At 37.2% G+C, this 576716-nt stretch overlaps 32 protein-coding genes and 1 non-coding gene across 66 annotated transcripts; 12 read left to right on the forward strand and 21 right to left on the reverse strand.

The window, feature by feature from the left end:
- The first annotated feature begins 20239 nt into the window (after positions 1-20239).
- thrap3a (thyroid hormone receptor associated protein 3a) lies at positions 20240-38940 on the forward strand. Of its 3 annotated transcripts, none has more exons than XM_039679794.2 (11): positions 20240-20608; positions 26677-26826; positions 30251-31087; positions 32547-33248; positions 33399-33568; positions 34116-34227; positions 34375-34459; positions 35190-35377; positions 36239-36401; positions 36480-36617; positions 37511-38940. In XM_039679794.2, the coding sequence occupies exons 2-11, from the start codon at positions 26705-26707 to the stop codon at positions 37724-37726; spliced, it is 2733 nt and encodes a 910-aa protein (XP_039535728.2). In that variant the 5' UTR covers positions 20240-20608; positions 26677-26704; the 3' UTR covers positions 37727-38940. The 3 variants fall into 3 exon arrangements, with proteins under 3 accessions (XP_039535728.2, XP_039535730.2, XP_039535731.2); XM_039679796.2 differs by having other exon boundaries at positions 36483-36617; XM_039679797.2 differs by lacking the exons at positions 20240-20608; positions 26677-26826 and adding an exon at positions 29031-29185.
- Positions 38941-39566: 626 nt separating this feature from the next.
- On the forward strand, positions 39567-51126 carry mnmip1 (manchette microtubule inner protein 1). Of its 3 annotated transcripts, XM_089117844.1 has the most exons (17): positions 39569-39699; positions 40637-40794; positions 40900-40957; positions 41869-41984; positions 42495-42585; positions 42709-42770; positions 43047-43092; positions 43556-43650; positions 44305-44403; positions 44834-44885; positions 47008-47070; positions 47403-47523; positions 48128-48338; positions 48713-48781; positions 49898-50079; positions 50166-50229; positions 50650-51126. In XM_089117844.1, exons 1-17 carry the CDS (start codon positions 39696-39698, stop codon positions 50677-50679), a joined length of 1521 nt encoding a protein of 506 aa, XP_088973970.1. In that variant the 5' UTR covers positions 39569-39695; the 3' UTR covers positions 50680-51126. The 3 variants fall into 3 exon arrangements, with proteins under 3 accessions (XP_088973971.1, XP_088973970.1, XP_088973972.1); XM_089117845.1 differs by lacking the exon at positions 47008-47070 and having other exon boundaries at positions 39567-39699; XM_089117846.1 differs by lacking the exon at positions 48713-48781 and having other exon boundaries at positions 39575-39699.
- Positions 51127-55052: 3926 nt separating this feature from the next.
- Positions 55053-88494, reverse strand: eva1ba (eva-1 homolog Ba (C. elegans)). Of its 4 annotated transcripts, none has more exons than XM_089117848.1 (5): positions 88421-88494; positions 80617-80663; positions 57823-57926; positions 56109-56204; positions 55053-56011 (listed from the first exon to the last, which is right to left on the reverse strand). In XM_089117848.1, exons 4-5 carry the CDS (start codon positions 56173-56175, stop codon positions 55575-55577), a joined length of 504 nt encoding a protein of 167 aa, XP_088973974.1. In that variant the 5' UTR covers positions 56176-56204; positions 57823-57926; positions 80617-80663; positions 88421-88494; the 3' UTR covers positions 55053-55574. The 4 variants fall into 4 exon arrangements, with proteins under 4 accessions (XP_088973974.1, XP_088973973.1, XP_039536165.1 ...); XM_089117847.1 differs by having other exon boundaries at positions 56109-56201; positions 88421-88488; XM_039680231.2 differs by lacking the exons at positions 80617-80663; positions 88421-88494 and adding an exon at positions 65062-65383.
- On the forward strand, positions 68853-68935 carry LOC148977030 (small nucleolar RNA SNORD36). Its single transcript, XR_016145908.1, has one exon. It is a non-coding gene; the product is annotated as a small nucleolar RNA SNORD36 (small nucleolar RNA).
- A 2324-nt stretch (positions 88495-90818) lies between the features above and the next one.
- Positions 90819-109577, reverse strand: stk40 (serine/threonine kinase 40). 2 transcript variants are annotated; one of them, XM_039679510.2, is made up of 12 exons: positions 109351-109577; positions 108275-108307; positions 106543-106669; positions 106074-106159; positions 105045-105188; positions 103675-103899; positions 103162-103214; positions 99280-99395; positions 96738-96882; positions 95021-95140; positions 94708-94792; positions 90819-94218 (listed from the first exon to the last, which is right to left on the reverse strand). In XM_039679510.2, exons 2-12 carry the CDS (start codon positions 108278-108280, stop codon positions 94000-94002), a joined length of 1326 nt encoding a protein of 441 aa, XP_039535444.1. In that variant the 5' UTR covers positions 108281-108307; positions 109351-109577; the 3' UTR covers positions 90819-93999. The 2 variants fall into 2 exon arrangements, with proteins under 2 accessions (XP_039535444.1, XP_039535445.1); XM_039679511.2 differs by lacking the exon at positions 108275-108307.
- Positions 109578-113390: 3813 nt separating this feature from the next.
- Positions 113391-120437, reverse strand: oscp1b (organic solute carrier partner 1b). Its single transcript, XM_039679593.2, has 10 exons — positions 120161-120437; positions 117659-117813; positions 117179-117346; positions 116856-116936; positions 116587-116690; positions 115737-115865; positions 115434-115503; positions 114263-114402; positions 113874-113937; positions 113391-113648 (listed from the first exon to the last, which is right to left on the reverse strand). The coding sequence occupies exons 1-10, from the start codon at positions 120270-120272 to the stop codon at positions 113529-113531; spliced, it is 1143 nt and encodes a 380-aa protein (XP_039535527.1). The 5' UTR covers positions 120273-120437; the 3' UTR covers positions 113391-113528.
- Positions 120438-120610: 173 nt separating this feature from the next.
- On the reverse strand, positions 120611-122551 carry ponzr11 (plac8 onzin related protein 11). Its single transcript, XM_089117849.1, has 4 exons — positions 122429-122551; positions 121537-121705; positions 121202-121338; positions 120611-121080 (listed from the first exon to the last, which is right to left on the reverse strand). The coding sequence occupies exons 2-4, from the start codon at positions 121643-121645 to the stop codon at positions 120982-120984; spliced, it is 345 nt and encodes a 114-aa protein (XP_088973975.1). The 5' UTR covers positions 121646-121705; positions 122429-122551; the 3' UTR covers positions 120611-120981.
- Positions 122552-122904: 353 nt separating this feature from the next.
- On the reverse strand, positions 122905-133168 carry mrps15 (mitochondrial ribosomal protein S15). The gene is made up of 8 exons (XM_039679595.2): positions 132900-133168; positions 127327-127389; positions 125888-125963; positions 125651-125699; positions 125357-125441; positions 125186-125244; positions 123313-123504; positions 122905-123226 (listed from the first exon to the last, which is right to left on the reverse strand). The coding sequence occupies exons 1-8, from the start codon at positions 133054-133056 to the stop codon at positions 123134-123136; spliced, it is 774 nt and encodes a 257-aa protein (XP_039535529.2). The 5' UTR covers positions 133057-133168; the 3' UTR covers positions 122905-123133.
- A 1869-nt stretch (positions 133169-135037) lies between these two features.
- sh3bp5b (SH3-domain binding protein 5b (BTK-associated)) lies at positions 135038-151216 on the forward strand. Its single transcript, XM_039679557.2, has 9 exons — positions 135038-135456; positions 136206-136268; positions 138841-138969; positions 146482-146646; positions 146724-146854; positions 147314-147356; positions 147997-148216; positions 148454-148759; positions 149676-151216. Exons 1-9 carry the CDS (start codon positions 135376-135378, stop codon positions 149852-149854), a joined length of 1317 nt encoding a protein of 438 aa, XP_039535491.2. The 5' UTR covers positions 135038-135375; the 3' UTR covers positions 149855-151216.
- Positions 151217-152481: 1265 nt separating this feature from the next.
- On the reverse strand, positions 152482-167256 carry capn7 (calpain 7). The gene is made up of 21 exons (XM_039679556.2): positions 166839-167256; positions 166524-166632; positions 165126-165283; positions 163817-163884; positions 163513-163719; positions 162907-162993; positions 161427-161553; positions 160869-160954; positions 160577-160670; positions 160303-160449; positions 159423-159529; positions 158466-158586; positions 158225-158369; positions 157489-157588; positions 156656-156791; positions 156491-156566; positions 156253-156398; positions 156104-156166; positions 155862-155992; positions 154825-154917; positions 152482-153447 (listed from the first exon to the last, which is right to left on the reverse strand). Exons 1-21 carry the CDS (start codon positions 166938-166940, stop codon positions 153303-153305), a joined length of 2448 nt encoding a protein of 815 aa, XP_039535490.2. The 5' UTR covers positions 166941-167256; the 3' UTR covers positions 152482-153302.
- A 16666-nt stretch (positions 167257-183922) lies between these two features.
- Positions 183923-213075, forward strand: col6a4a (collagen, type VI, alpha 4a). The gene is made up of 40 exons (XM_089117852.1): positions 183923-184062; positions 184571-184668; positions 185066-185656; positions 186954-187508; positions 188591-189208; positions 189510-190067; positions 191016-191573; positions 192123-192695; positions 192794-193372; positions 193804-194153; positions 194362-194440; positions 194598-194743; positions 195131-195223; positions 195317-195370; positions 196099-196170; positions 196275-196301; positions 196622-196666; positions 196887-196940; positions 197059-197121; positions 202772-202837; positions 203089-203142; positions 203223-203258; positions 203342-203404; positions 203507-203569; positions 203681-203743; positions 204424-204486; positions 204663-204713; positions 204895-204930; positions 205047-205109; positions 205190-205252; positions 205327-205362; positions 205832-205868; positions 206111-206604; positions 208057-208153; positions 209158-209814; positions 210182-210290; positions 210525-210664; positions 211139-211309; positions 212390-212437; positions 212588-213075. The coding sequence occupies exons 2-40, from the start codon at positions 184593-184595 to the stop codon at positions 212758-212760; spliced, it is 7674 nt and encodes a 2557-aa protein (XP_088973978.1). The 5' UTR covers positions 183923-184062; positions 184571-184592; the 3' UTR covers positions 212761-213075.
- Positions 213076-213285: 210 nt separating this feature from the next.
- Positions 213286-225796, reverse strand: pik3r4 (phosphoinositide-3-kinase, regulatory subunit 4). Of its 2 annotated transcripts, none has more exons than XM_089117851.1 (20): positions 225547-225796; positions 224445-225199; positions 224210-224343; positions 222996-223596; positions 221088-221222; positions 220695-220917; positions 220445-220617; positions 220207-220352; positions 219381-219584; positions 218952-219153; positions 217060-217163; positions 216466-216688; positions 215969-216134; positions 215697-215861; positions 215342-215553; positions 215001-215132; positions 214679-214779; positions 214501-214589; positions 213952-214072; positions 213286-213864 (listed from the first exon to the last, which is right to left on the reverse strand). In XM_089117851.1, exons 2-20 carry the CDS (start codon positions 225160-225162, stop codon positions 213694-213696), a joined length of 4020 nt encoding a protein of 1339 aa, XP_088973977.1. In that variant the 5' UTR covers positions 225163-225199; positions 225547-225796; the 3' UTR covers positions 213286-213693. The 2 variants fall into 2 exon arrangements, with proteins under 2 accessions (XP_088973977.1, XP_088973976.1); XM_089117850.1 differs by having other exon boundaries at positions 216937-217163.
- Positions 225797-225894: 98 nt separating this feature from the next.
- decr1 (2,4-dienoyl-CoA reductase 1) lies at positions 225895-234774 on the forward strand. The gene is made up of 10 exons (XM_039679721.2): positions 225895-226109; positions 229129-229301; positions 229611-229668; positions 229759-229845; positions 229917-230064; positions 231988-232087; positions 233541-233613; positions 233847-233993; positions 234322-234384; positions 234488-234774. Exons 1-10 carry the CDS (start codon positions 226041-226043, stop codon positions 234545-234547), a joined length of 978 nt encoding a protein of 325 aa, XP_039535655.2. The 5' UTR covers positions 225895-226040; the 3' UTR covers positions 234548-234774.
- Positions 234775-237609: 2835 nt separating this feature from the next.
- On the reverse strand, positions 237610-252933 carry calb1 (calbindin 1). Of its 3 annotated transcripts, XM_039680206.2 has the most exons (11): positions 252773-252933; positions 252413-252489; positions 246736-246810; positions 246149-246229; positions 243870-243926; positions 241204-241281; positions 241072-241127; positions 240913-240952; positions 240776-240829; positions 239344-239415; positions 237610-238361 (listed from the first exon to the last, which is right to left on the reverse strand). In XM_039680206.2, the coding sequence occupies exons 1-11, from the start codon at positions 252849-252851 to the stop codon at positions 238248-238250; spliced, it is 783 nt and encodes a 260-aa protein (XP_039536140.2). In that variant the 5' UTR covers positions 252852-252933; the 3' UTR covers positions 237610-238247. The 3 variants fall into 3 exon arrangements, with proteins under 3 accessions (XP_039536140.2, XP_039536141.2, XP_039536142.2); XM_039680207.2 differs by lacking the exons at positions 252413-252489; positions 252773-252933 and adding an exon at positions 246918-247294; XM_039680208.2 differs by lacking the exons at positions 252413-252489; positions 252773-252933 and adding an exon at positions 246993-247293.
- A 4785-nt stretch (positions 252934-257718) lies between these two features.
- pnp4b (purine nucleoside phosphorylase 4b) lies at positions 257719-266888 on the reverse strand. Its single transcript, XM_039680001.2, has 6 exons — positions 266780-266888; positions 265836-266008; positions 263146-263249; positions 259249-259424; positions 258937-259127; positions 257719-258166 (listed from the first exon to the last, which is right to left on the reverse strand). Exons 1-6 carry the CDS (start codon positions 266800-266802, stop codon positions 257922-257924), a joined length of 912 nt encoding a protein of 303 aa, XP_039535935.1. The 5' UTR covers positions 266803-266888; the 3' UTR covers positions 257719-257921.
- A 7409-nt stretch (positions 266889-274297) lies between these two features.
- kiaa0319 (KIAA0319 ortholog) lies at positions 274298-308668 on the forward strand. 9 transcript variants are annotated; one of them, XR_016145765.1, is made up of 25 exons: positions 274298-274416; positions 275617-275792; positions 293349-293430; positions 293763-293867; positions 294239-294948; positions 295598-295745; positions 295864-295962; positions 296038-296135; positions 296216-296303; positions 296410-296505; positions 296596-296728; positions 297026-297254; positions 298459-298582; positions 298671-298800; positions 299407-299555; positions 300339-300490; positions 300591-300729; positions 301908-302067; positions 302187-302323; positions 302425-302547; positions 302963-303053; positions 303542-303639; positions 303790-304013; positions 305740-305904; positions 308519-308668. XR_016145765.1 is itself a non-coding variant. In XM_089117854.1 (23 exons), exons 4-23 carry the CDS (start codon positions 293819-293821, stop codon positions 303960-303962), a joined length of 3126 nt encoding a protein of 1041 aa, XP_088973980.1. In that variant the 5' UTR covers positions 274298-274416; positions 275617-275792; positions 293233-293430; positions 293763-293818; the 3' UTR covers positions 303963-304588. The 9 variants fall into 9 exon arrangements, 7 of the variants coding, with proteins under 7 accessions (XP_088973980.1, XP_088973981.1, XP_088973979.1 ...); XR_016145766.1 differs by lacking the exon at positions 305740-305904; XM_089117854.1 differs by lacking the exons at positions 305740-305904; positions 308519-308668 and having other exon boundaries at positions 293233-293430; positions 303790-304588.
- tdp2a (tyrosyl-DNA phosphodiesterase 2a) lies at positions 287250-292818 on the reverse strand. 2 transcript variants are annotated; one of them, XM_039680002.2, is made up of 7 exons: positions 292440-292818; positions 291886-291961; positions 290969-291622; positions 290058-290149; positions 289862-289980; positions 289540-289713; positions 287250-289451 (listed from the first exon to the last, which is right to left on the reverse strand). In XM_039680002.2, the coding sequence occupies exons 2-7, from the start codon at positions 291909-291911 to the stop codon at positions 289161-289163; spliced, it is 1356 nt and encodes a 451-aa protein (XP_039535936.2). In that variant the 5' UTR covers positions 291912-291961; positions 292440-292818; the 3' UTR covers positions 287250-289160. The 2 variants fall into 2 exon arrangements, with proteins under 2 accessions (XP_039535936.2, XP_039535937.2); XM_039680003.2 differs by having other exon boundaries at positions 289543-289713; positions 292440-292817.
- aldh5a1 (aldehyde dehydrogenase 5 family, member A1 (succinate-semialdehyde dehydrogenase)) lies at positions 304780-311701 on the reverse strand. 4 transcript variants are annotated; one of them, XM_039680007.2, is made up of 11 exons: positions 311553-311701; positions 310936-311187; positions 310214-310297; positions 309955-310125; positions 309740-309856; positions 309122-309265; positions 308885-309028; positions 308547-308705; positions 308281-308444; positions 307573-307631; positions 304780-305909 (listed from the first exon to the last, which is right to left on the reverse strand). In XM_039680007.2, the coding sequence occupies exons 2-11, from the start codon at positions 311155-311157 to the stop codon at positions 305698-305700; spliced, it is 1476 nt and encodes a 491-aa protein (XP_039535941.1). In that variant the 5' UTR covers positions 311158-311187; positions 311553-311701; the 3' UTR covers positions 304780-305697. The 4 variants fall into 4 exon arrangements, with proteins under 4 accessions (XP_039535941.1, XP_039535940.2, XP_039535939.2 ...); XM_039680006.2 differs by having other exon boundaries at positions 310936-311374; positions 311553-311689; XM_039680005.2 differs by having other exon boundaries at positions 310936-311374; positions 311475-311689.
- Positions 311702-314508: 2807 nt separating this feature from the next.
- elp6 (elongator acetyltransferase complex subunit 6) lies at positions 314509-316154 on the reverse strand. Its single transcript, XM_039679998.2, has 7 exons — positions 315847-316154; positions 315678-315756; positions 315533-315603; positions 315335-315459; positions 315023-315227; positions 314788-314937; positions 314509-314698 (listed from the first exon to the last, which is right to left on the reverse strand). The coding sequence occupies exons 1-7, from the start codon at positions 315898-315900 to the stop codon at positions 314576-314578; spliced, it is 807 nt and encodes a 268-aa protein (XP_039535932.2). The 5' UTR covers positions 315901-316154; the 3' UTR covers positions 314509-314575.
- A 135-nt stretch (positions 316155-316289) lies between these two features.
- Positions 316290-322480, reverse strand: gabpb2b (GA binding protein transcription factor subunit beta 2b). The gene is made up of 8 exons (XM_039679547.2): positions 322286-322480; positions 321373-321480; positions 321101-321268; positions 320820-321014; positions 320526-320676; positions 319124-319288; positions 318920-319038; positions 316290-318712 (listed from the first exon to the last, which is right to left on the reverse strand). The coding sequence occupies exons 2-8, from the start codon at positions 321478-321480 to the stop codon at positions 318359-318361; spliced, it is 1260 nt and encodes a 419-aa protein (XP_039535481.2). The 5' UTR covers positions 322286-322480; the 3' UTR covers positions 316290-318358.
- On the forward strand, positions 321784-336202 carry cdc42se1 (CDC42 small effector 1). Of its 2 annotated transcripts, none has more exons than XM_089117861.1 (6): positions 321784-321854; positions 323847-324007; positions 325561-325893; positions 330237-330341; positions 333998-334077; positions 334165-336202. In XM_089117861.1, the coding sequence occupies exons 3-5, from the start codon at positions 325840-325842 to the stop codon at positions 334064-334066; spliced, it is 228 nt and encodes a 75-aa protein (XP_088973987.1). In that variant the 5' UTR covers positions 321784-321854; positions 323847-324007; positions 325561-325839; the 3' UTR covers positions 334067-334077; positions 334165-336202. The 2 variants fall into 2 exon arrangements, with proteins under 2 accessions (XP_088973987.1, XP_039535483.1); XM_039679549.2 differs by having other exon boundaries at positions 323847-324000.
- Positions 336203-337553: 1351 nt separating this feature from the next.
- bnipl (BCL2 interacting protein like) lies at positions 337554-394570 on the reverse strand. Of its 2 annotated transcripts, none has more exons than XM_089117859.1 (10): positions 394335-394570; positions 390818-390898; positions 390666-390736; positions 390231-390479; positions 389911-390102; positions 389741-389843; positions 389511-389642; positions 386698-386784; positions 386466-386564; positions 337554-338498 (listed from the first exon to the last, which is right to left on the reverse strand). In XM_089117859.1, exons 1-10 carry the CDS (start codon positions 394376-394378, stop codon positions 338474-338476), a joined length of 1083 nt encoding a protein of 360 aa, XP_088973985.1. In that variant the 5' UTR covers positions 394379-394570; the 3' UTR covers positions 337554-338473. The 2 variants fall into 2 exon arrangements, with proteins under 2 accessions (XP_088973985.1, XP_088973986.1); XM_089117860.1 differs by lacking the exon at positions 394335-394570 and adding an exon at positions 392098-392302.
- Positions 394571-395173: 603 nt separating this feature from the next.
- Positions 395174-410487, reverse strand: prune1 (prune exopolyphosphatase 1). Its single transcript, XM_039652613.2, has 8 exons — positions 410314-410487; positions 404927-405031; positions 404592-404794; positions 402253-402437; positions 401871-402029; positions 401669-401763; positions 398777-398935; positions 395174-397519 (listed from the first exon to the last, which is right to left on the reverse strand). The coding sequence occupies exons 1-8, from the start codon at positions 410350-410352 to the stop codon at positions 397109-397111; spliced, it is 1356 nt and encodes a 451-aa protein (XP_039508547.2). The 5' UTR covers positions 410353-410487; the 3' UTR covers positions 395174-397108.
- Positions 410488-410975: 488 nt separating this feature from the next.
- Positions 410976-427496, reverse strand: myo1eb (myosin IEb). Its single transcript, XM_039652997.2, has 27 exons — positions 427175-427496; positions 425797-425934; positions 424569-424658; positions 424147-424241; positions 423954-424041; positions 423159-423248; positions 421071-421202; positions 420690-420824; positions 420464-420596; positions 420136-420332; positions 419718-419798; positions 419548-419634; positions 419377-419463; positions 419121-419288; positions 417854-417939; positions 417467-417548; positions 416699-416904; positions 416443-416587; positions 414788-414902; positions 414207-414376; positions 413904-414049; positions 413553-413699; positions 413277-413434; positions 412409-412483; positions 412125-412317; positions 411586-411755; positions 410976-411492 (listed from the first exon to the last, which is right to left on the reverse strand). The coding sequence occupies exons 1-27, from the start codon at positions 427175-427177 to the stop codon at positions 411416-411418; spliced, it is 3294 nt and encodes a 1097-aa protein (XP_039508931.1). The 5' UTR covers positions 427178-427496; the 3' UTR covers positions 410976-411415.
- Positions 427497-427805: 309 nt separating this feature from the next.
- On the reverse strand, positions 427806-444612 carry pi4kb (phosphatidylinositol 4-kinase, catalytic, beta). Of its 3 annotated transcripts, XM_089117865.1 has the most exons (13): positions 444445-444612; positions 441275-442299; positions 435114-435158; positions 433422-433493; positions 433021-433248; positions 432644-432871; positions 432436-432545; positions 432050-432154; positions 431842-431965; positions 430862-431127; positions 430641-430773; positions 429777-429897; positions 427806-429666 (listed from the first exon to the last, which is right to left on the reverse strand). In XM_089117865.1, exons 2-13 carry the CDS (start codon positions 442292-442294, stop codon positions 429485-429487), a joined length of 2634 nt encoding a protein of 877 aa, XP_088973991.1. In that variant the 5' UTR covers positions 442295-442299; positions 444445-444612; the 3' UTR covers positions 427806-429484. The 3 variants fall into 3 exon arrangements, with proteins under 3 accessions (XP_088973991.1, XP_039509097.1, XP_039509099.1); XM_039653163.2 differs by lacking the exon at positions 433422-433493 and having other exon boundaries at positions 444445-444611; XM_039653165.2 differs by lacking the exons at positions 433422-433493; positions 435114-435158 and having other exon boundaries at positions 444445-444611.
- Positions 444613-444832: 220 nt separating this feature from the next.
- On the reverse strand, positions 444833-454535 carry selenbp1 (selenium binding protein 1). 3 transcript variants are annotated; one of them, XM_039653167.2, is made up of 13 exons: positions 454489-454535; positions 454184-454307; positions 452592-452648; positions 451121-451233; positions 450806-450991; positions 449805-449922; positions 449549-449731; positions 449296-449477; positions 449083-449161; positions 447072-447193; positions 446859-446951; positions 446517-446635; positions 444833-445795 (listed from the first exon to the last, which is right to left on the reverse strand). In XM_039653167.2, exons 2-13 carry the CDS (start codon positions 454185-454187, stop codon positions 445633-445635), a joined length of 1419 nt encoding a protein of 472 aa, XP_039509101.2. In that variant the 5' UTR covers positions 454188-454307; positions 454489-454535; the 3' UTR covers positions 444833-445632. The 3 variants fall into 3 exon arrangements, with proteins under 3 accessions (XP_039509101.2, XP_088973992.1, XP_039509100.2); XM_089117866.1 differs by lacking the exon at positions 454489-454535 and having other exon boundaries at positions 454184-454403; XM_039653166.2 differs by lacking the exon at positions 454489-454535 and having other exon boundaries at positions 452592-452687; positions 454184-454385.
- Positions 454536-455891: 1356 nt separating this feature from the next.
- pogzb (pogo transposable element derived with ZNF domain b) lies at positions 455892-468285 on the reverse strand. Of its 4 annotated transcripts, none has more exons than XM_089117862.1 (21): positions 468142-468285; positions 467567-467644; positions 467273-467382; positions 466999-467094; positions 465691-465875; positions 465493-465601; positions 465148-465399; positions 464708-464887; positions 464514-464614; positions 464150-464433; positions 463847-464001; positions 462598-462698; positions 462366-462512; positions 461997-462131; positions 461722-461912; positions 461489-461629; positions 461278-461328; positions 461086-461198; positions 458314-459966; positions 458091-458124; positions 455892-457888 (listed from the first exon to the last, which is right to left on the reverse strand). In XM_089117862.1, exons 3-21 carry the CDS (start codon positions 467376-467378, stop codon positions 456067-456069), a joined length of 5856 nt encoding a protein of 1951 aa, XP_088973988.1. In that variant the 5' UTR covers positions 467379-467382; positions 467567-467644; positions 468142-468285; the 3' UTR covers positions 455892-456066. The 4 variants fall into 4 exon arrangements, with proteins under 4 accessions (XP_088973988.1, XP_039508092.2, XP_088973989.1 ...); XM_039652158.2 differs by having other exon boundaries at positions 466999-467118; XM_089117863.1 differs by lacking the exon at positions 467567-467644 and having other exon boundaries at positions 468142-468261.
- Positions 468286-468931: 646 nt separating this feature from the next.
- crdhl (cone RDH-like) lies at positions 468932-473857 on the forward strand. Its single transcript, XM_039651567.2, has 7 exons — positions 468932-469393; positions 470277-470411; positions 470491-470682; positions 471469-471630; positions 472212-472331; positions 472512-472716; positions 472900-473857. The coding sequence occupies exons 1-6, from the start codon at positions 469327-469329 to the stop codon at positions 472655-472657; spliced, it is 822 nt and encodes a 273-aa protein (XP_039507501.2). The 5' UTR covers positions 468932-469326; the 3' UTR covers positions 472658-472716; positions 472900-473857.
- A 16098-nt stretch (positions 473858-489955) lies between these two features.
- On the forward strand, positions 489956-509739 carry plekho1b (pleckstrin homology domain containing O1b). 2 transcript variants are annotated; one of them, XM_039652156.2, is made up of 7 exons: positions 489956-490406; positions 491545-491691; positions 491844-491948; positions 499911-500051; positions 502731-502835; positions 505774-505875; positions 506282-509739. In XM_039652156.2, exons 1-7 carry the CDS (start codon positions 490380-490382, stop codon positions 506960-506962), a joined length of 1308 nt encoding a protein of 435 aa, XP_039508090.2. In that variant the 5' UTR covers positions 489956-490379; the 3' UTR covers positions 506963-509739. The 2 variants fall into 2 exon arrangements, with proteins under 2 accessions (XP_039508090.2, XP_039508091.2); XM_039652157.2 differs by lacking the exon at positions 491844-491948 and having other exon boundaries at positions 489958-490406.
- Positions 509740-514876: 5137 nt separating this feature from the next.
- LOC148977032 (uncharacterized) lies at positions 514877-521138 on the forward strand. Its single transcript, XM_089117867.1, has 5 exons — positions 514877-515007; positions 519437-519526; positions 520008-520081; positions 520427-520531; positions 520823-521138. The coding sequence occupies exons 1-4, from the start codon at positions 514905-514907 to the stop codon at positions 520499-520501; spliced, it is 342 nt and encodes a 113-aa protein (XP_088973993.1). The 5' UTR covers positions 514877-514904; the 3' UTR covers positions 520502-520531; positions 520823-521138.
- Positions 521139-521881: 743 nt separating this feature from the next.
- Positions 521882-525113, forward strand: mrap2a (melanocortin 2 receptor accessory protein 2a). The gene is made up of 3 exons (XM_039651873.2): positions 521882-522487; positions 522960-523059; positions 524063-525113. The coding sequence occupies exons 1-3, from the start codon at positions 522370-522372 to the stop codon at positions 524481-524483; spliced, it is 639 nt and encodes a 212-aa protein (XP_039507807.2). The 5' UTR covers positions 521882-522369; the 3' UTR covers positions 524484-525113.
- A 957-nt stretch (positions 525114-526070) lies between these two features.
- Positions 526071-547586, reverse strand: cep162 (centrosomal protein 162). Its single transcript, XM_039651872.2, has 26 exons — positions 547451-547586; positions 547110-547183; positions 546757-546907; positions 540907-541059; positions 540626-540776; positions 540453-540508; positions 540283-540353; positions 539756-539786; positions 539551-539676; positions 539296-539457; positions 538185-538266; positions 537863-538103; positions 537403-537622; positions 536744-536859; positions 536495-536665; positions 533914-534051; positions 533311-533423; positions 533092-533197; positions 532861-532987; positions 532505-532773; positions 531173-531421; positions 528930-529576; positions 528226-528367; positions 527934-528032; positions 527711-527845; positions 526071-526457 (listed from the first exon to the last, which is right to left on the reverse strand). Exons 2-26 carry the CDS (start codon positions 547167-547169, stop codon positions 526236-526238), a joined length of 4038 nt encoding a protein of 1345 aa, XP_039507806.2. The 5' UTR covers positions 547170-547183; positions 547451-547586; the 3' UTR covers positions 526071-526235.
- Positions 547587-550160: 2574 nt separating this feature from the next.
- Positions 550161-556422, reverse strand: LOC120462841 (uncharacterized). The gene is made up of 2 exons (XM_039651536.2): positions 555484-556422; positions 550161-555018 (listed from the first exon to the last, which is right to left on the reverse strand). The coding sequence occupies exon 2, from the start codon at positions 555014-555016 to the stop codon at positions 554480-554482; it is 537 nt and encodes a 178-aa protein (XP_039507470.2). The 5' UTR covers positions 555017-555018; positions 555484-556422; the 3' UTR covers positions 550161-554479.
- Positions 556423-576716: the final 20294 nt, after the last annotated feature.

The following is a 576716-nucleotide window of genomic DNA, read 5'->3' on the forward strand; positions in this document are numbered from 1 at the left end:
TATATCAACATCCTCACATGCAATATAGCCTACTAGCCGAGACTCCTTCTTTATGTGTACAGATGTGACATAATGACGCAAAGACAAGCTCGAATCTCCCACGGAAATCCACCGTAATTTAAAAACATTATTTCAAGCTTATCGTTTTGAATCGATCTAAGGCAAGCAGATAGTTTTGAACACTGGCTGGTTGTGTATTTTCTCAAATATGTATTTTGGATCATTGTTAACCCCCATTGTTTTTATGACAGTGAAAGCCATCACCAGTGCAAACACCTCAAAGAAGTTTGCATGACAAAAAGGAACAAAACCATATGTCGAATCAAATGGTTTCCCCCGAGATGTAGGCTACTCATGTAAACACTCCCTTGGTTTCCATTCTGAACTGCTCTCAATTTATGAGTGATAATGGCTACTTAAAAATTAAATGATCCCCTATAGTACAAATGTTGAATAATCTATCACATATACTGTAGGCTAAATCCACTCAGATGTTACACAATAAAAAATGCTGGGTTGTTTTAACCCAATTTTGGGTAAAATATGGACAAACCCAGCCAATTGGGTTAAAAATATAATTTAAAAATGTAACCCAATGGCTGGGTTTGTCCATATTTTACCCAAAATCGGGTTACAACCCAGCATTTTTTAGAGTGGGCTAGTATTTGACAGAAATTGCAGTAAATTACATGCTTGTGTTAGGGAAGCCATACTCTGAAACTTTACCACACAAAACAGCTCACTACACTGAAGCTATTTAAGGAGCAAAGTATTTTTAAATATAAAACTATTTACCAATGATGTATTCATTTAATCAGAGATTTGGTTATAGACTGAATGAGCTCACATGAAGTCTAAAGGTTAGCATGGCAGCATCAAACTTGAAAAGATAAACCTACAATTCATACAACTAGCTAAAAAACTACAATTAGTGCTAATTTAGGCCTATAATAATATATAGCTACATTGAAATATAGTGATGAGGATACATAAATAAAAAGCTCAAAAGAAAAGCTGTCAAAGGAATGAGGCAATAGGTTTGTGACTTGAACCGGTGTTCTGGCGCTGCACAGACACAGCATTTCAAAAGCATAAAGAGCTTTCCATTTGCTCTTGTGGTACTTTGATATCATTCACCGATCGGTCTGTGCAGCGCTGGTTCAAGTCGAACAAGCAGAAGTCAGACTCATTTATACGAATCGGTTCAATCAGAACAACTCGTTTCAATGAACCGGTTCCAATTCTTCAAAACCGATTCAATGACTGTTCAATGAGTCGTTGAATTAGTGAAACGATTTTTATTCACAGGTCAGGTGTCACTCTGCCACGCACATTTTAAGCTTATGTGCCTTTTATGGTTCTTTTTTCTTCTTGTTGTTTTTCTGATGGTTGAATACTCAGGTCCAAAACATTCTGTAATTTGCGGAACAAATGTATAATATAAATGCAACATGTTTCAAAATGATCTTACCAATAATTCAAGGTTTTACAGATTGACGTTTATTGTGGTCAAAGCTGTAGGCATGCTGGATCTGGATCAGCATTCACAGAAAGCTTATTGTAAGCTCTTTTGTCATGGAAATGTTGAGCTGCCAGAAAAGTCTAACTGTATTAAACATTATGAGATGAAAAGGGTGACATTTTATTTACAACAAACAAATAGAAAAAAAAGGAACTTTGCCTGTTTGTCATTATTAGGCGTGCAGAACATCATTATTGTGTGCTTGATATAGACCAGAGAAATAGCAGATGGTTTTGTCTATTTTCTGGATATCATGTCTCTATCATCTCCATAGCCCAGAGCACTTTTCTGTTCTCCTCTTCTCATTGCACTGGCATGCCACATCTTATTAAAATAAACTTGCATCTGGACACCCACCATGGCAACAAGGTCTTTAGGAACGAGTCAGATTTCTGTCAAGGTCTGCCATGATGACCTAACCGCATAGCCTTCAGCACGATGAGAGAAACCTTCGTTTATAAATGAGATGCCAACTATTCCAGATCTACTACTTAACATCCGCTGCGTCCTTGGTTCCCATATCCCTTCCCAACATTGTGTTGCCTGTATTCATGATGGCTTCTTGCCCCTGCCAGGTATTAGAATTATTACAACTTTATTTCAGGCTTCTTCATGAGAAACATATAAATATATAGTAGTGTTCAAATCCTTACAATAACTATGAAATATTTATAATTTTGAATTCAAATTGATAATTTAGGATATATTATCCAAACATATAACCACACAATTTAAAGGGATACTCCACTTTTTTTTTGGAAATAGGCTCATTTTACCTCTCCCCCAGAGTTAAACAGTTGGGTTTTACTGTTTTCAAATCCATTCAGCCGATTTTCTGATATTTAGAAGAATATTCTGGTCTCATTGACTTCCATAGTAGGAAAAAAATATATATACTATGGAAGTCAATGAGACCAGTCTGGTTACTGATATTCTTCTAAAAATCAGAAAATCAGCTGAATACATTCGAAAATGGTAAAACTCAACTGTTTAACTCTGGGGAGTGGTAAAATAAGCCTATTTCCAAAAAACGTGGAGCATCCCTTTAAGACCAGATCCACATCACTGCAATACAAGATTGTGATTCAGACAAATGCATACCAATTTAATGCATCCAGGTAAATATATTTAACACTGTCAAATGAACCTACTCAAGTCCTCAAAAATGCTCTAATGCAGTATATAGCTGGTGCAGAACACAGTGAAAGTAATAGTTGAAGTGTGTATAATGTTGTGCAAACGGGCTTTATTCAATCCAGGAGTGAGCCAGTCACATCCAGAATGATTCTGATATCTCTGAGGAGGTCTGAAACTGGATCAGTCTGTTCAAATGAAGTGATGTAACCATCAATTCTCGACGTCACTGCAGAGGGTCACTGCTGCAAATATTCTCACAATGTTTTGTTAGGACTCTTCATCCACGAACAAAACTAAATTTGCTTACCATACTACACCATCTAACATATAGATCCACCAGATCCACATGAATGCAAGTCAAGATTGTGACTCAGAAGGTTAATACAAACCATTGTATGCATTGTCTGTGCATGATTGATTCGATCAGCTTCAAATATAATTTATGACAGAGTTCAGTTGGGATCTTTCTGCAGCCTATGATATGAATATGGTTTATTGATTCTCATCCAACGTGCCATGTTTCCAAACGGGGATTTTTCTTTGCTTTAAACTTACTTTGTAGGTTCTTTTACAGTTGACGACAACATATTTATAGTTTCGATTGAGAAAATATATGAAAGCTTGTCAAAGGGTAGGATTAAGAAAGGAAAGTGAGAAAATGGGTGTAATCTGTACGCAGTGTGGAACATTACTTTTAACCGAACCCAGTGTCAAACCTTCATACAGGGTTTAACAATGTTTTATGGGAAAGAGCCTTATGATTTCACAATGGTGTCACTTGTCTGCCCAGCTGCTTTGGAAAGCTGGAAGCTTTGCGCTCTGTATTTTTGGGACAGCCACCATCCTCTCTCCGCTTGCCCACTGTAAGCGGGTGCCAAGAGTAAAATGGAAATTAGGTGAATGCATTTGAAATCAGAGCTGGCAAATATGTTGCATGTTTGTGTATGCTGTGTGCATGTGTTTGAAGGGGGTTGTCCAGTGTGAATGGTTGTGATGTGTTAATGGTTGTGATACGTGTGTGTATGTAAGACGAGATGTGCAGGAGAAAGAATGGTACAGTAGCACTCCATTTGTTTAACTCTGGAAGGCAACAAATAGCCAGAAGAGCAAATACGGGTGAACCAGAGACTAACACAGAACAGTGCACCCATTCAAACCAATAATTTGTCTTGGCACCATTTGTAAAGGGTAGAAAATGAGATCATTGAATTTTGGTTCTGGTGAGCAAAGATGAACACAATATTTAAAAAAACAGGAAATATTATAGGTCATTTTTAAAGTGCCCCTATTCTGCTATTTTAAAGTCTCCTAATTTTGTTTTGGAGGTCTCCTACAAAAGGTTTACATGCATCAAAGCTCAAAAAACAGTTTGATTTTCTCATAATATAGATCACCACATATTTCAATGATTCTCAAGCGACTCAATGGATGAATCAGTCTCTCTAAATAAGTTACTCTGCTCTGATTGGCCAGATGGCCCAGACTGTTTCGAAAGCTACATGCCCATAACTGAATATAAGGTCCATCCGGAGGCGTCCTACAGCTCAGCAATTGGCTTTATGCACAGCTGCACTACTTCCTGAACTTCAGGCAGCTCCTTGTTTTCCTGTCTGCCATTATTGGGCAAACATGATTAATTCAAGTGTGTCTGATTATTGTTGCCGTGACTACTGAGGTCAGGCACACCTGAATTAATCAATTAATCAGCAGTACTATTCGAGTGGTTCAGAGTCGATTCTTTATTTTGGGAGACAACAACTTTAAACTATAAATTTATCATGCACTTTCAACTTTGCCGAATATTTGCATTCGTAAACAGATATTTTACACACAGCATGAAAGGGAATATTCTAAAAACCATAGGGGCAGTTTAATTAAATTTTAGCTGAAATGTTTTTACTCATAATAGAGATTTAGCCAATATAATCTTTGGGAAGCCTTTCTGTCTTGCAGTTATTGCTGTACGGAAATTAAAGATCATTGCCATGTTTTTTTTTTTTTAACCCGAGGAATGGAGAATTTGAAGAAACACCTTGTGCTCTGAACCCTGCCTTGTTCCATACACCTTTGGCCTGGTGAAGCCAAAAGCAACAGTGCTGGGTTCTAGCCTTTAAACTGGCTTTTGGTCCAGGATTAATAAAATTACCAGAAAGTACTGCAGTATTAGACATATTGGAGAAAGGTGCCTGTATATTGCCTGACTAGCCTTTGAGCCTCATAGGTAGTTTAGAAGTCATATGATGTCCCTTACAACTAAAGTTTACTTCTTTTAAACTAAAAATAATAACATATACCTTGAGTCTTCTTAGAAATTTACTTAAAATTACACTTCTAAGCCCGAGTCTTATGTATATTTTGCCTATACTGTCAGGGTTGTATCACTTCGGTCTGTTTATTCTTGGTTAGGTGATTCTGACATTTATGCTCTGTGTTTGTGTGAGATACTGAGCGCATGGGATGAGCATTCACTCATTCTCTTTGCGCTGTCTTGTTGTGTAAGCCTGTGGTTTGGAGTTTGCTCGGGCCGCATGCTCTTCTGTCCATGTGGGGTGTTTCTTTGGCCGTATGTTTTAATGTAAGGCTAATGAGTGTTCTAATTAGCTGCGTGTTCATGTCTTATTTCACGAGTTCACACTTACATAAATTAGAGGGGGTAAAGTTGAATGTGTATTTGGCATGCTGTCCGGGGGAGGGCTCCGAGCTCGGAGTTCAGCCCGAACCCAGAGTACTCCCCCACCATGTCAGTAGGACTAGAAGTTTGGAGAAGGGGTGGTGGAGGGTTGCTGTTAAACTGTCAATGGATTGACAGTTTGTCAATGGATGTGTTAATTATCTGAATGTGCTCCTCCCGAACTTTGTAAAAGGGGTTAGTTCACCCAAAATTAAATAAATTATGTCATTAATGACTCACCCTTAGGTCGTACCAAGCCTGTAAGACCTCCGTTCATCTTCGGAACACAGTTTAAGGTATTTTAGATTTAGTCCGAGAGCTTTCTGCCCCTCCTTTGAAAATGTATGTACGGTATAGTGTCCTTGTCCAGAAAGGAAATAGAGACATCATCAAAGTAGTCCATGTGACATCAGTGGGTTAGTTAGAATGTTTTTAAGCATCGGAATTTTTGGTCCAAAAATAACATAAACTACGACTTTTTTCAGCATTGTATTGTCTTCCGGTTCTGTTCAAGCCGCGTTCAGTGACGCTAGTGACGTAAGACGCTGCTGACGTGTAATCCGGTGCATTGTATAAGTAGTGAATTTTAAGTACGTGAATTTTTGTGTCCTCTGGTTGGAATTTACTTCAAATATACTTAAAGTACAGATAAGGTATATGTCAAGTATAACAATTATATAATTATATATGCATAAATTGGAATATTTAAAGTGCAAAGACAATATATAAATATTAAACTAAGTATGAAGTTATGTTCACTTAAAGAAAAGTATAATTGCAATAAAAAAAACTACTAATCTAAGTATACTTGAGTATACTTCAAAGTGTACTTTCATAAAATAAAAATTGTGCTACTTATATTGTGCTTTTTATCTAGTAAACTCAGTATACCCATAAGTTCACTTATAATATGGTTGCGGTACAAATGAAAAATGTAGTTGTAAACTAGGTGTACTTAAACTTTACTAATATTGGACTCAAAGTATACTTAAAAATATACCTTTTTACACCAAAAATTGGGCCAGTGTAGTCCCAAGTAGTATTGAAATAGTACAATGACAAATATAGTACATTGATATTAGTATACTTGCTATACATAAAGTATACATTACTTGAGTTTAAAATTAACTTATTTTTTGTAGGATGTCCCTCTATCAACATTTATATTAATAACAGTCAGATTTTAGCATTAGGTTCATAGGCCTGTGGCTTTAAAAACGTTAATTGTGTTTACAGGTAAAACGATTTTTGACTGGTCAATGAACTTCTTGCAGCAGGTTAAAAATATAAGCCAGTTTCACACTTTTAAGAGCACTTTGTCAGTGGTAAAACATAATGAAGCTACTGTACAGTAGCTTTATGTAAGACTGAATGTAAACCTAATAGCAGAATGGAGTCATAGTCTGAATAACAGCCAAACGATGTGTTAATTACCATAATCTATCTTTTGTCAGACAATAATGGCACATAATCTGATAAATACAGTATGAGGTCTAGTTTTTGCCTGTTCTAGTGAGAGGAAAACCATTATTTTTGGTTAAGTTACCGAATGTGAACAGTAATAAAATCCAGATGTGCTTCTTGGACTTTGTTTCCATAGTTGGGTTTTGGCTATCGGTGACAGCAGAGGGAGTGTGCGAGAAAGGAGAAAATTTGTAGTTTAATCTCTGCTGTTACATAACTGATCTGTCTGAAGATGTGCCCGTGAAAGTTAACCCTAATATAAGTGTGAGCATAGCTTATGAGCATATCATTCTGATTGTTATAAGAGTGATTTACCTCTTCATTCAAGTTACTGCTACCCTTAATATGTGGTTTATTGGCTCATTACTTTTCTTGCATAAAGTCCGCATGCAATACTAGATGGACTCTCCACATAAAACATTAAGTTCTAGAAGCTCTTGTAAAACTGCTTTTGCATTTCATTCTCTTAAAATAAACCCATGGGGTGTTATATTACCCTCAGAGTGATGTACTCTATGATCCAAAAGGATTTTTTTTTTTTTTTTTTTTTTTTTACAATAAGTTTCATTGTCTTTTTATGTTTTCAGTGTGTGGATAGCTGCACTTATAACTGATTACTTGCAGAGCGATTGTTGCAATCTTAGATGATTATCACGCTCTTTTACAATATATGATTCTGATTGGTCAGTTATGACTTTCTGCGGGCATTTGACAAAATATTTTGGAGCTGTGCAATGTGGTGCATTGTGAGACCTGTAGTCTTTCATACAAATGCGCCCCTTGGTTATTTTCGGTCTTTTCTCGGTCAAGAGGGCACAAAATTAAAAAATTCTTTACATTTCGACTACATATATGATCCACTTTCAATAAAGATTAACGTTGCAATGTGTGAAATGCTCCTTTAAGTGAACACCAGTTGAAGGGACAGGTAATATGTTGTATATATAATAATCATAATATATATTGTGCGTCCCTGGATTGAAGTGGTTGGACTTTGTGCTTTTCAGTCGAAGCTTACTTTACCAAATTCTAATTTTATGTCAGCTCAGCTGTAAACCACAATAAACCGAATAATATGTCTGCAGCTTCACAGCATGTGCTCATATATTCCTTAACAATTATTGAGTGTGAATTTTAAAAATATCGCCAAGCAGTCATTCACAAACCCAGTCCATACAGAGCAGCTGCACAACCTCAGAGCAAATATTGTGCACATGTGAAGTCACAGTTGATGAGATTCTGAGAACATGTTTCTCCAGTAGAGACCAAGTATAATTTAAACAGGTATCTATAAATAATCGCCTGTTGACACAAATTGTGCAGCGTAGCGTGCAAGTGAGTAAGATTATTCTAGCGTATGCTGAACAAAACATACTGTACCCACCAATTAATTATTACTACTGACTAGATAATAATACAAACTAATTAATAATCTGCTGTGTGTGTAATCATTTTATGATTAATTATGCTTTATATCATTACTTAAATCCTTAAACTGTCTTTCTTCTAATTGTTTTTTAATGGCTGAGAGTCATTGTGATGAGTTGAGCAGCCACTTGTTATTAATGCTAAGCAACTGGGATTACTTATCCCAATGGTATAGCCTGCCAATTAAAATGTGTTCAAGAAACATCAATATTTGACTGGAAAAGGTGACCCTTTGAATGTTTACATGGACATGGAGAACTTGTCCAGAGTTCAAAACAGTGGTATAACAACTGTCTTTTAGCCAATTCTGAACACTAAATTGTTCCGAATTCTGCAATATTCTGTGTGAAGTGTCTAGCTGAACAAGAGTAGCGCTGTGGTTATTTTCAGTTGTATTTATGTTGGAGAAGTACAGTTGTTTAGCTATATTTGCAAGCGGGCGGTGAAAATGAAAGTTTTGTTTTACATAGCACTACTGCTTGAAGAACATTGAGCGCTCTGGATTTTGTGTGTAATAACTTGATATGTTTTGTACGCATGAAGGCTTGTAGTTTGCGTGTAATGTGAGCATGTTATGATATTCTGGAGTATACAGTAATTATTAACATGATTTATACCATATGGCTGTTAAATGATTGAATCTGATTGGTTGACGGACGTTCTAAGTTGTGTAATTATTTTGAGGGAAATGCACGGCTAAAGTAGTTCCAAGCAGGCACTACAGTTCCATATCACATTACCAAAAGATCATTTCAAGTCATTTCAAAGGTTCTTACAGACTAAAACCACAAAAACAACCAAAATTGCATTTATTCTTACATTCACATTCGCATTACAACCTCAATTAGTCACTTGCAACGTCTCGCATCTGTCACTGCAAATTCAAATTTCGCGCCTTGACTTTTGCTACTCTTTACGCGATATACGAGGTGCAAAACTAACACTTGCAACTTGTAACTCAGTGGCGGCAAAAGCACAAGGGGGGCGGGAGCGGGGGTGTTCAAAGGAGCTGTTTTATTGGTTGGCGCCTATGAAATGGGACTTCTATTGTACGTGAAGATGACACGAAACCCGCCTCCTCGTGGATGTTCTGAAACGCTAACATGGCTTAATGCATTGGATTGATATAAAAGAAATTAATTATATTATCAAACCTAGCGAACACCATACTAATAATGCATACTGCAGAAAAGCAGATGAGCACAGAATATGAACGCAACAGTATGCAAATGTTCACGTACACGCATGAATATTTATTGTACAAGTTCTCAAATTCACATCTACGTGCTCTCGAGTTTTGCTACTAATTTACCTTCATATGAATGCCTATGCCCCTTCCTGGAGCTTTCAGTCTAACCATCTCGGCTTTGCCAAATTTAGTGCTGGTTCAGTGTTTTTTTTTTTAGACTTTTTCTATGGCGGCAGACTCAATGATTCGGTCTCTCTGGCACTAAAAGGCCCATCACAGCAGAGTCTGTCTACACAGGAAGTAAACTGGGCCCAGTTCCTCCCCCGAAACTCCATCCCAACGAACGAGTGTCAAGAACAGCTTGTTCCTTTACCTACACGTGCTACACCACAACTATGTCAGTTGCCTAAAACATCAGCTGAAAGTCAGAGTTGGACATCAGTGTCACAACCCAAAAGTTCTGACAGCCACCAACCACAACCTCATTTCTGCATAGTAATTAAAATGATCGTCTTTCTCTCATCCGGCCTTTTAAAGGCATTATTGTTATGTTACACAACAGAACTGTTGTTTTATTTTCTTGTTGTTCCCACAATTTTCTCCATCTCCCCAGTTCCAGATGTATTTTTGCACCAAAAGCAGGATTTGGGGTTAGAGAACCAATCATGAGTGAGTCATTGTGGTTGGGTTGCAAACTGCATTCCATCCTGCTCCTGAACATAAGCTCTTCAAGATCTCTTAATCATAAAGAAGGAGATAGCGATTCCAAAATACCAATTGATGTCAGGACTTAATTTATCTCCTTTACGGCTCTGTATCTGCCAGCAGTTGTTTGGGGCATCTGCACTCCCTTATTGTTTTTGATGTTGTTGTTTAAATGTTTGAAGCATTAGTTGATTTCATTAATGGTGGGGGACCTGCTGGGAGAGCTTGACATTTGGACATTATCCACTTATTTTCATCTGAATCTTGTTAATGATCACTAAACAAAATATATTTGCTTGATTTCTGAATTTTCTTGAATTTTTTTGATAAAGCTGTGGTTTGTGTTTTGTACAGATTGTTTTTATAATAGACTCTAAGCGTCAGAGTTTATAAGAGTCATGGCTAATCTTTGCAGTGCAGTGTTTGACACCCTCTTTAACACTCTCAGTAACATGAGCTGTAAATGGTCCCTGCAGTGGGACTGAAAGTGGATTTATGAATCCAATGTCTAGAGTTCATGACACATATAAATAGCATTCTTTCATTGCTGATATCAAGTTGTGGGCTAAGGAGATTACCTTTAGAACAGAGGGGTTTTAAAAAATGCAAAAAAATACCAATAACATTTTGATAGTTCGCTATGTGACTTTTGGTCCTCTAGTAGTTAAACAAAAAAACTGCATGCATTTTGCGGGAAGAACATTGTTTTGGTTGTGCTTCAGCCCCGCGTGACTGTGGATAGGACCATTCACAATAAATAATGCTTCACAATGAACTCTGCTAGAGAGAGACACGAGACAAATTATCTGTTTAATAAAATACCTTACAACATTTCAAATCTCGGTTCATGCCATCTCTGAAAAGCCAATGTTGATTCTTGTTTTATTACAAGATCTGTTACATTCTCCTTTTTGATGGCAGAATCTCTTTTGTCTTTAAACAGGTGATTCTTCAGAGGTCAGAGATTTAGTGTGGTCCATGTCAACCTTTCTTGTCCATTGTGACAGCTAACCTATGCCACTCCAACACCATTCTATAATGATTAGGCAGGAATGAAGAGGAGAGAATCCAAATGCAAGTACTAATTTAATATACAAACAGGTAATCCAGGGCAAAACAGAACATGAACTCCGAACAAGAAAACAGCTACAAGCAAACAACGAGCAGCAAACAACAACTAAAGCACAGAGGTTTAAATACACAGGCAAACAAGCTAAACAAGATAACAAGGGGGTGGGGCTAATTTGAAACACCTGGAGAGACTAATAAACAAGAAAAACTACAAAGGACTACAAAACATGGCACAGAACAGGAAATAACAAAAGTCCACACAAGACAGGAATCATGACACAAGCATGGGTCAAAGTACCCAGAGCAACTTTTCCCTATTTACAGATATGAGGAGACATGTACAAGCGAGTGACGTACGGAATGTCCAGTGAAAACTACTTATAGTAGACTTAATACAGTGAATCAAAAGTTTTGAAAGAAGGATTAATGATCTGCTGACTTATTTTAATGAAGTTAATTTTGAACAAATATGTATCTTTAAAGAGTAACTAAACACTAAACCAACTTTTTTTAGTTAATGATCTGTAAGAATGGATCTTTATTAATACCAGTCATTGATTCGAGTAACTTTTTTGACATTTGTTTATAAAGTGTTCTATTTCTACAATATATGGTGTAAAAACGACTTAGTGCTGCCCTCTTCAGGTTGAACGGTGGCTACTGCAGTTGAATTTTCCTATTGGATGTTCCGCACTTCGTGACGTACGCAGGTTTCAGCTCACCACGTGAGCTACGCCTTTGGCAGTATAAAAACCAGCTTGTGCCGTCAAAACCACTGTAGGGAGTCAGGAGTTGGAATTGTGAGTATTGAAAACGACCAGGATAGAGTGTTTTAGCATCTATTTCGTCCCCTCTATCTCCGCTGGGGTCTGCCCACTTTTTCAGCATTTTCAAATATTGCCAGTGGGTGGAGTCAGGCTCTGACCAGGGGTTTAGTTACCCTTTGAAAATTGTAGATTAAAAAGTTATTTTTTATAGCAGAATCATTTAATTGCATCAGTAATGCAAAATTTCTTAAATGTGTTGTCAAAACTAAAACCTTTCTCGGAGTCACCCAATATCACTTTGGAGTCTTATATCACCCTGAACAGGTTTATTTTGGGATTATGACTGTCTAAACACTCTAATTACATGGCTACTCATTAAATAAGGAAATAAATGGCCATTTAATATTGATATTGAATTATTGTATTATATGAGAAACAATATAACTTGCAGGAAACAATAGCACAGGTGTGAAGGAAGTACTTTTATAGGCCATTACACAAAATATTTGACTGCAAGATGCCACGATTGAGTAATCATGAGAACAGAATCAGCACCAATCACCCTCTTGAATCATCACTGCTATGCTGGAAATTTAACCGTGAGCGAGACTGTTAACAAGCTGAAGATATTGACTGACAGTGCTAGGAAAATGACATATGGTAGGGACAGATTAGCACAGGTGCTAAATTTACCCCCTTCGTGTCGAGGGGGTTGGGGTTGAGAAGGACGTTTGTGAAGATCTGAAATTTGCCTGCTTGCTTTCAACGAGTTGATTTGCCTCACTTGTGAAGAGCCCTGTTTACTGCAGTGGCTCGAGAGGTCTTCCTTGTAACTTTCTTTATTGAAATAACAGATCACAAACTCCCAGCGTGCATTATGGCCGTAGGCTACATCGGCAGCCAGGTGGATTAACCTGCGTCTGGGGATTTGGAGGCAGTTTTGTGCCTCAGCTGCCGTCTCCTCTCAAAAGCATTCACCATCTCGCTCTGGGAGTGCTCTTCAGAGAGGGTGGCAGCTGGCTTGGCCATGTTTTTCAACACAGTGTGCCTGTGGGCACACATTTATCAGTCAAACTCTCTACATCAAAAGGAATAACAACAGCATGGTGGAGTCAGTGTGGTGTACAGCTTCACAAACGCAAGATAAATGTGCATTCCTGGTGCTCTTCCCAGATAACGTTGAGGTATTTGCTGTGTCATTTTGTACTGCTCATTGGGGTAAGCGCCAGATCATTAGATTTTAGGGAAAAAAGCACACGTGGAGAATTCTGTCAATTGAAGTCATATGCCACATATTCGATCAATCAGCAGTACCTGATTTTAACCAGGATCAGGATCAGTTTTTATTGGATTATTTGCATAGGATAGTCATAATTTTTGAAAAAAACAAAGAACATCAGTACAAAATATGAGGCATCAGCTGCTGTATTTGCAAAATGCACATGTGTACACCATTATCTAAATGTAGTTTGGCAGTGAACGCTTAAATACTTAAAAAGAATTGACAAATTTCAAGACTGTTCCCAGTTGACTTTTTCCATTTGACTGTTGACTTTTTTTTCTCTGCTTGTCATGCAAATTCACTTCATTTATGCATAGTTTGCCATGCATGATTTGTATTTGTTTTCAGCAATGTCTTCACCACCTGCCTGTTTCAATGAATTACAACTGTAAAGCGTCATAAATTCAATCATGTTACTGAAGGAATTTTATCTGACTGCAGCCGTCCCTCCAAGTCTAAACTGACTCTTAATGACTGTTGGCCAGCGGGGTCAAATATTTAGATCCTGTTTTAGCTCAAGGCTTCCCCTGTAATCCCTTGGATACTGATTCATCAAAAATCCACTTGCAAAGCCCCTCCCCCATATAGTCTATTCTTGAAGCAAATTTTGCTCTTTATCAGTAACTCCAACTGACCCACCTGTTATGCGCGTCTCTGCGAGGGCTCTTCTTTTATGAGTGGACCGCATTGCATTATATTAGGAGTCTATTTAGGTCTGCATGTTTGGCAGGGAGCTGCAACTGGAGGCTTAAGACCCATACAGGGATAGAAGTCTGTCTAGGGAGAGCTCACTCTCTTTCATTCAACTTCGTTTAGGTTGACAAAACAAGGCTGTTTGCCTCGGTGAAAAGGTGCCGGCTGACACAAAGCCATTTTCTTTTCAAATGCTGCTGTCCTGTGCTGTTAATAGAAATCAGTGAAAATTGACTGCTGTAAGATACTTGTCAAATTCTGGCTTTGGTTTTTAGAACATTTACACAGCCGTACTAAAATGATTCATTTGGCTTTTTGATGTCATTGTCTTTGGAAAACTTTTTTAAACAGATGATTTCAATGTTCAAACAGTTGCCTCACTAACAATGTGAATATGTCTTTTAACTTCCTGACAATTTGACCATTTAGTTTCTGGCATCTGAAACAGTTGAATACTCTACTTCGGGCAGATATCCCCTCCCTTCTCACACTGACTACTGACGCGCAATCGTTCCTGTTTGTTTTTGTATTTGCACACAAAGCGCTTTGGAAAGTAAAGCTGACATACACTTAAATGACAGGAAAGAGTGTAAATGGTTGAGGAATGTCAACTATCTAGAGTCATGTATACAATCCAGTTCCCGGACAAGCAGTGTTGAAATACAAGGCCGTTTGGCAGTCAATCTCTCTAATAGAACGAACAGGTGAAGCTTCCAATTAGGTAAGGTAAAGCAAACAGTGGTCCAAATATTTGTTTTGGTTTCTCTCAAGACTCCAATATAAAGATAATGTGGTGCAGTTACAGGTATTATAACAGAGCTGAACAAACAAATAGAGAGATGTACTTCAAATATGAACTACACCCAGAGACATAACCAACAACATTTTAAATATTGCTTTAAGTTTTGAGACAAGTAGATAGAGTTCCAGACTTTCCGCAGAAACAATAAAAACATAGAAAAGTCCTGGATACTGTCGTAGCTTGCCTGTTTTTAAATAGCATTTGAGTTTAAATAATTCCATGTCAGACATGTTTTAAAACCATCCATACTTTGACCAGAACTTTTAAAAATGTAATCTAGTTTTGAAAGCTATGACCGTATTCGAAAAAAAAAAAAAAAATGTTCCCAGCCTCAATACCAAGCATTTATGTGAGGGATGTGTGTTTGCTTATTGGGTTTGAATATCAAATAAAGCAGCACAATACAGTATTTGCAATTATATGCAATGATACAGACCTGTTTGATTAAGGTTTGTTGGTAACAGTGTATTTCCAGGTGAACCAAAATTTGAGTTTTGCTTGTCTTGGCACACTTTGCAGTCTTACACGACATGCCGAATTTCAGCAATGAGCTGTGAACTTTCACAAATCTTGATTTCAAAAACATATGGTGTCTCGCACAGACTGATGAGAAATGTATCCAACACTCAGAATCTAAACTTGCACTCATATTTTCATCCAAAAAAAAAAAAAAAAATGCAGTAACTAATGTGTATTAGTTTGATCTGTCCCGTCATCACTCTAGCCTGATGATTCCAATTAAACAATGATAAAACCTTAAAATTGTGCCACGCTCTCAGATTACTTCCATTAGTGCTGACAAGACCAGTGCGGACTGACACGGTTCGCATCCTGTCGAAGCGACTAGAACGTGGTAATAGATTGAAAATAGCTGTCACCTCCTCTGATGTCAGGTGCAAATGGTTGTTCCACAGTCTTTTATTTTTATTTTTTTGTATCAGAAACAAGAGTACTGAATGAGATTGAGCAATCTTTCAGCTTTAATACTAGCAAAAAGTATTAAACAGTTTACCGGATAAGCTAATGGGTGATTAAGAAATCATATTCAGTTGTTTAATCACTGCTCGTCCTTTTATGATCCCCTTCGACTAATCCATATAGCCTAGTACATTTAAATTTCCAAAGCACACACTTTGAAGTTGACCTCCTCGATCTTGGAGGTGTTGGAAGCTTGCATGCACAGGCCTGTTACTGAGTATCATTTCTTTTGCTAACAGGTGCCACAGAGGGTGAACACAATAGGCAGCATGTTACTGGGCAAGAGAGAACACTTAAAGGGATAGTTCACTTTGAAATTAATTTTTGATATGTTTTAGCTTACCTCAAGAGCATCCAAGATGTAGGTGTCTTTGTTTCCACAGTATTTTCAATTTTGATATTAATATGCTTTGAGTGTTTATTATTATTAGTATTATTATTTTATGGATTCCATATGGTCACCTTCAGCATTAACCATAAACACCTCCATGGGTTCATAGCGCATATCATGCGGACCATTACTTGATACTTTTATGGAGCTTTTGCTTCTTTTTTTAAGCCTTACAGTTTAGTCCCTGCTCATTGTAATTGCATGGAAAACAATATGCAAAATAGTTGGAGGTGGTAATTTAGCTGATCCAAACAGTGAACTGTTCAAAACAGCATTCAATTGATATGATTTTCATTAAGCAAGCCATGAAAGCCCATATTTTCCATGGGTGAAGCAAAATGTGCCTCCAAGAAATCTCTCTTCACAGTTTCATCTGGTTGGACTCAAACCAGAAGAACAGAAGAGGCCTATTATCCGGTTCCAGAACTCCCTGTTGGCATTATATCGATTGCCATAATATTCTGTGTTGCATAACTGCTTGACATCCACCATTTTAATGTGGTAATATTTCTCTCTATACATCTCTATACTGTGCGAAATGCCTTTCACCCCATACGTTAAGCCCAGTTCACTTCTTATGGTGTTGCATAATAGAAGCTGAGATTATGCAATTATGGATTATGCTTTGTGTCCTCTTTCCAAAAAAAAAAAACCCTGACAAAATACACCTCTGAGACAGTGAATAACAGCAAATCTTGTCAGATGCATGAAAACCTGTTCCAGTTTGTCCCTAGCATGCATATTTATTCTGCATTGATAGACTACCACGATTAATAATACTGCTTCTCTCAAGCTAGTTCTCGGATGTAAATTCATGACAAGCGAATATTTAATTATCCATCAAAACCACAAGCCAATCAACAGTTCATGTGCACTGAAACTGATATTTTCACAGACCTTTTGTGCATTTGAGACTAACGACGCATAACAAAAAAAAAAAAACAATGGGACCTAGTGTATTTCTGTGTTGGCTATCACACCAACCTGATGTAACAGTTAACAGATGGTCAGAAATGCTATAAAAGCCACAATCATGAAAACACTGGCAAAAGAAGACTGTAACAAATCAAAATGTGCTGGGAAAACAACACTGGCACAAGCTCTCTTCCTCCCTAAATGCTCTGTCCATTGAGGTATTGTAATATACTGCTGGTCATTGTTAAGGACCGTATTGAAGTACACAAATTTAATAGTTATCATATGTGTCAGACAGCTGAAATACATTCTGAGTTATTAAAAAGAAATGAAATCAATTGGTTTTATCTCTGCTGAGTCACATCAGGCAAACTTATTCAGGTTTTATAATATATACCTTTGTTCCTTTGGCTCTAAGATTCAGTAAATCTGTGAAATCGACAGCTCAAAGTAAGTCTCCATTTGTAAATTTTGTGTGCACCCACCACTAATATTTTTAGCACCAGATCAGACTCAGTGTATTTTTGGGCTGTCACCACAACTGTCAAAACTATATGGACAGCATGAACTTAATGACTACACTGTAAAAAAATATTTTCAAGATTTGTTATCACAACATTTTTTCTTTTGTCAAATCTACTTAATTTATTTAGTTCAGATAACTTATTATTTTGAGTTTCTGATGATTAAATCAATCTCCTTCATTGTATTAACTCACTTTCAGGTTCAATCAACTTAAAATTTTAAGGCAACCAGGTTACTTACTTTTTTAAGTTGAACCAACAATTTTTTTTTTTACAGTGCATCTGTTTGCGTAATAAGAAGCATTGCCTAATGTGATAATGTGTGTGGTCATCTATATATATATATAGTAGGTGTCACTGAGAGAGCATTATCTATCCCATCTTAAATAAGGAGAGCTAATGTGCTTCATATGTGCAGTTCACACCCAGCAGATTCCCCTAAAATGTGGGAGGCTAAAGAGACTGAAAATGAGGAGAAAACTGGCCTAAACTTAATTTAATTTAAGCACAAGTCAAATTAATATTAAGATTTAAAACACATTGTAATATTATTACCAAAACACTCTAATGAGCCAAAACTGGTAAAATCAGGCCATTTAAGGAAATCTTATTTTATTTTATTTTTTACATTTTCAGCATATGTATTCAGAGAATACAGTAGAAACATACTGTTTGAACTTTAGTCTGGCTGTTGATATACGTATGTCAGCTGTGTGGGTTTGGCAGACTTTCCATTTGAAAATAAAGAGAATTTGCAAGAACAAATTTGCTGCTTTTTTTAAGGTTCAGAAGGTCTTGTATCCATTATATTCTTTATGTTCATCCTAATAAAATTCTCATTTCAATAACCATTGAACACATTGTCATAATGCTGCTGTCAACAAATACCTCACAATTTGTGCATCCATATTTGGTTTGAGTAGAGTCAATTCAGTTTAGTCAATAAGTTCATCATTGACTTTTTATCATGAACAAACAAATAAGACTTTTTTTTTTTTTGTAGTTTTCTCTCTTGATTGATTGTGATCATCTGTTGAAACTTAAGGACCACACATCATGGTTTGGATGGATTTACTCCCCCAAACACACATGGCTAAATATTTCCTTTGCAAAAGTAAACGTATAGGAGTAAGAGGGTTTGGCACAACCCTTGGGCTTCACACAATGTTTATTTCCTGAATTTACAGGTCTAGTGTCAAAATGAATGACACAATGAATTCTAATGAGAAGAAAAGTAATGTTATTAATAAGAATAAATAATACACTTCATGGCTGCATACGGTTATTCATTGTTTTTTCAGCTGTTCAGTCATGATCATTTCATCTTGATTTCTCTCATATAGGTGGGAGGGAGTGTATAAACAGTAAATAAATGGATTAATATTATGTTATAATATTAGGTCAAATGTTTAGAAATGGCATGGTCAACAGCAACTGGGCTTGACATGAAGCGAGATTATCTATATTCAAATAATCTCTACACCACTTTCATGAAACAACAAGATTTGCATTTTATCTTGTTGCATATTTTGTTTTTGCATGGCATTTCAATCACCCTAAATGTGTGCAACACTATTTTACTGTAAATTGTATCAATTTACATACAATAATGTATAATTGTTAAACATTCAATTTAGGTCATTCAATTCAATTAAACTGCATTTATGTATTGTCTAACATTTATATATTGTCTAATTTTTTTAATTTCTACAATTTTCTGCAGGGGGGAGCTACACGCAAGGTTACGCAAGGTCTCTCGCTCGCTTACCTCTCTGCCGTGCGCGCGGTTTCGAGCACAATATTCTGTCTTGCATGCACACCCGCACTAGATTACGGGACATTTTAATTTGCCGTATAACTAGTCGACCAGGAGTGGCTCAACAGGTAGATCTATAGATAAACTCATCTTTCAGGCATTTGACCAACCGGATTGACACTTCTTCAGCGTGAGAAATCGGGGGTGTGAAGTGAGAGCGTGAGAACAGGGTCAATTGTATGAATCTCACGGTAAATGCGTGAGAGTTGGCAGCCCTTTAATTTCACCAAGCTGATTGCTCACTAAAAAAAAAAAAAAAAACACATTGGTTTCATGCAATTTAAAGTTTGATTTTTGATGTGACATAAAGCGGTGATAACTAAATTGCTAAAAAGTTTACTTACTCTTAAGCAAGTCGTCCCATTAACGTTATAATTTTGTTCATTGGTCGATTCTGAAACAAGAGGCATGGATTTATTGCACGAAGTAATCAATCACACTGTGAAGAAGCCATTGCTTTCTGGGGCAGGTTAAGACGCACTCTGTAACCACATGCTGTTTGTGCTCTGTGTGTTATATTTTTGTAATATAGATTATTTTCAGGTTAAACTTTTTGAGGAGGCACTGTCTCCCTTGGCTCCTCAGAGATAACTTGAAGAGACTTTTGTTAATATATCCAAAGGGTAATTATGAAAGTGCTGCTGTGTGTGTGTGTGTGTGTGTGTGTGTGTGTGTGTGTGTGTGTGTGTGTGTGTGTGTGTGTGTGTGTGTGTGTGTGTGTGTGTGTGTGTGTGTTAAAATGATGCTAACAATAACAAAAAGATCTTGTGTAGCCTAAATCTGAAAAAGCGCGCCTGTTCCTTTAACTCATCTAGGGGCGTGGCTAGCTGTCAGCCCTAGTTTGATTGACAGTAGAATGCATTTGACTCGCGCCGCCTGTAGTATCCACGCTGCCTCGCACACCCCCCCCCCAGTCTGTGACTGAGGACATAAAGCTGCTTTACATCATTTGACTTGAATAGTTCACCGTATTCACGTGTGGCAAGTTTGGTTACGACTTAAAATGACACGTTTGTCATTTGGAATTAAAATATAGGCTAATCACAACGTTTGTTTGTAACATAGTAACACCGTTTTGAACGCCGATGACGGAACCTGGATATTGCCGTCTTTGATGCGAGGATGATTTCAAATAGTTAGTTAGTTGCGCATAACGATTTTTTTTTCCCCCAAAACGAAAGGAAACCGTTTCACTGACCTGAAACATTTGACATTAGCTGAATCTTCTCATCCTGGACTTAATCGAAGTATAGGTAAGTGTTTTTAAAGAAACTTTAGAATAGAAAAGAAACGTGGGCGACAAAATTGACCCTGCAGCTTCTTCAACATATAACGTTAAGATCTTTCGGGCAGTGTCTGTGGTAACACTACAATAAGGTTCATTAGTTAACTAAATTAGTTAACTAACAGTAAACTGTACGTCTATAGCATTGGTTTATCTTTGTTAATGTTAATTTCAACATTTACTCATATTTATTAATATTTCGTCAACATTAGTTATTGCCCTGTGAACTAACATGAACAAAACTAACGTTTGCCTAACAAAGATAACAAAAACAAATGTATTACTCTTGGTTAGTTCATGTTAGTTAATACATTAACTAATGTTTAATAAATTAACTGTATAGAAAAGTGTTATCATGTTTGTCATATTGTTTAATTCATGTTTGATGACAGTGATGCCAAGTTGCCAGTTTTATTGTTGTGGTAAACGAAAACAGTTTGATAATAGTGTTGCATCACAGTTACATTATTTATTATAAAACCCTATTCAAAGATATGGACTGGCAAATAAATCATGAATGATTAAACAATAGTTCCACAAATTATGTTCTGAATATTTGGAATACAAATTGAAACCTTCAGTTTACAATCAGCTGCAATTTTGTCAGTATTTCATCTCTGGTACCATCGGACCAATGTTTGCTGGGTTGTGATCCATTTGCCTTCTTTTTTCATTGTGCATGGCTTCAATTATTTAACTGTTCCTTTTGTACTGCACAATTATTTTGAGTGTGTTTCATTATAGAAATGCTTAGACAGTTCATGTTTATCATCCTTCATCCTTTATTTGGGAAAGTGTTCAAGGGGAATGGGTTTGTTTTAAATGAATGATGAATGAGTGGTTGATGTGTGAAAGGGTGCGTGATAAATCAGATCATACATTGTAGTGTCATACCACGTGTTGCACATTTTTTTGAGTAGTCTAAAATCTATTTAAGCACAACTTGTGTTTGGATTTTTATATTGTGCAAGTAAGTCAAGACAGTTACATTTTGGCTGCGTGAAGCATGCTCTTGGAACAATAACAGTTCAACATCTTGCCTTTTCAGTAGCTCACTAGTTTCATTTGGAAAACTTTGGTCAGTCATTTAAAAAAAAAAAAATCTGTCAAACATACTACAAACATACTACTGTGTTATCATTAGACCTGGTTCTAGATAAGATATTTTACACAATTCTCATAAGACTAAAATAGAGAAGACTGATGAGTTCCCTTGTGAAATCAACAGATGCAGCGATGACAGTAAGATGAGACACAAGTCATCACAAGATGATGGCCCAGTGTTGGACCCCATGTGTTAAAGGCGCATCATTAATAAAAAAACATCTATCTATCCATCCATCTATCTATCCATCTATACATCACATACACTCATATCTTCTTTGAATGAAATTGTTCAGAATGCCACGCTACTCTTTTCTGTTCAGTGAATAGTGAGATGACTTTTTACAACTAAAGTCATTCCTGACACAAAGCTATATCGTTTTACTTTAGAAAACATAAAAGACAGAGCTGCATTTTGACATTTGGCATTCTGAAGCTTTGTAGCCTCTAGATTTATTTCTTTGTAGGAAAAACAGGAAAAAGGAGAATCATGCTGACATTATGACAGTGAGTAAATAATGACAGGATTTTCATTTTTGGAGCAACTACCCCTTTAAGCTTAGTGAAGCAACTCAAAAAGTATAAAGCTCTAAAGTTCATGTGATATCTCGCAACAGACCCGCATTTCATTTATTAATAGAGCCGCTGAAGAGATTGATTCGAAACTCCACAATCAATCAAATGTTTACCTCAGAAGCTGTAGGCTCCAAAAGTCATGCATCTGTAAACTTCAAAGAGGTTTTCGCACATATGTGTTGTCTCCGGAAGAATGTGGCAGTTGCTGGGGCTGTTGATAAGTGCCTCTTTTGCCTCATTGGCTAATGCAGATAACAAATGGGATTTTGGTGCTGTTGGTGTCGCATCTGTGGTCTCACTGATAAAGCGTCTGATTGAGTGTTGGGAACATATTGCAGTCGTGTTGGGTTGCAACATTGTTTAAATAAACTTTCCCCCCTTAATTGAACAGATGAGGAGGTCCAAATGCAGCTGTCACTGATGTGTGTGCATGTATGTGGTTGTAATGACAGCACAAGGGTATGACCACCAGAGATGTTTGACACAAACATTTTTAGCTATCAAATCCTTTTGATTAGGCTGGAGCACACTCTACTCCCATAGACAATTAGACACGTATTGATCCTCAGGAAAATTGAGGATCAGCTAAAATGAGGATTACAAGACAGCTGCTCTAAGATACTAAATGAATCCCTCAGACTTTCTTAACCTCTGTTAATTTATTATCATAAATGTGCCATGATCTGACTTCTCCACCCTTATGAGTCAACAGACTCATTTGCAGAAGGAAAGCATAATGTTTACAGATTAAAGTGTCAGGTGACATGTTACTTTCTTGTGATCTCTATTTGAAGCCTCTGAAACCAACTTTGCTAATCTATAAAGACAGGTATATTAATCTATAAAGACAATATATTTTAAAATTTGTTTTATTCATGTGATGGCTAAGCTGATTTTTTGGTAGCCATTACTCCAGTTAGAAATAATGTTAATATTATTATTATTTATTTATTTATTTTTGCTGCTTATTTTTTTGTGGAAACCGTGACACATTTTGACCATTCAAAAGTTTTGGAGTAAGCAAGATAAAAAATAAAAAAATAAAAAGTTAAATTTGACAGTAAATGACAGTAAAGACATTATTATAATGTCTTATTATGAAAAATTTGTATTTCAAACAAATGTTGTTCTGTTGAACTTTCTATTCATTAAAGAATCCTGAAAGAACCACAAAAGAACAAAGAGCTATGTTTAAAAGATGTGATCCTAAATTTGAGAGTTGGCTACAAATATTTTCTTGTTCACTCTGGCAAAAATAAGTTTAGAGGCCGTGATTGTACAGTGGATATTACTGTATTTTGGATCAAATAAATACAGCTTTGGTGAGCATAAGATACTTTCAAAAACATTTAAAATTTCTTATTTATTCAAACTTTTGACTGGAATGTAGCTATATAAATGCTTTTGACATTAATTTAATGGTTGAACGTTGGAGTATGTTCCCATAGTTCTTCAATATAGAAGTAAAGTAGTTTAGAAACTTTGCACAGTAAGCCAAATGTCTGGATGTCTAGATGCTGCAGGAAATTATGGACTGCTGGCCAAAACCAACAAGCAGTCGAAAGGAATAAAAAAAGGCTTTACGTTAATTTCGGTCTGTGTTTACTAAAACAGCAGCACAGATTCAGACTAGCATGCTACTGTATGCACAAAGATACCACACTGAATTGTAGCTTAAGCATTCAGTCTGCAATTTCCTGTGTGCAAAGCTACTTCAGATGAGCCACAAAAAGGAAACGCTCACAGATAACTTTTCGGGAGTGCCGGGATGAATTGCACGTCACGTCACACACCAGAAAAATACCAGTTAATCTTGAGGCTTGTTTTTTTGCTAGGATATCATGCAATGCAAAAAGGGCCATTCACACAAAGAATGATAATCATAATAATTACTTCCATAAAGTTTTAAAAATCACTGTAACCCTAAAAAATTGCCACACCAAAACCTTAACAATAACAACACAAAAAAAAAACGATATTGTTGGAATCGCTTTTATAGTGATTTTTTTCCATCACTAAAGTCCAGCCGGGACTTTAAAAGAGCTTAAGCAGGAAACAGAATGTTATATCAGTATTATTAGTTATGGTTCTTGGTGTTAGCTGAACTTTTTTATGCATTGTATGTTTGAAATCCTTACGTCAACAGTCCTTACGTCAATGAATCAGTTAAGTGACCACTATCTGTTTGCAATGCGTCACTTGCCACTTTCTGTGGCACATGACACCGTAAACAAATAGTTAATGGTGTCGTAAAGTTCTAAGTGCAAAGTTGGCAAATGAACTTAGACTGGACTCTGGATTTGAATCTATGTTTAGTAACTTTAATTAATAGTACTAGGTTTTAACATTCATACAGTTCCTACTTTTATTGTTGTTCCAACACAGATCTGGTGGTATGAGCATGTGTGCATCCATGATTAAGGTCATCGTGACAAGTATGATGACAAGCAGTCAAGATCCAGATTATAATATGGATATTTACATCCATCAGTTAACTCAAAAGCTCTCTCTTTATCTCTGGTGCAAGTCTATTTTTAGCCCTAGTGTTGTCTCTCTTTGATCACCAGTGTTCCCTATGGTGAAAATCAAAGTGTGAGTTCAGCTAACCAGTTGAGAGGGTATTTGTGGAGGGTAAACATGATGGACAATGGACAGAATCACCTTTCAACACCTCTTTAAATACATTGGGGATAACTTTAAAGAGCCAGTAAATCACCCTCGCTTTCATGCTAATGTGGTGTCACTTTACAACATCTGTCCTGCCAAACCTGTACTGCTTCCTCCCTTTTTTGATTGATTCACTTCTGTTGCAAAGATCATTAGCTATTCACTTAGGGGCCGCTTACACGACACCGTTCTAACAGAAAGCCCTTATGTGAACCCGTGATTAGGTGGAAATGCAGACGGCGTGCATATGCGTATTACGTGTTTTGTCTATGTGCATTTGAATTATATGCGCGCAGGCATGCCTTTCTTTACAAATTGACCTCAACAAACTATCTGTCCTTAAAAATTCATTATATAGAAAAAGTTGTATCTGTAGAGGTGAAGGGAAGGAAAGGAGGCCCTCTGAGTCTGCATTGAGTCTGATACTTCCTAATCGAGTGCAACAGTGCCTGTCAACTTTTACAGAGGCCTTGGTTACAGAAGTGTTTTTCCTATTCACATTTTTCCATATGGATTGAATTAAAGTATTTGTTTAAGAGTTTTAAGCCATGAATCAAACCAGCCAGCTATGAGGTGAATTACAACATTACAAACATTGATTTGAACCGAAAAATATTTAAAAACCATAAAAGACAAAGGTACACTCAGTATAAAACGGAAGTATTATTATATTGTTGTGTTCATATTATTGCTAAACTGGTTCTTTTGCACGCTGTAATGATTGGGCAGAAATCTTTTTTTTTTCTGGGCAGAAAACATTAAGATAGAAGTTCACCAAAAAAAGAAAATTAGCCCATGATTTACTCACCCTCACCCTTCCAAGCTTTATAATGGGAGTCAATGGGTATATTTTTTTGGAAGTCCATCAAGCACATCCATCCATGATAAAAGTGCTCGAAACTGCTCTGATAGGGTTAATAACGCCTCTTTGACGCCTTTCGCAGTTCAAACAAACAGCGTTGGGGAACCGCGTCAAGTTAAAGGGTTACTCTTGGCATAAGTCGACTTGCGTACAGCCGCCTACCGGAAGCTAGTTATAATTTTAGTGAAAGTGTTCAATATGGATGTTTTTTTTTGTTTTGTTTTTTCACACGAGCGCATCGCTTTACTTCGGAAGACATTTAGGCCCACCAGAGCAGTTTCAAGCACTTTTATTATGGATGGATGCGCTTGATGGACTTCCAAAAATATAACCATTAACCATTATAAAGCTTGGAAGAGCCAGGACAGTTTTTAATATAACTCAGATTGTATTCGTCTGAAAGAAGAATGTCATGTACACCTATGCTTCAGGGTGAGTAAATGATGAGCCAAATTTCATTTTTGCGTGAACTATCCCTTTAAAAACAGGCCTGTAGAATGATGCTTGCTCCTTATTTCTCAATTAATTCCTGCTGTGGCTTTAAATAAACCTTTAGTGTTTTAGCCTGACAAACTGTGATGAGCTATGGAAACTTTAATACTGCCCAGCCAAACCTTCTTAATGTCCTGAAGAGTGGGGATCAACAGAATCTTTTTAAAGTTCAGCCCTTGGAACACTAAATAAACACAATTTTTTCCTAGCTATTTTTCTGAAATAATAATTAAAAAAAAACATAACACCTTTTATATGAATAGTTTTCTTTACTTAATGATTAGTATCTTAATTTTTGTAATTTGCTGGTCTGAATGCTTTTTGTTTTGTTACAGCCACATATGAGAGAGACCACAAACGACAATGTCAAAGACACAAAAATCAGAGTCCAGGTCTCGCTCTCGATCGGCCTCCAGATCAAGATCCCGTTCTTATTCCCGCTCCCGCTCCAGTTCCAGATCTAGATCAAGAAAGCGCAGATATGGGTAAGTGACCATTATGATAATTAAATAGCATCTATTGGCTTTATTCATTAATATGGCATGCAAAAAATACTGTCAATTAAACATGAGACAGTCACACTTTACTGCACAGTACAAAGCTGGTGTGGGATGAAGTGGAGTTGGTTTCGATTTTCGATTTCAGTTTTGAGTCCGATCTTTCAGTTTTTAGTTTCAGTCATCACTTTCAGTGACGTGTTGTGTATTTTAGTACATAAAAGAATGAATAGGAAAGAAGGGAAATTTTGTAATATTTCGTAATAAGAGGAAAAACGAATTATCACTTAAAAACTAATTTCCTGTAATCACTTACATTTTACTGACTATTGAATGATCCATGCGGACTCATGTAGCTTCTTTTTCTGTCCTGCAATCAGGCCCAGATGGAATCAGTACGCGATTCTACTTAAATGAACGTAGAAAACGTGGCTTTAGAATCCATCTGGGTCTGCTTTTAATCTTGTGCTTGATGAACAATGAAGTTTCACTACTCATTCTGACTATACTACAATGCACAAATCTAAATACAAAAAGGCTTACTGTGTCATGACAGATGTGCTTGATTGGACAGAAAGGATTGAGTTTGATTGGAAAACTGTTAACTTCTCACTTTGTACGTAAACACAAAATGGAACTTTATTGTAAACACACACCATGTGACTCATGCTCAGTTTCCCATCCGTGACTCATTTTACATTGAAAAAAAAAACAATATTTCAGTGCCAGTGTCATCCATTTAGCCACAGCTGCCAGGCCAAAGTTATGTAAGGTACACCTCTGTACATAAAAAAAAAGTACCCTGTATTTTATAATGCCTTTACTCTGGCTTCCTCTCTTGTTGAAAAGGGGCTGCACAGTCACTGTGATTTTACTCTCCTTTCTCCATGTATTCATCAGCATTGAGTCAAGTCTGATATTTGGGAAGGGCTGTGGCTTTGGAAAGGCTCACCGCACTTTCTTATTTCTCATGCTAAAATTGTACTTCCCTGCACATTCTGTTAGGACTGCTGGTTTTGTGCTTACAGCACAGTAGAGGCTCTTAGGTAGCCAAATGTAAACTGTTCCTGCCAAAACTGTACTGTTTTAGACACAAATGGATAAATACTTGTGGTACTCAGGTTTTTTGTTTTACATTTATTGTGGATGCATTTTTTTCCCCCCATAAGCATGGATCCTTTTTCCTGTGTGGTTGAAAGCGTACTTTGGGCTGAGTCGGAAACTACATTGTTGGTTTTTCATGCAAATTTGCTAAATCTGATGTCCCTTATTTGCAAGGGAAATATTGCGAGCCTGGGCTCTCATTGCCGACCAGTTTCAAAACAGAGATGCCACAGCTGGAAAAAAACTTGACATGTACGCCATGCAAATTTAAAATTGCTGCATGGTTCTGAATGTAGTCAAACTGTCCCAATAAAATTCATGGGTCATGAGTGTCAGGATGTAAAATTCCATTGATAAATATAAACGTAAAAATATAGAATGCTCACCAATTACTCACCGATTATTATTTTCACAGTGATCTTGCTTATGTATGAATGAACAGCTCGTTTTAAAATCTTCCCGGTCTACTGACATTTGTAAAGACATCTGCTTTAAAACATTACAATCCTCGTGATAGCTTTCGTTAACATTTCATTAAATAAATCCACTTTAAAAGCGAATTACTTCTGGACAGCAGTGCCATAGAGATATACAGAGCGACTGCAAAAACGGAAGACAACATTCTAAAGATGGTGGCGCCCTTGTTTCTCTGGTGCATAAGGTCTATAGGAGATAAGAATGGTTTAGATTTGGTTTGTTTCTCACACAAAGCTATGGTATGACTTAAGAAGTTTTGCAGTTCAGTGCATTCATATGGACAACTTTTATGCTGCATTTGTGCCCTTTTTAAAGATTAAATGCCTGAGACTCCATTCATTGTAATAACAGGGAAAAGTGCAACCAGTTTAACTCAAATGTCTGTTTCTGTGTTTCCCAGAAGAAAGAAAATGATATGGGTTTGAAACAGCATGAGAGTGACTAAATAATAACATCATTTTCATTTTAACTTCAGTTAACGAGTGGATAAATAGCTTTTAAATTGAGGGAGCTGTTGTAATGTTTTCTTCAGTCAGAGAGTCTACCGTCTCTGTGCAAAGCTAATGTGTTGTAACTGGCAGGCTGAGAACCTCCTCTTTGCTCCGTAGAAAGAAAGTAGAAATCTTTCCCATATGACCCATGTGACTGACTCTTTCCATCCGCGCTCACTAGAGGAGATGCAAAGTCCCTCTTGCTCACTGTGAGAGTATCATGTTGCTCTGTGCACTACCTTCTTACTCTGTATTCCAATGAAAAAACGCAAAGGGTGAGTAGAAAACCAGTCAAATCTGATCAGTGTAGGTTAGCGTTACTGTCGTTATGTTTGTTGGATGGTAAATTGGTTGCAGGGTGATATACTTGGATAATCATTTGCGAGGCTTTGTTTCTTCCAAATGATGAAAAAAAAATTCCACTGCATTAGATTGGCATGTCTTAATGCAATTCTAGACATAATTGCATGACTTCTGCGATTTGAAATTCCAATACAGTTGATGTGTGCATAATACTGAAACGTTTCAGTGTCTGTTTCTCCTCAAATGAGATTATATTCAAATTTCTATAGAACAGGGTGCAATGCAGTATGAAGTACTTGGATGTGCAAGTTGTTTAGTTGATTATCAGTGTTGGATATGTTAAGACGTGCTAAAAGTGACTGGCTTACAAAGAGTCCAGAACTACTTAGAGCTGTTCATAAATAGAACAACAGGGCCACCGTATGGCTTCAGTTGACTTTGCACCAAGAGCTTTTGATTTCTTTTGATTTTAATATCAGCAGTGTTTGTTACCTGAAAGAATTCTTTGACATACACAAATTACTGATCTTAAATAGTTGATAGTTTTAATTTCTAAATTCTAAATTAATTGCCACTTTAGCTTAAGCTTTTGTGTGAGGAAGAGACCCTTTAAAGTCATTATTTTGTGTTAATCTGAATTATGAACATTAATAACATCAAACTTTATGCATTCTCAAGTGTCTCATAACCAAATATCTTGACATCATAACCAAATTACATTTGATTAACATTTGATTTAAGATCCACAGAGGAGATTAAGAGTACTAATAATCTTTGGTATGTTGTTCCACACGCAGAGATTTAAAGCTCCAGAAGAAGTAGTCCAGAAGATGGACTACTTTAATGAATTTCTATTTACCTATTTGGAGTTTTAAAGCCCATGATCACTCTCTAGTTGTATGGAAAAAATCTATTTAAAAATGTATTTAAAATTCTTCTTATTTTGTTCCTTGCATGCATGTGTAATGCCTCATTGTGTCATTTTCTCCATCCCAAGTATTTTTGTTGGTTCAATCCTTCCTCTTGTTGTCTTCAAGCTCTAGGTCTCGCTCTCGATCAAGATCGCATTCCCCGCCCCACAACCGTGAACGGAACCAAACACGGGAGTACCAGAACCAACGGGAGTTTCGGGGCAACCACAGAGGCTTCCGGAGGCCGTATTACTTCCGGGGCCGAGGTCAAGGATTTTTCCGTGGCCGTTTTCAGCGTGGAAGGGGTGGATATAACAACTACCATCACAAAAACTGGCAAAACTTCCGGCAGTACCCTCAGCAGCAACAGAAGCAGTACTACCCCAACAGCCCCAAGAGGGGCCGTTCACGCTCTCCCAAGAAGCAGTCCAACAGCCCGCATCCCCGCAGCCATTCCCGCCGCTCTGACAGGTCATCCTCTGGGAGATCGCCCCAGTCGCACCACTCTTCCTCCTCCAACTCTGGGTCTGCCAAAGGCACTTGCAAGGATATAAGAGAGGATTTCTCAGTGCCCGAAGAAACTCAAGGAGGTGGAGATGGGGCTCTGGCAGAGCAGGTGGGAGGCTCTTCTTCGGCCGAAGGGAATGCTGATGGAGACAGGACTTTGGTGAACTCTCAGGTTTTGACGAACCATGACGCTAGTCCTAAAAGGACAAGTCTGCAGGTTTGCTCCTCTGTCACTAATGACAAATCGATTAACTCTGCAACCAACGAGACAAGTCCTACTCATAAGAGTTTAAATGCTACAAATAAAGGTGCCACCACCTGGCAGAAAGTTGCAACTGCACCTTCAAACAGCCCCATAAAGAAAAGCCATAGCCCAGTTTTCAATGGTTTTGGGCTCTTTACAAATATTGACCAACAGACAGATGATAGAATTGCTATCTCCGCTGCATTTTTGAAGTAAGTATGGAAACTTGTAATACATTTTTTTATGTTGTTCATTTATCCATTTTTACACTACCGGTCAAAAGTTTGGAGTAATACATTTTTTATGTTTTTGAAAAGATTCTCTTATGCTCACCAATGCTCTATTTATTTGATCAAAAATACAATAAAAACAGTATATTGTGAAATATTATTACAATATAAAATAAGTTTGTTTTCTATTTGAATATATTTTAAAATGTAATTTATTTATTCTTGTTATAGCAAAGCTGAAGTATTATCATAATGCTGATTTGGTGTTCAAGAAAACATTGTTGCTGCTTAATATTTTTTGTGGAAACCATTATATAATATCATTCAAAAGTTTTGGGTTAGTGAGATTACATTTTTTTATATACTTAAATACTTTTATTAAGCAAGGACACATTAAATTCATCAAAAGTGACGGTAAAGAAATGCATAATGTCTTTTTATGAAAGATTGATATTTTCAAATAAATACTAATCCAAATCCATTGATCTGTTAGTCAAAAAATTCTGAAAAAAAAAATGATCACAGTTTCCACAAAAATATTAAGCAACAACAGCTGTTTTTAACATTGATGATAATAAGAAACATTATTAATAAATGATAAAATTGAGCACCAAATCATCATGATCCATCTGATGGATCATGTAACACTCAAGACTGTAAAATTCATCTTTGCCATCACAGGAATAAATTACATTTAAAATATATAATAAGAAAATAGTTATTTTAATATTTAATATTTTACAATATTACTGTTTTTATTGTATTTTTGATCAAATAAATGCAGCCTTGACTTCTTTCAAAAACATGAATAAATCTTAATCATTTCAAACTTTTAACCAATAATCTATATTATTTAACTTCTTTGTCCCAGGGCTGGGTATTTTTCTCAAGCCTTTTAAGCTATATTGATGACAGATGTGTATATATTTGATTGAATATTGCTTTATTTTCTTTTTCTTTTTTACCTTTATTTTAGTCAGTTATAAGAGTGGAAGTAACACAATAAATCCTGTGTGCGTGCCAGACAAAAAGTAAGATTGCATATATGGTTTGCAATCTGCTCTTCAAATGCATCAAAAAAGCAGTTGGAAGAATGAGCCAAATATGAAGAGCTAGATATGCCTTGTTTACAAATGTCAGCTCACAGTCTGTAATTTAGATGTGCTAAAAAAAGTCTAAAGTGTTTATATTTGCACTTTGCAAATGGAAGAAATGATACATTCCCACTTCCCTGCTGCACACACACTTGTTTACCTGTTTCAGACTGGAAGCCATTCATTTGTGCACGGTAAAATGACCCAAATCCATTACAGTTTATGCATAGTTCTGTCAGTTTGACATGAAGCAGCAATCCTAGGTCACATCAAAATGACAACCGATGCATCTGAGCACATTATTGTAAATAATAAAGAACTGTAAATCTCTTTCTCTCATTTACCAGATTCCTGGAGGAGCAAAATGTTAAAAAACAGGCCTCTGAATGTGAGAACAACACACACAAAGGGAAAAGTAACAGAGAATTAGTATGCGATAAAGAAAATGTAGGAACCTTTGAAAAGGGCATCGAGTTGTCTCGCACTAAAGATCATGACAACGCAGGAGAGAAGGAGAAATGCAAATCTACAAAGAGTGGTGATGGTAAAAAGTTATCCATAAGCACCCCTAAAATGGGTCCACGAAACACCCCATCATTTCTGTGCGAGGATGGTGAGGACGAAGTTGAAGAGGGGGAGATCTCTGATAGAGTGAGGGATATGGAAAACAATTCCTCCAAAAGAAAAGGCAAAGTCACGCTGTCCGCTCGTGAAATGTTCGAGAAGCGAATCAGAAGGATGCAGGACATGCCATGGGACGATGAGCTGGAGGCTCTCCTGCTCTGCCATAAACAGGAAAGAGCAGCGAAAATCCTAGCTGCTCTCTCTAAGAGAGAGCAGCTGAGTGGCATGCTCAAGGATCCATCCCCTGAAAAGCTCTCAAATGTGAAACGAAAAGAGAAACCCACACTGCTGCCCAGGAGGAGTTCTGAGAGCCGCGAGCAAGAGATGTTTGTGGTTATGAACGAGGAATCCCCACCAAGAGCTTCCGTGAAAAGAGGAAGTGAATTCAGTGTAAGGATGGATTCTCTCAGTGATGACCTGGCTAGGTAAATGATTTTCATTTCCCTCCAAGATCTCAGAAATGATCTTTTGCTTTTACTGGCATCTTCACAAAACATTGCATCGTTGTGCATGTGACTGTTTCTGACTATCACATGCTTCATTTTGTCTTCTGTCACCATTGTTCTATTTGACAGAACATCTGTTTTGACCAATGAAAGAAGGCATCTTCTGGATCTTGTGCATCTTGATGAAAAGGATTGGGAGTTTCAAGCTGTCCTTCAGCATCTTCAGGCTCAGCAGTCACCCAGAAGTCCATCTGAGCTGTTTGCCCAACACATAGTTTCAATTGTCCATCACATTAAAGGTGACTCAAACCTCTCTGTCCTGTACGGCTAAGGTTGTGAGAAGGTTGTTATGGCAGTAGTATTTGTATTGATCCATTATCCCTCTGTAAAATTACAAAAATGATACACCCATTATACACTGCAGACACACACACACACACACATATATATATATATATATATATATATATATATGTGTGTGTGTGTGTGTCATTCATAATGGGACAAATATATATATATATATATATATATATATGTGTGTGTGTGTCATTCATAATGAGACAAATATACAGTACATAATCGGGTCGCCATTGTAGTTTTTGTTGAACGCTTTTTAATTGAATGCATAATACGTATGTGCATGATGTTCACAAATTCTTGCAATTTTGTGGTTTACATGGAGATGATCACGGTATAATTTTTCAAATGTTGCGTTTTCAGGCCCCCAAACGCTGTTGTAGTGTAAATGCACGGCCAAAAAGTTTTTAAATGTGTAAACACTCCCCTAAATATTTTGTTGTATTTTTTTTATACTTTATTTATTAAATTAAAAAATTCTACCCACAGCTCAATATTTTCCTTCTTCTGGATTGACCCTAAATGACCGCTTTGCCATGTACCAGAGAAGAGCTGCTGAGAAAGAACTCATTAAGCAGAGAAAGAGTCCAGAGATACACAGGTATAAAAATTTCAAGGACAAATTCCCACACTGATTTCTCATGCACGTATGAGCAATTGATTTGTTTTGACAATTTCTAAGACTATAAGAAAGGAGGATCAACATACATCAAAATATTCCACTCTTCACCTCTTTTTTTTTTCACAGGAGAATTGATGTTTCTCCCAGTGCTTTTAAGAGGCACTCTCTGCTGTTTGATGAGATGAAAAGCACCATGGAAAACAGCTTCAAGGTGACCAAAAATTTTGAAATATGACGTATTTTGGAAAAGAATGCTGTGCGAGTGATGTGGCCAAAGCATTCTTAGGCTTCCTTCTCTCTCTAAAAAATCTTGTTTCTGATGAGAGAGGCATAAAGTCCAGAAAGTGACATGCAAAAAGAGGTGCATTCAGGTTGTTGTGTTGTAAATGCCTTCCCTTTTACAAGCCTTCCTAAGGCAGTTGAGGCAAGAAATCAGAGGTCATAAATGGAAGTGACCAGTTGTTTCCATGTCAAATCCATTCAAAGGACTCTAAACAAAAGTCATAGTAAGTATTCTTCTTCAAAGCCTGCAAAGAACAAGTGAAGTGTTTAGGCAAAGTAAAAACAACATACTTTCATGAGCACCAATGAAAGTACTGTATTTCTGATGTGGTCCTATAATGGTGCCTACTACTATTTTGTTTCGTTTATTTGAATATCTTTCGATTTCGATGAGCAAGTGCGAGGAAATCCGAATGTTATTTTGCGACCTGTTGCCATTTCTGACTAAATAAGCCTGTTGAAAGACTGTAAGAAGCCAAAATGCTTCATAAAATGATATCAGAAAAGGCCTCTTCCTTTCATCCATTTGCATGATTGTTTGAAGTCCGCTTTTGCTGTATTTTTCATTTTGGTCCCACCCCGTACAATGATGCATGAAGCTAATAGGTCACGCGCTAACCCACATCTGGCCACAACATCTCTCTTTCTCCTCACGGCAGGTCGATAGTAAAAAATCAAAAAGTGATTCAATGGACCTTCGGCTGGATATTGAGCGCAGAAAGAAATACTTGAGTGGAGAGAGAGAGCAAAGAGAGGAAGAGTACGAAGAAAGAGTATCGGGGGAATCTCCCGAACCAAGAAAGGAAACATCCACTGAGAAAGCCTCAAAGAACCACAAAAAAACAAAGTAAGCTGCATAAGAAAAGATGCTCCATCCATACACATTACAGAGTGATTGTGAATACAGAGGTTCATTTATAGAAAACAGCTAACAATCATATTTCTGTTTGTGCTTGTTGTAACTCCTCAAGTGAAAAATCATCACGGTGATAATGACTTCTCAAAGTGTAGTTGAAAACTGCAATTTTGATCAACCATTAAATTTGCAACATCAGATAAAATTGTAGTTGCTTCAACATTCAAAGAATCTGGTTGAGCCATGTAAAGATTTAACAAGATGAAACCGTGAAACCTCGCAGGAGGCCTTCAATAAACACTTTCAAAAAGGCCTGAAGATGCGTTCACACTGTCAGCAATCTGCAGAAACAACAAGTCAATCATTTTCAATGAGAGTTGGTGACGTGAGGCGACATGAGTGACAGAAATCATTGGGCGAATGTTGAGCTATTGAACTTGCATATGAGCTGCAATACCATACAGCAACTACCAATGGGAGCAGAGCTCAAATGATTGCCTCCCTGATACAGTTGTGTACTGTATTCACCTACTTGCGCCCAACAGAAAAGCAACTTGGTCACCTTCAGGTATTACATCACTGTCAGTGTGAACGCACCTTCTTGTCTTTCTGGTCAATTGGATATTTTGAATATGTTGAAAATAGGTTGTCAGGTGTTTGAAAGTGTCCTGATTTCCTTCGACTTAACGTAGGCTACAGGTAAAGGTGACTTTTTGGTTAGTGGACATGAAAATGAGCTGATAGTCACGTTGAACATGAACGACTGAAGTTGTTATCGCTGATCCAGTCGATTTGTGAGACCTCCGTACATTGATCAACAATGTCTGAATCCAATGTTATTTAATTCTTAAGGAAAAGCAAAAAGAAACGGGAGCGTTCTCAGTCATCTTCCTCATCATCTTCTGCTTACCATGAAGAAGAGGCTGAGATCAAGCCAGAAAGCTTATCCAGAGTCCAGCAGGGGTTTAGAGAGCATGGAGAGCCTGTGGAGAGAGGAAGATCACGAGGAGGCTTTGTAAGTTGAGTGCTATTGAAGAACTAAGATATTTGTTTATTGCCTTAATAGTTACGCTTTCCATTTGCTGTTTCTTAGCAGCTTAGCATACGTGGTAGAGGTTGGAACCGAGGAAATTTCCATGGAAACAGCAACGGTGATTCACAGATGAACATGTCAGCGAAGAATGAAGACTGGGATCAAGAATACACTAGCAAGAGCAAGAAATATTTCCTAGTATGTTGTGATCGTTGTAAACACCCATTCTGATTCTCTTTTCTAATGCAGTTTCTGAACAACCAACCAACCAACCAAAAAAATAAAAATGCATATCAAGAACAACAAATATACAGTAGGTTATGCTCCATGCAACCTATCAGTTACATTCATGGTCTGTACATGTAATATTATGACAATGTACAATCAAACATAACACAGGTGATTAGGTATGCTTAAACCGAGTAATCTTTCCAAACCATTTATAATCAGTTAGGTGGGATTGATTATACAGTGGGGCCAAAAAGTATTTAGTCAGCCACTGATTGTGCAAGTTCTCGTACTTAGAATGATGAGAGAGGTCTGTCATTTACACCATAGGTACACTTCAACTATGAGAGAAAAAATTACCACAAAAAAACAAAACAAAACAAAAAACAGGAAATCCCATTTTTTTTTTTTCCCTTTTTTTTTTTTTTTTTTTTTAGATAATGGGTTCAAACAGGTGCCATTAATACAGGTAACAAGTGAAGGACAGAACAGCTTCTTAAAAAAGTTACAGGTCTGTGAGAGCCTGAAATCTTGCTGGTTTGTGGGTGACCAAATACTTATTTTCCACCATAATTTACAAATAAATTCTTTAAAAACCCTACAATGTGATTTCCAGGATTTTTTCCTGGATTTTCTCATTTTGTCTCTCATAGTTGAAGTGTACCAATGATGAAAATTACAGACCTCTCTCATTATTCTAAGTAGGAGAACTTGCACAATCAGCGGTTGACTAAATACTTTTTGGCCCCAATGTTTATGTTTTCATTACGCACTAACTCTCCATCAAGGTTTTCAGTCCCACTTACAACTGTTTCATAATTGAAGTCCATATTTTTTGTAAGCCCTTCTTCTGTCTTTTGCAGCACAGTGAACGAGACGGTGAAGGTGAGCGAAAGCTGATGAACACGCGCGGGTCTGGTCGCGGTAACATTGTTCGTGCAAAGGGACGTTTCATCCTCCGGAGGGCCACAAATACCAAAACCACCAATAATATGAGCCCTAAATGGGCCCATGATAAATTCCAGGCCACTGATGATGAGGGCGAACAACAAGGAGATGATGTAGAACAGGACCAGTGAGAATGGAGCAGTAAAGACTTTGAGAACAAGGAGATCCCTCATCATGTCTAGAATGGATATCCTAGAATTATGGATCCAAATCTTTTTGATAGGAAAGAGGCCTTTTTATTGTATTGCTTTTTTATTTCCTATCTAATCATGACAGGCACTGTTAAAAGCAACTGCTCCAACATTTATCATTCTATCCCTACATCTCTGGAAGAATTGGTGCCCAAGTGCCTCCATTACGAATCCTTTTTTGCACAAGACTTTTGAAACATGCGAACGTAAAACACAGTTTGAAGTAGTGATTTGATAGACCGATATAAAGGCTAGGCCAATTGATTGGCCATTTTAAGGCTATTAATATAACCATATGAACTTACAGCTTTGTCTATGGATAGTAAGAAATTTCATTTTTGTGTGTGTGTGTGTGAATAGTTATTAAATGTTACAAATACAGTACAACTCATTATATCGTCTGGTGACCATATATATCGGTCATCGGACACTCTACTTTCTAGATGTTGATATTGGTTTAAAAAAACCTGTTTAGGTCAGCTTCTAGTTCAAATGTTAGGTGCCTAAGATGTGCCTAAAGTGTAGAATGCCAGTATATAGTAACTATACTGTAGCTGGTTATGTTCTATGTTTTTGCCTTAAGAAAGGACATTATTACTGTTAAAAAAAGTTGACATTTGACATATTGACATTTTATGGGCTTAAATGAAACTCTTTGAGACCCTTGTGTGTCTGCTGGTAGAAAAGAAGATCTTGATTTAATGACCCAGTCTCGCTATGGGACCAAACAACATGTAGAAATTCATGTCCCAGTGAGTGACGTGGGGGAAAAAGATTTAGTTGTACATAAAATATTTTGAAGACTGTTAACAAATTTTAGATTTCTCGGGTTGCAGGGTTTTGACAGTATGTGTGTGCATATTTTATTATGGGTTTTCTAATGTATGCCTTTTTTCTATTGGCTAAGTACATTCTTTGGATGAAGTGATCAATTTGGCACTTCGATATTTTAATAAAAAGATTTATGTTTGGGGGAATTTATTTGAAGAGTTAAAATAAAAATAAAACTTATTTGGGGGGACATGAATAATTTACATTCATCGTCAAGAGTGGATTTTAATTGTCTAGGTTCTGATTTGCACTGTGTCTGAAATATACATTTGACTTGCATTTATATACTCACAATCAGAAAGAATAAAAAAGCAACAATTTTCTATCGAGTGGTCTTTTTTTGTGTCAAAAAGAAGAAACTAGCATCAGTGTTGGTTGCAGAAGAGATGAAACAGAATCTGAGAGCAGCAGTCTACATTATATTCAGAAATGAACTCAAATCTAAAGAAAACCAAATCAGGAACAGAACAACAAACATGTAGAATAGAACTGACCACTGAACTATACACTGGGACTAATCAAAGGATAATTTCATAATCCTATTCATCATAGTATAATTCAGTCAAATTATGAACTACACCTATTTGAATAGTCTTTTAAAAATGCTTTATTATTTCTGTGTAAACTGTCCTGACAGGCTCTAAATAAAAGCACTACAGTCACAGTACAATCTGCTATAAAAGTGCAATAAAACAAATTAGACACTTATTACAAAGATTATACTCACGTAATCACAGTTATATTTAAACAGGGTTTTTCCTTGAATTCCTTGTAGGTGAGTACACCTACTGTCAGTAATGTTTGCTGTGACACATGACACCATGGAGGTTCATACCGATACAAACCTGTCTCACCTGTTATCTCTCTCTCTCTCTCTCTCTCATTGTATAACGTGTCTTGACAAGGTGGGAATTTTATTTTCTTCAACAATGCTAATGTTTGACTAGAAAGAAGGAGGTCCTAGAAAGCTTTCGCTGTATTTGGATTGGGTAATTCATAGGGACTCCATGACACTTTGAGACCTGAACAGAATCTACATTGTCTGACTTGGTGCTCTGAGCACTGCTTTAAAGGAGCCATGGGTGAGTTTTTAAGCCTTATTTTAAAATAATTTCTTGTTATGATTTGGCGAGTTGAACTGTTTGTGATATTTGGGTTACGGTAGCCATCATTAATGGGAAATGTAATATAACAAGTGTAATATAATTTTGCAATAAGTTACAAATAAGTGACAAATGTTTTAGAATGAGCTGCTTTTTGTCGTATAAATTTAATATTTTAATATTATTTCAAACATTTGTGGATGGATGGATGGATGTACAAAATTAGTGTAGTTATTCATTCACTAATTTACTCTGCATGTATTTTCATGTTACACTTTATTTTACAATTTACATGGTAAATAAACTTGAGATGGCAGTTTATGTCATTAAATGTGTAGACACTAATCTCAATAAAAGGTTGTTTTTATGACTTTACAAGACCATAAACTGCCTATCATTGAGACTTGAGATTCAGATTGACCAAAGGGTTTCTTCCAGGAAATCAGATGTATACAATGCCATTGTGAATCATGCGCAGGGCTTTTTGTACTGATACACATTCCTTAGTTCAAGTCACTCTGGTTCAACTCGCATACCTGTAGGCCTGTTGAAACGCATTTCTCATAAGTCCAGCTCCACTATTACACTTGAACAGCACATAAATCCTACTACTTCTATCTCTTTGGCACGTTTTTTCATGCCTTCACATAATTAGATGCATTTATCTGTAGGGTAATTCATTAAATTTAAGGCTGGTGATTGACAAAGTGCAATAATCTTATCTATTTGGATTGGGATTGGATTGATTTTAAGGGGAAATGTTTGGAATAGATATAAATATGTGAAAATGTGTTATAGATACTTATAGGTTAGCTGATAACATAATTTACAAGGTAAAATATTGTATAAATCACTCCAATCTATAGATACTATACTAACCCCTAATGATGACTTCACCTTTCTTTGTCCAATCTAGAGGTGCTTGTGCTTCTAGACTTTGAGGCGACGATGCCAGATGAGTTAACGGTGTGTGTAGGGGATGTGGTAAAGAATGTCTCGAAGGCCAAAGAAGAAGGATGGCTGGAGGGAGATCTGAGAGGAAAGAGAGGCATGTTCCCTGGCAACTTCGTCAAGGTCTGGATCTATTAGAACATTGTTTCCATGGTCATGTTTAAGCCTTGCCATGGCTCCCCTCCCCTACTTCCTATACCGATTTTCAAAGCTCTTCTCTATCCACAGGAAGTGCCTGTTTACCTTTTAGGGGACAGCAACAGAGAGCCAAGAAGCATGAGGAAAAGTAAGTTTTGTTAATGAATTCATCTTTTAAGTGAATGAATCAATCATTTGTCTCATTTGAATCTGAATGCTGAAAGGTTCTCGAAGTGATGCTAAACAAGAAGAGGGTAGAAGAATTATGATGCTGATGATGAACATAGGGGTGAATTCAGGTTGGGACACTTTTTGGGACACAAGTCATCTTATGGCAAAAAGTGTCCCAATAACCTTTAATTTACATGTTGTGCAGTTTCTATATTTTGATAAAAGTCATACAAATATTGAGAAGTCAGTAGTATTTTTGAACGAACCGGTTGAGTCGATTGATTCAATCATTAGGTGTGAAGCAGCGCAAAGGATTGGTGTAAACTCTCGCGATAGGCTACTTGATGGAACGTTCAGTCTGCGCAGAGCATCTCCATAATATCAAACACACCTCACCTCACTCACGCACACATACACAATAATACTCACTTTTCCTGACATAAACTGCTGAAGGTGAGCGAATCTTTTTAATTAAAGCTTGGAAAAATCAAAATCCCCGACAAGAATAAAGCCTCGTAAATATCCCGATGTGTGATGTAGATGAGTTTTTCAGTGGCAGATTCAAAAACGTTTCCATTCGAAGGTCCACAAGTGTCTGAAGTTGTTCCAAAGAATCTCAATTTAGCAGACTAAAATAAGTAGTCTAATGAAAGGGTTTGTGCCTCCACATCCGGTCTCAAATTATACTCACCAAAATCCATAGGCTACAGTGCTGCCCTGTATCCGCCATAAAACAGTGCTTGTCATAAAAGTAAAGTAGCTGGGTTACTTGTAAAAGTGGAAGCTAGAAGTGCTTTTTGCAGTCTAACGTTAGTCCAGTTCCGTTTGTTCTCACATCTGAACGTACTGACATGTTCCATATGCTTTCCACTTACTTCAACTCTCCAGCAGCGAAGAAACCAAAGGTACAGACGAGGAAATGCGAGGTGATTTTTCCCTACACTTCCCTGCACGAGGACGAGCTGGAGCTGGTTTTCGGAGAGACCATCGAGATTATCAGAGAGGTAGGATATTAAACCCCATTTCTATAAACGCAATAAATTTACGTGGATGGATTCGTGTAGCGTGTTTTACTATGCTGAAGTAGTCTCGTCATGTTGACTACAACAAAAAAAGTATTTCCGAAATCTATATTATTTTTATTTGGATAGAATGTTCACACTGCTCCTATTCAATTATTATGAATCCTCACTTGATTTGTATGTAAAGACAGTCAGCTGTCACTGCAGCAAAATAATAAACCCAGACAATATGATCAGACATAAAACAATTGTATCATCATGAAGGTGTGCGTGTTTGTGTGTAAGATAATGGCTGTCTGACAGTACATAATTTCAGTTTTCACATGACTGCTTAACAAATAAATAAATGTGTGTGCAATCATTTTTTATGTGTAATTACTTGTATATGAAGGTTGGAAATGTTTTTTTCTTCCAAATCAGATTTTATTGTAACATGTCATGTTTCTTTTTAATAGAAATCAATCTGCATTGTTTTTTTTTTTTCTCTGGTAGATTGAAGATGGATGGTGGATGGGGAAGAAAAATAACCAAATAGGAGCCTTTCCGTCCAATTTTGTGAAGGAAATTTTTGTCCCTTCAAAAGGTGAGCTTGTACACTAAAACTAAAGCTGTAAGGATTTGTATTTCTTTCACATAATGAGCATCACCTTATGCAATTGTTACAGTGCCCTCTGTAATTCTAATGTTTCTCTCTTAATGTTTGCAGATGGGAAGATAACTGAAGCCAAAGCCAGGCCTAAACTCTCTGAAGCCGTCTTCAATAAAGAAGTGAATATTATATTATATTATTAACAGTGCTGTCAAATCGATTAATCACATCTAACACAAGTTTGTGTTTACACACACACACACACACACACACACACACACACATATATATATATATATATATGCATCATATGTCTGTGTGTGTGTTTATCTATATAAACAGTACATATACACCGACATAATATGTTAGGTGTGATTAATCGGTTTGATGGCACTAATTATTAATATAATATTATATTATTATTTATGTATTATGATATTACTTTTTTCTTACAGGGAAAAGGACAACAGAGACCAAGTTTACGGAGGAAAACATCAAGCGGTGAGAAGCCTAAAAACATGCCATAGAATTGATTTTTGTTGAATAATTAAAATGCTGTTTGGCTGGAGCTTGAGGTTGCACTCTTCAACTTGAAGAGAACAGAGGAACACTATTCCTATAATAAACAGTGACAAAGAAAGCACATAATCCTAAGACAATGCTATTCCACTTCTCAGTGAATGAAAAGATCTATTCTTAAAGGACTTCCCTAAGGGTTTCACAGCAGAAGAACGTATGCTTTTTAGATTCACTAATGTTGTAAATTAGCTTTGGCTAAAAACATTGATACATCAGATCACTGTCAAAGTGTATCCATGTCTGTATCTGTCCCTATCTAAATAAACTATAATAATAATAATAATAATTATCACCCACCAAACCTGCCTGACAAAATTTTCTAATAAGTTTAATCACAATGGCAGTAAATTTGTGGTCACTGAAAACATGTTTAATTCCTCCGCAGTAAAAGAATGCTGTCAGGCTATGTTCGACTACACGGCTGTTGCCGAAGACGAGTTGAACCTGAAGAAGGGAGATGTCGTAACCATTATCAGCAAGGTGCGTCATTGGTGACCAACAGACTAATTTCTGTTTATACGGAACACAGTGTATTTTCTAAAGAAAAACAATGCTGCCTCACCTGATTTGTATGTAAAGGATAATGTACAGTCAGTTGATCATTACAATAAAAAAATAAACCCTGACAAGGTGATCAGGATGCCAACACAAAATGCATCATTGTGTGCATCATTCTGAAGGGGTGTATTTTAACCGCATATGACCACATGGCTGTACAATATCTCACTTATTACATGTTATTTATTTATTTTTAATGTTTTTAAGGCTACATTTATTAGATCAAAAACACAATAAAAATAGTAATATTGCGATTTGGATATATTTTAATATATAATTTATTCATGTGATAGCTGAATTTTCATCAGCCATTACTTCAGTCTTCAGTGTCACATGATCCTTCAGAAATCATTCTAATATCCTCAATTTTGATTAATGTAATGCATCCTTGCTGAATGAAAATATTTATTTAAAAACTTTAAGTAGTGTGTATATGAAACAAAAAGCGAATGGAGTGATATCAAATGTGTATTATGACAACTGACAACGTCCTCATTTGTGTGTTTATAGCCCACATACAAGTTAGTATTTTTTCCTGCTCGGTGAGTCAGCTTTGTGTTTTTCTTTTCCCTGAAGGCCACTGAGGACGATGGCTGGTGGGAGGGGGAACTGAACGGATGCAGGGGCTTTTTTCCTGATAACTTCGTCATGGTGATCCCAGGGGATGCTCTTCATGTGAGTGTGGGACAGAGAAATGTTCTCATGATTGGCCCATTTGTGTACTGTTAGAGAATGGGAGTCTCCCTTTTGTCAACACTGCTCTGGGCTTTTACTAATGTGCTGGCTCAGAAAACCGATTTAAGGTCAAGGACATTCATTCGAGTTTACAAATAGTTTGATTTGATTTAACGTGGAACGTACTGCAGGTTATAAATCAGTTTTTTTAATGCCTTGACACACAAGACGGCTAACTGTGGTCTATATGACTGTATTTTCTTCCTGTTACTTTGGGCTTATTAAAAGGGATTGACTCAGAGGTTTCCATTAGAGGAGAGGAACACTAAAAACAGTGACTAGATTCTTCCTACATGAAACGAGTGTGAGCATTAACCTGCTCAAACGGACTAATCCATATTTGGGTGACAATTTCTGGTTTTCTACGCAGACTGGAAATGCAGGCCAGACACCGGTGAGACTTGGCTTTCAGAACAAATCAGGTAAGACATCAGCACCCGTCATTGCGGCAGGGCTGGTTCGACAAGATTCTTCAGATTATATCGAACGTACAGTAGCTGGAAATGGTTGCATTAAGAGATTGTAGGGGTGTGAGTGAGCACGTTTAATTAGATGGAAAACATAGTTGCACATGTCAGGCCGCTTTTTTTTTTTTTTAAGTGTTGAATCGAAAGGTTGTTGGTTTGTATCCTGCATGGGGAGACTTTTTGTAATGAGACTTTGTGTAATCTTATCTTTATTATAGTATCGGTAAATCGAAAGTCCATTCAAAGTTAAATACTATAAAAATAGTATATAGGCCTATGCTAGGCCTAATAAACAAAATTTGAATATATAAAATCAAAATCAAAAATGTTCAAAATCGTCAAATAAGAATATATTTTATCAATGGACAAAAATGCTTGATTGCCAGTAAAGCTGGAATTCATTAGTGGTAAATATACACAATGACTCTTGAGTTGTGGTTTTAATGAAGGATACAGTATGTCATCCTTGTCTAACCCACAGTAGTTACACACTTCCCTTTATTTGAAATGAGACACAATCTTTATTATAGATCACTTAGAATCTTATCTAGTTTTTTTTTACTTGTATTACTAAGGACAAATAAATAGCTACTGTATGTTTTTTTCATCTACAAAATTGTATGACTGTCCTATGAACTTTATTCAGTGCTCGACAGCCCTTATTACGCTGTATGATTTTATTTTTATTCAGCCTGATTTTTCTGAGGACTTTTCTAAGTTAGCTTATGGTTGGTAGCTCACAGAAACTATCTAATGGAAACTCCAAACTTTAAAATTGCAGTTTCTGCACCTGTCATTGACGACAACTTCTTTTTAGGACAGGAAGTAAGCTTTTTGCTCATCTCACTCAAGCGTGAAACTTTCTGACATTTCCCCCCGGATGATCATGTTTTTTTGCTGCGGAATTCTCTCCTTTAAAGTGTTAAAGTGGTGTTAAAAGCCTGGAAATGTAGTGCAAAAATCTGTTCTGTGCTGAATCTGACTTTCTTACACATTTCCACAAACCGCACTAAGCAACACTGATGCAGCTGTATAGGGCTGTGACAGGAAGTTGTTGTAGGCCATGAAGAGACGTCATTTGAGTAGACTCAAGAGGAAGGCAAGGCAGAGTGAAGCACCCCTCTTCTCTCTATAAATACGCCTTCATTTTCATAAGAACAGGGTTGTGATGTTGAAAAACTTTTTGGGTATGTATAGAGTGTATTTATTCTTCTGATTTTTTCTTCTGATCTCGCTTGTCCTTGTTTTACGACTTCATGCAATTACAATTAAGTCATAGAATTGTTTTTTTAAAAGAAGATTTGGTTTAAAAAGAAAAGATCTTGACATAGTGGTCGATGGGATATGATGAGAGGGGTGTTTACTCAAAATAATTACATGTTATATTTATGGCTCTGGCAAGATCAGTGTGCATCCATTTGATCTGGACTTAGATTAGACTTTCATGTCTTTTATTTTGACTGCACAAGACACAGAGATCTGGTCTGTATTATAGGACACGGTTTGATTACTGTTAATGCTTAAACCCATTCGGATTTATTCAGGGAACCCATGAGAGTTTCTTTGTGTAGCCACAGGAAACAAAAGCTCATTTGTCAGGGAAAGTTCTCATGCCACTGAGACCTCCAGCATGTGTCCCGTTTAATTGTGAGAATGCTTCAAAGTGATGTTTATTTTGTGATGTTAATTTTAAAAGCGTGTAAAGGTGATGGTTACAAAAATAGCTTTAAGGGTTCTGGCTGGCCTTCTGGCAGTCCATCTAGCAAACTGGCTTCTCATGTGGGGTGTGTTATTAAAAAGGCTTTATTAAAATTAGGCTTTTATATTAAAATCCACAACCTACACAATGCAACAGAGGGTGACCATTTAATCTAACACCTCCACTATGCCTTTTTAATATTATACCCCACACAAGTGCCCTGGGCTTTTTTTATTTATGGGAGGGAATCCCAACATTCGGCTTCCATTAACTTTGAGAAGAAGAAGCAACAATGACATTTACTTATGTTTGTTGCATTTGTTTGTTGCATTGTTGGAAAAAAAAAACTAATAATGCTTGTATCTTCTTAAATCTCAGGGAATCAGATGCCAGTGATGGACCAGAACAGCTCAGATATGAAACCAAAGACAGAGACTAAAAGTAATAATTCTGAACAAACCTATAAATAACCTTTAAAATTACAACAACGTCTTATTCTGGAGTAAATTTATATCTAAGGGCGTGTTCCCATTTCAGTGTTAAAAATGATAGTGTGAACACTAAGTGAACCAGGACTAAATGTATCGTTTTCACTCTTGGTCTGGACCAAAAGAACCGAGAACCGAACTATAAATGTTACTGTGAACACACCCTAAAACTATTTAATTTTTATGAAATATTTATTTATATTGCATGTATTACTTCACTCAAGCACTGCTGTCTAAGGAAATGTACCCAATATTATGGTATTTATCTCTTGTCTTTGCACACAGGTGAGAAACCAGACACTAAAGACTTTCGAAGTGACCTAGCTGGTAAAATCAAGTTGCCTGGTCTACACAAACCACCTGTTCCACCACCCGCCAAAGAGAAGCCCATAAAACTAGTACCAAAGTAAGTGATGCCAAATCATGTTAGAGCATACAACCTTCTGTGATGATTTTCATGAGACAAGTAACACCAAATGTATAAGAAATCTGTAAAATCCCCTTCCATTGGTCAACGTTATTTTCCTCCGGGACTGAATTTTCCCTCATCAGATAGTCATTTAGCATTATGTGTTATTCTAAAGGGCCTGTGAATGTTCAGTCTTGTAAAGAGCGATGGAAATTAAATGAGTTGCTGAGGGACTAAACAAAGTCAAACTGCCCTTTTCCTGTTTTTCTAAGTGAGCATATAAAAACAGAAACTGCCATGTGCTCAAGGCAGAGCTTACAGAAATAACTGTCATTCCGACAGAATTGCATGCACAAACTAAGATATTACAAGCATTTTATAGTTAATCTTATAATTTTCCAAAAGAAATCAAAGCAATGTGTTGTTTGAAAAAAAGCTCACAAAACTTTAAGACACAAATTTAGAAGCAGCTGGAGACGCACCTCTTCCGCAAACACTTAATGACCTCACTCTCTTTGCACATACACACACGCAAAAAACCTGTATTGAATTTTAATATATTGTATGCGTGTAATACGCATAATGCATTTTTTCCCCTTAGAAATGAAGAGCCACAAGCCGTCTCACCGAAACAACAGCCCCCTGCCTCGCCAGTACAGAAAGAGGTTAAAGACACCAAGGATGTTAAAGAGAAGACACCGGACCAGTTTGACGGTGTAGACGTGTCCTCAGAGAAACTGAGCCATCCCACGGCCAACCGAGCCAAACCTCCACAGAGAAGACCACCAACAGCCCTCAACACTGTAACACAAGTGAGCTTAACACAAAGGCACAGACGTGGCATTCATAAACGCTTCAGGATGATGTTGATTGGCTTTTAGTTTAAAGTCCCCCTGTGCAAGTGGAAAAACTGGTTGAATTGCAACAAAACTAAGAATTCTCAATTTAATGAATCAAGCCTAAAAATGCTTAATTAAACTTGCGGCACTCAAGCCAAAGCATGTCTGTGGATGTGCATGGAGAATGATGATACAAATGAGGAAAATCAAATATTAGGGCTGTCAATCAATTAAAATAATCATGATTATATATATAATAATTACATTAATGTTTTTTAATAATGAGTTAAAATATTCGGTATAAATGTCTTGATAAATAATCCAAATAACATTTGTTTTTCATAAAGGTTCTAGATGAAACTGACCACAGTGAAACGTCAGGAGAGAAAGATGGATTACCACTAAATATTCCAGAGGTTTGGATAACTCTTTACAATAACTTTCATTAAAAATATTATAACATTATATAATGCTTCACAGATCAGATTACCTCATGTACCTTCAAATAAGAAATTGTAATTCATATAGGCCTATAATATCATACATATTCATATTTGATTGTATGAACTATTGATCTGTAAAGCATTATATAATATATATAATATTTGAAGGGGCTATTAATGAATGTTGTTCTAAAGCGTTACCAAAAGTTGGAAAATTTATATTATGTTATGGAATTATTTTTGTCCTTAAACGTCTGATATATATACCACCGTTTAACAGTTTGATGTTGGCAAGAGGTTTTTGAATTAAGTCTCTTATGCTCACCAATAATGCATTTATTTTATCAAACATAATACATTAAAACAGTAATATTGTGAAATATTACAATTTTAAATGAGTTTTCTATTTGAATGTACTTAGAATGTAATTTATTCCTGTGATGCAAAGCTGTATTTTCAGCATCATTACTTAAGTCTTCAGTGTCAGATGATCCTTCAGAAATCATTCTAATGGTGCAAAAGAAACATTTCATATTATTATTAATTTTAAGAACATTTGTGCTGCTTAATAATTTTGTCGAAACTAGAAAATTTGATGTGTGGAAACTGGAAAGTTTAAAAGCACAGGATTTATTTGAAAAATAGTCACTTATGATTCCTCTTTCCTATATTCAAGTATATATTTCTTAAAAAAATAAATAAAATAAAAAGTACTGACCACAAACTTTTTTTAACTGTGATTTACAGCCATTTGTTATCACATTGCAACGCATTCTCATCCTAGGACGTCATATACTGACGCTTTTAACAATGCGTAAACATCCAACGCACATGGAACCCTTTAGTGTCAATATAACACGCTTCGGTTATGGGTAGGTTTAGGTCTGGGGTAGGGTTAGACCACTAGGAGGCGCCTTCTGGCCTATATATATCTGCGTCTCATATTGACGCTAAAGGGTGCCATGTGCATTGGATGTACATATACGCATTGTCAAAAGCGGCAGTTGGGATGAGAACGGGCTACACATTGTCCTAGGACTTCTATCCCCTTCATCCCTCAGTTGGTCAGCTGCTGGTTTTTGTTCACAGGTTACAGAGCCTCAGTCAGCTCCTCCCACGACGACAGACCAGGGAACCAAGAGCGCTTCACCACCCAAGACACACACTGAAAGCAAAGCTGGGGTTCAGGAGGAGACTGCATCACTGGCCTCTGTGCTGATAGAACTCAAAGATCTCCGTATGTCACTGGATCTCCTCAAAGCACAGCACGAGTGAGTATAAACCCGACTACCACCGCTGAATGATCATATCACACATTTATTTTATTGCAATATTCCTCTTTGCTTTTTCTCACCAGGAGAGACATAAAGGACCTTAAAGATGAACTGAAGGACGAGTCCGAAAAACGGATGAGATTACAGGTGAGTGTGGTGAGGTTTGAGTCTATTCTGTGACTGGGTCTCCTATTTTTTCTCTTTTACAAGATATAAGTTGATTTAAAAAAAAGAAAAAAAACTGAAGTCAATCCAGTCAAATAAATACTGTCTTTATCCTCAAGAGAGCAGCAGTGAGTTAAAAATACAACCTCTTCAACATGATATAACTGACAAAACATCTGCATGTATCTGTAGTTATAAGATTCCTATTTTATCCATAAACAACCTTAAAAATAGCCAAATCTGGAGGTAAATAAAAAAGAGAGAGTACTATCTATATCTTCTACCCCAATGCAGATTGTTTACCTGTAGATTTTACACTGTCAGGTTTAAATATACTCTTACCTGAATGCTAGTCTTCCCTTCATGCTAAGAACAACTTAATCAAAATTTGTATATTTATAGGATGAAGTGGAGGCTCTGAGGAAAAAATAGTGGCCATTGACCACCAGGAGTATTTCACAATTCCCAAGTGATCCTTCTTTGGGACATGGAGATAAAGGCTACAGAAAGACAACGATGGAGTTGAGGGAATGTAATAATGTGCAGACAGATATGGAAAACCAGAATTTGCAACTTGTTGAATAATTCCAGTGGACCAGAAGTCTGAGCTTTATTCAGGGAGCAGAACTACAAAAAGACGTTTCAGTTTTCATACTGCTTATCAGCTCATTTGGTTTTGGGAGTGCTCTCCACTTGTTTTTCTAAGACATAGACATATGTAAATGTGTGCATTTTGAAAATGTGTAAATATCAAATATTCAAGATACTCACGGTTAAACTAGGCATATTTTACCGTATTAACACATTTTATTAATAATGTTTCTGTTTTGTGGTATTCTGTAGAAAATAAATCAATAAATAATTCCGCTGATGGTCAAATGTTTTTGACTTTGTCAAACTCAGAAACTTAAATTATAAACATGAGTTGATGTGCTTTTTGAATGCAACTAGTTTTATCTGTGAAACAAGATGGCTTTATTTCAAGGAGTGGAAGATATCAATTACATAGAAATACAGATTTGGTATTTAAATGTAAGCAACCTTAAACATAAAGTAATCAAATATTCCAAGTTAAAAAAAATGTTCCATAACAGGGCCGGACTGGGACCAAAATTCGTCCCTGACATTTGTGGTTTTCACTGGCCCAATTAATTGATGACGTTAAAAAAAAAAAAAAAACGTCCCCAGAATCTTTACATTTTTTCCCACTGAGACACACCATACAAGGCAGCAATGACTTTCACACTGTCTGTAGGCATAAACGACACGTCATGATATAAGCCTGAGGCGACTTTAGTCCATTACGAGCATGGCACAGTGGCCAAAAACGCATGGCACAGCGGCCTAAAACACACGCACACGAGCATGGCACAGCGGCCAAAAACACATGCACACGAGCATGGCACAGGGGCCAAAAACACACGCACACGAGCATGGCACAGCGGCCTAAAACACACGCACACGAGCATGGCACAGCGGCCTAAAACACACGCACACGAGCATGGCACAGCGGCCAAAAACACATGCACACGAGCATGGCACAGGGGCCAAAAACACACGCACACGAGCATGGCACAGCGGCCAAAAACACATGCACACGAGCATGGCACAGGGGCCAAAAACACACGCACACGAGCATGGCACAGCGGCCAAAAACACATGCACACGAGCATGGCACAGCGGCCTAAAACACAAGCACACGAGCATGGCACAGCGGCCAAAACACACGCACACGAGCATGGCACAGCGGCCTAAAACACACGCACACGAGCATGGCACAGCGGCCAAAAACACGCACACGAGCATGGCACAGCGGCCTAAAACACACGCACACGAGCATGGCACAGCATTTTCCGCACTATAAGGCGCTCTTAAAAGCCTTTAATTTTCTCAAAAAACGACAGTGCGCCTTATAAATCCGGAGCACCTTATGGATCAATTACAAATTAGGACTAGCACAGGAATGTAGTATTAACTACACAAAAAGTCCTGTAAAATTAAACGAATAAATGGGCATAATAATATGAATAAAAATTACATAAACAAAAATATACATAAAAGTTTTAAAAGTAAATATAGGCCAGAATTTTGATAACTGAACTTTTGCTCAATGCGCACAATAAAAATTTAAATGGGCTTATAACCTTACACACAAACTGCTGTAAAATTGAGCAAATAAATGGGCCTAATAATAACTACAAATTATATAAACAAAAACCTAAAAATATACATAAATGTTTAAAAGTAGGCTAATTAATTATTAGGCCAGGTTTTGATAAACCTAATATGTGCCTTACAATCCGGTGCGCCCTATATGAAAAATGTTCTAAAATATATAAAAATATAATCCGCACCGGGTTATGGCGCACCATCAACGAATGACCCATTTTAGAACATTTTTTCGCCTTATAGTGCGGAAAATACGGGAAGCATGACCTACCTTATTGCATCAGCGCGCTCTTCTCCGCTACCCTTTCAATGATGCAATCCGTGTCCAAAGAAACCAGTCTCTTTTTCGATTGCCATCAACATAAAGGCTTCAAGATGCTCCTCCGCTGTGCTCCTTAATCGATTCTTGATGAATTTTAACGTGGAAAAGCTTCGCTCACATGCAACTTGTGTCACTGACAGATTAACAGAAACTTATCCAAGTCCGATTAGATGGTAGAAGTCAGTGAGCAGGTTACACACTTGTAGGACATAACAACAGATGGGACATTTTCTGCAAGATTGTCAGGTTTTGTTCACAACGTCCCATTCTTCATCTGGACTCTGCTCATCACCTCCATCCTCAGTACTCATGTTGGTCAGATAGGTTACTCTTCGCGCACAGACACCTTCAGCTTGTCCCAGTGCGTAGCCAAGCTAAGTAGTTCACCCTGTAAGGCCTCAGGAGTTGCTCTGCTATCGTGTCTGATCAGTTTGGCGCTCAGGGCATTGAGTGCGCCTGCAGGTACACCGTTACATTTAGTAATTGAAATTCTGGGGATCAAGTAGGGCGAAATCTGTGTATAGTTCTCTGTTTTTAGCAAAACGTCGGTTTCAGCGATGGTCTCCAGAATGACATTGTGCACTTGATTAATTCAAATTGATTAATTCAGGTGTGTCTGACCTCAGTAGTCATGGCAACTATAATCAGACACAGCTGAATTAGCTAATCAATTTGGCCAAACACATGAAGCTTCGTTTAGCCGTCGTCACGTGACAGGTGTTTTGAATCACGCTTCGGATCAGTGTTTCGAATCATCTGCGCTTCGGGATCTCGCAAAGCTTCGAAACGTCTGTTTCGCATCAGAGATCCCTAAAAATATCCCGTATTTTTACGCTCTGACTGTGTTAACTGACTGAGAACACGCAACTATCTGTGTCTCGACCCAAAACAATAGAAAATCACACCGGCCCAGTAGCATCCGGGCAGTGGTCTGATGGAAAATAAATCTTTTGAAATGACAAGACAATACAATTGGCTCCAGGTCAATTTTGATAACACTGCAAATCCTACTTAAAAGTTGCTTTGTGAATGGCATGAGACTAAGGCTGATTTAGCGTCCCTTCAGACAGAAAATAGCATCTGAAAACCATGTGCAATACATTAGATTTTCATAGTCTGACTAATCATTTTTTAATTACAGATGGACTACATCCAAATAGAAATACAGTATGTTTGAAAGGTTTTGTCCTTAATATTATTTGGGTTCTATACATATTGTGTCATTTTGGCAGTTCACAAGTTTAAATGTATTCATAAAATATTTATATCAGAATGTACTTCATAAATGTAAACAAAAACAGAAAGTGTTTCATTAGAAATATTATAGCATCTGGTTCTTCGTAAGCACTAAGAGTTATTGTTACACTTTGGTTTAATTGTCTGGATTTTGTTTGCAATGCCTGTAAATATCAATATCTAAATCAAAATGAACTGGAACTGGAAATGAAACAATAATACAATAACATCCACTTGGTGAGCAAATATATAACTTGAACGTGAAAAACACGATGTTCATAAAACATTAATTTTAATTTAAAATCTGTATTTCTATTTAATTTATTGTAAAAATACATGAAGATCTGAATAATCAGGTGTGCAATTATGCCATTTGATATATAACCCATATAGGCCTATATGAGTCTTATTGTAAATGATTGGAAAATGAACCCTTGATTGTGTTAAACTGCATCTTCTGATTGCTATAGCCGTTTCTTGAGATCCTGAGAGCATGACCCATGTTGAGCAGGATGGTTGTTTCAGGATGGACCTGTTCAATAAAATAGCTTACCTGTTAAGTAATAAAAACGCCATCATCTGCACATCGCTTTTACATTTCAAATCCCTCAGTTCTCTGAAAAGCCAAGCCGATGTTGATCCTCGTTTTATTACAAGCTCTGTCGCATTCTCTTTTGTCGCGTGTTTTTTAAAGATGTAGTGTGCTCCATGTCAACCTTTCTCGCTCAACCTTTCTGTGACAGCTAACCTATGCCACTCCAACAACTTTTACCTATTCACATTTAGACAACATGTATAGGACATAAAGGGTGTACAGTAATAAATACACAATTTCCTGTGAAAAGCATTCCAACAGGTCTAAAATATGAGCACTTATAAAAGGCTTACCATAAGCCAAAAACACAGTTTGGAGGAAGGATTGATGTAAAATATTGACTCAATTAAATGTAGTTAATTTTGAACAAAAAAGTTAGTGTACCTTTAATGTAATATTTATCAAATATCAAAGTAAATATCCTATTTTCATATTGTACATTATAATGTGATTCCCATTCCAATTATAGCATTTAAAGCAATAGCATATCAAATAATGTTTTATTTTTTCTTTATTTAGACAAAATACTAAATCATGAAAATAATTATCTTGTCGATGTTGAATTTTAATATCTGTGCATTCTTTGGCAATCTTTGAGTTAAGGCTTGATGTGACTTACATGGGGGATCTTTTTAAATGACAAAAAAATCATCAGAAAACAAACAATAAATGGCATAGTGCAAAAGTGCATTTGCTTTCTGTGAGCTTCTAATTATCACCTGCAATTCACAAATATATTTTTTTAAACATCAACCCTCAGACAATAAAGACAATAAAGTCAGAATGACTTTTCAATAAGCACCATGACTTGGGGGTCTGATAGCAACATTCCCAGTCCAAATGTTGCATACAAAACGGCTGTACCCATAGTCTGTAGGATTACAATAACATCAGTCCAACATATAAAAAATATATAATGGAAACACCATCCACTAACAGTCTTTAAAAGTACTGCACTCAAGCAGTGAAATGGCTTGAGTTTATGTCCAGAAGTCTCTGGGACCATTAATAGTAGTGCACTCTTCCAATAGTGCCCGTGCCTGTTCCCAGGATATCCGGCTGCCCATTTCTCCAAATCTCCCTGATGATCCTCTCCCTTTCCTCCAATCGCTGTGCCCGCTCCAGCTCTTCGGCTGAGGTGAACACGTTCCTGCTCAGAGTCCCATCTGGCGTGATGAGGTGGTTGCTCATGGGGATCTCTGTAGTGCTGTGTCGGACCGAAGACTCCAGGCCTCCTGCATCTTCCTCCTCCTCATCATCATCACTCTCCTCGTCTTCTTCTTCCTCCTCACTGTATTCTTTCAGCTGTTTTTTCTCCGGAGTGGAGGGTGCCGTAGTGGCACGAGGCTTGCAGGAAATCCGGATGACCAGGAGGCAGAGAGTGAGCACCAGGCCAAAACAGACGCCGATGACAAAGTAAAGGCCGAAACTCTCTGGATTTGCTGGATGGAGAGGGAAACAAGCCAGGTTTATATCAGTTTGCTGTTCTTTAGACCTGAGTTGCGTGTTAAAAATATTAAAAACGGGGAAAGCACTGACCTTTAATGTGAGCATAAGCAGCAATGGTGTTGCTCAAGAAATCCATCTCCTTCCTTTTCACATTCATCCTGGCTTTGTCCTGTGTTTCCAAACCTACTGGATAAAAAAAGGAAATTAATACATATTAAACATGAGCAGTGCATCTTTTAGCACATGCTGCTAATGTATTCTGGGTGTTTTCTGACAAAAACAACATTTTTGTGGTGTATTTTTACTCAATTTGTAACTCAATTTTGGAACATTTTAATTCTAAATATTAATTATCGAGTTGGTCCAACTTAATTTTGAACAATTTAAATTGTGCTGTGCCAACTCAATTTTTTTAAACATTTTTTATTCTAAATGTTAATTATTGAGTTGGGCCTACTTAATTTTGAACAATTTTAACTGAGTTGAGCCAACTCAACTCAATAAACACCACAAAAACAACATTTTTGTGGTGTTTATTTAGATTTTTTAGAGGTAAAATTAGCTGTAAATATTCATATTATAAAATTGCAGTACTTTTTCAAAAAATTCAGAATACAAAACTCGAAATGAATTTCAGCACAAACAAAAACTAGGCCAAATGTCAAGCTTCTGTGTCCACCAAAAAAGAGGACGGTGTCTGAATAATCATACTGAGCATTAATCACATAATTCTCGGGCACTATGAGACACAGTATATATACACACTAAAAATATACTGAACAAGTCAACAATCAATCCATGTGAGCCCCTTTTGTGAGGTCAAAAGGTTAGAATTGCCAGCAGCAAGTGGGGCCCATTTCCTTCTCCATTAAATGGAGTGTAGCCAGTAGTCAGATTCTTTAGTATCTGAATAAAGTACATGATACAATTCTCCTCCCAAATGACGTGAATCTAGAGCCTTTTCCTTTCCTGTAGTGTGTATCCGTAGTGTATTTCCTCTCTGACTCTTTTCCCTTCTAACTGTGAACTCCTAAGGAAGACTCATTTTCCAGGGGTCAACAAATGCTGCCACACCCTCACATACAGTATGAGGGCAAGAGTTTAAAGAGGTTATATTTACAACCTCAAACAAATATATCCTCCCTATGACAGTTCTGCACCTGGTTCAAAACACCCTGCATAGCAGGCGCCACAGAAAACATGAAGGGCTGGGGTCATGTGCGCCTGCTGGATCTTACCACACTTCCTGTGTCCACCCCCTGCTCTTTTAAAGGAAAAAATCCAATCCACTACATTCATACAGAACTTCCTGCTGACTTTGGCTTTTCTCTTTCACTATTGTTCACATCATTGCTGGATACACTCAGAGATTCAAATGCACTTGTATAAGATATTACCCATTATCTTAACTTTAACAGCTTGGCTTTCAGAAGGTATAACTTTTCAAGCTCAATAAAGTATGCCCTATAGCAGTTTTGGTTGATGACCGAACCAAATTGAAGCTGTTTTTCAATGAAAATGTTGATATCTTAGAAAGGCCTTGTTTTTGTTCCACAAAAGAAAGTCCTATAGGAAATGCCATTACTTAATTTAATCGAGTGAAATTCTTTAGTACATTAGTAATTCTAAAACATTTGTTGCATTTGTATTATTGTGGAATAATAAATAGTTGTTTATATTTTTTAATAAGCATACCTTTTACAGTTGTTAAGAAAAGCAAATTAAAGCACAACAAAGAAAAACAAAAACAGAAAGAAAACATAGATCTATAGCCTACAAAGAAAAGCACTAAGATTTACTATACCATATAAAGCAGTCAGTTCCTCCTCATGGTGCACTGTTGTTTCATATGGATCAAGTTTCTCACTCTGGTTCTGCCCGTGTCCTCTGAATATCTTGGGCCGTCGTCTATACAATGAGAAACACACACACACACACGGATGTCAGACCATATCACATCTAAAATCACTGAGGAATTTGCAGCACAAGCAAATGACAGGCGAAAGATTGCACTGTGCACACAGGAAATCGGCTTGAGATCGAACACCCTAAAACAGATACACGTTTCACCAATGAAAATGCAATAAATCGTGTTTGCGATGGATATTCACATGATGAATGAGTCATTAGTGAATTGAGTTAAAAAAAACAAATCACAGTGTGAACTGCCTGAACAGAAGCATCATGAATAAATATTTTGGCATTAACCTCTGTGCTTATTTTTGAAAACATTCTTCATACACTACAAAAGTACTAGCCTATTTAGTTTGTGCTATAAAGCTATGTTTCTAGACATTTGGCCCAAATGGTATAGGAAGATGGAGTGAAAAATGTGCAAAGCAGGAGGTTTCTTTCAATGGGAAAGTTCGAGTTGGTTTAGTAAAGCCCCTTTGTTTGCAGTGCCGATTTGGATCTTGCTGACTCTTGAAAGCTCATAGATTTAAGGTAAAAAAACTGAAAGTAATACATATCTAGATGGAGTAAGCAGCAGACAAGTGTACAGATGTACACATTAAGGATTGAATATACAACTGTAAAAATAGCTCAACTCAATAATTAATATTTAGAATTACAATTTTCCAAAATTAAGTTGGACCAACTCAATAATTACTATTTAGAATAAAAATATTCAAAAAATTGTGTTGGCACAACACAATTTAAATCGTTCAAAATTAAGTTGGCTCAACTCAATCATTAATATTTAAAATTAAAATTTTCCAAAATTGAGTTGGCCCAACTCAATTATATTCAAATCTGTGAATGTATTGCCAACTTTACTGAACTCCTTTAACTAAGCAACGACCATATTTCTTTAAGTCCAAGTCCAAATAAAACCCTGTGAACAACTCTATTGTTCAAGTATTACATTAAGTTTTTGTCCGAAACCACAACACGTTTTGCAAGAGAACACAAATATGTTTGCAAGAGGCTGAAAAGGTTTGGCGAAAAAACACAAATATCTTTGCAAGAGAACGCAAAAGCTTTGAAAAAAATTTTTTTCTTTTTTTTTTTCTCATATTCCATATTTGTCCCTGTTAGGGGCTTTGTTTACGTGAACCTCAAGGAACATTACAATGGTATATAAAATCTATGTCATGACCCCTTTCTAATTCTAATTCATGTAAAATATGGAGTCTACCCAGTCCATTTCTCAGGCAAAAGTGTTGAAAAGTGTTGTAGAATTCCAGATAAAGCAACCATGCATTAATATGAGAATGTTTTTTAGCACTACACTCAATAGTTGATTTAATAAAGAAAGTGCAAATGAATGCCAATACAAACACAACCAATTACAAATTGGCCAGAAATTCTCATTTTAAACTAGACATTGTTTGTTTAAAGGAATGGGAAAGACGGAGGAAGTCCAGACACTGTCATATCTGGTGATAATTCTTAAGGAAGACCACAATAGCATTTCCTTCCCCTGGATCTGTCTCCATCCGACAGGAAAAATTGTGACCTAGTGCAAATACGTAAACAACAACACCCCCTGATTTGTTCTTCTTTTTTCACATTAAGTTGTCTGTCCAAATAAAGAGTGTTAGTGGATGATTTGTGGGGGACAAAGTGACCTGCGGAGCGATTCTGCCAGTCATTGAACAGAAGCTTCAGTCTTGACCATGAGGGAAACATCAGTCATAAACAACCTGACTGAACAACTCCTTCATTGTAAAGTACGCAAAAATATCATCACAAAGCATGAACAGAATTTACTCCATGATATTAAAGGCTATAACTGAATCCTTCAAAAGAAAAACAGCTCGAGCAGCCAGTGCAGCCTTTTCGTTCATATGACACACCGCCAGCCAAAACAAGCAGATGGATATTTTTGATACTTAGAAATGCTCTTTCAGCCACTGGAATTTCCTGGTATAGTGATTGAACCACTTGTGGTCTTCTTGGCAAAGGGCTTGGTTACTAATAAAGAACTTCAAATCTAAATTGAATTGTATTTCTTTGTCTCGCTGTGGATTGCGTCTCGCCTAGAGGATGCAATCTCAATATACAAAATACTCTTAATGACTATTTTATGCTGTCAGTAAAAAATGACTTTAACTTGACTGGTGTTGCTTCGAGGAGTGCTTTTAAAATGAAAAGTTCCTTACAAAAAGAAGAAGGAAAATGTTTCCTCTTATCCCATAAACGGTTATGTTAGAAAAAGGAATGAGGGGGGTCTAATGTGTCCCTGAAAGTACATTTGAAACTTTGAAACATTGCTTTTATAATTATTTTTGAGTTTGGCAGAACGCTACAACTCCAAATGCCTCATAATCTTGAATTTTTCCATAAACAATCATCCAAAAGCATTGCATAAGTGCAATCTCTTAGTTAGCCAGTAGCCCTTCGGGTCTCGTTTTAAATTCACCTGAACACCAACCATGCCCAGAATTGTCTCAACAAATCAAAGGTAGCAGCTCAATGTAACTTCCAAAACCTCTGAGGTGAGGGTAGCTGTCCAATTCCAACCAGTAAACTTGGACACATTTCTACCGACTGTGTGGCCTGTTAAACTACTCAGGAGGGTGGTATGGTAAAAGCATTCGCTACGTGAAATAGCTCGAGCTCCTTTACAGCCCTGGATCTCACCATCATTTTTCCAAAACAGTGTAGAGTGTCTTTTTTTCGTGTTTCTCTTGACAGAGAATCCAGCAGATTAAACTGTGTTCAAATCATTTGGACTGTGTTTCCTGCCAGTAGCTCTTACTGAGGGGGGGAGTATTTAATTTGGGGCCAAGTCAGACATGTGGTTGCCATCAGATTCTTGACCCCTGCATCAAATATGGAGTTGACCCTAAAGACGCATGCCAGCCGAGAAAGAGGAGACTAAACGAACACCAAACACGCTGATATGTTGAATTTCCCTACATAAATGTGTTAAAAAATATGCACTCCAGTCATATCAATAGCCATATACTGTATAATACATATACAATACTGTTAAAAATGTGGGATCAAAAGATAAAAAAAGAGTATATATTAATAATGCTACAAAAGATCTCTATTTCAAATAAATACTGTTCTTTTGTACTCTATTCATCAAAGAATCCTGAAAATCTTTTTCTAGCATATTTGACAACACTTCTTCTAACCCTAATTGGAGTGTGGAGCTTTTCATTTCTTAAACAACCATGTAAGAAGACACATCACGGCCATATTCCAAACTGAAGAATGGTTGGGAGGGAGCATGAAGAATAATTTTCACACATAAATTGGCACCTGTGACTTAAATTCATTGAAAGTCTTTGGAATGTGCTGGATAAACTTTACAGAGTGCGACTCTTGCATTGTCATGAAATGATCTCAACCAATATTGATGCACCTAAAAGTTGTGATGTTATTTCCATCAAGAGGTGCATCAACTTAGGTCAAGATCTTGTCAGCAGGTACAATTTAGTACTAGAAATAAATTAACAAGTAAATTAAATCTATTATAACATAGAGTGGGCCAGACATGTTCTGAGATGAATTTCAAGGCTAATGAATTTAGCTTAATGCTAATATTTACACAAGACGCAATTTTATGAGATGGCAGTGCCATTACAACACTAACAAACTGTATATATAATACTCCAAAGTACAGCTATTTCTGTATACTGTACTGTACTGTAAACACGGTATATTAATTGGGATGCAGTCCAAAACTTCAATAATGCCACTAAAAGTTAAAAGTCCCTTCGACACATTATTATGTTGGGTGTTTGGTACCATTCAATGTTCTTAATATAACAGAGGGGATATTTGCCAGCCCATGTTGTCAGTGGGGGTTTTGTGGATGAGGGCTGTGCTCTTGGGTGTTAATGTGGACCAGATGTGAGTGTGTGTGTGTGTATGTCAATGGATCCTTAATAGTTTTCCATGCAAATGCGGAGTAGAAAAACACTTTTCACATCCTCTAATCTTTGGCCTCTATCCACCTCAAGGGTCAACAGGGTCAAAACACTCAATATAAGAATGTACTTTGTGAGAACACAACACAATCTCTACCCATTCATTAAACCCTAAAATAAAAGCAATTTAGACTTGTTTTAGATTTAAACCCCCAAGGAGGTCTATTATGAAAATGAGAGCGGGAGTTCTTTAGATTTAATTAATCACGTGCATCTGCAGCCTTGTTTCTGCTTGTTTGGGTTCAGTTTGAAAGCACAGAGAGTCTGTGGGTGATGGGCCGACTAACCCTCAGGTGATCCCAGTTCCAAAGCTCCACAAATAGAGCAATGATCTCATCTGCAGATCGATCTGAGCCCGAAGCCCTTTGCGGATCCCTAGAAACATGCTGGATCCATTACGCAGGCCCTCTGATTACTGTATGGTGCAAAACATGTGGTCTATCTTTCCCATGGGTGGGTGGGCATTGTGAACCCCATTCTGCCCATAGAGTTTTATCAAAGCTTTTAGCACAAGTACTCAGGATAGGATTTATATGTAATAAAAAGCTTTAAGAAAATGCCAAATAGAAGAGCCAGAGAATGAATGATGTTAAACTTTGTACACAGCAATGTTCAGTCTCATTTCAACAGCTTTACTAATTCCCCTTAACTGTATTATTGCTCCATAAAACGAGATTGCCACTCTCAGCGTGTTTGTAAATCAAACCAATGGCATTAACTGAACGAATACATACCACTCAGATGAGATTCTGTGCTATATTATCTGGGGTTTGCTGTATTATTTGGATTCGGGGATTTATTCTCTCAATCAAAATCCACAAGCTCATAAAAACCGAGACGGGGGAGAGAAAGAATGTTTGGGAGGTGTTTAAAAGCACACACTGACATAGTCATTAAACATTTCAAACCCTCAGAGCAAAAGGAGTTTCGCTGTAAATATTCCATTAAATCAATCAAAATCAGATAAGGCATCGCAGAGCCCAACTCCTCCCATATTCTGTCTTTATCAGAACTGACACATTTGAGGGCTAAGTGTGTCGAAGGTTCTTATATATATACTTTATATATACTGTATATATATATATATATATATATATATACTGTATTTGTATGTATTTATGATATTTGTATCCATTTCAGAGCTTCCAAGACCAACTCAGGTAAATGCATGTGGTTGCCATTGACGATTGCCAAATGAAATTGTAATCAAATCACAAAACAATTTCTTAGCGTCATATTTGATTTGGAGGTAAAGATGATCAGTGAATATAAAAATAAATGTTATAGTAATGTGATGTGAAAATACATTTTGGTCTGTTCTTACAAAGCTTGCAAGAGGAAAAATCTTAAGAAGCATTAAGAAGACGTGCAATGCAATACATGCAATGCTATAATATAATATAATATCAAAAGTCATAGGAACCACTTTTATGTAATGTTTATAATGCTTTCTATGATTACTCAGAATTAGCACTATATTTTGTGTATGTGTTAGTCTATCTTTCCACCTCGCAGATGGCACAGCCTAATAGGTCCTTAACTCAAACACTTGCAATCACATACTTCTCTATAGGGGACAGCTGATTGGTTTCTGCTGTATCAGTAACCAATGAGCTTGTGTGCTAAACTTTTAAATACTTGGTTAGCATTTGCCTTGGCAGTTCTGTGCACTTTCAGAAACCCTACACCTTCCCCAGCTCCATCTGTATAGATCTGCTGTGGGTAATTTAAGCATGCTATATTGTACAGCACCATTATGTCTTACATGCTCACAGCAGTGTGTCTTGTATTGGCAGTAGCAAGTCCTGTACTTGCTCAACAGCAGCAGCAGCAGTGTTGCATATCTATTCCGCCAAGACCAAATATATCAACATTGTCATAGCCATTACCATTACAAACATTCAGAGAGTTGTCATGACAGCAATGAAGTTAGATCAGGGATTGACCTCTGGCCTTCCTCCAAATCTCTAGACTCTTAACTCAAGAAGATAAGCTGGCTCACTAAACAGCAGTAGAGAGAGTTTGCAGAGGAGATCAGATGCTCAGAGCAGGGTTGAATGAATTTGAACACAAGTCAGCCATCTCTAAACAAAAAGCAGCTGTGAGTTTTGCACATCTCTCTATTGGGATATAAATCAAACTAACATTGGATGCCAAAACAAACAAAGACTTTAACAATCAGCTGTTCAAAGGTGCGAAATGTTAATGTCAAAGCTATATTTATCAGTAATTTTATAACTAAAAAGGTGTATCATGCAAACACAGGGGCTTTTAACAACTCACTTGGCTCTATACAGGAAACCTCTTTTTGTTTGAAGAAACACGTCGGCCATGCATGAAGCCCTCACCTCAACTGCCTGGTTACGTTACATTATTATTGACCTTCCCGCAGATAAGCACACAATGAGCCTGGGTGTTTATTTTTATATTGATAAAACATTAACCAATTTACAGCTGCAGCTCTAGCCCCGACGTAACTCAATTAAGGATGCTTCTGTCCAGGACTTGAACTCTCCTGCAGGGAAACTCTTAATGAGTGCAAAATGATCTAAAACAACTTCCATCTGCACAGACGACATCTCGGATTGGAGGATTCATAAATCATAACCTTCCAGGACATGATTCATGAGAATATGAGTCAATAAACTCAAACAGATGTGACATGTGCCGGAGTATTTACAACAATCAGCATCACTTTCATAAAATGTTCATGTAAAATAAAGAAAGAAAGAAACACATAAATAATATGCAAATTCAGTTATAAAATAGTTGAAAATATAGTATCTTCATTTTGTTTTTTGGAGAAAAAAAGTCTAAAAATATAAATAAATAAAAAATTCTAATATAATAAATCCTCTAATATAATAGAAAATTATTGATTAATTCATATTTTTTTATTTTAATCTTACAAAGTGAGGTTTATGTTTAAAACAAGAACAACAATGGGAAAATAAACTTAATTTGACTTAAAATAGTCTTAGTCTTCAAGTAAATATATCTTTTAAGGATATTTACATATTTTTGGCTGAAAAACAAGACAAAAATGTTTGGTTTTTTTTCAGAGAACAATTTCTCTACATACAGTGCAACAGGTTTACTAAAGTTGAACCAGCTAATATCACTAAATATGGCATGCTGAAAAGTCAGAAACTCACCACATAAAAGTCTCAAAGTTGTTCTCGTTCAGCATCACACACTGCATCAGACTTCTTGGGAAGTTTAATCCAGAGCTGATGGCATCAATACCTTACACAGGCCAAACTGAGAAGAGTCTTTAAAGCCCCGTCCAATGACCGCTCGGTAGTACGTACGTTTGCCTCTGGTTAGTTCGCATTACAAGCTGCCGTGTGTTCCCTCCCTTTCAGCCGTTCACTACGAGCAGCAGGAAAAGCTGTCACACAGTCCTCACACGCAGAAGAGAGAAAGACATGGAAAGAGAGGGAGAGAGGGAGAGGGAGGAAAAGGGAAAAACGAGGTCCGGCCTTAAATGGGCAGGGTTTGGGGAAGAAGAAAAAGGAGGGAGAAAGGGTCTTTCCCCTGTTGTTAAGGAAACAGCCATGAAAAGCCAACTTTAGACCAATTAACTAAGATTTTCCACACTGAATAAAACATGACAGAACAGAAGAATAAACGAGCCTTTGAGAGGGGAGAGTTTGCTTCAGTGTTGGGGAAGCTACTTTGAAATTGTAGCTCGCCAAGCTGCCAGCTAATCATAATTGAAAGCAGTTCACAGTACAGAACACTTGAATCTACTGTTTTCAAAAAAAAAAAAAAAAAAAAAAATCAGTCTCTTAAAACACACAACACCAAATCTAAGCTGAGTAAATGAGTAAAAGCCTAATATAACATGTTAATAATACATCCACTGCATTTTAAATACATTCAAAAGTCAGTAGAATTGAATGAATCGGAGTTAATCATTTTATCTAGCTAAGATGCATTAAAATGATCAGAAGTGACAGTAAAAAAACATTTATAATGTAATGACCTCTTAGATGTCAAAAGCTCAAGGAAAATTTGATTTCTCAGTTCCTCACCCCTTTAAGGTTAGGTCATGGCAAAAGTTGTGGTACTCGAGTCTGGATAAGACCTGACTTGAACTCAAACCCAAGTCCTAGACAATATTTTTAGGAGTTTTTGGACTCGGCCTGGACTCTTGACTCAAATAAGCTGATCTTGACTATTCACAAAAATATGGTTTTGAATTTGGACTTTAGATGGTCCGAGTCAGGTCTTGTCCGGATTCGATAACTACAACACTTTCTACAAGCACCACACCCATTTTTTCCCCCCAGAAAATCCACTTGTTATTGTTATCCGTCAGGCACACATTTGCATCATGTAATAGAGAACATGAATGATGTTCGTCCAATTCAATTACTTTCGACCTCTCTCTCCACTTTTAGAGAAGATCCAGTGGTTTTTACCAAAGCATTCCATCTCCTATGACATCCCTGCCTGGATCTCCACACAGCTGGCAGATCTCCACCTGTCCCATGGGCTGATTTACACTCCAGTGCAGCGGCTCTTCAAAGCCAGAAGGGAGCATGGGGGAGCAAAACTGGAGACAGACCAGTGGGAGGCCAAGGCTGGTTGGACCTGTCCTACATAAACCCAGTGCTCCCTTTTAACACAGAGGAGTAAATTACTTGGCTTAGCGAACGAGGGGATGAGCACTTATCAATGGCAAATTTGTCAAAAGCAGACCATTAGATCTAAAGATACACAAACGTGTTTGTGAGAAAGTTGTTGTAATGGGTGGTGGAGAGAGGAGGATATTACAGGCAAGATCAAGCTTGTCTGTTGAGACCATAACTGAGGTGAAATGAGGTGATAAAGCTCACCAGGTGTGTTAGCTGATGAATGTGCATGAAAACAAAGTCATGCTTTAGTTAACCCCTCTTGAGATGTGGAGCATAGACCATCCTACCTACCTACCTACCCATCTATCTATCTATCTATCTATCTATCTATCTATCTATCTATCTTTTACGTTTTATATGGATTCTATACAGAGTAAAAAAAGCTTTAACCAATTGAACCAAATATAATTGACTAATGCTGTGAGCTGTAGGGATGTACGCCAATGATGTTTGCCACTGTAGAGTCTCCTTTTACAGTAGGTCTTTAATTGAGACCAATTTTCCTATAGAGAAGTCACTAGTTTTCCAGCCAACAGCTAATCTGATAATTGACTGAGATAATTGCAGCTGCAAAGAATAAGCTATTTCAAATGCTGCAACAGGAGCAAGATAGTGAATTGCCTAATTCTATTGCATAAAAAATACCATGTGCTGAGACGAATGCCAAGTATTCCTGGAGAAGGTTCAATAGGGCTCTGTTGAATCTGCAGACCAGTATAGTCAAGCTGTTTTTTCATCTTACCTATTCATTCGTTAAAAATACAATAATTATATAATTACTTAGAGGAAACTTTTGGATGAGATGTTTGTATGTTTAATTTTCTGTATTAAAATATATAGAACCTTCCAAGTAATGAAAAAAAGTTAAAACAAATATATTTAAACATTTTGTTTTAACTTAAAAAAAAAAACAACAACTACATGAAAGCACCATAAATGCAAAGAATTTTCAATTACTTTCATTTTCAGGCAGCTAAACAAAATTGTGACTGACCAGCCAGTGATCTTCTTTTTTTTTTTGCATTTGGAAAAGAGCAACATGTTGGAATGTCAACATGCCACTTAAGTCTTTGAAAATAAGAATTGGGATAGGAAAGCAATGTTTTGATGCACAAATATGTGCTAGAGAATTCCAGGAACCAAGGACATTTCCCTGCAGGTAAAGCCTCCACTCTCTTATATGACAAACAAATACATACAATTTTTGTGAGAAACTGCCACACCCATATATAGCAGAAGTCATTTCCCTCAACAAATATAAGATGAAAGAGTAGATGGTGATACACTCCACGCAGACATTTTCTGTTTTCTGATGTTTTTGATAACTGCAAAGAGCACGGAGGGTTTTGGCACGCCCGTTGGCTCAGTCCTGTTGGGGAACGCAAGGAGAATGAGGTCTGTTTGGTATTAGATGGGAGGGTTAAGACAGGAAATGGCTCGGGGGAAACTGACGTGGTCCCTCCGTGGTCGGCACCCGTCCCGGAACCCCAAGCCTGGACCAGGACAAGGCCTCAGTGTTCTTCCCCATGCTAAAAGAGGGGGAAGAAGGGTGTACAAGGTTTAAACCAGAGTGAGTGGGACTAAAAGGCTGGGAGGAGTGATGGCTGGGGGGATTACATAAACAGTTCAACACCACAGCAGCCAAGCATCGTTGAGAGATGAAAAATCTTGAGCACTTTCACAACCCTTCTTGAGTTCCTTCCTTTCTGATTGTGGAGATATTATGAAAGTATGAGGGTCTTTAGACTAAATAATGCTCTTACTACTTGATGCTAGAAAACTTGAGTTTAACATAAGGAGTAGTGCATTATGGGAATTATGTTTTAAAAAAGTGCTAGAATTAAGAAATAGATTTTGAATATTGTTTTGAAGAAATGCTGACTTGAAAATTGAAAACCGCCATGAAGCAGGGTGTTGCTAAGCGATGCTGGGATGTTTTAATACATTTTTTGGTTAGATTTCTTTTATTTTAATTAATTATTACAAAATAAACCTCACAAAGTCCTGGTTCACTTTATGTCATTAGCAAAATAAAACAAGCTGAATAGACTAAAAAAATGTATATATATATATATATATATATATATATATTACTGCTTCAGAATTTGTAGATTTAAGATCTAAGTAAGATTTTTATTTAGCAAGGATACATTAAATTAATCAAAAGAAAGGCAAATAAAATCTACTTCAAATAAAATGTTTTTCTTTATATATTTTATCAAACAATCCTAAAATATAAGTAGCACAAGTGTTTTCAATATTAATTATAATAAGAAATGTTTTTTCAGCACCATATCAGCATATTAGAATGATTTCTGAGGGATTATTTGACACTGAAAACTTGAATAATGATGCTGAAAATTCAGCTTTGCATCACTGAAATAAATTCCACTTTGCAATGTATAAAAATAGAAAACTGTTATTTTAAATTTTAATAATATTTCACAATATACACAATAACTGTGGCTGTGGTGAGAGACTTTCAAAAACATTAAATAAAATCTTACCAGCCTCAAAGTATTGAACAAAATGTAAGTCTCACATTTTGATTTTTCATTTCAAGTCCGTAATATGAACAGTGTGGAACAAGTTATACACAAAAATATAATACTTAAATTTAACAGTTTGTTCAAATCCCTAACCATAAGTATGAGCAATATTAGTGATATGAGTTAGAACAATGTTGTGTGTTCAAGCTGTTGGATATTTTCAAATGTTGATTTACAAAGGCAGACACCAACTTACAAACGATTGCCACAAAATTCAAACCACATCATTTGCAATCTAGATAAGGCGAAGTTCCCTTAAGAGCGCTTAAATGCCAACTGCCCCAAGATGTTTTCATAAGGTGATAAAATACATGACCTGACAGATCCATTCCTCAAAACACACAGACATAATAAAAACGCAATGGAAATGGTTGTGCAGGGAGGCTGTGTGTACTTGGCCAGTTCTCCAGTCAGCCTTGAGGCTCCAGCTGTAGCTTATAGCCCCTGTGGAATGCTGAAGCTGCCATTATCAGCACTTATGGGGCGCTGGTGTCACAAACTCACAAGGCTAAACCAGTAATTATGCCAACAGTGAAGGAAAGGGTGTATTGACAGACTGCAGTCTTTAGAAATGAATCATCAAAATCCACAGTTTTACATCTGATGCCTCACACTAAGAGCACATTTACATGACAGCGTTTACTAAAAACAGAAACGTTTTTCCTTAGCGTATTTTGTGTAATAGGCGACAACGTTGTTAAAGCAATCCCCGTTCACGCTGATCCACAAAAACGATTTAAAACGCTGTAAAATGCCTGCCAGACCAGTAGTTGGCGATGTCACTTTGTAAAAAAAAAAAAGTACTATGGACTGAACACGTATAATGCGCGACGTCTCAGTTTTTTTTTTCTTTTTTTTTTACAAATTTGCACAGAGACAATAACTGTATTGTTTTCAAAAACTTGCACTTTTAAAACCCATTTTCAAAACTTTGTGTTTTCAGGCCGCAAAAGCGCTGTTATGTACTGTAAATGAACGACCAAAACATATAAAAAGTTTTCCATTTTTAGTTGAAAACCTAAGCGTCAAATACCGTACTTGTTTTATATGAATTAATTAAAGTTCAATATAAGCCCAAGGGGTAATTTTTGGTTCAGCATAACATTTGTAACCATGTCAACACACAAAACAAAACACAAACAGAAAACAACATTCTGATATCTTAAGTTTGAAAGGCCTACAGCAGTGAGAATGAATGAATGCCTATGCCAATTGCTTTTAAGTCTAGGCATATCACGTAGTATAGTAAAAATAGCTCTAGCTTTCTGTAAGACAAACATTTTAAAAGCTGTTTGATAACCCGGCCTGCTTGATGCCAATATTCTTATTGGTTCGCAATGCCATTCAATGAGTTTCTATGTTTAACATTTACATTACCATACCAACAGCTTATAGAACATGGTCATAGGAGTCCTACTGATATTAAAGGTAGCTTGCAAAAAAGTAGCTTTGCTAACACATTTTTCTCTGTAAAATATAACAGGGGACGTGAAATATTTTAACTGATTCGTTGCTGTGTAACTTCTGTTGGTAATAAATGTTGACAATAGTATTTACTTTGCTTGTCTCAAGAGACAGAGGGCTAATGATTACGTTAGCCTCCGGCAAGCAGCCATGTGACTCCATCCTCATCTAGACCAACATTCTCCTGAGAACATCTTGTGAGAAGCCAGCGGGTATAGTGACATGAGGACTGCTAACAAAGCTGTCTTTCTGTCTAACAACTTCTCGTGATATTTTTGACGCATCCTTGTTTTATTTCCTTTAACCACAGGAGAGTCGCGAATGTGATGGCGTATTGTTGTGTGTTTAATGTAGAAATTTGTTATTCTAAAAATGTCCATACATTTCTTTCATACTTTAGACTATATACAGTGAAATTTATACATTTATAAATACATTTTTAGGATCGAACTATTTACATATCCTATATTGGATATTAACATCCAATAGTGTAAATCATGGCAAAAGCTTCAGGTTGATAGTCCTTGACATTATTTTTACCACCGGAGCCTCACTTTCGATTTCAAAATGGCACCTGCGTGAGATCATCATCAGCGTATAGCCTTTTATATGCCATTGTCACTAGTTTCAGTGCACTAGTTCACAGCTCTTGCAAATTGGCACAATTTTACACTATTGCTTATTTAGCACTATTACCATTTAGCCTGGGTTTTCCCATGCTGCTTTGTCGCAGCGCAATTTTATTCACGCTGCTAGGCAGCCTGGACACCATGAACCAAATTTTCGCCTGAGATAGGGAACCAATTACAGAACGGGGAGGGAGCAGCAAGACGATGACGACGTACATGCGACACACCGAAACAGTTTGTTTATATCTATGGATCCATCTTGGAAGCGGACGCGAAGTAACATTTTGATACAGCCCTTGTGTATACATAAATCTCCTAAATCTCTGACCCATCGTCTTCTTCCTCGTCTAAATTTCCGTTGCTCTACATACGTCAACTGGTATCATTGAACCGATTGGCTATGAGCTACGTATAGGCGCATTTGATAGACATTCGTAGCACCCAATAATACAGCTCTGGGCATTCGTAAACCACGCCTCAAATACGAGAAAATGAACATGTGGTTTCCAGACCACGTCTCATTCTCAATGATACCTGATCTGGCGTTAGCCAGGCTAATAAACATTAGCAGAAAGTAGCCAGATCTAATTTAAAGATCTATTTTTCATCAAATTATGATCAAGCATGTATATACAGATATGGGGTGAGAATAAAATTGTATTAAACAGATATTGTGGCTTTATCTGATTTGCGTGATTCCTCTGGAGATACAGCTCGTGCAAATGAATGGCACTATCAGTGGACTCAATTCAATCCTTAATAAAATCCTTTGGCATGCTCAAGCATATGTTCCTCTTGAAAGTCCCACAGCCTTCGCATTATTACCTTGTTAAACTTTGCATTAAAATGTTATGTCTTAAGGCAAAATGAGTAGTTTCAGCCATGCAAACAACAAAGTGGGTAAAATTCAATAAAGAGACTCAATCTGAAACATGTGGAAAAACTCATCAACATAACCATGCCTATCTTCACCAGAAGGCCATATTTGCATCAAGAAAGATGAAATACCACTGAATACTAAATACTAGCAGGCTTTAGGGCAGATTTCATTGTTGTGAATGTGTAGGACCAGAGACAATGCCTCATTCCCTGAGAGTTGACCTGTCTATGATACTGCGCTATTAGAAAGAGGCATAGGACCCAACATGAACCTTCCCAAAAATGCCACAGCTGGGAGTCACTAAGTCTCTACTCAGAGGGAAACACTGTCTGTGGGTGCCTTGTGGCGTTCTGGGCTGTAATTTGGTTAAAGAGTAAACAAGTTAGTCTGCCAATAAGAAACTAGTGCAAGTCAGTTTGAAATCTCTGGTTATTTATGGTTCATGCAAAGTGAAACCCAAATGCTATCTAAAGGAAGTGTTTTTCAGCTGTGTTAACATAGTCGCCCCACAGGAACAATTCCTGCACCGAGTTTTAGGCTAATGTTCCTGTTTATCAGCTTTTACCTTTACAGGGCAGCCACACTGCAGAAACCCATTACAATTTGTTGTATTGTTCCAGTTTTATAGCAGCTTAATGGTTGCATTATTCTCAGATTAATGGTGTATAAAACAACATGAAGACATAAACGAGACCGAACAAAGAACTGAATAAAATGAAGGCTTAAATACACAGACAGAATAATAAACAGAACAGGTGCGTAAATTAGGAACTATGGAAACTAATAAGCACCGGGAACTCGGGAAAAACCAGAACAGGGAAAACAGAACCAAAACAGACATAGAACTTCACGTGATTATTAGGCTTGTTTTTTAGTTTAGCTGGACAAGGCAGATGTAAGTACTGATATTCAAAGGTACTGATAAAGACTAAGGAAAACTGTCAAAAAGATGTCTGTAATATCAAACTATCATTTTTATGTATATTAAAAATTTCAAAAGGTGAAGATAACGTAACAGGGTTGAACAGAACAAAATAAAATTCAGAATTTTCCACCAAAGCCATAGTGATATTTAAATTTCTGGTCCCTTTTGAACATTCTGTTGACTTAAAGTAACTTTGCAACTATGTGTCAACTTACTCTCATTAGATTATTACTGTCTGTTTAATATCTGCTAACACTTTATTGTGATTCTCCTCCAACAGACATTCTACTGACTATAAGTAACTTTACAACGACATGTCAACTTATATTCTATTATATTCTAAGGTTATTATTCTAACCTTAACCCTACCAGATTACTAATACTATACTAACACTCTAATGAGAGTTAGAAGACATGTAGGTAGGTACAATATTACTTATAGGCAACAGAATGTGTTAAGGGGGCCATCAAAATAAAGTGAAACCTTATTTTCAATAAAAGTACATTTAAAAACATTTTTTATTTGATTTATTGTTAAAATGAGCGATGACTTGAAATAATTGGCTCAAACATTTAAAAATAAATAAACAATTAATGTAAAAGGTATTGCACATTAGAAGGAAAAAGTATAAAAAAAACGTTTTACTTACAACTGTATCATTAGTTATTTATGAGGACACAAAGGTAAACTTTTTAAGATAAATACATAATAAATTGTAATTTTGAGATGAACTATACCTTTAACAGGTGTTCGTTGTGAAAAAAACCAACAAACAAATCTTGACTGTTTATGCCCCCATGGGACCTATGGTTAGATGTCAAATTCTCATCACAAGGTTGCTCCGCTGCTCTGTTGCTTTGCTTCCTGGTTTCCACTCTCCTCCCTAAGGATGCCTGTCCTCACAGACATCCTCACTACAAACACACAATCCTTTCCTTTGTGCTATATGTACAAGGAGGTAGACTTACTGTCTGACTCCTGTCACCCAAAGAGTGTTGTTACAGATGTAGAATGTAATTATACCTGGCAGGTTCTATTCTCTTTTATTAATTCTCATTTCTCATGAAGTGAGAAGACATATTCTTGGAGAACGAAAAGCATGTTGAGTTTCTAAATGAGAGACGTGGATCAAATTACATCAACATCAAACCCACATCAAATTAAAGACTATTCAGTTTGAGTTAAGCTCAACTGACAGCATTTCTATTTCTCCCATAATGTTGATTATACCTCAAAAATAAATAAATAAATAAATATATATATATATATATATATATATATATATATATTGGTTGACACGTTGGTCCACTTTGGAAAACGTGTAGAAAAATGAATGGGAGGACTTTTAATAAAAAATGATAAACCTACAGAAATTTGGCCCCTTTTACTTATTTTAAGTGCCTCACAGTAATCTTCTTTTCTTTTTTCTTTCTTTTTTAAGAAAAGGAGTTGACATTATTTGGTAATCAACATTCTTTTCTAAGAAGCACCGAAAAAAGCCTGTGCATTCAGGAAGTCACTTATTTTGTGGCAAGTGACATATATTCATCGCTCGAATAAGCAAATGCAGGAAATTACAGCTTCAAAAAGAAAGAACAGAAGGTGTTTTTAGCTAAATCCTGTGCATGTGGCATGTTTAGTCTCGAGCAGCACTATAAAAGAGAAGCAGCGCTGCAGATTTATGGGTCATCGAGGGCAGGCAGGGGGCAGTCAACGATGTTCTTTTGGGATATTACAGGGGGCAAGTCGAGAGGAGCCCGGCTGGCAGCTTTACTGCAGGTTGACGAGGTTAGCGTTGCTTGCGCTGCCTGAGGGCCAAACAAGCCCAACCTCAGACATAAAACAGACTGAAGGGATATTCCAAAATCTGCTCAAGTGCATATAGCCAGAACCCAGTCAATATAATTTATGTTGACAATAGGGTCCACAAATCTGAGACCTCAGATTCCAAAAGACTAATTTGAAAATAAGGATTTATATATATAAACAAAGGATATATATATATATATATATATACACTCACCGGCCACTTTATTAGGTACCCCATGCTAGTAACGGGTTGGACCCCCTTTTGCCTTCAGAACTGCCTCAATTCTTCGTGGCATAGATTCAACAAGGTGCTGGAAGCATTCCTCAGGGAGTTTGGTCCATATTGACATGATGGCATCACACAGTTGCAGCAGATTTGTCGGCTGCACATCCATGATGCGAATCTCCCGTTCCACCACATCCCAAAGATGCTCTATTGGATTGAGATCTGGTGACTGTGGAGGCCATTTGAGTACTGCGAACTCATTGTCATGTTCAAGAAACCAGTCTGAGATGATTCCAGCTTTATGACATGGCGCATTATCCTGCTGAAAGTAGCCATCAGAAGTTGGGTACATTGTGGTCATAAAGGGATGGACATGGTCAGCAACAATACTCAGGTAGGCTGTGGCGTTGCAACGATGCTCAATTGGTACCAAGGGGCCCAAAGAGTGCCAAGAAAATATTCCCCACACCATGACACCACCACCACCAGCCTGAACCGTTGATACAAGGCAGGATGGATCCATGCTTTCATGTTGTAGACGCCAAATTCTGACCCTACCATCCGAATGTCGCAGCAGAAATCGAGACTCATCAGACCAGGCAACGTTTTTACAATCTTCTATTGTCCAATTTCGATGAGCTTGTGCAAATTGTAGCCTCAGTTTCCTGTTCTTAGCTGAAAGGAGTGGCACCCGGTGTGGTCTTCTGCTGCTGTAGCCCATCTGCCTCAAAGTTCGACGTACTGTGCGTTCAGAGATGCTCTTCTGCCCACCTTGGTTGTAACGGGTGGTTATTTGAGTCACTGTTGCCCTTCTATCAGCTCGAACCAGTCTGGCCATTCTCCTCTGACCTCTGGCATCAACAAGGCATTTCCGCCCACAGAACTGCCGCTCACTGGATGTTTTTTCTTTTTCGGACCATTCTCTGTAAACCCTAGAGATGGTTGTGCGTGAAAATCCCAGTAGATTAGCAGTTTCTGAAATACTCAGACCAGCCCTTCTGGCACCAACAATCATGCCACGTTCAAAGTCACTCAAATCACCTTTCTTCCCCATACTGATGCTCTGTTTGAACTGCAGGAGATTGTCTTGACCATGTCTACATGCCTAAATGCACTGAGTTGCCGCCATGTGATTGGCTGCTTAGAAATTAAGTGTTAACGAGCAGTTGGACAGGTGTACCTAATAAAGTGGCCGGTGAGTGTATATATATAATCTTATTTTCACTTAAATTAATAGGCTGATAAATTAAATAAACTGCAATGAAAAATGCAGTATTTTATTTTGATCTATCTTGGATCCCACTTTTACATGCACTAAAGCAGAATTATATAGGGTGAAAAATGTATACTCTTTATTTCGAGATGAACTAGAAACTATGGTTCGCACAGAAACATGCACATTTGCAGATGCACATTTGAATAACTCACTGTTATAACAGGAATATGTGTCATGATGTGGTCAGACCCAATGCCATGTCCTCTACTTCCTTTACAACTGACTCAACATTCATTAAAACAAACACTCTGAGCTGGACCACAGCACTCTGGGATTGTTGTAACCACACAGTGAACTTACAGCCATTAGCCTGCAGTTCATTTCTGTATCTTGTGGTTAAGATCTCATGGGACTATCTAATTCAAACAGAAGGGATCTTCTCTCATAAAGGCCTGTTTCATTTTACTTACAAAACCCCCCCTCAAAAAATAAATAAATTGCACAATAAGAGTTGCTTTTTTTCTAGAAGTTTCACAAAATTATCATTACTTTCATCAAAATGTAATAATTGGCTTTACCTCTAAAACAACTTATTTTATCCTTATTTTCATCCCTTCCTCTCAGTGTTCGTTATTTAAAGGTCAATTTTTAAAATCAAGTAATTTCCCGATGGATAAAATCAAATCCCACCCTAGTTTTGTTTCACCCTTTTCACTCTAAAATGTCACTTTATTGAAATAAAGCGGCATCCAAACACTGACAGGCTGCTTTTACAATGATTAACCTTTTTGTGCTTCTACGCTATATTTCTAAATGAGTTTCCTGAGCGATACTATGCAAATCATGGTGGTTAAACGCATATGTAGTCTGTGATTACCTGAACACACCCATACTTTCGTGTTTCTTTTGAAAGGGTGCCATTTACCCGCACATATGTCTATGAAGTAAACATCAGTCAAACACAATATCTCATTTGACACAGCTTTCTCACAGGTGAGGACACCTTAAACATCACTCTATATAAAAAGGCTAATCATTATTCCCCCTCCATCTGAAAAAAAATAACTACTCGGCAAGTCCAAACATGCACAGCTGACTTATCCAGAGCTTCTGTTTTAGACTGAAATGTTCATTATAAACATGTCCCCCTTCAGAAAATAACACATTCGAGGAAAAGAATGTTTTCAAAAACATATTAAATCTTACCGACCCCAAAGTTTTGAACAGTGTGAAATTTCTTAGATTGAAGGGTGCTTTATGCTTATATTCAGCCTAATATTCTTACAAGACATGTTGTACATGGATATAATGGGGCTGTGTATTGTTTCAAGTAAAGAAACACTCTTTGACAGTGGAATGCAGAAATATGGTCAGTGGAATTCTACAGCCGTGTTAACTTATCTTCTTGGCTTGTAATCTGCGTTTACTGTGTCAGGCTGTTTACATTGCTATCTTGCAGGGGGGAAAAAAATACCTTCAACTACCATTTATCAACCATGAGCCCTTCTTAGGATTTTCAGTCACCATATGCTGTTGCTTTCTATGGTCATGAACAAGAGATGCTATAATGGGGCATTTCAAACTGATACTGAAAGAACAGTCACAGATAACCCAATCCTGTCCCTGTACAATCAACAAGGATTTCAGACCTGAAATTCTGTGACAGACATGTCTTCGTTCACAGCTCATTCCAGTCACACAGCTGTGGTTCAGAGGTTAGATGGATCACACAGGTCAGTGATGGATACCAGCAGTCTTTCTCCTAACACACTGTGGATTGAAGCAGATGTTTCAGCTCACATACTGCACACAGCAGCCTCATAATCACCCTGATGATGTTTCCATGAAACTTGCTCTATTACACATTTAAAACCCATCAGAAGGCCCAAATGGAATCTGTGGATTTTTAATCGCATTTTCCGACTGATTTTGTGGACAAAAGCTGTGGAATTCTGCAGAATGGATTTAAAAAGAGTAAACATATCTTGAAAAGAGTACCACAGATTTATCTGGTAGCTGAAAGTGTATTGTTTTAAAGGGATAGTTTACCCAAAAATGAAAATTCTGTCATAAATTTCTCTCCCTCACATCGTTCCAAACCAGAAAGACCTTGGTTCGTCTTCGGAACAAAAATGAAGATATTTTTGATGAAATCCGAGAGCTTTCTGTCCCTCAGTTGACAGCTACGCAACTACCACTTTGACGCTTCACAAAGTTCATTAAATGGTAACTAAACCCCTGGTCAGAGCCTGACTCCACCCACTGGCAATATCTCCAGCAGAGATAGAGGGGACGAAATAGATGCTAAAACACTCTATCCTGATCGTTTTCAATACTCGCGATTCCAACTCCTGACTCCTTAGAGTGGTTTTGATGAAACAAGCTGGTTTTTCTACTGCCAAAGGCATAGCTCGCGTGGTGAGCTGAAACTGCGTACGTCACGAAGTGCGGAACATCCAATAGGAAAAATCAACTGCAGTAGCCACCGTTCAACCTGAAGAGGGCAGCACTAAGACGTTTTTACACCATATATTGTAGAAATAAAACACTTTATACACAAATGTCAAAAAAGTTACTCGAATCAATGACTGGTATTAATAAATATCCATTCTTACAGATCATTAACTAAAAAAAGTTGGTTTAGTTACTCTTTAAGAGATCATAAAGCTAATAGGTTTAGTCCAAATTTTCTGAAGAGACACGATCGCTTTATATGATTAACAGATTCAATTTGGGCTTTTATTTACATTTAAACATTGATCAGCGAACATAAACAGCTGAACCGAACCTGTTTGACGGCCAAGAACAAACCTCATTGGTTCTTGCGGAAGTTCAAACGTAACACACGAGAATGAACCTCAATGGTTCTAGAGGTATTTTTAAAAGGTGGAGATAATGTAACAGGGTTGAACAGAACAAAACAAAATTCTGAATTTTCCACCAAAGCCATGATATCATGGTGTTTAAATTTGATATTTAAATACAAATTTTTATTTATTGTGTATTCAAATGTATGATGGCGGGAAAAAATTGGCACAAGGTCATTAGATAACAGGTTTGCGTTATTTAAAAAGTATATATTAATATAGTAATAGTAATATAAAATGCCATGAAATGCATTTTCAAAGCAATGATACAGGCTTGAGGTTAGTCATACATTTTTTACAAAAAAGAGTTCAGAGACATTTTCGGAACTTCTGATCAATTCAAAACCAATGCTTTTTAAAAGCTAAGTGTGTAGCATCAGTATATTACAGGGTTTATGTTCACCCAGAGCTCAAGATGGCTGTATGTGGCCTATATGAGTTTAAATATAGTTCAAGTGTAAACACAACTGATGCGAAAGAGGAAAAAAAGGACACTTCCTTCCACCTGTCTGGGATTGACTCAGAACCAGCTATAAACAACTACACATGAGAGGAAACCACATGCAGCAGACATCATGGTTCAGATGAAAAAAACAACAACCAAACTTCCACAATCTGCTTCTGATGCATTTGAGACAAATTTATCCATCAAAATTGTTCTATGTCCTAAAATTCATGTTAAAATCAACATAAAAGGGGAAAAAATGCTTACTTTCTTAATGGATGTTTCTAATCTCATAGTGAAGACATGTGAGGCAGTTAAAATATAACAGAAGCACTGTTTTCTTACTTTTTACAGAAAAGCTTTTCAGCACCAAAAGCCCAGGCTGTGCAATACAAGTTCAGGGCCGGCGCCAAGTGACAAAAACATTCCAACAGAGAAGGTAAAATAATTGTGACTCTGGCAAATGCTAAGAATTTGCTGCCTCCCTTTTAGAAAGGTCATGCATTTCCATTCCTTCTCCCAAAAGTCTCATTGGTTCCCTCTTCTTCTATTCGGTCCAGCTTAATATAAATCACATATTCATACTTGTGATAGCTGGACTTTCCACTGTATTGAATTCTCTGGCTTTTTAATCCAAACTAAATATTTAGAAAGTGCTTTGCGGTTCTGCGAAGCTCCAAAAAAATCCACCCTATTTTGGTAGCTGAATTGAATTAACACAGGAAAAGATGCTATCGGGTTAATTTAACGGACTTCTGAAATAGTTCCTCTATCCTTGTTATTTCAGACTTCTTAATCTGAACCATGCAAAGCTTCCATAAAACCCTACAGATATACAGTTGCCATCACATATTTCAAATACATGCAGGAAATGAAGGGGATCTTTTACTAATGAATGCAGCTTCTGGACTTTAAAAAGATGGAAATAAACACAACTCACTGAGGATAAACACAATCACACTTTCATTCAGAACTTCAACAACATAACTCATCAACTGGAATATTATGTTTGCATATGAGAAATATAGCAGACCCTGTGGTCCAACAGAAACATACCTTTTTCTTCAGAGTAGGTATCTTCAAAGTCTGGCACAGTCAGGAATCTGGCAAAATAGAGAGGCTTATTCATTTCCAAAAGAAACTGATGAGTTACATTTCTTTAGCAACAACAATATAAATGCTATATAGGCAATATTTATTGAGAAGAACAAGTTGGCCTTAAATTTAGGGAGACTGGGGTAAGATGTGTCAGTAGGTAGGGTAATCTAGCAAACTGCATATAATTTGTCACATGGTCATCTAGAAAGAGCTCTTGATGGATTGATTCTCACTTTAAAACTTTGTTTTGCATGTCAGAATTTTCAGGTAAAATAAGATTTATTTATCATTTCAGTATAATATCCTTAATATGTATTTGTCCTTTATTCAGAACCACAAATACATACCATACACGTTAGTACGTTACATTACGAATGTATTTTTAAAATTCTAATTATTCGGCTAAAGAATAACCATGAAATAAGAGAACACACATTTTACTTTAATCACTTATTTATCTTTGCCTTGGAGCTTGCCTTACACCGGTTACTTGTTTTTTCCTCCCAACACCAATGTTATTGGGGTCAACTGAAACCTTTAAAAAAAGAAGAAGAAGAAAAAAGGTCCCAGTGTCCAAAACCTCATCACACAGACATGTTCTCAATGAGTCAGAAAGCATGACGATGACCCCAGAGGAAACTTGAATATGACTGCACACTTTGAAGCTTTCTAGGTGCTCAAGGGACACTTGTGAAATCCTATTGTGTTATGGTTACAGCTCTTTCGTCATAGGAACTGGATTTCATTTCTATTGATTTCACAGGATTTCAGAACGATTGCCTAACACCCCAAAGACAGTGCTTTGACTTCACTTTGAGATGGGACAAGGATAAGTTTCATGTAGGAGAGCCTTCAAAAAAAGATTTTGTGAGAAGCGTGAATTAGAGGGCACCACCCGTCAATTCTGTAATGTATTGTTAACTTCTTACAGGAGTTCTTTTTACAGCCCATAATATTACACTGTAAAATCCCATCCAAGTCCTTTCAGCAGATGGTGGTTTATGGTGCTTCATATATCTCACCCAGAAAATACTTCTGGCTTCTCCCACACACTCTCAAATTACACAAATATGCTGCTATTGAGCATATGCAACCTTTGGGGAGAAAAACTTGGACTGAACTCACCAACAGAAGCAGATATGTTCTTTACGTTCACTATTTCAGCTCCCCCATATATACGTTATATATATATTAGGGGTGTAACGATTCACTCGTTTTCTCGATGCATCGATTATAAATCCTGGCGATGCATATGCATCGATCCTGAAACATGTATTTTGAATCGTGAATCGTTTATTTACGTGAATAATCGATTTAAAAGGCTAAGAATCGAATTAATCACGATTTTATAGCGATTCAGTGGTTTAAAATATATAAACACAACCTGTTCCTGGTACAAGCTGCCTCACGCATTGGCCGTCATACGACATCCGCATTTGATTGGTTTCAGGCGCTCACACACCCCTGATTTCTCACGCTGAAGCCCGGTCGGTCAAATGCCTGAAAGATGAGTTTATCTTTCTACCTGTTGAGCTAACGTTACTCATGTCGTGATCAGCTTAATTACCGCAAATTAGTAAAAATCTCCCGGAATCTAGAGCGAGCGTGCATACGAGACAGAGGTTGTGCTCCAAACCGCGTATCGCGCGTTCACACACGGCTGCACGCACTCGGCAGAGAGGGAAAGCGAGCGAGAGACCACATTGCGTGTACGGAGAGTACCCGGAGTTCGGAGTTCACCCAAGACCCATTGGGTGAAGCATTGAAATAATAATGCATATAAAAAATTAAGAATCGAATTAATCGAATCGCATCGAATTTGGATGTGAATCGAATCGAATCGTTCTGAATTTGCACAAATCGTTCATGAATCGAATCGAAAACCTATGAATCGTGAATCGAATCGATTCGCTGTCTACCCAAAGATTCACAGCCCTAATATATATATATATATATATATATATATATATATGTGTGTGTGTGTGTACTAATAGTTGCCACCACATGTCATATGACACCACAAATCTCATTGCTGTTACTTTTTTAATCAATCAAACTTACATTTTTTTCTGATATAGGCAATAAAATTGGCACAAAAAAAAAAACACAACAAAATGCATGTATTTACATCAAAAGAGAATCTAAACCATACTAAGCCAAAATAATCACCACCCAGAACAACCTAGCAAAAACTTAGCAATGCCCTGGAAACCACAGAAAGCCCTAACAATACACTATTCATTCAAAAATACCTTAGCATTCACATTGCAACATCATGGCTACCATCTAAAACACTTACAATAACTTTTTAAACACATTAACAACCACATAGCAACCCCAAGGCAAAACTCCCAGAACACCTTAGCAACAATAGAACTCCTTGGCAACCACTTCAACTTTCAAATCACCTTAGCAACCACTAGAAATACCCTGGCAACCACACAGAAGACTCAAAAAACATACTAAGTGTCATTCAAATCACCTTAGCAGCCACATAGCAACACCCTGGCAACCACAGAACATTGTATTAACCACATAACCTCTTAGCAACCATCCAGAAGACATTTCTACATTTTAAAACACATGAACTAAATAGCAATACCCTGGCAACCACTCATAATCCCTTTTTAACTTTTCGAAGTATTATAGCAACACCCTGGCAACCACCAGAAGACAGTATTTATCGCATAACTCCTTGGGGACCACTCAGAACATCTTTCTAAATTTTAAAACACATTAGTAACACACATAGTAATAACCTGCCAACCACATAAAACTCATTTTTAAATTTCAAAACAACTTAGCAACCACTAGCATACCTTGGCAACCACCCAGTACACCCTAACAACCACATAACTCCTTCATTGGCGACCACCAACATGTAATTTAATATTTTTATTATTATTATTCTGCAGGGATTTTCTACAGGCTCAATAGACATCAGTACTATGTGCCAGACCACCGGAATGGACTCTAAATTTATCTTCCCGTTGGTTGGCAAAAAGCAGGTCACAATGGCATCTCTGGTCATAAACTATGACAAAAGAAGCCATTGGTACTCCACCCTGGTTTCATGGTGGTGAGGCTGGGAGAGGGACAATTGCACCCTGCAAGGCAGTTTGTCACTCTGCGTGGTTTGGCCAAACCCAGACAGCTCCCATCACTATTTAGCGTTTCCCACATAAGCCCATGATGAGCATGTAGCAGTATCTGAGAGGCCGGAGAGGAAAAGCTTAGTAAAAATAGCTGTTTACCACAAAGCTTCATAAGTTGCCATTCTTCTCTAGGCTGGTGTATGTCACCAAGCACTCTCTCTCTATCTCTCTCTTTTTCCCTCCTGTGCAAAAAGGATTCCAGGAAAGTGGGAGTCACTTCATAATACATGACATCAAACATTCAAACAGCAACAACTTAGTTAAAATGAGAGCATTATTCACCACATTGAGATTTAGAAGAGGAAGCTTAACTCATAAAGACTAAGTAAGAGCAGTGCCAATACTGGAAGTGGTAATGAGTAACTCTTTCAGAGGAAACACACACACGGTTTTCTTTGTCAGCGTCTGATACGTCCTATGAAGATGGGCTTTGCTAAAATTATGAGTTTCTCTGAAGTTTAGCTCTCTGATTATAGCATGTCGAGGGAGGTTTCTTCAGCCAAGCCACCCACACCAAAGCTCGCTTTAGATACAGAGGAAATTTAAATAATGACAGCCTCATCTCTTGGGAGAGAATGGGGAGAACAGGAAGCAAGTACGTGGAAAAGCAGAGGACTGGAAATTCTAAAGGCTTAGCAGGACGCTAATGGCCACACAGCAAGACTTGATATCAAAAGCACAGATAGACGTCTGAGCTTGTTCATATTTCAGCAATGCTTTACCATTTTTTCCTGCACATCAGTTTATCCCCCGACCAAAAAGACGTCCTTGGTAACCAATAGAACAGATGAAGGATTAAAAAGAAATACAAATCATCTTTAATTCAACCCAGTTTCCTAAGTGTAATGCTTTTACCAAATGTGCTTTCTCCCTCTAAAGATGACAAGAGTCAGGGCAGAATTCATAAGATGTCTTAGCACAGGAGCCAAAGGGAATGACAACAACAGACTATCAGTTGCCAGGATATGAAATGACACGGCCGGGTGTGGCGGAGCGTTGTTTTCAACACATCTCACGGCTAAAACATTATTGCATACCAACAAATGCCTGCATTTAGTTTGAAAGGAATGTAGATGCTGTGTTTTGCCAAAGTTAGTTTCGACTCCCAGCGGTGAGAGGATTGATCAAACATGGAGCTCTAGATGCCTTTCCTGATGTTTTTTTTTCTTTCTCTCCAGTTCGCATGGAAGCTGAACTTGTGCTTCCTCTGGGTCTCTCTATAGAGACGTGCCTGCATAAGGGAGGACAGCTGTTAGAGTCGTAATCACTCTCTCTAGATACACACACTTTTGGCCACTTTGTAACATCTAGAGGATTTCAATGAGATGTGCAGATAGTGAGAGAGAGTGTTGCTGTTAAATAACCAGGGTAACCATGGAACTGGATTTGGATAAACATCTAACCCTAAACCAAATCCCATACAATTTGTGCTGTGGTGTGGGTGTGAATATCGAAAAAATATGCAGTCTAATATTATATCATATGTTCACTGAAGGAGTGATCCTAGCCTATATGAAGGGACTAGAATATCATGGAGACTTATGATCGATAATAAGGTAATTTATATGAACACAATCATGTTGTACAGTATGCATTAAAAATACTCATAAACCGCATCTTTTGAGCAGATGAGTGTTTCTTACCCAGAACAGGAAGAACATTTTAGAAAATCCCCAGTGGGTCCTTAAAAAAAAAAAGAAAGCTGAGGATACTGAACACTCAGGCCATAAACTCTGACACATATACATATGCAGTCATACAGGGATCCCTGTCCATCTCTCAGCTCTGGTACTAGGGTTGCCGCGGTGAGGAAAATTTCCCACCGGTTAATCGACGTGTGACAACACCGGTAATCCCGGTGTCACCGTGGAGGGCAGGGCGGGGGGGTTAAATAGCTTTTAAATGCGTGCGCGTTATACTTTCACTTTCGAAATAAGCGTCAATTGCTTGAATGGACAAAAAAAAAAAAAAAAAAACTCGCTGATAATAAAACTTTTATTTATAGACTTTTATTAGCATAACGAATAAAAATAACCCCATGCATAGGCTGAAAAAAGTGAAAATCGGCAAAATGTGGGCCCAAACAAATAAGAACCATAAAACGTTTATTAACGAATAAGAAAATAAAATAGGCCTAAATAAATTACACAAAGTTTAAATGAGATAAAACCAATTAAAAAGAGACGAATATAAAATAAAAACTTCAAAACGGACCTTAGCCTATACATAAATGACATACTTTCACTTTCGAAATAAGCGTCAATTGCAATTCAGCGTCAATTGCTGGAATGCACAAAAAAAAAAAAAAAAAAAAAAAACTCCCTGACAATAAACTTTTATTTAGACAGCACTTTTATTAGAATAATAAACGAATAAAATATAGACAGAACTTTTATTAGCATAACGAACGAATAAAAATAACCCCATGCATAGGCTGAAAAAGGTGAAAATCGGCAAACTGTGGGCCCAAAAAAAATAAAACGTTTATTAACGAATAAGAAAACAAAATAGGCCTAAATAAATTAAACAAAGTTTAAATAAGATAAAACCAAATAAAAAGAGACGAATATAAAATAAAAACTTTAAAAAGGACCTTAGCCTACATAAATGACAGCACTCTAAAAAAAAGTAAAACACTATAAATTGGCATTTATTAACATTAATATATATTGGCCAAAATATTGCCAAACAGGCGCTTTTGCATTGCGTTTTGACACCAAATCTTCCGCCATTATCTTGCTTTTCTGTAATTTGACTCGTTCTTGTCTCTACACGTGCTAAATGAAATCCTGATGCTTGCTGATCTGTGACGTGACGGCACGCGTTGCGCAGTTCATTTTTAATTATAATGCTCTCTTCAGAACTAAATAATTGAAAATTATTATTTTTAATTAATTCAAATAAATATTTTAGCAAAAACGAATACTTAAAAAAAAAAAAAAGTCAAGACATCGCGGTGTCACGGTGGGAAAGTGATGTCACCGGTGATGGGGCTTAAAACCGGTAACACCGTCAACACCGTCTATCGCGGCAAGCCTATCTGGTACCCCTCAGTGTTGACAGAGGAGACATGGGTTCCCATTGAAGAGGTCACTCTCACCCCAAAACCAGATGTTCACAGTAAGCAGGCAAGTGTAGAAAGACAGCCTCACTCTAAGCCTGTTTTCAATTTCTCAAATAAACGGAGACACATGTAATAAGCAGACATGGCAAGAAATACCTGGACTGTGATGAGTTAATAAAATAATAGCACTTTACATTAATGGAGTACAAAATAAACCCTCCAGAAATGTTGATTGTCTACACGAGCCTATTTCATGAGGCTTGCAATTTTTGCAAACGTGTTACTATAATTTGTGGCACTAAATACAATGTAGCCTGGACTCATGTGATTTTCTTAACTAAAGAGACATTTTAAAATGTTGTTGTTGTTGATGATGTTCTTGGTAAAGTGTGTAATATTGTACAGTAAGCTATGTTAAAGTTTTAATCTGCTTAAATCTGTTTAATACATAATGAACATCGTGTTTTATCTATATTTTGATTTTAGAGCTAATTAAACACTTTTCACTGTCGACAAAGCACTTGACACTTAAATATTTCATAGATGAGGTTCAAGTTAAGTTTGGATTCCTAATTTTAATACAGGGCCCCACATAATGCATACAGGCTCAGTCCTAACAGGGTGGCAGATAAATCAGTGTCAAAGCTTTTGGGAGAGCAGTGAGAGTGGTCATATCTCATACGCTCAAGGTCAAGGACACAAAAGCCCCGGAGACAGAGACACAGCAGGTTACTCAGCACGTCCTCCACTACAGCAGAGTCTGGATCTCATCCAGCGGATAATGGAATCAATGGGGCTCTCGGGTCGGATGGAGGATACTGCCCCAGAACGGAGGACTGGGAAGAGTCAAGAATGGAATGGACAACAAAGATGATCCTCTCTGGAGGATCACGACAGAGACTTCAATTACTGCTTGGCGACCTTCCTGATTCAACAGAGTAAGAAGACTATTATTTACGGCCAATGTTCTTGCTTACACTTAATAATTGGGGATTAAGGACTGTGAGTGACCACTGAACTTCATCATGTCATCAGATGTGGTTAATTGGTTACAAGAATGGTCTGATAGAAATCTGTAAGACCCGACATTAAACTTTTCTCAAGAGACAATATACTAGATCAGCTGTCACTGAGAAAGACATATATTCAGGGAGTTACACAACATAAAACTTCAGTGCTGCTCAGAGGGGGAAAAAATGTATCCAGTCATGAATCCCCTGCATCCTGTCAAAGCCAAAGCTATGTGTTCAAGAGGAATGAAAGCACATGTGATAGACTAAGAGAGGTCCCCCAAAGGTCTGTTACCATTATTTATTCACCCTCAAGTTGTTCCATACTTGTGCGACAAAATAGCTTTGGTATTTTAAATGACGACTCGTATTACTGCGTCCCCTGCAGATATGGGAATCGGTTGTTGTGAGTGCAATTACTATAAGCAACCTCACACGACGAGTGCTGTTTTCCTGAATACCATCACGATTGAAAAAATGTGACATTAATGTCATACAATAGTTCAATAAACAGTTAAAATGAGGTCACTTACAATTTAGATGTAATATTGACTGTTTTTGTTTCGTTTCAGCAGCGAAAAAATAGTTCCAAACAACCATTGTGGATCTTCTTACAGCGACGCTCAGCCGTGGTTTCATTACGGAATGATTCAGCATTTTGAACGAATCGGTTGAGTCAAAGATTCAATGGCCCACTCATAAACATTTTTGAATTAATTCATTGTTTGAAAGAACAAATGAATTAATGATGGGAGTGTGTTCAGACGGTCGTCTGCCTTGAACAATCTCATTACATTATTTATTGCAATTGTGATTTAATTTGATTAGCCATACTTAGGGTAACAGCCATTATTCTAAATAATTTAATATTTAAATAAATAATTCATGCTTACCTCCAGTCCAGTGTAAATAAAAGTTCTTTTATCATGGATTTAATATAGGCTACGTCCCTTCAATTGGTTAGCAAAACTTGATGTGGCCCTCTAGCTGGTTTGCCCTACTCTGGATTAATCAATTTGACAGCACTAATTTTCTAAAATATTAAATGAAATGTCACAAAATAAATGAAAAAAAAAAACCAAACAATTATATATATATTTATATGCGTGTCTGAAAACGTAGGCCTATCTCTTCCGTGAGCACTTAAACAAAAAAATCTTTAAATCCTCACTTGCCTGGTTTATGCTACTCTGAGTAATGTTCAAACTTTGTCTTTTGAGCACTACCTGTGTTGTTATTGCCTCTTCACGATGACTTTAGTCCTCAGATGTAGGTCGCTTTGGATAAATATCGCTTTGTAAATATAGACCATTTCAATAGATGTAAACAACACTGGTCCAGAAGCACTTCCTGTTTCAGTTTTTTAACACTACATAAAAGCTGGGATAAATTACAACCAACAGAACATTTAAAACTGAATCAAAAAGTTAAACAAACATCTTTAAGATGTTTTCTTTACATGTGAAATAAAGAAAACAGTTACAAACTGAAACAGGAAGTGTATATAAGTGTGTGTGTGTGTGTGTGTGTGTGTGTGTGTGTGTGCGTGTGTGTGTGTGTGTGTGTGTATAATTTTTTTTCAATTACTAGGACATTGAAACATTTAAATGCAATTTTAAAAAAATACATAATTTTTATAACTAAAATCAATTGTTAACCACTGTCAACTGAGCTAGAATGGTTATAAGATAGGAAACTTGTATGTCTGCAGTACACAAGATTTTCACAACCCACATCAAAGCATTCGCTATAAATGTCTCCAATCTAACCCCAGTGTCTTGAGTTAGCCAGAACTGTTCTCTGTCTTTAATGTGGGCAGTGCTGTGAGGCGTAGCGGTTCACACATTGGATAAAGATGATTTTGAGTCGTAAAACTAGTACTGAACTCCAAGGTTGCAGTAACATCATTCATCAAACACTTCCATTTTGCTACATTAACTCCAGGCAGCCTGAGCTGTTACAAGAGCCTTATAAAGAAGCATGTCCAACACATATTGTATTCTGAGCATGGTTTCACAGGAAACCAGATCATCAATAAAGGACTCCCATGTGTTTTGTTTTGAACACACTATAGGGACAGGCACAGAGAAATTACTACAAACAGCTGAAGAATTTGCTTTGCGAGCAGAGTTTTGTTCAACAGCTCATATGGATGCCTTGTGTGCATTGTGAATGTGTCTTGCTGATCAAATTGCTCAACAAAACAGGACACATGCATTGAATGAGGGGAGTGATTGCTATCAAAATATGCTTTCAACAGATAAGTGGCTAGTAAAGTATTAGGCCATAGTTGGTTTTGCAACTCTTCTGGGAGATGTACTTTAATGTGTTGGACTGATATGATTTGCTTTAAAATAGTTCTGTGTCCAGGTCTTTGACTAATAAGGTTTGGTCCACATTGAAGCTTATTCTGGCACATATAATTGGCACATGGAAGAGCAAGTGACCAGAGACCTAAGAGCTCCAACATCAACACGTTCAGATGCTTAACGAATGGACACACACACTGAAAGTCTTCTGTAAAAGAGGAAACAGATACTTGAACAACTGATTAAAAGAAGATTAAAAATTAATAGATCTGTATTTTTAACAAGAATCTGTAATAAGTAATAAAAAATTATATCTTAAGGGTTAGTCAACAAACACTTCTCAATATCACTTCACCCAATCAAATAAATTGAATTCAGAAAAGACAGTCTGAGAAGACAATCGTGGATGTCATTTCATACGTCTACCACAAGAGGACAGAACTGCATCTAAAATGCAAAAAAAAGGTAATAAAATAAAAATGAATAAAAAGTGATTATTTAAAAAAAGTCTAATACTGTTATTACTTTAGAGATTATTTTAAATACAGTTTTTTTATTTTATTTTAAATACTGGTCTAAAATGCACAACTAAAATAACATACACTTCAACTACAGAGAGACAAATATTTTCCATATCAAATTTTATTGCTGACATGCATGTAGAGATTTGATGAAGTACAAAAATATGTCTTTTATACAAATTTGTTTTTCATCTCTGTACAATTACCCAGTTTTTTCTTTTTTCTTTGACACCATTCTAACCAAGCAGCTTACAACATCAAACGGTCAGGCAAGTTTCATCATGTTTTGTTTAACATCAGATTAGATTTTCCAGTTTTAGTAAAAGATGCAAAAAAGTAACCATTCTAAAGAGAAATCTCCCAATTTATGAAACATCTGCACGAAGTGGCCAAAAAACGAAAAGGAATTCAAAGTCAAACTTAATGTTCAGTATCTTCCCTTGCACTGTCTTTGTGTTTGAGTATTCATTTGTAAAACACCCACATTCACTCCAATATCTGCTGCATCTTATGGCACGTCTTGCTAATTAGAATCATGCACTAATTGCTTTTAAACTGTATACAGAGCTCAACAAATTACGCTTCTCATGCTGCAGACAGAATTTGGACATCACAAAACTGTCTATGCAAGGTGGGGGATGTGGGGGGGGGGGCACATTAAACAAAAATGTACTTATTTCTTTCATCTAGGTTTTGAGTACACAACCACATCAACAGCAGTCATATTGCAACCGTACAAATTTGCTATGATATAATGGCTTTTGTGAGAACTCTACGCGGACCTAGTATATAGCCTTGAGGCACTCCTTTTTGTATCGATGGAAAAGACTTTGATTTGGTCACAAATAGCTCCTCTCCATCAAGTCACACATATTATCCACTACAATACTGCTTTATAACCAAATAAATTCACATTGAGCTGGGAAAAACTAATGCTTTCAAAGGTGGCTTGTGTGGTACATTGGTGTGTTTCTTCAAAATAATAATACCCTGTACTGGGTTTTGCACTACTGATGCCCATTCGCCATTACGATGTCTTTCACACTGGCCAGAGTGCGGTATCATCCTTACCTCGCAAGAGAAACCCTACATCGATTCTACATGTCATGCTAATGTGCACATTGACTTAAAATAGAGCTATGCAAAGTCAGTCTCCTAATTAGTGTAGCTTAATATACCGACAGGATTGTTGAAATAATTATTCAAGAATTTTTAAAAAAAGAAGGAAAGAGAGTCAATAAAACAAAACCTTCACTGAAGATAGAAGGGGGGAAAACGTGAGAGATCACAGCAATGCTTTCGTGTGATATATGATCTCTACATTTACTATGGCAGATTAATTAATACAGCAAATAAATTAAAAGGAAAACAGAAAGGTAAGAAAGTACGACCAGGCTTTACGTCTCTGAGAGAGGAAGTCAAAGTGGAGATTAAAAAGGACAAGTCAAGCTGCTAGTCATGAGCTCAGAGACCTACAGTACTGAATGACCTTTTCATCTAATGACATGAGTGGAGCCAGACATAAAGGCATTGCAAACTAAGCCACAGGTCCATGCAAGCCAACCGCCTAGTATACTAAGGTATATTCTAGCATCAAAAGTACATATTCACTGCTCATGGTTGAGAATCTGTTAATCTAAGGCAAGATATCCCACAGTTACTGTATGCTTTATACAAATGGGGTAGCTTAAATGGGATTGGAAAAGTCAAAGGAGATTAAGAATCTGTTTCCTTGCAAAACTCTCACAAAAGAAACAGATTAAGAGGAGTGAGTTTGATGGCATTCCCTTCCTGATGAGCTTGAAATATTGAATAACCATACATGGAAATGAGGGGTAGGTGAGGGAAAAGAAAGTGAAAAGAAACAGTCCCCAATGCAATTGGTTTCTTTGTATCACGGTGGCCAAAAACGTTCCCTAGCGGCCAATCCTCGATCCCTGAGCTGCGGCTGAAGTCTGTGTGGGGAACGAAAGCACCGGAGATAGAGGACATGGCAGAAGATGCACTTTGATGGCTTGGCATGCTATCAGAGGGCGAGTGCTATAGACGAAGGGAAACAAAAGGAAAGGAGGGCTTAAGGGCTGTGCTTACAGGGCTTATCTTGGCTTAGACTTCCGCATGACTGCCGGCTCAGCCGCCCTACTTCCTGACCGTTTCATCTCATCACCAGCTGTCCCATACCTCATCTTTTTCCAAGCACAGCCCCACAAAGAGTCCCCATGTGATATACACACCAATATCCATGGCTGTCCCACCCGGCTCAGCTTTTCGAGAGCCCGTTGTAGTGGCGTAGAACATGTTTAAAATGTTGGAGGAATGCACAGGAAATGGTGGGATTCATGCTGCCTTCTGACGAAAGCAAACGGGGAGAGTAACGTACCAGTAACGCCGGTTTAGATGCCAAGTTAAGCTTTTGGTTGTATGCATCCTGACACAGATGCTAGCTGCCAACAGAAACCCATTCAAATAGAGGAATGAGAAACATGCGCTGCTATGATTTCAGTAATATGAGGTTATTAGCTTTCTAACTTATACTTAACATCTTCAAATGGCAAAAAAAAGAGAATAATCTTACTTAAAATGCTACTGTCATTGTGGGAGAGGAGGGGGGTAAGCTTATTTAGATTGAGGAAAAAACAATCACTGGTTTTGACACAGAATAGTTACACAACCACAATGCTAATGCTCTTGAGCCTGTGCTTGTCTTCCCCTCAACATAAGAAGTCCTGCTTTCATAAGAACGGAGAGCATTGTTAAAAACTGACCAAGAAAGGAGGAAATAGAGAGATAGAAAAAATGGTAAGAGGTAGATTTGCAATCATAGATGCAGATGGGAGCGGAACAGACAAACTGGTTGAGGGGAACAGAACCAAAGGGTTGATCATGTGATCCGAGGCATTTCTGTAGAAAGTGCTGGGGGAGAGGTGGGTGGGGAAGGGTGGTTGTGTGTCATCTGCTACATGATTCTGTTGGGGTATTGCTGAAAGTGTGTGTGTGTGTGTGTGTGTGTGTGTCAGTGTGTGTGTGTCAGATTTGGGCAAGGATTGGCATGGTGGAGTTGGTCAGAGTCTCATTAGACCTTTGTGCCGCCCATAGGCAGAGTCGGTGTCCTGTGTGGATGAATAGAGCAACAGAGCACTGAGCTGTTCCTTGGCCCTTGTTTGTTTGACTCATAATGTGTACTCACAAACATTCTCACACACAACGTACATACAAGTGTGCGCCTAGTTCGGAGACTCAATCCACTCCCGCTGACCACCACCCATGAACAGAAAGGCGGTGCTACTTCCGGAGGAAGCGCTGGGCCAGTATTGCAGCATCCAGAGGACTGATGGGCTGTGCATCATGGCCGAGGCGCCTCACTGGAGGCCCGTTACCGAAATGCCGCTTGCTGAGGAAGTTCTTGGTCTCGTGTATAGTGTTCTTCTCTTCAGCCAACAAGAGCTGTTGCCTCATGTAGTTCTCAAATTCGTACTGAGACGACTCCTCTGTCACTTTCGCCTGAGGATATAATAAAAGACTGTCTCAGAGCCAGTGAGAACCACATCATAGTGATGCTAGTTAAAGAGTAAATTCCCAATATTCTCAATTCCAGCTTAATAAGCTGCTAGTTGGTTGGTTAAAACACTGGCACTTTCAAAACATTGTCAGGTTGGCAGGATTCTCAAGTAAAGCAAACTAACCAATGGTGTGAGTTTAAGATGGGACTATCAGTTAACCCGGTTTGAACATATATTTTTACAATTTCGTTCAGAGCTACGAGAGGCACTACACAATTTTGGCCCTTATTTAAAAGACACAAGTAAAACAAACACGTACAATATTAAAAAAAATCAGTTCATACATAAATTGTCCCATTCATTTAAATGCAACAGGGTTTAAGGAGTGGTTCTATATAATTTAAGTTAACCTGTGCCCCTTGTGTTTCAGAAAAAAGGTCCTTCACCCTTAAACTTTCATATAATTGTAATTCCTACGAGTAGTACTGACCTCCTGAGGATGTTCGGGGTGGTTAAGCTGATCATCTATGTCTGGCACCACTTGAAGAGGGCCACTCAGCGAGGACACCGATTGCCTGTTTAAAAAAAAAAAAATCTTTCAATGACAAATAGGAATTTTTATCTGTATAGCCAAGGGAGCTTTAAATGCATCCTTGAAAACTGCAATGGATTGCAAAATTTGTGGTGAGACAACGTCGCTGACATCACCCTATTACATTAACTCCCAAGTTGTGTAAACTCTGACAAGAACTTTTGGCTAAAAATGGAACTATAAAGCTGATTTAATATCAGATGAGACGCACCAGGATGCGATGATGGCGCTCAGAGACTCAAGCACCTCGGTGGCAGTGAGCCTCTGCTGGGGGTCAAGCACCAGAAGCTTCCGGATCAAACACACCGTACTTTCTGATACCCGCCCATCCCTGCACAAACAAAAGACAAAGACGCATAAGCATTTACATTAACATTTCACAGACTTCATTGAAAGAAATAGCTCACCATAAATAAATAAATAAAAATAAAAGTTCTAAGTTGTGCAATTATTTTCAGGGAAAGGCATGGCAAAAGTAGTTCCAGAAAATTGTTGTCAGTGCCGCTCTGACGATTTTATCAGTACAAATGTTTAGCAACTTAAAAGCTACATGACATTTCTCACTAGCGAGGTAATAATGGCTCAGTTCTTGAAGCAGATACACATACAGTTTCACTATTAGATATGCTGCTGACAGAAGGCTGTTGAGAAACGCACAGACTCAGGTAATTCACACACACTTAATCTCTCTCTTTCTCTCTCTAATATCTGCATTAGTCTGTTATCAATGGCTCAAGCCTCCGTTCTTAGCAGTAAAATTGCATTTTGCAATTAGCAACGGAGGCATGGCAAGTACGGTTGCCACCTTCACCGACTTGCAACAATACATTATTATATTACATTTTTATTTTATTTTTTTTAATTTCTAAATAACTCAATATATGTTTAATATATGTTGGTGAGCCTTAATCAGACATTCTGAACCAGCAATCGTGTTTTTAACAATTCTACCAGGATGGGATGATTTTTTCTATTTAAAATTTACTTAAATTACATAACTAATTAAACTATGAATACATTATTATGTAATTATCGGTCACATTTTTATTTAAATAATTTAGTACTTTTTCAAACTTTTTTTAAATGTCATAAATTGTGTTTGACAGATAGGATCATCAAATATTATGCATATGATTAATATTCAAAATGATAAATTAATTATAATCGATTAATTAATCTGTCTAATAATATCTACAAATATACTAGTCACCTGTCTACCAAACTCTGACAATCTATGGAATATTATATTAAGAGATTCTCCAAATTTAAAAACAAAAAAACCAATAGGCCTATACTTTTAAAAGCACAGATTTGTCGGTCACGGAATCCTTCTCACATGACACCATGTGAGCAAATGAAACAAGTTCGCCTTACGTTCATCATTATTTACTGGACAGACCCATTAATAACTTTTTAGAGGACATGAGCTCGACATGGTTTTAAAAAAGCCATGCATTACGCCCGTTTACGGCACATCACGTTCTCTAGACTCTGTCGCTATGGAAACAAAGACGTTAACATGCAATCACCGGCAAATGAACTTCTCCACCACTTCTTGTGAAATTGATTTCATTATAATTACAAATTGCAAAATCCTTATTTGTTTATTCAACTATGTGTGGGTTCATGTACCACCTCGGGTGTGCATTATTTTCTAAACATTCAACAGCCCATAATCAATTATTCCTTACTACGGGAAATGTCATATGACAATTTGTGTGGAACAGAAGAATATTTTAGTGTCAACTTAACGAAAATCTTGACACACGATGTGAACAAGTGTTTTTTTTTTTTTATTATCGAGTGGACTATCCTTTTAAACAAGGGCCAACACAATAGTTGCTAATTAACATAACATTTGAACACATTTGAACATTTTTAAACTCATTTGATTAAAATCAAAGCACAGCGATAATGGAGAGACTCACTCAGGGATGGAGTACTCTGCTGCTTTGATCTTGCGGAAGAGCTCTTGAGGTATACTGTCATAGAACGGGAACTGGCCGTAGAGCATGGTAAAAAGCACCACTCCGAGTGCCCACATATCGCTGGGTTTACCGCGGTACGGTCGACCTACATGGAAACACAAAGTGCAATTTCAGCAGGCAGCTCTAGTACAGATTGCTTATTCAATCAGACTCGAACTTTCTCTTGGCACAGTACCAACACAAGTACGTACATAAGTACGTTATAAGTTTTTTACTCCAATCTGCAGTTACATGACCCTTCTGAAATCATTCCAATATGCTAATTTGATAATAAATGAAATCTTTTTTAGCACCAATGTTGAAAACAGTTGTTTTCTTTGATGCATTTATTTTAAATAGAAACATTTGTAATCATAACATTGTAAATGTATTTACTGTCACTTTCAATCAATTTAATGCACCCGTGAAAAAAAAAAAAAATCTAATTGACCCCAAACTTATGAATGGTGTGTTTAAAAGATGACACTCTTAGTAGCATATGTTATATAGTCCCCCAAAACCTATTCACACTCACCATACAGGTTTGTTTACCACCATAAATGGGCAACAGAACACAACAGAAGAGTACAAATGAGTCATGGGAGCTTGTTTTAAACAAGGGGTTAATTGGGTAGGTTTCTGTTTGGTAAACAGCATGATTTGCATGGTATGTTTTCTGTAATGTACACATTCTCTCTTTTTCTCTTTACTTTGACCCAACGCATGAGAAAGCGAAAGAGAGGTAGAGGAGAGAGAGTGAGCGATGGAAAACAGTGAGTGGAAGAGAGAGTGAGAGAGATAGGGAGAGAGAGCAGGAAGAGTAGTTCCTCTCTGCATGACTCATTGTGATGACTCACTGAAGCAGCTCTCCCTTTGTTCTGCTGTCATTTTCGGCTGATTTACTCCCGGTTACTTTCTGTCATTTTACTGTGAATGGAGACCACAAAGAGCTTGACTGCACCTCTATTTAACATGCATGCTCGGAATGCACCATCTAACCAGAGCCTACATCCACAGAGGTCTCGGAAAACCCCAGAAAACACATGAAAGTCAGTTTTGGAAAGGTTGTGTTGTCGGATATTTTAGCTAGTGCATCAACTAAATGAAAAAGATTTGAAACTACAGGGTTTAACCATTTCAAACAAATAGCACTCTGCACGCAAAGTTCATGACACATTAAGATACATAGTGCACACACATATTGATTTTGGATAAATGTCAATTTAAAATCATTTTGAATGAATCAGACTTGTAATTATTAATGCCAATACGCTTTATTTCTTCACTAAACTGATGCCGCCTCTGAATTAAGCAAAACAAAAAATGGGTATCTCAGGAGGCAACCTTCCTTTTGGAATAGACTTGTGTCAGACAGAAGCCTGTGATGCCTTAATGCACAGGTTTTTGAAACTATATGAATAGATTTACATGCTTTGTAAATGTGCTTTGCAATGTAAAAAACAAAAACAAGAGTCAAAAAAATCCATTTCATTTTAATAGACCTATGGCTAAACCACACCCCCTCCACTCACTCAGACAAACGGTCAACATTTGGGGACAGGCGCTATGGCAGCTGTCACAGTAGGAGACATTTCACAGGAGGCAATTGGTGATTTTTGGAGACAGAAAGATTATATGTAATCCCGACACCTAAAGGGCCTTAACTATGCATTGGAGGGTTATATTAATAATTTTATTGTTGAGAAGGTCGATGAAAAGCTTCAGCTCCAGGCAAAAATGTACAGGTCACAGTGTAAACGTGATAAACCGCATATCATTGCCATCACCGTTTGGTGCAACAGTTTTTACTCGAATCATTCAACACAACTTTGTTAACATTTGTTATCTCGGTTATTTACAGATACGTTAATGAAGCTAAGTGACATGATGTACAATGCCGATAGCAAACGTTAACATTTTCTAATGTTAGGCTTATGTTACAGATTTTAAAGATAACGTTCTAATACGTTGTTGACTTAACTTAGAACAGATATAGACATCCTTGTTTGATTATTTTTTTTAATATATAAGGTCCAAATATTTATTCTTTTGACTACATAAATATACATATACCTCTTTCGACTACATAAATGTTTGACAAGATTAACAGTGAGTCTCATGTACTGAAACTACATCACTTGTGTGAACTTCAGTGCCACAAAGAAAGAGATTGTTTGGAAAGATAAACCGCGTGATCCAACCGCTGTTAATTTTATCTGTAGCACTGCTGAGATCTGCCCGAGGCCATGACAACAAGCTTAAGGGAAGAGTTTTGGTATCGAGTCGTTGATGAGCTAACAGGTCAATCATGCGGCACACAACACAAATAATGACTTCAATAAAAGTGACTATTGCTCATCCATGCCGACGGTTTGTGACTGCTGTCCTGATTAGGGCCGGGTAGGTGGTTAGGTTTATGAGCTTTGATTACAGTGGTGACATGAAGGGTGAGTCATGTGAGTCACACACATAAACACACACAGAAGACAAGCTGGATTCTCACCACTTAGGACATCTGGGCTGATGTAGGCTGGACTGCCTCGCTGGTCCTTTAACAGATCTTCTTCACTCACCAAATGCTTGCCAAGGCAAAAGTTTGTGATGGTGATCCGATGGGTCCTGGTGTACACAAACACAACATGCCGATGACGTCAAAAAACAACCATGAATTCCCGCATCAAGTTGCACTGTTTATTAAAAAGACACCTTGTGAAATAAAGATCATAATTTACCACTAAAACAATATAAAAAAAAAAAATTATAAATTATATGTTACATAAATAAATCTGAAATGGGACAGTTCACCCAAAATAATTGGGCGTCAATTGGGCCCATCAGTTTTTTGGTTAGTAAATGATGATAATTTAAATTTTTGGGTGAACTATCCCTTCCTTTACAGCGTAACATTATTTTCATTACATGTCAATCTATCTTGTCTAAAGAAAAGGCATAAATTCTCTTTAAATAAAATAAATATAATTCTTGAATTTTGTATTGTAATCCGATTCAGAAACTTTTGTTTTTGTTAGATTCACCCTCAAAGAGGCAGTCTAAAATTCTGTATTCGATTAATTTTTACAGCATAAATGATATATATATATATATATATATATATATATATATATATATATATATACACACATACATGCATATCAAAATGAAACTAACTGTTGTTAGGTGAGTCGTGTTTCTATCTGTGCAAACATGCCTTTGATATTTTTGTCTCTGTCATTAAATCTAATCTATGGCAGACAGCCATTCTGCCTTTCCAGAAAGCAGAACCCAACATGACAGAACACACTGCGACTGCACTTGACAAACAAGTGAGTCACCTGTGGCTTCTCACAAGCTTGGTGATGACTAATCTTTGCACCTCAGAAAGGAAAGAACAGCACTTTTTCAATGACAGGCATGCAATGAAAACAAGCACACCAACACAGAGAACCATGTAAAAAAAATACAATCACATTTACAATGAGGAAAACTAACGCGTCAGCTGACTGAGCTGAACTGGGGGACCTCCAATGTGAGAATTCACACAGTCAAGAGCTGTAATCTCCCTTCAATCAAAAAAAAAAAAAAAAAAAAATACACCACAACAGCTACATCTCTCAGCTACATCCTCTTTCCCATGCTTCCTCAGTTACGCTCTCACTTTCACACCCTGAAAGTGACTGTCACACTTACGCCTAACAGTTACAAACAGGCTCGTTCCAGAAGCTTTGTTTTCCCAGAATCATTTCTTACTGGTTTAAGGCTCATTACCATCTTCATTTAAAAAGGAGGGTCATGATTAAATTAGATTAAGTGAAAACAGAGTTGAGATTAGTCACAATGGACTATGTGAAAAAAACAATATCAGCATCTGTACCAGTTATTCAATTTCAGCTTACTTTTAATGGTACACACTCAGACAATTTGCTTAAGTTTATGCGTCTCAAGGCATTTGAATACATAATTTATTCAAAAGTTTTGTGTTGAATGGAGAGGACCGTGTCATTTTTACACGGCAATTTCACACGGTGGCAATATTTTCAAATGACATGCTCCTAAATGTCACAAACTGGTTGGATGTCTTCCATGACGTTACTTACATGCAGCATATAATGAAAAATCCTAATAGTTTTAATCTTCATAATAGTTTTGCTCTAAATGGAAGCTTTTATCTGACTTCATCATGACTGTTTGAGCTTTGGTTCTCGAACGAAAAAAAAAAAAAGTCAGCAAGTGTTTCTCCTCAGGACATTCTCATTGCTCACTCTCCTCTTCCTGCTCAAGTGAAGAGACCAGAAGCCTCCCAGTCTCAGTGCTGCTAAAATTAGCCCCCGTTGATGGGAAAAGTTAAATGGTTTGAACGCAAGAGGAAGTCTCGATGTTGAAATCCGGTCAGAACTGCCTCTGCAGGGTGAGGTTAATGTGGGATTTTGAAGCAATTGTTTAGTATTGGAGTTCCTTCGCTTGGGCAATCTGTGCTGTACGAGGAACAAAGCTAATAGTGAAAGCAAATGTGCAGATCAGGCAATTTGTTCACTTTTATAGAGCCTTGACGGTGACAGCCATATGGTGCTCCCTGAAGAGCGGAGTGTGTAAGCTGTGAAGGAGGGAAAGGAGGTATGAAATGATGGCACCAATGCTTGTGAAATGTGAGAGAAGCTTCCGCACAACATGGCAGTTATTGACAAAATCACCGGTCGATTCTGCAGCTTGCAGAAAGCTCCATAGATATTACATGTCAGAATCACATTCAGCAGTCATTTTCGAAGGCCCAAGTATCATGTCATGGACCACTTATGACTAATACCAAGCACTTTCCATTCCACCCAAATCCAACAGTCTGCCGGCTGGGCAGGGTCACACAGACAGTCGGATCAGAAGGGTATTTGGAGAGTGAAAAAGCGAGAGGGTGGGGGTCTGCCAGCATTACATGAGTGTGACTCAGCTCTGAGCTATGAATCCTTTGGCAGAGGGCTGTATTATCTCCAGCTGGGACACAGTGTTCTGCTCTCTTGCTGAACTGAAGCAGACAGACCAGACTGCTCGGTTTCATCACCATAGGGTCCAGTGACAAGTGTGCATACGTGTGGATGTTTTCTTTTGTTGTTCATCAATGCAATACCAGTCTTTTTAATTGACTCCCATGGAACCAGTGTGTAAAATGCTTGCCTCAACAATGGCACATGCAAGAAATAAAAAAAAGCGCTACACCAGGCAAAAATAAATGCACTGAAACTCACGTGTTACTCAATGTTACTTGACAAATCTTTTCTGGGAAAATTTAGAATTGAATATGGGTAAGTTTTACCAAGCAATATTAATCTTGGGTTTATTTGTTTTTTAATGTTTATAAAGAAATATATTTTAAGCACACCAAGGCTGCATTTATTTGATTAAAAATACAGTAAAAACAGTAACAATACAATTTAAGCAGCCATTCTTCTGTGTATTTGAAGAAACAGTGATACTATTTTTTTCACAATGTCAAAGTCTTTACTCTCAAGTTTAAACAATTTAATGCATCCTTGCTTATTTCTTTCAACAACAAAAAAAGCTGACCCCAAAATTTTGAAGGGTATATAGTGTAAGTTAGAAGCATTTTTAGATAAAACAATAGGCTTTGTTTTCCTGTGGACTCGAAGGGGTTAACGCAAAAAATGCTGCATAATGCATACCATCTATTCAACCAGCCAAAACGCCAAACTAAACTAGACCCACTCCTCCTCTCTCTACACATGCCACTGAGCTTATACGGTGTGACGGGTTTCGTAATTAGACAAGCTGGGCACTTATGTGACCAAACTACAATATGTGAGAACTCAGTGGCGAGCAACACATGCTGGCAAATGTGACAGGCAGAACTGAGGATTTTCAATTAGTCAGTAACTCTCTCATTCCTCAGGACAGTTGAAAAGGCAGAGAGAAAAAAGCCGTTTTTAGAAGCATTCCCATTCCACACACGGCAGAAACACATGCACACGGCACATATGGTGTTTGGAGAGGGACTTTATGGATGAGGGATTGGGAATTCCACTAGACCTATCTGATTCACAGTGCTAGCCGACATCAGATGCCTTCAAGCTAGCATGTGCGGTTTTACCAGTCCCCCCTCCCGTCCCTCTTCCCTGGCTCTATCGCCCTCTCCTTTTTTCCAAGGAATGAACCAGGGGCACGTTCCACGCCTGTTCGTTTTAACTGGGATAGTTTCCCGCTGCTCCCTCCCCTCCCTCTTCAGCCTGTGGGGATGAATCACACTCACACTAAGAGCTCAAGAGGAGAGGGGTCAATGAGGCCAGACGGTGCTCCATGAAACCTCAACAGAGACCTGAGCGCACAGAAAACTCCACTAGCACAGCGTCAGCAGGTAAAAGGAAGAGGAAAGACGTCTTACCTTTTATTGAGCACCATGTTTCCAAGCTTCAAGTCTCTATGCACGATGTTTTTCTACAATGGTAAGAACAGTGAAGAGTTACAATACACACCCAGCAGGGTCTAAATGCTGCCTGCATATTAGTTTTGGCAGTTTAAAGCAGTGTTGCAAACATTAAAATCAACAAACAAAAAAACATTTTCAATCATTTTACTTCTGCAATATGACAAACTTCGGAAAAAACAAACTAATTCAACAAGAAAAAAAATTGCAGGACGTTTAATCCATCAGTAACCATAGTACAAAACATAAATAGTAGCTAAAAAATAAATAAAAATAAAGCGAATCCAATGTGACTGGCATTGCAATCAAGTTATGAACTAATACTGAAACTAAAATAATTTTTGCTAATCAAAAAGGCTGATATATATATATATATATATATATATAAATAAATATATATATAAAATTAGATAGAAATGTCCGGTTTTGATTTGGTCTTGGCTTTAAAACCAGATCACCATGGCAACCCACCTTATGTAACGCCTCCACCACTCTCACCACATCGTAGAAGATAACGATGGCCTCGCGCTCGCTCAATCGCTTCTCTTTGATGACATAATGCTGCAGGTTGATGAGGTCGGCCGTCTTGTCGCTGAAGTCGTGGGCACAGAGGCAGTCGAGCACCAGACAGATTCGTCTCTTCATCTTCCGCACTTTGTTGGCCTCCATGTCCTCGACAATCTCATAGGATCGGTCCTAAGACAGAAAACAAAGTGAAAGAGATAATGCGTTATAAAAGTTTTTCGCAGACAATAATTGCAGGGACAGCATAAAAGACTTTGCCTCGGCCAACCCAGCAGTGCATTTAACAGTGTCTAACAAAGAAAACGGATAAATAACCGCACCATTAAGCTTTTGAATGGCACGGAAAAGAAAATACTGCGTTTCATGGGCAAGATGACGCTAATGGACTGGTGGTACAAAAAGGAAAGCAGCGATTCTCCTGTATGACTTGCCATGTGCAACAGTTTGAATGATAAAAGCCCTCCTTCGGTCACCTGAGACCGAGGTCAAACGAGGGCCACAAATCGATCGGCAGTGTGGTTTGTGTTAGCAATGACTGCGCCTCCGAACACAAGAGGCGATCCATAATTAACTGGCCCACTCTAGAGACAAGCTATAATAAACCAATCAATACTGCAAGCTTCAATGAATGGCCCTGACAGAACAGAACAGCTTGTTCTGCAGCCGGGGAAGAAAGGAGAGGCCTATGATATAGTTAAAAGCCGACGCAAGAGAGGGAGGAGAAAAAGCATCTCAAAGAGAAAGTAAGTGGTGAGTCACTGCTACCACTGTGATGAAAATGAAAACAACTGAAGGAACAAATTAAGCTGTGAGACTGAGGACGTGCACAAGGGGAGGGACTATCTTTAGGCGTCTCAAATCGATTCAATTTTGATACAAAGAGTCAAGACAGATTTCAAAACAAGTTGGTGCATTTCGAATTTCAAAAGACAAATCTTTAGTGAATCAAAGCAGATTGTGTACTCTCATTCAACAATAGATCAATACATAAATATATAAATAAAATAGAAGAGGTGGTTCAGCTCTGAAAAAAACAGTACATTTTGAGATCAATCAGCATCTCCGAAAAATGGATGATCAATTTTCAATTGTGTCCTGTGTAAATGCATGATACTAAATTCACAATGATTTATAGTTAATAAATACTATTTGTGAGGCTCAAACCAGAACCAAAATCATGACGCAATTAATTACTTTTTCCCACTCCTGATGTACAAGATGCCAAACAATTCCAGCAGCCGCACAAAATAATGCATCTTGACAAGTTATTAAAAAAAATAATAATGACACTTTCTACACAAGCTAATTGGTCTTACCTGGAAGAGGCCGTGATGGTGAACCACTCCTTCTTGGTTGGAGAGCAGTGACAGTAAAGAATATTCTGTATGCAGGAGCATTTTGCCTTGCCTTTCTTCCTGTGTCTCTCCCACCATGTCCCCACGTTCTTCCAGGGTCAGAATCTACAACAAAGGTCAAAGGTAAGAAGACACCACCACACCACTAGATCCTGTTCTAAACCTTCCTGGGGGTCTCTTATCTTCAATGTGATGGAATACTAAGCTATCAACTATCTTGAGGCAATACAGAGGGTCCATTAAAGGCTTTATCTTCAGAGAAGACAAAGATAAGTCCCTCACATGTCCTTCAACAATCTGCACAACGATCTGAAAGACACTAGACTCATGGGCATGGAAGAGTAGGGTCAAAAGGTTACAATCACCTTTCAGTCAAGCCCCTCCAGTAACAGGCTGGTTCATAAACAAAAAGGTTTTAATGGTCATCTATGAACCAGAGTCGGTCATCAATTGGGCAGGATTGTAGAGATTTGTTGAGGCAGGTCAAAGGTTCATGCCAACATTTAGACACACAGGGGCTTTTGTGTTCAGAAGCGGTCTCACTTCCCTGGTCAGGACACGTTTGAATCACGTGGAGGGTTTTTGTGAAGTGATACAGAATGAGAATGTCAAAAAAAAAGCCATTTTTGCTGATCTAATTTCCAATAAAGAAAGTGAACAGGGATCCCCAATAAATCAAGATCTCCACAAAGATGTCTGATTGATCCTCCACTGAATGAACTTAATGAATTACTGAATAAATAATTACATTTCACTTAAACACACACACACACACACTACCATTCAAACGTTTATGGTCAGACAATAGAAAAGGTAAGAAATGTATCAAAAGGGGCAGCAAAAGCTTTAAATAAAATGCAAATAAATGCTGTTAATGTCCAGAAAGGTTTATTTCAACAAAAATATTAAGCAACTGTTCAACATTGACAATAAGAAGAATATTAGAACAATTTCTGAAGGATCACCTGACCACTTAATGTTAATACTCACTTTTAGCTGGTAGAAATCATCCGTCCCATCTTTTCTGGCTAAACACTGCACTATACTCTGCACAGGAGAGTTTCCCAACCGTGGGCCTGTTGAGATGGGGAGGGATAGAGAAAAGGAGTGTGAAAAGATGCAAAAGGTAGTGTCAGTGCAGAGCACAGCAATCCCCCTTGAAGCCAATCATAAACACTCTCATTACAGTGCCCTGCGCTACCACGTCACACTGCTATTTCCAACTGTGACGGGTGCATTTCAAAGGCAAGACTGTAGTGTGATAGCGACATACAGGGAAAGACCTGCGGATTCAGAAGTGAAGCAGTCAATCCAAAACATTCCTGCAATTCTTTTCAAACACAGCCTTTCCGAATGGAGTCATCCCTCCTCCTCCTCCTCCTCTTGCTTGAATAGAAACACAAAAAGATAGGGCTGGGCTAGTGTTGAAGATTCACTTGTATTACCCTAGGTGGCTTACCTAAAACAAAGGGACCGGCTCTCTTAGCATTGTTGCCCGAGATCCCAGGACAAAGGAGCTTGCTAGGTCTGCCGGATGACTCTCCGGCCCCTCGTTCCGAAGCACGGCGTTTGGACATTCTGCAGATCTGAAAGGGCCAAAAACATCGAGTCGGCGTCAATACTCAATAGTTAAAAACAACCTGCCAGCTTCTTGACTAAAAACAAAACTCAAGCGCACCAAAACAATGAAACCCTAGGACACTAATTCAGTGCATTCATGCCTTGAGGGCCAATAGCCAACCCAATGAGGTCTTTCAGTACACTGTCAAAAAAGTGTGAGTTATAAAGAGGGCAAATAACAGGTGGGGGAAGGAAATCTAGCAAAAGCCATGCCCTCCCTGACACCTCAAAACAGCGAGACGCCATTAACAGCTCTGCCCCTATATGAATGACAACCCATCAGAGCCACATACATTTGCATGAGCAGCAGCAGGTGTGAACTGTTTATGTGACTTCCATAATAGACAATAGAAGCCCATTTACAAAGACCACAACCTGCTCAAACGTTGAGCACTGGTGGAGCTCAAATGAACTAAAATAAAGGGGAACTCTGAGATTCATGTTTTCCCCCTTTCACTATTTGTAATCCTTCCGTTCCTTAATCTGCATGGGTTTATCTGCAAATCTCTGTGGCGTAATCTGCATATTACAAGATTTTCATACTGACCGGTCTGTAACAGGGAACATTTCGAAAGCAAAAATGTTCAGAGATCACATGACGAAATGGACAAACATTTATGATAAAGAGTTATTTATTTCAGAGGACGCCTGCTTGTTTTGTTGTATAAAGGGTTCTTGTATATAGTCTGATGACTGTTTCTGTGGTCCTACAGAATGTCAAGTGGTGCTATGGATGGATATAGTGTGATTCACACAAGCCCTGGGGTTTGCACTGGTAGCAATTTGTCAGAAATATGAAATCCTGCTGTTTGACACCAATGGTAGCATGACACACGCAGCCTCCAGACATCATTCACGATGCAAACAGGGGGTGGGGGAGCGCATTTAGCATCACGGGCAGTTCTGCACCCCTTGGGCTCTTCAAAATCAATCTCAACTCTATTTAAATTAAGGGACAATTCAGAGACTGGACTTGAAATCCCAGTGATACAATATTAATCAATGTGTTCTAATAGCGAATCCATGCAAAGCAGAGCTAAAAAGTCAACCACATTTTGAATTTAGAGTTATAACAGACAGTTGTGATTCACATTTACGCTCCAAGCTTGGTTGAATTGTAATTTTGAATGAAAAAGACATTCAAATGTAATTCTGCAAGAGAGCACACAGCTTGTCTCGAGGACGTAGGAGGAGGTACAGTTGGCTGTTATCGCAGATCATTTTACACGCTTACAGCTTTTTGTCTTTCTGGACCCAGACTGTTGACAATGTGACAGACGGGGGTGAGAGACGTGATTGCTTTCTCATCGACTCTTTTGACATGCATTATTGGAGAGCTGACATCTTAAAAAACACCAAGACTGAAAATCTGACCTGCAACCTGAAAGGAAAAGAATTCATCTATGGGTTGGTATTAAACCATCTGTAATAAATTTAGGTCATGCCAAACATGAATGTGATGGAAATTCTCTCACTGACACTAAGATGCACATATGCATTCAAAAGACACAATATTGAATCCATTTCAGAGCTAGTAAATACAATTCTCAGAAAGGATGTCAATTACTCACCCTCATGTTGTTTCAAATCCAGATGACGTTCTTCTGTGGTACAAAAAAAGGAGACACTAGACAATCTCAGTCAACATTCACTTTAATTGAATGAAAAAAAAAAAAAACATAATGAAAATGAATGGTGACCAAGGTTGTCAGTGCCTAATATTCAGCTTAACATCTCCTTTTGTGTTCCACTGAAGAAATAAAAAAAAAAAATCATACATGTTTGAAACAACATGTCAGCACGTAAAAGATGACCGAATCTATTTTTTTTTAGGTGAACTGTCCCTTTAACAACAGCATGCTGATGATGAAACCATGCTATATGAAAGAGATTACTCATACTGCATTACATTCTTCAAAATGAATGGATGGAGTGTCAGTGTGGTCATCTAATGGCATTATGCACACATCACAGTCATTGGAGAGGTGAAATATCATCCCTGCATGATTTAAACGCTCTGATCCACGGTGTAGCAATACATCTTAATATTTTATAAGATCTAAATATACTAGCTGTCACTGCATGCAAACTTTAGAACCTGGCACCGGCTGACAGCTTGATGCAACCCGTATCAGATGCGCATTTAGCACACGTTTTGTTTGATACTTGGAAGTCAGATTTGTGGTGTGTAAAGACTAACTTAATGTGTCCATTTCTAGTTAAACAACAGCAGAGGGAATAGAATAGCAGAATAGCACTGCAGTGTGATCACAACAAAGTACACGGCGTACACTTACGGACGCTGTCAACCAGCTACACGAAAATTGATAACAATAACCACTAACATTAGTATAAATGACTTAGTGAGTGTGTATAAGAAAACAAAAGATCGTGCACTTATTTAAAATAACGAACCTATTTGACTCCCCTTAGCATTTGCGAGCGGAACTTAACATAACGTTAATTATTTGTATTCTTGCTTGTATAGTCAATATCTCAACATATTTGACCGGACGACAATTGAACCGTTGCAAAAGCGTGCATTTCAAGACGAAATTAAAAACCACAAAGCCAGTGAGTTCATCGTGTCCCTTTAACAGACTGTGAAAATCTCCTCAACCGACCGACGGGCCATTTAACAACTTACCAAAACCGCCGAGGGAATCCTCTGTCGTAGACTAATTCTCACTCATTTCTGGCCGACTAAATGTTCAGCAGGGACGCACCGACATTTACACTCCACCACAAAGCGGTTTGTTTCACGAGAACTGGAGAAATTTCACGATTACCGACAGAGGTTTTGAGGGAAAAGCCTTCTTAGGACAACTGATCGCATCTTTCCATAGCAGCACCACCTGACAACGGAAATGACGCACATGCTGTGAATGACGGAGCGGCGCAGCCAATAGAAAATGTTCTTTGGAGTTCACGCCCCCTTACGTGCGTTCTTGAGATTGGCATTCTTCGCTTGGCGTGGAATAAACGTACACTAGCTATGTAAACGAGCAGTAGAGTACTACTGCATAACTCTAATCAAGTTTTGATAAATGTCCAGTTTTTTTTTGTAATAAAATAATAATTTGAACTCACTCAGACACGTATGAAGCAGTATACTAACGTACTAGATCCATTTATTCTTGAGTGGAACAAAGTAAGATACAAAACGGACAGTTTATGTAAGAAATTATTTTAGATATTAACATGCTCAGATCCCTATCATATCTAAATATGCACTGCAGACAGGTGGTTTTAAAGGTTATGAGTCATTAATTCTTTTGCAAAATAAAATAAGAAAATAAATAAATAAAATGTTGCATTTTTGTAAATAACATTCTAGTGACTTTGCTTAATATAAAAGTGGAAATGTTGTCACTTGTTTAGCGTATCTCAGACATCAGAGCCCTAAACATGACACATGAATTTCAGGACTAAAGGTTAAATTAATACATAAATAATACTTTATCACTGTTCACATGAGCACAGCAAACCTCCGGGGGTTTCTTGCATGCACAAGACCCTCGAGATCGTATCCAATTTTAGATCCCCCAAAACGAAACAGCTGCACCCACAACATTAAGTTTCAATTTAGTGGGTTGCTGCAGCGCTGCATGTCAAACAGAGAGTGTTTTTAAAGGGCAGTAACTGATTTAAGGCTGTGCTGTCTTCCTGTCTTGACTCAGCATGGCCTTTGCCTTAAACCACATGAAACACTTTTATAAGCCTGTGGCTAAACATTGGCCAACCCACGGTGTGTGGGGTGGAAACTGTGAATCATACTTTACTAGTGCCCATGCCTGATAAAGAAAAAGTGGTATTGAAAAAGATTGCAAGGACAATTTCACAAGGACATGAACCTAATGTCTGGACTTTGCTTGATTACCTCTACTTCTTTACTTCCCTTCAAATAACCGTAGGCTATCTTGTCATACTGGAATAACAAAACATCTAAAATGTTTAGATTATAGTTATTTGTGCCATTATTAAAATATTACTCTGCAAAATAGCAAATCCTGAAGCAAATTTCAATTGTGCTTTAATATAGCCTACACTCACCTAAAGGATTATTGGGAACACCATACTAATTCTGTGTTTGACCCCCTTTCGCCTTCAGAACTGTCTTAATTCTACGTGGCATTGATTCAACAAGGTGCTGAAAGCATTCTTTAGAAATGTTGGCCCATATTGATAGGATAGCATCTTGCAGTTGATGGAGATTTGTGGGATGCACATCCAGGGCACGAAGCTCCCGTTCCACCACATCCCAAAGATGCTCTATTGGGTTGAGATCTGGTGACTGTGGGGGCCATTTTTGTACAGTGAACTCATAGTGAAATGTTTCGAGCTTTGTGACATGGTGCATTATCCAGCTGGAAGTAGCCATCAGAGGATGGGTACATGGTGGCCATAAAGGGATGAACATGGTCAGAAACAATGCTCAGGTAGGCCATGGCATTTAAACTATGCCCAAATGGCACTAAGGGGCCTAAAGTGTGCCAAGAAAACATCCCCCACACCATTACACCACCACCACCAGCCTGCACAGTGGTAACAAGGCATGATGGATCCATGTTCTCTTTCTGTTTAAAGAACAGAAATTCTGACTCTACCATCTGAATGTCTCAACAGAAATCGAGACTCATCAGACCAGGCAAAATTTTTCCAGTCTTCAACTGTCCAAATTTTGGTGAGCTCTTGCTATTTGTAGCCTCTTTTTTCCTATTTATAGTGGAGATGAGTGGTACCCAGTGGGGTCTTCTGCTGTTGTAGCCCATCCGCCTCAAGGTTGTGTGTGTTGTGGCTTCACAAATGCTTTGCTGCATACCTCTGTTGTAGCGAGTGGTTATTTCAGTCAAAGTTGCTCTTCTATCAGCTTGAATCAGTCGGCCCATTCTTCTCTGACCTCTAGCATCAACAAGGCATTTTCGCCCACAGGACTGCCGCATACTGGATGTTTTTCCCTTTTCACACCATTCTTTGTAAACCCTAGAAATGGTTGTGCGTGGAAATCCCAGTAACTGAGCAGATTGTGAAATACTCAGATTGGCCCGTCTGGCACCAACAACCATGTCATGCTCAAAATTGCATAAATCACCTTTCTTTCCCATTCTGACATTCAGTTTGGAGTTTAGGAGATTGTCTTGACCAGGACCACAAAATTAACATTTTGTCGTCATATAACTCACCACCAATGAGATTCTTTCTTCTGCTGAACACATAAGAAGATGTTTTTTTTTTTCATTCTTTAAAATATCTTCTTTTGTGTTCAGCAGAAGAAAGAAACTCATACAGGTTTGGAATAACTTGAAGATTTTTTCAAAGTTTAAAAAAACACAGGTATTGAAAATCAGAAACGCTTTCCCATGGAGGATCAAGTGTCAGACATTCATTCATAACTGTGTGGGTGAAAGAGACGTCTCCCACGACTATTCAAATGAATGCAGGGGTTTTCAGTATTGCTAGTCTGGAAAAATAGATCAAGTGCTTAAAACAGCATGTGCCAGAGAGACACTTATAGAGTTAAGGGGGAAAATGCAACAACAGAGCTTCTTTTCACATGAAATGACTGTCAGAGTTATTACAAAATGCTGTTCTGGGTGTTCAACATGTTTAAAACTGTTGTGTATTAAACTGCACAAGCTAACAATGAAGTGACAACTCATTTTATTAATTTCTCTAGGTATTCCAAATATATTTGTGATACCTAAAATGATCTTTCTGCTGTTAGGTGTCAACAACAATGCTGAATTATTCTATTGCGCCATCTAGTGTTCACAAAGAAGCCCTAACATACTCGATTTTGTGACTTTATGTTTTAATTCATGACCTATTGATTTTTATTTGACTTTTTGTGTCTCTCCACAAAAAAGTATTTATGCTTTGCTGATAAAAAACAGTCATTATTTGCAAAAAGTTCTACTTTATTTCACATTCAAATCTATTTCAATAAAGTGAAACAGTAAACAGACAAAAATGAACATTCATATACAGTACATTAACTTAAATAAATAAGCTCTATTTTGCTTATGAAAAAATAAACCATTTCATCCACCACACATATTGCATTGCTTTCTTTCCATGGAAGGTGGTTTCACGTATACACATTGTCATGTAACATATAATGCAACAATTGTACACTCTAAGACATTTTATTTGAATTTCTTGAAATACCTGACTTTGTTGCATTCCCTTTGAGTAAAGGCAAAACAAACATACACCAATTGTCCTAGGGCTTCCTGTAAACCAGTTTTAGGATCTGTGCTCAACATTTACCACAAGTGCACTTCGGTTTCCTCCATTACCCTGTCTTAAGCAGCGCATGTTTTGTACATATCCCACACCTTTTGGTTGCACATCAAATGAATTTAAATGAATTCCATGTGTGCATATTGTCCTCTTAGAAAACTAAGATAGTCTAGGAAAGGCGTTTTATTCGGTCCACTGATCTAAATGTCAGTGTCTGCGGCATCAAGCTGAAGTATGTGATGGCATGGAGTGTGCCGCTTCAGTAGGTCCAAACTAACTTCACAGAACGAATATGGAAAAGTAAATATGGTCCCACAGTAAGACACATATCACATTTCTACACCTGCTATTTGCATTTCTCGCATTTAGTGGGTGGCAGGAGACAAAAATTGCACGAAATTCTCAAAGAAAGAATTTCTCGTCGAGCTAAGCTGTTGTTCTGAATATATATATATATATATATATATGGTTGTCACTGTAGCTCCAGACAAAAGGCCTCTTTGCTGAGTAAAACATTGCAGCACTTTATCCTGTTTTACAGCTCAGTCGCTCTCATCAGTCAAAGGGAACACCAAGTTTAAGTCACAGTCCATCCATCATGGCCAGGAGGTCATCACCCTTGCTGCTGGAACTGGGGGAAGGTTCTCCCGTCTCTCCGAACTCTCCCATGATCTTAGCCAGCTCAGCATTGGTCTGTTTGTCCTGAAATGAGCCAGAGGTATATTGTTACTCCCATGGTACACTTTGGCAGTTTAAAGTTAATCTAAGACTCAAAAACCAATTAGACAAGCTGAGAGCTTTGTCTCAGAGTGGGTGGATCACGGATAATCAGGCATTACAATGTTTTCTGAGGCCAAGAGTCCCATGGCACTGTGCTGGAACAACCTAAGTGTATTACTTTACAAGCGTACAAACATTAATCATTACCTTTGTTGCCTGGATATTAATAACTTCATACGAAAGCTCATCCGGTCTTGATATCAAAGCCTCCCTGTGGGGAAAATCTGTATTTCAATTTTTGTATGAAATCTCATCATCCATTTCATTGACATTTCAAGCTGCACTCTCATGTTTGAAACCACATGACAGTGTCACATTTTACCCCACAATAAAGAGTAATGCATCATTTATTTGCTAATTATTTATATACTGTGAATTATTTTTACAATTTTTGAAAAAAAAAAAAAGCAGAATTTTTGTTTTTATTTTGGGGTAAAATACCACCTCCTAGACATGTTTCATTGAGATAATCTTTAAACCTATTTGTGACAGTCTAGTCAAATTCAATTTAGACTATAACTCAAATAAAAACTCACTCTTCCTCCTCGTCAGTGGCGAAGAGGTTAACACGGAAGCCAGAGTCAGTGCCGGCTGGATTCTGCACCTCCAGACCTCCCATCAGTCTAGCAAGCAGGTTCAACTCTTCTTTTGCCAAAGGGTTCGGAGTTGTGTTGACCTTCAGGATTGTGTGAATTCAGTCAAATAATGCATTCTAATCACATTACACATTTTTCTCAAAATTGTTTTAGAAAAGGCAAGTGCTATTATTAATTGGTCAGGTGCTGACGAAAAAGATTTATATATGAAAATGGCTAAAGACTCATCTGCTCGAACGGAGACATATATATATATATATATATATATATATATATATACTTGATGTCGCCGATCATTAGAATGAAAGCATCAAGTGCTGGCATCTTGAAACAGGGGAGCTTTAATGCATCAGTGTCAATGTAGACAAAGGTCTATCGGAAATAAAATCACCATAAATCATCATGAATGCGATTTTCTCGTTTTTTATTTTTATTTTTGGTTCGTTCCAACGGTCAGACATGTATTTAGCATTGATTCCAGAAAAAAAAAATAAAAATTAAACATTCTTCCTAGTTCAGATTTCATTCGTGTGAACATCATACACAGCACGAAAGTCCGCCACCATCAATTAATTCGAAGTAAAGGCAGAGATAGCAGCGTTACCTAGTTACTTCCTATGACAACTCCCCTGTTCCAAGATGGCGACGGTTTTGACGCATGCTTAAAACCCCAAGGTGACGTCTAGTATATATGTCTATGGAACTGAGATAGGCAGGTCATGGTTAATGTTGTAGACATAATGAGAAGACACCGCTTTCTGCTCCGGTAAAACCGACACAATTATCACTGTTTGTATCACTGTGTATTAAGCTAGTATGTATTAAGATATGGTAAGGGTTCATTTCCTTCATGCACTGCAGACTGGGCTACCTGACCAATCAGAGCAGGCTCTCAAAAAAGTTTAGAGGTTTAGAGAGACTGAACTGTTTCTGGCACTGTGAGAAAAAAAAATGTGATGATGCAATTTATATTATGAGAAAAAAAGAGAACGTTTTTTGACCTTGGATCCATGTAAACGTATTGTAGGAGACCTCAAAACCCAAATTAGGAACCTTTAATAGGGGCACTTTAAAAGAGTCCTAAGAAAGTATAATTTATTTATAATCTTACCTTGGTGTGTTGTGAGGAGTTTTTTGAGGTTCCAGACATGTGTGTTTCAACAGGACGGCTCACACTGTACCTGGAAGTAAAAATAGGACAATTGTACAGCTGATGTGCTAGTGAAAGGCTACCTGTCTCAGGTTTACAGCTAAATTATTCACAAATCAATTAGAAATAACGCTTTGCTACAGAATGATAAAACCTAACACTGATGAATTACACCCCTGTATCTGAAGATCCACAGAAGTGTGAGTCATATGATTCCTTTTTGAATATTAGTAGGAGTATTATTAGAAAGTGGTTGATGCTCACATGTTTGTGCCCAGTTTGATGACTCGATCTCCATACATTTCAAAAGATCCCTCACGGAGAGCGGCGTTGTAGTTGCCCCCGTCACGGAACTGCATCCTTCTCACCTCCTCACCACTACAGCTAAACATCCTGGGAATTAAAAATTATTGATAAATAATAAAATAAATCTAAAATAACTTTAAACAGCATTTCTTATTAAAAATGACCTAATTATTTTAGAACATTTTATGACCTTATATTAATTGAAAGACGCGATGCATTATAAATTAGTGATGTCAAATCAATTATTTATGATTAATCACATCTAACATATACTGTAAATATATATATATATATATATATAAATTTAATAGCACTAGTATATGAATATATTAAATATATTAATTTCTCCCATCACAGATGACACAAGTAAAATGGTGCCTAAAAGAAATGATGATCAGTGTCAACAACTGGTCATACTATACATTCATAAAAATGTTAAGCTAAATCTTGATGTTGATAAAAAAGTTCACAGACATGTTATATGTCAGCTACCCCTAAGCGCTATTAGAATAACTGCTTTTAGTCACAGTCTAAACACAGAACCTGCTATCCTTAGAATAGCTCTCTTATATGTCCAAGTCTGTTGTTAATGCAATTAACAATAAACCCTCACCATCAGACTCGGCTCGAAATGACGGAGGTGATTTCAGAGCAAACATATGCACAACTTCAGCTATAAATTTAGAGGCTATTTATTTATAATGTTTAAATCAAATCAAATCATGCTGTTCTCAGCCTTTTAATGCCTTGGTCATGTCAATACTGTTTTTTTTTTTTTTTGCTTTGGATGTTATCCTATGAAGCCAACCTCATGAGTCCTGGGGTGTGCGTCCCATACGGAACAGGGCCTGATGTGGGAAGAACGAATCGTCCATTGGAGTTCTGTACCTTGTCTTTCAGGAAAATTGATACCTAAAAAAACAAGTTCATATATGTTTAAAATATATTTGGACTATTATTAGTTGAATATTATGCACCTTCATAAACATGGACAATATTTTTGGTAAATTCTCAGATTGGGTTTCTCAGAGTATTCTGTATTCATGTACATAAATCAAAATAAAATAAAGGACTTACTCTTATATGCATATCTTGAAAGAAGATGAGGAGCGTTTGTCTAATTAGTTGAAACTCTCCACCAGATAAAGGGGTATATATCTAAAAATTTCAAGCAAGAGAATAAAATATTTCAAAGCAAAAATCAGTGTGTAGTTGACAATGATAGCAAAATAATTGCCCAATAATAATAAGCATAATAATAAGCTTTCATATTAAATAAAAATATGGAAAATGTATAATAATATTAAATTAACAGATATTACAAATGAAAAAAATACTTATTACATTTAATAATTGAAAACAATCTTAAAATGTATAATTCTGAGCAGTAACGCTATTACCTCTACGAGTTGTTTGTTTGTTTCATCCACTTGGCTGAGGATGCTGGGAGTGTCTTTCACAAAGTCCCTGATGGCATCCATATGATTGAAGGACACAAGGAGGATGTCTTTAGGCCGAGGACACAGCAGGACTTGATACTTGAACGCCATGGTCATCAAGTCATAGAGCTGTTCATGGGAAAAGCACAACAAAGGAGCCATTACATATTTCAGCATATTACTCACCAGAGGGAGCCATTTATCACTATTATGCTTAATAAAATGTAATGATATTTATATAAATTAGAAGTATCTGTTCTAACTATCTGAATTTAAAACTGAAAAAAAGGTTCATAAGAGCTGATTTGTTTACTGAGAATACAAAGAGTTTTGTAGAAAGTTCTCACTAGGAAAATATGCAACACCAAATAAAAAATAAAGCAAACAATCTGTTATCAGAATTCAAGAAAATGACAATGTGTCCTTGAGTTTAGTTTTCACCTTGTCCATACTAGCTTGGTTGAGTCTCATGATGGAGGCATGAGCCAGTCGGTCAAACACCGTCCTGAGAGCCTTCTTGGAGTACAGCTCTTGTGGCTTGAACAGCTCTTCCAGGAACTTCTTATTGAACATGGTGGTAATGATATCATTCATAACTACCACAACACAAACACAAAGACAGAGTTGCAGTGAGTCAAAAGCAATTCTGTGCAAACATGAAGCGGACAACAAAGCCAACACAATGCAGTCTGTACTGTAGAAAGCCGTTTTGCCAAGAAAGACAGATAAACAAAAATAATGTAAATTAAAATTGGCAGATGTTTTCACAGAGAAGCGAGCTGGAAACTGTCATCACATGTTGACTGAGGAAAACACCAATGCTAGAAACAGATACTGTCAAATGGAGGATTTCATTTATATCTCAGTACTAAAGATAACTGTATAAGCTTCCTGAATCTTTGGGGTTCATATTCTACAATAGTATATTTCTCACGCGAAAACATTCAAAATATGAAATTACAATTAAAGGGTTAGTTCACTCAAAAATGAAAATGATCCTATAATTTACTCACATTCAAGCCATCCTAGATACATAAGTTTCGCCTTTCAGCCGAACACAATAGGAGTTATATTAAAAACGATACTGGCTATTTGAAGAGCCTTTATATATATATATATATATATATATATATATATATATATATATCCTTATATATAGTATACCCTAGATTTTGAAGCTCCAAAAAAGCGCATCCATCCATCATAAAAATAATCCATACAGCTCCCAGAGGTTGATAAAGGCTTGGTTGAGTCTCATGATGGGTGTGTTAAATGTAAAGGCCTTCTGAAGCGAAGCGATGTGTTTTTGTAAAAAAAATTTTAAAAAATCTCTATCTTTATAGCTTTTGCCAGTACGCGAGTCTAGTTCCAGGTGGAAGAGTGAAAACCCAATGCATGAGGATTAGGGCTGCCCTCAATTAAAGATTTTTCTAGTCAACTATTAGTCGTTCATTTAAGCGAATAGTCGACTAATCACACATGTATATTAATAAGAAAAATCCTAATAATGAGCCTTTAATTGCCTATACATAGCCTAATCAGTGCTCAAGCATGCATAAAGCTTGCCACAGCGCACCGGATTGTGGAATAACCTGCCACTACGTGTCAGAACTGCTTCTACATTAGCTGGATTTTGCTTAAAACTTGTCCTTTTCAATTCTTTGTAATTCTACTGCATTTTTTTTCTTAGAATTAAAATTTTCTGTCCATTTGAGCTTTTTGTGTTTCTTTCATGTGGGCCCTATAGCACTTTTAAATTTGCTTTATAAATAACATTTAATTTGAATCGATTTGATTTGATTATGATGGATGGATGCACTTTTATGGGCTTCAAAATCAAAGGTACCATTCACTCCCATTATAAATCTAGGATGCCTAGAGGGTGAGTTAATTACGGGATAATTTTCATTTTTGGGTGAACTAACCCTTTAAAGTAGTGCAAAACCGCTACACAGCAAGTGCCTATAAGAGCTGGCACTACTTTGCTCTATGGCCAGCAGCAAAGCAAGCAGAATGTTAACAATACCTCTTTTTCTGTCCTCCTCTAGCCAATCTGCTACAGTGGCTACAAAGATTACAAATCAAAAGGACATATTTAAAATGATCCTCCAAGGAGGTTAACTAAATACCAGGTACGGCATCGGCTACATTTGTTGTGTATAGGCCTATCTATTACATATGCAAGCAACAAGCAACTAATTCACACCATTTTGTGACTTCTGTGGCACATTTTGATACCAAAAGGCAATGTCAGCACAACTGCAAATTTCATTATTAATATTTAAGTATGAAAAATGAGATGAAACCCTGAACATATATTAGACAGGAAACCATGATACTGGCATAAACTGTTGTTGAGGAAATGTAATTGCCACAAGCCACAGAGTTGCATGCAACAAAAGTAACGCATTAAAATAAATAAATAAATAAACTTAACATACTACGTCATTACCTCCAACTATCAAAACTTCTGATGGACATTCTTGATTTTTTAGATAATACTATTTAGATGGCCGCAAAAATATGTATATATATAGTTTTTCTATTATTAGTTTAATACACAATATGACTTGTGTAATGTTTTGTCAGAAAAGTGTGACATTTGTGCTGACACTTATTATATTTGTTTTGTAATATAATGTCGATCACATTTTTAGGGGCCACTGCATATTTACAACCTTTTCCATAATTAAATTTGACAAGGGATGCTACCAATGCAAAAACATGTTTCCTGCATGTAAGTTAACAGAAGGGATCTCACTGTAGCCTATTCAAAAACAGGCTAACTGGCTAATTATGTAAAAGCAATAGCAGAAGATCCAACAACTGCATTCCTTTGCAAAGATCACAAACGATGATCATAAATACGACGTTAACATCATAACCCGGGACTCCAGAACAGACTTGCTTTATTAGCTCCCAGGCATATTAGCTGCCATCTACCTTTCTTCGCTTTATCTGCTGGGATATTCTGAGCCCGCAGGCGCTGATCCAGGATGTACAGCATTTCTCCACCCAGATTAATGAAGAGAAGAGGCAACGTTCGCGTCGACATCCCCACTGAAGATGGATAAAGAGCAGCTAGTATCGGTAAGCAGTCACTGGTTGTCAATAAAAAGTCGCGACCTGCGCTCTGCGTGTTTGTAGCTGAAGATCCTGCAGAATAATAAGCGTCTGTAAACCCTCTCTCGGTTGCCAGGTCACCGCCAACAACAGCCAATCAGAGGCGCTCGTACTGCTGTGCGATGATGACGCAATACGTCTCTCCAATTTCGCATTGACGTGAAGTTATATATAATTTGTATGGTCGTTTATAAAGCAAAAAATAAATAAAAAAATATTACAATCAACAGCAAAAGAGTTCAAATTGTAAATAAATTTAAAAATACTGTGTTGATTTAATTTTTTATTGTGTTTGAGGTGAATAGGCCTAGGCCTATTAAATATATGAGACACCTGTAGTAACATTAATGCTGCAGGTTGGTACATTTTAAGCATTATAGCAAATTTGTCAGCTCGTACAATGTAATAATGAACATAATTGCAAGCATTCACACAATATTAAATTCACTCATATTCAAGACTTAACTGCAATAATATATTGTAACACAATTTACTTTGCTTATCAAATAAACAGAATTTGTCACCTTTTTTTATTTAAAATAAAACGTTTTTACAGATTCTATCGTTTTAATTATCCTGCCGCCGCATACTACTCTAATTCAAAGAATTTGAAAACTGAAAAGGTAATGACTAGGTTAGGTTTAAGTCTCTCCATTCCTGATACGAATTTCTCTGGTCATTCTGCATGTTTCAAATACTCCACAGCAACAGGTCATCAAAGCATCATTGCATATTGTGCCCTGCAGGGGGGAAAAAAATAAAGAATGGCACTGAGTAACACATAAGTGGACAGAAATATATCCATGGATAACAGGATATATGGGCTATAATGGGATATCTGATCCTTAATCTTCAGCATACCTGTATTCCATAGGTTAGACGCATGTGTGTCCTCATTGCAGCCATTCCTCCAGGTACACATGAGAGACATACATTCTCACCATACTTGTGTGCTGTGTAACAGCTGAGGGCTATTGGACAGACAAAGCCAAGTCCACCTAGCCAATGAAAATGAAAAAAGCAGACAATTGCTCAAAGATCATGCGCTTTTTGTTAACAATGCGCCACTGATAAAAGCAGTAAAGTGACTAACACAGAGTTCTCATTGGCTAAATATTAAACCACCTAAAATATACCAATAAAATCTTTAGTTTGAATACAATTTGGATGGTTTGCCTGCTGATCTCAACACTTACAGACAAGTAGGTCACTGCAGCAAGAACAAAGACCAGTGCTCCACTCTCCAGTCTGCACATTTGTACCATAAGAGCCAGCACCAGGCTGAGTGATGACTGGGTTTGACATGTCAATCAAAACAAGCAGTCCACCAAGGAAGCCGAGAGAATGGCTCGAGATGTTTTCTTCCTAGGTAATTTGTAAAAAGAGTGACAAATTTATATCCATCAATTCTTAGGGGGAAAAAAAGTACATAATTACAAACTAAACACCATTTTAGAAAGAAAAAATATGGATTTTATAACATATTTTTTTTTATTTTTTGAGCGATTTGTGCTATTAAAAAGATAGTTCACCCCAAAATGAAATACCCGTCATTATTTACGCACCCTCAAGTCATTCCAAATTTGTATGAAGTTATTTCTTTTGTGTAACATGAGAAGATATTTATAAAAATACTTATTTTCTTTCTTTTTAGTCAATACAACGAAATGCTATTTTGGTCCCCATTGACTTTCATTGTATGGTCAAAAACAATTGAAAAGCTTTTTAAAATATGATCTTTTGTGTTGCACTGAAAAGTCATAAAGGATGGTTGAGGGTTAGTAAATGATAAGTCTGATGATATGACACTGTTTTACAGGATCAAACATTTTACATTCAAAAATGTTTAATATGCAAGAAATTACTTTAGAAAACAAATATATCTGGAGCAGCTCTTATTACACTGCTAAATCTTTATATTTCACATCTAAATCCCACCAATATTAAACAAATGAAATGAAATAATTTATCTTAAAAGTTGATACAAGAAACAAATAGCTGTGAGTTTAAGTCTATAAAATGATTTTTATTTTAAATCGATAAAAAAGTTCTATAATATAAAGTAAGTTAAAGACTACAAAAAAGTACCTCGTGTTCTTCTGAGCCTCTTGATCAGCTTGCAGTTGAAAAGGAAGTTGTGACACAAACCAACACACCACGCTTGCTACTCTCGTATGCATCGTTTCCGATTCACGCATATAAGCTTTACACAAGCAGATCACGATCACGGGGGAGGTCTGAGTTGCAATAGGAAATATGACCAACAAGAATTCTTTACAATCAATGGATAATCTCACACGAGTAAAGCATTGATAGTTTGACCTCAGATCATGTACCTGATTGTCATGCATTTCTTGTAAAATTATAGAGTTCAGGGAACTGAGAGAAGCCAAACCATTTGTACTAGCCACACAACCACAATGCATCAGTCTTGCATATGACACAGGTCTTCAATCAGGTGCTGATCCAAAACTCTTGAGTGTGCGAAACTAACATGTCATCAAAGGATTTCTATGAAGTTATTCTGATATAATCATCAGTAGTGAGGAATGATAACAAAACAATACATTTTAAGATCTTTTATTTGGTGCAGCTAGAATACACTTCAGAGAAATTAGTATGTTTTACCATTGACAAATAAATGACAGCACACAGATCTTTTGATGTCAATCATGTTTCGGTTTGGTTTTTCTTTGAACGTCACATGAATCAAAAGAGGACATATCAGATTGTTCTTCTGAACTTGTCAGCACACAGTGACAGTTCATGTCTGAACACTGCAGTTCTTTGTGGTTATTTCGAGGATGTTAGCTCTTTTTCTTTAGCCTCTGTTGCTTTTTGTTTCTCTCTCTGCTCTGCTTTTTGTTTCTGGACCTCTTTAAAGACCTGGGAGGAAGAAAACCACAGGTCAAACACAAAACCTGAACTCCACAAAGAATATAGGGACATTTTAGTAAGAGCTGAGAACTTACCTTATTGCAGAAGGCTTTTTTGGCAAGCCAACGTCGGGTGACCCGCCGATAGTATTCAGGAGGGAATGTGTACGTGATTCCGAGCTCTTGACACACCTTCACAAAGGATTCATAACGGGTCCTTCTCAGAAACTTCAACTTTTTCTTCCTGCTGTCGATGGTCATGAGCATCCATCTTTTGTTGGCTTTGTCCTAATGTCACATGACAAAAGAGGTTTTGATGCTGTTGTGCAATAATTTGACTCATTTGCTGCATGCATCCTAATTCGCCTATTCATAATATGCTTTAAAAGTATGTACTGTTTTTGTAAATGACCACACATATCTTTTCACAATGTTGTTGCAGATGAACTATAATGTGGATAACATTGAATAAATATCTTTTCATTAGGTTAGATACTGATTCTTAACCCCCTTTATCTAAAGCTCTCTACTTAACTTCTCGCATATCCGCCATGTTTGTAGTTAAGCACTTTTTATTTGTGTTTGTAGTTCTAATAGAATTCTTGTCCAATGGGCAATGGGCAATATTAGCCATTCGATCGAGTGTGCAAGGATTAGAAGACTATCCAGATATCTTCTGAATACTCATTTCAACACACTACGATTTGGGACAAACTAATTCTAATTTTGAATATTATTTAGCAGTGGAGACGGGGACATCAATATATAAATATATTTTAAATTTTGATCGAAATTATTGCTAGGGATATATCAGTGTCACTGGATATTGGTAGGGACACGTCCCTAGCTTCCATACTAAATGCTACGTCCCTGCTATTTAGGACGGATAGTATCTGAATTGGGATGCATCAATTGTTTCCACATTTTCTTAAAGGCATAGTTCACCCAAAATGAAAATTCTGTCATTAATTATTACTCACCCTCATGTTGTTAAACCAATAAGACTTTCAATCATTTTTGGAGCTCAAATAAAGTTTTTTTTTTATATATTCTCTTATTGTTTGTCCATCAATTGAAAGTCCATACAACCAAAACTTTTTATGAATCAAAGAGTTTGATGCAAGTCTTCTGAACGCATTAAAATGTATTAAATAAATATATTAAAAATATCTTCATTTGTACTTTGAAGATGAACAAATGTATTACGGTTTTGGAACAACATGAAGGTGAGTAGATTAAGAGAGAACTTTCATTTTTGGGTGTCAGGGACAGAAAACTATGCTTAATGATATAAATGTTTAAAATGATTATAAACTAGCATATAAAATAATTCATACATATCAAATCAAGTGACATCAGCCCGAAATCATGCGAGTTTCTCCCAAAACTAACTTCCTTATTTCAGGCTTTTTTGCAATAACGTTTAACCACCTAGTAAAAAGTTGATTTTTTGCAGAGATGAAGTAATTTCCTCTCAAGTCCACACAGTTAAACCACAGGGGCAGATCATCACTTTAACTAAGAACATTTTCACTAAAAATAGACAATCAGAAAGAGTCATGATTTTATCTTTATTAAGAATATATATTTTTAACTTTTTTTTCAACAAAAAAAGCTGTTGTGCAGCTTAATAATTTTGTGCAAACTGTGAAACCCATTTAAGGATTCTTTATTGAATAAAAGATTCAAAAGATATATTTTTTGGAACAATATGAGTATTTAAAGTAATTTTTGATCAATTTAATGTATCCTTGCTAAATAAATGTATTCATTTCTTCCAAAATAAAATCATACTCATCCCAAACTTTCAAATGGTAGTGTATATACTTTCATTACTACTGAACACATGAGCATATGCACAGGATTTCCTGTTTCTTTGTGAGTGTTAATCAAATGGAGTGGGAACAAATGTTCTCACACCTCTGCTGAAAGCTGAAAAAAAGTCACACTACTGAAGCTTTTTGTTTACCTTGGGGTGTTTGTGCAAGTGCTCCTGGAAGTTGCGAATACGTGCTGTCATAATCGCTACTGTAACGCAAACAAGGACATTTCACATGATTGTGTCATGTTCTGAGATTCCAGCTTGGTTAAAGCAGTGGTTTAGTCAAGTTTTTTAAGAAAGAAAAAAAAGAGAACTTGCCCTTGACTTCTGTTGAGGTGCGATCATTCTCATCCCTCTGAACCTTGGCAATGAGCTGTTCCTCTTTCAAACGCAGTTTTTCACTCTAAAGAAAGACATATATATATATATATATATATATATATATATATATATATATATATATATATTATAGACACACAGTTAAGTTTGAGTTATTGAGTTAAATATTTGAGTTTGAGTTAAAACCCCTTTAGTTTCCTGAAGTCCCACTCCCTAATATTTTGAAATCGGAAAGTATTCAATACTGAACTAAAAGGAAATAAAAACCCGTACATGATTTGCAAACTCCAGCGTAAGCAGTTTCTTCACCACATCGTCAACCCTGCAAAGATATGACATAATAATGCAACCGTTCTGCATTCAAGAACATAAAGGAAGTCTGAAGTAATCATGTACTTTTTATACATGCAATTATACACAATATATAATAAATATACAATCATAGTGTTTATACAATAATGAGCGGATTAATGCAACAATGGAGAATAAAAAAAAAACAAAAAAACATACGATTGTGCAAGTGGGACAGACGCATATTCATGCTTCAGCAAAGATGGATGCAGGTCTTGAAGCTGACTTGGGAATTCTGGAAAGAAAATAAAGCAAAAAGGCAATGACTCAAATCAAAACTGATATCAAACTGAAAGGCTATAAAATTGACTTGCATAATTGAAAGTTTAACGCCCGTCAGTATTAAAGGGCTTGTTCACCCCAAAATGAAAATTCTGTCAGTAATGACTCACCCTGATGTTGTTCCAACCCCGTTAGGCTTTCGTTCATCTTCAGAACACAAATTAAGATATTTTTTGATTAAATCTGAGAGCTCTTTTTGGAGCTGGATCAGTCCTCCATTGGATTCTTAAGGGATCGAAACTTGCCGGCCCAGAAAAGTTGTTAAAGACATCGTAAAAATAGTCCAAGTGACTACAGTGGCTCAATCTTAAGTTTATCAAACGATGGGAAAACTTTTTTGTGCACAAAAAAACAAACAAAAATAACAACTTTATTCAATTAATTTCCTTCTCTGTGGGCCTAATTTGTATTCTGAAGATGAACGAAAGTCTAACGGGGTTGGAACAAGTAATTACTGACAGAATTTTCATTTTGCAGTGAACTAACCCTTTAAGGTCCATTCACAATAAGAACAATAACTTTTAGGGCTGTCAGTTAAAAGCGTTAATGGTTATAATATAATAAAAGTGTCAATGGTAGAGGAAAGTTCTGTGGGTGATCTACTGAGAATGGAAATTCACAGAGTCATGTCAGGTGCAAAATCGGTTTAGACATGCTTTTGAGCATGAAATAATGGCGCAAATACCACTAAATTGACAAAGTAAATATAATCGCATGATTCACTTAAAGCTACACTGTGTAACTCTTTTAGTTTATTCTTAGCTAAAAACACTTAGTTCTTTCAAAAATATATATGCTCATTAATGTATATTTACTTCGTTCAAGTAATAAAGTATTCTTGTGAGTATATAATATGCCATTGAAAATACATACGGGTAAGGGGTTCTAATGTCGGTCGCCATGTTGCCCCTCCATCTTGAATGTACATTAGCCAAAGAGGGACATAACCGTTAATTCAAGCTTCGCCTTTCGCATTTACGTTTGAGTTAACACTCATGGATGAGGTCGAACTGGAAGCCACGTTAATCTTGGACTACATTGGCCACCGTAGGAGTTAAAACGAAATCGGAATTGAGAGGAACAGAAACTTATATTCACTGGATGGTCATATACCTTTTCACCACTAGATGGGGGTAAAAATCACACAATGTAGCTGCAATTGCATTTGAAATAAGGTCAGGCGTAAAAACAACAGTGACCACGCCTTTTCAACAGTCTCACTCAAGGTCTTTAGTACGAGTAAGAGGGTTTGCGCTGGCGCAAGCTGTTAGTAAATCTGGCTTTTACTGTGTAGTGGCACAATTGTTTTCTCTTACCTTGTTTCTTCCTAGAGGGCCGAGCATACTGCCTCACTGGTTGGTTTGGAAGGGTTTCATCACCTGAAACAAACCGTAAAGTCATATATATTGCCTTAGTCACTTTAAAATTGCTTACAAAAAAATGTATAATGCACAATTGCAGAAACTATAGAATTCTTTAAAAAAAACATATGTAGGAGAAGACTTTATTTGGTGTCTGACTGTTGTATCACTTCAAGTCTACTTTAACAATTGTAAGTATTTATGATAAAAACCCCTTTAACTAGGATGGCAGGCATTTAAAAACATTTGTAAGTCAAAGCTTTTTACTCTCCTCTGGAAGTAAAAAGCTGAAGAAAGTCTATTTGAGACACGTCAATGGTGATAAAGTGTCACTAAGGGTGGGGGTGATTTGGTTGGCCACATCCTTCCCGCACACCCACTCAAGGAAAAGACACGTCGGGGAGACTGTCATGAAAAAGCCAGGTAACTTGAGACAAATTTGTGCGAAAAAACAACAACTTGTTTTTACGCCATTTACTTTGAGCTGTTGCATTGACATCTCATTTAACTTTAGAATGTCAAACACTGGATACTAGGGACAAAATTTTACATTTAATTAAGATTTTAAGCAAATAAATTTGAGGTTAAACTAAAAAAAGTTTTACAAATAAAAATTCTGTCATTATTTACTCACCCTTAAGTATTTAAAATCTGGATTACTTTCTTCTATGGAACACAAATGAAGATTTTTGTGGAATCAATGTTGGTAACCAAACTGTTTTGGTTACCATTGAAAAAAGTCAAACAGGTTTGGAACAACAAACCTTGCTTGGTGAGTAAATAACAGAATCTTCATTTTTTTGGGTGACGTACCCCATTATGTACATCGTACTGGTTATCTGAAGGAAATGGGCCAAAGATGGCTAAACCAGTGACCTAGTTATTTTTGATTACTTAGTAAAAGACTTTCAGAAAACTGGTAAGCATTTTGCTGATGCTGATGCTTGATCCTGTTGTATTACTATGCAAATGTGAGCATTTGAGAAAAATCGCATAAGTATGGCAAATAAGCCATACATTCGTTCTTTTTAAATAACCTATACACCCACTCTTTCATAGTTCACAAGCCTTGCGGGAACTAGTAATTCAACACATTTCCCCCACACATTATTTTTTGCCCCAAGAACAAGAACAGAGCTGCAAATAAAAAACTTTATTTTTTATAAAGTTAACGTCTCGTAAAGCTCAGTTCGCTTGCCAGTTTGACAGCAACACAAAATGGGCCACGAACAACTTACCACCACATTCTGAGGGACTGTCCCTCCCTGTACTACAAGCATCTGATTAATAACTTACAACAAACGTTCCAAAGTTTGGGGTCGTTAAGATTTTACTCTGCATCATTACTTCAGTGTCACATGATTCTTCAGAAATCATTCTAAAATCCTGATTTGGTGCTCAAGAAACATTTCGTATTACCAATGGAATAGAAATTTCAAATGATCAGCATTTTTTTTATTGTGTAAAAATATCTATCTCTGTAACATGATGTATGTTTAAATCACAGGAGGAAAATAAATATTGCTTCTTAGTGACTCCCGTTTACTCCAGAGGGACTTTCCCTGTAGTAAGCGTACTGTCAGACACTTTAAATAAGAAAGCATCGGCAAAAGGACAATTAATAGTAACAACCTACAACGGATAGGCCCACATAGATCACAATATAGACCATTTCACAAGATGTAAACAACACTGGTCCAGAAGCACTTCCTGTTTCAGTTTGTAACTGTTTTCTTTATTTCACATGTAAAAAAAACATCTTAAAGATGTTTGTTTAACTTTTTGATTCAGTTTTAAATGTTCTGTTGGTTGTATTTTATCCCAGCTTGTATGTAGTGTTAAAAAACTGAAACAGGAAGTGCTTCTGGACCAGTGTTGTTTACATCTTGTGAAATGGTCTATAGTATGGCTACTTCATAACCTGTCTGGCATCCTACACAATACATGCTGCCTTAAAGGATGTAGAGTAAAGTGTACTGTATGTAACCCAAGTCAGCAAATAAGTAGGCCTACTAGCACTTAACCATGGTTGTAACGGTATGAGGTTTTTAAATTATGATAACCATCTCTAAAAATATTACAGTCTCACAGTATTAAAGCTGCACTACAGGAACACATATGCAACTTCGCCCGTAAAGGTAATGGGCGTGAATTTTCCGGACAACCCACTACACAGTTTAGCCAATCACAACACACCAGCCCAAACTAACCAATCTGAGCCCATTGCCTGTTTCTAAGGGAGTGGTTTCATAGACTCAGGAAGTCAACCGGTCGTTCAAATGACAGAGGAGAAAGCGGCTTACAATAAAGGTGAAATTTATGAAAAATAAGACTTTTAAAAAAAGAAAAACCACGAACACAAGTTATATTGCACCCCATAAACAAAATCATGCAAAGAAAAAAAGCAGTAAACAACCCCTATAATAAGTTTAAATATATCAAGTGCTGTGAGAAAAGGCTATAAATCTCCACCTCCAACATCCTCACGTGCAATATAGCCTACTAGTCAAGACTTCTTTATGTGTACAGATGTGCCGTAATCACGTAAAGACATCATCGAATCTCATGTGGAAATCCACCAGTACCACAGGAGTTATAAATATTATTACAAGCTTACCGTTTTGAATCGAGCTAAGGCAAGCAGATTGAATTTAGAAAAGACAAAAGAGAAACAGATGTTTTAGTAGCAGATTGTGATAATATTTTTTATAACATTAATGTGGGGAAGGATTCAAACCATAACCCCCCCCCCCCAACCCACAACCATTAATTTTCACACATTGCTGGGACATGACAAGTCACACTTAGTCATTTTGGTACTCGCACACATATATGACAACCATCTAGTGCTCTTTTTCTCACCTCACTATCTTTGTCTTAGTCACCATTTTATTGTATTAACCCTCTGGTGGTCTTCAGTCATTTCAGATCAAAAAAAATGTTTAGAAATTTTAAAATGTTTCACTCCATTAAATGTTATGTGGCCTAAGATCCTGCGGCCGGGCACTGCTGCTAGTCCCTCGCTTTAGACTCAAGTGTGTAGAGCCGAGCGTGCATTTGTGGTGGCAGGGCCAAGAGATTAGAACGGCCCCTTATCGGCCCCTTTCAAGTCTCTTTGAACCCTCAATCGGGTCATGGGGTCTATACGACCCCAATTGACTATTACTTAATAAACAAAAAGGTTAACTTCATCTTAGTGGAATAAGATTTTGTGACTTTTCAAACATTATCTATCTATAAACACAAAAAAACTGGGCTTGATTCGGTTGTTCTGAAGGCATGTAAAAAAATAAATGTTTACACTTCTGGTCTTCGGGGTTAATATGACCCCACATTGAAATGAATGGGAAATGTGAAATATATTTTATAATAAATATATTTTATTCATGTGTCAAAAAAAAAAAAAAAAAAAAAAAAAAAAATCCGGCATAAATCTGAAAATGTTTACACAGAAATGAATACCTGGTACTAGAGCATAAATGCAATGTATCATAAAAAACAATATTTCATATGCAAGCTAATTGTGTAGTTTTTTTTTGTGGTATATGGATAGAAAACACAGCATCAATGAATAGATGAAAAGTAAACAAAACAACAAATTATATATTATTTGTATTATTAAAAATGTATATTTTTGTACAATTACTCAAACAATTGTTTGGGTCGTATAGACGCCGAAGCCCAGAAATGTAAACAGGAAACAAAGACCATATGAAGGTTAAGAAACCTACCTGTTTTCTTTAGTATATTGTTTTTTTTTTTTTTTTTTTACAGTTGTTTTTTTTGAGTCTGATACTATTTTGCTACTCCTGTTTTAAGGTTACTCTTTGCTCTTATTTTTTGTTTTGTTTATTGTTATGCATGTTAAATCTTATTTTTAATCTTGTTGTTTTGTAAAGCACTTTGGTCAGCCTAGTGGCTGTTGTAAATGTGCGCTATAAATAAAATTGAACTTATGACACTTGGTGACCTTTGTGACACTTGCTAAGTGAACAGTCAACACAGAGACCAAAAATGGACATGATTTGAAAAGTAAACAAATAGTCACACTTATGTTCTTCACAGTCAAAATTGTTCACCATAAGAAATGAATATGGAATACGAAACTACATAGAACAATTCAAAACAGTCTTTGATAATGTCTTAAAGTCTTAATCCAAATACAACACCTAATAATGGTAGGTAATTTATGTCTAAAAACAGTCAGGAATTAGGAATTCCACAACCCTGAATGAGCCAAAACATGACCAGTCAAAGATAAAGTGAATATCATTGATCGTCTCCTGAGTCCTGACATGGCCACATATTAAGGTCTGGGTAGATCAGATGGCAAACAATCAGTTCTTATATTCAACGTGTTGGATCCCGGAGAAATGGGAAGGAATAAAGTGACTTTGACAAGGGCCAAATTGTAATGGCAAAGCGACTGAGTCAGAGTATCTCTGAAATGGCAAGGCTTGTGGGTTGCTCCTGGTCAGCAGTGATGAGAATTTACCAACAGTGGTCCGAGGAGGGACAAACCGGCGACATGTCTTCCCACGGCTCATTGATGCACAAGGGCAACGAAGGCTATCCCATCTGGTCCGAGCCAACAGAATGTGGCACACAAAATTTTTAATGACTGTTATGGGAGAAATATATTACGACACGCGCTGCGTATGGGGATGAGTAGCCACAGACCAATCAGAGTGCCTATGACCAGTCTTCTGTTGACAGCACCAACAATAGGTAAACGAGTGATGGAACTGGACCAGTGGAAGAAGGTTGCTTGGTCCAATTAGTCCAGTTTTCTTTTACATCACGTGGTAAAATATAAAAGTAAAAAAAAACCCATTGAAATAAAATATAGTATTCATTTGATTAAAACAGAAAAGTAAATGTTACTGTTTTTGATTGCCAATGACCACCAGTGTGACCCTCAAGAGAGGTGGCTTTATTTATTTAATTTTATTTATTCTACAAATAGTGATATATCACTAACCTCACAAATAGTATATAAAAAGTGATTATATTAGTTAGTAAAGTAAAAATAGCCTTTTCCAAATAACAAGGCTTGCTATTTGCAACGATGACGCATGATTAGATAGGTATTATAGGATACAGATCTAGATCATAGTATGTGGACTTGAATAAACATCAATGTCATATGACAAAACGCTGACGATATGATGCCCATTTAATTAGAAAATGCAGTGACTGAGATTTTAGAGCCCCCTAGAGGTTAATACCCTAACTGCATATGCTGCCAATAATACGTTTCTAAACCAAAATATACTAAATTAAACATACACAACGATAGTAACTTACACCCATCCTGGCTAACATAAATAAGACGCCACCTTAAAGTGGCACGAAATGCTTAATAATGTGTAAAAAACTTAAAAAATAAAAAACGGATTTAATTATTGATACCAATCGATATTGTAACAGTCTCTCAAGTGTTTGTGAATGCATATAGGCCAGCATGTTGAAGCCGTCTAAAGTAATTAGTCGTTGACTCGGAGCTTGGATGACAAAAACATACATACCTTTAAAATTACGGGTTAACGTCCAGTACGAAAAAGAGCTGCATGTAGACTGCCTGAGGGCAGCAGAGACGGCAATGCTGGCCTGCCTTACGCCTGAGAATACACTCCATGTCTGTAAACCCAACGCCGTAGTTCGAAAAATATTTTTTAAAACCATTATGATTCCCGTATATAAATAAGTCGACTAAAGTTTGTATATGCTCTTGCAGAACGCATTTGCCCCTTCAGTTCAAGTAAGTCGCCATCTTTAAACAGACATTAGTAATCTACGCCGAAAATGTAATGTAAAGACAAGCAATCGAGCACCGATTGAATCGATGTAGCCTTTGTTTCCTTCCTATTGCATTGTGAACATTAACGTAGATACGTTTTGTTTATGACATAAAAAAGAGAATAAAACAGCGAGTGTACTGTTCTATCATTATCTAATATTATCTGGCCTTCTGTCATTTGAAGGTCAGGACACACTTGTCCTTTCAGAGATCATTCACGGAAGTTAAAATAGCCTAGTGCTAATTTTTCAACCTTAATGTTCTGTTGTAATTTACTTTCTTGCTGTATATTGCCTTTTCAAAATCTGTTTATCTGTTTTTTACTTTGTTCACGTTTCTGAAGATGATCAATAGTAGCTAAATTTGTTTGTAAGGTTTCCGAGGTAGCTAATTTGACCCTATAGCAAAAATACATAGATAGATACGATGGAGGCTTTATCATTACAGTATGATAGCAGATAGCACACGTTCGTCTACAAGATGTCAGTTAAAGATCACTTAATCTAGAAAGCGTTCTGTTTACTAAAATCTGATAGACGTATTAAAGATTTCAGTTTTACATTCTAAATCATAAACACCTAGACAATTCTTAAACATTTGACTCCTGACTGTAAATGTCCTATAGACGTGTTGCAGATGAGCAAACATGGTAAAAAAAATCAGTCTTACAGATGTAAACACGTACATCAAGATGTCTCTGTGATGTACCTGCCTGTGCTATATGTAGGGCCTAATCCAAAATTAATGAAATTATTAAGCACATGTGTCTGTCTCAACAACATAAGTCCATTTTTGAACAACAAATCTGTTTGTTGAAAACAAATTTGTTATTTACTTAGCCAAATAAGCAATCAATAGCCTATGCAATCCATTAATTATTCTAATGATTTTATTATAATATGATATGTCAACACAGATGAAGCCTACGGGATATCATAATTATCTCATCATCAGCCGCCCTCTTGTGGTGTAAAAGTTTCATATCACAAATTCCATGTCACAAAACTAGGCATGAGTGATATCAAATCACATATCAAAACCTGAAGAGTTGTTCTACAAATAAAGTTCAGTTGACCTTTAATCACAAGTCAAACCATCCTTTGACTTGATAGGCCTATGTTTTGATGTCATCAATGTCAGTTTTGGGAAGGTTAACAGATCTGTCTGGCACATGTTATCTCAAATACTGGTAATTTAACCCACAGCCTTGAGAACATTTTGGCATTGGAGATATAATGAATACAATTAAGATAATGATGAATGTTTTTGCCTTAAGGACTTCAAGTACACTTAGCCTAATAAATTGTATGGAGATGCCTTAAACACTATTGACATTTAGCTCTATGCTCAAGGATAGACTAGGCCTACATGTTTACTGTGCACAATCTTGGTGACATTTAAAGATCCCAGACTGACAAACAACACAGAGTGAAAAAATAGGAAATATTTTATACCTGTAAATAAAAAATATATATATCATAATGACATTATCTTATAAGATAATGTCATTACGATACTTTTTTATTGATGGAATTGTTGATCGTTTTAATAACATGGAGTTATGATGATGAACATGGACACATGGGGACGACAATAATTAAAATTAAATTAAATGGAATATGATCAATTGTTTTGTTTAAAACGTGCATCTCCTGGACATCCTCATGAAGAAAGAAAACAAACACAGTAAAGTTGGATTTTTTTGCTTATTTGAGGAAAACTTGCTATATATAGTTTGGTCAGTCGGCCCATTAATTTTTACAGGCCTACCGGTTTTATATTCATGTAGGCTACAGAACAGGCAACATATTTCGTGGAATGACACCTGCACCTACACTTATCTGGTCCAACCTATGGGTCCAACACAGGAAGGTTTTTCTTTAGACAAAGCGTTTTTGTCACTGCAAACAATTTGACACTGATTGCCGATAAGTGTTGAGCTGGAGAGAGAGACAGTCAAGTGTGAAAGCGATGGGGGCGGAGACAGACTTCACCTTGTCTTCACCATAGATTTCACGGCTCCCATTCAGCACTGCTGTGTGTATGGGGATCCAGACACGCGCGTGGATCTCTTTATGAGGAATCCGGACAGTGCGGGGAATGATATCGGCGATTGGTGTGTAATAGTCTCTAACGGGCGCATAATCACCTCACTGGAGGGAATCTCTTTCTTTCTTTGATTTTTTGCAAGATAATAAAATAAGATGGACAGCTCGGACAAGGAGAACAGGTCGGATGAAGAATTTGAATCACCCGAAGAGGAAGAGGTAGACCCAAGAATTCAGGTAGATTGTCGTTTATTTTTGTGATTAAAGGCATGTCAATGTAGCCAAATGAGATGAAAAGAGTGATCGTTTCAAACACACTTACACATTAAGTTAGTCTAATAATTGATTGGTTTCATATCACATTTTGCTTATCAGTGACACTGCATGTTATTGACTTCTTGACACTGAGGGGGAATTATTGATTAATTCGCCGCAACTTGATTTTTATTGTCGGCTCGTCTGCGGTACTGAGTGCACTGGTGCCTCTATTGAATGAGTGTTGCCAGATCCCGCTCAATAAACAAGCCAATCTGATCTGACAAAACACACAAATACGCAAAGAAGCGACGCTAGGGTTTTTTCTATCGCAAAGATAATAGGTATGCAGATCCATTTGATTTGATGTAGGCCTACAGTAGCATAGACCTGACATGCATTTGGAGAATCACCGGGAAAAGTCAAGAAAAGGGGTGGAAACTATAGCGAATTTAAATTGACAACTGTTAGGCTATTCTTGATCATGCTTCATTAGGTATCAAGCACTCGCAGTTATGAAATAACAATTGCAATCCGATACTCTACATAATTTTATCTGCTTTGATTTGTATTGTTTATGATAGCCGGTCTAAATGTGCATATAGCATCAACCAAGTTTTCTTTCACTCCTTTGTTTGCGCTACTGCAATCTATGAGATCCAAATGAAAGTGAATCACTCAATGGGATATCTGTCTATTTTACATTTCTGACTCTTGAGTTTTCTTTACAGGGAGAGCTTGAGAAGCTGAATCAGTCCACAGATGACATCAATAGATGTGAAACTGAGCTTGAGGTATGATTGCAAGATCCAAAAATTGTCAAATAATATTCATAGAATAGATATAATTTTATTTAATTTTTAAATGAAAGCCAAAGCCCATTTGGGCTGCTTATTGGTGGTGGTATTTTTTTTTCTTCATTTGTGTGCATACGAATTTCAATTTTTCTTTTCTAATATGATGCCATATTCTTGCTTCTTAAAATGTATCAGTTGGCAAATTGTTAATAGAAGTCACCTGTTTTAAGTTTGGATTTTGTACCATGGCACACCAAGGAACAGAATGTGTTATGATATGAGGATTTTGCAATAGATGGTGTTCCTGGAGCACCATAAATGACTGGAATCTTGTATCCAGTAATGAATGTGCTTCACTCACTGTAAAAAGTTGATGAAAGATCAAAGCCAAAAAAAAAAAAAAGTCAAGGAATATGATGGGCCTATTTTTGTTGATATTTGGCATTTTAATTCAGACCATTATTTAAGAGTCCAGCACAGATCTCAGTGATGCAGCATGCAGAAAACAAGGACATTTTTAGACAAAAACACACTCAGCTCTTCAGAATCATGTCATGTGGGCACTTTGGTCACACTGAATTGTCCCGATGCCACTGAGTTCATTGTTTAGGCATGTCCTAATTTAATAATTTAATAAAATGACTTAGCTAGTCTGTAGTCTGATTGTGAGTCAAAAAGAGGCCGAAAGAGAAATACTTTCTCAAAATGTCTTAAAATCGCCTGTTTGCCGATTTCTCTGGCAGCCCAGCTCCGGAAGCAAAAACACTCTGAACATAGCATTAGCAAGTTGTTTCCTGCAGATAATGAAGTAGGCTAGGCTAGGGCACATGCTAACTGTATAGTAGTAAGTTGGAAGAGCCGTGAAGATTTATATAGATCTTTATTGATTGGGACATCTCTAAACTTCTTAAAATCCAATGGAAAGCTTCTGGCTTGTTTTGTGTTTTGAAGTCGACTTTTGATGGTCATTAATAAAAACACAAGAGAATGGAATACTTTGCAACATGCCACAATTTGCAATTTATTAGCACAGAATTATACAGATGCTGACAGACAATAGCAACATTGCAATGCGTTTTTGTGTAATAGATTATTGATGCACATGTCGGCATAACATAATTACGCAAGATATAAGCCTACTCACTGTCACAGTTTTTACTTTTCGACCCTGGTTTGCATGTAAGAAGATGAGGGGATTGATGTGGGCTGGATGGAGGCTCGAACAGCCAAGAATCTTTTGCAAAGCTTGGCCAAACGAGGAAAATTGTTGTGCCTTGAGCACCTCCTCTAGTGGTCACACACAACTACATCACATTGCTTAATCACATGATCAGCGCGATTAGTCGACGTCAAGCTTTAAGCGTCATAGCAGAGCATTATTTATAATTGAATTGTCTGTACAACCCCTATTTTATACATACAAAAAATTAAGAAAGTTCAAGTTGTCACTGTTTATGCAGACTTTCATGACACAGTCCAACTCTGTGATTGTTCTGAGAATCCCGTAGCCTAATTGAGCTATTTGTCTGTCAACTAAATTAGTGTTGCTTTTGCGTCACTGGCCATGTTGTACTTCAAAGGGCCTAAAGATTTAACTCTTGGTCTTCTTTTTTTCCTGGAATGCAAGTGCTGCACATAATCAATCTGTGTTGATGGGGGATTTATGGGATTTAACTGAATTGCTTAGGCTTGGGCAATAAATGGAAAATAATGATTTAACTACACGGAAAAAGCTTGTTTACAACTCAGGCGAAAAGCATATTTTTTCCATGTCCTTCAGACATATTCACAAATCTTCTTGAAAATCTGATTACAGATAAACTAATTTTGCTCCCTTTTTATCTATAGTACATTTTGTACATTCTACATGTGCAAAGTAGGCTAGTTGACCATAATGCCATGGCAAGTTGGAATCTTAAAAGTATCCAAATGGTCATGTCATTTCACTGTATAATTTTTGTTTTTTAATATTTATTATATATAATATAATTATACATAGCATTACTTGTGCTTCCAATTATTCAATTGATTTCAGATTTTTTTGTCAGCATAAATCAATGTGGTCATTTCTATAAAGTTTGTTTGTGCCATCTCAACTCTGCATGTTTGTTTTGGTTAGCATGATGTGTTACAATGCATCACCTTTGATCCAGAGCTATGTTCATAAAAGAAATAACTCAAAAACTGCACATAATTATGGTTGGTATCAGTAAGCTAAATTAGCTCATATTTATTTTCATGTAATGGCCATTATTAAATTGATATATTTTGTTTAAATAAATATACAATTAATTAAATAAAATGAAATGCTACAAATTCAAAAATGGAAATTAATTTTGAGATTTGCTGAATTTTATTTAACAAATAAAGTTTTATTGTTTTTTTTAGTGTTGTTTGATGTAAATTTTTTATGCCATTTGATATCATCATTAATAATAAATATATATATTTTTAAGATTAACGTTGAGTTTGCATTTAAATGACAAATAGTCTCTGATTTTTGCTGGTATCGATATATTGTGCATCCCTAAACATCCCATTTGATTGTTCATGTTTGGTTCGTGTCTAGGATGCCAGGCAGAAGTTTCGTTCTGTGCTGGTGGAAGCCACTTTAAAGCTGGACGAGCTGGTGAAGAAGATTGGAAAAGCGGTCGAGGAATCGAAGCCGTACTGGGAGGCCCGGCGGGTGGCACGGCAGGTGAGGCCAAGAAAATCAAAACAAGGACCCAATATTTTCTTCCTAAAGCCAACTTCACCCACACAGCGTCTGTTTTTAGTTGGCACTCCACCATTTTGTCTGCGGTGTGTTTTCTTTTATCCCTCTCTGGAGATTGCTGTGCTATCAGCTTGTTATCTGAGCTGGATGGCACAGTAGCATTAACTCTAGATCTGTCACAGGTGGTTGGCTTCATTCAACAAGGCGACTTTGCAGAGAAAGAGAGAGAATTTTTAAATGCTCAATTCTCATTTCCCCTTTCTCAAAGGCCTGTGCTATTCTAAGAGCAGATTATCAGTTTATTTCAGTTAGTGAATTGCAGCTGGGGTGTTGAAGGGGGGGGAAATGGCTGTAAAATTTCTCAGCTTTGACTTGTAAAAGCAAAGTTCCTCTGATTTTATTGTTTACAACATTTGGTGAACTTTATTTGACTGAATCAGTAACAACAGGAGAGTTGACCTAATCTGAAACTAGGGCAAGATAGTGTTATGCTTTTCACTCCATGAAGGAAGAATTTTTGGTGGCCTATTTAATTTCACTGTTTCCTTGGTGGTGAAGGAGAGCGATGTGCCCTTTAAAGTTATTTTCTTCAGGGACAAACAAAAGTGTTTTTATGGAAACAGTCCTGTTTGGGTTGTCAAGCTCCTTTATAATGAAAAATGTGGAGATGATTAATTTAAACTGGTTTAAATTGTCTTCGCTCTTCTGAAGGATGAGCTTTTATACTGACAGTTTATCCTAATTTGAAACACCGTTGCCTTTTAGCGAGTGTTTTGTCTTGAATAATTCTACATTGTCAATGATAAACTTGGGGGGAAAACCCCTCAAAATTGCACAAACAAAAGGGTGAGAGATGTTGATGGTTTTTACTATTATTAAAGAGTTAGCTCAACCCAAAATGAAAATGATGTCATTCCACACCCGTAAGACTTTCGTTCATCTTCTGAACACAAATCTTTTTGATGAAATCTGAGAGCTTTAAGTACTCTTCATTGACAGCTACGCAACTACCCCTTTGACGCTTCAAAAAGTTCATAAAGAGATCGTAAAACGAATCCATATTAATCGAGGCATTTAGACCAACTTTTCTGATGGGATTTGTTCACTTTATATATGAAGAGGTTTAATTTAGGCTCGAAGATGATTTACAACTTTGGGGTGAACTGACCCTTTTATTTATTTATTTTTTACTACTACTACTAATATAAAAATAATATTAATATTTATAATGAATCTTAGCTTCATTTATTATTAATCTTTGCTTGATACACAAATATGCCATTTATTTATAAAATAATAATATTCATTATCATAATTATCTTAAATTAATATTTGCTTACTGTACAAATTTTTATGCCATTTGATGATGACTATGATCTTTATTAGTAGTATTAATAATACCTCAACTCTTTATAATTGGTCTTTGCTTGATGCACCATTTGTATGTAATATCTGTTTTTTTCTACGTGGACAGGATGACCCAAATTCCCAAACGAGTGAGACCGTGACAATTATGGTTTTCATATGTGTAACAGATATGTCAGGATTTACACTGCATGATCAGTCTCTCTCTCTCTCTCTCCTCTGTGCTATCTCTCTGCAGTGAACACTTGACTGCAGTGAAGCTTTAACTGTTTCATGTCTCTCTACCCCCACCTCCATCTCTGTCTGAACATCTCCCCCTGAATTTCCATCAATATATTTAGAAAAGCATTTCAGACAACCACTTATGACCTCTTCTGCCAGTTTTATTTTTCGCACGCATCAGTGGAAATCCCCCCCTAATTCAATTGTTACCTTATTTAGAGCGAACCCCTCCTCCCCCCTCTGAGCTTTTTCTTGGTTTGAAATCACTTCTGCAACAGACAACATCCTTTTTCTTTATATATGTGTATTTGCTATATTCAGAGAAGCAGCTGGCTGTTCTGGTGCATTCCAATGTCTCTCTAAATAAAAGGCCTTGTCTCGTTTTTAAAAGGGGTCAGTTTGCTGTCCCATGACAGCTTGTTTATCTAGCAGTATATTTTCTCATACAAATGTGATTTCTTATTCGTGTCATATGCATGGCTCACAAGGCTTCAGCAGCAGTTGTCAGAATCTTTTAGCTCTGAACTGAAGGCTGTTGAAGGTTCTTGAGTTTAAATGGAATGCGTGATGAGGTATAATGAATGCAGGAAACTGTATAAGCACCACGTATGACTGGTTTGCTGATTCGTGGATCGAAGTTTTTTTCAGAACCTTTCTCAAATTAATAATTCAGAACACATTTCTCATTAAGAGCTCCTCTGAATAATGCACACACAACATGCTCATTCTCATACATACATTGGTTTTCCGGCTACTGTACTTCCAGTATGCTTGTAAAAAAATGATTTTGCTGGGATGGATTTGTGAAGACTTCAACATCGTCATTCCTTACTAAGAGCCGTGAAATGTATTTTAAAGGCGAATTAAATTAATGAAGTTGCGTATTTTGACGCAATTATTTCGGTAGCATTAGAGGGATAGTTCACACAGAAAAGAACATTTTCATAATTGAGTCACCATCATGTCATTCCAAATCTGTACGGGTCTCTTCTGCAGGATACGAAAGAAGATATTTTGAGAAAGTCAATTTGGTCCAATGTTCTTTTGGCCATTTACACTGCTAGTATTATGTTCTTAAAATTTTTGAAAGGATGCTCTGATGAACAATACAGTAATAAAAACAGTTATGTTGTGAAATATGATTTCAATTTAAAAGAGCTATTTTCTATTTGAATACATTTTAAAATGTAATTTATTCCTGTGGACATTACTTCAGTTTTCAGTCACATGATCCTTCTCAAATCATTGAAAACAGTTGTGCTGACTCATATTTTTATGGACACCAGGATCAGGATTCTTTTATGAATAGAAAGTTTAATAGAACAACATTTTTATTTTGTGACAATAAAAAAAGTTTACAAAATTTACATACTTGCCAAATAAAAGCAAGTCTGTTTATTTCTCTGATCCTAAGAATTAAACAGGCTGTTTTTGCTGTTGTACCTTTGAGACTTCTGAATGTAAATAACTAGCATAATGATTTGCTAGCCATGTGTTTAGCTAATCAGTATATAACCACAATGTAGAGTGTGGAAATGAGTGCCAGTGCTTAAGTGCTGTGAACGTTAGACTCTGTCTAGATACAACACTGAACTGCTCTGTTTTAGAAGAGCAAGGGAAATCATTTTTCCGTGATGTGTCCTCAGATCACACTTGAACTCAGGGAAGGCCCTTTCTGCTGTCCATTTGTCATGTCCAATGATGATTTCAATGGTCTCACTCAGCACTTGGGTTTGAGAAGCGGGTCCCACTCTTGTCAGATGTCCCGCCAGCAGAGCTAAAACACCTGCAGCTATGTGTGGGTGTCATGAAACTCTCTCAGAATGCCACTGCAGTCTTCTCATAAAAATACGAGTAGCTTGCTTGAATATAAATTCTTTCGCTTTATGACTACCTCAGATGTCCTCAATGCGAACTTGTGTTTTCTTAAAGCCTGGATTATCGCAATGTTTTTGCTTTTCCTGGTTGTATGCTGTCATGGGATAATTAAAAATAATGTGGTTTGTTTGTTCAGAAAATGCTCAGTTTACAGCTTTGACATTTAGCCTTAAATATTGTTGACGTTCATAGCAAATTAGCCGTGATTATTACTATGACGCATACATTTGACTATTGAGTTGGATACAATTAGACTAATAGTACACAAAGGCCAATGTTGCTTGGTAAGTCAAAAGCATTATGATAAGATTTTTTCCTCAAACACTATAAGACATAATGTAATATTGTGAAGCATTCCCAGCTCACAAAAATATGTTCTTAAAACAATTTGAAGTGTTATTTATTTTTTAAAAGTTTAAAAAACTTTTTTGGTTATGGAAATATTACATTTTGCAAACATTATGCTGTCTTGGTGGTAAATTGCTATAGATGTTTAATGGTGACTGCATGGCACCAAAGCAAATTTATTGCCATCAGTATATGAGTCATAACCCCTCTGCTGCCTTCCACCTTCAGTCAATAAGCTTTAAAGAATAAGCTGAAGAATTGTATAATGGCTATATTTATCAGAGATACACTTTTTTTTTTTTTTTTTTTTTTGTTGTTTTTCGTAATGAGAATATTTCATTGTGTAGAAACCCATTTTGGCCCCGAATCAGCTCATGGTTTATTTTCTGTCACAGAAAATTTTGATAAGATGAACTCTATATTAGTCTCACGTTTTAGCTTGAAGTCCCAGTAGGCCATGTTCGTTGAAGTAATGAAAGCATTAGTCTTGAGAGGGGTGATCTCCAGGTCAAAAAGAGCCACAAATGATCTTGTTTTTATGCCAGTCAAATGAGATGTACAAAAGCATTGCAAATGACTTGAACAAATTGTCCTGGTTCTGGCATAATGACATCAAAACAGCATGTCAACTGGGTCACCATCGACCCAGAACATCTCATTATGAGGTTGTCGTCTCTGTGTAATTTTTGGGATGAAGGATGAAGCTTTGATGTAATACCCAAAGACTTTTCCATAAACAAAGAAGTACTTTTTCTGTCCATTTAATGGCAGTAAAGTTAATAATCCTCTTCGTCTATCGCTTTTTCCTGGAATGAAATCCAATTCTTTTTGTGCTGCTTGTTAAATATTAAATGTGATTTATTGCAATGCCTCTCTTTGCTGTGAAACTGATTTGAAGCTGTTAGTATTAACACGCTACTCTGGAAATAACTTTAGACCTCAAGAGTACCTCTGAGCGCAATTTGAATGAATATTTTAACAAGTTTTTCACTGCATAAACACGAAAGCTTCTAAAGTTTTGGCATCTGCTGAATTCTTAAGAGTACTGGCCATTTTAAAGACTTAGTAGCTGGATTTGTTGTCTTTTTATGGTTATGTTTACACTAGTGCTGTCAATCAGTTAAAAAAGTTACTAATTAATCGACATTTTTTGTAATTAATCACAATCAGAGGTTTTTAATGTATGTAATCATTTCACATTTCCAAATTAATTTTGAAACAACATAATGATTGTATATTTTTAATATTTGTTAAATGTCTTTTTTTTTTTCGTTTTTCTTTTTTTTACAAATGAAGGCCAGTGTCTCGGATACCATACTGCTAGTCTCAATGAAATTGATTCTTTTTCTCAGTTTTAGCAATTAATTGTAGCCATTCAACATTGCAATTTTGAATTTTAACATTTATTAGGCTTTTTAATAATCACATTATAATGTCACATTTATTTGTGGCTTTAATACATTTTATTTTATTTCATTTCACAACTTTCTACACTTCTTTCTAGCCCTTGATCTTTCTGTGTCCTTTCCTGGGTGAACTGGAGATCTGTGCTGCCATCTGCAGTGGTCGTCTGTTGTCAGCTCTCTGTGGCAATGCGGCAGCATCATGTCAACTGTAAAGCCTGAGCTAAAAATAGCCTGTGTGTGAGTGAAGAAGGGATGGAGGAAAAGGAAAGAAAAAGTAAATGAATTGAGCTGGTTTAAATGAAGAATGAAAGGCTATAATTAGACAGATTGGATGAAAGGTAGAGGATTATCCCTGGGATTATTACGTATCCATTGGACTGCCAGTGTTCGATACAGTGCACATTCAGTTTTGAATCTCATAGCATGTAAGGTCTTATAGTAGATATATGTTTTACTTTCCCTGGGTGACAGACATAACAAGAATGTTGTTTTATTGTGAAGATTCACATTGCTCTTTACCTGTATAACAAATGTAACTGACATTTCAAACATAACCATAATGTCTTACAAGAAGAAGTAGTTTTATTTATATAGCGCCTTTCCAGAAGCTCAAGGTCACTTTACATTGTACATACAAAACATTTAGACACCCACATATACGTTAGTCACATAGGATTATATATATATATACGTATATTCTGTATATATGACATTATTCAAAACGGAGATGAATGAATGTCGTGGACCACCCAAAGAAGGGCAGTTTCAATGCTGTGTGATGGGCGAAATCCAGATTGAAATGGTTCAAAAAGACCATTAGCATCCAAATGTGTTCGTAAATGTGAAGCAACAACCCCTTCAAGGACTTTGCTCAAGAATGTTAAATTGGATATCGGTCTGTAGTTGTCCATATTAAGGTGGTCCAGGCCTGTTTTTTTTTTTTTCGGGGTCACCGCAGCCATTTTTAATTCGGCTGGAACAATGCCAGATGCCAAAATACAGTTTATCATATGTAGGGATGCACGATATATCAGCCAGCATATCGGTATCGGCCGATATATGTTAATTTTTAATGTTATCGTTATCGGCCTGGTAAGAAAATGTGGCCGATATATTCAAGCCGATAAATAATGTATTATTCCCTTCAGCTGAGACGCTTTTTTGAGCACTGTTTGTTTTTGATTTTCTTGAAATATTATTGAAATCTCTTTAAAAAATGAAAATATTGTTCGGTACAACATGTGCAACGCAAATCTGTCATATCGTCTGTACAACACGATAACATCATTATAATCGTGCGCTTGGGACATGGATTTAATTGTGAGACTTTTGTTTTTGTAATCAGGCTCTCAAAAATTAGATAAAAATTTGGATTTAAATTTATCGGCCGCTATATCGGTTATCGGCTTTCAAATATAAAGAATTATCGGTTATCGGTATCGGCCAAAATTTTCATATCGGTGCATCCCTATATGTTTACCCGCTACCTTTTTGATGACATCACGCTCGCTATGACTTGTCAGGAAGCAACGTGTAGTCTGACATGTGTCTTGTCCACGACACGACAAGATTTTAGGAGTCAAAATTGCGTAATCTGACACAGTGACTATCGTAACAGACCAAAAAATTCGTGTAATCTGAACCAGGCATAACATTCTCACACTGGAAGTGAACGAAAGTCACATTGTGAACGCATTACGGTGCCTGCATAACAAATGTAACTGTCATTTCATAAATAACCATATAATGTTTTAAACTTGTTTGTGCTTATGTGTGTAGATAGATATGTAGATTGAGTAATATTGATGCATAATGCAGATCATAAAGTTTGAATGAATTACTGGCATAATTAATTATGATTTTCTTTAAATTTCTGAGCTGGTTTATATGATCTCTCCCTATGCTTTAAATCTCTTCAAAGTAAATGTGAAACTGCCTCATTGCCATTGGTTGGTTTAAAAACCCATCCTGTTTTGTTAGGCTTAGTCGGTAAGAGGTTTCCGCTGAGGTTTTCTGTCAGTGGGAGTTACGTGGAGATTAGAGTTAAAAAGTGATGGAATAGGAAAGGATTACGTTTTGCACGACTTTAGCATGGCTTGCTGTAATTCACCATAAAGGAAGTCCAAGGGTGACTTTTAATATGTCACCATACAGGAAGTTCTGTGCATTTGTATAGTTTCTCCATCTCTTACACTGATTGCGTCATGGATTATCCACATTGTTGTATACTGTGGCATTGCATTGTTTATGTAAATCCCTTCTGCCTGTTTCCTAGACTCAGCTGGAAGCACAGAGATCCACGCAAGACTTCCACAGGGCCACGGAGGTACTGCGGGCGGCCAAAGAGACCATCGCCCTGGCTGAACAGAGGCTGCTGGAGGACGACAAGAAGCAGTTTGACTCAGCCTGGCAGGAGATGCTCAACCACGCAACACAGCGAGTGAGTGATGCAAAGGTGTGGGATGGTAGGATGAGGTAAACCAGGAAGTACTCTAACATCCCTGTTCTGGTTTATAGGTGATGGAGGCAGAGCAGATAAAAACACGCAGTGAGCTTCTGCACAAGGAGACCGCTGCCAAATACACTGCCGCCATGAGCCGAATGAAACAGCTGGAGAAGAAGCTCAAACGCACCATCAACAAGTCTAAGTATGCACCCAATCAAGCATTCAGTCAAACCATTTTGGATATCGACCGATATGAAACACTGAGATCGTGATAAAGTTTTCAGCCATATGTCCCAGCCCTAACTCCAAGGCCCGAAACAATTCCAAGTATGAAAACAAGTCAGTATGAAATATGTTAGGCAATTTGTAATGCACCACCGTACATCGTTTTGCATTGTTATTGTTTCTACGTAGGCAGTTTTTGCTGAGAGTCAGCCATCTGTGTCTATGAGACTAGGCTCATGTTAAACCCTTAACTATCAGTTTAGGGAGGTTTCTCACACATGTTGGTGATTCAGCAGGCTCAACTCTGTCACTGAACTTTATTAATCCTCTCACTCATCATTAGATAGCATGTGAACGGTTGCCATGGTAATATGCACAATTATATTTATAGGCCTTTACAGTAGCTCTAATCACTTTTTCTCACTCTCTTTTTCAGGCCCTACTTTGAAATGAAGGCAAAGTATTACTTGCAACTTGAGGTACTTATAAATGTTTCATGATAAGTGCTACATGATAAATCTTTTTTTAAATGCATAATTAGTCATTTTATTATAATTTCAAAATCTACAAATCTATTAAAGATTTACTTAACATTTAAAAATAACATTTAAAAAATGTAATTTAGAATTTGTTTTGAGAAAAAAAATAAGAACTTTTGATAGGGGTTTGCTTAAAACGAGAAAAAACTATTTACATTTGCTAATTTTACATATTCTCCAAAAACAATCTTCTCAAATATTTAATACAAAAATTATAAATGCATATTAGTATTAATTAGTAATTGTATTATAATTTCAAAATCTACAAATCTATTAAAGATTTACTTAACATTTAAAAATAACATTTAAAAAATGTAATTTAAAATTAGTTTTGAGAAAAAATTAAGAACTTTTGATAGGGGTTTGCTTAAAACGACAAAAAACTATTTACATTTGCTAATTTTACATATTTTCCAAAAACAATCTTCTCAAATATTTAATACAGAAATTATAAATGCATATTTTTAATTATTTAATAATGTTTTTATAATTGAATCTATTTACATGTATGTGTTGGCCCTTACTTCCTTTTTCATATCTTGTTTAATGTCAACTCAGTCATTTGTCCTTCCCTTTTAAGCAACTGAAGAAGAATGTGGATGACCTCCAGGCCAAGCTGACGCAGGCTAAAGGGGAATATAAGTCAGCCCTCAGGAACCTGGAGATGATCTCAGATGAGATCCATGAGCGGAGACGTTCTTCAGCCATAGGCCCGCGGGAGAGAGGTGTGGGTGCAGAGGGCGACGGTGTCATTGGTGAAGACTTGTCTGGCTTTAAGATGGAGTCTGATGGAATATCAAGTGAGTCTCTAGACAGCACTCTAGGCATCATATAATTTCCCACAATGATTTTTAAAAGGCAGCCTACTGAGAGTCTAAGGCCCCGACCTGATTAAGATAATGTGATTTGTTGGTTTTAAAAACCTTTGGATATAAAGGTTTATGTCTACATAAAATGTCTATTTATATAAAAATTCCAAACTATAGCCTGACCATCTACATTTTCCAGAATCTGATTTTTCCTTTGTCTTCCTGCAGTGGCGTCTGGGTCCTTCGAGGATGAAAACTGCAGCACGAGTGCCATGTCAGAGGAGGACTCTGAGACTCAGTCCAACAGTAGCTTCAGTTCTGGGACGAACAGCCCTCTGGACTTGCCTTACCCTTTCTCCTCCTCATCCTCCTTTTCCTCTGCCTCTCCAACCTCCACCTCCCCCTCCTCTCGCCCCTGCAGTCTGGACCTGCCCAGCACCATCTCTCTGTCTGATTTTAACCTGTTGTCCCCCATCCTCGGCCCACGCAGCGAATGCAGTGGCGCATCCTCCCCCGAGTGCGACCTAGAGAGAGGTGAGATATTCTTAGATGCGTTTGCGTTGATGGATGGGACCCAAATAACGCTGCACTAGCACGTGAGGGATTGAATTAAGGCTTGTTCTTGTTTCTCCTGTGAGACGATGCCATTTTTCTTTGTTTCCTGCCTGCTTGCACCTGTGCCCTCTAGGGGGGGTTCATTAATCTTACTGAGCGATAACTGTGTGGCTTTTCAGCGCCTAAATAACTTCAAAACCATATCTGCTAAAATGTGATGTTTTTAAAGCAGGGCTGTACATTTTCACATGAATAGAAATATCTAGAATAATTTTAAAATGATGTATATTTATTTTTTTTCTAAAAATATTTAGTTTTACATTTATATCACAAGTACATTTAGTACAATTATTGTAAAAAATGTATAATATCCTTATTATAATAATTTCTATAATTAACATTTTATTATAATAATAATTTAATACACAGTATAATTAGTTTAATTATTGAAAAATATATAATGTCCTTATCATTATTATATTTTATCATTAACATTTTATTATTTATAACTTATTATAAAGCTTTTAAATAAACAGTACAATTTATATATACACTCACCTAAAGGATTATTAGGAACACCAGGACCACACCCCTAAATGCTTTGAAACAACTGCCATGTGATTGGTTGATTAGATAATTGCATTAATGTGAAATTGAACAGGTGTTCCTAATAATCCTTTAGGCGAGTGTATATGTGTGCATGTGTGTGTGTTTATATATATATATATATATATTTATTCCAGGAAATACATGAACTGAACAAATGTATATTTTGAGTGAAATGTAGGTCGCTTTGTATAAAAGCGTTTGACAAATACATACATGTTAATTATAATTATACTAATATTTTGCTCTTTAATTACTGTAGTTGACTAATCAGCTTCATTGTGTACAGGTGACAGAGCAGAAGGTGCCGAAACCGTACTGGACAACGCTCTCAATAACAATCGTATAAGCAACACTAAAACAACCTTTGGCCTGGATAGCCGTTTCCGACTGCTATCACTAAAACTTAGCCGAAATGAAAGCAGTAAAAATGCTCAGAAATCCACAATCCTGCTTGATGGGATGTGACTGCAGGATTCCCACGGCATTGATGTTTTCATTCACATTCTGTGTGCTATGGAATGGCACTGGCAGCCACTCGTCCTTCACTTCAGTGTCATCCCAGCCCATTCCCGATCCGCCAACTTTCAGACTGAACTTTCACTCGATCTCACATGTGCGAGAAAAGCAACCCATGACACGATGTGCTGACTGCTGAGGAGACAAATATGGAACTGGGTAAAGCTTTGAAAAGACAACAAATCTCCATAAAATACATCAATTGTGAGATCAGCATTCCCACACGTTCCAGTTAAGGTCTAAAGAGTCTGAAGACACTTACTGATGACGTTAGCACTTGTTAAGATGCATAAGAGATTAGTTATGCTGTAGATTTATGCCACTTGTTGTCTTTTTAAAATTTGTGTAACTGTCATGGAAAACATACAGTCAGATTTGTGTGGCAGTATAACGTTACATCTGTGCATGAACAGACTCTCCTGCATGCCCTTCATAAACTCTCTTAAAAAAGGACTCAAAATCATCTGAGGAACCTCTTCGCTGCATCGGTGACTCTCGAGGAAGTGAATCCAAGCGACTGCATCACAGGACACCTTCTCAACGTCATCCGGAGACCTGCAGCAGAACCAGGCTGATCCGTACAGGTCACTTCCACCTTCCTTCACAAGCCAAAAGTGTGAGCTTCCCTACACGGGTGGACAGTGTGCAATGCATGCCGCTCCATTTTTGTCTCTCTACGTAAAGAACAATCTTCATTTTCAATATAATAGAAAAAAAAGCAATAGAAACAATAGTTTTGTGGAAGAATGGTTCAGAAAGTAGCATACTAAGCTGGATCTACTGTACTTGCACTGTTCTGAAGGGGGCAGAGGGCTTATGGGAATCCTTTTGATGGGTCTCGGTGGGGAACGTACATCACTGATTAAGACGACGATTACGGAGCGTTTCATCCAGCTTGTGTGGTGCAGTAGGCACTGATTTCGACACCAATGGCAAAGCTTCAGGTCTAGTCATTAGGCTTTGTGTTTTTGTGTGACCTTGTCTCAGTTTTTTTTTTCTTCTCAAATGTTAGTTCTTTTGATCTGTTGCCGTTTTGAGAAACGATGGTAAGAAAAAAAACCCTGTAACAGTATTTAAGTGATTTATGGCGTCTAGTCTTTCGTTGTTTACAAAGCTTGTGTAATTGTTTTCAGACTGAAATAAAATGATAGCTACAGCACAATTATTAGTCAAGTAAGTCAAATAATCACTGTTAGCTTACTGCCATGTCTGAGTCGATAACCCTGTGTGCTATGCCACTCCGGCCTCAGTTTGAGTACCGGCTTGCAGTCTTTTTGTACTCTCTACTTAATAAAAAAATATTGGGCAGTCTTCAGTGTCATACGATCCTTCAGAAATCATACTCATATGCTGATTTATTGCTCTAGAAACATTACCAATGATGAAAACAGCTGTACTGTTTAATATTTTTGATGACACGGTGCCAAATTTTTCAGTTTTTTGTTTTTTTAGGAATAAAAAAGATAAAAAGAGCAGCATTTTCTTTTTGAATTTGTAATTTTATAAATGTCTTTACTGATTATTTTTGATCCATTTAATGCATACATGCAGAAAAAACATTATTTTCTTTCCAAAAAAATACACTTACTAACCCCAAACTTTTAAATGGTATTGTGTATCTATGAAATATAGGCCTATGGTAGAGAATGGCGCTACCAAGCTCATGGGTTTAATTCCCAGAGATCACACATACAGCCGATATATAAACCTTAAAGAATATAAAACTTTCCCAGTGTCAAATGTGAGTAAAAATAGGCCCTGGCGGGTATATGAAATGGTGTCAATTGCCAGTTGACCGGTATCTTTTTGCAACGTTGTGAGAACAACGTGAACTCCACTCGGGACAGTTGACAGACCAGTGCTTCATCTTCACAAGTGTTTAAGCCTTGGAAATTTAAATATTCAGACACAAGAAGACGTGAAAGGGAACTCAATTTGTTGCACATTGTCTGGAAAGTTTTGTGAATATGCAAATATTGAATTGTGAATTGAGCTCTCTTTTGCGTCTTCTTGCAAATTCACGGACAAATTCACAAAAAAAATCCTAGTAAACACAGTCTGTTATGAAACATCAGTGAACATAAACAAAAGAGAAAGAAGAGTCGGTATCAGTGTATTGGATCAGTGCATTAGATCTTAAAGTGACAGCAGCCTAATAAGAACAAAGAAAACAAATTCACTGCTCTTGACTAAATAACTTTAAAAAGGATTCATCTGTTTAATTTATTATTATTATTTTAATATTCAATTCAATGTCTCTACCTGAAAACTTAAATTACTTGTATTTACTTATTTTAAGTTTATATTCGTTAGGCTAGGACTTTTAGCTGTGGTATTGAAATATGAATAGAGAATTATGAATGTCTAACCAATTGTTTTTGCAAAAGTAGTAGTAATTTTTCAAAAGTCACCCGCCATTGGAAGGCGTGGTAAAAGGTTACGTTTTAGACACAAAATGTAAATATCTAAAAATTAACCATGAAGAATAAAAGCAGTAAAAAGTAGTTGTTATATAATAAATACTTGTTTTTGTAGACTCACCAACGTAATTCTGTTATAAAAAGTGGGATAATGTCTGATGACATGTACACAATTTTAATCTCTGCAAATAAATACATCAAAGCAGATGAACATAAATCAAAAAGCATGTTAGACAGAAGTTCTTTAAGCATTTTTACGCCCAATACGGAACATCATCCTCAATCATGCGTGTCCCTTTATGACGCAAGAACATCCAGGTCATTGTAATAATGTTCTGTAAACATTCAGTACTGTGCAGGTACATAATGTCTAAACTGACAATTGATGCGCATGATGGCCGGTGGGGGAAGCAAAAAAAACAAAAACAAATAATTATGCTTTAATTATATGCTTTTAAGATGCATATCTCACTCTCTTCCTTTTTTTGATAAAAGTGCATTCATTCTCTTCCCACTAAAGAGAGAAGTGACTGTGTTCCCTGCAACAGTCTTTCTACCTTCACATAAGCAAAGACCAGAGGAAGAGCCCTTAGTATGAACACAAAACATATCCCTCTGATCTATCATCAGACATCATTACTATACAGCAAGTCTCCTGAGTTAAAAACAGTCATTTCAGTTCAAGTGTACACATTATTTTTGAATGAAACTTTGGACTGCAGAACTACTGTTAGAGGAGTGTATTTTTGGCTGATTGAACACACTTCCTCTGAGCATGGCACTGTCATGATCAGTCCTACGCTATCAATCACACACTAACATGATGACAAACATGGCACTATGTGAGAGACCGTCTGTGGGTGGGGATTATTTCATTTTGGTAAGCGAGAGTGTTTGTGCCGTCGGGAGCAATGAGCACTGGCTAAAGCACCTTCAGTGTCTGCAGAACAATCCGGCGGGCCGATGATCTCGAGCCATTATTGCAGCTGAGATACGCGCAGTGGAATGACACTGCTGAAGTCCAGGAAGAATGGGCCTTCTTGCTTGGGCAGGAAGGTAGTGGGGATGACATTGTATATCCCAGCAGGGAAGTTCTCAACATCCATATAACAGAAACCGCATCTGAGGATAAAGAGATCAGATTCTGTCATATAAGGAAGGATAATGAACCGTTTTGAATCGATTTTAAAAGCGCCTCAATCTTTGAACTACTTGTGCAGATCATCAACAAAGCTAACAACCATGCTATCTATCAAGATGAGATGGTGGATAAACCATTAAACATTTTCCTCAGTCACAAGACTGTTTTAGAAAATGATCAACTACTGAAAGTCTGACCTAGATTTTCAAGCATTTGCATGCTGATGCTAAAGTGGAACGATCTATGCACGAATGGGGATATAAACAGGCCAGCTGCCTGTTAGTATACTGAAATATATATATATATATATATATATATACCAGCCTGTATTCATAATAGCATGCTATTTCTGCAGTAGCTAATACATACCAAAATATACCAAGGGAGTGCCAACTGGGTCAAGGGTCTTATGAGGGTATGGAAAAATGTCTAAATTACCATTCAAAAGTTTGGGGTCAGTAAGATTTTTTTTATTTATTCAAGATATTAATACTTTTATTCAAGAAGAATACAAGACTTTCACATTGTTACAAAAAGTTATATATTTTAAGAATCCTAAAATCAGCATAACAAAATGATTTCTGAAGGATCATGTGACACTGGAGTAATGGCTACTGAAAATTCAGCTATTGCCATCATAGATATTATATTATATACATGTATTATTATAATAATATTTCCCAATTTCTGTTTCACTGTATTTTTTTTTTTTAAATAAAAACACAGCCTTGGTGAAACTTTCGAAAAATCTTACCAACCTCAAATTTTAAAATGATCAATTTTAAGGGAGGCTCCTCAAAAGGGAATCATCATATTTGAGGGTCTTGGCATCTAAAATCTGTATTACACAATCAAGAACAACTAAGATTCAGTCTAAACCCAGGAAATGAAATGGCTATTGCCACATTCTGAATTTCATCTCCGACAACACAAATCAAACCCTCCCAGGCCTCAGCTGCAGCGTTTGAGGGTCAAAGAAGAAGATGTTCGCGGGTAGCCATTATTCAGGTTTGTTAGACACCTATGTAGGTTCGTGCTAACTGACGACTCGTTTCAGGAATTTCAGAATCGGTTCTTTCTATTGGGAGAACTTGGATCGTTGAAACAGCTATACTTCACACTACATAGAAAAGTATTATCTGAAAAAACATAATCTACTGATTGAGATGTATTGCATATAATGCCCATTGTTTCACACTAATGCAAAACGCAGTACACTAGCACTACATCCCAAACATAGCCCATGTGCCTAAGTTGGGAAAATGGAAATGGACACAGGATTTCAGACAATGTAATTATTTTTAAAGCAATAAAATAGACATCTAGTTTTCTTCATCACAAAGAGAGTATTTCTTTACCGGTAATCTCCACTGCCCCGCTTTTGAGAGCCTGATGATCCAGAATCCGCTGCAGTAGAAACAGTCACCACCTCAAAGCCCACACTGTACTGCCTGCAGTGAGAAAGCCAAACTCGTTTATATTCACAGACATCACGCTACATCATACATCCTCACATCACTGAGAACACACTCAATGACAGAAGGGTTCTGAAAATGCGTAGGTGTTTCTTCCATGAAGGAGTGATTACAGAGGATGGCCCTGTCAATCCTGGTGTCGAGGGAAATCTGACGGCCCTTGAAATCTTACACCCTTCTTATGGCTGAAATAACTTTTTTGGGTCATGTTATAGCAATTTATATTTATTTTCATCTTATTTATCAAAATACAGCAATTAATAACTTTCATTTTATCACATATGACATTAAACACACTATGCATTAAAAAGTTTGGGGTCAGTAAGATTTTGAAAGAAGTCTTTGATGCTCACCAAGGCTGCATTTATGTTATACAGTAAAAAGAGTCATGTGAAATATAATTACAATTTAAATATGTTTGAATATATTTTCAAATGTAATTTATTCGTGTGATGGTAAAGCTGAATTTTCATCAGTCATCCCTCCAGTCTTCCGTGTCACATGACCCTTCAGAAATCATCCTAATATGCTCAAAAACATATTATTTTCAATGCTGAAAACAGTTGAGCTACTTAATATTTTTGTGGATTCTTTGATTAAAAGAATCAGCATTTATTTGAAACATTATACTGTCGCTTTCGATCAATGTAATGCATCACTGCTAAATAAAAGCATTAAACTCTTACTGAACCCAAAATTTTGAATGGTAGCGTACCAAAATGTTTATGGATAATACATCTAATCAAAGCAAACCTTATATTTAAAAATACCAATTTTTCTTAAATGATAAAGGCCTTCAGATCATATTTTGATGTTAGGATGTCAAGGGACATACATATCACGATTATTTTAGGGGTAGCACTGTTACTTTGTTAATTGTGTCCTCTGGTGGTGTGGAATAAAATAACAAGCAGTCTGACCTTGAGCCACGGAGTTCGATGAGCAGAGGGCCTGTTTTCTCCATGTTGAACTGGTATATGGGGTTGTTCTTGAAGCTATCTTTGTAGTTTCCACAACCTCCTGCACTGGCCCCCTTCCACTGCCCATTTATCTATACATAACAGCAAAAAATAGAGAGATATGTTAAAAACAATCTGGAAATAGCTTCCAACCATAACCACCACAAACATTATAAAAAGTGATAGTAGAAGTTTGAACTCACTCTTTTGGTGTGGGTGAAGGGTGTTGGGATTTTGAAGAAATTAAACTTGCATACCGAGTATACCTAAAAAGGGCATATTCATGACAGTATTTAATAATAGGATTCGATTAATATGAAAATAAAAAACATCACACTTGAATGTGTCTTACCCTTAGTGTGTAGTTGATGGTGTTTTGTTTCTCATACTGAGAGACCACCAGTGTAAAGGTGTGAGTTCCAGGACTAGTCAGTTTGATCTTGGTTAAGTAGTGAGGGCTGTTGATCCTGATGCCATCAATGTAGGGAGGAGGTTCAGCTTCGGAAAAACACAAACCAGGGCACACAAAATGTAAGTAATGAACTAAAAATAAATCAGATATACACAATTTCTTCAGTGTCGAATTTTACCTGGATAATAGACTTTCTTTCCATCAGTCTTGTAAACTACTAAAGTAATAAACTCCCGATTTTGAGCGAAGTCATCCTTGAGAGCGAATGAGAAAGTAAGAACATTGTAAGAACTAGTACTCTCAATCTGATTGTAGCGCACTGCACTTTTAACTGTGGTTTTACCTTGTCAGTGATGTGTCTGGTGAGTAGCACCCATACTGCAGCGCCCCCTTGAGGACACTGCACCTCCAGCTTGTACTGAGGGTTATTGGCCAAACTGTAGACGTCCTTCACAGGTCCCTGTTTGCAATCCCAGCTACTGCAATAGCATAATTCACAAATATTCTCAGATCTAATTTTTGTTGTTGTTTGGCTGTTCACATGACCTTGTAAATGTGGTCAATATCAGATTTGTATGTAAGCTTGTTTCTGCCTTTCGATAAATAAAAATAAAGGTAATTGCGACTTATTGTTACAATTGCAAGTTTATATTTTACTATTCTGAGAAAAGAAGTCAGAATTGTTGTATATAAACTTGCACAATCCCAATTCTTCCCCAATTTTTCTCACAATTGTGAGATATAAACTTGTATATTGAGAAATATAAGGTCACAATTCTGAGATTAAAAAAAGAGATTTTTTTTCTTTCTTATTTTTGCATGGTCCTAAACTGACATACACACAAAGAACAATAACAAAATGACACGCTCATATGGAAGGCCACTGAATAGTGTTTATGCCTTAATTTATAAGCTGATGTGCCATGGAAGCCAGCGATTCTTGCACAGGCGATTGAGACGAAGAAAAAGATCATATTTAAATATTTACAATACAATTCCTCAAGATTTGCTTGTATAGAACTGCCGAGATAATACTTAGGACTTCTAAAACTTCACTGAGTCACATTATATGAGCAAACAAATGTGAACCACGGCACTTTTCCCCAGTCTACACATAGCCTTTCACCAAAAACTTTGACAGAATAAATACTATTGATGATGTAATATGAGTCGGACCTTTGTATACATGAGGATTCTTTGAACAGTGCCGGATTCCAGCTCAAGTAGATGACATCGTAATACTGGCACAAGTCTTCCCAGATGATCCAAAACACCCCTTAAAGAAAAACACACAGGTGTTAAGAACTTTTACAACTTTGTCTATGTGTCATTAGCTATGTTTCCATCTACACGTTTTTATCCGAATTAAGTGATATTGAATAAAAAATGCCTTATGGAAACACAAAAATTCGTTTGAATTTCATTTCAACTCAAAAGAAATGCGTTTGGTCTCATCGGATTTTATCTCGATCGATATATGGCTTATGCGATAAACGCTCATGGAAACGTTATTTGCTGAATAAAGAATGAATTGCGATTTAAGTTTTAGATCTTTTTATGGTTGCAACCCACCACAAAACATAGAAGAAGTTTTAGTTAATTTTCACCAAGTATTTCCGCTCTGTTTGCATTGCAATATTGATCATTTGTTGGTAGATGGCGCGATCCATTTTACCTTGCAACAGTCTGCTTGAATTTTGGGAGATTCAGTGCAAAAATTATTGGAAACGCCTTAAAATGTCTCAAATCAATTTGATATAACAATTTGATCGCAAAACAGCATGTGACGTCATTACACAGGTTTTTATTCGCTTTAAAGCTGTTGGATGGAAAGTTATTTTGACCAAACTTTAGATAATTCAATAGACAAGTGGATGGAAACTTGACCATTGTTAGATAAGCACTGGCTTACCATTGTCAAACTTCTGTGCGCTTTTGGGGTCAAAATTTAGGTATTTGAGAAGATCTGGTGTCCAGTTCTTTTCGTCACGTTCGCAATAGCGACCTTTCCACCTGAGATGGCTCCATGGGTTCTTCAGCTGGAGGAAGCGTTTACCCTGTGAGAACAAGGAGGAGATGACAATGTTTTTTGCTGTCATGAAACCTCTCTAAGAAGAATATGTTTAACATTGACCAGGGGTCATGGGTGTCACCTTATATTCCCTGATGTCTAGAACAGCATAAGCATGTGTGGGCACTAAACCCCACTTCTCCCCCTCCTCCTCAGTCATCACCCCTGTCGCTGTGGTGACGAGAACATCTCCTCTGTGAAATCTGCCAGATAGATCAGAATTGTTATTGTTAACAAAAAGAGAAATGTTGCATTGGCAACTAACTCAAATAAAATAAGTAAAATATCTTTAAACTAAAACTAAAATAAAAATAAAGCTAAAGATACAATATGTCATTTTTTAACCGCTAGGGGTCACTAATCTCTTAAAATAATGAAGCCATAGGTTTATGACAGTGATAAGCAGAATGATGGGTCTGCTGTCATGCTGATGGATCTAATAATGTTTATGGATGAGTCTTTTTAGTTCTCATTTTGTCCCAAAGTCTACTTGCCATGATCCATAATGTTTGAACGAAATAACAACAGCGTTAGCCGCTAGACGTTACGGACTATGCCACATTGTCCACCATGGTTACTATGGGAGTATAAGCGGAAACCAGGGGTAACGCGGATATTACGTCATTGACAAGTGAACAGGGACAGGCACTTTTTAAAATTCTGAATTTCTCTGAATTTACAAATTCTTGGAAACATTTAGTATAATGGAAGTACACAATTGAAAGAAATATATACCACTGTGCAAGTGTTTTTTGGATATTTTGATACAAAGTTCTTACATATTGTACCTATAAATAGACATATAAAATAAAATGTAAATTATTAAAAAATCTGAATATATACAATATTAATATATAATTAATATGAAAACAACACTGCAACATACAAACTATTTATGCACAGAATCAAGACAGGCAAGTTGAATAATGCCAGTAAAGTAATGAAGTAGCTACATACTACAGAATCTAAAGGAACATAAGACCTTACAGTGGCTAAAAATCAATCAACACCAGTGTACTGTGAGTGTGTGTGAGCTTACCTCTGGTAAAGCATGCGGAAAGTATCATCTTTGTTAAAGGATTGATTGTCTGAGTGCATAGCAATACGCTCTGGGATCCAGCCAGTGAGAGCGTGCAAATCGATATTCTACAAACAAAAACCATACACAAACAAACAAAAAACACGTGTCACCAAGCAGTATCATTCAGAATAATGCAGAATATAATTTAAAAAAAAATGTTGCGCTGCCTAAATTCACGTGTAGCATGTAAAAGGATTTATTTTAGTGTAAATTAGTGTTGTTAGTGTTTAATTATACAAAACAGTATACACCAACGTTCAAAAGTTCGGGGTCAGTATGATTTGTTTTGACAGAAATAAATACTTTCAATCAGAAAGGGTGCATTAAACATAAAAAATAACAGTAAATACATTTAGAATAACACAAAAGATTTCTATTCCAAATAAATGCTGTTCTTTTTAACCTTTTATTGATCATAGAATCCTAAAAAAAAAAATGCAGCAGGGTTTTCCACAAAAATATTAAGGAGCCCAACTGTTTTCAACATTGAGAATAAGAAATTATTCTTGAGCACAAAATCAGCATATTTGAAATGATTTCTTAAAGATCATGTGACACTGAAGACTAGAGTAAATACTATAATCTATGAAATAAATACAGTATATGAAAATACTAGTACATATTTTAAGTTGTAATACTATTTCAAAATATTAACTGTATTTTTGATCAGATAAAAGCAGCCTTGATGAGTAATAGAGAGAGACTTGGTGTTACGTTCCACGTGTGTGTGCGATGTTTTATTATCCTGTGTACATTGGTGCGTTTGTGTGTTGAACGTAACACTTGGTCAAATAAATGTTTTGCTTAGAGCAGCATCTAAATCTGAAGTGCAACTCACAGAGTTGGAGCCTGGGAAATCATATCCTCCCATGACCTTCATGTAGGCCTTCTCAATGAGTGACACCCAAAGTTCGTTGCGATTACTGGAATAGGAACAAAGCAGCTCGCCGTTGCGGTCCACGGGTAGGAAATCATCAATGATCACCTGACAGAGAAACACACACCCGAACTATTACAATAGTCTCAAGAACTTGTTCATCTTCAAACAACGATGAAGGCAACAGATAAAAGGTAGTTTATTTGAGGAGGCGGGGCTTAGAGAGGTTGAGTACCTTTCTCGGGACACCGTTAATGTGCAGCTTCACCATGTACTTCCCACACGGGTTATACTCTGGCTCTCCTTTCCTGTTCTGTGGGAAGATGATGCTACATACAAACACAAATAGACATTATATACTAATTAAACATTAGAGGTGCTTGTTCAGGACATTTTTTACATTTCAGCCTAAGGACACCAGACATTCTCAAGCCTGATTCAGTCCATGAGCCATCCAAAACACAGCCTGATAATCCAAGGATTACAGTAACACATGAGTCACACTATTAGTGTAAACATTGCTGTACCTTGTGATTAACTTTTTGTTGTAGCGTCTCTCATATGCTGCACTGATGGCCAATGAGGCAACGAAGGAACAGTCTGACACAACTGTCTGCAAGCATGAGCAAACAAAACAACATTACGAAAGTAAAAAGTTACAAAAAACAATTACCGGTTTTGCTTTAAACAATAGGCAAAATCATCACTGTTTAATTTGTTTCCAGTTTAAGGGTTAGTTCACCCAAAAATGAAAATTCTGTCAGTATTTACTCACACTCATGTTGTTCCAAACCTCTATGTGTTTATTTGTTCTGCTGAACACAAAGGAAGATATTTGGAAGAATGTTTTAATCAAACAGATCTCATTCCCCATTGACTACCATAGTATGTATTTTTTCCTACTATGGTAGTCAATGGGGAATGAGATCTGTTTGATTAAAACATTCTTCCAAATATCTTCCTTTGTGTTGAGCAGAACAAATAAACACATAGAGGTTTGGAACAACATGAGGGTGAGTAAATACTGACAGAATTTTCATTTTTGGGTGAACTAGTTTTACTGAGAAGAAAACTTAAAGTGATACCTGCTTGATGCTGAAGCTGGACACAGTGAAGATCATGGTGGGGTTATTGCAGATGTCATCAGGACGAACCCAGCGTGAGAATATGGCTTTTTGCTTCGGCGACAGAGCCAGTTTCCCGCATTTGTCCCTATGTGTAAACACAAGCATGCTACTGAAATCTTTTTTGAAAATCAATTCCACATTTAATGTTGTCGGACTACTGCTCTTAAAAACACTAGCCCTCAAAAGATGGGATCAGTAAGACTTTAAGTATTTTGCTCTCACCAAGGCTGCATTTATTTGATTGAAAATACAGTAAAAATAGTCATTTTGTTAAATATTACTACAATATGTTGTATATTTTAATATATTTTAAAATGTAATTTATTCCTGAATTTTCTGCATCATTACTCCATCAGTGTCACATAATCCTTTGGAAATAATACTAATATGCTATTTTGGTGTTCAATTAAACATTTCTTATTATGTATTATTAATGTTAATAGTTGTGCTGCTTATTATCTTTGTGGAAACTGTGATTAATTTTTATAGCATTCTTTGATGAATTGAATGTTCAAAAGAACAACATTTCTTTGAGATAGAAATCTTCTGTAACATTATGATTTATGAATGTCTTTCCTGACACTTTTGATCAATTTAACCCTCTGATACTGTTAGTGTGTCGGTCAAACATGACAGATTGTTTTTTTGATTAGTTTGATAATGTTTTTGAATTCATTTTTTTTGTATTTTTATGGAATCTTATGGTACTAGTACAGTACAGTAGTTATAATCCATTTATTTGCTTTTTGAGCATGGACCTAAACTGTCATAAATCTTTGAATTCTTTGGAGAATAGACGTAAACTTGGTCTCTTTTTAAAGACGAATGAAAAAAGCTATACATTTTTACATCTAATGTTATGAAAAATGCAAAAAAAATACCATTTAAATTATTATATGTAGTAAAGCATAAAGCTGTGTTCCAAATTTGAGGTTGACATCTCAAAAAATTAGCTTTCAGTAAGATTTTGTTTTGGCGCACTACCAAACTTTTCCAAGGATGAAATTCTCCTATTAATTTCAAATGTAGTAATTTTTGACCACGAACAAGACTATTTTTTTTATGAACCATTTAACCTTTTCGAATCATGTCCATGATTTTTTTGTGTTCACATAGCAAGTGCCAAAACCCTTCCGATGAAGTAAAAACGTCTAAAAAAAAACATGTCCAAACAGCACCAAAAAGGTTAACGTGTCCTTGTCAAATAAAAGTAATTTAAAAAAAAATAAAAATAAATAATCTTACTGACCCCATATTTTTGAGCCATAGTGTAAGTGTTAGTGCCAAGGAAAATACAGCTGTTGCAGGGTGTGTGAGTGAAGCAGCTGCACTTTTTGCACTAATTTTCATCTGTAGTCCCGAGGCAGGAAGACAACAACATATAAAATAATGCAATTTATTTATAAATTACACTGAAAGAATATAAATAAATACTCACGAGAACGGAACAGGAAAAGCAAAACGTTCCCTAAGGTCAACACTCATGAATGGAACATATTCAATTCCATTAATCTTGGAGGTCTTTCTAGAAAAAACACACACAAAAAAAGGAAAATAAAGAACTGATAATAATTTAGCCCACCACACATAAGCTGGTGTGTGGTGGGTGTTCTGGCGCGATATGGCTGCCGTCGCATCATCCAGGTGGATGCTTGGTGGTGGTTGAGGAGATTCCCCCCTTCTGTTTTGAGTGCAGAGAAAAGTGCTAAATGTAATAAATTATTATTATTTTTATTAAATTAAAAAAAGTCAACAAATGTATTTTCATACATTATGTTGAAATCAATTTCTATACTACTTTGTCCAAATAACACTAAAATAAAACATTCTTAATGCCACAAGTGAATTTATCCATCACAACACTATAAATGTACAGTATGAAAAAAACAAACAGATATTCATTTATTCATTTAACAGTGTAATTTCATTTGTAGTGCTTCTGTAAGATTAAATTTAGTGAGTTTTGGTTAGATGCCAGGTAAAGGTGATGGGGAAATGAGCCTCCGCTATTAAACATCTGACATTGTGTTTGCTCTGAGCCTACCTGAGCACCTCGATCTCCTCCGCTGTGTAACGCTGACCCTGAGGCTCGCTGGAGTGCACTGCTCGGACCGGCTGAGTTTTGTCATGGAGGGAGAAGTCAGGGCCTAGCGGGAAGAACTGCCTCACCTGAGCAGGGCCTTTGGATGCAGAGGAGACGGGCTTGTCCTGGTTTGCTGATTTACTAACAGAGTCTTTCAGTCCCTCTGCCCTGGATGAGGAAAAAGAGATAAAAACAAGGATTATAGCGATAGCAAATGTATATCATACTGATTGTACATCATTCTATTTCCAAATGTGTGAAGCACCTGTCCAGAGCCTGGCGAGCAAGCTGCTTCAGTTTTCCCTGTAGTGCCTGATCTGACGTCTCATTGGACTGTGTGGGAGAGAGAAAGAGTTCAAAGATTACAGGGCTGCGGCTCCGTTTCTAATTACCAGAGGAGACCATATAAGCACCAGTCAGAGATATGAAACCAGAACAACCAACTTAACACCACCACCTGTTGCAAAGCCTGACTACGGTTATGTTAGAACTGCTGCTAGTATCTGAGTCAACACTTGTACAATTTTTAAACAACTGTTCAAAAGTTTGGGGTACGATTTCTTTAATGTTTTTAATGTTCACTGTCTCTTATGCTCACCAAGACCAAAAATCAAAAATCAGACCAAATTAGTAATACTATTAATGCTATATTATTACAATTTTAAATAACTCTTTATTTGAATATATTTTAAAATGCAATTTATTCTTGTGATGTCAAAGCTCAGTTTTTAGCATCATTACTTCAGTCTTCAGTGTCACATGACCCTTCAGAAATGATTCTAATATGCTGATATGGTACTCAAGAAACATTTTATCCATGTTAAAAACAGTTGTTTTTCCCCCTAATAATTTTAAATATTTTTGAAGTTTTGATATTTTTTTTCAGGATCCTTAAAGAATGGGAGGACCAAAAGGACATTTATTTGGCGTTTAAAGGATATTTATAAAACATATATATTTTGTTGCATTATAAATGTCTTTTACTGTCATTTTTTAACAAATGAATGTGTCCTTGCTGAATAAAAGTATTAATTTCTTTAACTTCTTTAAAGTCCCCGTGAACCGGAAGTTGCAAACGACTTTTCTCCAGTGTTGTGACGTATTTCTGAGAGAAACGGAATACTAAATGAGGCAAAATAGTGGGCATGGCTTTTTTTTTCAACTAGCACCTGAGTGGATCTAGAAAAATGGGTGTTTCATTCTGAAATGGAGGATGACGCAAGTTTACACACGCTGTCAATCAATGCTCGCTCGCCGCTCACAAACACACAGCAGCTGTCAGTTGGAGGGGCTTGGTTATGGATGTTAAGGAGACACCCAAACCGTAAAGCCTACGTCATCGGGCAAGGCCCTCCAATGCAGAGGGGAGGGGCATTTTCAAAATTTGATTAAAGATTATGAAGCCAAAAATTTTTTTGGTGTGGATTGACTTGCATGTATGAATTGTTCACCACAAAACGATCAATTTAGGCAAACAAAGTAAGTATGGTCAATTTTGATTTCATGGGGACTTTAAATTTTTTTTTACTTTTGAACACTAATTTTAAGTGTTTTCTCCTAATGTGACAACTCACCGCTTGAATGCACAATTCCACAGCTTGAGTGTAGAGTTCAATGGCCTCATCTGCATTTTCCTTCTCATCCTCTTCAAAAGCCTGTGTCACCAGAAAGTACGCCCTCTCCAGATCCAACTGGTGCTTACTCTTCAGAGGGTCATTGCTCTGTGCTTGAACTGATCACAGATTCAGTCAGTTAACAACAGAGATAGGCCTTACACGAATAGTTCATCCAAAAATTAGTGCCTTTATTTACTCAACCTCATGTGTTACAAGCCAATGTGAGTTCCCTTCTCTACAAGAACACTAAAACAAACACTAAAGGAGAAAGAACTGTGCTGGTCATTCTTTTCAAAGCAATTACAATGAATGGAGACTTAAAGGTACAAAATGGAAGAATTTTTTTAATAAAATATCCAAAAATCACTTGCACAGAGTGATACATTTCCTGCAGTTGTGTACTTACAGTATCCCAAAAGTCTCCAAAGATTCTTAATTTCAGAGAAATTAAATTTTAAAAAACAATTTTAAATAAGTGGCCGTCCCGGAAAAAAATGTTGCCTGTCAATGACGCAATATCCGTACTACCCTCGGTTTTCGTTCATACTGCCAAAGCTATGACGTAACCATGGCGACAGACGTGGACAACTGCGTAGTCCGTAACGTTTAGTGGCACGCAGTTCTTGTTTCTTTCAAAAATAGACCATGGCAAGCAGACTTTGGGACAAACAAGGACAACTAAAATGAGGATCAATATCAGTTTGGCGTTTTTGAGATGCCGATCAAATTAAATCCTAAAATTCAAAACATATGGTTTCTGAAGACTTGGAATACAGAGCATATGGTGTTTAGGCCACTTTCACGGCACTTTTATGGTGATTTTGCATTCATTTTGAAGCTTGAAAGCTCCAGTGCCCATTCATCATTCATAAACTGGAAAAGAGCACCAGTACAATTCCTCCTTTTATGTTCCATTGAAGAAAGTCAGGGTTTTGGAACAACCTAAAAAAGTGAGTAATGACAATTACTCACCTTTAGGTTGTAATGAACATTAATGTAGAAAAATATTATGTTGTTCTCAAATCAAATAACACAACAGAACAAGGAAGCGAATTACTTTTAGCTGTGAATTACTCATTCATTTGTGATTCCCAATTGCTGAATTAGTCACGCCACATTCAAATAAGGTATGTACGCTTTTTAAAGGTTGGGCTGTGGAAAATATGAGCATATTTTTTTTCTTTCTGCAATAGGGAGGAGGAGTAGGTTTCACTTTCTTGTTGACCACATAGAACAGCAAACAAAAATCAGCCCTAGAGGATCAACTTATAAAGGTGTAAATCTTGACACTGAGAATTAATAGAGGAAAACAGCCTTTTGATGAGGTCATATTTGTATTAGTTAATGTAAACTGACCGGCACTGAGTAGAGTCTGTACTCTGTCCAGGTACTCGTTCACCTTGTCTTGAATATTCTCTAGTTTGGATCCAGCCATGCCTGCATAGATGAGAGCCTGGGCAGCCTCCTAATCAGAACCCAAAATACAAAATATGATCAATTATAAGTCTTATCCAAAAATGTATATCCAGCTCAAAGTAAAACATGTTTAATGACAGCTTTTATTGTCATAGCGTGGAATGCGTTGACATGTACATTAAAGGTTAAGGTAATTATTATATTAAATCAGCTCGCAATGTAAAAAAAAAAGGAGAGCATGAAGCTTAACGTTACCTTATAGTAGAAGACAGCTTCATTGTATTTCCCCTGCTGATCATTCAGTACAGCTGATTTAGCAAATTTAACAGCATCGAGTTCAAGAGCTGTAGAATCCATGATTGACGTTTAAAGACGTTAAAATGATAACGTTATATGACAAATCATTTTATCTTGTTCTTCATAATAGACTGCTGCTGTTCATCAGAGAATTTGCGCTTCTTTCTTTCTTGAGTTGTTCTCGTTATGTGAACTTCCCAACCTCCAACTCCGAAATAAAATGAGGCAAGACTGAAAAATATTGATTTCAATGAGCTATCAAACTTAGTTAATCTTAATAAGGTGTGAGCACATAACGCTTTAACTTGCTATTATGACAGCAAAACAAATGCTTAAGCCTGCCGTACTTCCGGATGCGATGGGCGTGTCTTGCTGTTGTCACGACACGTCATTCGCTTTCAGCACGGCCGCCGTCCGACTCATTTCCGCGAATCGGTTCCTTAAAATAATTCATTTCAAAGAACAAGTTCGAAAAAGCTATTCTTATTTCATTCTGTCCTTATGGTCCTTAACCCCTGTACTATCTTAATTTTTGTAGACATTAGTTATATTTGGGGTCTGCAGGGAATATAATAACAGTCTCCAGAATCGTTTTTTTTTATTTTTTATTTGTTTTGATTTTTACAGTCGTTTGATTTTGTTGTGTTTTTGGGGGGTTAATAAAAAAAACACACACACACACAAAAAAAAAAAAAAACCCACTGCATTTTATGTCAAATTCACTTTATAAAAGACCCAGATTTCCAACTTTCATTCATGTTGATAACATGGATAACTTTATTTGGTTGAATGTAAGATTTCTTGCCCATTTTTTTTTAAATGCTGTTAAAAAAAGCTATTTGCTATTTGACTAAACGAAGATATATTTTCACAAATTGGATTCAGTAACTCAACTTCAGTTGGATAATCCAAATTGGATTCATACCTAAATATTATAAAATCACAATTATATTAAAAAAAACTTTTTTTCAAATAAATACATTAAAAATTTAAATTGTAATACTGTACTTTAATATGGTAAGAAATTACAGTAAAATGATGTTATTTAATTTTACAGTATGCTTAACAGTACTTTAGTTAGTGTTACAGTAATTCTTCTGTTGAATGAAATACAGCAAGTAGCTACTGGATAATTGTTGCCAGTAAGTTACTGTTAATTTGACAAGAAATTTTTTAAATTTTTAAAAAATTTTCTCTTCCAATTTGAATCGTTCTGTTCGACACCAGTAGGCTAAGATATATATATATATATATATATATATATATATATATATATATATATATATATTTATTTATTTATTTATTTATTTATTATAAAAGGCGATTTTCCCGAGACTGGTACACATGTCCTATTATTTTCAAGTTTACAATATAATATTATAATATAACTCTTCAAATAGGTCTGCAATGATGTGAGATTTGGACCCAGTTTACACCTGGTTTTACTGTGTTCACCTGTGAGCACATACATAACAAACTCATCTGTGTACTTTGAACCTATACGCTTTTGATATGAAGGTGCTGTTGGCAATAAAATGTTGTTTAATAGGAAGTAATGGACTTGTAAACCCTGACCCCATAGTGTTACAAAAATGTTCATTAACTCTGTCTGGACTAAATGCTCCTCCCTCCATGAGGCTTTCATGATTTTATGAGAAAGGAAAACAACAAAAATAAATAAATAAATAAACCCAGAAGGACTGTTTGACTTTGTTACTTATGACAAAACGAAAATGAAACTATTAACATAACCAAAATACTTTTCCAGATAACACTACACATAGGCTAAACATTAATATTTCTAGATTTTTAATATCCTGCTGATTGAAGGCAAGTGTCAGATATTTTTTGTTCCATTTTTTATCTTTTCTTTTGCAAGGCACAGTATGACATCCACTGCAGATGGACTCACTTATCACTTGATGTGACAAAACATTAGTTAACCATTAGAGCTGGACATTAAAGTCTACAGTGCATTAAATGCAGACAGTAAAAACTGTCCGACTGTAAACATGTCACAGAGAAAAATGGTTTGTATATAGTTTTCCTCTGACAGACATAACAATGATTTGACATGTATTAAATGTCAAAACATCCAGACTTTTTGAAGAAAAAAGTTGCCCACTTTATGTAAACATGAAATTAAATCGCTTTTCACAATCCATTGTGCATTTGGTAAAAATAAACTGTTTTGGTCTGTTTATCCTTAAAAATATCCGCAAAACAAAATATATATATATATATTTAACTGTGTGAGAAACATCATTGCCTTAAGTTGTTTGCACCACATAAATTACAGCTTAGGAATGAAAATCACTTTGCAACCCACTGGGTGACTTTCTCAGTAAAAACAGAAAGATAAAAAAAGTGACTGAGACATGGGAGGATTATCTCCAGTCAGTCTCTCTCCTAATCTAGAACAGTTTACAGCACCAGATGGTCATCATCTTGGATCATTTCTGGGTGGCCTTTAAGTATGTTAGAAATACACATCATTCATTTAACAAGAGTGAAAATCAGTTCAAATATAAAAAGTTGACACCTAAGAGGGCCAATGAAAAAAAAGTTAAATGAATTAGATGCATTAAATTGATCAAAAGGGACAGCCATAACATTTACATTGTTTACTATATGCATATTTTATAATAAAAAAAAAAGCTGTTTAAAACTTTCTATTTAACCTATCATCACAAAAAGTATCATGGTTTCCACAAAAATATTAAGCAGCACAACTCATTTCAACATTGATAATTATAAGAAATGCTGATCACCAAATCTGCATTTTCTTGATTTTTTAAGTGACACCATGGAGACATGGCTGCTTAAAATTCGGCTGGAAATCACATGAATAAATTACATTTTAACTTACATTTTTAAATGACAGTTAGTTCAGCGTCCCCGACCTGTGACAAAAACATTTACGTCTTTAGTCTATTTGCTGTAAATAAAGGGGTGTTGCATTCAGTGTTTATCCCATGGGCAGTAAACAAAGGAAACTCATTTCCACATAATTGATGTAATTAAGCAAACTTCTAGAAAGATATTTGTATCCAGGCCCGGATTGGCTAATCGGGAGCACCGGGAGAGTTTCCGGTGGGCCTTTCTGTTTTATTGGCCAGGAGGGCTGGTGTTGTCATGGCACTGATTTGAATACTTTCCCTATAGGCTCCAGTCACAGCACAGCCCCACTATTTTTTACAGTTGTTAGAGATGTGTGAACAAAAAATAAGGTATACGAAACATGGATAATAGTAGTGCCTACAAGTCAGGGCCGTACCCACCATATGGCAGCAATAACCGACCTCATCATCAGCACTCAAAAAACGCTCATTGGCAATGGCAAAAATGTTTGAGAATGACCCATGACCGATCAAAGCAGGATTTATGTTTACAGAAGTGCAAGCCACACGTGAATCCCAAAAATAATAAGATGCAAGTGGCTAAACTAAACAGCTATTTTACTATAGAAGCTTTACACGACCAACATAAATAATCGGTTTGCAAAGACTATCAATCAAAGCTCAGCTTCGGGAAGGGGAGATTAACATAGAGAACTGAGAGAAGAAGAATGAGAGTCAACAATGAACAGAACCATCAGTTTACCTCATTAAATATATACTTGCATTTGCAGGAGACACATTTCTTGAAGATCTTGGAGTTGATGTTTCCTTTGAGTGTCAAAAATTGAAGTTGCAATCATTTTATTCTCATTTGGATGAAGATATGATGAACTTGCATGGTTGATTCTGTTCTGGATGAAGGTTTTCTCTCTCCACGAGCACATGGGTGGTTGTGAGTTAAGGCCTACTGGCCCTGAAACTTTCACAAAAATTTCTTCATGTTCATATATAGATCAGTTTGTCTAGAATCAATGTAGCAAAGTCTGTATTAAAGGCTGTTTCTGTCTTCCCCATTGTCTCTGTCTTGAACATGTGACCACATTTTTGAAAGAGATAAAACCAACTTATCTCATCGTAAGTCCTGGTAACCCAAAGATCCTTCTTGCACTTTTGGGGGATGTTGAGCATTAAAAATTATTTGTTAACCATACAAAAATAATTGTGTCTGATTGGTCTCAGTTGTTACACCACAGTACAGTAAATAACAGCACAATCTAGGCCAAGGAAGTTTGAAGGGAGTGTTATCCTTCAGCTGCCATATACATTTTGGCTGCAGACTCTGAGAGGGGAGAAGGGCTGCACATTCCAGACTTTGGATGATTAACATTCTGATTCCCTTTCGAAGGAACTCGATGGCGGTGACGCTCTCACTTGTCACTCTTCGAGGAGGTTGTTCAAGTGAGCAAATGGATCTCACAGCAGAGTTTGAGACAGGCCCTACCCTTTCTCAGACTTAATCCATGGGATCCAGTGCTCTCTCTCCGGAGTTGGAAGCATCCCGTGGTTCCTTCTTCTCTGGAAGAGGCACAGGGGCTTCAGCTGTCTAGTTCCGAGGAACTGGATATGCTAAGCATCAAAATGGGGGAAGAAGGCCAGCTTCTTCCCCAGAGTGTGAGGAGCTGGTGGAGGTATTACCTCACGCTTTATATAAATTAAATATTGAATGGCCAGCCGAGAAACAAGACTCTGGTCCCAAAAAGTCTGTTATACAAGTGCTTTTTAACACCAAGTACTGTACCTCCACTGAGGGGACTTCCATTTTTCCATGACCTTCACGAAGAGATATCAAGGGCGTGGAATAAACCAAACCTCATTCAGCCAGAGTATTTAGCCCCCAGGTGAAAGTTTATTCTGATATAAGGGGGCTAAAAGAACATGGTAATGGGATGATACTTAAAATTGAACAGCCACTAGCCAGTTATTTATCCCTGACATTGTCATCATCCCTGAAGTCCCCTATGCTGCCCACTAAGCTGTTAAAAACATCATCTATTTTCCATTACTAGTACCAGCTCGACTCGGCTCGCCTCGACTCAGCTCGCTTTCGCTCCGTTTTCCATTGCAGACAGTACCGCCACAAATAGTACCCGGTCGTCATAGCGATGCCTTTCCTTCCTCGTTGCCCCATCAAGCTCTCGCTGGATCCTCTCTTCGCCAACCAAACAAAGGAAATTCTGCACCTCAATGCAGTCAATGTACTAAGACACATTTTTGGCTTTGTCTGCGTTAAGGACTTTGCAATTTGTTTAGGGAGTTCAAGAGTAAATTTCCAGGAATTGCTCAGCAAGAATTGGCAGAGAAAGAAAGCAGACCATTAATAACAATGAACAACAAAACTATAATAGCAGAGAAAATATATATATTACTGTAAAATATTAGTGTAAGATGAATTAGCGTAATATTTTCGTAATATTTCATTATTATGACATATTATAATACTGATTGACAAGTCATACTTATTAATTCTGGCCCTTTACCGCCTTGCAAGGCTTCATGCCAGACAGAGAAAATCTTCTTTGGAGGACACAAGTCATTTAATTTGAGTGATGTGTTTATAGGCTTTATGGCAGGGAGCTGGCGATGCAAGAAATTAAACACACATGTTGAGTAAATAATTTTTTTTAAAGTGAGGTTTACATACTAGGATCGTGTTCCTTCCACCTCTGTGTGAGAGCTACAGTACAATTCCCATTTTATGAAACTAGAGGAAATCCACTGTCAGACATCTGGGTCTATTTTAAAACCGCAACAGCCAAGTAATACATTTCATGACAATGGTTAAGATCGTATTCATTTATTTCCAGTGGACCCGAACATCCTCTTTGTAATGAAATGTGTAGGTGTTACGTGCTAGTGCTGTTGCAAGAAGGATAAGGCTGTGGATCCATGTGCAGCACACGCTTTATTTACAAACTCGACAACATACTGGACTCAGGAGCATGAACAACCAACACCGCCGTTAACAGATCACATAAGACAAGAACTCACAAAGACAGGGTAGAAACACAGGGCTTAAATAATGAGGGACAAACAAGCTAAACCAGATAACGAGGGGGGCGTGAGAAATAATGAACACCTGGGATAATTAATAGACAGGGGACAACTGATAACAAAATAACAAGACACACAACCAACATTATCACAGTAGGGGGGTTGTACAGTGTGTTTTCTTTGAAAATGTGTTCTGATATATATTCTTCACAGAAAATGAGCCAAGGCCAATGAGTCTGAGTTTGAAAAAAAAAATATTAATCAAATAATTTTTCTTTTGATAAAAAAAATTAAAACAGGTCCAACAGACCGCGAACACCATACAAGGATTAAATCCAGTCACACAAGTGTTTGACTCATTACATTACTGCAAGATAACTCCAGGGCTGGGTTTGGGAGTTGATTAAACGCACAGCTTGTGTTGAAGGGCCATGTGTGGCTGTCTGGGATTATTCCAAAGATATATGACTTATGTTGGGAAGTGTGAGAGGCGAGGACTGCATGTCCTCATGTGACTAAAATTCATTATTGTGTCACCAGATATTATATTTATAACTTATACATCTGTGTGATTTATATTGTGGTAGCATGTTTAACACAGTCTCATCCCAAAAAGTCATATGACGTCTTGGGGCGTATTTTGACCATACGTCAATATCCGCCTTTTTAGGGCCCCCTTAAACGTCGGTAGATGGCGATCCCGGGCCGTCATACAACTGACGCTTTACCTTTAACGTCAGTTAGGTGACGGGTTAGGTTTAGGGTTAGGTTTAGGTCTGGGGTAGAGTTAGGATCCCATAACCTCATCTACCGACGTTTAAGGGGGCCCTAAAAAGGCGAATATTGACGTATGGTCAAAAGACGTCCCAAAACGTCAGTTATATAGCAGTCAAGGTCGGTGATGTTTCTTGCTTAATTTAAACTCTCCAGCTGCTGATTGTCCGTAAATAAGATTCATCTTCCACAATATCGTGCTGCTCTTTGCCCATTTGTCGGGGTCGTGGAGCTGTTCGAACGAACTTAATTTGGTCTCGGATTCAGTCTGAACGATTCTGACTTCAAACGCTGGTAATATGAAGGTGTTGCTTTTTTGCATGGTAATCTTCATGCTTGGACTATGGGACACACCAACAAAAACGGAAGAAAAAGCGATGTATTTGTCGCGTCTCATGTTTCTTCCATCCAAATGTACGGACATTATTTTTATATTTCGGGCTCTTATTAATTCCGCTCAAATGGATTCAAGGACAATGAATTTACCCCTCTTTACTTTCATCCCTAAGATCTCTGTATCGGAATCTCGAAACGGGCAATGTACTACTACATCTAGAAATGTAAGGCAGCGATATTTGATAATGATGCTGCTTTTGCTGGCCGGTATAAATCCAAATCCTGGTCCGGCGGGAGTAGTTTCAACTCCTCTAGATTTTTCTAATAGATCAGGCCTTAAAATGGTACATCTAAATGTTCGCAGTCTGCTGCCAAAACTAGATCAATTACATATATGGGCAAAAATGACTAAAGCAGATGTCTTGGTTATCTCTGAGACGTGGCTTAAAAAATCCATCTCAAGCCATGATATTGCACTAGAAGGGTATAATGTGTTTCGAGCTGATCGGAAAAGTAAAGGGGGTGGAGTTGCAATGTACATCAAATCGAACTATCATGTAACTGTTCTTAAATCAGTCTCTTTCCCTAAACAGTTTGAATTACTGGCCATTGATCTGGAATATGGAAAGGACTGTCATCTATGTATAGTAGGTTGTTACAGACCACCAGCAGCCATCAGTGATGCTCTCACCTCACTGTTAGCTGTCTTAAACGACATACTGTCTAAAGATCTTGTATTATTGGGTGACTTGAATTGGAATTGGCTGACCTCAAATTCAGACCAGTTCAAAGCATATTGTGATTCTGTGAACTTCACTCAACTCATTGAGTCACCAACACGGCTGAATCTTAAGAACCCAAGCAAGTCCACTTTAATAGATCTCATACTAACAAATAAACCCCATAAATACACCTATACAGGAGTTTTTCCTGATGATGTCAGTGATCATTGCACTATAGCGGTTATAAGAAATTGTAAAATTCCCAAAGTAAAACCTAGAACTATTACTAAAAGAAATTTTAAATTGTTTGATATTCAGGGGTTTTTACACGAGTTGTTTGCATCTGATTGGGACAGATTGTATTTAATACCAGATGTGTCCATTGCATGGCAGTATTTTCACACTTTGTTCTTGAAGATTGTGAATAGACATGCCCCTGTTAGGACTTTCAGAGTAAAAGGCCGCGATAATCCATGGTTCTCAAATGAACTATCTGAACTCCTCCATGAAAGAAATTTGGCTTGGGCCACTGCGAGGAATTCAGATACAGAAAGAGATTGGGTAGCATTTAGAGTATTGAGAAATAAATGCACAGCTCTTGTACGCAGATCTAAATCTGAATATTATTTAAAAGAAACCTCACAAAATCTGAATAATCCCATAAAATTTTGGAAAACCATCAGATCACTGTGTCCCTCCACATTATCTAATGATTTTCCAGACCAAATTTTAGCAGACGATATGCTCATTAATAATAAAATGGTTATGGTAAATATTTTTAACAAGCATTTTATTTCTTCAAGTTCTATTTTTAAAGAAACTACTGTAAGTGTTATACCAAATCCATCTCCTCGGAGAGCAGATAGTCTGACTTTTAATTTTTCTCCAATTTGTAGAAGTGAGGTCTTAAAAGGTTTAAAAAATCTAGACATCAAGAAGTCTGCAGGGCCTGATGAAATTGAGCCATATTTTTTGAAACTGGCTGCCGAGATCATTGCTGGCCCATTAGCCTATATTTTTAATTTATCGTTAGAACAAAATATTGTTCCTGATATTTGGAAATCTGCTTTGGTTGTACCCCTGCTGAAAGGCGGTGACCCAACCATTCTAAATAATTACAGACCGATTTCGAAGCTATCAGCTGTGGCTAAAATTTTTGAATCTATTGTCACCGAACAGCTAAAGGAATTTTTAAATATAAATAGTATTCTATCTAGGTTTCAGTCCGGTTTTAGAAAAAATCATAGTACAGTAACTGCTACTATGAAAGTCTTAAATGACATTACTTGCGCCCTAGATACTGGAAGATCATGTGCTGCAATGTTTATTGATTTGACAAAAGCTTTCGATGTGGTCAATCATGATATTCTTTTGTTGCGTTTACATTGTATTGGCCTTTCTGGAGCCGCATTGGGTTGGATCGGGAACTATTTGAAGAATAGGAGTCAAAGAGTGCAAATTAAGGGGTCTCTTTCTGACAAGCTGACCATCGAATCTGGTGTGCCACAGGGGTCCATATTGGGTCCCCTGTTGTTTACATTATATATTAACAATCTTGGTGATAATCTATCAGATGCAAGTATCCATTTATATGCCGATGATACCATTATCTACTGCTTTGCATCTTCTATTGAAAATTGCATTTTAAAGCTGCAGGAAGCATTTGAACTAGTTCAGCGTAAACTATTTTCTTTAAAATTAGTCCTAAATGATAAGAAAACAAAATACATGGTCTTTTCTAGGAAACAAAAGACTGATTCTCCTCCACCACCTATTTATACTTTGCAGGGTAACTCTATAGAACTGGTTTCCTCTTATAAATATCTGGGGTTTGTGTTGGAAGAGGACTTATCATTCAAGTTACATGTTAAACAACTGTTAAGGTTACAGCTGGGGTTTTATTTTCGAAATAGTGCATGTTTCTCACAGTCGGCTAAGAAAAAGTTGGTGGAATCTACCTTCTTACCTATCCTAGATTATGGAGATGTTTTTTACAGAAATTCCACTAAAGCTCTCCTAAAATCAGTAGATTCTGTTTATCACTCTGCACTAAGATTTATAACTAACTCAAAATATCACACTCATCATTGTGCGTTGTATGAGATGGTAGGTTGGCCTCCACTTCATATAAGAAGGCACAAACACTGGCTCATACTTGTATATAAGGCATTAGTCGGCCAGCTTCCCCAATATTTGAGTAGTTTACTAACTTTTAATAGTCAAAGGTATAATCTACGTTCAAGTAGATATATTCTTTTAAATGTTCCTTTAATGAAGACAGAATTTGGAAAAACTGCTTTTACTTATAGTGCATCAACTGTTTGGAATGAGATCCAAAGTTCACTGAAACTAGAAGAACTTATTTCGATAAGTGAGTTCAAGCTACACTTAAACAAATCATTCAAATCTGTCTGCACTTGCTCTTAACATTTAATTTTGTATTATTTTTTGTACATGTTCGTGTTGTGTATTATGTTTTATGTATGTATGTATATCGTGTGCTGCTATTTTGGCCAGGGCTCACTTGTAAATGAGATACTTATCTCAATGTGACTATATCCCTGGTTAAATAAAGGTTTAATAAAAAAAAAAAAGGTTTAATAAAAAATATATGACGTCTTGGGATGAGACCGGGTTGGCATGTTACATGATGCAAGACAAGATTTCAAGATGGCACAGGATCATTATACTAACAATGTAAACTATAGTTCCCTTTCAGTCGCTCATGTTTGGCATAGTCGACGTGTCGACTGATTGGGATCACGCTTATAGGGAGCCTGTCATCTTCGAGTATCATCTTCATCTTCGATTTGCCTCTCACACTCCACCCCGCGGGAATAAATGCGGAAGTGGATGCACGAACCAGTTGTCTTTCGCTTCAGAGCCGTTCGGTCTTCATGTTGGTGTCTCTGAAGAGTGTTGTTTATTACAACGAGCAAGTGTGTAGGCGCTTCTTCAGGAAAGTGAAAAAGAAGCGATGATCTTCTTTAACATCATCAAATTTCTGTTTGTGTGTTTGTTTGTCTGATGGCTGGTTGAGGGCAAAGAGAGTGAGTGATTCACTGGTACAGGCTGCACTATCTTCCGAGCCGGTTCCTGTCTTCCACGTCGCTTGTACGTTTGTGGTGCCTCTGGTTCCCCTGGCCCGGTTCGTGGAAGCCTGGAAAGTGCTTCCCAACCAGTCCAGCTGGCTTCTCGGTACCATCAGACTGGGCTAGACCTGGGACCTGCGAATTTTGAATCAGGCCCCTCACAAGCTTCCGTTCAAAATGCTAACGCAGAGACGCATTTTCGAATGCATCCATCTGATTGGTTTGCAGCGATCGACCTGAAGGACGCTGTGGTGAGCAGGACGGCCGAGGGACGTGAGAGAAAGTCGCGAGGCCGGTGGTGCGATTGCTAATGAGCAGCACCTGTGTAGCACACCGGTCTCGCATCTCTCACGAAGGAGCGGAGCCATAAAGGGGGAGCGACGGAGTGGATGATCGAGAGAGGAACAGGCCTAGCCTGGCTGCGCCCTCCTACGCACTTCCGCTCAATTTCATTTTACTTCAGTACTTTCTATGTGGAAATGAAATGAACTAGAGTCTGGTTGAACCAGGCTAGAACAGGCCTGCTTTTATTTGTATTTTATATTTTATTTGGTAAGCCAGCAGTCGTCCGTGAGGGGCTGCTGGCCGGTATTTATGTTTTATTTTGGGTAGCCAGCAGTCGTCCGCGAGGGGCTGCTGGCAGGTAATTTGTTTGTTTATTTTATTTAAATAAAGTTTTATTTTATTATTATTATCCGGTTCCTGCCTCCTTCTTCCCTGAAGTTTGTTACAGACGCGTACTTTCATGTCTCCATCCTGCCGCAACACAGGCCATTCCTGCGATTCACGTTCGAGGGTCTTTATTTGTTTGTTTGTTTGCAAACTTCATTGTCCTTTTACAGGAAATTAGTCTTGGGTTCAAGCTACATTAGCTAATACACCCCATTATACACCCCGTATGGCCCCTGATGGAAACTCCATGTCTGGTCCCTGGGCTGGACGTGGAGGTTTTAGGTGGTCTACTTCAATCTTTTTTCATTTTTCATTGCAAACTTAAATGCAGACGAAGCAATGGGACAGTATAGAATGGTAAAACCTTTCTAATACATGGATTACAAGCTACAAAACTCCAATTCTGATATCATGGGGTCTAAAATGAATGTTGATGGGCTAATTAATCTTACTATATCATTAAATAATGTACCTGATACCACACGTATCATGAGTTTTTTCGTATTTTGAGACGTCTATTTGATGTGTGTGTGTTTACATCCGGAAGACGTATTTGCAACACATCTATAGGACGTTTCCTGTTAGATGTCAAATGCGTTTAGAAGATGTCTTTAAGATGTTATGATTTAGAATGTATGTTAAACTAAACTCTTAAAGATGTCTATCAGATGTTAGTAAACAACAGATGCTTTCCAGATGAAATGATCTTTAACAGACCTCGTGCAGACGTGTGCTATCTGGGTTGTTTACTATAAAGTAGCCTACAATTACAAATGTATTTTAATATTGATGTTCTTTTATTGTTTAGTCAGTTGCATTTTCATAGCTCATAAAATGACATGTGAACATTAATAGGTCATAACTGTTGTAATGTTCGTTCTGAGCCCTAAAAAACGAATAAAAAAAATTGATGCATGGGAGATGGGTTTTTTTTTTTTTTTTTGGGTAGTTTGAAAATATTATTACACATGACATGTTTTAGAACTTCAGCTCAGTGTAGAACTTAACTAATGCATGAAAAAAAAAAAAATGAAGATATGGTGGGGGGAAGGCGTTCACTGAGGAGTGGTCGCACATAATTCAATGCACTGTGTGCTCGTGCAGTGGGATTCGTCTCTTTCTCCGACAGATGCACAGTGAGTACACGCGCTTCATTCTTGTAGGTTGAAGAATTAAGATACATCGCTGTGTTGTTGATTTTTTTTTTTTTTTAAATCACAGTTTTTAATATGAGTTGCTGGGTTGTGTTGTAGGCTATGTGGAAAAGGCTATGACAGTTTAAGGAAACATTTTGGAAACGTTTTAGGTTAGCCTATTATGTTAAATCTCTGTTGGCATTTGTTTTTATTAAAAAAATTATGTTTAAAATGTGTCAATATGTTTATAGTCGTATAATGAAAATTACAATCTTTTCAACAGTAGGCTAAATACTTAGCCTATATGTAAAGGTTATGACACATAACCAGTTTATAACCCTTGTCCGTTTTAAGGGGTCCTAAAATATGATTTATGACGTAAAAGGCAGCAGTCAATTAAAATTATAATCGAAAAATATGGGAAATGATAAAAATATACGATAATGTAATGAAACATTTGCGTTCAATTATACGGGGCAACTGGTTCAAATCAATGTTGTGAATTCGGGAAAATAGGCTACTACTTCTGGAAATTATTAGCTCTGTTGAATTTGGATAAAATTGAAATCACACACACACACACACACACACACACACACACACACACACACACACACACACACACACACACACACACACACACACACACACACACACACACATGTAAGATATTGTAAGCCCTCAATGTCCTCATCTTTTTATCCATTCTTGCATGAATATAATTTGCTTGTTCAGGAATGCTGTATAAGTAAGATAGGCTATTCCATTAGGAATTTGTCTTGAGTCTTGAAAGCTTGAATAGCAGTGACGCCCATCAGATAGGGGCCTGGTCTGATTTGGAAATGAGGGGGGAAATGAAATGTTGTTGCAACAATTCCTGAGGCAAACGACTCAAGCTCCTCGCATATGAAATATATATTTCATTTGTTAGGCTTGTTATTCTGAGTGGTGACTATATCCTAACTAAGGTGTTCAGAGGGGCTTCTAAGTTGTCTGTTAGTTAGTTAATTTGGTTGATGTAGGCCAAAAAAATTGCTCTTGGGTTTAAGGGTTTTAAAACCCAACATAAATTAAATTAAATGTTGCAACAGTTCCTGAGGCAAACAACTCAAGCTCCTCGCATATGAAATATATATTTTTCATTTGTTAGGCTTGTTATTCTGAGTGGTGACTATTTCCTCACTAAGGTGTTCAGAGGGGCTTCTAAGGGGCTTCTCTGTTAGTTAGTTACTTAGTTAATTTGGTTGCTGTAGGCCAAAAAAAAATGCTCTTGGGTTTAAGGATTTTAGAATCCAACATAAATGTACAGAGATGATCATATCCATATGCCATCATCCATCTGTCATCATGCTTGATAAAAAAAAACAAAACACAGCACCATGGATGGTTTATACTGTATGTAACACATGTGGCTATGATTCATGCATATGGGCCATTAGTAATTTGAAGAGAGCATCAAAGCCCATATGTTTACAATATAAGATGTGTTGTGCATTGCCATATGTCTGTCGGTAATTGAACGTTTGCCTTTGGGGAATACAATCATGGTCGATGTCCAGATTGCACAAGGTAACTGGTTGGATCAGAGTCAGATGCATGGAGTGCATGGAGTTGGCAAGTTTGGTTTTGACATACATTTTGCTTGGTATTCACATGTACCTTCATTTATATTGCTTGTATTATACAGCTGTATTGGCACAATATTCCTGTCTCTCCCTTACTTGTGTGCCAATGTTTATTTTTGACGCCTGATCTTGTGGCATCTTCGAAATAAATTTAGGACTTCAAATCAATCAATAGAAATTGCTTAATATATATTATAACATCATGATGGGAGGGACGTTCTCCTTTACAAAAAGAAAGAAGGAAAAAATGCTATAATGGGAGGTTCTACATCCAGTATTTTATCCATTTGATATGTTGTTCTTATAATATTTGTCAAACATCTCATGACTTCTGAGATCATACGGCAGGAAACAAGCTTAAAAATAAATGTGCACTCAAAGACTTGCCTCAGTGAAGTGACCTGCATGGCCTTTAACTTTCTCAATTTGTCAACTCTCCCTTCACAGTTTAATTACTTCCATGTGCACATTATTTGATCCCCCTTTCCTGTTAAACATATGGGCCATAGGTTTTTCACTCAATGTATTTGTTCTTTCTTTAGGGTTTAAAACTCCATAGAAAGTTTGGATAATACTTGTTTTTCTTTCCATATATTTTTATCAAAACTGTTGGCTTGGCATAAAACACCTATAAAATGACATTTTCTTTTGATCACTGTGCCGTATTTCATTCTGGGGTGTGGTTTAGTGTGATTACCACAGTTTGCAGTGAATTCGAGACGAACTCTAAGACAAATTGATAAAAGACGAATTTGGAATCTAAACATGCTTGCTGCAGACCTCATTTTGCAGGTTTTATTACAATAAAAGTAAAATAAGTATGTTTACATCTAAGTTAAGTTACTTTTTTGCTTTGTGATAAAAAAAAAAAGATTTTTTTCGTTCTTTTATCTAAAAAAAACAAAACAAAAAAACAACGAAATCTGTCGAAAGTATTCTTAAATTTCCTCTTCTTTATACTCGGTCCAAGTTTTCCAAGAACAGCAGACCACATAAAAAAGCAACACCATCCCGCTTTACTGCAGCTCATAAATGAATTAAACAGGCAACGGCGTGATGCTAAAAGATTACGAAAGAAGTTGTTTGGCAGGCAAACAAACAACCAAAACTAAATACATATGCTATACCCCCTGTTTTTTTTCTAAGACACATTAATAAAAGCTACTTAAATGTCCTAATTACTGTAAACTAAAGCATAATCCTGGCTTAAACCAGGCCCTTAATACATAAAATAAATCTTTCTTAATCTTAATGCTCCATTTGCCTCGGTTGTCTAGTCCTGGAATCGGAAGTAATAACGTTGGGAAACAAGATATAAAAACTTGTCAAGGGCTGTATTTGGAAATACTGGAGGAAATTCTTAATGAAAGAGTTTTGTTAGAAAGAATTTATAAGCAAGTTGCTCCGTTAGAGTGACTGGAACTGCTATGGGGACCATGTGTCTCTCATGTGTGATTTAAAAAAAATAGAAGACTGTTTTATTTACTATGAGAGAAAAGGAGCAGAAAACAGATCAGACGTTATTTCCTTTGAGTTCCTACTTTGTGACAGCAGGCACATTTGTGGTTTTGTCTGCGTAGGATATATTTTGTACCACTCACAAACATGAAAAGATATGCACATTTGCAGATGTGTCCATTGCCTCACATATGGGAAAGAAAAATGTAACTGATTCTGAAAAAGATACAAATTATTGAGCTCTCTCTCTCTCTCTCTCTCTCTCTCTCTCTCTCTCTCTCTCTCTCTCTCTCTCTCTCTCTCTCTCTCTCTCTCTCTCTCTCTCTCTCTCTCTCTCTCTCTCTCTCTCTCGCTCTCTCTCTTTCTGGTTGGTCTATGGTTTGAGGTTGTGTTCATCATGCCATGAAAAGGTTGGAATTCCTTTCTTCTTCCACATTAAAGAGTGTGGGTCTTGGGCTGTGAGAGCTTAATGGTCTAGACAGGCTTGACCCTAAATTTCACAGTGGGTTTTTGTGTGAAACATCATCATGCTGTTAGTCCAACACAAATATTTCTTAACAGGAAAAAATAAACGCATTTGTTTACCTACATCATTTATATTTTGACGTTATGTTTTCAGTTCATTTGGGTCAAACTGACAGACATTTAATTTCAGCTCAGATGTTATATTTTTCTTGACATTGTTTTCTGAATATCTCCATTTGCGTATATATTTATTTAATCATAAGAATTTGTGAATAATGGATAACATTTTTTGACACTGTTTATTCGTGATCTGGGAACTTATATCACATAGAATTTATTAATTGAATTCTTTAATAATTCCATAAATAAAATGCAATTTTAAAGATATCTATTATTATTAATAATCTATAATTGATTGTGTATTCTTTATTAATACCTAGACCATTTCAAAACATGTAAACAACACTGGTCCAGAAGCACTTCCTGTTTCAGTTTGTAACTGTTTTCTTTATTTCACATGTAAAGAAAACATCTTAAAGATGTTTGTTTAACTTTTTGATTCAGTTTTAAATGTTCTGTTGGTTGTATTTTATCCCAGCTTTTATGTAGTGTTAAAAAACTGAAACAGGAAGTGCTTCTGGACCAGTGTTGTTTACATCTTGTGAAATGGTCTATTACTAATAAGTATGCTGCCCTACAAAGTGTGACAATCTGCAGCTGTAGTGCCCTCGAGAGCCTCTGGAGGGCACTCTCTAGCCATGTTATGTTTCCCCGGACTCCTTATGTTTAATTATGTTCAGCTGTGTTTCATTATTGGTTATTGAGTTCCTGATTTAAATCCGTGTTTCTCCTTTGTCATTTGCGAAGTCTTGTTACACTGTAAGCGTACGTCTCTGAGCAGTTCTCCGTTTGTGTATTCCGTGTTTCCCTGGACGGTTGACCCTTGCCTGCCTTCTGGACTGTTCACGCACCTGTGCTGCTTGCCTCGACCTACGCCTGTTAAGACCACAAGTATTTGGATTGTCCATTTGTTTTACTGTTTGCCTGAGTTTATGTCTGCTTGTAATAAAGTTCTGCGCATGGATCCGACCGTCTCTGTCCGTAACGTTACGTTACACAAAAGGCAGTAACTGCGCAGATTGCAGAACTGATAAAAAATACTTTTACTGTACAAACGACTACCATTTTCTTCAAAAAGACAGACACACATTTGAGATAAAATGATTTGTCAAATAACAAAGGATGCCTTGAATGTTATGAAAATCATCATAATGTTTAACCATAAATGCAGTTACTGCGTTTAGACGTTTTGCTTTGTGGGGCAAGTATTCATTTTAAGGAATAGTTTTATCTTTGTGCTGTATTTCTCTGACTGATTGTGTGGGTTTTCAATTTGATTCACATTTGTAAAATTGTAAAATGACTTCTTCAGGGGTCTTCTTGCACAAGGCAGGGGTCATCATCAGGTACTACTGAATTTACTGGCTTGATCATGCTTATTTTTTTTTTTTCTGTTAAGGTTTTCGGGACGCCCTTAGACAATGGGGAAGACACTGACGTTTCTTTCTGTTTTATTCATTACGTCATGTTTCCTACACAGCACTACACAGCAAACAGGTAAACACTTTCCACAAAAATACATGCTATGATTTACAGAACAATGTGAGGCAAACTATGTTTTTTATATAACAATTAGTCTTGTTTATGGCTATTATTATTATTATTACAAAACAATTTTACAAAATAAGTTATATTTCAAATAAATGCTGTTCTTTTGAGAAAAAAAAATCCTAATAAAATGAATCATGGTTTCCAACAATATTAAGCGGCCCAACCGTTTTCAACATTGAAAGTATAAATATATATAATATTTAAATGGTAATAATATTTCAGAATATTACTGTATTTACTCCATTTTTTGATCAAATAAAAAAAAAAATAATACAATTTTTCTCATTTATGACCATTATACGATATATGTCTAGATTGTCATGTGTTGTACTCTCATTGATAGGATGCCTGGATGAAAACCCGGCGTATGACATTGTCTTTCTCGTGGATAGTTCTAGCAGCATCGGCACTCGAGACTTCCGGGAGCTTAAGACGTTCATGCACACTTTTGTGGATGGTTTGGATATTGACACTAAAAATGTGCAAGTTGGCCTTGCACAATTCAGCACCGATCCCCACAAAGAGTTTCTGCTGGGGGACTATGCAAACAAAGCAGAGCTGATCAAGAAAATAGATGACCTTCCATACCGAACAGGAGGCACGTACATGGGAAAAGCCATGAATTTCCTTAAGGACAGTTATTTCACGAGTGCAGGTGGAAGCCGTATCAATGAAAAAGTGCCTCAGATCGTTGTGGTGATCACAGATGGAGACTCAGCCGATGATATAAAGGGACCTGCTGAAGATCTGCGACAGAAGGGTATTATTATATTTGCTATTGCTGTTGGTCCCACCAATATGACTGAATTGAAGGCAATCGCCAACAGCCCACCTGAGCGTTTTGTCGTTAATATCGACAATTACCAAGCACTGCAAGGACTGACGACCACCGTGAAAGAGACAGTCTGTATCTTGATGAGGGATCAGGGGGAAGGTAAGTTACATTTTAAAGCTCTGTTCATGAAAGTCAACAAGCCTGTACACCTCAGTGTTGTAGTACTCGAGACTCGGACTCGTCTCGGACTCGGTCTCGAGACCATATTTTAATGGTCTTGGTCTTGTCATGGACTCGTGTCCATTTGGACTCGGAATTGACTCGTACTCGAACATTTTTTTTTTAGGACTCGGAATTATTCCCGAGTCCACTCGAGTTCAATTAAAAATATTTTTCATGATTATTAATGTATGTTAATAAAATATTTCTTTAAATTGATTGACACGCCCAGTGATTGGTGATTTTCTAGTGCGCAACTGCGCATGACAAATTGTAATAAAATTACTTTTAACACCACCTACTATGTGGCCTTTTTACCCTAAACTGATCATATTTTTTAAACTCTAAGTAAATTCAGTAAAAAAAAAAAAAAGGATTTCTCTAAGTAAATAAAAGTAAATTAGGTAATCAACCCTCACTGGTCTCGGTCTCGACTCGGACTCGACCGTCTCTGGTCTCGGACTCGACTCTCTATGGACTCGGTCTTGACTCGGACTCGACTCTCTCTGGTCTCGGTGTCGACTCGGACTCGAGTGAGGTGGTCTCGACTACAACACTGGTACACCTGTTATCTAAATCTGTCTCTGGTGATCCAATCACAAGTGGTCATGTGAGAAGATCCTTGTATTAATTAAAGAATATTAAATTATTTATTAATTTTAATTAATTAAATTTTTACCATTATACACGCACATTTATATGCAATCAACATGTAAAAGTGAATTTTGCATCATTTTGCATGGGGTGGTGATGGCGCAGGGGATAAGACACATGGTTTGACCCGGGTTTGAATCCACTGTGAGACACCAATGTGTCCCTGAGCAAGACACTTAACCCATAGTTGCTCTAGAGGCGTGCGACCTCTGCTCTGATATTAATAGCAATTGTAAGTCGCTTACAGATGTAATATAATCGCAAATGTAATGTAAAAAATGCATAATAGGTCCTCTTTAAACTTACTCATTTCAATTAGTTGTCAAGGCATTTTTTTTTCCCAAAGTTTTTCATCTAATGTATATATATATATATATAGTTCTTAAATGTGTCTCATGTTTTTAAAAGCATTCAGTGTGAATGGCCCCTTACTGACTTTTATCTTATCCTTCCTTGAGGAAATGAACATTGTTGATGATGGTTGATTTGTTTTAATTTACTGTGTATTATATTTAACATTCATTTATTTATATGTGCAAATACATGAAATAATCGTCAATTCATCATTGTGTGTCTGTTTCAGCTCTTGCTCCAAAGTTTGCTGATGTATTTGTCCTGGTGGATAGCTCGGCCCAGGCGGAAACACAGCAGATAAGAGAACTTCTCAACCAACTGGCTGTGCAGCTCAATGTGGGCGATGCATCTCATAAGATCGCTCTGGCTCAGTTTGGCGAGACCGTTGTCAAAGAGTTTCTGTTCAAAGACTACCAAACCAGGAAAAAAGCCATAGAGTACATAAATCGGTTCGAGCCCAGGCCCAACGGAGAGCGAAAATTAGGAAAAGCCATAGATTATGTTCGCACTCAATTTTTTAACACGGCGTCCGGCAGCGATATTGCTAAAGTCAACAAGCGGTATCTTCTGGTTCTGAGAACAGGGAACTCAAACGACTCCACTGTGAGGGCTATACAAACAATGAAGAATGAGGATGTGACCGTTATTGATATCAGATTGGAAGCAAATTTACGCTATCTGTCACCTAATATACGTCATTTCCAGATTGACCAGAATATTTTTGATGTTGCTTCAGACATCACAAAAAGGATTCAGGAAAAAGAAACTTTCAATGTTACAGGAGGTCAGTTTGCCTTTGTTTTTAACTATTTAATTATGTATCATAGGTTCAGGTGCATTAAGTCTGGCATAAGAAATAGTGACACTTAAGAATAGTTTTTATTTATTAAAATGTTAAAGGGATAGTTCACCCAAAAATGAAAACTCTATCAATATTTAGTCGCCCTCTTGTTCCAAACCTGTATCAATTTCTTTCTTCTGCTGAACACAAAAGATATTTAGAAAAATGTGGGTAACGAAACAGTTTATGGGCCTCGTTGAAAAAAAAAATAATAATAATATGGAAGTCAGGCTCATCAACCGTTTGGTTACCGACATACTTCAAAATATATTATTTTGTGTTCAGCAGAAGACAGGTTTGATTCGTACAGGTACAGGTTTGGAACAACTTGAGGGTGAGTAAATGAAAACTATCACAATTTTTGGCTGAACTATCCCTTATGTTGCAACTAACTTATATTGCATACCAGTCAATCTGTGGTTACATCTCATAACCATCATGGGTACTCCAGAGCTGATGGGGGCAGCAGGGAGCTGCTGCGTTGGTTGTTATGAAAAAGAGTAGGCTGAGTAGGCTACACATACATCCCTACTCTGTAGTAGGTGAAAAACAGAGACAAGATTATGTCTGAATTCACAGTACTCATAAAAGAGTTGGCAAAAAGTACCTGGATGACTTACTACTTCCAGCGAGATTTTGAAATATACATATGGCACTTTAATATCCCATGAGGCCACGGAAGAGTATTTTTGAATGGCAGTGAATCAATGTAACTGACGCTGGTAGGTCACATGATAATGACAACTTGTTGCATGTAGTACATCCAGATTTTATTTATACTTCACCTAGTCTTGCTATGTAGAACATACTTTTTTAGCGGCCGTGAAGTAATTATTTATTAAAAACAAACACCTACTCAAGAGAGTAGCCATTGAAAAGTAATTGAAATCCATTAGTAGCTCATTTACTTAAAACTAAAAACCTTGTTTACCAAAAACAGTGCAGTGTACACATAATACACAGCATTATTAAGAATACTATGGTATTTCACATTATATTAATGCATTTATTTTGTCTTCAAACAGACTGCAGATCAGCCCAAGTGGCGGATATTGTGTTTATTGTGGATGAATCGGGTAGCATCGACAGAAGCAACTTTGAACTGATGAAACGCTTCCTCCAACGCACAATTAGCGGTCTAGAAGTGAAATCTGACAGTGTGAGGGTGGGATTGATACTTTACAATGACAGACCCAGTGCTGAATTCTACTTGGACACATTTGTAAACAAGGATGATATTCTGAACTACATTAAAATCATACCATACAGAGGTGGAGGAACCGCAACTGGTGCTGCCCTGAAGTTTGCCAAAGACAATCTGTTTACTAAGACCAGGGGCAGCAGGAAAGCTCTTGGTATAAAGCAGATTGCTGTTGTCGTCACTGATGGCGAGTCACAAGATGACGTCAGCGCCACAGCTGCTGAGCTGAGGCGCTCAGGAGTCTCTGTTTATGCCCTTGGGGTGAAGAATGCTAGTAGGGACGAACTCACAAAAATTGCATCCTACCCCGAAAGGCAATTTGTGTTCAATGTGGAAAGTTTCCAGATGCTTAGTTCACTGGAGAAAAGCCTCAGAAAGAGCCTTTGTAAGGATGTGGTCAATCGAGGTTTTGACAAGAACGATAGATTACTCCTAAAACAAGGTAAACGTATATTTTTTTTAAATGTCCCTTGATCTTCCAATGAAGCGCCAGTCTCTGGTGATGGATGACAAACTTGTATTTTATAATCGTTTAATGGAATGATTAGGGGAGACTCTTGAAAAGGATACTGATAACTTTTTTTCATAAATTAGTACTTTTTTGTATAATTTATTATTTTTAATATTACAATACACTTAACTTTACCAAACTTGTGCTGAATGTCAAAAATAAATTTTGTATGTTGCAACAGCTTTTGTTTCCCCCAACTCATAATTCCATGTAATTCAATCCTTACTTTTAGGATGTGTGAACACAGAGGAAGCAGACATTTATTTCTTGTTGGACAACTCTGGCAGCACTCGTGCCGACTTCGAAGATGTGAAGAAATTGATCCTAGGCTCTCTGCAAGTATTCAACATTGGAAGAAATCAAGTTCGCGTGGGAGTTGCTAAAGTCGACCGTGATCCAACTCTACAATTCAGCCTGACGGAGCACAAAAACAGAGCCTCTTTAGAAGCAGCTGTGAAGAACATCATTCGACCCAATGGAGGCACAGAGACAGGCAAAGCACTAACTTTTGTGGCCGATCTCTTTAATCAGGCTAAAGAGTCCCGTAAGGCTATGGTGCAGGAGATTCTCATTGTCATAACTGATAAGAAGTCCCAAGATGACGTGAGTGAACCAGCGGCAGAGCTGAGAGCTCAAGGTGTTTCAGTTTATGCCGTTGGAGTTAAGAATGCCAACCAGGATGAGCTCTTGAAGATGACGGCTGATAAAACTAAGAAGTTCTATGTGACCAACTATGATGCCCTGAATGCTCTCAAGGGCGAAATTGTTACAGATATTTGCTCACAAGAAGGTAAGACTAACCAGTCATAAATTTACAGCAAAAAAAGACATTTTATTATCTATTTTTGACTGGTTTAAAACACGCTACATTTTGAGAAACATATTCAAAGCTTAATTAAAGATACTCTACCTTTCAAAAGTTTGAGGTCTTTTTAAAAATAAATAAATAATTTTATTAAAAGTGGCAGTAAAGATATTTGCAAATGTTACAACTCAACCTGAGCGGCTAAATCTGTAGCAATTTTCAAGAAGCAGCTGAAGACGCATCTTTTTCTGCAACACTTGATCCATTATACTAACAGGGAAGGGGCATCAAACTGGGAATTAAACTGGGATGGGTCATATCACTTACATATTGTTGTCCTATTGTTAGTTTAACTGCTTCTATTGTTCTCCTCCTTTGGATAAAATCGTCTGCTAAATCATTAAATGTAAATGTACAAAATGTACGGTGTCCACTAAAATATTAAGCCGCACAAATGTTCTCAGGATAAATAATAATAATAAATGTTCCTTGATTACCAAATCAGCATATTAGAATGATTTCTGAAGGACCACGTGACAGTGACACTAAATACTAAAATAGAGTAAGGATGCTGAAAATTCAGCTTTTAATTTGCCATCACTGGGATAAATTACATTTTAAAATATATTTTAAAAAATTAGAAGTGGGTTTTAAATTAGAAAATGTATTTTAAATTGCAATTATATTTCAGAATAATACTTTTTTGCAGTATTTTTGATCAAATAAATGCACCCTTGCAAGAGATTCCAATTACTGTAAAAACATTTTAAAATCCTACGGACCCCAATATTTTGAATAGTAGCTTATATTCTTTGACAACCAGTCTTATCTCACACAATTTCTAATTCTGTTATTATGTTATACATATATTTATTAGAAAGCAAGATGAAAAAAACCTGCTGAAGTAAATCTTTTCTTTTCTACTTTCTTTAGCCTGCAAGAACACTGTGGCCGATATCATGTTTTTGATTGATGGCTCATCTAGCATTTACAGCCTAGATTTTATATCAATGAAGACTTTCATTACTAAAGTTATAAATGGTACTGTCATCGGAGAAGATAATGTGCACATTGGTGTGGTCCAGTTTAGCAGCACACCACAGGACCAATTTGCCCTGAATAGGTTCAATAACAAAGATGAAGTAGAGGAAGCGATTAACAGCATTACACAGTTAGGAGGGGACACATACACAGGAGATGCACTATTGTTTATTTCAAAGTATTTTGATGCATCCAACGGTGGTCGGCCAGATGTCCCGCAGTTCCTCATAGTTATCACAGATGGGGACGCTCACGATGCTGTCGCCTTACCTGCCAAGGCCATCAGAGACAAGGGTGTCACCATCTTCTCAATAGGTGTGGGCAACATAAACGCCACACAGTTGTGGGAAATCAGTGGAACTCGAGACAAAGTGTACGTGGAGAGGGATTTCGCTGCACTTCAGTCCATTGAGAAAAACCTCCAATTCAAGCTCTGCAGCACTGACGCAGGTGAATAATCAAATGTTACTGTATGCCACATTTACCGCACATCCCTGTTGAAAAGAGTTTTGTATGCTTTTTATTCAGGGTTTGGTCAAATTTAGAATTGCTCTCTTTCATTACAATGTGCAATGTCCACAGGAAGTTGAATTAGAATTGGATTGTGATAAAGTTGTAAATTGCAGATTTACTGTATAATTCCAAGAAATGAAACAGGTAATATAATTTGGGGAAATTAAGGGTTTTCACATGAAAGTTCATGAAATGTACATGTTTGCATATAAATTAACTTTCAGACAAGACTTGCCAATCCAATATTCAAAGTTTATCTTGATGAACCTGAGTTGGAAATTAGATATTTATTTTAATTATATGAATTGCAGTTCTTCATCGCTTTAGTTACCTGTTTTCACTCAAATTTAACCATGTTGGTTGACTAAAACTTTTTGCTGTTGAATAACAAAGCTATGGCCAGCATCAAGCAAGCATTATAATCAACCAACTTGGACCAGATTACATGATGTTTTTTTTCTTTTTGCCCCCTCATTTTTCCACTAGGTTGTGAGAGCTTACAATTGGCAGATGTGATCTTCTTGGTGCAGTGCACCAGACGGATTCGTTTTCAAGATTTTGAAAACATTAAAAACCTTTTAATTTCTGTGGTGAACAGCACACAGATTGGGGAGAGTCTAGTTCGCATTGGTGTTATTATCTACTCTGACACTCCGAATCAGTTCTCATTAAACCAGCACACAAGTAAACGTCAATTACTGGAGGCTATAACATCCCTTCAGTCCCCACTTGGAAACGGCTACACAGCAAAAGCTCTTGGATACTCTCTCTCTTACTTTAATGAAGCAAATGGTGGGCGCCAAAAACGAGGCGTCCCTCAGATGCTATTCGTGATCACGGACGGTGATGCAAGAGACCGGGAAGACCTACTTGCACGGGCTGATGAGTTTACAGCAAAACATATAAATGTGTTTGGAATTGGAGTGGCCAGAGCTCAAGATAGTGAGCTGGAGATGATTACCAAGAACAAAAACAAAATATTCCATGTTAATAATTACCTGGCCCTTCAAGATCTGCAGACGAACATCTCAGGTGTCATCTGCAATGCAACCAAACCAGGTGAAAGCTTTTTCTTTAGACCTTAAGAACGTGAATGACCTCAGATTTATCAAAATGATCAATATCGGCTCATCTCGTTTGATTGTTCTGTCTTGCAGAATGCCAGAACGTGGTCGCTGACCTGGTGTTTCTGATTGATGGATCTGAAAGCATCAATGAGGAGTCATGGAAAACTATGATTGATTTCTTGCTAAATGTTGTGGACAAGCTCCGTATTTCTTCAGAACTTATCAGAATCGGTATAGCCCAGTTCAGCAACTTATATCGGAAAGAGTTCTACTTGAATGAGTATAAAGATGCAGATGGGGTGAAATCAGCAATTCGAAAAATCAGACAAATTAAAGAAGGGACGTACATTGGAGAAGCTCTGCGTAAAGTTGTGGAATTCTTCGAGGAAAGCAAAGGGAGTCGCAGACAGAACAACGTACCGCAGAATCTCGTGCTCATCACTGATGGTGAATCATCAGACGAAGTGAACGAAGCAGCCGATGATCTCAGACGCCTGCAAATAAATGTTTTTGCGATAGGAATTGGGACTGTCTCAATGCAACAGCTCAGCTATATTGCCGGGTCACCGGATAGGCTATTCAAAGTGCAGAACTTCAACTACCTTAATCTGACAACAGCAACATTTGTTGATACCCTTTGCTTTCCTGGACCTGTATCCCAACAAGCAAGTGAGTAGAGGTGCCAATGTTTCTATGTGTGATATTAAATTGATAATTGATATCAATTTAAGAGGTTAAATTGGTCCACAAAATTGTAGTACATTGAAAATAAATTGGAGTCTATCTTAACGAGAAATACCAAACTAGGAATGCACAGTATGTTTTTCCCATTCTGGTTATTGGCAGGTTATTGGTTATGCAGGTCTGTATCTTTAGTTTTTACATTTACATTACCTTTGATATCTTTGCTATTTACTTGTAGCATATAGAATGACTGATTTAGGTTTTTTAGGTTTGGTTTATGATTTAAGTAGACAAAACAGGATATAACTATTATCAGCCATTTATAAGCCATGACATGAAAGTGATTATTGGTATGAATTTTTGATTAGCATTCAACTTATCCCTATCACACATGAATTCTATTTCTCTTTGTTTAGGTTGTACAGTTGACATTGGCATCGGATTTGATAACTCCCGCACCAGTTCAAGTTCTCGCTCAATCTTTACTGACCAGAAAAAGCTGCAGGCCTACCTGCCTGAGATCATCCGTTACATTTCAGTTGTGCACAACTTGTGCTGTATCACCCAACCAACCCTCAATAACAACGTAGGCTTCCGATTGGTTGATGCTGATGGAAGGAAGCTGGATGATTTATCTTTCGAAGAGTACAGTGAAGGTGTGGTACAAAAAGTGAAGGCACTGCAGACTTCCCAATCTCTCAAATTTAACACCAATCTTCTACGCTCTTTTGAGGAGAAGTTTAGAGCTTCCAATTCTTATGTAAAGGTGAGAACAGCAGTAACCAAACCAACCATATCTAATTGAACAGGCTGTAATCATACAAGGAGAAATCTGGAATTAAAAACGCCGTTGATTGACATTATGATAGATAGAAAGATCACTAAAAACCAGCTTGAACCAACAAGGATATTCATATTCAATTACTTGGTCTTTTCTTCAAGCAAGAAAGATTTTCTTTGATTTCTCTTCTCAGGTGCTGATCATCTTTACAGATGGGTTGGATGAGCCTGTTGAGGATCTTCTGCCTGCCGTCGGGAGCCTCAAGACAAGTGGTACTGTGACTAAACAACCTTTAATTTCTTTAGGAACTCTGTGCTTTGTTCAGTAGCTTTTCAACAAAAACAACTTCATGAACTTTTTCAGAAGAGCCTGGTTCAAATCAAAGACTAATTATTATGTTTGCGAAAATTCCCTTTGTTACATGCACAGGTGTAAAAGCTCTGCTGACTGTGGCCCTGGATGGATTTAAAAGCACTTTTGACCTGCAGAGGCTGGAGTTTGGTCGAGGGATGCATTACAAGCAGCTTCTCTCTATTGGCATGCAGAATGTGGCCAGTGTCATGCAGAAGGAGATTGTAAGTCAATTTAAATGGCATTAAACCAAATCATTGACAAAAGGATGACACTTTCAGTGAATCAAATTACATCAAGTAGATATTATACCATATTTGTACTACTATGAGATATTTTGGGGACTTATTTGTTACATAAAATCTACAGTATCGAAGTACATTAGCTGCCTTATGGTTTGCCTTAGAGATCAAAACATTGTTTTGACTGCTGAGTAAATACATGGCTTCCTGTGGCTGGGAGCGTGAGGCTCTCTAAGAAGAAAGGGAAATAGCAGAAAGGGATACAGCTGTGAGTTTTAAAGAGTGCTGAAGAAAGATGTCAGGATGTCAAGTGCCTTGTTTAACATGTCAACAGTCACAGTTTCTGTCTTACTTTCTTACAATTTGCAGGACACAGTTGTCTCAAGGGAGTGCTGTAACGTGTTATGTAAATGCACTGGTCACGAGGGAGCACGTGGAAATCAGGGTCCTCCAGGGTTGAAGGTGATTAGCTAAAGATCTATTATTGAAGATTTACTAAACAATATTTTAAAATGGAGATAAATGTTTAATTTGTCTTACTGTACTGCTGTTCAGGGCTCACCTGGACAGAAAGGGCTTCCTGGTTACCCTGGAGAAGAAGGAGGGCCTGTAAGTTCTTCAATTTATATTTATCATTTTTTATTGACTTTCATGAGACAAAAAAGGGAATTGGAATACTTTCCAATGCCCTTTGAACTGTTGATGTTTGTGTCCATAAAGTGATTACACATTTTGTTACACAAAATGTATGTTACACTCACTCTGAAAAAAAGTTTTAAATACAATCAGCTTGGATGTTTGTCATTTTAACTTAAATTACAATAAACTGACTTGATAAAAATGAAAAATGAGTTGAATCTTGTATAACTTGGTTAAATTGGTTAACTTATTTTGATGAGTTAAAGCAAAGTAAAATATATGTTGTCATAACATACTGATGTTATATTTTTTTACAGTTTCAAATAAATGCTGTTCTTTTGAACTTTCTATTAATCAAAGAATCACATTTTTTTTAAATTAATTTTTTTTTAAATTAATCAGCGCAACTGTTTGATTGATTATAAGAAATGTTTCTTGAGCACCAATCAGCATATAAATATTTCTGAAGGATCATTTAACACTGAAGACTGGAGTAATGATGCAGAAATTCAGCTGTCACAGAAATAAATTACATTTGAAAATATATTAAAATATAGTGTATTTGTGAGAAGTACTATTAATTTAGTGTAAAACATTTTTTTTAAGAAAAAATAACTATGTAAACCTATTTTAATACCAGAATATATACTGAAAAAAATGATATCCTATGACTTTCATGTCCAATGTATATGTTTCAGGGTGAAAGAGGGATTCGTGGTTTGAATGGAACTCAAGGACACCAGGGATGCATTGGGAAAAGAGGCATGAAGGTAACAATGCAATGAGTTCTCTTATTGAGACATTTTTTGAGTTTTAAATGTGACTTTTTTGCTGAAACAATGCAACATTTATCTTTTGCTGTTCATTTCTTCAGGGTGGCAGAGGCTACAGAGGCGACAATGTGAGTAATTTCATACGGCTATGGACACTGAGGTTTGCATAAACATTTAAGCTTTAAGACAGAGAGCGTGATAACTTGAAGATAGCTATATATGTCTACCTAATTATTACCAGACAGCAGTAATTAGCCATCTGTGTTTGGATTAGTGTCTTTGATTATCATCTGGAAAAGGTTTGTTTAGCCTGTGGGTTTTTTGTTGTTTTTGTTTGTTTTTTTTAGGTTGCAAATAAATTGTGTTCCTGTCTCCTTTCTTATTTGCTTTGTAATGTAACCACTGTTCTCTTATTAATGACTTGAGTTTCTTTAATCTTCTTACTCAGGGAGATGAGGGAGAAGATGGTTTAAATGGTGTAAATGGTGAACAGGTAAGAAAATGATGGTGCACTTCTAACATCCAGTGAGTAATCGAAGGTCAATATATATATATATATATATATATATATATAATGCAAACTAAAATAAAAATAAGTATTGTGGTGGCAAGCACATCTCACATTTTGTTTGGAAAATGTTAATATCTACCTTTGCTTTTATTTTTACAACGTTGAAGTGATGCATTTTTGTGTCATTGTTTGTATATCTCAGGGTGTAACTGGAGCAGCGGGAAGCGCAGGAGGGCGAGGAGATCCAGGAAGCCCAGTAAAATCCATTACACATATTCTTCTCTAAATGTCTCAAACATGATCCAGTTTCTCTTTAGTTCACTAATTTCATTGATTAATTTATATGTATTATCTTCATTGTGACCAAACCACAGGGTCCAAGAGGTATCAGAGGAAGCCCTGGAACCCCAGGACAACGAGGCCTGAGAGGAGATCCGGTTAGTAGGCTTTAGCTGCACATAAACATCTTAATAGATTACTCATTCAGGTGACAAAACACTGTTCATTCTGTCTGCGAAGAATTCATTAAAATGGTGATTTTTCATGTTTATTGATTTCAAATGCAAATCATTCAGTTCAGGTCAGATTGTTCAAATTTGGTATGCAAAGTATGCATAATTCAGAACTGTTGTATTGTATTGATTTTTATTTAAAGGGACCATGTGCAATTAATAACATAAATGTAAACATTTGATGCATTACACCAGAGTTAGCCTTAGGCTAATTTACATCTGCAGCTTGCAGCTAACATTCATTTTTGTTACCAAATTGGACAAAGAATGTCTCTAGTGTCTTAAAGCAAAATAGTGAATCATGAGGCACTGATGGGGAAATAACAGCCAGATGTAAGAGATCAGCCAGTGATTAATTTTACACAGCAGATGTTCCAGTAGAGTTTGGCTGAATTTTGACCCATGGGGCCTGTTTCAGAAAGGAGGTTAAGTGAAAACGAATCGGTTACCTAATGTAACCTCGGTTCTCTCTAGATGAGGGAACGAGTATTGCGTAAGCTAGCTTACGCTACGGGAAAGATTCATCTTTGCTGAGAAGTTGAAGCTAAAAAATTATTCCATAATTTTGTAATCATTGTCAACGCAGTATCTCTGAGGCACACCATGAGCGGGCTAGCTAGCAGCTCATTGGTTCGCTCAGAGAAAATGCACGAACCTATGGGAGAGCGGCGCTGAGCCCGCGCCCAATGAGCGGACGGCGCTCGCTCATTGCGTCAGAGCCCGCCGAAAGGGGCGTGGCTACAGTGTATAAAACTGGCTCTCCCAGGCTCGGTCGTTGATTTGGTGGTGGCGCAAGCACGGCCGGGAACGCAATACTCATTCCCTCATCTAGAGAGAATCGAGGTTACGTTAGGTAACCAATTCGTTCTCTTACGAGAGGTTCTCTCGTATTGCGTAAGCTAGCTTACGCTACGGGAACATCTGGTCAACGCCGTGCGCGCTATGTAACCACTAAGCATCCCAGGGGGGTTATCATCTAATGCAAAACGCCCTTAAGGGGGCCGGCGTAGCGGGCCGTGAACGTATAATGCATAAGCACATAGGGGGAAGCACAAGGGGCGAACCGGTTGTGATAGGACTCCCAATAGTGCAGCTTCTTATAGGAGAGCTGTATAGTACTAGACCGCCAGAATTTTAGCCTGTAGGGCGGGAACTTCCAAGTTATAGAATCTGACAAAAGTGGAGGGGGAGGCTCATCCCGCAGCCACACAAATGTCGTGAATGGAAATTCCGCAGGACCATGCCCACGATGAGGCCATGCCTCTGGTGGAATGAGCCCTGACGCCCAGCGGGCAAGGCAGGTCTTTTGAGGCGTAAGCAGAAGCAATAGCATCCACTATCCACCTAGACAGTGTCTGTTTCGAGGCGGCTAAACCCTTGGTGCGGCCGCCGAACGACACAAACAGCTGCTCCGAGCGTCTGAACGCAGCAGCGCGTGTAGTGTACACTCTGAGAGTAGATTCCGCTCTGGCATGTTTGATCGTGTTCAGAACTCCTTCTGGCAAATCGACGAGTAGTCGTTGGTCACCCATGCATGAAGCGCCCAGCGCTGTGGATGCCAGATCGAGCCGCGAGCTTGAGTGAGGAGATCTGCTCTGATTGGAACGGGCCACGGGGCTGTCCGTGACAGCTGCGTGAGCTCCGGGAACCAAATCTGATTCTCCCAGCGCGGGGCTATGAGGAGCACCGAGTGGCGTGTGTCCCTGATTCTCTGAATGACCTGCGGTAGCAGAGAAATCGGGGGGAAAGCATAGAGCGGGCGGCAGGGCCAATCCTGGGCTAACGCGTCCTCGCTCTTTGAAAAGAATATCGGGCAGTGAGCATTCTCTTCTGACGCGAAAAGATCTATCTCTGCTCTGCCGAATAGGCGCCACAATGTTAGAACTGTTTGAGTGTGCAGGGACCATTCTCCGGGGGAGACAAGGTTCCTGGTGGACAGCATGTCTGGACCGTCGTTCAGATGGCCCGGTACATGCGTCGCTCTGAGCGAGAGCAGGTGACTCTGGGACCACAATAGGATGCGGTGCGTCAGATGAAAGAGATTCTTGGATCTGACCCCGCCCTGACGGTTGATGTAGGACACCACGGGCATATTGTCTGAGCGAATCAGGACGTGGTGACCATGTATGCGCGGGAGGAAAAACAGCAGCGCGTTCTCGACCGCGATCATTTCCAGACAGTTTATGTGTAGACCACCTCCTGGCTCGACCACTGGCCGGCGGCCGGTGAGCCCTCGCAGACCGCACCCCAACCCGTGTTGGATGCGTCTGTCGAGATGACTTTTCGGCGAGAAAAGGTTCCTATGGTAACGCCCCTCTGAAACCAATCGGTTACTGACCATGGTTGCAGTGCAGTGATACATGTCTGTGTAACCTTGATAATCTGGCACGCTGTGTGGATAAGCGAGCCCTCATCGTGATAGAGTTCAAATCTATTCCAAGGAATGAAATAGTTTGACTGGGCTGGAGAGAGCTCTTTGTCCAGTTGACAGAGAGTCCCAGCGCTTTCAGATGGTTGAGGAGAACTGCGCGGTGCGACAGAAGCTCCGTCTGGGATTGTGCTAGAATGAGCCAGTCGTCCAGATAGTTTAAAATGCGCAGTATGCACTTCGTGAACGTACGGGGTGCTAAGGATAGGCCAAACGGGAGAACAGCATATTGGTAAACCTGACCCTCGAAGGCGAAACGTAGGAATGGCCTGTGATGAGGGTTTATCTGGATCTGAAAATAGGCGTGTTTCAGGTCTAGAGAGATGAACCAGTCCCCCTGGTGGACGTGCGCGAGGAGTTTTCTGACTGTGAGCATTTTGAACGGTCTCTTCATGAGCGCTTTGTTCAAAACCCTGAGATCTAAGATCGGCCTGAGGCCGCCGTCTTTCTTGGGAACAAGAAAATAACGGCCGTAAAACCCCGACTCGGTCATAGATGGCGGAACTCTCTCTATTGCGCCCTTCTGCAGCAGCTTCGCTATCTCTGAGCGGAGCGTGTTCATCGCAGCTGGGCTGACAGCGGATTCGAGCCGAACGCGCGAGTGGGGCGGGCGGCGACGAAACTGTAATAGATAGCCCTTCTTTATGATGCTTAAAACCCACGGGGAGATGCCGGGGATGGCTTCCCACGCTTCGCAGCATGCGGCTAGCGGTTGAATGGCGATTTTGCCCTGATTGCTGCACATAGCGGGCTGGACACTGTGTGTGGGCGCGCTTAGAGTGTGTGTGGCAACGGGACTTACACTCAGAGAGGAGTTTATGGGCCGTGAGACAGAGCGAGCAGAGGGGGGACACGCGCATGGTAAATGGTAAAAGGCGTCGGGGACTAACAGAGGACGAAACTTTGACTTGGAGGACTGACATGGAATGCAGCGCTGAAGCGGCCTGTCCGGCGGCGGCATAGGCGTGAGCATGAAAAGTAGAGGTCGCTCTGCACGCTTTCGAAGGAAGCGTAGGGGAAGAACGCCATCTAGCAGAGGGCGGGCAAAGGTGAGCGGCGACCAGGTCCTCGACGGGCGGCATGGCAGTATATCCCCTCTCGGCGGCTCCATCCACTGAGCGCAGCGAGGCGGACACGTCGGAGCGGTTTCGAGCAGAAAGAGGGGCATTCCAGGACTTAGTGAGCTCGTTATGCAGCTCAGGCAGGAATGGTGCAGCCCGGCTGCAGGCGGGGGCCGGGCGCCGGTGCAGGAATTTACCATCCATGCGGTTCGGTGGTTGCTCAGGGGGAGGCGACCACTCGAGTCCTAGTCGGTTGACGGCCTGTGAGAGGAGACGCAACAGTTCCTCTTCAATGCCGGCGCGGGTCCCAGCGGGTCCTCTGACGCAATGAGCGAGCGCCGTCCGCTCATTGGCCGCGGGCTCAGCGCCGCTCTCCCATAGGTTAGTGCATTTTCTCTGAGCGAACCAATGAGCTGCTAGCTAGCCCCGCTCATGGTCTGCCTCAGAGATACTGCGTTGACAATGATTACAAAATTATGGAATAATTTTTTGGCTTCAACTTCTCAGCAAAGATGAATCTTTCCCGTAGCGTAAGCTAGCTCTCGTAAGAGAACTCTGAGTATGTTAACCCTGAAATGAGGGAAACTCTGGGTTTTCCGTTTCAGAAAGGGAGGTAAGTTAAACCTGAGAAAGCAGAGTAAGTCAAGCCCGTTTCTGAAAGAGAGGTAACTTATACTCAGAGTCAGTTACCATGGTAACTTACTCTGTTAACCTAACCTGGTCGGGAGCAGGTTTTCTTCAGTAAACCCAGAGTTTCTTGTGGTCTCCTCCCCCTTTTTAAAGAGGAAGTTCTGTTTAAACACCAACAATAAACATGTATTTACACATTCTTTATATATATATAAGGAATATATATTGTTAGTCCATGGTTTAATTGACTAAATCTGTTTTGCAGCACTTTGCCAAAAAATAAAAGGATTTAAAACGTTTGCTAAACTTTTATTTGATTACCACCGTTTTTGATATTATATTTCTATTAAATCATTACAAAAAATGTGAATAAATGTAATATTTAATAATAATTTAATAAGTTATTAATAATAAAAAAATAAGATGTTAATCTTATTCATAATCAATTATTGAAGTTAGTTGATTAGAGATGTTTTATTGAACAAATGATTAATTTATTTAACTGTCATTTTAACTGATGATAATAATAACCGTAATTTAATAATGCAGTTTATATATTTAATAATTGTTTAATACCATAAACCGTGATTTTTTCTGAGATGGTTATCATACTGTGAAACTCTCATACGTTACAATCCCACATGGGGGAGTCCCCCACCCCCACTGTTAAAACAAGTTACTTAGCAACTTTTACTCATGTTTTAAATTAACTACCTTTTACTTGATTAGATTTTTAGACGGGTATTTTTACTTTTACTTAAGTAAAAATTTATCAAAGTAATAGTAGCCTACTTTAGGTTGAATAACATTCTTCCAGTTTCACCTCTATATTATAACTGTAGGTTACTCTAAAATTGTTATGAATTATTAACTACAAATGACATCTTCAACGGTGTAGTTAGATTAATGTAATAATTAGGCTACTATCTCTAGAAAGTATTGGTCTACATATTACTAATTGCTAAATCCTATATCAACCTCAACCACTTGAACAAAACGAGGAGAAACAAGAAACTGCACTTTTAATTCTTTCAAATTAACAATATACAATTGCTATACTGAATTGGTCTATAGTTTATGCAGTAGCCTATTTAATGTAATTTCATCATATTTTATTTTAAATGACAGAAGAATTAAGAGAAATCCCTTTAATTAAATTACAATATTTAGATTACTTGGTAATTAATTACACCCAACACCTCTTTTTGTCTGGTGCTGTTGCCATGGTAACTCATAATATCTGCGCTCCATTGATAATGGCTTTTTATAGTTGTGGTGCACGCGCTTAACTCAGAGTCAGTCAACTCAGAGTTGATTGAACTAACTAATTTCAGCTGTTCTGTAACCGAAAACTCAGAGTTTTCCATCTCAGGGTAACTCAGAGTTCAAGCTTTAACTCAGAGTTGGTTGAACCTCCTTATTGAAACGGGCCCCTGTTAATCCATTTCATTATCAGGGAAGTTCAGGATTGGACAACAACATCCGGGGTCCTAAAGGTGACGTTGGCGGTCCAGGCATACAGGTATGGGACATTATTTACTTTTAACAGTAAACTGACACTTAACAGTAACATCTTTTAAGTTTACATGTCTATAAGTATTAATAGCTACAACCTGATAAACAGACATCACTGAACAAAGACTTGACTAATTGATAGTGAAGGTGGTACTTGAAGTTGTATTTTTACTGCATCCCTGTTGACTATTTTTGTTATCAATTATATCTATTCCATTGTTCTGGTTATTTTTTTCTTTCTGTGGCCTCTTTTAACAGGGTGAACCAGGTCCAGATGGCCTTCCAGGCCAAATTGGTGATAGTGGAAGACCAGTAAGTTAATATTTTCTTATAGTTCAGAAGGCGTAAGCATGAACTTAAGAATCCTGTTGATATTTTTACCTTATTTTTAGGGTCTTGGTAGCAGAAGAGGCTCAGCGGGTGTACCGGTACAGTATTGTAGAGATAATAATTATTAAACAACTTCAGAAGTTACAGTATACCAATTGACTTGGTTTGTTTGCGCGTTTAGGGTCTCAGAGGGCCTCCAGGAGAACCAGGACAACTAGGACTCCCTGGGGCCTCAGGTCCAATGGTAATGAACAAATTATTCTATTTTTAAATCTATCAATAACTACCATTTATTTCCTCAGCTATCAACTTTTTGAGCTTGTGCCACCTATAATTCTCTGTTCAGGGTGCTCTCGGTCCACCTGGTCCGGTTGGGCAGAAAGGTTTTATTGGTCTACCTGGACCTCAGGTACATGTTGAAATAGAATGAACTGAGCACTTTGTTTGGTTATTATTGGCATTAATATCTAATAAACCACATCTGGCCATCAATGGTATTTTGTTGGTTTCTTTTACACAGGGACCACCTGGCTCTCCAGGAAGGCCAGGAATTAAAGGAAGCATTGGTTCCAGAGGAAATAAGGTGAGTGACTTTTTTTAAAACCTCTTCATTTATAAATCTCTGCTTTTTTAAAAGGGATAATTCAGCCAAAAACGAAAATTCCCTCATTATTTATTCACCCATATGCCATCTTGACTTTCTTCTTCAGATAAACACAAACGAAGATTTTTTGGAAGTTAATCCATCTCTTGAGTCCATATAATGCCATTGAATGCGTTCCGATTGTGACGGTAATCCATACGACCCCAGTGGATGAATCAGTGTCCTCTAAAGCAAAACGATAAGTGTGTGTAATAAAAATACCAAAAATTCACGATCGCTGTTTTTTTCAGGCATCAACCAAGCGGTATCGATTCACTTGAATAATATGGACTCACAGAGATGGATTATTTTCTTTGAAATCTTTGTTTGTGACAATTTAAACAAAGAATGTCATATAAAGGCCAATTCACATTGCACAGACAAACTCCATCAAACAAGTTGGCCGTTGGATGTATAATTTTATGATAAAATAACAGTCATGTTCATACCGCCTCAACAGACACCAACAAACACTGATTGCACATGTTCAGTCGGTTGAAAACAAGGCCCGACCCGGGATCCAACAAAACCCAACTAACATGTTTGTTGCCGTTTGTCTGTGCGGTGTGAATTGGCCTTACTTTAATGCTAAACCTGCGCATCATGCCTTTGCCTCACAGGGCCAGCCAGGTGATCCTGGAGATAAGGGATCTTTCGGACCTCCAGGCCCCAGAGGACAGCTGGTCACTTTTTTTCTTACTTTTTAAAAAAGCTACTAAAATTCTGCAATGTCAGGCCTGATCCATCATCATTCAATAAAGCTATTTTGTTCTTAAATGTAACAATTCAACAGTTTGTCTAATAATCTGTTTATTCAACGTCAGGCACAAATGAACCAACTTTTATTTATTACTAACAGGGAAAAGATGGTGTAGATGGCTATGGATTCCCCGGACTCAAAGGACAGAAGGTTTATATAGAATTATACTGCAATAATTTGCTCTCAAATAGCATAATTGGGCTATGTATACTAAAAAAAAACATATAATCTTTGATTTTTTAGACATAGCTCTTTATTGGGTAAAGTAAGCTGCATAATGTGCATATGTATTTATGTTTGTTTATTTGTTTATTTATTTCTTTTCTTTAAGGGAGATTCTGGTTTCCCAGGTCATCCTGGACTTCAGGTGACTTCACATCCATAACTTGCCAGTGCAGTAACTATAATGGGGTTGGTTCATGAAGTAATCTCTCAATAGTGTAACTATTAATGAGTGAACAATGTTTCTTCTTTGAAAATCAGGGTGAACGGGGCTTGAAAGGAGTAAATGGAGGTGGTGGTCCTAAAGGCAACAGGGGAAGAGGGGTATGTAAAAACATTTTACAAGCTTTATTTTCTTACTCATTCTGTGAACCTTGGATGGATTTCTGGATGTCTGATTACAGGGCAATGCTGGCAGGGCAGGAACAGCTGGAGATCCTGGCAGCGAGGGGGTGACTGGACACAGGGTATGGGAAAATTATTCGCATCATATTGATCATGGGAATTTGAAGAGGTACAGAATGTCTTCTTCTTCACATAGGGCCCAAAAGGACCACGAGGAGCCAGACAGATGTCTGTAAGTTTCTGGTTTTCTTTACTACTACTAGTATTTAACATGAAAAATTATTTATATATACTTGAACCTGGAAAGAAATTGTAGGATTTTGAAAATAACACTCTAGTTCACACAATGTGCAAAAAATCCGAACAGTTAAATGATTATAAATCATACAAAATATAAAATAATATAATTTAAAATATTAATTTAAAGTAACTGTTTTCTATTTTAATAGATGTGATGTCAAAGTTGAATTTTCACTCAAATCATTTTAATATGCTGATTTGACTCATACATAGCATTTAATATTATTATCAGTGTTGAGAAGAGTTGAATTGATGAATAGAATTCTGTTTATTTTGACCAATTTAATTTTTTTTTTATTCTTTCAAAAACTGTAGTATTTTTAAACGGTAGTATTTTTATTTGTTGTCTAAATGCAAAGCATGTGTTTAAATATTTAAAAATAATATATATTCTTTTGTAGGACTGTCAACTGATCTCATATGTTCGAGACAACTGTTGTAAGTAATCTTTATTTTTCGTTTTTATTTTATTTTCTTAAAATAGATAATAATAACATTATGATGATGATAATGACATTTTTATGTATTTTTATTTTTTATTTAACAGTGTGCTGCAGAAGTAAGTAACATTTTATGTAATACAGGACACTGAAATGAGATGTACAAAATGTGAAATATATCTTTTTAATTTATTTTCCATTATTAAAAATTACATTTCTCTCCCATATGTGTCTCTCTAGATAATATAAAATGCCCTGCCTATCCCACTGATCTTGTGATTGGCATGGACATGTCTGAAGATGTGACGCCTCAAGGCTTCGAACGCATGCGTGCTGTAGTCCTGAGACTCTTGGACAATATCAATATTGCAGAGAGCAGCTGCCCGACGGGGGCTCGGGTGGCTGTGGTTTCCTACAGTTCCTACACCAAATACATGATCCGCTTTAACGACTATCACCGCAAGAAGCAGCTTATTGATGCAGTGAATAATATCGCCCTGGAACGCTCTTCAAACCAGCGTAACATAGGCGCTGCCATGGGGTTTGTGGGGAGAAACGTCCTGAAGCGTGTGCGAAAGGGTGTCCTGATGAGGAAAGTTGCAATCTTCCTCTCCGCCGGAGAATCTCAGGATTCAACCTCCCTCACCACGGCCATTCTAGAGTACAAAGCCCTGAACATTAAGCTCGGGGTTATCGGACTGAGGAATGTCCCTAGTATTAGAAAAGCTTTTCAGGTAAAGTTTAGCTCACTTTCATTTTTTTATAATTTAAAGGAATAGTCAGGGTTTCCGCGGGGCATTAAAAAGCATTAAAAGTCATTAAATGGATTTTGCGAAAATTAAGGCCTTAAAAGGCATTAAAAAGCATTAAATTTGATTCTTACAGGCATTAAATTTTTTTATAGTTTTGAAGAGAATTTTATACAAATTTATTTGAATATAGCCTTCATAATTAATAATTTGTATTTTAAGCTTCCGGTTCGGTACGCATACAAACAGAACGATTGCTTGGACCATTTTTCCTGCCAGCAAAATTCGTGCTGACGCGGCCAACACAACGTTGCGCAACATCAAATGGCAAGCGTAATGAAAGCAGAACGAAACTGCGCTACTCGTTATGTGCTTCACGGATCGTTTATCAGTTCGGACCAGCAACATCTATGCAGCGCGAGCCGATCTCGATCAAGCAACACTGTTACTTCACAGCGCTAAGAGATCCGGTAAAGAAAACATTTGAATTCGCCACTGAGGTAATAACATCGCTGCGAGATCTAGTGAGAAGCGTTCACATTTCTCCGTTATTAACCGTAGATCTCTATTAGATCAAACAGCGCTGTCATGGAAACCAGGAGAAACATTGTGCCGTGAATGAACTAGTACTTTACGTCCACAGACCAGCAACATTCACCATGGATTTAATATAGTAACACTAACTGGAACCAGTTTGGCTAGAATGGTGAAATGCTTTCAAGTACTTCACACATCTTTTTCCAGCACTTCAAAATTCAAATATTATATAAATAAATATATATTTAAATGTTATTTTTAACGTGATGACCAAAACATTATTTGTTCATCCTTCAAAGATGACCCCCATTTATAAACCTGAAAGTTTCAAGATCTAGGAAAACTCACACTTATTTAAAAATATTTTTTCTTTAAACAAATAGTAAATTTCTCTGGCATTTCTTTCTTTTTGCTGTATCGAAAATGTACCGAACCGTGACTTTAAAACCGAGGTACGTACCGAACCGTGATTTTTGTGTACCGTTACACCCCTAATATATATATATATATATATATATATCCGTGGTTAGTCATGGGTCGTGTATGGCATTATTTTTTTTTAAATGGCATTAAAAAGGCATTAAAAAGGCATTAAATTTCATTTGAAGATACCTGCAGAAACCCTGAATAGTTAATGCAAAAATAAGCATTCTGTGATCATTCACTGCCTCGTGTCTTTACAAATCTTTTTACCTCCTTTCTTCTGTGGTACAAAATTAAATTTAAATTAGATTTAAGTTGTTCACTTAAATATCAAAACTTTCACTCACTTTCGCTTTAATTATTAACCATCCCTATAATATTTAAATGATTTGTGTGACTAACACACTAAGTTTGAATACAAAAGTTTTTTTTACCATTGTATAGATATTCATTTGTGGGATGTTTTGTTGTATGCAGGCAGATGAAAGCAAGAGTTTTATCTTCACTGTGCTGGGAAGATTGCAAGACCAGAATGAGACTCTGAGTAAGATCCAGAGTTGTGTTATCTGCTTTGGTAAGCACCAGTCATTTCTCTCCCTCCTTCTCACAACCAACATAGTCTAATATGCTAATTTGTATTGCATTGTAATGTTCAAATCTAACCAAATTCAAATCTGTGTGCAGTCTGCATTGTGACTTATTTTTAGTTAAAAAAAGAAAAATAAATATAATTTACATTTTTTTGTCATTGGTAGGTTTAGGGTTAGGGGATAGACAATACAGTTTGTATAGTATTAAAACCATTACGCCTATGGAGAGTCACCACATAAATAGCAAAACAAGTGTGTGTGTGTGTGTGTGTGTGTGTTTTCTACATTGTGGATGTTCTATAGTCTCATGCCTTCATTTGTGTGTGTGAGTGTCTGTGTTCTGGATTGTGATGTATTTATTATTTTTGTTAATAAATAAAAAATAATTTCTCATTTTTTCCCCCTTCCCCATTCATTCATTATGGGGGTCAAATTGACCCGCAAGGGAAATATTTGTTACTATTTTTATTACAACCAGAAAAACAGAACCCAGTCATTTTTGTGCATTCCAATTTCAAGTGTGAAAGTTTTAATCAAGCTCTTAGACCCCTCAGACGAACTCCTGATTTTTACAAATTTTACAGTAAACTCATTTCGGGTCAAAATGACCCGAGGAGAGGAGTTGGGTTAACTTACATACTGTACACCTAAACCTACCCAACTCCGCCCCCTGATCCCTAAACCCACCCCTAATCCCTAACCCCACCCCCAATCCTATCCATCTCCTCCCCTTGTATCTCATGTACTGCATTGAGGTGCTACTGAAGATTTCAACATTTCTCATCAAATGAATGTGTGAGTAAAGTTGTGAGTACTGCACTCCTAAAGGTAGATGAAAGCATTACATGAATCAAAAAATTTTGAATGAATGAAATTTCAAGGAGTGTAGCATGTAGAACTGGGTGTGTTTAAATTCTGCAAAACATTTTTCGGAGGTCTCTGGACGTAGTTTCTTTGTGGTCACATCTACACTCTTTTCTCTTCTAAGATCCCTGCAGACCAGCAAGAGAATGTGAGGGCACCAACCTGGCATCTGCTCCTCAGGATTTGGACTTGGACTTGGCTGTGATTGTGGACGGCTCTCGTAGCATCCTGGCCGACGAATACGAGGGTGTGAAGGAGGTGCTCGGCGGTGTGCTAGATCAGATTGTTGTGAGCAGTCGACCCAATAATGCAAGAGTGGCCGTCTACCAGCAGAGCTCTACGTACAGTGAAGCCCAGTCTGCTGTGAAAGTCATATTTGGCTTCCAACAGTTCCCTGATCGTGATCTAATGAAGAGAAGCATCTACCAAGATCTAAAGCAAACCGGAGGCTCTTCCAGACTCGCCCTTGCGCTCGAATACGCCGTAATGCAGGGCATCCTCACGGTTCCAAGGGGTCGCAAGTACAAGATGGTACTGGTCATCATAGGGGAAGAGATGGCATCTCAGGACAGAGCAAAGCTGGACTTTATCTCCAAGGTGGCGAAGTGTAAGGGTGTTGTTCTCTTCACCCTGATGGTGGGTGACCACATCAGCAGTACTCAGGTGGAAGAGCTTGCCAGCTTTCCTTCAGAACAGCACATCATTCACCTGGGCCACTTGAAACACGGAGAGCAGGAGTACACACAGCGCTTCATGAGGACGTTCTTCCACATTCTGAGCAGTAAGTGTTAGACATCATTCAATAATATAGATTTGAGGGCCTGAGCTTTGCAATAGTTCACCCAATCAAAACTGCTCACCCTCGTGTCGCTCATTGATATTGGTGCACTATATTGCACCTCTTCTGAAGCCGTTCATTAGATTTATGTGAGAAACAAATGATTTGATATACATATAACACTTTTTGTACTTTTTTTGAAGCTTGAAATTCTTTTTGGAGATTTTTGTGTTCCAAAACATTACATCATACATTTTCGAGCAACAGGAGGGAGTACACGATGACACCATTTTTGCTTTTGAGTGAACTGTCCCTTTAAGGATGACTTTGCATGCACTTGTGTGTTAATATAGTTTCTTTGTGAATGCAGAAAATCTGAACTCCTACCCTCCTCCATCACTCGAGAGTCAGTGTAGTAGTGGTCAACAAGGTCCAGGTCAGCGTTTGGACTACGAGGCTGCAGAGAGACCTGTATATAGGTATCAAATGACAAACCCTGCTCTATCATCATCTAATGTGAATTTACATAGAAAGGAGACAGGTGGTTATTTAATAAGATTTTAATAATATATATATATATATATAGTTAATAAAATAACATGATATATACACTATATACTGGAGTTAAACAGATAAAATAAATGTGAAATAAATACATACAGTTTGTGAATATCCATTATGTGCCCAGTGTCAAAACAAAAGCTATTTCCTAGGATTCCTGTGCCACCCGTAAACCCAAATGTGGTGAAAGTGGAGATGGAGGAAGAAGACACTGCACAGGAGGAGACTGAGGACCAGCATACATCAGGCCGTGGAGACTCATTAGTCAAGTCTCCCCTTGACCGCACAGACAGTATGTTCTTACTGTACAAATCTCTGCTCGCATCACAGCGCCTCTAGTGCTTACCCAGACAGCAAACTGACATTGAATCAACGTGGAAACGACGTCTCTCATGACATTGAAACAACGTTGATTTTGCTCATCGAATTAACGTTGAACCAACGTCAGACGCGGCATTCTTCAAAGCTAAATGAAAATCGAAAATTGGTTTGCTTTCATAACGTTGAAACAACGCGTTGATTTCAAGTTGATTTTCCGTTAGTTTTGAAAGAATGACGTGTCTGACGTTGGTTCAACGTTAATTCGATGAGCAAAACTATGTCAGATCAACGTTGTTTCGATGTCATATTTCCACGTTGATTCAATGTCAGTTTGCTATCTGGGTAAACCAACTTTACTGCAAACTTTTCTTTAAAAGTTACTTATTTAAATGGTTTTCCAGCATCATTGTCATGGCTTATCAGTAATAAAGCATTTTGCTTTCAGGTTTCTGTCACCTGAACAGTGACCGTGGAACCGTCTGTGGTGAATATATGCAGCAGTGGTATTATAAAGAAGCAGTTGATGCATGTTTACCCTTCTGGTACGGGGGCTGTGACGGTAACCGTAACCGTTTCAGTTCAGAAAAGGAATGCCTTCAGACCTGCGGCAAACAAAGTAAGTAACTGCATTGACAGTGTTGGGAAAAGCTAATTTTAAAAGTAATGCGTTATAATATACTGTAGAGTTACTTCCTTAAAAAAAAATTAATCTTATTTTGTGTAAATTGTTTCTCACCTGAGCTGGGCTGGCTTTTTTTTCCATAACAAAAAAACAAAAGTTGTATTTTCGGCAAATGTACAGGCCCTTTCACACCAAAAGTGAAATGCTAATTCACGCTGGTACAGTAGAGGGCGAAGCTCAAACAAACCTTTCAGCTGCGATTCTGGATTCCAGAAGACACAGATGAAGACAGTAGAAGTAAAAAAAAAGAAACAGAAATGTGATTTTTGACTAACTATGTGATGTTTTGCTTATTAGATGGTTGAAATGGATCATCAAAGGTCAGCAGCAAAGACATTGGTTAATAAAGTGAGATTAAATACATAATGTATATTTGTATTGTTTAACATATTTAATTATTGCAGGTTTGCATAATATTCAGCGTTTGCATTTCATTGTTCGAGTAAATACCTGCTCACATTTAGTTTAGAACCATAATAACAATCATGTTTACTCTGCGCACATACTGTAACGCCTGCACTTTACTCCTGTTTTCTCTCATAATGGGTCACATGTCGTGTCCATCAACAAATGAGAAAACAAACTGGAAAAAGTTGCTCAGATATTTTGTTGTAAATTTAAAAGAAATGCATTACTTTACTAGTTATTTGAATCTGATTAGATTACTTGCGATCTGTCCTTTAGCTATTATAATCTTGCTTCTCTTTCAGCTTGAATAGCTGAGAAGTTGCCCAAAACATCTCTAAAACTAGCCAACGTACCAGTCTGATGAGTCTGAGAGACCAACTAAGACCAGCAAACCAGCTTAGGGTAGTAGATTTCAGAAGGGTAGTCCAACCCAAACCAAACACCATTAGTTGCTTTTGTATATAAAGCGATGTAAACAGATTACAAATTCCTTTTGTGTCACTTGTGACGCTGAAATTACAAACTAAACATTTCGAAATGAACGATCACACAAGGTTCTTTGTCAATATAAAACAGTTGCTGAAACATTATCTATTCCATCTCCAGATCCTGAGCAAATCCTGCAGGCAAAAAAGGAAACCACATTATTTGATGGTGAGAAATGAGCCACCTCTGTTATTGCTTTGCTGTCTTTTGCTGATTCTTTCAAATTTGGACCAATATTACTATTACTTTATTGGATTTTCTCTGTGAAGCCAATAAAAGGATTATGCATCGACTCTTTCCTGATGTTTCCACTCACAGATGCGTGCCTCATGAAACAGGATGTGGGGCCCTGCACTAACTATGTTTTAAACTGGTACTATGACGTTCAGCAGAATGAATGTATACACTTCTGGTTTGGAGGATGTGGAGGAAACAAAAACAAGTTTGACACACAGGAGGAGTGTGAAGCCCTTTGTCTAAAGAACATTTAACGTGAATGACTTTCTAAATTACACTTGTTACATTTGAACATTATGTTCACCTTGCATTTAGCTATTTTTTTTTTTAAATATACAATTATGTTTTTACAACAACAAAAAAAGAGCTAAAAATTACTCACCGGCATCCAACACAAAAGAAAATTAGCACTTATTTATCATCATATTTTAATAAAGTCATACACCATCAGCTAAGTCACAGTGTATGTTAATGTACATAAAGTTTGTTAGTGAAGAAGTTCTGTGACAGCACCAATAATGTGGAATAACATTTTTTTGATACAAAATAAAACAAAACATTTGAAGTCTGTGCATTTTTTCTTCAAAAATTGTGGAAAAACTGCTTGCAACCTCCTTTACATCTGTCAGTTGTCGTATGTTTAAGTGAAACCAGGTTTTCCAAAAAAAAGTAGAGTTGGACTTTATTGGAATGTATTCAATGGGAATCAATGTGTCAATGTTTGACTTGGCTAAATATGCTGTGCTACAATGTTTTTCAGCAAAATCACCAAGCAAATACACATTTCTCGTCACATTTATTCAGTAATATTACACAGTGATTACAATGGAAGTTTCATTCCATGTCTTGCATTTAGGCCTTGAAAGAAAACTAGGTGTTTACATAGCTGCGCAGAAATAACACTATTAGTGTAACTAATGTGTGAAACGGACTGCAAATACTTTTAAGCTATGTCCTGTTTTCTACAGTGTGGCCATATTGTATGACCTTGATATCAGCATGAAGCAGTTGCACAAAATAACAAAACACAAAGAAAACACACACAAACTGCAGGCTTACACTGTTTTATATAGTTAATATTAAAGTGGATTTGATCCTAAATGACTGAATTATATTAATTGGCATTATATTTAAATTTACATTACACCATTCAAACAATGTCATCCCATCTTGGCACAGTGTGTCTCTCACTTCCAGACTTTGACAATGCCATCTCTAGAGGAGGTGACTATAAAGCCCTGGGTGGTCTGGAACGTTGCAATATCAGTAATGATGTCGTGGTGGCCCACGGGTAGGGATTCTGGTCCACGGCGAGGCGTGTCCTCGGTGGATCCGCTCTTCTGCTTACTGTGGATCTCCTGGTGAGGTTGAAGGGAGCCAAAAGTGAAGATCAGATAAATATAAGCATGCAGAAATCAAAAATCTGATGGAAATGAGCTTCAGACCTGTACTACTTCTGTTCCTTCTATAATCTTGCGATTGTAGAACACAGAAGGGCAGTGAAGAGAGTCATTAGCACCGCCTGCGACGATGTATGACCTCTCAGGGTAGGCCAAATCCCAAAACCTGTAGATGTCATTTAGAACACACTTAAATATATTTTAAATTTGTTGATTTTTTAAATATTTTCATATTTACAAAATTCAATATTTGTACATATGCCATCAGAACCTTGGGATGTCAAAGATTTAACTGTTTCCGAAAGGCAGCTGTTTATGTATGAAGATACCCTCGAAAACAAATTCAACTGAGCTTTGGAAATATTTAATGACTATATGGAGGAAGTAATGTCTGGAGTTGAAATAGATTACTATTATCTATTTTTTCAATCATAGATGGCCAAAAATACATAAAAAACAGCATTTTGCACCATTGAAGGGCACTTCAGGAAGGGGAGGCCATTTGTAGGGGCGTTCCAAAGGAAAGTCTTCTGAAGCCCTTTTTCCAATATCTTTAAACAAATGAACAGTGATTAGCTTACTAATTAGGCACACCTGATTCTCATGTCTGATCCAGCTGTAAGTAGGAGAGGGTTGCCATCAGCAGGGCTGCAGTATATCCCATGTACACTGTGAGGAGAAGGCTGTGGAGGACAAGAATGATGACATCTGGTAAGTTGGATGAATTTACTCATTATTTTTGCTTTGTTATGGAGAGACAGCTTGTAACAACCTGCATCTCTGAAAGCGGAGGTGCAGAGCTGGCCCACAGGGTAAACTTCCTATCTCCAGTCTCCATATCCCACATGGACACCTCATTGTTACCTTGGACAGCTGAAGAGAATTAGGAAAATCTTTATGAACACACTATTTATAATCTATATAGATACAGTACATACTGCATACACACACGATACCATTCAAAGGTTTGGGATCAGATTGGAAAAAGATTTAGTTAGTAGTATTAAATATATATATATATGGTATTTTAAATTGTAATATTTCAGAATATTACTGTTTTTACTATATTTTCAATTATCAAGTAAACTTTTCACCTGCAATGACAGAGGACTGGTAGAGTGGATGCATCAGCAGGCGTCTGATTCGAGCTCGGGCTGGGTGGGAGTGGCTGGATATCGGTAGCTGAAACCGCATATCCCAGCATGCCATTGTGCCATTACTTGTCCCTATGTAAGTAGGACATTAAATAAATCCAAACCTAATTTAATGCTTTCATATTTTTTTTTATGAAAGCTGCCTTTTTTAATTGGGGTTTTGATCAGCACTCATTTCTAATGCACAACGTATAGTATAAAGTGCTACATAAACAAAAGTGACTTGATGTTTTTGTACAAGCACCAATAAACATCAACTACTAGCTATGCAGCTATCTTACCCACACACAGCCAACACTGGTGCATGTCCACAGCAAAGGAAGTGATGAGACCCAGGCGCAGGTCATGGCGCAGAGTCCAAGCGTTGCTGTTGCTGCGGAGGTCCCATCCCACCAAAAAGCCGTTCACAGTGGCATAGGCCAGAACCGTCTGCGCCCCCGAGTTAAAGTGATGTACGTCCACCACACAGCCCTCATCCTTTGGATCCAGAAATCTAAAAAGAGACTCAGCGGCTCACCGATCTGACTACATGAGTGACACTAACCTGAGTGTGATGGTCTTGATTTACTTATATGTGGCAGCGCACAAAATCAGAAAGTGGAATGGGAGTAAATAGAGTGGAGTAAGTGCACACACCTGGTCTGACAGGGCTGGACTTTGGGTGATTTGGGTGGCTTGTTGGCCTCAACTGCAAGAAGCTGGATGGAACCATTATCTGATGCAACAGCAAGGTAATGCGACCCCTGACAAAAGGTCAGTGTTTTTACATGTCCTCCAATCCGTGAATACGTCAGCACAGACCTGAAACGATCACATTATCAATCCTGGTTCAGATAACAGTAAAACAACCATCTTGAAAATGCATAGATTCAAAAGAGTCAAAATGCTGACATTAAGATATTATATACCTTGTGGTGGTCGTCTTGCCCTCCATTTTCTGGCTGTCCCAGATCTTTACAGTTCCATCATTGGAGCATGTAGCAAAGATGGAGTGCTCGTCGGACACTCGGATTCGGTTCACAGCAGATTTGTGCTCGTGAAGATGGGCCACTAGAAGACCTTTTGGATGCCACCCTGCAATGCAACAGTTACCAAAGTGGAAAAACTTCAAGCAACTCATAATTCAAAACGTTCAACTACGGAAAAGCAGTATCTCTTAAAATATCTTTATGATATTGTTCATACTTCAACATAGCCATATTTTACTAGAACTAAATGATTTTGAATGAATGACCTCAATTAGGGAGAAAGCATCAAATACATTACCGTTCAAAAGTATGGGGTTGATAATAAAAAATAAAGTGTTACAAACGGTCGGCTGCAGCTACTGATTTCAGTATGAGATCAGGCAAGCAAAGGCTAGACAGCCATATGATATATTACAGTGGAGACGTGACGGCTGTACCTGGCAGTGGAGGCCTGCTCTCCCACTCTGCGCTCTCCATCATCTGTTTGGCCATGCGCTCTGCGTTGCATTGCTCTCTTTTCTGCTGCACCAGCTGTTGCAGCTCAGCCTTGCACGTAGTGATGCGCCGCTGGTATGTAGACACTCCGGTTACGGACTGTGCCACTTGAATGCTAGGGAGAACTGTAGTTTTCCTGGGCTGCACAGATCCGGCCTCAGGCACCTGTGGTTGAAGGGAACAGGGGAGAGGTTTAAGGAACAACATGCTAGTGTATCCAGGACATTCCTGCATGTTTGAGTAAACATGGTGGAAAATATCAGGAGACGACTGATATGACTGAAAGGAGTTACAACACAGACAAATGCACACAAAGATAGGTGTTGATGAAGAAATGATGATAGAAGAGGCAAAGAGGGCAGAGAAAGAGAAAAGGGGAGGGACGATAGCACACTGTCGGCTCAGCGGTCGACCTGGGCTGAGGATGGAACATGAGGGAGGTTAAGAGTCTGTGAGGAACTCTCAGATCGCAGGCGCTCTCCGGCAAGAGTTCCACTGGGTTCCCCACCACCGCTCGGAACTAGAACATTAGGTACCGTCGAGGGAGTCGTCGTCGTCGTCGAACTGGGAGGGTCCAGAGAACCAAACATGCTCTTCCACTCTTCGTTCAAGTTGGAGTCCTGTTTCGTATGCTTGCGTGCTGTCACAAGAGAAACAAAATGGACCTGTTTTAAATGTGCTTCTGATAAATTATGGATTTCTGGTTTCTAAAACACTCTCTGCTGCTCAGTTACCGTTAACATGCATACTGATACATGAAAAAGAAATCGGGCAATGGATTTAGTCAGCGCAAAGACGCAGTGCTTAAAAAATAAAGTAATTTAATATTAGTTCAAAAAGTGAATATTATCATAGAAGCAAACAATCAAATTTTACTTCCCAAATACACTTGAACTGAAAGGGGCAACACAGTATGTTGAAATCATTAACTCTCAGCAAATAAACTAACCACCTACAACTTCTCTTAAAGATGTTGTGAAAGTTTTACAAGCCCAGCTTCAGTCAATTTTTTTTTTGCACCAAATAAAAAATTGTGTGAGGAATAATAATGCTTGCAATGCAGTAAAATAGTATATAGCTAATATTTACCACTATCTCAATTTATATTGTTTTTTCTGTCATGTTTCTATGTCTCAATGTTTTGTATTGTTTATATGTCATATTGTTATGTGATGCTCACTTGTACTTAACTGTAAAGCGACCTTGAGAACTTTGAAAGGCGCTATATAAAATAAACATATTATTATTTATTATTAATATTTCTCAACTTTCTAAAGACAGCCCTAGTTTTTTTGTATAATTAGGTATTTATCCATAAACTATTTTTATATTATAAGCAGGGGATTCCTCTCAAAGCGATCATCATGTTTAGGGGTCATCGGCATTAAAAAAAAGTTTCTGTAATAATATTCCACAGCTAATAGGGAATCTATGAGAATAAATATTTACACACACTATCATTCAAAAGTTTAGAGTCAGACAGTAAGATTTTGTAAAAATGTTTTTAAAAGTCTCTTAAGCTCACCAAAGCTACATTTGTTCGATCAAAAATACAGTAAAACTGTAATATTGTGAAATATGATCATCATTTAAAATAACTATTTTCTTTTTTTAAATGTAATTTATTCCTTTAATGGGACATCTATAATGATCTTTAATGGGACATGATTTAATGATCAATAGCCATTACTCCAGTCTTCAGTGCCAAATGATCCTTCAGATCATTCTAATATGCTGATTTGGTGCTCCGTAAACATTTTGTATTATTATTTATCAATGTTAAACTATTGTGTTAATTAATATTTTTGTGGAAACCATGAAACCAAGGTCTGATTCCTTGATAAATATAAAGTTCAAAAGAACAGTATTTATGACATTATAAATGTCTTTACGAAATTATAAATGTCTTTACTGTTACTTTTGATTAATTGAATGCATCCTTGCTGAATAAAATAATTTATTACTTTAGAAAAACTTAAAGTTTTAAATGGTAGTGTATACTGGGAAAAATGCAACTTTTTATGATTAAATGAATTCAGTCACCAGCAGCCATACACTTTGACAGTACACTCCCATGGGTTTGTAACAAACTGACTTCAACAAAAAGCATCATTAGCCCAAAATGTGCTAGAGTGCACAAAAAAAGTGTATCTATCCACATCATATCTGCAAGTTATCAAGAATTCTCTGATCTAGCCACACAAAGCCCACTCAAAGTGTTAGTCAAAGTGAGTGATATTAACTTCAAACAGAGATTAGCTGTTTGAGACCTAGACAATATACCAGAGGCAGAAGGGATGAAGTCTGTAAACAAACGAAAAAATATAATGCATTAATTTTAAATGGTGAACTAACGACATGAGAAGCGTATATATCTTCAATTGAAGTAGCAGTAAAAATGACAGAAAGCGGAAAGTGTGTCACCAACCTCTCTTGTCTTCAGATTCTTGCTTTGGCTTGATCAGGTCCACTTGTCGGCCAGTGATGCCCAGTGTACCGAGGTCAATGACTCCACTGAGGGCTCCATCACTCAGGTGGCTCTGGTCTATGATGTTGGCTTTAGCCTTATTGGACTTGAGCATGAAGTCTTTCAGAGCCAAGAGCTTGTCCTCCTCAGCTTCCGTCATTCCCTGAAAGAAATCGCATAATAACTGCTCATTCATACAAGTGTAACATGGGGAAACATGTCTTATTGTTCCTAAAACATCATTACTCAGGGATATGCTTATTTTATAGAAATGTAGTTCTAAAATTATAAAGTAATTATTAATTAAAAAAACAAAATCACAAAGAAATCCTAACTACAGTAGCAACCTTATACATTTATGTAAATAAATAAATAATTTATTTTCCTAACCTGTGAGAGAAGTTTCTTAAGGAGCTGTGCAATTGCAGGATCCTCAGGAGTGGGGCATTCTGGGATGGAGCCATTGCGCTTTTTTTGGCGGAGTAACAGGTGTCTGAAGAGGCTTCCGATGTCTTTGGATCGCAGTGCGTAGTCAAAGATGGAGCGACTTACAGGCTCTTTCAGCACACTGAGCAACACAATCTCCTTATCAATCTGTCCAAAGGCAGAAAAATTATTAAATAAAAAATGAAAATTCTGTCATTTACTCACCCTCATCCAAATCTGCATGCCTTTTCATTTCTTCCGTGAAACAAAAGGTGAATGGTTAAAGAATTTTCAGGCCATAATAACTTACACTTAGGTCTGTTTTTTGGTCAAATTAACTATTTTTATGATAGTCCTGTGATGTCAGTCCTTCCTTGTGTGCATGTGTGTTGCGTCTGTATTGTCTGCAGGTGACTGGCTGATTGCGGCGTGATTGGGAGTGACTGCGGTGCACAGGTTATTCGTTCCCTACAAAAGCTGTCGGTTTCGTGTTTGTGAAGGTGGCTTGTCTTGTTGCTGATAGCTGTTAATGGCCGAACTTCGGCTTAATTCAAAGAATAATGTGTAAAAGTGCAGTTTTCAGCATTGTAAATGTATTTGTTCTCTCCTTATTTGTGGTGATTCTTTGGAACCACAACAGTCCTCAATTAATTTTATCACAGTAATGTATATTAAAAGAATGTTCAGCAGATTCATTTAAAACTCACCTTTTGTGTTCCGCGTAAACAAGAAAATAAAGCACAACTAATATGATACACTAGACCCAGAGTCCACATTAATGTAACCTCACCTGTATAATCGGCTGAGTGATAAAGGGGTTGAGATGGGGCATAAGTTTGCAGTAGACGTCAGCTATGTTTAAGTGCTGAGCGACCACAGTGATGAAACCCACGGCTCCATAGCGGATCCACAGATTGGGATGACACAAGAAAGGTGCTGTTGGATAGTAACATTTTAAATAAGAAATGCTACACAATAATTACGAAGCACATTATACAATGGACTATGAATAAAAGAGTTTTTCTGACCTATATCACTGACAAACTCGTAGATGTGAGGTTTCTGCAGTAGCCCCAGCTGACACATGCAAGTGAGAGCGTTGAGAGCTTTATAAATGACAAACTCCTCAGCGTCACTCAGGCCTTGCTGCAGAAGAGGCTTCAGGATGGAGGAACTCTGCCAGCCCACGTAGGCTGCTACACCTGCAGAGAGGAGATTTGGTTACCATGTTGCGAGAGACTGCCTTCATTCATATGAAGCGACTGTGGTGGCAACTTTCCTACTATGCTGTCAAAGAAAGCTCCACGGAGGTGCCAGTCATTCTTGTCGTTGAGGAAGGTGATCATGTGGGAGAGGAGGACGTCGTTGGCTTTCTGTCTGCCGAAGAACACGCAGAGGCGCGTGATGCCGTTCTCCATCAACGTCTGTTTGACGATGTTCTCAGGGTCGCTCAGTAAAGTCACCACCTTCTGCTGAACCATCTCATGCAAGGCCTGCAGCTCTATGGACAATAGATGGATCATATCCACAGCATTTTAATGATAGCATAAAAACTTTTCATGCAAACTGGTTATTAATTGAGTCCATAAAGTGGGATGTATAGACAATATCAATTAACCTTGTTTCAAAACTACAATAAAAGTGAGCTTTATTTGAAGGACACACATTTACCTGAATCATAGTTTTCATTGGGGTGAAGAGTTTCTTCTGTATCCTCTCCATTGAGGTCTTGTTCAGAGCTCAAATTATTCTCCTGCACCAGCTCCAGAAAACGCAGTGCTGTCTCGGCCAAATGTGCTATGTTCTCTATAAATATAATATAATAATATAACATTCATTACTGTTCAATAGTTTAAAGTCTGTAAGATACAGTATTTGAAATGTTTTTGAAATAAGTCCCTTAAGCTCACCAAGGCTGTATTTATTTGATCAAAAACACATAAAAAACATTAATATTGTGAAATATAAATTAAAATAACAATTTTTCTATTTTAATATATTTTGAAATGTAATTTATTCTTGAGATGGCAAAACTTTTGTTAAATGTAATGCATCCTTGCAGAATAAAAGTTAAAATTTCTATAAAAAAGTAACTCTTACTGACCCCAAACTTTTGAACAATAATATAATGTAGTATAATTTTTAAGTTAATATGAAACCCTTTTCATAATCCATTGTACTTCTGTAATATATATATATATATATATATATATATATATATATATATATACACTCACCGGCCACTTTATTAGGTACCCCATGCTAGTAACGGGTTGGACCCCCTTTTGCCTACAGAACTGCATCAATTCTTCGTGGCATAGATTCAACAAGGTGCTGGAAGCATTCCTCAGGGAGTTTGGTCCATATTGACATGATGGCATCACACAGTTGCCGCAGATTTGTCGGCTGCACATCCATGATGCGAATCTCCCGTTCCACCACATCCCAAAGATGCTCTATTGGATTGAGATCTGGTGACTGTGGAGGCCATTTGAGTACAGCGAACTCATTGTCATGTTCAAGAAACCAGTCTGAGATGATTCCAGCTTTATGACATGGCGCATTATCCTGCTGAAAGTAGCCACCAGAAGTTGGGTACATTGTGGTCATAAAGGGATGGACATGGTCAGCAACAATACTCAGGTAGGCTGTGGCGTTGCAACGATGCTCAATTGGTACCAAGGGGCCCAAAGTATTCCCCAATAAAAAATATTCCCCACACCATGACACCACCACCACCAGCCTGAACCGTTGATACAAGGCAGGATGGATCCATGCTTTCATGTTGTAGACGCCAAATTCTGACCCTACCATCCGAATGTCGCAGCAGAAATCGAGACTCATCAGACCAGGCAACGTTTTTCCAATCTTCTATTGTCCAATTTCGATGAGCTTGTGCAAATTGTAGCCTCAGTTTCCTGTTCTTAGCTGAAAGGAGTGGCACCCGGTGTGGTCTTCTGCTGCTGTAGCCCATCTGCCTCAAAGTTCGACGTACTGTGCGTTCAGAGATGCTCTTCTGCCCACCTTGGTTGTAACGGGTGGTTATTTGAGTCACTGTTGCCCTTCTATCAGCTCGAACCAGTCTGGCCATTCTCCTCTGACCTCTGGCATCAACAAGGCATTTCCGCCCACAGAACTGCCGCTCACTGGATGTTTTTTCTTTTTCGGACCATTCTCTGTAAACCCTAGAGATGGTTGTGCGTGAAAATCCCAGTAGATTAGCAGTTTCTGAAATACTCAGACCAGCCCTTCTGGCACCAACAATCATGCCACGTTCAAAGTCACTCAAATCACCTTTCTTCCCCATACTGATGCTCGGTTTGAACTGCAGGAGATTGTCTTGACCATGTCTACATGCCTAAATGCACTGAGTTGCCGCCATGTGATTGGCTGCTTAGAAATTAAGTGTTAACGAGCAGTTGGACAGGTGTACCTAATAAAGTGGCCGGTGAGTGTATATATTCACTTAAAACCAGAAACTTAATGGATTGAGAAAACACATTTACATACAGTTACACATTTAAAAGGCAGAAAATTTTGACAATTTTCTCCAGAGATTTCTAGCACTGGAAAGAATACCTGCATAAGCGAGTCTGACAATCGTTGCTTCATCTTGGGCCAAGTGGGCAATCCCAGGTAAAATATATTCTGGGTAGATATTAACATCATTGCGAGGAACCTCCTTGACCAACGCCAGCACTTTAGTCAGAGTGCGAACGGCCTCGGCCCTGACACGCGGCATCGAGTCATTGCAGAAATGCAGCAAGTATGGTGTGATCCTGTCCAGCAGAATCTCCACATTTAACCGGCCTGCCAGATGAAGGATCAGTTCCAGAGCTGCCAGTTTGGAGTCGCAAAAGCGCAGCGTCTGCAGACAGGATGTAATCACTGACACCAGCACCACCAGCCCTTGCTCCTTGGATGAACTAAGCTCCTGAGATGCCTTCTCCTGCTTCCCAGTCTGCCCGCCACTGCACAGGTTATTGAGGATGTTCTCCAGGTTCTTGCGTATCACCAACACCCTTTCGTCAGCAGACTGGAAGGTCTCCTTGGCAAACTGGGCCATGTAGGGCTGTAGGAAGGTGTAGAAGATTTCTGGGAAAGCTTTGCCTCGCTGCTGCTTCAGGTATTCTTCAGCCGCCAGACGCTTTTCCGGTTCTCGCTGCACCATTTGTGCCACCTGCATAAAGTGGATGAAATTATTTAGAGTACTACGTAATATCTAATTAAGAGTACTGACTAGTTTCATATTATTTCATAATTATTGTAGAGTCAGAAAGATTTTGTTTGATAGAAATAACACATTCAAAAAACACTGAAAGGATGCATTAAATTGATCAAAAGTTACATTAAAGACTATTTCAAATAAATGCTGTCCTGTTCATCAAAGAATCCATGGAAAAATTATTAATCATGGTTTCCACGAAAATATTCAGCAGCACAACTGCTTTCAGCATTGATAATAATAAGAAATGTTCTTAAGCACCAAATCAGAATATTAGACTGATTTCTGAAGGATCTTGTGACACTGAAGACTGGAGTAATAATGCTGAAAATTCATCTTAATCATCACAGAAATAAATTGCATTTTAGAATATATTAAAATAGAAAACAGTCATTTTAAGTTGAAATAATATTTCACAATATTACTCTTTTACTGTATTTTTGATCAAATAAATGCAGCCTTGGTGAGCATAAACGCCTTACTTAAAAGTGTATAAGTTTGTAGAACCTAAAGTGAAAATGTGAAATAATACAAAACATCTAGAATCTCAAAAGAATAGAAATTCTACCAGGTCTCTAATACTGTGATCCTCAATTTTCATCAGCACTTGTTCAGTCTGGAAATGTCCTTTCCGGTAAGCCAGCAGTTGTGAGAGATCGAAGAGCGGGACACCCTCTGTGAACAATTCTGCAATCACACAACCTAACAAAAGAAAATTAAATAAGAAAGGTCTTTGAATATTTCATAATATTATACTGCACCTGCCTTAAGCAAACAGAAAAAAATATATATATAATGGATACCAGCTGAGAAGATGTCCATGGGTTGCTTGAGTTCTCCCCTGGTCCGTTGGCTATTGCTGGAGAGATCCACAAGCGGTGTTGTCTGGTCACTTTCGGTGGCAAACATACTCCCATCCACGAATCTCTCTGGAGCAATGTAGCACGTTCTCCTCCTGGACGTGTCGAAGAAGTAGTTGAAATCTGCAGGGTTGTCTTCAGGCAAGTATGTGGGTTTAAAACTAGCAAAGTCTGTGAGAAGCACCCAGTTCCAGCTTGTCACCATAACATTCTCTGTTTTAATGTCACCATGACGCACACCAGATTTATGGGCCTGGTCCACGGCATTGAGGATCTGGAAGGCAATCCACTTCTTCTCCACGTTGTTGAGAAACGGCCGTGTGCTGATACGGTCATACAAGTTATCCCGGACATACTGCCGAAATAGTATGGCTGCTTTCTCAGTAAGTGTGGCTTTTTGAAAGGGCAGACAGTTCTGACAGGAGTGCAGTCTGATTTTCAGCTCCTCCAGTTCTTGCTTGTAGCTGGTCAGGGGCAGAGAGGGGTCCTGGATTGCAAAGACCTTAACCACAACCAATCCTTCTCTATGTTTCGCCCGGGCCACTTTGAAAAAACGTGTACTGCCCAGACTTTTGTCATATTCATAATCATGGATGTCAGAGAAATAACTGTCCACTGAAAGTATCTGCGATGGAGCAATTCCAGCCAGCTGGTTCCCCATCTCACTGGATCAGAGATGGTTGGCCCAAAAGACAAATCTATAGATAGATAGTTTATTATAAAAATCTACTTTCTCTTAAAAAATATTACTAATACTTATCAGCAACTAGAGTAAATAAATACACGAAACGTTTTGTCATAAATTCAGTATAATCTTCAAATCCAGTATAGCCTACAGTCTATTCACATGATAGGGTCATGGGATATAAAATGCTGCATCATATCTGTTAGCAATACTAGCTAGAAAAAATAACTCAAATAGTTACATTATTGTCATTTTCCATCCATATAAACTACCAGTTATAACGTAAACGTAATGTGTCAAATACGTGTGCGTATGTAGTGTTTGTTTACTGCACTGATGTAAAAATAAACGGTTGTTTACCTGATTGTTTGAGCCCCGGCGCGCTGTCAACTAACCGACTGGTTAACTACAGTTATTTCCTTCCACCTTACACAAATCGACATTCTACATTTTGCCTAAGTTAAAACGAACAATACTAGAAAAAATGTCAAATAATACAAACGATACTTTATACAGATATTTACAAAAAAAAGACCCGATTCGTTTGTTATGTTTCAGGAGTGAACTAGAGGTGTGCGTCTCCATTGGCTGATCTGAGATCTGATTGTCAGCTCATTAGGGACACGCTATTGGATGAAATGCCTGTCTTGCTGATCTCAGATCAGCCGGAAAACCGGAAACCGGAAGATATCATTCAGGATTTTAGGACTTTAGTTGTAGAGTCATTTCAATGCGTCAGAGGCATTACTGAGTCTGACTATGGTCTGACTTCACTAGTTTATTTGTATGCTTTTGACTTTGTTGCAACACGTATTCTCCCTCTAAATATATATATATATTTTTCTTTTGACGTTATGGCGCTGATCAGAGGACTGGCCTTGTTAAAAAGAGTAACTCCAAACAAGTGTTTCACACCAGCACGAGTAAGAATTTTATTTAGTTATGTATACATTTTGCATTTTGGTAAATTCAAATTTAAATAGCTTGTGCACACTGAATGTAAAAATCATGCCTTTCTTACATAATTAAGGCTACATTCGAGACATGTTGCATTAATTATAATGTATATTTCCTTAAATGCATAGCTTAAAGTCCCCGTGAAATCAAAATTGAACCTATTTACTTTGTTAGCGCATATTACTAGTCTTGTGGTGAACAATTAATCCGTGCAAGTAAAAATATATTTAAAAAATGTTTTACCTTCGTAATCTTTAATCAAAATCTGAAAAGTTACTTCCGGTCTGGAACGGTTTCTTTTTCTGATGACGTAGGTTTCACAACTTGGGTGGGGAAACGCTTAACCACTCCCCTTAAACCGTTAGTTTGCTATGAGCGAGAGATGGAGAGGAGGAGCGCTAGAGTAAAACCCTGCCCTCTGTTCAATATTCCGTTTCACTTGGAAATACGTCACAGCACTGGAGAAAAATCTTTTGCAACTTCCGGTTCACGGGGACTTTAAGCATTGGCTGCGTTCCAAACCGCATACTCAATGAGTAGGTACTTAATTTCAATAAGTACTTACTCTTCGAGCGCTAAAAGAGTAGGTACTTTATAGCCAAATCTCGTTGAGTATGAATGCGAACCGGACATCTGCCATGTTGACGTTATCATGTGACCTTCTACGCGTTATCAGAAGCGCAACACCTTCATGCAATAAAAAAAATATGAACGATACGTTTAATTAATCTACCTATAAATATCTTGATATTGATGAAACTTGCTCATTTTGTTGTGGTATTGTTGAAGAAACAGCTGCCTATTTATTTTGTGAATACATTTAGGGTTGATTTAAGTTGTTATATTTTAAACCCTACTAATGTGAACAACAGTGTTATTCTAACGATATTTTTTTTTATTAAGAAACCCCAAAATCATCATCTCTTGATTATGTTGTTAATTTCTTTATTTTATACCCAAAAAGTTTCTCCTCTTTTTCTTCATGAATTTACCTCGTTTCATCCCTCAGATATAACAACAACTTTTTTTATGTATTATAAAGAACTATAGGCTAATGAAGATATTTAGCCTTTTTTATTGTTCTTATTTCCTGTGTATAAATATAATTTTATGTCATATTATGATGTACACAAACCAATGATCTTTATATTTTCTGTTTTGTCACTATGATTGTTACATAAACTATAGTATCTTTCCATGATCTTGCATATAATAAGTTTAAATTATATGAGCGACAGGTGCTCTAACACTTCATAACATCAGTAACTTCACAGCACAACCTAGAACAGCGTTTGTAATGTGTGCACAAAGGAGACGGGCAGCTGCTTGAAGATCTCTTTTGGAGAAAACTGTTGATTTTATACTCAAAAAATAAGTATCACTGCTTAAAAAATTAATATTACCTCAGAATGAATTTCATTGTTAGCCCACCCCAAAACTTAAACAAAATAATAATATTAAATGCTGACCAATACTTGTATAACTTTTTATATACTAAAAATATAATTTAATAAAACAAGCAAAATGTAATTTGTTTTGTAATATGACAGTAATGCATGAATTCATTTATATTGCTAAATGCAGTGAAACATCTCAATTGTCAGTCAATCGATGAATTAATGCATAAATTAATTACATTTTATATACTGACAACAATAAGAAACATGAATAAATGAGTAAAAGAACAAATAAAAGTAACCATCACAATAAACAAATGCATATACAAGTCAACACATGAAACAGCTTTATTCAAACTACAAGCATGTATTTACAGGCACTGAACCCCAAACCCTACTGCCGACTCAACACAACGGTTCCTATTCTTTGATGACAGCATTCAGCATCATGAGCCTCTCTCCACTGGATAAACACACGCGTGTTCTCCTGTCCCTGTAACATGCAGACAAGATTCACATTACGAGCTCAACACTGCATTTACATGCTGAGGTTGATGTGTTAACTCACTTTTAATCCAACTTAAATGTTCCTCAATATATCAACACCAATAAGGGACAAATTAAATATATATCATGTTTAGTTACTTTATAGATGTTTTTATTGACAGCACATAATTTGTCTAATGTAAGCAGTGTTGACAACAGAATTATCCTACATAATAGCACACACATGTATTTTTCATGTTGGGATGTGCTCACCTGCAATACTTATACAATATTTTCCTTCCTGATCTAAATAGACATTTTAAATAAGCGTATTTAAGATGTATGGTTATGTAAATACACGTTGGAAACGTAACTTTACGGTTACTGGAGCTCCCCTGTTAGCTATACATAATAAAACATGTGTTTACAGCAAAATCACAACTATACTATACTGTCTAACTCCTTTAGACGTTCAACAGTTAAAACTTTTACTCTATAGTAGTTTAACACATACGATTTAAACCGTATTTACTCACATTTGAAAACCCCCGCGTCGCTTATCTCCGCGATGTTGATATTGACGTATCATCTCTTCTTCTTCTTCTTCTTCTTCTGTGATTTTTATTGGCAGTTTGCAAGCTATGTGCATTGACGTATCCTCTCGCGTGGCCTCCTGGGATAGATGAGTATCATGAGTAGCCGTGGAAAAGCACTCAAAAATCTGGGCGGAAGCAGTAAGCCATCCGGGAACTTCTCGCCTACTCTTTTTATGAAAACTGATGTTTGGAACGTACTGCTTCCTTCACGTACTGTTTTCGCCTACTATATAGTAGGAAAGTAGGCATATTGGAACGCACTTAAGTCCGAATCTCGCGACAATTACTACGTCACCCAGGTAATTCTCGCCTACTCTTTTGGATTCATTCATACTTTTTTGCTCGCCTACTCTTTTTCCCATACTAAATAGTAGGGAAGTATGCGGTTTGGAACGCAGCCATTAAGTACTTTATACTTGCATTGTCCTTATGACCTTTCACCCAGTTTTGTTATTTATACTAGCTCATATTCCTGTCTGAATAAATAAAATGACTCTCTTTTACAGTTGTTTGGAAATGGTCCTCAAGCTAGATTCTTCCCACCTTCTGAAGGTGTTATGCTTCTCCCAGGAACTTTCAAAAACAAAGTGGCCTTTATCACTGGAGGAGGAACAGGACTAGGAAAAGCCATGACCACTGCTCTGTCTTCACTGGGAGCAGAGTGCATGATAGCTAGCAGGTTAGTATCCCTCTCATATGATCATCAAAAAAATATTAAACAGCACAACTGATTCCAACATTGATGTTTGACTTGAGTAATGCCTGCAGAACATTCAGCTTTGCCATTACATGAATAAATTACATCTTAAAATTACAACAGAAGCAACAATAATATTAACGATCACTGTTTTTACAGTAATTTTGTCATCTAGTTCCTAAATAATTGTTGGCACACCCTGCAAGCAAATCCAAAAGCTTAAATCGTGTTGAATGTGAATGATTATTCATGTTAAAATAGTCGAGTTAAGTCTCCGATTGTCACTCCCAGAAATCTTGATGTTTTGAAGAAAACAGCAGAGGAAATCTCACAACAGACAAAAAACAAGGTACCTCTCACATCTAATCACATTGCCATGTTTTTGGTGAAGAACTTGTTTTCATCCTCCTAGAGTTTGATAAATGTGTTGATGTTTCAGGTCCATGCCGTCCAGTGTAATGTTAGAGACCCTGCTTCAGTCGAGGCTGCTGTTGACCAGCTTGTGAATGATGTCGGCCTGCCTGATGTAGGTTTAGATCTCCATCTTAACAGCAGTGATAGAATAGATTCCACACAAAACTCCTTCTGTTTTTCCAGGTGGTGATAAACAATGCAGCTGGAAACTTCATCTCTCCTTCAGAGAAGCTTTCTCCCAATGCCTGGAGAACCATCACTGACATAGTGTTGAACGGCACTGCCTATGTCACGCTGGACATCGGGAAACGCCTCATCAAAGCTGAGAAAGGTGATTAGCAAAGTAGTTGTAGGGTAATTCAACTTTTAATCATGATAAAAAGATCTGCTTATATTTAGCACCCTGAGTGTGTCGGAATGGCTGCTGCTTTTGTATAGTTTGTGCTAAATTGGCAGCTCCAGGGGTAACGAAACTAGCATGTTTAAACCTTTATTAAACAATTTATTAAGGAATTTATACCTGTTTATGATACTACTCTGTACACTGGTTTGGACAAATGAATGTATGGATCAGCTGCGGGCGCCGTCTTCTGGTGAAGCGTGGGAATTTATTCTGAATGGACCTCACAGTGCATTATGGGTGTCAGTATTATGTGTTTGAATGAGTGCGCTCGATAATGTCCGCTATGGTTTCAGACACCACTACAAATGGCTGTCCCCTCGGATTTTGGACATAGCCTATGATGACCATGGTTGGAACCACTGTAGTTTGCAATGGTGTTACAAACAGTAGAGTATGGTGCTTGATTCCCAGGGAGTGAGTGAAATGGATAAAAGCTTCTGCCAAATGCATAAATGTATGGTTATTGGTTAGCTGGAGGTTGTTGATTTGGAGTACATAACCACCACTAGAGGGCAGTAAAAGCAAATAAATCCTACAGACTGCTCAAAAAGCATTGATAATCTGTAGCCTACTATTTATTATTATCTGTGATGACTGACAGCATGATGTCACAGATTATGTCAATAAATGGAGAACCCTGAACATTTCTTAATTTTAATAGGTAGTGTAAAATTATTATTATTTTAAGAAATTGATACTTTTATTAAGCAAGGATGCATTTGGGTTATACAAATTGAAAGTAAAGACATTTATAACATTAAAAAATATTCATATTTGAAATAAATGTTGTTCTTTTGAATAACATGACACTTGTGTAATGACTGCTGAAAATTCAGCTTTGCCATCACAGGAATAAATTGCATTTTAAAATAGAATAAAATATAAAACAGTTATTTTTATTTCGTAATAATATTTTACAATTAAACGCTGTACTGTATTTTTTACTGTCATTTTTATTAAAAATGCATCCTTGGTGAGCATAAGACACACAAATTATTAAAAAATCTCTCTGAACACAAACTTTTTATTCTGTAAGTTACATTGTGGCCAATTATGTTATAGTGTGAGGAATTGAAATGTGGAAAACTTTACAGCATCACATCTTGTGACTAAGTTGTCCAGATAATCCACATTTGTCTTCTGCATGAGTTTTCTTTTGAGTTTGCCTGTGGCTTCTTCCAGATCCCATGAACAATGCTTTTTGGAAAGTGGCATAACAAAGTTGTCAAAATGTGGGATTTGTTTTGCTAATCGAGCTTGTTTTTGTAATGGGCTAATTTATGTGCATTCATGCCGCTTTCTGCTCTCTTTGTTTTCCGTGAAGATAACAGCTTCTGGCTGGGACCAGTACACTCCAGCATAATTATTCATGTGTAAATTAAGACATCATTAGTCTTTATAGTACATTTACTATATTTTCCAACGATAAGACCCAAGTGTGTGTATGTGGTTAAAATGACAACTAGCAAGATGAGATCATTCCATTTCATTGCCTCAGTCATATGTGTGTGTTTGTTGTGTGTATTTGTTGAATGAGCTGCTCAGATTCACACATCCAGCCTCTCACCTGATTATTCTGACCTCTTTCTGCTTCCTTGAACATGGTGATTACAGACTGTTCAATTACTCCATTAAGTGCAGAGATAATATTATGTTGCTGATAACAAGTCTGACCTTCAAGACTTTGTGCATTTTCATGCTGATTTAAAACAAAGATTAGATTCTTGATGCACATAGAACTATTATAAACTCTTTTTACTGTTTTGATGTCACAGGTGATCTGCAGCCTATAGATTGATCTCATTTAAAGCACCAGAAACTGATCATTTTGTTGAATTTATTTGTTGAAAGGTGCTGCTTTTCTGGCCATCACCACAATCTACGCTGAGAGTGGCTCAGGATTTGTTGTGCCAAGTGCTGCGGCTAAAGCTGGAGTGGAGAAGCTGTGCACGTATGTACTCCGTTACACTACAGACACGTTTTTAGGTAGTTCACCTCCTGGGAGGTCCTCCTGTCAAATGCCTTTCTAATAATCTTCCTGAAGGGCTGCATATGTTATCATAATGAAGGTGCAGTGGCTATGTTTCATTTACATTTTAATTGTAAGAGGGGGATCTTGATCCTATGTGTAAAATATGCTGGAAATGCAATAGAGAGAGGTGGACAACACAGAGATCAGTAGCTTATTAATAATATCATATCTGCTTAAATGTTTAGTTCAATGACAGGATTTACTTCAAATAAAACTTTTTTTCTTTTTTTTTTTTTTTTTTTTTTTTTACTTTTTTGAAGGCTGGAATGAGGAGCTCAATTAAATCCAAGCATATCTCATTTTAGGATGATACTGCACATAGTGTAAGCACCATGATATTTATTTTATATATCATGCTTTTTAACAGATATAATCTTGATTCCATTAAAAAGTTGTTTGTCTGAATCAGTTGAATACAAATAAATCATTAAAAATGATCAGAACAATGATTTGAGTGGAAAAAAGTTTCTATTAAAAAAAACAAGATTTTTTCTTTGCATTTGGTTTGATTAGTGAGCTCTAAATACTTCAGAATCTTAAATATTTTTTAAATTAATATATTCTTACTTAATATTATTTCTTAAATATTGCATTATTATTGTTATTATTATTTTTTTAAGAATTTCTTAATCTTACAAATATTGAATTTGTAGTGATTTCAGACACTGCATTATTGTATACAGGATTTAGACCCTACAAAAATAATTTTTGCTGATTGCTAACTTACTGATTGTCTGATTTGACAAATTTTGATTGATTTGTGTTATATACCTTCTTTACATGAGATCAACTTAAAATAAAAGCCATTTGATTGCATTTTCCTTTGCTTTACTTTGAGCTGCCATGTTTGCTAGTGCTTACACTAGTGCTGTGTGATAAACCTAATGGAAAAAGGTCTGTCTCAGGGAGATATTTTCACTAGAAGCACTAGTGGCCATGTATGATAGATAGAATGAACAGATGTCCCCAAAAGGTGGGCCGAATTTAAAATAAATCAGATAGGGATGCACAATATATCGGCCACCACTTGTATCAGCCGAAAATGTTCAATAAGAAAATTTGGCCGATATATTAAAGGCAATAAATAATGGATTTCCTTCAGCTGAGACACTTGAGATGCACACTGTTGGCCATGATGGTTTTTAAAATGCTTAAAATATGATTGAAATCACTTCAGAAAAGGAAAATGCATTTGTGTGCTTGAGATGGCTTTTGTTTTTGTAATTAAAAAATTAAACAAGGTTCTCAAAAATGAAATAAAAATGTGTATATAGATGTATTGGCCAACGTTTTGGTTATGACCTTTCAAAAGTAAAGAATTATCGGTCAAAATGTTCATTCCTAAAACAGAGCTGATTGTATCTACCTACAGGTCTCTGACTGCTGAGTGGGGCAGATATGGCATGAGATTTAATGTTATTCAACCAGGCCCAATCAAAACCAAGGTAAAGTGCATGTTTTAAGTTGTTCTTCTCTGAACATGTTGTCCATCCTTTGTTGTGTAGAGTATATTTGTTAATGCTTTCTGGTTGGATCTTTTCAATGAAAACCAGTCTGAAAACCAGACTGATTCAGTTCTCTAGTTCAACTCAATGACTCAATCCAGTTTGGATCATTTTTATCTTTAAAGCTTTAGTTTTCCAAAAATTATAATAACTCTCGCAGTATCTTTCTGAAGGGTGCATTTAGCAGACTGGATCCCACTGGCCTGTTAGAGAAGTCGCTAATAGAAAAGATACCCGTGGGTCGTCTGGGCACTCCTGGAGAGATCGCCAACCTTGCCACTTACCTCTGCAGCGACTACGCCAGCTGGGTATCAGGAGCGGTGAGTTCGATGACCTTGCGTGAAAAGTGCTTCGCCTCTCTGGGCAAGAGCTCACCTAGAGTCTTCCCCACAGGGCCTCTCCATTTACAGCCAAACGGAGACAAGGGCACAAACTACTCTTTACTTTCACTTTGTGATGGATTGCAGAGGACATTTTGTGAAGAATTAGGGGGGGGGGAAGTAGTGCTCCAGAGATCAATATGAAATTATATAGTCCGGCGCATTACAGTAATGGCTCTAGTTATAAAGCTGAGGAGCCCTGACAGGGAAGCTAGTATGTTTTTCACAGTGAAAGACAAATTTCCAGCTTTAACAGCTCTGTCCTTAGATCATTCGAATGGATGGTGGTGAATATGTCTCCAATGCTGGCGAGTTCAATGGTCTGAAGGAGGTGATTTTTTTTTTTTCTCAATCAAACTAAATCAATTGGATATTTACACTGGGGAGTTTTCATTACTTTATTTATTATATGTTTACCTTGTTTTATTTGCCAGGTCACAAAGGAGCAGTGGGCCATGATGGAATCAATGATCAGAAGCACAAAGGGATCGTAAACCTCTAAAACCACAGAAATTCAGCACTAATGACTCTCATTGTGTAACAGAGGATCAATTGAAATATGGTTTGTAGACAGTATAAATTGAGACTTAAGTTGTCTTGGCACGTACAAATATCCATTCTGCGACACATTTATCACCTTGAGGGCTGTAAGGAATTGTTGTTTGGAGTATTATTAGTATGGAGACCCATATTGAATTAAAAATGTGTGGACGTTTTGACATTTATGCCTTAACAATCCATTGTAACAATGGCATTTACATTCTGTTGGCTGTAAACATGTAGGTTACATATTTAGCCTGCATGCTGCCCCAGTGCCCTTGTATAGAGTGCCGAAGTTACGACGTCACTCTGTAGGCCAAAACGCGGAAGCTAGTTAGCATTTTAGCACTACGGTTCTCTCGCTCTAAAGCCTATGGGATTTTTGAATGGGTTTTTGCTAAATCGCCTGAAATAAAGTCTGTGGTGAACAAAACCTCTAAATATTTTCACGTTTTGATCTATGACATAGAACACACAGTTATAACCTGCTTATGGTTTTTTAAACTTTATTGTGTCTGATTGTGTTTTTTAAAATCTTTATTATATAGGCTTCAAAATTTATAAATTTTGGATTAACTTGTAAAGATTATCTTGCTAGACAAAACGTGTAAGGGTCACAACCCTTTGTTAAACACAGATCTTATTTTTTGCGATTTTCCAAAAGTCTATGGGGAAAATGCATTGCTTTTCGACCAAGGGAACCCATGTGCCGCTAGCTTCCGAGTTGTTCTACAAAGTGACGTCATCCCTGCGACTTAAACAGAATATTAGATTCCTACAAATATAATGTTTAAAAGAATGCATAAAGTCAACCTAAACTTGAACAAAAGATATGAAATCTTACAACAACTTTCAACTGCCTTATAATGTAATGACCAAGTACAAATTAAAAGTTTGGTGTACACTAAAATAATTTCAATGCATGAAACAAGGTAGTCAAAAATAGAATAAATTCTGCATTGTTTCTTGCTTTATTCTTGGTTAAATACAAATTAGTGGATAAATAACTGAGGAAATTGCATTTCAGAGCTTTAATTACTTTGTATCTCTAGAGGGTTTTTTTAATCTTTGAAAGTGATTTTTTTTTATTAGGTTTCATTGAAATGCCCACCAAGGAGTCTCCATATAATTTTTTTATTCATTTTAGTAGTTCCATATTATATTATATTACTGCTTGTGGTCTTTTTTGATGGGCTCTTGACAGCATCTGAGAGTGCAGTACACACACACACACAAAACAAAACAGGTGTGGTACCCTTATGGAAACCTGCATCATTTCTTGTTGACCTGCCCTTGTTTATAGTACATTATAATGCTTGTGTAATACAGATAATCATATACGAATCACTGTTCATTGAATGCTATACCTTTATTTTTATAAATATAAACAATCTTTACAAACTAACATTCAAAAGTTTGAGGTCCGCAATCTCATGTTCACCAAGGCAGCATTTATTTATTAATTTTAAGCTTTTCTTTTCAGCATTTTTTTTTAAATCTAATTTATTCCTTTGACAAAGCTGAATTTTGTGTGTGTGTGTGAGTGTCACATGATCCTTCAGAAATCATTCTAATATCCTGATTTGTGCAGAAGAAACATTTCTTCTTATCACAGTTGAAAACAGTTGTGCTGCTTACATTTTTTGTTGAAACTCATACTTTTTGTCAGTAGTTGATGAATAGAAAGTTAAAAAAAAATCATTTATTTAAAATAGAAATATTTTGTAACAATGTAAATGCATTTTCTGTCTCTTTAATGCATCCTTGCTTCCTAAAATGAATAATTTCTTTAAAGAAACTTATTGAACCAAACTTTTGAAAGGTAGTGTAGTTTATTTAATAAATTATATAATATATGTATTTTTAAAATAGTATTATACATTTTAATAAATGTATTTGGATTTAATTGATTTATATTTCAGTTTTAGTCCTCAATGCCCAGGTTTCACAGATTCACAGAAGGATTAAGCCTTAGTTCAATTAGGGTTTAGGGCTTTTATAAACGTGCCTTAGAAAAAAAAAACATTACTGATATGCTTCTCGAGACAAAACAATGGAACTGATATATTTTAAGATGCGTCAATGAAAGTTTCTGTCAGTAAAAAGGCACAAACATGCATTCTTAAATCTTGTCTGTGAAACCGGGGTACATGTCCTCGAAGTCATCAGTGCTGAATATCAGTTAGCCTCAATGTGACACTTTCAGGGCAGCCTAAATCACTAACTGGCAGGGTGATAAAATAGCTCATAAATTGGCATTGGAAATCTGGTATCAAAACAATTTTCCGGCTACAGCGCTGGAGAGAGAAAAGCATTTCTCTCGAATGCAATTCATTCTTGGTGTTCCAGTCCAAAGGTGTTTAATCGAAAATTCCAACCATAAAAACTTGAGATAGATGTGAGAAAATATGTAAATCAAATGTGTTTTCAATATGCGGCTATCCTAGATGATTTAGTTCAGTCAAGCTATAAAAGTTCCAACTAAACAAAGGTTTAGAGTCTGAGTGTTTCTGTTTGGTCACAATGACAGAAGTTGTATGTCTTGCAGTGTCCGCTTTGAGAAGGTCAACTGTTCAATTATAAGATAAGATCATGATCTTTTTAAACTTTAAATGGAGAGGGAAACTTTACTGAGAATTGTTTTGTGCTTTTGCCAGAACTCCCCAACACCAGCTTTATTTTCATGTACTATTTCAAACCAGGCATTCCATTTTATGATTTTATTTAATGAACAAACTAACATTTGCATGTTGAATATGTTGGACCAACCCACACAATGATCCTCGTGAGATCTTACTCATTTTGACCCAAACCTAACTTACTTTCAACTCTGGAATATATATAGAAGAATGTTTTAACTGTTTTTGTCCATAAAATGAAATTGAAATGGGGTCCAAACAACATTGGACCCCATTGACTTTCATTGCATGGGGGAAAACTTTTCCACAGATGAAAGGCTTCAATATTAAGCTGATTTCTAGGGAGTGAGGGATGTATGAGACACAACCGGATACAATTAGTCATTCAATAAGTTTAATATCTTCTTACACAGTGTCTGTGGTGTTCAGCATAGAGGAGCATGTCATTCTTTACAGTGCAAAATCTAACATTAAAGACAGGTCTGGGGCGATGCATTACGTTCGGCATGTGCTTGCAGTCAAAAATACCCCACTAGCAGGGCCTGCCATCAGCTACAATATAAACATGCATCGCAAAAGTATATTTTGTAGCCTTTTTGAGTTTTACATAGATCCCACCAACAGTTTCATCAGCATTCCTTGAGGACGTTATTGCTTTTGCCTATGATAGTGTTAGATAAATCAATACTTATATTTGCAGAATAGGTGTTGGTGAATATTTTGGATTTTAAAATCATTATGGGAATTTGGTAGCTTTCGGGTTTCCTTGTGTTGAGAGAAATGTAGCGTTCATCTATGAAGTGCGGGTTGTATTGTAAGTGTGTCATTGTTAAAAAAATCTGTACATTTAGAAACAGTATAGAAACAACAAGTTGAAAAGTATGTGCCACTGGTTGCTTGTCTACATGAAATCCATGTTCAAAATGAAGGAACGTAAGAAGGTTCTAGCTACATTACGCATCACAGGTGAGCTGAGGACGAGGTTCTGAGATGGTGCGAGGACGGATGGAGGCGTTCACATCTCCTCTGCGCACAACACCAGCGCTAACTCTGTTCTGTAGAGCTTGCCTCCGTCAGACAGAGCCATGATGGCGCTTTTATATGTCGGGATTTTGTTGACTTCTAGAACCTGTCAAGAGATCATTTTATTGTCTGTCAGTGTGGCATTAGACGTTCAGTTTTCATGAGTCTGAGAGGCTTTGTTCAGACATGCAGAAAATACATTTGATCTAATTAAAATGGGTGGGATACATTTGAAAAATATTGTAAATTAATTTACTTAATTAAAAAACAGATATTACAACATTTCTGCGCTGAAGACTGGCGTAATGGCTAATACAATTTTTAAATATATTAAATTTTTTATTTAATCAAATAAATACCAAATATTAAAATTAAAATGTCTTAATGACTCCAGACTATAATCGGCAGCAAATACATTTAAAAATGAGTTCACTACGAAATCTAAGGGGACAAGAAAAAGTAGTAAACTACAAATATGTGTTATTTTTTGTTATTAGCTTAACAATATTCACCTTTAAAATGTAATCTTTCTCTTCCAGGGAAATAGACAAAAAATACTGATGACATCCTACACTACACAGATTTTTATCAAATAAGACGCTCTCTAGAATGGAAAGTCCTTCTCCATGTCCACCAGCAACCAACTACCAAGTCGCTAATCATGGCTCACAGAAGCGTAAATAAAGCCTGTTGGCTATTTATTCAAACTTCCTGTTTTAACAGGAAATACATTGACACGAGAAAGAAAACATTCAAAACTTGCGGAATGCATGGAGTGCATGTGCTATGAAAAGTGGTTTTCTTAGGGCTGAACTTATACTGAACCCAAACTATTCCTTTTTTTTTCAATTGAAAGTTGTGTATCACAGTAGTTTTCTCCCTTACATAGTGTAAAGTTTCTCTGTCCTGCTCTAAAGTGAAGAATTTGTATGCAACCCACGTGTGGCAGCAGAAGATTAGATTTCTGACTAGTATTATCATTTATGAGTCTGCTTGAAGAAATTTGTTTGTGCCCATCATGGGCTTCAACTGAGATCCAGAATACATCAACAGATCTCAGCAGATTAGCCTGGTTTTTAGATGCGTACCTTGCTGTTCTTCTCACAAAGGTCTTTGAGGAGGGCGTCAAGCTCATTTTCGTCCATGTAACCGTTCCTGTCCTGCGAGAGGTAGCAAGCATAGTGAACATTAACAAGCAAAGATGTGTGACAGCCACTGAGGAAACTCAGCGTCATGCCACTTAACCATCATTTCCTGTATTCTCTATTCAGACATTAGGGATGCTTCATGAAACGTTCTCTAGGAAGAGATTGGAAATCGGGGCATTAAGGATCGGTTTTGCACAGAGTCAATGCAATGACATGCTGAGTCTTGGGCTGCACATTTGGTGCTCTGAAAAAATAATATCCAGAGAAAGTGGGCCAGTAACTTCCTTTAGAGGACTTGTAACATTTAAACGTCCTCGTGAAAAAGCTACTATATGTAATGGCTTTCATTTAAAGGAAAGGTTTCAAATAGAAAAGATTGGTCACCCCCAATCTTTTCTATTTACCGTCATGTCTTTCCAAATTCATATATATATATATTTATATATAATCACATGGACTTATGTGATTTCAAAAGATTGGATTATAGTGCACATACTTATAGATTTTCCTTAAAGTTGTGTGTGTGTGTGTACACATACACTTTTAATAATATATTTTAATAATAATAATTGAATTTTATATATAATTTTTTGCCCTCTCAATTCTTTAAAAAAATTCAACTTCTGTGTTGTACTAAAAAACAAAAACAATGTTAATGGTAAGTAAATGACAGAATTTTCCATCTAAAATTAACATCTTTATGACACTATACCATTTTAGGAGGCATCTAAAATTAAATGAAGAATAAGTCAGTGAAATAAGTCCATGTATCTCCATAATTTTCATAATGTGGCCTTTAATAAGCTGATGAAAGAACAAGCTAGTCTGTTGCATTGTCTCAGCGCAAACAGTATGTGGCCAAGTGGCCACATCTCTGCTAAATGCAGACCAGCAGTCGGTTTGTCTGTAATGAAATGCCTCAGAGATTTGAGCATATGCTGCCTCCTCTAATGCCGCATCATTGCACAGTCTTCTAATAGCCCAAAAATGGGTATGTGTGCATTTAAGCCAGTCTCTATGTGAGTTCGCAACCTGAACCTGCCAATCAATAAAGATCAAGGGTGCTGTCATCAGCAGTGAGGTATTTGCCCTATTCAGGGACACAGTAATACATTACAATTGAGCCCGGGCCAAAAGCTTCAATGGTGTTGGAGGTGCTATCCAGAAAGAGCACTGTCTTTGCATACTAATGACTGCTTTCCTCACGCCTCACGTACAATAGAAGACACTCTGGCTGATCTATGCATGCTTGGTAATGCAAAAAATCAACCAGTATTAAGTTTAGGGGTGAGTTATTTTAAGGTGGCCGGGCACAGAGTATTTTGATGATTACATTGTCAAAATGAATGACTGTTCAATACAAGAGACTTACCTGATCATATAACTCAAATATCTTGTTGAACTCTTTTCTGGCCATTTTTACTCCCTGAAGAAAAGATTTGTAGTTTTAGGTTTAAGGTGGGTATGGGTAAAACCAGAGCATTTATGGGTTAACTAATGCAGATTTACCTGAAATTTTAATAGAAAGTTTTCCTGGTCTGGTAACAGCCTGTTTAAAAAAAAAAAATTAAAAAAGAGAGAGGGAGAAAGAGATGCCATATTTCCATTTTTTGTGCAAAGTTAATAGCAAATTATAATTATTTATAAGAAATTTGCAAGTTCACTAACCGTGCCATTTCTGACAGACATAGTTTCCCATCTTTATTTGAATCAAACATTTTCAGCTGTAAAAAAATTAAAATAATTATTCCCTCAAAATACATATGTAGGCCTATTTGATGAGCTCTGTAGTTCACTTACCGTAGTCAGTGTGTACTCCTCTAATTTTTTCTCATCATATGGTTTTTTAGCCCTCTGCAGCAGATCTTTCAAAAAGTTCTGCAAAACATCAGATTGGATTATTTATAAAAGTTTGGCGACAGTAAAGATTTTTTTAATGAAATTTTATTCAGCAAGGAAGCATTAAATTGATAAAAAATTATAGTAAACACATTTATAATATTACAAAATATTTTTGTTTGTTTCAAATTCATGTTCTTTTGAACTAATTTACAATTCATAAGCTTTACTGTCAATTTTGAATTAAACAAATGCAGCCTGCATAAGAGACTGGATTCATACGAAAGTAACAATCCCATTCATTTTTTTTTTTTTTGGGGGGGGGGGGGGGGGGGGGATTGATTTTGTTAATCAAAGGTATATGCTTTTGTTGAAACCATCAGCCAGCAATTTTTCAACTTGTGACACTTCTATATTAGGGCTAAGAAAAATACACTATTTTAGTAATACTTAATTTTACAAATGTGAATAAAACATTGTAAAATAAGTAAAGGTATGATTTAAGTGGTTTCAGGTCCTAGTTGAAGTTCTGTCTTTTGTATGTGGGACTTTTATGTTTGGTGTAGAAATATCCTGTAGTTGGAAAAAGAGACTTTTACTTTGATAGGACGGCACCTTGTAAGAGGAAGGCCTTCTTTGGTGAAAAAATTCATTTATGGGTTAATTACCCATCGATGTTAAAGTGAAGACTTGAGGGTTTTTTGGGGGGGGGGTTTTTTGTATTTTTGCCAGTGCATCACATTTGGAGGATTATTATCGTTTTTCTGGACATTTGTGGTTCATTTCTGGGGCGTAAGGACTAAGGATTCATACATCAGGACAAGACACATGGACTATTTCAACAAGGACTCTGGGATAAGTGTTATTTTTCTTGATTTGACTGCTGTGTTATCAATATACTTTGTTGGGTAATCTGTTTATGCCATTCTTTGTCTGATTTCAAGCATTGATACAGTGTTCCCCTTACTCATTCATGCCTTGTGTGTGTCCTGAACTCTTAAGTGACAACTGGTTTACTTGAGTTGCAAGCCAAGTTTGTTACAAACTTATTTTCAAAATACTCATGTTCAGCAGCAGAACCCCTGTTATAAAAACTACAACACCCATTAAAGTGGTTAAATGCATAATCTTATAGTTGGTTGGTATATTTCATGTGTTAGACCTTATGTAGCATCGCCTCTTTTCAGCGCTGAGTTTGTTGTCTTTTGTCCAGTTTGTATTTCCACAGTGATCTTACGCATTAATGAATGAACTGCCCGTTTTATCTTCCCGATCTACTGAGATACGTTAAGACATTTGCTTTAAACATTAAAATGCCTGTGATAACTTTCGTTAACTCAACAATAAGTAAATCCACTTCACCAGCTTATTACTCTTGGACAGCAGTGCCATAGAGATATTCAGAGCTACAGCTGAAACTAAAGTTCAGAGACAATAGTCTAAAGATGGCTGCGCTCTTGTTTCTTTGGTGCAAAAGGTCTATAACTCTTGAACAGACTTACACATACTAACAATACTTATAGGGAAAAATGAGTGAAAAAAATCTTTGTAACCAAGTCTTCTGAAAAAAGTGCACTGTTGCACTGCTATGGAATATAACCAATTTTGACCAATCAGCATCAAGGGCCAGAACTATCTGTTTTATGTATAGTTGTGCTGTCTCCAAAATGCAACATATTCATATTTCACTAAGCTCTCAGCATTTCCTCTTCCTGTCGGAGGTCCATTAGTAGGTCCAAAAGCGGTCCAGTGTTAACAGATTGCACTCATCAAATCACTGACTGCAAATCTGGCAGATGTTCAAAGAAACCATTCCCCATTTTAATTTTAAATGCCAAAGTCCTCAGTGCTTGCTTTAAACAAGCCCCTTTGAGGGTTGCATATGGTTATTAATGTTGATCTGGAAATGAAATCTTTTGTTCCATTTGTTGTTGTACCCTCCAGTCCACATTCCCCTTAAGGGGTAATCCCACATTGCTAGGATTGACCTCATGAATCTGTCTCTTATACATTTTAAGAATGTACAAGTTGCCTTCTGAGATAATTTGCATCTTAAGGTCAGTTATATGTTGTTAATAGGTTTACACTTTGGTTGTCCTAACTGATAAGAGACAAGATTGTGAAGAGATACTTGGGTGTAATTGTACTTTAAGTATGCTGGTCAGCAAGTTTGTGTGCCAAGTGTCATAACTGTCTGCCAAACCTAAAAGATATTAACCCTCATTTCCATTTTTGAGATCCGAAGGCCAGTTTATTAGCCCAAATAACAAACTTTTAAGCATCTGGTTGATGTGATTTATTACTAAGCATATGAGCAGATTATAATGAATAGCTGCAATTCATTTTTTCTATTGTGACCACAGTACACTCCTGCTTATTTGGATTTTTTTTTTTTTTTTTTGCTCAGACAGAACCAGAAATGTTACCACTGGATAACAGTTACTTATTTGAAAAGTACATGTTTTTGGTCAAAGAGGGTTAAAGCTGTAATGGTGTCCTGGTTAGGTCAGAGCAACATATATTTTAGATGGAAAATAATAGTTTCAAGATTAAACTGAACTTGGTTAAATTCATCAACAGAGATACAGAGCACATATCATTTGAGTGGTTAAAGGTTTGCTTCTCACCTTAAGTTCATCGGATTCTATGTATCCACTGTGATCAGCGTCATAATTTCTCCAGGCCTGTCAGAGAAATGAATAACATCAGCTTCAGTGTTTACATTTAAATTGACACTTTTTAAAAGACATAATATTTACACTACCATTCAAAAGCTTGAGGTCAGTAAGATTTCGTAAAATATTTGAAAGAAGCCTCTTATATGCTAACCAAAGCTTATAATAGTTAAAAAAAAAAGTAATATTGTGAAAATGTCACGCTTGGTTGCAGAGAGTTGCACGAATACAAGAAAAAACAAAAACTTTCTTTTTGCACAAAAATCAGAAACTACAAGAGAACATTGATGATACGGAATAATGAAGCGGATTAACAGAGTGCTTACAGACAAGCAAGGAAACTAATGATTACTATTACTATTAATTTCTGTGATGGTGCTATAGTGCTTAAGAAATATTTCTTATTATTAAAAATATTGACAACAGTTTTTTGTGGAAACTTTAAAGCTATACTGTATGATTTTTACCCCCATCTAGCGGTGAAAAGGTATATGACCATCCAGTGAATTAGGGTTGCCGCGGTGAGGAAAATTTCCAACCGGTTAATCGACGTGTGACAACACCGGTAATCCCGGTGTCACCGTGGAGGGCAGGGCGGGGGGGTTAAATAGCTTTTAAATGCGTGCGCGTTATACTTTCACTTTCGAAATAAGCGTCAATTGCTTGAATGGACAAAAAAAACAACTCGCTGATAATAAAACTTTTATTTATAGACTTTTATTAGCATAACGAACGAATAAAAATAACCCCATGCATAGGCTGAAAAAAAGTGAAAATCGGCAAAATGTGGGCCCAAACAAATAAGAACCATAAAACGTTTATTAACGAATAAGAAAATAAAATAGGCCTAAATAAATTACACAAAGTTTAAATGAGATAAAACCAATTAAAAAGAGACGAATATAAAATAAAAACTTCAAAACGGACCTTAGCCTACATAAATGACATACTTTCACTTTCGAAATAAGCGTCAATTGCAATTCAGCGTCAATTGCTGGAATGGACAAAAAAAAAAAAAAAAAAAAAACAACTCGCTGACAATAAACTTTTATTTAGACAGCACTTTTATTAGAATAATAAACGAATAAAATATAGACAGAACTTTTATTAGCATAACGAACGAATAAAAATAACCCCATGCATAGGCTGAAAAAAGTGAAAATCGGCAAACTGTGGGCCCAAAAAAAATAAAACGTTTATTAACGAATAAGAAAACAAAATAGGCCTAAATAAATTAAACAAAGTTTAAATAAGATAAAACCAAATAAAAAGAGACGAATATAAAATAAAAACTTTAAAAAGGACCTTAGCCTACATAAATGACAGCACTCTAAAAAAAAGTAAAACACTATAAATTGGCATTTATTAACATTAATATATATTGGCCAAAATATTGCCAAACAGGCGCTTTTGCATTGCGTTTTGACACCAAATCTTCCGCCATTATCTTGCTTTTCTGTAATTTGACTCGTTCTCGTCTCCACACGTGCTAAATGGAATCCTGATGCTTGCTGATCTGTGACGTGACGGCACGCGTTGCGCAGTTCATTTTTAATTATAATGCTCTCTTCAGAACTAAATAATTGAAAATTATTATTTTTAATTAATTCAAATAAATATTTTAGCAAAAACGAATACTTTAAAAAAAAGTCAAGACATCGCGGTGTCACGGTGGGAAAGTGATGTCACCGGTGATGGGGCTTAAAACCGGTAACACCGTCAACACCGTCTATCGCGGCAAGCCTACAGTGAATATTAGTTTCTGTTCCTCTCAATTCCGATTTCGTTTTAACTCCTATGGTGGCCAATGTAGTCCAAGATTAACATGGCTTCCAGTTCGACCTCGTCCATGAGTGTTAACTCAAATGTAAATGCGAAAGGCGAAGCTTGAATTAACAAGTATGTCCCTATTTGGCTAATGTACATTCAAGATGGAGAAGCAACATGGCGACCGACGTTAGAAGCCCTTACCCGTATATATTATTCTTATTATATTCTTATTCTTATTCACTATAAACATATTTACTGCCACTTTTGATCAATTGAATGCATCCTTGCTGAATAAAAACATGAATTCCTTTAAAAATGTATCTTTTGAATGGTAGTGTAGTTTACCTAAATATATTCCTCTGTATATTTTTTTTAATTAAGCTCTAATTGTACTTTGTTGTACTTTAAGACATGCAATGGTATTATCTATTCATTCTATTCTATATAGATTTTAGAATCACCTCCATAAATTCTGCACAAGACTTCAGCTGTTGTCTGAAAAATAGCAAGAAGTTTTCCTCTGTGGGAAGAATTTGAACCAGCTGTGAAAGACGTAAAGAAAAAGTTTTTGATTAATGTAATGTGCATAAATTCCTAGCAAAAGACTAGTTGACAGTGTCATCTATGAAGGAAAAGGAATGTCAGTTTATGAAGAGTCAAAGGCTGCAGGATCAGAGATAACCACTGACAGCTGCACTGATTGGTGTAAATCCACATGCTTTCACCGTTTTGAACAGGTTACAGATTTGACAATGTGAACAAACAATTCTGTTTTTACAATTGATGTTTTAATGGTCAAATGTGGCTCACAATAATAAAAACGAACAAACATTTTTGATCTCCGGTAAATCAACACAGAGCAACGTTAAGCTCATACTGCAATGTCAACATGACAGACCTTTCTCATTTTTTTTGGAGCCGAATCATCACAGTCCGTGTCCGTGTCTGACAAACAATATTGCTGGCGTCACATATTTAAACAGTAAGATCTCATTAAATCATTCAAATTAAAAAAAATTAAAATAGCATACGTTTTTAGTTTCCTTACCTCAATGATACCTATTTTCCCATCAGCATTTTGCTCATATTTCTCTATAAAGGCCTTCATTTTGTCTGTTAGTTCCTGCAAAGAAAATGACAACTCAACAAGCAGGCATCCTAAAGAATAATTTCTGTAACTTTCATGCATTCTAACAACAACTACAGTTTGCTGCAAACTTCAGTGGTTACAATCAAGCTTCCGGCTGATACAATCCATTTCTTCTGCCTTCTAAAAGCCATTTATGTGTAAGAACAAATACACACAGACAGATGGGGTGTGCTGCTATCTTCAGCCCTCATTGCACAATGCTGATTGTGTTTTCATACTGATTTTGATACAGATGAGCGGAGTTCTCATTCCTCAAAAATGCCGGCCCAACTTGGCATAGGATGGAGAGTGGTGACTGTGCAAAAATCAGTAAAATAATGTGAAACACTTCAGTTCATTCACATGATGAGGTAATGGTTTTGATAAAAGTTAGGCCCCGCAGACTCGTTTGTTTCATCCTTATGATATGCCAATAAAATGCAAGTTATTTTTTAACTTTTGCCTGTTTACCAGAGTTATGATTTACAATAGATTCAGTGAAAATCAATAGTGCTGAGATAAAAAAAAAAAAAGCATATCCTCAAGCAGGCATTTTTGAAAGGGCATTCCACTGGTGTACTGCAGACTTTTAAATTAAGTGTATATTAAAATAAAATGTTCCTACTGCATTAGATATGCGATGTAGGTCTTTAAAAAAAATAGATGCGTATACTTAAATACATTTGTGTAAACAATAGCGGCCAAAACTGATGTCCAGCCAAAGAAAATTGAAATCTTTAACCTTTATTTAAATATTATTAAAAACGTGTTTGATTTTCTAAGAATACTCTGTAGTTCATTTTATTGTGGTAATTCAATGACGCATGCCAAACTGTGTGATCCTTTAAGACCAGGCGGTCAAAGAAATGAGAGAATCAGTAAAATATTAATAACTGATTATGTTGTAGTAAATGTCAGTTTGTATAGTAAAATGAAACCTGTTGTTGTTAATGATTTTGTCAGATAAATACTTTAATCAAGTTTAGTTTTTTATTCTTCCCTCATAAGTATATATACTACAGATTGTTTTAATTCAAATTGTAAAAATGTATTTTTTGAAGTTTATTTGCTTCTATTATAGTGTGAAATATTTGTCTTGCATTTTTTTATTGTTATTTGTCAGAAAATATGGCGACTTTTTAAAGACATTACACTGGTGACCCATAGTGTTGAATATAAACATTAGAATAACTGTTTGCTCATTTATTGGTTGGTTCATAATACAGTTTGTCACTTCTTACCTATACGAGCATTAATCTTTTTACTTCCAGCAATGCTTTTGTCAGGGCCATTTCTTGCTCTTTACCCATAAGCCTAACATTTCTGAACTGGTGATGGTATCTATAATGGCTAATGATTAATGAAGGTAGACTTGTGAAACTCTCCTCTATATTTAATACACAGAGGATTCCATGTAATTGGCTAAAGGGTCCATTGATTAGTTGCACACCCATCCTGAATTCCTTGTGCTCTTTGGTTTCATTGTGGAGAAGTGATCAACATGTTCATCCAAACATTTCTGCTTCATCTGATATGACAGTGAGGACAGTGAGGGATTGAAGAAAAATTAAAATGAAACAGTTTAGGTCTTGTTGTCCTCTTTCTGATTTGCAATTTTAGTAATGATAGTAATATTCGAGTAAATTTAACATGGGACCTGATATAAACCAGCTGCATCTTTTGTTTGCATTAAACAAGAATGGGGGGAAAAATCATTACATAATCTGTGTAAATTAATATGAGTCTACTAAAAAAAAAAAAAAAAAATCTCCTACATGTAATCCCAACTCGAGTGGTCTGAACAAGCAGTTTCATATTGAGAAATGTTGTTGATTTGTTCAGTGTTTGTCAGCTCCCAGCATGCATTTATGCATAAATAATGCAGTTAGTGATCAAGTATTGTTTTGCTGCTTGCTGTCTTTATGCTGCTGTTGCTAATGTTGTTTTTGTTCATCTATGTTAGTTATTTGTTGGGTGAGGTCATTTTTTACTCATTTGATGTTTGCAATTATTGTTGACTTGAGGCCCATGTCTGGAGTCTATAAATGCATGTTTAATAGGTCTTATTCAAAGAGTTTTAGGTGAGCAGACCTGAAGTAACGTAGGCATATGTGTAAGATTAAATGATACCTGAACACATAAACTGTCTAGAAATCTGAATAAATTAAATTGTTATATGCAGAGGCCCATGAGGGACATTTAGGGAGCACAGAAGCACAGCACAATATCATTAGAGGTGTGAAATGACCCACTGACTGCTTTTCCTCAGTCCTGTCACAGTCCATCACCTCCTCTTTACGCCTAATAGAGCCGTAACTCAACGACATAGGAATCTCAATAAAGCAAAGACACTGGACACCACTTCAGGGACAACATGGAGGACAAGAAAGTCACTGCTTTATATAATGTCAGACCAACTATTTGAATTCTCCAATTACAAAATACAGATGGTGGGATTGCTGAAACTCACTGCTGGTAACCTGAAGTGTAGGTTTGCACAAAGTGTCATACTGTGGTTCATAATGTAACTACATCATCAGGTTCAGCCTTTTTCACCATTCATGGCCATTTAAAATTAGGTTTTCTGTTCTCTAAATCCACAAATCTCCATCAACTGCAAGATGCTATCCTATCAATATGCACCAACATTTCTAAAGAATGCTTTGAGCACATTGTTGAATCAATGCCACGTAGAATTAAGGCAGTTCTGAAGGCGAAAGGGGGTCAAACACAGTATTATATGGTGAGTGTAGTTTAAAATCTGATCCCATAAGAAGCGACCTTTGAAATCAGCACTTAATTTTTATTTTCCATATAGTGAGTCTAGTTTAACTGTTAAATTGCTACATCCTCTGACCTTCATGATGGAAGACCTGGAAACTTCACATTTATTATAATGACATTCAATACAGTCATTTAATAACAGAGTATTCCGTATCTATTAAGTCATTCTTGGCCCTTATGAATGTTGTTTACTTTGCAATTTTAACATGTGCATTTTCCAGACAAGAACAAACCATCATTCATATACCAGTAATGAGTTTCATCCAAGGTCATTCCACTACATCAAGTCTGCACGCAGTTCCCTCCAATGAGGTTCTTTCATCTTTGTTTTCTACACACTGTGGATTGCTGTTCTTTATAGATAAGCATAACCAGCAGACTGCAACTACAGAAGTATTGTACAACAAACGCAAATGAGGATTTATCGTCTATGAAGCAAATGAGGGGAGGAGCCTGCAGCAGATGTGCATGGACACAGATGGGGAGACAGACTTACTCTAACGTGCTGACGGAGACAAACTGGGACAAAGTCTCTGTCCTCTATCAGAGCTTTTAACAGGTCTGTAACAAGCCACTCCATCATATGATACAAAGGAATTCATCATCATTTATTATAAATGCTAGACTGGAGACAATGTGTATGCCAATAAATTTGCAATATCTTCTATAAAATGGTCATAAATGTGACCCTGGATCACAAAACCAGTCACACAGGTCAAATTTTTGAAAATGAGCAGTATGCATCATCTGAAACTTGAATAAATAAGCTTTTCATTGTTATGGTTGGTTAGGACAATATTTGGCCGGGTTACAATATTTGAAAATCTGAGGGTGCAAAAAAATCGAAACATTAAGAAAATTGTCCATATATGTTAGTGATTTTGCTGCATCCACTCTCAAAAAAAAAAAAATATATATATATATATTTTTTTTTAATATGGTAGGAAATTTACAAAATATATTCATGGAACTTGATCTTTACTTAATAATTTTTTTGACCCATACAATGTATTTTTTTTGCTTTTGCCACAAATATACCCGTGAGACATGTGACTGGTTTTGTAATCCAGGGTCACATATTGTTCATTTTGATGATCGAAAATGAGATCCATTTAGATGGATTGTGACCATGACCAGCATCTCACACACCCTCATATAATGAACACCCTCATAGACTAATATAATATCATCTTGCTGGGTTGAAGGTCCCTGAAGTTATTTTTCACTGGTAATAAAGTTACTTAAAATAGAATAAAATTACTTTTATTATCTTGTTATTGTGTTTATTATCTATTATAAATAGATATTCATTATTGTTCAATATTCATTACTTCTTTCATATTTTCCTTTCATTTGTATACTTATGTTAATATGCATTTGTTTTAATGAGCATTTTATTATACTTGCATATTATTCTATTACACATTATTATTTGGACATCAGAGAACCTAAATTACAGAGACTCGAGATGGGCCCCCCAGGTTGGATGGTCCAAAATTTCAACCAATTCACAGGCAAACAGACAATTTTACACAATTAGCATATTTTATGTAATGTTATGTTTTTGCAAATTCTTAAACTTGTGCTCTCCACTATTTTTTTTTTCTGGGAAAAAAAAAGCTTTTTCAAACTTAAAAAGCTTATTACTGTTAGTCTAATTTACATGACATTTTGCTATGTATCATCATATTCTAAAACGTTGTAAAAAGATTATTTTCAAAGCAGTTTAAAGACACAAGCTAGTATATTTGGGTGTAGCCCATATTTACTTCTTAACATATATCTTCTAAATTCTAACATTCATGAAACTGGACTATCCAAAACCAGGATATTGCATGTGATTTTTTTTCTACTTATGGCCATAGGGGGAGATACAATTAAAAATAGATGTCTGCGAAGGTTTGATAGAGGTAAATTAATGACAAATGTCTAGACTCTATGTATAAATGAAACAAAGCCTTTTCAAATTGCACTAATTTGAGAAAAAAGAAAAAAGCGTTGCATTAACAGTGCTTGCATTTGAACACATTGTATTTTCAGGGCTTGCATTTTTGGGGGCTGAAATTCAACATTGTTTTTTAAGCATTGTATAGCAAGTAACTGCAGAAATAGCAGTAGATACCAATGCATCTCCATCTGGTGTTAGTCAGCCATACGCTAACTTTCATGCACTTTAGTCAAGGAAGTTAGCAATCTCTAATCAATCTGGTAGCTGCTTGCACATCAAACAGAATGGCCATCAAGAGCAATCCTATTTAAGCATATTAATGTGTGTGTGTGTGTGTGTGTGTGTGTGTGTGTGTGTGTGTGTGTGTGTGTGTGTGTGTGTGTGTGTGTGTGTGTGTGTGTGAGAGAGTGTTTGTGTGTGGGGGTGGGTGGGTGAGTGGGTGTACACGCAAACACACATATATTATTATAAATGTGAGGACACATTCAATTTCAGAATTTTCCAATGTCAGGGGATGTTATATTTGAAGAAGAAGAAAATAAAGCTATGCAAAATACAATCAAGATTTTATTTTTTATTTTAATACCCTTATTTAAAATTAGTCTATTTTTGTCAATATTTTGTCATTTTCTCCAGAAATTACTTTTTTTGCTTGGACCCCAATAATTGATGCTGGCAGCTAGATGTATTCATAGTTAGAATAATCATAGTCATTCATTCCTACTAAGTGTCATTGTAATTATTACGGTTGTTGTTATTATTATATTGCGTCAATATAATCAACCCTTCTTGGTGTGTCACATAAATCCCTGCCTTCTAAAATCACTATGCAGCAGTAGATTAAAAAAAAACAGTTTGGCTTACCAGTCCTGCTTGTTTTCGTGCTTGTTGAAGTTCTTTAATAAAATTCTGCAACTCCTTCCCCTCGATATATCCATTACCTGAGAGCATTTACACCCCAAATCAATGACACAACACAGTTTCAATTCAGATGAGCTTTCATCAGTCAGTCAGCCAAAAAGTATATTTCAAAACCATCTGAAAAGACTAACGGTATACCACACAGGTTAATGCATGTCAGATAGGTAAGATAATTTAGACAAATAATTACAACCAAACTTTTGGAAACCAGTTGCAAAGCAGGTGGCAAGAATAATCCCATTTTTTTTTCTTCCCCAAAAATGTTTCAGTTCATAAAATCCACAAAATAAGGAAAGAAATTACCATCGTTGTCATAATGATGGAAAATATCCAGGAACTGGGAAGCTGAGATCTCTACTCCTTGCAGGTACGCGTTTGCCATGTTCTCTCCGTGTATCAGGCGCTGATGCTGAGACCGATGCTGTGAGAATGGCTCTCTGATGTCTCCAGTATTTAAGTGAAGTTCATCCCTCCCCTCCCCGCGGATGATGGCAAACCCCCAGCGCACCTCTTTCTCCGCACACCGCAGGTAGCGCGCATATGCTGAGCTACACAGATGTGAGACGCATTTCAATCAGGACTTCATGGCGCGGATGTCACATACTCTAACAGAGCACACTGACACTAATAAAACTCAAAATATGAACTGTGGAGAATCTGGCAACAAAAATAACAATCTGACAATACATTCGCGTAACTTACTCTCAGTCCCATCGACTAGCCTACTTTTGGGAGGGTAAAGGTCTTTTAGGCCTATTTTCTCCAAACATTTTATAACAATGTTTTCTAGCGTAATCAGAGCGCGTACTTTCTTACGTCCAAAACAGATAAAGGCCAACGGCCGGGTAATTAATTCGTTTACCAAAAATGAATACTCACCCATGTCGTTCAAAACCTTTCCTTCATCTTCGCCAGAACACAAATTAAGTGACATGAACTAATAGTGCGTTAAGTAATGTCGAAAAGTTCGTATACGAGTTGATCGCGTATGAACGACACCACAAGTCCTAAATCCGAACGAGAGGGCCAGATCTTGACGAGTTGGGGCGAGGTGTCAGTCAGTGAAAAATGTTGAGGAATTCAATATAATATAGGCTATATAGCAGTGATATTGTCAAGCTTTTTATTTACAACAAAATAAGCTAATTTAATTTCCTGCACATAATAGCATGCATTTAGAAGAATGGAGTTAAAAACCCATTAAAAATGGATTAAAAATTTAACCCATTAAAATTTTTTTAATGGAGTTAAAAACTCAAATTGTTAATGTTAACAACTTCAGCATTGCGTGTGTAATGTCCTTCCGATCCTTGTTTTCGCATGGGTCCGGTTGCAGTCTCTTTTTTTCTGCAGCCACTTCGAAGTCCGAACCAAGGCTTTTGCATTTTACAGAGGGTGAATCTCCAGTTGTCACTGGTTCGTTTTAACCTTTCTGGATCTGCCATCAAATTGATAAGTTTAATTATATCAAGTGCTGGCCGAGACTCCTTCTTTATGTGTACAGATGTGACGTAATGACGCAAAGACATGCTCGAATCTCCCGTGGAAATCCACCAGTACCACTGGAGTTAAAAACATTATTACAAGCTACCGTTTTGAATCGAGCAGATAGTTTTGAACACTGGCAGGTTATGTATTTTCTCCATGCAGCTTTAAAGGGATACCACCCCAAATACAAATTCTGCCAAAAATTTGAATTAACCAAAAATGAAAATTCTGTCATCATTTACTCACCCTCAAGTTGTTGCAAACCTGCATGAGTTTCTTTCTTCTGTTGAACACAAAGGAAGATATTTTGAAGAATGATTGGAACAAAACAGTTGTGGGGCACCATTGACTTCCATAGGCCTTTGACTATGGAAGTCAATGGTGCTCCACAATTGTTTGGTTCCAATCGTTCTTCAAAATATCTTACTTTGTGTTTGGCAGAAGAAAGAAACTCATACAAGTTTGCAACAACTTGTGAGTGAGTAAATGATGACAGAATTTTCATTTTTGGTTAATTCATTAATTAAGAGAAGGTAGCATACACCGCCATCTTGCTTCGACGAAAGAACACATCTGACGTCAAACATGACTTTCCTTCTTGTAAATACGAACTTCCCAGGAGGACCCCACCATAACCAGTTAATAGCCTATAAGTCTACTTACCAGAATACGGCAACTGTGTTTAGTTTATTCACTGATTTAGTTCGGAAGACCTTGGGGGTTTGGTTTAGTGAGCTAGCCCTATGTCTTTTTTGTTTATGTGACAGAACTACATACGTTATTTATAGAGAACATATTTTGTTCAAAGATAAACTTGCAATGTGCTTGCAGTTCAATCACATGGCTTTTACAATTGCTTGGCCTTCACAATTCAGTAGCTTTGTATATGTGCTTTGTGTATAAATTATCAGTGCTGAACTTATGGATTTGATTTTCCTTTTGCCTCTGTGCATTATCTCCTTGTTCGGTTGTCTTGTTGGTTTTCTCATATTTACAGAACATTAATTTGTAAAAATGAGCAATGACCCATGAGATAATTGCTCTCCATATGTTAAGTAATGAAGCTCTGCCCAGACAAATGACGCTTGGGTCTCTGGTCCTCTGTAATGACATCCTGGCTGCCAGGTAGGCAGGCACAGACAGATAGAAAGACAGTTCACCATCGTCACCACACACAGCACTTCCCTGGTGGCAGAGTGAGTAAAATAAGCTTAAATTAGACATGCTAATGATGAATCCATATGTTATCACAAAACTGGTGTTTCCTAGGTCCCTATACTGTAGCTCTCAGAACAGTAGTGGTTTAAAACACAGAACCAATGAGTTAATACAGACTCCTTATCAACCTGTTGTGACTTTTAGGCAATGACTAACACAATGTGTCTGAGAAAGAGAAGCAGGACAGTGTGACATGTGTGTTGTGTTGGTCACTAATTGCTGTATAGACACACAGATGGGTTGGCTGGCAGTTGTAGTGTGAGCCCAGGCCATTATGAAACGCTCCAACTGAGTATTGTTGTGAGGAGCTTACATCACACCTAGCAAACAGTGACAACTGCACATGAAAACAACTCATCCACACCTCAGATGCTGAGATATTCGCCATATGATACCTGCGATAAGGGTTGCAAACTTCTTTTCATGACAGTTTAGCCAAGAAGAAAGATCTGAAAGAGTCTGAAAGTTGCAGTTGGTGTGTAAATGTACGTTTTTAACCGTTTTCCACTTGTTATTTCTAACGAGAAAATATCCATTGCCTGATAGGGTTGGCAACAATTCAGCTGCCTAAAGTTTTCGGAAGCAGCCCTCTTCTCTTCTCTGATGATGTGTTTACTGGCGCGAAGGTGGGACAACCTGTCAATCATAGCAATAGCAAACACTGATACAATGATCCAATCAATTCCCAATGGACAAAATCAAGTCCTGCCTAACATGTTTGCCACTTGACTTGAAAGTGGCATGTGTGTTTATGTAAAAGTCATGATGTCATGTTGGTCTTGATCACTTGATGTAACTATTTTAAAATGCATTCCTTACTTGCAAATTTGACTTAGTTTTTTCAAAATATATCTGTCTATATGTCTTTGTTGAAATCATTGTGATGTGAAAAATGCTTGCGTTACTATTTTTCAATCATTTGTATCTCTCTCTTACAAACTTATTCAGCTTTGCTGCCAAATGAATTGCCAGCTATTTTTAGGAAGTCCAATTACAGACGGTCTTAGCCTGGACGTCTAACATAAATGAAGTACTTTTTGTCCCTCAGATAGCAGCAAATTGCCTATTGCGCTATCAAATCTCTGACAGGTGTATCAGCATCCACACAGACATTTTGTCCTGGGTGTTTTTGGAACACCCTTTAAACATGATGACATTTGGGAAGAAGTAGCAGGTCTGGATTTCTCTGATTATTCCACAATAAGCAGTTTCGTCCTTGCTAATGTGCGAGGCTGTGAGCTTAAATGGTCGAAGTTCAGCCTTATGTTTAGTGAGAGATTTAACAGTCTGAAAAGAGTTTTAGATCCGTCTTTCTTGCAAAACTTTCAAAGACCCAAAGGTTGTTAAGAGAGGACCAATATTTCATGCTGACTCCAAAAAAAAAACGTGTGTGAGTTTGGGCCCAGTGAACTTTTGGTTTCTGCACTTGACATTCAAGGAAAATCAAAGAAGGTTATGCCCGCAACATCAACACAAGTCAAAACTCTTGATTAAGTAAAAATCCATTTTATTGATAAGAATACACATTATAAGATGGGGCTAATTAGAAGAATGACTTTTTGACCCTGAAAGTTGCATCTTAGAAGAGCAACAATGAAAGTAAATTATGAGTTATTCAAACTAGTTTGCCCCAAGCTAGTATTTTTTACCGTAACTGACCTTATCACATAAATACCTGCACATAAACAACTCATCTATACTCCAGATGTTGAGATGCAGTCTATATGATTCAAATTCACCAGTGTTTGTTAACATGGTCATTATGCTCTTAAAAGACTGACCAAGTAGATGATGCACTAATTTTAATCTGCTATTCTGAACATTTTAGTCATTAATATTTAGTTTGATTAATTTTTGATTAACATTAGGAGTCAGCAAAATTGTATGATTTTTTTTTTTAAAGTTTGCTTCATATTGTTTTGAAAACAAATTAATCTTTGTCCATAGGCTCACAATAATAGAAAATTCAGTGATGCAATAAATGGTTATGCGAAAATGCTATATACATAATTAAGTTGTAAACTCTAATGAAAACTTTTAGATGATTTCCTGCTGCAGTCTTTTGTATTCAGTTTAACACTTTCAGTGTTGATCTTAATGCTCGACTGAAATTATGCCACTCTGACAGGAATTCTATTTACCTTCCTTTGAACATTTAGAATTACAAGAAATCCTCAGATCTTATGAATTATCCACAGGATTATGGATTTAAATGTCTGTCAAAGGAGGTAGATGCTTTTTTTTTAACTGCATGTAGTCACTGCATCTACCAGCAGGGGATATTGAGAAAACCATACAAATACAACCAGTGTGTGGTTGGACACTGCGGTAACAATTATTTGAAATATTGGTCCATAATTTTTGCGAAATACTCATTTAATGAACCACTGAAACGATTTTGGAAACATTATTTTAAGGTAAAAAAAAAAATCGTACTTAGTGTTGCTTTAACATGTAGATTAAGAACCATATCTTCTGAAACAGAGTGTTGTTTTTGCCTTATAAACATGGTTTGAAACATGTTCCCATTGAGTTGTCAAACGTTTCATTTCAACTATAAGGAGGTTTATTCACTATTTTTTGTATTTTCATATTGAAAAGTCAACAAGACAACTGGAGATCAAATACATCCTCTCCAAGAGCACAACCAGATAAATAAAGGCTAAACATAACATAGAGCCTTTAGAATGATCTATTTTCTCCAATCACATGACTTCCACACCGCCAATGATTGGTTTGATTGACCCTAGACGGTATTTGAATAGATGCAATTGTTGTTGATGGTCTCCACTTGGTGAGAGCGAGCGATGAAGGTCATGAGCATGTTCTGGAGCATCTCAGCTCTCATCTTGCTGATTTGCAGCACCTCCTCATGATTCACTTTTTCCTCACGACTGTAGTCAAGAGAAACCTTGTTGGTGATGAGCGATAGGCCAAGGACCCGCAGTCCGCAATGCTTGGCTACCGTCACCTCAGGAACTGTGCTCATGCCTTTCAAGAGAAAGAGAGAGAGACTCTTAATTACATTTCTGTTCTGGCACAGTAGGTAGTTCATTAATAAAACAAAACAGGTCTGGGTCTCATGTAACACTTAATGAGGACTATTGGGGTCCTGATATATACACAGGCGGGAGGACGCATACAGGAACCAGTTGTTGACCGGTCTTGCTATAGGAGCCTACTTAGCGCATACCCCACACTGCTGCCGTTCGGTAATCGGAGTCTAATTATCTAAGACTTCATTCAACTCATCAGAGGACCGGGAGAAAGTATAGTTTATGCCAATCATATGGACAAGAGAGTTATTCATATCACTGATTAACATAATCACATTGATTGAAGTGGGCTAGTTTGTCCCTTTGGGTGGGCCTACTTTCCTTCAATTAATATGGCAGGTCTGCTAATATGGCAGGCACATCATTATTAACGAGCTATCATTTTCCTGAAGCACCAATTAAAGCAAAGACACTACACACAAAAGAAAACAGCAAGTTAAACCACTCAAACTCCTCAGAGAGAGGAAACCTGATGCAGTATGGGATGACTTTATTATTTATAAACTATATTATCCTCTTTATATGAAAAACCATACATTAAGAAAGGACTGTAAATTATTTTTAAAATATGACCAATAGATGTTTAGAATTGTCACAGATTATCTGACATGTTTTTGACAACTTGAGTTGCGCATTTTCAGCTCAGAATTTTTTTCATACTCGTTTTTGCCAGTTTTCCCCTTTGTGTATTGTGACTGTCCATACCAACAGAGTCGCTCCCCAGGATGTGCAGCATGCGTGCCTCTGCGATGGTCTCAAAGTTGGGTCCACTAACCATACAGTAGACTCCCTCTCGCACAAAATTAGAGTAGCCCAACTCAGCAGTGATGTCCAAAACTAATTTCCTCAAGTCTTTGCTGTAAGCATCAGACATACAAGGAAACCGGATCCCAAATCTGAGGAAGTCAAGAAAGAACATGCACCATCTTTTTCATAAAATGGAAAACAATTCTGTAAAATAATAACTCTCACTCTTTCACACTTTAATCTGCTTTTTTATCTCCCTTATCTGCGTACCGTTCATCATTGGGTCCACACAGTGGGTGCTGTCCAGCAAACCCCGGCAAGTTAATATGGTCCTTAATGACCATAATGTCTCCCACTTTGAAATCCTGACAAAGACCTCCAGAGGCGTTTGTTACGATAATGGTCTCCACACCCATCAGCTTGAAGATCCGCACGGGGAACGTGACCTGGAAACATTCCCATAAAACACAAGCTGTTATACAGCAGGATCTCTCTGACATATTATCTACACTTTCAATGATACTTATGCCTGGTTTAACAGAGGATTAGCTCTCTTTAATTAGGACAAACAAGTAGCTTTTATAAACGTACCTTAGAAAAAACATTACTGGCATGTTTCTTGAGACAAAACAATGGACTGCATTTTTAAAATATGTCCGTGTGAGTTGTCAGTGCAAGTTGTTTTCAGTTAAAAAACAACTCAAACATGCATTTTTAGTCCAGGGCTAGGATTAAGCCTTGTCTGTGAAACCAGGGGTATATGTTGCCCCTATTGGCCCCTTCAGAGTATTTAATGGAATAAAAAAAATCAAGTGGCAGGTGTGTCTTCTCAAAATTTGGATAAGAAGATAACTGACAGTACAGAAATAAAAAAAAAATAAACAAATAGAATATATTTATTTATATTTTTATACAATTAAGTTTAAATTTATTTGATCAAATTTATGGGCAATTGGACAAAAAAAAAGCCTTCTTTCATTTCAGAAGACCACGTGGGTAACAATATCCACATGCTTAAATGTGCAATGGTACCCCACAGTGCCTTAACCACAGTTTTAGGCAGGTATTAAATAAGCTTTAGTAATTCCAAATGGGATAAATATAGGAGTGTAGAGCAGGGAGCCATTAAGGGACGTGTCAGTGTGAGCAGGAGATGAATAATGTACTTGTGGGCTCACAGTACAGCACAGCTCAAGAGGGATGTCACAGTCTGTCAGCCTGCTCTCCAGCTGACGAACCAGGGTAGACGTGTCGTGTGGGGCTTCCACGAGGAACACGGCCATTACAGACACAGACGGATCGCCGATGTGGACCAGAAAATACGCCTCAGTTTGGTACCCTTTAAATCAAAGATGACTTCTTTGTGGAACGTAAACTCTCAGAGATCAAATCGCTTCATATTTGAGTCTTTAACTCTCCTGAGAGAATTGGTCTAGGTGCTGCATTAGGTTACCCGTCACCCGCAGTTTGATTAATGCGCACTATTACAGAGTAATAATGATAATATGTCTATAAGACAATCTTGTATGTCTCTTGGCACTGTATCATGAATTGGCATTTATTTCAATTTCAGGGAATTCACTGAGAATGGATTGCACTCGCTGATTGCGTCATAAGCTATTTGCGCATGCTGTCTGTGTTTGGATTCACTGAAGTAGTATGCAAATTACATCATTTGAATATTTTAAAAAATGTCTATACGCCTGGTTTCTGTTATGTATGATAAGTCTGCGAGTAAATATTAATACAGAAATCTTCTGAGGTCACTGCCACTAAATCAGTAACTGAGATGCAAGATTTTGTAACAAGAGAGCAAGAGTCTGTGGTGTGAGTGAGAGGCATGAAAATCGCACAGGTTCAGTTTACTGTTGAGTGAACTGACATACAGTAAAGCATAAATATTAGGAAACATCAGATGACTTAAACTGCTCAATGACACATATTATGAGGCCACACAACTCTCTTTTTAACTCTGAACAACAGAACGCAGAAGTGGGTATAGTGGGATGAAAAACCCCCAATAAAGTCTAGAGATGTGTACATTTGAGACAAGCCCTCTAAATGCATCTGAACACTATAAAGCTGCTTTACTTGCTGCAGAGAAACAGAGGTCAGTGAAGGGCTAACTAATCTCGACTGTCCAATTACCATCCAAAGCACAGCTCTCCACAACAGTGAGATCGCTTAAAGAAACCATAATAACTGTTTGTTTTACCAAGGGCAAACATGAAAGCAAGTTTTGCATCATAAACTGTAATGGAAATGAGTTGGGTCCAATTTTAGGATACAGTGAGTTGGCACCGATTTGCACAGTGACTCACGGATATGAGTCAGCTAAAGCAAAATGAACAGTAGGTACAAAACCAGCTGTCACAGTTTGACAAAAGATTTAATAACCAGATTGGTTGAGCTTCTAAATTGGCAAAGAGGACACTGACAACGCAACGACAGAGCAGGTTACTTTTGATATGAAACACAGTCTAGGCTTTCAAATTTTGTCAATTTTATTATAAAATTTAAACAAATGTGGCATATCGCTGTATCTGTGCTCCTAGCACCAAATAAACATGAATGAACATCAGAAGGTATGCTGAAAGAGACAGTACAGCTTGGTAAAATGTATCTCATAGTCATTCAGTGAGTGTTTCAACGGCAGAAAGACGTGAATAAAACTTTTATTGTGAACAATATGTCACGTAAAGCCAATCAATGACCATTTTATGTTACTTAGCTTGAAGAATTAACTCTACAGAGGAGCATTTTGCTAAATATATCCACTATATTATTGAATTAAAATATATATTTAAATTTTCTATCCTTAAAAACTACAGGGCTATAACATTATTATAAAAATTATATTAATTATTCTCACTCCAGACTAAACTGAAAAGTTGGCAGCCTTGCCTTACAATACGTAATTGGATTCCCAATGCCATGGTAGGTTCTTCTGCTCAATCCTTGTCATTTTTTTTAATAGAAACAGTAAATGAAAAAAATACTGTATGTACCCAACGCCTTGCCCAAATGTTAGGATGTTGTGCTGGTAATGTCATGGGTAAAAATGTCATCATAAAATATTATAATAAGGACATTTGCTTCACTGTTTTTAACATCTGCCTGATTTGACCTGACATACCACGAATTGTTTTCCTGCGTCCTATTTAGGACAGATATGCAAATTGGGCTGCAGTGTGTGTTTATGTGCCACAGCCATCAAAATAGTGTTGTAAAAAGCTCGAGTTTGATAATACAGGGGGCTGATGGATTTAATGCCCCAGCCTCATATTAAGAGTAAAAAGCTTTTGGCTGGCTGTAGAGGGCATGGTGGCCATGACAACTGATTGTAATGCATTGTGTCATGCTGTCAGGGCTGCAATTACAGTGACAGTCCCACTCCAGGGCAAGAGGTTGCAGATTCCTTGGTAAATTAGTAAAAAGTGTCTCTCTGGCCCCATGTGCAACAGATAATTTATTCCCCTTCAGACTTTGATGGAGAGAAAGCCAAGAGCTCACACAAATCATGCTGCTTGGTTGAACTCCGGGGTAAATTAACATTTGAAAACTTATAAATTAACAAGGACTTTTAACCGATGTGAAAATGTGTTCATGATTAATGTCATATTTTTCAAAGTCAACATGCTTATGCATTCAGATTCCTGTTCACAAACGACTAGGAGAGGAAGCTGAATATTGTCAATGAACTGCTTTGATACGCGAGTGACAGAGCAGTGAGTAGTTTGTTTCTCCTCCACACCTGCTTTTTCAGCATTCAGCCTCGGTATTCATGCATCTCCTGGTTGGGACAGATAAAGTTAATGACCCATACTGGAGGCAACAGCTCCTCTCTGTTTTAACAAATAGGAGCTGTTTACAATGAGTTTACTCGTCCTTGAGGTGATGCTAAAAGGAACCAAGGCCACTGCTTGAAACGCACGTCAGACGCCACAATACTTTACACGACATCGATGCCACAGAGTCTGTCGGGATCTGTGATACAGCTTTTGCTTCAAGTAAAGAAACCACTGTGCTTGAAGTATTATAAATGGATACAGCTAAGAACCGTATCAAAAGGCAAGATGAAGTTAAATCAGTTAAGGGCAAGATAAACAACAATATGGCTGCAGTAGCACCTGCAATAGAGGCATCAAACTGTTTATTTGAGCTCACCTTGCACAATGAGTAACCCTCGTACAGATGAAACCTTCCTTGCATGAAGACACAGGACTCGCCTTTGATTTGACCAAACACCAGGCACCCTTCATGACCAGGAACTATGCATAAAGAGACAAACATTTAAGTGAAAAACATGCTTACTCTTTTTTTTTGTATAATATAATCTATATATACAGACAGACAGACATATAGATAGATAGAGGGGTCCAAGCACTGAAGGTGCTGGAACCCTGTTATTTGTATTTTTTATTTTTTATTTTTTTTATGTTAATATTTTGTAGTTCAAAACACTGTTTTGCATCATTTAATAAATGTGATCATATCCAAATAAATTTTTGGAGGTAAAAGATCAAGGGTGACACAATGTAATTTCAGCATTTCAAATAACTAAGTTTTGGGTGTTAAATAATGGCTCAAATAGACCGCAAACCTCACATGGCATGATTTATTTAAATACTGTCCTCCCATAAACTTTAAAACTGAAAGCAAAACTCTTAAAAATGCATATGAAATAAGGCCAGATGCAAAAACAACTGTCCACACATTTCCATCTCTAATTTTTCACTGCAGGTCTTTAGTAAATCATGCAAATAGTTTTAGTTTAATGCCACATTTGGCGTAGTAAAATTGGTTTGTAAATATTTCCCTGTGAAAAATAAAAAAATATTACTCTACCACAACCACAGTGTGAAGCATCTTAATGATAAAAATGCGGTGTGTTGGGCTCTAAAGCTGTCTCACCCCATAAAGAACCTCCTGCTGTAAAGAATTTACTCTTTGCTCTCTGCCTAATATACCACATCCTATTCATCTAATGCAAAACCTCTCTGTAATGTGCAAATAAAAGGTCAGATGCTGCCATTGATAACAGATGTCATCTAATCCTTTTCTAGAATATGGCTTTAATTGACTAATGACTGTCCCCAAGTCTAAGAGATCCTGCTGGCTTGGCTGTATTTAGAAGTTTATTGATTTGCATTTGCATGTTCACTTTGCTCATTCAACAATCGTAAAAAAGTTAATACCTCCAGCTTAGGGATGACTGCTGATGTCATCAAGAATGGAAGAAACAGGTGGAGGTGGCAATCAAGAAACAGGTGGGGCAAACAATGTTTTCTAACGTTAACTTGTGAGCCAGTAGGAGGCTGCAGTTTGTTTGTGGCTTCAGGAACTTACTTTGACATGGGAACAGGCCGACTGAGCCAAGTGAATGTAAGCTTATGTAAATATACCCTTGAATTTTGGCCGATGAGATGTATTTGGCCCTAAAACCTGCAGCGTAATGAGGTTCTGCTGGAATAATAGCTCTGTTTTTCCAGGGGCCGATTCCCTCTTTCTTCCACGAGCATTGATGAATGGCTCTGAGAAAAAAACTCATTCAGAGAGGGGGCTTATTACACTCACCGTGAAATGTATTTCCTGCAACATTGTAAAAAAAAATGAATGAGCAAATGAACGTTTCAGTGCATGCCGCCTGAGTTTTTTTTTTAAATCAGATTGTCACAAGTTAGCAAAACAGTGAGTGTAATGAGAACAGTTCTGAGATAAATTTAGTAATGCTTAAAAATGACTAATTATCGAAATTAGTTTTATTTAAAAATTAAGTGACATACATACATATTTTGAAAGTAATAAAAACAATGTTTTTATTTTGTATATTTTTTATTATATTAATATATATATATATATATATATATATATATATATATAGGTTAATATAATAAAAAATATACAAAATAATAATATGCACTTGAATGCAATATGAATGATAATTAATTATAATCATATGAATATTATAATTGTATATAATCACTTCTTAAAATGCATCAAATTACTACTTGTTGCAGTTATGTGTGAATATATTATGTATTTTGTCCATATTTTGTCTGATTTTGACTGATTTGATATTGATTTGACACTTGCTGATTTAAATGAATGATCCAATGGGCATTGTGAAGAATTTATTATTTAAAAAATGAGCACAGAGCATCCATAGTTCATTCTCATTATTCAAACTGTCAGTCATTTTTCTGTTAGTCTAAACCAGCAAATTTAAATTATGAAGTGGATTAGAGAAAGAATGACAACACAAATGGATTCTAAGACCCTTATTATACTTTCCCTTATTTACAAGGGCTCTTATTCTCCAGCCATCAGTCACACACGTACACACACACACACACACACGCTACAGGTAGTGAAAATATCATTTAATGCATCTGAACACTTCCCAAGATTATTCACCTCACCATATTAATATTTAAACCTGTCAAAGATATCATAGTATGAACTCCCTGTGGCAGATATTAGGGGCTATTTTTGCTCCAGTCATAATATTTTATTCATAGGCAGTAGTTATTCATTTTGTAGCTCATATTACCAGGAGCTGGGCATAATTTGTTAACCGTACAATACAATGAGAGACAGAATGAAAACCTCTGTGCTTTCAGATTCCCTCAAACAACTCCTGTATCTGTCCAGTGCTATTGTTTAGACTCAATATCCTGACTGAAATGACCACACTATGTAAATTAACATGAGAATGTCCACGACTTCATCCTTTGATTTACTGAATATGGCAACTAAAATGTATTGTGTAGCATTGCTAGGGGAGAGCAACAAGAAAGAAAGTTGTAAACTGTTCCATTAATTCAGCTCTGATACACTTCCATGAATCCGGTTACCTGTGCTCACTGGGAAATTGGGAATGTCCTCATAGCGGATGATCTGTTTATTTGAGACACTGTCTGCGAGAAGTCCCAGTCCAGAGCCGCACACGATAGCTATCTTTGGCCTGTGTCTCGTCCTGCTCAGCAGCCATTCTGTAGTCAGTTTGCAGTCCTCAAAGGAACAGCAGCTGAGTCGGGAGAAAGAAAGACACACCAGAACAGGTCACATTGATAACTGCTCAAATTGTGTCTGATAAACAATAAACAATCATCTGATTATCAGCCAATGCTTACAATGAGAAACATGATAATCTTTCAGAGATCATAAAGACATTTTTATGCAATCAGCATCATATCATAAACAGATATCAATACACCACATATTAGACATTAAATTCCACCATAATTTAAGAACAATCAAACTTTCACTGAAATCATTTTTCATCATTTTTGATTAAATCCCAAGATTTCCGGAGTCAGTTATGGAAATAAAATGGCATAGCACAGAAATTAACTATGAAACCACAGAGACCATCTTGAGAGTTGAAAATATGCTGGCTGAGAATATAAAGCTGGCATAATGTAGTTAAAGCTGGTAAAAAGCTAAGTAGAAATCACAACAGTGGACACATTTACAGTTTCTAGAAGCAGTTTTGATGAGTCCTAAACAGAAGTTTACAGCATGCAGTTATCAAGGCTCAATCTAATTTGCATCTCATTTGAAGATAATCAGACTCAGTTGCTCAGTTGTGTTTGGCAGGACTGATATTTTATTGGCCTTACTGATTTGATTAAATGCATAAAGGATCTTACTCTAAGATAACAACAGTGAAACCAAATTACATTATCAACTGACTCTTTTAGTAAACAGAAAATGTAAATATGATTTCATCAAATGTGTTCCTTTACTCATTCTCTGGTATGTATAATTATATCAATGACATAAATCTCAAATTTACCATGAGTTTTCCTTGGTGTGCATGATCTCAGTCACAAGTAGTCACAGGCTGACAGCACCTGGAAAAAGTGTGCATTTGTTCTATGAGAAAAGATAAGTAAGAGATAGCCTAGAATAACCCCTCAAATGGTCTCGTCTCATTGGCTGCATTAATGGTGAGAGCAGGAAATAATCCTTTCCAAGAAATTATACGACCCTGTCCCCCAAGATACTTTACTTTCAGACACTAAAATAAATGCAATTTACTCAAAATGCAGACAACCGTGAAGAAAGTGAAGAAAATGTATAGGCTATAATGCGTATTTTGTGTTAGATCTACTGGTAACTAAAACTTGGTTGAGAACTGTCACATAGTTCACCCAAAATGTTTTATCGTGTCATCATTTACTCAACCATCCAATCTTGGCTATGACTTTCTTCTACAAAACACACACAAAAAAGCTATCGATGAAGTATCTCTTCAAGAGGGAATGTTCTGACTTAAGAAAGCTTGAACAAATAGTTCTTCTGTATAAAGCTGCATTTTTACTGTGGCAAGAAAATAATCACTAAACACATAGTCTACCCACATCAGTCTATGCGAGGTAGCGTGACTTAGACTATGGTAAAATAGCAAACACTTTTACGTGTTTGTGCACATTGCTGAGCTGTGTGATTACTGTATAAATTATATATTAAGAGCTTTGAGGCCCTAATACTGTGGCTTGGAGATGGATTGGCAGACTCAGTGTTGGAAATGTGTGACTCTAAATCTAAATACGCTGATGCATTTACACCAGTGTCTGAAGCATAATTTTTATATTTGAGCTGAATCTAAAGATAGAAAACAAACTGTAATACAGAAAATAACCTAATCTGAACATTATATGAGAAACCACAATTAGGCAAAATATGTACTTATTGTTTTTCACTAAATTGCATAAAATTGTGACTTTTATAATTTACGCATTTATAATTTGTTGAATGAAACAATCATATCAGCACTCTTTATTTTGTGCCAGGAGTCCAAGGTAGTTCCTGTCAATGAGTAACATAAGCAGATGTTAAATTATGTAACGGATATAGGCCTAAATGATATCCACGCAAAGCAGACTGACCAACAGCGTCAGAAAAGTGAATGGATTAATCATTCATTCAACTTTTACTGAGTTCAGATGGTTCAAAGATTTGTCAAGTGCATATTTCCAGCTGACAGGGAACATAGGGATGTACACACATAGGCTAACTATTAACCTAGCTCTGTTAGCATAGGTCAACTCACTATTAACAGCTCATGTAAAGACTCTTTATTTTTTTGACATTTTACAAGTTTAAAGGGATAGTTCACCCAAAAATGAAAATGTTGTGATCATTTAATCACCCTCAAGTTGCTGCAAACCAGTATAAGATTCTTTGTTCTGCTGAACACAAAATAAGATATTGTAAAGAATGTTGGTAACCACTAACCAGACAGTTGACAGTGGCCACTGACTTCCATAGAACTTTTTTCCTTTTATGAAAGTCAATGGCTACTTTCAACTGTCTGGTCATAGATGTATACACTAGATGTCAACTTGAGGTTCTAAGCATGCGTCAAAACTGCCGCCATCTTGGAACAGCGGTCTTGTCATAGGAAGTAGCAAGGTAACTCTGCCTTTACTTCGAATTCATTGATGGTGGCGGACTTTTGTGCAGCGTATGATATTCAAGGATGAAATCTGAACTAGAAAGAATGTTTTTTTTAAAAAATTCTGGAATCAATGATAAATACATGTCTGACCGTTGGAACAAAAAAAAAACAAAACAAAAAACGATGATTTATGGTGATTTTATTTCCGTTAGACCTGTGTCTATTGACACAGATGCAATAAAGTGGAGGGGCTCCCCTGTTTCAAGATGACGGCTCTATTGACGCATTTGTTCCAATGAACTGCCGTAGCCAAGGTGACGTCTAGTGTACAGTATATGTCAACGCATTCTCACCCCAAGGCGTCACCTTTGACCATGCTTCAATATTTGACGTTTTAGGCGCCCTTTAGCGTCACTTACATGACGCGATCCTACGGCGTCATCTAACTGACGCTAAAGGAAAGCGTCAGTTAGAGGACGCGGTTAGGTTTAGGTGTGGGGTGGGGGTAGGGTACACGCGATCCTAGGGCGTCATGTAACTGACGCTAAAGGGCGCCTAAAGCGTCAGATATTGAAGCATGTCCAAATGCTTCCCAAGGCGTCAGTTAGGTGACGCCTTGGGAGTGAGAATGGGCTGTATATGTCTATGCTGTCTGGTTACCAACATTCTTCAAAATATCTTCTTTTGTGTTCAACAGAAGACAGAAATTCATACATGATGTTTGGAAGGACAGAGTTTTCGTTTTTGGGGTGAACTATCCAACTAATTATTTAATTTGTAAAAGTTTTCAATTCAGTTAATAAGTTATTGATAAGTTACGTTTTAATCCGTATAATTATGTCAACATTCCCAGACAGCAAACTGACATTGAATCAACGTGGAAACGACATCTCTCATGACATCGAAACAACATTGATCTGGCATTGTTTTGTTCATCGAATTATCGTTGAACCAACGTCAGACGCGGCATTCTTCAAAGCTAAATGAAAATCGACGCAATTGGTTTGCTTTCCTAACGTTGAAACAACCTTGATTTCAAGTAGATTTTCCGTTAGTTTTGAAGAATGACGCGTCTGACGTTGGTTCAACGTTAATTCGATGAACAAAACAATGCCAGATCAATGTTGTTTCGATGTCATGTTTCCACGTTGAGTCAATGTCAGTTTGCTATCTGGGTTACTCGTTGTTTATTAGTATTTAGTTTATAGGTTCTTTCAGAGGTGTAAAGTCCAGGGGTCAGAAAGTAAAAGTCCTGCCATATGTTTATTTCAACAGCTCAATAATTAGTGTCTAATCTCCTGGCTGAAAAACTGTGCTAATTAGCAAATCCAGGTGGTTGGAACAAAATACTGAGGAGGACTTTTACTTTCTGAACCTGGACTTTACACCTCTGGGTCCTTTACATACAATCTACAAGAAATCACATCATCATCGGATGGCATCGGTTGGCCTCTGCTGATCCTGCAGTCAATATGATTGCTTGCTCAAAAAGCAGTCTGGTACATTGTTTGCTGCAGTGCGCAGCAGTCCCGCTGAAATCCTCCACCTCCCCCAGCTCCACCTGCCTACATCTGCTATGGGATTTATCTATCTACTCTATTTACAGCTATCTCATGCCTGTGTATCAGTATTAGCAGTAGCAAGTCCATTCTTGCTCTGCAGCAGCCAGTAGTCAAATCTGCAAATTCTTGTGCATGAAATCAGCATTTTAGTATACCCAAGGATCATGTGACATCCCAGCTAACAAAGTTAGGTTCTGAGAACGTTTTTCTAACGTTCCATTTTGGTTGTGGGAACGTTAATTTAAAATGTTCTAAAAACGTGGAAATGTCCAGTTTGCTTAACGTTGCTGGAACGGTGTCTTAATGTTTGCAGCACGTTGCTGGAACGTTAGCATAATGTTGTTAGAACGTTATCCTAAGGTTAGCATAATGTTGCTGGAACTTTATGAGAACGTTTATCAAACACAAATAACCTGATAAAGACGTTCCGATAACGTTGTTCTAAGAACGTTTTTTATCAACGTAATGAGAACGTTCATCAAATACAAATAACGTGATAAAGACGTTCCAAGAACGTTGTTCTAAGAACGTTTTCTCTCAACGTTACAAGAACGTTAATAATGTTATATGAACGTTCCGAAAACATTATTTTAATAACGTTTTGTCCTAACATTTACACAACTTTTAAAGAACGTTAGTGAATGTTCTGGGAACGTTCCCTGTTAGCTGGGATTGGACTGGAGTGTATGACTAGAGTGATGGCTTCTTTTTTCTTTATGTATCAATTTATAACAAGACTATGTCAGATAACAGACAAATAGATTTGTCAAGTCAATAAAATCCAAATCTGACATAATCTCCATCTGGACTGCTATTGGACTGGTGTTGTGTTTTGATCAGATTTCATTTGACGAGCCCTGCAGGGAGGACGGGTGAGACTGACTGACCGTGACTGTTTGTCCAGACATACAGTCTGCCAGCTGTCTCACCAACATACAGGTGCTGTTGGCAGAGCTGTGGGGTCCCTGCAGTTAGCAAATAATCTTCTATCAGGAGCATGTGGTCAAGGTAAATGAACATTTTAGGAAATGGCAGTGCATGTTCCGTATTGCATGCATGTGTTTAATGGATGACTCGGCATGGATATCAGACATGACATCTGTTCACTCATCACAACATATATGGTTAGTTGATGCTGACCTTGCAGTTCAGATGAAGATGCAACAATATAAAGACACTCAGTCACAACCAAAAAAAATCACACAATTATTTGATAAGATTTCAATAATGATGCATGCTATTTAAAACAGTATATTACATCACACACTCGTCTCCAGTACAATAAAATGACTTTTGAAAATCCCATAATTCTGAAACATATTTGCATTCATGTGAAAAGTCACATGACTACAAATATATAGCTATGAAAAGTCAAGCAACACCAGAAACTAACAAGAAACTTACATTGATCGGGTGATGTAGCATATTTTATACCTTCATCATTCTTGTTCACTAACATCAGCTCAATGGACTTAGATCAACCTATAATTAATCATCTCAACTGACTTTATTGAGGTCAAAGGTTAATGATCCATCAAGTCTATTCGATGGGTGGCCGTGACTGAAATGTCAAGCCTGAAACCTCTAGACTCTCTTTTTTTGCTAACTAAAGATGACTACTAATAATGACATCACTTTACTAAGTGTCAATACCATCTTACTTTTGAATCAATATTATGATCTTTGTGGAATTCTTCCTTCGTCTCTCCTCCGTCAGAAAACATTGCTTATTTAACTGCGGGGGAAAAAATTGACTTGTTTCTCTTGGGGCAATTTAAATCAATAATATTTCTGCTTCTTACTCGCATTGTACATGGATCTTCTGCCGATAAAACACTGAAATCAAGGTCACATTGTGTGAGCATGCAAAACCAGATATTGCATTTTCAGGTGAATATCTCTGAATAAAAAAAAAACATTATAAGTAAAATAGATATTTCCTACAGATTATTCATCATAGTCCCAAGAAGTTTCTGTCCCAACGAACTTGACAAATCAGACTCAATTACATTTCAATGGAACAAACTGCTGATGCAATCAGGGAAGCACACATCCAGATCTATAATTCAGTGCGTCACATCAGCAATTTCTCAGCTGAGAGCTCAGGACTAATCATGTATTAATAATGATCTTACAACACAGTCATTGTGAAACTTTTCATGATTCTGTCATTGTTTACTACTTCCGAACTTCAATTACTTTCTTCTGTGGAATGCAAAATGGATGTTTACTGTATAGCCTATGTAAAAATGTGAATTTGGGCATTTTGTTTTAATCAACACATTAATGCTCGACACCATGTTTTACCTTTACATCGGCCTTATAAATGAGATCGAAAGTAGCATATTTGTAATTTAAGTTCTTAAAACGGTCTTATAATTTATAATTGTTATTATATCATGAATCGTGAAAAGCAAGTAATGCAAGAGAGAGAGAAAGAAAAAACATAGAATAATAGATATAAATCTGTCTCAAATATTGCAATTGCTATTTCTGCATAGGTGTCAATTTTAAAGACAGACTGAAATCTTTGATGCTAAGATGCATAATGAAAATGTATGAGAGAAGGAAGCAGATTGTGAATTTGTCATTTCATATCTGCCTTTCATGGTTATGCACATACAAACACCCACACAAAGAAATGTTTGGGAACAGCAACTACAAACTTCAATCACTGATACAAATTTATACTACTCCAGTGCTAGAAATGTCTTGTGTAATGTCACAGAACGGGTATTACATTATCCCCAAAAATGCTTAATGTTCCTTGAATGGAATTTTCTTCGGGTAAATCAGCTGAGGAAACTGGGAAATTACTTTTTGACAAATCACATGTAACACCACTTTCTATTAATCTTTGAATAAATTCAATCGCAAATGAAGGTAGGCCTATTATAATTCAGATCTCATTCTCCATATGCATACGTTACATTATATAGCCTGCGTGTGTGTGTCCGCATAGATATTAGATAATGTGTTTAGTTCCTCTCTATGTTGCATTAAAGCCAAAGCTACACTGTATGATTTTTACCCCCATCTAGCGGTGAAAAGGTATGTGACCATCCAGTGAATATTAGTTTCTGTTCCTCTCAATGGACTACTTGCACTGAGCTTCGCGACACACTTCCGCTTGGAAACAATACATATCACTTACTTCCAGTTATGTTTACTTTCAATGTACAACGGTCAATCATCAATGAGTTGAACAAAATGAGTGACTGTAATAAAGTTTTATATTTTGGAAAATGTATTGACAGAAGAAGGGATATTCTGATGTTTACTGTGAGTGCAGAATTTTCAAAACTCATCGGAACATGAAGTTTAAATCCAAACCAAGCCAATCCGAGAAAGCTGCGGCAGTAAAAAAAAAACGCCATTAGCTATTTCACCACAGGGTGTCAGCGTTCGTCTACGTTGGTGAGAACAGATGAATAACATCAGTACGAAACACAAACATTTATTTGGATTAAATATTGTAATCATTCAGTGTCATTTTTCAATGTCAATGGTTTTACTATTTACATGTTCATGACCAAAACACTTAATTAATTTTCAGAGAAGTTGACTCATTCTCCTCTATGCTGCGGACGTTCTGATCTATGATCGCACCTCGCGATCATTCATTTATTCATTCATTCAATTATTTTAAAAAGACATAAAGAATAAAGCACCAATGCACACGTTTTATTAGTCAAATTCGTTTAAAAAATGTAAACTCAATAGAATCTAAGTAGGCAAAGACAAAAATATTGTTGTTAATGAGAAGACTGCTGGATATATTGCATTAATAATTGGGAGCATTATGGGTAATTGTTTATTGAGAGTTGATTTATGTGTTATTGCAGTAAGATCTTTAAGTTTTTGTGATAGTAAAGTTATGTGTGTTTATGTTCAAGTTAGTTCAGTTCTTGGTTAATTTACTGCTTAATGTAAAAATGTGTCTCTCACCGTCATGGAGAGTGATGTGTGATGACGTCACTTTGTAGGACAATATTTCCTGTTGTCATATTCAATAAATGCTCCACCTGAAGAAACCCTCTGATTTGCACGGTGTATGAGACATGAGTGTCCTGATGGTCTAGGAACATATAGTAAAATAGGGACATAGGAACATTATAGCAGGTTCAAAAGAATTATTACAGAGGTCATAATGCATTGTTTTCATCTATTGACAGTCATAAAGCGTAGTGATAATCAGCATTCTCATGTGGACGTGCGATGAACACTCTCGAAACTCCTGATATGTAATAAGTAGAACGCGGAAGTAGTTTTGCAAGTAAATCCTACGGTGGCTATTGTAGTCCAAGATTATAACATGGCTTCCAGTTGTTCGACCTCGTCCATGAGTGTTAACTCAAACGTAAACGCGAAAGGCGAAGCTTATAACGGGTATGTCCCTCTTTGGCTAATGTACTTTCAAGATGGAGGAGCAAGATGGCGTCCGACATTAGAAGCCCTTACCTACCCGTATGTATTTTCAATGGCATATTATACACTCAAATACTTTATTACTTGAACGAAGTAAATATACATTAATGAGCACATATATTTTTGAAAGAACCAAGTGTTTTTAGCTAAGAATAAACGAAAAGAGTTAACTTAAGTAACGTAAACGCAGGCACTGGCAGGGTTTTGGGACCCTGTAACGTTATGCGTCTAAACGGTTATCCACATGTTGTATTTGTACGTCGTGCTACTTCATTGTCCAAACTTTCAAAATGTTACTTAAGTCACACTCAACAAATATGAGCTGTTTTCCTGGTTTTCTCGAGAATGAAGTAAACAAGATGGATGGCTACGGGTAGGCTAAGTGTGAAGTTGTTTTTGTTTTTGTTTTTTGAGAAAGAGCGGTCCACTGACAATGATACAGCTATAGAAATTCTTGGGTTTTATTACCAAATGTTTACATTTTATAGAGACTATTTACATTTTCTTAAGTATATTTGACCGGTGAGTTCATTAGTGAAATTGAAGATGACACAATAATTGTATCCATTGCCAAGGTCATTTGAGTGGTTGCCAGTGTGCAAGTGAAACGTTTACAAAATCGCCAGTGAGAGCTTGAATTATCTATAGAGGTTAAATTGACATGAAATAAAAGGTCACCTATTCATCTAGGCCCATTTTCTAATGCATGTTAGCATAGTCTACCACCTTATTGTGAACAGTTCATCTGCGCTTATTTGATTTTGTTTATTTATTTTTTTATGTTCTGAAGTTTAGTTAAATGATCATAAATGAACATGTTGGTGAAAACAACTGTTCTCTGGTGATGTATGCAGGACACTTACATTCATTTGCTGCACTTTTGAGTGCATAACGGTATACCTATATCTCAAAATCCAAATGATTAATAGAACAATCGCCATGCACCCTACATTTTTTTTCTCTCTTTCTACACTCATATAGCCTACATCAAAATATGTAAAATATATCTGCTGCTACTTCTGATTTCTAGATAGGCTATGTAGGCTATAATATCACCCTTCAACTAAGAAAAAATAAAAGGTCAGAATATAATATGAAAGTAGTGTATCCCATACAGAGCTTACTTGATGAAAACAGTAAGGGTTGGCATTTTCCCATATTCATCTTCACAGGAAGGGAAGTAATATAAGAATGTTGTTTTGAACTTCAGTTTGATGATTTCCTCTGGGTTTTCCACAGATGCTGAAAAATAGAGTCATTACTGTCTCTCACAGATATTTTTTAGAGGAGCCGGTGTTGAACATGTGAATGAGATCATCCTTCTCACACAATGACATGGGTACTTCACGTGGCAATCAGGCCTACCGACAAGCCGGTTCATAAGGAGTCCAGTCAGATACCCAACAGAGTATCAGGTTTGTACTTCAGGATGTTAATTATAGCAAAGTAAAGCATGCTTATTCATTATTCATCATGAATAGTCATGGGTGCTTTGCGTGGTGAAAGGTCAAGAAAACAATCTTTCTGTTAGTCCTCTTAACTAGTTGGGAATTGACCATGTTTGAAGGGTAATAGTTTTACATTTGATACAGTACCAGCACTTTTTTGATCCATATTATGTGGCATATCATAATATTGGATGAAAATTTGACTCTTTGAATGAGCTTCTTTACTCTTTGCTTATTATTATATATTATTATTAAAATATGCTAAATGATCTATTCTTCCATAATTTCACAGCTGCTTTTGGTTGTCAATATGGATTATTTACATTTACATTTTTACAATTAGCTGACACTAAATGTTTTATTCAAACCGATTTACAATTGCTATATATGTCAGAGGTCGCACGCCTCTGGAGCAATAGGGGTTAAGTGTCTTGCTCAGGGACACATTGGTGTCTCACGGTGGATTCGAAACCGGGTCTCTCACACCAAAGGCATGTGTCTTATCCACTGCGAGATAGATTGCTTAAAATGACAGATTGTGTTTGAAAATAGAGATTTGAGCTGTATGAGAACATTTGCTTCTATAGGCAGTTATTGAGCTCTGCATGTTTTATCCAATGGATGCATCTCATTCTGACCTCAACTGGAGGTTTAAAATAAAGGTAAAGTGAGTGAATTAATCACAGCTTAAAGCCCAGGTGAGAATGAACTGAGAAATAGATCTCTATGTAATCTATGTAATCAGATCAGAAAATACCCACCAGTTTTAATAGTCTGAATAGATGTTTTCCCATCATTCTATAGTGGCCTCAGGCATGTTTGTGCCACAGTTTAGCATCACTTCTATCTTAAAGGTGAAAGAATGCTCATTGTGGAGATGACAGGGTTTGATTATGAGTGATAACATATCTGAGAATGTCATTGGTGGAATGACAGTTCAGTGATGGGAGAATAGATTTATCAAGCTCTCTCCATCTCGCTCAGCCTGTTATCTGTCGCTGCCATGTCATGAGAACATGTACTTCCATAATCTCTCTTTGGGGATTCCTTACTATAATTTACCTCCTTTTGTCACAGATCTGTGGAGGGACATGAATTTTCTCCCCTCTCAATGGCTCAAATAGCTGTTAACCTAGAAAAAATCCCTGAGGCAACATATCAGCAATGATGTGCTCCTTTTGTGACCATTATGAGATATGGCCAGGAAGATGTCCCAACGCGAATCATATCAGATGGTCAGATGTGTGTGAGAGGTTATAAATGATGAGAAAATGCCTCTTTTTTTCTACACTGGTCTGCTGGTGGAAAATTATATAAATAGATAATAAAGATAATGGCCTTGCAGTGCTATATTTCACAATATGATATCACAAACTGATCGGGGCTGATTGTCGCACAGAATTTTAACTGAAAGTTATTACAGGAAAAGGGTATTTTTCATGAGGTTGGGGAAATTCGTCACATTTTATTGACGCTTTAAATGATTTACATATTAATTACAATAATTGTTGGACAAGATATATTTTTATATTATTAAGTTATTATATTTATATGTTGTTTTTAATAATACTTTAGTTTCAAAATTGTTTTGCTTAAAATTCTTAAAATTTCTTAAATTTTCTTTAAAAAGGCAATTACAAAGAGAACACAAGTGAATCGGAAACCCATTTTTGGAGGATTTAAAAGCAGAAACGTGAGTGATTTGTAAAATGTAAAATGACTTGAATTAATTATTCTGTTAACTTGTTTTATCAAAAATAAACCCACACTGAGAAATATTTACTATAGTAAAAAGTGACATTCGGCTCCCCTATACAGTTTGAGAATTGTATTAAAATATATTTTAATATTTTACTAATACTAAATGGTGATTTAGGAAAATGTCTGATCCTCAGGTGAAAAACAAAAGCAAGTAGTTTTTTATTAAACGTACATTTTTATTAATTCTTGACAGAGCAGTTTCATGTATCAGCAATAATTATCAAATATGTTGCTATTGTACAATCTTGAAAAGAGAAAATAATATAATTCAGTATTACGTTTTGCATTTCTTTGTGGTTTCAGCATCACCATACACACAAAAAAAGAAAATAAATAAATAAATAAAAATCACTTTTGGTGGTAAAGCAGGGACCCATAGTTTTGGCCCTTTTCAAAAGGATGTCCCTGTAGGCAGCATGTTGTCTTTTTGTGCATTTGACCTGAGAGAAAGCGAGAAGCGTCGTCAGTCCTCTCATGCCTGACAAGTGAAGAAAGGTTAATGGTTGTGTATTTCGGGAACGTGATTCATTCTGTTTCACCTTATCTGAATAAGAGCACCACGTGGGTTTGCATATCTTTGAATTCATTAGAGCCCATTAGCGAGAGCTTGTTTCAGTCTGATCCATCGCTACATTCAGGACGCGGGAGCCTTTTGTTTCTCAAATGCCAAACACTTTACAAGTGAGCACCGCAGTCACTCTTCTTCGGGCAAGGGTCAGGTTTCAAGCGAAAATAAAATGAGACAGAGGTCAGACAAGATCAGAAAGTGAAGAGGGCACTTTCAGGTGTCTGAAAGATTTACTAAATGACTCACAGAATATAATTTGGTAAATAGGTGAATTAATTGAACCTCCATCCATACTGCTTGTCATTGCTAGAATATTCCATACTTGTTGTTTTTTTAGATTGTTGGAGGATAATGATTCATGCTAATGAAACAAAACGTTAGCTGCTGAGAAATGGACTCAATGTTTCCATGTTTGAGAAGTTGTCAACTTTGAGTTTTTATGCATTGCCTGTCTTGGCAATCAGAGCTCTGCTACGGTCAGTAGTCTAATTCACTCATGCTGACTAACAACATATGGCGCTACTTCTGTCAAACTCGCATTTTTAGTTTACATTAAATATAAAGAAAAGCCACAGTCAAACTTTTGAATCCCTTCAACTAGTGTGCGATATCGTCTACGATGTGAAATACAACATACTAAATCTGATTTCTTCACCATGGACAATTTAAACAAATTCCAGTTGTTAAAATAATAACTACAGTATAGTGGTATTCCCTGAATACTTAAGTTACAATACAATACAATACTTCCCTGAAGTAAGGTGACGGCGTCCTGTCAATAAGCTACTATTACTACCTCAATCACACTTGAGCTGTTTCTTTTGTTGTCTTTTGAGCATAGAATCTTTAGTACTTCTATTACTACCTCAATCACACATATAGATGTTCTGTTGTTGTCTTTTGAGCGTAGAATCTATTTCTCAGCTGTGCAGCATATACCTGACACGACTCCCAAGTTGCTCTTTGTAGAAATGAAGTTTTATTCACGGCCTGTAAATCACTGGCCATAACAAAGTGAATCTCCTCAATAGAAAGATTCATGTACATTTAAATCATACAGTTGAGCAAGTCTTCTTCACTGTGATTTATTCTGGTGCTTGGTTTGTTAATGATCTATGTAAAATCATAAAAAGCTGTGTGAAAGGTTAAAAATTAAATAATTTTTTTTATTGTTGGATCTATTTGTGCCTTTTTATGATTAGATTATAAATCAGCAGAATTTTTATTTAGTTTTTTTTTTATATTTAATAGTAGGCCATGTTTTTTCCCCATTTTGCTTTAAAGGTAGCAGTACTCATACTTCATATTTTGTGTGAAACCTGATGGTTATCTCCAGAAAAGACTATCTTGTGTTTCAATAAAAGCAAAAACATCTGACTGTCTGTAAAAAAGGAGATCGCCTCCTCTCTCTGGACTCCCCAAACGATAGATTAAGTTTATGAGGCTGTCAAATGTGCCTGTGATGGTGTGCAGTTTCCCCTTAGTTATACAGTGAGTGGTGGTGAGTTGTGCAGTTGGGAGGACATTGTTATTCTCATCTCAGTGGTGTTTACACCCTGGTGTGATAATTTCATGCATGATCACACACACACACACACGCACACACGCACGCTCTGATGCTTGGCCATTCCTTTCCACAAGCAGCTGTGGTGTGTACTGCCACATCTGTTATAAGAACAAATAGATAATTTTTCATATTAATTTTCTTTTTTTTTTCTCTCTGAAATTGGCCCTATATTGCACCCAGCGCAATTGACTTTGTACACCGACGCGTATCGTTCATATTTTGCACCCGTGCAAAGCGGACTTTTCCCTCCACAGATGCATGCCGGCAAATTAGGGAATGAACTTGCGCCACCAGCGCAAAAAAGGAGGCGTGTTCCGGCGCAAAAAAACAATCCCTGGTGCTATTTTGCAGAAACAAATAGTCTAAAGTCAATGGCACGTTGCGCACACATGCAGATGCTATTTTAAGCACGCATGCTTGGCCATAATACAGAGTGTGAACAATGCGCATAGACTGTAGATGATTCTCTCATCAACACAGATCCATTTTACTTTTTGCAAATGATACATTATTATAAGGAAAAATATTAAAACACGAGGGAAATCATTGTTGTGTCCATGCCGATGGGAAAATAGACTTGCACATTAACCTAAATTATTAAATGCATGTTTAACCAAAGCTAATTTGGGTGGGTTTGTCCCATCCCCAATGTCACTTCTCTTTCTTTTATGGCCCTGACGAGATCATCGATCTCCTCGGCTGTGAACTGATTCTGAAGCGCGCCTGGTAAATGCGGCTTTATAATAGTATGGAACAAGCGCACCTCGTTCATCATGCTCTTTAAAGGGAATGTGATATGACGCTCTTATTGGTTTGTTTCCCGTTACGCCCAAACCACACCTATGAGTAATGAAGCTACTTCAGACCAACCCCTTTTAGACTTGCGTGGAACGCAAGAGTCATTTGTCCCTCCGGTGAAATAACATCAGCGCCGAGATCTGCCCACAAAGTTACTTGCGCTTTGCGTTTGACACTTGCTTTTAGATCGCTAAAATAGGGCCCATAATAACAAACGTGTTCGGTAGATCTGTAAATGGAGATCAGCTGGTCATATAAAAACAGTATTGATTCACATGATATTCTTTCACCTTTTGCCCTATTACCTTTAAATCAATGGATTGTTTCATTGCTGATGGAAAATTCACAGATATTAAATTAACCCTTGCTATAAGGCTTAACCCAATGAAAGCAACTAAGGAAAGCACATAAACCTGCCAATATTTGAACTTTATGACTCTTATAAATCTCTTATACATTTTGCCAACTGCCTCCCCAGCCTTGTTTTTCATGAGCTGCTCATTTCAGAGGGGAAATGGCCTGCACAGTGGTATCATCGTGCCCCTTCATGCCAAGTCCTTTTTTTATAGGTCATTGCTTTTGTAATAATATAAATATAGGTTGTAAATCTTGTGAGATTATAACAGTTGTTTATCTGCAGCCATCTCTGAATTTATTACCTGCAGGCCCTGGAGCCAAATGAAAGCTGAAAACACAAAGAGGGAGCCAACGGAGGGTAAAACCCACTCTAATTATCTTCCTTTCAAGGTATCAGTTATGGCAAATAAGCTTTAGCTTTCGCTTGCTCCTCTTTGTCCTTGGTGAATAACAGCAAGACAGTTAGTTAATTATTTCTTAATATAAGAATTTATTAATAGGAGTACAGTAGCAGCTTCTCAGAGACAATAGCTATGTTTCCATCCACACATTTTTATCTGAATTAAGTGAATGAAAAATGCCTTATGGAAACAGTAAAATTCGATTGAATTTCATGAATGTCGACTCAAATAAAATACGCTCAATCTCATTGGATTTTATCTTTGTTTGATATACGGCTTATCCGATAAACGCTGATGGAAACGCTATTTGCCGAATAAATAATGAATTGCGATGAAGTTTTAGGTCATTTTATGTTTGCCACACGCCACAAAATGATGTTTATTTATCAAGGTTTGGGAGGAGCAGGTGAAGATTATTAACTCAGTAAGAACAAGTGGAGATCAATCAGTAAGCAACTCAGGACAAGATAAATAACAGCAGAACCCACCTTTGTTCCTTGACAGTTTATCAGCATCCATCTCCTCACTTTTAGTCCCATCTCTAGTTCCATCTACTCTTACCAACCGGGGGAGTACTCTGGGTTTGGGCAGAAATTTTGAGCTCAGAGCCCTCCACCCTGACTGCACGCCAAGTACACATAACCTTTACCATAATAATTATATGTAGATGTGAACTTGTCAAAGTAGTTTTAGTTCATTTCCGCACAGTATATCCAATCCATTTGCGTACACATGGTGGGTGTCAACAAAGTTGTAAGTAGACAAAGCAAAAAAATGTAAGTGGACAAAGCGACTTGGTTTCGATCTTGGTCTCGACTTGGTCTGTCTTGGTCTTGGTCTCGATACCCTCTGGTCTCGGTAGAGTCTTGGTCTCAGTTTAGGTGGTCTTGACTATAAGTTTAACCATGTCCATCCCTTTATGGCCACCATGTAGGCTACTCATCTCATCCTCTGATGGCTACTTCCAGCAGGATAGTGCACCATGTCACAAAGCTCAAATCATTGATGCTATCATATCCTATCCTATCAATATGGGCCAACTTTTCAAATGAATGCTTTCAGCACCTTGTTGAATCAATGCCATGTAGAATTAAGGCAGTTCTGAAGGCGAAAGGGGGTCAATCACAGTATTAGGATGGTGTTCCTAATGATCCTTTAGGTGAGTGTATACTCTAAAAAATGCTGGGTTGTTTTAACCCAACTTTGGGTCAAATGTGGACTAACCCAGCCGTTGGGTTAAATTTTTACATTACATTTTTAACCCAACATTTTGGGTTTGTCCATATTTGACCCAAAATTGGGTTAAAACAACCCAGCATTTTTTAGAGTGTACATGTGGCCTATATATGTACACACAGAGTATATATATATATATATATATATATATATATATATACGTATATTATAATAATAAATTGTGTAGTTTAGTCCAGTTTCAACCAAATTTGTATGTATAAAATGTATGAATTATGTTAGTTTTGTTTTCCTTTTCCATGTCAGCATGCTTTTTCTACAGATCACCCCTGTAAACAGTGATTTCCAAAGGTCTGATTTGTGATCATGCTTTGTGAATACAAATGTGTGCATTATAATGGTGAGGCCGGCTCTTGGGGGCACTTTGGTCACTCCAAACCTGCCAGTACTTTTGCTTTTCATTTGGTCCCCATTTCATCTGTAGGCCAGAAAGCTTTGTTCCCTAAAGCACAAGTGTCAGCAGACTGAACTTGGAGAAAATCAATTCCATTTCCTTTTAGCCCTGTCTTGACACAGAGCTCTTTATTTAGAAAGTGAATTTCTGTAAAGCACCAGTGTAATAATAGGAATTGGTGTTGACATTAAATGCAGATAACAGAAAGTCACATCTTATGAGAAAAATAGGAACAAGTGGCTCAGACTGATCCTCAGTGTGGACAACCATATATATATTTTATCCACATACTTTTTCACCTATAGAGTCAGTTGTGTGGCAGCTGTGTTGGGAAGTTATAGTGATGTAAATCAATACACAGTCAAACTTAATGACTAGTCTCCTTCATAGTGATGAATAGTGCGTCTACTTGGAAATCGATGTGGACGAACAAGTGCACTCAAGATAAAAGATAAGCACACACACACATGCATGCATGCAGACCCTAACCACCATGGGCTGGTGATAATGATTCATTACACTGGACACTGTTTGTTTGGCTCTGAGCCTTTTTTTGTGTTTCTGACCAATCAACAGCCAATATAAATAGTCATGGGTCATATGTGATGTCCTACATAGCCATAAAACTGACCAGTAGAGTTATGTTTTGGTGATGCTTTAAAGGGGCACTTGGCGACTCAAGTAATTTCTTCTCTGATTTTCACTTTTGTTATCGCATGTTTTCTCATCGAGCTCCCCCTAAAGCTGTGCGGCGTATATTTTCACAACACGGTCATAAAAAAAAAAACTCACTTGCATTACCTACCTCCTGCTTTCTATCGCTGCTTTCTATGAGCAAAAGTACTCATAATATGTGTTTTTCTCTTTCTTTCTGCCATAGAGACATAACTTAGTCTATTTTTCAGGGAGTCATGACAATAGAAAGGCAAATATTCAAATCAGTGTTGTGTTTTCCTGAGGTTCCAATCAGACTCTGAGCGACACTGGGGTGGGGAGGACAGATCCAGATGATGCTGATGATAATAACTGGATGATTTTTGACAAAAGGAAAATGATGGAATAATTTGATTTTCATGCTGCATTTCTGCCTGGTACAAAAAAAGCCCATAGTAAATCCTCCCCTCTGGTGAATTATAATTTGTAAGCAATAATTTTGAGGGTTGTGTCTTTTGGGTAATCAAAATCAAACAGCTACTTGGAATAATAAGTGCAAATCTGAGCTAAAAAAGCAATTTTGTTTGTAACAATCAACTCTATTGTCCTCATGCCCTCAAGTTGACTGAAGGGTGCATTTACTAATTTCCTCTAGAACAACAACAAAGAAAATGGATGCTTGTCTGAAAGAGCATCAGACAATCACGAGCAGCATGGCAAAAGCAGCAGGGGAATGTTTTAAGCGACAACATCTACCAGCTGGAGAATGTGCGTAAGCCATTCGCCAACCTTTTCTCCACAGGTCAGCGCCATGTCAGACACCACCGACATAGTGTTCATGGCAACCGCAGCCTAGAAGAACAATAGGAGTGCCACAGAGCACAGTGGATTGCTTTCCAAAAATAGAAAAAACTGCCATAGCCGATAATTGGGTGTTCAGTGTCATCCATTTCAAACCTTAGATCTCTCATCTTTCAACTAGAGTATAGACACATAGCCAAATATGCCATAAAGACAGAATGAGGGCTGAAGAGCCCTTTGGGTGTCATTACAGAAGATCAAACTGGACGAAGAGACAGGAAAATTAAACGAAGCAGTCCAAACTGATCCATCAGGTTTCAGAAGGTGAAACGTGTTTACTGTGTCCCGCACGTCAAATAATTGAGCTGCCACACTTCATCAAGAGCCTCTTTAATCACTAGCCTCTTATTGGTAGCTACTAATAATACATTGTATTTGTCTCATTCATTGTCTCCTGGTACCAGGGTGGATAAAATTAGGACCGTGAGATTATAATGATGATTGTATTTGAAAATGGCAGTTCATTGGTGCATCAGCCATCAGAATTCGGCTGTTTGTGAGTGAGCGCAGCATGGTTAATTGTTTATGCCATCCCACAGGGAGCATGCCTCAAATTCATTCTTGATTAGGGACAGAGATGAGGGAATAATTGTAATAATAATAATACAATCATGTGTGGAACACAACTCTTAAATCAGTTAAAGTAAAAAGCTATTTAGTTGCGATTATTGTTGTTGTTCTAATTTTCACGGACCTAGGAATCTATGCGAACAGGTAGTCTACTATTTCATTAGGGTGAAGTGTTCACTAGAGCCAGACTGATATTATCGGCCGATATTAGGCATTTTCCAAACTATCGGTATCGGCAGTTATAATGGCTGATAAATGAATATTTCGAAAATTAAATAAAAGAGGAAACACGCTTCAACCATGTCTTGAGTGTTGGAGTTGTATAGTTTGTCCACCAGAGGGCACTCTACACCGTCCCTGTTGGCAACACTCGTTGAGTTGGTCACGAGACATACATTGCTTGAATAACAATAAAAAGAACATCCCCATCAGTTCTCTTAACTCAAATAAGCATGACAAAATATATGACTATCATGTCCAGTTTTGTTGCCGAGATTGAGTGGGAATTAGCTAGTAATAATTATGTTAAGTTGTTACAGTGTAGTTGACTGACTGTCCTTTTAACTTTTGACAATGTGACTGTCTGAAGTATTTCTTTAATAGCGCGTGACCGTTATAGCAATGAGACGGATCTCTCCTTGGCCTGTTATATTGAAAATGTATGTTTTACAATTTGCAGTGACGTTATCCATTGCTAAATTATGGCTCATCATAGACTAGCTAACCACAAAGCTAGCTAATGCCACTTTCACCAGTCTGTTCTGTTGTGACAATAAAAGAAACAAGTTTCTTTTTAAACTGCATTAACTTATTATTTTATTTAAAACTCATAAATAACTTTTCTGGAAAAAAAAATCGGCCGATTTATCGGATTTTAAAACCAACAAATATTTGTATCGGTATCGGCCTTCAAAATCCTTTATTGGTCGGGCTCTAGTTTCCACACACATATTTCAAAACGGGTTCAAGTCATGCAGATTTGCAGCCAAACAATCCAATATATAAAGCTGCCTCAGAACTCTTTTTATTCCAATATGAAAGTCAATACGGCGAATCCGTCGAACACGTTGCAAAATCAGAGAAGGGAAATCTTTCCTTGTGTGAAATTTACAATTGCTTGGATTCCTCCTAAAATAACTGTTTTTTTGCTTGTAAAAATTTGCTGAAAGACGGTCAGTGTTCTTAACACGGTAAAATTTTGTATGCATTAGCAATGCATTATCTAATACAGGGCTTACTGTACAATTTCTATATTAGAATTTCTACCACCAACAGGGTGCCACCCGAATGTCATAACCTGGTGAGCTCTTTTCTCATATGCAAATGAATTTCATATAATAATCGCCATTCATTTACGTAATTACATATAGCCTACATTTGTTGCCACCTGCTCTGGATTAGGCAGTCCACAATAAATCTGCATGAATGGACCGGTGTAGCCTACTCTGTCATATTGAATTAAACTGTAATATGTAATAGGCTAGTAAAGTTTTTTTAAACTGTCACCAAACAGTGAATTTCTGGCAAACACATGTTTCCAGTTTTTATTTAGCAGAATATGTTTTACTGTGTATCTTTTTCTTTCAAATATCAGGGAGAGAAGCAGATTGTAATGAGCCATTATAGTTGAATCTGGAGCATTGATATAACCTTAATTCATCTGTTCTGTTCTAAATAAATACATACAAATATCTCTCCCCCTGGTTTATCTTTTAAATCAGTGATCTGTCTATCTGTAAGCCTGTTCTTAATTTTCTCTGTATTATCTGCCTGCCTTGTGCATATCCTTATTGACAGCTCAGGCTTATCATGTCTAAAATATGTCCAGTGTACAGCCTGTGGAGGAAGCCTTCTAATGTAATTATTTCCTCTGCTAATCTGAGCATGCACAGGTGGGCTTTGGGCTGCCATGGCATTGGTTGATCTCCATGCTGTCAAGTCACTTGAAATGTCACCTGCTTTAATAGGGGGTGTGTGTGTGTATATATATATAGACTGCATAAATATAGACTGACGGTTTTTGAATTGCTGGTAAAAATTGACACACCATGTTCTCTGGTTACACGCTGTGTTTTGCAATAATGACACTTCACAAACTGTGACTTCTCTAAAAGTATTAATATATTCACTGTCTTTGCATGCGTTTTATAATAAATATATGCTGATATGTCCATTGATGTCAAACTCGCTGTTGTTTGCTAAATGGCCCCTGCTGATGTGTCATTGAACTGGGAAAAACTGCTGAAAAGGCCTTTATTTAAATGAACTCTGCACAACATGATGTGACAAAATGGAAAAACTCTATTAAAGAAGCCAAGACGGCTCTGATTCTGGATGCTTTCAAACCTCTAAAAAGTTATTTCCAGAAACCTGATAACTCTGCAATCTATAGGCCACCACATATTTGATCAGGCTAGTAAATCATGACCAAACATGTACAATAAGGTGATATATTTTGTTGTCTATTTTTATTGTTGTCTGTGTACTGGGAGCGTCTTCTGGCTCCAAAACAAATTCCTTAGTGTGTGCAAACATACTTGGGAATACAACTTTTTGTTATGAAACCATATGTTCAAATAATATTTTATGAAAATGCATGATTTTCAAGGCTCCACACAATATTCAGTTAAACTCTTGGTTTGACCCAATTTAATAACAGGATAAAATATTCTAAAGTGATTCGTGTGAATCTATTTTTAGTTAGTTGTATTAAAATGACTAAGGGTTTCCTATAACAGTGGGAGCTAATGATCTTTCACAGCCTTCATCATGGTCTTTATTAAATAATGCCTTCTAGTTAGGCTGATAAAATTTTTCAACATTCAACGTGATTAAATACTTTATGGAAATGATGTGGCAATAAATTATTTTTTTTCTGTGATGTATTATGAAGGAAACAGATTAGACAGAACATTGATCCATTTACTGCGTTATTAATGATATTGTCAATCATTTTAAAGGACTTTTTTTTCTTTTTAGCATAAAATTCAGACAAGTAAGTGTTCAATTATGTGAGAGGTAATGCTGACAGAATCTCTCTCAGACTCTCTAGATAATAACAATGAGTGTTTAAGACAAACACATAATTGTGGCACATTACAGTAAATTCCAAAATAGCTGTCCTCGATGAGGACTGTCCTGGTAAATGGCTCTTTGTTAATCCAATTCCTGACACCATGCCAGTGACAAAAAATAATTCTTGCTGTGCACATTTCAATTCTGTTTAGTCTGAGAGAGAATGTTCTGTAAATCATTTCTCCAAGTGAAAACAAGGCCATGTTTGCCAGTTCCTCACCAAAAGTATATTTTCCTATCAATCCATTTAAATATAATTATTCATGGGCATCCAAAAGATTTACTCCAGACTTTCAGAATATCCGTATTAAATCAAAACGCATACACCGTTTTTTGTACTTCTGAGTGCTTCCTATTCAAATGTGTCAATGATGGTTAATTATAATGAACTAAAAATTAGTTCTGCAATCTTAAATGGAATCTATAAAACATAAACACAAAACCATTAGAAGAATTAATATACATTACTTACTCTGTTCCAAACCCAGAATATAATGAATTAAAATAAATGAACAAAATTAATAAATACTGCTTTTTTGATCTTTGTGTGGTTGATGTTCTCACAATGAAACATACGCTGTCCTTTGAGCTCCCTCTAGTGGAAAAACAAGGGGGGAAACTATGTTTGTAGGACGTCAGGATGAAGTTGCCATGTTTTTTAATGTTTCACAATATAATATTTTACATTTTTATTTAAAATATTTGTTGTCAAACAATTGTTTGATTTTGTTTCATCACTGTTTTGTGGTTTAAAATTTGTTTAAAACCCAATAATAGGCTTCAATGAACTATATTATAGCTATATTTCTTCCTGTGCAATAACTGGAAATTTTTGTGGAGGCTTTTTTTTTTTTTTTTTTTTGTAGCTGAGCATGTGGTTATATACTAACTGAGAAATATTTACTGAATTAAAAAGTGTGAGTAAGTTACTAGCCTTGGTACCCCTTATAGGTATAGTTGGTGTATAAGTTAATCTACCAGAAGTTTATTATTGTCAAGTTTATGACCCATTTAGTTTTGTAATCATGCGCAGGCCTGCCATAAAAAAAAAAAAAGAATATCAGTCAGTAACACCCTACTCTTCTGATGCCTCAAATGTGAAAGTACAAAGAATGCCCCAGTGATCGCTGATGAAATAGTCACACTTCAGCTTCCTCAGACCAATCAGGGTCATGCTTTCTGGCCGTAGCTGGGCACCTTCTGCGGCTGATCTGAGGAAAATTCGATCAAATCGCAAGCGTATAGAATTAGGGATTTCGTTGTTATCATTAATGGATGTGTCCCAGGTGTATCTGCTTTCCTCTGGTTTCCCTAGCATCTCCCAAACATCAGAGATACTGTCCGGCAGCCCATTGAGCTTCGTCACCTGTCATTGAAGAAATTCACTTGTCACATTTTGACAGAGTAAAATGTGGGTTTGTGATTTAGAGCAAACAGATGTTTGTATCACATACAACCTCCCAATCCCTGAGGTTAGTATCTCCTCCAAATATAACTGAATGGTCCCCTGGAGCCTCTTTCATCCATTTCCAGACTCTCCGCAGCTGATTCAGGCGTTCTTGAGAACCTGTCTTGCAGCTCTCCAGATGAGATGTCATAATGCACAGTGGATGGCCTAAAAAGCTCACCTAAACAAACATGCAAACACAAAACGGGACGCTGAATGTTTTGAATGGTCTACATTTACATTATGACTTTTATCATTATTAATATGGTCAATGGCATCAGGCATATCAAAACAATCACTATCCAACGGCTAGCAAAAATTGGACCTACATTTGCAACTAGCAGGTTCCTGCCCATCTCTGTGGTTGGGTACTTCACAATGTTGCTCTGGAGCAATTGTACTCTTTCCTTTCTGAGCAAAATGGCAGTGAAATAGCCCACTTCACTGGCTGAAACATAAAATCATCTAATATTCATACCAGAAATAGTATTTATTTTTTGAGCTTGTATGCAACCATTAACATACCTTGCAGGAACTGATAATCTGTCATAGTGTTCTGTAAAATCTCAAAAGTAGGAGGAATCAGCTCTTGTAACAGTACAACATCTGCACGGTACCTGCATTAAAATCATATCGTGATCAAAGCATTCAAGTCTTTTTGTAAGTGGTTTTGTAATACATTCGAAACTGTTTTAGTTAACTGAGAGTGCTAAATGGTATATGTGATGTGTGCAATGCGATTAATGTTAAAAATGCTTTTTCAGTTTAAAGGGATAGTCAACTTTGAAATTAATTTTTGATATGTTTTAGCTTACCTCAAGGGCATCCAAGATGTTGGTGTCTTTTTTTCCACAGTATTTTCAATTTTGATATTTTTAGGTCAAACCGTTCTTGTCTGTCAGTCATATAATGGAGGTATATGGTCACCACCTCAAAGAGCATGATTTAGTGACTCGTAAATGTAAGTACACATTGATGGCCTAAGACACGAAACGAGCGGTTATCAATGTGTATCAATGCAACGTGTCTCAGTGCAACGAGCTTAGACAGAAGCACCCTCGCCCTCAGGGTACTTGGACGTGACTGTGGTTACAAGAGGTAAAAACGATTTAAATACTGTTCGTTTTCTCACACAAACCGCTTGTTTCGTGTCTTAGGCCATCAATGTGTACATTTACGAGTCATTAAATCATGTTTAATTTGGACTTCTCTGTGCATGCTCTTTGAGGTGGTGACCATATACCTCCATTATATGAATGACAGACAAGAACGGTTTGACCTAAAAATATCAAAATTGAAAATACTGTGGAAACAAAGACACACATCTTGGATGCCCTTGAGGTAAGCTACAACACATCAAAAATTAATTTCAAAGTGAACTATCCCTTTGATACTGAAAATATTTTTTAAAAATTATAATTGTGAGTAACACTTACTTTCCTAAGAGTGACAGCAGACCTTTGAGCCGGTCAAAGACATTATCCAGATCCAGACCGTCTATATTCCAGGATATGACTGTCAGATAGCTGTTTCTGGAGCTGAGTTGGGGTTTCTGCTGATCAGCTGACTGATCTGTGAATGATTTCCCCCAGTATGCCTGTTTTAACGGAAAACTAGACTGTTTTGTCTGGGTGGACTTGGATTCTGTTGACGGTGTGTGTTCACCCTGGGTCGGAGAGGTTTGTGTTGACTGCGTTTGGAGAGATTGGAGTTGGGGTGACTCCGTCTGAGTTGACCGGTCACAGGTAGACAGAGATGATGTTTTCTGTGCACTTTGGGCTTTTTGTCGATGAGAGGAGAGTGCAGGAGAAGTTTCATGTGAAATAGAATGATTTTTAGTTTTGCGAGTATTCTTTTCTTGCTTTGATCCTGCAGACCTTTTTTCGTGGTGCTCAGGCGGGTGTTGTGAGGGTGGCGAAAGCTCTTCAACAGTGACCGGAGTATAACCACCACCTGTTTTCCTTTGGCATGCAGCACTGCGTCTCTTTTTATGCTTTTTATTCTTCCCAGTTTTCCCCTCAACTCTGGTGTCCACAAGACATGGAGCACTTTTATTACAGTCCACACGGGGCTCTCCTGAGCAGGAATCACTATATCAGAATAAAATACAGAATGTCAAAAAGTCAATTGTGTTGCGACTCTTGCGAGCATATTAATTACATATTAATCCATTAAAAATAAAACAGCAGCATATTATCTATCAAGACTAAAGACATTTTGAAATTAGATAATCAAACTAAAAATTAAACAGTCTAACCAAAGAAAACAGTTCTGTATACAGTAGTAGGCTATAACAGGCATTGATTAACTACAGAAAATACAAATGCTTTCAATGGTTCTTGATAATAGTTACCTCGGTGAACAAGGTGGCTCATCCATTTTAACAGGGAGGATAGATGTGTGCTTCTTGGAGCTTTCAGATTCTATTTCTGTTCAGGGTTTGTTTGGTACAGACAGTGATTATGGAGACAAATGAAACCTGACATTAACAGGTTTATTCAGCCTATGCTGAAAAGCATGGTTAGCTTATTAGTCACTACATGCATTGTGTCCAAAATGCCAACAATATGAATATTAGACAACAGGTTAGACCTATAGGTGTAGCTTTACTGCATGTGATTTATTATTTTGTAAGCTATAGCTTAAATCTAAAATTGAACTGCTATGTTGTACGAGCTACTGATTTATATAACCTTAACCTGTATTAGGACACAACCTTAGGCGATAGGCCATACATTATAAATGAACACGGAAGAATAGTCAAACAGTGTCTGATAAATAGTCAGAATTGGGCATTCAACTTCAACAAACTTAAAAAAAAAAAAAAAAAAAAACTTCAACAAACTTTAACAGCTGCGAGATATAAGTCCAAATTACGAGATAGCATAACATATATTTCATTCTTACAGACAACAGTATTGTATCCATCCATATGGCAGCAGCAGTTAGTTTCGATTTCCCACACGTCAGAGGGATCGAGGTCTCTCAGAAGAAGGTTTTTCTGGACGGCAATAGCAACGAATTCTTATCTCAGAAGGTTTTCTCGTACTTTATGGTATTGTTTAAATGCTTACAGTAAGATATGTAGTGCTACAGTGAATTAAAAACGCAGCGTTAAAATGTCGAGAGAGTGTGATATTATTTCAGCCAGCTGCTAAACCCCGCCCCTTTTTAGCTTTCTGTTCCGAGCGGTTCAAGAATGATAAACGTACCTTTATAAAAGTCTTTGTTTGATATAATGTGCAATTGTTGGAGAATTTTTAAGGTGTTTTTCAAAGAAAATTGTGTATAATGGTGATGGTTATTGTTGTTGTCGCTGTTTTCTCTAATCACGTGTGTTGAGTGTAGTCATTGTAATTAATAATGATAAAATAATTACGTATTTTTTTAAATAATACAATAATATAATGTTGTTGTTATTTCTGTGACCACGTCGGCTTAATATTAATAGTAGCCTAATTATTATATTGTCTACTATAGTAAGTAGTTATAATTATTAAAGCTAATACAATAACGTATTTTACACAAAATAATATTTAAATAATATAATAATTTTTAAAAACACAAAAAAAAACCTTTCCCCTTGCATCAAGGGATCTGATGATGTGGTGTGGTGTGTTTCTGCAACATCGCAGAGACGTCACGTGTCTCCCTCCGCCCCGCTTTTCTCTGTCTGCTCTGCCGACACTCCCTCTCGCAGGCATACACAACATCTCTCTGGCAATATCATAATCACACCTTCATCTCAGCATCACTGCCACAATAGCAGATCTTTATCCCAGCATTACATTAAACATTATCCACTATCCAGCGCAGGTTCGCAATGGAGCAGCAGTGCGGAAGCTGATTCTCGATGTCATGGAAACAGATGCTTGGAAAAGAGCGTCACATCCCACGGGTACAGCTACAACTCTCAATAACAGCGCACATTTTTTATGTTGACTTTCTATTTAGTCCCATTGTTTTTAGTGATTTGTTTTATGTAACATATTGTGTTAATTTTGGTAAATAATAAAACATAACATTGCGGATAACATAGGCTAATGTGTTTTAGTGTCACGTGCCATTTCTCCAGCGGTATCAAAGCCCCTAGGGCCGGTTGCTGTGAGGGATAGACGTCAAATAAAAAAGACCATGCAACAAATAACTATTAATTTATTAATGCTGCTGTAATGTCATTTTTGATCTGTCTGTTTGTGATACCCTGTTTTGTCTCCTCTTTATGGAAAGTTTGTTGAGGTTATGACGGTCAAGATCCATTGCTGTGAAAAGGCAGCAGTGTCATCATGAATGTCTCACCAGTTCTCTTACTTGTGCTGCTCTTCTGTACCAGAGGCAAGTATATATTTCTACAAGTTGAAAAGTTTTATCATATTTGATACTTCAGGCAAATAGTATGATATAGTGAGAGCAGGGAGCTCACAGTCAATGAGAATGATTAAAACAAATAATGTATGATTAACCAAGGAAACCTAAGTAGCTTCAGTCCAGGAAATGCAAAATTATTTAGTAAGCTGCCAATTAAACATACTTTGAGGACATGAAAGACACTGAGAGAAAAAACTAGGTGATGAATGCACATAATTTTTTCCATAAATGTATATTGTAGGGGCTTGGTTGTGTAATGTCTTTTTTGGACTACTGTATCAAAAATGACAAACCCTAAATTTATTTCACCAGGCATTTGTTGTTTGTTTTTGATGCAGTATCGGGACAGTGCTGGCAGGCTGCGATCTACACGGAGAGCGTGGTGTCTCCGGATCTGAGGAGCAGCAGTACTTTACGGGTTCCGGATGTATCGTCTATGGCCCAGTGTGCGAGGGCCTGCTGTGGTCTCCTGGGCTGTGACCTGGCCTGGTTTTTTGAGCACCGATGCTATGTGCTCAGTTGTCAGCGAAAAGAAAATTGCCAGCCGAAGCAAAGACCTGGTACTGACTCTCTCCTGGCCTTTTTGCAACGTGGGCCCCCGCAGACACTGGTTCTCCAATCCTTGGTCCGAGGAGAGTCTTTCCCAAACCACTGGCAGCCTCTGCTCAGGCACAAGGGCTCTGAGGATCCAATGAAAGACCTTGCCTTGGTGGAAGGCATTCAAGATTTGGACAACACTGATGCTGAATATGTTGAGAGCTTTCGAAGTTTGGATGAAGAAAAAAGAGCTGAAGACAGCGATGGCACAACTGTAGAACAAGAAGAAAGCCCTGGGCTATATCCTTGGCCGCTTGTTCAACGAAAAGAAGAATTCAACCAATCAGAAACGGAGAGAGTTGGTGAAAGACCGATGACAGTGCAGGGCTCTCTTGAAAGTAGCTCCTTTCCCTCAAATCACTTCCCAGAAATGAGAAATGAAAGCAGATCATCTCTTATTGAAGCAGAATCTGATGTTACGCCCCAAACAACCACTGCACTTAACATAACGGTGAGTGTTGGTTACAGATTAATGCATACTATTTCCAGACACCCTAAAGACATTTAGGGTACTGAGAAAGTGTCTGTTTTTCTCAGACATTTAGGTTCGTGGATGTGCATCCCTGGATGTGCATCCCACAAATCTCCATCAACTGCAAGATGCTATCCTATCAATATGGGCCAACATTTCTAAAGAATGCTTTGAGCACCTTGTTGAATAAGTGCCACGTAGAATCAAGGCAGTTCTGAAGGAGAAAGGGGGTCAATCACAGTATAAGTTAAACAATTGACAAGGCGGTTGGCAGCCATCAAGAATGAAAGGAACTGGCTTTTCTCTTATAGATGTTATTAGCTGCCAATTCATTATCGTGTCTTGAAATGTCATGATTCTATTTTAATATTGTGCCGTCATTGGAAAACATGGTGTCTCAAATGTTCTCTCACTCTGGCCAAGTGCTTAATCAGTCTGTCATGTCTCATCTGCTGTGTCAAATCTTGTGCAATTTGTAAATAACACTTCATCATTATCCTGTTAGAGTCATGTCATTCACATTTTATTGCCTTGTTCTGGTGTCCTGTACTAGTCCACCGACTCTGGTCGACATTGGTGACAACAGTAGAGTTTGAAAAAAAAAACAATGTTTCTTTTATCATCAAAGGTTGAAGAAGACCCACACAACATTTCTTCTGCAACTACTCCACCTAATGTCCTGCAAGACATCAGCACAGAGCCCTCGAGGTTCAGTAGTTTCTTAACTACTTCACTCAGCACTGAAGACACATCACATATGATTACAGAAGAGCCAGGTACTACAGATGTGTTACTGCTTTATTTCGAATTATTAGTGGTGCTTACTCATGCAAGCAGGCATCACTATTATTATTCCTCAGATTAACTATCATTTCACACACTCTCTTTGTTCAGAAAGAGCCCTGTCTGTGTCCATTAAAGGACCTGTGGAAGCAACACTGCCTCAAAATGCAGTTGAACTTATTGCTACTGTTAATCCAGATGACACTTCAGGTACTGAATGGCCTTCTGCATTCCTGAATCGTAATTAAGCATTTAATATTATGATGACAGTGGCTTTTTCCTTAGAAGCTCCTTACACATATGAGTGGACTTTGGTAACTGCTCCTGATGGACACCACGGGGTGATGGAGGGGCACCACAACAAGTCTATTAAAATTTCAGAAGTGAGACTCAACTCCTTAACTCATTTAGAAGATTAGACTATGTTTTTTTTCTAAAAACATCTTTGTTTCCTTTATTCCAGCTTTCCGTTGGTGTCTATGCTGTCCGAGTGAGTGTGAAAGCACAACAAGCGTGTGGAGAAAGTGCTGTGAACTTCACAGTACACCCTGGTATAACTTCACCCTATTAAGATCATAATTTGAAATTAGTGTATTTGCCAAGCATACAGTATGTGCATGTGCTGCTTTATATATGAACAGGCTTTTCATTTTGCAGCATTGGATATAAATAAGCCTCCTAAAGCCGTCACTCTGCCCATAAGCCAAGATGTGCTTCTTCAAGAAGGTTCCATCTTCATTATTAATGGCAGTCGTATGTAGCTTGTTTTGTCCATTTATATCAGTTTTTTTCTTTAGATCATTCTTGAGTTTATAACCAAATGTGCATCCTGATGCTTCCCAGAGAGTGTGGATGATGTTGAAGTTGTCAGTTACCTATGGGAAAAGGTGGACGGCCCTTTTTGGAAACCTGAGGGGCCTGTTGACACACCTGTACTACAGCTACAGAATCTTTCTCCAGGAGAATATACCTTCAAGTAAGTTTAACCTCTCATACTCGACTTGTTACAAATGGGATTCCAGTGTGGGTGTGGGCGCACTAACAAGGACACTAAAGACCACTTTACACACCACAGCTTTACACACACACTGCTTACTGGCCTACGTCTGCACATTACATAAGGACTTACCTAAGTTTGTACTGTAACAATGGGCCTATGTATTATATAATTTTCATGTTGAAATCTTTGGTGGGCAATTCCTCCGGGGCTTTTTTAATTTGGCTTGACCTCATTAACTTGATCCTGACCTGGTTTTTGCTTGTTCTACATTAGGCTGACAGTGTCTGATTCTGATGGACTGACTGACTCCAGCATTGCCACTGTAAGGGTCAGCAGCCCAAAAGATGACCCTCCTCGGGCCAGACCAGGCAGTGACCAGGTCATCACCCTGCCTCTCAACCACCTCACCTTGTCGGGTAACCACAGCACTGATGACCATGCCATTACCAGTTACCTCTGGAGTCTCCATCCCAGAAGCCTGACCCAGAAAGTCACTATGCAGGTAATTAGATCTTTATTTTACTCCGTGGAAAAATGGGTTGCTCTGAAGTGAAGAACACTTACTGGAGTTTGTCAGTAACGCCTCAGGTGTTTATCCTAAAATTCCAAAGAAGAAATAAAAGATAGAAATAAATTTGACAAATTGGAAAACAAGGTAGAACTTTAGGCAACACTTTATTTTACAGTGTCCTTGTTAATTATGGTACATTTCATGTACTTTCCATATAGTAATAACAATAAATTATGCATAATTAAATGCGACTAACCCTCAACTAAATCTTTTTTTTATCATTTATATTTTTTATTGTTATTTTTCCCACAGTATGAATTTTACAGTACAACCGATGTTCAAAGACAGTCATAACTGATTTTCCTTGAAACCCCTTAGTGATAAGACATTTTTTTTAACCATAAACCGAAGAAAAACACAAACAACAAGAAAAAAAAAACTGTCTCAACTAAATCTTAATCCTACCCTAACTCTATAGTAAGAACATGTAGTTGCTTACTCAGTGCTTAAATATATAATTACATTGTAACAATGACACCTTAAAAAAAAGTGTAACCGAACTGTATTTTACAGTCCGGTTCCCCATGTTCATACTATGTACTTACTACAGTAATTACAATAGCCTAACCTCAGTTCAGTATACTGTATGGGCATGTAATGTACAATAAAGTTAAATAGAAAAAAGAAATAAATGAGACAATTAATCTTAATGGCAACTATAATATGTTCAAAATAGATTGTTGTCAAATACTGGATATAAATAATTACATTTTTCATTTTATATGATTCAATGTTTCATTTCAAAATGATAACATGACGCATGCAGTCTCTTCTGAAAATCAAAAAAATCATGAAAATAAAGCTAAAGTCTAAATTTTCTCTCCATTTAATCTCATTGCTACCTTTGAGAAACAATTGATTATTGAACAATTGACATAATTCTAGGTGGCACTGCTCAATCAAAAAACATGCAGTATTAGTGATTTCAAGATGCTAAATTGTGTGTGTGTGTGTGTGTGTGTGTGTGTGTGAGTCCCAAGTCGACCTACCCCAAGACCTGCCCCAATTCATGGACAATATCTTGTGAATGGCAAGAGATGGCCATAGAATCACCAACAGTCAGATATGTCTGAAATGGTAATTGATAGACATAATTATAGAGCAGTTGATGTTTTCATATGCTATGTGTTTTCAGGATGTGAGATCACCTTTCCTGCAGCTCTCTGATCTCCAGGAGGGTCGGTACACGTTTCAACTGACGGTCACTGACTCCATAGGTCAACAGGATTCAGACACCATCTCAGTCACTGTGCTACCTGGTAAAACAAACCCACTACACCAATCAGATTCAGTGTGTATAAAGAAAATCTATACATTCTCCATAATTGAAATTTTGTTGTGTGGTAGCAAACAAAGCACCAGTCGCTATAACAGGGCCAGACAGGCAACTCTTCCTCCCAGTCGACAGCATCACTTTGAATGGCAGCGACAGCACCGATGATCAGGCCATCAGCAGCTACCAATGGGACATGATCAGGTACCAGTATCATTCTTTTAATGTTGTTTCTTTACAATGAACTGGATGAGATGGTTCATGAACCAAATTATTTGTTTGTAAATACATTTAAAGAAACATTGCTCAAGAAACATTTCTTATTAGTAGTAATATTGAAAACAGTATGTTTTTGGGGAAACCATGACGTTTGTTCAAGATTCTTTGATGAATAGAAAGTTCAAAAGAAGAGCATTTATTTGACATTGAAATGTTTTGTAATAATATAAATCATCTTTACTGTCGGTTGAATGCATCATTGCTGAATAAAAGCATTAATTTACTTTTTTTATAATTGTATTGACCACAAACCTTTGAACCGTACGGTACACAGGCATTTTATTAAAATATGTTTAAAAAATACATTTAAAGCACACAATCTCACAGGACATTTGGAAAGCACTGAAATGTTAGAGAACCATTAAATCATATGTTTTAAACCAGTTCATTGAAACTGACTGGACAAATGTGGCATGTTGTCTTTAAGATCTTTAACATCTTTCAATCACCCTTAGTGTTGCATGAATAGGAAAGGATTTTGGTGAAAATTGTATTGATGTGCCATCACCACTCTCCTATGTAATGGTGAAGTGGCCCTCCAGGCTTGAAGATAAAAGATGCCAGTAAAGCAGTTGCCATAGCAACTGGCCTGAGATCTGGGAATTACAAGATCAAACTGACTGTGACAGATCAGCAAGGAGAAACAGACAGCGCAGTCCTGACCATTAGCATTAAAGAAGGTGAGCAGAGTTATGTAAATGTTTATAAATAACACATAATATGCATTTCTATCATTTAAACACTGACATTTAAATGCATGAATGTCATTGCATTACAGAAAATCCAATTGGAATTTACGTATAGGAGCTCTTAGCATGATGGTCAAAAATGAACGATTTATTTATTTATTTTTTTTAATTTCCATAAAATGAATGTACTATATTTTAGTTATGTTTTTTATTTAACATTTTGTATTTTTAAGCAGATTTTATGATGATATTTATGTAATCCATACACTTTTTCAGCATAGTCCTAAAAATTAAATATCCAACTTAAACTGTAATAAATCTTGAATGCTTTGCAGCACATACTTAAGTTTGGTTTAAAGTTACTCTTGACAGATTATTGCTGAAGTGAAAAAAAGTTATAAAATGTTGAAATGAAAAATGCACAATTTTTTTAAATATGAAATATATATTGTCTAAAACATGTTTTACTTTAAAACTGCTAAAAAACTAAATCCATAAATCTAAACAATGTGTGTTAAAAATTTAAGGTTGATATCTCAAAAAATGAGTTTTCAGTAAGATTTTTTTGGACGCACTACCAGATGAAATTCGTTGCCCATTCATTTCCAATCCAGGCATTTTTGACTGCGAAGTGTGACTATTTTGAGACCATTTTTTTCACCTTTCAAGTGAAATATTTCACAAAAAAGAAGGTTGTCTGACTTAAAATGACAATCCAATAGATATTCTGATAAAAAGCATTTCCAACAATTCAGTGTGTTGTTAAATTCACAGTCAAAAGCCTTCCACTAGTCGCCCATGCCAGCGGCAGCCACACGCTCACTCTCCCCAACAACTCTCTGGTGCTCAGAGGCTCGGTGTCCAACAGCGGAACAGCAAACGTGTCCTTTCTTTGGGTCCGGGATGAACAGAGTCCTGCTGCTGGGGTGAGCGAGTTATTTGTACACCATTTGCTGTGGCTCAGTGTTTTACCTGATGATCTCTATTGCTCTCTCTCTCTCTTGTTTTTATATCTTTTGAGAGTAGGATGTTTTATATGGCTCAGATCACGAGGCCTCCCTTTACCTCGCCAATCTGGTAGAAGGAACGTACCTATTCCAACTCCGGGTCACTGATGCCCAGGGCCGCTCGAACATGGCTACGGCCACTGTGGAAGTACGCCCTGGTAAGATATTACTCATTCATTGTAGAAAACAGTTGCTAGATATATAAAATGCATCATTTATTTGGCATGTCTTATAAGGCTAAGAATACACTGCTGTTCAAAAGTTTGGGGTTGGAAAGATTTTTTTTTATTATTTCGCATGTATTTGATTAAAAATACAGTATTCAGTTTTCTTTTCTTTTCTTTTCAAATAAAAATAATTATAATAAGCTGATTTGGTGCTCAAGTAAGACGTCTTATCAATGTTGAAAACAGTTGTGCTGCTTAATATTTTCTCTGGACGTCATGGGGTTGAGCTTGAGCCCTAGTCAGTTTCACCTCTAATGGATGAAGGCCAGTTATGCCAGTTATGGGTAGGATTAGGGTGTGTTTGGAGCTTCTTGCTCAACCCATTACACCCAAATGACATCAAGAAAGGGGGAGCTGGACTTCACACTCCACCTTTGGCTTTGCAGTGAGCAGCCTCTCTTTTTTCACGATTCTTTGATGAATATAAATCTCAAAAGAACAGCATATTTTTCTAATCGTAAATGTCTTTATTGTGACCTTTGCTCAATTTAATGCATTCTTGTAGAATAAAATAATCAATTTCTTTAAAAAAAATTACATTTTACAAATGAACCTACAAACTTTTGAATGGTAGTCAGAAATAACATTAGAATGATGTTATCCTTAAACAAACCTTATCAGAATATGTCTACCTTCATGTAAACATTTAAAGGGATAGTTTACCCAATGAAAACTATAGCCAAACCCGTAAGGCTTTCGTTCATCTTCTGAACACAAATGAAGATCTTTTTGATGAAATCTGTGAGCTTTATGTCCCTCCATTGACATCTACGCAACTACCAATTTGACGCTTCAAAAAGATCATAAAGAGATTGTAGAACTAATCCATGTGAATCGAGCGGTTTAGTCCAAATTTTCCAAATTTTGATGAACAGATTGAATTTAGGTTTTTATTAACATATAAACACTGATCAGCCGACATAAACAGAAGCTCAACCAAACCTGTGAGAAAAAAACAAACGGCTGCTTAACACATGACAATGAACCTCATTGGTTCTCGCACATCAAGCGAACATGCTTCCACTTATCACCACAGATGTGTGAGTTAATGAATGTTAATGTGAATAAAAGCCTAAACTTTTGTGTTAACCATTGATATTTGTGTGCAGATCCACGTGAGCGAGAGGAGGTGGAGCTTGAGCTGCAGGTGTGTGTGGCTCAGGTCAGCCAGCTGCAGAAGGACACTGTAGTGAGACAGCTGGCCGCCTTACTGCACGTTCTGGACTCAGACATTGCACTGAAGGGCCTGCACGGCCAGTCAGACATCAGGTACTACACACATTAATCAAACTAATACAAAGGACAACTCCACTTTGACTTGTGTTGTTCTTAAATTAAGCAACAAACCATAGTTTAGTTAAAGCCTAAACTGGGTTTTTTATGTTTAGCACAGTATTTAGGTTCTCAGTGCAGGGTCCTGATGGTACGATCCCAGGCCCAAAGCTCACTCGTCTGCTGAGAAACCAGCTGATGCGAGAGAAAACCGACTTCCTCCTCTTTAAGGTCTTAAGAGTGGACACAGTCAGTGAGTGACCTGATTTGTTTTCTTTAAAGACATTTTTCAAATTTGGTACAAGCAATTTATATAATAAATGAAAACGTTTAATGCAGACTTGAATATTTCAGTGTGTTTGCTGCTGTGTTCTGGACGTGGTCAGTGTGACCCTGTTACAAAGAGCTGTTCCTGTGACCCTCTTTGGATGGAAAACCCCATTCGCCGTTTCCTTGAAGATGGCGAGAGCAATTGCGGTTAGTGTGACCTCTCTATTCTATCTCCAAAATAAGGCAAGTATGTAAATGAGACATTTTAAATAACATATAAGCAAATTCAGACTTTAGGTGTGGTCATCTGCTGTGTCTGTGTGAAATTTTGTATCTAAAATCAATTTGCGCAAGTGGGAGTTTCCTGATGTAGATTTTGCATTGGGTTCAAATTAGGATTGCAAAGCTGGTTTGGTTGGAAATTGATGTTTTTTTGTGAACTGTGCTTCATTTCAATGGACGTTTTATTCCTACAAAACGTTGCTAACGTGACCACACCATGATTGATGCTTTTTGCTGTGGTAAATTATATAGTGATATTTCTGATGGGCTGTCATGAAAAATCAAGAATGACTGACAGCAGTGGAAGGCTAAGGGCTGATATTTTGTCTCCTCTCTGCAGACTGGAGCGTGTTGTATGTCACAATCTCTTGTTTGGCGACAATCATTTTCCTCTTGTCAATCAGCTGGATTTGCATCTGCTGCTGTAAAAGGTGATATTTACTAAGATTAGCTTAAGATTCTATGATAAAACAAACTCAACAAACGGCCTATTGAAATGTGTGGTCATACATGTGTTGTCATTCTCCTGTACAGTAACAAGGGATAGTTTACTTACCCTCATGTTGTTTCAAACCCATATAACTTCTTTTGAATTATGTATTAATTGCTATTATCCATATATCCATGCAAGAACAGTGAATATACATTTTTTTAAACCTCGGGAACAATAAAAAAGCATCATAAAAGTAGTCCATTTTGCCACTTTTAGACTTTTGTCAAAGCTAAGTTAAGTTGACTTTGAATGTAGAGCACAGGTTGTTCTGTATGGACTGCATTTATATTTTTGGTCCATTTTTAATCATTCACTTTCATTAGTGAGCATTTTTTGTTCCATGAGAAACAATGACATAATGGTGAGTTTGTGTACTTGTGGTAGAGTATGTATAATCTATACTCTACCCTTTGTTTTGTGCTTTAGCTTTAGAGGAAGACGCACTAAAGTGAGAAAGAAAACCAAGTACACAATACTGGACAACATGGATGAACAGGAGAGGATGGAACTTCAGCCAAAGTATAGTAAGTTTCAGCAATATTTTCTGGAGGGAGGAATAAAGACACTCTTGCACTCATTTTTTTCACTTGTTTATTGTTTTTTTTTAGAGGCTGGCCATTAGGTTTGTAATTGTAGTTAATTCTGCATTCTCTTTTCTTTGTTTGTCATTTTAGATATTAAACACAGGAGCACAGAGCACAACTCGAGTCTGATGATGTCAGAATCAGAGCTGGACAGTGAGCAGGAAAACATTTTCAACTATGGGAGAGCCGATAAAGCTCGGAACAGAGCCAATGGAGTGGTCAGAAATGGAGACACTCTCAGCCTTTGTCCTGTGGAGGGTTGAGTCTCACATGGACAAAGACATTTCTTCATGGTGGATATTTAAAACGTGACGGTATTGTTGATTATTCCACAAATATAGATAAAGACTGGCTGAAATGAATGAATGAGCTAATGACTACTAAATGAAGTTGGTCTTACAGTAAATAATCATGGTTTGCTCAAGGATTCAGTACATTTTAGATTTTTAGTTGCCTTATAGTTATACAATCTGAATATAAAAAGACGTGCGTTCAACTCACACAATCACAGTTTTCTTCGGTACTGTATGTGCTCAATAATGCTTGTATGTTCAGTGACACAGTGCAAGCAATTGACTGGTTATTTTGCAATTTATATGATGCTTCAATGATCAATTTTAGGGAGAAGCTGCAAACAACTGATCTATTAGAAAAGCAAAATTAAAAAAGAAAGCAAATCTCAATCTTCTTTATGCAAGAACATTTTAACTGTACTGAACTTTTTGAATGTTAATGTGTGCCTGACTAAAATGCGCTTCATTTTGTTATGATTTTTTGGTATCTCAGTCTCGTCTCTGATACTGTACTGTATCTTTTTAACGTTCTGGTTTTACAAGCTATTAAAATTTCTGCTTCTGCTGGAATTGCAATAAAAGCCATTTGGACCAGGCATATTGTGAAGCCATATTGTTTATGAAAATAAATAAAGACGTGGCCCTTTACAGAGATTAAGACTGTTTTATAACTAAAATAGGAGTTATAGTTATAGTAGCAGTCTCAGAAAAATCATGAAACAGTGTGCATTTTCTTAGTTTAGTTGAGCCATTTCATCACTAATAGTAGAAGTTAAAATTTCCAGAGTTAAAGTTTCAGCTGTAGGCCTATTTATTAGTCTTTACATCTTCATGCACTTATCGCCAAACATTTCAATCCAAAGTACGAAAATTAATATTTCTAAACATACACAGTTTACAATATAATTAGGTATATCAATTAATATTTACAACAATAAAAAAAACACTAAAATTGAGGACAGTTTCATTAAAAAAAATACATTGGCACAACATTTGGCCACAATGACAACTTTGTTAACTTACTAAACAAATCTCTATACTTCAATACCTCAAATCAGAACAGTTTAAGCAGCCAATGTTTCAAGTTAAGCATTCTTACTCTATTTCTAAATTTACAAAAATAGAACACTTAGTAAGTTTAACATTTACACTCTGGAATAGCATTTTTCAGAAAGGTTGTGCTTTTATTTTTCACTGGATCAACCCCCAATCCCTATATTTGTACCTCCTCCGTAATCATAAATTGGGTTTGCTTTTAAGAATCAGCTACAACGCGAAAAGAAAAAAGAAACTGGGTAAAAAATAATTCACAAAAACTTTAGAACTCTCATCTTACATAATTACACAAAAATAGGGTTGTCTTGCTTTTAAGATGTTTAGCTATTTTAACATAAAAATAAAGATTTTATTTTTTGCAGTGTATGTTAAGTCTGTTTTTCAGAGCAACTAGGTTCCTTAAATCAGTTAAGATGGACCGAATATGAAAGAGGGCAATTTGTACCAACCCTTTTTTACAGCAAATATCTACTAGTCATCAAAATGTCTCCACTCTTTCAGAACATTAATTCTTACAGTCAATATTCAGTTACTGACTAAAAGAGAGAATGATTCAGTGTTTTGTAGATTATGTTTTTATGATGGTCTTGCTTAGATAATGCCACACTACAGTTGTATTTTTTGTTTTAACCACTAGTAACCATTGTCTTCAAGGAGAGAGTCCACCCAAACACATGTACTTTACTTCCAGATACTCATCAATGCCATATTTGGATCCTTCTCTGCCCAGTCCAGACTGTTTGATTCCACCAAAAGAGGCTTCTGTGGCAGAGATCAGACCTTCGTTGACCCCGACCATGCCCACCTCCATCTGCTCGGCCACTCGCCAGATCTGACTGATGTCTCTGGAGTAAAAGTAACCTTTTGAAGGAAAAAAAAAAAAAAAAAACAGTTTTGAATCCTATGCCAATGAAAAAGACAAGAGCTAGCTGTTCTTGTTTGCTTTATTTACAGCCCTCTAATGGGGTGCTCTCACTTGACCATAGAGATATATTAGGGTGCAAAGGAAAATGTGATTTTTGTGGTTACATAATATATGATAAAATAATAATAATAATAATAATATATTATTTATATTAATGTTTGCAAATCACTTGCACGCTTCACGATAAATGCGTCAGTTTACGGTCAGGGTACATAAAGGCATGTTTTCTATGTACGACGTTCTCAATATAATTCATAATCCCAAGTTTATAATAAACAATGCGTTATGGTATAATAATGCCTTATGTGTTACAAAGGGTGTACGCACAGAAAAGAGGGGCGGAGTCAGTAGAGCTCATTATCATTTAAAGGCATAGGCTATGCACTGAAACGGTATGCTGAAAAAAGAGCTGTTTTTGACCAGGTAAAATAAGTGTTTACTTACAATACTAATAAGAATTTTTAATTAAAGTATATTACAAACTTTTAATTTAGACCCTAAAGAATCATACTAGCTTGTACAAAAATGGTATTATATGCCCCCTTTAATATTGAGCCCTGAGTTATATTTTATATAGTATCATGTTTATGATAAACCCTGAGTATAGTTTTACACATCAGCCCAGTCTATTCTGTAAAGTTAGTTATACGCTGGGTCAAGGTTTTTTGCACATTATTCTGACAAGAAATGTGTCACACCCAGCATTACTCCAGTCTTCAGTGTCACATGATCCTACAGAAATTATTATAATATGATACTCAAGAAACATTTATGATTATTATCCAAGTTGAAAACAGTTTTTTACATTTTTATTTCAGGATTCTTTGATGAATAAAAAGTTCAAAAGAACAGAATTGATCTGAAATGGAAAGCTTTTGTAACATTAATCACTACCATTCAAAAGTTTGGGGTCAGTAAGAATTTATTTTTTGTTTTTGGAGGAAAGAAATTAGAAAATACTTGTATTCATCAAGGATGAGTTAAATTGATCAAAAGTTACAGTAAAGACATTTATAATGTTAGAAAAGATTATATTTTAAATAAATGCTGTTCTTTTGAACTTTCTATTCATCATAGAATTTTTGGGGAAAAAATGGTACATGACTGTTTTTAACATATGTTTTTTGAGCATAAATCAGCATATTAGAATGATTTCTGAAGGATCATGTGACACTGAAAACTGATGTGTAATCAGCAACAGTAATGATGTTGAAAATTCAGCTTTCAAATTACATTTTAAAATATATTAAAATAGAAAACAGTCATTTTAAATTGTCATAATATTTCACAATATTACTGTTTGTCATTTTATTGTTCATCAAATAAAAGCAGTCTTGGTGAGCAGAAGAGACTTAATTTACAAACATAAAAAATCTTACTGATCTAAAACTTTTGACCGGTAGTGTGTATATATATATATATATATATATTCAAAGTTATCATGTAGTCTATTGTACAATCCTTTCAAACAATAAGAAACACTCGTAATAATGTTTTCAGCCATGTCTGATAATAAATAAACAGGTATGCGAGAAAAAATGGCCAATCTCAAGACTGTCCAAAAAAAATAATTTGACTAATTTGAACAGATGGACAAACCTGCTAAACCAACAGGAGAAGCATTGGCAATAGCAAGTGCCTCCTGTTCTGTGTTGAACCTGAAAAAGAAGAAGAGAAAAAAAAAAGTCAGCAGCTGGTGGAAGACTCAACCAGAAATGTTAATTATTCACACTGAAACATGTCTCACATTACAACCTATTCACAAAACATGTTATGATTTTAATTTGATCAAATCTAAATATTTTCATAAAAATAAATGAAAACTTTTAAATAAAAGTAAAATAAATAAAAATAAAACTTTTCACTCAAATTATGTTGATAATATAATGAAATCTGTAGATATATAAATGTAATGAAAAAGAAAATGAACAACAGAACCGGAGGAGAATACAATGTTTAATAAAGTCGTAGTTTTTGTTATTTTTGGACCAAAATGTATTTTCGATGCTTCAAACATTCTAACTTACCCACTGGTCTCCCATGGACTACTTTGATGATGTCTGTATTTCCTTTCTGGACAAGGACAGTATACCGTACATACATTTTCAATGGAGGGACAGAAAGCTCTCAGACTACATCTAAAATATCTTAAACTGTGTTCCAAAGATGAACTGAGGTCTTATGGGCTTGGAACGACATGAGGATGAGTCATTAATGACATAAATTTCATTTTTGGGTGAACTCTTTAAATGACTACATTTGAGGTTAACAACAAGTTACATAATACAACAACCTGTAAATACTCACTTAACAACAGGAATAAGGGGTCCAAAGGTCTCCTCCCGCATACAGAGCATGTCAGTGGTGACATTGGACAGCAGGGTGGGCTGCATGAAGGAGCCCTCCAGCCTCTTCCCACCTCGAACTATGACTGCTCCCTGTGCCACAGCATCTGCAACCTGACCCTCCACCTGAGAGAAACAACAGCATTAAATCCTTTCATCTCAACCAAATTTCCTTCACATGATCTATATGTGTGTTTCAGTGCTCTGATTGACAGTGACATGAGGCACCTTCTCTGCGGCACGGGTGTTGATGAGCGGCCCCTGTGTGGTGGTGGGCTCTGAGCCGTGGCCAATCTTCAGCTCGCCATCCATAGCCTTCGCCAGCTTTTCCATGAAAGCATCGTGAATCCCACTCTGCACCAAAAAGCGGTTGGAGCACACACAGGTCTACAGCAGAGGTGAGTACAAGATGCGTTACGAGTGAGAACTTATTGTTCAAATACTATACAACTGTATTTATTTAAATTAAAAAGAATTCATTCATGCTAGCAGATTATTTCTGAATTTACAACAAAACTTTATTGTGTACATTATTGCGATTTAAAATGACTTGAAATAACATTCACCTGGCCTGAGTTCCTGAATTTGGAGGCCATCGCTCCAGCAACGGCTTTATCAACATCTGCACTGTCAAATACAATAAAGGGGGCGTGTCCTCCTAACTCCATGGAGACCTTTTTGACCGTTCCTGCAGCATGTCTTAGTAGTATCTGCAAAAGCATTTACATAGGCAATTACTAAATTATGGTGAACATTAAATGTTGACTGCACACATACACAAGATGTCGGGGTGATGGCTCCACCTTGCCAGTGGCCGTGGAGCCGGTAAATGAGATTTTGGCCACTAGAGGGTCCGTGCAGAGCAGCTCTCCCACAGCAGGGGTCTTTTCTCTTGAGCAGGGCACCACATTAAACACCCCTGGAGGGATGCCAGCCTGAACCGACAACTAGATAGGAATACAAAAGATTATAAATTCTATCATGTACATTACCTTTCAAAAAGTTTGGGGTCGATAAGATTTGCATCAGCTCTGCAATTCGGCACTATTCAGTCGAAATGACTACACAAACTTAGTCCCGGTCACGTTGCGCACTATTTTCAGGCGCTGCGTCATATCATTACGCCAGTAAAGTTTCCTGATTATTGCGCAGGAATGAGAGTATAGTTCCTATTTCCTAGTAACTATAGTTATCATTATTAATGTTATCTACAGGCCTACTGTAATTGAGAAATGTATTCAAGACATTTATTACAAACAGAAAGACGAAGAGTTTAATAATACATAGAAATTTCATTCAGAGCAGGATTTGAGCAAACATTGTTCAACTGGTACGCTTACTGACTCCAAACTTTTGAACCGTTACTAGTGTATCTATAATGCAGACTAGTTTAATGTCAGGCTTTATGGAAACCAACAGACCTCAGCAAGGGCCAGAGCAGAGAGAGGTGTGTCCTCAGCCGGCTTCACCACTACAGTACAGCCCACCGCAAGTGCGGCACCCACCTTCCTGGTTATCATGGCACTGGGGAAATTCCACTGTATGGAGAGAAAGTTGAAAATCACAACTGGCAGTTTTAGTTCAGCTCATTGATCCGGATGGTGTTATGTTTTCAGAACGAAGAAGGAAGTCTCACAGGTGTGATGATTGAAGCCACTCCCACCGGTTGCTTGAGTAACAGGATCTTGCGGTCCTTGGCTGAAGGTGCGACAATATCTCCATATACACGTCTGGCCTCTTCAGAGAACCACTCCAGAAAGGAGGCAGAATATGTAATCTCTCCAAGAGACTCCTTCATGGGCTTCCCCTGTACACACGTGTTATATAACAGATGATTGTAAATGAACACATTAAGAAGTTGTACACTGCATGTAATAATAGGTCAGTACACCTACACACTCTGCTGTGATCAACTTGGCAAGATCATCCCTGTGCTGAATGATGAGATCGAACCATTTCCGCAACAAAATGCTTCTTTCCTGTAGAGAGAAATCAATATGAGAAATGATTTTATATCAAATTAAATTGTAACTTTGTTTATTAAAAAAAACTGAAATATTATTACAATTTCTAATTCTAATATGCTGCAATGGCGCTCAAGAAACAGTTCCGCTTAATATTTTTGAAGGAACTGGTAATTTTTTTTAGGATTCTTTGATGAATAGAAAGTTCAAAAGTGCTTTTTTTTATTTAATGCATCCTTGCTGAATAAATAAATGTATTAGTGCAACTGCAACACTATGTAAATAGACTTATATAATATTATGCAACATATAGGTTACATTTTTATTTATTTTCGGGAGAAATATGACCTGTTTTCAAGGGAGGAAAATTGTAAACTAAAATAAACACTTTTCTAAATAATGAGTGGAAAAAGTGGAACTTCAGATACCTTTGAGTAAACTACCATGTAAATAACACGGTGTGTGAAATATCAAAGCGCAATGATATTACCAAAATATTTTTATTACTCGATATTACTCGTTTACTTAAAAAAATTTAGTAAATATGGTTAACGCACCGGTTCGTTCTTGAAAATATTTAAGTCTAATGCAGAAGAGTTTTAATAATAACAACCCTGCAAAATAATAACATTTCCCACACATATTAATTTCACCTTGGCTGTATGACTCTTCCACAGGTGAAACGCCTTGTATGCAGCATTGACAGCGTCTTGAGCTTCCTTAGTACCGCAGTTTGACACCTTCGCGATTTCTTCTCCAGTGGCTGGATCTAACACGGGGAATGTGGATGCAGCGGAGACCCAGCGCCCATCTATGAAGCCTTCAGTCCGCAGGAGCTGCTCTGACACATCGAGGCTGTACGGCCGCTGCAGCATGATGGGTACTGTGGATCGGCCAGAGAACACCTGCCGAAGAATACACCGACCTCTTGAGAGATATAAACTGCCCATGTTAAAACCTGACAAGTCTAATAACACAACACCCCTGTTAGTCTGTCTGCAGCATAGACTGGTCTGCAGGCTGAGAGGCGTGCAAGAAGTCTAATTTCAAGCTCAATCCAGTCTCAAGAGGGCGGTCGCTTTAAACCATAGACTGTAAAAAAAATGACACGTGATTATGCGCTGGTAACAGTTTTTCCTCATTTTGATATAATATGTATAACGTTAGCTGAAAAAAAATATCTTCCGCTTACTCTATAAACGCTAAAGTCGGAGCATGAAACTGAAGTATAATACAATTTGGTCGTTTGGATTGCATGCTTTTCACTCACTACAAAGCAGGAAATTCGATCGGTTTCAAGAGACGGTCACGGTAGTGATGGAAGCATAGACAGTAAAAGAACTGGACATAGCGACCCCGTTGATTTCAACGGAGAGAGTTGGTTCTTGGTTGAAGTTCAACATGGGCACTCACTTCCTGATAGCCAAGCGTTCTGCGCAGGCTCAAACTGAGCTTGACGACGTAGATGTCACGTGAGCAAACTGACTGACACAGTTGTAAATCTTTTAGTAGCTGTGCCAAGACAAATTTTAATCGTACTTCTCTCCGTTTTGGAAATGTTTAGGTTATTGGAATAAGACCCTCGCCCTTTTTTTAATTATTTTTTTTATTTGCTTTTTTTTTCTTCTCTCTCTTCTATGTAATTTTTTTCTTCTCTAAGTGATATATCAGCACAAATGTAACTGTACGATTGTTGATTTATGCCTTAATTGTTTATACTTGAATTCTATATAGCAATAAAAAAAAAGTTTAATCGTTTGAAGGAACAAATTGTACAATTGACGAAAAAGTTTTCAAATTTTTAAATGACACAGAACTGGTAAGAAAGATAATTCATTTATTATATATTTTTTTGTTTGTTTGTTTGTTTGTTTTCCCTCCATCAGTAGTGCTTCATACTCCAATCCAGTAGGTGGCGGACAATGCACCTTGAAGTTGGTTTGCCAACCGCTATTTAAACAACAGAAGAAGAAGAAGAACTTTATCGTCCACAGAGACGGCGAAGCGCGACCTGAAGCAACTTTTGGTAAGTATTTTGATTAATTATTTAGTCATTTTGCTTCTATGTATGCCATGGGCTGACTTTATACAGTAAAAGATTGCCTGCGAGGCAGTGCGAGCTTCTCCTCCTGTCTCCTGACTTCTCTACTGTGCGACGGACAGTCGAGTGATTATGACGCAATTTTTTGCCTATTTTTACAAGAACGGCTTCGACGTGGCCATAACGTAACATACAAAGTAATGGAGCCCTTTTATACATTTTCGTGTTTCTTTAGAAATAAATAATGGATAAATGGAGTCTTTGGACGCCTCAGATGTAAAGTAATTCGCTGTCAAAGTGACGTCAAAATTGAGTCAATAGGGGATTATCACGCTGATACGTAAGACTTCCGGATTCAGTGATCTTTGTGCACTGCCACTTCCGTTGAATCACCGATCTCGCTGGCGAACTGATGAAGGACTACACTAAGTTTATTTATATGGCATCCCTGGTAAATTAGTCTGATTCACTAAAGTGCCGGCAGCAAACAAACGTGCTACCTTGTTTTATTTTAAAGTTTTAATCCAGTTCTTCCTTATACTCAATTCAGTCGGGAATCCATGAAAACTTACGTAGGGTTGGCGTTGTTGGTTAGATTTACAAATTGGAACAGAGCAGTGACATATAGCCTTCGTCGCAGCCATTGTTGAACTGTGTCGGAAGTGGACATGCACAAAGTTGACAAATCCCGCCCATGAAACCCGGAAGCGTGATAATCCCCTATGGAATGCTAAAAGCAGGTGATAGCCCACTACAATGGCGGCCCTGGAGGCAGCTTCAACTTCCAGCTGATGGATTACCCACTGATTACCCCCTTGGTTGGAGGGCGACATTAGCAACGTCAAATTCATGAAAGAGTCGAAACTCTTCAACGAATCAGTAGAATCGGTTACAGTCCATCAGTCCACTGAGTCACACAGAGTCCGTCTATGAAGAGTCTTGTATATCATCTTGGTTGCAGTTCCATTAGAATTCCACTGGAGGTGATCACGGGCGAGTGCAAAATGAAAGGGAGTCTATGGAGCTAGATGGCTAAATGTATATCTCTTTCTCCTGGTTGTCGTTGAATCAACGTAGATTTTAATGTTGATTCTGCAAGGTCAATATAGATTATACACCAAAAGTCGAATGAACAAATACTTATGTCCTTTTGATTTCTTACAGGTTTGGTCGTTGTTGGCCGGAACACGCTAGCATTCTGCTATTATGTGATGTCATCACATTTTTGAATGGATTTATAGAACAGATAAGTGTCCTAAAAAATGCTATTTTCAGCTGAGTGTATTATCTTACCCCCCCCCCCCCCCTTTTGAATGCAACTTTCAAATTACTTGACAAAAAATGGCATACTGAGAAAAGTTCATTCTGCACTTGCCTGCGAGCGCCCCCGCACAGACAGAGACGTGTTACTGCAGCCAGTCCAGAAATTGGAAGCAACCGGACAGTGCCAATTCTCCCCTTATTAGACATTCTCTGGCCACACCAAATAACCTATGCAAACAACTTGTATTAACATGGTATTAACATAGAGGATATTAACGACACAGTAGCCTATAACACGTTAGATTAGCCTTGAACCAAACTGTTCAAAGGAATCGATTCGCGAAAAAATGAATCTGCGTGCCACATAAACAAATCTGGTCTGTTACAAACAACATAATCTCAACAGCGCCTTCAGTGGCAACTTATATAGGAAAATCCCATAACGAAAATTAAAAAATAAATTTATATATAGCATGTCCTAAGTCTTCAAACAAGATAAAACTGCATTTGCTTTCTCCTTTAGTGAGAAATACTGCCCTATATAATCTCTGAGAACCTACGTTAGACCTGTGTTGAAGACCTGCGTTAGGTTAGAGACGAAGTGAACGTCCTTCGTGGCAACTCAACCCAATATTTTTTCTTTGTTATTACCACATTTTTTACACTTTTCAAATATGCTGCGTGAAACCATTCACATGTAGGGAAATCTATTTTCTTTTCATAAAAGGGACCCCAGACAGTAAAATGGGATTTTGTAACGTCATGATTTTTACCGTTGGTGGGAATTACTGGCACATATGGCCCTATATAGAATATTTCTAGATTAAATGTCGATGCTTTTGCTAGCACCCCTTTTTCTGCACAAAATCAACTCGACAAGTAATGAAAACATATGGCAACAACAGCAAATAGTGATGTATTATATATATCTATTTATTTACATGAAACAAACTACATAATGACATTATAAATAACTTTTATTTGAAAACTTAGAGAACAGCACTAGAAGTCCCTCGAGCAAAAAATGACGCTCCTTTATCATGGACTTTAAAATGAAATATTTTTTGTGGGTTGTACATGGTCTCTCCACTCTGTCGCCAATAAACCTGCATCTGGAAAACATAAGCAAACATCAAAATGTCAGCTCAAATCAGGGCCATTTGTTACAGAGTATTAGTGGAGTTTTAACAATAAACCACACCTGTCCATGTATGTCCCTGCAGTAACCCGTGGGTAACCCCTCCACGTGTAATGCCAAGTTACACTGATGAACTAGTCCCCTCTGGAGCAAGTTTGCTCCTTCTTCATCTACATCCTCCTCCTCACATCTCACCAGTATTACCATATTACCCTGGATATCAAGGCACAAAAATAATGAAGCATTGATAAAATAGTCTGGCATTATTTCAGGCACAAACCCCAAAACACTGACTCACCTGTAACTCAGTGCACACAGTGGCTTGGCAGTAGAGAGTAAAGTCTAGTATTGCTCCAACAGTAACACCTAAACTCAGGAGCACACTGAGATCATCTATGAGTAACACTGGAGGACCCCATGATTCACCATCATCACAATCTGCATTCTGACGCACAGAACTTTCCACAAATTTGAACAGACCTTTCAATCCAGCACCTGGGGACCTAGAAAAACAAAATGGAAAGACTAGTCTTATTTTCTTTATATATCTGACTTAAATATATAGGAATAGGGAAACTGAGGGAAATGCATTTAGATTTTCTGAGCATGCCTGAGATAACTCAAATGTTGTGTCCCCTGACTGTTTTCCTCCTGTAATATAACTCCGATAGAGTCCTTTAGTCCTTCGAGAAACACAAGCTGGCCCTTCTCTCTTGCCTGTGCCAGACTCACTCCCTGCACAGAAACATTATGAACAAGTCATATCAATGCAATAATTCAAATGTCAAAATAGAGCAAATAGACTTACCAGCCTCAGACCGACAGCACTGTAGTGACTGAAGGACTGAACAAGACCCAGAAAACACACCTTACAGCCAGCTGGAAATATACAAGTTTATAAATAAACATACATTAACACAAGATTTCCTCACTGCGTACAGTAGGTCACTTACCACGTAAATAAAAAGACAGATAATGATGAATGAGGAATGACGCATCAGCTTGCCTGTCAGACACCAGGACGAAGTCACTCTATAAGTACAGAAAACATCGGTTCGAGTCAATGACATTTTGTGAGTTACATTAAGCGTGAAAAGAGATGTAATTACTATAATCAGTTACCGATTTGAAACTGTCTGGAGTGGAATTGAGAATATTGTTCAATTCTGGAAACATGACTGAAAAATAAACTACACAACAGTTGAGCAGGATATGCTGCTCTTTTTTCTCTACTTTTAATTTTCTTCAGTATCGCGTCGTAAAGGAGAAGAAAACGTCAAATAATAATGTACTTAAAGTGTCTGCAATAACATAATTTGTTTTTACATTACATGTAAATATGAAGAAATATCCTATGGAAATATCTCGTTTGTCTGCTATGCTAGTAACGTGGGTACGGAAGTCGCATTAGGACAATCTTCATTCTGAAATACGCGTTTCGATTGAGTGTTTTGAAATCAGGACTAGCGAAGCGAGGAATTTTACTACGAAGGAACATGTTTGAACATGAATAAACGTTTGTTTTAATAAGTAAAACAATATTTTCTAAAAAACAAAAATAGTAGTAAAGATACCAAACCTCAGAAATATTTATTTTGACCAAAGATGATAAAATGCAGCTGCAGATGCACTAAAGACAGCCCCAATAGTGTTTCATTACAAAAATAATATATATGTAAAAATATACACACAAGAAATCTTCAGGAAAAACTGTTGATCTATGTTATATATCATGTGCTTGTGTCTGCTGTTAAACTCTTTGCATTTGCTTCCATCACACTGAAATACAATGAGTAATTCTGCCCGTGAAACAAATTTTACAATAAAATAAAAGTGTAAACAAGCCTGAAACTAATTTCAACAGAGATTATCTAATGTCGAATTAAGATTGTTATTTTTTTACCTATAAATCACTGCTGAAGACATCACATAGAACTGAATTAATGCATAAAAAGCAAGAAAAATAAAAGGGGAAAACATGGTCTTGTCCAAATGAAATGAATCACCCATTCAATAAATAGTATAATGTCCTTCAAAATCGTAATATTAATGGGTTTAAATGGGAGAAAACAAATATTTTCATATGCACAGAGTAAAAATAAGTTGTGCACCATAACGGTTATGCAAGCCCTTAAAATTCGTGGAATGTTAATCATCAGCTATGTACCTAAAACAAAAGCAGAAAAGAAAATGCAAAACTTTTCTATGAGAAGCAAATCTATAAAGCATTTGAGGTCTAGTTCCATAAAATGTCTTACAGCATTCATTCATATTTTAAAACCTGACATACACAGATTCAGATTGAACACAACTAATGATACAACTTCACTGAAAGACACAGTAAAAGCTGCTAACTGGGGAATTTTACAGGTAAAGACATGGAGCACATCATGGAATGCAAGCATAGACAAGTTGCATACTTTTTAGAGCACAAAACTTTGAAATGCACATCGTGATTTAGTGTCTAACAGAACAAAGGAAATTATGGAAGATAAAAAAGTTAAACCACCATTGCTCATTTTTGTACTCTATCTGAATAGAGCAAGTTATCTTTATAAACAGCTAAAAGTGTAATAAATCATTAAAGAGTCTGCTGAAGTAAATACATCACCTAATGCTGACTGCATCAATACGACATGCTCACATTGCAGGAGCAGGTCAACGTCACATAAAGCCATAACATCATAGAGGTCTTACCTCTCAATAATTTCTATTATTGTTTATAATGATATACTGTAACCTTCACTCTCATCACTATTTCAGGAATGTTCTGTGTTCAAGTTGAGCTATATCGACAGCATTTGCAATGCGACTTTAAATAAACAAAAATCATGGCAATAAACATTCAGCTTTGATATCATGACAACACGCCGATGGTAAACCCAGTCATGACCTAGAAAATCTTCAAAAAGGGTGATTTGGACTAAAATAATAGACTTTGTACATTTTACTGAATGAGTAATGCAAGTGTTTTAACAGCTTTTCTAGTTTATTTTTATTAAAAGCGCATTAATATAACCATGCCTTGTAAACCTAGAAAAGGATTGAATTTAACCCAGAACATTCCTTTAAGTACACTATTGTGCGTACTAATAGTATAGACCATTTTGCAAGATGTAAGCAACACTGGTCCAGAAACACTTCCTGTTTCAGTTTGTAACTGTTTTCTTTATTTCACATGTAAAGAAAACATCTTAAAGATGTTTGTTTAACTTTTTGATTCAGTTTTATATGTTCTGTTGGTTGTATTTTATCCCAGCTTTTATGTAGTGTTAAAAAACTGAAACAGGAAGTGCTTCTGGACCAGTGTTGTTTACATCTTGCAAAATGGTATATAGCATGCACTTGAGTTGCATAATAGGGCTTGATTGAAAAGCATCCTGCGCCACTTTATGTTAAAAGAACATGATCTTCCTATTCTACCAATCTGAGCAGCTCAGCATCATTGTGACCACCTAAATATAATTCACGCTACATCTTTGTAGAGGTCTGTACAGAAACTGAATGCTAAGAGTATAAAAGGGAAAAACAAAAGGTTATGATTTACAATCAATAAATACAACATGTCTCTCCAGGTACACAGACTAGAAGAGTATATGTAATTCCTGAGTGTTTTGAGTCTTTGGGATCACCGCTACGGCGTGCCCTCAGAAGTGGCTGTGATATCTGCCGCCTCTACTAACGTCACTGTTTCTCCTGCTGTTGAATCAAGGGGCTCCTCCTTAATGATGATGGCCCCTTCTGGCAACATGACAACTTCCTCTTCACCAACCACCTCCTCCTCCTCCTCCTCCTGGAGCACCACTTCCTCTTGGGGCTCTATGCTTGAGCCATTGGTCTGGCCATTGGCTATGGCTTCTAGTTTAAGCCTGTACTGCTCAGCTTCCTGTTCCTTTCTTTGTAACTGCTGTCGGTACTCCTGGGCTTTTCTGTTTGCCTCTTTTAGTTGCTGTTCCAGCAGTTCCCTACTGTCCTTCTCGTCAGACTCCTGCAGAACATTAAACAATAAAAAAACAGTCAAAAAAGAAAACACATATGCAACAGTATATTCGATCTGTGCATTCGGTCTTAAAGTGACAGTCCCTAATAAACCTGCTGCAGCCCATCACTCATTACTGTTAACCAATGAACAAAAGAAAACAAAAATCACTCACTAATCTATATTTTATTTATAAATAATCTTTACTGATCACACCTTATGTTTGACATCTGTGTGGTTTACGGTTGATTCGAATTTCCGCTTCCGTGTTGAAACTGGTTTGGTGTCCTCCGTTATGATTTCTTCTGAAATCTGTCCAGCTGGCACTGCAACCACTAATATATACAGGCATGTCAGAATATGAATACTGCCATAAAAGTCCTAAAGAGCTATCAACTAATGCTGCAGAAATCTACTCACTTTGCTGCCCCTGCATTGTGACAAAGAATTTTTGTCCCAAGTTGCCAGACTGCAGGTTTCCCTGTTGGTCGGTTACTATGGTGATGACTCTCTGGCCATCTTCCCCTACAAGATGCTGGATGGCAGAATCCACTGAATCAGCAGCAATCACACTCTCTGAAGCTCCTGTAGAAATATATTGACGCAGTTTGTTTGCAAGGCATACACTATAATTCTCTAGGTGCATACAGTTCAAATATAGGTTCAAACTTTAAAAAGGTTAATTTAATACTGTTCCAAAATGTCAATAAAACAAGCACAAAATGCAAGAAAAATTGGCTTCAGTGAGTAAATAAATGCCAGTTGGCTGGTAATTTTCTTATGAACTGCAACAAATGAACTGACTTATGTTCCCAGACATAGAACCATGCTAAAGAAACTTTAGCGTAGATTTACGTTTTTAATAAAGCTTACATTTATTTTTTGTAATTTGTACAAAACTCACATTTATGAGTTGCATTTATTTGTTCGAAACAACAGTAATATTGTGAACAGTGTAATTTTCCTGTAATTTATTTACTTTGTATTATACAGTATAAAGACCAATTCTATTCTATATTAGTCAATATTGGATTTATCATCTAAATTTAATGTCTAATGTTAAAATGTATGTTTTTAATGTAACCTTCACCCTCTAAATACTTTGGTCAGTTCAATAACAATTTATGCAATTTTATATAATTTTTTTATTTGAAAGAGTTAAAAAGAGCAGTTTCATGTCTATTCTTGTATTGTTCAACTGATCGAGGTTGATATGGGATTTAGAAAGTGATTATTGATAAGTAATGCAATACTTTTTAGACACATTGGTTAGTACAGTAATCTAATTACACGATTAAAGATGTAATTACTAGCTAGTAATTAGTTACTGATTTAAAAGAACACTTGTTGTATCTAATATATTAATTTATTCCTTTGATGAATTCTTCGTTATAATATGCTGATTTGGAAACCTTGATACTTTTATTTAGGTGTCTTAAATGAATGTAAAGTTTAAAAAAAAAAAAGAACAGCATTAATTTGAAATAGAAGTCTTTTTAATTTTAGAATTGTCTTTTATGTCACGTTAGATCAAAGTAATGTGTAATTGCTTAAAAAAGTATTATTGTCTTTAAAATCTTATTGACTTTAAAAACTTTTGAATGGTAGTGCATCTGGAAAAATCCTTAAATTTAAGCCAACAAACTGAATTAACTAGGAAGAAGATTAGTGATTCAAATGATTTTTGACAGGGAAGATAGAAAATATATTGCCATTGTTATAGGCAAAATTATTTAAAAATATTTTTTTTTACATAACATAAAATCTGTAAAACAGTTTAATGCCAGGCAAATTTTCAGTAAAAATTTAATAAAACTCATACCCATGTTAGCCTTAGAATTGGTGAGAACAATATCAGAGAGATTGACCACTCCAGAGGAGGATATGATGAACTGAGGGCTGGCAGTGGCGGGTGATGTGCTGCTTAGGATAGTCCTCTCTGGATTCATGTTCACTTGGTTCTGCATTCCCTCCTAGAATAACAAACAGTAATCAAGTTAAGATACTACAGCTTGATTTCACCCAAGACCATTGTAAAATACACAATGGCTGGTGACTTTTAGATTGTGCATTAATATCTAATAGCACAACACATCATTAAAAAGCAAATTTTCACCTGTAACAAGAGCATCAGCTCAGTGTTTCCTCGGTCCACTGCAATGTTAAAAGGCGTCTTGTCAAACTTGCTGAGGGCGTGAGTATCAGCACTGTATTTGACCAACAGCTCCACGACTCCCCTGTGCCCATGTTCTGTAGCCCAGTGCAAGGCTGTCATTTTCAGCATGTCTTTGGCATTGATGTCTGCTCCACTCTGTCCCAGTTAAGAGCAAAATCAGACATAACAACGCAATAAAAACTCAAATAATCCAATACTATTCTGAGATCATCTGTTTATACCTTGACCAATAATTCAACGATGCTCGAGTGGCCCTCAGCCGCAGCCATGTGGAGGGGGGTCCGATCGACTTTAGTCCGGGCATCTCTACTCACGCCGGCACGGAGAAGCACCTCAGCGGTGGAGTAGTGCCCATATTGTGCTGCTAAATGAAGTGGTGAGGTTCCCAGCTAAAACATAGTATCATTGTCATTACTGTTATAGTGAAATACAGATTATAAATAGGTAATTGGTCTGCATTTGCAGTATTCTTTGAGCAGCAAATATAACTCACCCAGTCTGTAGTAAAAGGAGCTCCATTGGCCATAAGTGACCTCACTTCATCATCCTGTCCTTTCCGCGCTGCCTCCAACAAACGCTTTCCCAAATCCACAAGCGACATCTAATGATGCAAATATTGATACTGAAAAGTTGCTTTATATCTTAACAACTACCTGTTTACAGTCATGGGGTGTTTAACCAGATGTAGTGTTTCAAGAAAATGTCCAAAAGATGTTAATAAAACCGTTTTCCATATATACAAACTGTGTGCTGAATGGCACTGTGTTATATTAATCATAAGACTTTATACCACAGTGCCAGGAAGCGGATGTGTACATTAATATAAGTCATAATTCATCATCAATGACAAGACGGGAAATAGTCATCATTTTATAATAAGGCAAGTTCCGGGGGAAGTTGATTTCATGCAGGACACTTTTGTTTACAATAGACGTGTATGGCTGGGTGGACATTTTCACACACTTAAAAAATCAGGTTAACCGTCAATAATATACTGTTATTATTTACAACAACAAAAAGTATGATTTCTATGAAAAAAAGTCTAACAATAGCTTGTTGCCATGTTGTCTTCAACGTGATAAAATATAGTCTATTTTCCGAGATGTTAAACTAAGAAATTATTTTTAAGGGCATGCTAATAATCTGACAAGTAAAGAACAAAGTATCGATACTATGAAAGTGCACATATATCCTTTTGAACAAGCTGAGTAAGTTAACGTTAAGTTACGCTTAAGTTTTTAAGTTAGAAAATAGCTGTCCGCATTGACAGGATATCGTCTGCAGTAACTTTATGACCAAAACCTTCTAAAATATCTAATTAAAATCTCTTTTAATGACAGTTCATCAAATTCTTGCAGTCAGTTTTAAGTAAACAGAATAATATAAGCAAAACTTCAGCTGCTCACCTCGCCGAAATGTGCCCCGAAGACTTTTACTTTATTATAACACGTTAGACACAGTAAAAAACAGGCGTATGCTTGGGTTATTTAGTACGATTTAGTGTTCTATCATACTTTTCGATACTTTTTGAAAACAAAAATAACATAGATGGACTATATTTATCGTCAAAGATGGCGCACGAACGGTACCGGAAATAGAAATATTTGATTGGTTCTTCTGTGGTAGTGTTTAAAAGTCGAGACGTCTGTAGCGCACCCTACTGCATATCTAGTAGATATTCGTTACACCAGTAGAAAAATGTATATCATCTATTCTCTGTTTTTGGAAGTGAAGAGGTTTATGCAAATTAATTTACTCCAACTTGTTATTTTTCTATTTAAATATCTCTTTAGTATTGGACTGCTGAGATTGCTATGTTTTTTCTATTTAAATATTTAAAAGCACTAATTCAGGGTCATTGCATTGAAATAAATTGTGTATTAATCAAAATACATTGTCAGATTATAAAAATTAATATATATATTTTTTTTACCAATGTAGCGTTGGCAAACAGCTCCTGCTGTTCATATTTCTAATAAATATTTAAAAAATATTTTTCATTAAAAAATACATGTTATGCTATTGTTTTATATCAATAAAACACTAATGCATAATACTTAATATGACACACTGTGTTATGTTTAACACACAATTGAATGTAAAAGTGCACACTGATTTACTGCTTTTAAATAATGAGAATTGGCAAACTGGGGAATCTCAGCCATGTGCTATTTAAACGCAGTAAAGTAACAAGTTGGAGGAAATTAATCTAAATAAACCTCAAATTTCACAAGATAATCGACAAAAATAAATAAATCTATAAATTAAAGAAAGACATGTTTAAGTGTTTCTTAAATATTATGTTTACATACATCAGATATATTGGAATATACAGGAATATACATTTGTCCTCTGTAGGAACCATTATATTTTAATGAATTTCTCTGACAACTTACATATCACTTTTAAGTCTGGATGTCCTGTAAAGAGCATTCAGGGCTTTTCAAAGATAGGCAACCAAATGTTTGGAGTTTTCACCATTATAACAACGTCTTTTGGTCTTTAGACTGACATCAAATTTAGCACTCTTGGAAATATGATAATATTTTGTAATTATCATTTAAATCTGACTTATAATAAATCAACATCTCAGGAAAATGTTATGTGGTTTCTAATCAAAAGATGTCTTTCTGTTACAAAAGGCCATTCATATACATGTCCACTGCAGAGGACACTTGCCAACATTTTGCACAAAGTAAAATGTATATCAATTATATCTTTCATAACATAGTTGACAATCATCTTTATACAAAGTTTGGTTAAAAAAAACCCTAAAACCTAAAAATTGATTGGTGAATGAAAGAACATTCACTTTTAAATATTTTAAACCAGTCTTTACACAGCATAACATATTATATGTTTTATTTTTCTCTTTCATTTGTTTCTTATCCTCTAACAATGTAATGACATAAACAAAAATAAAATAAAACTAAATTTACCAACTTTTGTCTTCTGGCTCTATATCAGTAGCCCATTGGTGGCGCTGATGGTCTCCGTTTTGAAGTATTTCCTCATATTAATGGGGGAAACTTCAACCACACCTCAGTGATCTGGCTGGGAACAGTCATTTCCACCTTCGGCTCTCCACACAAGAGGTGCTTCACTGGGACTCTCGTTACATGTAGGAAGTAAGCATATTCCTTTATATTTTATATCGTATGAGGAAACCTAACTTTTTCCAAGACTCTGTTGAACTTTTTTAATTCATTTGAGCCGCTACCATGGCCCGAAGTCGAGCTGGATTGTTGTGCCAAACTTTCAGTAACAGTTCAGTTTGAATAAGAACAGCGCCTAGTGTGCTCGAGTAATAAAGACGAGAAAAATGGTCAAGTTTACTTTAGTCGGATAACTCTCCGACAATTTAATCACCGAGTTGCTGCGAATTAAAACTAGTCGATAGGGGGGAAAAAAACATTTTAAAACTTTTAAACTCTGCGTTAGTGTTTTTCTTAACTTCCCCGGTCTGTTTGTTTTTCTGCTTGCGGCTGAGTGGTTTCTTAACGTTTGTAAACCGTTGTTCCTCGTTTACTGAACTAATTCTAGGTGTGTTTAGTAGCTGTCAGTTTAACAGGTTTGTTGCTCGTTGTTACACCGATTTTCCGTGTATTTCTCTTAGTTGTAACGGTTTTTCACATTTAAGTGTCAGTGCACAAGAAAGCGGTTGTGTGCCTTTAAAAAAAGTGAACTGCCTTCCTAGACAGCATAAAGGGCCCTATGATTGCTGTCTATCTAGACAGCACAGCTCAACGTTTGAGACCGTTACAAAGTTTGGATTTATACTATTGTTTGTTTATTAACTAATTAATTTCTTTATTATAAACTACTACTTTTGGCACTAACGTTACTACCATGTGATTTTGTTTTTCAACACCCACTGACTATACCATATGCTATTCTTTGAAGTTAATTGGAGTACCATGTTAATACCTAGATGAATATGTTAAATATTCAGTACAATTGTATTAAAGTAGGCCTACCATGTTATTACAAAATGATACGTGTGGAAAAATGTCATGATTTTACTGCATTATGGGTGGTACTGCCATCCTACTGAAATTTATTTTACGCAAATAGTAGGACCATTAAGTTATTTGAGTACTAAGAGTACTATGAGTACTAACACTGCCCAGCCAAAAAAATTGCTTATGAGTCTATGATTTGGTCATTATTGCATTGTGATTAATCAGTGATTAATAATGATTATTATTTTTCTAGCATGTTAAAAATGTTTAGAAACACTTCTTCTAACCCTAATTGATGGAGGGAGTAGCTTTTCATTTCTTAAACAACCATGTAAGAAGACGCATCATGGCCATATTCCAGTCTGACAATGTTCATCAGGCTCAAACTGTGAAACAATGGTTGGGAGGGAGCATGAAGAATAATTTTCACACATGAATTGGCACCTGTGACTCCAGACCTTAAATTCATTGAACATCTTTGAGATATGCTGGAGGAGTAGACTTTACAGAATGCACCTCTTGATGGAAATTACACCACAATATTTTTTCCCATCAGGAGAAATGTGCATATATTTTGGGTCAAGATCTTGTATTTGTTTTGCAGTTTTTGTTTCCATAAGTGTGTTATCTGTCTTTTTTTATGTGATGTATGTGCTTGTGTATGATGGATCATGTCTACCTAATTAAATCATTTATTTGTTCTTTCTTTCATTAAACAGATTTGTTTGCAACATCACTGCCTGGCATAAACATCACAGTCCTACAGAATCAACTGGAAATTAACTGGGCCCAGAATAACTGAGGGAATTAAGGGGTCTTATATATACCAAAAGCACAGACATCAACAAGGATTCTGTCGGTGATCAGGACAGAGGTTTTTGAACGTGCCACAGCTTATATCGCTGAGTGTTGAGGATTAGATTCTCTCTCTATCTCGTCTCTAAACGGCCTGCAGGGTGGCGAGAGAGAGGGGGGAATCCAACCGGTGCTCGCCGGAGATGAGTGCGTTCTGGCACAAGATCGGCTGCTGCGTCGTAGCCAAACCTCCTCCGGTAAGTGCCTCATTTTGAGAGATTTATAGTTTTTTTCTTTCTTTCATCATAAACCATTCTAATACAATAAAACCTAGTTTTTACGAATTTGCGTGAGTCACAGAGGTATTGATACCAGGCTCCTTTTGAGATCAACATCTGGACTAATTTCGCCAATTTGGCCTTCCCCATGGCTCATGCAAGTTTTGTGTTCGCTAATCACGCGAAGAATGACTCACGCTGGTCTGGGACAGAAAAGAAACCTTTCAGCTGATGTGAATGTGACCCAGATAGTCTCAGGAGTTTGTCAGGAGTGCAAATGTGTTTTGGAGAGTGAAGCCAGACCTGAAACCTAGATGGACAAAGAATGCTCTGTCATTGGACGGGTGGATGTGTAGAGGTAGCTCATGTGAAGGAAGTCTGATAAATGTGCCCATACATGCATAATTGATATTTATGACCAAGACTTTGGGGTCAGTGAGATTTGTTTTAAAGAAATACTACTTTTATTTAGCAATTATGTATTAATTTGATCAAAAGTGACTTTAAAGACATTTACAAATGTTACAAATGTTTCTATTTGAAATAAATGCTGTTCTTTTGAACTTTTTGTTCATAAAAAATACATCTATCACAGGTTCCACAAAAATATTAAGCAACACAACTGTTTTTAATGGAGTTTTTTTGAGAAGCAAATCAGCATATTAGAATGATTTCTAGGATCATGTGACACTTAAGGCTTGACTAATGATGCTGAAAATTCAGCTTTGCCAGAACAGAAATTATTTTTTTAAATATATTCAAAAGTACAAACAAGCTGTTTTAAATTGTAGTAATATTTCACAACATTCCTTTTTTAACTCTGTTTGATTAAATAAATGTTGCCATGGTGAGCTTAAAAGACTTCTTTAAAAACCTTACTGACCCCAAAATTTTGAACGGTAGTGTACGATGCATGTGTTTTTTGTTAAATTCATCAAGTTAACCCCAAAATTAAACTTGTTGTCATTCTCTCACCCCAATGTCAGAGTCATTCTAAACCCATATGACTTCCTTCAGTAGAACACAAAAGGAGAAGTTTAACATAATGTTGATGCTGCTATTTTTCATACATAGACCACCATCTGTCAGATTCCAAAATGAACAAAAGCACCATAAAAGTTTTACATGACTCTCATTCTATATTCCAAGTCTTCTAAAGCCATATAGCTTGATCTTTTACTTTTATCTAAAAAAAAATATATATATTTTCCACTTTAGCTCTCAAATCTCATTCGTGCTTTTGCATATTCAAATGTGGTGCCACACAAGATGTGTTGTACCAGGTGTGACCTCAAACATTATTGATCATGACCTTAAACGTTTGTGCTGTTAACAATGACTGAAGTATCAGTCTGTTCGTCACAAAATAATCATATGGCTTTAAAAGACTAAAAATAGAGCATGAGTTCTACAATATTGATCTTTTTTATGGCGGTTTTATGAGCCTCCTGGCACATGACCGTCCCTGGCTGTCTACTTTCATTTCTTTGGAAAAATAGAAAGTTTGGACATTCTGCTAAACTTATTCTTTTGTGTTGCTTGAACAAAACAAAGTAAAGAGTTTGGGAAAAGTGAGTAAATGATGGCAGTAATTATATTTTTGGGTGGACTATCCCTTTAACATTCCGGTAAGTAAAATAATCATGTTTTTATTTGTAGAATAGCTATGGATTTGACAAATTTAGTTCCATTCAATCTTTGTTAGTCAGTTTATTTTATCTGGATTAGGGTTCTGAGCCAATGATGAGTGACCCAGGTTTACTGTAACAATGACAGGGGGTTCTGAAGGGAAGCTTGCTCCTCCGAGCTGGGAGTGCTCATTCTTTTCCTCCCTCCTTCCTCTTTTTATTTTTAGGTACTTGTTTGTTCTATTGTTGGGTGGGTGGGGGGTTAGACATCAGTGGGCATCTGTAATGCAGACCAATGCTTCTTCCCCCAGTGCAAGAGCAATTTTCTTAAACTGATTTGGATAAAATGATTACTTTAAGTGTCTCACTCTACTTACATCAGATAAAGACTAAAGCATGTGCTATGGGCCATTGGCTATATACAGATTATGAAAGTAAACACCTTTGAAGGATGCCTGGAGTTACATAAGAATTTTGCATTTATGGATATGTAACTCTGGTCTTTCTTTCTTTCTTTCTTTCTTTCTTTCTTTCTTTCTTTTCTTTCTCTCTTTCTTTCTAATATTAAATTATTTCCTAATAAATAATAATTAAAAATATGCCTAGTCTACTTAGGACTTTGAGGTACATTTTTGAATAAAAGGTATATATTTTAAAAGTAACAATAATAATGCATTTGTTATTGTTATTTATTCATTTATTATCGTAATTGTTGTACATAAACTAAAAGTATCTATAGCCATGTTTTATTTAAAAGTACCTTCAAGTGCTCGTTGAATTTGTAATATTGACTAATTGTTTTAAAGGGGTCATGGCATGAATTTTTAATTTTTATTTGAATGTTTCTTGAGATTCACCCATTCTGATTCACCATCTGTTTTTAAGGGGTGGCTCCTTTAAGACTTGTCAGTAAACTGCCATGGTTATGATTGGCTAACATTATTACATAGGAAACGATATCAACATCCACTCCATTTGATAATGCGTGTGTCTAGAACATCCATAAAAAAGCCTTATGAAATAATTTACTTATGGATTGTCATGCAGCTGCTGTCAGATCCAATACATTTGGCTTCTACTAGAGTTAATTTTGTCAGCATTTTTTTTTTTTTAAATTGTGTCAAATGTACTTTTTAGTGTTTGTCATCATATTTAGTCCACCTTGTCCTGTTATTGTTTAGTCAAGTTTAAGTCTACTAAATGTCTGGGAATTTTATAGTTTTAGTTAACATTGGCAACGATATTGCATGTTGCTCCTTATTGTTATCTCATTATCGTCTTGTCGTGGGAAAAAATTCATCATCGTGGCATTTCATCATTGTTTTCATTAACAAAATTAAATCTACTTTCAACAAATGTTATACTCTCCTGTTTACAAAACAAAATTATATGAACAAATATATAATTATCTGATGTGATTTGGGACAGCATTAATATAAACCATCCATTACAATATATCCATTGTAGACAGTGTCAGTCATCATTATAATGGGATCTATTTGATTTTGACGTGACGCTCACTTAAAATATAGCCAAATGTCAGCCATTAAGCAACTGAATGCATGGGGCATATGATGCGATTATATATAACTATTCGTCTGGAGGCAGTCAATTGCAAATGTTTTTGCCCTTGTACTGTCACAGATCCTGCAGTATCATTACAAGTTGTTTGTGGAGCTTGATTAAATGAATGCTTTGTTTTTATTGAGGAGGATGTTTTAAGTTATGGTACTTGCAGGATGTTCTAATGTACAAAGATCTCATTATGTCAAAAGATCAAGGGAATTTTTTAGGTCTCATGTCATGACCCTTTTCTTAAATTACTATTTAGAAATAAATATTTATAGCCCTATTTTAGTCTAAATTGTATCTCAAAGTATTTACTACATTTGTCATAGTGATGATTGTTTAATTAGAAAATAAATTACTGTTATTTATAAAGTACTATTTATTTAATGATAAAAATATGTTAATGTTAATGCATTATTATTATTAACATGCATTGCATATTAACAACTTGCACTTCTGTGAGTTAGGATGGTTCATACCAATTGTGATTTGAGTTTACATGAACATGCACAGACCACCTTTTCAAACAGACTCTTGCGGCTTGCTTGTACATTTTTACATCAGTCAAATGAACTGAACTGAACTGAATGAACTGACATCAAATGATCTCTGGTCTGTTTTAAAACTATAGTGTGAGTTTTCAGATGAGTCTAGAAGATATATTTGATGTTTGACAATATAAATCCAGTGCTATGTGTTGGTAAATGCACTTTCTTCACTGTGGGCAGACAAGTAATGGCATGTATGACAACACCCCTACTATGGCACATGATCTCATCAAATAATTATTGCAGTTGTTGATACAAGGTTTTTTTTTAGACTTACTTAATCTCTCTCTAACTTACTTTACCACATAGGCGAGATCTGGGAAAGAAAAGAGAAACCGTTGAGTAAACTGTATGACATTTGGGGATTTTTAGGATCTTCAGGATGTATCCAGGAATAGATTCCATAGGGACAATTTAGTGTAATATCACCCAGGCACTGGTGTGGTCACATGACAGGCTTCATTGAGTTCACTCACTACACTTATATTTTGAACACCTGTGGCAAAAGTTGTCTGCCAGTCATGTGCTTTGTATCTTTATGCTGGACTTTCTTTAATATAAGCCTTTATGTTCACAGAAGAAGAAACGGAGGAGAATTGACCGTAGCATGATCGGAGAGCCCACAAATTTCGTTCATCTGACACACATAGGCTCTGGTGAAATGGCAGATGGCATGCAGCCGGTAAGACATGTTTTATTGTGTTGGTACAGAGGGACTCATTTTAATTTTTATGACATGGCTATAATACATTTACAATGACTGAATGAATACTGTAAATGCTATGTGAGATCTCAATATCTCAGCTCTGGAAGGGTCTAATTCAGCACTCAGGTCTAATTCTCATGGCCTTCTATCAGAGTAGACAGGGTTGCTGGGGAGTTTTGTACAAATACACCCGACGCCCACTGTCAAACCTTTTGAAAATCCCTGTGGTTTTTCTTTTGCCCTCTTTCCCTTTCGTTTTTGCCCTCATACCTGCTGCACCTGCCAGTTGTCTGAGCATGTCATGTTTAACTTCTTGACATGGATGTTGGACATTTCCTAATAAAGTGGTCATCCTGTGCTGCCAAGACTTTCAGTTTTTCTTTAGAATAGTAATAATAATAATAATAAAATGATGCATATTATTATTATTATTATTAGTGATAGTTTTTATTATCATTATTATTACCGTTACTATTATGTAAAGACAAATATTAAGACATCTAAAAAGCATGGGAGCAATAATATTTCCAATTTGTTTTATTTTGTAAAAAACATGACAAAATATTTGTATTATTATAGAAGGACATCATAAATGTTAAGACTTTATAAATGTAATGAGCTTAGAAGCAGTATTCTTTCTGTTACACTTTTACACTTTTATTAGTGTTGTGTAAAGGCATCATAAATTGAATGAGCTAGGGGGTAATATATTTAATTGAAGTGTGTAAATATAAATACAATTATTATTCGGTCGTATAAATCTAATTCACAAAGCATGTGTGGTAGACATGGTGCATGTATAAGAAGATGTGAACCTGAAGTGGGACTCGTGTGAGATCTTAGCCTGTGTTCATTGGGCTGTTGTGTTGTCAAATAAGAAAGGTGAGGAGTTACCTAATCCTGCAGTTCACTGAGGGACTGAATGTGAATACCTGGGCAGAATCAAGCAGACTGCAACTTGCTCAGAGGAATGTTGGCAGGCGGCCCGTCAGAGCCAGAAAAGAGCTCTGGGAGTCATCCCTAAGGATTAATAAAGCTAAGTCTAAGTCTTTAAATGAGGAAATGTTCGTCAAGGTCTTTGCAGTGGTCAGTGATTGATTTTTAAGTGGCGATCTTGAGCTTCATGCGTGATTTGCAAAATGTACAGCTCTTAGTTTAAGAAATGAGCAGTTTATTCAATGGCGGCTTTTAGCCTGGACCTGTTAACAATACTGTGCTGATAGCTGAATCTTCCAGTGATAAGCGGTATTGGTTGATATCAGCCTTTTATAGTCCATGTGATGCGCCGAGTGTTGAACAGATGATTGACCCGGGGTTTTCCCTTGTGTTTTTGTTCTTTTGTGTTGTGCTGGGAACTTGTGTATAGAATGACCCAGTGAAAATGGACTTCCTCTTCGTTCTGCTGGTAGATTCGGTGTTCCTGAGACACGTGATGTAACAATGGGTGTGACACTGTGAAGAGCTCTGTGTGTGAAACAGGCTTGTTGTTGCATGAAGGATGTAGGTTTCTTTTTTTCAGCTCCACCTTTAGAAGTGTGAACTTTTAGTTTATGCAGCATTTATTATGCAACGGTATGCCATATACAAAAGCATAATTTACAAAGACAGCACAGGGTCATTATAATAATAATTATTACTATTATTTTTGTTATTAAATATCCTATTTTCAGGTCTAACCTTTTAATGTAGTGTTTAATGTATCTGTTTGTGAAATGTAAAAGGTCTGCTAAGGTTTAAAGATCAAAGTGCATGACAAATAAAGTTTGAAAGGATCGCTCCTGAACTGCTGAAACAAGTCGTCAACTTTCTTTTACATGCTTGCGTAACAATGTGGTAGATTTGCATCAAACCAGCCGTCTTCAACCAGACTGCTCATCACAAACAACGTCTACTTTTACAGACTTAATCTGTTGTTGTTGCTCAAGCATATAAGAGTTTGTTTTGTGACGGATGAAGACTTGCGCTGGATTTGATACAGAGAAACTGAGCACTGAGGAAGCCTCTGGAGCTGAAATTCAGATATGGGCGCTTGGGCTTTTCGTTTCTGACACGCGCTGTAAGTGGTAGACCACCAGTCACAACTACAATCTATATTAGGGCTGGGTATTGAGACAAATTTCACAATTCGATTCGATTTCGATTCACAAGCTTGCAATTCGATTCGAATTCGATTCGATTCAATATTGATTATTTTGGAGATCAGTTACAATAAATGGCAATATTTCTCAAGGAAATCAAATCTCTTAACTAATGCTGTGAACTATGGGAGTCTAGTTGTAGCCTATAGGTTTCATTAGCCTAATATGAAGGTCATTATGAATTGTTTTGTAGCTATACAAACACTTAAATTACACTTTTATTTATTTTTATAATAAGAAGATTATATGAAATATAAACATTTAAATGGTGGCTGTCATAAAAACTTGCCAGATTTATTCAAATATGCATTAAATATTGAAGAACATTAAGATTATAATGCATATGTATGGTGGTGTATATATTTAGCAAAATGCTCCTCTCTGGAGTTTTTTTTGTCTAGCTGACTAACGAGCTGTTTAACAGACGTCTTTCCACAGTTGAAACGCTGATTGAGCGAATCAATGTGACATGATACGGATTTAGATAAGTTGTACTCTATCTTTTAACACACTTTCAGATGCTCATTCATGTTTATTTCATGCTGTGACTGGTATTATTAAGCCGGAAGTCCGATCAGTGCTGCTGCTTCTCTTGAGAAACGTTATTTATGATTTTGAATTTCTAAAGAAAATGGACGTAATTTGAAAACTGAGACTTTGTTTCATATCAATAGTAACAAAGGACAAAGATTATTGCGATTTTTTTTATTTATTTATTTATTTATTTATTTATTTTTTTTTTTTTGATGCGCGCAGCCGCGATACAATGATCCATTCATTCAAATGAAACAGGATGACTAATCGATTCTTGAGGTTTAAGAATCGATATCGGTTCGTAAAAATGAGAATCAATTAATATCGAGAAATCGATATTTATTACCCAGCCCTAATCTATATTATGAAAAAACTTTCTTTTTTGACATTGAATGCATATTGGGATAATTATTGACCTCCAAAACAAAATTAGGAGCCTTTAAAACGGCATAATATGGCCCTTTCATGTTGGGATCCTTTGAAAGGACTCTTTTATTTTACACAGAAGGTTTTGCATTCTGAAAGTTACTGTATTTTCTTAGTACACCGGACAGTTTTAAAATCTGTTGAACTGTCATTTTTATTATACTCCTAGAAAATATTTTTATGACACGTTTACATGGAATATTTCCGAATGAATCACCACCAGAATGTATTTTAGATTTTCTAACTTATGTCAAGTTGAAATGTTTTAATATTTAAAATTGTATGGATTGTGATATTGACCTTGTTTGCCATGTGTATATAACTTCAATCCTAACATGGCGTTCAAAATTTGATAAACAAAGAAACCTCATGAAGAATCAAATGGTAATTTATAACTTTTTCAATGTTAAAATGACTTAACAAACACAACTATACTTTCAGTAGTATAAAGTGAACTTCTGATTGTGGATTTTACGTTAATAATTATGCATGTTTTCCATGCCGTTAACCTGATTGTGTCACTTCCTCTTGCAGTCTGGGCCGATGCAGCAACAAATGAGATCCAAAGTGCCTCACGCTAATGGACGAAACAGCTTGTTATAGCCTTTTGACCTGTGAGTATGAACACGCACACCTTCCTCATCCTCTCTATACTCTCGCGCTCACTAAATTTGAACCATTTCCCCTCATCTGTTCCCCAGGGGTGTTTTTTTTGTTGTTTTTTTTGAACCCCAAGCTCCTTAAAGTGTCCTCAGCAGAACCTGTCCAGCTAGCAGCACTGAACCAACTATGAGGAGATACAGAGCAGATTTTCATCTCTCCGATTGCTGCAGCTACAAACATGGACTGCAGGTTTTTTATGTTTTGGATTCTCTGGAATGTTTCAGAAGAGACATTTATTATTAAATTTGGACCGGATTGAATGAGAGCGCCTGACAAAGAGTGTGAATGTGTGACGTGTGCATTTGAGACACTGGCTGTGGTTGCAGTGGAAGAGGAAAGGCTCTTATCGCTTTGACACAGGGGACTATTTGACTGCCTTCCCAAAGTTGTAACTGGCATGTTTTTTCATAGTCTGTCATTGATAAGAATGTGCGCAAATGTATGTTTGCTTTTGTTTCGTAATGGGAATACATGTGCATCTATACCTTTACAGTGTCTCCAGCTGCTTGTCATTAACAGTTGCACAAATTGTTGCTGATTAGTGTATGATAAAAAAGCGCTTCTTGTATGTGTGTATAGTAGATGGATATATAACGAAAATATGGATTTTTTTTTTTCCCTGCAAGTCTGGTATTGCAAATTTTACAAAGGCCAAAATGACTAGGTTGTTAGTCTAAATGACCTATATTCCGACTTCTCTGAGGTTATACATTTGCTTTATGAGATGAACGGATCAAATTTATCTCATCATTCGCTAATTATAGTCACCTCAAGTTAGCTGTTAAAGGGATAGTTCACCAAAAAAACTATTTGTCATCATTTACATTCCCTCAAGTTGTACCAAAACTGTTTCAGTTTATTTCTTTTGTTGAATACAAAATATATTTTAAAGAATATTTAACCAAACAGTTGATGTACCCCATTGACTTCCATGTTCCAAGTCAATGGTGCCCATCGACTGTTTGGTAACCTATATCCTTGAAAATATCTACATTTGTAATACAGGTTTGGAGCAACTTAAGGGTGAGGAAATTATAGACTTTTCGTTTTTAGGTAAACTATCCCTTTAACCTGATAATGACTGTTTTCAGGAATATTGAGTAAATAATTCGGGGTCATATGGCTTGGAGTATTACATTGGGTTTGTGCACCATATTTGTTTTGTTTTTGGAGGAAAAAACCATAAATTCTTTCTCATGAAAGAGTTTGGAACGATGGAAGTGCGAGTAAATCTTTTTCTTTTTTTTTTAGGTGAGTTATTCCTGTGATCTCTGTATTAGTAAAAGGCCATTAGCTGATTATCTGAGTTGAGACTTTGAACGGAGGATTCCTGCCTCTGCCCTTTGTCATTTAAACATCACATGTACTCTCACTTTCACACATCAAGCTCCACCTCACACAAGCTTAAACACACCCTCTCTGTTTCCAGTCCTCTCACAGCACCATGAATAAATCACTGATTTACACACACGCTTTGAATACCGCTCAGTGTAGCACAATGTTGGGCTGAAATGTTAAACACGATATTTTTGCTTGTGATTGTGATGTTTTATTTTAAATGCATTGCTTTGCAAGATCCCAGACTGTAATTTACTTTTAGTGTTTGCTGCAATTTGTTTTGAAAATGCTATAGTAAAATCTGTGCGTAGCGAAGGCTTTCAGAATGTGCATGCTGCTTTAGAAATCCAATGTTTTGCTGTATTTTTAGTGTGGAGCTGCCCGGTGGCGCTCTAGAAATGCATTTCATTCTTAGAAAGTGTAGAGGAACATGCAGATTTTTGCATCTCAGCCAAAGACCTCAACTTGTGCATGTTGCTTGCAGACCTTCTTGGTTTTGTTTGTGTCGTGTGACTGTTTGAAAGCCATGATGTTTGTGCAAAGCACTCATTATGCCTTTATTGTCCTTGATACTTTTCCTTTCCTTTTTTATTGTATTTTTTTTTATAAATATCTTTTAGTTTTAGTCCAGCTGATTGATTGTGATCAAATGGCAGCAGCAATAGTGTTCTGTCTGATATGGTGTCAATGCATCCTTTCATTGTGCTTTGATATGTAACAATACAGTTGCACAAAGACCTTGTTGAGTGTTTTTTTTTTTTAAACACGCATAATAGCAATAATAATTCTACCGTTTAAATTTGTTGTATTTTAAAAAATGCTCTGAGCGAGGTGGATTAACATTTAAGGAAGTGATTTTTGTTTTTAACTACTGTAAATAATTGTACCATTTTAATTTGATCTTTGCTTTGTGTCTAGAAAATCCAATTTTACATTTAGCGCCACATTTGTTCATTTGCAACTATACTCTGCTCAGATAATTTATCAGATAAGTTCTGTTCTTTCAATTTAACTGTAAACTTTAAACATGTCCATGGCTGCAAAAAGGCAACCATGATCACTTACAGTTAAAGGCTCAATGGATTGTAAAAGGATTTTCTTAATACTACACAGGGTTGTTCCTTGGTGTGTTCAAACTTAAATTTATGGGTGAAGAAATCAAAGCTGATCCCTAAAGCACGTTTTAACATCTACTATAACTTTCATTAGTAAAGGAGCCTGTGTGAAAGATTGCTCAAAACGCCTACAAAAATCAAACAATGGACCTTTGGCCCGAAGTACAGACCACATTGCATTTTAATTTCCTTTTCTAACAATGGCTTGAAAAACTGTAAAATAGGCTGTCATGGACTGATTGGTGCCAACCTTTTATTGATGAGATATTTCCCTTGGTAAACATGCCTCATTCAGAACATTGTCCCATTTTCACCATTTTATTGAATTTATACAAATTTGAAATAGATACCACAGATTCTTGACATGGGACAAAAAATAAATCCTAAGATGGTCAATTGATACATAAGGTTTCACAGCACTCATTTCAAGTCAAGTCATTTTTTAAAAACTGCTTATTTTAAATCATGATTGCAGTTCTATCACACAGAATGGAAAAAATGTTTGTGATTTTTATATTCATGAATATCTTTTTTTGGCTATAAAAATATAAATGAAAAGAGTTTGAATGTGAGGTATTCATATGACAGATACTTTTTTGTGGCAACACGTCTAAAAACGAGAAGATTTCTTTAGTTCATTCATTGAAGTGAATTATTTGCTTTGAGTAATCCAAAACATGACCTTTCTACTAAACATTATTGACTGGTTAATAACATCTGGCACATAAAGCGTTACAACAGGAATCTTGTTATTTAACCTTCCAGCACTCTCTCTGTTCCTGTTTGTGATTTCAATGCATAAAGAAAAATGTTTCACCTCTCAGCTACCTCACTCCCTCTCACGGCCAGTCCCGGTTTCCTGAAAGGCGCAATAATTTCCATAGCGACTCAAAAAAAATAAAATAAAAGATTTCCAAACCACTATTTCCTTGTTACAATTAATAGTGAATCACAACAGTAAATCACAGCAGGTATTTAATATAACCCTTTATTTCCTTAAATATCATGAAAAGACATGCATGTAGTATATGTGTGCAGTTTGAAAGTTCAGGTTTTTCAAGTGTGGCCTTGTATAAATATTTGCACATAGGAGTCTATTAAATGAAAGCACATTCAATGGGCCACTTTACAGGCAGCAGCAGCAGCTGAATATTAGAGAACCTTATTTCAGAAGAAACCAAGACCGATTATATATATTACACGTGTAAACTGAACAATGTGATTCTTACAGCAATATTATACACTTAGTTTGTATTGTAATAGCTCTTTGATTTTGCATTAAAAGTCTGCTAGATAATATTTTACAGAAAAGACAGAAACCTGGACACTGAGATAAAAACCCACAGTAGTTTGAAGTACATCTACAAATAATGGTTCAAACCGGTTTCAACAAACATACAATGAGATTTTGTAACCATTTAGTGCAAATATTAAAATAGAGCCATTAAACAACCTTATTTAATCTAATATTTACCCTTATTATTCAAAAAAAGGAAATGTTTTTATTACTATATTACAATAAGGTTGTGTATATTTAACTTTTCACACTTAAATAAAGCTTTTATGAAAGTTGTATTGTGTCGTTTTGTATAGTCTGGGAAAACACTGCATGTTTGTTTGTTTTTGTGTAACAGTTTAAATGAGATGACGTAAAGCAGGCTTTCACGTTGTTGGCGGATCTCTCCTGACCCACCTTGTGGCTTGACACAGCTGTGTGCCTCTGAAGGACAACACTGTCTTTGTGTTTCATCAAAGAGCCGTCTGGTAGGAAGCAGTTTTTCTGTCATTAGGGCTTTTGCCCCTAAATCTTGACCTTTAACCTCAGCCAGCTCCGAGTCCCCAGTGTGAAATCTGTACAGTACGTTCACCCCTGCTGTCTTTCCAGACGACATCTTCAACTGTTCCTCTGCTCATCATACCTGCAGAACAAAACAAATCACTCTATTTTTTAATTTAATTAAAACAAAGAATTTATAAAAAGAATTTTAAAAATGGATTTATCTCAATTATGTATAGAGAGAAAAATTCCTGGGGTAGCAGCTCAGGAAAATGTATCTAACTTGTGTATATATATATATATATATATATATATATATATATATATATATATATATATATATATTTTGTATCTAATTAATTTATAAGTATTTGTAACAATACAATAATTAAATTTATTGATAGAATTGATTTATAAAATAAACATTTAATGATAATTTAAATGTAGATTATTTAGAGAAATGACCAGATATGATGGGGAAAGAAAAATTGTTGTTGTTCATTATTTGAAACACTAAATAAGTAAATTAATAATTAAACGTATAAATAAATATTTATTTTATAAATACATTTAAATGTAATAATTACATTTATTCATAAAACAAAAATAAAATCACAAAACTTAATAGATATTTACTTTATCAATACATTTTATGAATACATTTAAATCTAGTCATTTTTATTTATTCATAAAATATATTATTTAAATGTGATAAATAAATATTCATTATGAATGAATGAAACCAGTAAACGTGATGTTTAAGTCTTGTATAATCTGCTGACCCTATTCCCCCATCAGACCTGATTAAAAAGTTTTAAAAAAAGTTTTCACATTTAAAGTATTATAAACTTTTAATTATTTTATTTTTTAATTTAATATATTATTTATTTATTAAATTATTTAATTTAATATATTATAATATTATAGTATTATATATAATAAATATCTGACTGAAGTATAGAATAGAACAGAATAAATATGATGGCAAAAAGGAGGAAGTATTTTGTTCTTTATTTTTATGAGAAAAAAAATCATTTATTGGAAAAAAAATAAATAAATGAAAAAATTCATTTATTGGAAAAATTATTTAAAAATGTAGGTAACGCTTCACAAGAAGGTCGCAATAATTTATGAGCAAAATATTTTTAAAGCATTTACTGATCCTTGTTATTATGCCTTAGTAAAAAAATGTTGATCATTGTTCATGTTAGTTCACAGTGCATTATTAAAATCAAATGCTGTATTTGTTAAGATTAGTTAATGCCATTTTAATAATTTATTATAGTTAATGTTGAAATGAACATTAAGGTTAATAAATACGAATAAATATTGTTTATTGTTAGCCCATGGTAACTAATGCAACATTGTTAACCCCCTCAGACCTGAATTATGTTTCAAGTACATTTTCCCAGCTCATGAGGTTTCTATAAATGAAAACAAATGAAAAAAAAAATTATATGATTGCTTTCGTTGTGATTCTTTTTTTGTCCATTCCAATGGACATCAGGTCAAAACAGGTGTACTTCCTGAAAATGTACCAACATGAAATAAATGAATAAACACAAGATTTGTTGGTCTATACTTTAAGATTTTTCTCAAGGTCAAAAAAATTCCATCAGTATACCATTTCAACTATAATTTTTGTTTTACACATTGCACATTGTTTGTAACAAACTAAATATATTCGAATCAATCAATCTGGTCATATTAGAGTCATTTTCTGTGTGCATCTTTATTTTTTTAGAACAAATACTTGAACATTATAACATTACAACTTTAATCGTAAGGTTTTAACTTTATATTGCACATTTCTTTATTCATAACAAAATAAACCTAGGAATCAATCAATGCATTCATGTTAGAGTCATTTCCTGTGTGCATCCTCTGTTTTCTTGTATTTTTACAGTACTGGTAGGACAGTTGCCAGCAAGTCACTGTATTTCAATTTCCAGTAACTCTAGCTAGTCCAAAAAAGGTCTAAGTCTCATGGTCATCTATCAGAATCCAGAGTTTTGAGAAGATCAGAGAAACAAAAAAACAAACAAAAAAAAGCTCTGGAAGGGTCTAGAGCCTCCATTTTGGCACTCAGGTCTAAGTCTTGTGGCCCTCTATCAGAATCCAGAGTTTCGAGAAGATCAGAAAAACTCAAAATTTCGACCCGAAAAAAAAAAAACGACAGTGGTACCCCTTTCGTTTTTTTTTTCGGGGCGAGAAATTAAGTTTCTCCAATCTTCTCAAAACTCTGGATTCTGATAGAGGGCCATGAGACTTAGACCTGAGTGCAAAAATGGAGGCTCTAGACCCTTCCAGAGCTGAGATATTGAGATATTTCTGAGTGCCAAAATGGAGGCTCTAGACCCTTCCTGAGCTGAGATATTGAGATATTTATGATGGCATCAATGCTACGTGGGATCTCAATATCTCAGCTCTCAGTCTAGAGCCTCCATTTTTGCATTCAGGTCTAAGTCTCATGGCCCTCTATCAGAATCCAGAGTTTTGAGAAGATTGAAGAAACTTGATTTCTCGCCCCGAAAAAAAAAAAAAAAAAACGAAAGGGGTACCACTGTCATTTTTTCAGGTCGAAATTTTTAGTTTCTCTTATCTTCTCAAAACTCTGGATTCTGATAGAGGGCCACAAGACTTAGACCTGAGTGCAAAAATGGAGGCTCTAGTCTAGACCCTTCCAGAGCTGAGATATCCAACACTTTCCCTACAAAAAACGGGGGGGGGGCCAACGTGTTACATAAATCCCCTGAAACTGCCTGAAGATCGGTTATAACGGCACACAACACACATTTAGAGGCTTAAATAACTGGGAATGTTAAAGGATGCATAGGCCAAACCAGGTGTTATCAGAATCCCGATATTGACACGGATCCATCACGACATGTCTTCATATTAGGGACTGAAGTGAGTGTTGGCAGTCAGGTGCTGGAGGAGTGGAGGAACGGATGTGAAGAGGACACAATCAGCGCCAACACGCACTCATCCGCATAAACACTGCTGGGCTTATTACACACAGCACTGATCTGGCACTGCACTACTGTGTACTAGACCAGACAGCAGGTGCACACGCACACACACACACACACACCGCAGTCAGTGTGTGAATCTCGTCAAAACCAGATCCTGGTCACACTTCACCCCAAAATATAAAGCAGAAAATATAAAGACTTTGACCTGAGTGCAAAAATGGAGGCTCTAGACCCTTCCAGAGCTGAGATATTGATATATTTATAATGGCATAAATGCTACGTGGGATCTCAATATCTCAGCTCTGGAAGGGTCTAGAGCCTCCATTTTTGCACTCAGGTCTAAGTCTCATGGCCCTCTATCAGAATCCAGAGTTTTGAGAAGATTGGGGAAACGTAATTTTTCGCCCCCCCAAAAAAAACGTAAGGGGTACCACTGTCGTTTTTTTTTGGGGTCGAAATTTTGAGTTTCGATATCTCAGCTCTGGAAGGGTCTAGAGCCTCCATTTTTGCACTCAGGACTAAGTCTCATTGCCCTCTATCAGAATCCAGAGTTTTGAGAAGATACGGGATACTTAATTTTTCGCCCGAAAAAAAAAAAACGAAAGGGGTAACACTGTCGTTTTTTTTTCGGGTCGAAATTTTGAATTTCGATATCTCAGCTCTGGAAGGGTCTAGAGCCTTTAATTTTTGCACTCAGGTCAAAGTCGCACATCCCTCTATTAAAATCCAGAGTTTTGAGAAGATTGGAGAAACTTAATTTTTTCGCCCGAAAATGAAAAAAAACGAAAGGGGTAACACTGTCGTTTTTTTTTCGGGTCGAAATTTTGTATTTCGATATCTCAGCTCTGGAAGGGTCTAGAGCTTCAATTTTTGCACTCAGGTCAAAGTCTCGCTGCCCTCTATCAGAATCCAGAGTTTTCAGAAGATTGGACAAACTTAATTTTTCGCCCGAAAATGAAAAAAAACGAAAGGGGTAACACTGTCGTTTTTTTTTCGGGTCGAAATTTTGAATTTCGATATCTCAGCTCTGGAAGGGTCTAGAGCCTCAATTTTTGAACTCAGGTCAAAGTCTCACAGCCCTCGATCATAATCCAGAATTTTGAGAAGATTGGAGAAACTTAATTTTTCGCCCGAAAAAAAAAAAACGAAAGGGGTGCCACTGTCGTTTTTTTTTCGGGTCAAAATTTTGAGTTTCTATATCTCAGCTCTGGAAGGGTCTAGAGCCTCCATTTTTGCACTCAGGTCAAAGTCGCACAGCCCTCTATCATAATCCAGAGTTTTGAGAAGATTGGAGAAACTTAATTTTTCGCCCGAAAATGAAAAAAAACGTAAGGGGTACCACTGTCGTTTTTTTTTTCTGGTCTTAATTTTGAGTTTCGATATCTCAGCTCTGGAAGGGTCTAGAGCTTCCATTTTTGCACTCAGGTCTAAGTCTCATTGCTCTCTATCAGAATCCAGAGTTTTGAGAAGATTGGGGATACTTAATTTTTCGCCCGAAAATGAAAAAAAACGAAAGGGGTAACACTGTCGTTTTTTTTTCGGGTCGACATTTTTAATTTCGATATCTCAGCTCTGGAAGGGTCTAGAGCCTCCATTTTTGCACTCAGGTCAAAGTATCGCGGCCCTCTATTAGAATCCAGAATTTTGAGAAGATTGGAGAAACTTAATTTTTCGCCCGAAAATGAAAAAAAAACGAAAGGGGTAACACTGTCGGTTTTTTTTCGGGTCGAAATTTTGAATTTCGATATCTCAGCTCTGGAAGGGTCTAGAGCCTCAATTTTTGCACTCAGGTCAAAGTCGCACAGCCCTCTATTAAAATCCAGAGTTTTGAGAAGATTGGAGAAACTTAATTTTTCGCCCGAAAATGAAAAAAAACGAAAGGGGTAACACTGTCGTTTTTTTTTCGGGTCGAAATTTTGTATTTCGATATCTCAGCTCTGGAAGGGTCTAGAGCCTCAATTTTTGCACTCAGGTCAAAGTCTCGCGGCCCTCTATCAGAATCCAGAGTTTTGAGAAGATTGGAGAAACTTAATTTTTCGCCCGAAAATGAAAAAAAACGAAAGGAGTAACACTGTCGTTTTTTTTTCGGGTCGAAATTTTGAATTTCGATATCTCAGCTCTGGAAGGGTCTAGAGCCTCAATTTTTGCACTCAGGTCAAAGTCTCAAAGCCCTCGATCATAATCCAGAGTTTTTAGAAGATTGAAGAAACTTAATTTTTCGCCCGAAAATGAAAAAAAACGAAAGGGGTAACACTGTCGTTTTTTTTTCGGGTCGAAATTTTTAATTTTGACATCTCAGCTCTGGAAGGGTCTAGAGCCTCCATTTTTGCACTCAGGTCAAAGTCGAACAGCCCTCTATCATAATCCAGGGTTTTGAGAAGATTGGAGAAACTTAATTTTTCGCCCGAAAATGAAAAAAAACGAAAGGGGTAACACTGTCGTTTTTTTTTCGGGTCGAAATTTTGAATTTCGATATCTCAGCTCTGGAAGGGTCTAGAGCCTCCATTTTTGCACTCAGGTCAAAGTCTCACAGCCCTCGATCATAATCCAGAATTTTGAGAAGATTGGAGAAACTTAATTTTTCGCCCAAAAAAAAAAACGAAAGGGGTACCACTGTCGTTTTTTTTTTCGGGTCGAAATTTTGAGTTTCTATATCTCAGCTCTGGAAGGGTCTAGAGCCTCCATTTTTGCACTCAGGTCAAAGTCGCACAGCCCTCTATCATAATCCAGAGTTTTGAGAAGATTGGAGAAACTTAATTTTTCGCCCGAAAATGAAAAAAAACGTAAGGGGTACCACTGTCGTTTTTTTTTCTGGTCTTAATTTTGAGTTTCGATATCTCAGCTCTGGAAGGGTCTAGAGCTTCCATTTTTGCACTCAGGTCTAAGTCTCATTGCTCTCTATCAGAATCCAGTGTTTTGAGAAGATTGGGGATACTTAATTTTTCGCCCCCCCAAAAAAAAACGAAAGGGGTACCACTGTCGTTTTTTTTTCAGGTCAAAATTTTGAGTTTCTATATCTCAGCTCTGGAAGGGTCTAGAGCCTCCATTTTTGCACTCAGGTCAAAGTCTCACAGCCCTCGATCATAATCCAGAATTTTGAGAAGATTGGAGAAACTTAATTTTTCGCCCAAAAAAAAAAAAACGAAAGGGGTACCACTGTCGTTTTTTTTTCGGGTCAAAATTTTGAGTTTCTATATCTCAGCTCTGGAAGGGTCTAGAGCCTCCATTTTTGCACTCAGGTCAAAGTCGCACAGCCCTCTATCATAATCCAGAGTTTTGAGAAGATTGGAGAAACTAAATTTTTCGCCCGAAAATGAAAAAAAACGTAAGGGGTACCACTGTCGTTTTTTTTTCTGGTCTTAATTTTGAGTTTCGATATCTCAGCTCTGGAAGGGTCTAGAGCTTCCATTTTTGCACTCAGGTCTAAGTCTCATTGCTCTCTATCAGAATCCAGTGTTTTGAGAAGATTGGGGATACTTAATTTTTCGCCCCCCCCAAAAAAACGAAAGGGGTACCACTGTCGTTTTTTTTTCAGGTCAAAATTTTGAGTTTCTATATCTCAGCTCTGGAAGGGTCTAGAGCCTCCATTTTTGCACTCAGGTCAAAGTCGCACAGCCCTCTATCATAATCCAGAGTTTTGAGAAGATTGGAGAAACTTAATTTTTCACCCGAAAATGAAAAAAAACGAAAGGGGTAACACTGTCGTTTTTTTTTCGGGTCGAAATTTTGAATTTCGATATCTCAGCTCTGGAAGGGTCTAGCGCCTCCATTTTTGCACTCAGGTCAAAGTCTCAAAGCCCTCGATCATAATCCAGAGTTTTGAGAAGATTGGAGAAACTTAATTTTTCGCCCGAAAACGAAAAAAAACGAAAGGGGTAACACTGTCGTTTTTTTTTCGGGTCGAAATTTTGTATTTCGATATCTCAGCTCTGGAAGGGTCTAGAGCTTCCATTTTTGCACTCAGGTCAAGGTCTCGCGGCCCTCTATCAGAATCCAGAGTTTTGAGAAGATTGGAGAAACTTAATTTTTCGCCCGAAAACGAAAAAAAACGAAAGGGGTAACACTGTCGTTTTTTTTTTCGGGTCGAAATTTTGAATTTCGATATCTCAGCTTTAGAAGGGTCTAGAGCCTCAATTTTTGCACTCAGGTCAAAGTCTCGCAGCCCTCTATCAGAATCCAGAGTTTTGAGAAGATTGGAGAAACTTGATTTTTCGCCCGAAAATGAAAAAAAACGAAAGGGGTAACACTGTCGTTTTTTTTTCGGGTCGAAATTTTAAATTTCGATATCTCAGCTCTGGAAGGGTCTAGAGCCTCCATTTTTGCACTCAGGTCAAAGTCTCACAGCCCTCGATCATAATCCAGAATTTTGAGAAGATTGGAGAAACTTAATTTTTCGCCCGAAAACGAAAAAAAACGTAAGGGGTACCACTGTCGTTTTTTTTTTCTGGTCTTAATTTTGAGTTTCGATATCTCAGCTCTGGAAGGGTCTAGAGCTTCCATTTTTGCACTCAGGTCTAAGTCTCATTGCTCTCTATCAGAATCCAGAGTTTTGAGAAGATTGGGGATACTTAATTTTTCGCCCGAAAATGAAAAAAAACGAAAGGGGTAACACTGTCGTTTTTTTTTCGGGTCGAAATTTTGAATTTCGATATCTCAGCTCTGGAAGGGTCTAGAGCCTCCATTTTTGCACTCAGGTCAAAGTCTCACAGCCCTCGATCATAATCCAGAATTTTGAGAAGATTGGAGAAACTTAATTTTTCGCCCGAAAATGAAAAAAAACGTAAGGGGTACCACTGTCGTTTTTTTTTCGGGTCTTAATTTTGAGTTTCGATATCTCAGCTCTGGAAGGGTCTAGAGCTTCCATTTTTGCACTCAGGTCTAAGTCTCATTGCTCTCTATCAGAATCCAGAGTTTTGAGAAGATTGGGGATACTTAATTTTTCGCCCCAAAAAAAAAAAAACGAAAGGGGTACCACTGTCGTTTTTTTTTCGGGTCAAAATCTTGAGTTTCTATATCTCAGCTCTGGAAGGGTCTAGAGCCTCCATTTTTGCACTCAGGTCAAAGTCGCACAGCCCTCTATCATAATCCAGAGTTTTGAGAAGATTGGAGAAACTTAATTTTTCGCCCGAAAACGAAAAAAAACGAAAGGGGTAACACTGTCGTTTTTTTTTCGGGTCGAAATTTTGAATTTTGATATCTCAGCTCTGGAAGGGTCTAGAGCCTCCATTTTTGCACTCAGGTCAAAGTCTCACAGCCCTCGATCATAATCCAGAATTTTGAGAAGATTGGAGAAACTTAATTTTTCGCCCGAAAACGAAAAAAAACGAAAGGGGTAACACTGTCGTTTTTTTTTCGGGTCAAAATTGTGAGTTTCTATATCTCAGCTCTGGAAGGGTCTAGAGCCTCCATTTTTGCACTCAGGTCAAAGTCTCAAAGCCCTCGATCATAATCCAGAATTTTGAGAAGATTGGAGAAACTTAATTTTTCGCCCAAAAAAAAAAAACGAAAGGGGTACCACTGTCGTTTTTTTTTCGGGTCAAAATTTTGAGTTTCTATATCTCAGCTCTGGAAGGGTCTAGAGCCTCCATTTTTGCACTCAGGTCAAAGTCGCACAGCCCTCTATCATAATCCAGAGTTTTGAGAAGATTGGGGATACTTAATTTTTCGCCCCCCCCAAAAAAACGAAAGGGGTACCACTGTCGTTTTTTTTTCAGGTCAAAATTTTGAGTTTCTATATCTCAGCTCTGGAAGGGTCTAGAGCCTCCATTTTTGCACTCAGGTCAAAGTCGCACAGCCCTCTATCATAATCCAGAGTTTTGAGAAGATTGGAGAAACTTAATTTTTCACCCGAAAATGAAAAAAAACGAAAGGGGTAACACTGTCGTTTTTTTTTCGGGTCGAAATTTTGAATTTCGATATCTCAGCTCTGGAAGGGTCTAGCGCCTCCATTTTTGCACTCAGGTCAAAGTCTCAAAGCCCTCGATCATAATCCAGAGTTTTGAGAAGATTGGAGAAACTTAATTTTTCGCCCGAAAACGAAAAAAAACGAAAGGGGTAACACTGTCGTTTTTTTTTCGGGTCGAAATTTTGTATTTCGATATCTCAGCTCTGGAAGGGTCTAGAGCTTCCATTTTTGCACTCAGGTCAAGGTCTCGCGGCCCTCTATCAGAATCCAGAGTTTTGAGAAGATTGGAGAAACTTAATTTTTCGCCCGAAAACGAAAAAAAACGAAAGGGGTAACACTGTCGTTTTTTTTTTCGGGTCGAAATTTTGAATTTCGATATCTCAGCTTTAGAAGGGTCTAGAGCCTCAATTTTTGCACTCAGGTCAAAGTCTCGCAGCCCTCTATCAGAATCCAGAGTTTTGAGAAGATTGGAGAAACTTGATTTTTCGCCCGAAAATGAAAAAAAACGAAAGGGGTAACACTGTCGTTTTTTTTCGGGTCGAAATTTTAAATTTCGATATCTCAGCTCTGGAAGGGTCTAGAGCCTCCATTTTTGCACTCAGGTCAAAGTCTCACAGCCCTCGATCATAATCCAGAATTTTGAGAAGATTGGAGAAACTTAATTTTTCGCCCGAAAACGAAAAAAAACGTAAGGGGTACCACTGTCGTTTTTTTTTCGGGTCAAAATTTTGAGTTTCTATATCTCAGCTCTGGAAGGGTCTAGAGCCTCCATTTTTGCACTCAGGTCAAAGTCGCACAGCCCTCTATCATAATCCAGAGTTTTGAGAAGATTGGAGAAACTTAATTTTTCGCCTGAAAATGAAAAAAAACGTAAGGGGTACCACTGTCGTTTTTTTTTTCTGGTCTTAATTTTGAGTTTCGATATCTCAGCTCTGGAAGGGTCTAGAGCTTCCATTTTTGCACTCAGGTCTAAGTCTCATTGCTCTCTATCAGAATCCAGAGTTTTGAGAAGATTGGGGATACTTAATTTTTCGCCCGAAAATGAAAAAAAACGAAAGGGGTAACACTGTCGTTTTTTTTTCGGGTCGAAATTTTGAATTTCGATATCTCAGCTCTGGAAGGGTCTAGAGCCTCCATTTTTGCACTCAGGTCAAAGTCTCACAGCCCTCGATCATAATCCAGAATTTTGAGAAGATTGGAGAAACTTAATTTTTCGCCCGAAAATGAAAAAAAACGTAAGGGGTACCACTGTCGTTTTTTTTTCGGGTCTTAATTTTGAGTTTCGATATCTCAGCTCTGGAAGGGTCTAGAGCTTCCATTTTTGCACTCAGGTCTAAGTCTCATTGCTCTCTATCAGAATCCAGAGTTTTGAGAAGATTGGGGATACTTAATTTTTCGCCCCAAAAAAAAAAAAACGAAAGGGGTACCACTGTCGTTTTTTTTTCGGGTCAAAATCTTGAGTTTCTATATCTCAGCTCTGGAAGGGTCTAGAGCCTCCATTTTTGCACTCAGGTCAAAGTCGCACAGCCCTCTATCATAATCCAGAGTTTTGAGAAGATTGGAGAAACTTAATTTTTCGCCCGAAAACGAAAAAAAACGAAAGGGGTAACACTGTCGTTTTTTTTTCGGGTCGAAATTTTGAATTTTGATATCTCAGCTCTGGAAGGGTCTAGAGCCTCCATTTTTGCACTCAGGTCAAAGTCTCACAGCCCTCGATCATAATCCAGAATTTTGAGAAGATTGGAGAAACTTAATTTTTCGCCCGAAAACGAAAAAAAACGAAAGGGGTAACACTGTCGTTTTTTTTTCGGGTCAAAATTGTGAGTTTCTATATCTCAGCTCTGGAAGGGTCTAGAGCCTCCATTTTTGCACTCAGGTCAAAGTCTCAAAGCCCTCGATCATAATCCAGAATTTTGAGAAGATTGGAGAAACTTAATTTTTCGCCCAAAAAAAAAAAAACGAAAGGGGTACCACTGTCGTTTTTTTTTCGGGTCAAAATTTTGAGTTTCTATATCTCAGCTCTGGAAGGGTCTAGAGCCTCCATTTTTGCACTCAGGTCAAAGTCGCACAGCCCTCTATCATAATCCAGAGTTTTGAGAAGATTGGGGATACTTAATTTTTCGCCCCCCCCAAAAAAACGAAAGGGGTACCACTGTCGTTTTTTTTTCAGGTCAAAATTTTGAGTTTCTATATCTCAGCTCTGGAAGGGTCTAGAGCCTCCATTTTTGCACTCAGGTCAAAGTCGCACAGCCCTCTATCATAATCCAGAGTTTTGAGAAGATTGGAGAAACTTAATTTTTCACCCGAAAATGAAAAAAAACGAAAGGGGTAACACTGTCGTTTTTTTTTCGGGTCGAAATTTTGAATTTCGATATCTCAGCTCTGGAAGGGTCTAGCGCCTCCATTTTTGCACTCAGGTCAAAGTCTCAAAGCCCTCGATCATAATCCAGAGTTTTGAGAAGATTGGAGAAACTTAATTTTTCGCCCGAAAACGAAAAAAAACGAAAGGGGTAACACTGTCGTTTTTTTTTCGGGTCGAAATTTTGTATTTCGATATCTCAGCTCTGGAAGGGTCTAGAGCTTCCATTTTTGCACTCAGGTCAAGGTCTCGCGGCCCTCTATCAGAATCCAGAGTTTTGAGAAGATTGGAGAAACTTAATTTTTCGCCCGAAAACGAAAAAAAACGAAAGGGGTAACACTGTCGTTTTTTTTTTCGGGTCGAAATTTTGAATTTCGATATCTCAGCTTTAGAAGGGTCTAGAGCCTCAATTTTTGCACTCAGGTCAAAGTCTCGCAGCCCTCTATCAGAATCCAGAGTTTTGAGAAGATTGGAGAAACTTGATTTTTCGCCCGAAAATGAAAAAAAACGAAAGGGGTAACACTGTCGTTTTTTTTCGGGTCGAAATTTTAAATTTCGATATCTCAGCTCTGGAAGGGTCTAGAGCCTCCATTTTTGCACTCAGGTCAAAGTCTCACAGCCCTCGATCATAATCCAGAATTTTGAGAAGATTGGAGAAACTTAATTTTTCGCCCGAAAACGAAAAAAAACGTAAGGGGTACCACTGTCGTTTTTTTTTCGGGTCAAAATTTTGAGTTTCTATATCTCAGCTCTGGAAGGGTCTAGAGCCTCCATTTTTGCACTCAGGTCAAAGTCGCACAGCCCTCTATCATAATCCAGAGTTTTGAGAAGATTGGAGAAACTTAATTTTTCGCCTGAAAATGAAAAAAAACGTAAGGGGTACCACTGTCGTTTTTTTTTCTGGTCTTAATTTTGAGTTTCGATATCTCAGCTCTGGAAGGGTCTAGAGCTTCCATTTTTGCACTCAGGTCTAAGTCTCATTGCTCTCTATCAGAATCCAGAGTTTTGAGAAGATTGGGGATACTTAATTTTTCGCCCGAAAATGAAAAAAAACGAAAGGGGTAACACTGTCGTTTTTTTTTCGGGTCGAAATTTTGAATTTCGATATCTCAGCTCTGGAAGGGTCTAGAGCCTCCATTTTTGCACTCAGGTCAAAGTCTCACAGCCCTCGATCATAATCCAGAATTTTGAGAAGATTGGAGAAACTTAATTTTTCGCCCGAAAATGAAAAAAAACGTAAGGGGTACCACTGTCGTTTTTTTTTCGGGTCTTAATTTTGAGTTTCGATATCTCAGCTCTGGAAGGGTCTAGAGCTTCCATTTTTGCACTCAGGTCTAAGTCTCATTGCTCTCTATCAGAATCCAGAGTTTTGAGAAGATTGGGGATACTTAATTTTTCGCCCCAAAAAAAAAAAACGAAAGGGGTACCACTGTCGTTTTTTTTTTCGGGTCAAAATCTTGAGTTTCTATATCTCAGCTCTGGAAGGGTCTAGAGCCTCCATTTTTGCACTCAGGTCAAAGTCGCACAGCCCTCTATCATAATCCAGAGTTTTGAGAAGATTGGAGAAACTTAATTTTTCGCCCGAAAACGAAAAAAAACGAAAGGGGTAACACTGTCGTTTTTTTTTCGGGTCGAAATTTTGAATTTTGATATCTCAGCTCTGGAAGGGTCTAGAGCCTCCATTTTTGCACTCAGGTCAAAGTCTCACAGCCCTCGATCATAATCCAGAATTTTGAGAAGATTGGAGAAACTTAATTTTTCGCCCGAAAACGAAAAAAAACGAAAGGGGTAACACTGTCGTTTTTTTTTCGGGTCAAAATTGTGAGTTTCTATATCTCAGCTCTGGAAGGGTCTAGAGCCTCCATTTTTGCACTCAGGTCAAAGTCTCAAAGCCCTCGATCATAATCCAGAATTTTGAGAAGATTGGAGAAACTTAATTTTTCGCCCAAAAAAAAAAAAACGAAAGGGGTACCACTGTCGTTTTTTTTTCGGGTCAAAATTTTGAGTTTCTATATCTCAGCTCTGGAAGGGTCTAGAGCCTCCATTTTTGCACTCAGGTCAAAGTCGCACAGCCCTCGATCATAATCCAGAGTTTTGAGAAGATTGGAGAAACTTAATTTTTCGCCCGAAAATGAAAAAAAACGAAAGGGGTAACACTGTCGTTTTTTTTCGGGTCGAAATTTTGAATTTTGATATCTCAGCTCTGGAAGGGTCTACAGCCTCCATTTTTGCACTCAGGTCAAAGTCTCAAAGCCCTCGATCATAATCCAGAGTTTTGAGAAGATTGGAGAAACTTAATTTTTCGCCCAAAAACGAAAAAAAACGAAAGGGGTAACACTGTCGTTTCTTTTTCGGGTCGAAATTTTGAATTTCGATATCTCAGCTCTGGAAGGGTCTAGCGCCTCCATTTTTGCACTCAGGTCAAAGTCTCAAAGCCCTCGATCATAATCCAGAGTTTTGAGAAGATTGGAGAAACTTAATTTTTCGCCCGAAAACGAAAAAAAACGAAAGGGGTAACACTGTCGTTTTTTTTTCGGGTCGAAATTTTGTATTTCGATATCTCAGCTCTGGAAGGGTCTAGAGCTTCCATTTTTGCACTCAGGTCAAGGTCTCGCGGCCCTCTATCAGAATCCAGAGTTTTGAGAAGATTGGAGAAACTTAATTTTTCGCCCGAAAACGAAAAAAAACGAAAGGGGTAACACTGTCGTTTTTTTTTTCGGGTCGAAATTTTGAATTTCGATATCTCAGCTTTAGAAGGGTCTAGAGCCTCAATTTTTGCACTCAGGTCAAAGTCTCGCAGCCCTCTATCAGAATCCAGAGTTTTGAGAAGATTGGAGAAACTTGATTTTTCGCCCGAAAATGAAAAAAAACGAAAGGGGTAACACTGTCGTTTTTTTTCGGGTCGAAATTTTAAATTTCGATATCTCAGCTCTGGAAGGGTCTAGAGCCTCCATTTTTGCACTCAGGTCAAAGTCTCACAGCCCTCGATCATAATCCAGAATTTTGAGAAGATTGGAGAAACTTAATTTTTCGCCCGAAAACGAAAAAAAACGTAAGGGGTACCACTGTCGTTTTTTTTTCGGGTCAAAATTTTGAGTTTCTATATCTCAGCTCTGGAAGGGTCTAGAGCCTCCATTTTTGCACTCAGGTCAAAGTCGCACAGCCCTCTATCATAATCCAGAGTTTTGAGAAGATTGGAGAAACTTAATTTTTCGCCTGAAAATGAAAAAAAACGTAAGGGGTACCACTGTCGTTTTTTTTTCTGGTCTTAATTTTGAGTTTCGATATCTCAGCTCTGGAAGGGTCTAGAGCTTCCATTTTTGCACTCAGGTCTAAGTCTCATTGCTCTCTATCAGAATCCAGAGTTTTGAGAAGATTGGGGATACTTAATTTTTCGCCCGAAAATGAAAAAAAACGAAAGGGGTAACACTGTCGTTTTTTTTTCGGGTCGAAATTTTGAATTTCGATATCTCAGCTCTGGAAGGGTCTAGAGCCTCCATTTTTGCACTCAGGTCAAAGTCTCACAGCCCTCGATCATAATCCAGAATTTTGAGAAGATTGGAGAAACTTAATTTTTCGCCCGAAAATGAAAAAAAACGTAAGGGGTACCACTGTCGTTTTTTTTTCGGGTCTTAATTTTGAGTTTCGATATCTCAGCTCTGGAAGGGTCTAGAGCTTCCATTTTTGCACTCAGGTCTAAGTCTCATTGCTCTCTATCAGAATCCAGAGTTTTGAGAAGATTGGGGATACTTAATTTTTCGCCCCAAAAAAAAAAAACGAAAGGGGTACCACTGTCGTTTTTTTTTTCGGGTCAAAATTTTGAGTTTCTATATCTCAGCTCTGGAAGGGTCTAGAGCCTCCATTTTTGCACTCAGGTCAAAGTCGCACAGCCCTCTATCATAATCCAGAGTTTTGAGAAGATTGGAGAAACTTAATTTTTCGCCCAAAAACGAAAAAAAACGAAAGGGGTAACACTGTCGTTTTTTTTTCGGGTCGAAATTTTGAATTTTGATATCTCAGCTCTGGAAGGGTCTAGAGCCTCCATTTTTGCACTCAGGTCAAAGTCTCACAGCCCTCGATCATAATCCAGAATTTTGAGAAGATTGGAGAAACTTAATTTTTCGCCCGAAAACGAAAAAAAACGAAAGGGGTAACACTGTCGTTTTTTTTTCGGGTCAAAATTGTGAGTTTCTATATCTCAGCTCTGGAAGGGTCTAGAGCCTCCATTTTTGCACTCAGGTCAAAGTCTCAAAGCCCTCGATCATAATCCAGAATTTTGAGAAGATTGGAGAAACTTAATTTTTCGCCCCAAAAAAAAAAAAAACGAAAGGGGTACCACTGTCGTTTTTTTTTCGGGTCAAAATTTTGAGTTTCTATATCTCAGCTCTGGAAGGGTCTAGAGCCTCCATTTTTGCACTCAGGTCAAAGTCGCACAGCCCTCTATCATAATCCAGAGTTTTGAGAAGATTGGAGAAACTTAATTTTTCGCCCGAAAATGAAAAAAAACGAAAGGGGTAACACTGTCGTTTTTTTTCGGGTCGAAATTTTGAATTTCGATATCTCAGCTCTGGAAGGGTCTACAGCCTCCATTTTTGCACTCAGGTCAAAGTCTCAAAGCCCTCGATCATAATCCAGAGTTTTGAGAAGATTGGAGAAACTTAATTTTTCGCCCAAAAACGAAAAAAAACGAAAGGGGTAACACTGTCGTTTTTTTTTCGGGTCGAAATTTTGAATTTCGATATCTCAGCTCTGGAAGGGTCTAGAGCCTCCATTTTTGCACTCAGGTCAAAGTCTCGCGGCCCTCTATCGGAATCCAGAGTTTTGAGAAGATTGGAGAAACTTAATTTTTCGCCCGAAAATGAAAAAAAAACGAAAAGGGTAACAATGTCGTTTTTTTTTCGAGTCGAATTTTGAATTTCGATATCTCAGCTCTGGAAGGGTCTAGAGCCTCAATTTTTGCACTCAGGTCAAAGTCTCGCGGCCCTCTATCAGAATCCAGAGTTTTGAGAAGATTGGAGAAACTTGATTTTTCGCCCGAAAATGAAAAAAAACGAAAGGGGTAACACTGTCGTTTTTTTTTCAGGTCGAAATTTTGAATTTCGATATCTCAGCTCTGGAAGGGTCTAGAGCCTCCATTTTTGCACTCAGGTCAAAGTCTCACAGCCCTCTATCAGAATCCAGAGTTTTGAGAAGATTGGAGAAACTTAATTTTTCGCCCGAAAATGAAAAAAAACGAAAGGGGTAACACTGTCGTTTTTTTTTCGGGTCGAAATTTTGAATTTCGATATCTCAGCTCTGGAAGGGTCTAGAGCCTCCATTTTTGCACTCAGGTCAAAGTCGCACAGCCCTCTATCATAATCCAGAGTTTTGAGAAGATTGGAGAAACTTAATTTTTCGCCCGAAAATGAAAAAAAAACGTAAGGGGTACCACTGTCGTTTTTTTTTCTGGTCTTAATTTTGAGTTTCGATATCTCAGCTCTGGAAGGGTCTAGAGCTTCCATTTTTGCACTCAGGTCTAAGTCTCATTGCTCTCTATCAGAATCCAGAGTTTTGAGAAGATTGGAGAAACTTAATTTTTCGCCCGAAAATGAAAAAAAACAAAGGGGTAACACTGTCGTTTTTTTTTCGGGTCGAAATTTTGTATTTCGATATCTCAGCTCTGGAAGGGTCTAGAGCTTCAATTTTTGCACTCAGGTCAAAGTCTCGCGGCCCTCTATCAGAATCCAGAGTTTTGAGAAGATTGGAGAAACTTAATTTTTCGCCCGAAAATGAAAAAAAAACGAAAGGGGTAACACTGTCGTTTTTTTTTGGGGTCGAAATTTTGAATTTTGATATCTCAGCTCTGGAAGGGTCTAGAGCCTCCATTTTTGCACTCAGGTCAAAGTCGCACAGCCCTCTATCATAATCCAGAGTTTTGAGAAGATTGGAGAAACTTAATTTTTCGCCCGAAAACGAAAAAAAACGAAAGGGGTAACACTGTCGTTTTTTTTTCGGGTCGAAATTTTGAATTTCGATATCTCAGCTTTAGAAGGGTCTAGAGCCTCAATTTTTGCACTCAGGTCAAAGTATCGCGGCCCTCTATCAGAATCCAGAGTTTTGAGAAGATTGGAGAAACTTAATTTTTCGCCCGAAAATGAAAAAAAACGAAAGGGGTAACACTGTCGTTTTTTTTCGGGTCGAAATTTTGAATTTCGATATCTCAGCTCTGGAAGGGTCTAGAGCCTCAATTTTTGCACTCAGGTCAAAGTCGCACAGCCCTCTATTAAAATCCAGAGTTTTGAGAAGATTGGAGAAACTTAATTTTTCGCCCGAAAACGAAAAAAAACGAAAGGGGTAACACTGTCGTTTTTTTTTCAGGTCGAAATTTTGAATTTCGATATCTCAGCTTTAGAAGGGTCTAGAGCCTCAATTTTTGCACTCAGGTCAAAGTATCGCGGCCCTCTATCAGAATCCAGAGTTTTGAGAAGATTGGAGAAACTTAATTTTTCGCCCGAAAATGAAAAAAAACGAAAGGGGTAACACTGACGTTTTTTTTTCGGGTCAAAATTTTGAATTTTGATATCTCAGCTCTGGAAGGGTCTAGAGCCTCCATTTTTGCACTCAGGTCAAAGTCGAACAGCCCTCTATCATAATCCAGAGTTTTGAGAAGATTGGAGAAACTTAATTTTTCGCCCGAAAATGAAAAAAAACGAAAGGGGTAACATTGTCGGTTTTTTTTCGGGTCGAAATTTTGAATTTCGATATCTCAGCTCTGGAAGGGTCTAGAGCCTCCATTTTTGCACTCAGGTCAAAGTCTCACAGCCCTCGATCATAATCCAGAATTTTGAGAAGATTGGAGAAACTTAATTTTTCGCCCGAAAACGAAAAAAAACGAAAGGGGTAACACTGTCGTTTTTTTTTTCGGGTCGAAATTTTGTATTTCGATATCTCAGCTCTGGAAGGGTCTAGAGCTTCAATTTTTGCACTCAGGTCAAAGTCTCGCGGCCCTCCATCAGAATCCAGAGTTTTGAGAAGATTGGAGAAACTTAATTTTTCGCCCGAAAATGAAAAAAAACGAAAGGGGTAACACTGTCGTTTTTTTTTCGGGTCGAAATTTTGAATTTCGATATCTCAGCTCTGGAAGGGTCTAGAGCCTCAGTTTTTGCACTCAGGTCAAAGTCTCACTGCCCTCGATCATAATCCAGAATTTTGAGAAGATTGGAGAAACTTAATTTTTCGCCCGAAAAAAAAAAAACGAAAGGGGTACCACTGTCGTTTTTTTTTTTCGGGTCAAAATTTTGAGTTTCTATATCTCAGCTCTGGAAGGGTCTAGAGCCTCCATTTTTGCACTCAGGTCAAAGTCGCACAGCCCTCTATCATAATCCAGAGTTTTGAGAAGATTGGAGAAACTTAATTTTTCGCCCGAAAATGAAAAAAAACGTAAGGGGTACCACTGTCGTTTTTTTTTCTGGTCTTAATTTTGAGTTTCGATATCTCAGCTCTGGAAGGGTCTAGAGCTTCCATTTTTGCACTCAGGTCTAAGTCTCATTGCTCTCTATCAGAATCCAGAGTTTTGAGAAGATTGGAGAAACTTAATTTTTCGCCCGAAAATGAAAAAAAACGAAAGGGGTAACACTGTCGTTTTTTTTTCGGGTCGAAATTTTGAATTTCGATATCTCAGCTCTGGAAGGGTCTAGAGCCTCCATTTTTGCACTCAGGTCAAAGTCTCACAGCCCTCGATCATAATCCAGAATTTTGAGAAGATTGGAGAAACTTAATTTTTCGCCCGAAAATGAAAAAAAACGTAAGGGGTACCACTGTCGTTTTTTTTTCTGGTCTTAATTTTGAGTTTCGATATCTCAGCTCTGGAAGGGTCTAGAGCTTCCATTTTTGCACTCAGGTCTAAGTCTCATTGCTCTCTATCAGAATCCAGAGTTTTGAGAAGATTGGGGATACTTAATTTTTCGCCCCCAAAAAAAAAAAACGAAAGGGGTACCACTGTCGTTTTTTTTTCGGGTCAAAATTGTGAGTTTCTATATCTCAGCTCTGGAAGGGTCTAGAGCCTCCATTTTTGCACTCAGGTCAAAGTCGCACAGCCCTCTATCATAATCCAGAGTTTTGAGAAGATTGGAGAAACTTAATTTTTCGCCCGAAAACGAAAAAAAACGAAAGGGGTAACACTGTCGTTTTTTTTTCGGGTCGAAATTTTGAGTTTCTATATCTCAGCTCTGGAAGGGTCTAGAGCCTCCATTTTTGCACTCAGGTCAAAGTCGCACAGCCCTCTATCATAATCCAGAGTTTTGAGAAGATTGGAGAAACTTAATTTTTCGCCCGAAAACGAAAAAAAAACGAAAGGGGTAACACTGTCGTTTTTTTTTTCGGCTCAAAATTGTGAGTTTCTATATCTCAGCTCTGGAAGGGTCTAGAGCCTCCATTTTTGCACTCAGGTCAAAGTCTCAAAGCACTCGATCATAATCCAGAGTTTTGAGAAGATTGGAGAAACTTAATTTTTCGCCCGAAAATGAAAAAAAACGAAAGGGGTAACATTGTCGTTTTTTTTTCGGGTCGAAATTTTGAATTTTGATATCTCAGCTCTGGAAGGGTCTAGAGCCTCCATTTTTGCACTCAGGTCAAAGTCTCACAGCCCTCGATCATAATCCAGAATTTTGAGAAGATTGGAGAAACTTAATTTTTCGCCCGAAAATGAAAAAAAACGAAAGGGATAACACTGTCGTTTTTTTTTCGGGTCGAAATTTTGAATTTCGATATCTCAGCTCTGGAAGGGTCTAGAGCCTCCATTTTTGCACTCAGGTCAAAGTCTCAAAGCCCTCGATCATAATCCAGAATTTTGAGAAGATTGGAGAAACTTAATTTTTCGCCCAAAAAAAAAAAAACGAAAGGGGTACCACTGTCGTTTTTTTTTCGGGTCAAAATTTTGAGTTTCTATATCTCAGCTCTGGAAGGGTCTAGAGCCTCCATTTTTGCACTCAGGTCAAAGTCGCACAGCCCTCTATCATAATCCAGAGTTTTGAGAAGATTGGAGAAACTTAATTTTTCGGCCGAAAATGAAAAAAAACGAAAGGGGTAACACTGTCGTTTTTTTTCGGGTCGAAATTTTGAATTTCGATATCTCAGCTCTGGAAGGGTCTAGAGCCTCCATTTTTGCACTCAGGTCAAAGTCTCAAAGCCCTCGATCATAATCCAGAGTTTTGAGAAGATTGGAGAAACTTAATTTTTCGCCCAAAAACGAAAAAAAACGAAAGGGGTAACACTGTCGTTTTTTTTTCGGGTCGAAATTTTGAATTTCGATAGCTCAGCTCTGGAAGGGTCTAGAGCCTCCATTTTTGCACTCAGGTCAAAGTCTCGCGGCCCTCTATCGGAATCCAGAGTTTTGAGAAGATTGGAGAAACTTAATTTTTCGCCCGAAAATGAAAAAAAACGAAAAGGGTAACAATGTCGTTTTTTTTTCGAGTCGAAATTTTGAATTTCGATATCTCAGCTCTGGAAGGGTCTAGAGCCTCAATTTTTGCACTCAGGTCAAAGTCTCGCGGCCCTCTATCAGAATCCAGAGTTTTGAGAAGATTGGAGAAACTTAATTTTTCGCCCGAAAACGAAAAAAAAAACGAAAGGGGTAACACTGTCGTTTTTTTTTTCGGGTCGAAATTTTGTATTTCGATATCTCAGCTCTGGAAGGGTCTAGAGCCTCCATTTTTGCACTCAGGTCAAAGTCTCGCGGCCCTCTATCAGAATCCAGAGTTTTGAGAAGATTGGAGAAACTTAATTTTTCGCCCGAAAATGAAAAAAAAAACGAAAGGGGTAACACTGTCGTTTTTTTTTCGGGTCGAAATTTTGAATTTCGATATCTCAGCTCTGGAAGGGTCTAGAGCCTCCATTTTTGCACTCAGGTCAAAGTCGCACAGCCCTCTATCATAATCCAGAGTTTTGAGAAGATTGGAGAAACTTAATTTTTCGCCCGAAAATGAAAAAAAAAACGTAAGGGGTACCACTGTCGTTTTTTTTTCTGGTCTTAATTTTGAGTTTCGATATCTCAGCTCTGGAAGGGTCTAGAGCTTCCATTTTTGCACTCAGGTCTAAGTCTCATTGCTCTCTATCAGAATCCAGAGTTTTGAGAAGATTGGAGAAACTTAATTTTTCGCCCGAAAATGAAAAAAAAACGAAAGGGGTAACACTGTCGTTTTTTTTCGGGTCGAAATTTTGTATTTCGATATCTCAGCTCTGGAAGGGTCTAGAGCTTCAATTTTTGCACTCAGGTCAAAGTCTCGCGGCCCTCTATCAGAATCCAGAGTTTTGAGAAGATTGGAGAAACTTAATTTTTCGCCCGAAAATGAAAAAAAACGAAAGGGGTAACACTGTCGTTTTTTTTTCGGGTCGAAATTTTGAATTTCGATATCTCAGCTCTGGAAGGGTCTAGAACCTCAATTTTTGCACTCAGGTCAAAGTCGCACAGCCCTCTATTAAAATCCAGAGTTTTGAGAAGATTGGAGAAACTTAATTTTTCGCCCGAAAATTAAAAAAAACGAAAGGGGTAACACTGTCATTTTTTTTTTTGGGTCGAAATTTTGAATTTCAATATCTCAGCTCTGGAAGGGTCTAGAGCCTCCATTTTTGCACTCAGGTCAAAGTCTCACAGCCCTCGATCCTAATCCAGGGTTTTGAGAAGATTGGAGAAACTTAATTTTTCGCCCGAAAATGAAAAAAAACGAAAGGGGTAACACTGACGGTTTTTTTTCGGGTCAAAATTTTGAATTTTGATATCTCAGCTCTGGAAGGGTCTAGAGCCTCCATTTTTGCACTCAGGTCAAAGTCTCACAGCCCTCGATCATAATCCAGAGTTTTGAGAAGATTGAAGAAACTTAATTTTTCGCCCGAAAATGAAAAAAAACGAAAGGGGTAACACTGTCGTTTTTTTTTTCGGGTCGAAATTTTTAATTTTGACATCTCAGCTCTGGAAGGGTCTAGAGCCTCCATTTTTGCACTCAGGTCAAAGTCGAACAGCCCTCTATCATAATCCAGAGTTTTGAGAAGATTGGAGAAACTTAATTTTTCGCCCGAAAACGAAAAAAAAACGAAAGGGGTAACACTGTCGTTTTTTTTTTTCGGGTCGAAATTTTGTATTTCGATATCTCAGCTCTGGAAGGGTCTAGAGCCTCCATTTTTGCACTCAGGTCAAAGTCTCACAGCCCTCGATCCTAATCCAGGGTTTTGAGAAGATTGGAGAAACTTAATTTTTCGCCCGAAAATGAAAAAAAACGAAAGGGGTAACACTGACGTTTTTTTTTCGGGTCAAAATTTTGAATTTTGATATCTCAGCTCTGGAAGGGTCTAGAGCCTCCATTTTTGCACTCAGGTCAAAGTCTCACAGCCCTCGATCATAATCCAGAGTTTTGAGAAGATTGAAGAAACTTAATTTTTCGCCCGAAAATGAAAAAAAACGAAAGGGGTAACACTGTCGTTTTTTTTTTCGGGTCGAAATTTTTAATTTTGACATCTCAGCTCTGGAAGGGTCTAGAGCCTCCATTTTTGCACTCAGGTCAAAGTCGAACAGCCCTCTATCATAATCCAGAGTTTTGAGAAGATTGGAGAAACTTAATTTTTCGCCCGAAAATGAAAAAAAACGAAAGGGGTAACATTGTCGTTTTTTTTTCGGGTCGAAATTTTGAATTTCGATATCTCAGCTCTGGAAGGGTCTAGAGCCTCCATTTTTGCACTCAGGTCAAAGTCTCACAGCCCTCGATCATAATCCAGAATTTTGAGAAGATTGGAGAAACTTAATTTTTCGCCCGAAAACGAAAAAAAACGAAAGGGGTAACACTGTCGTTTTTTTTTTCGGGTCGAAATTTTGTATTTCGATATCTCAGCTCTGGAAGGGTCTAGAGCTTCAATTTTTGCACTCAGGTCAAAGTCTCACGGCCCTCTATCAGAATCCAGAGTTTTGAGAAGATTGGAGAAACTTAATTTTTCGCCCGAAAATGAAAAAAAAACGAAAGGGGTAACACTGTCGTTTTTTTTTCGGGTCGAAATTTTGAATTTCGATATCTCAGCTCTGGAAGGGTCTAGAGCCTCCGTTTTTGCACTCAGGTCAAAGTCTTACTGCCCTCGATCATAATCCAGAATTTTGAGAAGATTGGAGAAACTTAATTTTTCGCCCGAAAAAAAAAAACGAAAGGGGTACCACTGTCGTTTTTTTTTTTCGGGTCAAAATTTTGAGTTTCTATATCTCAGCTCTGGAAGGGTCTAGAGCCTCCATTTTTGCACTCAGGTCAAAGTCGCACAGCCCTCTATCATAATCCAGAGTTTTGAGAAGATTGGAGAAACTTAATTTTTCGCCCGAAAATGAAAAAAAACGTAAGGGGTACCACTGTCGTTTTTTTTTCTGGTCTTAATTTTGAGTTTCGATATCTCAGCTCTGGAAGGGTCTAGAGCTTCCATTTTTGCACTCAGGTCTAAGTCTCATTGCTCTCTATCAGAATCCAGAGTTTTGAGAAGATTGGAGAAACTTAATTTTTCGCCCGAAAATGAAAAAAAAAACGAAAGGGGTAACACTGTCGTTTTTTTTTCGGGTCGAAATTTTGTATTTCGATATCTCAGCTCTGGAAGGGTCTAGAGCTTCAAATTTTGCACTCAGGTCAAAGTCTCGCGGCCCTCTATCAGAATCCAGAGTTTTGAGAAGATTGGAGAAACTTAATTTTTCGCCCGAAAATGAAAAAAAACGAAAGGGGTAACACTGTCGGTTTTTTTTGGGGTCGAAATTTTGAATTTTGATATCTCAGCTCTGGAAGGGTCTAGAGCCTCCATTTTTGCACTCAGGTCAAAGTCGCACAGCCCTCTATCATAATCCAGAGTTTTGAGAAGATTGGAGAAACTTAATTTTTCGCCCGAAAACGAAAAAAAACGAAAGGGGTAACACTGTCGTTTTTTTTTCGGGTCGAAATTTTGAATTTCGATATCTCAGCTTTAGAAGGGTCTAGAGCCTCAATTTTTGCACTCAGGTCAAAGTATCGCGGCCCTCTATCAGAATCCAGAGTTTTGAGAAGATTGGAGAAACTTAATTTTTCGCCCGAAAATGAAAAAAAAACGAAAGGGGTAACACTGTCGTTTTTTTTTCGGGTCGAAATTTTGAATTTCGATATCTCAGCTCTGGAAGGGTCTAGAGCCTCAATTTTTGCACTCAGGTCAAAGTCGCACAGCCCTCTATTAAAATCCAGAGTTTTGAGAAGATTAGAGAAACTTAATTTTTCGCCCGAAAATGAAAAAAAACGAAAGGGGTAACACTGTCTTTTTTTTTTTCGGGTCGAAATTTTGTATTTCGATATCTCAGCTCTGGAAGGGTCTAGAGCTTCAATTTTTGCACTCAGGTCAAAGTCTCGCGGCCCTCTATCAGAATCCAGAGTTTTGAGAAGATTGGAGAAACTTAATTTTTCGCCCGAAAATGAAAAAAAAACGAAAGGGGTAACACTGTCGGTTTTTTTTTCGGGTCGAAATTTTGAATTTCGATATCTCAGCTCTGGAAGGGTCTAGAGCCTCCATTTTTGCACTCAGGTCAAAGTCTCACAGCCCTCGATCATAATCCAGAGTTTTGAGAAGATTGGAGAAACTTAATTTTTCGCCCGAAAAAAAAAAACGAAAGGGGTACCACTGTCGTTTTTTTTTTCGGGTCAAAATTTTGAGTTTCTATATCTCAGCTCTGGAAGGGTCTAGAGCCTCCATTTTTGCACTCAGGTCAAAGTCGCACAGCCCTCTATCATAATCCAGAGTTTTGAGAAGATTGGAGAAACTTAATTTTTCGCCCGAAAATGAAAAAAAACGTAAGGGGTACCACTGTCGTTTTTTTTTCTGGTCTTAATTTTGAGTTTCGATATCTCAGCTCTGGAAGGGTCTAGAGCTTCCATTTTTGCACTCAGGTCTAAGTCTCATTGCTCTCTATCAGAATCCAGAGTTTTGAGAAGATTGGGGATACTTAATTTTTCGCCCCAAAAAAAAAAAAACGAAAGGGGTACCACTGTCGTTTTTTTTTCGGGTCAAAATTTTGAGTTTCTATATCTCAGCTCTGGAAGGGTCTAGAGCCTCCATTTTTGCACTCAGGTCAAAGTCTCACAGCCCTCGATCATAATCCAGAATTTTGAGAAGATTGGAGAAACTTAATTTTTCGCCCGAAAACGAAAAAAAACGAAAGGGGTAACACTGTCGTTTTTATTTCGGGTCGAAATTTTGTATTTCGATATCTCAGCTCTGGAAGGGTCTAGAGCTTCAATTTTTGCACTCAGGTCAAAGTCTCGCGGCCCTCTATCAGAATCCAGAGTTTTGAGAAGATTGGAGAAACTTAATTTTTCGCCCGAAAATGAAAAAAAAACGAAAGGGGTAACACTGTCGTTTTTTTTTTGGGTCGAAATTTTGAATTTTGATATCTCAGCTCTGGAAGGGTCTAGAGCCTCCATTTTTGCACTCAGGTCAAAGTCGCACAGCCCTCTATCATAATCCAGAGTTTTGAGAAGATTGGAGAAACTTAATTTTTCGCCCGAAAATGAAAAAAAAACGAAAGGGGTAACACTGTCGGTTTTTTTTTCGGGTCGAAATTTTGAATTTCGATATCTCAGCTCTGGAAGGGTCTAGAGCCTCCATTTTTGCACTCAGGTCAAAGTCTCACAGCCCTCGATCATAATCCAGAGTTTTGAGAAGATTGGAGAAACTTAATTTTTCGCCCGAAAAAAAAAAACGAAAGGGGTACCACTGTCGTTTTTTTTTTCGGGTCAAAATTTTGAGTTTCTATATCTCAGCTCTGGAAGGGTCTAGAGCCTCCATTTTTGCACTCAGGTCAAAGTCGCACAGCCCTCTATCATAATCCAGAGTTTTGAGAAGATTGGAGAAACTTAATTTTTCGCCCGAAAATGAAAAAAAACGTAAGGGGTACCACTGTCGTTTTTTTTTCTGGTCTTAATTTTGAGTTTCGATATCTCAGCTCTGGAAGGGTCTAGAGCTTCCATTTTTGCACTCAGGTCTAAGTCTCATTGCTCTCTATCAGAATCCAGAGTTTTGAGAAGATTGGGGATACTTAATTTTTCGCCCCAAAAAAAAAAAAAACGAAAGGGGTACCACTGTCGTTTTTTTTTCGGGTCAAAATTTTGAGTTTCTATATCTCAGCTCTGGAAGGGTCTAGAGCCTCCATTTTTGCACTCAGGTCAAAGTCTCACAGCCCTCGATCATAATCCAGAATTTTGAGAAGATTGGAGAAACTTAATTTTTCGCCCGAAAACGAAAAAAAACGAAAGGGGTAACACTGTCGTTTTTATTTCGGGTCGAAATTTTGTATTTCGATATCTCAGCTCTGGAAGGGTCTAGAGCTTCAATTTTTGCACTCAGGTCAAAGTCTCGCGGCCCTCTATCAGAATCCAGAGTTTTGAGAAGATTGGAGAAACTTAATTTTTCGCCCGAAAATGAAAAAAAACGAAAGGGGTAACACTGTCGTTTTTTTTTTTGGGTCGAAATTTTGAATTTTGATATCTCAGCTCTGGAAGGGTCTAGAGCCTCCATTTTTGCACTCAGGTCAAAGTCGCACAGCCCTCTATCATAATCCAGAGTTTTGAGAAGATTGGAGAAACTTAATTTTTCGCCCGAAAACGGGAAAAAAAACGAAGAGAGGCACAGCCCTCTATCATAATCCAGAGTTTTTTTTTCAGGTCGAAATTTTGAGTTTCGATATCTCAGCTCTGGAAGGGTCTAGAGCTTCCATTTTTGCACTCAGGTCTAAGTCTCATTGCTCTCTATCAGAATCCAGAGTTTTGAGAAGATTGGGGATACTTAATTTTTCGCCCCAAAAAAAAAAAAACGAAAGGGGTACCACTGTCGTTTTTTTTTCGGGTCAAAATTTTGAGTTTCTATATCTCAGCTCTGGAAGGGTCTAGAGCCTCCATTTTTGCACTCAGGTCAAAGTCGCACAGCCCTCTATCATAATCCAGAGTTTTGAGAAGATTGGAGAAACTTAATTTTTCGCCCGAAAACGAAAAAAAACGAAAGGGGTAACACTGTCGTTTTTATTTCGGGTCGAAATTTTGTATTTCGATATCTCAGCTCTGGAAGGGTCTAGAGCTTCAATTTTTGCACTCAGGTCAAAGTCTCGCGGCCCTCTATCAGAATCCAGAGTTTTGAGAAGATTGGAGAAACTTAATTTTTCGCCCGAAAATGAAAAAAAACGAAAGGGGTAACACTGTCGTTTTTTTTTTGGGTCGAAATTTTGAATTTTGATATCTCAGCTCTGGAAGGGTCTAGAGCCTCCATTTTTGCACTCAGGTCAAAGTCGCACAGCCCTCTATCATAATCCAGAGTTTTGAGAAGATTGGAGAAACTTAATTTTTCGCCCGAAAACGGAAAAAAAACGAAAGGGGTAACACTGTCGTTTTTTTTTCGGGTCGAAATTTTGAATTTCGATATCTCAGCTTTAGAAGGGTCTAGAGCCTCAATTTTTGCACTCAGGTAAAAGTATCGCGGCCCTCTATCAGAATCCAGAGTTTTGAGAAGATTGGAGAAACTTAATTTTTCGCCCGAAAATGAAAAAAAACGAAAGGGGTAACACTGTCGTTTTTTTTTCGGGTCGAAATTTTGAATTTCGATATCTCAGCTCTGGAAGGGTCTAGAGCCTCAATTTTTGCACTCAGGTCAAAGTCGCACAGCCCTCTATTAAAATCCAGAGTTTTGAGAAGATTGGAGAAACTTAATTTTTCGCCCGAAAATGAAAAAAAAACGAAAGGGGTAACACTGTCGTTTTTTTTTTCGGGTCTAAATTTTGAATTTCGATATCTCAGCTCTGGAAGGGTCTAGAGCCTCCATTTTTGCACTCAGGTCAAAGTCTCACAGCCCTCGATCATAATCCAGAGTTTTGAGAAGATTGGAGAAACTTAATTTTTCGCCCGAAAACGAAAAAAAACGAAAGGGGTAACACTGTCGTTTTTTTCGGGTCGAAATTTTGAATTTCAATATCTCAGCTCTGGAAGGGTCTAGAACTTCAATTTTTGCACTCAGGTCAAAGTCTCGCGGCCCTCTATCAGAATCCAGAGTTTTGAGAAGATTGGAGAAACTTAATTTTTCGCCCGAAAATGAAAAAAAAAACGAAAGGGGTAACACTGTCGTTTTTTTTTTGGGGTCGAAATTTTGAATTTTGATATCTCAGCTCTGGAAGGGTCTAGAGCCTCCATTTTTGCACTCAGGTCAAAGTCGCACAGCCCTCTATCATAATCCAGAGTTTTGAGAAGATTGGAGAAACTTAATTTTTCGCCCGAAAATGAAAAAAAACTAAAGGGGTAACACTGTCGTTTTTTTTTTCGGGTCGAAATTTTGAATTTTGACATCTCAGCTCTGGAAGGGTCTAGAGCCTCCATTTTTGCACTCAGGTCAAAGTCTCACAGCCCTCGATCATAATCCAGAATTTTGAGAAGATTGGAGAAACGTAATTTTTCGCCCGAAAACGAAAAAAAACGAAAGGGGTAACACTGTCGTTTTTTTTTCGGGTCAAAATTTTGTATTTCGATATCTCAGCTCTGGAAGGGTCTAGAGCTTCAATTTTTGCACTCAGGTAAAAGTCTCGCGGCCCTCTATCAGAATCCAGAGTTTTGAGAAGATTGGAGAAACTTAATTTTTCGCCCGAAAATGAAAAAAAAACGAAAGGGGTAACACTGTCGTTTTTTTTTTGGGTCGAAATTTTGAATTTTGATATCTCAGCTCTGGAAGGGTCTAGAGCCTCCATTTTTGCACTCAGGTCAAAGTCGCACAGCCCTCTATCATAATCCAGAGTTTTGAGAAGATTGGAGAAACTTAATTTTTCGCCCGAAAATGAAAAAAAAACGAAAGGGGTAACACTGTCGTTTTTTTTTTGGGTAGAAATTTAGAATTTCGATATCTCAGCTCTGGAAGGGTCTAGAGCCTCCATTTTTGCACTCAGGTCAAAGTCTCACGGCCCTCGATCATAATCCAGAGTTTTGAGAAGATTGGAGAAACTTAATTTTTCGCCCGAAAATGAAAAAAAACGAAAGGGGTAACACTGTCGGTTTTTTTTGGGGTCGAAATTTTGAATTTTGATATCTCAGCTCTGGAAGGGTCTAGAGCCTCCATTTTTGCACTCAGGTCAAAGTCGCACAGCCCTCTATCATAATCCAGAGTTTTGAGAAGATTGGAGAAACTTAATTTTTCGCCCGAAAACGAAAAAAAACGAAAGGGGTAACACTGTCGTTTTTTTTTCGGGTCGAAATTTTGAATTTCGATATCTCAGCTTTAGAAGGGTCTAGAGCCTCAATTTTTGCACTCAGGTCAAAGTATCGCGGCCCTCTATCAGAATCCAGAGTTTTGAGAAGATTGGAGAAACTTAATTTTTCGCCCGAAAATGAAAAAAAAACGAAAGGGGTAACACTGTCGTTTTTTTTTTCGGGTCGAAATTTTTAATTTTGACATCTCAGCTCTGGAAGGGTCTAGAGCCTCCATTTTTGCACTCAGGTCAAAGTCGAACAGCCCTCTATCATAATCCAGAGTTTTGAGAAGATTGGAGAAACTTAATTTTTCGCCCGAAAATGAAAAAAAACGAAAGGGGTAACATTGTCGTTTTTTTTTCGGGTCGAAATTTTGAATTTCGATATCTCAGCTCTGGAAGGGTCTAGAGCCTCCATTTTTGCACTCAGGTCAAAGTCTCACAGCCCTCGATCATAATCCAGAATTTTGAGAAGATTGGAGAAACTTAATTTTTCGCCCGAAAACGAAAAAAAACGAAAGGGGTAACACTGTCGTTTTTTTTTCGGGTCGAAATTTTGTATTTCGATATCTCAGCTCTGGAAGGGTCTAGAGCTTCAATTTTTGCACTCAGGTCAAAGTCTCACGGCCCTCTATCAGAATCCAGAGTTTTGAGAAGATTGGAGAAACTTAATTTTTCGCCCGAAAATGAAAAAAAAACGAAAGGGGTAACACTGTCGTTTTTTTTTCGGGTCGAAATTTTGAATTTCGATATCTCAGCTCTGGAAGGGTCTAGAGCCTCCGTTTTTGCACTCAGGTCAAAGTCTTACTGCCCTCGATCATAATCCAGAGTTTTGAGAAGATTGGAGAAACTTAATTTTTCGCCCGAAAATGAAAAAAAACTAAAGGGGTAACACTGTCGTTTTTTTTTTCGGGTCGAAATTTTGAATTTTGACATCTCAGCTCTGGAAGGGTCTAGAGCCTCCATTTTTGCACTCAGGTCAAAGTCTCACAGCCCTCGATCATAATCCAGAATTTTGAGAAGATTGGAGAAACGTAATTTTTCGCCCGAAAACGAAAAAAAACGAAAGGGGTAACACTGTCGTTTTTTTTTCGGGTCAAAATTTTGTATTTCGATATCTCAGCTCTGGAAGGGTCTAGAGCTTCAATTTTTGCACTCAGGTAAAAGTCTCGCGGCCCTCTATCAGAATCCAGAGTTTTGAGAAGATTGGAGAAACTTAATTTTTCGCCCGAAAATGAAAAAAAAACGAAAGGGGTAACACTGTCGTTTTTTTTTTGGGTCGAAATTTTGAATTTTGATATCTCAGCTCTGGAAGGGTCTAGAGCCTCCATTTTTGCACTCAGGTCAAAGTCGCACAGCCCTCTATCATAATCCAGAGTTTTGAGAAGATTGGAGAAACTTAATTTTTCGCCCGAAAATGAAAAAAAAACGAAAGGGGTAACACTGTCGTTTTTTTTTTGGGTAGAAATTTAGAATTTCGATATCTCAGCTCTGGAAGGGTCTAGAGCCTCCATTTTTGCACTCAGGTCAAAGTCTCACGGCCCTCGATCATAATCCAGAGTTTTGAGAAGATTGGAGAAACTTAATTTTTCGCCCGAAAATGAAAAAAAACGAAAGGGGTAACACTGTCGGTTTTTTTTGGGGTCGAAATTTTGAATTTTGATATCTCAGCTCTGGAAGGGTCTAGAGCCTCCATTTTTGCACTCAGGTCAAAGTCGCACAGCCCTCTATCATAATCCAGAGTTTTGAGAAGATTGGAGAAACTTAATTTTTCGCCCGAAAACGAAAAAAAACGAAAGGGGTAACACTGTCGTTTTTTTTTCGGGTCGAAATTTTGAATTTCGATATCTCAGCTTTAGAAGGGTCTAGAGCCTCAATTTTTGCACTCAGGTCAAAGTATCGCGGCCCTCTATCAGAATCCAGAGTTTTGAGAAGATTGGAGAAACTTAATTTTTCGCCCGAAAATGAAAAAAAAACGAAAGGGGTAACACTGTCGTTTTTTTTTTCGGGTCGAAATTTTTAATTTTGACATCTCAGCTCTGGAAGGGTCTAGAGCCTCCATTTTTGCACTCAGGTCAAAGTCGAACAGCCCTCTATCATAATCCAGAGTTTTGAGAAGATTGGAGAAACTTAATTTTTCGCCCGAAAATGAAAAAAAACGAAAGGGGTAACATTGTCGTTTTTTTTTCGGGTCGAAATTTTGAATTTCGATATCTCAGCTCTGGAAGGGTCTAGAGCCTCCATTTTTGCACTCAGGTCAAAGTCTCACAGCCCTCGATCATAATCCAGAATTTTGAGAAGATTGGAGAAACTTAATTTTTCGCCCGAAAACGAAAAAAAACGAAAGGGGTAACACTGTCGTTTTTTTTTTCGGGTCGAAATTTTGTATTTCGATATCTCAGCTCTGGAAGGGTCTAGAGCTTCAATTTTTGCACTCAGGTCAAAGTCTCACGGCCCTCTATCAGAATCCAGAGTTTTGAGAAGATTGGAGAAACTTAATTTTTCGCCCGAAAATGAAAAAAAAACGAAAGGGGTAACACTGTCGTTTTTTTTTCGGGTCGAAATTTTGAATTTCGATATCTCAGCTCTGGAAGGGTCTAGAGCCTCCGTTTTTGCACTCAGGTCAAAGTCTTACTGCCCTCGATCATAATCCAGAATTTTGAGAAGATTGGAGAAACTTAATTTTTCGCCCGAAAAAAAAAACGAAAGGGGTACCACTGTCGTTTTTTTTTTTCGGGTCAAAATTTTGAGTTTCTATATCTCAGCTCTGGAAGGGTCTAGAGCCTCCATTTTTGCACTCAGGTCAAAGTCGCACAGCCCTCTATCATAATCCAGAGTTTTGAGAAGATTGGAGAAACTTAATTTTTCGCCCGAAAATGAAAAAAAACGTAAGGGGTACCACTGTCGTTTTTTTTTCTGGTCTTAATTTTGAGTTTCGATATCTCAGCTCTGGAAGGGTCTAGAGCTTCCATTTTTGCACTCAGGTCTAAGTCTCATTGCTCTCTATCAGAATCCAGAGTTTTGAGAAGATTGGAGAAACTTAATTTTTCGCCCGAAAATGAAAAAAAAACGAAAGGGGTAACACTGTCGTTTTTTTTTCGGGTCGAAATTTTGTATTTCGATATCTCAGCTCTGGAAGGGTCTAGAGCTTCAAATTTTGCACTCAGGTCAAAGTCTCGCGGCCCTCTATCAGAATCCAGAGTTTTGAGAAGATTGGAGAAACTTAATTTTTCGCCCGAAAATGAAAAAAAACGAAAGGGGTAACACTGTCGGTTTTTTTTGGGGTCGAAATTTTGAATTTTGATATCTCAGCTCTGGAAGGGTCTAGAGCCTCCATTTTTGCACTCAGGTCAAAGTCGCACAGCCCTCTATCATAATCCAGAGTTTTGAGAAGATTGGAGAAACTTAATTTTTCGCCCGAAAACGAAAAAAAACGAAAGGGGTAACACTGTCGTTTTTTTTTCGGGTCGAAATTTTGAATTTCGATATCTCAGCTTTAGAAGGGTCTAGAGCCTCAATTTTTGCACTCAGGTCAAAGTATCGCGGCCCTCTATCAGAATCCAGAGTTTTGAGAAGATTGGAGAAACTTAATTTTTCGCCCGAAAATGAAAAAAAAACGAAAGGGGTAACACTGTTGTTTTTTTTTCGGGTCGAAATTTTGAATTTCGATATCTCAGCTCTGGAAGGGTCTAGAGCCTCAATTTTTGCACTCAGGTCAAAGTCGCACAGCCCTCTATTAAAATCCAGAGTTTTGAGAAGATTAGAGAAACTTAATTTTTCGCCCGAAAATGAAAAAAAACGAAAGGGGTAACACTGTCTTTTTTTTTTCGGGTCGAAATTTTGTATTTCGATATCTCAGCTCTGGAAGGGTCTAGAGCTTCAATTTTTGCACTCAGGTCAAAGTCTCGCGGCCCTCTATCAGAATCCAGAGTTTTGAGAAGATTGGAGAAACTTAATTTTTCGCCCGAAAATGAAAAAAAAAACGAAAGGGGTAACACTGTCGGTTTTTTTTTCGGGTCGAAATTTTGAATTTCGATATCTCAGCTCTGGAAGGGTCTAGAGCCTCCATTTTTGCACTCAGGTCAAAGTCTCACAGCCCTCGATCATAATCCAGAGTTTTGAGAAGATTGGAGAAACTTAATTTTTCGCCCGAAAAAAAAAAACGAAAGGGGTACCACTGTCGTTTTTTTTTTCGGGTCAAAATTTTGAGTTTCTATATCTCAGCTCTGGAAGGGTCTAGAGCCTCCATTTTTGCACTCAGGTCAAAGTCGCACAGCCCTCTATCATAATCCAGAGTTTTGAGAAGATTGGAGAAACTTAATTTTTCGCCCGAAAATGAAAAAAAACGTAAGGGGTACCACTGTCGTTTTTTTTTCTGGTCTTAATTTTGAGTTTCGATATCTCAGCTCTGGAAGGGTCTAGAGCTTCCATTTTTGCACTCAGGTCTAAGTCTCATTGCTCTCTATCAGAATCCAGAGTTTTGAGAAGATTGGGGATACTTAATTTTTCGCCCCAAAAAAAAAAAAACGAAAGGGGTACCACTGTCGTTTTTTTTTCGGGTCAAAATTTTGAGTTTCTATATCTCAGCTCTGGAAGGGTCTAGAGCCTCCATTTTTGCACTCAGGTCAAAGTCTCACAGCCCTCGATCATAATCCAGAATTTTGAGAAGATTGGAGAAACTTAATTTTTCGCCCGAAAACGAAAAAAAACGAAAGGGGTAACACTGTCGTTTTTATTTCGGGTCGAAATTTTGTATTTCGATATCTCAGCTCTGGAAGGGTCTAGAGCTTCAATTTTTGCACTCAGGTCAAAGTCTCGCGGCCCTCTATCAGAATCCAGAGTTTTGAGAAGATTGGAGAAACTTAATTTTTCGCCCGAAAATGAAAAAAAACGAAAGGGGTAACACTGTCGGTTTTTTTTTGGGTCGAAATTTTGAATTTTGATATCTCAGCTCTGGAAGGGTCTAGAGCCTCCATTTTTGCACTCAGGTCAAAGTCGCACAGCCCTCTATCATAATCCAGAGTTTTGAGAAGATTGGAGAAACTTAATTTTTCGCCCGAAAACGGGAAAAAAAACGAAGAGAGGCACAGCCCTCTATCATAATCCAGAGTTTTTTTTTCAGGTCGAAATTTTGAGTTTCGATATCTCAGCTCTGGAAGGGTCTAGAGCTTCCATTTTTGCACTCAGGTCTAAGTCTCATTGCTCTCTATCAGAATCCAGAGTTTTGAGAAGATTGGGGATACTTAATTTTTCGCCCCAAAAAAAAAAAAACGAAAGGGGTACCACTGTCGTTTTTTTTTCGGGTCAAAATTTTGAGTTTCTATATCTCAGCTCTGGAAGGGTCTAGAGCCTCCATTTTTGCACTCAGGTCAAAGTCGCACAGCCCTCTATCATAATCCAGAGTTTTGAGAAGATTGGAGAAACTTAATTTTTCGCCCGAAAACGAAAAAAAAACGAAAGGGGTAACACTGTCGTTTTTATTTCGGGTCGAAATTTTGTATTTCGATATCTCAGCTCTGGAAGGGTCTAGAGCTTCAATTTTTGCACTCAGGTCAAAGTCTCGCGGCCCTCTATCAGAATCCAGAGTTTTGAGAAGATTGGAGAAACTTAATTTTTCGCCCGAAAATGAAAAAAAACGAAAGGGGTAACACTGTCGTTTTTTTTTTGGGTCGAAATTTTGAATTTTGATATCTCAGCTCTGGAAGGGTCTAGAGCCTCCATTTTTGCACTCAGGTCAAAGTCGCACAGCCCTCTATCATAATCCAGAGTTTTGAGAAGATTGGAGAAACTTAATTTTTCGCCCGAAAACGGAAAAAAAACGAAAGGGGTAACACTGTCGTTTTTTTTTCGGGTCGAAATTTTGAATTTCGATATCTCAGCTTTAGAAGGGTCTAGAGCCTCAATTTTTGCACTCAGGTAAAAGTATCGCGGCCCTCTATCAGAATCCAGAGTTTTGAGAAGATTGGAGAAACTTAATTTTTCGCCCGAAAATGAAAAAAAACGAAAGGGGTAACACTGTCGTTTTTTTTTCGGGTCGAAATTTTGAATTTCGATATCTCAGCTCTGGAAGGGTCTAGAGCCTCAATTTTTGCACTCAGGTCAAAGTCGCACAGCCCTCTATTAAAATCCAGAGTTTTGAGAAGATTGGAGAAACTTAATTTTTCGCCCGAAAATGAAAAAAAAACGAAAGGGGTAACACTGTCGTTTTTTTTTTCGGGTCGAAATTTTGAATTTCGATATCTCAGCTCTGGAAGGGTCTAGAGCCTCCATTTTTGCACTCAGGTCAAAGTCTCACAGCCCTCGATCATAATCCAGAGTTTTGAGAAGATTGGAGAAACTTAATTTTTCGCCCGAAAACGAAAAAAAACGAAAGGGGTAACACTGTCGTTTTTTTCGGGTCGAAATTTTGAATTTCAATATCTCAGCTCTGGAAGGGTCTAGAACTTCAATTTTTGCACTCAGGTCAAAATCTCGCGGCCCTCTATCAGAATCCAGAGTTTTGAGAAGATTGGAGAAACTTAATTTTTCGCCCGAAAATGAAAAAAAAAACGAAAGGGGTAACACTGTCGTTTTTTTTTTGGGGTCGAAATTTTGAATTTTGATATCTCAGCTCTGGAAGGGTCTAGAGCCTCCATTTTTGCACTCAGGTCAAAGTCGCACAGCCCTCTATCATAATCCAGAGTTTTGAGAAGATTGGAGAAACTTAATTTTTCGCCCGAAAATGAAAAAAAACTAAAGGGGTAACACTGTCGTTTTTTTTTTCGGGTCGAAATTTTTAATTTCAATATCTCAGCTTTGGAAAGGTCTAGAGCCTCAATTTTTGCACTCAGGTCAAAGTCTCGCGGCCCTCTATCAGAATCCAGAGTTTTGAGAAGATTGGAGAAACTTAATTTTTCGTCCGAAAATGAAAAAAAACGAAAGGGGTAACACTGTCGTTTTTTTTTCGGGTCGAAATTTTGAATTTTGACATCTCAGCTCTGGAAGGGTCTAGAGCCTCCATTTTTGCACTCAGGTCAAAGTCTCACAGCCCTCGATCATAATCCAGAATTTTGAGAAGATTGGAGAAACGTAATTTTTCGCCCGAAAACGAAAAAAAACGAAAGGGGTAACACTGTCGTTTTTTTTTCGGGTCAAAATTTTGTATTTCGATATCTCAGCTCTGGAAGGGTCTAGAGCTTCAATTTTTGCACTCAGGTAAAAGTCTCGCGGCCCTCTATCAGAATCCAGAGTTTTGAGAAGATTGGAGAAACTTAATTTTTCGCCCGAAAATGAAAAAAAAACGAAAGGGGTAACACTGTCGTTTTTTTTTTGGGTCGAAATTTTGAATTTTGATATCTCAGCTCTGGAAGGGTCTAGAGCCTCCATTTTTGCACTCAGGTCAAAGTCGCACAGCCCTCTATCATAATCCAGAGTTTTGAGAAGATTGGAGAAACTTAATTTTTCGCCCGAAAATGAAAAAAAAACGAAAGGGGTAACACTGTCGTTTTTTTTTTGGGTAGAAATTTAGAATTTCGATATCTCAGCTCTGGAAGGGTCTAGAGCCTCCATTTTTGCACTCAGGTCAAAGTCTCACGGCCCTCGATCATAATCCAGAGTTTTGAGAAGATTGGAGAAACTTAATTTTTCGCCCGAAAATGAAAAAAAACGAAAGGGGTAACACTGTCGGTTTTTTTTGGGGTCGAAATTTTGAATTTTGATATCTCAGCTCTGGAAGGGTCTAGAGCCTCCATTTTTGCACTCAGGTCAAAGTCGCACAGCCCTCTATCATAATCCAGAGTTTTGAGAAGATTGGAGAAACTTAATTTTTCGCCCGAAAACGAAAAAAAACGAAAGGGGTAACACTGTCGTTTTTTTTTCGGGTCGAAATTTTGAATTTCGATATCTCAGCTTTAGAAGGGTCTAGAGCCTCAATTTTTGCACTCAGGTCAAAGTATCGCGGCCCTCTATCAGAATCCAGAGTTTTGAGAAGATTGGAGAAACTTAATTTTTCGCCCGAAAATGAAAAAAAAACGAAAGGGGTAACACTGTCGTTTTTTTTTCGGGTCGAAATTTTGAATTTCGATATCTCAGCTCTGGAAGGGTCTAGAGCCTCAATTTTTGCACTCAGGTCAAAGTCGCACAGCCCTCTATTAAAATCCAGAGTTTTGAGAAGATTAGAGAAACTTAATTTTTCGCCCGAAAATGAAAAAAAACGAAAGGGGTAACACTGTCTTTTTTTTTTTCGGGTCGAAATTTTGTATTTCGATATCTCAGCTCTGGAAGGGTCTAGAGCTTCAATTTTTGCACTCAGGTCAAAGTCTCGCGGCCCTCTATCAGAATCCAGAGTTTTGAGAAGATTGGAGAAACTTAATTTTTCGCCCGAAAATGAAAAAAAACGAAAGGGGTAACACTGTCGGTTTTTTTTTCGGGTCGAAATTTTGAATTTCGATATCTCAGCTCTGGAAGGGTCTAGAGCCTCCATTTTTGCACTCAGGTCAAAGTCTCACAGCCCTCGATCATAATCCAGAGTTTTGAGAAGATTGGAGAAACTTAATTTTTCGCCCGAAAAAAAAAAACGAAAGGGGTACCACTGTCGTTTTTTTTTTCGGGTCAAAATTTTGAGTTTCTATATCTCAGCTCTGGAAGGGTCTAGAGCCTCCATTTTTGCACTCAGGTCAAAGTCGCACAGCCCTCTATCATAATCCAGAGTTTTGAGAAGATTGGAGAAACTTAATTTTTCGCCCGAAAATGAAAAAAAACGTAAGGGGTACCACTGTCGTTTTTTTTTCTGGTCTTAATTTTGAGTTTCGATATCTCAGCTCTGGAAGGGTCTAGAGCTTCCATTTTTGCACTCAGGTCTAAGTCTCATTGCTCTCTATCAGAATCCAGAGTTTTGAGAAGATTGGGGATACTTAATTTTTCGCCCCAAAAAAAAAAAACGAAAGGGGTACCACTGTCGTTTTTTTTTCGGGTCAAAATTTTGAGTTTCTATATCTCAGCTCTGGAAGGGTCTAGAGCCTCCATTTTTGCACTCAGGTCAAAGTCTCACAGCCCTCGATCATAATCCAGAATTTTGAGAAGATTGGAGAAACTTAATTTTTCGCCCGAAAACGAAAAAAAACGAAAGGGGTAACACTGTCGTTTTTATTTCGGGTCGAAATTTTGTATTTCGATATCTCAGCTCTGGAAGGGTCTAGAGCTTCAATTTTTGCACTCAGGTCAAAGTCTCGCGGCCCTCTATCAGAATCCAGAGTTTTGAGAAGATTGGAGAAACTTAATTTTTCGCCCGAAAATGAAAAAAAACGAAAGGGGTAACACTGTCGTTTTTTTTTTGGGTCGAAATTTTGAATTTTGATATCTCAGCTCTGGAAGGGTCTAGAGCCTCCATTTTTGCACTCAGGTCAAAGTCGCACAGCCCTCTATCATAATCCAGAGTTTTGAGAAGATTGGAGAAACTTAATTTTTCGCCCGAAAACGGGAAAAAAAACGAAGAGAGGCACAGCCCTCTATCATAATCCAGAGTTTTTTTTTCAGGTCGAAATTTTGAGTTTCGATATCTCAGCTCTGGAAGGGTCTAGAGCTTCCATTTTTGCACTCAGGTCTAAGTCTCATTGCTCTCTATCAGAATCCAGAGTTTTGAGAAGATTGGGGATACTTAATTTTTCGCCCCAAAAAAAAAAAACGAAAGGGGTACCACTGTCGTTTTTTTTTCGGGTCAAAATTTTGAGTTTCTATATCTCAGCTCTGGAAGGGTCTAGAGCCTCCATTTTTGCACTCAGGTCAAAGTCGCACAGCCCTCTATCATAATCCAGAGTTTTGAGAAGATTGGAGAAACTTAATTTTTCGCCCGAAAACGAAAAAAAACGAAAGGGTTAACACTGTCGTTTTTATTTCGGGTCGAAATTTTGTATTTCGATATCTCAGCTCTGGAAGGGTCTAGAGCTTCAATTTTTGCACTCAGGTCAAAGTCTCGCGGCCCTCTATCAGAATCCAGAGTTTTGAGAAGATTGGAGAAACTTAATTTTTCGCCCGAAAATGAAAAAAAACGAAAGGGGTAACACTGTCGTTTTTTTTTTGGGTCGAAATTTTGAATTTTGATATCTCAGCTCTGGAAGGGTCTAGAGCCTCCATTTTTGCACTCAGGTCAAAGTCGCACAGCCCTCTATCATAATCCAGAGTTTTGAGAAGATTGGAGAAACTTAATTTTTCGCCCGAAAACGGAAAAAAAACGAAAGGGGTAACACTGTCGTTTTTTTTTCGGGTCGAAATTTTGAATTTCGATATCTCAGCTTTAGAAGGGTCTAGAGCCTCAATTTTTGCACTCAGGTAAAAGTATCGCGGCCCTCTATCAGAATCCAGAGTTTTGAGAAGATTGGAGAAACTTAATTTTTCGCCCGAAAATGAAAAAAAACGAAAGGGGTAACACTGTCGTTTTTTTTTCGGGTCGAAATTTTGAATTTCGATATCTCAGCTCTGGAAGGGTCTAGAGCCTCAATTTTTGCACTCAGGTCAAAGTCGCACAGCCCTCTATTAAAATCCAGAGTTTTGAGAAGATTGGAGAAACTTAATTTTTCGCCCGAAAATGAAAAAAAAACGAAAGGGGTAACACTGTCGTTTTTTTTTTCGGGTCGAAATTTTGAATTTCGATATCTCAGCTCTGGAAGGGTCTAGAGCCTCAATTTTTGCACTCAGGTCAAAGTCTCACAGCCCTCGATCATAATCCAGAGTTTTGAGAAGATTGGAGAAACTTAATTTTTCGCCCGAAAACGAAAAAAAACGAAAGGGGTAACACTGTCGTTTTTTTCGGGTCGAAATTTTGAATTTCAATATCTCAGCTCTGGAAGGGTCTAGAACTTCAATTTTTGCACTCAGGTCAAAGTCTCGCGGCCCTCTATCAGAATCCAGAGTTTTGAGAAGATTGGAGAAACTTAATTTTTCGCCCGAAAATGAAAAAAAAAACGAAAGGGGTAACACTGTCGTTTTTTTTTGGGGGTCGAAATTTTGAATTTTGATATCTCAGCTCTGGAAGGGTCTAGAGCCTCCATTTTTGCACTCAGGTCAAAGTCGCACAGCCCTCTATCATAATCCAGAGTTTTGAGAAGATTGGAGAAACTTAATTTTTCGCCCGAAAATGAAAAAAAACTAAAGGGGTAACACTGTCGTTTTTTTTTTCGGGTCGAAATTTTTAATTTCAATATCTCAGCTTTGGAAAGGTCTAGAGCCTCAATTTTTGCACTCAGGTCAAAGTCTCGCGGCCCTCTATCAGAATCCAGAGTTTTGAGAAGATTGGAGAAACTTAATTTTTCGTCCGAAAATGAAAAAAAACGAAAGGGGTAACACTGTCGTTTTTTTTTCGGGTCGAAATTTTGAATTTTGACATCTCAGCTCTGGAAGGGTCTAGAGCCTCCATTTTTGCACTCAGGTCAAAGTCTCACAGCCCTCGATCATAATCCAGAATTTTGAGAAGATTGGAGAAACGTAATTTTTCGCCCGAAAACGAAAAAAAACGAAAGGGGTAACACTGTCGTTTTTTTTTCGGGTCAAAATTTTGTATTTCGATATCTCAGCTCTGGAAGGGTCTAGAGCTTCAATTTTTGCACTCAGGTAAAAGTCTCGCGGCCCTCTATCAGAATCCAGAGTTTTGAGAAGATTGGAGAAACTTAATTTTTCGCCCGAAAATGAAAAAAAAACGAAAGGGGTAACACTGTCGTTTTTTTTTTGGGTCGAAATTTTGAATTTTGATATCTCAGCTCTGGAAGGGTCTAGAGCCTCCATTTTTGCACTCAGGTCAAAGTCGCACAGCCCTCTATCATAATCCAGAGTTTTGAGAAGATTGGAGAAACTTAATTTTTCGCCCGAAAATGAAAAAAAAACGAAAGGGGTAACACTGTCGTTTTTTTTTTGGGTAGAAATTTAGAATTTCGATATCTCAGCTCTGGAAGGGTCTAGAGCCTCCATTTTTGCACTCAGGTCAAAGTCTCACGGCCCTCGATCATAATCCAGAGTTTTGAGAAGATTGGAGAAACTTAATTTTTCGCCCGAAAATGAAAAAAAACGAAAGGGGTAACACTGTCGTTTTTTTTGGGGTCGAAATTTTGAATTTTGATATCTCAGCTCTGGAAGGGTCTAGAGCCTCCATTTTTGCACTCAGGTCAAAGTCGCACAGCCCTCTATCATAATCCAGAGTTTTGAGAAGATTGGAGAAACTTAATTTTTCGCCCGAAAACGAAAAAAAACGAAAGGGGTAACACTGTCGTTTTTTTTTCGGGTCGAAATTTTGAATTTCGATATCTCAGCTCTGGAAGGGTCTAGAGCCTCAATTTTTGCACTCAGGTCAAAGTCTCGCGGCCCTCTATCAGAATCCAGAGTTTTGAGAAGATTGGAGAAACTTAATTTTTCGCCCGAAAATGAAAAAAAAACGAAAGGGGTAACACTGTCGTTTTTTTTTTCGGATCGAAATTTTGAATTTCGATATCTCAGCTCTGGAAGGGTCTAGAGCCTCAATTTTTGCACTCAGGTCAAAGTCGCACAGCCCTCTATTAGAATCCAGAGTTTTGAGAAGATTGGAGAAACTTAATTTTTCGCCCGAAAATGAAAAAAAACGAAAGGGGTAACACTGTCGTTTTTTTTTTCGGGTCGAAATTTTGAATTTCGATATCTCAGCTCTGGAAGGGTCTAGAGCCTCAATTTTTGCACTCCGGTCAAAGTCTCACAGCCCTCAATCATAATCCAGAGTTTTGAGAAGATTGGAGAAACTTAATTTTTCGCCCGAAAACGAAAAAAAAAACGAAAGGGGTAACACTGTCATTTTTTTTTTCGGGTCGAAATTTTGAATTTCGATATCTCAGCTCTGGAAGGGTCTAGAGCTTCAATTTTTGCACTCAGGTCAAAGTCTCGCGGCCCTCTATCAGAATCCAGAGTTTTGAGAAGATTGGAGAAACTTAATTTTTCGCCCGAAAATGAAAAAAAAAACGAAAGGGGTAACACTGTCGTTTTTTTTTTCGGGTAGAAATTTAGAATTTCGATATCTCAGCTCTGGAAGGGTCTAGAGCCTCCATTTTTGCACTCAGGTCAAAGTCTCACAGCCCTCGATCATAATCCAGAGTTTTGAGAAGATTGGAGAAACTTAATTTTTCGCCCGAAAACGAAAAAAAACGAAAGGGGTAACACTGTCGTTTTTTTTTCGGGTCTAAATTTTGAATTTCGATATCTCAGCTCTGGAAGGGTCTAGAGCTTAAATTTTTGCACTCAGGTCAAAGTCTCACGGCCCTCTATCAGAATCCAGAGTTTTGAGAAGATTGGAGAAACTTAATTTTTCGCCCGAAAATGAAAAAAAAAAACGAAAGGGGTAACACTGTCGTTTTTTTTTTTTCGGTCGAAATTTTGAATTTTGATATCTCAGCTCTGGAAGGGTCTAGAGCCTCCATTTTTGCACTCAGGTCAAAGTCGCACAGCCCTCGATCATAATCCAGAGTTTTGAGAAGATTGGAGAAACTTAATTTTTCGCCCGAAAACGAAAAAAAAAACGAAAGGGGTAAACCTGTCGTTTTTTTTTTCGGGTCGAAATTTTTAATTTCGATATCTCAGCTTTGGAAGGGTCTAGAGCCTCAATTTTTGCACTCAGGTCAAAGTCTCGCGGCCCTCTATCAGAATCCAGAGTTTTGAGAAGATTGGAGAAACTTAATTTTTCGCCCGAAAACGAAAAAAAACGAAAGGGGTAACACTGTCGTTTTTTTTTCGGGTCGAAATTTTGAGTTTCGATATCTCAGCTCTGGAAGGGTCTAGAGCCTCCATTTTTGCACTCAGGTCAAAGTCGCACAGCCCTCTATCATAATCCAGAGTTTTGAGAAGATTGGAGAAACTTAATTTTTCGCCCGAAAATGAAAAAAAACGAAAGGGGTAACACTGTCGGTTTTTTTTCGGGTCGAAATTTTTAATTTCGATATCTCAGCTCTGGAAGGGTCTAGAGCCTCCATTTTTGCACTCAGGTCAAAGTCTCACAGCCCTCGATCATAATCCAGAGTTTTGAGAAGATTGGAGAAACTTAATTTTTCGCCCGAAAAGGAAAAAAAACGAAAGGGGTAACACTGTCGTTTTTTTTTCGGGTCGAAATTTTGAGTTTCGATATCTCAGCTCTGGAAGGGTCTAGAGCCTCCATTTTTGCACTCAGGACTAAGTCTCATTGCCCTCTATCAGAATCCAGATTTTTGAGAAGATTGGGGAAACTTAATTTTTCGCCCCCCCCCCCCCCCCCCCAAAAAAAAAAACATAAGTGGTACCACTGTCGTTTTATTTTTCGGGTCGAAATTTTGAGTTTCGATATCTCAGCTCTGGAAGGGTCTAGAGCCTCGCTTTTTGCATTCAGGTCTAAGTCTCATGGCCCTCTATCAGAATCCAGAGTTTTGAGAAGATTGGGGATACTTAATTTTTCGCACGAAAAAAAAAAACGAAAGGGGTACCACTGTCGTTTTTTTTCGGGTCAAAATTTTGAGTTTCGATATCTCAGCTCTGGAAGGGTCTAGAGCCTCCATTTTTGCACTCAGGACTAAGTCTCATTGCCCTCTATCAGAATCCAGAGTTTTGAGAAGATTGGGGAAACTTAATTTTTCGCCCCCCCCAAAAAAAAACGTAAGGGGTACCACTGTCGTTTTTTTTTTCGGGTCTAAATTTTGAGTTTCGATATCTCAGCTCTGGAAGAGTCTAGAGCCTCCATTTTTTCACTCAGGGCTAAGTCTCATGGCCCTCTATCAGAATCCAGAATTTTGAGGAGATTGGGGAAACTTAATTTTTCACCCCCCCCAAAAAAACGTAAGGCGTACCACTGTCATTTTTTTTTTCTGGTCTTAATTTTGAGTTTCGATATCTCAGCTCTGGAAGGGTCTAGAGCCTCGCTTTTTGCACTCAGCTCTAAGTCTCATGGCCCTCTATCAAAATCCAGAGTTTTGAGAAGATTGGGGATACTTAATTTTTCGCCCCAAAAAAAAAAAACGAAAGGGGTACCACTGTCGTTTTTTTTTTCGGGTCGAAATTTTGAGTTTCGATATCTCAGCTCTGGAAGGGTCTAGAGCCTCCATTTTTGCACTCAGGACTAAGTCTCATTGCCCTCTATCAGAATCCAGAGTTTTGAGAAGATTGGGGAAACTTAATTTTTCGCCCCCCCAAAAAAAACGTAAGGGGTACCACTGTCGGTTTTTTTCGGGTCGAAATTTTGAGTTTCGATATCTCAGCACTGGAACGGTCTAGAGCCTCCATTTTTGCACTCAGGACTAAGTCTCATTGCCCTCTATCAGAATCCAGAGTTTTGAGAAGATTGGGGAAACTTAATTTTTCACCCCCCCCAAAAAAACGTAAGGGGTACCACTGTCATTTTTTTTTCGGGTCGAAATTTTGAGTTTCGATATCTCAGCTCTGGAAGGGTCTAGAGCCTCCATTTTTGCACTCAGGACTAAGTCTCATTGCTCTCTATCAGAATCCAGAGTTTTGAGAAGATTTGGGATACTTCATTTTTCGCCCGAAAAAAAAAAAACGTAAGGGGTACCACTGTCATTTTTTTTTCTGGTCTTTATTTTGAGTTTCGATATCTCAGCTCTGGAAGGGTCTAGAGCCTCCATTTTTGCACTCAGGTCTAAGTCTCATTGCCCTCTATCAGAATCCAGAGTTTTGAGAAGATTGGGGATACTTAATTTTTCACATGAAAAAAAAAAACGTAAGGGGTACCACTGTCATTTTTTTTTCTGGTCGAAATTTTGAGTTTCGATATCTCAGCTCTGGAAGGGTCTAGAGCCTCCATTTTTGCACTCAGGACTAAGTCTCATTGCCCTCTATCAGAATCCAGAGTTTTGAGAAGATTTGGGATACTTCATTTTTCGCCCGAAAAAAAAAAACGTAAGGGGTACCACTGTCGTTTTTTTTTTTCTGGTCTTAATTTTGAGTTTCGATATCTCAGCTCTGGAAGGGTCTAGAGCCTCAATTTTTGCACTCAGGACTAAGTCTCATTGCCCTCTATCAGAATCCAGAGTTTTGAGAAGATTGGGGATACTTAATTTTTCGCCCGAAAAAACAAAAACGTAAGGGGTACCACTGTCTTTTTTTTTCTGGTCGAAATTTTGAGTTTCGATATCTCCGCTCTGGAACGGTCTAGAGCCTCCATTTTTGCACTCAGGTCTAAGTCTCGTGCCCTCTATCAGAATCCAGAGTTTTGAGAAGATAAGAGAAACTCAAAATTTCGACCTGAAAAAATGACAGTGGTACCCCTTTCGTTTTTTTTATCGGGGCGAGAAATTAAGTTTCTCCAATCTTCTCAAAACTCTGGATTCTGATAGAGGGCCATGAGACTTAGACCTGAATGCAAAAATGGAGGCTGTAGACCCTTCCAGAGCTGAGATATTGAGATCCCACATAGCATTAATGCCATCATAAATATCTCAATATCTCAGCTCAGGAAGGGTCTAGAGCCTCCGTTTTGGCACTCAGAAATATCTCAATATCTCAGCTCTGGAAGGGTCTAGAGCCTCCATTTTTGCACTCATGTCTAAGTCTCATGGCCCTCTATCAGAACCCAGAGTTTTGAGAAGATTGGAGAAACTTAATTTCTCACCCCGATAAAAAAAACGAAAGGGGTACCACTGTCGTTTTTTTTTTCGGGTCGAAATTTTGAGTTTCTCTGATCTTCTCGAAACTCTGGATTCTGAAAGAGGGCCACAAGACTTAGACCTGAGTGCAAAAATGGAGGCTCTAGACCCTTCCTGAGCTGAGATATTGAGATATTTATAATAGCATTAATGCTACGTGGGATCTCAATATCTCAGTTCTGGGTGGGTCTAGAGCCTTCATTTTGCCACTCAGGTCTAAGTCTCGTGGCCCTCTATCAGAATCCAGAATTTCGAGAAGATCAGAGAAACTCAAAATTTCGACCCGAAAAAAAACGACAGTGGTACCCCTTTCTTTCTTTTTTTCGAGGCGAGAAATAAAGTTTCTCCAATCTTTTCAAAACTCTGGATTCTGATAGAGGGCCACGAGACTTAGACCTGAGTGCAAAATTGGAGGCTCTAGACCCTTCCAGAGCTGAGATATTTCTGAGTGCAAAAATGGAGGCTCTAGACCCTTCCAGAGCTGAGATATTGAGATATTTATAATGGCATTAATGCTACATGGGATCTCAACATCTCAGCTCTGGAAGGGTCTAGAGCCTCCATTTTTTGCACTCAGGTCTAAGTCTCATGGCCCTCTATCAGAATCCAGAGTTTCGAGAAGATCAGAGAAACTTAAAATTTCGACCCAAAAAATACGACAGTGGTACCCCTTTCGTTTTTTTTTTCGGGGCAAGAAATTAAGTTTCTCCAATCTTCTCAAAACTCTGGATTCTGATAGAGGGCCATGAGACTTAGACCTGAGTGCAAAAATGGAGGCTCTAGACCCTTCCAGAGCTGAGATATCCAACACTTTCCCTACAAAAAAACGGGGGGGGGGCCAACGTGTTACATAAATCCCCTGAAACTGCCTGAAGATCAGTTATAACGGCACACAACACACACATTTAGAGGCTTAAATAACTGGGAATGTTAAAGGATGCATAGGCCAAACCAGGTGTTATCAGAATCCCGATATTGACACGGATCCATGACAACATGTCTTCATATTAGGGACTGAAGTGAGTGTTGGCAGTCAGGTGCTGGAGGAGTGGAGGAACGGATGTGAAGAGGACACAATCAGCGCCAACACGCACTCATCCGCATAAACACTGCTGGGCTTATTACACACAGCACTGATCTGGCACTGCACTACTGTGTACTAGACCAGACAGCAGGTGCACACGCACACACACACACTAAAATTTTTTAAAATATTCATATTTAAGTTGCACTTTAGATTTAAGTCAAATCCATATGTTCTTCTGGCCGGAAGTTATTTTACTTTATAAAGTTTTAAATATGGATATTTTTCTTTTTCTCCATCTTCCTCATTACTCCACATAAAGTCAACATCTGAGATATTTTCATCAGCTATATGTTCAAACACTTCAGAACTGTATATTCTGCACATGAAAAAGTGAAAAAAATGTATCGCTACTGTGATATATATATATATATATATATATATATTATAAAAGAAATTTCAATCAGCACCACTGAAAATGTGACTTCAGTAACAGGCTTTCAAACCTACTGTCCATTCTAAGACAGACACATTTAAAAAAAATCCTGATTTAAAACGTGCAATTCTACAGTCGATTTTTAACTTTAATTAATAAGTTCAATCTTTCTATTTTACATACAAACTATGAAATACTGGCAAAAATATATACAAAATGTAAATACACCTTAGAAAATGATGCTTGCTTCTGTGTTTGGAGTGAAGTGCTGCCATGCTTCTCTTCAATGTAGAGGTTTTTTTTATATAATTACTACATGCAGAGCTTTACTGGCATTTGATTGGATGACAAACGTCCAATCTCATGGACTGCAGGCTTTAAACTAGGTGAAATGCTCCAGAAGTTAAAAAAAAGGGGGCTGACATGTGATGCCCATTGTAATGGACACAGGTTCTGAATGAGTTAAGTGACAGCAAAATGTATACATATATGTATATATATATACTGTATATATTTAGTTCAGCTGTCAAATAATGTACGTGCACTAATGTGGTGTGATGTGGACACTCACTCTCTGATGCAGTCTGGGATTTGCAACTGGTCCACAGGAACAAACTCTGCCAGTTCCTGCAAGCTGTGGATGAAGCGCATCTTCCTGCTAAACTTCTCACTGCAAGAGAGAGAGAGAAACGGTTCAGACTGATGGGTTTAGATATTAATACGAAACGTCTAATAATGATCATGACATCTTGTTAGCCGATGATCTTGGCCTGTTAGCCTAACGAGTGATCATCCCCGCTCACCTGATGAATGGTTTGATGACGGTGATTACCGCTCTCACGTACCAGGCCGGGTGAACCACGAAAAGCCCTTTCAAGTCTTTCCTTAACCTGCAGAGGAAAGCAAAGGAAAATACTGTATTACCACATAAAACTATTTTGTTTCCAACATCTGCTTTTGTTCTCCCACTAGAGGAGCTGGTCAAACCCCCAGGATTTATGCAGAACATGAGGACACAAAGGAGGAAAAATGCTGAGCGTCATCAGCATCAGCCGGACCCGTGTGAAACCATGAGAGGCAGGCCACTGAATCATGGGACACAGGCAGAAACTTGGAGATGACAATTTGTTTTTCCACTTGTCTACTAGCCAAAAAAATCACCCACAAATATAACCAGTTCCACTTTTGTTTTGTTCCTTGCATATGTTATTTAAGTGTTAGGACTCTGAATACTACAAAATACATTATTCTACTGCTGTTAAATCGATTAAACGCTTCTAACATAAAAGTCTTTGTTTACATAATGTGCGTATAATATTTGGTTGGTCCCACTTCAAGCCAAAGTGATTTTTGTGCTTCAATGGAAGCAAGAATACCTAACCCTTAATACAAAACAGCTGACATGGTCAATCTTATTGATACATATTTTGTATTCGTATTTATTTGCATTTTAGCTTTAAATGTCAAAATCTGAAACTAGAATCAGACTAGCTGACATTACAGAACTGTATCACAGGGGTTTCCCTTTAGTTTCCGTGGTATTCACATGGACTTCTATCAGTTATTTTTCCTCCTTGATTCTGTGAAATTGTGTGAAACAGTGTTTGTTTGTGTTGTTTTCTGTTGCTGTCTGTACAGCAGCGTATGAGTGATCTCATGCAATGACGCAATGGAGCCAGTAGGAATGACAAATCGAACTTTCAAGAGCATCCCACACTCCTTAGTTTCTCATTTCCCAATGATAAGCCATAACAACCCTGATTTGTTTCCAGAGCATACAATTTCCTCATATTAAACAATTATAAGAATGACCTTCACCTGGGAGAGTGAAATACGGCTTTGAAATGGATATGCCAGAATATAGAGAATTTAAACATGAATTTACAAAGGTATTCCTGGTCAATAACCACAGATCAAACACTTTTAGGATCTTGGCCCGATCCTAATCATCACCCTTGTCAAGTTTATTAAGGGATAACGACCGGCTGACAATACAATATCCCTTACATAACCACACAGTGATTTTTCTAAAATAACTTTTCCACTTGTGTGACGTCCATTGAGAACAGCTACACTTGCCATGGAGAGCCGACACAAGACTTATAAACCTTAAGAAACTAATCCTAAAATGAAGTATGCAATCTAAAAATGTCTAAATATAGCAGCAAAAAAAGCATGACAGCTGAGAACAGGTCAAAGGTTATCTTTGGAATGTCTGGAAGAACCCTGATAACATTGCCCTGTATGTACGAGTCCAGAGCATTCCTATCATATTTCATATGAGGGGCATTAAGAAAAAGAGAGCAGAGGTGGGATCTCACGTTGAACAGGAACTAAACTAAAGGAAGACAACCAGTCAGAGCGAAGACACAGACGCCCTCTTCTGGAACTGATGGACATTTACACTGTAGTTTTAGGAGGAGTTTGGTGGCTTTCAAAAAACACAGGAAAATCCAGGAATATTGTGAAATATTATTACAATTTAAAACAACTGTTTAACCTTCAAATGGTCTTCGTTTCCTGTTTACACTTCTGGGCTTCGGGGTCTATACGACCCCAAAAATGTATTGAGTAATTGTACAAAAAATATAAATCATACAAATAATATATCATTTTTTGTTTACTTCTCATCTATTCATTAATGCTGTATTTTTGGAGATATAAAGTAATTTTGTATCCATATACCACAGAATTCCTCAACTACACAATTAGCTTTAGCATTAGCATATGAAATATTATTTTACATGATACATTGCATTTATGCTCTAGTACTAGGCCTTCATTTCTGTGTAAAAAAATTCAGATTTATGCCGGATTGTTTTGTTTTTTGGACACATGAAGAAAATATGTTTAGTTTTTTTCACATTTCCCATTCATTTTAATGTGGGGTCATATTGACCCCAAAGACCAGAAGCGTAAACATTTTTTTTTTTTAACATACCTTCAGAACAACCGAATCAAGCCCAGTTTTTTTTTGTGTGTGTATAGATAGATAATGTATGAAAAGTCACAAAATGTTATTCCACTGAGATGAAGGGAATTTTTTTTTTTTTGTAAAAGTAAAAGTCGATTGGGATCGTATAGACCCCATGACCCGATTGAGGGCTACAAATGAGTCTTTCTCTCCTGGGAAAAAGAACCAAAAATATTGATTATCATCTCCTGTTCAGGGGAGTCTTAGATCTTTAGAATGAGGATGTCCCTTCCCCTAATACCAACAGCAATTTCAAGATACTTTCTTTTGGTTTTTTTCCAGGCTGTCTCACAAACTAAAATCTACTGACTCTCTGTTCTGCCACAACTTCCTGTTTCAAAAGCAAACATGTTCATTTCTTGATCAGAAAACATTTCTAACATTCATAATCACAAAATGATACTGTAATAACGTTCTTAAACAGCCTTTTTTGTTAGCCACATGAGTGGAGAAAATATCACTAACAGAAATGGAATCCTGACACGTAAAATCAAGTCCCTCCATACTAGGCATTCTGCATTTCTTGGAAATACATTACATTACGGAAATTGCATGTCTTACGATGTCGTTTCCGGTTGTCTTTAAGCATAAATTCGTTTAACTTGATGATAAATCACAGTAACTACACAGTAACTAGCTCACCTTCTGTCAATGGACATGTAACACTGTCGGAGCCACTTCATGCCGGGCATCTTATTGCGAGGGGCCATTCCACACAGACACACCAATATGTAATTCTCAGACACCATCAAGTCCAACGTGCCAATAATGTACCTAAAGCCAAAAAAATCATTAAATGTGCATTTTCACAAGTTAAAAAAAATAACATTGCTTGTAGAGAAAATTCATACCAAATCATCAGCAAGTTTTACCTGAACAGATTGTCCATCACATACTCATAATGTTGTGTTGTATTTTCTGGTAGGTAGCAGGCAGTAAAGATGATGATGGCTGTCGATCCGTCCCCATAATACCCTATAAAACAAGGTCAATTTAGTTTGTAATTGACCATGTTCATCCCAAATTGTCCCACAAAACTCACCTCCATGGGAAAGAACTTGGAGATACGGCTCCAGAACGCTCATGTTGACTTGGTAGTCTTGGCCGCCAATATGGAATCGTCTCCATCGCCTCCCATTGCTGTCCACCTGATCCAAGTCCAAGTGTCCCATCTCTGCGTGCTCTAGTAAACTGGCTTTTCTGATCGCTGCTTTACCCATCCTAGGAAGATCATCTGCAATGACCACAGTACTAATAGTAAACCAGTGCTCTCTGACGATTGGCCAGTCCCATACATCAGCATGTGATCCCAAAGGAAACAATAAACAACACGACCCTAATGAGAGTCAAAATAAAGAATACCTTCCCACTCCAAGTCGTGCATACTGTCTGGGAAGTTGCAAGACTCGCTGTCTGAGGGGGTCTCTAAGGCCTCCAGGTTAATGTCCATCTCGTCATCCTCAGCAGATGGTGAAAGGGCGGAAGCGTCAAACTCATCTGATTTCAAGCTCCGGTCCATAGAGGTTTTGTCCAGTGTTAAACTAAGCGCTGGGGCCACTAGTCGCTTCTTCCTCACAGTATCACCCGTCAGGGCCAGGCTGGTCGGTGGGACTAATGGAAAGAAAGGAAAAGAGAGGTCATCCCTGGCAAATGGCAAATACTACATTACAGTTCAAAAGTTTGGGGTCAGTCAGTAAAACCGTAAACAAGTTTTGAACAGTAGTGTGTTTACATACAAGTCCTGAATCATTTAAGAGACATATTTTGGCCAATAACTAAATGAAAAAATGAAGTTACCAGGCCTGTTTCCCTCCGCTCCAGGGCTTTCCTGTTCATCATCAGGACTCTGTGTGTCCTCAGGAAGGGGCCTACAAAGACCACATTATTTAATCCCATTTGCACTCAAGATGTACATAGAAATGGTGCATGTACCTGTTAGTTCAGATTACCTGGGAAACTCCTCATCCTGCCATTCCTCGTTGAGCTCCATGTCAGGGATTAAGGCCGATGTCTTGACGTTTTCCAAATGTCTGCATGAATAAATTGAAAATGTAAAAGGAAGGCACGGGGGCTTCTTGGTCCATACGTTACAACTTTATTAATAATTAATCATTGAGTTCTAAGCATAACAACATACTCCTCAAATTGTCAAGATAAAATTCCAGGTTTGTTTGTTTTAATTACAGAACAGGTCAGCACAAGATCAATGTATAAAGTATTTAATATACAGCCAAATGTTTGGAATTGAATTCCTGCAGTGAATTACAGAACCCAATCGTTTAATCGTTGATGATATTTAAATTTGTGTAATAATTTTAGCTGCAAAACAAAATATTCGACACCAAATCTGTCTCTCCCAATTCCCTAATCGCTTTATGTTAAAATACAGCATTTAGTTTTTAAACGTTTGGTGAAATAAACCTTTCTAAAGATATAAAAAATAATTATGTTTCTAAAGCTATTTCGTTTAAAGTATGGGTCTTTCAATACCCATTTTTAAATCCCAATAACTAAGATTTCATGGATAAGATGTTACTCAATGAATTGCAAAACCTGCCTTTTAACAGCATATTAAAAATAATAAAGATAAAAACCCTCAGTGTATTCATATCCAAAGTGTAGCTGTTCATAAAGTTTTGAAATCTGGACTCATTTTGTCCTGTCTTTCTATAACACTGACATCTGATTGTTGTCAGTGATCAATTGAAAGTTCACCCAAATTATTTATGTCATTATTTACTCACCCCTTAAAGTTGTTCCAAACCTGAATTTCCTGAACAAATTAATTTCTTTCTTCTGCTGAACACATATTTTGAAGAATATGGGTTATAGCTGATGGGCCCCCTTGACTTACATAGTATTTTATGGAAGTCAATAGGACCCATCAACTGTAACAGACATTCTTCAAAATATTTTCTTTTGTGTTCAGCAGAAGAAATAACACTCACCTTGACTGTGAGAAAATGATGACAGAATTAACATTTTTAGGTGAACTATACCTTTAAGAGCAGAAGTGACGAATTTTTTTAAACAAATTTGGACAGACACACAGATAGACGGATGAACGGGCGGACAGACAGACAGAGATGTAAAACTGTAAGTGAGCATTTATCGTGTTGAATCAAAACAGAACGTAATAACACGGTAGTGTACAATTAAAACCCTGTTAACGCCCATCATCGCTCTTTATGGACATATGTAAATAACAATGTAAACATGCTCAACTCACCCTTTCAACACGTAGGTGCGTATCAAAAACAAATCCCTTCTTCATTTGACAAAAAAACAACTATTGCCTAAAAACATTACAACTGCTATATGTAAGTGATGTATTACAGGATACTGTTGTAAAACTTCGCTATCTACCTTTCCTTTACAACGAGAAGGGCGATACTCTACCCACCTAAAGCAAGCACATTCATGCCAAACTCAGAATCAGCCAATCAGAGCGCGTCACACCTGATGACGCAGCCTCCGCACCTGAGAGAGCGGTTAAACGTCCCTCCCACAAATCTACAGCTGTACACCCACTCAGACATCATATTGTACTACAACAAAGTTCTGTTAATAAATAGGACAAAATATAATAGAATTAAAAGCTTGAAACAAAACTTTGCCCTAGCTGCCCTTATTTTTTATTATTATTTTTATTTTTTTTGTAAAGCAACATTTATAAAATGTGGCAAAATCATCTTTGGCTGCATTTAATACATGCGTGATATTTTTTTTATTTTTTATTTTTATTTTTTGTCAACACTGAAAAATGTGACGCTGATAATGGTTTGAGACCATCATGTAGTATCAAATCTTTATTTACTGCAGAATGCAAGATTTCTCAATATTTAAAATAAATATTTGACATTCATTTTTGTGTCTGACAGTGTTATTTAGAGGTTATCGGACAAAAGATATGGAGCAATTTTGTAAGACAATGGAAGTACTGGAGATGCGCCATATGAATACCTCTAAACTGATGATCAGATTCACCCTAAATATATACCATATCTTCATATTTAAATATTTTATATTCATTTTTTTCTGGTTCTACATATACCATCCAAATATTGGCCTATATATATATTGAAAATAGCAGTAGACTACCATTGTGTAAACCTTGTCAGATTTGAAGTGAAATATAAAACTTGTATATAAATTGTTCCTGTTTTTTTACCTCAAGTATTTCTTTACGTCACACATGTGGTGATTACACGTGGCATTAATGACCAGAAAATCTAGTTTTGTTTTCAGCTGATTCCAGGCAGTCAATGAGCCGGTGTGCTCCTGTTGTCAGCAACATAAGAGCTTCTGCTGTAACTGAACCGGTTTCTGATAGCCACTAACCAGTAACACCAAATTCATTCAGATCTTGATGAAACCTGTAATCTGTACACACACTATTGTCCAGCAAAATTGCTCAGGGATTATACATTATTTCAAACATTACCTGCTCGAACATAATAGGCTCTATGCTTTTAGTTAACAACTGTCTCACTGTGTTATCTCATGTCCAGTGTTGTCCTAACTGAGGCATGATTATATAATACTGTTTCAGCAATTGTTCTTGATGTAACTCTTACAAGATTTAGTAAAGTAATCGCCTGTTGTGACAACCTTTTTGTCTTGGCTTGTAAGATGCTTTAGCAACTCATTCTGGAACTTACTGTATTAAGCATTCAGGCATTATTAGATTTAGTCATATCACAAAAAAAAAAAAAACAAACTGAGGAGGGCTTTTATGACACTAAGTTTCATGGATTCTCGTCTTGTCCGGACATGAACATGGAATCCAATATGGAAATTAACAAGTCAAAAGACCTATTCTGTGAATTACAGAAGCATTATTATTGCATAAAAGCTTTCATCTCCATTTTACACTCTGAAAATGAGAGTTTTTTGAAGTGGTGCCAATGAAAATCAATCATTATAGATTGTAGTAAAAGTATTCTCTGATAAAATATTAAAACCTTACTAAACTACATTTTTTGAAGTTTTTCCATTTATATGTGCATTTTTAACTCCTATAACAGCAACAAAACCCTTGTTATTTTGTCTAGTGTAAATGTGACAGGATATAAGAGGTGATGTCTTTCTGTGTGGTTGTTAGGTCTCAAATATTAGTCAAGACGTTTGGCAAAAGTGCCGGAAATCAGTTCAACAGCAACTTCCTTTTTTTCTAAATAAACAGATACAGAAGTTGTACAAGGATTTCTCTCTTGTCTTACTACTGTCCACTTCACAGCGCAACAGAACGACCAACAACTCGTAAATTCATCTCTGGTTTATCCACTATGTACTTATGACCTCTTCTGATACTTGTTTTGATCTTATAAATGTGTTTGATGACCATGACCATGAAACCTTGAGAGGCCATGTTATCATTATATTGTAAATAATCCATTACTTCATTAATGTTACTTCAGTATTTAGGGACAGATTTGACAACAGGCAATCTAAATTTTGACTTACCCATTTTGCAGGTATCCTTCCTTCTGGTCTGAGTAAGTTCCCATGTCAAAGTTTTTAAAAGAAATTGTCTAGATTAGAAATGCATTCAGTGAACTCAGTTGATGACCATGACATGAGGTGGTTTATGAGCTTCGCCACAATGGCAGCCAGTTTCAGTGACTGTATCTTGTGTCTTGTGTTAGGGAACTCACCCTGACTGTCAGTACAGGTTTTTCAACATTTCTGACTTCTGTTGACTGAATTGTCTGTCTCCCATTGGTTCAGCTGCTTTGAGCACTTCTGCTCCCCCACAGGGAAGGCTGGGAAGGTGGAGGAAGAAGCCACACAAAGGCAAAACTTCATGGTCCTAATACCCTTGAAGTTACAGGCCTCTCCAGAAGGAAAACTGTCTACATATTTTTTGATTATTATATTATTAGGTACATACACTACTTTTCACAAGTTTGGGGTCAGTAAGATCTATGTTTTTGAAAAAGATTAAGACTTTTATTCAGTAAGGGTGGATTAAATCGACCAAAAGTGAAAGTAAAACAATAAATTCTGTTCTTCAGAGCTAATCGTCAAAGAATCCTGAAAAAATGTACATGTTTTCCACAGAAACAACTGTTTTAAACATTGATCATAATAAAAATAAATGCTACTCTGAATGATCATGTGACTGAAGATTGGCATAATAGCAGCTGAAATTTCAGCTTTGACATCACAGGAATAAATTACATTTTAAAATTATATTTTAATCAATATTCTGTTTTTACTCAAATAAATGCAGCCTTGGTGACAATAAAAAAAAAGATTGTAATGCAACTGTACCTTTTTATAGATGAACCTCACAAACCAAATATGGAACAATATGAAAATGTTTTATTGATATTGAGTCCAGGAATACTTGAAATAAAAAAAGGCCATGGCAATAAAATACTTCACATAGAATGCATTCTTGAATATCCCGCTTCACAACCATAGCATATTCATAATTTGACATTGAATCAACATTGAATACATCATTATTATGATATTGGCATTATTCAGTGTGCTTAATTGTCCTGAGGCAGCATGCAGCAATCTTCTGCAGTCACCATGTCAAATCTCACCAAACTAACAGTCAGGGTAAATTCACACGGGATACACGGCACCTCAAAATACTAACAAACCATCTATGTTTCAAGTATTAACTGATTATTTTGTTTAACGGTTAATTTTGTGTGTGTGAAATCATGACTAAACTAGTTTAACTTCTATGAACAAAAAACATTTATATAACTGTCCAATTAAACGTGTCAAGTAAAATTCCTCCAATTAGGCCTTTGAAATACCTTAGATTGAGCTTTTGTATTTACTAACATAATGAATATCATTAAAATGATAGTCCAGTATAAAGCGATCTTTAGATTTTGATAATGAATGTCAGATGGTGAGTGATCTCTAATAACTGTTAATAAGCTGAAGGCCATATAACAAATCAAAAGGACAGTTCATGATAAACCTTTTTTAATCCTACTTTTAAAACCTGAATCATCAAATAAATTACATAATATAGAACAACAGAAATCAAGAAAATACTGAACTTTTACATTTTAAAACTCAAGTGATTTAATGCTAAACATGCCTCGCACACAAATACAGCTGAGGTCTTTGGTAGTTAATGGTAAAATTTAATAAAGAGTAAAATGCAGGTGCCCTGATTCTAACCAGGAGCAGGTCAGTTAACACCTATAACATGCAAAAGGCCACAGAGGGGTTACACTCACTTTCCATTTACCAACAATCACTCTTTTACGATATTAATAATGGGGAATCATGACAAGATGTACTAATCCGATGTACTCTGCGAGTCTGCGTGAGCCGAGTCATCATTTTGACTCATCCTAACAGTAACTGCTTGTTTACACACTGGAAGCCTAGCAGACAGGACTGTGAAAATATTTATTTATAATACATGTATATTGTACATTTTTATGTATGTGTATATGCAACTAACTTTCAAAGCTTAACACAAATTATGGCCACCTAAAAAGTAAACCAGTGTATATCAGTATCAGATTAAAACTTCTCTTGTCTGCTAGGCTAACACTGTACGTGTACTGTAAATGCCTTTTCCACTCACTTTTAAAAAAAAATCAAGGAACAAGTCAAAATAATTTAATGCGGGTATCAATGCCATGCTACAAATGTGGTCATCAGACAAGCTAAAAATAACTTCTTTAATACTACAAAGAATATAAGTGGCACCAAAAGCTATGATAAATACCACCTTATGATTGCTTGTATAATAATGGAAATGAATATGGAATTAGTTAATTCTATCAATTGTCAGTCGCGAGCTTGCACGGGGTGCATATCGTCAATATTAGAACTGATTAAGTTCATGTTTACCTGGATATAGATTGGACCACACACCAAAAAAAGGTGCGGGGAGTCAAAGCCACAAATTACTCAATCAAAGAGTAATTTAGATCAAATATGAATACAACTGAGACCAATAAATAAATGGGCTAAACCTGATATTTTAGTCATTTTTATGACACCCAAACTTTAAACATCTTATATATGATGCACTTATGTAATTCTCCATTTGAATCATCCTGTATCAGTCCTTAGAAAGTCAACAGAATGGTCTCTTCAGACCGTATCGTACCTTTGTGAGTTAACCAGATCAAAAAAGTGCCATTACATTCTCCTGCCCTGATGCACCACCACCGCATCCTATTGAAGACGCAAAGGGAATTCACTTCTCCAGCTCATATCCAAGACTCTTTTGGACATCAGGTCTTTCATCATTGTCCCTCAGGAGACGAGTCCTCCATGCTGGCCATCTTGCTAACTTTCTCCACCAAAACCTCGGGGCTGATTTTTGGTAGGCCATTGTCCAATGGACAACCCTCAACCAGACTGTTCATTGGCGTTGGAGGAAATTGAGCGTCATCCTCAATCCCCGCGTCCTCAGGACATTGCTGTGAGTCACTCTGGTCCTGATAAGAATAATCGTCCAGATCTAGGTCTTCCATGTTCCCACATTGAGCCACTTTCCTTTCCCTCTCCTTCAGGAAGTCTGTGATTATGGGCATTACTTTCTTACGGGACGCCAGTGTGTTACCCTGTATATAGGCCTTCACGTCCGGATATGGACTGCTCATCGGCTTAAGGTCCAGACTGGGGTTTTTGGCTTTTTCTAGTGCTTTATTCATCTATGAAAAACAATAAATAGATATCAATTAGAACAGATTCTCAACTTATATTATACATCACATTTCAAAAGTTTGGGGTCGATAAGATTTTGTAATGTTTTTAAAGGAAGGCTGCAATTTAGAATAACTGTTTTCTATTTTAATTAGGGCTGTCAGTTAAACGTGTTATTAACGGCGTTAACGCAAACCCATTTTAACGGCGCCAATTTTTTTATCGCGCGATTAACAGACTTTTTGGCCTAGCAAACTTTGTACAGTAGTTTTCTTTCACATGTTTTTGCAACAGGACGCGGCATGCGCGCGCTGCACTCTGAAACCCATTCGTTTCAATGGCTTGTGCGCGCGAGGCATTGCTTCGCCGATTAAAGCGCAAGCAGATCTAGCTAGACCGGAAACAAAACAACAGACGCCGCACAAACTCGTTTGGGCTTGCGAGCCGGCCAAATAGTTGGTTAACGTTATGTTTTGTGTGGATGACGAGCGCGAGACGCCAGAATGGATGCCAATAAGATTCTAAATGGAAAGTTTACTTTTAAAAAGTTGACAAATGGTTCCATTGACACGACCAAGGTGATCTGTGTGTTTTGTCGTTGTGAACTGAGCTATACACACACACAGCTAATGCGAATTCTCCGCCCCCTCGTCAATGTCAGGACCTCGTCAGTATTTCTTTCACCCTTTTATTGATGGACAGTTACATTGTGTGAGAGATTATTTGCTCCAAGTGAGAATTTTTTATTGTGAATTTGAACACAGTAATATGCCAATGTTGTTGTCAATAAAAACATTTGCACAAAGCAAGCCGATCCACTTTTCCATGTTGATAAAAACATTAAAATGAGAAAAAAAAATGGGACAAAAAGAAATCTAGAGACATTAGAATGGATAAAAATGTGCGATTAATCGCAAGTTAACTATGACATTAATGCGATTAATCGCGATTAAATATTTGAATCGTTTAAGAGCCCTAATTTTAATACATTTTCAAATGTAATCTATTCCTGTGATGGCAAAGCTTTTCAGCATCATTACTCCAGTCTTCAGTGTCACATGATCCTACAAAAATTATTCTAATATGCTGCTCAAGAAACTTTTCTCCTTATCATCAATGTTGAAGACAGCTGTGCTACTTAATTTTATTTTTTGTGGAAAACATAATTTTCTTCAGGATTCTTTGATAAATAGACAGAGTTTGATGAATTTATTAAAGACATCTGTAGGCTAATTTCCCTAATAAGTGTAAAGTGTACCGAGTACCTCTTCTCTGTAGAAAGTGCTGGAACTGTAGACGGCTAGCTGTCGAAAGGGCTCCTTGTTGTCGTTGAAAGAAATTGTCATTGCGACCAGCAGGTTGTAGCTGTGTTTGTGGCAGAACTCACAGAGGTCCTGCTGTAGGCCATGCCTCTGAAGAAAAGCCTAAAGACAGAACAGCTCTTTTAACACATGAGCATTACATTCACAAACTGGTCTTGAGATGCACGTTTTCCACGCCCAATATACTTCTTCTGCCATTTAGAGTTTTGATTCCTTTGAATTCCAACATACATGTATTTTTTTTCTGCTGTTAGTAAAATGTTATTATGACTGTATGGTATTTTAAAGAACTAATTTATGACTGGAAAATATCATTTTTAAAATATGCATGTCAAACATAATTTCTTCTAACACATTGTCAATCAATTGGACAAATGTTTCTAAATATCATTAATGGCCACTCACATTATTCCTGACAGTTAAAAGAATAACGTAATAAACATTATATTGATGGAATTATTACTTTGAAGTAATAAAGTGAGATTCTGTGGATAATGTTTATTTTACAAGTGTCATAATTTTCATCCTGGGGCAGATTTTGAATCTATAACTTTTTTGTAAGTTTTGATACACATCAGATTCAGCAGCATTCTGTCTTATTATTGTATTTGTACTAACAAGAGGACATGAGAGTCTGTCACGGAGGTTAACGTCTGGTGTAATCAGTGGGTGTGTGCGAGACGGGCCGCCTAGCCCTGCGGTGAGTCTGGGTGTGTCTGAATTGGATTTGGTTGTGCTTCAGTATTAATGAGGAATTCTTGTCATGAGTCATGAGGATGGGCACATGAGCACATCATGTGCCCACAACAAGAGCTTCTTACTTTTCCAAATCCTCTTTGTGGAACCAAGTACTGAGGCTAAATGCATAGCACAAACACAAGATTCACTCCATTCAATTAGAAACATGTAATTTGCATGAGATCTTCTAAATTTAACGTCCTGCCAGAGTGTTTCAGAAATGCTGCAATAATACATTGAGATTCCACACATAACTTAAAGGTTATAGAGATTAGGGAGATGTATCAATACAATCACCAATATTTTAATTATTGATCAAAATATAAGCTATTGCAATTAGCCACAAGCATGAAACAGAAGATCTTTTGTTTTTGGCCATGAATAAAATGTCACTGTTTACTTGCATAATATCAAGATGAAATCCAAAGATATTTTTAAGAACACAAGAATACATCCTGTAGGTGCTGTGAAGTATTTTTTTTTAATCAGAGTTTGACAAGAAAGGAAATTGAAGAACAAAACCCTGAAATGTATTAAACATAACACATACTCAAGACAACCTTATGTCCATAATTTAAAACTAATAAAAACAAAAACAAAAACTTCTTTCTTTTCCACTGAAGAAAAAAAGACATGAACATATTAGATGGCATTAGGGTGAGCAAATTATCAGGAAATTTTAATTTTGAGGTGAACTAATCCTTTAAGAGCACGTCGAATAAAACAAAGTCTTTTTGTTTTACTCCTGGCCACAACAAACTGGATTAAAGTGAAGCGAACGGTGCGAGAGAGACCAAGTGTGTCCGAGCATTATATAGTTTGTTTATAAATAAATTTGAAATTTCAGCATTATAATAATCTCTGTAGCCTATTGGTATCATCTGCAAGGTTTTAATTAATTTACATGGTAATACAAATAAAAAAAATAAAAAAAACCCTGCAGGGAACGTTCTGGGTATTCGGGGTCTGAGAGCACTTCTTGTTAAACTGGTTATCATTTTAACTTTCACTACAAAGAGTGTATGTATATTTTTTTCATTATTATTTATTCATTTTTGGTACATTTAAGAATAATTTATTTTCAGACTTATTTGTTGGCCAGTTGTGGTCTGTGCAATATTAAATATTAAAAGCTCTAAACCTAAAATTATGATAATATTTAAAATAATATATTGGATTTTATAGGTGTCTCTCACATTGTCCCACAGCAACATTACGATAGTGTAGATTACTGTACAATGTTTTATAATAATTTACTCTATAATGTTCATTTCATTAATTTAACATATTTAATATTGGGTGCATCCAAGTTATTTGACATAGGCCTATTTTAACTTTTTTAAATATTTTTTTTTTATAAGTAACGCAATAGTTACTTTCTCTGGTAATTAGTTACTTTTATAATAATTTAATTCAGTTACTAACTCAGCTACTATTTGTGAGAAGTAACTAGTAAATATAACTAATTACTTTTTTAAGTAACATGCCCAACACTGGTGATAGGGGGGAGGGTGGAAGTTGGAACACCTATTATGCGACAGCAACATTTTTGGACCCTCTCTAACTCATCAGAGACCTTTAGGTAGTCCACCCCACACTGGGCTAGCGTATTAGGCCGTATAAATGTCAAATATACTTTCATTAGAACATTACAAGGGAGACCTGCGTTTTTAGCAACATAGAGAGACTGGATTCTAGGATGCACCTCCGAAATCATATCCTTAATGTGGGTGTCCCACAACAAATCAGAAGAAATTTGAACTCCAACTGCAACAATTGTTAAATATTGAATCTCATTTAATAAAGAAATAATAAAATAGACTAAGCTTTCTGTGAGTAATTTGTAATGTTATCATAAATTCTTTGTAGGGGTTTAATTAAATCCTTTAAAACATCATTCAAATACAAAACAGTAATTTGCAGACACAATTTTAAGATATATGCAAAGAAAGTGGCAAAATATCAGAATCTGAATACATCTGAATCTGAATATTTTTATTTTATTGTAAACTGTATCAACCAAAAACGTCCAAATCACCATAGCAAGATTGTAGAAGCTTTCAGAGGTAAGGTGAAAGATGTCATAACAGTACTGACCTCTAGTGTCATGTAAATCACACTGACAGCCAAGTTCAGATCCCCAGCGGTTGCAGCTTTCATGTCTTTCAACAGCATCTGCTCTGTGGAGAGGCCTGAAGTACAGAGCAGTATTGCAACATTTCTTATTTCATATTGCACGTTTTAATGAGTCTACAAGCAGTTTGATTCATTAACCTACACCATAAAAAGATTCTCTCACCTGACACGTCAAACTTGGCATTCTGTAGCGACTGAAACAGAGCGCCCCTCGGAGGCAGCTTTGGAAAACGCTTCTCCAAAAGGATGGCGTACTGGCTGTCCTTAGGGGTGACTTTACCTGCCTCAGGGGCCATGTTAACACAGTCTAGGATAATGCTACCTGTCAACACAAGGCAGAAATACATTCAGCAAGTTAACAAGATTTTATTTTTCTGCTGACACCTCACATCTCTATCATATTACATGTACAAGTCAAATCTATCTGCTCCAGCTAAATGCCACCGAGGAGGACCATGCTGAGCCCATCTGATGTCTAACAGTGTCTAGCAGATTGAACAGCACAGCATTCCTCACTGTGTTTATCATGTCGACATGACACTCACCGTATAAAAGCTGAGCCACTTGTTGGTCGAGTACCTCAGGTGCTTTTTGGGCAATGAGTTCTGTCACCAAGGTGGCACAAGAGCCCACGGTCTCCATTGTGATGGAGCAGGAGGGAGATGAGGGCCTTTGTAGGTGACGATGGTCAATCACTTCTACAACTGCATCCTCCAGCTCACTGTCAGCACTACAGAATAAAACAGATTTACTATAAAAGAACAGACAGGCCTAAATCATTTCAGAACATGGCTGGCATTTGAGGTCAGGCATGTACTGGCCATCGGGACTACCGGGACATTCCCGGTGGGCCGCGGTCTGGTTGGGCCGGCGGCCCGGCGCGTTATGTATTTTGTTTTTAAATCATTATTAATTGTAAATATAGCCTATTCTATCGTAAGTATATTGTTATATTGTCCAATTCCGGGCAGGTGTCTCTCTCATGAAGCCGCATGAAGCTGACGCGAGCTGCGAGACTAACAGGTCTGATGGCCAATCGGAATCAAGTTCAAATCTAGACTTGAAAAGCGGCCGCTTTACAACAACTGCAGTGATGCGATGTGATGATGTGCAACGAAATTCATGTCAAAAGAGTAACATCTCTAAACGTAAAGGGGGACCGAGAAGTCGAGAGAGAAAAAACGACAAGACAACGACAATAACGTGAGGCAGATGCCACCAAATGTGTTAAAATAAATGAATTATTTGCTGGACTTTAGTGAAGATGTCAGCAGGGCGCGCCTGACTGCTGAGGTGAGACATTTAGAATGATAGGCTACACGTAGCCTTCTGCATTGTTTTGTTTAAGCATGTTACGATATTCCAGCTGTAATAGGCCTCCACTCACTGATCGATATAAATGACATTTAAAATTCTCAGCTCTCTGGTTCTGTCCATTTTATTACGAAATTCAGACAATACCGTTTTGCCGCTAGAAAATAACGTGACAGGTCGCTTTAGCGCCTCAGTTCAAGTAAACCGATCATCTGTTACTTTTTATTTAAAGATAAGATACAATAGCCTACAACTTATCAAACGGTATATGCCTCATAAATAATATCAATCAGTGCTTTTCAACAACGGAAAGAGATTAATAAAACAGCAGGAGAACAATTATGTCACAGAACGTTACAGTTACCTCAGGAAAGCCATTTAATGACAATAGCACATAGTTGACTTGAAAAATAGCTATAGAAAGGAGTATTTTGCATACTTGCATACCTTTCAAATAGCTATAGAAAGGAGTATTTTGCATATAAATATGCACATATATATATATTTTTTTCAATTTGTATCCCTGAAAGTGCCTGGCAGAAGCCTTATGTGTCATAGGCTAAATGTGAACAAAAGACAAAGATAAATAACTCACTGCTCTTGACTAATAGCTTTAACAATGATTTATATATATATATATATATATATATATATATATATATATATATATATATACTATATACACTATATAAATGATATAGTATAAATGAAATATAGGTATACTATATAAACTATATTTCATGAGGTGAAACATCACTGCCAGGACCTACAAGGTCCTGGCAGTGATGTTGCACCTCATGAAATATAGTTTATATAGTATATAGCCTAAGAATATTCTATTAGAATAATAAGCGGCACATAAATTAAGACCAGTTATTTACAATAAAGCCTTATAAAATCATTTCCATTTTATTTGTTTATTATTTTAATATTTTTTTCTTGGTTCTGATAGTAAATAAAATCTAATCAGTAATTTTACATGCAGATTAATGCACGTATAGATGTGTGTGTGTTTGTGTGTGTGTGTGTGTGTGTGTGTGTGTGTGTGTGTGTGTGCATAGTGGGCCGGTCTGGATGAAGTATCCAGGGCTGATTTTTTGTCCCAGTCCAGCCCTGTTTGAGGTAGATATAAATAACCATTGTTGTAACAATATTCTGATATTGCCATGTATTTACATTCAATTAGCCATATATTTGTGGTTAATATTATTATTATAGAACATGTATGGATTATATATATATATATATATATATATATATATATATATACACACAATGTTGTCGTATGCTCACCAAGGCTGCATTTGTTGATAATTAATACAGTAAAATAATTATATTGTGAGATATTATAAAAATTTCAAAACTAATTTCAATTGCATTTTTTTATCTTACTGACCACAAACTTTTGAACAGTATTATATATTTAAATGAAAATTCACTATACAATTCAAGTTCATTAATTAGTTAAAATTTGACTCCTTTATCATTCCTTTTTTGTGTGTGATTGTGAAGATGGAAGATTAAACATGGTGCAATACATGTATTGAACTGAACAGAACAGAACACTGACCTGGAAAGAACATTATGGTCAACTAGGGTCAGGGTTAGCTGTTTGTTCTTGTGCAGGCCGTGGAGGTCCACCTCGTCCCTGAAAAGCAGGTAGTCAGGCGACAGACCGGTTTCTCTCAGTAGAAAGACGCTGTCAGAGCGCAAGGGAAACTCAGCCCGAGGGATGTTGAGTACAGGCACCGGTACACTCTTACAATCAAGACTCTACAACAGGTCAACAATAAGGATTAACAAAACAATAATCCTCAACTTCCAGTCACAGCTATTATCTTCACCACAATTTAAAGCTTTACAACAACACAGCAGATATGTTTGGTTTATTAAGACATTGCATACCTTTGAAAGAAAGTAGGCGAAGGTCAGGGCTGATACCATGGAGTCCACATCACAAGCCTCATTTCCCATTACGACATGCAGCCCTGGGCTGTTCTTACTAGAACCCTGAGAATGAAGTAGAATAATGTCAGGCTATCGGACTAATATAGGACAAGAATTCATTACGTATAACTGCAAGCCTAGTTCTTAATAACTAGGCTTTGGTGGCCTCTATTAAACTGCAGGCTGAAATACAAAACTAAAATGTCTGTGTTATTGTGACATTCCCGACTGTCTATGCAGTATGCACACATATTTACAGCAAGTAAACTGCATGACATGCTGAAAATGTATCCAATAGGCCTTCATCTGACAAACAATGTTTAACTTATCACACAGTCACTCTATATCACTGACAGCCAGTGTGAGGAGTGGTGCAATGTGTCAAAGATAAAACACATTCTTAGGCAAACAATAGTCCAGCTGTGTATTCCTTAACAGGTGATAACATGGATGACAACAAAACAGATTTTCTTTTATGTTTAATATTTGTTCTTAATGTTCTTCTTATAGTACATCCAAAAATGACAATTCTATCATAACTCACTCAACTTCTTGTGTTCGAAACATGAACGACTTTATTTTATCCATCGAACATAAAAGGAAATGTTGACTGCTTTTTTACATACAATAAAACCATTTAGTGATGAGAGGTTATCATTGAAGACAAAAAGATGCTCCATATAAGTAGTGCGTACAACCTACATAATATATAGTCAAATGGTATATTTGTGTGAGGAACTAATCTTATTTACACATCTACATTTTTAAACTTGCCATGCCATGTGAAGACATTTTAATGTCAACAAATGTCAAATGGCTTTAAATTTTGCATGTCGTGTAACCGATTACATGGCAAGTATGATTAAAGGCAACGTTCACATGACAATTCAGTTATTTTCAGAAATCACAACCGCATTCTTGGAAAACCTGCAACCGGACTGGACAGCTAGTTGTCTGCCACATCATACAGTGTGAGAAGGTCACTCTGTTGAATTTAAATTTCATTTAAATAAAAGTTGAAATTAAAATAAAACAAAATATAAGCTTAAACTTATTGTATTTCAGCTATTTCCAAAGAGAAAAATGTCTTATTTACATTTAGTTTACCTTTATGTGCTAAAAATAAAAATGAATGAAACTATATACATATTATAAAAATAATAAAAATGTGTTACAAGAACTTTAGCTGAAATGAAAAATATCAAAATAAAAATGAATTTAAAAAAAAAAAAAAATATATATATATATATATATATATATATATATATATATATATATATATACCTCAATGATACTAAAATAACACTGGCCTCAAAAGACGGAAGGAATTTACACTACCGTATAAAAATTTGGGGTCTGTTAGAATTAATGTTTTTGAAAAAATAGTTTCAAGCTCACTAAGGCTATATTTATTTATTTAATATGATACATATGAAAATACAAAAAAAATTGTAAAATATTATTACAATTCAAAATAAGTTTTATATGTTAAAATATACAAAAAAACACCTACTTGACCTATTATTTTGTCTTTTTTCCCCATGCACCTGTGTGATGCTGTTTGCCAATTAATATATTTTAAAATATCATTTATTTCTGTGATGCAAAGCTGAATTTTCAGCATCATTACTCCACTCTTCACTGTCCCATGATCCTTCAAATACCATATGCTGATTTTGTGCACAAGAAAAAAAAATCTTATTATAATCAATGTTGAAAACAGTTGTGCTGCTTAAAGGGACTCTGTGTAGATTTTTAGGTATTTTATTATCTGAAATCAATATTTTTATTCATAAATATGTCCTCAATGGTGTACAAATACCTCTGCAAGTTATCTGACTTATCCTCGTAAATGAAGAATTTATTATCTTTATGTACATGGGACGGGTAGGTTCACGGAGGCTTCCATGTCCGTTCCGCCATCTTGAAAACTATAATAGCAGAGGGTCAAAAAAGTACCACCAGCCAAACGCGTTTCCACAACGCGTTTTCGTTCAGACTCAGAGCCATCGTCACGTCACATTGAGAGGCGCATTCCCTGCAAGTTTAAACGGCTGCATTGCACTCCTATGATTGCTGATTGCTCTTTTGCTCTATTATTTGTTGCGGACCATATGCCGAGTCACAGGAGAATGCATCCTCCTCGCAAAAAAAGGCCAGACTTAAACGAAAAAGGAAACGTGACCGAAGATTGCAAAAAAAACAAGGCCATTAATTTTTCCGTCATAAAATTAATCGGATATGGTTCGATTTTCTGCGTTTTTCGCATCCAGAGCCAGCATTTTGAGAGGTCTTTTGACAATTCAGGGCCGGGGGAGCTCGTCCTCAAATCATTGAACATTATGCGCCGTGCTTTCAGTTTCGGTTTTCAATTCGATCAAGTGTGTCTCTTCTCTATATTGGATTATTAATAAACCTCCCCTTTCAATCAGATTGAAATTTAAGATCGAATAAGGTGTGATTGAGCAGCCTATTCGATAACTAATGTATTATTTGGGCACAATATACACAATACATACACAATAACAGCCTGTTCTGTCTGCCCAGCGCTTCCACAGGGCCGCGCGCGGGTGTGTGTGTGTGTCCATACCTGGTCCATACCAGACACACTAGTCTCCGTTCAGAATCGATTGGTTCACGGAAATTGGTGGTCTTGTTTTTAATATGTGGCTCCAGAATCGCTAGCAAAGCATCAAACTGTCCCGCTGACATTCGAGGTAAATTTTGAATCGCTCAGGACAATTCCTCTCGGCGCAATTTCAGGATTGGATGGAGATTTTCTATTTCTTCTCTTTTCAATATGAGAGAGGGCAAAAATCATCCTCACTGCTTGACGAATCCATTTGGTATTTTTGCGTTTTTCCCCGCAAAGGTTTAATAAATACGCAACGGACTCAGTGTGCAAGGTTTCTATGCGTGACGAATTTTTAGGCTGACGTACAGGAAAATACGCATACGAATATTTCGTGCTCAGTGTGCAATGGCCTTAAATATCGGGATAGCGTTTTCAACCGTGGAAATAGCTAATGCAGCAGAAAGATTTCAGAAGAGACGCTGAAGTTGCCTGCTTTCTCCTCGACAGGTTAGTCAATGTTACAGTCTGACTTAATTTTTTTGTCATTGCTTGGTTGTGTACTTTATTATATAGACAGTAACATTTATAGGAAAAAAAGTTAAACAAGGTCTTTGATGAATAGCAGCTATTGACTACTTTACTCGCAGCTATTGTGAAGGAAGGTGCTAAAAACAAGGTTTGTAAGTTAATTCTTTATAACCTATAAATTCAGTAAGAATATAGAGATAATGATTGTAAGAAAATATTGCTCTCTGTAAGATTTTCTATAGCTTTCTTTTTATATATAAATGATCAATTAGCTAAAATTGTGATTTTGCTATGTGGATAAGATTGTACAGAGAATTAAAATTAATTTATACAGTTAGACACATACATTGTACACATAAGTTAACACATAAGTAAGTTGCTGGGTTTTTTTTAAGTTACAAACCTGTTCACCCGGAGAAAAACTCGATGAAGTGATACTACAAGACATCCTGTCATAGCATTTTTGGTACATAACGGCAACCGTAGATGCAATACGCACTTGAAAATGCGAGGCGCTGGAGAGCAAAATTCGTTTGAATGCAAAATACTATTTAACCACTAGATGGGGGTATTTCCTACACAGAGTCCCTTTAATATTTTTAGGGAAACCAAACTTTGTAATACTTATTTTTCAAGATTTTTTTTTTGAGGAATAGAAAGTAAAAAAAAGCAATTTTTGCATCCTTGCTAAACAAAAGGATTTCTTTCTAAATTAAAAAATACTGACCCCACAATTTTGAACAATAATGTATTTATGGACTAGATTTATGTTACTTAAAATATGCTTTCTTTTTTGGAGCTTGAGAATCCACAACAATTTGCTGGACCACTTGTGAGATAGAAATTTCAGTCAGAACACTTTTAATAGAATAACATTGACTGCATGACCCTGGATTCAACAAAGCCTTTTATATCTCCCCATGATGAATCCTCATCCAGCGTTAATTAGCTTTTGGCCTTCTCCGTTACTCCAGCCGAATACAGAAGGCATCTGTGACGTCAGCATTAACTGATGTACTCTGATATGGGCAACCAGCTGGGGTTTGTTTTAAATACTGAATGATGGACTGTCAACACAGACTGACCGAGCTTACAGCTCGCCCAGACCAAGGGTGAGGCTTGTTTAGGCTGAGCTTTCGGCAAGCTCCCTCTCTTCTCATGTGATAATCATCACCAAAAACATTGATAGATGGGGAAGTGCAGGGAAAAAAAGGCTTATTCATGCCCATGGTGGGACAACACAGGAAGTTAGTCACCGCAATGTGAAATGGACCACGGGATGGTGAGTAAACAGTCCAGAACCTGTGGGTCTTGGATCAGTGTGAAAAGAACTCTCTCTATTTACAACCTCATGCTTCAATGCAGACAAAAAGCACTTTAACCACAAGTGCAACCGTATCATTTTTTTAATCATTGACTAAATTAGTTAAAGAACCCATTTCTGCTTGCTTCCTTGAGCTGAGAGTCTCAAAGTAAACACACAGGACTTCATAATATCTGCCTAGCAGTTGGTGAGCGCAGGTGTCAGGGTGTTTGGGTTTAAAACAACAGTGTTTAGGGTATAGAGATGCACTGCTGTTGGACAATGGACACTCACAGCAGGTGTTATTGTCTCTGGAAATAGGGCCACCTTCAGTCTTGAAACTGAGCACATTAAGCTGTAAAACTAGAAAAGTGGGAATTTTTCTTATTGTCAAAACACAGTATCATAAAATAGTAAACATATTCTAGATTTGCACCAAACAGCTGAACAAACTGACCTTTTTAAAGTGCTAACTAAGCATGGTAAAGATGCGTGTGTACAACGTTACATGTGTCATTGCCTGATTCATGAAATGGTGATAGTTAAACACGACAGTTAAGTATTTTTAATAAAAAGTATAATAATAAACCTTACTAATGTTGTGTAACTAATGTAAACAAACAAACTTGTGTGCTTTCTCTCAATGCATGTGATGTGGTCGTTTCTGTCATTGGCGCATGCGGCCAGGGGTCTGTGCACGCGCCATCATACCATATGACTTATGTCAATATCAAGTGTAAATCAAACAAAGCATGCATTATTTTTCACACTAATCTATCATATACGGCAAACACGCATGTTTATGAGCGTCCCTCAGCATACAGAAAGTGGAAGAACTGGCCACTGGCCATATTTTAAGTGGATAAAATGTTAACGTTAGTACCAAGCCAACATACCACGAGCAACCCTCTCTCTAAGCGTACAGTGCCATAATCTTACCTTAATCACATCACGACAGCTCCGTAAATATGCCTCCATTGTTACACGGAGCCCGAAGGTTTTTATGTAACGAAAAATCTTAAAAGGAGTATAAAATATCCTTCAGTGCCTCTGAAATGTGAAGTGTCTTGGGCGGTTGACTGTGTGCAAGTTGCCACTCGGAATTCAGATGTTTGCGAGAGCAAGGGACGTCAAGTGGTGACTGACGTCACATTCTGTGCTGAAAAATGTAGTTCTGCGGAGTGAGTTTGTAGTTTTTAGTCCATGTGTGTTACCATTACCTTTAACTTAAAGGCTTTAAGACCAACTATACTCTAGTGTACTAATAAAAGTTTCACTTTTGAAAACAAAAATATTTATCATTTAGGATTCATCCTGCACTAAACAGATTTTTGTCCAATCAAATGCTTACTACAATAATAAGTCCCTATCTCCAATTACACTTGCAACTGACTAGAAAGTAGCACATTATGGCAAGGCTGTGATGTAACTAAAAAGCAAAATTTTTTTTTTTTCTTTAAAAAGGCAATGAACTCTTTAATATGTCCCACTCCATCTTTCTGCTTCATTAGCAATTTTGTTTATAAAGGGAAAAAAAATCCATTTGTCAAATACACTAACAGGCTTTTAAAACAATTGTAATGAAGTTTACAAAGGAAAAATTAAACAAAAAAGTGTTCCATTTTATTTTCGTTCAAGAAGTATCTGAAAACAGCTTTTCTGATTTTATACAATTGCACAATATCTGTAAAAAAAGTAGCATTTGGATCTTTAAAAATACAACTTCAGTAAAATACAGTACATTAAAATATTGATTTATCCATTCTATTCTCCAAAGACACATTTAAAAACCAATAGTGAAACAAAGTTATAGTTTTTCTTCAACATTTATGTCTAAAATAACTTTCTATAAAAAATTAATCTTTCTACTTTCTATAAAAAGTTCATCGGGTATAAAGAAGGATCCTATTGAGTGGCACCTTTTGCAGTAAACATCTATCCACTTGACTTGGCACCAAGCTGCTTTGATTTAATGCTGATGCTTTGTTCCTCTTGATCTAATTTCTGTAATGAATCACATTTTGTCCAATAGCATGCGAGTTTAAATCTTCTCAACATAGTTGCCAGGAAACATGCCTTCCTTTCCTCGAATACGACCATTCCACCAACCCGAGGGGTCTGGAAAGACAGCACATCTTGGGTTAGCGCAGAATTCACTTACCCAATATACCCTGTATAACGTTAACTTTTAAATGGTATAAAATAGATTACCTTCACTAAGGAGTTCTATGATTTCATCTGGTTGAAAGCTGAGCTCATCAGTGTCTTGAGCATCATAAGCGTAAAGTGCTCTGCATTGTGGGGTGCGGGGTTTGGGTTTGGGTTTGGGTAGCCCTGACCCTGGAACAGGCTTGTACTCTTTCGATCGTCTGCGTTGCATCCTGAGAGAAAAGAGCGATTACTTTCTTTGAAAAACTGAAATAACCAGAAACACTACTAACTGTATAATAATAGATGTAGATGTATAGATGCACTACTAACTAATAACAGATGTAAAAAAAAAATTAAGTTATCTCTGAAAAAACTAAACTAAAATTGAAAAAAAATATATACATATATAATTAACCTGTGAGAGAATTTATTTCCCCCAAAAATGTTTGAGTTACTATTATTAACTTATTTGTGTCATATACATGATTGCCTGTCATATACTTATCTATGAAAACTAGTTCCAGCTGAAGGCTGGAGTCTAAAATACTAATGATTGCTTTTATTGGAGCTTCCTGCTGTCATATGATCCATCATCTCACCCTGCCACGCCTTGATCAGGAACTTTCATGAAGCCCATATCGCTTTGGATCTGACTCTCGAGCTGACTGCGGCGAGATCCCTGGAGTCGGGGAAGGGTGGGCTGATCCATACTGGACTGCTGACGGAGCAGAGAGTTCCTAATGGCGGGCTGCCCTTGAGTTCCTCTTCCTCGACCAACAGACTTTGGAGCCTCTGAAATTACAAGCATTTTAAAACATTTTAAAACCATTTATAAAATAGTTTAGTAGCAATTTTAGTGAAATATGTAAAACTCTGGTCCTACCACGTGAATACTGGCCTACATTGCGATTCTGGTTCCCCATGTGCCTGCTCTTTCGGTTGTCACGCCGAGTGGGTCCTGTAAATATGTTACAAAAAAAATGTATCAGTTTCCACAAAAAAAATAAAAATAAAATATATATATATATATATATATATATATATATATATACAGTTACTTTAAATTGTAATAATATTTCACACTGATTTACTGTATTTTTGATTTAATAAAAATGTAGCCTTGGTCAGCATAACATACTTATTTCACAAACATTACAAAATCATACAAACCCAAATATATATATATATATATATATATATATATATATATATTATTATTATTATAATTTATATTTACAATCTCTAAATGGTCTGCAAAAAAGTTATCAATGGTGTAAAACCACAGTGATTATATGGCCCATAAAGCTATTTTAAAACATTTTGCAAACATGACTAAATGGACAGCACACAATCTATAAGAGGTTAAAGGGTTAGTCCACACAAAAATGAAAATTCTGTCATCATTTACTCACCCTCGTAATTGTTCCAAACCTGTGTGAGTTTCTTTCTTCCGCTGACCTGACCACAAAAAAAGATATTTGAAGAATATGGGTAACCAAACAGTTTATGGGCTACACTGACTTCCATAGCACAGGAAGAAAAAAAAACAAAAAACAATGAAAGTCAATGGGGCCCATTCAACTGTTTGATTACCGACATTCTTCAAAATATCTTCCTTTGTGTTCAGCAGAAAAAAGAAATCCATTCGAGTTTGGAACAACTTGAGGGTGAGTAAATGATGAATTTTCAGTTTGGTGTGGTACTGTAAGCCACTAAACTAGTTTTACTAAAATACAGAATTTCAGACTCACTTGTGTTTTTAGGCAGACCGGGGCCAATACTGACAGTCAAGGCCTTGCTGCTCGGCTTCAGGACTGCATCGTCCCCCTGACCCAGCTGAAACTGGATCTGTCGAGAGCCAGCAGATGCAAACGGACCCCATCCCCCTTTCTTCACCTTAAATTCAAGTCTGAGTGAGAAATATGCTGAATGTTAGAATTACAAGACCAACATAGGCACATGATACTTTTTCTGAGTATGATGATGTAATACATGGTAAATTTCACAGTGAGGGAAACATTGCTCACAGGTTGTTGAACTTGAGCGGCAACTTTTTCCGCGTTTTTTCCTCATAGCGCTTGTACAGCAGACTGAGGAACTCTGTTTTAAAGACAGACTGCAGCACACTGTCGTATTGATCCTCGTGCAGTATGAAGAGGTCATCCTGTAGTGTGCTGAGGAAAGAGATCCACCCATCATCATCATGCAAGTCCAAACAATGACAAAAAAACCTTGCTTAAATGCTTACTCAAGTGTTTGAAAACATTCAGATTTTTCATTCTGCTGTAGTTGTATGATTTATTAGGCATATTGAAGCTGTAATGTAGGGAGAAGACTCAAGTCCAAAAGGTTATCAAGCATACTGCATGATCAAGTACCTAAGAGAGACAGACTGGATCTTCTCCACCTCGATCTTCCTCTTCAAGACCTCCTGGATCTGGCCTTTCTCAGGACCCTGTTTCACCTTCTCACGTCCAACCAGATAGAGGAACTTAGGGGTGAGAATGAGGTCACGCTTGACAGTCTGTGGGTGTTGACACAGCATGTGAGTATGGGATTGTCCAATGTGCAGAACAAAACATCTGTTGCTGAGCAGCTTCAGTAAACTAGCACAAAATACTTGAGAGTTACAGAGGAAGTGATCCATGAGTTTCAGTGCGTTAAATGACTTTGAGTCATACCTTAAATCTGCGGTCGTATTTGACCACCACGTCAGCAAAGTCGATCCTCTCCCTGCGACCCACGAACTGTCGAATCTCCGGGTGGTTGTCCGTGCCGATGTAGTCTCCCATGAAATTTCGGTTCAGACTGTTCTTTCGTCTCTCCTTCTTGTTCAACAGGAGGTCAGAGGCTGGAATCAGTAAAGAAGCAATGTGATTTTAACATCAATTTCATCTGATTTCTTTCCCAAGGCCTATTGATTGTCACAGAGGAACAATGAGATCAGGGCACAAACTTAGTCGTCTATATGAAGAGTTCAGATGCAAAAGCCTCTAAGTGCCATTTGAAATTTCCTTCTAGAATGGTCATTTTTATCAAGCTTGTATATTTAAGTTCAGTGATTTCACTTAAATTGCAATGATAATTACCTATTAATTGTTATTTAAGTGAAATTACTAAACTTAAATATACAAGTTTGATAAAAATCATCATTAAAGAAGAAAATTTCAAATGGCATTTAGAGGCTTTTGCATCTGAACTCTTCATATATATAAAAAATGTCTAAATGATTATTATACAGGTATTAAAGTGAAACGCTCACCTTCCTCTCGCATGCGAACATACTTGCGCACAGCGATGTGTTTGCGCCAGGCTTGTTGGATTACCCGAGCATATCCGTTGTATTTTCTTTCCCTCATTTCCTCCAGCAGGAACAACTGTAGATCGACATGTCATACTTATTGTTCATTATTATCACTGTGATTTCAGAATATCAACAAAATGCAAAGACAACCATGAAATGACCAAAATAACTGGGATAAGTGTGTGTGTGAACGTACAAAGCCAATTCTATATAAACAATGTTTTGGGGAAATAGCCACACAAGAAGCCATTTGAACAACAGCTGAAGAATATTGTCCTAATATGACTGAATTACAATAAATCTTTTGCACAACGCAAGAGGAATGCATTTAAGGAGCCAAACAGAGAAGTAATTCAATTTGTCCATGACGAAAATAAACAGTAACAATGGCAACACAAGAAGACAACATGACCTCAAATGTTCATTTAATGAATTAGATTATTGAAAACATCACATCAAGTCACAACTGTGAAATTATATGTTCACATTAATACTTTCAAGTTACTAACTAAACGGGTGGTCACACTACACTTTTCGTGCCATTGACTTGCATTCATATACGCATGCAAATGTGGGAGACAGGAAACGCACACTCAAGCGACAAAGTTTTGCATTTGGCTGTGTACCAAATTTCAAGTTTGTTGAACTGGAACCCTGTAAATTTGTATCACGCGAAGACGTGTGATCAATAGCAGATTGATATACAACAGAGTGAGATTTTAGCTGAATTAAAGAGCCCCTATCATGGATTTTTGAAAATGACTGTTCATGTAGTGTGAAATATAGCTCTAAGGGAATGAAAACATCCTGCAAAGATTTATATCTGAAAGTGCACCGTATATAAAGTTATTGTCTTTCAAAAGTGAGAGTCGACTCTGAGTCTATGAAATGAATTGTTTTTGAAACGAGTCATTAGCTGTTACATCGTGACGTAGAAACATATTGGCCGCGCCCAGTTACTGCGCGCGCAGACGGAAGTGTAAACTTGAAGTCTACACATTCAAATACTTCATCATAGCATCATGTCGAGAAGACGCTGTGTTCTACAATGCAAAGATAGTTCAGCGTATGTGTGTGTGTGTAAGTTATGCTCAGCGCAGCTTCTAGGTCTCCAATGTAAATTTTTTTTAAATATGTGAAATGTTTGTCGCTGTTATTGGAGTTGTCATAAAGAATAGAGCGTCTTGTAGTACTGCTTTATCAATATGTTTATGCGTTATGCTAACAAACAATAACTGACTGGGTCTGTCATCTGACCAATCACCACCAATTAGCGTCACACAAAGGAGTGGTTTGGAAAAATGAGTCGTTGTACGAATCATTTGGGAGTCGGTGAGCAAATCAGTTAAAAATAAATGCATATTATAAGACAAATAAAGTGTTTATCCTTGCATGCATGTTAAACTGTTTTTGGAACATTTCAAATGCTATGACAGGGGCTCTTGAATTAAAAGAATGACATTTTTAATTTGCAGTATTGCAGTAAAGTGGAGCTTATTTATAATATATCATTTGTTAAATTTCGACGAGTGTGATGTCATTTTGTAACCATTGCAGTGTCCGTAGAAATTTCGCGTGCTCAAATTCTAGTGTGACCGTGGTATGATACATACAGATTCTGGGGCCTTGATGAAGATTTTTGTCTTGCCCAGCTGGTACTGGTCAGAGTCCATGTTGACAGATTTTAAAAGGTGTAGGACACCCTGTTTCTCATCTCCACGCCACTGGGGCCATGATTCTTTGGTCAAGATTGCATATCTGAGCAAACATAATAGGACAGTTGATTATAATACATTACATTTTATAGTGTGAGTGTGCAACTATACAGCATTTGGCATCTTAACAGGTATTATTAAGTGGTGATTTTACCTATGCAGGAATTTCTTGAAGACACGTCGGAAGGCATAGCCGGCCCTGCGCACGCGGATGTTCTCTCGCAGTCCAAGATATTCCACCTGGTGTTTGACGCGGCTTTCCTCCCAGTCGCGAGCCTTTTTTGTCTCGTTGGGCTTGATGCATCGAATATAGTGAGGGGTGCATTTCATTAACGTCTGGACAAGATTATTTGCTTGTTTCTGTAAGGGGAGAAGAGAAATCAGACAGAAAATAAACAATAGCATTAGGAAAAAGTATTAGTTTTGTGTAAGGGCTGTCAAACGATTAATCGTGATTAATCGCATCCAAAATAAAAGTTTGTATTTACATAATATATGTGGGTGCACTGTGTATAATTATTTGATATACATGTAAATACACACACATGCTTGTATATATTTAAGAAATATTTTCATGTATATACTGTCTATAGATTTATATATAATTTATATTAAATATAAATATTTTATATATAAATAAAAAAGCTTAAATATACATGCATGTGTGTGTATTTATATATATATATATATATATATATATATACACAAAATAATTATACACAGTGCACCCACATATATTACATAAAAACAAACTTTTATTTTGGATGCGATTAATCGTTTGACAGCCCTAGTTTTGTGCTATTATACAAAGTATACATAGGCCGAAAAGCACTTGCATTTTTTTACAGTAAATCAAATGGCAGGAATGTTTCTAGTTCAGTTTAAGCGTGCATTTCTTTATTTCGTAAATCAGTTATTTCACCTTAATCTTTGAACCTGCAGTGGTGGGACGGCCCCTTTTCTCAGCCTCAAGGTTCTCTGGGAACAGATCTTTGATGAAGGCGCTATGGAGATGACCAGAAAAGGGGATTAATCATTTCAAACATCTTTTTTTACCAGCACATGGAAGACATAACCAGAGCTGATTCTACTGAAGTAATACACCACATAATATCTCTTACAAAATGAACTCATCATTCTCTATAGAAATGCGACACCATATGGATTTTATGATTTATTAATGTGACTTCTTATTTCATTAAAAAATTACAGCTGAACTGCAGATATTCTGCATCGGTGCATGAGTGCATTAGGGGCTTTTAAAAAGCTTCAGCTGACATGGGCTAAAAAAAGCCAAATAACCACTTACAACTCACTGCTCTGCATGAGCTCGATGATGTCATTGAACAGCACATCCCTGTTCCTCTCACAGAAGCCGCTCACATCGTAAGACACCTGGAAATAAGGGCTCTGATTACTCTCACCAAGAAGAGAATCAATATCAGTGTGACTCTACTTGCTGAAAGCAATCTAAAACACATCTATATTCAGTTTGTATTTCAATCCATCCATTCTCCAAACTGCTTGTTCTCTGTTACGTGCTGGGCCACAGAATAATTTGATAAATTATTACAGTTTTATGAAAACCATAAAGACAAACAAATTTGAAATAAGAGATTCAATCAGTATGTTTAATAAGTAAAAACTAAAAGCTATGAGATGCACACACTGCATCTATAGGGGGCAGTGTTGTAGCCATCCAAGAGTTCCACATGAGTCCACTTCCCCATCTGAAAAACTAGAGGTCTGTCTGACCCGAGAGTCCCTCGGACACCGGTCTGGTATTAGCAGTCTTGAGTAATTTTAAATCAATTCTTTACCTAATGGACCCGAGCACGCCCAAATTATTTAAAACTATGCATTCTTTCTATGTGCAAATCACTAAACTCTGCATTCGATAGAGTAATTGAGGAGATTTGTTTATTAATATTAACTTTGGTGCAACAAAGTTTGTGCTCATCCAAGTGGAAAAATTATGTAACGTTGGCAGATATTGATTATGGAAAGCCATCTAAATGCAGTTAATGCCACACTAATTAACTAAATCAAACAAACTATAATTGAACCATAACATAATAGTTCCTCAAACTAAAAAAATGTGTGCAAACGAAAACATTCTCCTACATTTTTTGACATACACAAAGAATTGGCTACATTACGAGACAACATGCCTTATCAAGTAAAGTACTGAAGTAAAACACAGGAGAATGAATTTCATCTACAAATAAGGTTGAAAGATGGGCTACATATTACCATCGAGTCTCGACTGATCTCATTTTATTGGGTCTGTCTTGGGTCGGGTTTGTCTTTTTAAAAAATGATTTTTTGCCTGTCTGGTTAGATTAGGTTAAGAAGTGATTGGGGTAAATTCTGGTCAGGTACAGTACATATCTTAGGACCCGAAAAGGCCACTAAACCACACTACTTCCAATCATCAAAAGGATGCATTTTATACAGCCTGATCATGTTTACCATTTATTCCTGAGTTTGAAATTTTATTTCGCTAAAGATGTTTGCTAAATAGACATTTACCAATTTATAGAGCTCTATTTGAACATTTGAAAAGTGTCTCTTACCTTGCCTGCATAGTGGTGCACTATGAAACCTTTGTTCCAGCTGTTAAAATGCTCATGGGTGCCAATTTGTGACTGCAGTTTTTGCAGCAGAGTCTGGTCTGCGCCTTCTCCTTTTGCATGCATGGTGGCACACACGTCATCCAAGATGCTCATGATGCCAATAGGATTCTGGGTTATTGAAGGTGCCCATTAGATGCCATTAGTCGAATGGGTGTTGTTATGCATGATGCAGAAAACCCTAAAAGTGTAAACTCACCACTTTGGACTCAATTAAATCACATACGACTTTGTTGTTAAAGTACTCAATGGGGGTCCATTTGATTCCCTCCTGCACATACTCTTCCTGCAAAAGAAATAGCGGAAAACATCAGCAAGCACTTTTATAGAGGCCTTTTAGTATTGGCTTTTTAAAAATCATTATTCTCACCTGCTCCGCTTTTAGTGTGAGCTCAATAAAAATCTGCTGCAGTTTTTCATTCACAAAGTTAATGCAAAATTGTTCAAATCCATTTTTCTGGAGAGGAAAAGGCATTTTAAATTAATGCGAGTAAAAATAAAAGAAAAAGAGATGCATTTAGAAAATACAACTAAATTCACCTGAAAGATTTCAAAGCCATAGATGTCCAGAACTCCAATGTTTAAATCCTCACGGTCTTTCTGCATTGCCTTGTTTATGACCTGCGAATGAAAGCAGAAACTAATTCAAAATGAATTTTCTTTTGCTTTTTGAGACATATACTCTACCAAAACGTTTGGGGTCAGTATAATATTTTGTTTTTCAAAGAAGTCTTTTACACTTCCCATGGCTGCATTTATTTGAGCAAACACAGTAAAACAGTAATACTGAGAAATATTACAATACAAAAAAAACCTTTCTATTTTAATACATTTTAAAATATAATTAAATTAATTTCTTTGAACAAAAAAAAAATCTTACTAACCCCAAGCTTTTGAACAGTAGTATATACCATGCGTAAAAACAATTTGGTAATTTGAATCTAGCAGATTGACTTACATCAACCAAGTAGTCAAAGAGCCTAGAATACAGTGCTTTAGACAGGGCGTCCCGAGTGAATGAGGCCTGCTCTGTGTTTAAGGTGACCGAAATAGTCTCCGTCTTGCCACCCCACTTGCTGTCCATGATGCGACTGGTCAGTTTGTTCTTTAGACCATCCTGATTGATTCCCAAAAGGTACGACGGGAATGCCAGGACTACAGCAGAGTGAAAGTGAAATAATTAAATTAGGCAAGATATTTATCCATGTACAATTATTTCTTGTTTTGTACTAAATGGAATGATATACACAGACCAGCGAAATGAATAAATGCAAGCATAAACTCACAGTCTTCACTCTCCACCACAGCATAGTTGCCCTCCTCTCTAAAAGTGATGTTTCCAAGATGGAGGATTGCCGCCACAATCTGCAGCACAGTATCCTGTGCATCCAGAGACAGGCCGACCACAGACATGGCAGCCTAAAAATTTAATATTTATCATTTATCATTATGCGATTGTTTATACTGAATGGCAGGAACACAACCAGATGGTTTGTATTAGGATACACCCACCATTGTGTCTCCAAACTCCTTCTTGTCATTGACTTCCTCCACGGTGTAGGTGTTAGACTGGTTTAAGTAGAAGTAGTAATCAGGGGTTGTGACGCCTAAATTCTCTCTCTGCTCCTTGGTGGCTCCTTGCAAAAGCTGACATGGAAACATTGGAAATAAACCAGTCGTGTCAACAACATACAGGACTTTTGTGCAATTTAAAAAATCTCAAATCTTCAATAAGCCCTGATTAAATAGCATAAGCTACTAGTATGACACAATACAATACACAATTGGCCTTGAAATCATACTGTCCTCCTGACTCCTAACATGACACACAACAGTTTGCCAACTTGCATTACACATCAATGACCTTTTCTCGGACGTGTTTTACAGCTTTACCTGGTAGTATATATGGAAATTCCTTTCCCCATGGTTTTGAGACACTACTCTGGATTTTTCCAGGAGGAAGTTGGAGATCTTTCCACCATCAGGTTCTCCTCCTCGGCTGAACTGTATTTCAAAGTATTTTCCCTGAGGTATGAAATAAGCATATCATGCAGTGAACTCAAAGCTTGTGCACTGACATTATTACATATTATGAGTGATGACATACAGTACCACTGCAGAAAATGGAATGAACAGTAAAGCCTACTGAACTATAACTTCTTCACAGTCTACACACACACACAAACTGCACTCAACTGCAAACAAGCTATGACATGTTGAGAACCAGCATGCTCCAAATGACATTCTCAAAACTAGACAGCACACCGATTCAAGAGACTGAACAGCAGAGAGGCTAATATGCTCCTTCTTAAAAGATGTTTATAATACATATTTTTATTAAAATAATCAATACAAGTTTATAATTTGCATAATTATATTCAATATAATTCAAAATAATGATATGCCCTTTTAAAATTAAAGATTAATAATTACTTTTTTAAAATCTACACACACACACACACACTCACGGAAAGGATTATTAGGAACACCATCCTAATACTGTGTTTGACCCCATTTCGCCTTCAGAACTGCCTTAATTCTACATGGCATTGATTCAACAAGATTCTGAAAGCATTCTTTAGAAATGTTGGCCCATATTGATAGGATAGCATCTTGCAGTTGATGGAGAGTTGTGGGATGCACATCCAGGGCACAAAGCTACCGTTCCACATCCCAAAGATCCTCTATTGGGTTGAGTTCTGGTGACTGTGGGGGCCATTTTTGTACAGTGAACTCATACAGTGAAATGATTCGAGCTTTATGACGTGGTGCATTATCCTGCTGGAAGTAGCCATCAGAGGATGGGTACATGGTGGCCATAAAATGATGGACATGGTCAGGAACAATGCTCAGGAAGGCCGTGGCATTTAAACGATGCCCAATTGGCACTAAGAGGCCTAAAGTGTGCCAAGAAAACATCCCCCACACCATTACACCACCACCACCAGCCTGCACAGTGGTAACAAGGCATGATGGATCCATGTTCTCTTTCTGTTTACACCAAATTCTGACTCCACCATCTGAATGTCTCAACAGAAATCGAGACTCATCAGACCAGGCAACATTTTTCCAGTTTCCAACTGTCCAATTTTGGTGAGCTCTTGCAAATTGTAGCCTTTTTTTCCTATTTATAGTGGAGATGAGTGGTATCCGGTGGGGTCTTCTGCTGTTGTAGCCCATCCGCCTCAAGGTTGTGCGTGTTGTGGCTTCAAAAATGCTTTGCTGCATACCTCAGTTGTAACGAGTGGTTATTTCGGTCAAAGTTGCTCTTCTATCAGCTTGAATCAGTCGGCCCATTCTCCTCTGACCTCTAGCATCAACAAGTCACATTTTTCAAGTCACATTTATTTATATAGCGCTTTTCACAATACAGATTGTATCAAAGCAGCTTCACAGTGATAACATGAAAGTAGCACAACACAGATCAACAACATTGCTAAACACTAAATAACCCCAACTGAGCAAGCTCAAAGCAAGCCAAAAGCAAGGCGACAGTGGCAAAACAAGGCATTTTTGCCCACAGGACTGCAACATACTGGATGTTTTTCACTTTTCACAGCATTTTTTCTAATGCCAAGAAATGGTTGTGCGTGAAAATCCCAGGAACTGAGCAGATTGTGAAATACTCAAACCGACCCATCTGGCACCAACAACCACGCCACGCTCAAAATTGCTCAAATCTTTCCCATTCTGACATTCAGTTTGGAGTTCAGGAGATTGTCTTGACCAGGACCACACCCCTAAATGCCTTAATGCAACTGCCATGTGATTGGTTGATTAGATAATTGCATTAATGACAAATTGAACAGGTGTTCCTAATAATCCTTTAGGTGAGTGTGTGTGTGTGTGTATATATATATATATATATATATATATATATAAACACACACTCACATACATACATGCACATGTATGTATATGTATATAGTATATATAGTCTGAGTAGAGAGAGAGAGGGAGACTGATTGCAGCAAGACTTACAAAGCGACTGGAGTTGTTGTTGCGGACGGTTTTGGCATTCCCAAATGCCTCAAGGAGGGGGTTAGACTGGAGAATGATGTCTTTAACATGCTAAAAGAGGAAAGAGGAAACCACATAACGTCACAGACAGTTAAAGTATGCTATGTATGATATGCACTAAACACTGTTCAATTTGGTTTTACTATGAAAAGCAGTTTAAATGATAATTTTATATTTCCTGGTTTGTTCCATATATTAAGTCAGATCTGGTATCGATCTGTTCAATGTCACAGAGGAACAAAGAGATCATCGTTGAGATCACCGTTTCTGATCTCAGATAACAGTCTGGGTGATTTCAAGGGTGCAACATTTCACCTACAATGAGCACAAAATGTGGGCAATATTAACAAAAGAAACAACCACACCCATGAGTTCACATAGATTTGGGGTTGAGTTCAATCTGGCTCTTTTTAAGCAAATGACCATCTAGCCCAGAGATTCACAATCTGTTTTGTCAGCCACACCTGTTTGACATAAAATACTTTCTTGAAGTACCTCCCTGAGGTTTTAAGTACCTCCTCTGATGTCAATAAATGGTGACATGACATGCAAGTCAACAAATAAAACACTTACCGGTAATCGTTTTTTAGTAAGCATTTTATTTATTTATTTTACACTGTTGTCATTTATTTATATTTTATATTTATTATTAATAATTATTATAATTCATATTTAATGAATATTCATTGAATTATCAGCTTTTCATCAAACCCCCTGAGGTTTCTCCCAGTTTGATCTAGCAGATGATAAACTCACCTGAACTTTAGAACCACCTCCTGAGACTTTCGAGATGTAGCTCATAATGTACTTGGCTGCCACTGTCTTTCCTGCTCCACTCTCTCCACTGTATCACAGACACATTTAGATCACATATAATGCAAACCTTTGATGCCACACAAATACTTTAAATGTGCCTCATGGTGAGGGCATCAGATCCTTGATCCCCGACCTGATAATGACACACTGGTTCTCGGAGTCAATCATCATGTTGCGGTACACATTGTCGGCAAGAGCGTAGATGTGGGGGGGATTCTCATACTGTGCCTGGGAATGACAGAATACATGTGCAGTTTAATACATCTGTCTTGGAAAATCAAAAGTCACATTTGCATGAAATAGAGGCAGTGACATTATTCCATAACCAGTAACACATTCTGATTTGCATATGTGCTTTCTATGATTTGGCCATCTAGAGGGAGATGTTAACAAATACAGATCCGTAGGCAGTCTCTGGAAGCACAATGGCAAGACTGGACATGCAATGGCATTGCTCTGCTCCGTCTGGCCATGTTTAAATGCCTTATTCTGCAGGAATGATTATTCAACTTTAATTCCATTTCGTATTCATGTATTTAGGTGTGCTGTACTTACGGCTCCCTGATACAGTTCAATCTCACGGTCTGTGAAATATGGCAGCTGTTTAAAAGGGTTCACTGATATCAGCACAGGACCAATGTATGTCTGAGGAGTTGTGGTTATGGCAAAAACAAAAACTGGTAGGTTGTAAAAAAAAGATGATCACTTGGCGATCACTGATCACAAGAAGCAGTTTTGACATAAGACTAAATTCAAGAACAATAACTAACCAGATATTTACTAGGGCTATTATAGTTAACCAAAGCAAAAACTAAAACCATTAAAAAATATATATTTTTGTTGCTTGAAATACAATATATATGTCAAGTTTGTCAACTAATATAATTTTTTTTATTTTAATTTTTTATTGCTAAGACTGCTTTTTCATTTAGTTTAACTTAATGAACTAAAATAATCTCAACAGAAATAAAAATGTGTAGACATTTACAAAAAAATCTGAAAAAAATGAAAATATGTAAATAAAATATTCAAAATATTAATAAAAATATAATAATAATAATTCAAAATTATTGATAAGAACTATAATAGTTTCGATAATAGTATATATGATACTAAAATAACACTGATATTTCCCAATGCAAAACTCGCCACCACAATGTTAGGGTACTGGTGGGCAGTTGCCAGGGTGTTGCTATGGTGTTCTGCATGGTTGCTAAGAGTTCCCTTTTTGGTGTAAGACAATTTAGCCCACCCCAAATCTCTGTAATATTCAGAAATGATATACCTGACTCCATAAATAAAGTATAATACTAATAAGACTCCATTTATTTGATCAAAAATACAGTTAAATATTGTTAAGTATTATTACAATTTAAAATAACAGTTTTATGTTGTAATATATTTTACATTTAAAATATTCTTTGATTGTAAAACTGAATTTCCAGCAGCCTTTCAGAACTCTAGTCTTCAAAAGTTATTCTAATATGCTGATTTGATATAACATTTTTAATTATTATAAAAGTTGAAAATTTCATATTTTTGTGAAAACAAATTATTTTGATGAATATAAAGTTCAAAATAACAGAATGTATTTATAATAGAAATATTTTGTAACATTTTTATGTCTTTATTGTTACTTTATCAATGTGATGGTGCATCACTGCTAAATAAAAAAATTCTTTTACCCCCCAAAAAAAAAACTAACTGAACTTTAGAAAGGTATGCGAGTATGTCAGAAAAAAAAAAAAATAATAATTCTTGTACATTATAGACATAAGGATACAAAAATGTAGTCATCCATGTATCTTTTCTTGAGGTTATCAGTGATGGCTTCTTCACTGATCTTGGAGAGGAGGACCATGTCGTCCACACCACTGACCTTCACATTCTGGGTCTGCCAGTGATATTTCTCTTTGCTCCCCTGTGTGAGAGAGAAAGAGGACAGGTTATTTATTCAAACATCTCTATGGTCACCTAGGATCAAATGCTGACACACTGTTCGGTAAATAAAGCTTCAAATGCATCTTACAACTTTAAACATTTGCCGGCACTGTGTTAGACAGACTGGTGTTCAGCAGAATTAATAAGTTAACAAGTTAATTAAAGAGTTAATACTTGTAAGAATATACTGATTAACTGAGAGCCAGTGGTAATCATGTGCATAGGAGGAAATAACATTTATAAAATACTTTTCTGTTAGGAGTGCTTTCAAAAGACGTTAAATGTTAAAGCCTCTGACACTTTGACAAGACTTACAATAACAAAACTACTACTGAGCCTTTGAGCTCAGTAGTAGTAGGCTATTATTTATTATTATTATTATGTAGTATTAAGGATTATTATGGGATTGTTCACCCAAAACTTTGTGTACTTTTTTTTATAAAATTGTATGGAAGTCATGGCTACCGTCAACTGTATGCTTACCAACATTATTTAAAATAACTTCTTTTAGGTTCAACAGCACAAAGAAACTCATACAGGTTTGGCTGAGTAAATGATGACAGTTTTCATTTTTGGGTAAACTATAGGAATATGGGGTCCAGTTCTACAACAAAACAAAGAAACGTGACATAAGCCATATTTCTACAAATCCCCAAGCAATAAACTTTAGCCAAAAACTTAGTCAGGTGACAAAGTGTAAGAATTGAAATCTGTAATATATGTATCTACTCAAGTCATAAACAGTAGGCTATATCTGAGTATATTTGAGCTCCCCTCCAAAATCAGAGTAGAAACATCAAATTTCACAAATGTTTTATTTTCAGGCTTGAATTGATTTTGAACTTATTTATAGGATTGTATGTTCTGTTTTTTCGTATTTGGCGAGCAAAACATTGTCCACCTAAATGTTTTTCAAAAGTTTTTCCTGGACCATTTCTTTAGGCCAGGAGTTGGGATTTACTCCGACAGGAAAAAATAATGGCTTAAATGTCTTCAAGCCTAATAAATGTTCATAAATAATAATTATTTTAGTCAACATTTTTCTATGTTGTAGCCTACTAGTTGTAGCCATGCCCATCGAACAATCAACTTTGTAAACAAAATTTAGAGCCAGCGGCATGTTTTTAATTATTACCTCAACATTTAGAGCCAGCTGCAGATTGACTAACTCTACATAACAATTTTAATAAGTTCTTTCAAGTTTTTTCCAAAGCACTTACCATGATGATTTAAAGGTAGCCTACTTCCTGTATCACACCCTTGATAAACTTCCAGTCCTGTGTTGGACTCTTCGAGGAACTCTTGTAAGCTTCAGGTGAAACTCCAGGGTTTAACTAGTCGTCCATTTGATATTCCATTTATAACCTCTGAATCTGATACAATTTCTTAATTATTTCCGAAAGCGTAAACTACTCAGGATATAGTGTTTCATGTATCGGAAACAGTATAAAACGATTAAATACTTGGTTCCACGGGTGTTGTCCATGCAGCGGCAAGTGTAGGCAGGTATCAAGAGTTTTTCCTTCTCTCGGTTGCGGAAGGAATCGCAGATATTTTCACATAACGGCGCCACCCCACGATCCTGAACGGATTTACCTGCGCCACAGGTAATCACAGCACACTACAAGCACAGGAAAATGAGCCTCTGGGCCAGGGATGTAGTTAGTGAGGTGAAACGATTTTGGCTATTGTAGTATTTTACTGTTAATATTTGATCATTTATAAAAAAAAAAAAAAAAAAAGTTTTATAAAGGATCCACCTAGACATACACTACACTAGAATTTAAAATTGTGTCATGCACCAATAAATATCAATCACTGGGTCTCAAAAGACTTTTTGAAAATATACAATTTGTGGAACGGGAACATTTAATTTATTATACAAAGGAACATTCACAAGGAAGGTTATTCACATGATCTTAATAGCTGGTCCGTTTTACAAGTTTCAAAGGAAAGTTTGACGTTGAAACAATAGAAGTATAAAATAGTAAAGAGAAAAGAGAAGCTGTTGAAAACATGTACATCGTCTAAATTGCCCTCGCACGGGCAAACAAATGAAAGGAAACTGTGGCTTCTGCTGAAAGGAATTAAAACTATTAAGAGAAGCACTGATGTCACAGGGAAAGACGACGAGGCTCAACACACGCCCCAAATTCTATGAAATTAAAGAACAATAATAATAAAAATGTTTTAAAAATTTTACACAGGGAATTTTATACCTGTACATGTGTAGGAAATAAAAACAAATAATTAATGTGTTGATTTCTCTCAATATTTTTATAGCCCTTTCCATTTCTCCTGTGCAACAGATCTGAACTTCTCTCCGTAAAAAAAACAAAAAACTCCAGTGGTTTACAGTCACACATTTAAACAAGGCTGCCCGCCTCAGAATGAGGTCAGTGGTAAGAATGGACATTATAAATTCAGGTTAGCTGTACAGAACTAGCTTGCATTGTAACTTGTACCAAAGAAAATGAAATGAAATCCACAGAGAACATGTCGAGAGTGTTATTTCATTCATGTCATGTACATACATGAAATATTTGTAAAAAGGGCAATAAATAGTGTTGTTCATATCTCAGTCCACCATATTTCAGTCTCGACTTTTGGAAACTCAAAATAGTTTCTTTATACGTTTATTTTGACCTAGAAAACCAACTAGGATATTTCAATTAAGTCCTAATTATTTTATATTAGCTTTTGTATCAATCAAAGATTAATACTACTCTCATATGATTTGCAAAGCCACTGGTCTGTGTCTTTGGTGTTTTGATGTTTAACAAATCCATATTGAATTAAAAAGCTTCATCAACCCTATTACGGGCAAAGCACCCTTCAGGATCAAACGAGAGCCCTTTAAGCAAATGTTTCATGGCTTAACGGCTCTTTGTGCGGCGCTGAGCTGAATATCTCTTAAACAGTTCATGTAACACTGACTTCACAAAGCTGAACAACCCAGCAATGTTTACCACCTGATTCCCCCAATTCACAATGCAATTTACAGGCATAGATACAACATTCTCCTGTTTCCCATCCCATTGTATGCGTGTATGTTGAAATTTTGAATGTCATTCATTCAAAGTATACAGCAAAAGTGTTAATACGACAAAAAAACTGATGATGATGATGATATTGGGTTTTGAAGTCAGTCAGTACACAGGTGAAAGTAAAACCAAAGTCACAGCAGCTTAGTGTTTAAATGAGGCACTGGAAAGCTGGATAAAATTCAGCTCTGGGCATCCAGAGTACTGCAAGATGACAGGACAAAATGAAAGGGTTTAAACAAAAGGAAAGGCTGTTGGGAAAAAAAAGATGACAAGGTTACTTCACAGCTCAAGACCTCTTCAGTCAGGATAAAAAAAAAAAAACAACTAACAAAAAAGTCCATCTTTAAAGATAATCAGTCTGAAGGGTGCAGAAACACAGGGGTGGTTACGGGAAGCGGGCATTGGGAGTGGTTTTTAAAGTGGTGCAGCCTTTCTTTTTCTTCCAGTTTTAGCTCTCTAGTCTCTATGCACCCCGCTCGCCGCTCACATGATGCCATTGGTGAGATACTGGAAGCCGTCGTAGAGTTTGGTAGTGATGGAACGCATGGAGGCGTCCACCATCTGCTCCACCAACACCTGCAGCTGCTCCTCCGTCAGGTTCATGTGGAAACGCTCCTTCAGGTTACGGATGGTGCTGGAGCCGTGAAAGCAGGGAAGCTGAGAACCTGCAGAACATACAAACAGTTCTGTAACAAAAGCTGAACGATTACGTGTCCTCGGATGATTAAAGAAAGGAAAAAATGCTCCATTCCCTGAAGCTTCAGATTAATAGTACCTTGCTGCATGATTTCTACAATCTGGATGACCTTCTCCATGTGCTTGCGTGCAGCGATGAGGCCTTGGAGCATAAGCATCTTGTAATAGTTGAACATGTCTCCATCCAGACCTCCCATTACCTAAAACAAGAGATGCACATATATAAAAATGATGATGAATGAGCTATGCTCTTGTTTTACACTTCATGCACGTGTACTGATTGATAAATATAGTGATAACAAGAGTGGAGAATGTTTTTTTCCCCACCAACTGGCTCATTTTTTTACTTAAGACTGTACCATTGTGATTTGCTCTAAACAAGCCTAACAGACAGCGTCTGAGAGAGGGAACAAATGAGTGCGTGTGATTACCATCAATGCCATGAAGCCGGTTTCGGTTTCTACACAGGTAAGTTTAACTTGAACAAACTCTGGTTTTTCGGGCTCAAGAAGGTGTATTGGTTTTTAACGGGTTTCATTGTAATGGTAATTTACGCTACATGGCTGACCTGCTCCGGAGCAGGTTTTATTCTGGGTTAGAGATCACAGACCGAAACAGGACCAATCAGCTGTGAGTAAAGTGACATGTATCTGTTTAGAGCAGTTTTTCGTCCAGTCAGATTCAAGAAGCGTAACTAACTGTTATACAAGCAAGTAAATTATGGTTTAAATTTTAAAATATGGAATGATATTATAGATGCATCTCGAAAACAAGTGAATTGTTACACTTCAAGAAGAAAGCCAACATGGTAGTGATTTGATTTATCATGCAAACTTAGCCATATAGCCATAAAACCTAGAGCACAGTCATCCTCCTCTTCCAAAATTAGGACTAGAGTACTCCACCAATGATAACTATATCCTATATAAACATAGCTACTTACATCGACAAATTCACTGGTTAGTTTGAAGGCAGACGTCTCGAAGCCTAGGTTTCGTGGAGAGCTGGAAAGGATGAAGCCAAAGTCGATGTGAATGATGTGGCCCTCCGAGTCCAGCAGGATATTTCCATTGTGCCTGAAAAACATGAGTGGTTACAACTTGTCTATCATTATTTAGTTTCCAACATGATTCAGCAATGATTTTACCATTCAGTGTCTCTCACCTGTCCTTGACCTGCAGCAGATAGCAGATGAGACAGTAACCAGCGCAGCTCTGAACAAAGTTACGCTGAGCAGTAAGGAATTCCTCTGTAGTGTAGTTGCCGTGCTCTTGCCGGAAGTAGTCGAGCAATAAAAGCTGACTCTGTTTCTTCACCTGGTGAATGGACACAGCGTTGACCACTGGCTCAATCATGCCACTGTCTGAAGAGATGACCAGGATCTTGTATGGCTTAATCCACAAGGGAACCCGTTCTTGCTCCCAGATAATCTGGAAGACCACAAAGATGGTGAGAAGATTCAGTATAGCAACACTGCCTCAGCAAAATTGTGGAAAATTATTTACTCTTTTATTCGGCAAGGAGGCATTAATTGATCTTAAGTGTCAGTAAAGACATTTACAATGTTACAAAAGATTTCTACTCGCAATAAATGCTGTTCTTTTGAACTTTTTTTCTTTAAAAAATCCTTAATTTATGTTAAGCAGCACAACTTTTTCTAAAATTGATAAGAACATGTTTCTTGAGCACAAAATGTGATTTCTGAAGGATCATGTGACATGATGTCTCAATAATGTTTGCTGAAAATTCAGCTTTGCCATCATGAGAATAAATACATTTTATTCTAATTATATATTGAATTAATACATTAATATATTATATATTTATTATTATATATTGAATTAATAAATTAATATAAATAATTAATAATATACAATTATAATATTGCTACTTTTTAAAAAATTATAATTAAAAACACTAAAAACTAAAATAAATCATTTTAAATGCATGAATGTAGGCATCATAACATTAGTGGTAAGTGAATTTAGGCATCATAAAATTCTAATGTAATTAAATCTAAAAATAGGGGAAATGAGCAAGCACAATTACATAATCAATATTGGCCAATAACCAATATGATACAGACATATTGTGCATCCCAAGATCCATCCCCATTTTGAAAGAAAAACTATGATGATAGCAACCTGCAGTTGTTTCAGAACTTGATAGGCGAGAAGCTCTTGTCTCAGGTCATCGCCACATTTCACAATAACAGAAAGTAGACGCCAGTTGGGCAGGTGGCCATAGGGGGAGCCCTCCCTGATCCGTCTATACAACAGCACAGGAAACACAAATTCAGACTCAACAGATGAAGAAAACAATCTACCCTGATGGAGAATGTTGAACACATACCTCACTTTCTCCTCCCACGGTTCCTTTAAGGCTACAGCTGAGGGATCTTCTGGGTCCTTCCTAAATGTGGTGGGGGTGTGGGCAAGTTGCTCAGATAGGCGTCGTCTGAAATAACCAAAACATTTCACTTCAATTTGAATTTGTCTTCCTTAATGCGAATTCACACTGCACCAACCAACGTCAAAAGGCGTTACTTTTCAGACATTCCACTACCCAATAAACACAGATTCAACAAATTCAATAGACAAAAACAAGCTCTGACAGACACCTACAGGGGTAACACAATATTCCACCAAAACCAGACGAAGTGTCTATTGCCGTCTGTTGGAGCAGTGTGAATTGGTCAATACTGTATGCGACCAAACATACACCAGCTCCAAGTTTACCTGATATCTCCAGCAGCAATAAAAATAGGTTCCTTGCTCTCCTGGCTGGTGATGCTATCTACTGAAAACTGGGAGATGTTGTCACAACTGTTGGTGTGGATCTCTGGAAGCTTAAGAAAAAAAAAAAAGAACAGGTCAGCTCTGTGAGGATAAAGACAACCACAAATTTGTTAAAGATGTATTGGAAAAAGTCACACTTTCTGAGTACCTCCACTTGCAACTCTCCAATGTCATCTACAGACCATGCCTCATCATCATTATCGTAATTGGGAACCGTGGAGAAGCTGCTGGCACGCTGGTCGGGTGTGATGCCACAATCCGGAAGATTCTCTACGGATCGCGTGCTGCGGATCCGTGTTTCCGGGATCCTCACGGGCACACTCGATGTCTCAAAGTTCTCACATTCCAGAACTTCTACATAGATTAAGTAAGGTGCCTGAAGAAGCACAAAAAGGCAGTTAGCACTGAAATTAGGAAAGAAAGTGTCTTTCAAAACCCAATAGAACAAAACAAAGAAACTCAATATTTCTTCCATTTAAAAAGTCTGATTTCATATCCCTATTGATTAGACGAGCATAACCTCACCTTATCCTTTGAGTTGAGCACGACGGCTTGCGTGTGGGGCACACGCACCACATGGTGGTCAAAGGCAGCCGTGGGCAACCAGACCCGGGCAGGCAGCTTGTGGTTCAGAAGGGACAGCTCTGAGATGAGCCTCTGGGTCTTCTGTTCTTTAGTGGGCAGAGTGGCCAGTCTCTTCCCGATCCCCATCAGAGACTTAATAAACTCCCTCTGAGGGGTCAGACGCACCGGCTGAGAGCAGAAGAGAAGAAAAGAAAAGATGTGGGGAGAAGAGCGAAACATTACTGAACCACACAAAATCAAATGTATTCAAACATATTTGGGCATTTGCAGACGAATTATTCAACCAAAAAGGAATACACAATACAATACTACAAAAAAAATTTAATGTTTTAAAAACGTACCACTGATTTACAATGGTATGATACCAATTTATCACAATTTTTGTTTATGTACTGATTTCCAGCACAGTTTGTCTATTCAGACAGGAAACAAAAAACAAAGTTAAATGTGATGTGTCCTTTTATCCCATTTCAAAATACTTCTATCCCAGCTGAATGGCATATTATGTAGATATTTCATTTGGTTTTCAATTGCAAATATGTAAATCTATCACAGTCTGATTTAGTATCAATACTTTAGTATAAGAGCTGGTATCGTACCAAAGCCTAAAATTTGGTTTTGAACTGACAGTACGGTACAACCAAATAACTGAATTTCTACAGACGTATGAGTTATTGCATTTTATTATTCAGCATAGGAGTGTGTGGAGCAGTGCTCAAAACTGATAAATATCTGCATGCATGATCGGTACAGCATTCTAAACTCAAAAGTGAAGCATGGGCGTAAACATAAATCAGAAATGACAAGAGAGAGTAGAGTGTTTTAGCAACAGCTGACCACAGGGTAGAGCAAGGGAGTCATGAATGAATAGCATCACCTGAAATGAGGAAAAATTATTAACACAAATAATACATAACATCAAAGGACAGGGAAATGTGGAGAAAGACTCATCAAACTCCTCCACATGTGCAACCTATGGTTTATAGATATCTGTAATCCATGTAGAAGGGGTTACAGAAACAAATGACAAGGTCATAAAATGATTTTTCATACAACTAAGAATACCATTTAATCCTTTGCAAATATGCTAAAGAAAACCCACAACACCCATGGAAAGAATTCAATCCACTAAATTAAAACACTTTACAGAGACTCCTCCTTTGCCAAGGTTTACAAAGTCTCAGTAAGAAACCACAGGTCTTGCAGTTGAGCACAGAACCCAAAACAAAGTGAATTGTCCCATCTTTATTGACTTTATTAGTCAAAATTATACACCTATACATTGATTTAATAAGAGAATGTCACATCCAAATAATTCAATTACAGCTAAAACAGAAAAGAACAACCACACAAAGAACAAGTGTTTGTAAGCATGCCATCAGTTCACAGATGAAGATGTATTGTTCATATTCATTTGCAACATGTAATATGCATTTTCCCCAAATAGGTACAAATTGGTGTCTCATTACTTTTTATTTGAGAAATAAAGGCCCAAATCCCACATCCACTTATGTTACATACAATATCAAACATATCCAAAAGTTACAAAAATCAAGTCATTAGCTTGCCTTTCATTATTAAATTGTAGTGATTACTGCAATCAAAGCAAATAGCTAATCTATCATTTAACAAAATCTTCCCAGATATTGCGATAAAAAAAAGTATTTTGAATTTGATAAATATTAAAATAAAGAAAAATCTGGTTTTAAACTATTCAGACACCAAATGTCCCAAATTTAGGTAATATGATTTAAAAAAAAACCTTGGACTACAATAAAATAAGTTAAATAAAAAGAGTTTTTTTTTTCTTCAGTTTTGTCTCAAGAGGTTTATAAGGTAAATTAAGAGGGAACATCTCCCTATTTTCATGTGAAGTGCCAATATTGTGCCCAGTTTGTGATGTTTGATGGCATGATTGCAAATCTTGAAGGCACACATTTGAAGGAATCTGTGGAGTCAACCCCGCCTGCAAACAGACACAGACATCATCCCACTACGCACAGAGGAGCGTTATTAGGCGGTGAGAGACTTACTGTACCAGCCTCTAGCTCGAGACTGTCGGAGCTGGAGCTCAGATCCTGGGAAAAGGAAGAGGGAGGGAGGGGGGAGTTACAGTGCAAGAGCAGGGGAGGGTGGAGCAGGGTCAGAACAAGACAAAAACACATCTCAAGGTTACACTCATCCCATCTGTTTGAGCAGCAGGGCCTGGCCATGACTCCGCAGGCCAATAAAATGTACTGTGTCATATTTATCACTGGCTGCTGATGTGACTCGAGAGCCGCTCTGATTAAACCCGTGTAAAGCACCACGATTGGTGGTGAGGAGGACAAGCTGAAGGATTAAAGGAGGCACCCACTCACATACACACTCCTCTGACAAGGCCAGGGCTTACAGCTGGATTAGTTTTATCATCTAAATATTAACATAAAACTTGCATGATTTAGAAGACAAACCATAAAGTATTATTATCATGGTGTATTGCCAAGCGAACACTCCCCATGATCTTTGATCATACCGATTACTATTTTCCAAAAAAAGCTGTTGATCACAGCCAATCAGGAGATACGTAATGTTTAATGTACTGTAATGAGAATCAGCAGTTTTTATGGTGGGTGTTTTAAGGCCACAGGAATAACTGTCACTTAGTCATGACTGTTTATGACATGAACATGAAAGAGAGCGTTAAATCACGTTAATTTATCACCACGCCTGGTTAAAATGTAGAGCTAAGCATGAAACCTTTACTAATATACTACGAACATTGAAACTACTATTATTCAAATTAAAACAGTACTACTAGATTATTACTTACTATATGCTGACAAAAAAATGAGTGGTAGACTTGAGTAAGTGGACATGATACACAGATAAACATGTGCTTACGGCACTATTCATTATACAAACTGCATAAATGAATCATGCTTTTACTCACATGACACAGGCTGTGTTCATGCTCACTAACACACAAGAGCGAAGAAGCCCCACACAAAAAATGTATTACTTCCTCCTAGATACTAAAGCAGTAAACCACAAAAGTCTGTGAGTTACAGTGGTTTGGCCAATGTTAAGGTATGTTGACAAGAACAATGTCAAATATGATTCAAATTTTCAATTCATAATTGTATTTATTAATATAATAAAACCTAATATAATATTTTAATATGGTACATTGCCGTTCATGCAGCCTAAAATGCAGTAAAATCAGTGAAACACAATATTACAATTTAAAATAAATGTTCTTTATTTTAAAATATATTTCTGTAATGGCAAAGCTGATTTTTCAGCATCTTTACTCCAGTCTTCGGTGTCACATGATCCTTCAAAAATCATTATAATATGCTCAGTTGGTGCTAAAGAAACACTTTTTTATCATGTTGAAGACAGCTGCTCAACATGTAAATAATTTGTGGAAACTAATTTATTTTTCAGGATTTTCTGAAGAATAGAATGTAAAAAAAAAAAAAAAAAAAAAAAAGCATTTATTTTAAAATATTCGTTTCCTCAAAAAAATCTTCCTGACCTCAACCATTTGAGGCAGATTATTTATAATAATTAAAAAAAAAAAAAAAACGGCACCAGGCCAACAGGAAACACCTTTATTGTTGTTCTGGTCTACGCTGCACTAATAGGATATGTAAATAAACAGATCCACACTACTCAGCTGGGTGCACTAAAAGTGTAAGCACAAAGAGCACTGGAGCCTGACTAGCCCTTAAAGCAGAACATCCTGCAACTGAGGAAAGCATGACTCTCCCCTTCCTCCCTGCCATATGAAAAAAGATACCAGAGCATCTGAGCCAGATCGGCCTGGCTTCTTCCCCCACATCGTATGACCATTGGACACCTGAGCCGCTTGCCGCCCACCTGAAACTCAACGGATCTGCACTCGTAATTACAAACCTGCGTTGGACACCAATAAACATACTTTGCATTCAACTTGCATTGACCGAATTCTATTCTTCAGGGTCGTGTAACAGCTGTCGAACAACTGTCGTGTCTCAGGGAGTGCCAAACAGAGGCCTTGCATCAACTCTCATGGAGTGTCAAGCAGCTGTCATGTTTAGTTGTACCTCATCCAACAAAGTCAATTTACACTCCAGTCTTGTTTACAAGATGTGGTCAAGCATCCTGTGTAGGCAACTCTAGCACAGGCAAGCACCAGACTTGGGTAAAAAAACAAGAATCAAGGGTGTAGTGAAACTTACAATGGAATTAAATGGTGAGATTTTTTGAGGAGTAAAAAGAAATGTGAAGGTCACAACTAATTTTCTATAAAGATAACCCTATAATTTTAGCGCTCGATTTATTGGAATGAAAATGATTTGATCTGTAAAGTTGTTCATGTTATTTTTATGGTCATTTTAATGTTTTAGGCATTACATTGTAAAAATGGAAATAACTTGGCTGTTATAACCCAGGTTTCTGCTCTGTGGACTGGTTGAACTGACATGGTGAAAGAGTTGTCTGGTCAAACAGGGGTCCAAATTCCACATGATGACAAACAGTGGACTTTATCTAATGGAAAACCTCTCTCCTCAAAAGCTTTCAAAAAAAGAGGGAGATAATAAGACTAGTTTTATCTTTCTAGAATAAATCTTCACTGTTTCGAGAAATCCAGCAGACTGAAATATTTACATGATTAGGTTGAAAAACTGCAGCTTAAATGTGCAAATAAATCACAGTGGATCTGATTAACTTATGATTGACTTGAGATTCAAACAGCACACGTTGCTATCTGTGTTTAAACTAAACTCATTTCATCCTTGCCAATTTAAACATTCAAGTCTTGCGCTTGAATGGACAAATTCACACAAAAAATTATGTCAACACGGCCATGATGTAAACTGTACCGAAACCGTGACAAAAACCAAAGCATGAGTAATTTAAACCGCTACACAGCATTTCTGTATTTTTTTATTTACATCATTCAGCTGTTCTTTCTCAAAAAAAACAGGCCATCAAGCCTTTGATCAGCAATATACTAATTAATGTTTATTTGGGCTTAAGGCAATTCACATTAGACACCTACACTTCACTTCACATGGTGGAGAGAGAAGCAAACGGTGGCATTCCTACATTAACACCTTCTGCTCTCAAAAGAAGTTCGCTGAAGTGTGTAAACAGTGTTGAGGAGTTGTGGAGCAACACATTTCATAATCGCTGATCTTTACTCCATTTACCAGCGGAGGGGCTCACGGCCATGTGAATGGCAACATCGCCGTTGCCATGGCAGCAAATGCTGCACCAAGATCACATTCGAGGAAGAAGGAAGGAAAGAAATAATGCTGGAGGAAGATAAAAGAGGAAGGCGAGTGATCATGTGCACATCACTGAACGTCAGAACAGAGGGCGTGCTGTACGACAATGTTGAAATCTGAAGGGAAGTCTAAGGTTACACTTCAGTAGAACTTGAATCCAAGGTAGGTTATTACATAACGTTCTGTCATACAGTTTCACTGACACAATACAATGGTCGGGAAATACAAATGGCAATGGGCACGACTATACTAACAACAAACAGTTGAGTTTCCATCTAGAAGGTGAAAAGCTACTACTTAAGCTTTGACACGTCACATATTGTCCAGACAAACTAAACAGTCATTTTGACATTAATAGGTAATAATTTTATCAAATGGGTTAATATGGTTGGCATGGACAAGCTAAGGGATTTCAGTATACACAGGTGAAAAAAAAAAAAAAAAAAAAAAAAATCACACTGATACACAGCAGAGAACTAGTCTACATGTGAAAATGTCTTTCAAAAACAAACCATAACCACCCTTATCAGAAAATAATTAAAGGGTGTATTATGGTCCATTGCCACATTGTAATTACTTTCCACTCCCTGACCACATCGATTAGCGTACTAATAAGGGGGAAAAGATAAATGCAGAATCTGAAGTTCAAAGTCATCATAAGTCTTCCTGTTTGACAGAGAAAACCTACTTCATATAATACTGCTTTAGGGTAAAAACCATACACTACGAATACTAGCTATCAATAGACTACCATTTGGGGTTACTATGTTAAATGAAAAATGTAAAATGGTTAGTTCCAATACCTGATTCTGATAAACACGGCTATGACCGTTTCACCCAATGGTTCTATTTATCGCTGTGCAACACTGCAGTTCCTGCAGTTGTTTTTATTTGAGCTTTCATGCATATTACACATTGGAACGTTGTTGCTGATCATGGTCAGGGACTATTTTTTTCTAGCGGAAGGAAGGCTTTTAGTGATTTTACTTCATGAAAGTTGCACTAATACATATTTTTTTACTTTAATATTTTTATTGTGTGGTAACCGTTTTATAAAAGCAATAAGGTACTCGAGCGTCTCGAGGCAAGTGCTGTATCGCGAATAAGTAACCGCTTCGAGTCATGCCTAACAACACCCTTTAGCCGTTACTTATTCACGATACAGCACAGCATCTCGTACCTTATTTCTTACATAAAGACTTCTATTTCAAATAAATAGTTTTTTTTTTTAACTTTCTATTTATCAAAGTATCCTGAAAAAAGTCTCAAGGTTACCACAAAATGTTCTATTTGAAAAAAGTTTTCAACATTATTAATAAAAAATGTTTCTTGAGCAGCATATCTGACGGATCATGTGAACATAAAAATATCTATAAAAATAGATATAATTGTAAACTGCAATAATATTTCATAATACTACTGCTTTTATCAAAAAATGCATAAGGTAAGGTAAGCATAGACTTGAGACTTCACTTTGAAAAATTCACTTTGAAAGGTGCATTTTAGTCTATTTGTGCAACAGTACTTGTTACTTGATAGACTTACTTGTCTAGCAGTTCCAAAATCTACACACGCTTTGAGTATATACAGTGTTTTTCAGCAAGTTTTTCAGGTCTCATCTGCTATTATTAAAATTTACTGTCAGCGACCTGGAATCTCCCATGATACAACAATAATCCGATGGATGTGGTATAAACTGATCTGATCTGTCTGCAACACTGACCTCGGATCTAATCCTAGAGCTGTGATTCGCAATGTGGCAATTATTAACAGCGTGAGAAGTGATTTGTTAGTGGCATGACATTTAGCCCTGAGGACTATTATCATGAATGTGCAAATGAACACAAAGAAAGAGGGATGTCTCAACAGAAGAGCAGCAGAGATGTCATTATTCTTCTGGAAATCAGGCACCAGTGGTGGTTAATTATTTTCTGATAGCAAAAACAAAAATCTATTCATCTCCCTATTGGCTTCTGCCTTTACTGGGATTAGCACTGAAAAATTAATATTCGTGGCAGACCAACTCAAGCACAGTAGGACGACACAGCTATCTAGTGAGCTACGTAGAAAAAATTTTTAAGTCTTGAAATGGAAGTAGGGACAGATCTTCTCTTCAATATCGTGAAGTACATCGGAGTAAAAAATATTACTCAAAAAAAAAAAGTAAGGGAGATTTCTTTCAATCCATGGGTTGTTGATTGGACGAAAGCAGCTCACTTGGAATAAAGGGACAGGGATTGAGCAGACTAAATTTGGTCAAAGTCTGTTGTTTCACAAGAAGATCAAGTTATGACATTTTGATAAAAAAAAAAAATGAAACAACAAGATCAATAACGTGCATTTAATAGAGAATTTTAATTTCATGCCAACCTAAAGGCGTCCTCCAAGTCTTTTTTGAAAAGGCTGCCTTCTAAGATAACTTATTTTGACCAAATTTCATGTTAAAAAAAATTGTAATTGGAAAAAAAAATCTGTATAATGCTAATTAGATGTTAACATAAAAGTCTTTGGGAATCAATTGAAAGTTGACTCTCCCATGTTTTTACATAAAGAGTGTTGTTTGTCAAAGTTGTAACCTATGAGGATCGCGCCAAATCAGACATTTTTTAGGTTCAATTTAAGTAAGGATGCTGCCCAGGAAGACAGCTTGCATTGTGTTTAAAATCATAGCTCATCCATCTGCCATTAAAGTAACTAAATGAAATTCTATTTATTTTACAGAGCTTGTCTAAGTGTCAGCTTCACATCGACACGCCTTATCCAGCGTAGACATGGAAACCACACAAATCTGGGCTGTTTGCCTTCCTCGTTTGCATGAAACAGCTGAGAAACGCCATCTGTGGGAGGTGGAAGTGACGGCCAGAGACTGATCAACTAAAATCAGCTTACGTGTAACTAACTAGGCAAGCAAGCATATGACATCACAGGTGTCTCACCTCATCCTGGCTGGTCTCTACTTTGGGGTTGCTGGCGGTTCTCTTCAGGTTGCTGCTGAGGCTGATGCTGACCGTGGCGTCAGATTTGGAGCGTTGGTGGGTGCGTTTGGAGGGCGAGAGGCTGTGTTCGCTCATGCCCTGGCCGTGGTGGAGGGGCGGGGGGCAGGAGAGGGGAGGCTGCGGCACCTCCCTGCGGATGCGCTGGCTGGAGGGCTTGAGCTCGTCTGACAGGATGAGTTTGCGCAGTTTGGTGCCACGGGAGTAGCGCTGCGTGGAGATGTGCATGTCAGAGGAGTAGGCCCCCAGCAGCCAGGCGCACTGCAGGGAGAAATTTATGCTCTGCCGGCAGCGGTGCACCACATAGGGCTTGATGGCATCGCCCACATCCTCGTCCATGTGGATGTACATATTGAGCAACTGGGGCAAGTAGAAGTCGACTTCTTCATTCCGGAAGCTGAAGAGCCGATTGCCGATGTAGGCTTGCACACCGGGCTCCTTGGAATTGTAAAGATAGGAGATGGCCATGGAGATGTCGAACAGCTTGGACTCGAAGAGCCGCAGGAGCCAGGACTGCTTGGAGGAGTTGTTCTTCTGACGACGACGCACGCTCTTCACGGGCTCCGCTTCCTCCGCGGTGATCTTAGGAGGTTTTCCTCCATCGGTGGACTCGGGGTGTGCTGTACCGTTCACCAAAACTGGCTCTGAAGTGGCTGAAGATACTTCTCCGTCAGGCTTCAGGAACTTTACTTTTTGAAGGACCTCCTGGCAGGCTTTTTTGGCCACCTCGGTATCAATGACCAGGCTGAGTTCGCCCACTCCCTCTGATATGACATCTAGAGTGGGGCTAGAGGTGGGAAGGCCTTCGCTGGTGCTCGGACTGGAGCTGGTGAGGGCACGAGGGCCAGAAGAGGGAGACGAGGGCAGGGACAGTGAGGAGGTACTGGAGGTGGAGGAGGTGGATGGGCTCTTCTGTAGTTCCTCAAGCCGGGCGGGAGAGAGCTCCAGCTCTGTGTCACCCATGGCCACTGTAAAACACAGAGAGACACAATCAGCAAGCTTGACAAAGCAGAAAACATAATGACATCCAATGCATTTAAACTGCTTTAATGTGATGTTTACGAGTGGAAAAGAAATTACCTCTTTAATTCAGCAAAGAGCCATTAAATTGATAAGTAAGGGACAGTAAACACATTTGTAGCATGCCATAACAGATTCCTATTTCAAATAAATGCTGTTCTTTTCAACAAAGAATCCCGAAAAAAAAATGTATCACGGACGGTTTCCACAAAAACATGAAGCAACTGTTTCTTGAGCAGCAAATCAGCATATTAGACTGATTTCTGAAGGGTTTCAGCTTTGCCATCACAGGAATGAATTCCATTTTAAAATATATTAAAATAGAAAACTTATTTTTTTATATATTTTATGTTACAATATTTCTGTAGTTTTAATCAAATAAACAAAGTCTTGTTGAGCAAAAGAGGTTTCTTTCAAAACCCCAAACTTTTGGATTGCAGTATACATTTTGACAAAAGTTGACAAATATGCTGACCACAAATCCTGTAAACACTGCCATTCAAATATCAAATCGAACAGGCTTTACTAAACGCCACTTCCTCAGGGTCACAGCGTCCCACTGATCCACAACTACGGAGGACAGCGCCATAATCCGCCTCCAGCAGATTACCTCACCATTACCAGCAGGCCAATATCAGATAAAGTGAAGCATCAGTCTCACATTCCACAAAGCTGCTGCATTATAAAACCCATTCTGAAACCCATTCGTGTCTCCCCTGGTTCCACTTTCATGTTAGTGGTAATGATGGAAAGTCCTAAAGTTAACAATGGAAATTCAGATGAGTTTGATTGATTCATTTAGCTTGATGAAAGAAATCAGCATGAGCAAACGTGGTTGTTCTTAGATCCCTGAAATGTAAGAACAGAAACTATAACAAGAAATGTAAAACTGATTGTGAAAGTGATGAGATTAAAGCACTACTGGTGGAGACATCTTTGACCGAGATGCCAGCTCTCCTCTCACATATCACTTGCTGAATCTAACTCGGATAGTTTACTCTGAACGGATAGTTTGTGTGTTGTTCTAGCTTGCAAGCGCTTTCTCCAAATTAAATTCTGCACAACTGAAAACACGACGAGCATAAAGTGGTAACAGTTGAAACACTGATACAGTCAAACCACAAGCACGGGACTATTTGTATTTCTCGGTATAAAAACGTTTCACTGAACCTCTCAGATTGCAATGGAAAAAGTCAATTCAATCAGCCTTTGCCCTGAAATGTGAGAGCAGGACAGTGTGAAACAGTGATCTACAGGAACACATAACATGTAGATCATGAATGATCAGTCTAAAGAGTCTTCTTCTGTCAACACCCACAACATTGTCCACAATCCAAAGCCATTATCGAACTATTTGATGAAACAATTGAGTAACTAAAGAAGAAGACTGCAATAACATAAATGAACCATGAAATCTAACATTCTTCAGATCAAACACACTGAAACAAAATCAACAAACTTAGCCAATGCAATAGGTAGCTACAATTAGATCTAGATAAACTACATTAAGATCTAGATAAACTACAATGATAATGGTGAACTGGTTAATCAACTTACAATAAAAACCATTATCAATGGCATTTCATAGTTAAGTCTGAAGTCTTGAAGGAGTACAAGCACATCAAGCTAAATATGTTCAGTTCATCATGTGTTCATATGGGAGCCAAACCTCGCAATAACGCCCATATTTACACTGATACGTTTTATAATCATAACCTCTTTTCATACTTCAGACGCTAAAAAGGTAAGCAGTCTATCATTCAGATGCAAAAGTCAAAACTCAAGTTAGCATCTGAGCATGTTTAGTTAGCTGAGACCTTTAAAAGACACGTCAACTACTTTTCTCTCTTTTAGGGCTCAAGCTCATTTTTTAAATGAAAAACAGTACAACAGTAAGTGAGCTGGACTTGAGAATAACTTGACATTTACATTATTACATAGTTCAACAGTTATTAAGGCCTGAATATTAGATCAACCTCATAAAAACACAAACGGATGCTACACTTAGCAAAGCAGCTAACGCAACGTCTCTACTTTATAACGTTCTTCTACTTTTGAATCGACCCAAACGATCATGCTTCTATGTAACTTACCTCAAAATAATCCGGGTGAAGTTATGAATAATCGGTTTATCTGTGTTTTAACTGCCCCATTTGGGAGGTGCGGTTCTCCTGTTGCTGAATAGCCGGTGTTGTTCGCTAAGAAAGTGAGTGGCGAGATGACACACGCAGAGGCTGCCCACATCAACTGCCTGATTCCAGCACGCATACACACTTACATCCTGTGGCTCAAAACACAAGACAGCATTCTCGGCCGTTTATGCAATGTCCACAAATGTTATCAAGGTTGGAAGCTCTTCAGGCTATGAGACACAGGTAAAGAGTGTGTGTGATTTATGCTTGCTCTTTTTATAGGATGTTGATGCATTAAAAACCAATGTTGAAACGATTTGCTCAACAAGAAGAACATAATCAACGATAATACTAATAAGGATAATACATTTATTGAAAAGTAATATATATTTCTATAAACACACACCCATTTATAAAGTAATTATACATTTTTAAAAGCAAGAATTAAACACATTTTCACTTGCACAATCAATACTACTGCAGATTTCATTTGGTTGTGACAGTGGATGACATTTCACTTGATGCTTTTTATATTTATTACAAACCATTTTACCTATTCCTTCTATTTATCGTTGTATTATACTTATTCATGTTACAGTACTTTGTTAAAATGTCTACATGTTTACAAAATAATATTTGTCCTTATCTGCAGACTTGAAGAGATAACTTTCCATCCTTGTAACTTAACTAGCCCAAGTACTAATGGAAATAAGATGAAAAAATATTCACATTTGTTATTACAGTTGTTATATAGAGTTTCTAAACACAGAAAACAAAAATGCAACATAAATGATTGCTTTATGTTAGAACAAATTCGAAACCGGATAGTTATGTTCCCTTAGAAATGGTGAGTGTGTCCTCTGTCTGTGCCCCTGCATCACGTGTTTAAAATCTGCTTTGCAATTCTGATTTGGAAAGCCCTTACAACAACAAATCACAAAACCTTTGAGTTCATTGGGATACATAATGTGTATTTAAAACAATAGCAGAAAGATTACAGAGTACATAATCGACACAATATGATTAAGGATTTGGTCCATACAAAAACTAAACAAACATGATTGTAAAATGATGATATCACTCCATTCAATTGTGAGACTATGGGAATAATAATTCTGCTCCTAGGAACATGATGGCTAGGCTCTAATTTCATAACCAGATATCAGAACTGCAGTCTCCACCAGGATATCTGAGCTCATGAGCAAGGGCCGGACCTTCCGGCTCTGCTCCGAAATCCACAAGGAAATTCTCGTTGAGCTTCAGGCCGCCTTTTTTTGTGTCCACGTCAATCTGCATCATAACTGACCCCTCCCTAAAGTGAAATAAGAGCATAATAAACAAATCAGAGGTTATTCTCAAACTATTTAAACAGCCTTTACAAGTCTATAATGCTTGACCTATACTATGGAAGCTTGTTTTTGCCTTTTTTTCCATCTCAGAACTCTTACTTTATCTCAGAATTGTGACTTTATGTCTAAGAAATGTTAGATAAAACTTGCAATTACTCATTTATTTTTTAATTCCATGGAAAAAAAACAAGCTTTCATACCTATGTTTATATTTTATCTCTCAGAATTGGTAACTTTATTTTAAAAAGTCTTTAAAAAGTCAGAATTGAAAGTTTATATCTCTCAATTAATTCTTTGAAAAAAAAAGAATCAAATCAATCACAGAATCAAAAAATTGAAAAGGTAATCACAATTCACTTTTAATCACAATTCTGAGAAATAAAGTCAGAATTTATACCTCGCAATTCAGATTTTTTCCCCCTCAAAATTGAACTTCAGAATACAGAACTTCAATTGAATTATAAAGTCAGAGATGTAATCTCACAATTGCGAGTTATAAAGTTAGAATTACACGTTTTATATCTCGTAAATATGACATTATTTCTCAGAATTGTGAGATAAAAAGAAACAATTACCTTTTCAATTTTTTATTCCATGGTGAAAACAAGCTTTCATACCTATATTATTATAACTTACACAAAATACTCAAATAACATTTCTAAAAAATATTTTTTTTTGTCTCACTTGACAAGGTCAGGGTAGAACTGCTTGTCCCAGGCACTGTATAAAGAAGTGGTGACATACAGTCGTTGTCCATCCAAGCTCAGCTGAAGCATCTGAGGACCTCCCTGTACTCGCTTTCCCTGATGAGGAAAGGAACATTTTAACCTCCAGCAAATGGTGTGCTCTAATTGCTCTGTTTAGCTCTGTATGACCTAATGATTTGGAGGACATTAAGCTGGGTCATCTGTCAATTAGTTAGTTGCCAACAGCTTTAGGCTGCTTTCCTCTGCATATATATCTAACTCAAATGTTTAACTCCGTACACAGCACTCACATGAATCATACTTGGAAATGAAAAGGTACCTTCACTATCAGTGGGGTTGGCTGGCTGTCCAATTCTTTGTCCTCCAATACTTTCACTGGTCCATCTTTCAAAATACTGCCACCAAGGAAGACCTGAAAAAAGCAATTCATGAATTAAAAATGCACGTTTTGCTGTTTTGACACTTTATTCGTCGTTCACATGATTCTATAAATGAGGACAAATGTTGATCCTGCTGATCGAAGTTGTCTGACCTGACCAACCAAACGTGGATTCCTCCTGTCGGTGACATCATACTGTCGAATGTCTCCATGCAACCAGTTACTGAAGTAGAGGAAGCGATCATCCAATGAAATCAAGATATCAGTAATGAGACCTATAGCAAAACAAAACAAACAACAAAAATACGATACTCAGATTTACTTCCCTCTAAAACATAATGCAAAACATGGTCTACAACCCCTGCTTGCCTGCTTAAGTGAACTTAAACTTTGGCTTTCAAGTAACTTTCTAAACTTAAACGAAAATAAAACAGAAATAATTATCTTCGGCCCCAGGGACAACTGTGCGTATGATGTCGATCGTGGTACTCTCGCAGTATGAAACCGAGAACCGTGCAAGAAATCTGGGCTTTCTGTTTGACCACAACTTAAAATTCGACAAACAGATCAGTGCCGTCGTAAAGTCATGCTTTTTTCACCTCCGCCAAATCTCTAAAGTGAAACCTTTTCTAACTCAGCGTAATCTCCAAACAGTGATTCATGCATTTATAACATCTCGGCTAGACTATTGTAATTCTCTTTATTTTGGTCTATCTCAGTCTTCTCTCTCGCGCTTACAACTAGTGCAAAATGCAGCAGCTAGACTCCTCACTGGGACACGCAAGTATGAATCGATCACCCCTATCTTATTCAAACTCCATTGGCTACCTGTCAAATTTAGAATTGATTTTAAAATTTTACTTTTTGTATATAAAGCTCTTAACAATTTGGCCCCCCAGTACTTGACTGATCTGCTCTGTCCGTACACTCCGACTCGTACCCTGAGATCCAGTGACTACTGCCTTCTAATCGAGCCTAGAAGAACCAGACTCAAAAAACGAGGCGACCGTGCTTTTGCGGCCGCTGGTCCAAAACTCTGGAACAGTCTGCCTGTCTACATCAGACTGGCTCCCTCAGTTTCTCTTTTTAAATCTTTTTTAAAGACTTATTTATTTTCTCTCGCTTTTAATTCTCCCTGATTGTTAATTGATTATTTTTTACTGTTCCGTGCATTATTTTATTTTATTTATTTATTTATTTTCTGCTTTGTACAGCACTTTGCTCAGCCCTGGCTGTTTTTAAATGTGCTCTATAAATAAATGTTGTATTGTATTGTAAAAAACAAAAACAAAAAAAAAAAACATGAGTAACAGTGTCTTATTTTTTTATTTACTTTTTGACATAGCAGGTTGTCAAACTGGGATCCAGGGAAAATCCAAAGGAGGGAAAACATTGAGAGAAAGAAAAAAGTTTTAGTAAATGTAATTTCATATATTTATTACGTAAAATATAAAATAAAATATTTTATATATTTATAAATATTTATAAAATAACAAATATTTATATTTGTTTTAAACATTTAAAAAAAAAGTATTATACATCTTACATTGCACACAAAAAAATATATACACAATCTCCAGACAATATTTGAATATTTTCCCTTTTTGCCATTATAGCAGATTGTAAAAAAATATTAATGTATTAATGTTAGATATCAGGGCTGTTAGATATCAATGTATAGTACAAGATTTTTTAAAGGTTTATTACATTTAATATTGCAGTTTAATTCTTTAAAAAAAAAACAGTTAAAATAAGAAATAACTATAATAATAACTATTTTATTAACAGCCCAAGTTTTAACCGTTAGATATAGTTTGATAAATCTTACATTACATTAAAAATACAAAGAAAAAAAAACACAATATTTTATTACCAGAATATTTTAATATTTTCTTTAGACTTAAATACAATGACAAAATTCAACTATCCAAATTTCATTAAAAAAAAAAGTTTTCAGAGTATAAATGGGTCTATGTACAAAAATATATAGCCACCTGTATTCCTGTTTATTTTTGTGTTTGGTCAAAAATGGTCAAATGGTTTTGTGTTTTGTGTTTTTTTTGTTTTTTTTGGGGGGAAATCACATTGTACATAAGAATTAGTTCCTTCCCCGGGTATTTTCATCAATTGAAAAAAATGATAGTACATTTCCAAAAGCACTTACCTGGCATTTCAGGAAGAGCCCAACCTTCCACTTTTTTACTAGGAACTTTGATGACTTTCTCTGCAGCCCAGTCCCCTTTCTGTAAAACAAAATTTGAAGTTAAAAATATATATTGCCTAAAATCTGAAAAAGGAGCCCTTTAATATTCTTATTTTAGCCTTTATAAAAAGGCTAGATACGATTTTAACTGTGAAAGGTTTTTTCTGTACTTGCCGGAGTCTTGTAGAAGCGGTAGACGGTGCTCTGAAGCGCACAGCCCACGAATCCTTCAGCCGCAGCAGGGTCGTGCAGGAACCGGATCTCTAGAGGAATAGCACCCTCTTCCCCCAGATCCAGAGTCTGAATCCGCTTGTGTGTGGTCCAGTCCCACACATGGAGGCGCTGCCCATAGAGACCTGCAAACAGATCCGATCATCACTCGCAGTCGTCTGCAATGCATCAAACATACTGTTCAATGGACACATACCAGCTTTGACATCTGCAGGGTTGAAGCCATTTCTCAAAGCTTTAGGCGCTCCCCACTCAGTGCTGATCATGACATTGTGGCGAGGCTGGTACCAGAAGTCGTAACCAAACGGTGCTGCTTCACCTGGCTGCTCCCAGTTGCCAATGACGTCAAAAGTTTTGCCATCCAGCAAAACAAAACCACCTTACAATGAACACAAGCAAACAGTAAGACTAGTGTGTATTGTACATACAATGAGACAAACACAGCATCTTACCCTTGCCATTGCCAGAGGGATCACCCATGGTACTGATCATGATTTGGCCACTGCCTAAGCAGTGAGAAGTGTGGGGGTTGGCAAGGCCACAGGCCCACAGATCTGTGGGCTCGACTATCTGGAGAAGGACAGAGATGGAAAGAATTCACGGGTTTGGCAAGGGGCGGTCACTCTTGATGTTAAAGCATTCTGTTAGCATAGATGCTCAAAAAAAATGACTTCGGGCCACAATCAATAAAGGCAACAGGATATGATGTCATGCTTCTGGGCTTCTAAAATAAAATTCAACTGCTAAAATGCACTCGGGTTTGCTGTTGTACTGCAAAAATTTCTTAACTTTACATTGATTAATTGACATCCTATTAGCCTAAATAGACTAAAAGCAAGGAAATGTTGCTCCTATTGAAGTAATGTAAAAGTAGTTGAATGACAGTGGATAATGAACTCGCCAAATTGGAAAAGAAAGCCCAACTGGACGCAGAATCGGTTACTGCTGCTGACCCAATTGGTGCTAGAAAAAAAAAAACACAATAAAAGTGAAATTCGGCACTGGGATATCAAGCTAAACTAAGCGCGAGACATGGGAGAGGATTTGTTCGCAGATCAATGCAGCATTCCCGCTTGTTTCGGACCCCGGACGACTGCGAGAGGCGGTGGTATGCGCTACAATACTTTTTAAATAGGTCTTAGTGAGTTAGGAGTCCTCTCAACTTCTTTTAAGCTGTCTCAGACTTAGGTGCTACTTTTAGTGCTAAAATGCTTCGTGAATTAGTGAAAAAAATTAGGAGTCCTAAAGTTAGGAGTGGCACGCCCATTATTTTTAGGAGTTGCTCCTAAAATCGCCAGTTAGGAGCTACATTTAGCCTTAAAATTCTTTGTTTAGAGGCACAAAAGTACTCTCATGGTTAGCTCCTCCTGAGTTTTTACTACCTCAAATTACTAACCCAGAAGTTACCACCATCCAAATGTGTGTATTTCTATATAAACAGACTCTTGTGAACCTTGTGAAGCTGTGGAGCCCAGGGATCCGTCCCTACATCAACGACATAGATACGGGAGGAGATCAGAGAAGGTAGAATGAGACGATTGCGCCTTCTGGAGGAATCATTATAACAACTGCTGCAGGCGTTCCAACCAGAATGATGTAATTCATCCTTCAGATTGGGCATGGGCAACCTATGAATCACCTAGACCATCAAAAAAATGGAGAATGTTACTATAGTAAAAGTTATGTTGGGAAATAATTTAAGTAAATGTGTTGGTGCCACACACTCAGATCTAAAACAGTTTTAGTTTGGAATCTTATTTGCTTTTACCTTGCAATAATCGGGAGATTTTGGATTGACATCAACAGTTGCAAGATAATCTGGTTTCTGGATGTCTGTGTTGCGATAAATGCATGGCAGGTAGACGATCTCTTCTCGAGGACCTGTTGGAAGAATTTATTTTTGAGTTTAAACATTTATTGATCTTTGTTTCCTATCATTTAATAATTTCCTGGTGTCTAAAATATTTGATTAAATGCACTTAAAGGAGTAATTCACTTAAAAAAAAAATTTTTGCTGACCATGTCATCCAAGATATCCATGTCATAACGAATCTTTTTTTCCCCAAGTCATTTGGTTCAATGAACGAATTGACTCGAAAAAAGATTTGTTCATTTTGATGAACGAGTTCGATCAGCAGTCACAAACGTGCTTCACAAAAGGCAAGGCGAGCATTTGAGCTTATAAAACTTAAACTTTGTTATTTATTTTTTAAATGAGCGATCGTTTCGCTTGATAAGACCCTTATTTATCGTCTGGAAGCATTTAAAACCCTTTGAACAGTTTGCAGTTTGTACTGAATGTGTCTTTTGGACCTTGAACCGTTTGGTTCCCATTAAAGTGCATTATATGGAGAAAAATCCTGGAATGTTTTCACCAAAACCCTTAATTTCTTTTCGACTGAAGAAAGAAAGACATGGACATCTTGGATGACATGGGGGTGAGTAAACTACTCCTTTAACATCTGCTTTTAAGAGTTTTGCAAGCTTAAATGCACAAAAAAAAGTATATATATATATATATATATATACATATAGTTTACTGGTTTTCCCATTCACAATAGATCGATCAAATTTATATATTAAATAAAATAAATTAATTTAATAAATAACATTTTATAATTTAATGATTCTAAGTTCTAATAACCTATGTAAGTAAAAATGCAATTTATCAGCTTAAAAAAATTAAACATCAGACAAAAATACCTTTTTAAATTTTTTTTAATCATATAGTATTACCTTTTTCAAACCCCCACCCATTTTATAGTTTGACTATAAAATGTTTTTATTCAAAGTAACTTTCTTTTGGCAGTGTTCTATACATCATAAACCAAAGTCATTATGTATGGCAAGGGATTTTATTAAATTTGAAGGCAAACGCAAACCCAAAACAAAAACAATTAGGTCAAATACAGAAAATGCGTCATGCAAGTTGACAAGTGGACATTGAACAAGTGCAAACACCACCAGTGGGTATTTTGACAGGGCAAATGGGAGGTAAAACAGAAGGCAAACCAAACACTGCAGAACAATGCCAATCTACAAGTAAGGGGGACCTCTGGTGGTAAGGAGGAGGAGCTGCCGGATCAGATGATGACAGTAAATCTCTAGTAGTGTAAAGGTCACGGTACTTTGTAGTGACTTAGTGACTTGCAACTATGAAGTACTAACTCTGGGTAATATACTCCACTAAACTTATTCATTCACACAATAGTTTGCCTTGTGTTTTTAAAGCAACTCACCTTTCATAGCATCCAGAGGGGTTTTATATCCTGGTCCACATCCTGAACAAGTTGAAGCTATAAGGAGACAACAAACCCAGCCGGCACACGACCGACCTTCAACGTTGATATATGTTCGAAATAATGTCAGTCGTTGTTTCAATGTTGAAACAACGTTGATATAACGTTTAATGCTAAATGGTTGAAAACCAACCAGTACTTGACCAACCTACAACGTTGAAATAATGTCAGTTGTTGTTTCAATGTTGAAACTACGCTGAAATAATGTTTAATATGCTAAATGGTTGAAAAAGGGTAAAAAAAAAAAACACACTTATAAATCAACTTTGATTTTTTCAAGATCTGTTGAATGAATTAATGTATGTACAGAATAAATAATTTCTGCCTTTTAAATTATTACAATCATTATAATTATTATTATCATACTGAATTGAATCCCAACAGTTATGGATCGTATTTAGGAACATAGTTAATTCACTCATTAACTGTCTCTCCGGTTTCATTTTATGAAGTTAAAATTTACCAAAGATTGCTGTAAATATAATCATTATGGGAGCAGTCTATTTCCCTCCTAAATCATTCATTTGTAATGTCAGATATCAAATATCACAATGCGAGTAACACTCAAAATATCAAAAATTAAAGCAGGCCAGACTCAACTCAATGCAATCTGGGATGTATGAGCCCAATGTTGCTTGTTATAGCATTTCATCCATAATGCAATTTTGAGAGACTGAATAAAAGCATGAAGTTTATAACAAAAAAAATAATAATTCAAAGTGGGATTTGTGGTGATCTATTAGCCTGTATTAGTGCACCATCACACTGAGTCCGTTACTGTGTACATTCTTAAAGGTCGTGAATTATGCCTGGCCAAGTGAACTACTGGATTACACTTTACTGTTCTATAGACGTTTAAAAAGAATACACGAACAAATGCAAACAAACTACAACAGATGGGCAATGTCACGATAGGAGGAGACAACGTGTCTTGCCAATAATTGCTCAACATCCTTCCATTGATAGCCAGACAATGGTTAGTAAGGTCAGCCTCCTCACTGAACAACTATCTCCGAAAGAAAAGGCTGGTGAAAATAAAGCAAAATGTTAACCTTTTTAAACGTCTGTCTATGTGAATTCCTTGTGGAGTGTAGGCATCAATAAGAATTATGTTGTAGTATAATTTTTATTTATTTATTAATTATTATTATCATTTATATTAACATAATTCGCACTACTGCACGATATTTACTATTAATTAATAAATTAATAAAGTAAAACTGAGTAAAGAACTGCAATAACAGCTGAAAAACGTTAATGCTCAGCACCACCCGCACTGTTTTAAAACAACAACAACAAGTACGATTTCGATTAAATGGGACCTAATTCTTTAACATGCATCGGTAAAAATGTTCAATATTGCACGAATTCAGCCTTAATGACTGACAGGTAGTCTGGGCCTATAGAAATCTTAAAATCTGACGGAACACTTTCCTCCATTGCCTACTAACGTTAAACATGAGAATGCTTGAAATAAAGTGTAATTAAAAATTCTGCAATGCTCAAACATGCATTAGAAGGGAATAACTTACCCATGCTGCTGCTTGCAAAGGCGGAAATTCACTGACTCGATAAAGCGCGTCGGACGTGCAGCAATAGTTTATAACTGTTGATTAACTCTTTCAGCGATAACGCAACTGGGACTGTGAGATGATCCTGAAAAAACACACCCGGATATTCAATGTCGTTTGCTGTCTCTGAAACTAGCACGCAAACAGGAAACGCAACCCCTTTCTTGGATAGTTGCCCTATTGAATAACTTTCCCAGAATTTAGTACATTGGTAAGAGAAAAGCAACTGCAGCTGCTATATATATTAGCTCCAACTCTGATCATACCTGTGACTTTCTAGTGAGCCTGGAGACCTTGATTAGCTTACTCAGGTGTGTTTGATCGGTGTTGGAGCTAAACTCTGCAGGACAGCCTGCTTTAAAGTTTGTTACAGATGTAGAATGTTTTGTTGCGAATGTTAAATTTACAGCCTCTTACATTCCAAATAGGTTTCAGAAATTGCATTAGGGTAGCAAAGGTTCATACCTGTAATTCAAATGGCAAAACATTTAAACTTACATTTAATTATACTGAATTAACATGTAACTTTAAATTAATGGGCCGTGGTAAATGAACATTACAGACATTTCCCAGAATGGTTAAATTTACCTTAAATGTAGAATTCAATTTATCTGAGCACAATTTGGTAGAACTTTTGTGGTGCTATATATCCCACAAAATGTGAAGAAAAAGGCAAAAAGGGGGAAAAAGGAGTGGGCTTTATGCACAGAATGAGTTCAAAAAGTTTATTCATGAGGAATTGTCAAAGAATGTTAAGTCACACATGTAACACTTTTTTTCTCTTAAATTATCCATTTTGTATAACACCCCCAGACCCAGTTATATAAACTCCCACTTACCTTCGTAATCAGAATAGATGTTTACATGGATTCCCACCATTCAGCACATCACATGTACATTACATACAAAATTGTTGCAGCAAACAGAGATGAAATCAAATAATTTTTACAAACATGAAAGGGCACCAATAAAGTGCTACAGAACATATTTGAATTGAATGCCAATGGATGTCACCTGGAGTGTACTTGTCTTGCACCATCATGTGGGTGCTACGGTAAATTCAGATGCTGAAAGTAATACTGAATACATTCACTGATACTACTCCATTTACTGCTGCTGCAATACCAATGCTAAGACTCTCCAGCATGTATCATGGTTTATGTGGTCTGTAAGTAGATAAATAACTAAAATGGAAGAACTGTTTGTTGCCATGGAAGTCTGTTGCCAACCAAAATAGCAATCTGGACTTGGTAATGTGTTGCATCTCAAACAGACACTGTAAAGCTATGGATTAAAAGTTGTATTGTTCAGAATTGGCCTATTCAAATGCAAGAGCAAAATAATAATAAATTATCACTAAATTAAAGAATATTAATCTGTACTCTTTGAAATAGTATTTGCTTGATTTTACATTTTTAAGTGTTAACATTTTTTTAAATTTGCCTGCCACTGCGGGCCTCAATCTGGCTTGATGAATTGAAATCCTCTCCTTACAGTTTCAAAATTACAAACATTAGCAGATGTAAAAACATTGGTTTTCTTACAGAGGATGTAGAATCTAAACACATAATATCAGTCCATAGACAACCACAGCCTAACACTGTGGAAGATATTAGATTGTTTTTATACAAGTGAATAAACAAAAAGAACCAACAATAGAAAACGTAAGTCAATCATGCAATGTTTAATCTGTAAATCTATACATTAATTAATTAGGGTAACAAAAGAAAAAGATTTTCAAATATTTTTCCATTTTCACTCCATCACACAAGTTGTAAATTAAATAGTCATATTCAGCCCAAAATAAGAATGCCTGACCCAAATGTCTCTTAGTAGATCAAATATCACCTGTTTGCAGAGTCTGTTTGGCAAGCACTGGGATCCAGAGCGGATTCTGATAAATGATTTTGTTCAGAGTTGTGTGAAGGAGTCTCAGATACAGGGGATGAATGTGAAAAATCTGTGGACTCACTTGTAATTTCCAAACATTCATCAGTTTTTTCCTTTTGTTGTTCTGTCTTTTTTATCTCATTTGGTGTTGCGTCTTCATCCTTCATTTGATCGACTTCATTTTCTGTATCGTCTTGGTCCAGAGTCAGATCAATTTTCTCAGTAACCTGGTTCACTTGGTTTACAGTATGTGTGTCCATTGGCTCTTCTTCTGACTCAAGATCTACAACTTCTGACTCCAGATCTACTACTTCAGACTCCAGATCTACTACTTCAGGTTCAAGCATGGCCTCTGACAGCATATTTAACAGCTCCAACGGAGTACCAGGCAAACTTGTATTTGCTTCCTGATCAGGAAGCAGACCGGCCAAGCAGAATGAGTGCTGAATGAATTCAGGCCTACCAGAGAAGCAAGACATGGCCTCTTCCAACCAAGAAACGAGAAGCTGCAAAAGGTCTTCAGACTTGACCCCAGATGCACCATCACTAGGTTGTTGTGCCCAACGAGCAATAAATAACTTTTGCAGCACAGGGCGTATGCACATCTCTAGAGGTTGATGTCGGCCCGTACACCCAGCCGGAATGCTGGCGAATAATGCTTTTGTGCTACTAATTGTGGATATGACATTCTCAGATGTTTGGCTATGATGGCTATCCATAACAAGCAGGGCTTTGTTCTCATTCTGCGAGTCCAGATGATTCTTCCACACTTTGGTGGCCCAAACTTCCAGCTCTTCTGTTGCGCTGAAACCTTCCTCTTTAGCCATTAGTAGGATTGAGTCTGGTGGGCTTCTGCTCAGCGTGCTTGCGGCATGACTTGTGAAGAGAGCTGCAGGTAGCATTGTACCATTTGCAAGCATTGCAATGTAAATCTTTACAAAAGGCTTCCCAGAACCAGTAAAGTGAAAAGCAGTCTCTCTGCTTATTCTGGTATTCTCCTTCAGCATGTTAAAGTCCACAAAAACAGAAAGCTGGTCCATAGCACCAATGACACAATGTGGGACGTTGTTTGTCTTTATTTGACCGTGGACTAACTCTATGAAGCGACGACACTTTTCCTCCATGGAATTAGGGAGTTCCCGATGTACTGTGAAACAGGTATCCAAGCCCAATTTGTGCTGCATCATGAAGCTCACGGCCCACTCGTAAGAAATACGAAAAGAATTGCTCTCATTGGTTTGGCTTTGGAGCTCTGAAGCTTTTTCGAACAGTTTTGCCTCACTGATAGGACGCTGCAGTTCCCGTTGGGTCAGAACCCACTCCACTAGATGATCAACGGCCTCTCCACAGATCCTGCTGCAGCATTCATTTAATTGATTCTCTTTGGCTTGAAGCCAGGTCTTAATGAGCTGAGGTTTTGTGTCCATTTCTTTAGCTGCTTTCTGGATCCCGGAGCACAGAGCAAGGAGCAGTATTCGACGCTGATGAATAGACAGAGTCTCCTCTCTGTTTTTCACAGGTTGTGAAAGCGTATTGGTTACCGTTCCCACTACTTTATGTTCTGTCACTGTTTGACGTGGCATGTCCTCATCGCTTTCAGTCGTCTCAGAGACTGAGTCAGAGTCTTCGTCTTCTAGAGGGGCCATTTCCTGGTCCACGTCTTCATCCAGACTAGCATCGGCAACACATGAAAAAGTTTTGACGTCCACTGAAGCTCTGTGCAGGCGTCTTTCCAACATTTCAGTTCGATATTTAAGTCCAGGCTCCGTGCCTTCCCTGGAAGGGAAATAGTGTGTCACTTTCGAGGGTATGTATAACATGAAAAGTTGTGAAACTTAAAGTTTGCGAATTGAAAATAAAGAAGCTTTTGCACACTAAGTTTAAAATTTCAAGGAATTTATATATTGCAGGTTGCAATTTTGAATCCAAGAATTATATCAGTTTGTCAGAAAACAACTTTGATTTCCAGTATACGTACCTCTTAGAACCAATAAATCCAACTTTAGCGTTACCTGTACAGGAAAAAAATGAACATGAATCAAATAATCTAAGACAATAAATGTAAACAACATGTTCCATGTTAAAAAAAATATGTAACACAATTCATTATCACTTTAATGCATGCCAATTAAAAAGCTGTTTGAAAACTGTATTCATTATTTTGAGCAACATATTTAGTGTCAGAATTTGAGCTTTATAACCTTGGTAATTAGGTGAGAAACCATGGAAGTCCCAGAAGCAGCAAGAACGTTTGCACAGATTCACAAGGCATGCTGTGCAGCCATATACACTCTCATGACGCTCGTTTTTCAGGTTGCAAACTTTACATCTCCTTGTCCTACGAGTAATTTTGGCTAATCGATGTCTGACCCCTTCTTGAGTCTCCAGATTTTCTTTTTTAACAGTCTGTTGTTCAGGCATGTTATCGTGGACTTGGTTCTGGCGAGCATATCTTTCGGCACACTTGGCCAGCTGGTTCCCCAGACGTTTACGGTAGATGGCTTGGGAAAAGTGACCCCCCGGAAACCACCCTGGTGGGTTGTCTTTGCGGGTCTCTCGTAGGATAATGAAAGAGTTGATGATGCTCAAGTTGACAAGAAACCAGAAGAGACGCCGCCAATTGGTGTCAAGAACCAGCCCGCCGAGTTGGTTGCACGTCAGCAGCTGGTTACAGATGTCCACACCACGCATGTTGTCCTGGAGCAACTTGAAGGCCTGGGGTCTTTCAATGGCGCAAAGCTCGCCAATCTTAGTGGGAGATCTCCTCCACACCACGTCTGGGTGGCCTGCATCAGCATTAGTGGAGAGACATACCAGCTGCTTGTTATCTTTCCATCTGGTGGCAAGGAGTGGGGTGAGTTCTTTCTGTTGGAAATCACCTGGATTGTTCAGTGGAGGTTCATCCCAAAACTCCTTGGGCAAAATTGGACTTTGGGGCAGGATGGAGCTAGAGCAGTATATCCCACTGTCATACAGCTCCCGCATGAGTGGCACAGAAACAAGTGAGCTGGACAAGAAAATGTGATGATGTTTACCCTCAAAGCCCTCGATCAGTTGAGGTACAACTAATTTTCCCAAGTCTTTGTTTTTCTCCTGTTGCGTTAAAACCAGCAGTTTATGGCAGTAGCCTGACTTTGAGTCACACAGTAGCCATATCCTCGGCTGTGAATTTCTACTCTTCTCCTGAGCGATTCCTTTGTCATGGCTGGGTAGAAAAGCTTGATCGACTGTCAGACACTTGTTTGGCCTGTAGGCCTCCCGCATGCTTGTCAGCAGGATGCTCAGCATCGGCTGAAAAAAGGACAACTTGTCAGCACTCTGGTTTTCGTTCTCCACAAGCATGCTGCTCATTCGGATGTGAGTTCTGATCTGCTTGAAGCGTTTGACTGACATGGTCCTGTAAAAGAGCTCACATATTCTGGAGCCATGGCGGCCATGGTGATGGTCCCAGGACCAGTACATCTCTGGCTCAACGTGGCCTTGAAGCCCCATGAGAATAGAGAGACCAAAGAAGCCTTTGACTTCCTCAATGGACACAGAGTTCCAGGAAGGATCCCCCTGCCCCAAAGAGCAGCAATAAGTAGCATAAGAATTGGTCTCAAAAACGATCTGCTCAAAAAGGATGTCAGGGAAAAGAAGCTGGAAGTAGTCGAGGACATCGCTATTTCTGGCCATTATATGCTGTGGGCCACAACTGTCCATGAATTCTGGCACAGTTCCTTCCTCTTTGGGCACAATCCACTGCTTCATGGACAACCAGTCAGGCTGTGTCCCAACATCACTAGCTTCATCCCCTTGTGGACCCTCCACCTCCTCCTCAATCTGGCAGAACTCAATATCTGTCTCCAAACACTCTGTAGGGGAGGGGAGGGATTATAGGAACACAGAGTTAGTCTTCTCCTTGGAGTCTCTACTATCACCAATAATCCATTTTATAACACCATGCTCAATGTATATGTGGTTCTGATAGGTCAGTTAGCTTTTGAGAAAAGAAAACAATAAGCAGCTCAGAAGCAGCAGAAAATTTCCAGATGGATAGTCCTTGTCGTTATGTTTTTTAATTAATCCATTTTAGGGTTTTTTTTGTACTCCTCCTGATATTCTCCAGTTCAGGTGGTGTGCAGGTTTTGTGTAAATACTCATTTAATCATCCAGAGTGCTCTTGCAAAGGCTTGCCAGTAAGTCCTGCAAAGTCACACCAAGTACTAAAGGCCCATGTTTGTCCATTTTGACAATGGACAGCTTGAGCTCATACCCCACACGTGTGATTGCTGTGTATCACATACTGCGGGCTATTACTCAAGACTTTGTAAAAGTTTTTAAGCATATCTGTTGTGTTTGAGTGCAGCTTAATATGCATGGAAAAAAACATCCTTCTTTATTGTAGGTGTCTATCGAGTTGATAAATAACATTCAGCCTGTGGAAGTATATACAGTGGTATGCAGGGTGTGTCAATAAAGCTGCAAGTTTAATAGTTTGCAGTCTGAACGAACTGATGTAATTACCACATGCTTTTTAATTAAACCTGTACATATGGATCAACAGACAAAAAGTTGCATGTGTAAATAGCAGATATTGTACATTTACTGAAAAGGCTATTCTAATCGATCCAGGATATATCCCAAAAAAAAAAAAAAAGGTTTACACATGCATTTGCCACTTGACAAGCATTCATTTTGGAACCTGTTGTTTAGTAGATGTAATTTACAGTTATAAGTTGCACTAAAAAGATTCAAGTAGCAATGTATGTCATAATACTATTAATTTAGCTCCAAGGAATTTTTACTTTTGTGTATACACTGTATTAGTACTATAATCATGCAATTAAATGACACCTACAATAAAGTTGGATGCCTTCTAGCTACAGAAGTAAGAAAGCAGAGAAAGAAAAACAAGCATGCAGCAAGACAACATTTTACAAAGACTCAGGAAAAACATGTTTTAATGTTCTATTGAGTTGGAGTACACCCACCTTTATGAGTGAAGATGCAATGGGAGTGATTAGAGAACTTAATGAGATGTTTGGCCATCATATTCCCCAGAGCAGTGGAGTATTCACAACCCGCACAGCTCAGCTTCACGCCACTACAAAAAAGCACCAAATTACCTGTACTGTTTCAGATTTTGTAAAATAGAACTTAAAATCGAAACGTTAATATATTACCTTGGCGGCCCCTTTTTAGAAGCTTTTGGGACTCTTCCAGGAACGTGATTGCTGAAATAAATAAAAAATGAATTGCAATCAGTATGTCATATTGACTGCCTGGCATACCAAACTACTGTATACTTCAAACTCCAATTTCAAGTGGCACAGTTTTTTATTTTATTTACAGAGGTGCAAGAAAATGTAAAGAAAGATATATGACTTGATTTACTTGATCATGTGGTTTGCATAAGCACGAGAACAACAAGTACTGTAGAAGCAGAGTGAGCAGTGAACATAAGTAGGGTAGTGATTCGCAAAGTCTGGAATGTCAAAAGTGCACTCCACACACTTGTGTCTGCCCAGTAGTGCCCTGGAGAGAGGAAGACCAAAAGTGCATAATTCAAATTCTGATGTCCAGTCAAAATGGTTCGATGAATTAGATAAAGTTAAACATAAGCTTACCTCTGCTCTTGGAACTTGGACAAGAAGTCAAATGTCTTGCTGACCTGTTTCTTCACAGGTTGTTGTGTTTGCTGGGCACCACTACAAGTTGATATTTGTGAAGTGCTAACACTGTTCTTCTGAGAGTTAGTGGATGCTTTTGATGCCAGACCTGGTGACTTCTTCATCCCAACATATGCCCTAATGGTCACCTAGAAATAAACAGATGACATATAAAGCAATATATATTTTTGCAATGGTTGAACCTTGCTCTCAAACCAACAAACAAATTTTACTTTTGTCCCAGGCTGGAGTCCTTCCAATTCACTAGGTTTTCGAAAAGTCCTGTGGTGATTGATTTTATGCTCAACTTTGTCTTTTGTAAACAAGAACTGGAGACGGCATTTGTTACAGTGGTAAACTGTTGATTTCTGGAAAGAAAAAAAAAGAGTCACATGATGGTTCAAAATGTCTGTTGAGTCAAGCAATAATGGACATAAGAGCACCTTCAAACAATGCATCGACCCCTTAACTTTTTAATTAACCAGTAAGACTTTGCAAAAGAAGCAAATAGTCTGCAAAGAATAATGTGTTGAAAATATTTATACAAGCAATTATTTTTTCTTTTTATTATATTATAATTTATTCTCATAACTTATGCTCACCTGATGACGAATATAGTGCTGCTGGTAACTGGTGGAATGCTTGAAAACTTTGAGGCAGTACTGACACAGAAGGTGGCGGGTATCCTCATGCCAGGTTCGAAAGTGGTTAAACACATCCGAGTAGAGGGAGGAGCGGTATTCACACACCTGAAAGTGCAAAGGCAACATAGACTCTGAATCTGAGACACTCCTCATATTATAAAGACGGGCAGGTCAATTTTACTTAATTTACCTGACACACATAAGGCATCTCTCCAGGTTTGTGGGTGTTCTTCATGTGCTGCAGGAACACTGGCTCACTCTCAAAGGACCACTCACATATCTTACACTTGGCTGAACAGAAAGCATAAAAATATCAGCTGATAAACTGAACTTACTGCAGTTTACAGTCACCGTAGCAAACCAGCAAAAATAAATAAATCAGGCAAACATGCAACATCTGAATACAATACGTGTTAAAGTTAATATGATAATATATGAGATATGAAATATGAGTTAAATATACGTTAAAAACACATTTGTTGCCCCAGTCACCTCTTCAGTCTTCATGTTTGAATTTAGTCAAATATACTAGTGCACATGTTAAGAGTGTGTCTGTTGATTTTTTTTAATCTGCATAGGCTCTAACCAGCATAACCAGTTTTGCAAGCTTGTTTTTTTTAAGACTGATTCCAACAGGTTGCCAACAAAATATTGAATATTTAATTTTTTTTTTGGGACATATGTGAGATGATGAACAACCTCTAAAAGCTTTATCTGTCTCTGTATGACCTGATTCACTGTAAAGAAAAGCTGCTATTGTTTCTTGTGTGATAGAAGAAAATAACAGTTTAAAAACACACACAACACTGCTTTGCTAAAATAATGGTTGGCAACTAGGTGGTGGTAGAGGGAGACACAAATGCAAAATCCAATTTTGCATGGATCAATCTGGATAAATTTCAAAGATGAAAATACAACATCACAGCCCATCTACATGTTTAACTGGAATAACATACAGGCTGAATATTGTGAACAAAAATAAAGTTGCATCTAAACATCAATGTACACTAATGGGTCAGTGATATTTTTTTTTTAAAGAAAATAATACTTATATTCAGCAAGCATGCTATTATTCAAAAATCCTGAAAATATTCCAAGACAATATAGTGATTGTAATAATAATAATAATAAAGGTTTCTTTCTTGACCATCAAATCAGCATATTAGAATGATTTCAGAAGGATTGTGTGACACTGAAGCCTGGAGTAATGATGCTGAAAATTCAACTTTGCCATCACATAAATAAATTACATTTTGAATGTATATCACAATATGAAAAATATTTTAAATTGTAATAATATTTCAAAATATTACTGTTTTTTAATTGTCTGTTTTGATTGAATAAATGCAGCCTTGTGAGCATAAGTTTCCTTTTCAAAAATATTTAAAAAAAAATCATAATAGAGCCATAACTTTATTAAACTGTAAAAAAATTCTTACTAGATGACTCAATGGAAGTGTGGACGCTCTCCAAGTGGCATTGAAGACGAAATGGTGTGGGGAAGCGGCGGAAACAGTGCTGGCAGGACGTGTGCGTATCCATCTCCCCATTTTGCTGCTCCAACTCAACATGGTACCTCATATGGTTCATAAGCCTACAATGAGAATAAGTACTTACTAAATTCAACATTCTATTATATGAAAGAAAACATCCTCTGTCCAAGTTTAGAAGCAGCACTGGGAAATTTCTTAAAAATGAAAATAGCATCTGCAAACTACACATCAACAAGTCCATCAACATACCTAACATTATTTTTCAGTCTCTTGCTACAGGAAAGGCATTTGAACGATAACGGTTCCTTTGAGTTGTCCATTGGTACATAGACTCGATTCCCCTCGAATGTGCCGTAGTAGAAATCATCCACCAGCATGACAAGTCTGGGCGGAGTATCTCCAGTCTTTGTAGGTGGGCTATCCAGCTTGACACTAGGCACAACAGGGGGGCTCTTAGGTGTAGGGGCTGGTGTGTTCACAGCAGTTGCTGTACTGCTTGTGTCGGGCGTCTGGACAAGAGCTGGGCAGCAGAACTAAAGGGGGAATAATAATTAATTGACCACTTTTTAGGGGACCAGACATAATATAGTATCTTCAAAAAGTGTGTACTTACACACATATGATTCCGTAGAGCCTCGATCATTTTGAACTGAGCTCCACAACGAGGACACAAATGAGAGATCGTTGATGGTGTCGTATGGGTAACAGGGATTGCTACAAAGAAAGGAAAGTGTTTGGAATTTATCAGCGTGGCTTTCGTCTAGTATGGAACTGATGCATTAACCAAGAAGAGAACAGGAAACTTACTTTGAACAACATTTTGTGTCATGACAGGAACAGCAGAGGAAACAATAGAGCCGTTATTGGTTTTTTGATTGCTCATTACAACAAAGGTCTGTGCTTGAGCCCCACCGGGAAGGTTAACAGATTTCACAAGGCTCATTATGTTTTGCATGTCCAAGGGTCCATTTCCTGGCTTTATTGTAACTGTAAATAGGAATAAACCCAATTTTAAAACAGATCATTGCAGTCCTGGATGCTGATTGGTCAATACAGAGTAATAACATGAATATCACCATCTGTAATAAATACTAATTTACATGAATTTATCTTGTAAATTTGGCTGTGATTTTTTTAGTCTTTCCAAATATTTATTCATACCTTCACTGTTTCTTAAAAAAAAGCTTAAATCTTTGTCTAATAAAGATAGGCTATAGTTTAATTATCAACAGGATCCTGCATCTTACCGATTTTAGTTGTGGTTCGTGCTGTGGAGGGCTGAGTAATGGTTGTGGAGGACATGGTGGCCAGAGAATTGACTGCAGGTGGGGCGATCGCTGTTGTGGTCCGGATAGTAAGAGTAGCAGGGATTTGCATTGTGCTAAAAGTGCTAGGCGTTTGGGGCCTGTTTGCGACCGGCGCTGTGGCCCTTATTTGAGCTGGCTGGGTAATTATTTGGGTTCCTCCAACAGCTGGTTTAAATATTTGTGTCCCAGGTGCTGAACAGACATAAAAATGAAACATTGTTAAATCAATGAGCAAATCAAACCCTGTGAAACTAAAACCGAAGTTTAAGGCGCATTTTGACATACCTTGGACTAAAGTAATGGGTCGAACAGTCTGGCCTTGTTGGACATTCAGCACCAAACTCATCGGGCCCTGGCCAGGCTGGCCAGGATGGATATTCTGCACAGGAAGACCCTGTATCATACACAATAGGAAACATTTTGATTAACACATTTTGAGGTAACCAGAAATGAGCTGGGATCTATGAGGTGGGATGGCAGCACCTGAGTGGTAAAGTAAAACGGCTGGCTGTTGGTGGCATTGGCAATAGTAGATGTCACAGGCAGGAGAACCTGCGACAGAGCCACAGTGCCCAGCCTTCCTGCTCCTGATGTTAAAAAGACCTGTTGCCCTTGTATTGCTTTAGGAATGTCCGCCGGCACAGCAGCAGGAACCATGCGTTGAGTCACTGAAAGAATAAATAACTGAGTAAAGAAGTAGTGCAGATAAAATGCTGTTATCAAGATAGTGGCAAAGGCCCTGGTGTACCATTTTTGTAGTTTATACAACTTTTGTGCTTAAAAATCATAGAAACCACTTTTTATAATTTTTCTCAATGGAAAAATAGCAGCCAAGATAGTATTTATAATTAGTTTGTGTTTAAAGGGGTGATGAACTGAGAAATCAAATTTTCACATCTATTTTTTTTTAACCTTTATTTAACCAGGTTTGTCTCATTGAGATATAACATCTCTTTTTCAAGAGAGACCTGGCCAAGATAGCAGAACAAATTTGATTACACAATCACAAAACAAACACAATCGTAAAACAAACACAAAAAAGGCAAAGACAATTCATGTATGTATCAATTTAAAATAAAAGTGTCATTAATTAAAACATTTGCACGTGTGGATGAATTCATGTTCTATAGCTTTAACATAACCTTTAAAATCATTTAAGGGAATAAGACACTGTAGTTTTAGTGTTTTCTGTAGCTCATTCCAAGTAGAAGGAGCAAAACACATGAAAGCCTTTTTGAACAAATCTGTCCTGGCTTGAGGTATATTTAAGAGGTAATCGTATTATAAGAATTACATCTAAGAGGTAATCGTATTATAAGAATATCCTGCAAGTTTCAGAACTGAAAACTGAGTCCGTGTTAGTCCAATAAAAGCTTTTATTGACACCAGCCCTAGCAAACGACTCGTTTTTCAAAGTGGGGAACTATGACGTCAAAGAGGATAAAACACCACCCCCGCAGAAGAAGAAGAAGATCAACGCGGTTGGTTTAGCTCCGCCCACTGATTCGCGCATAGCTAAATAACATAGGCCTTCCTCATGATGACAAAACAGATCGAGCTACCAAGCAATATAGAATATATTGTACAGTCAGTGCCTGGTTGTGGAAGAAGACGGTCGCTGCAAAAACCGAGCAAACGTCATAAGTTGACCCCAGACAACAATATAATAAAATTTAAAAAGCCAGTTCATGACCCCTTTAAAGGACAAAGTCATTCGGATTTGGAGCAACAAGAGGATGAGTAAATAATTAATAGGCAAAATAAACTGATAATACGTAACAGGATACTCACATGTATTTGTGATCAGCGGAACCGCGTTTGCCGTATTTACTACTGGTGGCAGGTTTGGGATCACCACAGTCTTAGGCTCAGCTGGAATATCAACCACTGTCATGGCAGAAGTGGAAGAAACTAAACAACAGTGGGGGACAGGTTTTAGATAGCATAATGATATTAAAATACAAATATTTCTTAATTACACAAAGAATCTCTGGAATATGGGTGATTTAAACATACATTTAACAATAAATATTTCAAAAAAGAATATATTAAATATATTACACACCGGTCGGAGTAGTATCAGCCTTTCCCTCTAATTCATCCATTGAATTTTGCTGTTGCCATGGTTCCAGCTCCTCCTCCTCACACTCCATAAACAAATCCGCGTCCATGTTTCTGAATCATAAAGTATTTATTGAGCTAAACGGTTAACGTGCTTGTACAATCTATATGAAAACACTAAACAGTAATGTAATTGCTGCCCATGGTATTTAACGTATTAATAAATCATAAGTCGTGAAATTTTAGGTTTTCATTTTAGATTTGACAGCTGAATGACGTCTGAAGTGAAGACCCTCACAATTTTCACAGGGCTCTGACAGCATTCAGGTCCGACCAGTTTCAACGTCAAGGGTGGCGTTTACAAAAAACCCTCATCCTGCAAATTACATAAATAAATAAAAGAGTGAGTAAACCACATTTTGTGTTCACATATATTATTTATAAAAAATGTAATAAATGGGTTAGATGTTCAGTGTGCTGCCGTATCACTTCAGGAAAGCCTTCAACAAATTGTCTAAGTACGCGCAATGTGATTTCATCCAACTGAAAGAGGCAAAGAGAAAAGTAGTTCCTGTGTCCTTTCATCCAATGCGTGAGACTACATGTTTTGACAAACCCAAATAGAAGCATGAGCCTTAGATGTGTACAATAACAATAAATGCGGATTAAAATCTAAACTAGGTTGGAACGAGTGACGGCGCGATTTTTATTACAATTAGCAGTACTCGGTCACATATTATGCAGCAACCACCTCGCGCGCTAAGTGCGCATTCCGCATACTGTCCCCTGCGCACATAATGAACGTCGATCATTTAATGTGTAGATTAAAGCGCCAATATAACGAATATTGTCGAATTTATAAATAATACTTACCGGATTATAGTCTATATGGAAATATGTGCAATGTAATATATTGAAAGCACACAAAGCCAGCCGGTACGTCACAGACGAGACGAATAAATGCGCTAAATGGGCAGAGGTTCTGCTCTTTCGGCGACAGCGATTGGTTGATGCGTGCACAACGCCACTTCCTGTTTTGGATTCGGACCTCTGATTGGATGTAATATCTGAAATAAGGAGGAGTGGTTACTGGAGCAAGAAAATGGCTTCCTTCCTTACAACGACAACATTTTACACTATCTAACCAACTGCTGGCTCAATAGTGGCAAACAGATAGTGTTTTTTTTTTATTCAAAATGGTGTTTTGCAGCTAAATTGACAAGACCATCAAAGACTGGTGTTTTCTGTCTGAACTCAATTCTTGATTTTAAATTATTGATAAAACATCTCCCATACAAAAATATTGGCTGTAAATATTAATTTTTACTCAATTGACAAGTAAAGCATTGATAAATATTTTAGGAACCAAAAAGCAAAAAGCAGTACTTTTTAGAACCGGTTCCAACTGGTTTACAGATACACAGGCTACTATGAGATTCGGTTCTCAAACGTGCGTCCTTCCGCTAATATGTATGGAACATGCCATTGCACTGTTAACAACATGTTTACTTAACTACTATTGCAATTCACTGCAAAGTCGTTACTACTAAATAATTCAGCATGAAATGATATTCGATTCAAGAACAAGTGACTCTTAAGAGTCGATTCTTTTTAGTTCATCTAACAGCGTAGTCGGATGAAATGAATCCTCTGAACCGATTCTTTTAAGTGAATCAATATGACTCAGAAGAAGCGGTAATCTGAACCAATAACTTAATTGTTTATGTTGTACTTTATTTTAACATAAATAATAGATTACAAAATATCCTAGGTCTGTATACTTTCAGCGCTGAATATTATTAAAACCACTATCTGACTATTGAGGCTATTAATCATACAAGAAAGTTGAAGAAACTGATGCTGAGATATTAACGTTTCATAACACGATGAAATCTGCTGCTAAATGATGAGACGCGCTTAATCAGCCAGTTGGCGAGACGGACAGCAGGTAGGCTACTAAGCTGTAAGACCTATATATAGCATTCTGCACAGGACACACAATGAATGTAACATCCCAGGGTTATTCTTCATTTTGTACACCTGCTAACTACATGAGATATGGACCGAGTCACATCATCTGATCGAGTGAACTATGGCATCGTCGTCTTCGCGCTGACGTCGATCAGTAAGTTACGTCAGAGAAAGTGGTTACGTGAATTATTTGACCCTTTAAGAATTAAAAGAATCTCTCTCTCTCTCTCTCTCTCTCTCTCTCTCTCTCTCTCTCTCTCTCTCTCTCTCTCTCTCTCTCTCTCAGTCAGTCATCAGAGAGTAATACTTTTATTCAGCACGGGTAAATAAAGTTCAAGATAAAGCCATTTATAATGGCATACAAGATGTTCATTTCAAATAAATTGTGTTATTTTGAAAGAAAGAATCTTTAAAAAATGTATCTCGGTTTGCTCAGAAATGTTAAGCAACACAACGTTTAATTTAATTTTAATAGGGAATATTGGATGCCAAATCAGCATATCTGAACGAAGGATCAGGTGACACAATAAATGATTGGAGTAAGCACAGATTTACATGTTAAAGCAGCAGTCCGCAGTTTTTCCTCTTTGTCGCCATCTCTGTTCGAAATCTGCAATTGCAGTTATTCACGGAATTAACAACTTCACGAAAGTAGTTCGACACCGCAAAGCGCGGATGAACACAATGTTTGAGGAGACTGCGAGGCTGCCAGTCACTGCGCGGTGTAGATACTGGCATTCAATCACAGATTTTTGGAAGTATGACCAACATAATGATTTTCACAGGAAAATGTCATCTGAAGTAGATAACATCCAATTTTGTTTTGGTTATGACATTGCTGTAAATCGCGCTGATTAAACCTAAAATCGCTTATCATCACGCAAAACCGTGCAAATTATAGCCTACTTTGTCCTCAAATTGTTAATGTTAACAATATCAGCATTGCGTGACTACATGTATTGTGCTTCCGATATTATCCTTGTTTTCTCCTTGACTTTTCATTAAACACTGTGTATGTAATACCATCTCCCACACAGGCTTTATGCTGCTGCGAAAATGGATAGCTGGTGGTGTCTGCAAAAGCTTTGCTCGTTTGGATGGAAAGACAGTTGTGATCACTGGTGCCAACACTGGGATTGGCAAGGAAACTGCAAAAGATATGGCTCGTAGAGGTATGACACATTACCTACTATTTCCTCACCTATTATTCTCTTACTTCCAGTGTATAAATGTAAATGTGTGTGCATATAGGGGCTCGGGTAATTATGGCCTGCCGGGACTTGACACGTGCTGAGAAAGCTGCGGAGTATATTCGCCGCTCCACAGGAAATGGCAATGTAGTCATCAGACATTTAAATCTAGCCTCTCTCTATTCTGTCCGAGAGTTTTCCAAAGAGTTCATATCCACAGAAGAACGACTGGATATACTCATCAACAATGCAGGTGAGTAAGATTTCACAAGAATGAAGCAAGCAATACAGAGAGGGGACCTATTATGCCCTTTTTTTTACATGCCCGTTTATCTTAAAATGCAAATGAGCTGCTGTTCCCCACCCAACTTGCCTCATAAGACTCAATCAAAACCAAACAGATGTTTTTGTTTTTGGCAATCATCTCTATTGCGGTTATGCTCACGTGAGATTGCAGTTCTTCATCATCATGAAAGTTTATTATTTGTGTATGTTTTAAAGTCATATCAGTCTAAATTTCTGATATCGTTATCTGGTTTATACAAACCAGAAAGTTGGTGTTCCAATCCCCGGTTCCACCTGACCAAGTGTCGAGGTGTCCATGAGCAGGACACCTAACCCCAGCTGCTCCCGACGAGCTGGATGGCGCCTTGAATGGCTGACACCGCCATGGGTGTATGAATGGGTGAATGTGAGGCAATCTGTAAAGCGCTTTGGTGGCCATTGGGTCTGTGAAAACGTCCAAAGCAGCGTAGTACCTACTGTTATATATGCTGTTGATATGAATCAGACAACAATAGAATAACAGAAAATCACTCACTGCTCTTAATTGAATAACTTTAGTAGCTTTAATAACTTGAATGATAGATGTTCTGAGACACTGCTTATGATTTATAGGGATTAAAAAAAGAGTATGTGGATTTTTACGGTTATTGGGTAGTTGTGTACACTCACTGTTGACACACATTATGTTCAAACACCAAGTAAAAGTGAATTTTGCATAATAGTACCTCTTTAAAGTTTTTTTTATTTCTGACAGGTGTGATGATGTGTCCAAAGTTGATCACAGAGGATGGCTTTGAGACACAGCTGGCTGTCAATCACTTGGGACATTTTCTTCTCACCAATCTACTATTACGAGTGCTAAAGAGATCCTCCCCCAGCCGCGTAGTGAATGTGTCCAGTATTGTACATGTTGGTGGTAATTTTCAAAAGTTCTTTTATGCTCACCAAGGCTGTATTATTTTGATTAAAAATAAGGAAAAAATACAGTAATATTGTGAAATATATTTATATTTTATATTTCTGTTTTCTCATTTAATATATTTACAATTTTTATTTATTCCTGTGACAACACTGTTATGATGTCTTGATTGATACTGTGAAGCAGCTTTGATACAATCTGTATTGTGTAAAGTGCTATATAAATATATTTGACTTGACTTGACATGATGGCAAAGCTGAATTTTTAGCATCATTATTCTAGTCTTCAATGTCACATGATACTTCAGAATCAGAAATCATTCTAATATGCTGATTTCGTGCTCAAGGAACATTTCTTATATTTATCAATGTAAATTTATTTATCAAGTTGTGCAGATTAGTATTTTTATGGAAACCTTTTTTTTAAATCAAGATTCTTTGATTTAACAGAAAGTTCAATTTTTCTTGCTGAAAAAAAGTATTTATTTCTTTACAAAATAAACAGTAGTGTAGATGTTAAAGTAAAATACAACATTTTTAGTCCAATAGATATCCTTATTTGTCACTGTTCTCCTATAGGTAAGATTGACTTTGATGACCTTTTCTTTGACAAAAGGCCTTACAGTCCTCTGGCCAGCTATAAACAGAGTAAGCTGGCCAATGTGCTTTTCTCCAAAGAACTTGCACAAAGACTGAAAGGTAAGATACAACTAAAGTTTTTGGTATAGCAAACAAGTTTGAAACCTAACAAACAAACTAACAAAAAGCAACAAGTATACAATATTCTATGTTTAATTTTTACGTCATTGTTGATTTTGTCACATACTGTTTCAATGGCCGTGCTTGATCAAGTTTGTATATAAATGGATGCTTCCATAGGTACAGGAGTTTCCTCATACTGCCTGCATCCTGGAGTGATTCGAACAGAGCTGAATCGTCATATTCTATTAAGGTACCCAATGCTGAAGACTATACTCTCTCTGCCCAGTATGCTACTGATGAAAACTCCCTGGCAGGGCGCATAGACCTCCATCTACTGCGCTGTCGCTGAAGGCTTAGAGAGGAAGTCTGGCTGCTACTTCAGGTAATCATTTGTCCATTACTAAATCATTGCAAGCAAAAAAGTTTCACTCTGATATACATCACAATAGGGAAGAAAGAAAAGACAACCGAAACTTCCGTTTCATCCTGAGTGCTGACTTCTAAAGAAAGGGCAAGACAATTAGATAAACTCAGACTTGTTTCTGTGCATCTGTGTTTTGTGCAGTGATTGTGCCGAAAAAGACACTGCTCCAGAAGGAAAAGATGATGCAGTGGCAAGAAGGTTGTGGGAGGAAAGTGCTCTACATGGTCGGACTAAACAACCCACACTGACGCTCTTCCTGATTGCAAGTGCTCCCTCTAGTGGTGATACCTGTGACTATAAAATACTAGAGAGGTAGCGGAATCACAGATAGGATGTCATGGCAGAGCTAGGGCCAAGGTAAATTACATGATTTCCATCGAGAGATGCATATTTGCCAGTATTGGTTTTTTTTTTTTTTTTTTTTTTTTGGAACAGGATTTTCAAGAAAAAAAGCACAGTGGCTGTGTTTTCTTTGAAATTGATCACATTCTTATCAATTATGAGTGGACCGCTTTGGAGAAAGAACAAGAAGCAAATGACAACAATGAGTTGTGTGTTTTTTTTTTTTAAATCTTTGTTCTCAGGATTGATGACATGATGGTGCTCAGGACATTATCCGAACAAACTCCCGTAATATTCTTTAAAAAGAAATGTGAGGTACATTGTGTCCAGTATTGTGCATATCTAATTGTGTATAGATTATGTTTATAATATGTAATTATGTTCATTATTATGTAATTATGATACAACAAGCCTGTATCCTTCCACAATGAAATACTGCAGGTCAATTGAAAAATAAAGGAAAATATGGTTTCGACAGATGCAGACCCTGGACCACATGATCACCCTGTGATGTGGTTGTAGGTTACAGTTGCAATTATGTAACAAGGACACTCAAATCAATGTAAAACAGCACTCCTATTTTTTCTCTTTATTGAATTTTACATTCCGATAATCCCCCCCTAATTATTCATATTTAAACAGTGTAAAATTCTAAGATGTCCAAATTGCCTGGCTATGTTGTGGGTGTAAAAAAAAAAAAATTGGTTATTCATTTTTATTCATATTCTCATATTGCTATTTCATTCATTCTCATTTGCTAAAAATCATTATACACTACCGTAATACATATATACATATATATATATATATATATATATATATATATATATATATATATATATAAAATAAAAGTTTGTGTTTACATAATATATGTGGGTGCACTGTGTATAATTATTTTACATATATAAATACACACACATGCTTGTATATATTTAAGAAATATTTTCATGTATATACTGTATATAGATTTATATTATATAAATATGAATATTTTATATATAAATAATATTTTTTCTTAAATATAGATGCATGTGTGTGTATTTATATATATAAAATAATTATACGTAGTGCACCCACATATATTATGTAAACACAATCTTTTATTTTGGATGAGATTAGTCATTTGACAGCCCTAATATATATATATCATGTCATTCCATTGACCTGAAGACTGTAAGAGTGAGTAATGGCTTCTGAAAATTCTAAATTTGAAAACATTAAAATATAAAAACAATAAAATATCCCAATATTATGTTTACAGTATTATGTTTTATTGAATTTTTGATCAAATAAATGATGGCAAACCCAAAACTTTTAAATAACAATGCATGTGTAAAAAAGCTGCTGCATAAAGCTGAACGATGTGGAAATAATTGTCTGATTGAGACTGAAAAGAAAATTGCTGATGAGTTCCCTGCCAGCAAATAACAAATCTTCCTCTTCAATTGAGCCTCTGTCCCTGAGAAAATGCCCTGTGTGAAACCGGCTTCCAAACAGTGGAGTCATTTTCCTGTTTTAAATTGTAGGGTTACTACTGAAAACAAGTGAAAAAAATGACGTGCAGTGGCACAAAACTACTTTTGCACCCCGGGAGGACAAAGATATTTCAAGTAAACATAATTAGTCAAAAAAAAAAAAAAAGAAGATGCATCAAGGCATGACAATGCACGACACACACTGTCATTTCTGAGTGCCCTGCAACAGAGAATACAGATGAAATCCAATTAAAAACCTATTGCTGGGCCAGTCAAACCATCCAACTCCCAGCGCAATTTAGCTTGTAGCATTAGCACATCATTTATGGTCGACACAGAGCATAATTCACTAAACTCATTCCATCATATCCAGCACCATAATGCTTGTCAAGAGCTGAACCCAATCAATGTGCGTTCTGCATGTGTGTTCCCCGCTGGGCAATGTCTGGCGTCTGCTCGTCTCCACTGACTTCATATACAAGAGGAAGAACATTAAACAGAGATGTGCTGATTCTCTTTTACATTATTATTAATTATTTAAGAAAAGAAAAAGCAGCATTGAACTATGTTCATATGAACAAAATAACTCTTCTTCATCAATGTGCCGATATCATCATATGCGGATGTATTATAGCGTGTCATTCCTGCAGGTCACACTGAGTATAATTTACATATAACCAATATGATTTTTTTTTTATTCAAATTTGATGTGGTTTGTCCCTGAGCTTATTTTTAGGGGATTTTATTCAACGGCTCTTGTATAGCCATATTGTATGGAAGCATTTTTTTTTTTTTTACTTTTTTTCCTCACAATTGCGAGTTTATATCTCACAATTTAGACTTTTTTTTTCCAGAATTGCTAGTTCATATATCACAATTCTGAGTTTACATCTTGCAATTCTTTATACCTGCCCTATACACTGTAAAAAAAACCCATATATTTTCATGATTTGTAATCACAACATTTTTTCTTTTGTCAAATCAACTTAAATAATTTATGTAGTTCAGATAACATAATATTTTGTGTTTCAGATGATTAAATTAATCTCCTTCATTGTATTAACTCAATTTGTCCATTTCAATTAACTTAAAATTAAGGCAACCAGGCTTAATTTTTTAAGTTAAACCAACAATATTTTTTTACAGTGTATAGTGGAAAAATAAATATACCAAAATGTATGTGAAATACGTTTATTTTATGCCAACTACTACAAATACATTTAAATATTTATGTACTTAATATGAATACAATAGAGTTGTACTTTTGGTGTAATAAATTCTTAAAGTCTTAAGTTATCCAAAAGTAGTGCTGAGGTGCAACTAAAAATATACTCAAGTACATTCAATTGTGCTAAAGTGGAACTATAGCAAGTATACTATAGGTACACTTTAATTATATTGCATTTAAAGACTGATATTATACAGTGATCATACTATTCTTACTAATAAAGATATTTTACGATAAAGTACTCCAAATAAATTTTAATTATAACAGTTTAACATATGTTCCATGGATTTGTATTGATATAATGAAATACAGTAATTGTGAATGCTGAATTTTGAGGGGAAAAGCATAATTGTGAGAGGCAAACTAAATTCTGAGAAAAAGTATGACGTCAAAATTGTGAAACAGTTCAACAACAATACAGACGTGAGTCTAAGTCATAATGGCTGCTCTTATAAAAGTACATCATCGTGACCATCTCTATTTGTTTTGCCCCAGGGGTTAATGTTGTGCTCAACCCCCTATCCATTGTGCCTTGATGAGGCTTTTGGGAGGATTTGTGGGAAATGGGAGGGCTGTATAAAACCTCATTGGAGACCAGCTGAGCTCTGAAAAGATCATAAAACCTTCATCTTCCTGAGTCACTGTGCATGGCTCCAAGAGTTTAGGGGTCACGGCAACTGCTGACCCGTTCGCTTGACTCGACTGTTAGGGGCCTTGTTAAAGTCAGCACTTCACTAGCTCTGAGGGAATTTGATTCAGACCCAATAATAATGGCACATGAAGAGGTCTTTCATTTGAAAGAATGGACTAGTGTACAGGAATCCATTCCTGGCAAGCCGGTCTGATTTGCAGTCCCTTAGGGGTTATTGTCTCCCAGCACATATACACACACACACACATGCTACCTCTACATCTATTTGAATCATTGGGTGCCAGCACAAAGGGAACTACTAACAAAAATAACCTTAGGGCAAAAGAGGGAGGCATGAACAATATCACTCTTTTACTCACAGATTAACTATTTTTATCTCGAGAGATAATCAGTTCAGCGAGAACTGCCACGCATAACAGTCCTGAGAAACCTGAGAGCTCATCTCCCCGATCTTGGATTTGATCGCAGTAAACATGCTGCAACTGTGAGAGAAGGTGTGTCGGGGGCAGCGGGGCAGTGGGCCAGGGGCGAGAACAGGTGAGGGAGAGTGAAATCCGAGGCCACCAGTGATCATCAACAGCTGATGGGAACACAGTCGTTCCCAGTCTGCTTACTCAGCACAACACCCCCTACAAACATGTCATGGGATTTTAAGTCTTGTGGGGATACTGGGGTGTGTGTGTGTGTGTGCATGTTTGTACTTGTTTTGCTATAGTTGTTAGTCGGGGGCCAAAATCTCTGAAAATGTCCTCACATAAACTAAACATCTTAAAAATGATGAATGTGGCATTTTATAAACTTTCTAAATAAATGCAATGTATGTTGCTTTGATTCAGATGCCAAATACATAAAACAAGGTTTAATAAAATATGTGTAGTGGGAGATTCTCAATATGCAAACAAGCTTGAGTGTGTGTCTGCATAATTATATTGTGTTAGTAAAAAGTCTACGCCCCAGTTAAAACAAGGTTTTTCGTGATGTAAAAAATGAAACAAAGAAGAAAATATCAGTGTTATTCCAATTTTGCATTTTTTTTTTCTTCTCTGAGATATTTCACTTTGGTTTTCAGTAGCATTGGTTGTATTTTTTTTACATTATTTACATTAAACATGCAAATTTAATAATTTGTTTATACGTCAAAACAAACAGCAGTTTCAACCAACTTTTGGTTACACTTTATTCCGAAGGTCCACTTTGGACAACTATAAAACTACATGTCAACTAACTATAATTATAGAGTATTTGTAGACTGTTAGGGTTTGCTTTAGGTTAGTAGATTAAGTTGACATGTTCTTGCAAAGTTAGTTATAGAATGTCTGTTGGAGGACCATCAAATTAAATTGAGAGCAGATATTCTACAAACAGTCTAATAAGAGTTAGTTGATGGAGTTGCAAAATTACTTAGTTAGAAAGAGTGTCTAAAGTGGACCAAACAAAACCAATATGGTCAACTTGAAATCCTACTATATGGTGTTGTGAAATATCCTACTATATGCTATGGTATGGGGTGGTGAGGTAAGACACATGTCTTTGGTGTGAGAGACCCGGGATCGAATCCTCTGTGAGACACCAATATGTCCCTGAGCAAGACACTCAACCTCTAGTTGCTCCAGAGGCGTGTGACCTCTGACATATATAGCAATTGTAAGTCGCTTTGGATAAAAGCGTCAGCTGAATGAATAAATGTAAATGGTATAGCTGATAAAACTGAAAACTTCCAGATGAGAGGTATCTTCCTCAAATGTCCTTCTTTGCAGTTACGCAGAAAAAAGAGTGTTATCATACCAAGCACAGCTTCTCACATGGCCTGAATCTGCAGTGGTCTGATGGGAGTTTAAGCTGGGCTCTTTAGAGGAAGACGACACATCAGGCCTGCTGTGTAATTAATGCTGATCTCTAACGGGAGCTCGCAGCTGCTTGGGTACAGTAATCGCTGCAGACTGCTTTCTATACAGCTCACAAATAGGGTGAGCAATATAGAAACAGCTGGCTGCTTTTAGAAAGGCAGGTCAGTAAGCCTTGACACACTTTAACACAAGGGCTTTGAAACTTTGCTTGATGAAACTAACTGATGTCCCACGACCAGCTGTCTCAGACACATGGCAAGACACTGTACTCAGAAGACACACTATCTGAGTATATATATATATATATATATATATATATAAAGTTTGAGGTGCATGACTTTGAAAAATGCAATCAAATTACAGTAAAAAAAACCCCAGTATGTTAAAATGTTAATATGTATTTATTTTACAATGTAATTTATTCCTGTGACGTCAAAGCTCAATTTTCAGCATCATTTAGTCTTCAGTCACATGATACTTCAGAAGTCATTGTAATATGCTGATTTGCTGCTCAAGAAACATTTCTTATTATTATCAATGTTGAAAACAGTAGTGGAAACAGTTTTTCTATAATAATTTTAATTGCACTGTGACATTTTCCGTTCAAATTCTCAATCTGTAACATAATAAAATATTTGTTTTTAATTAAAAACATCTATGGCTACAGCGAATTATATTATAGTATTATTTTAGAAGATTATACTTAACAAAGGTCCTTTACAATTGCAATAATTTAATATCCTCCCTTTCACATGTAAATTTTTTTGTGAAATTCTCCTTTCAGATTCCTATTTGCTGACTATTGTTGTTTTGGATGAGTGATCTTCATTTATACCAGCCTGGTAACAGTGCTTTCCAGCATTATGATCAATACTGATGCATTTTTAATCCAATCCATTTAGACCTATCAACCCCACATCTTTCAAATGGAACAGGAAGATTGTTAATCTTGTGATAATTAGACCAATCATGACAATAAAATTGTAACCGCTACTACTAGGAACTACCAATTTAACTATTAAAATCAGTGCTGTGGCTTTTGTAAGTAGTGCTGATTGCTCAATTACAGCTGTATTAGAGCTGCACCAGTGTTTAATCATGAGTAGTTTAGACTAGCTCTAATTATGAAACTTAAGCACACGTTTTCCAACTGTTTTAATGAATGATACCTGGCTTAAACAATGCGGATTGTTGAAGGGAGGAGTTCCATTAGCTACTTAAGTTATCAGATTTATATATTTCACCTTGTGGTCATTAAAACAGGTAAAAAATCTTGTAGACTTAGCGAATCTAGCTAGTGACCGACTAGAGCATTAGCAATAGCAACATGCTAACAGACTCCACTCAGATAACATGTTCTTAAAAACATTATTCATAAATAATGTTTTCGGTCTAAAGTTTTATAAATATTATTAAAGATGACCAGATGACTTTGAACAAATGATCTATTAACGTTACTGGAATAAGGTTTGTTCATAATAACTTTGAGAGAACCTTTCCAGAACGTTAGCAAGTTAGCTACCCAGACAGCAAACTGACATTGAATCAACGTGGAAACGACGTCTCTCATGACATTGAAACAACGTTGATTTGCTCATCGAATTAACGTTGAACCAACGTCAGACGCGGCATTCTTCAAAGCTAAATGAAATCGAAAATTGGTTTGCTTTCATAATGTTGATTTCCCGTTAGTTTTGAAAGAATGACGCATCTGACGTTGGTTCAACGTTAATTCGATGAGCAAAACAATGTCAGATCAACGTTGTTTCGATGTCATATTTCCACGTTGATTCAATGTCAGTTTGCTATCTGGCTGACACGGACAAACACATTTAGAATAAAATACTTCCGGTCATCTAAAATGCCATTCAGTTTTCTTCCACCTTTTCATTGAAAAACTGCGGATTCTAATTGACTAATGGTCAATCAACATAGACATTTAAATTACACTTTTCTTTTACATTCCTTTACACACAGGTAACTAAAAACTAGAGACTAAAAATAGTACAAACCGAATAAAAAATAATGCTTTCTCATTCATATTTTTCCAGAATCATAGAAAAAAAATCAATCTGAAATGTTACATTTTATGTTTCATTACAACATCAGATGTTCACTGAAAGTCACTGTGACATTGATGCATGATCACAGGCCTTGTAATGTGTGTGAGAGAAGGCTGTATTGATCTCGAGAGCTTCGATTGCGTTATCTAATGTAGCCGGCAGACATTTTCAAGAGACCACACTGTGCTCTAAATGGAAAAACACAAAACAGTGTCTGTCTGTGATGGAGAAAGATCATATGGCACACAACAGCACTGTGCTGCAGAGCAGGTCAATATCTAAAACCCAGTGACCTGGTTTGAACTGACTGGACACAGCGGTGTCTAATATTATTGCATAACTGGCAGAGTCAAGTTATGTTTTGTGTTGACCATTGAATGTTGAGTAAATGAAAACTACCTTTAGCCAATTGTAAAACAGATGCCTGGGTAAGCGTTCCATGGTGGCACGTGAAGGGATCTGTGAAGATAACCAACACATTCTTACATTTTTATGACATTAAAGGGACGGTTCACCCAAAGATGAAAATTATGGCTTTATTTCCTCGCCCTCAAGTAGTTCCAAACCTGTATGAGTTTATTTTTCTGTTGAACAAAAAAGAAGATATTTTGAAGAATGTTGGTAACCACTAACCAGACAGTTGATGGCCATTGACTTTGTACATTGACATATTTTTTCCTATGTAGGTCAGTGGCTATTATCAACTGTTTGATTACCAACATTTTTCAAAATATCTTAACTGTAAAATATAAAACTGTGAACTTGAAGGTGAGTAAATGATGACAAAATTAAATTTTTTGGGGGTGAACTATCCCTGTATTTGAGCTGTAAATAAATGAATGATCTGAAATTGATCATATAGTGTCTTGCTTTTTGATATTTGACTTGTTCAGAGTCTATGTAGGGTCTATGGATCTGTAAAGGTTGAAACCCTAAATGTTATATTTATTTCTGGTATATGATGGATTGGTCTAATGGCAAGACGGGATCTCTAAAGGATGAGTGAGAGGACACTGCTCCCTTTTTAAAGCTTATAAATAATGTGCAACCCAATAAAAGATGCTTAAATAATGAATGAGGGCACTCAGATCACAAATAAACCTCAGACCAACCTGTAATGCTAAAATACAGTGCTAAAATGACACTCTGTTGCAAAGGATGCCCTGTGGATTTTGATTTTGACTCCACATCCTCATTAAAGCCTGAAGAAAATATAATGGAAAATACAGAGAACCATAAAAATAAATAAATTGGATGCTGATGTCATAAAATGTTACAAAAAATAATGTCGTTATGCAGGACCTTTTACGAGAAACCTTTTACGAGAAACCTTTTACGAGAAAGGAGTCCTTTCTAATTTTGAAATGTGCTTGTAGGAGCGGTGATATTATTTCTAGAATACCACATGATCTGTCAAAGGTTCAATAATTCCTTGATAGTATACGCACATGTTCAGTGATGCAAAGCATGCAGAACTCTGGATGGTTAAGAGAGAGAATCAACACACCTGTGTGCATTTCCGCTATCTCCTGAAACCACAATGAGACTTGGAAAATGAAACTGCAGCTATTCTTCTGTTGTTCTGAATGGCGCAGAAATATTTTAAAGAAAGATAGCAGGCAGGAGAGAGTGTCACTAAAGGTCCCTGACGTTGATGTGCTTTATAATTGATAGGTCTCCAGAGTTGAATTTCACAGCTAGCATTACAAGACCATGCAGGTTGTATCTCCTTCAGCTATTGTCGAGCAGAAGCAATCCATCTTTTGTCCAAAACATTCTCTCTAACAAATTCTAGAAGCTTTTCTTGCACCAAAATGTAAAATCTAAAACATTTATCATTAGAAAATTGAATTAACAATAGATTGGGCTTGTTTTGGAACATTCTGATGTATCTGGACTGTCTGTCGTAATGTGACACTTTATATTGCTGACACTTTGTCCCCAGAAGTGCTTTTTGCAGCTTTTCGTTTTACCTGGAATTAGGTAATACACGTTTCTTTTTCTGAGACTAACAGATTGTGCATAAAGTTTTAGTTACTTAAAAACTAAATAAATAAATAATAGCATTTGTGGTAACACTTTAGAACAGGGATGGACAATGGTCTGAGAGGGCCACTGTCCTGCGTTTAGTTTAGTTCCAAATCTAATTAAACACTCCTGAAATAATGTATTCATACTTTCTATTCAATAAAGACAGGCATCTCAAACTAACTTGGCTCTTCTTTAATGACTTATGAGCCCATCTCAGATGTGGTTAAACCTAGGTGTGTTTCTATTTTCTAAGTCCCCACTACAACAAAATATACAACAATTGTTCCTACTGTCAGTGTCAACAGGAACAAGCTTATTTATATGCTCATGATTACTAGAATGCTACAGACAGGTTCGTTTTTAATCAGTGTTGGAGTTAAACTCTGTAGGACAGTGGCCCTCCACTCTCAGACAAAAAAGGTACAAAAGCTGTCACTGGGGCTGTACCTTTTCAAAAGGCTGCATGCATATTGGTACCTTAGTGGTACATATTAGCACCTAAAATGTACATATTAGCACCTGAAATGTACATATTAGCACCTAAAATGTATATATTAACACCTATATGTTAACACCTAAAATGTACATATTAGCACCTAAAATGTACATATTAACACTTAAAATGTACATATTAGCACCTAAAATGTACATATTAGCATCTAAAATGTACATATTAACACAAAAATGTACTTATTAGCACATAAAATGTACATATTAGCACCTAAAATGGACAAAAGTTTACCTTTTGAAAAGGTACAGCCCCAGTGACAGCTTTTGTACCTTTTTTCTGAGAGTTCCCCATCCTTGCTTTAGAATAATGGTCCGTCATTAATAGGCCTACAAAACTATTTACAGGAAGAGATGAGTATTAACACTTCAACTTACTATTAAATAATATGCAACTAATACAATCCAAATCAGTTTCTGCAGATTGCCTAGTTGATTAGTGATGAATTTTATGGCCAAGTTCATATAAAAAACTACAATTTTGTTTGGGCATGTTGTGATTAATAATTCTTCAATACCTCATCTACTGTGTTAACTAAGCAATCGCACATTAAGGGATTCAATATTTATTGAATGAGATTACCCCTATTAAGAACTATTAGCTATGACAAAATTTAAAGAATTATCAATTAATTAATCACGACATTAATGTTTTTGAGACATAAGCAATTGTCTTGCCACGTTGCAGAAACTACTAATGATCTGGACCATATTAGTTACATATTAGTAATAGTAGTTAAAGTGTTAGAACTACTTATTAGTCATGCATTACTTCCTGCATAGTTACCTATTAATGACAGACAATTATTCTAAAATGTTACCGCATTTGTTATTTTATACAGCTTGCAGGCACAAAAGAAAATCAGTAAAAAATACAGATTACAAATTAAACTAGGTTAATAATTTTTTTAAATTGTTTTAAGTTCTACAATGAACAATAAAATGTACAGTACACATTTCATAAACAAGGTACAAGAGTGTTGGGGGTTATTATTGGGGGTTATTATTGTGTTATTATTATTATTACAAGTAACGCAAGTTATGTAATCAGATTACTTTTTTCAAGTAACTAGTAAAGTAACGCATTCCTTTCAAACTTACAACAACATATCTGAGTTACTTTTTCAATAGTAAACGCAACTTACTGTTTTGCCTTTTATTGACTGACACCTCTCCTGTCCCCATGTTGAGAGAAATCAGGAGTAAGGGCAAAGTGTGTGCGTTGTGTGCACTGGGTAAAACATGAGGGATATTGTAGTTCTAAATGTGAGCAGACAATAGTTACTTTTTTAAGGAGTAACGTATTGAAATGCATTACTTTTAAAAGTAACTTTGCCCAACACTGAAGCCAAATACAGAAAGAATGCTCTAAAGAGAGCATCAGCTTTTATAGCACAGTAGACTGTTATCCCATCCCAAATCCACCTGTTTTCATTTATAATCCCAATCAAGCTGGGACATTTGCTCAAGAGTCCATTCTCCATGAGATTAGCATTGCATGACCCGCTGATGTAATGAATGGAGTGAAACAACATGCTGTTGTGGTACATTCTGGAACTAAGAAGCAGCTGCTCTTTTGTATGCAACATCAGTCATATTGTTCCTTCTCATGTGCAATTTGGAATCAATTCAATCCATCAATTCAAGCGGCTGTCGGAAAAGAGAATATGAAACGGACTTAACCCTTACCCTGGTTATGTTTTCAATAATAAAGTGCTCTTGTGTTTTGCGGAGCATTTTAAAGTGGTGCAATCAGATCCTCTGTGCCTGATATTTCCTGAAAATGTTAGTGGGACAACACGTCTGAAAATGGATACAGTTCCACAACTCACTCTACACTAACATTTTACTACTTGGTCACTCAAAGGTTGACGAGGAGATTCATCAGTGTGAAGGAGATGAGGTTTCACTGAATGTTTTATTGACTAGTGTAAGGTAACAATACAAACGACAGAGAGCCAACAGTAAACTGATGGGTATTTAGCTTTATGTTTGCTATGGTGGCATGACATCTTCTCAAACGAATATGCAAATCAAGGAATATAATTAAAGCAAATGAATAAAAGTCACCTGACTTTGTATTATTTAAAAACAAATTAATGAATCAATGTAGCAACACTTAGTTAGGAATTTGAACAAACTCAAAGTCTAAAAATGTTTAGTGGAGTGGTGTGCTTTTACTTTTCAAAGCAAATAATGCATGTTGCCCTGTCCAGACTGAAACAACAAGATAATTAGGTTGGAACAGCTTTCATTATTGCGGCTACTTTTCTGTCGAATCAGCCCCCTGTGGTATGAGGATGTGGGATGGTTTGTCTTGATTGTCTGATTGTGTCAGCACAGTTGAAATGCCACTTTAAATTTGAAGGCTTTTATTTCACAATCCACATTCACTCTGGGCCGCAATAAGCCCTGTAAACCATCCCAAAAACCATGCCTTCAAACTTAAGTATATGTTTCTGTCCTGTGCAAATGGCCAATGAGACGTGGTTAGAGTTACCAAACATTTAGCTGCATTTGGATGAAGATAACGTATGAGAACTACATACACAGCCCATTGTCTCCTCAGAAGCAACACAACATTGCAATTATAATTCAAGCACCTGTGATTAAAAAAATTAAAGGAACAGTTCACCTAAAAAATTTAAATTCTGTTAGAATTTACTCCTCAAAACCTAAAAAAAAAAAATACTGGGTTAAAAACAACCCAATTTGGGTCATTTTGTCAACCCAGCACTGGTTAAAAAGGGATGTACCCAGTGCTGAGTTGTTTTGTTTTTTATGTTTTAAAATGACAAAAAAAATGAACCCAAAATGAGTTGGAAATAAAAACCAGAAATCTTCAAGTGGCACAGCAACATCTGGTCATTATACGGTTGGTCGCTTAGATCAATTTCTTATCAGCATCTGTCATGTGATTCCACTAAGACATTACACACTCATCCGTTTCTTCTCAAATCTGAAGACAAGTTGGATTCTTCTTCTATTCTCTACAGATTTTTTGTTGTTGTTGCTTTCTACACAAATGAAGACCATACAATTTAAATATTAGCTGTTTAAAAGACACCCCACTACTTATAAATTATGTCTGTATTGTGGCCTATACTTTGGTGGATAAGCCAAGGCCAGCTGTGCCCCCTTAATCTACTGAACTGTACAACAACTGTTCATCTCCACCCAAGATTATCCAGCAGAGCAATAGTGCCCATGTTGACCCACCATGGCCATGACTATCTGATGGTCAATCCACTGCTGTCCTATAAAGATGGATTTATAAAAAACAGCCAATTACACAAACTTAAAGCTGCAGTCTGTGACTTTTTTGGGTTAAAAATGATCCCAAATAATTCTTTGAGCAAGTACATAACCAGCCAGTGTTCAAAACTATCTGCTTTGCTTTTGCTCGATTCAAAACGGTAAGCTTGTAATAATGTTCTTAACTACAGTGGTAGTGGTGGATTTTCAAGTGAGATTCGAGCATGTCTTTTGCGTCAATATGTCACATCTGTATGCATAAAAAAGGAGTCTCGACTAGTAGGCTATATTGTGTGTGAGGATGGGGGAGATTTATAGCCTTTTCTTACAGGACTTGATATAATTAAACATCAATTTGATGGTGGATCCAGAAAGGTTCAAACTATATAACTAAATAACCAGTGACAACAGATTCATCTGCTGTAAAATGCAAAAGACTTCGGAGTGGCTCCAGACCCAGACCTACACTGTCAGAAAAAAAGGTACGAAAGCTGTCACTGGGGTGGTACCTTTTCAAAAAGGTACACTTTTGTACCTAAAGGGTGCATATTGGTACCATAATTGTAGAAATATGTACCATGAAGGTACCAATATGCACCCTTTAGGTACAAAAGTGTACCATGAAGGTACCAATATGCACCCTTTAGGTACAAAAGTGTACCTTTTGAAAAGATACCGCCCAAGTGACAGCTTTCGTACCTTTTTTTCTGAGAGTGTATATGCGAAAACAAGGATAAATATCGGAAGGGCATTAAATGTAGTCACACAATGCTGATGTTGTTGACATTAACAATTTGAGAACAAAGTAAAATTTGCATGGTTTGACGTGATATGATAAGCAACAAAAGTAGATGTTGCTTGTTCAGATGACATTTTCTGGTGAAAATGTCTCATGTAAATGAATTCTCATCCAAAGGCGTCATCTAACTGATCATTTTGACCATACAGTACTTCAATATTCGACACTTTAGGCACCCCGTAGCGTCAGGTACATGGCGCGATCCTAGGGCCTCATCTAACTGTCACTAAAGGTAAAGCGTCAGTTAAATGGCGCGGTTAGGTTTAGGTCTGGGGTAGGGTTAGACGCGTCATCTAACTGACGCTTTACCTTTAGTGTCAGTTACATGACGCCCAAGGATCACGTCATGTAACTGACGCTAAAGGTTGCCTAAAGCGTCAAAAATGCTTCCCATGGCGTCAGTTAGATGACGCCTTGGGATGAGAATGGGCTGCTTATGTCGGTCATACTTCCAAAAAGTAGAATCTGTGACTCTGAATGCCAGTATCCACATCAGCGCGGTGACTGACAGCCGAGGCACAACCCACATAAAATGTATAATTCAGCAAACAACTGCAATTGCAGATTTCGAACAGAGATGGCGACAAAGAGGAAAAACTACGGACTGCAGCTTTAACCTTGAAATCAATACAGCTTTTTTAGCACTCGATGGCTCGAAAAAACCCATACAAACTACAAATGTGTTCAATCACAATATAGAGGGACAAAGTCTGAGTGTGTGTCAGAACAGGGAACACTTGAACTGATCACGATAAAATAAAGTGACATTCATTCAGATGATTAGCAGTACAAAATGTCTAGTTCTTCACATGGACAATTTAGCCTGATGAGAAAAGTGACCTCAAGTCTGGCTGTTTATGTTTCCTCTTATTTTATTTCGGCAGCAGTTGAAAGCCTTAGGAGAGGCAACTGTATAAGCTGATTTCCTCTGCGGTTGTGCAAGAGCTTGGTTTAAACTGGGACAGCGGCGCTGCTTAATTCTACTTCAGAGCTGGATTAGCGTGTGTCATTACAATGATGCCACTGTAAGATTACCTGGGTTTATGAAGACCAGCATTAACTAAAAAATGGGCATTTATACTGTACATGCAAGGATTAGAAAACTACTTCACATGAAATGGCGAAATGCAGACAGATAGTTTATTGTGTTAAAAGCGTTAGGCCTACAGTACATACTCGAAAGAAAGAAATAAAAGAAAGGAAGAAAGATTGCACCATTTTGTTGTTTTCAGCCCATTCCTAGATGGATTTGCTGAAAGCCTCTTGTTTTGGCCAAGCAGAAGGATTGTGTGCTGAATACTGATCTTAAGGAATGAACGCTTACAGCAATGCTCACAAAAAGGACATTGATTTACTAAATGGCAAATGACAGCATTGAGAATTCAGCACATACTAGAGTAAATTATCTTTACTTACAAGTCTCATCAGCCAATAAATAGATGAACATGGCCTGGTTTACAAGCTGCCTCATCTTCCTGTTTTGATACAGCTTTTAAATGCTCACATTTTATTAGGGGACTAACATAATTGTCTCAGGCTTTGTTTAACAGATAGACAGCCATTCGCCCTGTGTCATACACCTGACAAACAGATGCTCTGAATGACCCATTTTGACCACTTAAATGCACTAAACTGCAATCCGTGATATGATCATCTTGCTCTTAGCTTGACTTAAATTTTGGATCATAATAAGGCTGTATAACATGTTTGTGTATGCATTTGCGATTATATATAGAACATTAATCCTGTTTTTACCTTTTCAGGTAACCTAATTATCTCTACTGGCTTAACAACAAAAACACTTAGCAGTGAATTCCTTCCTGTTGAAGTAATGAAGAAAATAATATATAAGGATAGGGGCATTTCAGACCCAAGCTTAAGCAGTATTCATTTCTATTTTTAAACTCTTAAGAAGGACTGTGATGGTTTTAAGATGACAGGTGGACATGTTTATATTGCTGCTGAGTTACATCACTTTATGGAAGTCTTATCCCCAACACCTGGGCGGCTTGCCGTTGGATCTGCAAAATGTTCCTTTTAATCTGTAGGTTAAATAATTAATAATTTACTGTATATTTCATATCAAAGGTGATTAAACAAATTAAATTTATAAATATACATATATAAATCATTACATTTTTTTTTTACATATACATATCAAAATTGAATAACACTATTTTAAAGTTACATACATGTAGGCTACTTACAAAAGTAATAACATAAATAATGCATAATTACAAGCAACTGACCCTAAACCAAACCTTAACCCTCTCTTTAAATACATGTAGTTCATCAATACTCAGTTGAGTAAGTACAATGTAACTAGGCTATGTCACCATAAAATAAAGTGTGTATAAAATTGTAAAAACTGAAATAGCCTCTGAAGGTAACAAGTGCACAATTACAATTTTACCTGACCCTTAAAAATGACTTCAATTGAAATCTAATGCAGTAAAGTTGATTCAGTCATATTAAATAATATTTATGACTTTTAAAAGCTTTAAAAAATAGATTTTTACTACATTCTTAATGTTACCTAACATTGAATCAATGTAATTGTAGATAGATGACTAAATACATTTTGACTCTATACTTAGTAGGTCTAATTATTTCTTAACACGTCATTATTGATATTTTTTATAATAATATATAATATATTTTTATAATAATTTATAATAATATATAACTAAACGGCAACTGACAGCATTGAGAATTCAGCGCACACTACAGTAAATTATCTTTACTTACAAGTCTCATCAGCCAATAAATAGATGAACATGGCCTGGTATACAAGCTTCCTCAGGTACCTTCCTGTTTTGATACAGCTCACATTTTATTAGGGGACTAACACAATTGTCTCAGGCTTTCTCAGGCAAATAATGTGTTACACAAACGTAAAATTATAGCAAAATATTACACATTCCTTCAGTACAGTAAGTCCCCCTCTCTCTTTCCAGTGACATCACTGTGGTGTCCATAGGTGGAGCTGTCGAGGACAAAGAGAGGGACCACACAGCCTCAAATTCTCCAGAGCTCACTCACACAACTCCACGAAAGACACATGACGGCAGGAGATCAACCCATACGAAACGATCATGATGTTGATGCCACCGTCACAGACTTACATGCTGCTCTAGAAAGTACATTTCTCAGATCTGTCTTCGTGGCCACTGAGATAAAGCCATTGGATGATAATCTGCGTGGATCTGGAGGACACTGAATGGGAGTAAATAGAAAAGAGGCGTAAGAAACAAACGGGGGAGCGACTCTTTCAGCAGCGCCCGTGCTTTTCTTTGAGAGTAACGTTAACGTTTCGAGTCCGCACCAGGATTCTGTTTCGTTGGTTGTACATTGAGCACATTGTGCACGGAAGGATCTGGATTTAGCGGTGGGAGAGTCGGGAAGCTCCGTTTTATTGAGCCATGAAGAAGAACAGTTCAACAAAGCGGGTAAGACATCGAGTTCACTCTATTGTCAGTGAGGAGCGCCGTGAGCCTTTGTGCACTAGTGTGAAACACTGCAGCACGAACACTTCAGTTTACTAAAACACAACGTTTAAAACACTTTCCAACATAGCACATATCATTTATTCTGGTTGTTGAGCATTTTAAAGTCGACATGATGTTCTTCTGCACGCCCTTTTTGGAAGTTGTTGACCAGGCTTATTATGATAGTGAAAAGAATACGTGTTTTTATTTTTATTTTTTGGAATATCAATATTATTAACAAATCATCCAATTCTAAAAAAAACCTAAAGAAAATTCCCAAATGCTAATTCTCTTCTGGGTTTTAGATCTACAAACTGAACACTTAACATGCACTATTAATGAATCGATTAAATTACTGTCCAAAATGACCAAAAAGCATAATAAAGGACGCATCCAATATTTCCAGACTAGAATAGGGCATGTTTCATCTGAAGTCGCTGCAATGATCATACTATCCATACTATTAATGGGATTAAAACACATTTTAGGCTTAATATTAAGAAATGTGCAAAAAAAGAAGTACTCAAAATAGAATTTATTTATAATATTAATATCAGTAAGTCTCAAGTGATGCGTCAGTAAATTTATGTTAATGGTTTTGTACTAATTATATGAAATAAATATACATTTTGGGAAATGCTGAAGAGCATTTAAACATACTTTTTCAGAATAAAGGCATAACCAGATTATAGATGTTATGTTTGTTTTTGCACTCTTTGAGTTTAACTCAACAAACAAAAGCTTTTTCTTTCCACTATTTTGCATGCACACAGCCTTTTAATCTCATCATACTCCGTTCAGATGGCAAGATCCCAACTCAGGCAAAATACTGAGGGAACACTGGTGTGTGTATGTGCTTGTGCTGTGTGAGAAAAGTGAGTAAGCGCCAGGAATGTGATATGATCTACATGACAAAGACAATGTCTTTAAGAAAGTCTCCCCCTTTCTAGAGATTATGGCGGTCTCAAAAACGTGCGTACTGCCTTCCTAGACGGCATAATGCGCATCATAGATTTATGAAGGCCCAAAAATGCTTTGAAACACTGACAATTAGACTATAACTCACTGGCTTGCTTCTGTGTTCTCTCTGCAAACGCAGGGCTCTCAGGATGCCAATCAACAGCCCGTGCAGCCTGACAAAACTGGCTGGATTCGCAAGTTCTGTGGCAAAGGAATTTTCAGGGAAATTTGGAAAAACAGATTTGTTTTACTGAAAGGAGACCAACTCTACATTTCTGAAAAAGAGGTAAGTTTTGGACAAAACCTTTTTCCTGTTCATGCTTTTCTCCACATCAGCATCATTTGACTGATGAGATGCTACTTGTGTAACATTTTTACAATGATATTCAGTACTGCTTTCAGTATAGTGTGTGAGAAAGTGTGTAAAATGTGTTCCAGTTGCTTGGAGGCATGGACGAGTTACATGACATGCCCTCATCCTCGAAAACCATGAACAAAACTACACAACGTAAAAGAAAATATGATCCAGACTACAATATAAGGGTATACTTCCAATGCAGAAAAACATGGTTTGTACTGACCACGATATATTAAAATTCAGGAGACAAGAAGAAACCCATCACTCAATGGCTCACCCATGGTACACCATGGCAATAATGCTAATAATAAATGTTATTGATTTCCTATTAATGATGAAAGTAGGCAGATTACATAACTTTGAGTTCATGTATAGCGGGTTTGCGATCATTCATTTTTAAAACTAGAGAGAGTCAGTTTGATCCAAGTCAAACTGCATGAGGTTTATCTACCATCTTTAGCATAACATATGCAGAGGTAAAAAATCATATAATGATGAATGTTCTGGTGATGGTATGTTTTGACATACAGGAAGTTACTAGCTCTTGTAATGAAATCATATGACTTCCTCCTGTTGTTCCTCACATGAAATAAATAGATAGTTCAGCCAAAAAAAAAAAAAAAAGTTCGGTCATCATTTGCTCAAGTCTTTCGAAACCCGTATGGCTTTCTTGCTTCATTGGAAATGAGAAGTTTAGCAAAATGGAAGCATTCGACCCAACAATAGCAGCAGTTTGAAATTTCCACATTATAAAAAAAAAAAAAAAAAAAACTCCACAGAAGGAAAAAGTCATACAGATTTGGAAAGACATGAGGGAGAGTAAATGATAGAATTGTGATTGTTGGGTGAACTATCCTTTAATATCACGCTCTGTTCAGGTCAGCCCACATCCAATTGCAGACATTACTCTGGAATTAGAGCCGGTTATGTCGAAAGCCCAAGCATGACAATATAAACATGGTAACATTCAATTAGCAGACTGTTATTTCCAAATTCCAAGCAACACATACTGTCAGCATGTTAGAGGTTTAACAAGTTCAGTAAGCATGAAGGAACAGGAAAATAAAGGGCCTTTATTCTGGAGCGAGGCTGATTTACTGCAGTGTGGGAGGACGAAGGGAAGGAAAGCAGGATTGAGGTTGAGTCATGGTCACGCAGAAGACTGTTTGCTGTGCTCAGCATCAGATCAAACAATGCCGAGGCAGCATATGGGCTGTGGCTCACAGCTCAGAGGGAGGATTGACCCTTTTAGTGCTTAACAGACTGAGGTTTCATCATGCTGTCGTCTAGATGTTTCTCTCCAGCTGTCTAGACAGACAACAGATTTGAATGATCTGATGCTGTTGTTTTTGGTATCATGTTTGGCATTCAAGATAAATGCCAAAATGATTCCCATATTTATATGGTCATTTGAATATCCCAGCTTGAGGAGATGAATATATTTCTAAAACATATACCATCAGGTATCTGGGCTTATTCTATACAAAATATTATTTTTGACTTTTTTTATACTGTCTCCTAGGTGCTAAACTTGCAGTACAGTTCCCCCAAAATTGAAAATGCTGTCTTCATTATTTACTCACCTCCATTTCATTCCAAATGCATATGACTTTTTCTTCTGCAGAAATTGTAAAGAATAGTTTAGAACAATAGTTCTGTCATGACAACTCTCGGAGTGTGTGGAATGGTAATGGGTATGACATTGCTGATATGTTTGGTCACTGAAAACACTGCTGCTTTTGGTCATTGGTGCTGATGCAGAGCAAGTACAGAACGTAAGACTTAAGTACCATAAAAAGTACCATACAAATATCAGAAAAGGATTGATTGTAAAATTAATTTTCAAAAATCTATCATGGAAACTAGTTTTTGCCAAAATACCACAGTTAGCTACAACAAAGTTGTGGAAACTTAATACTACTTTCCTCAGCAAAAAATAAACTAAACTGACAGAAAGATTCTGAAATTGCCCCTATTACTATAGGGGTAATTACAGTAGTAACAGTAACCATCTTACATTTAGGGTACGTTTACGCGACAACAATATGCTTAAAATGGATACGTTTTTCCTTTGAGTTTTACAGATGAAACCATTGTCAAAACAATCCCTATTATCACGGATCCGCGAAAACGGCTAAAAACGCTGTTTTGTGCTGCCAGGCCATTAGGTGCGATGAAACAATCAAGAAAAATATTAATGACACAGTTATAATGGCCTCATGACAGCCAATGTCAAAACCAACCACTGACAGTTAACTTAATTTAATGTCAAGTTGTCATGACATAAACCAATACATAACCTGTCAGGGTTAATGTCAAGGTGTCATAACAAAAACAATGTCATATTTGCATTCAAAATGTCATTATTGAGCGAATGACACTTAATGACAATTGTCATAAACTTGCATAAACCCTTTCATATTCATGACATATGTCATGTCATGGTTATGAAGGTGTCATGCCAGTCTTATGCACACCCCTTCAATTAAAGTGTTACCGTGTTTTCTATATGAGGGCATTATAGAAGCTCATCTGCTTTGCTTAAGTGCATCACATATAACTTATATGTCTTTTAATGAATTATTTACTGATATAATTTGATTTAGGCAATTTTAAAAACCCTTTTTAAATAGGTAAACTTTACAATTTATAGAAGTGGCTGTTTATAATAAACTTACACAAGTGAGCAGAGAAATCTAGACAAGTATCCTACTCTTACCTGACACTGATTCAACTCACTTAAGTCAATTTAATGTAATTTAAGTTAAAAATACTTAAACATCCATGTTGAATGTACTTAAAACATCTTTAAAAAAAGACAGCAACTTTTTTTTACAGTGTACCAGGTATGAATTTAAGTTAAATTGCTATGAAAAGTATAAGCACACCTCTCCTCAACAAACTGCACAATTTGAGGTTTCCGCAAAGAAATCCCTAAACCTATAGGTATGAGAAATTGTAATAGCAAGCACCACTGGCCATTCATTGTATGGGATTCTGCTTAAATCCAATTGACATATTTCAGTCAGATGATGGTAGACTGAAGGGTGGCATTAAGCTGAGAATGTGTCCTGCAAAACTCTCCCAGAACAGATGTCCATGCGAGTGTTGTTTGGGGTCAGATTTCTTATGCGTCTATGTGGCAGATGTAGGCCGAGTTCACAGATACTAGGAGAGATTTGTCCCACTCACCCTGGACAGCCAATCAACACAAACTCTGATTTTGCAGTTTCAATAAAGCACAATTTCATGTCTCTGTAAAAATGTTTCTTCCAATTACCCTAAATGGCATCAACCAGAGCTTCAGCACAAAAAAAAGAAAAAGATAAGAGCTGCCTGTGTCTTCTGTTTGCCCTCTCAAGCTCAAATAAGGAAGTTATATTGCTCTTCTGCTTTTTGGAGTCATATGTATAGATGATAGACGTGGGTATAGTGGTCACAACCTATTCTGGACTTGACACTTCCTCTTTCACAAAGTTCTTTCCCCTTTTGCTTTCCTTAAAAGACGCCACTGAAACTGCATTGAAATCATAGCCCTTCCATTTAGGTGATTCACATTCAGTATCCACCCTAAACAGATCATGTTATATTACATTTACAGTTTGATTGAATTCGTTCTTGCATCCAATTTATCTTAATTTAGTTTACTTGTCATTTACATATGTATTGCTTTTCCTAATAAATAGATCTGCAGATGGGCTGCATTATTCTAGCGCTATGAATTGATGTAAATAGGAAACGTCATGAAATGATGAGATCATGCCGTGCATTAGTAAAAGTAACATGTCTAATGTCATACGTGTGTAAATACTCAAAGAAAGATGTGTGAAGTTTTCCTTTTACGATTGCGGTCAGTCATCGTTCTCTAAGGTAATGGGGTGCAGTCGTTCAGCTACATTAACACAAGAGGAGTCGCAAATGAAATCGAAGGATGAATCATTTCACACGTCAGGGCCTGGCACGGCTCTGACTCACTTACTGGAAAGTGAGATCGTTGGAGGTTGTCATGCCCTGTATAGTCATCAAAGCATTTCTTCTCTGTCTGTTTTTTTTTTCTAGGTGGTTTCTTTAAGGGATCTTGGTCAGATGATTATCACTGCAATTGCAAGTTGTTTTTCTGTTGCTGTAAAATTCCTGTTTTCTGGCTGGTTTTATCTTGGAACAACAGTGTTGCTAAATAGCATCAGGTGGATGTTCAAAATCAGAAGCTTGTTGGACTGAAATTAAAAACTCTACAACAGTGGTTCTCAACTTATGGGTCATGAGCCCAAAATCTGTTGTGATCAGAATAAAAACTAAATGTTTAGGAAAAAATAAACACCTCATAGCCGACTCGTAGCAGAATGATCCTTTACGTTTCCAGTCTTTGGTGTTTCTAGTCAAATTGCCGTATTTTCCGAGCTGAATGCAACGTTAAACCTATGAAAATGGTTTTTAAAACCACATGGCTCCATAGTGTCATGACTTTACTTTTGAGTTTTGTCAGTGCCTCACCCGTCAAAGTTTAATGACTGTGTAGATTACATGAAGCTGCCAAAGTGAACGGGCGTATCCTACATACAGATCCTGTTCAGGGGGTTTTGTCTTTAAAATGATAAGAGCGCACCTTCCATCCAGGTACTAACCAGGCTCAACCCTGCTTAGCTTTAGTGGGCAACCAGTTAGGGCTAAAGGGTGATATGGCTGCTGGCATATAGGTTTCAAAAGGGGTGTTTTGCATAGAAGTACATTTTTGGTTCCCCAAAGAACCATGTTTTTCTTAGTGTGAAGAACATTTGAATAATCTAAAGAACCCTTTCCCACTACAAAAAACCTTTTGTGCATTGGGAATGTTCCATGGATGTTAAAGGTTCTTCATGAAAGCATCTATGGCAATAAAGAACCTTTATTTTAAAGAGTGTAAACAATTTTGTGATGGGTCGCCACTTGTGAAGCAAAACTAGTTGAAAACTTTGCAAGAAGTCAGAGAAAAAAATCTTCATGCTATATTTAGTTTGCTTAGTTTAGTTAGTTTGCAGTGCTGATGTCAACTTGAAGCTTTTCCTTCTCTCACCTGACTGAGCCAACATGCTGAATTTAACCCTTTGAGATCTTGCCAGCAGTTTTTATATCACATAAAGCAGGATTGGCTGTATCATTCACATAGTTCTACTTAAACACTTTGCAATGAATTTTTCATGCGTGGGCCGTCGGGACATATTGCCAGGGAGTATTCATTTCAAATTCCTCTTCAGGGTATTTGGCTTCTGTTATACACCCTCTCATCTGCAATGTTTTGTGACCCTAATGGACGTTCATGAAAGGTTAGAACGGTTAATGGAGAAAGTAAATGGCTAAATTCAATTCAGACAGTCCTTTGAATGACATGAAATATGAGATGACTGTTTGTCTCTGAATTGTCCACCTGCCCTCAAATCGAAACGAAAGGACACCTGTACAGGAAATGCTCCATTATACAGTTTATTTGTTGAATAACATGACTATGAATACACACTGGAAATGATGCTGGGTAGGGTTGCACCAGCCGTTCGTAAATTCGTTCTTAAATTGAAACTTAACATCTACTCTAGAGGCTTAGTAATTAATAGCTAGTTTGTAACTAACTCTGTACTTTATTCCGTTGCACCATTTGTTCCTAAGGCCACCAAAGCGTTTTTTGCTAGCTGAAAACGCTAGACGCTCTGCTGAAGATGCCGTGCTTTGGGCTCTTGAGAGCGTTTTGGCAGCGCAGCGTTTTTTCCGTTGAGACGTTTCGTTGTTATGATACAGAATATCCGCAGCAGTTTGAATGTTGTGACAGTTGGTCAGTTCGGTTTAGTCCCGCCCCTCCTCCACTGTGATTGGACGGCTGGGTAAAAAGTGACAGTGATGAGCGCTGCGTTTTATCCAAAGTTGAACATTTTTCAACTCCCAGCGACCAGTAAAAAACGCTGGGCGCTCGGCGCTTCAACATGAAAAAAAACGCTCAGCGCCTCGGTACGCTCATGGCGTTCAAAAAACGCGGCACTCCCATTGAAAACGTAGCCAGTAGGTTACAGAAATTGTGTTGAAATGCCGTGAATTTCAGTTTGTCCTTAATCCTAACTTCTTTTGCCTCACGTTTAATGGTAAAAATAGGTTTCCATTAATATGATACTTGATCATGAATAACATTTTTTCTAACTTCTAACTTTAAGTTAAGTTCTAACTTGCTGCCAAAATAATTTTGACTCCCCCATCATTTAAAAAAAAGAATAAGTAAATAAGTCTTTTCTTGATATAATCAATTTTCTTCCTGCATTGTTTTTTTAATAAAATTTCTAGTTTCTCATTGAAACATTTGTATACCTCCCTATCATGCAATATAAACACAAACTAACATTTTGAATGTGTCAAAATGATTTTCTGTGGTATTCAACAGCACGCCACATGCTGTTTGTATACCTTACTTTTTTTTTGTTGAGCCCAGAACATTTCTATAACATCACTCACAACAAAAATTTTGTTTACAGCTCCAGACAGCTTTAGTTACACAACAGCAACTGGATTACGGAGTACATTTCAGACAGCCCGAGCCTGGCAAGACTACTTATTTTTCCCTCCCTCGTTCTCTGTATAGGTCAACGGATTTTCTCTAACTGTCTTTTACTTGTTTAAGATGCAACTTTTTGCCTATTCACACTCTGTGTCTCCTCTGCAATTGGATGCCTCTTTTTAAAAAGCGTAATGCACACAGCATTAAATATAGATGAATTACAAATAAAATGGTCACTGCCATGGTTTCAAATGCCATAAAGTCCAAATAGGCCATAAAGACATGGTGTTAGATTCATATACAATCACTGAATTAGACTCAGGAGAGCTGTGCCTAGAGCAAAACAACCTAAGTACTATTCTAGTTCACATTCATTCAATAAATTTGACCACTGAAGTTTTTTGTTTCAGTAGGATCTCGGATTACAGACTTTTACTGAGCCAGATGTGTTGTCACTTTGTGAAATAAATGTACTTTAACGTGGTATCACACTTTTATTTAAACTACATATTTCCCACTTTTTCCACTCCTTTTAATTCACTATATAGTGCATCAGAAGTCACTACAGCAAACTGCAGAATAATCTCGGATCTAGTTGTATTAAAAAGTTTTCAATGTCCATTATTGAGTGCAAATGTACTGTGCCCCGACTGTCCTCTCCTGGAAAAAAAGGATTGGATCAGATTGCTAGTTAATTGCTGCCTTTGTACCGCTTGAACAGTAGATGTATTATTTGTACAGCCATTCCCTGTCGTGACACCCCATAGTGCACTGGGTGTGATGCCAATACTCTTAAGTACTGCACTGTAGAGCGGCTCTGTAGTACAGCACACTACCAGATGTGGCCTTGCGTGGACAGAGCTTTATTTGTCTTTAGAAGAGCACTAATGGAAATTGATTGTGACTTAATGAGATCGTTTGGCAGGTGATGTCAAATCAGACCATGGTGTTCAGTGTATCTGGGTTAAAAAGTTCTTCCACGCTTAATGATGTTTTCGAGCTACGTTTTGACGTCTGTCCCAGTTAAAAGTCAGATTGGTCATCGAGATGTCCTTAACTTTTGTGGTTGCACCAACACTGAGCTCAATCATTGCATACGTTTAAAATGCTGTGCCATTTTTTAAAGTAACTAGGGATTGACAAAATAATAATCAGTACATTTTCAGTAATGATGCACATGACAATTCTTTTTTGAAACAAGATATCTGGACATCCAGAGCCGAAACCAAAAGTATAAAGGTCATTTTAAAATTGCCTTTGTTAGCAAATTATATTTATATTTTAATTAGTTATTATTTATATTAATATTTATTATATATATATATATATATATATATATATATATATATAATGTATAATTATAACAATGCTATTATTATTATTTTAAAATTTAAAAATATATTATTTTTTAAATAATATAGTATTATTAATTTATTATTACAAATTAAAAACAATATTAATTAATAAAAAGGTTTTTAGTCATTACATGAAACATTAAAACTACTAAAATGACTTTTATAATGATGCTTCTTTTAATTTATTTCAGAACAAATACTTAAATATTGAGATATTATTTGTATCGAATATACATTAAAGCACAATATTGACACCCAATCTGTGATTTATTCCACAGGTCAAAGATGAGAAGAAAATCCAGGAGGTGGTGGATCTCACCGACTACGAGAAGTCTGAGGAACTTCGCAAGGCTAAAAGCAGGAGCAAGAAGAACCACAGCAAGTTCACGCTTCTGCGCTCACGGCAGCCAGGCAACACGGTCAGTCACTACAGGAAGTTGGGTTTGGGAAGAAGGTTGGGTCAGTAGAGGATAATAGCTAATGGGTTTAGCCCAGTCAGGGATGGTTTATTAGTCAGTTTGCAGTCATGAAAAGCAATCACCTGTTGCCCAATTCAGAAACGCGTCTCTGCATTCACACATAAGGAGAATATCAGAGAATAAAATAGGTGCTCTTAACTGCTTTTTCAGCCATACAGACAGTATTCTAATTGCTTCTGTAATTATATGAATAGGACAGTTCAAGAGAAGAGTCACACCTGTTTGTAAATGCGGTTATAAGTACCAAACACTGACTTTTGTTAATGCAGCCATTCAGCCTCAAGTCTATAACATGTTGATGTTAGTCTACGAAAAAAATATTAGACAATAAATCATACTCCAGCATGTTTGTCTCAACCTGCACAAACTTGTACCGACCTCTGTAGTCATCCTATCTGGTGTAATTGGCTTTCAGTAAGAACGGCTCAGCTTATTGCTTTCACTAGCAAACCACAGGCCACCACAAATATCCTTTATCCTGTAGACCAACACGAATAGTACATCTTACCAATTGAGTTAAAGCTCCAGGTTACTTAAAGGTGAAGTGTGTCTATTTATCCATCAATCCATCCATCTTGATTTTAATTTAACCTATTCTAAAAAATACATTTTATCAGTAAAAGGAAGTTTCTTTAAGAAGTCTGCTTTAGTTATTGATTGTTGAATTTGTTTTCTGCCAGTCTAGACTGCAGCACATTTGCAGGATTTCTGACTGCTAGGAGAAACATACTGTAAGGGGTTACGTCTGACCAATCCTTTAAAATCCAGCACAGAGACAAAGGGTTAATCCCTCGGAAAAAAACATGGAGGGTCTTAGGAAAATCCAGCAGCACCCAACCTCCCAAACACACCCCTTCACACACAGAAACACACCACTACATGGTTAAGAAGTCCTTCTGCCCCACATACAACAGCTGTTCCATATGCAGCTCAACAGGGGAGACACCCTACTACATAACCTCGTGAAAATCATCATCTTTCTTTTTTTTGCTTCCACAAGTAAGATTTAGCACCTAATTTTAATTATTACCAAAGAAAGCCTTACAGGAAGATTATTCTTTGTGCACTTATACAGTTAGTATAATGCACATTGTAGCATTATATTATATATAGCTAGTTGTAGTTACAATTATTTAAAATGACTTTTTATGCACCCTCCCTGACATCAAGCTGAATTAACCGAGCTATTTTTGCTGCTGTAAGCATTCACCTAGCAACCATCCAAAACCCCCATGAAACCACTTAGCAACAGACTGCAATATTTTGAACACCTTAACCCTAAAACTGTATTATGGACAAATGTGGGCAAAATAGTTTTGATTTATTTTTTAAAAATACTTCCCTTGATCTGAGCGGTACAAGACTTCCTAAGTTTTCCTCCTGAACACACACAATTCCTTAATTGAACACAAAAAACTCCTTAATTTGGGCCAAAAATGGCATAGAAATGAATGGGAAAAACTGTAATTTAGAGCATTCTAAAATAAGCCAAAAAAAAAAAAAGACACCAGGTGACAGCAAAGTCACTTCATCTTTACGTTTTAGCTCTAAGAACTTATTGGAATGATATTTTAGTGTAGTTAAAAAAATGTAAAAAAATAAAACATAAAAATAAGCATAATTTACATAGAAAATATGGTACTTTTTGAAGTAAATAAATTCAAAAATACCCCCAAAAATAAAAAAAAAACACCATAAATGGATAGTCAAAACTTTATCGAAGACAGTGATATAACATTTATAATAAATAAAAATTAGGATCACACCTGAGTCCTCTGTGCCCACAATTACAGGATTAAGGGCTATAAAGTGAATACGGTTTGAGGGCTACAAACAACATAACAATGCACAATATTTTGAACACCTTCAAAAATTCACAAAACAATGCCTGAGTAACCAACCATCTACATAGTGAAAGCAAGTTTTGCACTGGAAAAGTACCAATGTAAACCAATCTTGTAAACAAAGGATTAATCTGCTCACCTTCACCCAAACAGTCTATTAATGCTGAACTAAAACTCTAAGAAGTAACATTCCACCTACATGTCAACAATCTCTTATTAGAGTCAACAGAATGTCTAAAGGGGATCATCAAAATAAAGTGTAACAGATGTCTCTTAGGCTCACTAAGGCTACACTAGTTCAGCAATCAGCGATATTTTCAATGATATGTCTTTTTAATTGCCAAAGTGTTGTGTCAACAACAGTACACAATATGTAGCATTGGGAGAATAGCAGAGTCTTATCTACACAGCTGCAGCATCAACAGAAGGGCCGCCTGTCTGCCACGGCTCCAGCAGACTGTGTTGGGAAGACTTGCAGTGTTGTTGCCTAATATGGTGGTTTCTGCCTCACACTGTTGCTGCATCAGCTGTCCATAGACAGAGCCATATGGCTGTACCTGCTCATTTATGCTTGGCTCACTATATGTTTGTGTCCACCTAGCACAAGACTGAAGGAATTTTCACAATGTTTGTAGGCGTAAAATGAAAAGCCAGCAGAGTTCAGGGCAACACTGGTCATACATCAAACTGTTACTGCAACTGTATGTTTGTATTTGGATAAATTATCTCCTCAAAAAAGACACGCTTTAAAGTATTTTTCATCCTCTAAATGCAGGTTCCAAATCTGGTGTTTTTGGCTGTCAGTCCAGAAGAGAAGGAGTCATGGATCAATGCTTTAAATGCAGCGATCACCAGGGCCAAGAATCGCATATTGGATGAGGTAAGCAAGACAATCTTATGTTTTTACATATAACAGTGCTGCTTGTTTAAAAAAGCCCGCCTGCATTAAAAAAAAAAAAAAAAAAAGATACACCGCCAGTATTTTTTGATCATTTTCACAAAACTTTCATGGCCCCCACAATATTTTGTTGAATAAATAGCTTAGCATGCATTATAATCAAATACTTTTGTTCTAGATTTATGTATTCTTTATTTATCAACAGTTGAATGTAGGTTTCTTAAAAAAGCTACATTTTTAACAAAAAAGCTGATTTTTTTTTAGCTATAGCAAAGACTACAGCATTCATAAACAATGCTTTTATCATTTGTTTCTGCTTCTTTTTCACATGCGTTTTGATCTGGAGATTCTTTACTCTTGTAGAAGTTGTGTAATAGCGCCATCTACCACAAAGCTAGAAAATTACATTAATTGCAGGAAAAGTTAAGCATTTTCAACTAGAGCGAAAGTTAGTAATGCATTGATGCATAGCTACTTCCATTAATTACGTTTCTTGACATAGGATTAAGGATGTGAACAAGCTCCTAAACAAGCTTTTTTACTTGGGTCAGTGACCATTCACATAGCAACCACCCAAAACACCCTAGCAACAACACAGCAACCCAAATAATGCAAGGCAACCATCCACAACACCCTAGCAGTGATTTATATGGGCAAGCACCACTCTGTAGTTTCTTCAATTTAAAAAACAAAACAAAAACCCGAATCCAGATTGTCATTCACAGATCCTTGGAGAATCCACTTTAATAAAAACTTTTAAATTGCAAAGTTTCCTGCCCTCTCATTCCTTGATCTTTTCACAGTTTGTTTGCGAAAGGGATTTGCTCAATTTAAAAGCAGGTCTATAATCACGCTCGACACACAGAGGGAGAAAATGAATCACTCCACCAAAAATAGACGCCAGTCACGACTTCCAGCGTTAAAGCAGCCAAATCAAAGCCTATCTTCACCTTCAGGTTCCGCCAATGAACGAGATTTAATCTGGCCTAACCATCCAGATCTTCCAGATCAACACTTGACATGTCATGGGGACCAAGTCATTGCTTAGGAGGACCATAAACATACACACAGATAAAGATGCCTTACTCTGTGACACAGTCAATGTTCCAGAGATTCATTTAAATAATTCAGAGAGAGCGTGTGCTTTCCATTTCACAAGAAATTGTGGTGTGATTCATATCCTACATCTAGTTGAGTTAAACAGACAAGGTCTCCTATACCACTCAACAGGAGAGGAACCAGTGAGTCAGCAGCACACGATACCAGCCGGTTATGTTGAGAGTGCTTCTGTTGAACCTTACTCATAACTAGACAGTTCTTACGGACAGAACGGTACCGTATCACATTGTTCTTTTTACAGTTGTCAGTCACAATACCAACATACATCAATTAAAGGGATAGTTTACCCAAAAATGAATATTCTGTCATTAATTACTCGCCCACAAATGAAGATCTAATAGCTTTCTGTCCCTCAGTTGGCAGCTATGCAACTAACCTACCACTTTGACTTTGAAAGTTCATAAAGAGATAGTAAAACTAATCCATATGAATCTAGCGGTTTGTCCAAATTTTCTGAAGAGACTCGTTCACTTTATATTCTGAACAGATTTAATTTAGGATCAGCGAACATAAACAGAAGCTCAAACGAATCTGCTTGACGCACCAGCACAAATTTGGTTTTTGCAGAAGCTCAAACGATTGGACTAAACACTCAATTGATACGGTTTAGCTTTACAAAGCTAAACGAATGAATTTTTTAAAGCATCAAATTGGTAGTTGCATATCTGTCAATGGAGTGTCAGAAAAGTCTCAGATTTCATGAAAAATATCTTTATGTGTTCTGAAGATGAACAAATTCTTAAGGGTTTGGGCAACATGAGGGTGAGTAAAGACAGAATTTTCATTTTTGAGCAAACTATCCCTTTAAAAAAACAGAAGAAAAACAATAAAAAGATTGATTTTTTCCTCAAGGCTGGGTATCTATTCAGTCAATTCGATTCCAATTGACAAGCTTTCGATTCTATTTGATTTTTATGTGTTTTGATAATAATTCATTTGTGATTATTTCACGTATAATGTCAATAGACATACATCGATTATTTGTGGTCGTGGAACTCACAGCTTGATGCATCACTGAGAGTTGTTTTCTCGACATCAGACGTATTCTTTTTCTGATATGGATGGTTTGGTTTTTCTAATTTCAGTATATCAATGCACTGCTTATCCGTTGCCAAGCACTGCTGCAAGTGTGGGAAATGTGTAGGCAGGTTTAGTGCCTACTAGACAATGAGAATATGCTTTCACTAGCCACAAACAACGCCATGCACAAATATATACTAGATTTGATATATTCCTAAGCTTAACTTTGCGAAACTCAACACCACAAGTAGGTTATGGGTTGGGTACATGAAGCAGTCACCATGCTGTTGCTAGATGAAGAAACAAGATGCTAGATGCTAAGAAACAAAGGTAATCTTCTAAACAAATAGTTTGTTTCGTTGTGTACTACCCTTTCATTGTTCCATAAAGCCTGACCAAACACGGTGAGATTAGATATACACTCCATTGGCCAACACACACAAGCTCAGAACACAAAGTCTTGGTTGTTAACATTGTCGTAAATAACAGACTTGTGTTGACACGTTTGATGCATGTTGTTATTTTTCAGTGTAACAAATTCTCAGATTAGTCTCTCTAGCTTGTACAAGCATTTTGCCCAGAACTCAAACATTCATCTACTCTTCCCAATTGGTCATGTGTCATTATTTGTACATCACAAACAAATAATAAACAGACTGACTGAATGTCCGGTCAATATACTGTCCCCCGCCCCCTCCTGCAGGCTGGCGTAAAACATGTAGCTGCTGATAGATTTATTCAGTTGGGCTTTATCGCAGTGGTTTTTGTCTGACCCCTTTAGGTGACGGTGGAAGAGGACAGCTTGTTGGCCCATCCGACGCGTGACAGAGCTAAGATACCTCACACACGCCGTCTGCCCACCCGCGGGCACCTCATGGCTGTGGTAAGAAGTCCATTCGCTTTGAATATCACCTCTTTAAATATGAACAGCCTACTGGGAAAAGGCTATAATGATACATATAATAGTATGTATGTACCTTTTTTTCTTCAGCGATGAAATACTTTTTTCTTTATACCATCAGTTTTAAGACAATTTAGAGGCCAACTGTACAGAATTTTTTTTTTTGATTTCCAGGTCAGGCCAGTGTTTCAGATTTCTACTTGGCCTGCCATCATTTTCACTAGCCCCAATAAGTCTTTATTTTTATTTATTTTTAGAAAATAAGATTTTTTTTACAATATACATTGGATTTTTATTTCAAAATGCTTATATACATTTATTATAATATATATATATATATATATTACAAAATAGATTTCATTTTCTAAAATCTCCCCACCCTTTTCAGGCTTCTACCACAAACTCGGACGGCATGCTGACACTTGACCTCATCCAGGAAGAAGACGTCCTAGCAGAGCAGGGTCAGGACTCTCTTGAGAATACCCTAGATAAAGCCGCTTCTCAGCACACCCTAGATTCCCAGCGCTCCAACCCAGACACCATGAAGCTCTCAACATGTAACGAGACCCCCGGAAAGTCCCAGAGTCTGCCGCGGAAAAGCGAGAGCGCCTTTGACTGGTCGGAAAACCATCGGACGCCGCAACTCCGCAAAAAAACGACTCCGTCCGAGAAGAACCGCTGTGCCTCCATGGACGAGATTCTCACGCACTGCGAGACGCGGGCCCTTCCACACTGCTCGACTTCAGCGCCAGTGCAGCCCATCAGCCAGCTCCAGGACCTCATCACCCAGAAGCTGGAGAGAACTCAAGAACTGCTGACAGAGGTGCGGGCACAGGGCAAGGGAAAGGGATCGCCGGCTGGAAAGAGCTCCAGCCCAGAGGTTCAACGGATAGAGGCGGAGCGGCTTCTGGAGGAAGCAGCGTCCACTTGGGGTCAGGCTCGTGACGTACTGGAAGAAGTGAAAGAACTCCGAGCTTTATACAAGCAGCTTGACTCCGCCCCACTCAGTCCTTCACAGAACGGCAAACTAAACAGCCCTCAAGCAAACCACCGGAAAAGCATGATGTGAGGTTTAATGGCGTCGTTTTTCAATGGACTCTTCCTGTTGACTGCTTTAGTATCGCTGGAATCTAATAACATGAGCTGTACGTCTATGTATGAATTGTTAAAGAGCTTCCACTCCCTAATATCAGCGTCAGAGCAAAAGTACAAGGGACCGACCGGTGGTTTTACCAAACACAAGCTGTTGTGCTATACCCTGCAGTGATGTCAACAGGGATAGTAAAACCACGGAGTCACCAAGCGATCCCAAGACACCAGATGGCGGTGATGTCGTTGTCATCACTAGCCTATCACAATGTGAATGTTACACTGGAGGAGCTTCGTTTCAAAATGCTCACTAACCCCCAGGTCTATTTTACTCCCTGGGTCATTTTTGTATGTAATAATAATAATAATTCCCAGCATACTTGCTCTGCTATTAACACAATCCATGCTCATAATAAGATGCAATCAGGGTGCAGCCAAAGGCGGAAAGCTCACGGATAGTGGAACCTGCGCTGTGTCCGGCGGTGCTCTGTATCCCATCAGATGGGCTCCAATTGTGAACAAAGCCATGAACATGAACACAGATGACGTCTGGTGCCAGAGTTTCTGCGGAAAGTGGAGGAAGAAAAAGCTGCCATTAAAGACGAGACTCCATGCAGTAAAGGAAACGATTAATAATAATGACACATTTGCACTATGGAGAATGCTGTAAAACGAGAGTGACGCTGGCAAGCTATCTTTTCAAACCTAAGAGGCAGAACAGACAATCTACTGTAGGCAGGGAAATATGGGTCGTGCAGAGCCAAGTCTTTACACCTAAGTGGTATTTCCGAAAACGTTGGTATCTTTCAAAATCAAAAGCTGCCTTAGCGTATTTTCATAAGGGCACATGCATTTCAGTGACTCTGAACGCTTATATATTTTAATTTTCGAAAAGTTCGCCAACAAGTTGCCTGCACCTCAAGAGAAGCTTTTAAAGCATGATTTTATTTTGCTTTGCTTTTTGTCTTTGGGGAACTATGCAAGGTTGCATGGGTGAATCTCACGAAACCAGTCAAGAATTTCTCTATTTTTTTCATATACAAAAAAAAATTTTGTTTTACATTTTTTGTTGGAATATGTTCATAATTGGCATGGAGACAAAAAGTATTTAATAAATAATGGTCTTATGCAAATATAATTTCTATTTTGGCTTAAAATGTGACTTGGGCATGTTTCATGAGATTCCCCTACAAATAAGCTTGAAATAATCCACTGGTATCAGGATTCACTGGCAGTGTGCAGTACGGTATTGCGTTAAAAGACCAAAGGGTATGTCTTGCCAGTAGAAAACACCTTGTTTTACAGTTAGTAGCTAAATAAATGTGTTTGCACAATTCTATAGGTACAGGTCAACCTGTTCTGTTACGAAGACTTGATTATAAACAGTGTTATATTTTTTTGTACATTTTATTGTAAAGTGCTTTTTTGTAGGGAAAGACTTTGAGGAGAGTTTTTGCTTTTAAAATGCTTGATTTCAAAAAACAAAAAAACAAAAAAAAAAACCTTCCCTGGAAATAAAACTCAACCGGACATTCCGCGCTTCTGGAATCTTGTCATAAAAAAACAAAAACAACAACAACTGTAAATCTCCATTTCCAAAGGTAATAAAAGCACAAAGCCTACGGCAGTCCTTAGCTTTTTAAAAAAAAAAGTACAGGTGAATGACTCAAAAGTTTTATTCACTACCCATCACATTTTAAGTTCTATTGATCATATTATCGCCACACAGATGCCAAAGGTTTTCTGTACCTCATACACTCGTATCTCGAACAGAGTTATGTGGAGTGATCTTTTCAGGTTTAATCAGATGAACTGGTTTTGTTTGGTCAGCTGGCTGTGTTATGATCTGATTTTTCTGACAGTGCCAGCGGAAGGTGAATCTAATTAACAGAGCATCTGTCAGGTAGCCAGGGCTCATATTAGATTACATCAAAACCAATCCCGACAGCTTTGCTATATCCCATAGATCAGATTGCAAAGGATAACAGAAACCCAGCCAAATTGCTCCTGTACTTTGATAGTCATACATTCAATTTTGCATTTTTGACACGTTTACTTTATGTTGACATCATTAACCATGTGACTGCCTAGAGCTGATGTTTCCTTCATGCTTTTTTGAACTATTTATGTATGCCATAACATTGTTCATCTGTTGTCCCTGTTATTCTGAATTTCTGCAGACCTTTGATAAAATGTGAATGTGAGTGAAGAGGAAAACCTCTCATTTGGTTCTTGACTTTGTTATTGTGGTCAGGCTAGTAATTTTGCATAGGGATGTTGAATTTGTGTAAGCTAGTCTGCGTCAGTGCTAGACTGCCACTGGAAAAAGGACTTATGCAATCAGAGAGGAAAGGACAATCGATTTTACCTACTTCAAATGACAGACTCTGGCTATTTTAAGGTTCGAAATGCACATTTATACAGAAGAACATCTGAATGTTTTTGGAATTTTTTTCAATTCCATCATCCTCACAAACACAATCTCTCAGATGGACAATTCATTACAAGCTGCTGGTAAACAACTCAGATACTCAGTTGTCTTTTCTGCTCTAGTCTAATCACATTTATATGGAAAAGTGTAAATCTCTGTGTACATTATTTCACATTTCTGTAGCTAATTGTAAATGGGGGTCGGGTCGGTTTGCTGTGTGAAGAGAGAGCAGAACCCTGTGGGTGTTTGTAAGCTCAGGACCGGCGAATCTCTGATGTACTTGAGACACAACCACTTGTGCAATTAAAAGTGATCCTCATTTAACATCCCTGAATTCTGAGTGTTCATATCATAACAAAATTGGTCTCAAACCGATAGTTTATCCATGTCGCGTCCATTGCTGGATGTCTGAGAGGTCTGTTAATATTCATTACGAGCGGCCTCTAGAGACGAGATAAAAACCCACTGACGCCTCGTGGAGTTTGTTTTGACACGAGGCTAGTGACATGAGTAAGCAAATTGTATCCTCGCTCGTGAAACATAAAACATACAATATACATATGTGTCTAATTTCAATTCTGTTGCCTTTGTGTAGTTATTTAAAGATGGCCATCTTTAAGCATGACTTTTTGGATTTATATAAAATGGTAACGCTTTAAGAGTCCATTTGTAACATTAACTAGGTTGATAATCGTTTGTTAATTTCAAAATTTACTAATGCATTTTTACATTTTAAATCTGTATTTCTTAACATGAATGAATGCACAATGAACTAACATTAATGATCAAGGTAAAATTAATATATACTTTTTATATTTTAAAAGGACAGTACATTTTCATGGTTCAGTGCTTTTTTTCCCCCCAATTTTTTGTAATAAAGTTCGGCTCTATTTTACATGTTATGTTTGGTTTCATTGAGTATCCATCCAGTTTAAAAACTATTTATTGATTAATCAGTTATCAGACCAACCTTATCGGTAAAATCCATCAGAAATGGGTGAAATATTTCAAAATGGCCAAATATCTACCAATTAATTGGCCTGGCTGTCGCACTATAAGCAATAAATTCACTCCAAATGCATATTTTTAATCCATAAATATATTCTCAATAGACTATTTTTGTATTTAAGCCAAAATAGAAATGATCTAAATATTTCAAATTATATATATATATTAAATTAAACTTTAATTGAATATGAATTTATTTGTGGTTTACACATTTACACTGAAATAAATTAGGGCTGTCAAACGATTAATCGCATCCAAAATAAAAGTTTGTGTTTACATAATATATGTGGGTGCACTGTGAATAATTATTTTGTATATAAATACACACACATGCATTTATATTTAAGAAAAAAAATATTATTTATATATAAAATATTTATATTTATGTATAATATAAATTATATATAAATCTATATATATATATATATAGTATATACATGAAAATATTTCTTAAATAAATACAAGCATGTGTGTGTATTTATATATATATATATAAAATTATACACCGTGCACCCACATATATTATATAAACACAAACTTTTATTTTGGATGTGATTAATCATTTGACAGCCCTAAAATAAATCAATTGGTGAAAATACACTGTACTGAGGGAGCTGTAAGAACACAACAAAACTCAGCAGGTGCTGCGTGTGCCAAACCGCATGTGGCCTGAAACGTAAGCTGTCTGACTGACAGGAGAAGCCACTGATTGGCTATGAGCCAAGTAGGATGTGTTGCCATGGCAGTGTAGAAACGTTTCACCTGGTTAGCACAGTCAAGAGGTGTCAATTCCTCACACCCCGAACAGAAATGAGAAGGTGTTACCGGGATCTTCCTAATCAGCCAGTCTGAAGCTGAAGGATGAGCCCCAGGAGGAACGCTTCATCTCAGACCGGGGATATTAACTAAATCCATACATAATAGATTTTAACTGAAAAAGCTTAGTTAACTGGTTATTTTATTTCAACTATAGTTGTCAAAACAAGATGTTTCTATTCCATTTAGTTTAATTTGATGAATAGCACTAAAAGAACTAAAACTGAAATGAACTTATAGACATTTAAAAACCAATAAAAATGATATAACGACAACATTTCTAAATCTCATTTAAACCTGTAATCTAATATTAAAATAACACTGTCTCAGACAAATCTCTCATGCTGATGCAATTTGATGATTCCAAATAGGTTTGTGAAAGCAGTTAACAGATCTAAAATAAAAAAATTAAAATATGGTAGCTGCTAGTTTCTCCTTAGCTGGTTATGAGTTGCTCCAATAGCTTGTTGACCATCACACATGTTCCAAAAATCAGCTTGGACCTGCTAATGAGCTTCTCAGACCAGCTAGAAAACAGCTAACATGTTCTAAAACACAGCAAGCAATGCAAAAAAGCACTTTGAATCTGGCAAGAAGGGTTTCCATGGCGACTTCCACGGGAAGGGATACATTGGTGGTACCAAGCAATAATTAATCTCAAGGGTCCACTGGGGCTGAACCCCACAGCTGTTGACTCTGAGCTTGTCCATATGTTCCCATACACTACAGGGGGCTTTGGAGGAAAATCAACACAGAAAGAGGAAGATAATGTCAACGTAATTTTTAATGCTTTTTTGTCCACATTAGAGGTCTTTTTATAATTATATAATCTATAATCTAAATTATTTCTGACCCTACCTCTCCCTGCATCCCAATGTGCATAATATTCAAATAGTATGTGAGATTAGAATAACTGTGTCCTATTTTTGGTCAGAGCTACAAACACAAATCAAAAACGTTTAAAAAACTACAAACATGGCGGATGCGCGCAAATGAGGGCTAAGTAGAGACTAGAGAGGTTAGATAATAGGGTTTAGGTATTTACATTTAACCTGATAAAATATTTATTTAATCTTAACCGTGTTAAAATTCATCCTCAACAACGTGAACTTTAATTCAGATCCGTTTGCCCACTAACTTGATGACCTTTTTGAAAAAAACTTTTTCTTCACAAAAAGAGTACATACTTTTATGGCATAGGCTAAGTAGGCTCTGTTACGGTGAGCACCACTTGCACTAATGACCTGATGGTGGTAATGAGCAGTGTTGAGGCTGAGGGTAACGCATATAAGTAACTTAAGTTACATAATCTCATTTTTTGACCTCTACTGTAAAAGCATGAATTTACATTTAGCCTACCTCAGTCTGAGAATTATTTATTACACTTTTGATGTCAAATGACCTTTAGAACTTTTTTTCTTTCTGTTATTAAAAAACAAATAAGCATGCAATTTTTTTTTGTGAGAAAAGGTAACATAGACATTAATTTCCATAAAAAGTCACTAAGTAATACAATTAGATACTTTTTAAGGGAGTAACACATATTGTGACAAATTGCTTTTAAAAGTAACTTTCCCCAACACTGGTGGTGGCACTAGGATATCATATGCTTCATGATTTTCATACTTGTTTACTATTTTAAAACATGTTTATCTTTAATAGTACACCATCAAATGCTTTTGAGAGATGTTATGAATACATTGACTGACATTCCCAACAACAGACATTCCTAAACATCAATTGCCACTTGGACTGTGATGGATGTAAGCTACAGAGAAAAAATATTAGCTAAAGTCAAAAACAAGTAGGCCTATGACAGCTAGCAGAGTTACTGCAACACACGACTTCATAATTGTAAAAAATATGCAATATTAAAAATAACCAGATATAATTTGACCAAATTAGTATTTTAAATATCGCAATAAAATTAAAACCCGGAAAATAAACAACATCACCGATGACTTAGTTACCTCAATAGCACGGCATGCTAGCGTTTACTTTTATCAGTCTCTTCTGGCTGGGAAATGTTTTACCTGTGGTAACTACTGCACGTGCTTGCAGCTGCTGTAGGATATTTTTGGCTAATTTGTCTGAAGTGAACCTGAAATCAGAAATGAATCAGAACGTGAACCAAATTCGTTAAAGCAGTCGACTCGTAAAAATGAATCATTCTAGAATCGATTCAGATCATTTTGTTAAATGATGCAATTGACTCGCAAAAGTGATTCATTCATTCGTTTGATAACGCGAAACGAACGATTCACAATTCAACTGATGCAAACGATTCATTGATATCGACTCGTATTCTGCGACTGAACAGTCTACAAATATATTTGTAGTAGTACCATCCTGCCCAATAATACTGCACCTGGGTTTTGAATATTTAACAACGCATTTCTCAAATATAGCTTGTTTAACACTTTAGTTGTTTTGCCCAAGTTTTATGGACAAAACATTTGGGGGAGCTTGAGGAAACTATAGAGGCTGCCTGTTTCTGCAAGAAATCTTAGTAGGCTATTTAGCGCCATCTTGTGGAAAGATTCTTCCTTGACAAGCCAACACAAACATGTTTTAGACATGGTTTTAGACACTTCAGAATTTTAATTCACCTGATTATTTTTGATTAGTACATTTGAACATAACAGCATAACAGTAACACAGTCCTGTCCTTGGGGTTTAATGAGGCTACTTGGAACAAAGTGGATCATGTTGGCAAAGGGAAAATGGTGACTTCCAGTTAGGCTAATTTACTTGTCAGAACTTATTCCGTAATAATTCCTCAGGTGATGTTGGCTAACAGGTTCACCGTGTAACGCTCACAGCTATGACATGTGAAAAACAAAATAGGCTAGATTGCACCCAGATAAGCCAATTTGACACTGGGCCTACAAACATTTGAACATACAGTTGTGTTTGGGAAAGTGACAAAGATAGGGGTTTTAGGGTGACATTTTAACATTCTGTCAAGGGTCTAAAGATGAAAAATAGCCTTTTAGGCTAATTCTGGCACATTTACAGTTATGTTTATTAATGTGCATTGCCCCTGTAAATAAATAAACTAAAAACGGGAATTAGAAAAAAAATTGTCTTAAATTAGAAATGTAACAAAACCCTTTTAAAAACAGAAATGGCCTTAGTTTTGTGAGATTGTGAAAACAATCCTTACAAAGTAATACATTTGATAAAAAGCCACTGGAGTAACGCATCTTATCTTCCCAGAATCATTTGTTTTCATTCCAATGGGTGAATCTAATGTTTGTGTTAAAACAGTAACATTCAGTCCAAGTGTGATAGCTGATTAAAATCAAGCGAAACATGTCAAGATGAAACTGCAGATAAATGTCTAGAGAGCGTGTCTGGATTTGTCAGTATGTGTATTAGTGGTAGCTAGACAAAGAACATAAAAACTAAAGCAATGGACATTATTTTAAGTTTAACCTTAACTCATCTGTAAAGAATTTTAAAATAGGGCCTATGCTCTTTATACTTGAAGGGAAAATAGCAAAAAGAATAAATTAAATGGCCTTTTGGCCTGAAATGTTATGCAACTGAAAGTGAATGAACCGTGTAGCAATAGCTGTCACTCAGGAGTTTTCCTGTAACTGTTTTAAGCCCTCCCCAATTTTGTCTCCCACTCTTTCACTTTAACACACACTCATATATACAGATGGTAAGAGACAAAGCACTCAGTTCTCCTGTCTCCTCCAGCATGTTCACGCGGCTACTCTTTCTCTGGGTGACTGGGGCTTTGCTGCTCCCCCTGAACTGGGGTAAGTAAACAAACCTGACCCCCCTTTAAACCAGTCACAGACATTCGTGCATATTATGATACATATAAGAGGCCATTGGGTCCATACATTTCTTCTGCACGTACACTCTTTACCTTTATTTGTTTTTATTTGCCTTAAGCCTACTTGGGTTTATTTAGCAGAAAAGTAGAGCACTGACGAAATGTCAGAATGCTTTTATGCTGTTTTACTGTTTGGCAATTTGAGGAACAAACTGTGATGGTGATCTGAAAACATGTGGTTAAGAACACATTATGTCAGTCATGTCTGAGAAATGTCACTAAAATGTATAGCCTATGCTTCGAAAGTTTGATCAAAAGTGACAGTAAAGAATTTTACATTATAAAAAATGTATTATAAATGACGTTGCTATTTAAAGGAATAGTTCACTTCCACATGAAAACTCGGTCATAAGTTACTCACTTTCAAGTTCTTTCAAACCTCTATGAATTTCTTCTTTCTAGGTTTGAAACAACTTGAGGGTAACTTAAGACAGTGTTTTCATTTGAAAGTGAACTAATCCTTTAAGGATCCTAAAAAGTGTCCCATTTCCCACAAAAAAAAAACAATGATACCAAAAAGAAGAAATGTTTCTTGATCACCAAATGATTTCAGAAGGATCATGTGACACTGAAGACTGGTGTAATGAAGCTGAAACTTCATCACAGGAATAATTTACATTTAAAATATATTGAGATAGAAATCAATCTTTTTTTTTTTTTTTTTAAATTTTTACTATATTTTTTTACAGAAGAGACTTATTTTACAAAACTTACAGAAATCTTACTTACCCAAAACCTTTGATCATTGCTGCATAAACAAATTAAATATTTGTATTTATAAGAGTAATTATATGCTACAGTTGCTACTGACGTGATAAAAAATGTACCGTAAATTTAGTTTGCATTGATGCCCATCAGAGGGCATCACAAATGAGCCAGCTTTGGGTCTTATCTGTGGTGGGGGGCATGACTGGCATAGTTTACATAGATGGCATTAGCTGGGAATTTCCACCACAATATTTTGGACATTATCTTCATCCGAAAGAATTAGAGAACGCTTAAACCATGATACACACACACAATATCATTGTTTATCGATAATTCCCAACCTTTATGTCTTTCTGAAATAAGTTGTGTAAATAAAACACAATATTAAATAAAAATTATTTAATAAATGTGAATTTGGAGCAACCAGACAGTTCTTTTAAGTAAATTGCAAGGCCTCTGATTTAACCAAGAAAACATGAAGAAACATATCCACACTGGGTTTATCTTACACTCAACAAACTATAGCCCAAGGTAGTCTGTCTCAATAACAAAAGAAAGCCAGGGGAGGGAGGGAGGAAAGGACAGGATTTTAGAGGGGAAAAAAAATGTTGTTTAATCTTCTTTAAGGTTGGAGCACATCTAAATCGTGTTTCTGCCTGTTGTAAAATGTAGGCAAAAATGAGCCTGCCAAATCAATAGAGTTCACCAAGGCCAGTCTCATTTGCTTTTGACAGATGTTATGAAGAGGTCTATTCCAAGGCCAGTTCCACTAATAAAGCTATAACAAAACCCATTCAAGTTTGGTGGCATTTGTCCTTCCAGGAATAATGCAGTCTTCTGAAAAATGAAATTACATACAGATTGTTCTATAGCAAAAAATGGCTATAGCTTGAAATTAGGGCAGTCGTTTTAATGCATTTATTAGGTATGTAAAAGTAACGTTAAAAAACAAAATTGAATGCACCTGCCCCATTGTTCAGCTTCTGAAAAAAATCATGACCGTTTATGTGTTCTGTACTTTATTTTAAGTGGAATTTCCAAAGCTACTTTTTGTGATGCTTTTCTCATTTAACACAATAATTACTTTAAGGTTTAAATTACTTTTTTAGGTGTTTTTGTTTCCACAGTAGTTTCAATTTTGATATTTTTAGGTCAAACCGTTCTTGTCTGTGTGTGAGAAAATGAACAGTATTTATATAATTTTTACCTCTTGTAACCACAGCCCCGTCAAAGTGATCTGAGGTCGTGGGCGCTTTGTGGCTGTGGTTTCAAGAGGTAAAACGATATAAATACTGTTCGTTTTCTCACACAAACCGCTTGTTTCGTGTCTTAGGCCATCAATGTGTACTTACATTTACGAGTCATTAAATCATGTTTAATTTGGACTTCTCTGCGCATGCTCTTTGAGGTGGTGACCATATACCTCCATTATATGAATGACAGACAAGAACGGTTTGACCTAAAAATATCAAAATTGAAAAATACTGCAGAAACAAAGACACCTACATCTTGGATGTCCTTGAGGTAAGCTAAAACATATCAAAAATTTATTTCAAAGTGAACTATCCCTTTAACATCACTTAATTTTTCAGCCAAATTGGATGTTCGATTAATTCGATTAAAGGGATACTTCACCTCTGGAAAGATGAATGTGTATTTAAAATGGGCAATTCATGTAGAAGAAATGTGAAATTCTTTTTGAATTTGGAGATTTCTAGACTGAGAAAATGTATTTTTGGCTAATGTGGATGACAGACAACAACTCCCAGAATGCACCTGCTTCGCTGCCCTAGGAGGCCACGCCTACCGGTAACAGAGCGCATTAACAAGTCTAGGCTACAAGTGAATCTACGCGACGACGAGTCTGCTCGGGTTTTCGAGATCGCCCAAAATGTCTGGGATTCGGCTTTTGCGTTCTACAATCGCCATTCATTGGGTTTACTGTGGCGAGCAGGACGAATGAGGGCTGCGGGAGAACGGCGCGAGACTGGTGGTGTGATTACCGATGAGAGACACTTGTGAGACGCATCAGTCTCGTATCTCTCACGGAGGAGCAGGGATTTTCTTAGCAATGTTAAAACGCACATCAACCGATCACTTGTTTAGCGTTCATGTTGTAAAGACTACATTCAGATTCACCAATCAGAAGGAATTCAGTTAGATTGAAACAAAAGGTGTGCATGTAAACAATGAATGGCGACTGCAAAAAGAAAAAGCTGAATCCCGGACATCGACGACCGGACTGTGAAAAAGAGGATGGTAACCCCTACTACTACTCAGCTTTCTCCACAGAACAAGAGCCTGCTAGCTTAGCTTTCAAAAAAGATGGCTGACACTTAGTCTATGTGTTCATTCTGTGAGTGAGATCACACCCTCTATGGGTGGGTTGAAAACATGCGGAACAGACCCTACTATACTGACTGTAGTCTTTAGACTCTTGCCAAAAAATCCCTTGATGACACAAAATGACGATTTTACGACAAAAAATACATAAATATCTCTTCTAAGGGGAATATGAGGGTGGAAAGCATGGTTCGAAAATACTACAGGTTTTCTATGCAATGCAAAGCTTCACTAACGTACATATACTAAATCCTGAAGTATCCCTTTAATCAATCAGCACATTTTAAGTCGCTTGACAGTCCTACTTAAAATTCATAAATAAATAAAAATGTTCTTTTTGATTGAATCATTGTGCATTAGAGTGATGGAATCTGACAAAATAGACTTGCAATGGCATGCTTAAGAATAAATAAAATGGAAAATCATCAATAAATGAAAGAAAGAATGTTGAAATTAGAAGTACACAAATGTTCATTAGCATAGAAAGTCTATACAAATAGAAAGGTCCATTTGATCTTCATCTAAGGCCAAAACAGGACTAAAACAGGTTTGGATCTTCTGTCTTCTGGCTGTTTGGTTATCTGACTCTCATTCTCTCAGTGAACATATCATACTTTGGAATGAATAATTGCACTTGCACCACTTGAACACAGGCCCAGACAAATCATACATTTCCAATTCTTGGCTAAAGTTAAAGTTAAAGATGACATCAACAACACAATGAATAATAGTTACTCAACACTCAAATAGTTTTAATTAAGAAACTTAGAATGGCAATAACATCATTCAAATTCAAAGATGCTTTTATTATTTTAATTCCTCAGTTCATTGAATACTTGATTTGGATTTATCAATATTGTCATTTTCCCCTTAAAGCTAGTATAAATATCTCTAAGAATATGTCATTTTAATAATGACTCTAAACTTTATAATTTATCCATTCAGGGTTTTTACAGTCAACTAAAACTAAAACCATAAAACACTTCAAACTGAAATAATATATATATATATATATATATATTGATATACTTAAAACACAAAAACTGAAGAAAAAAACCCACATCAAATTTACTAAAACTTTAATTAAAATGTATGAAAACAAATGCAAACAAAAACAATTCTAAATGTTTTATTAATAAAAAAAAAACTATAATAGTATTTTAATGATACTAAAATAACTGCTCCCATTCAAAGAATCTACTGCGACTACTTATTGTTGTATGATTCATTAAAAAGAATCAAAGCTCTTCTGATAGACATCCCAATGAAAGAGAAATGATTTTGTCCAATCCTCTCAGGTACTGCATTTGGCAGTGAAGAGGATGAAGACATGACACCAACACCAGACTATGACTACAATAACTCAACCTACGACTACTATACGTACAGTAAGTTACCATTACATTCCTGACTCCTGGTCAGTCCATTCAGCCAACAGCAGTCCTGAAGTTTTCTAAAAGTCATTTTCAATACGATCTGAGAGTGAGAGTGGACGGTGATTCGACATACAAAGTATGGGATGAAACACAACGTTGCCATGGAAGCCGGCAAACATTATGATATACTTTAGGCTATCTGACCACTCAATGCCACAATTTTGACCAATCAGAATCCAGCATTCCAGAGGTATGTGTAATAAAAAATGACTAATAATTAGACGCTGTTTTAGCGAACTCAAATTTGGTCTGGCTCGATTCTCGCATTCGTTTTCATGGTCCCGTACAATTCCCAATGGATAACGTTGTTTTTTTACTAGAAAATGTATAATGTTATCAAAGGTTGCAAAAAAAATAAAAAAATGAATCAAAATCACAAAATGTGTGTATTGCCGCAAATGTAACTTGTACATTTTTATGGCTTCCATTTCAGATGACACTGGAAATATTAATGTTAATTATGAATTATATGAAGTTCTACCCGATTCTCGACATCAAGGCAATACGGTAAAGAGGCATACACTCTCTATTACTGTTCTCCAGGCATCACATTTCTAAAAGCCTAGTTAATCACCTTCTTTTTTTTTTGGTACTTGACAATTGAAATGAATAGAACTAATTTGGCTATTACTGTCACTGCATAAAGTGAAGGAATTCATAATTAAACAGACACATAAAAGGAAGGATGACAGGAAAGATGAGGTAGAAACTTTTGAATATCTCTTCAACAAGCAACTGCTTGATGGCTTTGTTTTACCAAGAATGCTGCAGGCCAAATTGGAAAGCAAAGAGCAAACTGTCTTGACTGGGATATTCTTACCGACTTGTTAATGAACTCCTGCTGTTTTTTAGGGTTCAGTGCCAGTGTATAGACGCTATGGAATATTAGGAGGATTGCTGGTGCTGCAAATCTGCCAGCAAACCTGAAAAAGACAGTTGACAACGGACTAAACAACAGTGAGTTGAAAAAGCCAATCACAAGGTCACTGTAAAAGTAATTAATTTCACTGGCTATTATTCATCTCTCCTTTATGGCGTTTTACAGAATATTCAAAGCCTGGAGTAAAAAAAAAAGTATTATTCATGCACAAAGTATTTAGTCAAAGTAAGGATTTAGAAAATCTCTATTGATTGCACCGGTCTTCACTGTTAGTATATCATACTATTCTAGAGAGGCACATCAGTGTGATAATTTATGATCATGCTATATGTCAGTGTCACAATAATGTTTTGTTTTATATTTCAAAGATATTATGTAGCTGATGCCATCTAAGAGGAAGGACCGGAAAATCCTTTCACTGTCTGCACACTGTACATCAATACTGACATTTTCACTTAATTAAAGTCTGGAAATGTGAAAAAAAAGAAAAAAACCAAACAAACAAAAAAACTAAACATATCTATGTGGTTGCAACTTTTATATATCTAACTTCAAATGATCACATTGCATATACTGTTTTGCTTTACCTGATTTATTGGGTCTATTCGTTATCCGAGGAGCTTTTCTAAAAAATGTAACCTTTATTCTTTTGCAAAAATGTTGAAATAAATCATTTGTAATATATGTTGGTCTGATTTACTACATATTTGCAACTTTCAGCTCTAAGTGTGAACTTTATTTATATATTTCACAAATTCTTAATGAGGTACTAAAATAATAATTTAAGAACAAAATAGGCAGGCTAAAATCACTGAGAACTGGATAAGAGACATATGTTGTTATTACATTTAATCATTTAGTTGACGATTTTATTCAAAGCGACTTTCAAATGAGAACAATTAGGTAATCAAACCAACAATAGGGCAACAACAACATTCAAGTGCTGTGACATCCAGCAGGCAGTAAACATCAGAATAAGTATCCCTATCCCTTTTCCTGTCAATAACAATTTCCACATTTTTAAATCTTATTGGGGAAACTCATTAGGTGACGTTTGTTCAACTCATTGACCACAGTAGGCCTAATGAGAGTAAACAACCAGATATAAGTGAGATGTATATTTACAAACGGAAGTGCGTCACAAGGCTCAGTGCATAGTCCATTGAAAGGTGTTTTTAGTGTAGGCTATGAAAAAAAAACTGTTTTAAAATGTTTTGTAATTTTATAGTTTATTAATTAATCCGTAATGCATGTTTTTAAGTTTACGTTAAAACAGATCTTTTGCTTTTTCCTGTTGCATGATTTGTTTAATTTTTCTTAAAAAATTAAAATGTTGACGAAGCACCCAAAATAGCTTGTAATTGTGACAGCTTACCCTTTATGATGTAACACAATGAGGCATATTGTAAAAAAAAAAAAAAAGTAAGAAAAAAAGACCTTATGGTTTGTGCCGATATAAAGAGTTTGTCGTAGAAATAAAATATTAATTGGAGTAGTGTCATAAATCCTAAAATTATATTATAAATGTAACATAAATATATATTGTACAAAATACAGAAAGAAAGAAAGAAAGAAAGAAAGAAGACTTTCTTTCACAACGCGCGCGAGCTCATGGATGAGACATGAGAGAGATACGTGATCTCATTATATATTCTGTACATTCTCTCTCTCGAGACCACATGAGACCTCACGAGTTGCGACGATATTTACAGAACGCCCACCTAACCCCAATTCCGTCTTGGAGCACGCAGACGTGAGATGTTCACTGGATAGTGATGAAATCACCGTCAGCATCGGTGTTAAACAGCTGGTTTTGTTCTCTCGCTCGCGTGAACCGCACACTGACTGCTATGAGAAACTGGGATGCCTCTTTCCCGTAAGAGCTGTTATCATCCGTTTTTATTTGTGATTTAAAATGCCGAGGTTCCAGTTTTTAAACAGCACTACTATGCCAAATCACAATTATGAATGGAGCTACGAATACTACGACGACGAAGAGCCCGTGTCTTTTGAAGGACTCAAAGCACATCGATGTAAGTGTTTCTCTGCAGCATTAAGTCCATTATAGCTTGATGCGTTTGATCCTGTTTTTGTCATCTTTTTGTTAACTATGAAACAAAGATCAAATATATTCTTAGATATGAAAATGGCTTTTTAAATGTGTAATAAATAAAAGAAAAGTTTATCCAGCATGCATTACGACATGAGAATAATGTAAATCGTATAATAATCAACCATTTATTTACCTTTTATATTAAATTATTTATATATAATATATATATAATAAATATAGTAGTATTGTCATCTCTAAGTGCACCAATTTGTATATTTGTTTGTTAAAAATGATGAAAACAGGAATATATCTGTATATATATATATATATATATATATATATATATATATATATATATATAGGGTAATATAATTAGGCTAGATAAATTTGCATGACACATTTTAGCATATCAGTTGCATTTTAACTTCACCCAGCTTTGTTTCTTCCTCCAGATTCCATTGTGATCGGCTTCTGGGTGGGTCTTGCAGTTTTTGTCATTTTTATGTTTTTTGTTCTGACTCTTCTGACCAAAACAGGAGCTCCACACCCAGAGTAAGTATTTTTATACAGTAAATTGTGAAAGACATGCTTTGCGAATCAGCTAGGGCAAAGACAGAACAAAACAAAAGTAAAGGCAGTATAATAATTCCCAGTGGAATCATCTCTCACTTCTGCACCACAAGCACGATGTACTAGTCAGAGTCAGCATTTCAGCACAGTTTTTCTGTTTCCCACCGCCTGCACTCCGGCCATTATCCTTTGCTTCAGAAAGCTCTCTGTGTGTGTGTATGTGTGTGTGTTTGCGGCCTCCTCACTCTCATTAGCTCTCTGCTAGGTCAGTGTCTCCAATGTTGCACTCCTTTAGACCAACAAACAATCTTTTCAGAAAACTTTGATTAAACCAAAAGCGGTCTGCAATCTCAGCCCAATTAGCATCAAGTCTTTATCCGAAACTCAAACATTCATCCATTTTATGTCATGGTGTTTCAATCCAATCCAATCTTTTAGTGGTGCATTCTCATGTTTATTAATGTGAACAAATGCACTCATATTATGCGTGCACATACACAAACAATAATTATCTATGTCAGTGCTCTGGTAGCAATCCAGAATTCATTTAAAAGCAAATTAATGTCCACTAAAGCCCTCTTTTTACACTCAGATATATTGGCCAAATAATTTGAAGGGGCGTTTATTGCATATAATTATACTCGGTTATAATAGTAAAGCACTATTAGTCCTCATCCTCTGGTCTAATGGAGCAGTGAGGAAGCTCAGGGGTCAGGCTGAGAGTCTGTTTAGAGCTTTTTTAATTAAACTGTTCTATAGATGCGAGTCATCCATTAACACAGCCCGGCAGAAACCTCTTACAAGCCAGTGGAAATGTGCTCCCGCACACACACACACACACACACATGGAGGATAGAGAATAAGATGAGGGTAAGATAGAATATAAGATAAGAACACTCTTCAGAAGCACCGGTGCTCATTTCACCTCTAAATTAGAAAAGGGAAATAAAGCTTCGAGTTCAATATTCCTCTCTGAATCCCACAGGGCTGCAGAGCCGTACGAGAAAAGGATGCGTCTCACCAGCTGCGCAGAGGGTCTGGGACGCCATCGTGAGGCGGACACCCGAATGGGTCTCTCCCGCCCGTTGCTGGAAGAGTCCCGGTCTCTGTTTCACTGTTATATTAATGAAGAAGAGCGAGATGGAGGCAGGGCCACGAGCGACGCCGGGCGCACGGGCAGCGGCCACTCCAGAGGGCAGGTGGAAGCGGTCGGTCTTGTTGTCCAAAGCATGGGAATGGAGACCAGGGCGGAACGAGAGGCAGTGCTCCTGGCGCATTTCAACATTCCCAACTTTGTGAACTCAGAACTGAGCTCCGCTCTCGGAGACGAAGATTTACTACTGGGCGATCCACCGATAATAATGGACGAGGCCCGTCCGCGCTGTACCCATCACATAATTGACTAAACCATCGGTTTAAAGACAGTCCGATGCCATTATATTTTCATTATGGCTCCATCTCTCTCCTCAACTCAGTCTATTATCTTTAAAAGTGGAGAGTAAAGTGTTTCGCTTCAAAAGTGGAGCTATTTTCTGACATCTTGGGTCTACAATGAGAAACGACAGCAGCATGAAAGATGAGAAAGATTGGATGGCACGAATGGGATTCTGAGAATATGCTCTTGACAGCATGTTGAAAGAATGTTGGGAAGCCTGTGGTTAGACAGTGATATTTGAAGAAAATACGTATGAAGACAGATTGCAATGCCTTATTGGTTCATGCTCCATTCCTATTATCAGCATTATTAAAAAAAAGTCTCTTGATGTGCTGCAGGAAGATGTTGATGCAGCATTGTACTTGTGTGGTCTAATTGCAGCAATTTGGTATCGCACTGCCTTTTTCTCTGGCCTTGTCGTGTGAGCAAATGCCTGAGTAGAAAATAGTTTTAGCTGAATCAGTGGCTTTCTAGAGAATATCTGCAGTATACTTGCATACTAACTCTATGTAATTGTTTGAGTACAGCTGCCTGAGCAATTCAATGCCTCAGTCTCTTTTGTCTTATTTAACACCTATATGCCAATAAAATTCAGTGCGTAGTTTCCTGTGGTGATATTGGCTGACGCAAACAAATCCCTACAATAATGAAGCCTCAAATCATTCAGCCAAATATAGTGGCCAGAATATCACGCAAACTTTTTTGGCAAGTTGCTACCTAGCAACCACTCGGAAAACCATAGCAACCATACAGCAATGTCCTGGCAACCACCGAGAACACTCAGGTGGAAATACTATTGTAGTTTATAGTGTAAAATTATGGGATAACATACAACGTTTTAACTTTTAAAAATATGATTATTATTATTTCAGTATCTATCATTAGCTAAGATAAAAACGAGCACTTTGCCTGAGGAAAAATTCTAAATGAAATGACTCACAATCTACTGAGCAACATTACACATTAAAAATTGCAGACACATAATTCATAATTTAGACAGGTTACAGGCAAGGGCAGCTTTGAACAGAGATCAAATGTGACACTAGCTGAACCATAGCAGGTTTTCACTATTTATGATGACTCACTCACTAGACTTTGTCATTTTTGCGATAACGCAAATGTCAATTTTGAAAGGCAATGATTTTGTTTTTATCAAGTAAATTTCCCATTCAAATTTCTTAATCCTTCCTGTATTCCACAAATGTATCCTATGAACCCGAATTAATTATATATTATGTTTATAAACAGTTCTGCATGCTGATCAGCTCTTAATAATCATCACACTGCAGCAGATCCATCTCCAGCCACTTCTATGCAATCTATGTTCTTTTAGTAGTTCATTAGCATTCGGACTGTGTCCTTGAAGCCAGCTCTAAGATGAGTAATAAAGCAAGACGTCTACAGAATTGTATATTGTGTAAACATACTTTTAGGTTAAGCTTTTGAGATGAGCCTTTTTTATAACTCTAAAGTGGGTGGTGTATCAACAAACATTTTACTGCTGTTTGTTCAGGGATTTTGGATTCTGTGCAATGTTGTAAAAACAACAGAGCAGAAAAACAGGTCAAATTAAACTTTAATACAAAATAACATTTTTGGTTTGTGCAACAATTACTAACACCACATATCTTATATGCTACATACCCAGCATGTTCCTTGACAATTAAATTAAATAATCTTTACAAAATAAAGGGGAAAATGTTTTAAATGGTGCAAAGGCTGCTCAGGATCGGAGAGGCAGGTATGTGTGTGTAGTTGTGGAGGTGTGTTCGGGGATGGGGATGACTACACCCTGTCTCTGGAGTTCTCTGAGCACATCCAGTATAGAGTCCAGCTCCAGTCTGAAGGCATCCAGCTCTTTAGCCCTGCCGTGAGCGAGTCTCCTCCAGCGCTCCACCTCATCCTGCTGCTCCTGTTCCACCACACGCCGTGTGTCTGCAATCACCTGCAACACACCTAACATCAGTGTCCTCAATCACAATATAGGGGGAAATGGTTGGAGAGTCAGACTGGTGACCCGAAAGTTGCGGGTTCGATCGTTTGAGCAAAGCACCTAACCCCCAATCACTCCCTGGGCGCCACAGCAAAATGGCTGCCTACTGTGTGTGTGTCCATGGTTTGCAATTTGTGTTCACTACTCACTACTCCTAATGTGTGTGCTCTAAATAGGATGACTTGCTCCCAAGCACTTGCTGTGGTATTTCACCATACAATATAGTTATCCATTTTACGCGCTTAGAAAAGCGCAACGTTTTATTTTGTGTCACCGTCCTAGGTCGAGTTACACTACTCGAGTAACAGCATTTAAATAGGGAAAACGTGGAGGTGTTTGGTCGCTTCTCTGCTAATCTATGGGTTGTCATACAATTCTAAAAGTACATTAATCAGAGATTGTGGTTTACTAAAATATCCCACCTGCCATCCCATGACATCATTTAAAAAGACAGTTAATTGTAGATTCATTCATCATCCTTCTAGCTTAATGCGTTTTCCATTTCATTTAAATTCATATTTGTTTAATAAACACTCTAATTGTTTACTTGAAGTGATCTCATCAAGTTTACTAATTGGTTTGGTTGAAGATTAAACTGAATATTTCTATTGCGTTCATTCACACATAAAATACATAGTTAAAGTTGAAAAGAGGAAATTGTGTATGGTGTTAAAGGGTGTTAAGAGAGATCCCTTATAATTAGTCGAGAGACTGCAAAGTTCAAACTCGAGTACCTGCCCTAAGAGCTTAGGTTCGTCATATCTGAGATGGGAAAGAGAGTGCTACAAATGTTTTTGAAAGAAGTCTAACCAAGGCTGCACTTATTTGGTCAAAACTACAGTAAAATCTGTTGTAATATATCTTGTATCTATATTGTAATCAATTTTTTTATACTCATGTGATGCAAAGCTGAATCATTTCAGCATCATTACTCAGTCTTCAGTGTCACATGATCCTTCAGAAATCATTCTAATATGCTGATTTAAATCTGCAAAGTTGTGCTGCTTTTTGTGGAAACCATGTTACATTGTGTTTAGGATTCTTCGATGAATATAAAGTTTAAAATAACAGCATTTATTTGAAACAGAAATCTTTTGTAACATTTAACTCTAACGTCACATTTATTGTGTCATAGGTGAATAGAAGTATTCAATTCCTTTAAGCTTAAAACATTTGAATGGTAGATGATGTAGTGGTTGTGTTACCTGCTGAAGCTGTTTCTCACGCTGATGGTAGCGGAGCTCCATGGACTTAATCTTTTGCTCCAGGCTAGTGAAGTGTCTTAGTTGAGGACTGTGGGCTTCTTTGGCCTGTTTCAGCTCTTCCAGAAGCTTAGACAGCTTTTTACATACACATAACAGGAAATATGGAGAGAAAATTCAAAATCCAGTTAAAAGAATAATGGAAATTAAATTACTGAGTAACTACCTGATTCTGCAGTGTTTCCTCTCTGATTTTAGACACAGCCAGAGCATCTTTGGTTCCATTGAGCTCCTTTACTTGCCCCTGTAAATGCTGCACTATGATCTGAATAGAAAAGTTACATATATTCAGAATTTAAAAAACTTAAAGCTTTTATCCAAAGCAACTTACAATACAGGCAAAGCATTTCATTTTCTTTACCCACGACCTCAGTGTCTCTAGTGCCAAGGAAACATTTAGTGGCAAATACATGCACACAGTCACATAAACAGTCAAACTCATTCATTCTAGAACCAACTTCCTGTGTGTTCACTTGATTGCTGAGTTCAGCCACTTTGGAGGACGAATGATCGAGGGCATGGCACGCTAGAAGTCGTTCAATCTCTCTTTGATGCTCAGCCTTGACCGAGGCGAGCTGCTCAGAATTCTGCTCCTGAATCCTGAAAAAGTGATATTTTAATATTGTTACACACACTCGATAACACTGAATCATCATGTTAACTCTTTCCTACTCATAATAGGGGCGATGCATCGTTTTAATTTAAATAATATGGTGCGACAGTTATTTTATAGAATGTTTTATTATAACCATGTTGGGTGCAGTTGTATGTAAACTAAATTACACTGTTATAGGCTAATGTGTCTGCCTTGTTAATTTAGATTTTATGAAACTTGCTCATTATTTTAAAGTGAAGAAATCAAGATCTTCTCCTGCAGGATATAGGGTAATGTTGTATTGTCTGTGTATTATAGTGAAGAAGACAACTCCGAACACATTTATGTATGCCTGTGAAAGAAGACCAAGCCAATTAGAATAAGTATGGGGCAGAGCGACACATGTACAGTAGGCTGGTCCTTCTACAGTTAAATCCTGTGAAGAGAATTAGGTTTCACTTCACGTAGTATGAGTCATACTCATACTGTATGACTGCTGTTTTTCTTTTTTTGTTCAGAACATTTCAAATCGTTTATGGAAACATGAACCACTCCTAAAGACTTTACCTGAGGAGCTGATTCTGTGCGTGTGTGACTGCAGCCTGCAAAGAAACCTTTTTCTGATCTCTAAGGGTCTCTAGTTGTTCCAATCTCATTTTCAAACTATCATTCTCCAGTTGAACCTCTGAGATGTGTGATCCCGAAAACACTCCGGGATGGTAGTCTTTCTCATCTTGGGTAGGGGGGAAAGTCTCAGCTGCATTTTTTTTGGGCTCCTTGGCTGAAACCAAATGTCGCTTGGGCTCATCGCGATCAAAGCCAGGACCCGTCAGCATGGTTTTCCTCTCCCTCTGCAGACGATCTACAGTGCGACTCAGCTCCTGAATGGTGCGGCTCTTGGAGCTCAACTCTTGGGTTAGTCTCTCGATGCGGGTTGCTTGTGCCGCCTCTGCATTGAGTTGGTGGCGTGAGGGGCTGCGGGCAGGCTTGTCTGTTTGCGTCAAAGCTTGGGCCTGGCGGAGCTGTTCTTGCAGAGAGGCCACCTCTGCCTGGAGGATGCTCTCTTGCTTCTGATGGGCCATCTTCACTTCTTCCAGCTCTGCCTTTAACCTTTGAGTTTGTGATTCAGACCATTCTGATGAGATGGCCTGATTGTTTTGGTTCTTCTCAGCCAAACGCTGCTCCAGATCTGTGATCTGCTGTTCATATTGGAGCTGAAAAATAAGAGTATAAAAGTTACATATTAAAATGTGCAAACATTTTTCAGCTGGCATAAAACACCATTTAAATATATCCGTCCTTAAAGTCTAATTGCATCAGGGCTGGGTTATATCGCTAAAAAAAGTAAATTATATTTAATGAATAAATGACATATATTATCTTTATTTGTTATATTTTATTAATTATATTATAATTATAATAATATATGAGTCTGTCGTGGAAATTTTAGACTGTAGATTAAACCATGTTTCTAACATCTAACCTTTGAACAGAATGTACCGTAAAAACCAATGGAAAACTTGTGACTTGTGCGTGCGTGTGTGTGTATTCATAACATGAACTGGGAAATGAAACTAGACAGTCTAGGTTTGAAAACTTGTGATTATGAAGTAATGAAGAACCAATCAAATTGTAGGGAAATTATTTAATGCATCATGTCATTGTCACCCATTCTCCTTTTCTATAAAAACTGTTGTATTTGTGTTTACTGGTGGGATTCTCAATGGGATTTGTCCGAGATCAAGGAACTGATGCTGTAGTTGACTAAAGACTCGCTGAACTGTGAATTTAGATAACGTCAATATATAGATGCGCTAGAGTATAAGTTATGGTAGTATAGTTATATTTATGGGAAAAATCAATTAACGAAGGTATTTAGTAAAACTTAATGGACTAATAAAAGATTCATTAAAACGATTGCGATTTTCACATTTCACAATATTGGTCATTTTACATTTCTGTTCGAAGGGTCTATTTAAGGGCAATTTTTTTCAAGAAATAATAATTTCATGATTTAATTTTGATATAGTTTATACAGTATATAATCAATTAATATTGATACATTAATTGATATGATATGATTAGTTATGAAAAGTGACAGTAAAGACATTGGTACAAAAGATTTCTATTTCAAATAAAAGTTGTTTTTTTGAACTATATTCATCAAGCAAAGGAAAAAATAGAATCCTGAAAAAATGTATCAGTTTCCAGAAAAAAATATCAAGCAGCACAACAGCACATTAGAATGATTTCTGAAGGATCAGGAGACACTCAAGACTGGAGTACTGTATTTTTGATTAAATAAATGCAGGCCTGGTGAGAATAAGAGGATCCTTTCAATATTTAAAAAAAAAAAATCTTACTGACCCTGAACTTTTCAATGGTTATATATACAAGCAAAAATATAGTGAATTTTCAATACATCTCTAAGCTTTACATTGATTCGGTTTCTATTTCTATTCTAACATTCTAGTCATGAGAACACACAGCAGGGTTTAGAAATGAGAGAAATGCTGCCACTCTGAAAGCATATTAAAGGCCCTGTGCACTGAAGAATTAAAATAGAAACCTAATTGTCTTGGCAAACTTGTTTTTCTGGAAATCGATCAATCCAGCAGTGGGCTATGGTAAATAATAACATGCTTGAGAAAATTGAGTTGCTTGAAAAATGCTAGGAAAGTATTTGAGTTGCTTTATCCCATATTAATGAAGGACACACAGCACTTCAGTCAGTGAGTTCAAGGTCATCTAGTTCCAATAGTTCAAACTCGTTTCGTACATGGTCTCAATTTTAGATCTGATATGAGTACCTTGATTCTGTGAAACTGCTGTTCCATTGCTCTTAGACTGCGTTTGGCTGCTTCATCGCGGCCCTCTAGCTCTGACTCCAGTCGATGTACACGTCTCTCCAAAAGAGCCGCTGTCTGGGAGGACTGAGGGGCAGTTGGGGCATGGACATCAAATCCGCCAACTTCTGCACCGGCAGACGCAGCGGCCAAAATCAGGGCTGGGAGGGAATTTGGATGCCTCTGTTTCAAGAGCTCTTCCATCTGTTTGAGCTGAGAGAGGAAATGGCAACATGAGTGAACGATGGAACAGAATCTAAGAAGTTCTATTACTGATACAGCCATTAGAGGGGTGGTTGAATATGATTTTACTTTTCTAATTTTAGTTGGTGTGTAATATTGCTATTTGGGAATGGGGATAAACAACATCTGCAAAGTTACAACGCTCAAAGCAAAGGGAGATATTTTCTTTTAAGGAAATTACTTTTTAAGGACTACAAAAAACGGCTGCTAAGGACTACACAACATTCCTCCTGGGTAAGTGACATCATGAATCCTAAAATTTACATAAACCCCGGAACACGATTTATAGATTATCAAGACAGAATATGCCAGTCAACGACTAGAAGATAACCACATAAGCAACATAAATTCACCAACAATGTTTTTTACATGTTGTCACTTCGTGAATCTCTCCATCTTTCTGACTTTGGTTTGAACAAAGGCTAAAAGTGTTCAAATTTAAAAAGCTTGTGTTTGTGAGGTAAAATGACACAGGCAGCTCATTTGCATTTAAAGGGACAGACAAAAAACAGTGCGTTTTTGCTCACCCTCAAAAAGTGACAACTTTAACATGCTATATAAAAATATCTGTGGGGTATTAGGTAAAACTTCACATTCACACCCTGAGGAGGTCAATTTACATCTTGTGAAAAGGGCATTATACCACCACTTTAATAAATATTACAAAACACTCAGGAGGCAGAAATCGAAATTCATTAATGACTTTTTTGGCATTATTTTTGTTGCTTTATTTTTAGATGGATACAGAAGCAGCACTTAAACCTACATGAGCAACAAGGCTCAAACTGAACAGAAAAAGTGTGCTAACCACTGAGCCAATTCAGTACAAAGTTGTTAATTTAATTGCAGATGCACATCACTCAAATAAAGGAGTTTAACATAAAGAGAAGGTCTTAAGAAGAAGGTGGTTGGAAAACCGACTAGCCGTATGGACACGGTTGAATAATTCCAGCTTTCAGGAAATAGAGCACAAAGAAGGACGTGTCCTGAATGAGACGTACCTGCAGAACAAGGCAACAAGAATATTTGGAGAGGGAGAAAGCTGTTTCTGACCTGTCGTTCCAGGTCCTGGATTCTCTTAGCTTCACCCGCCCTTTCCTTTGTCTTTCTCTGTTGTTCATTGGCCCTCTTGCTAACCTCGATCTTTAGCTTTTCCACCTGTTCAGCGAGACTTTGAGTCTCAGCGGTGGCGGCTCGGAGTCTGGATGCATCTTTGTCCAGTAGCTCCTGGTTCTCAGCATACCACTGCAGTCTTTTCTTCATCTCTGCGACCTCCTCCCGGTGCTTTTCCTGGAGCATCTTTATCTCAAAACCTTTATCACCTGCCAGAAGCTTATTTCTGTCAATATGACAATTACACTGCCAAAAATAGTCTGCTGCCTTAACACTTCCACATCTGAGGCTCTTACCTGAAGTACAGACAGCCTGAACTCTGGCAAGGTCTCGCTCTTTCCTCATCATCTCCAGGTCTACATGCAGGGATTGTTTCTCCTGTTTTAACCTGTGGATCTCATCTTGCAGTCGTTCCTCCTTTTTCTAAACAGAAAGACTTTTAATCAGAAGCGCACGTAAAATGCAGTCTAGGTAGGCAGCACACTATGTTCTGGAACAGATCAGTACATATTATGTAGTTCTCTTACCCGTGCAGCTTGTACCTGACTTGTCAACTCTGAAATGATGAAGCTTTGGTTAGCAATGCTTCTCCCTCCGACGTTTTTTTGAAAGCTGTTCATGTTCAACCGGTCTCTGGGGAATGAAAATTCTTTGCTTTTATATTACTTGCTGGAAAACAGCATGAATAGTAAAAACCTGCTGTGATATGTATTATAACACGACTAGCGCACTTTTAGAGCACTGACCTGCTAAGGGCAAGCTCAGTGAGAAGTCTCTGGTTTTCCATGAACAAAGCCTCCTCGCTTTGTTTGCTTTGAGCTTGGAGTGCTTTCATTTGCAGATATAGCTTTTCATTCTCCTGTTAAAACCATCGGAAAGAAGTTTCGCATATTCTGAACCTATTTGTAGCATATGAATACTAATGACCAAAATGCTAATATATTCAGAGCATGTATTACATTGAATATAGCTCCAGATAAGAATTAATTGAATTTGGTTTCTGGAAAGGCCACAAGTTCTTCTGTAATTAGAGGAAATGTGAGAAGTAATTACCAACGTTATTCTAAATTCTAGCACTAATAGTGTCATTTTAAATAACTGCGTTTAATTATGCACCCCATTATGCTGAAATGATGTATAATGATCTAAAAAATGAGAGGCTACAGAGTCTTGTATTGTATCATTTATTGACATTTGTAAGATCTCACCATAAAAAGAGATCTAAGGGGTCAAATGATTAAAAAATAAAGCCTGATTATAATAAATGCACATTCATTTAAGTCATGTTTCAGCATGGCTTAGTCTAATATATGCCTGAAAATGAGTTGGAGAGACAGAGAGACACTCACCTGATGGTAACCCTGAATCAGAGTCTCCTGTTCCTTCATCTCTTTCTCTATGAGCTTGAGTTTCTCTTCAGTCACAGGATCTGAAGCTTCACCAAAACTCCACTTTCGTCTGTTACTTGCCTCCTCGGCACGGTGTAGCTATAGAATAATAAATGTCACAGCTTAGAACCTAAGCTTGAGAAATGACAGGGAATTGTTTGCTCAGACTTTAGGCCGAGGCAGTTTATTAAAGTAAAAAAAATAATAATATATATATATATATATATATATATATATATATATATATATATAAAATAGTGTAGCTTTTGCATTTAAAGCTTTTCTTTTTGCGACAGAATGGGCAGAGATGTACTGTCTTCCTCTCAGTCAATCTCAAACAGCTTTTAAGCCCAATTCATTAAGCCTGTTCACATAAATGAACTGGTTACAAAGCAAAACACATTTACTTGAATCATAATGTATTTGTGCAGCAAATAAAATATTTAGTTACATGCTATTATGGCTGTTTATCACAATGATTTCACTTTGGCAGGTAATTGTGATCATTGATTTAATTGTATTTTTTCTTCATGTCAGTTAGAATGCAAGGCTTATTTCACACAATGGAAGAAAGTTGGAAAAGTTGTTTAATGTTCCCCTTATTCCAAATGTGAAAAGCAATTTTAAGTTGGTAACCTGGCAAAAACCTTTTAGTGCTGAACACAGAGCTTGTAGTGCTCTTGGACCGTATTTGAAAAATCCAAGACGGTCAATTATGGGCATTCATAACACACTACTGCACTGGAAAGGGCATTTAACTCAAACAGTAGAGTGATGCATCAGCAAAGCCAGGTTGTGTAAAAATGTATCTGATCATAGGAAATGTATGAACTAAGAAAATGTACATATTGTAAATGTAAGACACTTTCCATAAAAGCATTTGCCAAATACATAAATATAAATGGAAAGCCATACAAATGGTTTATTTTGAATTATGTCACTGGAAATTAAAGTGCATAATAATCAAGCGGCCAGACTAGATCAAATAATTAAGATTAGGTGGTTATTTAACCATTTTTAAAGGTCTAATGGTGTGGTTTAATGGCTCAGGGCACCCTGTAAGGAGTGAGCTGTGAGTCATCTCCATTGCACCATTAACTCCAGGTTGCTCCAGGTCAATTGTCCCTGGAATAAAATTATGGTGCCATTGTGTATAAACCATGAAAACAAATTCAGCCGTGGTCATTTTCTATGGTTCAAATGTAATTAATTCTTCTTCCTGTAATCTGCTGTCAATAATCAAAATGTATACTTCACCAGAAGGGTCAGGGTGGATAAAACACTGCATGTGCCCCCATGTGCCCTGTTTTATGTTTATTTAGTGTTCAACAATGTTAAGTTTTAAAAATGAGTCTCATTATTTGCCAGAACAACACAAAGCACTTCCAAACTGAATCACAGCATGGTGATGCGGGATATATTTTTTTTCCCTATAAATCTTTGTGGGCATTGAAACAAATTACTAGAATAAACCTTACATAAATGTACTTGTGCTAAAAGCACGAATTCGTCATCACTAAGAGATTACTGAACAGCTAACAAGTGAAATCTATGTACATACCGTTGGCAGAGCAGCCACTGAAATATACTGCCATAGATGTTATGATTGCATTACCAAAACATTCAAATGCAAGTACAGACAGACTGTCCTTTTTTACCAAATACACTTATACAGCATGTTACAAAACATGCAATTTAAAGAATATTTTCTTCTTCTATGGCTTCTATGTGCTTTAAGGCTGGTGGCCATGAAAATAGATGAACCCGAGTAAATCTTTAAAGGGATAGTTCATCCAAAAATGAAAATCCTGTCATCACTCTTATGTTGTTCCAAACCCATTAGACTTTCGTTCATCGATATTTTTAGTGAAATCTTAAAGAAAAGTCTATTCACCAAAAGCTCTGACAGGTCAAAGGGTTTTAATGAGTACATTAATAAATCCATCATATAAACATTGATTAGCTTAGCTAACAAACATACAGCAACACTCAAATATTGTGTGGTAAACGCAAGCTCAAACATACTTGCTTAAAACAATGAGCGTTGCTCTTGTGCACAAAGCGAGCATGCTTGAGCTTCTGTTTACCAAATTTGAGTGCTATATGTACATTCGCTTAGCAATGTTTATATGTGAATAAAAACAAATTAAATCTGTTCATCATATAAAGCAATCATATATCTTGGATTAAACAGCTCAATTCATATGGATTTATTTTACGATCTCTTTGTGAACGTTTTGAAGCTTCACAGCCTGTCAATGGAGGGACAGAATTCTCTCAGATTTGAATACAAATATCTTTATTTGTGTTTCGAAGATGAACGAAAGTCTTGTAGGGTTTGGAACACCACAAGGGTTAGTAATTGATCACAGAATTGTCATTTTTGGGTGGACTATCCCTTGAAGTCCTCAGTAGTAGAACAGGCAGAACACACAAAATTGCCCACTGGTAATGTAGAGCCATGGCAAAACTATCCACCAACCAACACAATCTCCTTATATTCTAATCATAATCTAAGCTTTACAAATACACAAGAGCTTACCTTGCTCTGTAAAGTATAGTTCTCCTGTCTGAGTTCTGCCAGCTCTTGTTTGTGCTCCTCTTGTAATTGGGTTTCCCTCAGATGGAGCTCTCTCTCTTTTTGGGCGAGCTGAAGACGGAAACGCTCCAGTGATAAGCGCTCCTGCTGAAAGGGCTCTTGCATCACCTCGCTCTGACAGACACACAGAACTGGTGGTTAATGAGCTGGAGGATTTGATCCAATGCTCTGATTCAGTTCCAGTTAACTCACTTCTGTCACTGCTTCAGGTGTGATCCTGCTGGCTTCAACCTGATGCTGTAGAAATGTAGCAAAGGACTGCACAGATGTGACCAGTTCACTGCTTAGCCTTAAACTTGTGTCTAAACCTGTAAGGGATGCAAAAAATTAAAAAAGACAGATGGCCATTTATTATCAAGCAAGCAAATATGGCTGTAAATTTACAAAGAAAAAAGAAATAAGAAAAGATTTTGCATTTTTTAGGACCACTATAATTACACTTTTTTTTTTTTTTTTTTTGCATTGTGACATTATTTGCATAAGAATTAAGACTTTTTAAGATAATTATGTTCCCCCAAAACTCCAAAAACTCAATAATTATCTTCTTCATTTTGGTAAATATTGATATTTGTGATTAATTGTAATCAAATTGGCTAATATATCTATATTTAATTAAATTAAAATTGCCTACGTCTATATATATTTATTGCATTAATGTAATAATCATGAGTTTTTTGCAGTACAGTAGACTGTATTAAGTCATATCAACTGTCATGAAAATGTTGCCATTTCATGAAAAATAAAGAAAGAAAATGCATCAATAAATCGCTAAAATTTCTTTATGCAAAATATAATTTTGTTTATTTATTTTTTTCCCACAGTTTTGGTGAGGTTAACCCAGGTACAGGTACCTTTGATTGTTTGTGTTTGACTGAGGTTGGGAGGTTTTTTTTGGGTCTGGTTCTGAGCTTTCCTCTGTGTTAGTGGAGACGGAGGTTTAGCAGCTTGTCCGGTTCTGCTGGTTGCAGGTCCTCTGGGTAACAGCCTGCTCTCAGGTTTTTTGGCCCTTGTTGACGGAACAGGAGTTTTTCTAGAAGACGCAGATGCAAATGAATTGGTTCTGGCAGGAACCTGAGAGACACACAGAGAGAGATTTTTAATATTCCATCATTATCTTCATAAATGTGACTATCATCACCATGCGAATGAAGAAGGCACGTAGTTACCCACAAAAATGATTACACCTCATTTACTTTGCAGAGTATGTGCCTCTATCTTTGAATTTTCATTTCTGTAAACCCCTAGAAATAACAGGAACTCATTTACGAAAAAAATTCATGAGGCAAATGACTCATAATAGCAGTCTCTGACCTGCCGTTTCTTGGGTTTAACAGGAGGAGGTTCCACAGAGGAGCTGTCCTGTTCCTGCATCAGCCGTTTGATCTCCTCAGCGATGCTCTTCTTAGTGTACTGATGGGAGGCTGGATGTTCCTCTAATGTAAGACTAGCTTTATTACTCCCCCCACAGCCCTCATTAGTGGAACTGAAAGGGCTGCCATCTGAAGATATCCTTAATGGACTATGATTTTTGCTGCCTCGAGGCACAGCCTCACTGTAAGACAAATATTTATTTTAAAGCTGCTGTACTAAGAATTTATGACTCACGGTGTGTGAAGGCGAATAGTGAACTCACCTTATAGGCTGGAGAGAGAAGCCACGCGTGAAAACAGAGTCTGGTCCAATTGGCTGCATCAGTTCCTCAGCAGTGGGTAAATCTACGGTACATAAATGAGACCCTGGTGACAAATTTCAATAGGGCCGGAGTCACACTAGCCGATTTACAGCCTTAATTTTTTTTTTCAGAATTATAAAGATTTGGTGTGATCAGATACAAACCTCCTCAGCAAATGCAAAGCTAATTATCACACATTTTGATTGTCATCCATGGCAAATTCGAGACCAAGCTTTTGTTTGTGATTCACTTAAACTTAAATAACTAACCAACTGAGCAAGAGTCAATGTAGGAATGAACTGACTCTGTCCCATTATCAGTAATTGGATGATATTATAAACCCATCCTACGGTGTCAAAAAAGGAGATTAAAAACACACTAAAGACTCAAATAAATAGTTTTGTATGCTGAAAAAAAGTGATTATAATGTATAGTATAAAAAACAATTCAATCATATTTAATTCTGTTTAAAAAAAAAAAATTCAATGTTTCTGAAAGAGGTCTTATGCTCAGCAAGGCAATAGTTTATGAAGTAAGTAACATGAATAAAGGTCGTTGTACTTACAGAAAAGGAGCTTATTTAATGCACAGAGCTCTGATATTTGCTTTTAAAGTAAAGAGGGTAGATCTGTCATAATTCATAGCATTATAATAGTCATATAAATCTTAGAATAGAGGGAAACAAGAGTCAACAATTAAATATCTAATATTCAACTGATTTGCCCAAACGAGGCACTGCAATATATGTGACAAGGAATTAGAAAGAGGACACTGTTTAAGTCCATCACCCCTTCCATTCTTATTCAGTCAGGGTGACAGTCCTTTAACAGGAGACTGCAAGATTTCAGGAAAACCAGTTGGTGTGACACCATCATGCAAAATCGAGCTGTTTAGAGTCAGCTAGCAGGACTTCACCTTTGATGACGCAAACAAAGCGGCTGGTAAAAACCTCACGTATTTGGTTTAAAGCATAACTGGAAGCATTTGTGGGGGGAAAGCTGCAAATCAAAAGGTTTAAAGCGCAGGCATGCACACAGTGACTGGCAAAAATGAGTTAGGTGCTGAGTCTGACCTGACTCCACCGTGGAGACAGGTTGGAGTGAAGAGAGAGAGAGGGGAGTCCTGCCGGCCTCGGCTCGTCCGTCCTCACACTCCCCCGCTGAGCTGTTGATCTGCCTGTACGCCTCCTGCAGCGCCTCTATCTCACTCCCTCCACTCTGACCGTATGATTGGACTGTAAAGATATGGAGGAGAGAATGTGTCGCATCACCTGTTGGAAGTTTACTTAAACAATACAAGCTTAAAGAAAATAAACTGGTTCTCAAACCTGCAGGTTCCAGTGCTGTCCTCACTACTTGTTTGGTGTCTGGACATTTTTCTTTTTCAGCTTCCAAACTGGGAACTGCAGGATGCAATGCTCCATCCGTAGAATTTAGAGAGTCATGTAGTGACACTGGGACACAAGAAGAGCATTTTCAACTCCTGATCTAAACATTTAAAACATCTACACAGTAAATTGAGATGCTGTTTACCTTTGGCCAGCATCCCATGTCTTTCAGGTTTCTGAAACAAAGAGGATCAAGTGAATAAACTTAAAGAGATTTTGCCATAAAATCAAAATATATTTATTTGGACACATATTGGGAGACAACATTTAGAGAAATTTTGACTCCAGATACCCAGGGACCTGCGATGCAAATTAGCATGTGCTATAATCTTTTTTTTCAGCCAATAATCCCTCCCTAAACTTGTACATAATAATAATAATATTAATACTTCTACAAATAACAAGTCGTATACCTATCGTAAACCCTATCGTATACACCAAGAACACCTGGAATATACCACCACGAGTCGCAAGGGATCATTTTGTGATACTTTTGCTTATTTTTTTGTTTAAAGCTTGATGCTGGTCACTTTTTACTGCCATTAAATGGACAAGCGCAAACGCAACCTTCATTTGTTTACATGCATCTCTACATAACTCACAACTCAATTCCCCAGTTTATAACAGGGATCATATTATAAGCTTAAAGTGCATTAAAATGTATATATTCACCTTCTCTTGAAGCCCCTCTTCACTTTTCTCACTTGCCTCGTTCTCAAAATCTTCACTATATGCAGGAGATGCTGACAAAGAAGCAATATACACGTGTTTTATTGCTTCAGGAAGTAATAAAAACAAAACACATCCATTTCAAATTCTTATTCTCTCTGCTCTGCTCTTACCAGCAGTGTCTTTATTTTCCCTCTGTTCTTCATTTGCTGAATCCATTTCTTCTCTTCTGAAAGCAATGCAGTGAAATGAAATTTAAAGAAGGACAATAAGCAAATGCTCCTTCACAAACTGCATTTTTGGAATTCATTATGCTCTTGTGTCACATAAAGCTTTTTTCAGACACCTTTGTGGGCTGGTGGGGGTGGATGGCTCCTGTTCTTGATTCAGTCTGGAATAGTCAATGGAGGATGAGGAATCTTTCTTCAGATTGGATAAAAACCTGGCATTGTCATCCTCATCCAACAGGTCAAGCTGAAGAGCACCTGCAGTTGGTACTGTTCCAGAGACCATCACATAATTTGTGAAGAAGCAAAAACAGATGCTGCTGGTCAAACAAACAGAGCAGTGATGGATGTTATGGATTCAGAGGTAGGCTGGATTGAAGGAAAATGGGGTAAGACTGACCTTCAGGTTCAAGACTGTCTCTGCTAAAGATTACTAGGTCTCTATTCCGTTCATCCTCCAAGAACAGATCATTCGACTGCTCTTCATCCACCTCCTTAATGGACGGAGTCTTTCTCATTGACTTCAGGAAGGACTTTCCGGTTGACGACATCCCTATATGCCAAGCAAATATGTTTTAAGTTTTAAACAAGTCATTTTCCTACACCAGACAATAACTTTGAATGTACATGTATATTGTACTTTTTAAAAAAGGTCTGTTTTTTACACTTCAAATAAAGCAAACTATCTAGAACATATTTTTAATTTCACTAGCCAATGGATAGAAGCAATTCAGCAAATATGCATTTCGGAGAACTTCAAAATAGCACATAAAAAATAAACGTCTACAGATAACCAGATTTTTAATAATCATTAAAAAATTCTTTGAGAATTGCGAAGTCGCCACCACAACTATAACGTTAATGACACTGAGGAATTATATCGTTGGAATCACTCTCAAAACTATATTTTCCAGCGAACGGACAATTAAAAACCAGTGACAGCCAATAAAAATCCACCCAACTTCAAAGAGGCTGAGCATTTAATAAGCCAAATGGCTTAACTGCAGTGGGTGCTCGTAGTAAACGAAACGCTATCATCCGTTGGTGTGGACGCTAATATAGTTAGCGTTCTTGGTGTGAAAAGGCCTTAAATCCACTGTTTGATGTATTGGCCCACTGTGTAGCACATTATAATTCTGAGCTGCACATATTCAATTAACTAGACATTAGAGAAATTACTAACTGTGGCACACCACATGTTCTTCAAACATGCACTATTCCAGGAAATTTGTTTACAGCAAAAACTGGTACAAAAAAACACTGCAAATGCAATCACATATAGTGAAAACAACAGTTCTGGTGTGTTGTTTAACTATTGCATATTACGTTAAAATTCTAAAGGAAAAAAGCAAAAAGATTTGTTCCCAACTAAATTCCCACCGAGAGAGTTAATTCTCAAAAACTAGATAGATATAAGGCCAATAATGGGGACTCAATATACACAAAACTTCCTGTTAAAAATCTAAATAAAACAATCTATTAATTCTTCATGTGTTTAAACTTTACCATCTTCTCTCCCGACTGAATCACGAGCATTGCTTTGCAGAGAAAACTCATTAGAATCAGTGTGAATGGGACTGGAGGAGTTATCAGGTGCTGGACTTGGAACACAGCAAGAGTCTTCCTCCGAGACCCTCTGTTCCTCTAAACTATGTTCAGGTGATGGCATCTTTTCTACTGCATCATATTCAGGACTCTTCTGATGGCTTTCGTAGTGGGATGCCTTCTGATTGGACAGCTGGCTCGCCCTATCAAGAGCTATGCTACGAGGTTTAGGGTTGGGCTTAATAGGGACTATGGTGTATAAGGGCAACAGACAAAGAAGAAACACGAAAAAGTTAAACAGGTAGACATACTAAACAGACTAAAAAGTCATAGTGCTCAGCAATTATTGGAAAGATGATCCTTGAAGTTTACACAACTAAACTAGGATTCTTTTTTCAATTAAGAAACAAAAACAAAACAAGATGGATCTAGAAACTAAGTCTAAGGGAACAACCTAAGACTGTGGAATGAAGCGTGTAGTTTTGCAATGTTACAGTACTTTCAGGAAACCTGTTTGACATTTTTTTTGGCAATTCTCTGTTGCAGGAATTACACACGTCATTGAATACTGAGTGAGATGTACCCAGAGGGGGGCGTTCTCTCTGTCTGGATCCCACCTGAAGGTCCACAGCTTGGGACTTTTGAATTTTAGAAAAGCGATGTTTAGTGTTTTTTTCTGCAAAATTGATGGATAAAGAGAAAAGCAGAATAAGAGAGACAGAGAGAGAGAGAGTGTGTACAAACAAGATGATTATGTCAAGTTAAGAAAAACAGAAACACTACAGCTTGATGGATAAAATGTGAAATTGGACAAATGACATAATAAGTGGTGCCTGCGGTGTAGACTTTTTTATCCATTGAAATGCTGAACAGTAATAATAACAGTGAATGACATCTCTGTGAACACACTTCAGATGTTCAAGGAACATCGTACAAAAACACATTCTTCGAATTATTCCTATTTATCATACACAGTACTTATACCCACAATGTTCTGTTATCAGTAGTAAACAACACACGTGTTGAATAGAAAACTAGACATAAAGAATTTATAAGTATAAAATAAAAATCTTCCATTGTTCTCAATATGAAGCTCTTTTTGATTAAAGAAACAAATTCATTATAGATATAAAAACGAATCCAAAAATCCCAACCAAAAAACGTTGCTGTTTGGATTTAAATCAAATCTTAAGAGTAAATGCTTAAAAAAAAAAAGAGTCTACGTAAAAGAGCCTATGATTGGAATAATAATAATAATTGCAGTGATTATGTTTCTAGCACGTTTTATAGCCTATATGTTAGGCAACAGTTCTTCTAACCCTAATTAATGAAGTGCGCAGCTTTTCATTTCTTAAAAAAATTTCCATATTCCAGGATGACAATGTCAAGATTCATCAGGCTCAAGTTGTGAAAGAATAGTTGGGAGGGAACATAGGCTAAAAATCATTTTCACAGAATTGGCACCACAGTCTCCAAACCTTGCAATCGTCGAAAGTCTGCTGTGCTGAAGTAGACTTTACAGAGTGCTTGACTTTTGCGTTGTCAAAATAAGATCTTGACCAAAAATTGATACATCCACAATATGTCCTGAGTAAGTATGGAAAGTAAGGAAATATGAACCTTTAGATATCATCATGAAAATTACTTTGTTTATAACTTACATCAAGATAAACAAAAAAAATATTTTTTTTATTAAGTTTTTTTTTTTTTTTATTGTTTGTTAACATGGGCAAATGGGGCATAATCTAAATATGTAAGTGATAATTTGCATAAATAACATTTAATAATAACATTTAATAATTTTTTTGTGGTGGGGTCAGTGAACATTTTGGTCCCAACCGGGCAAGTAGAAAAAAAATCCTTAGCGTTGAGCCCTGACACTCCATCAATTAAGGTTGCCAAAAATATGACATGCTAGAAATAAATACAGCATCCGAAAATGTAGGCAGCTGACTTGTTGCCTTGCTGCCCTATCAGGCAATGACTTCGCAGGCAGTGTAGGCGTAGGTACCTCACGGAAATGATTTCGGACAGACTTCTTCTGAGGCAGTATAATGGTTTAATGATCTACTGCAAAATAGAACAAGTGAATATTAATGACTAAAATAGTAATTTCTCACAAGAAGTGGAAAATGTTGATCAAAAACGTCCATTTACACACAAAATGACAACCAGCGACAACTTTCAATCGCCATCTTTATTTTTCTCGCTCAACTGTCACAGAATGGAAAGCATAGGAATGGATTGTGGGATATCGGGCAGAGAAGGGATACATCTATGCTTCAAAAATCAATCAGATGAAGATATCTTAGGAGACAGGAAGTGAAGCTAACATTGGATTCAGACGTGCCTTGATGCATCACGACCTTGGAAGGCATCATTTATCAGTTTTAGAATGCAGCCATAAATCACTGCAATGATGATCCAATCTATAGACTCTTAAGCAGTTGCCTATTTAAATCCAAACGGCAACTTTTTTTGGCTGGGCAAAAAGTTCAAAAAGATTAGGGTCAGTAAGATTTTTTAAAATGTTTTTAAGAAACTTTTATTTTTTATTCACCCTAGCAAAATGTAAGGTAAGTACTAAAAAAAGCATCTGCTAAATTACTAAATGCAAAGTCAATTTATGCAAGAGCAAGAGCAAAAAGATACAGTGGGAATCCCAAATAATAAACTAAATAAGTAGACTTTAAGAGCAGAGCATACTGAGAAAATGGCAACTCAACCACAGAAGAGAAAGTAATTAGGTTGTCTAGATAACATCAAGTGAAGACTAAATCAGGTTTAATTATATCAAATCAAACATGCATCAGTTCATATCCAGAATAATGTATTGAAAAAGAAAAACACCAGCTTTGTTTGTCTTATAATGTGCAAGCCAACAATATAAGACAACAACAAGTCTAATCAGATTATCCTATTCAATTTATTCTATTCAGAAAAAGGAAAACAATCTGTTGATCAAATTGTAAAAAACAAAACAAAAAACCCTAAATCACTCAAGTTACAGAAGTGGATAATTCAAGCAATTTAGAAACAACGCAAGTTTAGGGGATTTAGGGGATTCCTGATCTGATATAAATCTTAAACTGACTTTGCATATATTTTTTTTTTGTCTACTGCTTTGTGCTTGCTGCCCTCAAGTGGAAAAACACCTAAACTACAACATAGTTGTTTAAAAAACCCAAAGACAGTTAGACTATGTTCAGACTGCAAGCAAATCCGATTTTTTCTCAAAACAGATCTATTCAGAAAGACTGTCGGCACTAGTAATTTCAAGTGACCAAATGAAATTTGTGTGTCCAGACATAACAAACCTATTTGCATTGGCCGATTTGGTAATGATGTAAGCGTACCGACGCATGTAATGAGGCTTTCAAAGGATGCAGGAAAAATGCAGGTGCATCATCATCTCAATCTTCAAATAACTCGTCTTTATCTCTAGATCATGTTCCAAAATCGTTCAAGCTGACAGTTATTAAGCCTAAAATACCAGAAAAAGTAATGTAAGATGCTAATTATTTTCTACTTGCTTCTCTGTTTTATCTCGGGATGCCCAATCTGAGGTAACTAGAGAGTATGTCAGCTCCAGTTTGGATCCAGGTCATATTGATTAATATATATGTAAAAAAAAAAAAATTAAAAAAATATTTTTCTCCCCATTATAAATAATTTGGATGTTTCAATCTTTGTTATAGAAAGGGTTTGCCTTGCATTTTTGTTTGTGTTGATGCACTTTAATTAAATACAGTAAATGTTTTTTTTTTTAAATAATGGGGGATTTGAATAAATCAAATCGTAAATAGAGTTTATATATATATAAATAAATCACAGTTTTTTTCTGAAAAATAAATAAATCACCCAGCTCTAATCCAGCCTATTATGAAGACTTCAGATGCCCCAACACCTGTGAACAGACGGCACCAACTCCTGCCAGGACTTCAGATGACGCAAACTCTGGATCAACATGCACCATCCGATGCTACAATTTACTATGTCTATTTGTTAACAAACAAGTATTCATTACTTCAATGAGCTCATTGTTTCTGCCTTAAATTATTACATTGTTTAATTTAATACATTTTTAGCAATCTGTGATTTGTCTGTACATTTCTGAAATACAATTACCTCTGATAACAGATCACTCTAAATTGTAATGCGTACTCATACATTTTCCGTAAAGCTGCTAAAGTGATGTGTATTGTAAAAAGCACAATGCAAATAAATGTGAATGGAATGGAATTGAAAATAAGCACCCGGTCTAATAGCAGTGCAGAACTCCTCTGTCATACAGGAAAATGCCAAAATCTGTGGACATACCATTTGAACACCGTATAAATACTTACTGCATTTCAGTCACCAGTTCTGACATTATGGTTATGTCTCGTTAAGAGTGAGGGAAAAGACGGTTCGAAATCCAGTTTGAGCAGCCAGAGCGTTACGACTGAAACGCATCTGATTGGAATCACATTTCAAAGTACCTCCATATGAGGTTTGGATCAGATAAGGGAGCAAAGTATGCAAAAAGAACAGTACGCATCCCTGGAAATCTGGGATAAAGTCTTCCTGTGGATCTCAAAAACTTTCCAGGATGTGAACCATAAAACCTGTGGCATTCAAACCACGAAGATTATGCTAAAGCTTTAGTCCAGGCTGGAGATTTCAGCCAAGCCCTCTTGTTAATTCAGTTAAAACCAGCACTCACCTGTTCCCTCTTCACTGTCATCATCATCCTGCCACCATGGCACAGACACAGAAGCCTTCTTCACTGGCCTGACAGGTGCTTTTCCCAAGCTGTCACGGACACTCGAGTGCTTAGTGCTGGAGCCCAAATCAACAGAATCATCAGAGACAGACTGAAAAAAAGCAGAAGTACACATACACAATAACATAGTTTATGTCCAACACTTGACTGCTACATATTATACAATTATAAAATAATTAGCAGAATAAACATGTTTAAAATAACTTTAGAGGGAGTAACTGTTACAGCATATACAAACGTATTTAAACAAACAATTGTAAGAAATAAACAAAAGACTATCAAAAGTAACTTACCTCTTTCATGAATTGCTCGAACTGTTGATCCAGCTCTTCTTTAGTCAGTCTATGAGCCATAATTCACTGACAAACTGTGGGACAAACATATCAAAATTCACATCAGAATTGGGACTATACGTTTCTTATAAACGTGTTATTATAAGAATAACTCATTTAAAACATACAACGTTAAACAAAGATCAACCTGCTAAACATTAAACACCTAAAGAGAAAGATTCTGGGAGAGAAAGCATATAAACAAACAGCTCGCTCGCTCGCTAGCAGCTCTTTTGGCATGGTAACCGAGAGAAACGGACAACATGTAAAACTGAAGAAAACACAGGACGCAAAAGACTCACCAATACAGAATGAAATGGAATATAAATAAAATTAAGCCTTTAATGTTCACATTGTTTTTGAAATGATACAGCTTATAAAGTTTCCCGCTACAATAGCCGGGGATTACTGACAGTTTATTGGCCACGTGACGTAATTTCTGTCCGGAGATTTGATTGGGCGGTTCAGTTACGTCCATTTTGGGTTGCCATGTTGGAGAAATGCGTACTTTACTGCCTTGCTTTACCTATCGATAGGCCTATACTATTTTCTGTGTGTCATGATACCCAGTCTATGGATGATACATGTATCCCCTGTGATATTTGTTCAAAAAACAACATCAAAAAATTATTCGAGAACTGCACTTGTACTTATTCAAGCCTTCTTCTTACATTGTGTATAGCTCTGACTGTGAGAGGGGCCTCGAGGTTTAGTTGCTCCACACAGATTAGTCACTCTTACCTGTTCGATTTTTGCATAGGCTTCGCATATTCTAGGTTACAAGTAACATTTGCAGATAACAAATTAATAACAGTCTCCCAACACATGTTGCAACCACTGATCCTAATGTCATTCTATAGATCAGTGGTTGCAACTGCTGCTAGTTGCTACCATCTGAATCTGACATGTAACAGAATTAAGCATGTTCACTATGAATATCTGAATCTTAAGTGAGTGAAATCATATATATATATATATATATATATATATTTGGAAGCTCAATCCATTGCACATAATTTGCCTTGTCATTTTAGTTGCATTAGCCCCCTGATGGGTGCCTGAATGGGACAATCAGCAAATCCCTGCCGGGAATACAGAAACAAGAATATCTAAGAGTGTTCACGCTCATCTTTTGTCTCAGATTTCTCTAAATGAATGCTTAATGCATTCTAACCGTGACCCATGTGTCATCAGAGCTCTATCGGACTCTGTCTGAATGAGATAAGTGAATGAGTGATTAGGATGTGAATGCTTCCCTTGTCTCTCGTTTCTCATGTAAATGCGCCCCCATCGTCCACCAAACCCATACCTTAATGAAGGCAGTGTCCTCTCCCGTCGGCTTGACATTGGGATGCTGGTGTACTCACTGATAGGATCAGGACAGGATCACCCTGTCCACCCCACCCTCACTGTAATTCATATTCATGTAAGGCCCTGTTAATATTTTGGTGGGGTGTGCATCTTGAAAGGGAGGGGCTCCATTACAGATAATTGGACTGACCTTCAGTTGTATTTCAGCATTGACCGTCCTTTAGCAAATTTATATATTTAAAAGCCACATGGAATGCATTTCATCAGCCTCAGCTTTTTTTGGAGATTGCAATGGCTCTGAGTTTAATTTGTCAAGCAAATCCAACGGATTGATAACCAGTTTGTCAGATGCTGTAGTGTTGTCCTTCCAAGGTAGATGAACTTTATCATATTGATATATTTATGTTTTTAGGGAGATTATTTCAACCAAAATTTTGTCCAAGTGGATTCAAAGTATAGTCAACCAATAATTTGAATGTAATATATAATTAATTTATATTTTAAATTAATTAAGTTTTTTTGAAAAAAATATAATTCATAATAAATTTCTTATCCACTACTCTCCAGTCTTGAATTTAAAGAAAAGAGGGATCCAAACGTAGATTCCTCTTTAAATGTGGCTCAGATAGATTGAGAAGTGGTGAAGAAAAATGAGCCTGCACATGTGAGAAGAGATGAGGCCCATTAGACACTAAGGCTGGTATCTCTCCAGACATCATCTCCTTCACTCGTGCTCTTCTACTGGCCGATCAATTACTACTGCCTCCTGAAACACTTTGGCGGGGGACACTCAAGCCTGGCAGCCCGCTTCATCATCAGCTTTCTGGGCTCGTTGCCTCAGGCCCATTTCTGCCACGTAGAGGAGGAGACAACGCTGTTTATGATGGTATGAGTTAGGATTTTGGCTATTGAGACGTGTGTGTCTGCTCCTGACATGACACTGAGGCCGCACGCACACACACACACGCACACACACACTGACACCCACCCACCCATTCTTCAATGTAATTCCTTTCTGAACAGACTCATTATCTATAATTGTGATTCATGACCTACGTTTTACTAAGTTTCAGGCCCTTTTGTTCAGTTTTGTTGACCTGTCACAACATCTGCTGATGAAAACCGAGTGTTTTGGTAGATATATCTATACACCTGACCTGTGTATTATAATAAATGGGAGATTATAAGGGCTGGACTAGAACCTTTTAATATCCAGAGATGTCTGAATTCATGTTTAAAAGCACAATTTTAAAATAAAATTTTTGATGTAAAAGCTAAGCATTATTTAATACCAGTCTAATACCATAGTCAAGTGGTCACAATTTAATAGGTAGAAAGGTTTTCAAACTGCATGAGACAGAGAGAATAGTTATGTATTTATATACATACATATATAAAATTAGTAAAACAGTACAGCACTAAAGTAGAAAAACAATATAATAAACACAGTTTTACGGTTATGGTTACAGTTACAGTTACGGTTGCGTACACACTAAAAGTAAACAATTAGCAAAACCTTACACTCAAACACAAGGCTAGATTTGCACAACTGCAAGCACATTGTCAGATTCACACTATTTGCAAAACACTAAACACACTTGTATACATCAGACAGAGAATTATATAATAATGTCACTTCCTTGCAATTCCAAAGCACTGACTGTCAAATTACCAAATCAATGATAGAAATAGAAATGCAGCATTGGTCTTGTGTAGTGTTTGGTGAACTATTGAAAAGTTGCACTCTCTGTGTACTTCAATTACAGTATACTAGTCTAATCACTGAGAATTAGACTCGCTAAACGTGTTTTAGGTTAGCAACAGCAGTGTGTAACTGGTTCAGAAGGATTAAAGTCATATTAAATGTGTGTGTTTCATATAACAAAATATTGTTTTTATGAAGTCGTGTATAATTTTGACAAAAGTGTTACATTTTGCAAATGATCTGAAGTGTTGTGCTGCTTTGGTGTAAAAAGTTGTGGTAATTGTGTCTAGTATTTTGATTTGGTTAAGCAATTAAAAAAAAAAAAACTGTAATATAAACAAAATATTTTCCAAATAGATGTCTGTTCAGTTTTAGGACAATTTTGGGGTTCCTTCGCATGAGGATGATAATAATTGGGGGTTCGTGGAACATAAAAAAATTAAAACCCCTGCTCTAGAAAATGAAAAAAACCACTGCATTAAATGTCGCAATGTTAGTAGTTGTACTTGCTAGGAATCGAACCTATGACCTTGTTGCAAGCGCGATGCTCAGCCAGATCATTCCTCTGTTCAATGAATACAGTGAATTTGGACGTACTGTTTTCGCATTCTGAGAAGTATGCATATCATCCCTACTATATTCTACAGAAGTAACCTGATGCAGGTTTACTGTCTGCCAGTGAGGGGAAATTGCACATCCACCATCTTCCATAAGGGGGCAGGATTGCTCTATGTGTGCGTTATTAGCTTTAACATCCCTGACCACTAGAAACAGTCACACTTGGCTTCTGCTCATCTTCCTGCCCATCTCAATCTGTGGGATTTAGGTGTAATCCCCTGAGCATACAAACCTGCCCTCCAAACTCCTCCTTAACCGACCAAAGCCCATTGATCACCAAGTGCATCTGCCTTAAGACCACTACAAAGGTGTCAAACTATAACCCACTACAAGAAAACAGAACTGTGCTGTTTAATATAGCTCATTATCTTCACAGAATCACTTCATCTCTCAGAGGCCCTTCATCTAAAACCCTGTCTCCAGTGAGCTATCCTGCCCTCGACGATCACGGGCGTTATATTTTCAGATGGCACATTATTGTTTCTCTCAGTTGACTGGCTCATTGCAGCTCACCGTCTCATGATCTCTCGGGTTAAGTGCGAGATGGGCAGCAAGACGCAGAGCTGGAGGGTGGCCCTGACTCTAGGGGACGGGAGGGAGGGACTCTGCAGAGGCACATACTCACTGCTCTTCAGTGGAGAGGAGGAGAGGCACATTAATCATCCCAAGACATCTGTTGTTTCTGCTACTTTAGAATTCTGTCAAAGCGCTCCTGACTTCCCCCCTATTGCCGAACAGAAAAATGGTAAAAAAGAAAAAGAAAAAGAAAGACGAGAACTGGCATAAAAAGCCAAAAAAAATCTCATCTCTTTGTCATGGTCAGCCTGAGTGAAACATTAGATTTAAGTCTGGATCTTCACATCTCATTAAATTCCAATTCATTTTACAAGAGTCTTTGACAGGCGGCTATAGTGAGCATTTAAAGTCGGCATGAAACGCAAGTATATAATCTTTTCTTCCCTATAGAGTGGTGCAGGGATTACTTCAGAACCCAGAAGACTAATTTCGCCTCCGGTATCTTACGAGTAAAATAAAGTCTGTGGGAAACATAACTTGACGAGACTTTAACGTTTTGTTCTGCAATGTAAGTTACACACACCCACACCGAAAAAGCGCATTTTGAAGTAGTTATGTTTATTCTTGGTTACAAATGTTTCTAATAAGTAACATAAGAAAGTTTTGGAGAGTGTGCAGTTTGCGTTGAAAAATGTCAAAATTTCAAGTTATGTTTACCGTAGGCTTCATTTTATTGTGATGCTTATCTTAGTAAAACGCTTTGCAAACAAGAAAAAATGTAAGAGGGAACTTGATTTTGTCCATCAGATCCATGCTGTGATCTCATGTGAGTGACAGGTTGATCCGCCCTCACACCTTGCAGTAAACTCATCATCAGAAAAGATAAGAGATGGTAAAGCAGCAAAACCTTGGCGGTTCTCGTGCACCCAAAATCCTACCGCTTTCACAAGCACGGCTCTTTTGGCTTTTTGATTTGTGAGATTTGTGAGCGACAGTGGCAGCTTTAACCAATCATCGATCTGGGGTGTGTTTCCCGTACAACTATATGTAACTCGCTGCTTCACTACCATAGTACGATGCATCGTTGGAGAAATCAACTAGCTAGTCGCCACTGTGTCCCTAAACCCATTGTCGCAAAGTATCGTTCAACCACGTTTGTTTTGCATGTGGTGGAGTAATAATTAATTTTAATTAAACTGTTTGAGATCAAATTAACACTAGATTTATTAATATAAATTACAGACATGTCATCTGAGGACTATTTCTAATTGTTCTCAGTTATTTTGCTTTATTACCAGACTCAATATTTGGCTCGTTCTTACATAGTAGAGCACGTTCGCACATGCGCACTCTTCAAAATCGGTACTTTAAATCTTGACAAACTAAAAGATGTAAATTACATTTGTATGTATTCTAAATAAAAGGCACCGGTTGTACTGAATGTCAGCTTGCTTATTTTGCTCAAGATAAGGATTTATTACTTCCAAATGTCATGCAATAAAGAAACTATGCCTCTAACTACAGGTCGAGAGCTGTCTTTCAAACCACACAACTTTGCGATGCTGTTTGCAATGGTTTCGGGAAACACCGACTCGTTGAACTATGCTGATGATAACGATGGAACTTGTGACCGGCTAACGATGGTTTCGGGAAACACACTCCTGGTCATTGATATGTCTATTATATTATATTATTTTATATTATATTATATTATATTTCAATTCACATTTAATTCATATTCAATTCACATTCAATTCATATTCAATTCACATTCAATTCACATTCAATTCACATTTCAATTCACATTTCAATTAGCATTTGATTCAATTCAATTCACATTTCAATTATCATTCAATTAACAATCAATTAACATTCAAATTACATTTCAATTCACATTCAGCTGCCACTCGCAAAAAGATAAAATATTTGTATCTTTGGTGGCGCACGCTGCTAAGAGCGCCTCTGCGCCACCAGTGAAACCGCCTGCGTTTTGCTGCTTTCCACACATCTGAAAACGGACATTCGTGACTGCCGTGTTCTTTGTGAAAGGGCCTTAATACGGAAGCATGCAGGCAATTCGAAATTCTGAAATTATGGGGGAAAATACAGTGTTTTCTTCTTGCTGCAGTAAATTGAACATTAATCACGTCAGAATCGCTGAGTGATCAGTTTTAATTATTTTATGGACATTTAATTGACTCTAGTAGTAGCCTAACCAGCACCGTTTAGATGCACATACTGAATACTCTTCTTCAGTTTAAATATATTTATACAAATAACACCATTGATACAGTATTGTCTAATCTTAACACAAAGTAATACTAAGGCAATTATGCGTGTCATTTGTACAGTCTAGTGCCATAAAGAGTTTGTCAAAGAAATGGGCTGTGGTGTGTTTATGACAGCTGTTAATATTAGATCTCTTGACTTATGAAAAAGAAGACTATTATAGGTTTGTTGTCCTATGGCCATGTATTGTAAATTGCAGAAGCACAGACAGTAATGAGATATAATTGACACAATCACATTTCAGAATATAGATTCTGATTTCTATTCAGTAGCTATGTCTATAAACACTCCTGGTTTTTGGTGGCAGCGCTGCTTTGTTCACATTCTTACATCATTAGTTTCATCCTAATATCAAAATCTTTGATTTAACTATTGTAATGTCCACTCTTCTCCTTGATTTTAACTGTCCATTCACATTTTAAAGCTTATCCAGCTATTTAGTGAATGTGTTGCAATTCTTGAATCATGTGAGGTTTAGACAGTTTACATCCATCATTACGTCACAATAAACACGTTTTTTTTTCAAGGGATATTTTCCCTTATAATGATGTTTACATTTTGTAAAAATGCTGCATAACGTTTTATTGTCAGAGGTCTTAATTTTTTATTTTGTATAAGGGAAATTGTGTTGCATTTGCATTAATAAACATAAGGAATACAATTACCCAGGTTCAAAGTCCATGCTCAACTTCATGGAGGAAGTTTCTAAATTGTTTCATGACATGTGATGAAGAGAAGGAAATTGAGAAGTGGTATAATATTGGTATAAAGGAAAAAAAGAAGAAGAAATGAAAGTTGTGTAAATAGATCTCTAGTAAACTGAAAGTGCAAAAGGCATCTGCTGTGGGGAAATAGTGGCAGCTACTATACAGTGATTTTGTAATAGAACATCTCAGCCAAAAATGTTTTGAGAGATTATTGGGAGAACCTTCTGCGTTGAGTTCTGGTGCCATCGTAAGTCATCGATGAGAGAAGTTCCTAAATGAAAAGTTCTAGGAGGATTATAGTGCTCTGATATGTAGATCTCTTCGATTTTGTTCTTGTTCCTGTTGAGTTTCACAATGACCCTGTCCATGTTGCTCACTGGATCATTTGGATCATAGTACTTCCTTACTTCATAGGGAAGATCCTCAGAGTGTGGGGAGTGAAGGTTTCCTATAGTGAAGTAGGAATATGTTCGTTTGTCCTTCAGAGGAGGGAGCAGGAACCCGCTGTTATGAAACACATGAAACCCAAACTCTCCAGCCACAGGATTGCAGAGAGCCACCATGTTATTGTCAATGCAATTTTTCACATACCACTCAATTAGAGCAAGTCCGTGTCGGGGTGGTGGAGTTCCAAACCCAGTCTCCTTCAGCTCTTCTTCAGTGTTTAATGTTTGTATGGCAATGACCAAGATGGCAAACAGAAGGCTGAGATGTTTTACCATTTCTGTATGCAGTTTGCAGGGAAAATGAGATATTAATTTAACATCGAAACAGCTGGAAAATGACTACAAGCCTTAGAGTCAACATGAAATCACAATTCACCTTATTTACTTTCTTAATGCACATTCACAACTATCAGGGAACATTCTCAGAACTTTGGCTAACATTCTGGCAAGGTTCCCTCAAAGTTATTTTCTATATATACCTCTTATAGTAAGAGTAATTTAAACATTTTTCCCCCTTTCTATTCTATCACATATTTTTGTCATGTTGGCAGGAAAAGCAGGTAGAAGACATTCTTTTCCTGTTATACATCTAGACATAAACTTATTCAAATTAACAGGAACTTTCATCTTAAGTGTTTCAGTGTTTCTTGCATCTCATTTACAGTTTTTGGAACCTGTGCAGAGCTTTTTTAAATAAAGAATAACCAAAAATCTTACTCTGTTAAGACAGAATGGTAATTTACCTGAATGATGCAGCAGAACGTTGGTTTGGAATTCCTTGAGGAGGCTGTGGATATTTTGTGAGGCTAACTGCGTTCGTATAAAATCTTTTCAGCGTGTGAGGGCCCTTGGTTTGACAGTTAGGTTTTTCTGGCTTATTTTCTCAATATATCTAAGAGGAAGTGGTTACCTCAAACCAATGTGAAGGCTGCACGACAGGTGTGTTCTGCCCTGTTGCCCGGTCTCAGTTCCGGATTATGAATTATCAAAATGCATTCATCTTAATCCTAACAGCTCTGGTTCAACTCAAAACATGACAGCTGTGAAATTAAAACAGATAATGTGGTGAATGAAAAGAGAAAAACACTATTTCTTCTTCCCGAGAGAAAAGCAAATATGGCGATAACCTACAAGTTATCTTGTGCCTTGAGATTTTTTTTCAAAGAATATCTGCAGGTGGAAAGTCCAGTTTCTATTCACAGATTATGACAAAACTCCCTTTTTCACTCGTGGCTGTTTTGGAAACCCCCTCCCAGGCAGCTACTTTCGTGATAGGCATGTAACTCTTGAAATCTGTTTAAAAGAGTGAGATGTCCATAAATTTGTCAAGGTAACATTTTTCAAATGAAATTGGTATCATACATTATTAGCTCAAAAACAGTTTTTTTCAGGAAGGTCCAGCTAATGTGTTTTTTTTTTTATAATTTAATTCCTCTGGTGTCTTTTATATTGGAGAATGTGATTTTCAACAATATTTTGCCGTATAAATTCCACGTTTATGACATAATAGCATATTATTCCACTCTTTCCCTTCACTTTCACCATATTTTACCAGAAATTAATTGGTTTAGCACATGCCTTGATGTGGGCAGAGAAAGTGTTACTTTCCTGTACACATTTCATATAAAACAGAACAGTGTTCTCTTCACTGTTTGCTCATTCCAACTCACAGCATCATATCAAAGCTTCCAACTTCATTACAAATAGATTATACTTTTAAATGATCCCAGCATGGCAAACAAGCCCAGCTTTTAGAAGAAGGTATGAATAAAACAGAGACCACAAAGAGAGAGCGAGAGAGCAGGCATTAGCATTTAATTTCTACAGATTTAACACCAAAAAATGTTCTATTTTGCAGCATTTATTTATTTGTTTTGCCATCTTCTTGCTTACATTGATGCGCGCATAAAAGCTTGCTGGGCTAATCTCACTGGCAACGTGGCCGTTCTTGCTCTTGGGTAGTTTCTTTAATTCCTCTGGTGTATGTATACACGACTTTAGGGTCACGCCGCATTAGTTCCCCCTGCCTCTGGGTGTTATAAGCCATCCAGAGCTGCACTGAGTATAAAGATCAGTTTCTTCCATTCCATGCCCGGTGTGACCTGAAGTTAACCAGCTAAGCCCTACTGAAATGACTTGCTGGAATATAAACTCTGGGGCGAATTCTCCAAAAAAAAAAAAAAAAAAAAAAAGGTCCCACTAACAGAGATGTTTATTTGTGTGCATTGTTTTAAATTGTTAATGAACTAATTGAAATAAAGTAATGAAAAAAACAAACAAAAAAACATTGCATGCTGTGCTTGTTGTGTATAATGCAGCAGACTACTGTGATCTACATACTTTATTGCTACTGTACAGCATCAGTCCATCACTGCGATCGAGACAAGCTGAATTAGCTCTTCAAAATGCATTTAAAGGTTGTATCAGCGATTGTGGGTGATGTCACTTCTGTTTGTGTTTGAAGCGAGATCCCAAACAAACCAAGTTAGCTCGCCCTCGTCCCTCGCATTTCTTAAAGTGACAAAAACACACTATTTTCAGATTGACGGTCTTACTCAATGATGGCTCGTTCTGTGAGCTGTAAAATGTGAACTTGGCTGCTTTGGATTATCATACAGCTAGTATGCTGGTGCTTCACTGAACCAGAATCGTACCAGAATCAGTCATATCTACAGATCTAACGCTATGGGGAACACGCATGGTAACAACAGCTATCTGGAATAATATCATAACAGCTTATTATTATTATTCGGCTAAAGTTAGTCCTGAACATAGGCTGGTGTTATTGCTAAAAGTACAATGCTATGGCTACATGTCAAAGTTGACACAAATAACAAACGCAACTCACACACTAAATCCCTACGTTAGAGCTATCCAAGTTTAGTCGAGCTTCACTCATATTTTTTAAAAGAATTATATTTTCACACACAGTTCACATACAAAAAAGTCAGCACTAGAGGCTACTCACCTGTCCAGAAGAAACAGTGCAACTTCGGCGTCCAATTTAATAATGTTCAATTCTTTGAGTTCTCTCCACCGTTCAAAAGCCTTACCGATTATTATTCGTTTCTTTGACGAAAAACGACGGTATTCCCTCGCCCTAATCCTCCTTCTCTACTTGGGGATTGCCTCTTCCATGTTAAATGTATCTGGTCCGTTGGTAGCATAGGGTTAAACAGTAGATGCTGGCTTATTCTTCAGCTCCGACTTCGTGTGCAGGCGCCGTGAACGAGCGCAAAAACACAAAACACATGCCCTGTCGGTGATTGGTTAGAAGAATACTGTTTATTTTGATTGGTGGTTGTACACATTTGATTTTGCCCCTGATTTTGCAGATCTCAGAGCCTAGACTGCCTACAGAGACGTGTTTTTTTTGACAGCCTGCTTATGGGGTGGCCAGCTAGCGGATTGTTAGGAAAGATTAGATGAATGTGATAATTTTTGTTTGGGCCTGAAATCGCTGATACAACCTTTAATGAACCTTATTCAGAGCAGAGCCATGGCGAGGCTATGAGGGATAGACTAACAGTGTTTTCGATGGCATCCCCTGTCAAACGCTGTATAAAGCTCTTAGGCCATGTTTACACCTGGTATTAAGATGTGTTTTGGTCAATTGGTAAAAAATGGGGTCTAAAATGCTTTGGACTTACTGCTTTCCAGAAGTAGTTGAAGAAGCATTGCTGAGTTGTTTTTTTATTTTTTTATTCATGTAGTAGAATGCATTCGAACAGCCACAAAAAGCCGCATTCACTCCGCCTATACTGACTTAATGCGTAATTATGGGAAGCGCGCTTGCCATATGGTATCTAAACTTTGTTGGCTGGAGACCCAAGTTCGATTTGAAGACGTACCGAGCACAATAGCCTCCCACCATTCCTGATTTCTCAAAGTGCTTGGCGTGATCTTGCGGCTAATATATGATACTTTTTTCAAAAAAACATTACACTACTTTTATTCATTTTAACCAATTAATCAAGAACTGCACACATTTTACTTTGGGTATGTTATTTTTAACTTAAAAAAGGTGTGGGAGTTAATGCTTCTCTAATTTTGTGAAACAGCTGGTTAAAAGGTATAAAAGTTAGTTTAGATCACCATGGAGTTGAAGAGTTTGATGCAACCCTAATGAAGTGATATTAGGAAGACGTATGTTGTGCACTCAGCCGTCTAATGTATTTCCAACCAGCTACGCCTTCATCTGACGAAACCACTGAAGACTGAGCAGAAGCCACTTCTTGTTGCACTTTTGTGGACGTATATATATTTATATCTCTGATGAATTGACAGCCGAGTCCCACTGAGGCACAATAGGAACACAAGCTGGTGGATCCTTTAGTGTCTGTCTGCATTGACTGCGGGGGCTAGAAAGGCAGTAAAAACTCTCTCATAAGCGTGTTTGACACTTCTATCGCAGTGCTGCCAAGCGCTCCAGGGGCTGCATTATATTTTATCCCCTCACTGCAGTGTCAGCCTGTGCGAGAAGGCACTTTTTAAATTGCTCTGCACACTCGATTTACACTGTGTTTCTACCCAATGAAACAGGTCTCCATCAAACCCACAGTAGAAGCCATGTGTTATCACTCTTACATGTAGTCACATATAAGGAGTCTGGAGTGCATCATCATATTGCATATCTGATATGTGCTTGCTTTTGCAGAGGTGGTTCTGCTTATACGTAAGGTTCAGGTCAAGAAGGTTTAAATTTTGTGAAGATAGAGATGTTAGCAATCTCAAGATAAACCAACCCAATCTCATGCTGAGAAAACAACTATTTCACCATGTGTCGATTTCACAAGAATTTGTACAATGTGATAAGAACGAAAACGTATTTTTAGAAAGAAACAAGTAAACATAAATGTCCACCCCTAAACCAAACTTTGGTGGGAAGTAAGTAGATTATGTGAAAAGTCACCAATTCGCCAAAATGTAAATGAATTGCCATGAGATTGTATTTATTAAACACAAGAAAGTGTCGTGTGTATAACCCCCTAACATCGTAACTAAACAAGCCTTACATGTATGTTCTAATTGACAATATTTTGCTTACAAATTGAAAGTGCATTGTGACTGCCACTAGGGTGCCAATTGAGACAGGAAATATCTTCTCCCGTCAAATTAGGGGCGAGTGGTGTGGCTAATACCTTATATTAGTGTAATCTTAAAGTAACGGTATACACAGCCATACCACACGCATTCCTAACTTTGCATAAAACAATCTATTTATGTGAAGTGTTATCACCTGTGAATATCAAGTGGCTCTTGTACAAACTCTCAAGCAGCAAGACAACAACTTTAGTGAAGTATACTCAATCTGATCTATTTAATTGTCCTTCTATTCTTCTTTTTCACTTTTTTTCTCTACTTGAGCAAAGCCATCAATCAGAAATTAGTCTGTCACTTGCAGATTGGAAAAAAGTGTGTCCTTTTGATGGCTACACACCCAATTGAAACACAAAGACAGAAAATGAACTTCAGCAGCAGGGGGCGGTTTGAATGAAACCAGATGCACTGCCCAAAAACAATCATCTAGAAACTTTTAGAGAATCAAAGAATAATAATCGAAAGCATCTTTGTCACGCGGCAGCGTGTTTAGGGACGAAAAGTATATTTTGCAATCATTTAATTCAAATGAGGGTTCAATCGGCATGTTATTTCTATTCATCAAACCAGGCGACGGTGCCACGGCAAAATAAACCTATCATTTGAAGAACAATGTTGTTGTCTGTGTAATCAAAGGAATGCTATAATCTGTGCCATTCGTTAAATAACAATTAAAGTGAATCAAGCTGGTGAACACGAGTTAGCAAAATGAAGTCGCAGCAAAATAAATAATTAAATAAAGTATATGGAGGACACATGCCAATTACAGTACATTCCTTTATATGGGGGGAGTGTATCTGTCCGTGTTTGTGCGTCCCTGTGCAGCAGACCATTAATTGATAGGCTTTTAGTGCGTGTGTGTTAGTGAGAGAGAGAGAGATGTGACGGAGTGGCAGGTTGCCAAGCATGTCTATGTGGGCAGATAAAAAACAATGGGAGAAAAATAGGGAGCGAGACCTCCCTGAGGCCAAGAGGGAGTAAGCTATAAAGAGATAAATGAATACTAATGGAAAGATGATTGGCACAGAAGATGGGACACAAATGGAAGGGCACGAGGACAGGGCAGGGATGACGAGTGATCCCATAAAAAAATGCTACAGCCCTGCCTTTGTAGAGGTCAGTGTAAAAACACTACACATTTTGACTCTGATTTGGCCGTGGGAGCTTGAATAACAAGGTGTTTTAGGATAAGAATAAGAATCCCTGTGGGACTTGGTTTTTGGCTCACCCGCCTGGAAAGATGCTGAGCCGACCGGAGAACAATGTTGAATCTAGGATGTGTCTCTACAACTTTTTAAAATTACTGTAAATGCTGGGTCAGGGCTTGATATGAAGAATTTGTATTTCTGCGAGTGATAACATCATTGATGATATCAAGAAATAAATAAATATTTTACTAATGGAAATAATTCCTGATAGCAAAAATTCGCTTTATTGTTGATATCAAGAATTCATATCCTGAAAATGATAAAAAGTCAAAACGGCTGCCAAAGATTAGACAGTATTTGAAATTGTTACATAAGATGTCGTATTGCTAAATTTAGAATTTAATGCCAATTACATTCAATCATTTTCCCTCCCATTCCAATTCATTTCCACTCGAAGGGTCATCTAAACCGTGGGGCCATTTTTAATGACTGTTTTAATGCTGGGGCTTTTCTGAGCACTTTGTTATGATGGCTTGAGTACAGCTGCATGGTATTTTAATTTTTCTTAAAGAGGAAATTTATTACAGTGGATAAAGGGGTCAACCATAAGAACTCGGGTGCCTGTTCAAGTGCCATTTTTCCATTCATTTTTTCTCCAATTTTTTTGTGATATTCATGAGCTCTTAAGTATACTTATTATGAATTGACATTAAGACTCAAAATTCATTACGGAACTACCCAGTTGTCGGATGAAAATGAATTCTGCTGCATTAATTAATGCCGTAGTCACCCGTCAACATGAATAAAACTGGTGAGACTTGAGGTCTGTAATAGCAAATGGTTTACAATGGTGCTTTTGCAAACTGGAACTTTAGTGGCTTCAGTGAAATTGTGGCTGGCAAAAATAAGTTTTGGGGATTGGGGATGATTGTTGTTAAACTCAGTCATCAAACATCAAATCATCTAATGTGCCATGATCCTTTACCTCCAGGTCATTCCAAATCTGAGCCATTTTACAACTTGTTTCATTCAATGGCTTAATCAAAGCAAACTGAACAACAAAGATGTGATGCAGTAACTGATTATTTAATTGCAGACTGTTTTTAATGCTTTACCAAATCATTCTAACATTGTTAATGTTAATTACATTCAGTGTTTGTGACAATTATAGTGAATAACACAGGATGGCCTAACTGTTGTAAATCAAACCAATCAAGAGTCAAGAAGTTCTTTTATAAACTGAGACAGATGGTCTGAACTAGGATCAGGACTTGCAGGTGCAGAGAGTTTGTCCTATAAAGCAACATATTTGGTTTGGTATTTATGTTATTTATAATGTTAATTCCTTATTATATAATTAGCAAAAAAAAAAAAAAAAAAAAAAAACATAAAAAAGCGACTTTAAGGGTAAGGTTTTTCCAACACCATGCACCAGTGCAAATCTTCTTTTGGCGATACAAACTACTTTCAGGAAGACACTTAGTGAGAAATTAAAAATAAAAAGGCATTGACACAGTTGTTTTTGTGCCTGACCTTATTGCAAATGAAGTTGTTCACTTTCAGATGTGAAATTGAAGGGAGGAGAGTATTCAAATGAATCATGCCATGCGATTTACTAAAGGCTGGCGTCGATTAAAAGTTTTTTATTTATAATTGTTATTATTAATTTTTTTTTTACGATTTTCAAAATGTTAGAGACCACAAAAACATGAGAAATCATGAGATTGATTGAGAAATGAGTGAACATGAGAAATCCTGCAAAAATCTCTCATGGTCAAACGTAACTTTAGAGTAAACACACGGACAAATGAGAACAAGAGCAAATGGCGATAACAGTGTTTGGACTGCTTTTTACAGAAAATTTGCGTAAAAAAAAAGAAAGAGAAAAGGTTTGAATGAAGTGGTGTTATGCTTCTGGCTTCCATCAGCTCATATTCGGATTGTGTATCATTTCCACTATCTACAGAGTGTGCCCGTGTTTAATCCCGTGGTTCCCCTCACATAACAGGATTTATGATTGTAAATATTCAACATGTTGAATATTTACGATTGGAGATCAGTTCATTCTTAACAAGTCACACCACAGTAAAATCAGTTAAAATAATCTGTAGAACCATCAAGATAATCAGGACTTTACCTCTTGTTGGATTGGGCCCAAAATTTACCCCATTATCTTGTAGTGTGTGGGTGGCTTAATGTAGTCAATTTACTAGTATTTGTGCCATGATTTAATGCCCCCAAAATGTCTAACCTATTATGCGCTTGAAATGGCTGTGATAGTTGCAGTTAGGAGGAGGCATCGCAGAGAATAGAGAGGAAAGAATTTTCTCCACTCTGGTTAATTTACTTGGAATGCCAGAGGAAGACATCATCCAAACATATCGATTACCAAGCCACATTATTTTTTAATTTGCTGCGACCCATACGCTAATTTTCGTTGCTCTTGATAGATTGCCTTGGTCATTATGGAAATGAGCTGGCTGTGTCTGTGTTCTTTAATTTGCACATTGTCAGCAGATCAGCTGCAGAACTTTCCACTCCCATCTGCGCTTTTATGGGATTGCGGTCTCACACTATTTTGCACTGTTTAGTAAATCTGGCCAATTATATAGCATATTGGGTATATTTAGTTAATAAGTTTCAATGTTTGAGTTTAAAGGCCATTTTTGCTTACTTTTGTATGATGTTGGGTCACTTGTTGATGTCCAATGTAAATCTGGGTCCTGAAGCAAAACCAATTGAGAACCACTGCACAAAAATATGAAAAACTCACATTTTTTTTTACACTGCCCCAAGTTTGACTTAAAGGGTTAGCTCACCTAAAAATGATGTCATTAATGACTCACCCTCATGTCGTTAAGCCCGTAAGACCTCCGTTCATCTTCGGATCTTATTTTAGATTCAATCCGAGAGTTAATAATTTAATAAAGTTGAAGTTTTGTTATTTTTGGACCAAAATGTATTTTCAATGCTTCAAATCATTCTAACTAACCCACTGATGTCACATGGACTACTTTGATGATGTCTTTATTTCCTTTCTGGACAAGGACAGTATACCGTACATACCTGTACATTCTCAGTGGAGGGACAGAAAACTCTCAGACTAAATCTAAAATTACTTAGATGAACGGAGGTCGTATGGGCTTGGAATGACATGAGGGTGAGTCATTAATGACATAACTTTTGGGTGAACTAACCCTTGAAATAAAATGGCATTTCTAGAGTTTCCAGCTAAGTTACAAAAGTCTATTTTAGACTCATGTCGGTGGTGAATATCAAAGGCAGTTCAGTCCCTGCTCTCGCCCAATGAAATCTAGCACAGCTTAATGATCTAAGAATCCCATCAAAACTAAACGGCCACATAAATCGCCTGCTCTTTCAACATATTCCACACACTTTTTAACATTAGATTAAGCGATAGCTTTCCGAACAAAGTCTGAATTTACGGTCCAAAATGAGAAACACATTGATTTGTTCCTGTCGCTGAGCCTGGGCTTTGAGATTAATTTATTTTTGGAGAGAAGAAAATAAAAGATGGTGGGGGAAAATATGAAAGTGCATGAACAAGCGACAAGATAATAAATTGTGTCTATCAATGGGGCTGAGACCACAGATGAGGGCTTCTATCTTTTGATTCAAGGTTAAATGAAGATAAGGAAATGTAATGTGTGAATTGTGAGGGGAGGGGGTCTTTTGCCGCTAGGAAAACCTATCTGGAGTATTGAACATTTGAACTTCATCTTTATCTCTTGCTTCTGGACCATCAATTACAGTTTGGTCTCTGACGTCCCCTGACCTCTGGGCACAAGTGACCTTAAGTTTTAAAATGACATTTTCAGAGAGAGCCAAACATGGTTATGATTGGATTAATAAAACAAAAGGAAAGTCCACTGAGGTGAGTTGCAGCTTAACCCAAGCTAAACAAAGCTAAACAAGATACAATATATGTATATATATATATATATATATATATATATATACACACAACACTAGTCCATATATATGACTTAATGACTTAAGATTTAAGACACACCTTAACACAATTAACCAATAAACTAATGGGACTGGACACAAGAGACTGGGGAAGCACATGACCACATGATGGGAAATGAATCACATGATAAAACCTGGAACCTATAGACATTAGGCTTGTTTGACTTCATACGTCGCTGTGCAGACTGATGTTCTACGGGGTGGTTGCCCTGCACAGTTAATAAACGTCTATTGTGATCTCAAAATTCTGGCCGGTTGATAATACCTAGAATATCAAAATCGACTGGAGGCGGTAGATCCTTTTCCTATTTAGCACCTAAACTTAGTTTGGAACAATCGCCCTAACATTGTTTGGGAAGCAGTTCAATACACTCTGTCAGTTCAAATCTAGACTAAAAACACATGTTTTTTACCTGGTATTCACATTGAACATTATACATTTCTATTATTCAAATCAGTTAAATGATTATTAGGCTGCATAGATTAGGTCAGCCGGACCTGGGGACACTTCCCAAAACACCCAATGTACTCGTTACATCTTAAGAAGAATGGCATCTACGCTAATTTCAGTCTTTCCATTTATTCCGAGGTTTACTAAAGTCACGGATTCAGGCCGTATCCAGATCAGATGGTGAACCCGCGCCTGGACACGACCACACCGCATCTCTGAAGTGCCAGCCTCATCAGCCCAGTGAAGGCCTCATGGACACCTCTACAAACTCGTCTCCATACTGTACCTGCGTCATGACTCCGGCCTCCAGAAGGAAGAAAACCTTCTTTTTTTTTCTTTTTTTTTTACAGCTGATGAATGATTAAAACATTGACAGCCAATCAGAATCCTTTTTGCTTTAAAGGCACACCATGTCATGTCACCACTAGAGGTTGTCTATCAAAACAAAGGCAAAGCTTGGTGACACCTTGATTTCGCGGAATCATGAGAGTTGTTGTTTGGATGGCTATTAGACGTTTTTGAAACGCAAAAATGCTTGCGGGGTTCCGACGGCAATTAAATGACCACACAACCTGGTGTTTGTCAAAAAACAGGTGATTTGGTTGGGGAATTGTACGTGGGTGGTGGGAGAAAAACACTGACATTCTGGATTTGGACAGCCATAAAAATCACCTAGCCTCTGTAAATGTTGAAAATACCTTGCGTCCACATGAGAAACATGCAGTTACAGTCCGAATAGGGCTTAAGACTATAATGAAACATTAGCACTGGAGATGAAAAATGGATCAGTTCTAGTTTAAGACCAGTGCTTGACTGCTAACTGCTGTTCTCATCTCCCAGCCATGGCCAGTTTTGGGTCTGAGATCTTTGGGGGGAGATTAACTGAATCCTTATTATCTGCGATTAGATGCCAAAATCAATCTAATACCTGACTTTTAAAAAAAAAACTAAATTCATACATTTATTTACAAACCGAATTCCATAAAAGTTGGGACACTGTACAAATTGTGAATAAAAACAGAATGCAATGATGTGGAAGTTTCAAATTTCAATATTATATTTAGAATACAACATAGATGACATATCAAATGTTTAAACTGAGAAAATGCATAATTTTAAGGGAAACATAAGTTGATTTTAAATTTCATGGCATCAACACATCTCAAAAAAGTTGGGACAAGGCCATTTTACCACTGTGTAGCATCGCCTCTTCTTTTAATAACAGTCTGCAAACGTCTGGGGACTGAGGAGACAGGTTGCTCAAGTTTAGGAATAGGAATGTTGTCCTATTCTTGTCTAATAAAGGCTTCTAGCTGCTCAACTGTCTTAGGTCTTCTTTGTTGCATCTTCCTCTTTATGATGCGCCAAATGTTTTCTATGGGTGAAAGATCTGGACTGCAGGCTGGCCATTTCAGTACCCGGATCCTTCTTCTACGTAGCCATGATGTTGTAATTGATGCAGTAAATTGGTTTGGCATTGTCTTGTTGGAAAATACAAGGTCTTCCCTGAAAGAGACGATGTCTGGATGGGAGCATATGTTGTTCTAGAACTTGGATATACCTTTCAGCATTGATGGTGCCTTTCCAGATGTGTAAGCTGCCCATGCCACACGCACTCATGCAACCCCATACCATCAGAGATGCAGGCTTCTGAACTGAGCGCTGATAACAACTTGGGTTGTCCTTGTCCTCTTTAGTCCGGATGACATGGCGTCCCAGTTTTCCAAAAAGAACTTCAAATTTTGATTCGTCTGACCACAGAACAGTTTTCCACTTTGCTAGAGTCCACTTTAAATGAGCCTTGGCCCAGAGAAAACACCTGCGCTTCTGATTCCCGTTTAGATAGGGCTTCTTTTTTGACCTATAGAGTTTTAGCCGGCAACGGTGTATGGCACGGTGGATTGTGTTCACTGATAATGTTTTCTGGAAGTATTCTTGAGCCCATGTTGTGATTTCCATTACAGTAGCATTCATGTGTGTGATGCAGTGCCGTCTAAGGGCCCGAAGATCACGGGCATTCAGTATGGTTTTCCGGCCTTGACCCTTACGCACACAGAGATTGTTCCAGATTCTCTGAATCTTTGGATGATATTATGCACTGTAGATGATGATAACTTCAAACTCTTTGCAGTTTTTCTCTGAGAAACTCCTTTCTGATATTGCTCCACTATTTTTTGCCTCAGCATTGAGGGAATTGGTGATCCTCTGCCCATCTTGACTTCTGAGAGACACTGCCACTCTGAGAGGCTCTTTTTATACCCAATCATGTTGCCAATTGACCTAATACGTTGCAAATTGGTCCTCCAGCTGTTCCTTATATGTATATTTAACTTTTCTGGCCTCTTATTGCTACCTGTCACAACTTTTTTGGAATTTGTAGCTCTCATGAAATCCAAAAGGAGCCAATATTTGGCATGGCAATTCAAAATGTCTCACTTTCAACATTTGATATGTCATTTATATTCTATTGTGAATAAAATATAAGTTTATGAGATTTCTAAATTATTCCATTCTTTTTTTACTCACAATTTGTACAGTGTCCCAACTTTTTTGGAATCGGGTTTGTAAAATACATAAATGGAGGAACTGTCATTTTCATTATTTTGCATGCAGAATGTGAAATAACTACACTGGGATTTTAAAACTATTACTAACATTATAATAATAAAATTCCAACAGAGCAAAAATAATAAAATACTTCATGAGAACTATAATTGAAGCATCTTATATAATACAGAATAAAACCCTGTTGCTAGACCTCATGCTTCGGTATATAAGGACACTAATGTATTTGTGCTTGAAGAATGAAAAGCAAAAATGAAAATGAAATGCCTGATGAATGAAAAGTGCTTCTCGTCACTCTAAAAGTCTCCAGTGTATTGTAGAAGTTTGCAAAAAATCAATTTGGCCAATGTTCTGAGCTGGTTTTGGGTGAGTAGTAGGAGAGAAGAGTTTGAGCAGTGGGTGATGGAATGACTTGTGTGGGCTAATTTTCAGATCAAGTCTGTTTGTCAGGGCAACATAATGTACCATAAATTCCACTTTCCCTTTCTGGCTCTTGGATAACATTTTATTCAATTTAGTTGTGGTTTTTTCTTTTGATTAAAAGCTACTCAGCACAGTTTGACTTGTGGAGAGCGGCTCTCCTTCTCTTAATGTCTATAAAGTTTGATTTGTCTCACATCCTCCTGTTAGGAGCAATGTACCCCGTGGCTTGCCAAATTGACTGCCTGTAGACTTCATTATGGTTAGTTTAACCTCACATGACAGGATATCTCTCAGAGGTAATATAGTGAAATTAAAATAAAATCTACTTTAGTAGATGTCAACAAACCGTGAATGCAAGCTATCTCCAAGAAAGTACATTTAACAGCACTCTGTGAAGGTGTCTGATAAAATTGAAGAAATATGGTTAAGTGGTGCTATCTCAGATGTTTGATTTCCAGCAAAAGGGCTTCAGATTACAACAAAAACAGTGGATTTTAGGTTTGTGAGACTTACAAAAGTTTTTTTTTGACTCGCTGATTGTTCATATGATATAATTTTAGTTTTATTTTATAAATTAGAGTAGTTCACTTTTAAAAAAAACGTTTGCTGATAATTTACTCACCCCCATGTCATCCAAGATGTCCAAGTCTTTCTTTCTTCAGTCGAAAAGAAATTAATGTTTTTGATGAAAACATTCCAGGATTTTCTCCATATAATAGACTTCAGTGGGAACCAAACGGTTCAAGGTCCAAATAAGAGTTTCAGTGCAGCTTCAAAGGGCTTTAAACGACACCAGACAATGAATAAGGGTCTTATCTAGCAAAACGATCCATCATTTAAAAAAAAAAAAAAAAAGTTTTAGTTTTATAAGCACAAATGCTTTCCTTGCTCTTTTCTCTGATGAGCGTTCGTAACTCTCCTGTTCAAACTCGTTCATCAAAATGAACAAATCTTTTTTCGAGTCATGACTCGAGGAGTAGACAAGACCCTTTTTCATCGTCAGGTGTCATTTGGACCTTGAACCGTTTGGTTCCCAATGAAGTCCTGAAAAATCCTGGAATATTTTCATCAAAAACCTTAATTTCTTTTCGACTGAAGAAAGAAAGAGGTGGACATCTTGGATGACATGGGGGTGAGTAAATTATCAGCAAAAGTTTTTTTTAAAAAGTGAATTACCCCTTTAATAAAGGTATTCTGAAATTTGTTGTTCAGTTAGCTTATGTCACGCTTATGGTTTGAAATAGCCTGAAAAATTGCTCTGATAATACAGATGAATGCTGATTAAACGGATATTTATGTTTGACAATACTGGACTGTTGTGCTGGAAAGAGGAAAAGACGATTTTGAGTGGATTTTGATTCATGCAAAGGCAAATTTCTCATGATAATTTGAAAACTATTTGCATGTTCTGGTCCCTTCTGTGTAAGGGAAGCGAAAGCACACAAAGTCAAAGACATAAAGGAAAGTAGCGATTTTCCTTCCGCAAAGCCGCAGTACAATAATTAGTGGAGCGAATTAACGGGTGCAAGCTATATGAGAAACATTCACATTTATCACGAGGCACACCTGGTAAAACGAAACATGTTATTAAAGCTTCAATGGAATGAATGAGTAGCGGAAAAAAGTGTGCAAGAAGAATAGACTCAATGAAAGGGTGCAGATATAAGAGGCTCTGGATGTATTCCAACTCAAGAACCACAATGATAAATTCAAAGTTGCTCATTTTTAAGAAATTAAATGGGAATGTTCTTTGCTGTGAAGTTAACAAGGACAGGTGTTTGGAGGCTGACTTCAGGGGGCAGAGGAAAAAATAGCATTGGGAAATGCAATGAATGGAGCAGGAGTTTAGTGGGTATTTATGCTTGAACATTTTTAACAATCTGAGGCACCCTCAATCAGAAATGTATCCTCAGCTGATAAAGAGACAGAACTGGCAACGTGTGAGCCTGGCGCAGGTGTGCCTGTCAAACTCTCATGCTAACCTGCCATCATTAGAGAGCACCGGCAGCTTCATCCGAGGGACCCAGCAAACCCACAGAACAGCAGGCAAATAATCGAGGTCCTCTTAAGGGACAGCCAAGATATCACAGAGTCTGTCTGTCAGTTTGTCTGTCTACCTACACACCCACTCCTTTAAAGGGATACTCCACTTTTTTTTGGAAATAGGCTCATTTTACAACTCCCCCAGAGTTAAACAGATGGGTTTTACCGTTTTCGAATCCATTCAGCCGATTTTCTGATATTTAGAAGAATATCAGTAACCAGACAGTTTCTGGTCTCATTGACTTCCATAGTAGGAAAAATAATATACTATGGAAGTCAATGAGACCAGAAACTGTGTGGTTACTGATATTCTTCTAAAAATCATAAAATCTGCTGAATGGATTCGAAAACGGTAAAACTCGACTGTTTAACTCTGAGGGAGTTGTAAAATGGCCTTTAAAGAGGCCTTTAAAGAGGCTTTCTTAGAAATTACATATCATGTGAAATACAGCTTTTTGTGAATATAAAAGGTCTGCAAAAAAAAGTAAAGTGCACAATAAATGGAGTTCAGAACCGATTCCAGTCTCAAGGCCCATTCACACCAAGGACGATAGCTAAAAAAAAAAAAAACTAAAAAATAAATAAATAAATAAATATAAAAGAATGGAACCACACAATTGTCCACACCACATCTATAACGATAACGGCACAGAAAAAAATTATATCATTAGAATCATTATAGAACACTTTTTTTCCAACCGATGAATGATAAAAACATTGAAGTCGGCATGAAATCAAATATATGTATGTACATGATACATGTACTGTATGTATCAGCTGACTTATGGGTCCAATATTGCTCTGTGTTCTTAAAGTAATCTTAAACTGTGCATATTTTATGTTTTTGATGAGCGGTGTCTAAAACCTCTCCCTTAATATACATGTACGAAACTGGAGCCGAGAGCTAGAATAGAATCTCCAAGGATTTATCGATCCATCCATGACAGACAATCATGACAGATATTATTGTTCATGTATTTAGTGATATACCAAAACACCATTAAGCAGTTTCAAGTTGTGATGAGCCAACAGCAACTATCAGCATTAGTTTTTCTGAAATGGCCTTTTCAGACTTATCACTTGATGGAATCGATGAGCTGCATAAGAGGATTAATTGGTTTTTCTATGCACTAAGAGATTTAAGTCACTTCACTTATTCACAGTCATCACAGCAGGGCTGTTGGCAGTGACGGCCGTTATAAATGTGTTTGTGCTGAAAGTGGACCACCGGGAGGCACAACTTATCAGTCACGATTAGGAGAGGATGGAGTTTTTTTGATTCACATTATAAACTTTTGTTCTTAAATTGGTCCATTTATACGTAAACTTAAAAAAAAATATCGATATCCATGAATAAAATAATCATGTCATTTTTACTACCTGCTTTTTTATGTGGTTTTAGACTTTTGGGACCCCACTGTAAGTATACTGTATGGGTGTACAATGTGTTATGAAACTCATTTATAAAGAGCAGCTTCATTCAATTATTTTTCACAAGCTATAAGGTCCACATTTCAACGATGGCAAATTTCTTCTCCTCCGCACTCGGAGAATCATTTGAATAAAACTTCCATCTGAGCTCTCCATGAAGGCCATCATCAGTTTGAATGGAAGCAGGATGCAGTGACGTCTCAGTAATGATAGATTTGCTCTGTTTCTATGGTGCTTTGGAGAGGGAAGGAAGCTGTTTTTGTCACAGGTCTTAGCTGTTTTGTTGGTTTATTACTTGAGGTCATACCAATCTGTTTATTAATAAGAAAAGGAGCGCACTTAACAAGTGCAATCAGTGTGCATGGGCGGATCTGAAGGGTTGCAAGTAGTGGGTCAAGTCTCTTTTAAAGACCTCTGATGCATCTGGTGATTATCTAATCCCCTTCCTCATACATCTGACATCTCAAAACCTCTAAGAAATATGCCCTAAAATTAATCAACCGGCTGGCCACTTAAAAGAGGTCATGTAGGGTCGCAAATATACAGTAATGGGTAAAGAAAAGCTAAATGGCTAGAGTTTCTGTTATTAAAAGGCCCTTTTGATTTTTTTTGTCTCCAAAAACCAACACAGGATGAAACACTGTTTTAAAACTTGAGTTAATTTTTTTTTAGAATTCAAGAAGTCACCATAGTGTCACAGTTTATGATGTTAACATAATAATAAAAAAAACCCATACATCATTATATACATCATACGTCATTATTTTGTCAGGGAAAGAATCTCTTTTTTTATTGTTCTTTGACAGATAGGAGGCACAAATGTTGTGCAAGTCTCTGTTGCTCCAGAGTCCAGACATGCTAACAGGATAAAACTTTTGGATTCTGAATTTTGTCATGTTGACTATCGGGAATTTCAATACTGTGAGCAACTGGAAAGAAAAAGAGGGTCTGTCTGAACAAACCATTTAATAGATTCACAGGAGTAATGGCAAAATGTTTTCTCTCACAGATGCTGTTCTCTGTGGAGATTTATTGTTTATTATTCGTTTGTATGAAGCTTTCGCTTAACCCTCCTGTTAATAATTTTTATTGCCATTTGCCACTTTGTTTCTGTTTTTTTTTTTCCCGATCCACCTGCCACAGTAATGTCATCAGCTTCAGTTTGGTAAGAAGCTTCTGCCAAGAGAATAAATGCAAATAAATATGAATATTTACCAGTAGGAAATGTCCCATTAAGAGACCCTTCTGTCTGTCTGTCAGTGGAACTGATTCCCAGATCACTCTGGTGTGGTGGATGGGAGCTTCGTCTTTCATTCGAATCTCTTTTAAGAACTAATCATTCATCCTTTTTAATTTCTATTTGAGGCGAGTGTAGTCATCAATCAGAGCAGCCTCCTCATTCTCAAAGCCATTTTCAGCTTTTGAGGAAAGGCACAAGATATTCACAGCTGACTAGCCAAGCCAAATATGCACTGTCTCAACTGACAATGACAAATGCAGACGATACAGAACTATTCGTGATCAAAGCTATCATAGGATTTGAAAGTGACAACAAAGATGCAGTAGTTTCATTGGGTAGGGACCTCTTACCTGACCTGAGCCTGGAAATATTCAATTTTAAATCAAATTAAAAAAAAAAAAATTATATAGTAATTATAGTTTAAACATGGATATTTGTCTTACAAAATAGCCATTGCTTTGCTTCAGAAGGTAATTTTTTAACCCACTGGAGTCACATGGATTACTTTTACAATGGACAAAGCTACAAAATCTCTCACACTCCGACAATCCAATTATAAAGCTGGAAAGAGCCAGAATATTATTTAATATTCTGATTGTGTTTGGCTGAAAGAAGAAAGTCATCTACATATACAGTAGGATGGCTTGAGGGTGAGTAAATTATGGGATCATTTTCATTTTTAGGTGAACTATTTCTTTAGTCTATATGCCAGCCCGAATCCCTCCCACAACATTTTTTGGTCGGGAAGTTCGGTCTGGGGTGCATTTCCCGAAAGCATGGTTAGCCAACTATGGTCGCAAGTTCCGTTGTTATCAGCATAGTTCAACGAGTTGATGTTTCCCGAAACTATCGTTCCAACGAACATTCACAAACAGCATCGCAAAGACAGCTCTCGACCTGTGGTTAGAGGCATCGTTTCTATATTGCATGAGCAAAATAAGCAAGCTGACATTCAGTACAACCGGTGCCGTTTATTTAGAATACATACAAATGTCATTTACGTTTTTGAGTTTTTCAAAAGATTTAAAGTACCGTGTTTGAAGAGTGCGCATGTGCGAACGTGCTCTACTATGTAAGAACGAGCCAAATATTGAGTAATAAAGCAAAATAACTGAGAACAATTAGAAATAGTCCTCAGATGACATGTCTGTAATTTATATTTTAAAAAATCTAGCGTTTATTGGATTATTTAAAAGTAGTTATTACTCCACCACATGCGAAACCAACGTGGTTGAACGATACTTTGCGACAATGGGTTTTGTGAAACAGTCGTGACTAGCTACTTAATTTCTCCAACGATGCATCGTACTATGGTAGTGAAGCAGCGAACTACGTCGTTTTATGGGAAACGCATCCCAGTTCTGTTGACAACTCGCTCAACATACGTCACTTACTGCTTTGCTCTGATTGGTTGTAGGTCTATCCAATTGAGTGCAGAGTTTTTATTTTTTCTGGTTCGATTAAGACGAACAAATCAAAGCCCTATGGAGCAGTATCAGACTCACATTCTGACTAGAATATGAGTATGATGAAGTCAGGCTACTATTTCTTAGTATCTAGGCCAAAAACGTTATTACAACCCTTTCATGTTCATTTACAAGCCAGTTGAAATCTTTTAGGTTAAACAGCAAATCGTCCAATGGGTTAAGTGCTGCCTATATATAGTGCCGCTCACCCATGCAAATAGACAAAATGCATCCTTAATATGTAAAACAGTTAGACCTTCATGGGCAATGTGGCTTGATCTCATTTTCCTCAGAGCAAATTAAATGACGAGCCTGTTTTAATCCTGAAATAATCTTTCTAATCCTCCTTCAGTGGTCCACTGAATCCAGCCAACAAATCTTGAAATCAAATCAAAGTGGTCTCTGTAGGGACCTCTAGGGTACTGCTGTGCCTTGCTCATTTGATAGAAAATTAGGTAACATACTGTTGATGATTGTAAGGTTAAGAAAAGTAATACATGTGTAAGGTGTGTGAAAAAAAGCAATCTTGCACTATATTTCACAGTTGAAACTGGCCTCTAAAAATGACATGTGTGTTGTGATTCGTTTTTCTGTTTCCCTCCCACATTATGAGTAACTTATGCTTGAAGGAACGTCAACAATTATTAACAAAATAACACCTTAGCCATCAAGATCGGACTGACATGAGTGTAAAGAGCCTGAGACGAAATGAAGAAAAATGACAGACTTTAAAAGAGGAGGATAGAGGAATGGAAACAGTACTGCGGGGGGAGTGAAGGTTTTGGAGAGACCGTTGATGTCACAATGCTCTTATTTGTAGTATCAGATGTGAATAATAGTTGGAGGCTGACATGAATCAAGAGAAATGTGCATGTGAGTGTATGGCAACAAAAGTAACAGTGTGTGTGTGTGAGAGAGAGAGAGAGAGAAAGAGAGAGCATCTGTTGAATACTGGTTGAATAACAGGTTTTACACATAATGTTGCTATTTACTGTACAGTGAAGCTTTCTTATTATGACTTGTTTAAATATTTAACATGACTTCAAAGCTATTCTTTTTACTTAACGATGAAGGCCTGTTCATTGATTTGACACCATTTAAGTGGTTTATGATTTAAGTGTAAAGCTCAATTATCAATATTTTATGTATTTTCCCAGGGGAGAAAGACTAATATGTTTGTGAAAAGTGAGAATCCTTTTCAACATACAAAAAAAAATCGGTCCCACCAGTTCACAAGTTAAAGAGTTCTGCTTCCCACAGCTAAACAAGATAAAGCTTTCAACTATAGTGACCATTACAGAAATTATATTGGACTGAATGGTTTTCATGGGAATTTTATTGGTTGTAATTGGAATTATAGTGGTCTGTGTGGGTTTCTACTGATATGTGTTGGGTTTTATTGGTGGGGGCATTGAATCCTAATGGAATATGTCCCAAACACACAACAAAAAAGAATTCTGTAGTGGTTTAAATGGTAAAAGCCAATGGTTTCAATTGGTATTCTAATAGAAGCCATTCCAGAATTTAAGCTGGCCTGATCTTCTGTCCTTGTCAATAGAAATAATTACACACACATCATGTTTAATGTTTTATGATCAAGGTGAACAAGTGAAATTCATCAGTATCTGTAAAATTCACCTACATAAATAAGTTTCACAGCACTAACACTGTTTCAGCTTTGATTGCCTCAGTAAACACATAATAAACGGGGCATTAACATACACGCCTACTTGCATTTTATGGTTGTCAGCTTTGTTGCATTAGGCTACATTTACTTCACCAAGATATGGTACTGCAATTTCTATCTGAATGAAGCTTCGAGTAATTAACCATTTTCAACACAATTATACTTTATCAGAAAGCAATAATGCTTCGAAACGCTATCACTAGATGTAATCCAGAGCCAGAGCATGAGCCAGGACAACAAAGCCAGGAACAAGAACACAAACTGCAACGCCGACTGGAACAGGACCAACACACACGAAGCGCATCAAACAAAGGTCTGACAAAGAGAGGAGAGTGCGTTGAGTATTTAAAGGTGAGTGAATCGGATGCAGCTGGTGAGAGGAGTACAATCAGCCGGATCGCTAATCAACTGGAACGCCCACTCGCACAC

The sequence above is a fragment of the Pimephales promelas genome, chromosome 12, assembly GCF_988280905.1.
Source record: "Pimephales promelas chromosome 12, fPimPro1.hap1.1, whole genome shotgun sequence".
NCBI classification, from domain to species: domain Eukaryota; kingdom Metazoa; phylum Chordata; class Actinopteri; order Cypriniformes; family Leuciscidae; genus Pimephales; species Pimephales promelas.

Coding starts and splice junctions, on each gene's coding strand:
- pi4kb (XM_089117865.1), bottom strand. CDS start 442,294: ATGGGTGACACAGAGCTGGAGCTCTCTCCCGCCCGGCTTGAGGAACTA. Junction 433,494..435,113: donor TCGAGCTAGAGGCTGGTACA/GTAAGTCTCTCA, acceptor CTGTCTGAATAG/ACAAACTGTGCTGGAAATCA. Junction 432,546..432,643: donor TTGGAGAGTTGCAAGTGGAG/GTACTCAGAAAG, acceptor TTTTTTCTTAAG/CTTCCAGAGATCCACACCAA.
- elp6 (XM_039679998.2), bottom strand. CDS start 315,900: ATGTTTCCAGAATTGAACAATATTCTCAATTCCACTCCAGACAGTTTC. Junction 315,460..315,532: donor GTGCTGTCGGTCTGAGGCTG/GTAAGTCTATTT, acceptor GTTTCTGTGCAG/GGAGTGAGTCTGGCACAGGC. Junction 314,938..315,022: donor CTGTGTGCACTGAGTTACAG/GTGAGTCAGTGT, acceptor CTTGATATCCAG/GGTAATATGGTAATACTGGT.
- cdc42se1 (XM_089117861.1), top strand. CDS start 325,840: ATGAGTGCGTTCTGGCACAAGATCGGCTGCTGCGTCGTAGCCAAACCT. Junction 325,894..330,236: donor TCGTAGCCAAACCTCCTCCG/GTAAGTGCCTCA, acceptor TTATGTTCACAG/AAGAAGAAACGGAGGAGAAT. Junction 330,342..333,997: donor TGGCAGATGGCATGCAGCCG/GTAAGACATGTT, acceptor TTCCTCTTGCAG/TCTGGGCCGATGCAGCAACA.
- LOC148977032 (XM_089117867.1), top strand. CDS start 514,905: ATGGTAAGAGACAAAGCACTCAGTTCTCCTGTCTCCTCCAGCATGTTC. Junction 515,008..519,436: donor GCTGCTCCCCCTGAACTGGG/GTAAGTAAACAA, acceptor CAATCCTCTCAG/GTACTGCATTTGGCAGTGAA. Junction 520,082..520,426: donor CTCGACATCAAGGCAATACG/GTAAAGAGGCAT, acceptor GCTGTTTTTTAG/GGTTCAGTGCCAGTGTATAG.
- prune1 (XM_039652613.2), bottom strand. CDS start 410,352: ATGGAGGCATATTTACGGAGCTGTCGTGATGTGATTAAG. Junction 404,795..404,926: donor TCGCCTACTTTCTTTCAAAG/GTATGCAATGTC, acceptor GACCTGTTGTAG/AGTCTTGATTGTAAGAGTGT. Junction 397,520..398,776: donor GCACTTTCTACAGAGAAGAG/GTACTCGGTACA, acceptor TGTTTTTCATAG/ATGAATAAAGCACTAGAAAA.
- ponzr11 (XM_089117849.1), bottom strand. CDS start 121,645: ATGTCAAACCCAGTCATCACTCAGCCTGGTGCTGGCTCTTATGGTACA. Junction 121,339..121,536: donor CTGCAGTGACCTACTTGTCT/GTAAGTGTTGAG, acceptor TTCATTGGCTAG/GTGGACTTGGCTTTGTCTGT. Junction 121,081..121,201: donor GTCTAACCTATGGAATACAG/GTATGCTGAAGA, acceptor TCCCCCCTGCAG/GGCACAATATGCAATGATGC.
- gabpb2b (XM_039679547.2), bottom strand. CDS start 321,480: ATGTCGCTTGTGGATTTGGGAAAGCGTTTGTTGGAGGCAGCGCGGAAA. Junction 321,269..321,372: donor CTCCTTTTACTACAGACTGG/GTGAGTTATATT, acceptor ACTATGTTTTAG/CTGGGAACCTCACCACTTCA. Junction 318,713..318,919: donor ACACAGATGTCAAACATAAG/GTGTGATCAGTA, acceptor AATGTTCTGCAG/GAGTCTGACGAGAAGGACAG.
- mnmip1 (XM_089117844.1), top strand. Junction 43,651..44,304: donor TCGTAACCATTATCAGCAAG/GTGCGTCATTGG, acceptor TTTTCCCTGAAG/GCCACTGAGGACGATGGCTG. Junction 47,071..47,402: donor ACCAAAGACAGAGACTAAAA/GTAATAATTCTG, acceptor CTTTGCACACAG/GTGAGAAACCAGACACTAAA.
- plekho1b (XM_039652156.2), top strand. CDS start 490,380: ATGAAGAAGAACAGTTCAACAAAGCGG. Junction 491,692..491,843: donor TCTACATTTCTGAAAAAGAG/GTAAGTTTTGGA, acceptor AATGTGTTCCAG/TTGCTTGGAGGCATGGACGA. Junction 502,836..505,773: donor AGAATCGCATATTGGATGAG/GTAAGCAAGACA, acceptor TGACCCCTTTAG/GTGACGGTGGAAGAGGACAG.
- col6a4a (XM_089117852.1), top strand. CDS start 184,593: ATGGGGAAGACACTGACGTTTCTTTCTGTTTTATTCATTACGTCATGT. Junction 196,667..196,886: donor ATGGTGTAAATGGTGAACAG/GTAAGAAAATGA, acceptor TGTATATCTCAG/GGTGTAACTGGAGCAGCGGG. Junction 202,838..203,088: donor TTGGCGGTCCAGGCATACAG/GTATGGGACATT, acceptor CTCTTTTAACAG/GGTGAACCAGGTCCAGATGG.
- pogzb (XM_039652158.2), bottom strand. CDS start 467,378: ATGGACGCGGATTTGTTTATGGAGTGTGAGGAGGAGGAGCTGGAACCA. Junction 461,630..461,721: donor TCCAAGTTCCAAGAGCAGAG/GTAAGCTTATGT, acceptor TCCTCTCTCCAG/GGCACTACTGGGCAGACACA. Junction 457,889..458,090: donor GGATTTATTGGTTCTAAGAG/GTACGTATACTG, acceptor TTTCCCTTCCAG/GGAAGGCACGGAGCCTGGAC.
- mrap2a (XM_039651873.2), top strand. CDS start 522,370: ATGCCGAGGTTCCAGTTTTTAAACAGCACTACTATGCCAAATCACAAT. Junction 522,488..522,959: donor AGGACTCAAAGCACATCGAT/GTAAGTGTTTCT, acceptor TTCTTCCTCCAG/ATTCCATTGTGATCGGCTTC. Junction 523,060..524,062: donor ACAGGAGCTCCACACCCAGA/GTAAGTATTTTT, acceptor TGAATCCCACAG/GGCTGCAGAGCCGTACGAGA.
- tdp2a (XM_039680002.2), bottom strand. CDS start 291,911: ATGGATGAGCCACCTTGTTCACCGAG. Junction 291,623..291,885: donor GAGCCACCTTGTTCACCGAG/GTAACTATTATC, acceptor ATTCTGATATAG/TGATTCCTGCTCAGGAGAGC. Junction 290,150..290,968: donor CTGCTGTCACTCTTAGGAAA/GTAAGTGTTACT, acceptor ATTTTAATGCAG/GTACCGTGCAGATGTTGTAC.
- crdhl (XM_039651567.2), top strand. CDS start 469,327: ATGGACCGAGTCACATCATCTGATCGAGTGAACTATGGCATCGTCGTC. Junction 470,412..470,490: donor AAAAGATATGGCTCGTAGAG/GTATGACACATT, acceptor GTGTGCATATAG/GGGCTCGGGTAATTATGGCC. Junction 471,631..472,211: donor CAGTATTGTACATGTTGGTG/GTAATTTTCAAA, acceptor GTTCTCCTATAG/GTAAGATTGACTTTGATGAC.
- calb1 (XM_039680206.2), bottom strand. CDS start 252,851: ATGGCAAACGCGTACCTGCAAGGAGTAGAGATCTCAGCTTCCCAGTTC. Junction 240,953..241,071: donor TGTCTGTCAGAAATGGCACG/GTTAGTGAACTT, acceptor TTTTTTAAACAG/GCTGTTACCAGACCAGGAAA. Junction 240,830..240,912: donor ACTTTCTATTAAAATTTCAG/GTAAATCTGCAT, acceptor TCTTTTCTTCAG/GGAGTAAAAATGGCCAGAAA.
- selenbp1 (XM_039653166.2), bottom strand. Junction 449,923..450,805: donor GGGCTCCACAGCTTCACAAG/GTTCACAAGAGT, acceptor GTCCTTCTCCAG/ATAGTCGAGCCCACAGATCT. Junction 449,732..449,804: donor TCCCTCTGGCAATGGCAAGG/GTAAGATGCTGT, acceptor GTTCATTGTAAG/GTGGTTTTGTTTTGCTGGAT.
- decr1 (XM_039679721.2), top strand. CDS start 226,041: ATGGCGCTGATCAGAGGACTGGCCTTGTTAAAAAGAGTAACTCCAAAC. Junction 229,846..229,916: donor ATGATGTCGGCCTGCCTGAT/GTAGGTTTAGAT, acceptor CTGTTTTTCCAG/GTGGTGATAAACAATGCAGC. Junction 230,065..231,987: donor CCTCATCAAAGCTGAGAAAG/GTGATTAGCAAA, acceptor ATTTGTTGAAAG/GTGCTGCTTTTCTGGCCATC.
- LOC120462841 (XM_039651536.2), bottom strand. CDS start 555,016: ATGGTAAAACATCTCAGCCTTCTGTTTGCCATCTTGGTCATTGCCATA.
- stk40 (XM_039679510.2), bottom strand. Junction 105,189..106,073: donor ATGATTTCTACCAGCTAAAA/GTGAGTATTAAC, acceptor CCTTTGTTGTAG/ATTCTGACCCTGGAAGAACG. Junction 95,141..96,737: donor GCAGAGTACTCCATCCCTGA/GTGAGTCTCTCC, acceptor TTGTTTGTGCAG/GGATGGGCGGGTATCAGAAA.
- eva1ba (XM_089117848.1), bottom strand. CDS start 56,175: ATGAATGTGAAAAGGAAGGAGATGGATTTCTTGAGCAACACCATTGCT. Junction 56,012..56,108: donor TGCTTATGCTCACATTAAAG/GTCAGTGCTTTC, acceptor CTCTCCATCCAG/CAAATCCAGAGAGTTTCGGC.
- bnipl (XM_089117859.1), bottom strand. CDS start 394,378: ATGGGAACTTACTCAGACCAGAAGGAAGGATACCTGCAAAATGG. Junction 390,737..390,817: donor CAGGATGAGGAGTTTCCCAG/GTAATCTGAACT, acceptor TGGTCTTTGTAG/GCCCCTTCCTGAGGACACAC. Junction 389,643..389,740: donor GTGATGGACAATCTGTTCAG/GTAAAACTTGCT, acceptor TTTTGGCTTTAG/GTACATTATTGGCACGTTGG.
- pnp4b (XM_039680001.2), bottom strand. CDS start 266,802: ATGCACACCAAGGAAAACTCATG. Junction 266,009..266,779: donor CACACCAAGGAAAACTCATG/GTAAATTTGAGA, acceptor CTCCCGACTCAG/CTGCTGTTCCTTTGAGGACT. Junction 259,128..259,248: donor TGTGGACCCAATGATGAACG/GTACGCAGATAA, acceptor TGACTTCCTCAG/ATTTGGGATCCGGTTTCCTT.
- capn7 (XM_039679556.2), bottom strand. CDS start 166,940: ATGGATTCTACAGCTCTTGAACTCGATGCTGTTAAATTTGCTAAATCA. Junction 160,450..160,576: donor TTAACGGTGTCCCGAGAAAG/GTACTCAACCTC, acceptor TTTCTCTGTCAG/GTGATCATTGATGATTTCCT. Junction 156,167..156,252: donor CCATCAACTACACACTAAGG/GTAAGACACATT, acceptor TGCCCTTTTTAG/GTATACTCGGTATGCAAGTT.
- mrps15 (XM_039679595.2), bottom strand. CDS start 133,056: ATGGTTTTAAAAAATATTTTTCGAACTACGGCGTTGGGTTTACAGACA. Junction 123,505..125,185: donor ACTTGCACAAACACCCCAAG/GTAAACAAAAAG, acceptor ATGTGACATTAG/GACAAAGCCAACAAAAGATG. Junction 123,227..123,312: donor AAAAAGCCTTCTGCAATAAG/GTAAGTTCTCAG, acceptor TCTTCCTCCCAG/GTCTTTAAAGAGGTCCAGAA.
- oscp1b (XM_039679593.2), bottom strand. CDS start 120,272: ATGTCGACGCGAACGTTGCCTCTTCTCTTCATTAATCTGGGTGGAGAA. Junction 116,691..116,855: donor TTCAAGATATGCATATAAGA/GTAAGTCCTTTA, acceptor TTGTTTTTTTAG/GTATCAATTTTCCTGAAAGA. Junction 113,649..113,873: donor TTAATATCCAGGCAACAAAG/GTAATGATTAAT, acceptor GGCTCATTTCAG/GACAAACAGACCAATGCTGA.
- aldh5a1 (XM_039680006.2), bottom strand. CDS start 311,232: ATGGGCAGTTTATATCTCTCAAGAGGTCGGTGTATTCTTCGGCAGGTG. Junction 308,445..308,546: donor ACACCCGTGCCGCAGAGAAG/GTGCCTCATGTC, acceptor TGTTTCTCTCAG/GTGGAGGGTCAGGTTGCAGA. Junction 307,632..308,280: donor CCCCTTATTCCTGTTGTTAA/GTGAGTATTTAC, acceptor CTTCTTTTTCAG/GTTCAACACAGAACAGGAGG.
- pik3r4 (XM_089117850.1), bottom strand. CDS start 225,162: ATGGGGAACCAGCTGGCTGGAATTGCTCCATCGCAGATACTTTCAGTG. Junction 221,223..222,995: donor TGTCAGACTCGCTTATGCAG/GTATTCTTTCCA, acceptor TTATATTTATAG/AGAACATAGCACATTTGGCC. Junction 214,780..215,000: donor CCAGTCCTCTGTCATTGCAG/GTGAAAAGTTTA, acceptor AATTCTCTTCAG/CTGTCCAAGGTAACAATGAG.
- cep162 (XM_039651872.2), bottom strand. CDS start 547,169: ATGGCTCATAGACTGACTAAAGAAGAGCTGGATCAACAGTTCGAGCAA. Junction 541,060..546,756: donor TGACAGTGAAGAGGGAACAG/GTGAGTGCTGGT, acceptor CTTGGCATATAG/GGATGTCGTCAACCGGAAAG. Junction 540,354..540,452: donor GGAAAATAAAGACACTGCTG/GTAAGAGCAGAG, acceptor CTTCTTTGTCAG/CATCTCCTGCATATAGTGAA.
- kiaa0319 (XM_089117854.1), top strand. CDS start 293,819: ATGAATGTCTCACCAGTTCTCTTACTTGTGCTGCTCTTCTGTACCAGA. Junction 295,963..296,037: donor TAATCCAGATGACACTTCAG/GTACTGAATGGC, acceptor CTTTTTCCTTAG/AAGCTCCTTACACATATGAG. Junction 303,640..303,789: donor GGAACTTCAGCCAAAGTATA/GTAAGTTTCAGC, acceptor TTGTCATTTTAG/ATATTAAACACAGGAGCACA.
- sh3bp5b (XM_039679557.2), top strand. CDS start 135,376: ATGGACAGCTCGGACAAGGAGAACAGGTCGGATGAAGAATTTGAATCA. Junction 138,970..146,481: donor CCCGGCGGGTGGCACGGCAG/GTGAGGCCAAGA, acceptor CCTGTTTCCTAG/ACTCAGCTGGAAGCACAGAG. Junction 148,217..148,453: donor GGAGTCTGATGGAATATCAA/GTGAGTCTCTAG, acceptor GTCTTCCTGCAG/TGGCGTCTGGGTCCTTCGAG.
- thrap3a (XM_039679794.2), top strand. CDS start 26,705: ATGTCAAAGACACAAAAATCAGAGTCCAGGTCTCGCTCTCGATCGGCC. Junction 33,569..34,115: donor AATTGTCCATCACATTAAAG/GTGACTCAAACC, acceptor TTCTACCCACAG/CTCAATATTTTCCTTCTTCT. Junction 36,402..36,479: donor GAAGATCACGAGGAGGCTTT/GTAAGTTGAGTG, acceptor GCTGTTTCTTAG/CAGCTTAGCATACGTGGTAG.
- myo1eb (XM_039652997.2), bottom strand. Junction 417,940..419,120: donor TGCACCACTATGCAGGCAAG/GTAAGAGACACT, acceptor CCTTATTTCCAG/GTGTCTTACGATGTGAGCGG. Junction 412,484..413,276: donor CGGTCTGCCTAAAAACACAA/GTGAGTCTGAAA, acceptor ACATATTTACAG/GACCCACTCGGCGTGACAAC.